The following is a 576716-nucleotide window of genomic DNA, read 5'->3' as shown; positions in this document are numbered from 1 at the left end:
CAATACAAGGTCTCAAAGAACCATCCTTCTTGGCCACAAAAAAGAACCCTGCTCCTAACGGTGATGACGACGGGCGAATATGGCCTTTCTCCAAGGATTCCTTTATATAACTCTGCATAGCGGCGTGTTCTGGCACAGATAAATTGAACAATCGACCCTTAGGAAACTTACTACCAGGAATCAAATTAATTGCACAATCGCAATCCCTATGAGGAGGTAGGGCACTGGCTTTGGGCTCATCAAATACATCCCGATAATCCGACAAAAACTCCGGAACTTCAGAAGGAGTGGAAGACAAAATTGACAAAAATGGAACATCACCATGTACCCCCTGGCAACCCCAGCTGGACACAGACATAGATTTCCAGTCCAATACCGGATTATGAACCTGTAGCCATGGTAACCCCAAAACGACCACATCATGCAGATTATGCAACACCAAAAAGCGGATATCCTCCTGATGTGCAGGAGCCATGCACATGGTCAATTGGGTTCAGTACTGAGGCTTATTCTTGGCCAAAGGCGTAGCATTAATTCCTCTCAATGGAATAGGATACTGCAAGGGCTCCAAGAAAAAACCACAGCGCCTAGCATACTCCAAGTTCATCAAATTCAGGGCAGCGCCTGAATCCACAAATGCCATAACAGAGTAGGATGACAAAGAACAAATCAGAGTAACGGACACTAGAAATTTAGACTGTACCGTACCAATGGTGGCAGACCTAGCGAACCGCTTAGTACGCTTAGGACAATCGGAGATAGCATGAGTGGAATCACCACAGTAAAAACACAGCCCATTCCGACGTCTGTGCTCTTGCAGTTCAGCTCTGGTCAAAGTTCTATCACACTGCATAGGCTCAGGCCTATTCTCAGATAGTACCGCCAAATGGTGCACAGCTTTACGCTCACGCAAGCGTCGATCGATCTGAATGGCCAAAGACATAGACTCATTCAGACCAGCAGGCATGGGAAATCCCACCATGACATCCTTAAGGGCTTCAGAGAGACCCTTTCTGAAGATTGCTGCCAGGGCACATTCATTCCACTGAGTGAGCACAGACCACTTTCTAAACTTCTGACAATATATCTCTACCTCATCCTGACCCTGACACAGAGCCAGCAAGATTTTCTCTGCCTGATTCACTGAATTAGGTTCGTCATAAAGCAATCCAAGCGCCAGGAAAAACGCATCAACATCACGCAATGCCGGATCTCCTGGCGCAAGGGAAAATGCCCAGTCTTGAGGGTCGCCACGTAACAAAGAAATAATGATCCTTACTTGTTGAACAGGATCACCTGAGGAGCGAGGTTTCAAGGCAAGAAGCAATTTACAATTATTTTTGAAATTCAAGAACTTAGATCTATCACCAAAAAACAAATCAGGAATTGGAATCCTAGGCTCTGACATCGGATTCTGAACCACAAAATCTTGAATGTTTTGTACACTTATAGTGAGATTATCCATCAAAGAGGACAGACCTTGAATGTCCATGTCTACACCTGTGTCCTGAACCACCCAGAGGTAAAGGGGAAAAGAGAGACAAAACACGCTGCAAAGAAAAAAAAAATGGTCTCAGAACTTCTCTTATCCCTCTATTGAGATGCATTAATACTTTGGGCCAGCTGTACTGTTATGAACCTGGTGGTTAGGACAATAACGGACCTGATGGTTAAGAGCACCCGGAAAGACCTGATAGCTACAAAAACACAGGACAAGCTATGGGAAGTGGAAACTCTGCTGACCGCAATCCCTAATCCTATCACACACACTAGAAATAGCCGTGGATTGCTCCTAACGCTCCCAATGCAACTCGTCACAGCCTCAGAACTAGCTAGCCCTGAAGATAGAAAAATAAAGCCTACCTTGCCTCAGAGAAATTCCCCAAAGGAAAAGGCAGCCCCCCACATATAATGACTGTGAGTAAAGATGAAATCACAAACACAGAGATGAAATAGATTTAGCAAAGAGAGGCCCGACTTACTGAACAGACAGAGGATAGGAAAGGTCACTTTGCGGTCAGCACAAAAACCTACAAAAAGCCACGCAGAGAGTGCAGGGAAAAAAAACCTTCCGCACCGACTCACGGTGCGGAGGCGCCCCTCTGCGTCCCAGAGCTTCCAGCAAGCAAGGCAATATTCACAATAGCAAGCTGGACCGAAAAAATAGCAAACAAGAAAATAGCAAGAGGAACTTAGCTTCTGCTGGAGTAAACAGGTAACCAGAACGATCCAGGAGCGAACTAGACCAATAGTACAACATTGACAGCTGGCATGGGGCAAAGATCTAAGTGGAGTTAAATAGAGCAGCCCACTAACGAATTAGCCTCGTCACCTGTGGAAGGAAACTCAGAAACACCCACAGCCACCAGAGGAAGTCCATGGACAGAACCAGCCGAAGTACAATTCATTACCACAGGAGGGAGCTCGACAACAGAATTCACAAGAGAGAACTGTCTGTGTGACAGCTCTCCAGCGACCTAACAGCGACGCTGCAGCGATCGACATGTGACGGTACCCTTAGTTAGATCCAGAGACTCCATTGTTCCCTGGAGGAGAGTGACAATGTTGACCACATGGTGATTACTGCACAGAGCCAACAGCAAGGAACAAGTAGTGCAGGAATTACAGGGGTTTTCTCGTGAAAAAAAAAAGTTAATTTTAATCAATAGATATTGGAATAATGATAAGTTTCACATTTGAATGTGATTAAATAAAATGTTCCTGTGCTGAGATAATCTTATTACTATGCCCCTGATGTGTACTGTGTAATGGCTGTGTCTGACCATGCAGGGACATGCAACAACTAGTCTCATATATATCCATATGTGACAAAGAAGAGATCCCACAAATCACTTACGTAAAAACAAATTTTTAATAACAATAATTAAAACAGTTTAAAATAAGCAAGAAGAGCCGTAATAGGGGATGCCGTATGCACTATAGATGGGAGAAAGTACATCAGCCTAACACCAAATTATATGGTTTAAAATTAATTTGACAAAAATGTCTCATAATAAATAATGTACTATATAAAGCTGAAAAAAATGCCCTATGAAAATAATCAAGGAGCCTAAAGACAGTGTAACTAACACGTAAAGGGCAATACCGTATATAGTAAATTAATAAAGCCAATCACAAGTTTATAGATAATACCCAAGGTTTACAGTAACCCTAAGGAGAGCAGTATTTTTATACCAAACTTAGCCCAGTTTCAAGAAAGGACATAATAAAGTTCCCAACCCGAATACATGAATAATGATATGTGGTAATATACCTGTCAATAGATATGCTCCCGGCGTCCCCTCACCCCTATGCGCGTTTTGCCGCCATCTTCTTCCGGGGGTGTGCAGGGACATGGTCTGATCATACCACATCTCCTGGGCAGGGGAGAAATCAAATGAGAGTAAACAGACATGACCGCACGGGATCACAAATGAGTCTTTCCCTGAAGTAAAACATTGTTTAAAAATAGGCGGGGAAATGTTTTACCTCACAAAAAGCAACAGCTGTGATCATCTGCTGAAATACTCCATTTCTTCCTCCTTTTCCAAGGAGCTGTGGCATGATCAGACCATGTTCCTGCACAGTCAGACACAGTCATTACACAGTACCCAGTCCAAGATTATCTCAGCGAAGCAATATTTTATATAAACACATCCAATTGTGGAAGTTATTATTATTCCAAGATCTATTGACTAAAATCAACTTTTGTTTGTAGGAAAACTCCTTTAAGAAGCTGTTAAAACCAGACCACAATCTGTTAGGAGACAGTGACTAGGATAGGTGGGCAGATGCCTGTCCGGGCTGCTTTGGTGGAAGCAGAAGTATGGTGGGCCTGTGTGAAAAAAAACAGTAGTGAGCACTAAAGATACTGAGTATGAGAGAATTGGGCCTCATTGCAACAATTAGGGAGGTGGTAGGGTGCAGGCGCCCACTCAGGACTTGGCACACCATGTTTCACTATAATGACGAAGTTGTACTGGTTGGGGTTTGTTGTTGTTGTACTGGTTGGGGTTTGTTGTTGCCTGTTCAAGTATTGCAACATTTCACATTTATTGCCACCATATTGGAAGATAATGTTAATGCATTAAAGCTGTTGTTAAGACATTTAGTGTCTGTCATGGTTTGGTCAAGGATCCTGCTTAGTCTCAGCACCTCACAGTCTTGGTACTCCTTAACTTCACCATCTGCTTTAAGACCTTACAGGGTGTGAGCATAGAAAGATGAAACATAGCTTAATTATAATTCTGCCTTAGACTGCTGTGACCCCAGAACAAATGTGCTGACAGCATACTTGGAATTGTCAATTCACCTCTGATTACTGAAATAAATAATTAAACAGTTGGTTATAAATTCTGCATAGAAAATACTGCTGTCAATTCTTAGGTGGAATGTGTGATCAAAGGAAGATCAAAACCCCCATTACCCCCATAAATAAGCAGAAGAAATGGTTTAGTGAAGCTTAGCCCCATTTACTTGAGCACCAGCTAATGCTCAGTCTCTACATCAGAACAGACCACCCCCTAAACCGTACAGGTGTGCTTTGGTAGTAGTTTCTATAAGTAAATCAAAAAGGTGCTGAGAACAAGGGGCGGACTGGGCCGGGTGGCAGGAATGCATATGCCCCCCGGGCCGGTGCCTAAGCAGCTGTTGAGGGCCGCTGCAGGACCTACACTGCAGTGTGTGATGAGCAGGAGCAGGAGGGCGGGACACGCAGCCTGCACCTGTGGCACTGGCTGGAGCCATGGCCGGCTTCAGTAGTGTGCAGGCTGCGGTGAGAGGGGGCAGCTCCTGGCACACAGAAGAGGAGAGTGCAATACTTACATAATGATCGCACGCAGCCTCCTTCTCTTCTGTGTGCAGATCTGTCTCCATGACCGATCAGCCAGGACCTGGAGGGGGAGGAGCTACAGTGTGCAGAGCAGAGCAGCAGCACAGGATGGCAGGAGAAGATGAGACGTAACATAGTAACATAGTAACATAGTAACATAGTAACATAGTTAGTAAGGCCGAAAAAAGACATTTGTCCATCCAGTTCAGCCTATATTCCATCATAATAAATAATAAATACCCAGATCTACGTCCTTCTACAGAACCTAATAATTGTATGATACAATATTGTTCTGCTCCAGTAAGACATCCAGGCCTCTCTTGAACCCCTCGACTGAGTTCGCCATCACCACCTCCGTAGGCAGCTCTGTGTGCCCACTGCCCAGCACATTCCAGATAATCTCTCCAGCTGCCCATCTCAAGCTTTGCTGTGCTAAGTAGCAGGGGGGAGAGGGGCATTTGACAAATTAAATATGGCAGGTCAGAGTACAGTTAGGGCCAGAAATATTTGGACAGTGACACAAGTTTTGTTATTTTAGCTGTTTACAAAAACATGTTCAGAAATACAATGATATATATAATATGGGCTGAAAGTGCACACTCCCAGCTGCAATATGATAGTTTCCACATCCAAATCGGAGAAAGGGTTTAGGAATCATAGCTCTGTAATGCATAGCGTCCTCTTTTTCAAGGGACCAAAAGTAATTGGACAATGGACTCTAAGGGCTGCAATTAACTCTGAAGGCGTCTCCCTCGTTAACCTGTAATCAATGAAGTAGTTAAAAGGTCAGGGGTGGATTCCAGGTGTGTGGTTTTGCATTTGGAAGCTGTTGCTGTGAGCAGACAACATGCGGTCAAAGGAACTCTCAATTGAGGTGAAGCAGAACATCCTGAGGCTGAAAAAAAAGAAAAAATCCATCAGAGAGATAGCAGACATGCTTGGAGTAGCAAAATCAACAGTTGGGTACATTCTGAGAAAAAAGGAATTGACTGGTGAGCTTGGGAACTCAAAAAGGCCTGGGCGTCCATGGATGACAACAGTGGTGGATGATCGCCGCATACTTAATTTGGTGAAGAAGAACCCATTCACAACATCAACTGAAGTCCAGAACACTCTCAGTGAAGTAGGTGTATCTGTCTCTAAGTCAACAGTAAAGAGAAGACTCCATGACAGTAAATACAAAGGGTTCACATCTAGATGCAAACCATTCATCAATACCAAAAATAGACAGGCCAGAGTTAAATTTGCAGAAAAACACCTCAAGAAGCCAGCTCAGTTCTGGAAAAGTATTCTATGGACAGATGAGACAAAGATCAACCTGTACCAGAATGATGGGAAGAAAAAAGTTTGGAGAAGAAAGGGAACGGCACATGATCCAAGGCACACCACATCCTCTGTAAAACATGGTGGAGGCAACGTGATGGCATGGGCATGCATGGCTTTCAATGGCACTGGGTCACTTGTGTTTATTGATGACATAAGAGCAGACAAGAGTAGCCGGATGAATTCTGAAGTGTACCGGGATATACTTTCAGCCCAGATTCAGCCAAATGCTGCAAAGTTGATTGGACGGCGCTTCATAGTACAGATGGACAATGACCCCAAGCATACAGCCAAAGCTACCCAGGAGTTCATGAGTGCCAAAAAGTGGAACATTCTGCAATGGCCAAGTCAATCTCCAGATCTAAACCCAATTGAGCATGCATTTCACTTGCTGAAATCCATCCTTAAGACGGAAAGACCCACAAACAAGCAAGACCTGAAGGCTGCGGCTGTAAAGGCCTGGCAAAGCATTAAGAAGGAGGAAACCCAGCGTTTGGTGATGTCCATGGGTTCCAGACTTAAGGCAGTGATTGCCTCCAAAGGATTTGCAACAAAATATTGAAAATAAAAATATTTTGTTTGGGTTATGTTTATTTGTCCAATTACTTTTGACCTCCTAAAATGTGGAGTGTTTGTAAAGAAATGTGTACAATTCCTACATTTTCTATCAGATATTTTTGTTCAACCCTTCAAATTAAACGTTACAATCTGCACTTGAATTCTGTAGAGGTTTCATTTCAAATCCAATGTGGTGGCATGCAGAGCCCAACTCGCGAAAATTGTGTCACTGTCCAAATATTTCTGGCCCTAACTGTATGTGTGGTTTCCTATGTGTGTTTTCCTGTGTGTGTGTGTTTTCCTGGGTGTGTGTGTTTTCTTGGGTGTGTGTGTGTGCAGGGGTGTAACTACCACGGCTGCAGCGGTCGCCGCTGCTACTGTGCCTGGCAGGTCAGGGGCCTGACAGGTCAGAGGCACCCGACTCCCCCCGCTGCTGCTGCCGCATTGAACTATACTGGTGTTTATGACGCCGGTACAGTTCAAAGCAATGATGGAGGAGAGAGCGTCAGCTGATGCTCCCTCTTCCATCATTCCCCTCTGCCTCTGACACTGCAGGTGCGCGATGACATCACTTCACCCACTGAGCGTGGGGCCCAGGCAGTGCAGCATCTGCACAGGTGATGGCAGCTGCTATATTGGCAGAGCCTCTGGCGGCTGCTGGGACTGGGAGCAGGCGGCTCTGGGGCTGGCGGGTGGGGCATGGACTGGGCCGCCCAGGAGGGGGATGTTGCCGCAGCTCAGCCATGTGGAGGATCCGGGGATGAACATGGAGGTGTATGAGACTGGCGGCAGTGAGTTGTGTCTGCTGCCCGTGTGTCGCCGTCCTCGGCCCCCAGCGTCCCCAGCCCCCTGTGACACCAGCCCCGTTTCCTCCCTGCTCTCCTGTGCCCCATATCCTTATAGGTCCCAAGATTCAGGTCATTGTGCTCCTCTGGGCCCCCGAACACGCCTTGTCCCTCCTCCCCTGGTCCCCCAATGCTCCCCATCTCCCATGCCCTGAGTCCTCCTGCACCCCATGCATTCCCTGCCCCTTGTCCTCGTGTGACCCGTCTGCCCTGCTCTCAAGTCTTCATTGTCCCCTTTCTCACCGTGTGTTCCCCATCTACCCTGTCCTCGTAATCCCTGTGCCCCATTCTTCCCTGCTCCTATGTCTCCCCCCGTCTTCCCCTGTTCCCTTGCAGCCCTGTCACCTCATGCGTCCCTATCTACTCTGTCCTCGGAGTCCCCTTGTGTCCTCTTGTGCCTGTCTCCTTTGCTCCCTAGTCCCTGTGTGTCCCTTTGTGCCCTTCTCCTCTTCCTCCTACTCCCCATGAGTCCCCTTGTGCCTGTCGCCCTTGTCCCCTTGTGCTTGTGTCCCTTGTCTCCGTGTGTCCCCTTGTGTCAGTCTCCCTTGCCCACTAGTCCCTGTGCGTCACCTTGTGTCAGTCTCCCTTGCCCACTAGTCCCCCTGTGCCCTTTCCCCCTGCCTCCTAGTCCCCGTGTGTCCCCTTGTGCCTGTCTTCTCTGCTCCCTGGCCCCTGTCACCCTTTTGCCTGTCTCCCCTAGCCCCCTTGTGTCCTTCTCCCCTGCCCCCTAGTCACTGCTTGCCTGTGTATTTCTCACTGCCCCTGTATGGAGGAGCTGCATTATACTATGAGCGGGGCTGCATTATATTCTATGGGGGTTACATTATATTGCATGGCGGGGCTGCATTATAATTTTGTAGGGTGGCTGCATTATATTCTGTGGAGTGGCTGCATTATACTCTGTAGAGTGGCTGCATTATACTATATGTGGGCTGCATTATACTGTATCGAGGACTATGGGGAATACATTATACTATATGAAGAACTATGGGGTGCATTATACTATGGGAAGTGAATTGTACGACATGGATGACTATGGCGGTGCATTATAGTATATGAGGCACTCTGAGGAGTATTATACTATATGGAGGACTGAGTAGTGTATTTTAATATATGGAGGACTATGAGGAGTGTATTATACTATATGAAGAATTGAGGAGTGTATTATACTGTATGGAGGACTATGAGGGGTGCATTATACTATATGGAGCACTATGAGCAGTGTATTATACTATATGGAGGACTGAGGAGTGTATTATACTATATGGAGAATTGAGCAGTGTATTATACTATATGGAACACTATGAGGAGTGTATTATACTATATGGAGCACTATGATTAGTGTATTATACTATATGGAGCACAATGAGGAGTGTATTATACTATATGGAGGACTGAGGAGTGTATAATACTATATGGAGGACTATGGGGAGTGTATTATACTATGCGGATGACTATGAACTGTGCAGTATATCATAAGGAGGACTATGGGCATTATACTTCTTATATGGATCCCCATGACTTCTATGTAAGCCCCTGATGAGTATAATGGTTTATTTTCTTTTATACATTACATAACGGCAGTACGGGGGACAAATATATACAAGGATGGGGCACAGCATAGTTACGCCACTGAGGTCACACTATACAACTTTGCAATAAAATGAACCCATAAGAAAAAATGCACTAAGGGATCCAAACCATAAAACAATCAATTTATTAAAGACATAAATACAAAATCTCATAAATCATACCAACATGCGGGATAACAAGATGGAAAATTCTACAGAATGGTACCACAGGTCAAAGGCAAATTCATATAATCAATAGTGCCAGCACCCTACCACAAACATAACTAAGATATATAGCCACATTTATATTGGTCAGACAAGGTGTATAAGTATACTGGTAAATAACATCCAGTGACCAAAATTGTGAGGGTCAGGAAGGGAAACTAAGCCATATAATCCAACATAATTACCTTAGACCTGCGGTGCCACTGCCCCTACGCGCCTTTTGGCTTGTGTGCCTTCTTCCGGGGGAGTCACTGAGGTCACACTATACAACTTTGCAATAAAGCTATAGTGTGCGAAATGAATAGGGAAAATGTGAATTTGGGCGGAAAATATTTTGGCATGGTGGGGGGGCTGTTGTGAATTCTGTTGTCAGGCTCCCTCCTGTGGTCATGAATGGTACTTCGGCTGGTTCTGTCCATGGACTTTCTCTGGTGCCTGTGGGTGTTTCTGAGTTTCCTTCCACAGGTGACGAGGCTAATTCGTTAGTGGGCTGCTCTATTTAACTCCACTTAGATCTTTGCCCCATGCCAGCTGTCAATGTTGTACTATGGCTCTAGTTCGCTCCTGGATCATTCTGAGTTCCTGTTGCTCCAGCAGAAGCTAAGTTCCTCTGTGCTATTTTGCTTGTTTGCTATTTTTTCTGTCCAGCTTGCTTTTGTCAATATTCCCTTGCTTGCTGGAAGCTCTGGGACGCAGAGGGGCGCCTCCCGTACCGTGAATCGGTGCGGAAGGTATTTTTCCCTGCACTCTCTGCGTGGTCTTTTGTAGGTTTTGTGCTGACCGCAAAGTAACCTTTTCTATCCTCGGTCTGTTCAGTAAGTCGGGCCTCACTTTGCTAAATCTATTTCATCTCTGTGTTTGTATTTTCATCTTTACTCACGGTCATTATATGTTGGGGGCTGCCTTTTCCTTTGGGGAATTTCTCTGAGGCAAGCTAGGCTTTATTTTTCTATCTTCAGGGCTAGCTAGTTTCTTAGGCTGTGCCGAGTTGCATAGGGAGCGTTAGGCGCAATCCACGGCTATTTCTAGTGTGTTTTGATAGGTTTAGGGATTGCGGTCAGCAGAGTTCCCACGTCCCAGAGCTCGTCCTTATTATCAGTAACTATCAGGTCCATTATTTGTCCAAACCACCGGATCATAACAGTACAGCTGGCCAAAAGTATTGATGCATCTCAATAGAGGGATAAGTGAAGCTCTGAGACCATTTTTTTTTCTTTGCAGCGTGTTCTGTCTCACTTTTCCCCTTTACCTCTGGGTGGTTCAGAACACAGGTGTAGACATGGACATTCAAGGTCTGTCCTCTTGGATGGATAATCTCACTACAAGGGTACAAAACATTCAAGATTTTGTGGTTCAGAATCCGATGTCAGAGCCTAGGATTCCAATTCCTGATTTATTTTTTGGTGATAGATCTAAGTTCTTGAATTTCAAAAATAATTGTAAATTGTTTCTAGCTTTGAAACCTCGCTCCTCAGGTGATCCTGTTCAACAGGTAAGGATCATTATTTCCTTATTACGTGGCGACCCTCAAGACTGGGCATTCTCTCTTGCGCCAGGAGACCCGGCATTGCGTGATGTAGATGCGTTTTTTCTGGCGCTCGGATTGCTTTATGACGAACCTAATTCAGTGGATCAGGCAGAGAAAATCTTGCTGGCTCTATGTCAGGGTCAGGATGAAGCAGAGATATATTGTCAGAAGTTTAGAAAGTGGTCTGTGCTCACTCAGTGGAATGAATGTGCCCTGGCAGCAATCTTCAGAAAGGGTCTCTCTGAAGCCCTTAAAGATGTCATGGTGGGATTTCCCATGCCTGCTGGTCTGAATGAGTCTATGTCTTTGGCTATTCAGATCGGTCGGCGCTTGCGTGAGCGTAAAACTGTGCACCATTTGGCGGTACTATCTGAGCATGGACCTGAGCCTATGCAGTGTGATAGGACTTTGACCAGAGCTGAACGGCAGGAACACAGACGTCAGAATGGGCTGTGTTTTTACTGTGGTGACTCCACTCATGCTATCTCCGATTGTCCTAAGCGCACTAAGCGGTTCGCTAAGTCTGCCACCATTGGTACGGTACAGTCTAAATTTCTTTTGTCCGTTACTCTAATTTGCTCTTTGTCGTCCTATTCTGTTATGGCATTTGTGGATTCAGGCGCTGCCCTGAATTTGATGGACTTAGAGTATGCTAGGCGCTGTGGTTTTTTCTTGGAGCCCTTGCAGCATCCTATTCCATTGAGAGGAATTAATGCTACGCCTTTGGCCAAGAATAAGCCTCAGTACTGGACCCAATTGACCATGTGCATGGCTCCTGCACATCAGGAGGATATCCGTTTTTTGGTGTTACATAATCTGAATGATGTGGTCGTTTTAGGGTTACCATGGCTACAGGTCCATAATCCAGTATTGGACTGGAAATCTATGTCTGTGTCCAGCTGGGGTTGCCAGGGGGTACATGGTGATGTTCCATTTTTGTCAATTTCGTCTTCTACTCCTTCTGAAGTTCCGGAGTTCTTGTCGGATTATCAGGATGTATTTGATGAGCCCAAAGCCAGTGCCCTACCTCCTCATAGGGATTGCGATTGTGCAATTAATTTGATTCCTGGTAGTAAGTTTCCTAAGGGCCGATTGTTCAATTTATCTGTGCCAGAACACGCCGCTATGCGGAGTTATATAAAGGAATCCTTGGAGAAAGGCCATATTCGCCCATCGTCATCACCGTTGGGAGCAGGGTTCTTTTTTGTGGCCAAGAAGGATGGTTCTTTGAGACCTTGTATTGATTACCGCCTTCTTAATAAAATTACAGTCAAATATCAGTATCCTTTGCCGTTGCTGTCCGACTTGTTTGCTCGTATTAAAGGGGCTAGTTGGTTTACCAAGATAGACCTTCGAGGGGCGTATAATCTTGTGCGTATTAAACGGGGCAATGAATGGAAAACAGCATTTAATACGCCCGAGGGCCATTTTGAGTACCTGGTGATGCCATTCGGGCTTTCCAATGCTCCATCAGTATTTCAGTCTTTTATGCATGACATCTTCCGAGAGTACCTGGATAAATGCCTGATTGTGTATTTGGATGATATTTTGGTCTTTTTGGATGATTGGGAGTCTCATGTGAGGCAGGTCAGAATGGTGTTCCAGGTCCTTCGTGCTAATTCCTTGTTTGTGAAGGGGTCAAAGTGTCTCTTTGGAGTTTAGAAGGTTTCATTTTTGGGGTTCATTTTTTCCCCTTCTACTGTCGAGATGGACCCTGTTAAAGTCCAGGCCATTCATGATTGGACTCAGCCGACATCTGTGAAGAGCCTGCAAAAGTTCCTGGGCTTTGCTAATTTTTATCGTCGCTTCATCGCTAATTTTTCTAGTGTTGCTAAACCGTTGACTGATTTGACCAAGAAGGGTGCTGATGTGGTCAATTGGTCTTCTGCGGCCGTGGATGCTTTTCAGGAATTGAAGCGTCATTTTTCTTCTGCCCCTTTGTTGTGCCAGCCAGATGTTTCGCTCCCGTTTCAGGTTGAGGTTGATGCCTCTGAGATTGGGGCAGGGGCTGTTTTGTCACAAAAAAGTTCTGATGGCTCAGGAATGAAGCCATGTGCTTTCTTTTCTAGAAAGTTTTCGCCTGCTGAGCGCAATTATGATGTTGGTAATCGAGAATTGTTGGCCATGAAGTGGGCATTCGAGGAGTGGCGTTATTGGCTTGAAGGAGCCAAGCATCGCGTGGTGGTCTTGACAGATCACAAAAATTTGACTTATCTTGAGTCTGCCAAGCGGTTGAATCCGAGACAGGCTCGATGGGCGTTGTTTTTCTCCCGTTTTGATTTTGTGGTTTCGTACCTTCCGGGCTCTAAGAATGTGAAGGCTGATGCCCTGTCAAGGAGTTTTGTGCCTGACTCTCCGGGTGTTTCTGAGCCGGCAGGTATTCTCAAAAAGGGGATAATTTTGTCTGCCATCTCCCCTGATTTGCGGCGGGTGCTGCAAAAATTTCAGGCTGATAGACCTGACTGTTGCCCAGCAGAGAAACTGTTTGTCCCTGATAAATGAACTAATAGAGTTATCTCTGAGCTTCATTGTTCGGTGTTGGCTGGGCATCCTGGAATCTTTGGTACCAGAGATTTGGTGGCTAGATCCTTTTGGTGGCCGTCTTTGTCACGGGATATGCGTTCTTTTGTGCAGTGCTGTGGGACTTGTGCTCGGGCTAAGCCTTGCTGTTCTCGTGCTAGTGGGTTGCTTTTGCCCTTGCCGGTCCCGAAGAGGCCATGGACGCATATTTCTATGGATTTTATTTCGGATCTCCCCGTCTCTCAAAAGATGTCAGTCATTTGGGTGGTTTGTGATCGTTTTTCTAAGATGGTCCATTTGGTACCCTTGTCTAAATTGCCTTCCTCCTCTTATTTGATGCCATTGTTTTTCCAGTATGTGGTTCGTTTGCATGGCATCCCGGAGAACATCGTTTCGGACAGAGGTTCCCAGTTTGTTTCGAGGTTTTGGCGATCCTTTTGTGCTAGGATGGGCATTGATTTGTCTTTTTCCTCGGCTTTCCATCCTCAGACAAATGGCCAAACCGAACGAACTAATCAGACGTTGGAAACATATCTGAGATGCTTTGTTTCTGCTGATCAGGATGATTGGGTGTCCTTTTTGCCGTTGGCTGAGTTTGCCCTTAATAATCGGGCCAGCTCGGCTACTTTGGTTTCGCCGTTTTTCTGCAATTCTGGTTTCCATCCTCGTTTCTCTTCAGGGCAGGTTGAGTCTTCGGACTGTCCTGGTGTAGATACTGTGGTGGATAGGTTGCAGCAGATTTGGACTCATGTGGTGGACAATTTGACATTGTCCCAGGAGAAGGCTCAACGTTTCGCTAACCGCCGGCACTGTGTGGGTCCCCGACTTCGTGTTGGGGATTTGGTTTGGTTGTCGTCTCGTTATGTTCCTATGAAGGTTTCCTCTCCTAAGTTTAAGCCTCGTTTCATTGGTCCGTATAAAATTTCTGAGGTTATCAATTCTGTGTCATTTCGTTTGGCCCTTCCAGATTCTTTTGCCATCCATAATGTGTTCCATAGGTCGTTATTGCGGAGATACGTGGCGCCTGTGGTTCCATCCGTTGACCCTCCTGCTCCGGTGTTGGTTGAGGGGGAGTTGGAGTATGGGTGGAGAAGATTTTGGATTCTCGTATTTCGAGACGGAAACTCCAGTACTTGGTCAAATGGAAGGGTTATGGTCAGGAGGATAATTCCTGGGTTTTTGCCTCTGATGTTCATGCGGCCGATCTGGTTCGTGCCTTTCATTTGGCTCATCCTGGTCGGCCTGGGGGCTCTCGTGAGGGTTCGGTGACCCCTCCTCAAGGGGGGGGTACTGTTGTGAATTCTGTTGTCAGGCTCCCTCCTGTGGTCATGAATGGTACTTCGGCTGGTTCTGTCCATGGACTTTCTCTGGTGCCTGTGGGTGTTTCTGAGTTTCCTTCCACAGGTGACGAGGCTAATTCGTTAGTGGGCTGCTCTATTTAACTCCACTTAGATCTTTGCCTCATGCCAGCTGTCAATGTTGTACTATGGCTCTAGTTCGCTCCTGGATCGTTCTGAGTTCCTGTTGCTCCAGCAGAAGCTAAGTTCCTCTGAGCTATTTTGCTTGTTTGCTATTTTTTCTGTCCAGCTTGCTTTTGTCAATATTCCCTTGCTTGCTGGAAGCTCTGGGACGCAGAGGGGCGCCTCCCGCACCGTGAGTCGGTGCGGAAGGTATTTTTCCCTGCACTCTCTGCGTGGTCTTTTGTAGGTTTTGTGCTGACTGCAAAGTAACCTTTTCTATCCTCGGTCTGTTCAGTAAGTCGGGCCTCACTTTGCTAAATCTATTTCATCTCTGTGTTTGTATTTTCATTTTTACTCACAGTCATTATATGTGGGGGGCTGCCTTTTCCTTTCGGGAATTTCTCTGAGGCAAGCTAGGCTTTATTTTTCTATCTTCAGGGCTAGCTAGTTTCTTAGGCTGTGCCGAGTTGCATAGGGAGCGTTAGGTGCAATCCACGGCTATATCTAGTGTGTTTTGATAGGTTTAGGGATTGCGGTCAGCAGAGTTCCCACGTCCCAGAGCTCGTCCTTATTATCAGTAACTATCAGGTCCATTATTTGTCCAAACCACCGGATCATAACAGGGGGCCCATTTGAAAGTTCGCATCTGGGCCCATAATTTTTTAGTTATGCCACTGTGTGTTTTCCTGGGTGTATGTGTGGTTTTCTCGTGTGTATGTGTGTTTTCTGAAGTGTGTGAGCATGCATGTGTGTGTTTTTTTTCTGTCTTTGAGCGTGCATGTGTGTGAGCGTGTGGACAGCCCATAATTTCATTTTCAAATATCAAATTTGTAATGTGTTTATTTATATCAGTCCCAGAGTACCGTGTATGGCGGATAGTCATCGGCCCCGGCGTATCAAGCGTAGCAAATAGTGATTGGCCCGGCATATCCCGCGTGGTGAATAGTGGTCGGCCCCTCCGGAAACAGCGTGGTGGTCGGCCCTGGCATATCCCTTGTGACATAAATGGCATAATTAAAGTGACCCTGTCAGAAGGATTGTGCACAGTAACCTACAGACAGTGTCAGCTCGGCGCCGTTATACTGATTACAATGATACCTGGTGATGAAATCTGTCTTGTGGTTGTTGTCTGATCTTTATTTTCAAGTTTTGTGTTAATGACATGCTTGCACTCCGGGGTGGCCTGTGGGGGTCTTCATGTGGTGCTCTGATTAGGTATTCATAATGCAGACTGCTGATAATTCACTGCTCCCTCACTGACCTGCCCCCTAGTTTACATAATGAATATTTTATATACGGTAAATAAAAATCCACTGATCGGGGGTGGGACGTCTTATAGTATGTGTGCTGGTGGGATTTGTGTGGCAAGGCTGCTTTTTTGTCTCAGTCCGGCATTGGTCAGAGCGAGCGACCGACCGCAGAGCAGAATCCTGCACTGGACTGAGAACTGTGACCCGGGCAGCAGAACACCACTGATAAGACCATCTGTCTCCCTACCCCTCCGTGTGTGTGTATACACATAGACACCCACACTTTATGACCTTGCATGTACATATGGATATGTGTGTGTGGTACTGTTCAGACACTGTAGGTTTTGCTGAGGCACATTATGATGCTATTAGTGAAGCATTGTTCATTGGTTAGTGAGGTTGAGAAACTGTGTGGTGGACAAGGTGTTATGGAGGTACTCTATGATCGTGTTATGGAGGTAATGTATGGTGCTGAAATGGAGGTATTTTATGGTGGTGTTATGGAGGGACCGTATGGTGGTGTTATGGAGGGACTGTGTTGTGGTGTAATGGAGGTAGTGTATGGTGCTGTTATGGAGGTAGTGTATGGTACTGTTATGGAGGGACTGTTTGGTTGTGTTATGAAGGTACTGTATGGTGGTGTTATGAAGGCACTGTATGGTGGTGTTACGGAGGTACTCTATGATGGAGTTATGGAGGAATTGTATGGTGCCGTTATGGAGGTACTGTATGAGCGGCGGACAGCGGGAATGGTGAGCATACGAGCTGAAGATTACATGGCCTGAAAAGGGGAGAGGAGGGAACTGAGTATTGGACAAAGTGTTTTACTGCTAGCGCAGATAAAAGGACTGTGGTGTGTGTGTGTCATTAAACATTGAGGCTGTGCGTATGTGTGACATTATACAATGGGGCTGTGCGTGTGTGTGTCATTCTATGTGAATGCAGACTTGTGAATCCTCACATTGCTTGCAGTGCTGTTGTTATTCGGCAGGTTTGTGACTGCAAGTTTGTGATTTGCATACATGTGGTCACATGCCAACTAGACTTGCCTGTTCTCCCAGTGCCGGCACCAGAGAATCTTCACAGCGCACAGTGCGCACGATATGAGGATTCACACATAGTGACTGTAAACATGTAGCATAAAATCTGACAACCCCTTTAACCCCTTAGTGACCGAGCCAAATTTTTTAAATCTGACCAGTGTCACTTTATGTAGTAATAACTCTGGAATGCTTCAACAAAGCCCAGTGATTTTGAGATTGTTTTTTCGTGACACATTATACTTTATGATAATGGTACATTTAGGTTGATATGCTTTATGTTTATTTATAAAAAATATCAGAAATTTGAAAAAAATGTTAAAAAATTAGCAATTTTCAAACTTTGAATGATTATCCCTTTAATCCCGATAGTCATACCACAGCAAAACATTAATAAATAACATTTCCCACATGTCTGCTTTACAACAGCGCCATTTGCAAAATGTTATTTTAGTTTGTTAGCATTTTAGGAGGATTAAAAATGTAGCAACAATTTACATTTTTTTCAAGGAAATTTACAAAATGTATTTTTTTAGGGACCTATCCATGTTTGATGTGAATTTGGGGGTCCTCTATATAGGGAAATCCCCACAAGTGATACCATTTAAAAAACAGCACCCCCTGACATATTGAAAACTGCAGTCAGGTCGTTTGTTAACCCTTCGGGTGATTTTCAGGAATTAATGCAAAGTGGCATGAGAAAAATGAAAATGTGTATTTTTATCACCTAAATGTCACTAACTTCTGAACAGGTTACTACAGCCGACAGACTCTAAGGCCGCTATTTGGTCATGAATTTCCATGACAAACATCAGGACCATGCAATCATGATCTGAGACCACCAATTGGGATAAAGAGGAAGCCCCCACAGTCTGTTAACCGTTTATAATGATGTAGTCACTATTGACAGCAGCATCTAAGGGGTTAAATAGATTTGGATGGTGCAAACACTGATCATGGCTGATGCAGCAAGTTGTCAGCTATAGTGGACAGCTGACAGCTACTGGATTGTCACCTGTATGGGGATATAAGTCTCTTATATCTCAGGTCAGTTAAAAGGCGTATTGGCGGTCACTAAGGGGTTAAGCATGGGCCGCTACTCATGGGCCACTGCTATGTGCTTGCGCCCTAGGCTAAAATTTGCCAGCCAGCCCCTGCTGAGAACAATGGTTGATAAAAGCTTAATCTTAGAGAACACCTTTAGTGTATGTGCACGTGAACATCTTTTAGATGCCGGTGTACCCACTGAGTTTTGGCAAGAGGCAAATGCCCAAAACACCCCGGCATCTTTTGTCGCGAAGCGCCTTTCTCTGGCATTGTTTCAATCCTTTTTGTGGTTGTTTTCACCAATGTCTTTTTTTAAAACATGTTTATATAAACTATTGAACGGCGGAAGTTGGCTAAGGAACAGTCAGGTCACTTCTTTTAGCTGCTTCACAACTTTTAAAGCCTGAAGTGGTTAAATGAAGCTCTAAAAGACTGAACATATGAACAGCAACTCATCATGACATTGCCAAGCATTTGTTCATTCTTTTTAGCATTATTTTAAGTGTTTTTTTCTTGCAGATTTCAGGTCAAATGCAATCTGTAACAGATGTTATGTGCACATGTAAGGGGTTACAAAGACTGGTGCACTCCCCTACCCATTTAAGCACATCCCGATTCTTGATGTAGTGAGAGTGTGACCTCACTATGTAAATGTGACTTCAATCTGCTATGTATATAGTGTTTTACCCTTCGCCACGACAGCACCCACAATGAGAGAGGGATCCGCCCATAGGAACAGGAAACCTACAGAGATAAAAGGGCGGTCCCCCTTTCCTCCTCAGTTGGTTTCCTGTTCCTATCGGAAATCCTGGATAACCTACAGCACGAGGTGGTTGGAGCACCTCCATCATACCTGACCCATGCACAACCCCGCCTGTTCGGTCTCCTGGTGAGCGTCGGGGGAGCCACTGTATCCAGCCTCCCCCCTCGTCTGATTACATTCCCGGCAGGTTCCGGGCGCTAAGCCCGGCCTATGGTGAGGAGGACGCAGGAGCGGCGCTTCTAGGGGCCGGCGGCAGCAGCGTCTCCGGGTAAGTGCGCTCTGCCCTGCTTGAACCGGAAGTAGTAAAAGCACTTCCAGTTCGCGGCCTGGAGCGCGGAAATCACCGCCTATTTAAAATGGAGCCGGGACTCAGAGCGATTGTGCTCGAAATGTCGTCCCCAATGCATGAGGAGCATCCACCAGCGGCGTTTAGGAGACGGCCATTTAATAGGAGAAGGCCGTACGAGCCGCAAAGAGAGCGTTGGGAAACGAAGCAGAAACCGAAAGGTGCCTTATTTGGTAATTCCGAAACATCTAAACGTGGCAGATACCATCAATGATGAAATTCCGGTGGGTGGAAGACTGAAGTTTTTTTACCATCAATGGAAACATATAACTTCAAATCAGTGGATTCTCCGCCTAGTAAAATCCAGATTAAAATTAGAATTCTTTAAATTCCCACAGGATACTTTCATTGTCACATCACTGAAAGCGCCGGAACAGCAAAAAGCGCTTCAATTAGAAATTCTAAGCCTTTTGGCTAAGAATGTTCTCGTAGAAGTACCAAAAAATCAGGAAGGGAGGGGATTTTATTCCCCTTTATTTCTGGTTCCAAAACCAGATGGTACTTTTCGTACTATAATTAATCTAAAAAGACTAAATTCCTTTCTGTACAATCATACGTTTAAAATGGAATCAACAAGATCTACGATTAAACTTTTGTTTCCTAGGTGCTTTATGGCAGGTCTAGATTTGAAGGATGCGTACTACCATCTTCCCATTTATGCGGAGCATCAACAGTACCTCAGAGTGGCGGTAGTCCTACAAGGCCGGATCCGTCACTTTCAATTTACAGCCATGCCTTTCGGCCTGTCCATGGCTCCTCGGGTTTTCACAAAAGTTATGCTTGAGGTGATGGCTTATTTGCGTCATCAGGAGACGCTAATTGTACCTTATCTAGATGATTTTTTAATAATTGGAGATTCAGCCTCTCAGTGTAAAGAGCGATTGACTAATACTATTTCATCGTTACAGGCTTTGGGTTGGATAGTGAACTTCAAAAACTCCAGACTACATCCGGAAACCCGTCAGTCCTTCCTAGGACTAGTTTTGGACTCTGTAAGTCAAAAATGCTTTTTACCAGAATCCAAAAAATTAACAATAATTTCAAAAATCACTATGGCAAGGGCAAAACCTCAAATGTCCCTTAGAGATGCCATGTCTCTCTTGGGCTCACTTTCCTCCTGCATTCCTACCGTACAATGGGCTCAATACCATACCAGAACCCTACAGCACCAGACACTCCATGCGCAATCTCTTTGCCATGGTCATTTAAATACGAAAATTACTCTATCTAAAGATGTGCTGGAGTCACTTCACTGGTGGTTAAATAGAACCCATTTATCCAGAGGAGTCTCATGGTCAATAACACCCTCTAAATTAGTCACTACTGACGCAGGGCCAGAAAGGTGGGGGGCCCATCTGGATAAGTATGTAGCTCAAGGTCGCTGGAATTCATCAGAGATCCAGCAGTCCTCCAACTGGAAAGAATTGAACGCAGTCCATTATGCCTTAAATTGGCAGCACGGTGGCGCAGTGGATAGCACTGCAGCCTTGCAGCGCTGGAGTCCTGGGTTCAAACCCCACCAAGGACAACATCTGCAAAGAGTTTGTATGTTCTCTCCGTGTTTGCGTGGGTTTCCTCCGGGCATTCCGGTTTCCTCCCACATTCCAAAGACATACTGATAGGGAATCTAGATTGTGAGCCCCATTGGGGACAGCGATGATAATGTGTGCAAAACTGTAAAGCGCTGCGGAATATGTTAGCGCTATATAAAAATAAAGATTATTATTAAATGTTTTCCTTCCCCAGCTCCGAGGATCAAAATCCTGTCTGACAACACGACGGTCGTCGCATATTTAAATCATCAAGGCGGAACTCGATCAAAAAGTCTGATGTCTTCAGCAGCAAACATCTTCGACTTAGCAGAGCTCAATTTTCTATCACTCACAGCTCTCCACATCAGAGGTATAGAAAATTCAAGGGCCGACTTTCTAAGTCGCCACACGCTACGCCAGGGAGAATGGACCCTCAACCCTCAAATATTCAAAAACATAGTGGACATGTGGGGTCTTCCGCAGATAGATTTATTTGCAACCAGGAACAACAGACAGGTACGAGCATTCTCTTCCTTGAATGTGGCAGACAATCCAGACATGATAGACTCGCTCCAGTATCCGTGGGACTACGATCTGGCATATGCTTTCCCACCAATGATGCTAATCCCATTAGTCATCAAAAAGATAAGGGAGGAGAAAGCAAGAGTAATATTGATAGCACCTTTTTGGCCAAAGAGGCCCTGGTTCTCCTGTCTTCAAGCGATGTCAGTCTGCGATCCCTGGATTCTGCCAATGACACCAGACCTACTGTCTCAGGGTCCATTCTACCATCCAGAAGTAAAGGGCCTCCACCTCACGGCGTGGAACTTGAGAGGCAGATTCTAACATTAAGAGGGTTCTCACAAGAATTGATTAATACTTTACTGTTAAGTAGGAAGAGATCCACGACTCTTATATATAGCAGAGTATGGAGGAAATTTCTCAACTTTCATACGGAACCCTTCTCTAACAAGGTTCCTATTAGAGCCATCCTTGAATTTTTACAAAAAGGTCATGAGATGGGATTATCTGTTAATACCTTGAGAGTTCAAGTGTCTGCCTTAGGAGCCCTCTATAGTGCTAACATAGCGGGTAATAGATGGATAGCAAGATTTGTTAGGGCATGTGAACGATGTGCTCCGGTTCATGTCCCACGTCTACCACCCTGGGACTTGAATCTAGTTCTAGACTCCTTAACTGAACCTCCCTTTGAGCCCTTAGATTCTATCCCTCTAAAAAATGTCACATACAAGGTAGCTTTATTGATAGCCTTAACATCGGCCAGACGAGTAGGAGACATCCAAGCCCTCTCCATAGACCCTCCATTCTTAATGACATATCAGGACAGGGTGGTTCTCAAACCAGATCCATCATATCTCCCTAAAGTAGCGACAAAATACCATAGATCTCAGGAAATTTTCCTACCTTCCTTTTTTGATAATCCACTAAATCCAGAGGAAGAGAAACTGCATATGTTAGACGTTAAAAGAGCAGTCCTAAGCTACATAGATAGAACCCAGTCCTGCAGACAGAGTAGGGCTCTGTTTGTATCTTTTCAGGGTCACCAAAAAGGCCACGGGGTCACAAAAGCTACCTTGTCCCGGTGGATCAGAGAGGCTATCCATCTTGCATACTTGTCAAAGGGCAAAGATCCTCCAGAGGGAGTAAAGGCGCATTCAGCTCGAGCCGTATCATCCTCGTGGGCGGAGAATAAAGACATCTCCATCGAGCTCATATGTAAGGCCGCAACCTGGTCGTCGCCTTCAACTTTCTATAGACATTATAGACTTGATCTATCTTCTGCATCTGACTTGGCATTCGAGAGAGCCGTCCTAAGTACGGTGATCCCACCCAGGTGAAGGTTCTCTGAAAATCTCTCATTGTGGGTGCTGTCGTGGCGAAGGGTAAAAAGCCGGATTACTTACCGGTAATGCCCTTTTAATGAGCCACGATAGCACCCTGTCACTTCCCACCCTAATAGTTATTAACACAAGATATTCTCATGGGTGAATATAGATAACATACAAACAAATTGTGGATATATTTATACTAATTTAACAACGGCAGTTCCTCTTGTACTCTGAAAAACAACTGAGGAGGAAAGGGGGACCTGTTGTGAATTCTGTTGTCAAGCTCCCTCCTGTGGTCATGAATGGTACTTCGGCTGGTTCTGTCCATGGGCTTCCTCTGGTGGTTGTGAGTGGAGCTGCGGCTTCTGAGCTTCCTTCCACAGGTGACGAGGTTAATTCGTTAGCTGGCTGCTCTATTTAACTCCACATAGATCATTGCTCCATACCACCTGTCAATGTTCCAGTATTGGTCTAGTTCCCTCCTGGATCGTTCTTGTGACCTGTCTTCCCAGCAGAAGCTAAGTTCCTGCTTGTTTTTCTCTGTTTTGCTATTTTTCTGTCCAGCTTGCTATTTTGATTTTTGTCTTGCTTGCTGGAAGCTCTGGGACGCAGAGGGAGCGCCTCCGCACCGTGAGTCGGTGCGGAGGGTCTTTTTGCGCCCTCTGCGTGGTCTTTTTGTAGTTTTTTGTGCTGACCGCAAAGTTACCTTTCCTATCCTCTGTCTGTTCAGTAAGTCGGGCCTCACTTTGCTAAATCTATTTCATCTCTGTGTTTGTAATTTTCATCTTTACTCACAGTCATTATATGTGGGGGGCTGCCTTTTCCTTTGGGGAATTTCTCTGAGGCAAGGTAGGCTTTATTTTTCTATCTCTAGGGCTAGCTAGTTTCTTAGGCTGTGACGAGTTGCATAGGGAGCGTTAGGAGCAATCCACGGCTATTTCTAGTGTGTGTGATAGGATTAGGGATGGCGGTCAGCAGAGTTCCCACGTCTCAGAGCTCGTCCTATATTATTAGTAACTATCAGGTCATTCCGTGTGCTCTTAACCACCAGGTCCATTATTGTCCTTACCACCAGGTCATAAGAGGGACCGCCCTTTTATCTCTGTAGGTTTCCTGTTCCTATGGGCGGATCCCTCTCTCATTGTGGGTGCTGTCGTGACTCATTAAAAGGGCATTACCGGTAAGTAATCCGGCTTTTTCCAGCCATTTGCTGATAGCTATATGACTGTTTTATACTGCTGTGTATAGTTGTTTTCCATAATTGTATAAGGACAGTGTAGTACCATAGTTGGGCCACAAGATTGGTACATAATAAATAGTTGATTATGGGAGGAGTTTACTGGGGTGTAAGGGGGTGTGCAAGCGGCTGGTTTGAGCCCTGCATTCCTGTGCATGCCTACCTTATGAAACTGGGTATGTTTTGTGTTTGCTGTGTACCTTGTGTAGTTTATGATATTTGACACTGTTTAATATGATAATGGCTGACACTGTTTTGATATCTGTGTGTTAGGGACAGTGACAGTGGTAGGTCAGCATTAGTAAGGGTTATGGCAGTGTAGTTACGGGTTAGTGTTAAGGGGGCACTGTAGAGTAGGAGATTAGATTGTGTTAACTGGTTTCAGTCAGAGTAGTGACAGGTGAGAAAGGTGTGGAGCCAGTGTAGTGGCAGGGAGAGTGCCTTCCTGAGGTAATTTTCCATTAGTGGGAGGAGCTAAAGCTGTGTGAGGAGAATTGTTCGAGAAGGAGTTGTGACAGAAACCTGAACAGAGCAACAGTGTAGAGTTAAGAGAGCGAGGCAGCCTGGAAGAATCAGTGGCTAGTCTGTGGGTTACCTCTCGTGACGTCCGGGACTTACGGTCCGAACAGGAATTGCGGAGGCAACCTGAATTTTCACCCAAGATGGGGAAAGTGGACGGGGAGCACTCAGTATCAGCTAGCTGGATGGTTCAGGAAGCTGCGGGCCTGGGAGCCATGGTGCAGGAAGAAAAGCTGAGGGAGCAGACCAGGGAAAACGCAGGAGATGGATTACTCATGTATTGGGAAAATGGATGGACTGTAACTGTTATGAAGATGCACGAGTTAAGTAAAGTTTTATTGAAAATGAACTTGGAGCCCTGTATGCTGTGAAGGATTCTGACTCACAGGTGGGTGAACTACTTGACACACACAGCACAACACAAAATGCACATGATATTTCTGTAGCGGAGCATCAGGGTGTGATGAGGAAGCAGCAGCAATCCCTCGGTACGGCTACCACCCTGGCCCCCATTACAGGGGTAAGGCAGGGTAAACAGCTTCCTGGTTAGAGTCAGAGGGACCAGGGAGCCCGTACAGCTCGGGTGGGCTTTAGAGCCTGAGCTACCCAGTAGCTATGTAACGTTCAAAGCTAAGAAGCCCAGCCATCCAGGGTCTAGTGGGCCAGAAGTATGTCTTTAGCAGCAGTGGTGGAGCACAGGCTACAAAGGAGGTTGCAACAGTATGGGGACGCAGGTGGCTCTATTATGTGGCAGCTCACTGCATGGGCAGATGCCCTCAGATCTGGTGCAAAATGGATGAGGGAACTCCTGAGCGTAGTGAGTCTGAACGAACAGGGAGGACGCTGCGGTACCGCAAGAGACGGTAGGACCCAGGCACGTACTGACGACCATAGGAAGAAGTGCAGGTAACGTGGAGAATGAGGACTGTTTGGAACCCTATGCTGATGTATCTAAAAAGGGTGTGCTGCGAGAGGAAAAAGTAAAGTTCTATGTTTTAAGTTACAACTGGACTGTGTCTCTGTGCGCAACCGTATGGATAAGGGTATGTGTCCACGTTCTGGACTGCATTAGGATTTGGTCAGGATTTTATGCAGGTAAAATCCTGACCAAATCTGCACCTGAGGTCACTGGCAGGTCACCTGCGTTTTCCTTGCGTTGTTTCAGCAATGTAAGGACATGCTGCGTTCTTAAAAGACGCCCACAGCCAGGCCATGAGTCAGTGAAGTGAGACGTTCTAGGGTAAATACCAGAAGAGTACGTAGTAAACCAAGGGAAAATACAAAGTCGTAAGTCAGGTCACATGCAAGGGGTAGAATACCAGAGAAATAGCAGATAAGCAAAGGGGCAATAACAAACGGGTAGTGAGAACACAGTCCAAACGTTAGCAGCAGAAAATCTTAACTTACAGCACAGGGATCAAGCAAACACACACAAGAGAGCAGAAGCTTAGAACAAGATTTAGACTGGCAGTTATCTGGGCCAGACCGCTCACCTAAATAGCAGGGCAATTACCAAGAACAGGGAGCACTTGAGGAAATCTCTGCACCTCCCAGTCAGATAGGTCAACTGAGCTGTCAATCAAAGCACCAACAGCTCAGCACGCCCCAGCACAAGATAGGATGACAGAGCTGTCCATCACTGAGTCAAGAGACACACTGAGCAGAGGAATCATGACAGGACATTCAGTTATGAGCGGTATCTTTCCTACTATGATAATGTTTTCTGGACATGCTTGAACACCTAGGCAATATTGAAATATGAAAGCTCTACATTTTGGGGCAATGACAAGTTTTCTTTTACTTAAAACTATTTATGATCTTTAGCTTTAAAATTAAATATTTTTGTAGAAAAATCTTCTAATGACCCATTAGCTTTATTTAGCTACCAGAGCACCGAGAAGCATAAAATAGAGCACTGTAGCACTGCAATGTAGCAGCCCTGAACATGTGACATGTTCAATGTCAGTCATATATGACTGCAGAGTAGGGGAGGTCTCATTAGCACTCTATACCATGTCAATGCATAAGGCTCCACGAAGGACAATGGCTCCATGTTGTTCAGTAGTAGAGCAGCTCAGTTTAAAGAAGTTGTCACCTACTTTTACATTGATGACCTATCTTTAGGATAGGTCATCAATGTCTGAACGACCGGGTTCTAACATGGCGTTGGTCTCTGCAAGGTACTACACATCCGTTTCCTTTTCAAATTAATAGGAGGCGGATGTGTAGTACTCTGCGGCGACCACTGTAAGTAGACGGAGCAGATCGTCAAGTGAGAAATTCCGGCTGGTTGCCGCCACCGATAAGAGCTTATCATCGGGGGTGATCGGTGTCAAACCCCAGCCGATCAGACATTGACAACCTATCCTAAAGATAGGTCATCAATGTAAAAGTAGTGGACAACTTCTTTAAGCCGCTGTCCTGAACATGGTCTTCTCTAACTGATTTTTTTCCGTTGAGGGCACATCAACATGCATGTTTGAGACACATTAATAAAAGCAATATCTAGATATCACATATTTGGGATAAAACTAATAGCTCATCTCTAGGTTTTGTGTAGAAAGGATATTATGGGAACGCAGCTAGGGCGTATAAATAGAATAGGCCGTGTCTATATCCTCTGGATTAGAAATGGAAATAGCTGTGGAGGATATCCACTTAATAAAACGTAACTTTTAATATATATAAATAAATAAAAAACTCAGATCCTAACCAACGAAAATGCAAAATAAATGCAATGTCTCTATATCTCTATATAGAGACATTGCATTTATTTTGCATTTTCGTTGGTTGGTGGGTGTCCATAGTAGGACTTATTTGGGGCCTGTCCTTGTCAGGGCAGGAGCTCTTAGGGGGGTTTTACAGGGAAGATAGCAGTGACACATCTTTCCCCTACCCTCCAGTCCAATGCTTATTTTTGATACCACTCCCCTGACAGAAGCGTGAGGGAGTACCTCTATGTCCGTCTAATTGGTAAGACCGCTCCAATTTTTTATCTTGAGCACTGATTCACTTGAGCACATTGTTTAATGTCTATATATGTGTTGGTTAGGATCCGAGTTTTTTATTTATTTATATATATTAAAAGTTACGTTTTATTAAGTGGATATCCTCCACAGCTATTTCCACCACTAGAAAGGATATTAACCACGACTTAGCTATTGTAAATGAAACCAAACCTCTGGACCGTCCTGGATCCAGGGTGACAATTCCAAATTTGGGGAGCTACCCTGCTGTCCTGGGAGATCAGAGGTATGTCCTGACCTCAACTTTATCTGTGTTCTTAGAACACAGATATAGTTTAGCACAATAGTGCAGCAGAGAGCTTACAGATCCTTACTCCACTTTTCAGTCTGCACATAAATTAAAGAACCTGCAAAGATCTTCAGGTCATGAGTGCTTGGTCTGGGGGAAAATGTGTGTAAATGGGTTAGTAACTGGCTTAGTGATAGAAAGCAGAGGGTGGTTATAAATGGTATAGTCTCTAACTGGGTCGCTGTGACCAGTGGGGTACCGCAGGGGTCGGTATTGGGACCTCTTCTCTTCAACATATTCATTAATGATCTGGTAGAAGGTTTACACAGTAAAATATCGATATTTGCAGATGATACAAAACTATGTAAAGCAGTTAATACAAGAGAAGATAGTATTCTGCTACAGATGGATCTGGATAAGTTGGAAACTTGGGCTGAAAGGTGGCAGATGAGGTTTAACAATGATAAATGTAAGGTTATACACATGGGAAGAAGGAATCAATATCACCATTACACACTGAATGGGAAACTACTGGGTAAATCTGACAGGGAGAAGGACTTGGGGATCCTAGTTAATGATAAACTTACCTGGAGCAGCCAGTGCCAGGCAGCAGCTGCCAAGGCAAACAGGATCATGGGGTGCATTAAAAGAGGTCTGGATACACATGATGAGAGCATTATACTGCCTCTGTACAAATCCCTAGTTAGACCGCACATGGAGTACTGTGTCCAGTTTTGGGCACCGGTGCTCAGGAAGGATATAATGGAACTAGAGAGAGTACAAAGGAGGGCAACAAAATTAATAAAGGGGATGGGAGAACTACAATACCCAGATAGATTAGCGAAATTAGGATTATTTAGTCTAGAAAAAAGACGACTGAGGGGCGATCTAATAACCATGTATAAGTATATAAGGGGACAATACAAATATCTCGCTGAGGATCTGTTTATACCAAGGAAGGTGACGGGCACAAGGGGGCATTCTTTGCGTCTGGAGGAGAGAAGGTTTTTCCACCAACATAGAAGAGGATTCTTTACTGTTAGGGCAGTGAGAATCTGGAATTGCTTGCCTGAGGAGGTGGTGATGGCGAACTCAGTCGAGGGGTTCAAGAGAGGCCTGGATGTCTTCCTGGAGCAGAACAATATTGTATCATACAATTATTAAGTTCTGTAGAAGGACGTAGATCTGGGGATTTATTATGATGGAATATAGGCTGAACTGGATGGACAAATGTCTTTTTTCGGCCTTACTAACTATGTTACTATGTTACTATGAGTGACAACAGAGATCAGATCAGTGGAGAACCAGGACACACAGGCAAGGGTGATGCTTTTGTGGGGGCATCATACTGTGTGGGGTTGACATTGAGGGCATCATATTGTGTGTTTGGAGGTCTTTGGGGCATCATACAGAGTTGGTAGGAATGAGGAAACATTGTACTGTGTGGGGGAGATGTGGAGGGCATCATAAGGGGGGATGGATTCTGGAGGCATCATACTGTAAATGAAGGGATCTGTGAAGGGCATTGACTTTCAGGGTCCATATCTCACCATCCAGTAACATGAGACTACCATCACTTTATGGACAATCTTCTTGGCTATCTCATACATAAATTTGACTTGCAACTATTTTGCATATGATTAGGTATGCAAATTCTTGTCATGTCACTCTACTATTACTGTTTTGCTTCTCGTAGTGGAAAAATCCCTTTCTTCATGTATACTACAAATGACAACCAGTTCTCACATTCCCTAATAGTTCAGTATGTTATTAGGTTGATTCCCAAGCAAAAGGTCACTGGTTCAAATCGAGGAGCAGCCATGAAGAAAATTTAATAAGAAAAGAGAAACAGCAGCATCTAGCTCATTTTTAGTGGTCTTTCAGCCACCGAAATTGCCAAACTGCATCATGTGAGTGTCATGATAATTGGAAGAATACAAAACTAAGTCCGTCCATCTATTCAAAAGCCAAAAGCTGGACGTCCAGGCAAAATATAGGAGTAAACAAGTCGACTTATCACAAGGACTATCGGTTCTGGCGTGACAAACAAGACATTATTTTTTTTAGCAATAGTGAGATCACAAACATCCATGCAAACACCCTGCGACACACTTTACACAAGTCTGGAATGGTGGCCCAAAAAAAATGTGAAGAAGCCTCAACTTCAATATCATCATAAGAAACAACCGCTTGGCTTTGAAAGTATGAAAATTGGACAGTAGAAAATTGGAAAGGGATGATTTGGTGCAATGAGACGAAAGTTCATAGATTAGGCTCTGATGGGTGCAAATGGATCTAGAAAAAACAGCAAAACGAGGCAGACATGCTTACCTGCCCAGGCCTCTAAACAAATGCACCCCGAAAAAAACTGCTTTTGTGTTGTTTTGTTTTTGTTTTTTTTTGTGTTTTTTGCACTTTTTTTCGGGGAGCAGTTGGGCCCATTTTTGTCTTGTAAACTGTGGTGTTTGTTCACATGGGGTGCATTTGGATAGCGCTGGGCAGGTCCACCTGATCTAATAGAAGGGTGTCACTACTAGGCCTGCCTGGATGCTGCGCATCTCCATTGTGTGAACAGCGCCACATGCAAGTCTTTTATGTGCAGCAATGTGCCAAGCAGCCACCCCCTCCATTAGTTTGGTAGGTTGAGAGTGGCTGCCTCATCGGTTATGCTGCACCTGTGTAGTCTCCATCTTAACCACATGGGTCCACTGCATCCTGATAGTGCATTTGTTTAGAGGCCTAGGCAGGTAAGCATGTCTGCCTCGTTTTGCTGTTTTTTCTAATTTTTGGAGGATCTCTGAATCCTCTTCTTGTGCTCTTGCTGCAAATGGATGTATCATGGAAACAGGAACACATGGGCTACTTGCACAGTGAACAAGTCTGTAAGAACATGTTCACACACCACCAAGAAACCTGAAGACACAAAAGAGAATGGTAAAACCAAAAACACTCAGTTTGAAAAAATGTTTGCAGTAATCCGCAAGTGCTAGTAAAAGATGTAAATAACAGGGTATTTGGTTGATACGTTTTTTGCAAAAAATGTATACTAAGCTGCTCTACCAATCTTCACGGTATACCCATATCAGAGCAGTCCTAACTAATGTATGCAATCCCTATCTGATGTATTTAAAAACCTGATCATCTGTATATTACCTGTGTGAACAGGGTTCAGAGAGGAAAAATCCATGTGTGCATACAGGGCAGAACAGCTTTTGTGCAGCTAGCCCAAGAGGAGTGGTGGAACTCCCCAGTCTTGTAGACACAAGAGAACAATCATGGAAACAGGAACACATGGGCTACTTGCACAGTGAACAAGTCTGTAAGAACATGTTCACACACCACCAAGAAACCTGAAGACACAAAAGAGAATGGTAAAACCAAAAACACTCAGTTTGAAAAAATGTTTGCAGTAATCCGCAAGTGCTAGTAAAAGATGTAAATAACAGGGTATTTGGTTGATACGTTTTTTGCAAAAAATGTATACTAAGCTGCTCTACCAATCTTCACGGTATACCCATATCAGAGCAGTCCTAACTAATGTATGCAATCCCTATCTGATGTATTTAAAAACCTGATCATCTGTATATTACCTGTGTGAACAGGGTTCAGAGAGGAAAAATCCATGTGTGCATACAGGGCAGAACAGCTTTTGTGCAGCTAGCCCAAGAGGAGTGGTGGAACTCCCCAGTCTTGTAGACACAAGAGAACAATCATGGAAACAGGAACACATGGGCTACTTGCACAGTGAACAAGTCTGTAAGAACACGTTCACACACCACCAAGAAACCTGAAGACACAAAAGAGAATGGTAAAACCAAAAACACTCAGTTTGAAAAAATGTTTGCAGTAATCCGCAAGTGCTAGTAAAAGATGTAAATAACAGGGTATTTGGTTGATACGTTTTTTGCAAAAAATGTATACTAAGCTGCTCTACCAATCTTCACGGTATACCCATATCAGAGCAGTCCTAACTAATGTATGCAATCCCTATCTGATGTATTTAAAAACCTGATCATCTGTATATTACCTGTGTGAACAGGGTTCAGAGAGGAAAAATCCATGTGTGCATACAGGGCAGAACAGCTTTTGTGCAGCTAGCCCAAGAGGAGTGGTGGAACTCCCCAGTCTTGTAGACACAAGAGAACAATCATGGAAACAGGAACACATGGGCCTCTTGGGCTAGCTGCACAAAAGCTGTTCTGCCCTGTATGCACACATGGATTTTTCCTCTCTGAACCCTGTTCACACAGGTAATATACAGATGATCAGGTTTTTAAATACATCAGATAGGGATTGCATACATTAGTTAGGACTGCTCTGATATGGGTATACCGTGAAGATTGGTAGAGCAGCTTAGTATACATTTTTTGCAAAAAACGTATCAACCAAATACCCTGTTATTTACATCTTTTACTAGCACTTGCGGATTACTGCAAACATTTTTTCAAACTGAGTGTTTTTGGTTTTACCATTCTCTTTTGTGTCTGCAAATGGATCTAGAAGAAACAAGGGTAAAAGGGGCTAACTCATCGAGATATTGAATGGACTGTCAAGTTCGGTGGAGGAAGCCTGATGATATGGGGTTGTTTCACAGCCAAAGGCCAAAGGCGTTGGATAATTGACCACAATGTCTCAATGCTGAGCTACAGTGGGGCAAATAAGTATTTGATCCCTTCCTGATTTTTTAAGTTTGCCCACTGACAAAGACATGACATTGAGAGACAGAATATCAAAAATAAAATCCAGAAAATCACATTGTATAAATTATATATATTTATTTGCATTTTGCAGTGAGAAGTAAGTATTTGATCTCTCTGGCAAACAAGACTTAATACTTGGTGGCAAAACCCTTGTTGGCAAGCACAGCAGTCAGACATTTTTTGGAGTTGATGATGTGTTTTGCGCACATGTCAGGAGAAATTTTGGTCCACTCCTCTTTGCAGATCATCTCTAAATCATTAAGAATTTGAGGCTGTCAATTGGCAACTCTGAGCTTCAACTCCCTCCATAAGTTTTCTATGGTTTTCTAGGACAGCACGGTGGCTCAGTGGATAGCACTGCAGCCTTGCAGCGCTGGAATCCTGGGTTCAAGTCCCACCAAGGACAACATCTGCAAGGAGTTTGTATGTTCTCCATGTGTTTGTGTGGGTTTCCTCCAGGTACTCTGGTTTCCTCCCAAAGTCATACTAATAGGGAATCTAGATTGTGAGCCCCACCAGGGACAGCAAAGATAATGTGTACAAACTGTAAAGCGCTGCAGAATATGTTAGCGCTATATAAAGTTTATTATTATAATGTGATTAAGGTCTGGAGACAGGCTAGGCCACTCCATGACCTTAGTGTGCTTCTTTTTGAGCCACTCCTTTGTTGCCTTGGATGTATGTTTTGGGTCATTGTCTTGCTGGAAGACCCAGCCACTACCCATTTTTAATGTCCTAGTGGAGGGAAGGAGTTTGTCACTCATGATTTTACGTACACGGTTCCGTCCATTCTCCCATTGATGCGGTGAAGTAGTCCTGTGCCCTTAGCAAAGAAATGCCCCAAAATATAATGTTTCCACCTCCATGCTTGACAGTGGGGACGGTGTTCTTTGGGTCATAGGCAGCATTTCTCTTCCTCCAAACACAGAGGACAGGGGAAAGAACCAGGACCTTGCTAGGACATTATAGACAGCAAGGAACTATAGCAAGCGCGCAGTGGAAGGCTCCCAACCTAACTTGCCAAGGGGATTCCACTTGCTTCTGGGTTGCCTGGACTCCTAATGTACCTGTTGCCGGTACCCTGGACTGTGGCCTGCCAACTACAGTAAACCAGGTAAAGACTTTACAACTTGTGTCCTTTACTCATTGACCAGCAAACACCATCATCAACATACACTTTAGGACCCCTGGGGACACCGCTTCACCTGTGGGAAGCGTCACCATCAATGCTGCAACAACATCCCCCAGAGGACCCCTTTAAAGCAGCGTCAGTCCCCCCACTGACCGAACACCACAGGTGGCGTCATGACAGACTTATTCACAATTCCTCTTTAAAGACCGTTCCCCTATACAGTGAGTGCCCAGGGCACAGACCGAGTTACAGCCACCGCGACATCCCCTTTAAGTAACCGGACCCGGTTCCGACTACCCCAGGCCCTGGTAGGGCGACTCATCTTTTTAGCGTCACGAACAGGATTTCGTGTCCTGGCACCGCCAGGTACTGTGTGCCAGAGACTGATAGTTTGCTTGAAAACTGGCATTGCCGCGCCACGTGGAGCGCAAGGGGGAGGAGACATACCTTCGTGGGCGTAGCAGGCTGAAAAGAACGCAAAGAAGGGAAACGGGTGATGTGCTGCCAGAGAAACACCGGAAGTGAAGACACCGTGCAGCAGGGTCGGAAGTGAGGACGCCGCAAAGTACTGGACGGAGGATCGGGAAATGCTGCAGACTGCGCACTGAAGGAACCGCTACAGACTCCAGAGGAGAGACCCCTGCTTCTACCAGGTTAGCGAGTGGGAAAAGCCATGTCTGACCCGGGAGGAGGATTGGTGGCGGTTGCAGCCGCGGGCCCCATAGCACCCCAAGGCCCCGCAGCGGATGCACCCGCAGGCCCAGTGATGCCCCCAGGCCACCCGGTGGATGCAGCTGCAGGCCCCATACCGCTACCAGGTCCTGCAATGCCCGCAGCTCCAATACGCTGGCCGGACCCCGCCGCAGCTATGGCGCCCATCATGCCGCTGTCCATGCCATATATTCCTGGAGCGGCTTGGCTTCCACAGTATTCCAGAGAGTCCCATACCTTAAGTGACTTTAAGGAAAGGCTCTGCAGCCTATTTGAAGTCTACAGTATTCCCTGACAGAGCATCAAAAAGTTAACATCTTAACTGGTCAACTAATTAGCGCGGCCCTAAGAGAGGTAAAATCCTGACCAGATGTGGAAAAAAGGACTGCGCAGCAAATCTTTGCTAAACTCAAAAATACTTTTGACACCCGCATCGCTGCAGAAATAAAAATGAAGTTCTTCGGGTGTAAGCAAAGAACACAGGATAGCATACAGGACTATGCCCTTAATCTGCAAGAGGCACTACGGGCCATAAAATAGGTTGATCCTAACAGAGTGCAAGATGGAGAGAAACTCTTAAAGGAACAATTCATTGAGGGACTTCTGTCCAGCATCCACAGGACCCAGCTACGCATACTGGTCTTGCAAAACCCTGACCTGGACTTTGCACAATTTAAAGACAGGGCCATCCGGATGCTGCACGAACTTCAGCCCAGCCGCACAGTGCCCCCTAGGCATCCAGCCCTCACATACCACCAGGAGATGGCATCATATCCTCAGGTCCCCGTTGAGGAAAACGCACAGATCCTGGATGATGATCCCTCCACAGGACTACGCCTCCAGGTGCAGCAGCTGACTAAAAGCATAGCTGCACTCGCCAGGACCGTGCAGTCCCTACAGGAAATCCCAAAGGAGAAGATCAAGCTGGCATCCATACTGGAGGACGTCTCCTGGCGACGACAGAAGAGGATCCCGATGACCGCTATCATCTGGATGGACGACCGATATGCCGCCGCTGCAACCAGGCAGGACACATTGCAAGGTACTGTCATTTAAACAAGTGACCTCTGGGGTAGAGGGCCAATCCCCGGAATAGGACAACCTGGCCCACAAAACTGGAGAGCCAAGTACGTCGAAGGACGACCAGTCCTCCCCATTGTGATCGGCATCCCGATGAACGCTTTATTGGACACCAGCTCTCAGGTTACAACTATGCCTTACATTCTTTATAAACGTTATTGGTCTCTGAGACAGACATTACCCGTGGCCCAGATAGTGATCTAACAATAGTTGCCAGTAATGGTCAGCCTTTGCCACAGGTGGGGTATAAGGAGGTCACCATTAAGGTGGGGTGGGTAGAATTAAAGGCCCAAGGAATGGTGATTGTTGATATTGACCGACGTGACTGTAAGCCTATGATCACTATTGGCACTAATTTTATTGAAAATTGTCTTGGCGAGGTTATTGTCTTGTTACAACAGGTGGCCGAAACTGCTGGTTCCAGTGAGCAGAGAGTCCTGCAAAAGGAAATCAGAGCCCTGGTACAGAGACAGCAGGTAGAACTATCTGGTGGAGATATTGGCAGAGTCACAGTGAGTGATCCAATCCCCATTGCAATACCCCGCAGGAGTGAAATGTTAATATGGTGTCGGGCAGCAATAGGCCTCAGAGGTAAAGACTACCAGGCCCTGGTAGAACCTGTGTATTCAGATAGTAGGCCCACAATCCTGACAGCCAGAGGGGTGGTTGAAGTCCGCAAGGGGAGGGTACCAGTTTGTGTTCTTAACTGTGGAGAGAAGGAGGTTCACAGATATGCCACACTTGCCAAACTGTTTATTGTTGATAATAGTGTAATACAGGCAAGAGAACCCTTGGTTCCATCCAATCAGGCGGAGGACAATGGCTTTGCAGGACAGATGGAGGATTGGTGTCAGAAATTACACGTGGGCACTGATTATACACCTTTACACCAAAAACAAGGGGCTTACCGGCTAGTCCATGAGTATGAGCGGGTATTCAGCAAACACCTACTAGAATTTGGGCAGGTAAAAGGGGTTCAACATCATATCCCCACGGGAAGTCATCCACCCATTAAAGAGAGGTACCGGCCTGTTCCTCCAGCTCTTTGCCAGTGTGCCAAAAGTATGCTACGAGAGATGAAGGAGGCTGGGGTAATCTGAGAGAGTTATAGCCCCTGGTCAGCTCCACTAGTCCTCGTCAGGAAAAAGGATGGCACAATGAGAATGTGTGTTGATTACAGGCAGATAAACCGCATTACATATAAAGATGCATACCCGTTGCCCAGAATTGAAGAATTAGCTACTCTAAAATCTGCTAACTACTTTTCTACTTTGGATCTCACTAGTGGGTACTGGCAGGTTCCTGTGGCAGAGGCACATAAGGAGAAGACGGCTTTCACAACACCGATGGGTCTCTCTGAATTCAACTACATGCCGTTTGGACTGTGCAATGAACCAGGAACATTCCAAAGGATGATAGAGTGCTGTCTTGGGCACAAGAATTTCAAAACCGACTTGTTGTACCTGGACGATGTCACGGTCTTCTCCAAGACTTATGAGGACCACCTGAAACACCTGGCCGAGGTGTTTGAAGCTTTGTCCAACTTTGGACTGAAGGTAAAACCATCTAAGTGTCACCTGTTAAAATCCAAAGTGCAGTACCTGGGCCATGTGGTAAGCTCTGAAGGAGTAGCATCGGACCCTGACAAGGTCATCGTGATCAGAGACTGGCCAAAACCCAGCAACATTCATGAAGTCCGGCAGTTCCCCTGGTTGGTAGGCTACTACAGAAGATTTGTCAAAGACTTCACTAAGATAGCCGCACCACTGCAAGACCTGTTAGGGGGCTAATCTAAGAAAACAAGGGGAAAGAACACCCCGTTTGACTGGAAAGACAGGCTGGATGGATCCTTCACTCGGTTGAAGTTGGCTCTCACTGGAGATAAGGTACTGGCCTACCCTAAATATGACCAACCGTTTGTGCTGTACACGGATGCCAGCAATGTGGGATTGGGAGCAGTACTGTCCCAGGTACAGAAAGGCAAAAAAGGGTAATTGCCTACACCAGCAGGAAGCTTCGTCCCATGGAAAGGTACCCTGAAAATTACAGTTCCTTTAAGCTGGAGTTCCTTGCCATTGTCTGGGCGGTAACAGAGAGGTTCAAGCACTACCTGGCCTCAGCAATATTCACAGTGTACACGGACAACAATCCGCTTGCTCACCTGGAGACGGCAAAACTAGGTGCCTTGGAGCAGCAATGGATGGCCAGATTGTCCAACGATGAATTCACCATCAAGTACAGTGCAGGGCACAAAAATGCCGATGTGTTGTCCAGGATGTCCAACTTATCAGAGGTGGGAGAAGATCCAGAGGTACTTGAAGAGGTAAAGTTACCAGCTTTCCATCACCCCGGAGTGACTCAGTATTCTCATCATGTGGAGAACAGGTACAGTAACAAGCAAGAAGCTAGGCTGAACCCATTGTTCCACCATGGCTGGGCAGAGACACAGGACAGTGACCCCGCGGTTCGTCTGGTCAAAGATCTCCTGACGCAAGCAGATTCACATCCTGGTCCAGATGCTCCACAAGAGACTCAACAGCTATGGAAGGAGAAAGGCAAACTGTTTATGTACGATGGTAAGCTTTGCTGGAGAAATGTCAAGCCATGCACCCACGAGTTGGTCTGGCAGATAGTGGTCCCAAGACAAGATGCGCCAATGGTTCTGGAAGCGTACCATGATGGAGCAGGACACTTTGGATGGAAGAAGTTAGAGATCCTGTTACGTGGAAGGTTTTACTGGATTGGCATGAGAAAAGCAATCGAAAAGTGGTGCCGAGAGTGTGGCCCATGTAACCTGCGCAGAAAGGACCATGACAGCCAGAGGGCTCCCCTACAGCCCATAGTCACCAAACAGCCACTTGAACTGGTGGCCTTAGACCACGTGAAGCTAACTCCAAGCCGGTCAAGCTATGTCTATGCTCTCACCATTGTGGACCATTACTCCAGATTCCTGGTAGTCGTGCCTGTAAAGGACCAGTCAATGAAGACAGCAGCCAAAGCCTTCCAGCAACACTTCTGTCAACCACACGGATACCCCAGAAGGTACTAACCGACCAAGGCCCAGCCTTTGAAGTGGAAGTGTTTCAAGAGTTCTACAACCTGTATGGATGCAAGAAAATCACTACAACACAGTACCACCCACAAACCAACGGTATGTGTGAAAAGATGAATCAAATAGTGATTGACTTACTGAAAACCTTACCTTTGCATGAAAGAAACTTATGGCCAGGGATGTTGCCAGACTTGGTTGACTTGTACAATCACATCCCAGTGAATTCCACCAACTGCACTCCAGCATACCTGATGAGAGGAAGACCTAGCAAATTACCTGTTGATCTAGACATGAGAGTCTTAGCCCAAGAAGCAACCTCACCAGATGCAGATTGGGATACTGAGCGACAACAGAAATACCGCCAAGTACAAGAGTGTGTAGAAAGAAGCTTGTCCCAGGCAAGACAGAAACAAGAGAGAGACTATAACCAACATGCCCCTGCAATTCCCTTGTCACCAGGTGAACAAGTGCTAAAACGTAAAAGAAGAATGCATAAACTTGACGACAAGTGGGAAGCAGAACCATATACCATTCTACCATCAAACCTAGACAATACGAAAGCATGCCTTATAAGCAAAGATGGAGGAGAAACTTCAACTGCGGTATCCAGAGATCACCTTCAAGTATGCCCTGACAAATTGAGGAACCAAGGAGAAAATCCAGGAACTTCTCAACCCATGGAGGAAGAAGAAAAGAAAATCCACACCGTTCTTGGAGATTTTCCCCAGTCTTGGACTCAAATACATCAGGCCATAGTGATACCTGTCTTGACTTTTCCCCAGCTGGAAATACCAGAACAAAATGTGATTCCAGGCCATCCTGAACCAGAAGAGACTTTACACCAGCAGGTTCAAGCAGCAAACGTCACCCCAGCAGTGGAACCAGAGAATCCACCCTCTGCTATCGGTGAATCTGTCAGACCTATGGTGAGTCTAAGAAGTTGCAGACAATTACACAGTTTACCTACACAATGCAGGCCTACAAGTAGTACATGCACTAGTGGGCACACAACAGCAAACATGTTAGACCAGGAACTACGTAGGTCTACTCGTAGCACCAAGGGTCAACTCCCAGCCCGTTACAGGGACTAAAAATGTCAATAATTGGTGATACCTGTTTGAAATGTGTATATATGTTTTCTTTCCAGTTTAAAAAAGGACGATGGAATAATGGACAGTGGATTACCCAAAAACTGTCTTTGTAAATAGTTGGCACCCTCAAGGTGCAACCTGGTTCTACCCACTTTGCCGGCATGGGTAGGGCCTTGTTCCCACAGACCTGAAGCAGAAAACCGTCTGGCATGGCCGAACCCCGGGTCTGGATACGCCTTGTATCCCCCCCCACCCCGAAAAACTTATCGAAACGCACGTTGGGGGTTGAAGGCAGGTCTCGTGTGGTCCCATTGAGCTAATTAAGTTTAGATAAGCACTTTATTATACCTATACAGTTGGTAATGTTCACATGCACTTAAGCACTTTGCCTGTGTTTTTCTATAGGACATTCTGTCCTGGATATTACCCATGATTATAATAGTGGTGTTAGGCTACTTTCACACTAGCGTTTTCTGCAATCCGTCACAATGCGTCGTTTTGCAGAAAAAACACATCCTGCAAAAGTGCTTGCAGGATGCGTTTTTTCCCCATAGACTTGTATTGACGACGCATTTACGACGGATTGCCACACGTCGCATCCGTCGAGCGATGGATGCGTTGTGCTTTTGCGGACCGTCGGGAGCAAAAAACGCTACATGTAACGTTTTTTGCTCCTGACGGACCGCTTTTTCCGACCGCGCATGCGCAGCCGGAACTCCGCCCCCACCTCCCCGCACATTACAATGGGGCAGCGGATGCACCGGAGAAATGCATCCGCTGCCTCCATTGTGCAGTACGTTAAACGCTAGCGTCGGAATCTCTCCCCGACGCATTGTGACGGGGAGATTCCGACGCTAGTGTGAAAGTAGCCTTATTTGGAACATTGCCTAAGGCATAATTGCTACTTGTCATATAATGTATGTCACTCGCCTGTTTTGGAACCACATCTAATCTGTTTTAGATAGGAGGCATCATTATAACAATTTTTTGTAATAATAATAATTTTGAATTTGTGTAATAAATAAAATATAAATTTTTAATAACAATACATTCTGTTGCCTGTCAATTATGGTGTGAGGTTTTTGGTTTTTAGATATTGTTGAATGTGTTTTGATCTTGATTTCATGGACTAAAATGTATACATATCTTTGGGAACGTGAAGAAGAGACCTGGAATCAGAATTCTGTGGAGACATGCTTGAATCTGATCAAGAGAATGCCTAGAAAGATTAAGCAGTGTTGAAAGTCATAGGTAGATTTACAAAATACTAACAAAATTAAAATTTAGATTTGTAGGAGCAAAGCAGTAACAATGCAATAACAAGACAAGAATCTGAATAATCATATGCAAAATAGTCAAATCTATGACATAGCCAAGATGATTGTCTATAAAATGATGGTAGTCGCTTAATGGAAGCCATAATGGATGGTCAGATATGGAGCCTGAAAGTCAACAGTTCAAAACATTGTTACCCTTTTGCTCATCAGTGTGTACCAGGATGGGCGATATATATACCAGGATGGGCCCAAGATAAGGGACATATACCAGGATGGAGGAACCCAGTCCAAACTTTGCACCGGGGCCCATCAAACTCTAGTTACACCACTGGGTACCTATGTGGGAACACAAAATATGGAAAATATGATCAAACCAATTTACCAGCCAAATAAACTATTAAATTAACATACTGAAAGTAGCATATTATATGGTATATTCGGAATATACTGCGTCTAATGTGGAGCATGGGCCTGCAAAACTATTTCCATCCTGCGATGGAAAGTGATTTGCAAGAATGGCACTGTCTGTCTATGTACCATGGTTAAATCTGGCAATTAAAAAGGTGGAAAATAATCATCTCCATGGTTACATTGAGGTGCTGGTCGGAGTTTGCATTCTCATATATCTTGGTCTGCTAGTTTTCTGAAGTAATTGCAATTCTGCAACCATCTCCAGCACAAACAAGACACAGGAAAAGATAAAAGTGATAGGGTTGCATTTGTAATTCAAAGAGCATCATAGAGTTACTGTGTAAAGAAGTGGAGAGGACAGTCCTGGTGTGACTGAACAGAGAACTAGCTTACTGTGTTATAAGGAATCTCCCACTGAATAAATTAGCAGAGAATTGCAGCTCATTATTTTCTTCATTATATCCAGTTTTTTCTGTTTTATGTATTTAAAATGAATCTGCCTTGTCGCCCGTGCCCCCCTACCCCACCCCGAGAACCTCCAACGGTTGTGTCTACATATATAAATCCCCTGTCTAAAGGTACCGTCACAATCAGCGACGCTGCAGCGATATAGACAGTGAGCCGATCGCTGCAGCGTCGCTGTTTAGGTCGCTGTAGAGACGTCAAACACAGCAGCTCCAGAACGATGCAGGAGCGATCCAGTGACGTAACGGCGACTCACTTATCGTTGTAGCTGGTTGTTAGCTCCATGTAAAACATTGCTGACATCGTTGCTTTTGCTGTCAAACATGACGATACACGCCGACCTGACGACCAAATAAAGTTCTGGACTTCTAGCTCCGACCAGCGATGGCACAGCGGGATCCAGATAGCTGCTGCGTGTCAAACACAACGAGATCGCTATCCAGGACGCTGCAACGTCACGGATCGTTGTCGTTCTCGTAAGTGGGGATTTAAAAAATATATATTTTTACACATTATAATTTTTTTTTAAAACTTTATAACATTGTCCCAGGTTGGGACATCACTATATCATGTCAGATCGCTGATCTGACACTTTGCATATCACAGTGTCAGATCAGCAATCTGACAGGCAGTGTAGGAGGCTTCTTAGGTCCTGCTCTCAGCAGGCGCTGACAAGCCACCTCACGGAAGGACCCGGAAGGACCCCGTGGCCATCTTGGAGCCAGGGGTCTCCATGGAGTGCATGGGAACAACGCGATCGCATCACGTTGTTCCGGTGGGAGACCACAGGGAGCCCCCTCCCTGCGCGATTGTTCTCTATGCCACTGTCACTACCGACAGCGGCATCAGAGGGGTAAAATTCCCACGATCGGCGCTAGCACCGATTGTGAGCATTGCTTCGGAGTATCTGCATTCACAAACAGCTGATACCCGCATGTGATCGCTGCGGCGCTCACCGTGATCGTGCCGCCGTACTAGTACTGCTCTGGGTAGAAATGCAGTTCTCGCAGTGCCGTACTAGTACGGCGCATGTCGAGAAGGGGAAGTAGAATTAGATGCTTGTAGCATTACAGACAGGGGTGGATTAAGGTTGGCCAGGGCCCCGGGCTGTTCAGACTCTGTGGGCACCCCCACAGAGGCAACATTTTTGGGGGCCCCTTGAGACTCTACCCAGTCTCCACCCCAGGCCCGCTCCACCCCTCGAACTGTCTACAGTCCCACCGCTCTCTCTTGGAAAAACTCCATTTCTCACCTATCACACATTAACAGTTCCCATCACCAGATCACACATATAGCCGGCAGCTTTTGTTTTGGCCAAAAGATTTTTTAAGCCGCCACCATAACACGGTAGACACTGTTGGCCGGGCCCTACTCTACTGTAACCTATTAAATATTTGTTAAAATATTAAATACAATTTAGGTATATTTGTATTTATTTTTCAATTTTTAAAATAACCAATAATATCACATACAAGGAACAAATACCGCTACACCATGGCCAGGCCACATATTACCACCACAGTGATCGAATCATATCACATACAAGGAACTAATACCACCGCACCATGAGCAGACCACATATTTCCACCACAAAATGACCAAATAGCACATACAAGGGACAAATACGGCAACACCATGTCCAGACCACATATTACCACCACATAGTGACTGAATACTACAATGCTGATCAGTAGGGTTGAGCGAAACGGGTCGTTCATTTTCAAAAGTCGCCGACTTTTGGCAAAGTCGGGTTTCATGAAACCCGATCCGACCCCTGTGCGGGGTCGGCCATGCGGTACGCGACTTTCGCGCCAAAGTCTCGTTTCAATGACGCGAAAAGCGCCATTTCTCAGCCAATGAAGGTAAACGCAGAGTGTGGGCAGCGTGATGACATAGGTCCTGGTCCCCACCATCTTAGAGAAGGGCATTGCAGTGATTGGCTTGCTGTCTGCGGCGTCACAGGGGCTATAAAGGGGCGTTCCCGCCGACCGCCATGTTACTGCTGCTGATCTGAGCTTAGGGAGAGGTTGCTGCCGCTTCGTCAGAAGCAGGAATAGCGTTAGGCAGGGTCCATTAACCACCAAACCGCTTGTGCTGTAGCGATTTCCACTGCCCAACACCACCTTCGGTGTGCAGGGACAGTGGAAGCTACATTTTTTTTTTTTTTCCCCTCAGCGCTGTAGCTCATTGGGCTGCCCTAGAAGGCTCCCTGATAGCTGCATTGCTGTGTGTACGCCGCTGTGCAAACCAACTGCTTTTTTCAAACCACAAATCCTCTTGTTCCTTCCTTTCTGCACAGCTATCTTTTTTGTTTGTCCACACTTTTTATTTAATTTGTGCATCAGTCCACTCCTTATTGCTGCCTGCCATACCTGGCTGAGATTACTGCAGGGAGATAGTAATTGTTGGACACTCCCTGTTTTTTTTTTTTTTTTTTTTTTGTGGGAGATTAAGATTGACATTTCTGCTAGAGTGCCATCCCTGTGTGTGCCATCTCTCACTCAGTGGGCCATAGAAAGCCTATTTATTTTTTTGCTTGATTTGGGTTATAAAATCTACCTGAAAAAATCACTACATCAATCAGTGGGAGAAAAATATTGGCCTCAGGGCTTGTGTGCCACTCTTGACTCCTGTGTGTGCCATCTCTCAGTCAGTGGGCCATAGAAAGCCTATTTATTTTTTTGCTTGATTTGGGTTCTAAAATCTACCTGAAAAAATCACTACATCAATCAGTGGGAGAAAAATATTGGCCTCAGGGCTTGTGTGCCACTCCTGACTCCTGTGTGCATCATCACTCACTCAGTGGGCCATAGAAAGCCTATTTTTTTTTTTTTTGCTTTATTTGGGTTCTAAATTCTACCTGAAAAAATCAATAAATCAATCAGTGGGAGATTAATATTGTCCTTTGGGCTTGTGTGCCAGTCCTAAGCGTGCCATCCCTCTCTCTCAGATAGTGGGCCATAGAAAGCCTATTTATTATTTTTTTTATTGGGTTTATAAATTTTCCCTGGAACAAAAAAAAAAAAGTGGGAGATTAATATTGGCCTCTGGGCTTGTGTGCCAGTCCTGAGCGTGCTATCTCTCTCACAAATAGTGGGCCATAGAAAGCCTATTTATTTATTTTTTTTTGGTTTTATAAATTCTCCCTGAAAAAAAAAAGGGAGATTAATATTGGCCTTTGGGCTTGTGTGCCAGTCCTAAGTGTGCCATCTCTCTCTCTCAGATAGTGGGCCATAGAAAGCCTATTTATTATTTTTTTTATTGGGTTTATAAATTTTCCCTGGAACAAAAAAAAAAAAGTGGGAGATTATTATTGGCCTCTGGGCTTGTGTGCCAGTCCTGAGCGTGCCATCTCTCTCACAAATAGTGGGCCATAGAAAGCCTATTTATTTATTTTTTTTTGGTTTTATAAATTCTCCCTGAAAAAAAAAGGGAGATTAATATTGGTCTTTGGGCTTGTGTGCCAGTCCTAAGCGTGCCATCTCTCTCTCTCAGATAGTGGGCCATAGAAAGCCTATTTATTATTTTTTTTTATTGGGTTTATAAATTTTCCCTGAAAAAAAATAAAAAGTGGGAGATTAATATTGGCCTCTGGGCTTGTGTGCCAGTCCTGAGCGTACCATCTCTCTCACAAATAGTGGGCCATAGAAAGCCTATTTATGTTTTTGGTTTATTTGGGTTCTAAATTCTACCTGAAAAAATCAATAAATCAATCAGTGGGAGATAAATATTGGCCTCTGGGCTTGTGTGCCACTCCTGACTCCTGTGTGCGTCATCTCTCACTCAGTGGGCCATAGAAAGCCTATTTTTTGTTTTATTTGTTTTATAAATTCTCCCTGAAAAAATCATTTTTATTTTATTTGGTTTCTAAATTCTTCCTGAAAAAATCATTTTTTTTTTTTTCTAAAGTCTCCCTGGAAAAAAAAAAAAAAAATCAAATCAGTGGGAGATTAATATTGCCCTTTCTGCTTGTGTGCCAGTCTTGACTCCTGGGTGTGCCATCTCTCTCTCTCTCTCTCCAATTGTGGGCCATAGAAAGCCTATTATTTTTTTAGCTTGATTTGGGTTCCAAAATCTACCTGAAAAAATCACTACATCAATCATTGGGAGAACAATATTGGCCTCTGGGCTTGTGTGCCACTCCTGACTCCTGTGTGCGTCATCTCTCACTCCGTGGGCCATAGAAAGCCTATTTTTTCTTTTATTTGTTTTCTAAATTCTCCCTGAAAAAATCATTTTATTTTATTTGGTTTCTAAATTCTTCCTGAAAAAATCATTTTATTCTATTATTTTTTTTTCCTAAAGTCTCCCTGAAAAAAAAAAAAAAAATCAAATCAGTGGGAGATTAATATTGCCCTTTCTGCTTGTGTGCCAGTCTTGACTCCTGGGTGTGCCATCTCTCTCTCTCTCTCCAATTGTGGGCCATAGAAAGCCTATTATTTTTTTTTAGCTTGATTTGGGTTCCAAAATCTACCTGAAAAAATCACTACATCAATCAGTGGGAGATAAATATTGGCCTCTGGGCTTGTGTGCCACTCCTGACTCCTGTGTGCGTCATCTCTCACTCAGTGGGCCATAGAAAGCCTTTTTTTGTTTTATTTGTTTTCTAAATTCTCCCTGAAAAAATCATTTTATTTTATTTGGTTTCTAAATTCTTCCTGAAAAAATCATTTTATTCTATTTTTTTTTCCTAAAGTCTCCCTGAAAAAAAAAAAAAATCAAATCAGTGGGAGATTAATATTTACATTTGTGCTTCAGTGACAGTCCTGCGTGTGTGGCATCTCTCTCATTTGTTGCCACCAACAACAGAGTGTGTAACATTGTGCCTGATTTTCGTTGTGGTCTCACTCACCTGTAAAGGGGTAGCTAAATCATACTGAAGTTATAGCTCACCGTGTAAGTTGTGTGACAGCAACAAATACCGTTAGTTTGGTTACGTTTTTAAAACAATGAGGAAGTCTGGTGGAAGAGGTCGTGGCCGGGGGCGTTCATTGTCAGCTGGTAATGAGGGTAGTGGTAGTGGTGGAGCATCAGCTGGTCGTGGGAAAAAAAATATTGCACCTAAGTCTGAAGCTGTGGAGCCAGGTTCGTCGTCTGGCTACACAAGGCCTCGAACGCTCCCTTTTCTGGGAGTAGGAAAACCGCTTTTAAAGCCGGAGCAGCAAGAGCAAGTTTTGGCTTATCTTGCTGACTCAGCCTCTAGCTCTTTTGCCTCCTCTCGTGAAACTGGTAAATGTCAAAGCAGCGCGTCGTTAGTGGATGTTCACGGTCAGGGACAAGTCGCTTCCTTGTCCTCTTCAGCAAAAACAACAACAGAGAAGAATGCAGCAGGCGACACAACGGGTTACTCCATGGAGCTCTTTACACATACCGTCCCTGGCTTAGAAAGTGAAGCAGTTAACAGTCCATGCCCATTACAAGTTGAATCTGACATGGAGTGCACTGATGCACAGCCACAGCCAGACTACTATGCTGGTCCTTTGACTCAGACCACAACATTGCCCTCGCAGGGTAATGATCAAGAATCAGACACTGATGAGACTATGTTGCCCCATCACGAACGCTATACCACCGACCGACACGGTGACACAGACGAAGTTGCACACGAGCTACAAGAAGAGGTAATAGATGACCCAGTTCTTGACCCCGATTGGCAGCCATTGGGGGAACAGGGTGCAGGCGGCAGCAGTTCTGAAGCGGAGGAGGAGGGGCCGCAGCAGGCATCAACATCGCAACAGGTTCCATCTGCCGGGCCCGTATCTTGCCCAAAACGCATGGCAAAGCCAAAACCTGTTGGAGGACAGCGTGGCCATCCGGTTAAAGCTCAGTCTGCAATGCCTGAAAAGGTATCCGATGCTAGAAAGAGTGCAGTTTGGCATTTTTTTAAACAACATCCAATTGATCAGCGCAAAGTCATCTGTCAAAAATGTTCAACTACCTTAAGCAGAGGACAGAATCTGAAAAGTCTCAATACAAGTTGCATGCATAGACATTTAACCACCATGCATTTGCAAGCCTGGACTAACTACCAAACGTCCCTTAAGGTTGTAGCACCCTCGGCCAATGAAGCTAGTCAGCAACGCAACATCCCTTCCGGCAGTGTAGGGCCACCATTTTCCGCACCACCTGCAGTATCTGTGCAGGTTTCTTTGCCAGGCCAAAGCAGTCAGGGTCAGGGAATCACCAGTTTCGTAGTAGGAAACACTGCATCTAGGGCACCGGCGGCAACAATACCATCTCCCACCGTCTCTCAGTCTGCCATGTCCACCGGTACCCCCGCTAGTTCCACGGTCTCCAGCTCTCCAGTCCAGCTCACCCTACATGAGACTATGGTTAGAAAAAGGAAGTACTTAGCCTCGCATCCGCGTACACAGGGTTTGAACGCCCACATAGCTAGACTAATCTCGTTAGAGATGATGCCCTACCGGTTAGTTGAAAGCGAAGCTTTCAAAGCCCTGATGGACTACGCTGTACCACGCTACGAGCTACCCAGTCGACACTTTTTTTCCAGAAAAGCCATCCCAGCCCTCCACCAGCATGTTAAAGAGCGCATCGTCCATGCACTCAGGCAATCTGTGAGCACAAAGGTGCACCTGACAACAGATGCATGGACCAGTAGGCATGGCCAGGGACGTTACGTGTCCATCACGGCACACTGGGTGAATGTTGTGGATGCAGGGTCCACAGGGGACAGCAAGTTTGGGACAGTTCTGCCTAGCCCACGGTCTAGGAAACAGTTGGCTGTAGCCGTTCGCACCCCCTCCTCCTCCTCTTCGTCCTCCTGCAGAAGCGAGAGCTCGTCCACAGACCGCAGTCGCACAACCACTCCATCCGCAGCTGCCACTGTTGCACACCAGGTCTCCCATTATGGGGCAGCTACTGGCAAACGTCAGCAGGCTGTATTGGCTATGAAGTGTTTGGGCGACAACAGACACTCCGCGGAAGTTCTGTCCGAGTTCTTGCAGAAAGAAACACAGTCGTGGCTGGGCACTGTAGATCTTGAGGCAGGCAAGGTAGTGAGTGATAACGGAAGGAATTTCATGGCTGCCATCTCCCTTTCCCAACTGAAACACATTCCTTGCCTGGCTCACACCTTAAACCTGGTGGTGCAGTGCTTCCTGAAAAGTTATCCGGGGTTATCCGACCTGCTCCTCAAAGTGCGTGGACTTTGCTCACATATCCGCCGTTCGCCCGTATACTCCAGCCGTATGCAGACCTATCAGCGTTCTTTGAACCTTCCCCAGCATCGCCTAATCATAGACGTTGCAACAAGGTGGAACTCAACACTGCACATGCTTCAGAGACTGTGCGAACAGAGGCGGGCTGTTATGTATTTGTGGGAGGATACACATACACGGGCAGGCAGTAGGATGGCAGACATGGAGTTGTCAGGTGTGCAGTGGTCGAAGATTCAAGACATGTGTCAAGTCCTTCAGTGTTTTGAGGAATGCACACGGCTGGTTAGTGCAGACAACGCCATAATAAGCATGAGCATCCCCCTAATGCGTCTGCTGATGCAAAGTTTGACGCACATAAAGGATCAGGCGTCTGCAGCTGAGGAAAGCCTTGATGACAGTCAGCCATTGTCTGGCCAGGGCAGTGTACAGGACGAGTTAGCGGGCGAAGAGGAGGAGGAGGACGAGGAGGATGATGGGGATGATTATATTTTTAATGAGGAAGCTTTTCCGGGGCCACTGGAAATTGGTGGCGCGGCAAGGCCGGGTTCTGGTTTTTGGAGGGACACAAGTGACGTGGATTTGCCTGAAACTGCCCCTCAACCAAGCACAACCGCAGATTTGAGTACTGGAACTTTGGCCCACATGGCGGATTATGCCTTACGTATCCTCAAAAGGGACACACGCATAACTAAAATGATGAACGGTGACGATTACTGGTTGGCCTGCCTCCTTGATCCTCGCTATAAAGGCAAATTGCAAAATATAATGCCACATGAGAACTTGGAACTAATATTAGCAACCAAACAATCAACTCTTGTTGACCGTTTGCTTCTGGCATTCCCTGCACACAGCGCCCGTGATCGTTCTCACACGAGCTGCAGGGGCCAGCAGACCAGAGGAGTTAGAGGGGCAGAAATCAGAAGTGGCGTTGGCCAGAGGGGTTTTCTGACCAGGTTGTGGAGTGATTTTGCTATGACCGCAGACAGGACAGGTACTGCAGCATCAATTCAAAGTGACAGGAGACAACATTTGTCCAGTATGGTTACAAACTATTTTTCATCCCTTATCGATGTTCTCCCTCAACCGTCATTCCCATTTGATTACTGGGCATCAAAATTAGACACCTGGCCAGAATTGGCAGAATATGCATTGCAGGAGGTTGCTTGCCCGGCAGCTAGTGTCCTATCAGAAAGAGTATTCAGTGCTGCAGGTTCAATACTAACAGAAAAAAGGACTCGTCTGGCTACCCAAAATGTAGATGATCTAACCTTCATTAAAATGAACCACAACTGGATTTCGAAATCTTTTGCCCCACCTTGCCCGGCTGACACCTAGCTTTCCTATGAAAAGGTCTTGCCTGTGGACTATTCTGAATGCATTTTCCAATCTCGTAATTTTCTGCACCTGATTGTCCAGCATACGACATGTTTACACCTCACTAAATGGCCAAACTCCCCACACGGGGCCGTGGTATCGACACTTGGCGACAGCACCCGTGAGAGTGCTGTTTGTCTGAAGAGGTGGGTGTGCCCGCTTTTGGTCGACGGCACTGCCACTGGGTCCCTCCTAGTACAATAAAGTGTCTCTGGCGGTGGTGGTGTGCACCCAACGTCAGACACACCGTTGTAATATGAGGGGCCCTGGGCCTGTTCCGCCGGCCACAAGACAGTTCCCCCCCCCCAGCTCAAACAGTGCTCTACCACTTGCAAAATTATCTCACAGCTCCACCAATGTTTAGTCTATGCGCTGACATCCTTCAATGCCTGCCACTGACAATACCATTGTATTGACATTTTTGTTATGTTAGGCCTTCGAAGCCTGTCTGCGGTCACTCCGTCCACTATGCCTCCACTGACCACACCACTGCTGCCCGTGTACCCCTGGAACCAATTTAAAATTGCCTACAGCCATGTGTTATTATTTTAGGCCTTCGATGCCTGTCTGCGGTCACTCCTTACAATATGCCTCCACTGACCACACCACTGCTGCCCGTGTACCCCTGGAACCAATTTAAAATTGCCTACAGCCAGCCCAATTTTTTTATTTTAGGCCTTCGATGCCTGTCTGCGGTCCGTTCTTTCTACTACTACTACACTGACCAGGCCACTGCTGCCCGTGTACCCCTGGAACCAATTTAAAATTGCCTACAGCCATGTGTTATTATTTTAGGCCTTCGATGCCTGTCTGCGGTCACTCCTTACAATATGCCTCCACTGACCACACCACTGCTGCCCGTGTACCCCTGGAACCAATTTAAAATTGCCTACAGCCAGCCCAATATTTTTATTTTAGGCCTTCGATGCCTGTCTGCGGTCACTCCTTCCACTAGGCCTCCACTGACCACACCACTGCTGCCCGTGTACCCCTGGAACCAATTTAAAATTGCCTACAGCCATGTGTTATTATTTTAGGCCTTCGATGCCTGTCTGCGGTCACTCCTTACAATATGCCTCCACTGACCACACCACTGCTGCCCGTGTACCCCTGGAACCAATTTAAAATTGCCTACAGCCAGCCCAATTTTTTTATTTTAGGCCTTTGATGCCTGTCTGCGGTCACTCCTTCCACTAGGCCTCCACTGACCACACCACTGCTGCCCGTGTACCCCTGGAACCAATTTAAAATTGCCTACAGCCATGTGTTATTATTTTAGGCCTTCGATGCCTGTCTGCGGTCACTCCTTACAATATGCCTCCACTGACCACACCACTGCTGCCCGTGTACCCCTGGAACCAATTTAAAATTGCCTACAGCCAGCCCAATTTTTTTATTTTAGGCCTTCGATGCCTGTCTGCGGTCCGTTCTTTCTACTACTACTACACTGACCAGGCCACTGCTGCCCGTGTACCCCTGGAACCAATTTAAAATTGCCTACAGCCATGTGTTATTATTTTAGGCCTTCGATGCCTGTCTGCGGTCACTCCTTCCACTAGGCCTCCACTGACCACACCACTGCTGCCCGTGTACCCCTAGAACCTATTTATAATTGCATAGAGCATCCTTTTTTTAATAGTAGGCGTACAAAGTCTGTCTGCGGTTCACTATTGAAATTGTCCTCCACTGCCCAGAGCACTGCAGCTTGTGTACCCCTGTAACTTTTTTCTGCTGCAGTGAGCCACATTTTTGGTTTGAGTCCTACTACCTGTGTCTGTCTGCGCCACTCAATTCAGCTGTGTTCCTTTGAAAAAAGCTGAGCGTCAATAGTCTTGTTTTCAGCCTCTAGGAATTTTAAAACTGCATTGGGTGTACAACTTTGGTAGGGCCTACTAACGGTGTCTGCCTCCCCAAGGTGTTCCCCAGGTTTCCTCTCCATTGCTTCAATCTTCATGCTCTCGTTTAGTAGTTGTTGGAAACTACGCTGCATTAGGCCTACAAATTGGGTATGGGGTGTAGAGAGATGGTGTGTTCCACTCCAAGGTGTTCTCCAGGTTGCCTTTCCTGAGCTTCAATCTTCATGCTCTCGTTTAGTAGTTGTTGGAAACTACGCTGCATTAGGCCTACAAATTGGGTATGGGGTGTAGAGAGATGGTGTGTTCCACTCCAAGGTGTTCTCCAGGTTGCCTTTCCTGAGCTTCAATCTTCATGCTCTCGTTTAGTAGTTGTTGGAAACTACGCTGCATTAGGCCTACAAATTGGGTATGGGGTGTAGAGAGATGGTGTGTTCCACTCCAAGGTGTTCTCCAGGTTGCCTTTCCTGAGCTTCAATCTTCATGCTCTCGTTTAGTAGTTGTTGGAAACTATGCTGCATTAGGCCTACAAATTGGGTATGGGGTGTAGAGAGATGGTGTTTTCCACTCCAAGGTGTTCTCCAGGTTGCCTTTCCTGAGCTTCAATCTTCATGCTCTCGTTTAGTAGTTGTTGGAAACTATGCTGCATTAGGCCTACAAATTGGGTATGGGGTGTAGAGAGATGGTGTGTTCCACTCCAAGGTGTTCCCCAGGTTTCATCGCCATTGCTTCAATCTTCATGCTCTCGTTTAGTAGTTGTTGGAAACTACACTGCATTAGGCCTACAAATTGGGTTTGGGGTGTAGAGAGATGGTGTGTTCCACTCCAAGGTGTTCCCCAGGTTTCCTCTCCATTGCTTCGATCTTCATGCTCTCGTTTAGTAGTTGTTGGAAACTACGCTGCATTAGGCCTACAAATTGGGTATGGGGTGTAGAGAGATGGTGTGTTCCACTCCAAGGTGTTCTCCAGGTTGCCTTTCCTGAGCTTCGATCTTCATGCTCTCGTTTAGTAGTTGTTGGAAACTACGCTGCATTAGGCCTACAAATTGGGTATGGGGTGTAGAGAGATGGTGTGTTCCACTCCAAGGTGTTCCCCAGGTTTCCTCTCCATTGCTTCGATCTTCATGCTCTCGTTTAGTAGTTGTAGAAAACTACACTACATTAGGCCTACAAATTGGGTATGGGGTGTAGAGAGATGGTGTGTTCCACTCCAAGGTGTTCCCCAGGTTTCGTCCACATTGCTTCGGTCTTCCGACTCTCGTTTAGTAGTTGTAGAAAACTACACTGCATTAGGCCTACAAATTGGGTATGGGGTGTAGAGAGACGGTGTGTTACACTCCAAGGTGTTCCCCAGGTTTCGTCCACATTGCTTCGATCTTCCGACTCTCGTTTAGTAGTTGTTGAAAACTACACTGCATTAGGCCTACAAATTGGGTATGGGGTGTAGAGAGATGGTGTGTTCCACTCCAAGGTGTTCTCCAGGTTGCCTTTCCTGAACTTCTATATTCAGGCTCTCATTAAATTGTAGTTAAATGGAACAACTGCATTTGGCGTACTAGTGGGTTTGGGGCCTACTATCGGTGTCTGCCACTCCTTGCTGTTCTCCTGGTTTCCTGTCCTGAAATTCCATTTTCAGGCTCTTGTTAAGTAGTTGTTAATGTTAGACTGCATTTGGCCTACTAGTTGGGTTGGGGCCTACTATCGGTGTCTGCCACTCCTTGCTGTTCTCCTCAACTGAACAAAACTGGGCCGCCTGTTTACTACGGTTGCCAATTTTGAACTGCATGTCGACTACTTACTGATTTGGGCCTACTCTCTGTGTCAGCCTCTCATTCCAGTTGTCCTCCACTGCAATGCCCCCTGGTTAGTCCTGTGTTACCAATTTTGAACTGCATTTAGCCCACTTTATTCTTTGGGCCTATATCTGTGTTTCCTCCTCATCCTGCCCATTGCCCAGCCAGTGATAGATGAGTCTGCTGGTACATTGACCCATAACGCAAAATTCCCCGTGCACGCTACACAGGAAGATTGTGACCCTGCTGAAAGTCAGGTTCCTCTTCCCGCATACCATACCACCTTACACGGGGACAAAGAGGAAGGTGCAGATGAAAGTGCAGGTTCCTTCATCAGGTGGGGGGAGGAATACTAGTTGGCGACGTCACTGGCACAGGGCCTCTCATAGTACGCAAAAGTGTTGCTGCCGGTGGGAGGCGCCCCCGCCGTGCAAACACACCGCTGTACTTTGAGGGGCCCTGTGCCAGTGCCAATGCCAACGAGTGGGCCCCCCCTGCTTGCTCAGGATCACAGCACTTGCAAAGTTTAAATACTTACCTCTCCCTGCTCCACAGCCGTGACGTGGTCCAGTAAATCTGGGCCCACTAATTACTTGAACCAGCCCTACCCCCCACAACTTTAGCCAAATGACCCCCAATTTCAAATGCCTTCCAATTATTATAAGGTAAATTACGATTGACAAGCTTCTTTAACAAGAATGGATGTTTTTGCCATTAAAATGGGCAGTGTAGGTGTTTTCCTGGCCTCCACTCACTGCCGACTATGCTCCCCCATTGACTTGCATTGGGTTTCGTGTTTCGGGCGATACCCGACTTTTCGCGATAATCGGCCGATTCCACACGACTCGACTTCTAAGATAGTCGGGTTTCGCGAAACACGGCTCGACTCTAAAAAGGTCAAGGTCGCTCAACCCTACTGATCAGTAATAAAAAAAACCCCACAATACTATCATCATAAGTGCCATTATACACAGGAGATCTGTACTTAGTATGCAGTGTCTGTGTACAGGTAATACAGTGATCACTGGTGACTAGTGTTGAGCATTCCGATACTGCAAATATCGGGTATCGGCCGATATTCACTGTATCGGAATTCTGATACCGAGTTCCGATACTTTTGCGATATCAGATACCGGAATTGGAAGTTCCCATAGTGCAATGATGCACTATAATGTAGTGTGGGCGGTGCGTGGGCGGAGACTGCATGTCTGTGTGTGCGGGCTGGGTCTGTGCGTGCCTGCCAGGGCTCTGTGCCGGCTGCCGGGGGTCTGTATGGGCCTCTCGGGGTTCTGTGCGTGCCTGCCGGGGTTCTGTACCTGCCTGCCGGGGCTCTGTGCGTGCCTGCCGGGGCTCTGTGCGGGCTGCTGGGGATCTTTGCGTGCCTGCCAGGGCCCTGTGCGGGCCTGCCGGGGCTATGTGCGTGACTGACCGGGCTCTATGTGGGCTGACGGGGCTCTGTGCATGCCTGCTGGGGCTCTGTGTGGGCTGATGGGGGTCTGTGCGTGTGTGCAGGCATCGTCCAATGGGACTACAAGTCCCATCGGACGATGCCTGCTACAGTGATTGACACATTAGCCAATGATGGGACAGTAGTAGTCCCATCATCCGGCTAATGTGTTGAATGTAAAAAAAAAAAAAAAAAAAAACTACATAAATACAACATACTGCATACATACTACATACATACGTACTACATACAATACATTCATACATTACATACAATATATACATACAGACATACAGTACATTAAACAGAGTACATACTCACCATTACTTGTCACTTTGTTCCCCGTAGCCAGTGTCATCTGTAAAAAGGATTAAAATAACAAACAACCACCAATATACTCCCTGTACGCAGAAATCCACGAGGGTCCCACGACGATCTCCCTTGGAGAACAGCAGCATCAGCTGATGCGACCGCTCTCCAGGGGCTCCGAGAACACAATGACGGGAGGAAGGTATCCTTCCGCACTGTATTCCTCAGCCGCTGTAAAAAAATAGTTCCTAGTCTCACTTTTGGCATTGCTGTGTGAGAAATTTTCCCACGCAGCAATTTCCATAAAGTGAGACTTTGAACTATAGTAACCTCAGTGATGCACTGAAGGAGCCATTATCTCCTGTCAGTGTGTCACTGAGGGTTCTATAGAGCAGTGACATCACCTGATGTCACTGTTCTATAGGGTAGATCGTCGTGGGACACTCGTTATTAATTGGACTACGGTGGACTGGTAGTATACGGTTTATTATTTTACTTTTTTTGCACGCGCTGAAGTATGGTAAGTATGGTTAAATGAAGAATATTAAAATACTTTTTTCCTAATGTGTGCGTGTTTTATTAACCCTTTATTACTATTGGATTAATAATGGATAGGCATCTTATTGACGCCTCTCTGTTATTAAACCGTCTTAATGTCACCTTACAATAGCAAGTTGACATTAACCCCTTATTAGCCAATATCTCACCGCTACAAGGGAGTGGGAAGAGAGGGGCTAAGTGCCGGAATTGGCCCATCTTACAGGTGTGCCATTTTTTGGGCGGCTGCGGACTGGTATTTGTAGCCGGGGAGCCAATATCCATGGCCCCTCTCTAGGCTATGAATATCAGTCCGACAGCTGTCTGCATAGCCTTTCTGGCTATAAAATATAGGGGGACCCCACGTCATTTTTTTGGGGGGTCCCCCTATTTTAATAGCCGGTAAAGGCTACGCAGAGAGCTGCTGGCTGATATTCATAGCAGGCTACAAATATTGGCCCCCGGACGTTGCCTTTCCCCCTCTGCTGCAGAAAATTGCGCGGGAGCCCACGCTGTTTTTTACTGTTTTTTTTTTTTTAATTAAACAGTCATTAACCCCTTCCCGACCTGTGACACAGCGTATGCGTCATGAAAGTCGGTGCCAATCCGACCTGTGATGAATATGCTGTGTCACAGAAAGATCGCATCCCTGCAGATCGGGTGAAAGGGTTAACTCCAATTTCACCCGATCTGCAGGGACAGGGGGAGTGGTAGTTTAGCCCAGGGGGGGTGGCTTCACCCCCCCGTGGCTACGATCGCTCTGATTGGCTGTTGAAAGTGAAACTGCCAATCAGAGCGATTTGTAATATTTCACCTAAAAAACTGGTGAAATATTACAATCCAGCCATGGCCGATGCTGCAATATCATCGGCCATGGCTGGAAACACTGATGTGCCACCACCCCACCCCACCGATCGCCCCCCCCAGCCCTCCGAACTGTGGTCCGCTCCCCTCCGTCCTGTGCTCCGCTCCCCCAGTGCTCCAATCCCACCCCCCCGTGCTCCAATCCAACCCCCCCGCACTCCGATCCACCCCCCCCGCACTCCGATCCACACCCCCGCACTCCGATTCACCCCCCGCACTGCGATCCACCCCCCCGTGCTCCAATCCACCCCCCCGTGCTCCGATCCACCTCCCCTTGCTCCGATCCACCCCCCCCCGTGCTCCTCCCCCACCCCATCATACTTACCGAGCCTCCCGGGGTCCGTCCGTCTTCTTTCCTGGGCACCGCCATCTTCCAAAATGGCGGGCGCATGAGCAGTGCGCCCGCCGAATCTGCCTACCGGCAGATTCATTTCAAGTGCATAAAACCTCATAAGTGATAAAACCTCAGTGGTCAAAATACAAAAAATACTAAATGACCCCCCCTCCTTTGTCACCCCCATAGGTAGGGACAATAATAAAATAAATAATTTTTTTTTTCTTCCACTAAGGTTGGGATTAGGGTTAGGGTTAGGGTTAGGGTATGTGCACACGTATTCTGGGCCTCTGCGGATGTTTCCGCAGCGGATTTGATAAATCCGCAGTGCTAAACCGCTGCGGATTTATCGCGGATTTACCGCGGTTTTTCTGCGCATTTCACTGCGGTTTTACAACTGCGGTTTACTATTGGAGCAGTTGTAAAACCGCTGCGGAATCCGCAGAAAGAAGTGACATGCTGCGGAATGTAAACCGCTGCGTTTCCGTGCAGTTTTTCTGCAGCATGTGTACAGCGATTTTTATTTCCCATAGGTTTACATTGAACTGTAAACTCATGGGAAACTGCTGCGGATCCGCAGTGTTTTCCGCAGTGTGTGCACATACCGTTAGAATTAGGCTATGTGCAGACGGTGCGGATTTGGCTGCGGATTCGCAGCAGAGTTCCATCAGGTTTACAGTACCAAGTAAACCTATGGAAAACCCAATCTGCTGTGCCCATGGTGCGGAAAATACAGCGCGAAAACGCTGCATTGTATTTTCCGCAGCATGTCAAGTCTTTGTGCGGATTCCGCAGCGTTTTACACCTGTTCCTCAATAGGAATCCGCAGGTGAAATCCGCACAAAAAACACTGGAAATCCACGGTAAATCCACAGGTAAAACGCAGTGCCTTTTACCCACGGATTTTTCAAAAATGGTGTGGAAAAATCTCACACGAATCCGCAACGTGGGCACATAGCCTTACGGTTAGGGTTGGAATTAGGGTTGTGGTTAGGGTTGTGATTAGGGTTATGGCTACAGTTGGGATAAGGGTTAGGGGTGTGTTGGGGTTAGTGTTGGAGGTAGAATTGAGGGGTTTCCACTGTTTAGGCACATCAGGGGTCTCCAAACGCAACATGGCGCCACCATTGATTCCAGCCAATCTTGTATTCAAAAAGTCAAATGGTGCTCCCTCACTTCCGAGCCCCGACGTGTACCCAAACAGTGGTTTACCCCCACATATGGGGTATCAGCATATTCAGGATAAACTGCGCAACAATTACTGGTGTCCTATTTCTCCTGTTACCCTTGTGGAAATTAAAAATTCTTGCTAAAACATCATTTTTGAGGAAAGAAAAATGATTTTTTATTTTCACGGCTCTGCGTTGTAAACGTCTGTGAAGCACTTGGGGGTTCAAAGTGCTCACCACAAATCTAGATAAGTTCCTTGGGGAGTCTAGTTTCCAAAATGGGGTCACTTGTGGGGGGTTTCTACTGTTTAGGCACACCAGGGGCTCTGCAAACGCAACATGATGCCCGCAGACCATTCCATCAAAGTCTGCATTTCAAAAGTCACTACTTCCCTTCTGAGCCCCGACGTGTGCCCAAACAGTGGTTTACCCCCACACATGGGGTATCAGCGTACTCAGGAGAAACTGGACAACAACTTTTGCAGTCCAATTTCTCCTGTAACCCTTGGGAAAATAAAAATTCTGGGCTAAAAATTTATTTTTGAGGAAAGAAAACGTATTTATTATTTTCACGGCTCTGCGTTATAAACTTCTGTGAAGCACTTGGGGGTTCAAAGTGCTCACCACACATCTAGATAAGTTCCTTTCAGGGTCTAGTTTCTAAAATGGGGTCACTTGTGGGGGGTTTCTACTGTTTAGCCACATCAGGGTCTCTGCAAACGCAACATGACGCCCACAGAGCATTCCATCAAAGTCTGCATTTCAAAACGTCACTACTTCACTTCCGAGCCCCGGCATGTGCCCAAACAGTGGTTTACCCACACATATGGGGTATCACCGTACTCAGAAGAAACTGCACAACAACTATTGGGGTCAAATTTCTCCTGTTACCCTTGGGAAAATTAAAAAATTCTGGGCTAAAAAATTATTTTTGAGGAAAGAAAACATATTTATTATTTTCACTGCTCTGCGTTATAAACTTCTGTGAAGCACTTGGGGGTTCAAAGTGCTCACCACACATCTAGATAAGTTCCTTTGGGCGTCTAGTTTCCAAAATGGCGTCACATGTGGGGAGTTTCCACTGTTTAGGCACATTAGGGTCTCTGCAAACGCAACATGACACCCACAGAGCATTCCATCAAAGTCTGCATTTCAAAACGTCACTACTTCACTTCCGAGCCCCGGCATGTGCCCAAACAGTGGTTTACCCCCACATATAAAGTATCAGCATACTCAGGAGAAACTGGACAACAACTTTTGGGGTCAAATTTCTCCTGTTACCCATGGGGAAAATAAAAAATTGCGGGCTAAAAAATCATTTTTGAGAAAAGAAATGTTTATTTTTATTTTCATGGTTCTGCGTTATAAACTTCTGTGAAGCACTTGGAGGTTCAAAGTGCACACCACACATCTAGATTAGTTCCTTTGGGGGTCTAGTTTCCAAAATGGGGTCATTTGTTGGGGATCTGCAATGTTTAGGCACACAGGGTCTCTCCAAACGCGACATGATGTCCGCTAATGATTGGAGCTATTTTTCCATTTAAAAAGCCAAATGGCATGCCTTCCCTTCCGAGCCCTGCCGTGCACCCAAACAGTGGTTTACCCCCACATATGGGGTATCAGCGTACTCAGGACAAACTGGACAACAACATTTGGGGTCCAATTTCTCCTAATACCCTTGGCAAAATAGGAAATTCCAGGCTAAAATACAATTTTTGAGGAAAGAAAAATTATTTTTTATTTTCATGGCTCTGCGTTATAAACTTCTGTGAAGCACCTGGGGGTTTAAAGTGCTCAATATGCATCTAGATAAGCTCCTTGGGGGGTCTAGTTTCCAAAAAGTGGTCACTTGTCGGGGAGCTCCAATGTTTAGGCACACAGGGGCTCTCCAAACGCGACATGATGTCCGCAAACAATTGGAGCTAATTTTCCATTCAAAAAGTCAAATGGCGCGCCTTCCCTTCCGAGCCCTGCCGTGTGCCCAAACAGTGGTTTACCCCCACATATGAGGTATCGGCGTACTCGGGAGAAATTGCCCAACAAATTTTACAATCCATTTTATCCTATTGCCCATGTGAAAATGAAAAAATTGAGGCGAAAAGAAATTTTTTGTGAAAAAAAAGTGCTTTTTCATTTTTATGGATCAATTTGTGAAGCACCTGAGGGATTAAAGTGCTCACTAGGCATCTAGATAAGTTCCTTGGGGGGTCCAGTTTCCAAAATGGGGTCACGTGGGGGAGCTCCAATGTTTAGGCACACAGGGGCTCTCCAAACGTGACATGGTGTCCGCTAAAGAGTGGAGCCAACTTTTCATTCAAAAAGTCAAATGGCGCTCCTTCCCTTCCAAGCCCTGCCGTGCGCCCAAACAGTGGTTTACCCTCACATATGAGGTATCAGCATACTCAAGACAAATTGGACAACAACTTTCGTGGTTCAGTTTCTCCTTTTACCATTGGGAAAATAAAAAAATTGTTGCTAAAAGATCATTTTTGTGACTAAAAAGTTAAATGTTCATTTTTTCCTTCCATGTTGCTTCTGCTGCTGTGAAGCACCTGAAGGGTTAATAAACTTCTTGAATGTGGTTTTGTGCACCTTGAGGGTTGCAGTTTTTAGATGGTGTCACTTTTGGGTATTTTCAGCCATATAGACCCCTCAAACTGACTTCAAATGTGAGGTGGTCCCTAAAAAACATGGTTTTGTAAATTTCGTTGTAAAAATGAGAAGTCTGCGTAGCCTTTACTGGCTATTAAAATAGGGGGACCCCCCAAAAAATGATGTGGGGTCCCCCTATATTTAATAGCCGGAAAGGCTACGGAGACAGCTGCGGGCTGATATTCATAGCCTAGAGAGGGGCCATGGATATTGCCCTCCCCCCCCCCGGCTACAAATACCAGTCCGCAGCCACCCAAAAAATGGCGCATCTGTAAGATCCGCCAATTCCGGCACTTAACCCCTCTCTTCCCACTCCCATGTAGCGGTGGGATATGGGGTAATAAAGGGTTAATGTCACCTTGCTATTGTAAGGTGACATTAAGCCGGGTTAATAACGGAGAGGCGTCAATAAGACGCCTATCCATTATTAATCCAATAGTAATAAAGGGTTAATAAAACACGCACACATTAGGAAAAAAGTATTTTAATATTCTTCATTTAACCATACTTACCATACTTCAGCGCCTGCAAAAAGCGTAAAATAATGAACCGTATACTACCTGTCCGCCGTAGTCCAATTAATAACGAATGTCCCACGACGATCTCCCCTATAGAACAGTGACATTGGGTGATGTCACTGCTCTATAGGACCCTCAGTGACACACTGACAGGAGACAATGGCTGCTGCAGTGCATCACTGAGGTTACTATAGTTCAAAGTCTCACTTTATGGCAATTGCGTGGGAAAATTTCTCACACATCAATGCCAAAAGTGAGACTAGGGACTATTTTTTTTACAGCGGCTGAGGAATACAGTGCGGAAGGATACCTTCCTCCCGTCATTGTGTTCTCGGAGCCCCTGGAGAGCGGTCGCATCAGCTGATGCTGCTGTTCTCCAAGGGAGATCGTCGTGGGACCCTCGTGGATTTCTGCGCACAGGGAGTATATTGGTTGTTTGTTATTTTAATCTTTTTTTACAGATGACACTGGCTTCGGGGAACAAAGTGACAAGTAATGGTGAGTATGTACTCTATGTTTAATGTACTGTATGTCTGTATATGTATAGCCCGCACAGAGCCCCGGCAGCCCACACAGAGCCCCGGCAGCCCGCACAGAGCCCCGGCAGGGCCACACAGAGCCCTGGCAGCCCGCACAGAGCCCTGGCAGGCACACATAGACCCCCAGCAGCCCGCACAGAGCCTCGGCAGCCCACACAGAGCCCCTGGCAGGCACGCACAGAGCCCCGGTAGCCCGAACAGAGCCCCGTCAGCCCGCACAGAACCCTGGCAGGCCCGTGCAGACCCCAGGCAGCCCACACAGAGCCCCGGCAGGCCCGCACAGAGCCCCGGCATGCCCGCACAGAGCCCCAGTAGCCCGAACAGAGCCCCGGCAGTCCGCACAGAGCCCCAGCAGGCCCGTACAGACCCCCGGCAGCCTGCACAGAGCCCCGGTAGCCCGCACAGAGCCCCAGTAGCCCGCACAGAGCCCCGGCAGCCCGCACAGAGCCCCGGCAGGCCCGTACAGACCCCCGCCCGCACACACAGACATGCACAGTGTCCGCCCACGCACCGCCCACACTCTTCCCCCCTCTGGAACAGGATGTAGAAGGACAGAAAGGGCTTATTTAGATTCCGATATTTGTGTCCCATTGATCTGCATTGGTATCGGGTATTGTATCAGCGATATCTGCTATTTTTTGGATATTGGCTGATCCAATCCGATACCAATTCTTCTGGATATCGGAAGGTATCGCTCAACACTACTGGTGACATTATACACAGGACCTCTGTATATAGTATATAGTGTCAGTGTATAGGTAACACACTGAGTCACCAGTGACATCTCTAGGTGAAGTACTTCATCTTTGTTTTTCATCTTTCATCCAGCGCAGATCGCCATCACTTCTTCCAGCCAGGGCTCATCTCTGCAGGAAATAACACAGTTATCTCGAGGTCTGCTTGCCGGACACATTACTTAATTTTTCCCAACTTCTACATTACACCACATGAAGAAAAAAAGGCGACATAGTATCACTCTACACAGTAACAGGACCGCCCCCCCCATTTAAAACAGTATACTCAAAAAATAATATAAATACATCACTGCAGTAATAATGTCCCTTAATTAGCTAATTAGCCCCTATGGTAATAATATTCCCCATCCTAGCCCCCCGTGTGTCTCATTCCTGGCTTCAGCCATATGTTCTCCCATCCTGCCCTCATGAGTATCCATTCTGCCCCCATATGTTCTCCCCATCCTGGCCCATCTGTCTCCATTATATCCATCCTGCCCCATAATCCTGCACGATCTGTCTCCAACCCTGCCCCATCTGTTTCCAATCCTGCCCCCAGTGTCTCCAATCATGCCCCCATGTCTTTCATCCTGCCCCGTGTCTCTAATCATGCCCCATATCTCCATTCTGCCCCGTATCTCCAATCATGCCCGTATCTCCATTTTGCCCCCTATGTCTCCAATCATGCCCCCATGCTTGCAATCCTGCCCCGTATCTCCAATCATGCCCCCTGTGTCTCCATTCTGCCCCATCTGTCTTCAATCCTCCCCCAGTGTCTCCAATCCTGCCACCAGTGTCTCCAGTCATGCCCCAGTGTCTCCAGTCATTTCCCCAGTGTCTCCAGTCATGCCCCCTTGTCTTTCATCCTGCCCCCTGTGTCTTCAATCATGCCCCGTATCTCCATTCTGCCCCCTGTGTCTCGCATTCTGCCCTCATGTCCAGCATTCTGTCCCCATGTCCAGCATTCTGCCCTTGTCCAGCATTCTGCACCCTGTGTCCAGCATTCTGTCCCCATCTCCAGCATTCTGCCCCCGTGTCTCACAGTCTGCCCCGGACCCCCCGGATCGACACTCTCAATAAAAAAAAGCCAAAAAACAAGTTCTTCTTACCTGGCCGCACTCCTGCGGCGAAGCTCCTTCCATGCAGCTGAAGTACGCACTCACCCGGCGACTGACAATGACGTCAGCTGCCAACCTCTGATTGGTCGGCGGCTGTTAACACACCCGCACGCCAATAGCATTAAACTGCCGCAGCGCCGCTAAGGGCCCAGTTTAGCCTGCCGGTAGGGGTCCGGTGGGCAGATGAGATGGGGCCCGATGTGGGCTCCCTCTGCCCACCGAGTCCCATACACCAGTCTGGGCAGTAATGCCCTGATGGCGGCCCTGTGATGGGCCCAATACACCACTGGGCCCTAGGCTACCACCTAAATTGCACTCATTATAATCCGCCACTGATTACAGATAAATTAATTGCTTCTGTTATCCACCAGAACAAGTTAGGCATCCCCTCTATTACATCTGTATCATGTAATAGGATAAGTAGTAAGGAGACAAACATTTTAGAGGGAATCTAATCTATAACCAGTACCTCTTCTGACAGCACTGCAGTATTATGATGTGCAGGGGTGGGAAATTAATTTTCTCCAGGGGCTATATGAGAGACCGTTACTGTTGTGGCCAAACCAGTAGACTGAAATTAATTCTACTCAATATTAATATTAACATCTTAATTATAAATATATTATTATTAATTGCGTTTCTTAATATTGATCACACTTAAGAATGCCGATATCCACCTATAGAACTTAGAGCCCATAGACAGTCCCTATATTGTATGAGCACACACACAGCCCCATATATACAGTACTAGATGGTAGCCCGATTCTAACACATCGGGTTTTCTAGAATATGTATGTAGTTTATTTATGAAGATTTTAGAATACATTGAATACACGGGATTCGGCCGGCCATGACCAATTAGCGAAGCGTGGTTCAAATCCCATGCCAATTCGCGGCCGGACTGCGCCTGTTGCTGATTGTTCGCAGCCGGCCACATAGTATATAGCACAGCCACATAGTATATAGCACAGCCACATAGTATATAACAGCCCACATAGTATATTGCACAGCCACGTAGTATATTGCACAGCCACTTAGTGTATAGCATAGCCCACGGAGTATATAGCACAGCCCATGGAATATATAGCACAGCCACATTGTATATAAAAGCCCACGGAATATATAGCACAGCCACATAGTATATAGAACAGCCCATGGAGTATATAGCACAGCAACGTAGTATATTGCCCAGCCCACGTAGTATATTGCACAGCCATGTAGTATATTGCACAGCTGACGTAGTACATTGCTCAGCCAACGTAGTATATTGCCCAGCCCACTTAGTATATTGCACAGCCCACGTAGTATATTGCCCAGCCCACGTAGTATATTGCACAGCCCACGTAGTATATGACCCAGCCCATGTAGTATATTGCCCAGCCCACGTAGTATATTGCACAGCCCACGTAGTATATTGCACAGCCCACGTAGTATATTGCACAGCCCACGTAGTATATTGCACAGCCCACGTAGTATATTGCACAGCCCATGTAGTATATTGCACAGCCCACATAGTATATAGCAATGTGGGCATCAAATCCCTGTAAAAAAAAAAGAATTAAAATAAAAAATATTTATATACTCATCTTCCGTTGTATAGACCACTACGTCATCATCTCGCGAGATCGCAATGCATGGAGCGGTCACCGGGGTGTCGCGAGGAGCGGGAAAGGCCTGTTCTGGATCCGAGGGGCTGACGAACGGTGAGTATATAACGATTTTTTATTTTTTTTAATTATTTTTAACATTAGATCTTTTTACTATTGATGCTGCATAGGCAGCATCAATAGTAAAAAGTTGGTCACACAGGGTTAATAGCAGCGTTAATGGAGTGCGTTACACCGCGGCATAACGCGGTACATTAGCGCTGCCATTAACCTGTGTGAGCGCTGATTGGAGGGGAGTACGGAGCGGGCACTGACTGCGGGAAGTAAGGAGCGGCCATTTTGCCGCTGGACTGTGCCCGTCGCTGATTGGTCGTGGCTGTTTTGCCACGACCAATCAGCTACTTGGATTTCCATGACAGACAGAGGCCACGACCAATGAATATCCGTGGCAGACAGACAGAAAGACAGACAGACAGAAAGACGGAAGTGACCCTTAGACAATTATATAGTAGATAAGCCCCATAGCTTCCTAGGAGCCACAACATAGCCCCCTATATACAGTATGAGCCCCCATATAGCTTCTCTATATACAATATGAGCCCAAAAATAGCAACCTATATATATATATATATATATATATACAGTATAAGCCCACATAGCCTCCTATATACAGTGTGAGCCCCCAGATAATCTACTATATAAAGCTGAGTGTGTGTGTGTGTGTGTGTGTGTATGTGTGTGTGTATGTCTGGGATTGGCATCTGCACCGTCGCAGCTACAGCCACAAAATTTTGCACAGTCACACGTCTGGACCCCGAGAGCGTCATAGGCTATATTGTGAGGCGAAATTTTAACCCCGCGCGTTCCAATTCACCAAACAATTTTGCCCCTATCTACATAATGGGGAAAAAAGTGAAAGGAAAAGTGTTGGAAGCGTCGCAGCTACAGCAACAAAATTTTGCACAGTCACACGTCTGGACCCCGAGAGCGTCATAGGCTACGTTGTGAGGTGAAATTTTAACCCCGCGCTTTCCAATTCACCAAACAATTTTGCCCCTATCTACATAATGGGGAAAAAGTGAAAGGAAAAGTGTTGGAAGCGTCGCAGCTACAGCAACAAAATTTTGCACAGTCACACGTCTGGACCCTGAGAGCGTCATAGGCTACGTTGTGAGGTGAAATTTTAACTCCGCGTTTTCCAATTCACCAAACTATTTTTCCCCTATCTACATAATGGGGAAAAGTGAAAGGAAAAGTGTTGGAGGCGAATTGACAGCTGCCAGATGTGAACAAGGGGGACTTAAAGAATGAGAGCGATGGCGCAAAAGAGTATATACCGATCATTTGCTATGGGGATATGAACACACACACAAAATGCGCCACACACTACCACGTGCTTGAACACATATACCACCCTCAGCACACATTTCACCACACATACACCAACCTCGCCACATAAAAGTCGCCACTCAAAACTCGCCACGCGCAAAACTCGCCACATGCAAAAACTAGGCTCACGCAAAACTCGCCACAAGTGCCAAACTCACCTCATGAAAAACTCGCCACACGCAAAACTTGCACACGCGGAAAAATTGCCATATGCACAAAATTTGCAACACATGCAAAAGTTGCCCCACACAAAACTTGCACATACTCAAAAGGCACCAGACATAAAACTCACCACGCGCAAAACTCGCCATGCGCAAAACTTGCTGCACACAACTTGCTACACTAACCTGTTACATGCAACTCGACACACAAAAAGTTGCTACACGCATGTTGCCACACAAAACTCATCTCACAAAAGTCGCTACATGCATGTCGCCACACACAACTCAACACACACAACTTGACAAACGAAACTCGCCCTAAAACACACACAATTCTGGTATTAGCCTTCAAAAATAAAAATCTGATTAATAAGCAGACAAACTACAAGAGCAACAAATGTACCATATAGGAAAGACAGCAGCTGTCAGTCACATGACCTGTCTATTATGTGTATGTGTGAGCTAATATATACTGCCTGGGGGAGGGCTTCCTGTTGGCTGGGGATATATCAGGCTGCCAATTTATCTTACAAATACTGAGGTAGAAATACTGAGCAAATAACGTGTTAACGAGGTCTAATACAGGAGATCACACAGGTATATACTATATACAGGGGAGATGACACACAGATATATACTATATACAGGAGAGATAACACACAGGTATATACTGTATAGAGGAGGAGATGACATACAGGTACATACTATATACCACGGTGAGTCATTGGACGTGGTATATCTCGATTTTTCCAAAGCGTTTGATACTGTGCCGCACAAGAGGTTGGTACACAAAATGAGAATGCTTGGTCTGGGGGAAAATGTGTGTAAATGGGTTAGTAACTGGCTTAGTGATAGAAAGCAGAGGGTGGTTATAAATGGTATAGTTTCTAACTGGGTCGCTGTGACCAGTGGGGTACCGCAGGGGTCAGTATTGGGACCTGTTCTCTTCAACATATTCATTAATGATCTGGTAGAAGGTTTACACAGTAAAATATCGATATTTGCAGATGATACAAAACTATATAAAGCAGTTAATACAAGAGAAGATAGTATTCTGCTACAGATGGATCTGGATAAGTTGGAAACTTGGGCTGAAAGGTGGCAGATGAGGTTTAACAATGATAAATGTAAGGTTATACACATGGGAAGAAGGAATCAATATCACCATTACACACTGAACGGGAAACCACTGGGTAAATCTGACAGGGAGAAGGACTTGGGGATCCTAGTTAATGATAAACTTACCTGGGGCAGCCAGTGCCAGGCAGCAGCTGCCAAGGCAAACAGGATCATGGGGTGCATTAAAAGAGGTCTGGATACACATGATGAGAGCATTATACTGCCTCTGTACAAATCCCTAGTTAGACCGCACATGGAGTACTGTGTCCAGTTTTGGGCACCGGTGCTCATGAAGGATATAATGGAACTAGAGAGAGTACAAAGGAGGGCAACAAAATTAATAAAGGGGATGGGAGAACTACAATACCCAGATAGATTAGCGAAATTAGGATTATTTAGTCTAGAAAAAAGACGACTGAGGGGCGATCTAATAACCATGTATAAGTATATAAGGGGACAATACAAATATCTCGCTGAGGATCTGTTTATACCAAGGAAGGTGACGGGCACAAGGGGGCATTCTTTGCGTCTGGAGGAGAGAAGGTTTTTCCACCAACATAGAAGAGGATTCTTTACTGTTAGGGCAGTGAGAATCTGGAATTGCTTGCCTGAGGAGGTGGTGATGGCGAACTCAGTCGAGGGGTTCAAGAGAGGCCTGGATGTCTTCCTGGAGCAGAACAATATTGTATCATACAATTATTAGGTTCTGTAGAAGGAGGTAGATCTGGGGATTTATTATGATGGAATATAGGCTGAACTGGATGGACAAATGTCTTTTTTCGGCCTTACTAACTATGTTACTATGTTACTATGATACTATATACAGGAGGAGATGACATACAGGTATATACTAAATGCAGGAGGAGATGACACACAGGTATATACTATATACAGGAGCAGATTACCTACAGGTATATACTATATACAGGAGGAGATGACATACAGGTATATATATATATAGGAGGAGATGACATACAGGTATATACTATATATAGGAGGAGATGACATACAGGTATATACTATATATAGGGGAGATGACACACAGCAGGTATATACTATATACAGGGGAGATGACATACAGGTATATACTATATACAGGAGATGACATACAGGTGTATACTATATATAAGGGAGATTACAAACATGTATATACTGAGGTGAAAATGAGAGGTGTGAGGTGAAAATGAAAAGGTGTGAGTGCAAAATGAGAGGAGTGAGGGAAAATAGTGTAGTGATAGGAAAATGACAGATGTGAGGTCGAAATGACAAGTGTTAGGGGGGAATGAGAGGAGTGAGGGAGAAAATGAGAGGTGTGAGGGAGAAAATGAGAGATGTGAGGGGAAAAATGAGAGGCGTGATGGGAAAATAAGAGAAGTGACGTGCTATAACTAACCACAGATATTTACTTTGCCCAGGCAACGCCGGGCTCTTCAGCTAGTCTTCTATATACAATATGAGCCTCCACATAACCTCCTACATTCAGTATGAACACCTACATAGCCTTCTATATACAGCATGAGCTCAACATAGCCTTCTATATACAGTATCTGCCCCCATATAATCTCCTATATACAGTATGTGCTCCCACATAGCCTCCTATACACAGTATAAGCCCCACATAGCCACATATATATAGCACAAGCCCCACATGGCTTTCTATATACAGCATGAGAAACACATGGGCTACTTGCATCCCTATCTGATGTATTTAAAAACCTGATCATCTGTATAGTACCTGTATTAGCAGGGTTCAGAGAAGGAATATCCATGTGGACATGCTGGATGGAACAGCTTAAGTGCAAATAACCCACAAAGGAGTGGTGGACTCCCCAGTCTTGTAGAAACAAGAGAACAATTAAAGAACCAGAAACACTTGGGCTACTTGCACATTGAACCAGTCTGTAAGAACATGTTCACACACACCACCAAGAAACTTGAAGACACAAACGAGCACAGTGAGGTCAAAAAATACTGTGTTGTAAAAAAATCACAGTAATAAGCAAGTGCTAGTCAAAAGATGAAAAAAAACAGGGTATTTAGTTGATACGTTTTTTTGCAAAAAAATGTACAGGTCCTTCTCAAAAAATTAGCATATAGTGTTAAATTTCATTATTTACCATAATGTAATGATTACAATTAAACTTTCATATATTATAGATTCATTATCCACCAACTGAAATTTGTCAGGTCTTTTATTGTTTTAATACTGATGATTTTGGCATACAACTCCTGATAACCCAAAAAACCTGTCTCAATAAATTAGCATATTTCACCCATCCAATCAAATAAAAGTGTTTTTTAATAACAAACAAAAAAACCATCAAATAATAATGTTCAGTTATGCACTCAATACTTGGTCGGGAATCCTTTGGCAGAAATGACTGCTTCAATGCGGCGTGGCATGGAGGCAATCAGCCTGTGACACTGCTGAGATGTTATGGAGGCCCAGGATGCTTCAATAGCGGCCTTAAGCTCATCCAGAGTGTTGGGTCTTGCGTCTCTCAACTTTCTCTTCACAATATCCCACAGATTCTCTATGGGGTTCAGGTCAGGAGAGTTGGCAGGCCAATTGAGCACAGTAATACCATGGTCAGTAAACCATTTACCAGTGGTTTTGGCACTGTGAGCAGGTGCCAAGTTGTGCTGAAAAATGAAATCTTCATCTCCATAAAGCATTTCAGCCGATGGAAGCATGAAGTGCTCCAAAATCTCCTGATAGCTAGCTGCATTGACCCTGCCCTTGATGAAACACAGTGGACCAACACCAGCAGCTGACATGGCACCCCACACCATCACTGACTGTGGGTACTTGACACTGGACTTCAGGCATTTTGGCATTTCCTTCTCCCCAGTCTTCCTCCAGACTCTGGCACCTTGATTTCCGAATGACATGCAAAATTTGCTTTCATCAGAAAAAAGTACTTGGGACCACTTAGCAACAGTCCAGTGCTGCTTCTCTGTAGCCCAGGTCAGGCGCCTCTGCCGCTGTTTATGGTTCAAAAGTGGCTTTACCTGGGGAAAGCGGCACCTGTAGCCCATTTCCTGCACACGCCTGTGCACGGTGGCTCTGGATGTTTCCACACCAGACTCAGTCCACTGCTTCCTCAGGTTCCGGTCTCCTCTTCTCGTTGTACAGCGTTTTCTGCCACATTGTTTCCTTCCAACAGACTTACCATTGAGGTGCCTTGATACAGCACTCTGGGAACAGCCTATTTGTTGAGAAATTTCTTTCTGGGTCTTACCCTCTTGCTTGAGGGTGTCAATGATGGCCTTCTTGACATCTGTCAGGTCGCTAGTCTTACCCATGATGGGGGTTTTGAGTAATGAACCAGGCAGGGAGTTTATAAAAGCCTCAGGTATCTTTTGCATGTGTTTAGAGTTAATTAGTTGATTCAGAAGATTAGGGTAATAGTTCATTTAGAGAACCTTTTCTTGATATGCTAATTTATTGAGACAGGTTTTTTGGGTTATCAGGAGTTGTATACCAAAATCATCAGTATTAAAACAATAAAAGACCTGACAAATTTCAGTTGGTGGATAATGAATCTATAATATATGAAAGTTTAATTGTAATCATTACATTATGGTAAATAATGAAATTTAACACTATATGCTAATTTTTTGAGAAGGACCTGTATACTAAGCTGCTCCACCAATCATCAAGTTATACCCATATAGAGCCGTCCTAACTAATGTATATAATCCCCATCTGATGTATTTAAAAACCTGATAATCTGTATAGTACCTGTATAAGCAGGGTTCAGAGAGGAAATATCCATGTGGACATGCTGGATGGGACAGCTTACGTGCAAATAACCCACAAAGGAGTGGTGGACTCCCCAGTCTTGTAGAAACAAGAGAACAATTATAGAACCAGAAACACTTGGGCTACTTGCACATTGAACAAGTCTGTAAGAACATGTTCACACACACCACCAAGAAACTTGAAGACACAAAAGAGCACAGTGAGGTCAAAAATACTCTGTTGTAAAAAAAATCACAGTAATAAGCAAGTGCTAGTCAAAAGATGGAAAACAACAGGGAATTTAGTTGATACTTTTTTTGCCAAAAAAAGTATACTAAGCTGCTCCACCAATCGTCAAGGTATACCCATATAGAGCAGTCCTAACTAATGTATATAATCCCTACCTGATGTATTTAAAAACCTGATCATCTGTATAGTACCTGTATAAGCAGGGTTCAGAGAGGGAATATCCATGTGGACATGGTGATGGAACAGCTTACATGCAAATAACCCACAAAGGAGTGGTGGACTCCCCAGTCTTGTAGAAACAAGAAAACAATTATAGAAACCGAAACATATGGGCTACTTGCACATTGAACAAGTCTGTAATAACATGTTCACACACACCACCAAGAAACTTGAAGACACAAAAGAGCACAGTGAGGTCAAAAATACTGTTAGGAATGGCGGAACGCATCAAGTATAAGATGAAATAATATTGGTGCGTTCGCAGTCCGGGGTCCACCATGCAGGTGAAAACCTGCTGCTAGTGAATGGCAGCGCTATATGGCGGTGGAAGCGAACCCTGTAAAGCCACAGGTCCGCAATACCGCACTAATGAGTGCAAGCAAGGAGTCAGCAAACTCAATCCCAAGACTCAGGGTTGAAGTCCGTTCAGACTACTTGCGCACAACACCGCAACTGGGTGTGTTAGATAACTGTTGGATATAATTAGAGCACCAAAGTGCGAACTGTGCCGTGCTGGCAGACACCACTAAGCACCGGGACATGGGTTAGGAAGTGCACTACTGGCGTGTGGCGCCACACTGGCGGTCACAGCAGTAGACGCTGATTCGTGTGTAACACGTTGAGAGGTTAGTCGGGCGCTAGATAGCAGCCATACACCTTACGCGAACAGTCATACAATAGGGTAGGGGTATTTAATGAACGACTTGCACTCACAACAAACACACGTATACAATTGTACACTAGCGCATGGCCGTGCGGTCATGCGAAGCTTATATAGCTGCAGCACATTCAGGACCTTCCAATAAAGGACCAATGGGAAGCTGCAACAGAATTTAGCACCTTCAGGACCTTCCAGGAGGACCAATGGGAACCGCTGCAGCATCTGAGCATGTGACCCTCGATCTCCAACGGGAGATCTCTCACCCTGGGCATGCTCTGAAGGGAAAAAGCAGGACTTAGACCCAAAAGCGTCTGCTCGCTGCTGTTCAGCACTGGCTTTAATGGCAAAAGCTGGAAAAGCAACAGCAAGCCTAAGCACAGAGTGAGACTGAGCCAGACGCAAGGACCGACGTCTCCACTGAGCAGGTTCCACTGCGGCAGAAGAATGGGAGACCGCAACAGAAATGGCCCGAGATTCCCCCTGTGCAGAAGCGGGAACTCGAATCCACCAGATAAATTTTTTTGCCACGTACCACCTTGTACCCCAGAATGGCATTCAACTCTTAATCGTCCGTAGACGAACCCGATGTCCCAGCAGATGTCTCGGAAAACCGGGACATGTATACGGGCTTCAAAAAGGACACATAAAAGGTGTCGGTGATACCTAGGCGAGGCGGAAGGGCCAAACTGTAGACCACAGGATTAACCTGTTCGAGGACCTTAAAAGGACCCAAGTAGCGAGGTGCAAACTTAGTGGACTCAACTCGCAGCCTGATGTTACGGGCGGAGAGCCACACTAAGTCGACAGGAGCAATGGTCGGAGCGGGGCGCTGATGTGCATCGGCGGAGGACGTCATTCTCTCCTTGGAAGCCCAAATGGCATCCTGAGTGTGATCCCAAATGTCCCGTGCCTCCACAGCCCAGTCTGCCACCCTGGAATTGGCGAAAGACATGGGCATGGGCACAGGTACCCGCGGATGCTGACCATAGTTAAGGAGGAATGGAGTCTGTACAGTGGAGTCGGCTACAGCGTTGTTCAGAGCAAACTCCGCCCACGATAGCAAAGATGCCCAGTCATCTTGCCTAGCAGAGACAAAATGTTGCAGATATGTGACCAAGGTCTGGTTGACTCTCTCTACCAACCCATTCGTCTCGGGATGATAGGCAGAAGAGAGATTTAACTCAATACTGAGAAGATGACAAAGCTCTCTCCAGAACCGAGACGCAAACTGGGGACCCTGATCACTGACAATTTTGTCCGGCATACCGTGAAGGCGGAAGATATGTTTAATAAACAATGCTGCCAAGGCCCGTGCAGAAGGTAGCCGAGGAAGCGGCACCAAATGCACCAGTTTAGAAAAATGATCGGTGATTACCCAAATGACGGTACAGCCACGTGACTTAGGCAAACTCACCACTTAGTCCAACCCGACCATCTCCCAGGGCCTGTCTGCCACCGGCAGAGGATATAACAATCCAGCTGGCCGTTGTCGGAGAGACTTATTTTTGGCACAGGAGACACATGCCCGAACATAGTCTCCGACGTCACGAACCATATGTGGCCACCAGTACATTCTCGCCAGCAACTCAGATGTCCCCTTTGCCCCAAAGTGTCCACCCACTCTGGACGAATGAGCCCAAGAGAGAACCTCCGGTTGCAAATTGATGGGAACAAAAGTCTTACCCGGAGGCACAGGCTCTAGCGAAACCGAGGCTACGGTTCTCAGACTCTCTGAAGGGACAATAAGCCGAGGCTCCTCTTCTTCCTCCTCCTCAGTTGACACAAGGGAGCCAGAGAGAGCGTCAGCACGAATGTTCTTCTCCCTGGCGAGATAATGGAGAGTGAAGTGGAACCGGGAGAAGAACAAGGACCATCTGGCCTGACGAGAATTCAGCCGCTGAGCTGTACGCAAATAGACCAAATTTTTGTGGTCCGTGAAGACTTGGAAGGGAAAGCGAGCACCTTCCAAAAGATGTCTCCATTCTGAAAAGGCCAACTTCATTGCTAGCAACTCCCTATCCCAGATGGAGTAATTTCTCTCCGCTGGTGTGAACATCTTTGAGAAGAAGAAGCATGGATGCTTCCGACCTTGAGCATCCTTTTGATAGAGGACTGCTCCAGCACCAACGGATGAGGCATCCACCTCCATTAGGAATGGCTTGTCCACATCGGGACGATGTAAGATGGGAGCGCTAGCAAAATGAGACTTTATAGAAGTGAAGGCCTTGGAGACCTCTTCCGACCACAATTTGGGATTTGCTCCCTTCTTGGTGAGGGATACCAAGGGAGCTACCAAAGTTGAGAAGTGGGGAATGAACTGGCGATAGTAATTTATGAACCCCATAAAGCGCTGCACCGCTTTAAGAGAATGGGGTTCTTGCCAGTCCATCACAGCCTGTAGTTTGGCAGGATCCATAGCCAATCCCTGGGCAGAGATGATATAGCCCAGGAAAGGTAAAGACTCCTGCTCAAACACACACTTCTCTAACTTTGCATAAAGGGAATTCGCCCGTAAGAGTTCGAAGACTCTGCCAACATCTCTCCGGTGGGAGTCAATATCTGGAGAGAAGATGAGAATATCATCCAGATAGACTACGACCGAGGTGGAAAGCAAACCCCAGAAGATATCATTGACAAAGTCCTGAAAAACGGCTGGGGCATTACAGAGCCCGAAGGGCATCACCAAATACTCATAGTACCCATCCCTGGTATTAAAAGTCATTTTCCATTCGTCCCCCTCACGGATGCGAATCAGGTTGTAGGCACCCCGCAGATCTAGTTTGGTGAATACCTTTGCTCCCCTTAGCCTGTCAAAGAGCTCAGAAATCAGGGGCAACGGCTACTTAATTTTAATGGTGATGGCATTAAGACCCCTGTAATCGATGCAAGGACGTAATTCCCTGTTCTTCTTCTGCACGAAGAAGAATCCCGCCCCTGCAGGAGACACTGACTTCCTAATGAACCCTCTTGCCAAATTCTCCTGGATGTATTGAGACATAGCCTCCGTCTCAGGGAGAGAGAGGGGATATACCCTTCCCCGAGGAGGTTCCTCTCCAGGCAAGAGATCAATAGGACAGTCGTAGGGGCAATGAGGCGGTAGAGTCTCTGCAGCCTTTTTAGAGAATACTTCTGCATAACCCCAGTAGCACTTGGGAAGAGAAGAAAGGTCTGCGGGTATCTCGGTAGTAGAAACCTGTACACACTCACTCACACACCTGCCCATACAAGACTCACTCCAACCCAATATTCTCCCTGAGGACCACTCAATATGTGGGGAGTGGAAACAGAGCCAGGGTATTCCCAGTAAAATCTCATCCATTCCCTCGGGAAGGGCAAGAAGGGAAATAATCTCCTGGTGGGAAGGGGGCATGAACAACGAGAATAGAACAGTCTGGTGTGTGATTTGCTGTGGAAGTGTCGACCCATTCACAACTCTAACAGTTACAGGTTTGGCGAGCATTACAAGTGGTACAGCGTGGCGCAGAGCAAAAGCAGAGGACATGAAATTTCCCTCTTCTCCTGAATCCACACAAAGCTCGACTGTTAGAGTGGATGAGTCAAACAGGATTGTCCCTTTGAAGGACAGTTTGGAGGAAAATACCGCTGTGTCTAGTGAACCTCCCCCAATGGTTACTAGACGCGATCATTTTCCCGACCGCCGTGGACATTTATTGGTGTAATGTCCTAGTTGGTGACAATTTTTACAAACCATGGGTACTCGAGCGGCCTAAGACTTAGGTCGCGCTCGAGAAACCTCCATGGCCTCATGGGAGTCGGACGCCAGAACGGAAGATTCAAGAGATCTGGCGAAGGTGGGAGCCAGTCTAAACCTCTGCCTGCACTGGGTCCGCTCTAACCTCCGCTCGTGAAAACGGAGGTCGATGCGGGTAGATAGAGAAATAAGCTCCTCCAGTGTGGCGGGTATCTCCCTGGTGGCCAACGTGTCCTTCACGTGGTCTGCCAGTCCCTTCCAGAACACCGGAATTAGAACTTTATCCAACCACTCTAACTCTGAGGCCACAAAAGAGCACAGTGAGGTAAAAAATACTCTGTTGTAAAAAAAAATCACAGTAATAAGCAAGTGCTAGTCACAAGATGGAAAAAAACCAGGGTATTTAGTTGATACTTTTTTGCAAAAAAAATGTATACTAAGCTGCTCCACCAATCGCCAAGGTATACCCATATAGAGCAGTCCTAACTAATGTATATAATCCCTCTCTGATGTATTTAAAAACCTGATCATCTGTATAGTACCTGTATAAGCAGGGTTCAGAGAGGAAATATCCATGTGGACATGCTGGATGGAACAGCTTAAGTGCAATTAACCCACAAAGGAGTGGTGGACTTCCCAGTCTTGTAGAAACAAGAGAACAATTATAGAACCAGAAACACATGGGCTACTTGCACATTGAACAAGTCTGTAAGAACATGTTCACACACACCACCAAGAAACTTAAAGACACAAAAGAGCACAGTGAGGTCAAAAAGCTCTGTTGTAAAAAAAATCACAGTAATAAGCAGTAATAAAAAAAATGGAAAAAAAATGGCGTGGGCTCCCGGGCAATTTTCTGCGCCAGAGGGGGAAAACCGATGGCTGGGGGGCCAATATTTGTAGCCTTGGAAGGGGGTAATACCCATGGCCCATTCCCATGCTATGAATAGCAGCCCCCAGCTGTCTGCATAGCCTTTACTGGTTATTAAAATAGGGGGACCCCCCTAAAAAATGACGTGGGTCACCATATATTTTATAGCCAAAAAGGCTACGCAGACAGCGCTGGCTGATATTCAGACCCTAGAGAGGGGCCATGAATATTTGCCCCCTTTCCCCCCCCCATCCCCGGCTACAAATACCAGCCACCCCAGAAATGGCATCAATTCTGGCACTTAGCCCCTCTCTTTCCACTCCCCTGTAGCGGTGGGATATGGGGTAATAAGGGGTTAATGTCACCTTTGTATTGTAAGGTGACATTAAATAGAAAAAATATCCAGCTTCACCGAATCCGTGAAAAAAAAGTTTTCTTTATTCACAAACTTAAACATGGAGGATACAAACTTCAGCACAAACCATATGGGTACGAATCTCAACACGTTTCTGGAGACTAAGCTCCCTTAATCATGACAAGGTGACATTAAGCTCGGTTAGTAATAGAGAGGCGTCAATAAGACGCCTATCCATTACTAATCCTATAGTAGTGAAAGAGTTAAATAAAAAAAAGACACAGCCAGAAAAAAAGTATTTTAATATTCTTAATTTCACCATACTTACCATTCTCGATCGCCTGCAAAAAAATTTAGAATAATAAACCAAACTCACTTTCTGCCATAGTCCAATTAATAATGAGTGTCTCATGGCGATCTCCCCTATAGAACAGTGACATCGAGTGATGTCACCGCTCTATAGGGCACTGACACACTGACAGGAGACAGGCTCCTGCAGTGCATCACTGAAGAGGTTACCTGAGTTCAGGGTCTCACTTTATGGCAAAGCTGCATGGGAATTTTCCCACACAGCAGTGCCACAAGTGAGAATAGGGACTATTTCTCACAGTGGCGGAGGAATACATTGTGGAAGGATACCTTCCATCATTGTATTGCTGGAGCCCCTGGAGAGCGGTCGCATCAGCTGATGTGGCTGCTCTCCATGGGAGATCGTCGTGGGACACTCCTATTAATTGGATATCTGTGGATCAGGGAGTATAGTGTTTATTATTTTTAATATTTTTTTACAGGTGAGCAAGGGCTTCGGGGATCAAGATGATGGTGAGTAAGTACTCTGTTATATGTACTGTATGTCTATATGTATGTACTGTATGTCTATATGTATGTGTTGTATGTACTGTATGTCTGTACTGTATGTTGTATGTACTGTTCTATGTTGTGTGTTGTATGTACTGTTGTATGTTCTATGTACTGTTGTATATTGTATGTTGTATGTACTGTTGTATGTTGTATGTACTGTTGTATGTTGCATGTACTGTTGTATGTTGTATGTACTGTTGTATGTACTGTTGTATGTTGCATGTTGCATGTACTGTTGTATGTTGTATGTACTGTTGCATGTAATGTTGTATGTTGTATGTATTGTTGTATGTTTTTTTTTACATTCAACACATTAGCCAGTTGACTGGACTACTACTGTCCCATCACTGGCTAATGTGTCAATCACTGTAGCAGGCATAGCCCGATGGGACTTGTAGTCCTATCGGACAATGCCTGCACGCACACACACACAAAGACCCACCCCGCACAGCCCTGCAGACCCCCGGACAGCCCACAGACCTCCGACAGCCCCACAAAGACCCCCGACAGCCCCGCAGACGCACCGGCAGACCCACTGACAGCCCGCAGACCCCGCCCACATACACATACACGCACACATTTACCGCCCAATATGAAAAAAGGCACTGGCACACTACTAATTGTACAGTTCCAATTAAAGGGGTGCAAGAAGAGTGGTAACATGGATCATGCACAAACAAACAGAAAGAACCACTCCAAAATACTGCACACCACTATATAAATGTACATAAAAAGGCAAACTTTTATTGATCAAGAAATATAAAAACACTTAAAAAATACATATATAGATCAAGATCCCCAGTGATCCAGCAAAGATAATAGAGGTCATCATAAACATCAAAAAATATTCAAACAATAAATAAAGTGTATATAGTCATACTATGATAGTGACCTCACATATGCCCCCGGAGGGGCAGAAAGCAGATGGGTAGATACTACAATTGTAGAGCTAACCAAGTATCACAGGATACATAAGGTGCATAAATAACAGTACCAAAAGTCATAGGAAATAATTTTCCACATATACCTGTAAGCCAATTCGGTAATAATCTGTCAATAGTGAGCAGACAATAGCATAAAGTAAGGCACAAACAAGAAGAGATTAGTATTGCGCCAAAACACCAAAGGGCACAGAAGGTGAAAAGGTCTGAATGAAAAGCTGTGCAAAAGTGTAGTACCGCAGCCTGATGAAAGCGGAAATATGCGGAACCCACATGTAACGCAGCCAAAATGGGAAATGCTGCAGCCGGGGGAGAGAGACAGACCAACACGTGTCGCCGTTGCAAGGACAGCTTCGTCAGGGGAGGATGTAAACTAAACGATCAATAGTGGTTTAAATACCTTAAGTGAGATCAGGTACACGAGTAAGGCACGCCGGGGACCGGAAGCGGAAGTGACACCAAGAGGGCAAACAGAGCTGTACAGGCAGACGTCTCTGCCAGTAATACGTAATGCGCATGCGCTGAAGTCATTCAGCGGAGCACATTATAAACTATGAATGGAAGGAGGACTACCCACAGATAGAGGGGAAACATGCCGGGGCCCAGCATATGGAGGTGCATAAAAGCACCAGGGACAAACACACAAAATGGTGATACTGACAATAACAGAAACACACACATATGGGATTGTTAGTGGGGAAGTGAAGAGAAACAAATGGGGAGGGATGACAAATGCCTGGACTGGATGCTATAGATCCGCCACGTTATTCTATAAAAACAAAAAAATAAAACTAAAAAACTGTAGAGAAAAAATAAATAAATAAATACGAAAACGAATGATTATAACCTTATTGTAGTGCTCATTTATTGTATAGAGCCAGCGTACATAATACCAATTAAGTGTGGAAATTATGCGCCCGAAGTACAATAAGTTCAGAGAAAAAAAACCTAGAAGATAAGAGGAAAGCCACCAATGTGGCAAGAAAAGTCAAAGGTAGTTATGAATTTATGAAGTTCTGAAAAAATATATAACCCAACAAATATGCAAAGAGTTTGGACCAAATAGGTCTCAAACTTCAGGTGTCCAATTGCAGATGTCAAAGCATGACTTCCACTGTTGGCAGTTGCCAAAAGGAAGTCCGGAACATAATTGACAGTAGTTTAAATAAAATACCGGTATAATGTGCAATGTAAACTGCAGGATAAAGCATAATATACAAGTAAAAAACTGAAGTATGCTAGACAAAAATAACAATAAAGGAACAGGGTGCATACAAATCCAAAACATGAACATCAAAAGGTGGACTGAATAAACGATATCCCCATTCCCCAATTGGAATCCAAGAGTCCGCATGTGTGTAGGTACGTAGTCCCATACTTCCTCAAGTTCCAATTCAGAGGCTTCAGAGGTTGGGTCAATACACGGTGTAAAAACAAAAATAATCCTAATTAAAAAATTCACGATAAATAGGATTATAACCATAAGACCAGGGTCACCCATAAGAGGTTTCAAGGATATACATTGCAGAGATCAATGTATATTTTGATGAGTTTTCTGCTATAGATACAGATACCACCAAATTCAACGACATTGGGAAGGAGTATTGTGGAAGACATATTAAGCCTGAGATTTCCAACATCCATGAAACATGTAGTCAGAGCTTGAAGGCAGACATAGCCCAAGGAAAACCACGGATGTTGCCTAAAAGAAAATTATGGCCAACATTAACAAAGATATTGACAAAGATATTAACAAAGTCAGCCCAAGAAGCCAGTGAAGAGAAGATCCTCGTTAATGCCTGATGGTGCTGTAGAATGGAGCCAAAAAATCCAGCAGGCTTCTACTTGTAAGAGTTTATTCTCGAGCGAACCACCCCTACTTGATCCCCTGATATGCTCAAGACCCACTATTCTGGTACCTGTTCACTTGCCAGCATGATGTAATAAATAGTGGGATGCCACTGTAGTGAGGACCTTGCCAGGTGGGAATCAGAGGACGCAGTATTGATGGTGGAGAGATGTTTTTGGATGCACCGACGTAACTCCTGGGACGTCTGTCCCACATATACGAGCGGGCAAGGACAGACAATTGCATAGACTACATTGGTGGTCTTGCAATTAATGTAGGCCTTCAAGTTGTGTTTAGTCTGGTCAATAGGGTTACAAAACCTATCCCTGACAGGATGCACGTAGGCACAAATATTACAATTGCCACATGGAAAAGAACCCCTTAATGAAATACCCCTATTCAGTCTTGTAGTGGGCCTAGTGTAGTGGCTTCTTGCAAGAATATCTCGCAAGTTGGATGCTCTTCTGGCTGTAATGAGCGGCCACTCATTAACGATCTGGGAAGTAAGCAAGTCCGTTGTGAGTACCCCCCAGTGCTTTTGCAAAATCTGTCTTACCTGGGCCCAATGAGTGTGGTATCCAGTAATAAAACGGACATGTTTGTCAGGGGGCTTCTTTTTGGATTCCAATAGAGAGACTTGAGTTTGAAGGTTCGCCCTCTGGTATGCCTGGGAGATATATCTTTTAGGATATGCCCTCTTCCTAAACCTATGAGTAAGGTCCCTTGCTTCATTCTGAAAATCTTCATCCAATGTGCAGTTCCTCCTAGTTCTCAAGAACTGTCCCACGGGAACGCCCTTCCTGGTGTGCAATGGATGGAAGCTACGATACTCAAGTAGGCTATTCACAGCAGTAGGTTTAAAATATAAACAAGTAGACAGGGCACCGTCACGAGAGACAACATTGAGGTCCAGGAAATTCACTGCCGAAGAAGAGCAAGAAAAGGTAAAAAAAATGTTGTACACATTATCATTTAAGGAGTCTATAAAGGCCCCAACATCATCCTGGGATCCAGACCAAATGAAAAAAACATCATCGATATATCTGGACCAGCATCGTACCTTAGATTTGTATCACATCGTGTTGTAGACAAGGGTGGACTCCCACTACCCCAAAAAAAGATTAGCCAGAGCCGGAGTGCAGCGGGCCCCCATTGCCACGCCGGAGACTTGGAGAAAGAAGGTCCTGTCAAACATTAAAAAATTATGTTTAAGAATGAAATCCAAAAGGTCCACAATAAAGGAGTCATGCATCCTGTCAGAGTTCTGCTGCAAATCCAAAAAGAACAATGTCACCTGTAAGCCATGATCATGGTCAATATTTGGGTACAAAGACTCGACGTCACAGGTGACCATGATTTCACCCGGGGAAAGAGTAATCCCCTGCAGGGTGGAGATAAAATGCGATGAGTCCCTGATGTACGAGGGAAGTTCCAATACTAAGGGCTGTAGGAAAAAGTCAATATGCGTACAGGCCTTTTCACATAGGCTCCCTATGCTGGACACAATCGGACGTCCAGGTGGTTTATGGACGTCCTTATGGATTTTTGGCAACATATAAAATGTTGACACCACAGGGTGTTTAACCCAAATAAAGTCCTGCTCACCTGAATTGATTATGCCTAGTTCCACGGCTTTCTCAATAAGTGTCCTTAGTTTAGTAGAGTATACACTGGTGGGGTCTGATGGAAGCCTGCGATAGAATTTGGAGTTGTCCAGTTGTCTGTGGGTTTCCTCCAGGTAAAGGTCATGGGGCCAAAGGACGATGTTGCCGCCTTTATCAGCTTCGCGTATAATAAAATCATTGTTAGTCTTTAAACTCACCAATGCACGTTTTTCAGATAATGTTAGATTAGAAGTAGTAGGAGGCCTGATAGAAAGTGCCTCAATATCCCTCTTACTGCCGGGACAATGGAAAAAGGTGGTGACACACAAGACTTGTTCCTATGTGGAAATTTAGACCTACCTGGGCCATCACCTTCACGTAACAGATCCATGAGGTCTTGGAATACCCTTTGTTCAGTCTGGTCCAGCATGGGAGTGGCCTGAGGCTTATTGTGTGGAACTTGTAAAATTATTTTTCTGCAGAATAAAAAAAGGTCTTTAATCAAAATAAATTTGTCCATCTGCTGAACTGGCAATGCCTGCACGCACACACACACACACACACACAAAGACCCACCCCGCACAGCCCTGCAGACCCCCGGACAGCCCGCAAACCTCCGACAGCCCCACACAGACCCCCGACAGCCCCGCAGATGCACCGGCAGACCCACTGACAGCCCATAGACCCCGCCCGCACCCACATACACGCACACATTTACCGCCCACACTCCGCCCACACTCTTCCCTATTCCCAATCTGCAGCGTTTCCCCCTCAGCTAAACCGCAGATCTTTTTAACATCTGCGGTTTTGCTGCGGATGTGCCCGACTCAATGCAAGTCAATGGGTGCAGAAACACTGCTGATCCACACAAAGAATTGACATGCTGCGGAAAAAACAACACTGTGCTTCCGCGCGTTTTTTTCTGCAGCATGTGCACAGCGGATTGGCTTTTCCATAAGTTTACATGGTACTGTAAACCGCATGGGAAACTGCTGCAGATCCGCGGTAAAATCTGCAATGTGTGAACATGACCTAATACTGATTTTATCAAAACTGCAGCAATCAACCCAGTAAGTTATACAATGTTGGAATCAGAGTCTCTTTTCCTACATTATGCTGCTCTCAGATGAGGTATCAAAAACCTGGTGACAAATTACCTTTAACGGGGTTGACTGCTTTGGACAATCCCTCTCTTTTAGAAGGGGTTTCTTTATGATAAGGTAATAATAGCCTGATGTACTGCTAGAGCACCCAGTGATAGGTTATCTGTGGGAATCAAGTGTTTAAATGGAATCTGTTATTAAATGCATGCTGCCCAAAGCACAAGCAGTATGAATCAGACCCTGGCTACATGATTGCTGCCAGGTATGTTTTACTCTGAAATGCTATGGCCAGGGAGAGATCGGTAAGTAAAACGGATTAGGATGGGGAGAAGCCAGTCAGGTACCACATCGGACTAGTCAGAAGAAAAACACATAGTCCTTGGCCAACTTTGCAAAGACTGTAGCATTTCAAGGTAATACATACTTGAAAGGAATAGCAAAGCTGGTTTCTGATTTACGCTGCTTGTGGTTTTGTGGCGCTGGAACCTAATAACAGGTTCCCTTTAACATCCCTACATGGGAAATACAGCCAGAAACAGTTCTTACCTAAATCAATGGACTGTCCTTGTGATACACAGATGTGCTGATTCTCCTTGTAACTGCTTTCCACCCTAGCAAATAGATGAGCATAATTTGCTAATAAGTTATTTTTATGTGTACCTACAGTACTGTAGGAGGGTGGTGCTGTTATGAACAGTAAGGAACACGCTGTTACTTTAAGAGACTGCACCCCCTTGTCTGGCGTGATGGAATGTTCTGCTTCTCCCCTGCAATAGACTGTATGAATGGACTGGACTGTGCAGATGGCAGGGGTAGAGCCTGAACTGTGTGTGTGAGGTGAGGCTGCAGAGAGAACTTTGTGTGGATAGCTGCCAGAGAGGAGAACTGTGTCCTGATATAGCTGCAAGAGAGGACCCCCCAGCCTGTAACGGAGTGGACTTGTGAGATTCGACAGGCTTTTCCGGGTGCAGCAAGGGTGGCTGTCCTGTGTTAGTTCGAGGAGCCACAAAGATACCGAGAAAGGGATATACAGTTTCCAGGAGCACCTCCAGGACCCAGAGGCAAGGAGAAGACCACATTTCACGGAGCTGGCAAACAACCATGTGCACCACCATACTAGACTGCTGTGGGCCTCCCGCGACTGGATCTGAGTCCCCATCACTGTTAGTTTGTTCCTGTTTTGTCCACATGTCAGGGCCTAGTGTAGGCTTCAATAGTCAGAACACGCCAGTGTGGCCTGCTTAGTAAAGGCAAGGTAGGTTATGCGTAGAGTAGCATAATTCTTTGTTTATTGTTTGCATTTACTTGTGTAACATATATTGAGTCTTTAACAGTTGGAGCACCATGCTCTTTTATGGACAAGCCAAAGAATATAACTCTTGTAAATTATCTTTTACTATTGCATACCCCTGTTTGCATCTTCCTCATCCACTTTATTCCTTGCCTTCCAATAAATCTACCCTTTGTTGTTTGCACCTCATCTTGTGTACAGAAGTCTTCCTGCACCGTGGTGGTCCCCCGGCTATCGCTTCAGTACCACTACCCTGTCACTGCCTTTTTTGTTTAAGGAAACAATAACTAACACTAGACTAAACATTTGTCAAGATTCAAATAGTTAAAAAGGAACCAAAACTGGCCTAAAAGGGAACCTGTCACTTGAAAAATATGCTATTAAGCTGCAGATATGGGGTAAATCTGCAGAGTAATAGAGTTGTGTACCTTCCAGGCGCCGGCACTTAGATCCCCGCAGCTGGAAAAAAATTAACTTTATTTATTGTGGGGTACAATACCCCCATAAGATGGGTAAATAAGGTATGATCTGTGAACATAGATGCAGTAAAAATACAAATATATGAAAGGCAGAATATAGATGGTAAAGACATGCAGAGGCCAATAAGAAAATAAGGTAGATAATGCAACAACTAGTGATTAGCATGTAAGGAGGTGGCAGGGACCCTCGTGTGCTTCCTCTCTCCTGAACACTGAGCACATGCAGCACCCTGACAGTTATTCGTGTTCACTAATGCTAATGTAATGTGCAGTTCCCTAATGTTCTTTAATGTGTGTCATGTAATGTGCTGTTATATATGTTATATACTGTGTGCAAGCTTAGGGACAGTATAGGACCATGGGGGGATTAGAATAGAAGGGGCACATTAGAGATAGAGAATAGGATAGATAAGAGTATTACTTTAGGCACAGGAAGCAAGGAGTTAAGTAGATGGGAGGGTCACAGAGCAGAGCAGCACAGAGCAGGGAGATATAGGACAGACACTTCGTGGTTCTGTCAGACACCTGGGCAGTCTGCCCAAGGGGCAGAACGTGTGGTGCCCGAGGGTCCTGGTCGTGACAGTAATGTTGCTTTCATCACTTGGAGAGTGATGCTACGTTCGGAGGCAAGGAAGGATAACTGCATCCAGGTATCACAAACATGCAATGCATTCACACTCGAGGCCACCAGGGGGAGCTTTTGATCCCATTTACTAGGTGATTCCCATATATATATATATATAACTGGTAGTCTGTAGGGAAAGTTAGTTAGTTCCAGACATCCGTCTGAGGAGGACAGAGGGTCCACGGAGCTGTGCGTGCCCTAAGAGCTGCAGCTCCCGAAAGAGACATTTCAGAAAGCAGAATTGTATTGCAGCGAGCGTGAAGGGAGGCAAAGCAAAGGAGAGGATACCAGAAGGGGACCAGCCCCGAACAGGCTGCCTCCTTCTGAGGCGCAGAACACCGGTAGGAACACTGAGGTAGTAAGGACCTCTATGCCTTACTTCAGAGATCGGCAGGACAGCTAATTGCATGTTACCTGTCCGCATCTACACCCAGGAGGCACAGTGGCACCCCTCAGAGGCCGGGGTGTACTAGAGTCCCTATAAATAGCCTCAAGCCACCAGCCATACGGGTTTTGTCCTGTGCGACTATGGGGGACAGAGAGACACTACATCTGTGAGGACCTTATTTGAAGCTTATGCAGTAAGGGACTACACCACTACAGGGCAAGGGAAGGCTATTGATTTCCACCTGGACAAGGGGACACTGGACTTGCCTCCGAAACGGACGGACTCTGCCTGCCCTGTGGTCTGGTGCCCTGGACTGTGGATGCTGAAGTCTTCAGTAAAGGTAAAGAGACAGCAACCTTGTGTCCTAGTTCTTCACTGCACCATTCACCATTCACCATCTACACACTGGGAAGCCCTGGGGATATACTTCACCTGTGGGAAGGTATACCATTTAGCTGCCATAACATCACCCCAGCGGACCCCTTAAAGCAGTGTCGGTCACCCTGACCGAATACCACAGGTGGCGTCACGAACAATAGACTTTATCCCTTAAAAGACCTTTCCCTTTTTTACGGACGTCCCAGGGCCACGGACCGGGTCAGCCACCATGAAATCCCCTTTGAGCCGACCGGACCTGGTACCGAGTATCTCCTTGCCCTGACCGGGCGCTCCAACTTGGCATCATGAACAGCATGGACTGACCTTGAAAATCGGGTCATGTGCTCCTAAAAGACTGTGTCTAACTGTTTTTGTGCTCAGAGACTCTGTATCGCAAAAGACCCCCAAAACCGCCGCCATTAGAGCGCCACGAGGAGCGTTGGAAAAGAAGGGCGTGCCATTATGGGAGGAGACTACCAAAGCTGCGCGAACAGTGCTGAATGCCCCCTATGAATGCTATTACACGATGAGGACCTGCCCATCTGCCAAAGAGGTCCGCCTCCTGATCTGCAATGCCGGGAACAAGGTGAAGAAGAAGTCCCGCCCCCAAGAAATGGAGGAGCAGCATGCGTGTGTGGCCGCAGATCCGGAAGAAGAGATGGCGACCAGCCGGCTGAATGACAGCGAAGTGACCCGGGACCATCCCAAGCCACCGGAGGAGGACCCGAACTCACCGCTGCTGGAGGATCCGGACTTCCTGGAGCCGCGAGGTGGAGACGCTGAGCTGCCAGCTCCTGGACACAGAGCTGACTGCAGTGAAGAAATGAAAGTCAGCCCTGTGCAGGAAGATCGCACCGGAAGAGTCGCAGTCCAGGCAGCAGCTGACTCCAGCATCCTCATCAGCGGAGCAGACCGGCATCGGTGGAACCACATCAGACGCAGGTACAGAAAATGACCCTGCCCGGTGACCATTCTCGTTCCCAGCGACCGCTCTTTCCCTAGTCAATAGCCAGCAACAGCACCTGCCCCAGATGAAGGCTCGGCTCTAGCGACTATTACCACCGACGACGAGATGCTGACAGGCCCGCTCCCAGCACCCATAGGCACACCGCTGGAGGTGAGCCCTGAGGGGGTGGTTTTCCAATGGGAAAATCCGAGAGCAGAACCAATCGGGTCTCCTGGGGAGGCCCAACCAGAAGGGTCCCATATTGAAGCCATCACCTGGGAGTAGTATAATCAACGTTTGGTGCTAAAATGGGAAGAAGGAAACGGGAGTGAGGCCCAATGCAAGGCGCAGACCCATGACACCCAGCGAGATCACAAAAGCCCAACAAGATGGGGTATAGCAGTGGCCTACCCTAAAATTGGTTGGGGTTTCATTCAGGAATCCAGGCTACCGACGAAGGTCTATGTCACTCGCAGTGATGTGGAATCTCATCTCCGGGAGGGACATCTTGAACGGGATCTATGCTGAGGGGATCATGTGACCCACACCCGTCACAGGGATGAAAAAGGTTGGTGCGCTCGGAACGTTAGGAAATGCTTACCCACCACAGTGCCACCTAGTGTCAAAGTTGATACCCCCATGTCACGATATGGTATGAAATATCATATAAGTAGCTCTCTTGCTCAAGGCTGTGGGCTAACAAGCCCCCCTTCCCTTTCACTCAGTCAAGAGCTGCTTTGCCAATGTACTGGGGGGAGTTTTATGGCCAAAAGGTATTTACGACCGGCATTTCCTGCCGTGTAAGCTCTTGTCCAGCTATAAGTGAACTAGAAACTTCTAGGATTCATGAAAGTTCTTTGTTTTGTTTTTGTAAGATATTATGCACAATGTTTACGTTACGAACACGAAAATATATATCCTTGGTCGCACTCGGTGGACCTACCCATCCCGCGAAACACGGGCTTCTAACTTCATCTGGTAAAGAAGTAGGGATTTCTCTGTAAATATGTATCCCAGATAGGACATATTTATTCTCATTAGAGTGCCCACGTTAATCCGAGATGAATGATGGGTTTGTTATGACTATGACATGTTTTGTAGCGAAGTTATAGAAATTAGAGAGAATAGTTTAAAGTTTAGTCAGAATATAGAGAGAGGAGGGTCTGGATAAGCCAGCCTTTCTGTGATGTCACTAGCTGCAGGTCTTAAGTTTGTGGCAGGCTCTCAGCTCAGTCTTCTTCTTCCTGCTTGCTTGCTTCTTCTCCTGGAAGAGCCCTGTGCACGTCCAATGAGCTGGGACGTATGGTTGCCTGCCATGCTTTGAACATGTGAGTGTTACCTTTTCTCATTTAATCCCTGTTTATTTCATAATTACCTTTGTACATATTTGCAATTGTCTCATTTGTAACATCTTTATAAAATATTTTTGATAAAGCACTGCCTAATTTTTATGGGATATAATATTATATGTTAGTTCATTCTCCATGCTCTAAAAACCGTACCCTAAGTCTTCTGAAGGGAAATACGCTACTGTTGTGTTGGGTTAGCTTCGGACCCGTTTAATCAAAGCTGGTGGCAGCGATAGTGTGCTGACTTTTGGATTATGTTGTAGCGACTGCGGCGTTGATAATTATTGTTCCTGCCTGAGTGGGAGTAGTTTATTGTGTCGCTGCAGCGTGCCCAATAGCTAGTACATAGCAGGCAGCCTGTCGGGCGACCAATTACCCAGGGTGTAGTACCTAATCTGACCTGAGAGTAAGGGGGGCGCCAGAGAGCTGCAAGTGTTAAGTGGAACTGTAAGCGGGATATACAGCACGGTGGCTCAGTGGATAGCACTGCAGCCTTGCAGCGCTGAGGTCCTGGGTTCGAATCCCACCCAGGACAACATCTGCAAAGAGTTTGTATGTTCTCTCCGTGTTTGCGTGGGTTTCCTCCGGGTACTCCGGTATCCTCCCACATTCCAAAGACATACTGATAGGGAATCTAGATTGTGAGCCCCATCGGGGACAGTGATGATAATGTGTGCAAAACTGTAAAGCGCTGCGGAATATGTTAGCGCTATACAAAAATAAAGATTATTATTATTATTATACATAAATCCCTGCAGTTTGTGGTATATTGAAAAGCAGTGGGATACCTAAAATAAGCCCCTGCTGGAAACTAAGAGGTCAATAGCCTTGTGGGTGTTTTTTCATCACATTGTTAGCAGTGGAGGGATAACTAAGATAAGCCCCCCTGCACATGTGATAGCCGTCTGTTGGCCTAAAGTCACCCCGACCCGTGACGTAGGGGTGACGGTCACGGTGTGAATCGTGACAAATTGGGGCAGCGGTCAGGGGATTCCTGACAAATTGGTGGCAAGGCGGTGGGATATTAGAGCATTAGTGATTTGGTTTGAGCAATCATTCCTCTCACTAAAAACTTGCAGAAAGTTCTTGCGAGGACTCTGCGCAAATAAGTTTGGAGAACGAACTCAGTGTTTTTTAGTTGTGAGACAATTGTGTACTGGTAATTATCCCCTCCCTTTCTCTTCGTTTTTCTATCCTATCTTTTATTTGGCAACCATGGTTGTGCGGGGAGAAACCTTCTATGAGCAGCAGACGAGAGACACCCTTATTGCCTTATGCAAGTCACAGCACATTGACTTTGCGGGCAAAAACAAAGCCCAACTGGTCGCAGTTCTGGTGCAATGGGAAGCCGACCAAGCCAGGCCACAGAGCCCAGAGGCCGCAGAAGCCAGCACAAGCGAACATGGTGCTGCAGCAGAGGTCCAACCACTGAATACGGGCCCTACTGGCAACCAGGGGGGCACAGACTTCCTCCTGCAGCTGGCTATGCATCAAGGCTCCACAGATGACCTAGAGAGACGTCTGCAGCTGATCCAGCAATACCAGGAGCGAGCCGAGCGAGAGGTCCAGGCCCAGCGAGCCGAGCGGAAGGCTGAGAGAGCCGAGCGCCAAGCCCAGCAAGAACATGAACTGGAGATGATCTGGCAGGGGGGGATGCCCTCCACCGCCCAGAGATGTGAGCCCAGCAGCGCTCAGATACCTAAGCCCGGCCCGATCACTTTCCTGTTATGGAGAAGGACGGGGACTTGGACACTTTTCTGCGGGCCTTTGAGAAAGCCTGCAGACAGTACCGGCTGCCTACAGATGAATGGGCCCGATACCTGACACCAGGGCTGAGAGGTAAAGCTCTGGAGGTGTTTGCTGCCACCCCTCAAGAACAAGATGGAGACTATGAGGCCATCAAGCAGGCCCTGATAGCAAAGTACCAGCTTACTCCCGAGGTGTACCGTAGAAAGTTCCGGACCCTCCAACGTGGCCCACATGACAGTTACAGTGATGTGGTGCATGGACTGGGGACCCACTTTGACCAGTGGACCCAAGGACTGTCAGTGACCACCTTTGCAGAACTGCGAGACCTGATGATCAAAGACCAGTTCTTTCATCTTTGCCCAGCTGAGGTGCGGCAGTTCGTGATGGACAGAGAACCCAAAGACGTGACGAAAGCAGCGCAGATTGCCGATGCCTATGAGGCCAACCGTAGATCGGAAGCGCGGAAGCCAGTCACCACCAGCTGGAGAGGGGGTAAGCCTGCACCTAACGCCAGTACCCCTGCCAGCCAACACACCAGAGGTCCTGGCCCTGTGGCCAACAACACCAGACCTACCACCGAACCTCGCCAGTGTTACTACTGCAAGCGGCCTGGGCATATCAGTACCTTCTGTCCAGACAGGCCGAAGAACCCCCCAGCCAAGTCCCCAGGGCCTAATGCAGCAGTTCTTTTGGTGGGTGGTGTTTTTGGGAAGGTGTGTGACAACGTACAGCACGTCACTGTGGGAGGCCATGTTGCTACAGGCCTCAAGGACACCGGGGCTGAACGAACCCTCATCCGACCTGAACTGGCGGCCCCTGAAGAAATCATTCCGGGGAAAACCCTAACTGTTACTGGGATTGGGGGCATCAGCTGTCCCTTACCAATGGCCCGGGTTTATATTGATTGGGGTGCTGGGAGCGGGGTGAAGGAAGTGGGGCTGTCTGATAATTTGCCCACTGATGTTTTGTTGGGGACTGATTTGGGGAGGATGGTTGCATACTACATCCCTGACACCCCTCCCCAATGTACTAATGATTGTAAAGTTAACCCTGATGATGATGATGATGGGAAATCGCATGTGTTACCTGACCATGCTTTATCTTGTAATGATGCATCTATTAACCATTTTTTTCCTAGGATTGATGGTGAAAATGTTGTACCTGTGCCAGCTGAACCTGATAATGATTTTTCTGTGAAGGTTAATGTGTCCATAGGTACAGGCGTGCCCAGCCACGTCGCTCTGCGGAGTGAGACGGCTGAGGAACCCCTAACAGGGGCAAGTGTCGGTGCTACAGGAAATGGGGAGATGCATGGGAACCGTGAGGAAGGTGATGCCATGAAAGTGACCAGTGCCACCGAGGAAGGTAACTGGCCCATAAGTAGCACTGCCCCTGGAGTGTTGGGGGTGGATGGGGAGGTAGAGCCCATAGCAGCACCGGCTGATGGGTCTTTAGAAATCCCCGGGGAGACAGCCTACGTAGCTGCTGTCACCCGCAGTCAGAGTGCCCGGAACGCAGATAACTGTCAGCCTTCCGGACCCTCCTCAGTCACCACTGTGACTGAACCAGAGGTGGACCCAGAGCAGGTCCAAGAGGGTTCCCGTGGGGAAGGGACCCTGACGTCGCTTCTGGCTTCCCCTAGCCAGGAGTTTCAGGCCGCTCTGCACACAGATGCGAGCCTAGAGAATTTGAGACAACTTGCCGGGACGCACTTCTCCGAGGCTGATAAGGAGAAGGTGTTCTGGGAACGAGGAAGCTTATACCGGGAGACCGTACCCGGAGAATCACAAAAGGAGTGGTTGAGGGAAAGACAGCTGGTCGTCTCGCAGCAATTCCGGGGTGAGTTGTTGCGGATTGCCCATGAGATCCCGCTAGCTGGACACTTGGGGATCAGCAAAACTAAGGCCCGGCTGTCTCAACACTTCTATTGGCCTAAGATGGGGACAGATGTGTCAAACTACTGCCGCTCGTCTATCACTTGTCAAAGAGTGGGGAAGGCGGGGCCTGCTCTTAAGGCTCCCCTGATCCCTTTGCCAGTGATAGAGGAGCCTAGCCAGAGGATCGCGGTAGACATTGTGGGCCCGCTGGCCATCCCCAGCAGCTCTGGAAAGCAATACATCCTTACTGTGGTTGACTGCGCTACCCGGTACCCAGAGGCAGTAGCTCTGTCGTCAACTAGGGCAGATAAGGTGGCGGATGCCCTGTTGGCCATCTTTTCACGTGTAGGATTTCCCAGGGAAATGCTTACTGATCAAGGGACGCAATTTATGTCTCGCCTAATGGAGGCTCTCTGTAAGAGAATGCAGGTGAAGCACCTGGTATCGAGTGCGTATCACCCACAGACCAATGGCTTGTGTGAACGCTTCAATGGTACCCTCAAACAGATGCTACTCATGCTGGTTGAGACTCAAGGGTGCGACTGGGAGCGGTACCTCCCACACCTGCTGTTCGCTTACCGAGAGGTTCCGCAGGCCTCGACGGTGTTCTCCCCCTTCGAGCTCCTGTACGGCAGGCGAGTCCGGGGACCCCTTGAGTTGGTAAGAGAATCCTGGGAAGAGGAGCCGAACCCTTCTGAAGTGTCCATAGTGGAGTATGTCATGCGCTTCCGTGACAAGATGCAGACCTTGACGCAGTTGGTGCATGACAACATGACGCAGGCTCAGGCTGACCAGAAGCACTGGTACGATCAGAACGCCCGGGAGCGGACCTACCACGTGGGTCAAAAGGTTTGGGTGCTGGTCCCCGTACCAACGGATAAGCTTCAGGCAACCTGGGAGGGCCCGTACGTCGTCCACCAACAGCTCAAACCGGTCACATACGTGGTCACGCTTGACCACGCTTGGGGTAGGCGAAAGGCCTTTCACGTCAACATGATGAAGGCTCATCACGAACGTGAACTTTTCGTCCTACCGGTCTGCAGCTTGCCCGAAGACGGTGAGGAAGACACCCTCTTGGACATGCTGGCCCAAGCCAAGGCCAATGGGTCCATCGAGGACGTGGAGGTAAGCGCCTCGTTAACTGAACCCCAACGGTTGCAGTTGCAAACCACACTGGAACACTTCCGGGTCCTGTTCTCCAACCGACCTGGGAGGACTCAGCAGTCCACGAGGTGGACACCGGGAATCACCCCCCACTATGGCGAACACCCTATCGAATCTCTGACCAGGTGCAGCAGATTATGCGCCAAGAGATCGATGAGATGTTACAGCTGGGGGTGATTCGACAGTCAAAGAGCGCGTGGGCATCACCTGTAGTTCTCGTGCCAAAGAAGGACCGGACCACCCGGTTCTGCATGGACTACAGGGGGCTCAACGCCATCACAGCCTCCGACACGCACCCAATGCCGCCCATCGAGGAGCTGCTGGATAAGTTAGCTGGCGCAGATTACCTAACAATAATGGATCTGAGTCGAGGATACTGGCAGATTCCCCTGAGCCCCGAGGCGCAGGAGAAGTCCGCCTTTATTACACCTTTTGGACTGTACGAGTCCATGGTCATGCCCTTCGGCCGTTCGTGCCCCTGCCACTTTCCAGCGGATGGTCAACCTCCTGCTTCAAGGACTGGAGAAGTACGCCGTGGCGTACTTGGATGACATTGCCATCTTCAGTTCCTCCTGGGAGGAACACCTGCAGCATCTCGAGGAGGTGCTCAGGCGAATTCACCAAGCAGGACTGACTATCAAGCCAGGAAAGTGCCAGATGGGCATGAGGGAGGTTCACTACCTGGGGCACCGGGTAGGCGGGAACACCCTAAAGCCAGAGCCGGAGAAAGTGGGCACGATCGTGAACTGGCCCACTCTCGTGACCAAGAAACAGGTGATGTCCTTCCTGGGCACTGCAGGGTACTATAGGCGCTTCGTACAGCACTATAGTAGCCTGGCAAAACCTTTGACGGACCTCACCAGGAAGAAGTTACCCCACATTGTCAACTGGACAGATGGCTGTGAGGGGGCCTTCCAGGCGTTGAAAACCGCACTGTGCAACGCCCCTGTGTTGAAAGCAGTTGACAGCAGTCGACCGTTCTTGGTGCAGACCGACGCCAGCGAGTTTGGCCTTGGTGCTGTGCTCAGCCAGGTTGACTCGGAGGACCAAGAGCACCCCGTGTTATACCTGAGCCGGAAACTTTTGCCGAGGGAAGTGGCCTACTCCACCATCGAGAAGGAGTGCCTGGCCATAGTCTGGGCCCTGCAGCGCTTGCAGCCCTACTTGTACGGTCGCCCCTTCACTGTGGTGACCGACCTCAACCCTCTGTGCTGGGTAAACGCCATGTGTGGAACCAATGGCAGGTTGCTACGCTGGAGGCTTGCCCTTCAGCAGTTTGACTTCACCATTGAACACAAAACGGGCAAAGAGCATGGGAATGCAGATGGACTGTCCCGCCAGGGTGAACCTACTGAGGTGCCCATGGAGGCATACCATGGGGTTCTGCCTCCCTAGCGCACACCAAAAGGGGGAAGTGTCACGATATGGTATGAAATATCATATAAGTAGCTCTCTTGCTCAAGGCTGTGGGCTAACAAGCCCCCCTTCCCTTTCACTCAGCCAAGAGCTGCTTTGCCAATGTACTGGGGGGAGTTTTATGGCTGAAAGGTATTTACGACCGGCATTTCCTGCCGTGTAAGCTCTTGTCCAGCTATAAGTGAACTAGAAACTTCTAGGATTCATGAAAGTTCTTTGTTTTGTTTTTGTAAGATATTATGCACAATGTTTACGTTACGAACACGAAAATATATATCCTTGGTCGCACTTGGTGGACCTACCCATCCCGCGAAACACGGACTTCTAACTCCATCTGGTAAAGAAGTAGGGATTTCTCTGTAAATATGTATCCCAGATAGGACATATTTAATCTCATTAGAATGCCCACGTTAATCCGAGATGAATGATGGGTTTGTTATGACTATGACATGTTTTGTAGCGAAGTTATAGAAATTAGAGAGAATAGTTTAAAGTTTAGTCAGAATGTAGAGGGAGGAGGGTCTGGATAAGCCAGCCTTTCTGTGATGTCACTAGCTGCAGGTCTTAAGTTTGTGGCAGGCTCTCAGCTCAGTCTTCTTCTTCCTGCTTGCTTGCTTGCTTCTTCTCCTGGAAGAGCCCTGCGCACGTCCAATGAGCTGGGACGTATGGTTGCCTGCCATGCTTTGAACATGTGAGTGTTACCTTTTCTCATTTAATCCCTGTTTATTTCATAATTACCCTTGTACATATTTGCAATTGTCTCATTTGTAACATCTTTATAAAATATTTTTGATAAAGCACTGCCTAATTTTTATGGGATATAATATTATATGTTAGTTCATTCTCCATGCTCTAAAAACCGTACCCTAAGTCTTCTGAAGGGAAATATGCTACTGTTGTGTTGGGTTAGCTTCGGACCCGTTTAATCGAAGCTGGTGGCAGCGATAGTGTGCTGACTTTTGGATTATGTTGTAGCGACTGCGGCGTTGATAATTATTGTCCCTGCCTGAGTGGGAGTAGTTTATCGCGTCGCTGCAGCTTGCCCAATAGCCAGTACATAGCAGGCAGCCTGTCGGGCGACCAATTACCCAGAGTGCAGTACCTAATCTGACCTGAGAGTAAGGGGGGCGCCAGAGAGCTGCAAGTGTTAAGTGGAACTGTAAGCGGGATATACATAAATTACATAAATCCCTGCAGTTTGTGGTATATTGAAAAGCAGTGGGATACCTAAAATAATCCCCTGCTGGAAACTAAGAGGTCAATAGCCTTGTGGGTGTTTTTTCATCACATTGTTAGCAGTGGAGGGATAACTAAGATAAGCCCCCCTGCACATGTGATAGCCGTCTGTTGGCCTAAAGTCACCCCGACCCATGACGTAGGGGTGACGGTCACGGTGTGAATTGTGACAAATTGGGGGCAGCGGTCAGGGGATTCCTGACACCTCACTATCACTCCAGTTACAGAGTCTGCAACTCCTCAAACCAACACTACTACTACTGTGTGCATAATCACCACCACTGAGACAACTGCTGTGGCAACTGCGATAGCTGACATATGTACTCAAGCCACACAAACTTTGATAGCCGCTAATGACTTGACCATACATGAGAGGCAAACCCATGATGATGATATAGCATCAGATGACGATCTGGATATAAATCTTTCCGGGCCAGGACGTGTTAGATACCGACTGGTACCTTGGCTACTGCTATAACAGAACAAAGCAAATCTGAAAAAATTACTGTATATAGTTAACCGTTAACTCTTTGCTGCTACCGTTTAAAGGTTCACAAACCCTACTAGTGTTTCTTCTTAAAGAGATCCCCTGTTTAAAGGGATCCTATGTTTTGCACAAATTGCCATCTTGATTAAAGAACTGTGAATCATGAACTGTGCATGATCAAAACTTTGCTTGTAAATAGTTTGCACCTTCTTAAGGGTGCTTTCTGCTGGTTTTACATTTCTTAAAGGGACTGTTCCCATGTTGTCTTAAAGTTGTTTTGTTTTCCAGAGACTTGAAGAAAAACCCGTTTGGCGCGGCAGGATTCCAGGTCTGGATACATGCCTTGTAGCCCGCCCAAGCCAATGTTGGGGGTTAATGACGGGTCCCTCGCTTCGTTTCTGCTGTTACGACGTTATTGATTGACTTGAGTATTATTTGCACTACCTCAGTATTAAAAGAAAGAGACTCGAATGTTGTTTGAACCCTTAAAGAAAATGTTGAATCATTGCACTTTGCCAGATAGACTTACTTATATGTTGCGAGATAGAAAGTTAATATAGTAAAGAGTTCATATAATAAACAGTAATAGGAATTGAGACTTGAATTTAGATAGAATTGTGTTTTATATAGCCAAAAGTGTGTAGCTGATATTCTGATGCACTTTTGAATAAACTAAGAAGAAAATATAGTGAGCCCGTGGGGGTTGATAGACAGTTCTGCACTTGAATAAAGATTAAATGATTGTTTTGCACTTTGAAGTTCTAAGCTAGTATACCCATAGTGGGTAATCATATTCCATACTTAGTTCATAGTTACATTGCTCTATTAAAATTTCTCTATTCACGGAAGTATGCATACATGTAAATAGTTCATGCAACGTTCAAGTGTCCTCACCTCCCATAAAGGGAAGCTCTAGTTTATATAATTAATTAGTTTTATAAGTTTCATAGCATTTTAAAACGCAAATTGTCTCTTCAGAGAGGAAGAGGACTAGAACTCTAGTGCCACCTATTGGAAGTAGCAATCCTAACAGTCAATGTCGACTCTTTAACGAGTCTTGTCACATGATTTAGGATAATAGCCAAACCAGAATCTCAATTTGCAGACACTGTGTTTCGGGGTACTGCCCCTCGTCAGTGCAAAGTGGAGATCTGGTTTGGCTGATTGAGAGGCGTCTGACCGGGATCCAAACCAGATCTCCACTTTTGCTGGACTCTGCCTGCCCTGTCGTCTGGTGCCCTGGACTGTGGATGCTGAATTCTTCAGTAAAGGTAAAGAGACTGCAACCTTGTGTCCTCGTTCTTCACTGTGCCATTCACCATTCACCATCTACACACTGGGAAGCCCTGGGGATATAATTCACCTGTGGGAAGGTATACCATCTAGCTGCCATAACATCACCCAAGTGGACCCTTTAAAGCAGCGTCGGTCACCCTGACCGAATAACACAGGTGGCGTCATGAACAATAGAATTAATCTCTTAAAAGACCTTTCCCTTTTTATATGGACGTCCCAGGGCCACGGACTGGGTCAGCCACCGTGACATCCCCCTTTGAGCCGACCGGACCCGGTACTGAGTAACCACTTGCCCTGACGGGGCGCTTCAACTGCATACAGTGAGACAGCTACTGGCTGTGGGGGATAAGTCTGCAGATGGCAGTAAGGGGCCCCACGGCAGAAGAATAGTGCAGTTGGGCACCAGCTCATCAGGACCATCCCCAAGATGGATCCGGGGACTTCAACCAGGGAGGGAGCAGCTGAGATGGCGTTCCCTGCACCAGAGGCGTAGCTAGGGTTTTGGTTCGGTGGGGCGAATCTTCTGAGTGGGCCCCTAACCAGGTAACTTTGATTACAACTCGGTGACGCGCCCTAATAGTGGAGGAGAAACTCAGCAGATGACCACGCTGTTACTGAAGATAATCTCTATATAAAGACCAATATGGATATTACCGCCATATGGTCAGTAGTAGATACCAGCCCTACAGAACATATAAGAGATCACTGCACAGTTACAGATAATGACTTACCGCTGACATCCTTTCTGATAGAATCGTTCATTTTTTCCGTCTTTTCCATCTGGCCCAGACTGACATAACTTCTTCCAGCTACAACTCGTCTGCAGAGAATACAACAAAGACATAGTTCACTTCTCATATTCCAGCCCCATCACCATCTATTCCCAACAACTCCTCATCCTGCTGATACCCCCAATACTGAGCCGCTGCTGCCGTATGTGTCCCTATTACCGCCCCTGATACCTCAATACTGAGCAGCTGCTGCCATATGTTTCCCTGTTACTGCACCTGATACCCCAATACTGAGCCTCTGCCGTATGTGTCCCTATTACTGCACCTGATACCCCAATACTGAGCCGCTGCTGTCGTATGTGTCCCTATTACTGCACCTGATACCCCAATACTGAGTCTCTGCTGCCGTATGTGTCCCTATTACTCCACCTGATACCCCAATACTGAGCCGCTGCCGTATGTGTCCCTATTACTGCACCTGATACCCCAATACTGAGCCGCTGCTGCCATATGTGTCCCTATTACTGCACCTGATACCCCAATACTGAGCCACTGCTGCCGTATGTCCCTATTACTGCACCTGATACCCCAATACTGAGCCTCTGCTGCCGCATGTGACCCTATTACTGCACCTGATGCCCCAATACTGAGCTACTGCTGCTGCCGTATGTGTCCCTATTACTGCACCTGATACCCAAATACTGAGCTGCTGCTGTCATATGTGACCCTATTACTGCACCTGATACCCCAATACTGAGCCTCTGCCGTATGTGTCCCTATTACTGCACCTGATACCCCAATACTGAGCCTCTGCCGTATGTGTCCCTATTACTGCACCTGATACCCCAATACTGAATCGCTGCTGCCGTATGTGTCCCTATTACTGCCCCTGACACTCCAATACTGACCCGCTGCTGCCGTATGTGTCCCTATTACTGCGCCTGATACCCCAATACTGAGCTGCTGCCGTATGTGTCCCTATTACTGCACCTGATACCCCAATACTGAGCCGCTGCTGCCATGTGTCCCTATTACTGCACCTGATACCCCAATACTGAGCCACTGCTGCCGTATGTCCCTATTACTGCACCTGATACCCCAATACTGAGCCTCTGCTGCCGCATGTGACCCTATTACTGCACCTGATACCCCAATACTGAGCTGCTGCTGCTGCCGTATGTGTCCCTAAACACACCTGATACCCAAATACTGAGCTGCTGCTGTCATATGTGACCCTATTACTGCACCTGATACCCCAATACTGAGCCGCTGCTGCCATATGTGACCCTATTACTGCCCCTGATACCCCAATACTGAGCCTCTGCCGTATGTGTCCCTATTACTGCACCTGATACCCCAATACTGAGCCGCTGCTGCCGTATGTGTCTCTATTACTGCTCCTGATACCCCAATACTTAGCCGCTGCTGCCGTATGTGTCCCTATTACTGCACCTGCTGTGTGGTTCTCTGTGCCTTCTAAATTCTAAAACAACTCTCTACAATATAGTAATGCCAGGTGCAAGTGCCCTAGAAAACCGTGCCCATATTTTGCCCCTAGTAATAATGCCCTGTGTGCCCCTTTGATAGCCACAGTAACCTGAGTTCCCCTATAACAATAAGTGCCCACTTTACATTTAATAAAGTCCCGAGTCTGCCCCTGTACAGCTGCCCTATACACAGCATGATGCTCTCTTATACACAGTATAATGCCCCCTCACTGTATAGTACCACCCACACAGTATACTGACTCCTTAGTAGCCCCCAAACTGTTTGATGGCTCCAACAATGTATAATGATTCCCACACTGTAATCTCCATACTGTATGATGGCCCCCTAGATAGCATCCATATACAGTGGCAAAATGCACCAAATAGTCCATATATACAGTTAGGGCCAGAAATATTTGGACAGTGACACAATTTTCGCGAGTTGGGCTCTGCATGCCACCACATTGGATTTGAAATGAAACCTCTACAACAGAATTAAAGTGCAGATTGTAACGTTTAATTTGAAGGGTTGAACAAAAATATCTGATAGAAAATGTAGGAATTGTACACATTTCTTTACAAACACTCCACATTTTAGGAGGTCAAAAGTAATTGGACAAATAAACATAACCCAAACAATACATTTTTATTTTCAATATTTTGTTGCAAATCCTTTGGAGGCAATCACTGCCTTAAGTCTGGAACCCATGGACATCACCAAACGCTGGGTTTCCTCCTTCTTAATGCTTTGCCAGGCCTTTACAGCCGCAGCCTTCAGGTCTTGCTTGTTTGTGGGTCTTTCCGTCTTAAGTCTGGATTTCAGCAAGTGAAATGCATGCTCAATTGGGTTTAGATCTGGAGATTGACTTGGCCATTGCAGAATGTTCCACTTTTTGGCACTCATGAACTCCTGGGTAGCTTTGGCTGTATGCTTGGGGTCATTGTCCATCTGTACTATGAAGTGCCGTCCAATCAACTTTGCAGCATTTGGCTGAATCTGGGCTGAAAGTATATCCCGGTACACTTCAGAATTCATCCGGCTACTCTTGTCTGCTCTTATGTCATCAATAAACACAAGTGACCCAGTGCCATTGAAAGCCATGCATGCCCATGCCATCACGTTGCCTCCACCATGTTTTACAGAGGATGTGGTGTGCCTTGGATCATGTGCCGTTCCCTTTCTTCTCCAAACTTTTTTCTTCCCATCATTCTGGTACAGGTTGATCTTTGTCTCATCTGTCCATAGAACTGAGCTGGCTTCTTGAGGTGTTTTTCTGCAAATTTAACTCTGGCCTGTCTATTTTTGGTATTGATGAATGGTTTGCATCTAGATGTGAACCCTTTGTATTTACTGTCATGGAGTCTTCTCTTTACTGTTGACTTAGAGACAGATACACCTACTTCACTGAGAGTGTTCTGGACTTCAGTTGATGTTGTGAATGGGTTCTTCTTCACCAAATTAAGTATGCGGCGATCATCCACCACTGTTGTCATCCATGGACGCCCAGGCCTTTTTGAGTTCCCAAGCTCACCAGTCAATTCCTTTTTTCTCAGAATGTACCCAACTGTTGATTTTGCTACTCCAAGCATGTCTGCTATCTCTCTGATGGATTTTTTCTTTTTTTTCAGCCTCGGGATGTTCTGCTTCACCTCAATTGAGAGTTCCTTTGACCGCATGTTGTCTGCTCACAGCAACAGCTTCCAAATGCAAAACCACACACCTGGAATCCACCCCTGACCTTTTAACTACTTCATTGATTACAGGTTAACGAGGGAGACGCCTTCAGAGTTAATTGCAGCCCTTAGAGTCCATTGTCCAATTACTTTTGGTCCCTTGAAAAAGAGGACGCTATGCATTACAGAGCTATGATTCCTAAACCCTTTCTCCGATTTGGATGTGGAAACTATCATATTGCAGCTGGGAGTGTGCACTTTCAGCCCATATTATATATATCATTGTATTTCTGAACATGTTTTTGTAAACAGCTAAAATAACAAAACTTGTGTCACTGTCCAAATATTTCTGGCCCTAACTGTAGTATAATGCACTCCCCATAGGCAAACTCTATAGCATACGGCAGCCCCCATAGGCAGACTCTATAGCATACTGCAGCCCCCATAGGCAGACCCCGTAATAAGGCAGTACCCCCATAGGCAGACTCTGTAGTATAAAGCAGCACCCCCATAGGCAGACCCTGTAATAAGGCAGCACCCCGATAGTCAGACCCTGTAATAAGGCAGCACCCCTATAGGCAGACCCTGTAATGAGGCAGCCCCCATAGTCAGACCCTGTAATAAGGCAGTCCCCTTAGTCAGACACTGTAATAAGGCAGCCCCACCCATAGGCAGACCCTGTAATAAGGCAGCACCCCCATAGGCAGATCCTGTAATAAGGCAGCACCCCTATAGGCAGACTCTGTAATAAAGCAGCACACCAGTAGTCAGACCCTGCAATGAGGCAGCACCCCCATAGTCAGACCCTGTAATACGGCAGCCCCCCCATAGGCAGACCCTGTAATAAGGCAGCAGCACCCATTAAAAAAATATAAATAAATACTCACCTCTCTTCTTCCTGGTTCCTGCGCTGCTCCCGCTGATCTCCTGACAGCGGGTGTCGGGCAGTGACATCATCGCGCCCGCTGTCAGTGTCGGCGACGTCAGACGCCGACACTGACAGGGGGATGATGGGAGGAGCGCAGCGCTCTTTCTCCTATCATTGCGATCAGCTGTATCGGCTAAATGCCGGTACAGCTGATCTTCCGATGACGGCGGGGGGCCCACTGCTGGCACCGGGCCCTCCCGCCTGCTCAGGGGCCCCATAGCGGCAGAGCAGGGAGATCGATTCTCCCTGCTCTGCCGCAGAAGGTAACTGCTGCACGCGCCAATACAATTACAGAGCACCGGTCCCGGGGCGCCCGCCCCCTCTGCCCCCGGTAGCTACGCTACTGCCCGGCACCTTTCCCTTTTGGAACCGGACAAGGGGCTGACAAGGAGCTGGTGATGCTGAAGGTACAGATAGGACACAAACTGTCCAAAGATGCTGCCTGAATGGCAGAGGACAGGAAAGCGCAGACAGGACAGCGCAGACAGGACAGAGTCTGGCTAGAGGTACGGCCGTGAACGCAAGGAGTAAAGAGAGAGAAATGACAGAGATACTAGAGTCTGCCCATATGGCAGAGGAAGGGAAAGTACAGAAAATGTTGCCCTGTGTGAAGAATGCAGATAAGAAGATGTCTCTGTGTTTGAACTGTGCTGTCTGTGAGAAGAATATGCTGCTGTCTAATAAAGTTAAGCTGTTGGAAAAAGACCTCGTCTCTGAAGAGATTTGCAGAGCTCATGAATGCGGAGCCAACATGGCAGTAGCTGAGGGGAATCTGACAGAGCCTTTGAGTGTGCTGTGGTGCATTCTGCACATGCAGTACAAGGGACTTTATTTATCTTTTCATGTTCATGCAGGGTGCTCACTGACTGTTGCTTAGTGAACTTGCCCACGACTACCACCCCAAATATTGTACAATATTTGTGGTATGTCCTGATGAAGGGGTCACCTGAACCCTGAAACGCGTAGAATAAACCACGTTGAAAACCTCTACAATTTTTGAAATTCTTCTTGCGGCAGCGCGGGGATGATCCTTTTTTCTCCTATCTAAGTGTGATCTTCTTACGATGACATCCTCTTCTTGTCTTCACACTGCGGCTCCGGCGCAGGCGCACTGCAGTACTTTGCTCTGCCCTCAACAGGGCAGATAAAGTACGACTGCTTCGGAGCCGCGGCAAGAAGACAAGAGGATGTCATCGAATGAAGATGGGAGGCCCCGGACCGGACCGCGACACCCATCGGACCCGGACCGCAGCGGGACCACCCCTGGGTGAGTATAATCTAACCTCTTTTTCTCATCTTTCAGGAAACATCGGGGGCTCATCTACAGCATTACAGAATGTTGTAGAAAAACCCCTGATGCCGGTGGCCTTAGCTCACCTTCATTTTTGGGGGTGACAGGTTCCCTTTAATATCTGCCCTCAGTCACTGGCTTTCCCACTCTGGGAGAGAAAATTGTATGGGAGCCCAAGACAGTTTTTTCCATGAATTAATCCTTTAATTTAACAGCTACAGCTCCCAAATTTTAAACACACGCACACTACTAACATTATTAGTGAGGGACATATAAAAATCTAACAGATATGCAATGGTTTACTGTATGTAAACCATGTCTCATATCCTGTCGGATTCGGTAATGATTTTACAGAACTTGACAATTGAATTATCGGCTATTCTGCTATCTAGCTCTGTATGAAATATAAAGATATATATGTGTCTCACTGACATATATACATATAAATATATATACAGACATGGCCAAAAGTATTGACACCCCAGCAATTATGTCAGATAATACTCATTTTCTTCCTGAAAATTATTGCAAACACAAATTATTTGGTATTATTATCTTCATTTAATTTGTCTTAAGTGAAAAAACACAAAAAGAATTGTCCTAAAGCCAAATTGGATATAATTCCAGACCAAACATAAAAAAGGGGGTGGACAAAAGTATTGGCACTGTTCGAAAAATCATGTGATGCTTCTCTAATTTGTGTAATTAACAGCACCTGTAACTTACCTGTGGCGCCTAACAGGCATTGGCATTAACTAAATCACACTTGCAGCCAGTTGACATGGATTAAAGTTGACTGAACCTCTGTCCTGTGTCCTTGTGTGTACCACATTGAGCGTGGAGAAAAGAAAGAAGACCAAAGAACTGTCTGAGGACTTGAGAAACCAAATTGTGAGGAAGCATGAGCAATCTCAAGGCTACAAGTCCATCTCCAAAGACCTGAATGTTCCTGTGTTTACCGTGCGCAGTGTCATCAAGAAGTTTAATGCCCATGGCACTGTGGCTAACCTCCCTATATGTGGACGGAAAATAAAAATTGACAAGTGATTTCAACGCAAGATTGTGCGGAGGTTGGATAAAGAACCTCGACTAACATCCAAACAAGTTCAAGCTGCCCTGCAGTCCGAGGGTACAACAGTGTCCACCCGTACTATCCGTCGGCGTCTGAATGAAAAGGGACTGTATGGTAGGAGACCCAGGAAGACCCCACTTCTTACCCCGAGACATAAAAAAGCCAGGCTGGAGTTTGGCAAAACTTACCTAAAAAAGCCTAAAGCGTTTTGGAAGAATGTTCTCTGGTCAGATGAGACAAAAGTAGAGCTTTTTAGGCAAAGGCATCAACATAGAGTTTACAGGAGAAAAAAAGAGGCATTCAAAGAAAAGAACACGGTCCCTATAGTCAAACATGGCGGACGTTCCCTGATGTTTTGGGGTTGCTTTGCTGCCTCTGGCACTGGACTGCTTGACCGTGTGCATGGCATTATGAAGTCTGAAGACTACCAACAAATTTTGCAGCATAATGTAGGGCCCAGTGTGAGAAAGCTGGGTCTGCCTCAGAGGTCATGGGTCTTCCAGCAGGACAATGACCCAAAACACACTTCAAAAAGCACTAGAAAATGGTTTGAGAGAAAGCACTGGAGACTTGTAAGGTGGCCAGCAATGAGTCCAGACCTGAATCCCATAGAACACCTGTGGAGAGATCTAAAAATGGCAGTTTGGAGAAGGCACCCTTCAAATATCAGGGACCTGGAGCAGTTTGTCAAAGAAGAATGGTCTAAAATTCCAGCAGAGCATTGTAAGAAACTCATTGATGGTTACCGGAAGCGGTTGGTCGCAGTTATTTTGGCTAAAGGTTGTGCAACCAAGTATTAGGCTGAGGGTGCCAATACTTTTGTCTGGCCCATTTTTGGCGTTTTGTGTGAAATGATCAATGTTTTGCTTTTTGCTTCATTCTCTTTTTTGTTTTTTTCATTTAAGACAAATTAAATGAAGATAATAATACCAAAGAATTTGTGATAGCAATCATTTTCAGGAAGAAACTGAGTATTATCTGACAGAATTGCAGGGGTGTCAATACTTTTGACCATGACTGTATATATATACTGTATATATGTTTTCACAAATATTTGAGCCCCATGAATCCATTATACGTCCATTTTGCAAGCTGGCGAGAAAATCTCACCATACGGATGCCATACGGATGTCACATGGATGCTTAGATGCGAGAAAATCGCATCCTCGCACTACACATGGATGACATACGGATCACTGTTCAGGGAACATTTCTGTGATTCTCGTCCGTGTAAAATGGAGTTGATTTTGTATACGTTGTGTGTGCCGCTGGTCTAATATAGTTTTATGAAAAAAACGTAACTTTTATTCCATTTTTAAAATCCCATGAGAACAAACAGGCATGGAAAAGGCAAAGGAAATCCCTACAGAGGAGAGTTATCAGTACTTCCAATACCAATTATTCTGAGTAATATCGGAATAAAATATCACCATCATTATTTCTGATAAATACATTTATTGGGATTTTATTTAACCCAAGATAAATTGCAACAGTTTCCTTTACAAAGTCAATTTTGCAAGACAAAATTCTGTTATTAGATACAGATAATAAACATATAACAGTGACCCAGTGACTCACATTGTCCCTTTGTCTGCAGGGGCACAGCTAGCGGACTCTCTGCTCAGTTGCTTTCACATTAAGTTTTGCTCACGTTCGTTGGTCCCATTGGGGCTTATGTCCGAACCGCCCACAAAACGGGATTTGACGAGGGGGCCATAGACTATAATGGTGCCGACAGAGTGAACGCGTGTTCCGTCGTGCAAGAACTTACATACAAGTTACAGTTGCTAATTACCTGGCTGTTCTGCTAATACCGATCTCTCCAGGGTCAGTGGTCTCGGACCACTCCTGATGGTGATTCTAATGCTCCCAGTGACGTCATGTCAGCAGACCAGCATCTTCTCTTCCACTCTGCTCTGTTGACGGGCGTCTCTGCCGACGTCATGCTGATTGAGAGTCTGCTCCAACCTCCCTCAGGCCTCTTTCACACGTCAGTGTCTCCGGTATGTGTAGTGACAGTTTTGTCACGTACCGGAGACACTGACACACGTAGACCCATTCAAATGAATGGGTCTATGCACATGTCTCCGTATTTTCATGGACCGTGTGTCCGTGTTGAAAACAAGGAGACATGTCCGTTTTTCTCCGGCAGCACGGTCCGCAAAGCGTCCCACACACGTGCACACGGAGAACAGTGTGCACTCTCCTCCGTGTGCACGTACCGCGGTAGGAGAGACAGCGCTACAGTAAGCGCTGTCCCCCCGCGTGTCGTGCTGAAGCCGGCGCTGAGAGGAGACATCGCTGGAGCTGGGTGTCGGTGAGTATTTCCTGGCAGGCTGGCAAGTGGGGGGGTGGGGGGCGCACAGGGGATGGGAGGCGGGAGGGGACACACAAACTTTATTTTTAAGGGAAAAGAAAAAAAAAAGAATTTTCATTCCTTCTCTCCAGCGAACGCTGCTGGGAAGAAGGGATGAATACCGGCTTCAGCACCGCACGCAGGGGACAGCGCTTAACTGTAGCGCTGTCTCCTGCACGGTCCGTGTGGTCCTCAGTCGGCACATGGCTGCCGCACGTGTGCCACACTGATTTGCTCCGTGAGCACACGGACACGGATAATTCTGGTACCGATTTCTCCGGCACCGGAATTATCTGGACGTGTGAAAGAGGCCTCACTGCGAGAAGCCAGCAGCCAATCAGCATGACATTGGCAGTCACATCTCATCGACAGAAAAAATGGAAGAGGAAGAGCTGCTCTGTGGAGGAGAGGTGAAATGAAGCAGGGGAATTGCCAGCTGAGATCGTCCCCATGCAGAACAGGCAGGTAGCTAGCAACCGCCTGTTAGTACTCAGCCCTATACACAAATACACAAAAATATTAATAGTCCTGGAAAATCCCTTTAAAAAAAACTGTCATAAAGGGGTTTTTCAACTTCCTCAACATGAGCACAAAGCCCCCCTGCCTCCTGCTTGCAAGAAGGTGTGCGCTTCTAGATTGACATGTCATAGGTTCAGCCTGCGCCCAACAGGGGCACCAGAGGTTAGGGGGCTCATTTCCACTTCCAAAACAGGTGGAATTGTACATCATGATGAGCTATTGGGCTGCAAAGGGCCACATATTGTTCCCGTACAAGAGCCCTCTTCTGCGTACAGAACTGAGCCTTCTCTAATGCTGCAGGCAGAGGTAATGTTACCTCTGCAGTATGGTGAGTGGAATGGCACAGAAGCTGGCTCACCGGCGATCCACCCAGCTTCAAGACAGTGCTCACAAGCCTATGGAAAAGAGCTTGTAAGCACTGCACTCTTTAACCAGGAAAATATCTGCCGATAGATTGCACTGGTGCCCTAGACAACAAGAAACACACTTCATTTAAATTCTTCCATTTTTGAGAATGGATAAGATTTTTAATAAGAGCTTAAAGGCAAACGTAAATGTCTTTTAAAAGCACTTTGCAAGTTGACAATGATGAGAATATCCCTTTAAGTTCACATTTGTGTATGTGTCCGCAGCGTATCGCGAATGCAAAAGCATGCTTACGCCTGCGCATCATCTTGCGCATGACAAACCAAAACACTGCGTGCGCATGCGTTTACATGCGTTTTGGCATGTGTTTGCGTTTTTTATGCACATGGTGGGGCGGTGACATCATTTTCTGGACATGCGCAGTGTAAAGTTCACATCTGTATCAAACATATGCGTACGCATGTCCCTGTGTACCAATGCGTTCCCATAGACAGTAATGCGGACAATTGCGAAAAATTTGACGCCTCAAAAAATGCAACATGTTGCGTTCTCTGGACCCCGACGCACACCGAGAAACGACGCATGCGTACACATCCGCAAGTGAACGCATGCAAAGACATGTCACCACTGCGTACATTATGTTAAAGATCGTACGCTGCGCACACAGATGCAAATCAATGACGGCCTAAGTCAATGTGATACATTAGCAGTCGGTGTGAAGGCCACTTTGCTCCAGGCTCACAGATGCGAGTCCCATAGATGGTCCTGCCGGTGTCTACATCCACGAGTGGGGCCCTGGATGCGGCGGCAGAGCCCTTAGTGTCCAGCAGGTGGCAGCAGCACACCTGTAAACCAGCCAGCAGCCATTTAAAGAACACAAGGAGAAGTGTGAGCTGTCAGTCCCGGGCCGGCTCCAGCCGCCGCTACAGCTGCCCAGAGCACCGAGCAGGGAGCAGGAGGCATAAGCCATTTTGCCAGTGCTGGGACGAGCTCCTACCGAGGGCTCTCATCCCTCGCCGTCTCCTGCAGGCACCGAGAGGACGGAGGCAGCGGCGGCAGTGGGGTCCTGGCTGCCCCGCAACCCATTCATCAGCGGAGCAGCATCCCACTCACCAGCCTGCAGCAGACAATAGTGCGGGGCTGTGACGGGATAGTGTCTGCCCCGAGTGCGGCCGCCTCCCGGGACTCCTGCCCTGCCTGTGGGCACCGGGGCATACAGAGAACCGGGTGCGGGGCATAGAGGGCCGGGCATACAGAGAACAGGGTGCGGGGCACACAGCCGGGTGCGGGGCATAGAGAGCCGGGCATACAGAGAACAGGGTGCGGGGCACACAGCCGGGTGCGGGGCATAGAGAGCCGGGCATACAGAGAACCGGGTGCGGGGCATAGACAGAGCCGGGTGCGGGGCATACAGAGAGCCGGGTGCGGGGCAGGGTGCGGGGCATAGAGAGAGCCGGGTGCGGGGCATACAGAGCCGGGTGCGGGGCATAGACAGAGCCGGGTGCGGGGCATAGAGAGCCGGGTGCGGGGCATAGAGAGCCGGGTGCGGGGCATAGAGAGCCGGGCACACTGAGAACCGGGTGCGGGGCAGGGTGCGGGGCATAGAGAGAGCCGGGTGCGGGGCATAGACAGAGCCGGGTGCGGGGCATACAGAGAGCCGGGTGCGGGGCCGTCCTACCGAGGGCATATAAACTAGCACCGGGGAGGATGGCACGGTGCCGCCGGGCTCGGGGCGTACAGGAAGTTTTCCAGATGGCAGCAGCACCCGCGGAGAGTGGGCAGCGGGCGCAGTAGAGGCTGGCCCCGGCAGAGGCTGGCACCCCGGAGCAGGTAGCGCCTGGTCCTGCCCTCTGGGGGTAGCACTGGGATAGCCCAGCCTGCTGAGCACGTAGGAGCACAACAAAAACATCGGAGACTTGTCTGTGCCCCCTCCCCCACACACCCTGCCGCCTGCACGGCCGTCACTGCTGCTCCGGGACCCTGTCATTGTGCCAGCACCATGGACAGCGACCGGGACATGTACCGCCACTTCCAGGACTGGTGCCTCAGGACTTACGGGGACTCAGGGAAGACCAAGACCGTCACCCGCAAGAAATACGAGCGGATCGTGCAGCTGCTCAATGGCTCCGAGTCCAGCTCCACGGATAACGCCAAATTTAAATTTTGGGTGAAATCGAAGGGCTTTCAGCTGGGCGCTGCGGAGGAGGGCAGCCCCGGGGACAAGCAGGTGCTGTACGTGCCCGTGAAGACCACGGTAAGTGCCCGTGTGGTGCCCCCGCCGGGTGCAGAGGGAGGGGGGCTTTGTACTGCACCTCTCTTTGTTTTCCCCGTGCCCTGTGTCATTGGCCATTGTGGCATACTGCAATGTGTCACCCCGGCTGACTGCAGTCACAATATGTCACGACATGCCCTAATGGGCACTGGCTGCCCCCCTGTGCACGGACTTCTCTGCTGCTCCCCAGCCCCCCAGCAGCACAGAGGAGCCTGGCATCATCTGACGCGGGCATCTCCGACCTCCCTCAGCAGGAGAAGGCTCCGGAGCCTGGCGCCGTGCCAGGGGTGGCGCTGGCCCTTTTATTTGGGGGCTTTCCCAGCGCTCATTGTCAGCCAGGCACACACTGGTGATGGTGGGTGAGGAGGATAGGCGGGCAGAGAGGAAGCCAGCCTCAGAAGACATGCCTGTGTGCCGCTGCTGCCCTGGACACAGCTCTGCCCGCACCCGGGGGCACCGGAGCACGGCCGGGAGCCACAAGTAGGTGTCACATCCACTTCTGTAGTAGGTTACTGGTTGTGGGGAGAGGAGGTGCAGACAACTGGGCAAAGTGGCATCTAAGTCTGTCAGAAGTGGATAGATAGGAGATGGATGAGCTCTGCACAGGTGGGGGTCTCACATGTCACATACCTGTCCTCTATATACAGGCGGGGGTCTCACATGTCACATACCTGTCCTCTATATACAGGCGGGGGTCTCACATGTCACATACCTGTCCTCTATATACAGGCGGGGGTCTCACATGTCACATACCTGTCCTCTATATACAGGCGGGGGTCTCACATGTCACATACCTGTCCTCTATATACAGGCGGGGGTCTCACATGTCACTTACCTGTCTTCTATATACAGGCGGGGGTCTCACATGTCACATACCTGTCCTCTATATACAGGCGGGGGTCTCACATGTCACATACCTGTCCTCTATATACAGGCGGGGGTCTCACATGTCACATACCTGTCTTCTATATACAGGCGGGGGTCTCACATGTCACATACCTGTCCTCTATATACAGGCGGGGGTCTCACATGTCACTTACCTGTCTTCTATATACAGGCGGGGGTCTCACATGTCACATACCTGTCCTCTATATACAGGCGGGGGTCTCACATGTCACATACCTGTCCTCTATATACAGGCGGGGGTCTCACATGTCACATACCTGTCTTCTATATACAGGCGGGGGTCTCACATGTCACATACCTGTCCTCTATATACAGGCGGGGGTCTCACATGTCACATACCTGTCCTCTATATACAGGCGGGGGTCTCACATGTCACATACAGGCAGGGGTCTCACGTGTCACATACCTGTCCTCTATATACAGGCGGGGGTCTCACATGTCACATACAGGCAGGGGTCTCACGTGTCACATACCTGTCCTCTATATACAGGCGGGGGTCTCACATGTCACATACCTGTCCTCTATATACAGGCGGGGGTCTCACATGTCACATACCTGTCCTCTATATACAGGCGGGGGTCTCACATGTCACATACCTGTCCTCTATATACAGGCGGGGGTCTCACATGTCACATACCTGTCTTCTATATACAGGCGGGGGTCTCACATGTCACATACAGGCGGGGGTCTCACATGTCACATACCTGTCCTCTATATACAGGCGGGGGTCTCACATGTCACATACCTGTCCTCTATATACAGGCGGGGGTCTCACATGTCACAAACCTGTCCTCTATATACAGGCGGGTGTCTCACATGTCACATACAGGCGGGGGTCTCACATGTCACATACCTGTCCTCTATATACAGGTGGGGGTCTCACATGTCACATACCTGTCCTCTATATACAGGCGGGGGTCTCACATTTCACATACCTGTCCTCTATATACAGGCGGGGGTCTCACATGTCACATACCTGTCCTCTATATACAGGCGGGGGTCTCACATGTCACATACCTGTCTTCTATATACAGGCGGGGGTCTCACATGTCACATACAGGCGGGGGTCTCACATGTCACATACCTGTCCTCTATATACAGGTGGGGGTCTCACATGTCACATACCTGTCCTCTATATACAGGCGGGGGTCTCACATTTCACATACCTGTCCTCTATATACAGGCGGGGGTCTCACATGTCACATACCTGTCCTCTATATACAGGCGGGGGTCTCACATGTCACATACCTGTCTTCTATATACAGGCGGGGGTCTCACATGTCACATACAGGCGGGGGTCTCACATGTCACATACCTGTCCTCTATATACAGGCGGGGGTCTCACATGTCACATACCTGTCCTCTATATACAGGCGGGGGTCTCACATGTCACATACCTGTCCTCTATATACAGGCGGGGGTCTCACATGTCACATACAGGCGGGGGTCTCACATGTCACATACCTGTCCTCTATATACAGGCGGGGGTCTCACATGTCACATACCTGTCCTCTATATACAGGCGGGGGTCTCACATGTCACATACCTGTCCTCTATATACAGGCGGGGGTCTCACATGTCACATACCTGTCCTCTATATACAGGCGGGGGTCTCACATGTCACAAACCTGTCCTCTATATACAGGCGGGGGTCTCACATGTCACATACCTGTCTTCTATATACAGGCGGGGGTCTCACATGTCACATACAGGCGGGGGTCTCACATGTCACATACCTGTCCTCTATATACAGGCGGGGGTCTCACATGTCACATACCTGTCCTCTATATACAGGCGGGGGTCTCACATGTCACAAACCTGTCCTCTATATACAGGCGGGGGTCTCACATGTCACATACAGGCGGGGGTCTCACATGTCACATACCTGTCCTCTATATACAGGCGGGGGTCTCACATGTCACATACCTGTCCTCTATATACAGGCGGGGGTCTCACATGTCACATACCTGTCCTCTATATACAGGCGGGGGTCTCACATGTCACATACCTGTCCTCTATATACAGGCGGGGGTCTCACATGTCACATACCTGTCTTCTATATACAGGCGGGGGTCTCACATGTCACATACAGGCGGGGGTCTCACATGTCACATACCTGTCCTCTATATACAGGCGGGGGTCTCACATGTCACATACCTGTCCTCTATATACAGGCGGGGGTCTCACATGTCACATACCTGTCCTCTATATACAGGCGGGGGTCTCACATGTCACATACAGGCGGGGGTCTCACATGTCACATACCTGTCCTCTATATACAGGCGGGGGTCTCACATGTCACATACCTGTCCTCTATATACAGGCGGGGGTCTCACATGTCACATACCTGTCCTCTATATACAGGCGGGGGTCTCACATGTCACATACCTGTCCTCTATATACAGGCGGGGGTCTCACATGTCACATACCTGTCCTCTATATACAGGCGGGGGTCTCACATGTCACATACCTGTCCTCTATATACAGGCGGGGGTCTCACATGTCACATACCTGTCTTCTATATACAGGCGGGGGTCTCACATGTCACATACAGGCAGGGGTCTCACGTGTCACATACCTGTCCTCTATATACAGGCGGGGGTCTCACATGTCACATACCTGTCCTCTATATACAGGCGGGGGTCTCACATGTCACATACCTGTCCTCTATATACAGGCGGGGGTCTCACATGTCACATACCTGTCCTCTATATACAGGCGGGGGTCTCACATGTCACATACCTGTCCTCTATATACAGGCGGGGGTCTCACATGTCACATACCTGTCCTCTGTGTGCAGGCGGGGGTCTCACATGTCACATACCTGTCCTCTATATACAGGCGGGGGTCTCACATGTCACATACCTGTCCTCTATATACAGGCGGGGGTCTCACATGTCACATACCTGTCCTCTATATACAGGCGGGGGTCTCACATGTCACATACCTGTCTTCTATATACAGGCGGGGGTCTCACATGTCACATACAGGCGGGGGTCTCACATGTCACATACCTGTCCTCTATATACAGGCGGGGGTCTCACATGTCACATACCTGTCCTCTATTTACAGGCGGGGGTCTCACATGTCACATACCTGTCCTCTATATACAGGCGGGGGTCTCACATGTCACATACAGGCGGGGGTCTCACATGTCACATACCTGTCCTCTATATACAGGCGGGGGTCTCACATGTCACATACCTGTCCTCTATATACAGGCGGGGGTCTCACATGTCACATACCTGTCCTCTATATACAGGCGGGGGTCTCACATGTCACATACCTGTCCTCTATATACAGGCGGGGGTCTCACATGTCACATACCTGTCCTCTATATACAGGCGGGGGTCTCACATGTCACATACCTGTCTTCTATATACAGGCGGGGGTCTCACATGTCACATACAGGCGGGGGTCTCACATGTCACATACCTGTCCTCTATATACAGGCGGGGGTCTCACATGTCACATACCTGTCCTCTATATACAGGCGGGGGTCTCACATGTCACATACCTGTCCTCTATATACAGGCGGGGGTCTCACATGTCACATACAGGCGGGGGTCTCACATGTCACATACCTGTCCTCTATATACAGGCGGGGGTCTCACATGTCACATACCTGTCCTCTATATACAGGCGGGGGTCTCACATGTCACATACCTGTCCTCTATATACAGGCGGGGGTCTCACATGTCACATACCTGTCCTCTATATACAGGCGGGGGTCTCACATGTCACATACCTGTCCTCTATATACAGGCGGGGGTCTCACATGTCACATACCTGTCCTCTATATACAGGCGGGGGTCTCACATGTCACATACCTGTCTTCTATATACAGGCGGGGGTCTCACATGTCACATACAGGCAGGGGTCTCACGTGTCACATACCTGTCCTCTATATACAGGCGGGGGTCTCACATGTCACATACCTGTCCTCTATATACAGGCGGGGGTCTCACATGTCACATACCTGTCCTCTATATACAGGCGGGGGTCTCACATGTCACATACCTGTCCTCTATATACAGGCGGGGGTCTCACATGTCACATACAGGCGGGGGTCTCACATGTCACATACCTGTCCTCTATATACAGGCGGGGGTCTCACATGTCACATACCTGTCCTCTATATACAGGCGGGGGTCTCACATGTCACATACCTGTCCTCTATATACAGGCGGGGGTCTCACATGTCACATACCTGTCCTCTATATACAGGCGGGGGTCTCACATGTCACATACCTGTCCTCTATATACAGGCGGGGGTCTCACATGTCACATACCTGTCCTCTATATACAGGCGGGGGTCTCACATGTCACATACCTGTCTTCTATATACAGGCGGGGGTCTCACATGTCACATACAGGCAGGGGTCTCACGTGTCACATACCTGTCCTCTATATACAGGCGGGGGTCTCACATGTCACATACCTGTCCTCTATATACAGGCGGGGGTCTCACATGTCACATACCTGTCCTCTATATACAGGCGGGGGTCTCACATGTCACATACCTGTCCTCTATATACAGGCGGGGGTCTCACATGTCACATACCTGTCCTCTATATACAGGCGGGGGTCTCACATGTCACATACCTGTCCTCTGTGTGCAGGCGGGGGTCTCACATGTCACATACCTGTCCTCTATATACAGGCGGGGGTCTCACATGTCACATACCTGTCCTCTATATACAGGCGGGGGTTTCACATGTCACATACCTGTCCTCTATATACAGGCGGGGGTCTCACATGTCACATACCTGTCTTCTATATACAGGCGGGGGTCTCACATGTCACATACAGGCGGGGGTCTCACATGTCACATACCTGTCCTCTATATACAGGCGGGGGTCTCACATGTCACATACCTGTCCTCTATTTACAGGCGGGGGTCTCACATGTCACATACCTGTCCTCTATATACAGGCGGGGGTCTCACATGTCACATACAGGCGGGGGTCTCACATGTCACATACCTGTCCTCTATATACAGGCGGGGGTCTCACATGTCACATACCTGTCCTCTATATACAGGCGGGGGTCTCACATGTCACATACCTGTCCTCTATATACAGGCGGGGGTCTCACATGTCACATACCTGTCCTCTATATACAGGCGGGGGTCTCACATGTCACATACCTGTCCTCTATATACAGGCGGGGGTCTCACATGTCACATACCTGTCTTCTATATACAGGCGGGGGTCTCACATGTCACATACAGGCGGGGGTCTCACATGTCACATACCTGTCCTCTATATACAGGCGGGGGTCTCACATGTCACATACCTGTCCTCTATATACAGGCGGGGGTCTCACATGTCACATACCTGTCCTCTATATACAGGCGGGGGTCTCACATGTCACATACAGGCGGGGGTCTCACATGTCACATACCTGTCCTCTATATACAGGCGGGGGTCTCACATGTCACATACCTGTCCTCTATATACAGGCGGGGGTCTCACATGTCACATACCTGTCCTCTATATACAGGCGGGGGTCTCACATGTCACATACCTGTCCTCTATATACAGGCGGGGGTCTCACATGTCACATACCTGTCCTCTATATACAGGCGGGGGTCTCACATGTCACATACCTGTCCTCTATATACAGGCGGGGGTCTCACATGTCACATACCTGTCTTCTATATACAGGCGGGGGTCTCACATGTCACATACAGGCAGGGGTCTCACGTGTCACATACCTGTCCTCTATATACAGGCGGGGGTCTCACATGTCACATACCTGTCCTCTATATACAGGCGGGGGTCTCACATGTCACATACCTGTCCTCTATATACAGGCGGGGGTCTCACATGTCACATACCTGTCCTCTATATACAGGCGGGGGTCTCACATGTCACATACCTGTCCTCTATATACAGGCGGGGGTCTCACATGTCACATACCTGTCCTCTGTGTGCAGGCGGGGGTCTCACATGTCACATACCTGTCCTCTATATACAGGCGGGGGTCTCACATGTCACATACCTGTCCTCTATATACAGGCGGGGGTCTCACATGTCACATACCTGTCCTCTATATACAGGCGGGGGTCTCACATGTCACATACAGGCGGGGGTCTCACATGTCACATACCTGTCTTCTATATACAGGCGGGGGTCTCACATGTCACATACAGGCGGGGGTCTCACATGTCACATACCTGTCCTCTATATACAGGCGGGGGTCTCACATGTCACATACCTGTCCTCTATATACAGGCGGGGGTCTCACATGTCACATACCTGTCCTCTATATACAGGCGGGGGTCTCACATGTCACATACCTGTCTTCTATATACAGGCGGGGGTCTCACATGTCACATACAGGCGGGGGTCTCACATGTCACATACCTGTCCTCTATATACAGGCGGGGGTCTCACATGTCACATACCTGTCCTCTATATACAGGCGGGGGTCTCACATGTCACATACCTGTCCTCTATATACAGGCGGGGGTCTCACATGTCACATACCTGTCCTCTATATACAGGCGGGGGTCTCACATGTCACATACCTGTCCTCTATATACAGGCGGGGGTCTCACATGTCACATACCTGTCCTCTATATACAGGCGGGGGTCTCACATGTCACATACCTGTCTTCTATATACAGGCGGGGGTCTCACATGTCACATACAGGCAGGGGTCTCACGTGTCACATACCTGTCCTCTATATACAGGAGGGGGTCTCACATGTCACATACCTGTCCTCTATATACAGGCGGGGGTCTCACATGTCACATACCTGTCCTCTATATACAGGCGGGGGTCTCACATGTCACATACCTGTCCTCTATATACAGGCGGGGGTCTCACATGTCACATACCTGTCCTCTATATACAGGCGGGGGTCTCACATGTCACATACCTGTCCTCTGTGTGCAGGCGGGGGTCTCACATGTCACATACCTGTCCTCTATATACAAGCGGGGGTTTCACATGTCACATACCTGTCCTCTATATACAGGCGGGGGTCTCACATGTCACATACCTGTTCTCTGTATACAGGCGGGGGTCTCACATGTCACATACCTGTCCTCTATATACAGGCGGGGGTCTCACATGTCACATACCTGTCCTCTGTATACAGGTGGGGGTCTCACATGTCACATACCTGTTCTCTGTATACAGGCGGGGGTCTCACATGTCACATACCTGTCCTCTATATACAGGCGGGGGTCTCACATGTCACATACCTGTCCTCTATATACAGGCGGGGGTCTCACATGTCACATACCTGTCTTCTATATACAGGCGGGGGTCTCACATGTCACATACAGGCGGGGGTCTCACATGTCACATACCTGTCCTCTATATACAGGCGGGGGTCTCACATGTCACATACCTGTCCTCTATATACAGGCGGGGGTCTCACATGTCACATACCTGTCCTCTATATACAGGCGGGGGTCTCACATGTCACGTACCTGTCCTTTATATACAGGCAAGGGTCTCACATGTCACATACCTGTCCTCTATATACAGGCGGGGGTCTCACATGTCACTTACCTGTCCTCTATATACAGGCGGGGGTCTCACATGTCACATACCTGTCCTCTATATACAGGCGGGGTCTCACATGTCATGTACCTTTCCTCTATATACAGGCGGGGTTCTCACATGTCACGTACTTGTCCTCTATATACAGGCGGGGGTCTCACATGTCACATACCTGTCCTCTATATACAGGCGGGGGTCTCACATGTCACATACCTGTCCTCTATATACAGGCGGGGTCTCACATGTCATGTACCTGTCCTCTATATACAGGCGGGGATCTCACATGTCACATACATGTCCTCTGTATACAGGCGGGGGTCTCACATGTCACATACCTGTCCTCTATATACAGGCGGGGGTCTCACATGTCACATACCTGTCCTCTGTATACAGGCAGGGGTCTCACATGTCACATACCTGTCCTCTATATACAGGCGGGGTCTCACATGTCATGTACCTGTCCTCTATATACAGGCGGGGGTCTCACATGTCACATACATGTCCTCTGTATACAGGCGGGGGTCTCACATGTCACATACCTGTCCTCTATATACAGGCGGGGGTCTCACATGTCACATACCTGTCCTCTGTATACAGGCGGGTGTCTCACATGTCATGTACCTGTCCTCTATATACAAGCAGGGGTCTCACATGTCATGTACCTGTTCTCTGTATACAGGTGGGGGTCTCACATGTCACATGGTATACCTGTCCTCTGTATACAGGCGGGGGGTCTAACATGTCATATACCTGTCCTCTGTATACAGGCGGGGGGTCTAACATGTCATATACCTGTCCTCTGTACATTCACACTGAAGGCATCAAAACTATGAATTAACACATGTGGAATTATATACTTAACAAAAAAGTGTGAAACAACTGAAATTATGTCTTATAATATAGGTTCTTCAAAGTAGCCACCTTTTGCTTTGATGACTGCTTTGCATACTCTTGGCATTATCTTGATGAGCTTCAAGAGGTAGTCAACCGGGAATGGACTTCCAACAATCTTGAAGGAGTTCCCAGAGATGCTTAGCACTTGTTGGCCCTTTTGCCTTCACTCTGCGGTCCAGCTCACCCCAAACCATCTCGATTGGGTTCAGGTCTAGTGACTGTGGAGACCAGGTCATCTGGCGTAGCACCCCATCACTATCCTTCTTGGTCAAATAGCCCATACACAGCCTGGAGGTGTGTTTGGGGTCATTATCCTGTTTAAAAATAAATGATGGTCCAACTAAGCGCAATCCGGATGGAATAGCATACCACTGCAAGATGCTGTGGTAACCATGCTGGTTCAGTATGCCTTCAATTTTGAATAAATCCTCAACAGTGTCACCAGCAAAGCACCCCCACACCATCACACCTCCTCCTCCATGCTTCATGGTGGGAACCAGGCATGTAGAGTCTAACCGTTCGCCTTTTCTGCGTTGCACAAAGACACGGTGGTTGGAACCAAAGATCTCAAATTTGGACTCATCAGACCAAAGCACAGATTTCCACTGGTCTAATGTCCATTCCTTGTGTTCTTTAGCCCAAACAAGTCTATTCTGCTTGTTGCCTGTCCCTAGCAGTGGTTTCCTAGCAGCTATTTTACCATGAAGGCCTGCTGCACAAAGTCTCCTCTTAACAGTTGTTATAGAGATGTGTCTGCTGCTAGAACTCTGTGTGGCATTGACCTGGTCTCTAATCTCAGCTGCTGTTAACCTGCGATTTCTGAGGCTGGTGACTCGGATAAACTTATCCTCAGAAGCAGAGGTGACTCTTGGTCTTCCTTTCCTGGGGCGGTCCTCTTGTGAGCCAGTTTCTTTGTAGCGCTTGATGGTTTTTGCCACTGCACTTGGGGACACTTTCAAAGTTTGCCCAATTTTTCAGACTGACTGACCTTCATTTCTTAAAGTAATGACGGCCACTTGTTTTTCTTTACTTAGCTGCTTTTTTCTTGCCATAATACAAATTCTAACAGTCTATTCAGTAGGACTATCAGCTGTCTATCCACCAGACTTCTGCACAACACAACTGATGGTCCCAACCCCATTTATAAGGCAAGAAATCCCACTTATTAAACCTGGCAGGTCACACCTGTGAAGTGAAAACCATTCCCGGTGTCTACCTCTTGAAGCTGGACTCCACATGCCTGGTTCCCACCGTGAAGCATGGAGGAGGAGGTGTGATAGTGTGGGGGTGCTTTGCTGGTGACACTGCTGGTGATTTATTCAAAATTGAAGGTATACTGAACCAGCATGGCTACCACAGCATCTTGCAGCGGCATGCTATTCCATCCGGTTTGCGTTTAGTTGGACCATCATTAATTTTTCAACAGGACAATTACCCCAAACACATCTCCAGGCTGTGTAAGGGCTATTTGACCAAGAAGGATAGTGATGGGGTGCTACGCCAGATGACCTGACCTCCACAGTCACAAGACCTGAACCCAATCGAGATGGTTTGGGGTGAGCTGGACCGCAGAGTGAAGGCAAAAGGGCCAACAAGTGTTAAGCATCTCTGGGAACTCCTTCAAGATTGTTGGAAGACCATTCCCGGTGACTACCTCTTGAAGCTCATCAAGAGAATGCCAAGAGTGTGCAAAGCAGTCATCAAAGCAAAAGGTGGCTACTTTGAAGAACCTAGAATATAAGACATAATTTTAGTTGTTTCACACTTTTTTGTTAAGTATATAATTCCACATGTGTTAATTCATAGTTTTGATGCCTTCAGTGTGAATGTACAATTTTTATAGTCATGAAAATACAGAAAAATCTGTAAATGAGAAGGTGTGTCCAAACTTTTGGTCTGTACTGTACCTGTCCTCTATATACAGGCGGGGGTCTCACATGTCACATGCCTGTCCTCTGTATACAGGTGGGGGGTCTCACATGTCATGTACCTGTTCTCTGTATACAGGCAGGGGGCTGACATGTCACTTGGTATGCCTGTCCTCTGTGTGCAGGCGGGGGTCTCACATGTCACATACCTGTTCTCTGTATACAGGCGGGGGTCTCACATGTCACATACCTGTTCTCTATATACAGGCGGGTGTCTCATATGTCACATACCACCTGTCCTCTATATACAGGCGGGGGGTCTCACATGTCACATACCTGTCCTCTGTATACAGGCGGGGGGTCTCACATGTCACATACCTGTCCTCTGTATACAGGCGGGGGTCTCACATGTCACATACCTGTCCTCTGTATACAGGCGGGGGTCTCACATGTCACATACCTGTCCTCTGTATACAGGCGGGGGTCTCACATGTCACATACCTCTCCTCTGTATACAGGCGGGGGGTCTCACGTCACATACCTGTCCTCTGTATACAGGCGGAGGTCTCACATGTCACATACCTGTCCTCTGTATACAGGTGGGGGGTCTCACATGTCACATACCTGTCCTCTGTATACAGGTGGGGGTCTCACATCACATACCTGTCCTCTGTATACAGGCGGGAGTCTCACATGTCATGTACCTGTCCTCTGTATACAGACGGGGGTCTCACATGTCACATACCTGTCCTCTGTATACAGGCGGTGGGGTCTCACAGGTCACATACCTCTCCTCTGTATACAGGCGGGGGTCTCACATGTCACATACCTGTTCTCTGTATACAGGCGGGGGTCTCACATGTCACATACCTGTCCTCTGTATACAGGCGGGGGTCTCACATGTCACATACCTCTCCTCTGTATACAGGCGGGGGGGGTCTCACGTCACATACCTGTCCTCTGTATACAGGCGGAGGTCTCACATGTCACATACCTGTCCTCTGTATACAGGCAGGGGTCTCACATGTCACATACCTGTTCTCTGTATGCAGGCGGGGGTCTCACATGTCACATACATGTCCTCTGTATACAGGCGGGGGTCTAACATGTCACATACCTGTCCTCTGTATACAGGCGGGGGTCTCACATGTCACATACCTGTCCTCTGTATACAGGCGGGGGTCTCACATGTCACATACCTGTCCTCTGTATACAGGCAGGGGGGTCTCACGTGACATACCTGTGCTCTGTATACAGGCGGGGGTCTCACATGTCACATACCTGTCCTCTGTATACAGGAGGGGTCTCACATGTCATGTACCTGTCCTCTGTATACAGACGGGGGTCTCACAGGTCACATACCTCTCCTCTGTATACAGGCGGGGGTCTCACATGTCACATACCTGTTCTCTGTATGCAGGCGGGGGTCTCACATGTCACATACATGTCCTCTGTATACAGGCGGGGGTCTAACATGTCACATACCTGTCCTCTGTATACAGGCGGGGGTCTCACATGTCACATACCTGTCCTCTGTATACAGGCGGGGGTCTCACATGTCACATACCTGTCCTCTGTATACAGGCAGGGGGGTCTCACGTGACATACCTGTGCTCTGTATACAGGCGGGGGTCTCACATGTCACATACCTGTCCTCTGTATACAGGAGGGGTCTCACATGTCACATACCTGTCCTCTGTATACAGGCGGGGGTTTCACATGTCACATACCTGTCTTCTGTATACAGGCGGGGGTCTCACATGTCACATACCTGTCTTCTGTATACAGGCGGTGGGTCTCACATGTCACATACCTGTTCTCTGTATACAAGCGGGGGTCTCACATGTCACATACCTGTCCTCTGTATACAGGTGGGGGTCTCACGTGTCACATACCTGTCCTCTGTATACAGGTGGGGGTCTCACATGTCACATACCTGTCCTCTGTATACAGGCGGGGGGTCTCACATGTCACATACCTGTTCTCTGTGTACAGGCGGGGGTCTCACATGTCACATACCTGTCCTCTATATACAGGCGGGGGTCTCACATGTCACATACCTGTCCTCTATATACAGGCGGGGGTCTCACATGTCACATACCTGTTCTCTGTATACAGGTGGGGGTCTCACATGTCACATACCTGTCCTCTGTATACAGGCGGGGGGTCTCACATGTCACATGCCTGTTCTCTGTATACGGTTGGGGGTCTCACATGTCACATACCTGTCCTCTGTATACAGGCGGGGGTCTCACATGTCATATACTTGTGCTCTATATACAGTATCAGCCTGTGTATTATACATGTATTGTACATATTAATATTTCCGATCTCTAAGTGAATAGACCAAGGCTCCATCTTTACGATCCTAGGAAGTAGAAAATGAATTTATAAAAGTGTCAATGAAATGTTCAGAAGAGTTTATAATCCAGTTATCACCTTTAATTTTCCCCAGCCATGGAATCTCTGGTTCCAGAATTTTATACACTGCCATCCCACCGTCACAAGGTGCACCCATAGCTCCTAGCTAAGTGTTTCATCTGTATAGCTTCCCATAGATGGGGGTCTCCGGCTGGCCCTGTCCTTATTCACACTGACATAATTTGACGCATGGAGAGGGTTTAATACTAGAGCCAGGATAGGACGTCCCGATGGGTACACCTTGTTGCGGTGGGTACACCTTGTCGCGGTGGGTGTACCTTGTCCCAGTAGGTACATCTTGTCATGGTGGGATGGCTTTTCTTTTTAAATCAAAATAGCATTAACTAAGTCCCATATGTTTCTTACATGTACTATTACTGTTACTTATTTACTTGCTGTAGGGTATATGCCCATTTTGTTTTTTTTGTCTGTGAAATGGCCATAGTGTGAATATGCTCTTACACTTTGCACATATACCAGCTCATAGTCCGGATCATTTCTTTGGTTTTTCTGGATCTATAGAGCTGTTTGTTAGGCAGCATGGGGTCATCAGGATTTGTGTGTGATCAGTCACTGGAGATTACTGGGAGACCCTACTGGTGCCCATTACTAATGATGGCCATCCACCTATTTGTAGACCGCACTCGCTCATATACGGATTTGTCAATGTGTGATGTAATAGATTTCTTTGAGTCTGTAGTGACGTGAACGGTCTGTATTTGGGGGTTTTAATGTTACACTTGCTTTTCAGTAAGTAGCTGTCATCAAGACCTCAGTGCCCGACCAATAAGCGGTTGGCACATCATCAAAGGGTGACCAGGTCCTACTCACTGGACAAAATGTGTGTGAATGGAGCTGTAAAAATTGTATTGAAAAGTGGTCTGTGGGGGAGGGGGATCCTGAAAGACCAGTATGCATAATATATGGTGGACCTGAAATCTGGTGACAGGAACTCAGCCCTGGATACTAGATTACAGGAAGGTTTTATGACAACTCCTAATGGCAGCCAGAATAGTTGTCACCCAAGTAAGAGAAGTGTCTGCAGGACAAGATGAGGATTTTTTTCCTTTATACATTTTTTTAATATATTTTGTAGTGAGATTCTGTGTAATATGTTACAGTATATGTATAATATATACATTTATTAGCTCCACAGGGATCACAGCAAATGGAGACGCTGATCTCAGCACGTTTTTGTAATTTTTAACATTCTCACATTTTCATATTGCAAGAAAAACAAATTTGTGTTGTAAAACCGATTTCCCAACGAGTACCGTATATCTGTTTTTTATGACATATATGATGCATCTTTTTGTAACTATTTTTTTTTACAGATTTTTTAATGTCATAGGAAGGAGTGTCAGGACATTATGTGACTTTGTTTTTTGGGGTAAAAAGCATGAAAAAAAAAACGATAGGCTGTACTGTTCTAAAGGATAGATGTCCTCATCTGCTTTTTTTCAGAGGATAAAAAAAGTGCAATAGGCTACATTTTTTCCTTCCTGTAAAAAAAAAAAAGAAACCTCAAAAGGGATATATGCACAAACCTGTCAAATGGATACCAACGTGACGTTTTTCCCATTATTGTCCGTGTAAATAAAAACAAAACCATAGAAATCTATTTTTGTACAGTACAAATGAATACGTCAAGTAGACCACAAACACGTGGTGTGAAACAGGCCTTATTCTGGTTCTGCCGCGACTCTTCTGCCCTAAATCCAGCTCTCTTCCATGGATCAGATCTCCTGGTGATTTCCCCATAGCCTGTCACCTTCCGGCATCAGTGCATGACCTTTTGTTCTACCTCCTCGCTTTCTCAGTAACAACTTCCTTGTGGAAATATCCGACATTATTGGAAAGCATCTGTTATGTTCTACCTCCCCTTCACTTCTGCATGCTACAAATACACCAATTTTAGCAGCCTACTAAGAAGGATCTATCTAGTATGCAGCTCCAGTAATGGGAACCTTGGAACTGAATGGAAAATGACCTCGACCAAAAGAACAGAGAGTTTTATCTCTAAAGAGTTCTTTAGCTATTTATATATTATATTCTAACACAATATATATATTTTTGTCTCACAGCCGAGGAGGCAGCTTAGATAAAGGGCAGAACATCCCATCTCCTTGTTGGAGGCCTGCATCTGTAGAAAGGCCAGACAGGCCTAGACCCGACATTGCATGATTGCACAGGACAGAACATATATCCTCCACAGGCTGAATCGCAGATACATTTTTCTTAATTATTTAGTACCTGCATAACAGCCCAATGTAGAAAATTAAACTAAGATCCTATGGGATGAATTGGAAAAGTAAATGTAGTCTAGTGAGGGGTAAGATGGAAATATGGACTGGAATTGTCATCTTCTGCTATTGGTTTGTTAGACCTTTTGCCTTTCATGAAAAATGTTTGGGATCCTAGAACACATAGCTAAAGGCTGATGGTAATTTTTTTTTACCCTAAGATAAAATGTTTTTCAGCCAACCCATAGTTACATTTATTTTCCTCTCATTGGTTTTTCAAACATGACCACTGCTAATGCTGTCATTACACGTTCCAAAACATGTGTAATCCAGGTTTCCCAGACCTCTGAATATGAAATCTACTGTGCCATTATCACTGAATAGCTAAGCAGATTCACCATTCAGGAGTTCAGGAAAGCCAGATGGTAGCCAACATTGGGTAGGTGAAGGCCAACATGGGGCAGATGACGAACAACATGGGATAGATAACGGCCAACATTGGGCAGGTGAACGCCAACATGGGGCAAAGTGATGACCAACATCTGGCAGATGACGGTTAACATGGAACAGATGACGGCCAACATTGGGCAGATGACGACCAACATGGTGCAGATGATGGCCAACATGAAGCAGATGATGACCAACATGATGAAGATGACTGCAGATGTGGGAAGATATAGTTGAAATTTATAATCACATGATTTTGAAGTTTTATCCACTCAACATTATGGACATTTTAAGGACATTCAGTTATAAAGAATTCTTCATTCATATATTAAAAAGAGGAAAATGTAAGATAAGCAATATATGTGTTTAAAGGGCATATCCCACTTACATAACCCATGGTGTATCTGTAAGGTAGATAAGATTTACCTGTACCCAGTGGTATAACTTGACACTTATAGGCCCCAATGGAAAAGCTCCAATGGGGCCCCCAATTATTGCAAGTTTTTAATAATATTATTTTCATATAGGCGAGAGGGAATTTTTGGGCCCTTTAGGCTCCAGGCCCCAGGTGCGGTTGTATCCCCTGCACCTATTGTTGTTGCACCCATGCCTGTACCCACTGAATGGATGATCAGGGATTTGCTAGATTACTGATGATGTGTGCAAATACTTGCAAGTGAGAGCTTGCAGTACATTGTAAGGTGGCCATACCTGTTAGATTAATGTCAGCAGATGTTGATGGATAAAATGATTATGTGATTGGATTATATTTTCCCTGTACGTTTTTTCATTATTGAGGAGTGACCGATAACGACTTCTGGGGGTGCCACTACTACCTTCTCACACACTCTTAAGGCCCCCATGCACATAAGACTAACGTCCGCTGAATCTCTATATTGAGAACACATGCTCGCTTGGCCTAGCGGAGCGTCCATGTGTATGGGGAGGGTTGGGAGAGATAACTGTCTGCCTCAGTCTAAATTGTATAGTGGCTGGCCCTACTGTCTGAAGAGCCTCCCTGGAGGGTTTTTCCCTGGGCTCAGATTTAGATGCTCTTTCTTTAACCCCAAATAACCGTCTCCATCTTGTTACAGATGCTCTATAAGAGGATGTTCAGTCTAAATACAAGGGAGAAGAGCATACAAGGGAGAAGAGCATACTAGGAAAGTGTCTTTATTCAGCAGCTTAGCCCCATTGGTCCTGCTGTGGACTGTAATGACGTAGACTCTTGTGTCTTATTTCCAGTGTTAGGAATCTCTGAGCAGTACCAAAGGGGTAGAAGTTCTCTGTAGTCTCCTTTTGCATCCAAGATCACAGACTCCACCAATGCGACCTTGTCACATTTATCTATGACATCAGGAGGTTATTTTGACTGGAGATCTCATGTCTGGCCCGTGGTAGAGAAATCTGTCTGATATATTTGAATGACTTGTGCCAAATATATTAAATCATGATGGCACCCTGTAAAAATGTCAGCTTAATTCATTATCTCCCTCATTGTTTTCAATTCTATTGTATTAGATGTTCTGGCTGTAGAAGGGGATTTTTGGCATTATATGCAGTTATTGAGGGTCTCCAGTCTGCCGATACCTTTTTATTTCTTATTATTATTTATTTATATAGCACCATTAATTCCATGGTGCTGTACATGACAAAGGGGTTACATACAGGGTTATAGATATCGTTTACAGTGGCAGACTGGTACAGAGGGGAGAGGACCCTGTCCTTGCGGACTTTTTATTTCACCTTGTTTGCGAACCGTAAGCGCCTCAATAGCTGCTGGGAGGTGAAGACTGATACAACTTTTTCTGTTCCCCATGCAATAGGTATAGAAATGGTCCCTCAAGCTTCAATATTAATGCATTGCAGGATGAAAAAGTTAAAAACACTATATAACATGAAATAATAACGTTATGGAAAACTAGTAAATGGTTACAAGCTGCAAAATAGTAAAAAATAAATACAATGAAAGTAAAATATTCCAATATCTATTAAAGATAAGGGAAGTCTGAACATCTGAAATCTATAAATCACTTTCTAGGTAGAGGAAAGAAGCTCCTTTAGGATCCGTACAGAACAGTGTACCCGAAAAAAATAAATGGGAGCTGCGCCTTCACCTGGTGTCCAAAAGCGCAGCTCATCCTGGCACAGGTGACAGAACATGTAGTACCGCAGCTTCCTACAGAGAGGTGACAATGATACCCCTCAGTAATACCGGTGTTTTACTAGTGAAATATCCTTGCTGACTGGCTGGATCTTCCTGGCAGTCATGCAGGCCGCAGATCTGGGCTGTACGTGACTATCCATGTCAAATGTGGTTCCAAGTTACAGGGAAATACGACTGTATGATGAAAACGTTGTAACCTGAGGACATTTAGATCAAACCAGCAAGTCCTCAATCAGTAAGAATGCCCATAAACGAGGGCCAACACTTCCTACTAGTTTAACAATACAACCTTATTCTTCATGCACCATATTCAAACACAAGGCACAAGAAAAAATCTCTGGAAGTTGACACAAAATTATTTTTTTTAAACTACAATAGTTTATTAATTTATTCAAGACATGATAAAAAATGTTCAGGAGTATGATAAATAAATACAATTATTTCTTATACTCCTGAACATTTTTTTTATCTTGTCTTGAATAAATTAATAAACTATTGTAGTTTTTAAAAAATATAATTTTGTGTCAACTTCCAGAGATTTTTTCTTGCGCCTTGCGTTTGAATATGGTGCATGAAGAATAAGGTTGTATTGTTAACCTGAGGACATTGTGACCCGAGGGGCCGCTATTCACGTCATTGATGATGGGATTTTAGAGTAAAATGCTACCAATAAGCAAACAGAGCCATTATTATTTATTGCCATCGCATGCGTTTCATTGATCTATGAAGAACGGCATATGTCAGCAACGATGGTGTGTCCTAGTGTAGCTAGCCACACTAACAGGACTTTTGTTTCAGTGCTTGCAGTCATTTTAATTTTTTTGCACTATTGCACCACATCATTTAAAAAAATAAATACCGTAGATTAAATTCCAATACCACCTAGTTTTATAATGATTGGACCTACATATGGGAAACCAAGTCAGGTTCATATGGCTTTTTTGAACACCTCAGTTTCTCTATTGGGGCTTCCATCTGAAGCTCTAAAACGGGATATGGGCTGAACCTCTGACGGGGCCATTGACTTTAATGAGGCTGACAGAGTCACTTTGTGCTCTGTCCTTTGTTTCGGCGTTGTCCGCCTCCGTGAGGCAGGCACAAATTGCAGTTGAGCAAGAAGGCTTATACTGTAGACATAAAGGAGCATGAAGCATGTGATATTAGTGTACAGAAAACGTTAACATTTGGGCTGGCGATCAAATGCTATCATACTATAATTATATAATATTAGGCAGACAATCCCGTGGTATTCTTGATCCGATAATATTGTATATCACTGTTGCCTCAGATCCCGTCTAGTCATGGTGCATCTTGGTGATTCTGAATGGGTTTATGGCCCGTGAGACTAATGTTGTTGGACTGTATGGTAGGGCTTGGGTTGGTTCGGTTTTACTGTATCTCTTTGTTTCGTGTTATTAATTTTTGGCATTTATAAATTTTAGTTATAATGATAAGATTAATAGAATGTTATTATATGCGATAGCATCAGATATCTGCCAATGAAGATAGAATTATAGGCATCAGTTTATACATCCTAAGTTAGTTTGTATCATTATTCCTATCATTCTCATTGCTTCCCACAGGCTATATTATAAGTGTGGAAACGTGAGAATCTACAATCGTGGAAATAACTTTCATTGATGGAAACTTTTGCTCACAAAACTGCTTAGGTGGATATTCTACTTACTGAAGTTATTGAGATACCAACGTCTCCAAGCTTTTCTACTAACCCCAAAAATGTCATTTAGGGCATCATTCATTATTGCACTTGTAACTTGTTTTTCATTGTGTGCTTTTTTTTTTGTTTGCACTATATTAATTTTTCCATTTGTGTCTTTTTAAAGTCACTTTTTAAGGTGTTTGTTTTATTTTTATTTAGTTTGCCACTTTGGGCTGAGTTTAGAGTTTCCAGATGTTTTATTCTTGGTTCATCATCTGCAACTTTTCGAAAAGTCTCCAATTTTGTCACGAATGTACTCTAGTCGTCGCCATGCACATTCAATTTTGGTGCAAATGTTGCAGCATTTTAGCAGAGCATGTAACTAAAAAGTCACAAAGCAGGTTAAAGACAATACCAGCGAATACCGTAAGACATAATAAAAGAAAAGGGAATTAAAAAAATAGCAAATGATGAATTGAGCCCACAGTGTCCTCTCATCTGACTAAACCCCTTCTAATTAAAGCATCTGTAATTGGTCCTAATGGCAATTAATTAAAAGATATAATTATTCCCACTAAATTCTTCCTAACGCTCCCTAGTTGCTGATAAGTGCAAGTCCTTATTTCATGAGAGTCTTCTTGGCACGTGAACTGTAAAGGGCAATCATAGTGACATTTATCTTTTATAAAATCTTGTAGACCGTGGACGACCACGGGTAGGAGAAGTAGTTGGCCCTCCTAAAGATTAAAAACAAAGATTGTCCATCCATCAGGTATATACTATTATGCTTCTAGGAAAATAAATTCCTGACCGTTGCTGGTATATGTAGGGGATATATTCAGATACAGTGTAAGAGATTTACTGCACAAGCAAGAGTACAGATTGCCACTATGTAACCATATGTCATTAAATGTCAATGTTTTGCTTTGGAACAATATTTAATTAGAAACATTATTTTGTTTTATTATGATCTCTTCTTTATTTTGTGTCACTCTTGGTTCTTCTTAAGGATCGAGTTATATGTCTGAGACGCACACATGTGTACTATGGGCAGTATTATATAAAGTTAGTATCATCAGTATATTTTTTGGAGTGTGAGAGTAAAGCGAAGTACCCGGAGAAAACAGATGCAAGTGTGAATGGAGCCCACAGACTCTGCAGATGTTGCCCTTGGTCAGGTTGCAATGCAGGACCAGTGCTGTAAGGTGACAGTGCTAAGCCCTGGACCACTTCGGTGTCCCCAATTGGGTGGTCAGAATACCTCTTTAAAGCATTATTAGGTAGAAAAATAATAATTTGCTCAAATTAATATTTTGACATGTAATAGAGCATTATCTATTCACAATAAGAATCTCGGAAAATGATGGGGTATTGTTGTACCAAAGACTTCTCTTGAAAACATTTTCCGAAACTTTAATATTAAAGGCTTATCTGACCACTCGGACTCCCGGCTTTCATCTCAATGATAGAGCCATCTATTCCAGTGAATAAGATGATGTACAGTGCGAGGCACAGACACCCCTGCCGAGGAGCGTCTGTGGACACAGAAAAGGTGAGGAAATGGTTTCTTCATTGTTCTGAATTTGGGGCCTTGGGGATTAGACATCCACTGTTTAAAAATGTGGTCAAAGGATAGGCAAGCAATATTTAAAGGGGTTGTACAAATATTTGTTTTAACTGGCCAGAAAGCAGGTTATGCATTAAATAACAAGATAGCATACCCCGCCAACTTCTAACGGTCCTGTCTGTTTAATAGCTGTTCTGTAGTGATGACATCTTGGCCACTTTCAGCTTCCCTTTTGCAGCCAATCACTGGTATCAGCAGTCACATTCGTGGTCAACATGTCATCCCTATCAGAACAGCTAACAAGACTGGCAGGACTACCGGAGCGTCATTTCAGGAGTTATGAGAATTTATCTATCTATCTATCTATCTATCTATCTATCTATCTATCTATCTATCTATCTATCTATCTATCTATCTATCTATCCATCCATCCATCCATCTATCTATCTATGTAGGGGGTCACTTCCACTTCTAAAACATCTAAAAAAGTGATGCAACTGTAAAGGGCCTACATAATGTTCTTGCAGAGGGGCCCTCCTCTGTCTCAGGCCAACCCTGATATATTATATATATATATTGTGATCCACACTACATATTATAGCTGAATGTAGTCTATCTAAGCTTTAAATAAAATAGAAATACTGAATGATTTTACAAAATGTTATATTATTATAACATTGCTCTAAATGTTAGGTTAATTAAAATCATCTGCTGCAGAACATCTTCTAAAGACCATCTGTCAGTTATCAGTGTGTTCTAGACCACAGAATGACAAGCTGGAGGTTCTGAGCAGGCTGTGACTTCCTATTTGTGCAGAAGTGGCATCCCATGGTGACCCAGCTCATTAAAATCGTACCAGCCTGAGAGGCATGACAGAGCTCCCCCACCACCTGCTTTTCAGGCTGGAGGGAGGAAGGAGAGGGACCAAACCTGAGGCTGGAGGGGGAGGGGCAGCTGAATGAAAATCAGCCTTGGGGTTGGAGAGTGTGAGGAAGGTAGAGGATGGATGAGGTATTGGATGGGAGATAAGACTGGAGGCAAAAATACAGCAATGAATAAAAGCAGTTCAATGAGCAGTGTCGAGCAAACTGGTGGGACTGCGCCCAGCATGACCTCTGATAACGTGACATGTAGCAGTGGTGAAGGCTTTTGCCTTTAGGTCCTGAATATAGGGAGCGATAAACTTGTTTGTTTCATCATCACCCTTCTACTATTCTCCTGCATCTATTGTACTGTATCTCCCTAGGCACTATTTGCATATATTTGCATATTGCCTTTCTTTTTTTTCATCCGTGATAACGACAATTATTTGGTAATCCCAATTATCTCTATTGGGCCTACTAGTTCTTTATACTGACAATTGACTAAAAACACAAAAAATATTGATTTGGGACAAAAGTGAATTAATGTGAAATTCCATTGAGAAAGCAGTCCCAATCTTTTCATGCCGGGGGCTGATTTCATAGCAAATTAGGTGCTAAGACAATAGGGTTTTGAAAACAATGGGTCCCGACTGATAGTTTGAACGGTACCAAATGCCCAGGGGTTGTCCCAAATTTTTGGAAACAATATCATTAAATGTGGGGATGTCCTGGTCTAAAAAGGGAAAGATTTATGTAAACCCTGTGTAACCGTGGGTGTTCCTGGTAAAGTTTTTTGGGAGTTTCCAGGGTCCCTATTTTATTATAAACAACAAAACATATGTATGAGAAACCAAGGAAAGCATATGTTTAGGAAACCAAGGTGTCCCTTTGTTGCAATGGCGTTCAGCCTTCCAGAAAAGTGCCAACGAACTATGCCTGGGAGAACATCGTGTAGTTCAACATCCCCGCCGTCATGGAGAACATGGTACATCAGTATTAGTAAATGTCTTTAAGTGTGGGCAGCTGACAAGATGAACCATTGCAAAAGAAAATGGCTCCACACATTGTTGTTAAAAATTAAAAATTGCTAAATGTTTAAAATCACGGTTGTATCTGTGAGCAGAAATGTCCAGCACTTTTTTCCATGTAACATCTGGGCGATCTGCTATATAGCACTGCCCCTGATGAACACCACAGAAACACTCTGACCCGTGCGGGTGTGTGCCAGGGTATTATCAGCCTCGTCGTACAGAGCGCAGCCATAGTACTCTGCAGCTAGTTCTGAATACATTAGTTTTATCTCGGAGCCTTTCTTCTGTGCCGTCTCTGTGTTTAGACACCATTCCTTGTCCTGTCATATGATAAAACTCTTCTGTTCTCTTTGTGTTGTATCCAGAGAAAAGATTTCTGTCTTTTCCCAGGGCAAAAAATACCCTTCTGACTAACAACAGTATGCAGCTGTGAAAAGCACAGAAAAATGGAAAAGACAAGTGTGCTGTTCTCTCTGTTGTAGGCCGTGCGAGGAATGACACCATTAAAGGATGTAAGGGCACAATAGTTTTAGGGTATGTGCACACGTTGCGGATTCTCTGCGGATCAGAAACGCTGCAGATCCGAAATTGATTTACAGTACAATGTAAATCAATGAGAAAAAAATGCTGTGCACACTTTGCGGAAAATCCGCTGCGGAAACGCTGCGGTTTAAAAGACGTAGCATGTCACTTCTTTTTTGCGAATCTGCAGCATTTTTGTGCCCATTCCATTATAGAAAACCGCAAGGGTAAAAAATGCAGCAAATCTGCAAATAAAACGCACAACAAACGCACAAAAAACGTGTCAAATCCGCAGGTGCGTTTTCTGCCAGGAGAGGCAGAATCCGCACCAGAAATTCCTAAGGCTAATCCGCAACGTGTGCATATAGCCTTATAGTATATATAGTAGTTTCTATATAATGTACTGTATAGTTCATTAATGGTCTATGTATAATCCTTTATTAAATTATATGTCCAGTTTAATTTTGCGATTACCATTTTGTGGCTCTGCCTACATGTATGATATTACATACCTGTGCTGAGTATCCCATGCTCTGCTACGTTCCCTTGCATTCGCTGCCCTCTGTTGTGCTCCACAAAAGGTTTTGCAGGACTCCCAGTGTGGATCAATGACATCATCTCCCTAGACCCATTTAAGGCCTGTTGACACAAACATCTGTGTCTTGAGACTCCAGTGTTCCTTCTTTGGTATACTCCATTATCTGTACTACTGTGTTTCAACTTGCATCCATCTCTGCTGAGTTCCAACTCGATTTGTCTGTCCGCTCCTGAGTTTCCAGTTAGTCCTACTTCCCATGATTCCAAATTGCACCAGCCCCTTGAGGTCTGCACCCGTATGCCCACCCTTATCAGAGGCTTAGCGATCCACTTCACCTGGTGAGCCCTTACATGCGACAACTATGACATGTCTACTATGTTGGAAATAGTGGCAAATAAATATTATTCAGCATGCACAATTTTGATAAATATGAAAAAATTAAACATATTCTTCATTCATAAAATGTCCTTTTTACAACACAGTTGACAAATAGCCTAACATGTGAAACAATGTGGTCTATGGGTAATGTTTCTCCTTATGGAGACTTCCAAGCTGTTGTAAAGACATTTATGGACCAGGCAGTGGTCCCTGGGATCAGCAAATTAGCTCTCATCCAAGAGGAAGAAAGCTGACTCTGGTGACACTTATTGGAGGTAGTTATATAAGTCATTGTTCACCCTTTAACAAGGTTTACCACATGTCTTTGGATATTGGACATTTGACCAAACATGACTTAGCCAAATGGTTAAGACATCTACCAGCTTTTCAGGGTTCCTTCCCTAAGTCATTGTAGAGAACCAGTTGGTTTGGTGAGATCTGGCGGTATAAATGCAGGTGGGGACATTATAACATGCACTTTATGATATACAATACAAAGGAACAGCTACATCCATTGTTCATGAAGGGCTCATGAACAGGGTCCCTGTGTTCTGTATTGTGGAGCTGCCTTGTGTGAACATTACTTTGCTTCCAGGGTAGAAAATCTTTGTAATACGGCATACGATGGATTCTGAATGAGTCCATCAGGAAGAACACCCTGTCTGCCTCCTTATAAAATCTATCAATTCTGAGGTATAATATACACCCATAGCAGTGTATTGGTGTTTTGTGACAATTCCAGAAACTTCTACTCTAATATGACCTTAAGACACAAAAGAGAATAGTAAAACCAAAAACACTCAGTTTGAAAAAATGTTGCAGTAATCCGCAAGTGCTAGTAAAAGATGTAAAAAACAGGGTATTTGGTTGATACGTTTTTTGCAAAAAATGTATACTAAGCTGCTCTACCAATCTTCACGGTATACCCTTATCAGAGCAGTCCTAACTAATGTATGCAATCCCTATCTGATGTATTTAAAAACCTGATCATCTGTATATAACCTGTGTGAACAGGGTTCAGAGAGGAAAAATCTATGTGTGCATACAGGGTAGAACAGCTTTTGTGCAGATAGCCCAAGAGGAGTGGTGGAACTCCCCAGTCTTGTAGACACAAGAGAACAATTATGGAAACAGGAACACATGGGCTACTTGCACAGTGAACAAGTCTGTATGATCATGTTCACACACCACCAAGAAACCTGAAGACACAAAAGAGAATAGTAAAACCAAAAACACTCAGTTTGAAAAAATGTTGCAGTAATCCGCAAGTGCTAGTAAAAGATGTAAAAAACAGGGTATTTGGTTGATACGTTTTTTGCAAAAAATGTATACTAAGCTGCTCTACCAATCTTCACGGCACACATGGATTTTTCCTCTCTGAACCCTGTTCACACAGGTTATATACAGATGATCAGGTTTTTAAATACATCAGATAGGGATTGCATACATTAGTTAGGACTGCTCTGATAAGGGTATACCGTGAAGATTGGTAGAGCAGCTTAGTATACATTTTTTGCAAAAAACGTATCAACCAAATACCCTGTTTTTTACATCTTTTACTAGCACTTGCGGATTACTGCAACATTTTTTCAAACTGAGTGTTTTTGGTTTTACTATTCTCTTTTGTGTCTTCAGGTTTCTTGGTGGTGTGTGAACATGATCATACAGACTTGTTCACTGTGCAAGTAGCCCATGTGTTCCTGTTTTCTAATATGACCTTGTACATTGGTTTTAAAGAGCACCTGTCACCAGGACTAAAAAAGTGGCCAGATTTTGCCCTTTATTCCCCTGAGTATTACGTTTTACTGCAGATTTGCTTTTGAAATCTGCCATATGGTTCAAGAGATATGGACCTTTTTATTTACTGATACTTCTTATTGTCTTTACCAAGAGGGCGGTGCTCACAGGGTAGTAATAATGCAGAGCAGCCCAATAGACCATAAAAAGTAGAACCAAATTGAAAGACCCATATCTCTGGAACCATATAACAAATTAAACTAAAACAAAATAGAAAGCTCGGGACCAGCAGGAATAAAATAGAGGCCTGGTGAGAGGACCTCCTTAAGACCACGTGCACACGTTGAATATTTGGTCAGTTTTTTACCTCAGTATTTGTAAGCCAAAGCCAGGAGTGGGTGGTAAATCCAGAAGTGGTGAATATGTTTCTATTAGACTTTTCTTCTGATTGTCCCACTCCTGATTTTGGCGTACAAATACTGATGTAAATAACTCATGAAATACTCAATGTGTGCATGTGGGCTTTGGGTATCTGCACACTTGAAGTATTTGGTGCAGACATTTCTACACCATTTCTGCATCTCTTGGAAGGAAAAAGACTGCATAAAATATGTCTGGTTACTAAACTGTTTTTTGCCACGTTTTTACTTGCGAATTGGTGTAGATTTTTCCCCGCTCATCAGTGTTAAAGAATTGACATGCTGCAGATTTAAATCTGCGCCAAATCTGTCAAAAATAAGCAACGTGTGAGACTTCAGGATTCTTATTCACTTTGTTGCCATCAGGAAACCCTTCAGGTTTTGGAACAAATCTGCGCAGAAAAAAATGCGACAAACCTGTAATGTGTGTACAGGCCCTAACTTTTCATAAACCAGCTTTCTTCTCATCGTTAGTAGATTGTATTCTTTTTTGTACATTTTCGTAGTAAAAAATAACCAGTGAAACTTCTCACAAAGACATTTCCTCCTTGAATTGGTCATTGTTCCCTTATCATGAATTTTTTTTAAATAACAGAATTTGAGGCAAAAATGTCCAACTAAATGTGCATGTTATTCTCCATCATGAAATTGGCAGTTGTGCTCTGGAGAATAAAACTTGTGTACCACTTTGATTTCCTTTAAGCAGCGAGCCAAACCACATTGTTTCCTGACGGTTATGTGTGCAGGCCGGGGTAATTACTTGTGACTCATCATTTCCTCATTTGTATCTGTGATAGATGGGCCAAGAATTATTAATGGCCACATAGGAAGGAGAATAGCACGTTCTATATGTAACCATTTCATTTTACCTTTATGTTTAGCACTTGTCTCCTGCGGTACTGTAAAGACCCTCTGACAAAGCCTCTGAAAAGCAAACTTTTAGGCCTCCTCGTCCTGGGCTTCAGCTTTAAACTCCCACCGCTGGCCTTGTATCTAGTCACAGGTCCTATTTCTATAGGCATCTTGTTCAGGTCAGCAGGTGACGTTGAAGAAGAAGCACGCCAACTGATGGGGGGAGAGATGAAAAGCCTGGAGCTGAGAGAATAGCTGCTCAGTATATAAGGAGTGGTTCATAGGACCTCTATTAAGAGCCATGCACACGTAGTCCGATAGAGTCCACTTGACATTAGAGTTTAGCTTAGGTGTGATGCACACTTCAAATATAAATTTCATCTTATACAATAAAGAGATTCGCGGCATATAGTCAAAGGAGATGAGTTTACAAAACGTTCTTCTATTTTATGTGCTATCTAAGCTGAAAAGTGGATGTACACTAAGTCAGAATCGTCTCGTTTCTTAAGAGGGTTGTATACCATTGGGAATTTTTACTTAATTGCATGTTAAACAATTTTTGCAATTGGGTTTCTTTGTACATTTTGCACCGTTTAGCTTTTACAGGCTCCTTGTTCCTCTGCATGTTCATTTTTCATGTGGTCTGTGGTCATAAATCATCTGAGAGGAGCTCAGAAAATAGACAGATAAAAGTGTAGCAGTCTACCCAGTAAGTCCGTCATAACAGGCTCACTACCGGATTCTCAGCTCATTCTGCAGACACCAATGAACTGGTGGAGCAACACAGAGCCTTAAGATTAAGCATTTAAAGGGGTTCTCCAAGACTGAGATGAAATGGTGACCATGATATAATTCAAACTGCAGACCGTCTTAGTCACGTGTCAATACGAGATGCAGACTGGAAAAATTCAGCTCCCGAGATCAGGGTTTCAACTGACAAGAGCTGTATCACACATAACTCAGTAAGCATCCAGGAGCATGGCTGTGATATGTGAAGAAAAATGTTTTAGCCCTCATTGTGTTCGGCGAGGAGACCTTCAGCTTCACCTGCCTTCTGACAGCTTTATAGCAGTGCACAGAGACTGACTGCACCTAACTGGAAACCAAATAAACATTGAGGAGGATGAAGCTGGAGATAACCCTCTTTGTGCTCAGGGAGTAAGAGATACATTTCTTCTCATATCACAGCCATTCTCCTGGCCACAGACTGAGGTATGTGTGATACAGCTCTTGTCATTGAGACGGAGGCTTGATCTAGTAATAAGAATACTAGTAACAGTTTGATATGGAACTTTTATTAGATTAATCTTTTTTATGTTTTTCTTGTATGAATTTCTCATATTTTAGATTCTTGGCATGATTGTGGTTATAGCATTGTATATGTATTCTACTTATAAAGCACCATTAATTCAACAGCACTTTACAGCCATCATCATTGTCCCCATAGGGAATGTGTAGATTGTGAGTCCCAAACAGTATGTCTTTTGGAGTTTGGGAGAAAACCGGAGAACCCGGAGGAAACCCATGCAAACACGGGGAGAATATTCACTACTTGCAGATGTTGAGTTGAACCCAGGGATGTAAGACTGCAGAGCTATCCACTGAGCCAATGTGCTACCAATACAAAGTTTTGCTGGAAAGTACAGAAAATATTGGGAGAATATCTGTGATTTTGTGATATTGCACAATTGGGTTTATCAAAACTGGTTTAAAAGAAAAGAGGAGCAATCGCTTATTGCAGGCCATTTCAGCTCTCACTCTTCAGAAACACGTTGCAATTTCACAATGCATTGGTTTACATAGTTTTCCCTACAATGTTATTGGAAGCCATTGATGCCACCCGACTCTTGAAGCGTTTTTAGTGTAGGGTATGTGTGCATTCAAGTGTTTAAAGCATTTTGGTTGGCTCTAGGGCATCCAGAGTGTGCGAGAAAAACATCTATTTCTATGGCCACCATCAGCCCGGACTATGGACATCAAATATGCTGGCTCTACGTCAATAGCTGCGTTGAAGCTGTAGCCCTATTTACGTTGGTTTGTCATCTCAGATCTATTGTATAATAGCCCATTCACTCCAATATTCTGTGATGCTTTACTGGGAATCACTATTGTATTTCTCTTTCATTTGTGTCTTTACAAGTAATATCTCAAGTTAAGAGGAGCAGACGAAGATCTAAATTGGTGCCGACTAAACGTGGAGCAATAAGTTGCTCGCCATAGACAGTTGTGCCACTTTGATTTGCACATTATTTCATTCAGACATCAGTGATTTTTCTCATGGTCAAAAAATCAGGCCATATTTATTCAATGTTTGGTCAGGGTACCAGTTTTTACCATCAGAGTTTCATCTTATTTTGTCTTGAAAATCAGGCAGAATGGATGCAACTTTGATGGCATTCTAGTGCTTTCTGTTTTTTTCACAGACCAATAGACTTACTTGGTGACTTTAATGGATCGGATTAAAATCGAACAAGTCTCTTTACTGTACTTTTGCAGTCCACTCGGTCCTCAAAAAACCTGACTTGAAAATATATCCATGGACTATAAAGTGTATGAGTTATATCAATTCAAATCACCGATTAAACTCGAATGCGAATCTTGAACAAATCTTTAGGCCCCAATTCATCATTTTCAGATTTTTTTAAGTCTCTTCTTTTTCTGAAAAAAAAAAATAAATAAAATGTGCCTAAGCGCTAACAAGCAGGTAGTCGCTACTTACCTGCCTGTTGTGCTCAGAGCCGGCACAAAGCGGTCACAGACCGTTCCTACCGGCCATTCAGCTGCCTCTGCTGATGTCACATCGACAGACTGGAGGCTTCTTTTCCATCCTGCCCTATGTACGGGTCAGGACTTCCGACATCATTCTGATTGACAACCGGCTCACCCAGTTAAGCAATGGGAATCCGGCTGTCAATCAGAGTGACATATGAATGAAGAATGGCGCCAAGCACAACATGCAGGTAAGTAGCAACTACCTGCCTGTTAGTGCTTAGGGACATTTTTGATATTTTTCTGAAAGTCCCAGATACACCCTTTAACTATTTTTATGACTTTGTGAACAAAAAGTCACATTTATTTCAAAATGTCGTTAAGCAAGCAACGTGGAAATGTGCATAGAACCATACCAGATGGGACTGGAGTAGAGTTACACCAAATTTTGCAACATTTTAATAAGTTGCAGTTAATGGATCAGCCAAAGATATCTAGAATCACTAAACTTTGCTCACGCAGCAAAAAAAATCTGGCAAGCACATATAAAATAAACTTCTAAAAAGGCCAATAATAAATTGGATGCAAACAAAAAAAAACCTCAAAATACACGCACAAAGGTAATGATGAATCGGGGCCATAGTGTGTCCTTTATTCATTTTCATTATGTTATATACTCTAAAATAAAAAAATAAACCAACAAAGAGAATGAAGCAAGACCAAATATCTCAAAAAGTACAAATATATTTTATGGAAGGTAAATATTAAAATGCAAAAATTAGCATATAAGACAAGGTCTCCACCAAAAAAAAAGAGACGGGGACAAGCAAACATCAAAAATAAGGGATCTACCGTGAGCCAAATCCATATGGACTAGTAACAATGTATCCATATATAAATCTACAGTATATATAGATCAACTATCTTAATAGAAATAAAGAAAAAATTGCAGTTTGTGCAAAAGTATACACATATAGTTAGGTCCAGAAATATTTGGGTAGTGACCGAATTTTCGTGATCTGGAGGCTGCATGTCACTATTTATTATTTAAAATGAAACAGCTGAGATGCAACAGAAGTGTAGACTTATAGTTTTAATTAAAAGGGGTTGAGTAAAAATGTCCTGTTTTGCAAAATGTATCAAATGGTTGATTTGTCCACTCCTAACATTTCTGCTAAAGGTACCGTCACACTAAGCGACGCTGCAGCGATACCGACAACGATGTCGATCGCTGCAGCGTCGCTGTTTGGTCGCTGGAGAGCTGTCACACAGACAGCTCTCCAGCAACCAACGATCCTGAAGTCCCCGGGTAACCAGGGTAAACATCGGGTTACTAAGCGCAGGGCCGCTTTACGGCTGGCCGGCGCTCACCAGTCAGTGCGGGAAGCTGAAGGCAAGGGACCTGACCAGACACCCTGAATGTAAGTATGTAGTGTTTGTTTTTTTACATTTACAACGGTAACCAGGGTAAACATCAGGCTACTAAGTGCGGCCCTGTGCTTAGTTACCCGATGTTTACCCTGGTTAACAGTGACGACATCGCTGAATCGGCGTCACACACGCCGATTCAGCGATGTCAGCGGGAGATCCAGCGACAAAATAAAGTGCTGGACTTTCCCCAGCGACCAACGATCTCCCAGCAGGGGCCTGATCGTTGGTCGCTGTCACACAGAACGATTTAGTTAACGATATCGTTGCTACGTCACAAAAAGCAACGATATCGTTAACAATATCGTTCAGTGTGACGGTACCTTACGTCTCTGGTGGATTTCTTATTTTTTTCAGCCAAATGATGGTCTATTTCTCTTCCGTTGAGAGCTCCTTTAACCACATGTTGTGGGTTCACAGCAATATCTTCCAAATGCGAATGCCACAGCTGGAATCAGCTCCAGACGTTTTATCTGCTTAATTGATGATGGGTTAACGGGGAAAGCCCATGGATAACATTAAATGACTTTTGAGATATTTGTCCAATTACTTTTGGTTCCTTTAAAAAGAGGTAGCTACATTTTAAAAAGCTGTAATTCCTAACCCTTACTCCAAATAAGATGTGAATACCCTCAAATTAAATCTGAGAGTCTGCACTTTCATCTCACATTGATTATGCAACTAGATATTGAATGTTTTGTTAAAAACGGCTAAAATGCCAAAACTTGTCACTGTCCAAATATTTCTGAACCTAACTATACTGTATATCTACAGTATTTTAGAAAAAGTACCCAGAAGAAATACAACGGAGTGTATATTACAATAACGAAATGAATCCGTAGGATATAATTAGTAGATAAGGATTAGCTCCAAAAATTGCATACATATGAATACTGTAAAAAACATATGCTGAATAAGATCATAATTGTAAGTTCCATAGTAACACACGTAGATCAAAATATTAGATATGCATCCCACTTAATCTATATCAAACATACTGGGGATGTATGCATATACTTTTGCACGAATTTCAACATTGTTTCTGCTTTACTGCTTTATATACTCCGCTGGATTTCTATTAAGATTCTTTACCTATAGTTAAATTTACTGTGGATGTGTATATGAATATATTGTTAGTCCGTATGGATTTGACTCACGGTAGATCCTTTATTTCTAATATTTGCTTGACCCTATCTCTTTTTTTTGTAGAGACCTTGTCTTATATGTTAATTTTTGTATTTTAATTTTTACCTACAATAAAATATATTTGTACTTTTTTGAGATATTTGATTTTGTCTCTTACACTTTGTTGGTTTAAATGTTACATTTGTGGCACATCTCTACTATTTTCGGCTATTTATGCGTTGATGCCAGGGCTGGACTGGCTATCTGGCAAATGTCAGAAGGGCCTGTCTGGTCGTGGGCCACCTTGTATGCTACGTTGTTAAGAGAATCGGTGTTCTCAAGACACCCATACTGTTAAGAATTGTGACGAAGTACAAAGTCGCTGATTCCGTCACTTACCCCAGCAGCTCACGGGTATCATTAAAAACATTGGTCTTGTAGTAAATCTTACTTTCGTACTATTAGGAATATATCCTATCTGGTGCTTGGGGATGAGGCCACCATGGGCCTGTGTGATTTTAAATACCAGGCCTGAATTTCAGTCCCAGTCCGCACCTGGTTGATGCCATTGTGATCCTTATGTTGGATAAACCATCTCTGCTCACATTCTGTGGCTGCACTTCTCTATGTGACCCCATGGGTTGGCGAGTGACTCCAGCGACTTCTGTCTGTGTAGTCAGTAGTAATATATACTGTATATACAGAAGCAATTGAAGCACTTTTCAGAATTCCCTTAGCAAAGCTTGCTGGAATTAATGAGTTATGGCATTAATTATCGTGACTTGGCTAAAGTCAACATTCACATATATAATAAATAAACCTAATAGCTTTTCACAAGGTACTACAAGCCAATATCTCAGGAGTCCCCAGAGCATCATATCTTTAGACTGGGTTAAAATAAAATTTGCAGTTATATAGGTAGCATAAAACTATTCGCTTAGACTGATGGTGTCTCTGCTTCATTATGACAAGCAGAGTAAAGTGAGAATAGGTTTGTAAGAAGAGAAGACGTCAAGGAACATTTGGCTTCAGATGTTATGATCTCATTAGAATACTTACTGACGGGGTAAACATCATGGCTGCAGTCATCAATTCCTCCCATCAGCTGTCATTGTTTCAAACGTCATCAACAAATAGACATTAACAAAATATTTTTTCTGTAGAACAGAAGTTCCCTTTTGAGGAGTTTTAGTTATTGATGTCAGTTATGAAACTGTCAGAAAAGGAAAGTGATCACACAGATTGCTGTCTTTCAACTGATCTGCCTCAAAGCGTGTGTCAATTGCAGTGTAGTGAAGCTAGCCAGCATGGGAGAAAGTGCTGTAGATAAAGAACAAGTCACCGCACCGCTATACAGCTTCTCTGTGTCTGGAACATCCTCCTGTATTTATCACAGACAAATGATCCCACGGAAAACTTAGGGTCGCAACTCTTTTTTTGTTTGCTGTATTTTTATACTAAGTTATTCTTTAAGTTATTTTTAAGCTATCCGGCCTTATTAGACTATAATATAACTAGATGGTGGCCTGATTCTAACGAATCGGGTATTCTAGAATATGTATGTAGTTTATTTATGAAGTTTTCAGAATAATGCAATCTATACACAGGATTTGGCCGGCCGGGCGCGACCAATTAGCGAAGCGTGGTTCAAATGCCGAGCCAATTCGCGGCCGGACTGCGCCTGATTGGTCACACCCGGCCGCGAACAATCAGTGAAGCCAGCGCCTGCTCCATGTTTTTGAGGGCCCCGGGCAAAAGAGTCTCAGTGGGCCCCCCTCTTTAACACATACCACGATTCATGATGCACAGATACAGCAGAGAAATATAGCACAACCAAGTAGCATACAGCCCACGTAGTATATAACACAGCCCCCATAGTATATAGTACAGACACATAGTATATAGCACAGCCCACGTAGTATATAGCACAGCCCACATAGTATATAATACAGCTCACATAGTATATAGCACAGCCCATGTAGTATATAGCACAGCCCACGTAGTATATTGCCCAGCCACGTAGTATATAGCACAGCCCCCATAGTATATAGCACAGCCCACGCAGTGGATAACAGGCCACGTAGTATATAGCACAGCCCCCGTAGTATATAGCACAGACACGTAGTATATTGCCCAGCCACGTAATATATTGCACAGCCGCGTAATATATTGCACAGCCACGTAATATATTGCACAGCCACGTAGTATATAGCACAGCCCCCGTAGTATACAGCACAGCCCACGCAGTATATAACACAGCCACGTAGTATATAGCACAGACCCCGTAGTATATAGCACAGACACGTAGTATATTGCTCAGCCACGTAATATATTGCACAGCCACGTAATATATTGCACAGCCACGTAATGTATTGCACAGCCACGTAATATATTCCACAGAGACATAGTATATAACACAGCCCGCCCATGCAGTATATAACAAAGGCCACGAAGTATAGAGCACAGCGATGTAGTATATTGCCTAGCTACGTAATATATACCACAGCCACGTAGTATATAGCACAAACGTAGTATATAACGCAGCCCATGCAGTATATAACACTCCCCACGTAGTATCTAACACAGCCCACGTAGTATACAGCAATGTGGGCACCATATACCTGTTAAAAACCGGAGCGTTGCGAGGAGCAGCGGGAAAGGCGCAGGAAGGTGAGTATATAATGATTTTTTATGTTGTTTATTATTTTTAACATTAGATCTTTTTACTATTGATGCTGCATAGGCCGCGACCAATCAGCGACGCGGGATTTCCGTGACAGACAGACAGACGGAAGTGACCCTTAGACGATTATATAGTAGATATTTGTAATATTAATTTACATCTGTCTCTTAGTATTGGCAAATAGAATGCGTTGGATCTAAATAAAATAAAAAAGTGATGAGTCATGTAGGAAGTGGATTACTTGGGAGTGAAAAAGTTAATTACGATGTTGGCTCCCTATTTACTATTTTTCTGACATATAATGTATACAGCTCTGGCAAAAATTAAGAGACCACCGCATCAAATCCCTGCCATGGCCGGCCCAATCTCTAGACCTGAACCCCATTGAAAACTTCTGGAATGTAATCAAGAGGATGATGGATAGTCACAAGCCACCAAACAGAGAAGAACTGCTTACATTTTTGTACCAGAAGTGGCATAAGGTCACCCAAAAGCAATGTGAAAGACTGGTGGAAAGCATGCCAAGGCGCATGAAAGCTGGGATTAAAAATCATGGTTATTCCACAACATAATGATTTCTGAACTCTTCCTGAGATAAAACATTAGTATTGTTGTTTCTAAATGATTATGAACTTGTTTTCTTTGCATTATTTGAGGTCTGAAAGCACTGTTTTTTTTTGTTTTTTTTTAATTTTGACTATTTCTCCTTTTCAATAAAAAAATACAAAATTTATTGCTTGGAAATTCGGCGACATGTTGTCAGAAGTTTATAGAATAAAAGAACAATTTATATTTTACCCAAAAATATACCTATAAAGAGAAAAATCAAACAGACTGAACATTTTGCAGTGGTCTCTTAGGCTATGTTCACACCTAGGAAGGGGGCTGCGGGTTCTCCCGCGGGTTTTCCCGCAGCGGATTTGATAAATCTGCAGGGCAAACACGCTGCGGTTATCCCTGCAGATTTATCGCGGTTTGATTTGCGGGTTCCGCTGCGGGATTTACTCCTACTATTGATGCCGCATATGAAGCAATATACAGCATCAATAGTAATGTTAAAAATAATAAAAATAATGATTTTTTATTTTAATTCTTTTTTTTTTTACACAAATATGGTTCCCGGGGCCTGGAGGAGAGTCTCCTCTCCTCCACCCCGGGTACCACCCGCACATTATCCGCTTACTTCCCGCATGGTGGGCACAGCCCCATGCGGGAAGTAAGCGGATCAATGCATTCCTATGGGTGCAGAATCGCTGCGATTCTGCACAAGGAAGTGACATGCTGCGGGTTGTAAACCGCTGCGTTCCCGCACGGTTTTTCCCGCAGCATGTGCACAGCGGTTTGCGGTTTCCATAGGGTTTACATGTTACTGTAAACGCAATGGAAACTGCAGCGGATCCACAGCGGTTCCACGGTAAAAACCGCAAAGTGTGAACATGGCCTTAATTTTTGCCAGAGCTGCATATCAATGTGTCTAATGTACTAAATTCATTTTACTATGTGATATTGCCTTTCTCTTAAAGGGAATCTGTCACTAGTTTTTTTCTATGATATCTGAGAGAACCATGATGTAGGAGCAGGGACCCTGATTACAGTGATATGTCACTTACTGGGCTGTGTTTTGCTGTTAATCAATATAGTGAGTGTTTTTTCAGCAGGATAATAGCACTACAGGACAACTGGTCTTGTGCATCCCAGTCCTACCACACCTCCAGCACTGCTTAGCTGCTCTCTGTCGCTATACAATGTACACAGAAAGCTGTTGTATGGACAGGGTTATACAGGTCTGAAGAACTTCAGAAGAAAAAACTGTGAATCTATCATAACTGCTGCACTCAATAAACTAGTTATTAATTGCTGGTATCAGGGTCTCTGTTCCTACCTCATGCTGCTGTTGAATTACATCTTTAACCCCTTCACAACCTTTCACGTATCAATATGTCCAGGTCAGTAAATACTTACAAACCATGGATGTATGTATACATCAAGGCATTTTTGTATTCACTGAGGCAAAATTTTACAACAAACTGATAGTTCCAGTTTTTCCTATTAGCCCTTAGAACAATTAAAAACTTGGGGCTAAAATAACATTTTAGTGGTAAAAATGTAATTATCCTTTCTTCACCGCTCAATGATTTAAAAGTCTGTGAGGCACATGTGGTATCAATAGGATCACTACACTCCTGGATTAATTTATTGGGGGGTGTAGTTTGTAAAATGACATAACTTATGGGGTTTTTCTTCTGTTCTGGCACCTCAGGGGTTCTGCCAATGTGACATGGCACCCTGAAACTATTCCAGCAAAATCTGACCTCCATGATAGCATTTACTCCCTTCTGAGCTTTGCACTGTGCCTCAAAAGAGTTTTCAACCACATATGTGGTATAGGTGTCGAAATTGCACATCAAATTTTGAGGTTCATTTTCTCCTGTTATTTTGAAATGAAAAAAAATGGTACTTATTTTTGTGGGAAAAATATTTTTTTTACATTTTCACAGATCAATATTTTAAAATTCTGTGAAGCATCTGGTGAATCAAGGTGCTCCCACATGTCTAGAAAAATGCCTTGAGGAGTCTAGTTTTCAAAATGGGGTTACTTTTGTGGGGGCTTCCACTGTTTAAGCACATTAGAGGCTCTCTAAATGTGACATGACACCCACAGACCATTCCATCAAAGTCTGTGTTCCAAAACATCACTCCTTTCGGGGCCCTGCCATGCTCCCAAATGGTAGTTTTCCCCCGCATATGGGGTATCTGTGTACTCGGGAGAAATTGCACAACAAATTTTGTGTTCCCAAATTTCCAGTTACCCTTGTGAAAATAAAAAAATTGAGGCTAAAATAACATTTTTATGGGAAAAATGCACCTGGGGGGTTACGGTGCCCACCACACATCTAGGTAAATTTCTTGAGGGGTCCAGCTTCCAAAATGGAGTCACTTATGGGGGGTTTCCACTGTTTAGGCACATCAGGGGGTCTCTAAATGCGACACGGCCTCCATTCTTGATTTCAGCCAATTTTACTTTCAAAAAGTCAAACGGTGCTCCTTTCCTTTCCTTCCAAGCGCCAAACAGTAGTTTTCTCCCACATATGAGATATTGGTGTGCTCAGGAGAAATTGCACAACAAATGTTGGGGTCCATTTTCTCCTGTTACCCTTGTGAAGATGTTTGGGTCTAAATTTTTTGTGAAAAAAGTTAAATATTAATTTTTTCCTTCCACATTACAAAAATTCCTGTGAAGCACCTGAAGGGTTAACAAACTTCTTGAATGTGGTACAGTTTTTAAAATGGTGTCAATTTGGAGTATTTTCTGTCATATGGGCCCCTTAACCCCTTAAGCCCCGAGGGTGGTTTGCACGTTAATGACCGGGCCAATTTTTACAATTCTGACCACTGTCCCTTTATGAGGTTATAACTCTGGAACGCTTTAACGGATCTTGGCGATTCTGACACTGTCTTCTCGTGACATATTGTACTTCATGGTAGTGGTAAAATTTATTCGATATAACTTGCGTTTATTTGTGAAAAAAATGGAAATTTGGCGAAAATTTTGAAAATTTTGCAGTTTTCCAACTTTAAATTTTAATGCCCTTAAATCACAGAGATATGTCACGCAAAATACTTAATAAGTAACATTTCCCACATGTCTACTTTACATCAGCACAATTTGGGACCAAAATTTTTTTTTGTTAGGGAGTTATAAGGGTTAAAAGTTGACCAGCAATTTCTCATTTTTACAACACCATTTTTTTTTAGGGACCACATCTCATTTGAAGTAATTTTGAGGGGTCTATATGATAGAAAATACCCAAGTGTGACACCATTCTAAAAACTGCACCCCTCAAGGTGCTCAAAACCACATTCAAGAAGTTTATTAACCCTTCAGGGGTTCACGCAAAATGTATTTCAGCTCCAATTTGTTTTATTTTACCAAGGGTAACAGGATAAAATGGATGCCAAAAGTTGTTGTACAATCTGTCCTGAGTACGCTGATACCCCATATGTGGGGGTAAACCACTGTTTGGGCGAATGGCAGAGCTCGGAAGGAAAGGAGCGCCATTTGACTTTTCAATGCAAAATTGACAGGAATTGAGATGGGACGCCATGTTGCGTTTGGAGAGCCCCTCATGTGCCTAAACATTGAAACCCCCCACAAGTGACACCATTTTGGAAAGTAGACACCCTAAGGAACTTATCTAGATGTGTGGTGACCACTTTGGCCCACCAAGTGCTTCACAGAAGTTTATAATGCAGAGCCGTAAAAATAAAAAATAATATTTTTTCACAAAAATGATTTTTCGCCCCCAATTTTTTATTTTCCCAAGAGTAAGAGAAGAAATTGAACCTCAAAAATTGTTGTCCAATTTGTCCTGAGTACGCTGATACCCCATATATGGGTGGAAACCATTGTTTGGGCGTATGGCAGAGCTCGGAAGGGAAGGAGCGCCATTTTATGTTTCAATGCAAAATTGACTGGAATTGAGATGGGATGCCATGTTGCGTTTGGAGAGCCCCTGATGTGCCTAAACATTGGAACCCCTCACAAGTGACACCATTTTGGAAAGTTGACCCCTTAAGGAACTTATCTAGATGTGTGGTGAGCAATTTGACCCAACAAGTGCTTCACAGAAGTTTATAATGCAGAGCCGTAAAAATAAAAAATCATATTTTTTCACAAAAATGATCTTTTTACCCTCAATTTTTTCAATTTTTTATTTTCCCAAGGGTAAGAGAAGAAATTAGACCACAAAAGTTGTTGTGAAATTTGTCCTGAGTGCGACGATACCCCATATGTGGGGTTAAACCACTTTTTGGGCGCATAGCAGAGCTCGGAAGGGAAGGAGCGCCATTTGACTTTTCAATGCAAAATTGACTGGAATTAAGATGGGACGCCATGTTGGTTTGGAGAGCCCCTGATGTGCCTAAACATTAAACCCCCCCACAAGTGACACCATTTTGGAAACTAGACCCCCTAAGGAACTTATCTAGATGTGTTTTGAGAGCTTTGAACCCCCAAGTGTTTCACTACAGTTTATAACGCAGAACCGTGAAAATAATTTTTTTTTTTTTGCGCAAAAATTATTTTTTAGCCCCCAGTTTTGTATTTTTACAAGGGTAACAGAATAAATTGGACGCCAAAAGTTGCTGTCCAATTTGTCCTGAGTACGCTGATACCCAATATGTGGGGGGGAACCTCTGTTTGGGCGCATGGCAGAGCTCGGAAGGGAGGGAGCGCCATTTGGAATGCAGACTTAAATGGATTGGTCTGCAGGCGTCACGTTGCATTTGCAGAGCCCCTGATGTACCCAAACAGTACAAACCCCCCACAAGTGACCTCATATTGGAATCTAGACCTCCTAAGGAACTTATCTAGATGTGTTGTGAAAACTTTGAACCCCCAAGTGTTTCACTACAGTTTACAACGCAGAGCCGTGAAAATAAAAAATCCTTTTTTTTTCCCACAAAAATTATTTTTAGCCCCCCAAATTTTTATTTTCCCAAGGATAACAAGAGAACTTGGACCCAAAAAGTTGTTGTCCAATTTGTCTCGAGTACGCTGATACCCCATATGTTGGGGTAAACCCCTGTTTGGGCGCACGGGAGAGCTCGGAAGTGAAGGAGCACTGTTTTACTTTTTCAATGCAGAATTGGCTGGAATTGAGATCGGACGCCATGTCGCATTTGGAGAGCCCCTGATGTGCCTGAACAGTGGAAACTCCCCAATTCTACCTGAAACCCTAATCCAAACGCACCCCTAACCCTAATCCCAACTGTTACCCTAACCACACACCTAACCCTGACACACCCCTAATTCTAATCCCAACCCTAATCCCAACCGTAAATGTAATCCAAACCCTAACCCTAACCCTAGCCCTAACCCTAGCCCTAACCCTAACCCTAATGGGAAAATGGAAATAAATACATTTTTTTTAATTTTATTATTTTTCCCTAAGGCTAGGTTCACATTGCGTTAGGGCAATCCGTTTAGCGCTAGCGGATTGCGCTAACGCAATGTCTTTTTAGGTGTCGCGTTTAGTGGTTGCGTTAACGTCCCTGCTCTGGAAGATCAGGGATCCGACCTCAGGCGCGCCGCGGACGCTGCTTGCAGCGTCCGCGGCGCGCCACAAAAGAATGGCACCTTGCTAGCGCGAGCCGAAAATGGCACACTCTAGCGATGCACTACACCCGAAAATCACATTGCTGTCAATGGGTGCGCTAACGGACCCGTTGCACGGCGTTAATTGCGACATTTTCGCCGTGCAACGCTGTCTGTTAGCGTTAACCCATTAACGCAATGTGAACCTAGCCTAACTAAGGGGGTGATGAAAGGGGGTTTGATTTACTTTTAGGGTATGTGCACACGATGCAGATTTAGTGCAGAAAAATCTGCTGCAGTTCTGCACTAAATCTGCATCTCCTGGCAGAATCTGCAGGTGCGTTTTTCATGCGTTTTTGATGCGTTTTTGATGCGTTTTTTGAGCACAAATCTGCACAAAAAACGCATGAAAAACGCATCAAAAACGCATGAAAAACGCATCAAAAACGCATGAAAAACGCATCAAAAACGCACCTGCAGATTTCTATTATGGAGGGGTGCAGAAACGCTGCAGAACTGCACAAAAGAAGTGACAGGCACTTCTTTGAAAACTGCAGCGTTTCTGCGCAGATTTTTCTGCACCATGTGCACAGCTTTTTTTTTTCCCCATTGATTTACATTGTACTGTGATCACAGTGCAGTTCTGCAGCGTTTCTGCTGCAGAAAAATCTGCAGCAGTTCTGCACTAAATCTGCATCGTGTGCACATACCCTTATAGCGTTTTTTATATCGGATTTTTATGATTGGCAGCCGTCACACACTAAAAGACACTTTTTATAGCAAAAAAGTTTTTGCGTCTCCACATTTTGAGACCTATAATTTTTCCATATTTTGGTCCACAGAGTCATGTGAGGTCTTGTTTTTTGTGGGACAAGTTGACGTTTTTATTGGTAACATTTTCGGACACGTGACAGTTTTTGATCGCTTTTTATTCTGATTTTTTGTGAGGCAGAATGACCAAAAACCAGCTATTCATGAATTTCTTTTGGGGGAGGCGTTTATACCGTTCTACGTTTGGTAAAATTGATAAAGCAGTTTTATTCTTCGGGTCAGTACGATTACAGCGATACCTCATTTATATCATTTTTTTATGTTTTGGCGCTTTTATACGATAAAAGCTATTTTATAGAAAAAATTATTATTTTGGCATCGCTTTATTCTGAGGACTATAACTTTTTTATTTTTTTGGTTATGATGCTATATGGCAGCTCGTTTTTTGCGGGACAAGATGAAGTTTTCAGCGGTACCATGGTTATTTATATCTGTCTTTTTGATCGCGTGTTATTCCACTTTTTGTTCGGCGGTATGATAATAAAGCGTTTTTTGGCTCGTTTTTTTTTTTCTTACGCCATTCACTGAAGGGGTTAACTAGTGGGCCAGTTTTATAGGTTGGGTCGTTACGGACGCGGCGGTACTAAATATGTGTATTTTTATTGTTTTTTTTTTCTTTTTTTAGATAAAGAAATGTATTTATGGGAATAATTTTTTTTTTCTTTATTTAGGAATTTTTTTTTTTTTTTTTACACGTGTGGATTTTTTTTTTTTTACTCTTTCACTTTGTCCCAGGGGGGGACATCACAGATCACGGTGATCTGACAAACAGCCGGGCAGGATTGCAGCTGCAGCCTGCTCCTGACCCGGAAGTGCTCCCTGCAGGACCCGGATGCAGCCCCGCGGCCATTTTGGATCCGGGGCCTGCAGGGAGAAGACGCTCGGTACACGGTGAGTACATCACCGTGTACCGATCGTCTCAGGGAAGCCCGCAAGGAGCCCCCTCCCTGCGCGATGCTTCCCTGCACCGCCGGCACACCGCGATCATCTTTGATCGCGGTGTGCCGGGGGTTAATGTGCCGGGAGCGGTCTGTGACTGCTCCTGGCACATAGTACCGAATGTCAGCTGCGATAGGCAGCTGACACCCGGCCGCGATCGGCCGCGCTCCCCCCGAGAGCGCGGCCGATCGCTATGATGTACTATCCCGTCGGTGGGAATTAAGGCCCACCCCACCTCGACGGGATAGTACGTCATATGGGATTAAGGGGTTAAAATCACTTCAAGTGTGATGTGGTCCCTGAAAAAATGGTTTTGGAAATTTTGTTAGAAAAATGAGAAATCGCTGGTCAACTTTTAACCCTTGTAACTTCCAAATAAAAAAAATGTTTCAAAAATTGTGCTGATGTAAACAAGACATGTGGGAAATGATAACTATTAACTATTTTGTGTGACATAACTGTTATAAGGGCATACAAATGAATTGCTCCTGACTGATTGACAGTTGGGATCCATGTCCCCCTGTTGGCGTGAGCTGTGCACTCTTGCTTCTGCAGCATTGGAATAGGACCGCAGCCAGGGCGGCGTTAGCGGCAGGCAGCTTCCTAGGGCCCCCGTTCCCCCAGGGGTCCCCAGCTAGCAGCACATCACGCAGCCGCTACGGGGTCCGTGAGTGTTAAAAATCGTTATTGCACAAAAATATCTAATCAAGACTTAACCAGGTGCGTTATTCTTAAAAGAATAATGTCATGATTTTCTGAAGAAAGTATAGTGGTTTATTGACTAGTCCACAGAAAAACCAAATTGCAGAAAACATAAAAGGTAGATGAAACAATTACAAACAGAGTGTCCATGTGTAGATATCAGCGCTTTTCTTGTTACTCATCTTTAAAAGGTAGAATGGTAGAAGTCATCTGTCTGTGTGAAAGTCTGAAGTCATCATGGCATGGAGTAGCTAACAGCTGTTGTTCCTCGTGTCTTGTCCCATGTCCATGGAGAATGATGGTGAAGGAAGGGAGGTGACCGTCCCACGTGACAAAAAGCCCCCCACACCCTCCTAAGAGACATTTATGTATGTTCAACACTGATCACGTGTCTTCTGTATATGGAGTTAACTTATACTCTGAGCTACATACACAGAAATAGCTTTTGATAGTGTCAGCAAGAAACCATGTGCTCGGTACAGAATAAAAATAAGAATAATTAATATTTAACAGTGAGGCAGGGGGGCCCGCCTGCTGCTAGCACTGACTCTTCCCACCGCCGCTGCCGCATTGAACTATACCCGTGTCTATGACGCCGGTACAGTTCAAAGCAATAATGGAGGAGAGAGCGTCAGCTGACGCTCCCTCTCCCATCATTCGCCTCTGACACTGCGGGTGCGTGATGGTGTCATATCATCGCGCACCCACTGTGTGCCGGTCCTGGGCAGTGCAGCATCTGAGACTGGGGCCAAGTCTGGAGCAGCGCGGGGACCGAGCAGAGGTGAGGATTGTGTTGTTTTTTTTAATATATCCATGAGTACTGGACTGTGGCGCTATTGGGGGGCTACATTATGTTCTATGGGGGAGGCTGTGTTCTATACTATAGGGGGCACATTTATTTCTATGAAGGAGGCTGTGTTATATACTATGGGGCGCTACATTATATTATATGGAGGAGGCTGTGTTATATACTGTACTATGGGGGTGCTACATTATATTATATGGAGGAGGCTGTGTTATATACTATGGGGGGCACATTATATTCTATGGAGGAGGCTGTATTATATACTATGGGGGCGCTACATTATATTCTATGGAGAAGACTGTCATATACTATGGGGGCGCTATATTATATTATATGGAGGAGGCTGTGTTATATACTATGGGGGCACATTATATTCTATGGAGGGGGCTGTATTATATACTATGGGGGGCACATTATATTCTATGGAGGGGACTGTGTTATATACTATGGGGGCGCTACATTATATTCTATGGAGGAGGCTGTGTTATATACTATGGGGGTGCTACATTATATTATATGGAGGAGGCTGTGTTATATACTATGGGGGCACATTATATTCTATGGAGGGGGCTGTATTATATACTATGGGGGCACATTATATTCTATGGAGGGGGATGTGTTATATACTATGGGGGCGCTACGTTATATTCTATGACAGGCTGTGTTATATACTATGGGGGGCACGTTATATTCTATGTAGGAGGCTGTGTTATATACTATCGAGGGCACATTATATTCTATGGAAGGGGCTGTGTTATATACTATGAGGGGGCACATATTCTATGTAGGAGGCTGTGTTATATACTATGGGGGGCACATTATATTCTATGGAGGAGGCTGTGTTATATACTATGGGGGGCACATTATATTTTATGGGTGGGCTGTATTATATTGTATGTGGGGCTACATTATATTCTATGGGGAGGTGGGCTGTATTATATTCTATGGGGGGTACATTAGATTCTATGGGGGACTGTATTATATTGTATGGGTGGGCTGTATTATATTCTATGGAGTGGCTGCATTATATTCTGTGAGGGGCTACATTATACTATATGGGAGGCTGCATTATATTCTATGGGGGGCTACATTATACTATATGGGAGGCTGCATTATATTCTATGGGGGGTTATATTATATTGTATGGCGGGGCTGCATTATACTCTCTGGGGTGGCTGCATTATGCTCTATGGCGTGGCTGCATTATACTATATGTGGGCTGCATTATACTGTATCGAGGACTATGGGGAATACATTATACTATATGAAGAACTATGGGGTGCATTATACTATGGGAAGTGAAATGTACTACATGGATGACTATGGCAGTGTATTATGCTATATGGAGCACTACGAGGAGTGTATTATACTATATGGAGGACTGAGTAGTGTATTATACTATATGGAGGACTGAGTGTATTGCAATATATGGAGGGCTATGAGGAGTGTATTATACTATATGGAGGAATGAGGAGTGTATTATACTATATGGAGGACGGAGGAGTGTATTATACTATATGGAGGATGGAGGAGTTTATTATACTATATGGAGGACTGAGGAGTGTGTTTTAATATATGGAGGACTATAAGCAGTGTATTATACTATATGAAGGACTATATGGAGTGTATTATACTGTATGGAGGACCATGGGGAGTGTATTCTACTATATGGAGGACTATGGGGAGTGTATTATACTATATGGAGGACTTTGGGGCACATTATAATATGTGGAAGACTATGGGGTGTATTACACTAAACAAGCAAAATGCTGCATATTCATCAAGTGATTGGACTGTTTATGCCGGAACAGAAATCATTGTTCTCAGCAGCACATCACTGGTGTAAACTGCAGATGTGCTGCTGACAACATGATACTGTATGGGGATAGATTGATCTAATACTGATTGTTCTGTTCCCATCATTCTTTCTCAGTTGATGTAAAGAGGCCGGGAAACAAGCATCAAACGACTTCACCAATGTCGATCACACTCGTTTAGTGGCCCGAATTCAGCGCACGTAAATACAACGGAAATTCTTCTGTGTGATGTGCAATATATTAGCATTTGGGACCCCATTTTAAACCTTTGCTTAGGGCCCCACTTTGTCTAAAACCGGCACTGACCGTAGTGCTTGTTTCCCCTTTTGTGATTGGCAGTGCTCACTTACCAGAGCGAGCACAATGTGTGACCGTGCTTCTTCTCCTCCCTGTCTCCTTTCTTCTGACGCCGCTTGCTGCATCTCCAGGTGGAATAGTGTAGTGATCGGTGTCAGAATAAAGGTGGTGGTGTAAAATGTGCCCAGCCACTTGTGTGTGCGTGCGGCCAGTGCACCAAACCCTTGGCCATGCCAAGGGTGCTCTGAAGCCTCATTTGCTTATGAATTGGAAGTCATATTTATTTTATCATTATCATATTTAATCAACATTAAGGGAAGCAGGGGATTACTAAACTTATCATATGCTCACAGAACGTTGGACCTCAAGCCAACATGGTATTTCAAGGTGAACATTCATTTTTATCCTCAGTGTTTAAGCTCATTGGCTAATTATACCTGGTATATATATTGCTTGTACTTTAATTGCTTATAGTTTATAATCGCATTGCCATTGCTATAATGTAAGCCAGATGTCCATGCACCTGATTAAAAGTTCGAAAGAGTGGCCTCATCGTGCTGCTGTCCCAAACAGCCCTTTGTGGCATCGGGGGAGCACAGTTGCACTGATCAGATTGGGAGCTGTTGCACTGTGCTCCTTGGTCCAGCCAGCATCAGGACTTTTAATAGCAAGTCACTTGCAAAGCTACTTGTTTTATACAAGCATTTTGCAATTTTGCCCATTTACGAACATGAGAATAGCCCTTTAATTTGCAAACACAGAAACATGCTACTGTAACAATGTCACCCTTAGCTTTTTAGGTCACGTGCCTTGATTTATGCCAATTCTTCTTCCTTGCATGTCTATAATTTTCAAAGAACAATGTATTCAGCATTCTCATATTCCTCTCCACTAATCCGGGGACAGCTGCCATCTTTTCAGCCGTTTGACAGATGTTAGTGAAGAGGCCTCACATAATACTGCAAGCCTGGCGAAATCCACTCAGAGAGCGTTTTAAAAATGCATCTGTCATGGCTGCAGCGATTGCATTACAATTGCCCTGAAATTCATGTGGTTGCACTGTGTGTGTGTATCCTTGTTGCTCAAAGCTCACAGTCCTGAAGGATTAATGACATCTCCGTTCTTGAAAAGAATGCTATACCCTTTCTTCTCTCGCTTCCCATCAGTGCGGTCCTGCATCGGCCATGCTGTGTGTAGATGGAACAGAAGCCGGGTAGGGTCCGTCCGCACTAGCATTACATGAAGCAGTATGGCCGCTGTAAATATTTTAGGTAAATCTGATTTCTTTGTAGAATTGGATCGGGTATTTATGCGTTTTATTCTGTAAACTTTGTGTACTGAAGGATTCAGAGCTTGTTCCTTGAGATTTGCTCCTGACGGTTGTGCAATCCGAGGCTTCTAGTAATTAGACCTCATTACTGCTATGTTCATGGGAGAGGGAGAGGGGAAGAGGACAGGCTGGGTCTAATTACTTGATTCTAACTAAAGAAGGGCTGGCTGATAGCAACCGGGAGACTGCGCCGAAACAGGAGAGGATGCTCAGCAGAAACCATGCTGGAGACAAGATATTAAGGAAGATTATAGATGCCTGGTCTTGTGTAATGTACATCGCATACTAACAGTGCCACACCGATCTGCGGGAAATGTCTTATTAATCAGACAAGTCCTGGAAAAAGGCCAAGAAAGCAAAAATTCTGCAGGGGTATGTAAACTTTTGAGCACAACTGTATATACTTCATAGCTGGGTCATGGGCAGCAATAGTCTGGAGGTGACTTCATTGAGTAATATGACAGCACTACATGAGTACACCCTACCGTTCAAAAGTTTAGGGTCACTTAGAAATGTCCTTATTTTTGAAAGAAAAGCACAGCTTTTTCCAATGAAGCTAACATTAAATGATTCAGAATTACATTCTATACATTGTTAATGTGGTAAATGACTATTCTAGCTGCAAACGTCTGGTTTGAAATGCAATATCTTCATAGGTGTATAGAGGCCCATTTCCAACAACCATCACTCCAGTGTTCTTATGGTACTTTGTGTTTGCTAACTGTGTAAAAAGGCTAGTAGATGGTTAGACTACATTTTAAAAACCCTTGTGCGAGTATGATAGCACAGCTGAAAACAGTTTGGCTGATTAGAGAACCTATAAACTTGACCTTCCTTTGAGCTAGTTGATAATCTGGAGCATTACATTTGTTGGTTCTATTAAACTTTCAAAATGGCCAGAAAAAAAAGAACTTTCATGTGAAACTCGACAGTGTTCTTAGAAATGAAGGCTATTCCATGTGAGAAATTGCCAAGAAACAAAAGATTTCATACAACGGTGTGTACTACTCCCTTCAGAGGAGAGCACAAACAGGCTCTAACTGGAATAGAAAGAGAAGTGGGAGGCCCCGCTGCACAACTGAGCAACAAGACAAGTACATTAGAGTCTGTAGTTTGAGAAAACAACGCCTCACAGGTCCTCAACTGGCAGCTTCATTTAATAGTACACGCAAAATGCCAGTGTCAATGTCTACAGTGATGAGGCGACTCCGGGATGCTGGCCTTCAGGGCAGAGTGGCAAAGAAAAAGCCATATCTGAGACTGGCTAATAAAAGGAAAAGATTAATATGGGCAAAAGAACACAGACATTGGACAGAGGAAGATTGGAAAAAAGTGTTATTGACAGACGAATCCAAGTTTGAGGGGTGTGAGATAGTGCTTACTGAGTGTGTTGGGGGACACTCGTTTGGACCAGGATTAAAGCACACAGGAGCGGTTTTCTGACATAAATCACTCTATTTAGTTTGTTAACTCCGCATAAACCAGATAACGTAAAGTTCATTTCATTTTCAGGGGAACATGACATGACCACCAATCTGTTCATGTAGCAGATAAACTTCTATGCCATGTATTACAACACCCCTTGTCTGGGGTTACCTTCCAGGAGCTCCGCTTCTCACGCTGACTCCTTGTCAGTCCTGGCTTTGACAACACAGATGCCGTCCCAAGCTCTGTAGGTACATGGTCTCACCAGGTGCTATTCAGGAAGTCTCCACTCACAGGAGCTTCCAACACAGACCGTCCAGGTCCACGGTCTCTCCACGTGCTCTTCAGGAAATCTCCCCTCTCCATTTTATCCTACAACAGGACAATGACCCAAAGCACACCTCCAAATTATGCAAGAACTATTTAGGGAAGAAGCAGGCAGCTGGTATTCTATCTGTAATGGAATGGCCAGCACAGTCACCAGATCGCAACCCCATTGAGCTGTTGTGGGAGCAGCTTGACCGTATGGTGCACAAAAACTGCCCATCAAGCCAAACCAACTTGTGGGAGAAGCTTCTGGAAGCATGGGGTGAAATTTCTCCAGATTACCTCAGAAAATTAACTTCTAGAATGCCAAAGGTCTGCAATGCTGTAATTGCTGCAAAGGGAGCATTCTTTGATGAAAGCAAAGTTTGAAGGAGAAAATTATTATTTCAAATAAAAATCTTTTTTTCGGCCTTGTCAGTGTCCGGACTAGATTTTCAATTCATTTGCCAACTTATTTGATTAATAAAAGTATGTTTTCATGGAAAACAGCAAAAAAAAGGACTTAAAAATCCTACCTGCCAACGACCTGCCAATCCATGGAGGGGATATTTTTGTATGTGTTTTTTGCACTCTATTTTTCAGGATGCAGTTGGGCCCATTTGGCTCTGTGAACTATGGTGTCTGTTCACATGGGATGCATTCTGGATAGCACTGGACAGCCCGCCTAATCTAATAGTAGGGGCGTGAATAATAGGCTGTAAGCCGGATGCTCTGCATCGCCTTTGTGTGAACAGTGCCACAGACAGACAACCCACCCCCTCCATGGATTGGCAGGTCGTGAGTGGTTGTCTCATCGGCTTTTTTTGCACCTGTGCTAGGTGGGTCCACTGCATCCTGTTAGTGCATTTGTCTGGAGGCCTGGGCAGGGAAACATCTCTGCTTTGCTTATACTTTTTTCATGGAAAACACAAAACTGTCTGGGTGACCTTAAAGTTTTGAACGGTAGTGTATATAGACTTATATGAGAGGGGTATATAGTATACCTGGTTGGGGTCGGTTATCTGTGCGGAGGTAATTGTAAACAGAAGGGAAAGCAAGTGACCATAGCGTATTGTGCATCGTGTGATCTTCTATTATGCTATGTACAGTATATCGAGGTATCCTGCCTGTCGTGATAATGACTGCTGAAAAGTGAGCAGAGTGTAAGGGGAATAAGTCACCAGGTTTTTGCTTTGTAATCTGGCAGCAGCATGTGGTAGAGACAGAGATCCTGATTCCAGCGATTTGTCACTCATTGGGTGCAGCAGTTGTGAAGGAATCCACGTTTTCTCGTTTGCAGATGTAGCAGAGCTCAGAATACTGAGCTCTGTATAACTCCTCCCACACCACTAATTGGTAGCTTTCTGTGTACGATATGTATTGCTAGAAAGATGCTAATTAGTGATGAGCGAATATACTCATTACTCGAGATTTCTCGAGCACGCTCGGGGGTCCTCCGAGTATTTTTTAGTGCTCGGAGATTTAGTTTTCTTCCGCAGCTGAATGTTTTACATCTGTTAGCCAGCATAAGTACATGTGGGGGGTTGCCTGGTTGCTAGGGAATCCCCACATGTACTTAAGCTGGCTAACAGATGTAAATCATTCAGCTGCGGCAAGAAAAACTAAAACTCCGAGGACTAAAAAATACTCGGAGGACCCCCAAGCATGCTCGAGAAATCTCGAGTAACGAGTTTATTCGCTCATCACTAATGCTACTTATTAGTGGGGGCATTGTTGGACCTGGAGGCATAGGATATTTAGTCTTCCAGTCATAATATCTTGCTGATAAAACACTGATTTTATTGAAACCGCAAAACACAACCCAGTAAGTGGCACACCACTAGAATCAGGGTATCTGCCTCTACATCATACTGCTCTAAGTTTACATAGCAAAAAAACGCTGACAGGTTTCCCTTAAAGTGGTTGTCAAAATTTAAGGTCAATTTTTTCATACTTAAATGTATGTAATTGGAACTAAAAATCATTTTTGCAATTGTTTTTTTCATAAAAAATAGTTGCAGTCCTCTCATAGAGCTTCAGCTTTTTTTTCACACAGGCAGATAGTGTAGGGGTAGAGAAGTAGCGAAGAGAGGACATCACTGTGAAAAGAGAAATGCAGCTGCAGATGTCCTTGTAATAAGACAAAGCTCAGTTCTGCTGTACTGTGTTAGTTGTGATCACACACAGCTCTGCAGTGAGATCAGGAAAGCAAAGTGTTCAGTCATTACATGTCTCATCCCCCTCTTATTTAAAGTAAGCTCTGGAGGCAGATTCTTAGGGAGATCTATATCTAAAGTCTAGATGTTAACAACTCATTTACATATAAAGAAAAAAAAAGTGAATTTCTCTGAAATAAGACATCAGATTGCAGTTATCAAAGTTATAATTTTCATCAGCTTCCTATGATCTACAGTTCATGCCCATATAGATGCCATTGGAGGGTTCATCCTACTGACAGATTCCCCTTGAGTATGAAAAAAATGTCCAAATATTAGTTTAATGTTAGGCTTAGTAGCTAGTGTCACTATTGCAAGAATTCTGAATTTTTTTTATATTGATCAAGATCTGAAAAAAAAATCACAATTAAAAAAATAAAATGGATATAAAAATGTCATCTAAACAATATGGCATTTTCTGATGAGACGTTCTCTTTATGCGGTAGGTGAATTCATGACATGATTATTTTGGTTTCAGTTATTCTTGTATCTAACTGTTTTCCTTTGTCTCATAGAGATTTAATTCCAACTTTTACTGCTCCCAACTGCATCCATATTAATCACTAATTACGCCTTATGAGTGGAAGATGGGCCCCATGGCAGTTAATAGAGGTAGTATTTTTGTTGTTAAGCCCAAAGCTTCTTCCTAGCCAAGCGTATACAGGACTGTTAAGTAGGTGCAAATGCGTCCAACTACAGTGTCGTATCGTTATTAAGCAATCTGGCATGGTGTGCCTGCTAACAAATTTGCTTTATTACCGTATTTTTCGGACTATAAGACTGTGCGGACCATAAGGCGCACCCCAAATTTGGGGTGAAAATTGCAGGAAAAAAAGATTTTTTATAAGATGGGGTTCCGTCTTATTGTCCGAATTTACAGTATCTTACCTGAGGGCTGGGGGTGGCAGAGCAGGGTCACAGGAGGCATGGTGTCGGCAGAGGTGCGGTGATGCGGTGGGCGATATGGCGTGCACCTGAGCAGGGTCCTTTCCTGTTTAGGTGGGCGATGCCACGGCCTGATGTCCATGGGGGGGTTGCAGCAGTGCTGTGGCGGCAGCCGAGGTGCGGGGATGATGAGGCGCAGTGAGCGGTATGGCGTGAGCAGGGTCCCTTCCAAAGGTGAGGTGACGCAGCGGCCCGGCAGCCATTTTCCTGAAGCCCCAGGAAGCAGAGTACTACATCTGCGCACGCGCGGCCTCAGGAAGATGGCTGCCGCAGCCAATAAGGCCATGATTCACCCGGCTCTGCTGCTTAGCTTGGATACCGGGCAGCTGCGTCCCCTCACCTGTGGAAGGGACCCCGCTCACGCCATATCGTTAACTGCGCCTCATCATCCCCGCACCTCTGCCGCTGCCGCACCGCTGCCGCCGCCACACCACTGCCGGTAAGCCTGCATTCCAACTATAAGATGCACCCCCCATTTTCCTAACTTTTTTTGGGGAAAAAGTGCGTCTTGTAGTCCGAAAAATACAGTAAATGACCCATTGAAACAGAAAAAGTAGGAGTTTTACTATTTTTTAACAAACATTTATATGCTTCATTATATTTGCAATGATAGGAATAGAATTTTCACATAATTTGATGTAACATCACTAACTGCAGTCAATACCCCATTGACATCAAGGGCGATGTGCATATGAAATACAATACAGGACGTCTCCAAAAATTAAGGTCTATGTTCCTGTCTGCATTTGCAAACATGAGTCTTGTTTTTTTATGTTTCTTTTGGAATCATATAAAGGATTTTTGTGGATATTGTCCGCGCTGCTGAACAAATGGAAATCCGGATGTATTGATGAAAAGGAATGATGGTTTTGAAACGCGTTGAATAAATCCACCATTCCTTTTCATCAGTATGTCCGGATTTCCATTTGTTCAGCAGCGTGAACAATATCCACAAGAATTCTTTACATGATTCCTGATCTGGTCAGTCCTTGACCCGTAGATCTGCGGCAGCAGACGTTTATATGCCCTATCAATGGGGCACCAGGCGAGCAGTTTTCTGAATAGCAGATTCTGAAATTGTCGGATAAGGCCCTATGTGCGCTTCTTCTCTCCTATAGTTTTTGTTTGATGTTTCTTTTGGAGTAATGGCTTCTTCCTGGCAGAGTGGCCTTTCAGCCTATGTTGATACAGTCCTCGTTTCACTGTGCATATTAACCCCTTCATGACCCAGCCTATTTTGACCTTAATGACCTGGCCGTTTTTTGCAATTCTGACCAGTGTCCCTTTATGAGGTAATAACTCAGGAACGCTTCAACGGATCCTAGCGGTTCTGAGATTGTTTTTTCGTGACATATTGGGCTTCATGTTAGTGGTAAATTTAGGTCAATAAATTCTGCGTTTATTTGTGATAAAAACGGAAATTTGGCGAAAATTTTGAAAATTTCGCAATTTTCACATTTTGAATTTTTATTCTGTTAAACCAGAGAGTTATGTGACACAAAATAGTTAATAAATAACATTTCCCACATGTCTACTTTACACCAGCACAATTTTGGAAACAAAATTTTTTTTTGCTAGGAAGTTATAAGAGTTAAAATTTGACCAGCGATTTCTCATTTTTACAACGAAATTTACAAAACCATTTTTTTTAGGGACCACCTCACATTTGAAGTCAGTTTGAGGGGTCTATATGGCTGAAAATACCCAAAAGTGACACCATTCTAAAAAATGCACCCCTCAAGGTGCTCAAAACCACATTCAAGAAGTTTTTTAACCCTTCAGGTGCTTCACAGCAGCAGAAGCAACATGGAAGGAAAAAATGAACATTTAACTTTTTAGTCACAAAAATTATCTTTTAGCAACATTTTTTTTATTTTCCCAATGGTACAAGGAGAAACTGAACCACGAAAGTTGTTGTCCAATTTGTCCTGAGTACGCTGATACCTCATATGTGGGGGTAAACCACTGTTTGGGCGCACGGCAGGGCTTGGAAGGGAAGGAGCGCCATTTGACTTTTTGAATGAAAAATTGGCTCCACTCTTTAGCGGACACCATGTCACGTTTGGAGAGCCCCCGTGTGCCTAAAAATTGGAGCTCCCCCACACGTGACCCCATTTTGGAAACTAGACGCCCCAAGGAACTTATCTAGATGCATAGTGAGAACTTTGAACCCCCGGGGGCTTCACAAATTGATCCGTAAAAATGAAAAAGTACTTTTTTTTCACAAAAAAATTCTTTTAGCCTCAATTTTTTTCATTTTCACATGGGTAACAGGATAAAATGGATCCTAAAATGTGTTTGGCAATTTCTCCTGAGTACACCGATACCTCACATGTGGAGGTAAACCACTGTTTGGGCACATGGTAAGGTTCGGAAGGGAAGGAGCGCCATTTGACTCTTTGAATGAAAAATTATCTCCATCGTTAGCGGACACCATGTCGTGTTTGGAGAGCCCCCGTGTGCCTAAACATTGGAGCTCCCCCACAAATGACCCCATTTTGGAAACTAGACCCCCCAAGGAACTTATCTAGATGCATATTGAGCACTTTAAACCCTCAGGTGCTTCACAAATTGATCTGTAAAAATGAAAAAGTACTTTTTTTTTCACAAAAAAATTCTTTTCGCCTCAGTTTTTCATTTTCACATGGGCAATAGGATAAAATGAATCCTAAAATTTGTTGGGCAATTTCTCCCGAGTACGCCGATACCTCATATGTGGGGGTAAACCACTGTTTGGGCACACGGCAGGGCTCGGAAGGGAAGGCGCGCCATTTGACTTTTTGAATGGAAAATTAGCTCCAATTGTTAGCGGACACCATGTCGCGTTTAGAGAGCCCCTGTGTGCCTATGCATTGGAGCTCCCCCACAAGTGACCCCATTTTGGAAACTAGACCCCCCAAGGAACTTATCTAGATGCATATTGAGCACTTTAAACCCCCAGGTGCTTCACAGAAGTTTATAATGCAGAGCCATGAAAATAAAAAATAATTTTTCTTTCCTCAAAAATGATTTTTAGCCTGGAATTTCCTATTTTGCCAAGGGTAATAGGAGAAATTGGACCGCAAATGTTGTTGTCCAGTTTGTCCTGAGTACGCTGATACCCCATATGTGGGGGTAAACCACTGTTTGGGCGCACGGCAGGGCTCGGAAGGGAAGGCACGCCAATTGGCTTTTTAAATGGAAAATTAGCTCCAATCATTAGCGGACACCATGTCACGTTTGGAGAGCCCCTGTGTGCCTAAACATTGGAGATCCCCCACATATGACCCCATTTTGGAAACTAGACCCCCAAAGGAACTAATCTAGATGTGTGGTGAGGACTTTGAACTTCCAAGTGCTTCACAGAAGTTTATAACGCAGAGCCATGAAAATAAAATAAAAATTTTATTTTCTCTAAAATGATTTTTTAGCCTGCAATTTATTATTTTCCCAAGGGTAACAGGAGAAATTTGACCCCAAAAGTTGTTGTACAGTTTCTCCTGAGTACGCGATACCCCATATGTGGGGGTAAACCACAGTTTGGGCACATGTCGGGGCTCGGAAGTCAAGTAGTGACATTTTGAAATGCAGACTTTGATGGAATGCTCTGCGGGCGTTACGTTGCGTTTGCAGAGCCCCTGATGTGGCTAAACAGTAGAAACCCCCCACAAGTGACCCCATTTTAGAAACTAGACCCCGAAAGGAACTTATCTAGATGTGAGGTGAGCACTTTGAACCCCCAAGTGCTTCACAGAAGTTTATAACACAGAGCAGTGAAAATAATAAATACGTTTTCTTTCCTCAAAAATAATTTTTTAGCCCAGAATTTTTTATTTTCCCAAGGGTTACAGGAGAAATTGGACCCCAAAAGTTGTTGTCCAGTTTCTCCTGAGTACGCTGATACCCCATATGTGGGGGTAAACCACTGTTTGGGCACACGTCGGGGCTCAGAAGGGAAGTAGTGACTTTTGAAATGCAGACTTTGATGGAATGGTCTGCGGGCGTCACGTTGCGTTTGCAGAGCCCCTGGTGTGCCTAAACAGTAGAAACCCCCCACAAGTGACCCCATTTTGGAAACTAGACCCCCCAAGGAACTTATCTAGATATGTGGTGAGCACTTTGAACCCCCAAGTGCTTCACAGACGTTTACAACGCAGAGCCGTGAAAATAAAAAATCATTTTTCTTTCCTCAAAAATGATGTTTTAGCAAGCAATTTTTTATTTTCTCAAGGGTAACAGGAGAAATTGGACCCCAGTAATTGTTGCCCAGTTTGTCCTGAGTACGCTGATACCCCATATGTGGGGGTAAACCACTGTTTGGGCACATGTCGGGGCTCGGAAGTCAAGTAGTGACGTTTTGAAATGCAGACTTTGATGGAATGGTCTGCGGGCGTCACGTTGCGTTTGCAGAGCCCCTGGTGTGCCTAAACAGTAGAAACCCCCCACAAGTGACCCCATTTTGGAAACTAGACCCCCCAAGGAACTTATCTAGATATGTGGTGAGCACTTTGAACCCCCAAGTGCTTCACAGACGTTTACAACGCAGAGCCGTGAAAATAAAAAATCATTTTACTTTCCTCAAAAATGATGTTTTAGCAAGCAATTTTTTATTTTCTCAAGGGTAACAGGAGAAATTGGACCCCAGTAATTGTTGCCCAGTTTGTCCTGAGTACACTGATACCCCATATGTGGGGGTAAACCACTGTTTGGGCACACGTCGGGGCTCGGAAGGGAAGGAGCACCATTTGACTTTTTGAATAAAAGATTGGCTGGAATCAATGGTGGCGCCATGTTGCGTTTGGAGACCCCCTGATGTGCCTAAACAGTGGAAACCCCTCAATTCTTACGCCAACACACCCCTAACCCTTATCCCAACTGTAGCCGTAACCCTAACCACAACCCTAACCGCAACACACCCCTAACCACAACCCTAACCCCAACACACCCCTAACCCTAACCACAACCCTAATTCCAACCCAACCCTAACCCTAAGGCTATGTACCCACGTTGCGGATTCGTGTGAGATTTTTCCGCACCATTTTTGAAAAATCCGCGGGTAAAAGGCACTGCGTTTTACCTGCGGATTTCACCTGCGGATTCCACCTGCGGATTCCTATTGAGGAATAGGTGTAAAACGCTGCGGAATCCGCACAAAGAATTGACATGCTGCGGAAAATACAACGCAGCGTTTCCGTGCGGTATTTTCCGCACCATGGGCACAGCGGATTTGGTTTTCCATAGGTTTACATGGTACTGTAAACCTGATGGAACACTGCTGCGGATCCGCAGCGGCCAATCCGCTGCGGATCCGCAGCCAAATCCGCACCGTGTGCACATAGCCTAATTCTAAAGGTATGTGCACACGCTTTGGAAAACGCTGCGGATCCGCAGCAGTTTCCCATGAGTTTACATTTCAATGTAAACCTATGGGAAACAAAAATCGCTGTACACATGCTGCAGAAAAACTGCACGGAAACGCAGCGGTTTACATTCCGCAGCATGTCACTTCTTTCTGCGGATTCCACAGCGGTTTTACAACTGCTCCAATAGAAAATCGCAGTTGTAAAACCGCAGTGAAATGCGCAGAAAAACCGCGGTAAATCTGCCATAAATCCGCAGCGGTTTAGCACTGCGGATTTATCAAATCCGCTGCAGAAAAATCCGCAGAGGACCAGAATACGTGTGCACATACCGAAACCCTAATCCTAACCCTAACCCTACCCCTAACCCTACCCCTACCCCTAACCCTACCCCTAACCCTAACCCTACCCCTAACCCTACCCCTACCCCTAACCCTAACCCTACCCCTAACCCTAACCCTACCCCTAACCCTAACCCTAACCCTACCCCTAACCCTACCCCTAACCCTAACCCTAGTTCTAACTCCAACCTTAGTGAAAAAAAAAAAAATTCTTTATTTTATTATTGTCCCTATCTATGGGGGACAAATGGGGGGGGTCATTTACTGTTTTTTTATTTTGACCACTGTGATAGATTATATCACAGTGATCAAAATTCACATTGGAACGAATCTGCCGGCCGGCAGATTCGGCGGGCGCACTGCGCATGCGCCCGCCATTTTGGAACATGGCGGCGCTCGGGGAAGAAGACTGACGGACCCCGCCAGGATCGGTAAGTATAAGGGGGGAGATCAGGGCACAGGGGGGGGAGATCAGGGCACGGGGGGGCGTCGGAGCACGGGGGGGGAGGGATCGGAGCAAGGGGGAGAGTGATCGGTGTGCGGGCGGGTGGATCGGTGTGCAGGGGGGGGGGGGGATCGGTGTGCAGGGGGGGTGGTTCGGAGCACGGGGGGGGATCGGAGTGCGGGGGGGTTTGATTGGAGCACGGGGGGGTGTGATTGGAGCACGGGGGAGCGGACAGGAGGACGGGGGAGCGGAGCACAGGACGGAGGGGAGCGGGCCACAGATCGGGGGGCTGGGGGGGCGATCGGAGGGGTGGGGTGGGGGCACATTAGTATTTCCAGCCATGGCCGATGATATTGCAGCATCGGCCATGGCTGGATTGTAATATTTCACCATTTTTTTAGGTGAAATATTACAAATCGCTCTGATTGGCAGTTTCACTTTCAACAGCCAATCAGAGCGATCGTAGCCACGAGGGGGTGAAGCCACCCCCCCTGGGCTAAACTACCACTCCCCCTGTCCCTGCAGAGCGGGTGAAATGGGAGTTAACCCTTTCACCCGATCTGCAGGGACGCGATCTTTCTGTGACACAGCATATGCGTCACAGGTCGGATTGGCACCGACTTTCATGACGCATACGCTGTGTCACAGGTCGGGAAGGGGTTAACATTAATTTGCCAGCTTCTGCCATCAACTTCACAAGGTCTTTTGTTTTTGTCCTTGGGTTGATATGCACATGTCAAATCAAAGCATGTTAATCTCTGGGACACAGAACCCGTCTCCTTCCTGAGCGGTATGAGGGCTGGACATTCCCATCTTGTTTGTAGTTGCGTATAATTGCTTGTACAGATGAATGAGGCGCCTTCAGGTATCTTGCAATTGTACCCCAGGATGAGTCAGACTTGTGCAAGCCCACAATTCTCTTCCTTATTACTTTGCTGATTTCTTTTGACTTTCCCATTATGCTACACAAAGAAGCAGTGTGTTTCAGGTGTGCATTAAAATCCATCCACAGGTGTGTCTTTAATTAACGCAGATGTTGCCAGAAGCTTCCAAACACATGACATCATCATATGGGCAGTCCAGTGAGATATTGATTAAAATCTTGCTTTTCAAAGGTGTGTTCTGTACTCATTTAGGCTAAGTTCACATTTGCGTTGTGCGGTGCTGCGTCGGCGACACAAAGCAAATGTAAACGCATGCACAACGCAGCGTTTTGTGATGCATGCATTCGCTTTTGCATGGTTTTTGGCGCAGAAAAAACTGCATCATGCAGCGTCCTCTGCGCCCTGACGCATGCACCACAGTGACGCATGCGTCACAAAACGCAAGAGCAACGCATGTCCATGCGCCCCCCATGTTAAATATAGGGGCGCATGACGCATGCGTCGCCGCGGCTGCACCCGACGCAACGCTAATGTGAACGTAGCCTTACACTAATCACTGTATGCGTGTGTATCTGTCTATATATTTATATATACATATAGATAGATAGATAGACAGATAGACAGGTAGATATGCATGATTTCATCTCCTTGGCACGTGATCTAATAAATAAATTAATTTGGCATAAATTGATTATTGCTATGATATCAGAATGTCAGAACTCCTTATCTGTTCCCCTTTTCAGTAGTAACATGTAAGTTTTGTTCTCAAGATGCAATTTACATTACCCCTGTTTTTGAGATTTCTGCTTGCTTGCATTCCCTTGGGAGGATATCTAATTCTTCTCATCCTTCACTTTGTAAGTGTGGTTATTCTTTGTGTTGACACAAAACACTAAATTGTAGTATCTGGTTGTGACATCCTTACTGGTAGGGTACGCAGAATGTTGAACAACAGATACAGTGGAGCTGAAATGTCCATTATCTCTGTGGTTCAATCGATGTTAAGAAAATTCATAATGTTGGCTAGGTTTTTCTACATTTTACATCGACACAGGTCATATTACATCAAAGGAACTGATAATACTAAACTGGAATGATAGATTCTTTTATGTGAATAAAAGGACTTTAAAATTGCTTGCCTATCCTTAGTGCGTCCGACTCACCATTTACCAGACCCAGCTCCGCACTGTAGCATCAACTCTTTACAGTTTTGTCCATTTTGGGTGAATGGAATTGAGGTGAGATTACAGGAACAGCTAAAAATAAAAGTAGGGAGTAAAACCATGTGAAAACACTTCAGTTTCACAATATTACTAGTACAAACATACCTGTATGTAGAAAATCTAAAGAAAGCCAAAATAGCCTGAAGTTGCTGTATGTTAGGGATATAGAGGTTGTCTCATCATGCCCAGCACCTGAAGCCGATGTGATTTGCCATGAAAAACTGATGCTAACCAGTCATTTCCCCTGTAGTGGTTGATGTACGACATCCATATGCCCTAATAGCGCATATAGGTAGGAGTTTTCTTCATGAGACGTCCAATTTAAAACAAGATGAATCCACAATTTCTAGCAATTTCTGCCTTTTCTGAACAGCTGATTTGAAAACATAAAAGTCCTAGGTTTGCTTTAACCTTGGTTCTTTGATTCCTACAATATGAGGAATAAAGGCTTGAATATTTTGTTAAGTGAATCAATTTCAAGGAACAAAAAAACAAATATTTTGCCGCTTTTTTCAGCAACATATTTATGAACATGTCAGTAATGCATCCTGTCTTTGGTGAAAATGATATAATATTTGAGTATTTAAAACGTAACCATTGTAGAAGTATTGTCAGTTTAGCGACATATTTGAAGAGAAAAAGTTTCAGCCTCTTTAAAAAGCTGCGCTTACATCTCCAAATATTAGATGCAAAAATTTCCATATTGAATCTTATTAATAATGAGGTTAATCATTGAACGACATTGTCATGTACCCTGATGAAGAAAAGGCAAAACGCGCGTTGGGGTGTCGGGGAAGTCACCTTACCAGCATTTACCCATAAGTGCTTATATGATCCATTACTATTTAACTGTTCCGTCCTGCACAACTTTTTTTAGATGGTACCCACATAAACATGTATGGTAGTACTATATTACTAATGATTTGAAATAGGTGGGATTAGTTTGGCTATGTTACATATACTATATATAGACTGTTAGTGGTATGCTGTATATTCCCGCACTTTATCAGCAGCGCTCTGATATATTTTACTATTGTTTTTATTCAATGTTTAGTAAAGATTCATTTTGGTTTAATATACTCTGAAGTATCCTGGGCTTATTTATGTCTGTTATTTTGTTGTGGCTTACATCTTCAGTAGACTTTCTGTAAAGTTACACAAGAAATACTGTGCCTGGTAGGTTAGGCTGGGTTCACATTGCATTAGTGGCAGTCCGGTAACGGAATCCGTTACATAGCGCCACTAACGCAATGTAACGGATCCGTTAGCGCACCCATTTACCGCAATGTATCTAACGCATCGCTAACGTATGCCATTTTTGGCATGCGTTAGCGATGTCCCGTTATTTTCTGACGGACCTCGAACGCTGCTTGCAGCGTTTTTGGGTCCGTTCTCGCTAGCGCAGATCGGGCATTGTCCTTACAACAATTGGGGCTGAAATCTGTGTGGGAAAACTGAGCTTTTAGATCACTATTGAAGCAAGTTATGCTTAAACATTCAAGTCAGTAAAGAGTGGTCCTTTTAATGTCAAGGTAATTGGGTTTTCGATAGCATGTAGTTGACAATAATGGTCCATTTACATTGCAAGGTAATGGTGAATGAGATGTTCCTAGGAAGTATAAACAAGCTGTAGATCACCCAACAAACAAGCAAAACGCTTGATTGTCGTGTGAAATGATCTTTTGGTCTGCACAAAAATTAATTGTTCTTTCCAGCATATTGTACTATGTAAAGAGGATCTACGCTGCCAAGTATTTATTAAGATATATGGTCTCTGACAATCATTTACACATAAAAGATGCATGTCTAACCAGTTATATAAGCCTGAAATTCCTTATAATTGCAGAGGATTTCAGATACATTTCCACACCTATGACATGAGGTTGTCCATTTAAACACAACAATTGGGGCTGAAATCTGAGATTTTCTGTTCATTCTTGAAGCAAGTTATACTTAGACATGTAAGTCAGTAAAGAGTGGTCCTTGTAATGTCAAGGTAATTGGGTCTATGATAACATGTAGTTGGCAAAGTCAACTTTAATTGGCTCTTGTAATTTCTGCAGCCAGTGATTCTGGGGAACTTTGATCTCCTAGAAGCATTTATGACTTTTACTTCATCCAAGGTGAATTTCAATTTTCATCCTACTAAAGATTATGCTCCTAAAGTGCCTAAAGTGTAGTGTTTCTGGTAGAAGCACCTCTAAATTGTAGATCTTGTTTGCTATCCCTGAAGAAGCAGCACTTTTTCTTGAATAGTTGAACGGTGTGGTTTGCATCATGTTTGACTTGCAGTTACTCTGGTCTTCAGCACATAACTGAGGGTCAAAAAATGTCTCCTCTTCTTACTCCCCTAAAATACGTTTTGTTTAGGTCATAACACCAATTGGGGCAGCCAGGATTTGGTATTGTAGTAAGGGGCATAACATGTGCCTGTTATTCTTCCTCATATAAAGCTGGTGTTTTGGGCATGTATTCACATTAATAAAGAATTTTTTGTATCAAGGAAAAAGAACATTCACTCATACTATCCACAGGAATTGATCTCATTTAGGGAAACACCCCATTAAACGTTCAGGTAGGTATCCTCACTTGTGACTGGGTTAGGAACTCTCAGAGGTGCTCAGTATTACAAAGCAGAACCATAGAATAATATAATTTTAGAAAATATAAACCACAGCACTCACCAAATCTCCATTCAGATTCCTTTTTCATGGATAACAAGTACATTATTCCTCAACCAAGAATCTGGAAAAACCCTAGTCCATGCCCTCATCATCTCTCGCCTTGACTACTGCAACCTCCTGCTCTGTGGCCTCCCCTCTAACACTCTCGCACCCCTCCAATCTATTCTAAACTCTGCTGCCCGACTAATCCACCTGTCCCCCCACTATTCCCCGGCCTCTCCCCTCTGTCAATCCCTTCACTGGCTCCCCATTGCCCAGAGACTCCAGTACAAAACCCTAACTATGACGTACAAAGCCATCCACAACCTGTCTCCTTCATACATCTGTGACCTCGTCTCCCGGTACTTTCCTGCACGCAACCTCCGATCCTCACAAGATCTCCTTCTCTACTCTCCTCTTATCTCCTCTTCCCACAATCGTATACAAGATTTCTTTCGCGTATCACCCCTACTCTGGAACCCTCTACCACAACACATCAGACTCTCGCCTACCATCGAAACCTTCAAAAAGAACCTGAAGACCTACCTCTTCCGACAAGCCTACAACCTGCATTAACCACCGATCGACCAAACCGCTGCATGACCAGCTCTAGCCTCACCTACTATATTCTCACCCATCCCTTGTAGATTGTGAGCCTTCGCGGGCAGGGTCCTCACTCCTCCTGTACCAGTTATGACTTATATTGTTTAAGATTATTGTACTTGTTTTTATTATGTATACCCCTCCTCACATGTAAAGCGCCATGGAATAAATGGCGCTATAACAATAAATAATAATAATAATAATACATGGTAGTAGAGTACCCATAAGTGACCGACAGGCATTTTTCTTGTAAATGCATATTCTCGAAATCTGAGTTTACATTTGGTGAGTGCCATGCATTATATTCTCTGGAATTGGACTAATGCATACTGATGCGTCAACATGCTCAGATAAGGTGTTATCCGATCACACTCGTGTGCTAATAGAGTGTCTTTGGCGTGCTCCAATACTGTGTTCAAGTCACCGCTCCTGCATGTCTCGTAGCTGTTCGACATCCGCAACACATGCAGGGACTGCGTAACAGACAGGCAATGTTTACATGTATTATGGCTGTCTAGTAGCTATGAGACATGCAGCCGCAGTGACTCGAGCACAGTATTCGAGCACGCCAAAGACACTCTAGTAGCCCTCGAGTGTGATCGGATAACACCTTATACCAGCACGATCGCTCATCACTGCTAATGAACTATATTTGATCAGGCCAGAATGACATTTTGAAGAACTTTTAAACCTAAACTAGAGCATAATCCCTGCACCCCTATGGGAAGCATTGTATCAGTATCTGTTGCCAATAAAACAACATCATCATACACATGTCCAATAGGTCAGAACTGCACGTTGTCACACTAATCAGCGCTTAGGATAGTCGCCCATGTGTGAGGAGTATATTCCGAAGCTTTATTCTGTAGCAAATATGAAAATGTTATTCTAATCAAGTTTGACAGTTGTAATGCAACAACTTAGTAAAGATTGGGAATGTCAATTGATCAAAACATGTGAAATCCAGCTCAACGAACTTGTGAACAAACTTCTTCTTTATTCACCAAAAAGTGCTCAGCAGAGGATAAAACAACACCAGCCGCATGATCATGATTAAGGGTGCGTAACCACCTGAAACGCGTCGATGTCGCCTATCATGTACCTGTCAATGCTGATGTTGTTTTATCCTCTGCTGAGCACATTTTGGTGAATAAGGAAGAAGTTCGTTGAGCTGGATTTCTCATGTTTTGATAGCTCCACTCTTTGACACAGCGTTTTCCCTGCTCCGAACACCTAAGCATGTTTACTACGGTGAGCTGGACTTTTTTCAAAGTCAATTGATGTATTATTTATTGGGAATTGCACTAGATAGTGAAAGGGATTGCCTTCAGAAACACTATATATTGTAGTCAAGCAATATATACTGTTCCATCTATTGTGAAAAATATGTGTCACAGAGACATTAAAGGGATTGTCAAGCTCTAAAAAATGCAATCAATTTTAATACATAATTTCTATAATTTAATAATGTAGTTCAGTCATACCTGGTGCCCCGAAGCTTAGGTACCTAGTCTGGTCCGTGTCTGGTAGCTGCACTTCCACATCTAGTCCTGTGCTCCACACAGGCGGGAGTTTAGAGTCTCATCATGAGCCCTGTACTGTATGTGAAAGGGGGCTGGCTGATTTCTTATTTCATTAACTAAGACAGACTCCTCTGTTTGTGCATTTGCTGTGACAGAGAAGGGGCAGGGGTCTAAGAGATCATTCTGATTATGTCACTTTATTAAATGTACGACAACAAAGGTTTTTCTAAGGCATAATATTCAATTGTATTGGAAGCCAGTATTTACGGATAATAAAGGTTTGCATGGTGATATTGGTGCAAGATTTTTCATTTTTGTCAGAATTTAGGACAAATGGCCTAGGTTTGGGTTATCCCACTAAGGTTATATGTGTTTCCTGGTTGAAGTGTCCCAAATATAGAAAAGATATCTAAATTCAGTATTGAGCCTGTTATTGACAAAGTCAGAGAGTATAACTGAAAATCATTGCCCACTCAGGGATGACTGAGTTACTTTTTATGTATTTTTGTCAGGACAACCCTTTAATAGCTATGTATACTCTCAGTTTGTATATAGATATACTATAAAGAAAAAGGTAAGTGCCTTCACAGACAACTGATGCTGAATTCCACCATGTATTACAGTCAGTTCTGATTTTCTGTTATTTAGTGGAACCGTTATACAGTTTGACAACAGACGCGCGATTAACAGCTTGGTGAAATCCCGTAATACTGCCGCTTTGTGCAAACTGTGAATTCAGATCGGGATGTAAACTAATGATCTAATTCTAATGATCAGAGTCAGATAACATTTCATTCAATTAGATTTAGATGAAAACTATAATGTCTATTCACATGTCTGTATAGTGTATGTTTAGTAACAATGAGTGGATGGACCATAAACTGCAACCCCAACTCCAAAAGTGAGGGTGTTGTGTAAAATGTAAAAAAAATAATACAATGACTTAGAAATCTCTCATAGCCATATTTTATTAACAGCAGAACATAGATCACAGTTCAAAAAGTGAAAGTTAGACTTTTTTCCATCTCATTTGAAAAAATAACTAAATTAGAAATTGGCAAAAACACATCCCAAAACCGTAGAACAGGTCCAAGTCTACCACAGTCTATAAATGGAGGTGAGGAGGTCAATTGCTGGAGTTTCCAGAGATTAATGTTGGCCCTTTCTGTCTGATGTAGGATTCTAAGGCTATGTGCACACGTTCAGGAATTTGTGCGTTTTTTTTGCGGAAAAAAACGCATACATTAAGCATCCTATTATTAGAATGCATTCCGCATTTTTTGTGCACATGCTGCGTTTTTTTCCACAGCGGAATCACATTCAGGAAAAAAACGCAGCATGTTCATTCCTTGTGCGGAATCGTGGGGATTCCGCACACATAGGAATGCATTGATCCGCCTACTTTCCACATGTGGCTATGCCCACCATGCGGGAAGTAAGCTGATCATGTGCAGTTGGTACCCAAGGTGGAGGAGAGAAGACTCTCCTCCAGGCCCTGGTTACCATATAATTGTTAAAAAAAAAAGAATTAAAATAAAAAATCGTGATATTCTCACCTTCCAACATCCCCGGCAGTCTTCCCGCTCCTCGCGATGCTCGCGTTCCAAAGGATGCGAGACCGCACATTATCTGGGGTCATTGACGCGAGGCATTACTGGGAACGCGAGCAGCGCGAAGCGCTGGAAGACTGCCGGGGACGCCGGAAGGTGAGAATATCACGATTTTTTATTATTTTTTATTATTTTTAACTTTAGATCTTTTTACTATTGATGCTGCATAGACAGCATCAATAGTAAAAAGTTGGTCACACTTGTCAAACACTATGTGACCAACCTGTCAATCAGTTTTCCAAGCGATGCTACAGATCGCTTGTAAAACGCTAGCAATCTGCAAGCTAATTACGCTTGTAAAACGCTAGTGTTTAATTATTGCCAATTCCGCATGCGTTTTTCCCGCAGCAGGGAGTTCCGGAATTGCTGCGGCAATTCCGGACATGTGCACATAGCCTTACTGCTCAGCAGTCCTGGTCTTCTTTGCCAGATTTCATAATGTGCCAAATGTTTTCTATTGGTAAAGGTGTAGACTTCAGGTGGCCAGTGTATCTCCTGAGTTCTTCTTCTGCAAAGCCATGCTGATGTGATGGATGCAGTATTTGGCTTCCATGCTATACGCACTAATGCAACTCCATACCATAAGAGATGAGGACTTTTGAACTGTGCGCTGATAACAAGCTGGATGGTCCCTTGTTATGTTTGCTAATGACAGGTGTTATGAAGGCAATCCAGAAACACAGTGTGCTTAGCGATCAGAGCGCACACAGTGATCTGACAAATACCCAAAAATACAAGAACGAGCTCTGAGACGTGGAAACTCTGTAGACTGCACACCCGATCCTATCCTAAACACAACTAAAAGCGGCTGTGGATTGCGCCTAACAACTACCTAGGCAACTCGGCACAGCCTAAGAAACTAGCTAGCCTGAAGATAGAAAAATAGGCCTGACTTGCCCCAGAGAAATTCCCCAAAGGAAAAGGCAGCCCCCCACATATAATGACTGTGAGTAAGATGAAAAGACAAAACGTAGGGATGAAATAGATTCAGCAAAGTGGGGCCCGATATTCTAGGACAGAGCGAGGACAGTAAAGCGAACTTTGCAGTCTACAAAAAACCCTAAAGCAAAACCACGCAAAGGGGGCAAAAAAAACCCACCGTGCCGAACTAACGGCACGGCGGTACACCCTTTGCGTCTCAGAGCTTCCAGCAAAACAAAAGACAAGCTGGACAGAAAAAAAGCAACAAAAAAGCAAAAAGCACTTAGCTATACAGAGCAGCAGGTCACAGGAACAATCAGGAGAAGCTCAGATCCAACACTGAAACATTGACAAGGAGCAAGGATAGCAGCATCAGGCGGAGTTAAGTAATGAAGCAGTTAACGAGCTCACCAGAACACCTGAGGGAGGAAGCTCAGAAGCTGCAGTACCACTTGTGACCACAGGAGTGAATTCAGCCACAGAATTCACAACAGTACCCCCCCCTTGAGGAGGGGTCACCGAACCCTCACCAGAGCCCCCAGGCCGACCAGGATGAGCCGCATGAAAGGCACGAACAAGATCGGAAGCATGAACATCAGAGGCAAAAACCCAGGAATTATCTTCCTGAGCATAACCCTTCCATTTAACCAGATACTGGAGTTTCCGTCTAGAAACACGAGAATCCAAAATCTTCTCCACAATATACTCCAATTCCCCCTCCACCAAAACCGGGGCAGGAGGCTCAACAGATGGAACCATAGGTGCCACGTATCTCCGCAACAACGACCTATGGAATACATTATGTATGGAAAAGGAGTCTGGGAGGGTCAAACGAAAAGACACAGGATTGAGAACCTCAGAAATCCTATACGGACCAATAAAACGAGGTTTAAATTTAGGAGAGGAAACCTTCATAGGAATATGACGAGAAGATAACCAAACCAGATCCCCAACACGAAGTCGGGGACCCACACGGCGTCTGCGATTAGCGAAAAGTTGAGCTTTCTCCTGGGACAAGATCAAATTGTCCACTACCTGAGTCCAGATCTTCTGCAACCTATCCACCACAGAATCCACACCAGGACAGTCCGAAGACTCAACCTGTCCTGAAGAGAAACGAGGATGGAACCCAGAATTGCAAAAAAATGGAGAAACCAAGGTAGCCGAGCTGGCCCGATTATTAAGGGCGAACTCAGCCAACGGCAAAAAGGACACCCAATCATCCTGGTCTGCAGAAACAAAACATCTCAGATATGTTTCCAAGGTCTGATTGGTTCGTTCGGTCTGGCCATTAGTCTGAGGATGGAAAGCCGAGGAAAAGGATAGGTCAATGCCCATCCTACCACAAAAGGCTCGCCAAAACCTTGAAACAAACTGGGAACCTCTGTCAGAAACAATATTCTCAGGAATGCCATGCAACCGAACCACATGCTGAAAGAACAAAGGTACCAAATCAGAGGAGGAAGGCAATTTAGCCAAGGGCACCAGATGGACCATTTTAGAAAAGCGATCACAGACCACCCAAATGACTGACATCTTTTGAGAAACGGGAAGGTCAGAAATGAAATCCATCGAAATATGTGTCCAAGGCCTCTTTGGGACCGGCAAGGGCAAAAGCAACCCACTGGCACGAGAACAGCAGGGCTTAGCCCTAGCACAAATCCCACAGGACTGCACAAAAGTACGTACATCCCGTGACAGAGATGGCCACCAGAAGGATCTAGCCACTAACTCTCTGGTACCAAAGATTCCAGGATGACCAGCCAACACCGAACAATGAAGTTCAGAGATAAGTTTATTAGTCCACCTATCAGGGACGAACAGTTTCTCTGCTGGATAACGATCAGGTTTATTCGCCTGAAATTTTTGCAGCACCCGCCGCAAATCAGGGGAGATGGCAGACACAATGACTCCTTCCTTGAGGATACCCACTGGCTCAGATAAACCCGGAGAGTCGGGCACAAAACTCCTAGACAGAGCATCCGCCTTCACATTTTTAGAGCCCGGAAGGTACGAAATCACAAAGTCGAAGCGGGCAAAAAATAACGACCAACGGGCCTGTCTAGTATTCAAGCGCTTGGCAGACTCGAGATAAGTCAAGTTCTTATGATCAGTCAATACCACCACGCGATGCTTAGCTCCTTCAAGCCAATGACGCCACTCCTCGAATGCCCACTTCATGGCCAGCAACTCTCGATTGCCCACATCATAATTACGCTCAGCGGGCGAAAACTTCCTGGAAAAGAAAGCACATGGTTTCATCACTGAGCAATCAGAACCTCTCTGTGACAAAACCGCCCCTGCTCCAATCTCAGAAGCATCAACCTCGACCTGGAACGGAAGAGAAACATCTGGCTGACACAACACAGGGGCAGAAGAAAAACGACGCTTCAACTCCTGAAAAGCTTCCACAGCAGCAGAAGACCAATTAACCAAATCAGCACCCTTCTTGGTCAAATCGGTCAATGGTTTGGCAATGCTAGAAAAATTACAGATGAAGCGACGATAAAAATTAGCAAAGCCCAGGAACTTTTGCAGACTTTTCAGAGATGTCGGCTGAATCCAATCCTGGATGGCTTGGACCTTAACTGGATCCATCTCGATAGTAGAAGGGGTAAAGATGAACCCCAAAAATGAAACTTTCTGCACACCGAAGAGACACTTTGATCCCTTCACAAACAAAGAGTTAGCACGCAGGACCTGAAAAACCATTCTGACCTGCTTCACATGAGACTCCCAATCATCTGAGAAGATCAAAATGTCATCCAAGTAAACAATCAGGAATTTATCCAGATACTCACGGAAGATGTCATGCATAAAAGACTGAAACACAGATGGAGCATTGGCAAGTCCGAACGGCATCACTAGATACTCAAAATGACCCTCGGGCGTATTGAATGCAGTTTTCCATTCATCTCCTTGCCTGATTCTCACCAGATTATACGCACCACGAAGATCTATCTTAGTGAACCAACTAGCCCCCTTAATCCGAGCAAACAAGTCAGATAACAATGGCAAGGGATACTGAAATTTAACAGTGATCTTATTAAGAAGGCGGTAATCAATACACGGTCTCAGCGAACCATCCTTCTTGGCTACAAAGAAGAACCCTGCTCCCAGTGGTGATGACGATGGGCGAATATGTCCCTTCTCCAGGGATTCCTTCACATAACTGCGCATAGCGGCGTGTTCGGGCACGGATAAATTAAATAATCGACCTTTAGGGAATTTACTACCAGGAATCAAATTGATAGCACAATCACAATCCCTATGCAGAGGTAAAGCATCGGACTTGGGCTCTTCAAATACATCCTGATAATCAGACAAGAACTCTGGGACCTCAGAAGGGGTGGATGACGAAATCAACAAAAATGGAACATCACCATGTACCCCCTGACAACCCCAGCTGGATACCGACATGGAATTCCAATCCAATACTGGATTATGGGTTTGTAGCCATGGCAACCCCAACACGACCACATCATGCAGATTATGCAACACCAGAAAGCGAATAACTTCCTGATGTGCAGGAGCCATGCACATGGTCAGCTGGGCCCAGTATTGAGGTTTATTCTTGGCCAAAGGTGTAGCATCAATTCCTCTCAATGGAATAGGACACCGCAAAGGCTCCAAGAAAAACCCACAACGTTTAGCATAATCCAAATCCATCAGATTCAGGGCAGCGCCCGAATCCACAAATGCCATGACAGAAAACGACGACAAAGAGCATATCAAGGTAATGGACAGAAGGAATTTGGACTGTACAGTACCAATGACGGCAGACCTAGCGGACCGCTTAGTGCGCTTAGGACAATCAGAAATAGCATGAGTGGAATCACCACAGTAGAAACACAGACCATTCAGACGTCTGTATTCCTGCCGTTCAACTCTAGTCATAGTCCTATCGCACTGCATAGGCTCAGGTTTAACCTCAGGCAGTACCGCCAAATGGTGCACAGATTTACGCTCGCGCAAGCGTCGACCGATCTGAATGGCCAAAGACAAAGACTCATTCAAACCAGCAGGCATAGGAAATCCCACCATGACATCCTTAAGAGCCTCAGAGAGACCCTTTCTGAACAAAGCTGCCAGCGCAGGTTCATTCCACTGAGTGAGTACTGACCACTTCCTAAATTTCTGACAATATACTTCTATATCATCCTGACCCTGGCACAAAGCCAGCAAATTTTTCTCAGCCTGATCCACTGAATTAGGCTCATCGTACAGCAATCCGAGCGCCAGGAAAAACGCATCGACACTACTCAATGCAGGGTCTCCTGGCGCAAGAGAAAATGCCCAGTCTTGAGGGTCGCCGCGCAAAAAAGAAATAATAATCAAAACCTGTTGAATAGGATTACCAGAAGAATGATGTTTCAAGGCCAGAAACAGCTTACAATTATTTTTGAAACTTAGAAACTTAGTTCTATCTCCAAAAAACAAATCAGGAATAGGAATTCTTGGTTCTAACATAGATTTCTGATCAATAGTATCTTGAATTTTTTGTACATTTATAACGAGATTATCCATTGAAGAGCACAGACCTTGAATATCCATGTCCACACCTGTGTCCAGAATCACCCAAATGTCTAGGGGAAAAAAAAAAAGTGAACACAGAGCAGAAAAAAAAAAAAAATGATGTCAGAACTTTTTCTTTCCCTCTATTGAGAATCATTAGTTAGGCTCCTTGTACTGTTATGTTTGCTAATGACAGGTGTTATGAAGGCAATCCAGAAACACAGTGTGCTTAGCGATCAGAGCGCACACAGTGATCTGACAAATACCCAAAAATACAAGAACGAGCTCTGAGACGTGGAAACTCTGTAGACTGCACACCCGATCCTATCCTAAACACAACTAAAAGCGGCTGTGGATTGCGCCTAACAACTACCTAGGCAACTCGGCACAGCCTAAGAAACTAGCTAGCCTGAAGATAGAAAAATAGGCCTGACTTGCCCCAGAGAAATTCCCCAAAGGAAAAGGCAGCCCCCCACATACAATGACTGTGAGTAAGATGAAAAGACAAAACGTAGGGATGAAATAGATTCAGCAAAGTGGGGCCCGATATTCTAGGACAGAGCGAGGACAGTAAAGCGAACTTTGCAGTCTACAAAAAACCCTAAAGCAAAACCACGCAAAGGGGGCAAAAAAAACCCACCGTGCCGAACTAACGGCACGGCGGTACACCCTTTGCGTCTCAGAGCTTCCAGCAAAACAAAAGACAAGCTGGACAGAAAAAAAGCAACAAAAAAGCAACAAGCACTTAGCTATACAGAGCAGCAGGTCACAGGAACAATCAGGAGAAGCTCAGATCCAACACTGAAACATTGACAAGGAGCAAGGATAGCAGCATCAGGCGGAGTTAAGTAATGAAGCAGTTAACGAGCTCACCAGAACACCTGAGGGAGGAAGCTCAGAAGCTGCAGTACCACTTGTGACCACAGGAGTGAATTCAGCCACAGAATTCACAACAGTCCCTCTCCTCTTGAGTCTGCAGAACACGGCATCCGTGGTTTCTATAAAGAATTTCACATTTTGATTCATATGACCACAGAACAGGTCATTCATTTTTAAATGAGCTTTGGCCCAGATTCTGTTAACATATGGTTTCGTCATTGCACGATAGAGTTTTAATATACCTTTGTAGAAAGCATGTCACACTGTTTTCACAGACAATAATTTCTGGAATATTTCTTGAGCTCATTCAGTCATTTGCTTGACCTAATCATGCTTTTTTAACTCAGTGCCGCCTGAGGGAGCAGAGATCATAAGCATCCAATACTGACGATCGGTCACATGGATTTCTCCATAATCTTTGAATCTTTTGATATTATGTACTGTAGATTTTGGAATATTCAAAATATTTGTAATATTTTACATTGAGGAACATTTTTATTTTTTAGATGCAGATTTCACAGATTGGTGAACCTCTGACCATCTTTGCTTCTGAGTGACTCTGCCTCTCTAACATGCTCTTTACATACACAGTCATGTGTCTGTTTTTCCTTAGCACCACACACTTTTCCAACTTATTGTTGTCCCAAGTTTTTTTTTTTTAAATGTGTTGCTGCCATTAGTTTCTAATGAGCTAATTTAATTTTCTAATGAAATGGAAAATCTGTATTCTAAATTTATTTGCGAATGCAATGTGGCTATACAAGATTTTCAAATCATTGCATTTTTGTTTTCTTTACATGTAATACAGAATTCCAACTTTTTCTAAATTGGGGTTGTATAATACAACTTTATAAAAAAAACTAGGCATCAATGTTAGCTATTGGTGATATGGATGAGCGTATACTGTACCTGCCATTGCTTTACACCAACTGCAGAATAAAATGGATAACATATTTCATATTATTATTTATATATGCTTTGATCACTGTGTTGTACCAATACGTTTCTGTGGTATTTTAGTCAGTAGGAGGCAAATTCTAAAGATTTCTTCTATATTGATTAGTTAAAATGTAGCCAGATCTAGAAGACATGTGCGCTGACAGATCCTTGCACTATTACGTATAAATGATTTATAAGAGCACGATAAACATTTAATCATTCATTCATTTAAGAATACATTCATACAAATGTCCATTTACTTAAACCACAGGTGCTTATAAACAGGCTGCTAAGATAAAACCCAGACCATTCTAAAAGGATTTTAAATATAAGTAATAATGATTCTCATGCTATTTTCTGCAAAATATATATTAGAATATTACAATGCCAAAGACAATATTATAGGGATTTTGGAATGGGTAGTTTATCCGACCAATATTAGACCTGTGGGGGTCCGACTCTCGGCACCATTACCAATCGTCTGTCTGAAGGAACGAGCACTGCAGCTTCGTCGCTGTTTACAGTGTTGCTGATTTGCACTTGCTTATAAGCATGTCTTTTACATTTAATAGCAACGATGCATTATTGTCCTATTTATAAAGAATCTGTCAGGAGTTTTTTTGCTATGTAATAGGAGGACAGTATGAGGTAGGGGCTGAGACACTGATTTCAGCAATGTGTCACTTATTAGGCTGTGTGCTGTTAGTTCAATACAATGAGTGCTTTATCAACAGGTGATTAAAGCTACAGGACTACATCTCCTGTGCCTCCTGGTCCAACCACTCCACCCCCCACTGATTACCAGCTTACTGTCAATATACAATGTACACAGAAAGTTTCTAGTCGCAAAAAGCTCTGCTACATCTGCATCTAGAAACTTTGATCCAGTAAAATGATAAATTGCTAGAATCAGAGTTTCTTTCTCTACCTTATGCTGCTTTCAGGTGAGGTACCGTGAAATCCAAGGAAAATGCACACCCTCATGCAGGTGAATAGGGTATCTATTAATCTGGGGGATATTTGTGGCATCTGTAAAAGAGACGCGGCTGAATAAATATTGCTGCTGCAGTTATTGGGGCAGGTAAAAAAGCGGCAGGATACAAAACCAGATTTTTGCACATACAAACATGGCCTTACCATATCTGAGTTGTATAGAGCCAGAATTTATAGACATCCACAGTGTCCATGGCCCCACGGTTCTGAGCCGCAGAGATTCCTTGTGCTCCCATACAGGCTCCCGCACATGGCTTTGCCCTACTGGGAATGGAAATATTGCTTCAAGTAAAAAGTTTAGCATGTGTAATTTTGTTTTCTTCTCTGTCACTTTATAGTTTTCTCATCTTTTTCTTCTTTTTTCTTCCTTGTGCTCCCAAGGTTTATGACTTCATGAATCTGGCCCATGTTTAATTCATAGAAATAGAGATTGAGTTTTGGGATGTGTTTCCAGTAGATGAATACAAAATACACTGGCTTTGATGATGGACACTTTGGATAGCATCTTAAGCTATTCCATACAGTATGATATTTTTCTTACATATTAGTCGTACAATATATATGATTTGCATTGTGATGGGGAATTTATGGCTTGATTCCTAGCGGCAACAACTTTTCAAAGCCATCTGTGGTTAGTAAGGGTATTCAGAACAATCTTCACCTCTCTGTTACAGAAAAAGAGCCACACACTCTAAGAGTCTGCGGGCAATGATTTGCTTTAAAATCCCCCCCAGACTGTAATCTGCCGTTCTATACAGTGACGTTGTACAGGATAGTTTGTGGATTAAGTCCACTCTGTCACAATAATACAGATTCGAATGTAATGAAAAACTCTGGTGGTTTATTCAACGCGTTTCAAGGTCTTTCTGACCCCTTCATCAGGAATAACCACAAAGACATACAGAACTGATGAAATTCTTTCAATTTTTTTTTAAATTTCGTATTAATTTAACTAATTTAACTCCTCGAACGCCTGGTCCACTCCCGTCTTACCCGCTATCTCTCAGATAACTCTCTTCTAGACCCTCTTCAATCTGGCTTCCGCTCTTTACACTCTACTGAAACTGCCCTCACTAAAGTCTCTAATGACCTACTAACAGCTAAATCTAATGGTCACTACTCCATGCTTATTCTCTTGGATCTCTCTGCAGCATTCGATACTGTGGATCATCAGCTCCTCCTCACTATGCTCCGCTCCATCGGCCTCAAGGACACCGTTCTCTCCTGGTTCTCCTCCTATCTCTCTGACCGATCCTTCACTGTATGTTTTGCTGGTTCCTCCTCCTCTCACCTTCCCCTTACTGTTGGGGTTCCTCAAGGATCAGTCCTAGGCCCCCTTCTCTTCTCGTTGTATACTGCCCCTATTGGACAAACAATCAGTAGATTTGGTTTCCAGTACCATCTCTATGCTGATGACACCCAATTATAAACTTCTGCTCCTGATATCTCGCCTGCCTTATTAGAAAACACCAGTGATTGTCTTACCGCTGTCTCTAACATCATGTCCTCCCTCTATCTGAAACTAAACCTGTCAAAAACTGAACTCCTCGTGTTCTCTCCTTCTACTAACCTACCTTTGCCTGACATTGCCATCTCCGTGTGCGGTTCCACCATTACTCCAAAGCAACATGCCCGCTGCCTTGGGGTCATCCTTGATTCTGACCTTTCATTCACCCCCCACATCCGATCACTGGCTCCCTCTTCTTATCTGCATCTCACAAACATTTCTAGAATTCGCCCTTTTCTTACATTCAACTCTGCAAAAACTCTTACTGTTTCACTTATTCATTCTCGTCTGGACTATTGTAACTCTCTACTAATCGGCCTGCCTCTTACCAAACTCTCCCCGCTCCAATCTGTCCTGAATGCTGCTGCCAGGATCATATTCCTCACCAACCGTTACACCAATGCCTCTACCTTGTGCCAGTCATTACACTGGTTACCCATCCACTCAAGAATCCAGTACAAAACTACTACCCTCATCCACAAAGCACTCCATGGCTCAGCACCACCCTACATCTCCTCCCTGGTATCAGTCTACCACCCTACCCGTGCCCTCCGCTCCGCTAATGACCTCAGGTTAGCATCCTCAATAATCAGAACCTCCCACTCCCGTCTCCAAGACTTTACACGTGCTGCGCCGATTCTTTGGAATGCACTACCTAGGTTAATGCGATTAATCCCCAATCCCCACAGTTTTAAGCGTGCCCTAAAAACTCATTTGTTCAGACTGGCCTACCGCCTCAATGCATTAATGTAAGGATCCCTGTGTGGCCTATTTAAAAAAAAAAAAAAATCTCATTCACTTTATGCAGTTAATAGCCCTCTGTGTCTGTACTGTTACATACTTAGGCAGTTAACTGGTTCATGCAGCTTTACATGAACACCCGAGCCTTACACTATGGCTGGTCCGAATAACTATAGCATTTGTTACCATCCACCTCTCGTGTCTCCCCTTTTCCTCATAGTTTGTAAGCTTGCGAGCAGGGCCCTCATTCCTCCTGGTATCTGTTTTGAACTGTATTTCTGTTATGCTGTAATGTCTATTGTCTGTGCAAGTCCCCTCTATAATTTGTAAAGCGCTGCGGAATATGTTGGCGCTATATAAATAAAAATTATTATTATTATTATTATATGTGCTTTTTGTCTCCCTAATTTACTAGTTCTAGTACTAAATCCCCACGTTTGAGTTAATCTATAGTGTAGTCCCAGTATTTTGATATGACTATATAAATTATCACAGCAAAAAAGGGCAACATTATTTACCTGCCGGGTCACAGAACAATATTTTTATTCAGGGTTCAGCCAAGCCCATCAATGTTGGCCATGTAAACTAGGGTGTCTGTCTTCATGGGGTACTTTTAGATAGTGTTGGACAGCTTGCCTATTCTAATAGTATGGACGTCACTACCTGTGTGTGATTAGGGCCCTATACAAGCCTGTTTTTGTGTGCAATTTTAATACTTAGCAGTCACATCCTGTATCAATTGGTAGGTTGTGAGTGGTTGTCTCATCAGTATTTTTCACCTGTGTTGCAGCCATATTTACTACAGTGAAGGAAATAAAAATTTGTTCCCTTGCTGATTTTGTAAGTTTGCCCATTGACAAACGTATGAACAGCCTATAGTTTTAAGGGTATGTTAATTTTAACATTGAGAGATAGAATATCAAAAATAAAAAACTGAAAATCACATTGTATAAATTATATAAATTTATTTGCATTTTGCATTGAGAAATAAGTATTTGATCGCTCTGGCAAAGAAGACTTAATACTTGGTGGTAAAACCCTTGTTGGCAAGCACAGCAATCAGACTTTATTTGTAGTTGATGATGAGTTTTGTGCACACATCAGGAGGAATTTTGGTCCACTCCTCTTTGCAGATCATCGCTAAATCATTAAGATTTTGAGACTGTCGCTTGGCAACTCGGAGCTTCAACTCCCTCCATAGGTTTTCTGTGGGATTAAGGTCTGGAGACTGGCTAGGCCACTCCATGACCTTAATGTGCTTCTTTCTGAGCCACTCCTTTTTTTGCCTTGGCTGTATGTTTTGGGTCATTGTCTTGCTGGAAGACCCAGCTACGACCCATTTTTAATGTCCTGGCGGAGATAAGGAGGTTGTCATTTAGGATTTTACGGTAAATGGCTCCATCTATTCTCCCATTGACATGGTGAAGTAGTCCTGTGCCCTTAGCAGAGAAACACCCCCAAAACCTAATGTTTCCATCCCCATACTTGACAGTAGGGACGGTGTTCTTTGGGTCGTAGGCAGCATTTCTCTTGCTCCAAACACAGTGAATTGAGCTAATTCCAAAGACCTCCATTTTTGTCTCATCTGACCACAGCACCTTCTCCCAATCATTCACAGAATCATCCAGGTGTTCATTGGCAAACTTCAGTCGGGCCAGCACATATACTTTATTGAGCAGGGGGACCTTGCGGGCACTGCAGGATTTCAAACCTTTACGGCATAATGTGTTAGCAATGGTTTTCTTGGTGACTGTGCCCCCAGCTGCCTTGATAAGATTAACAAGTTCCCCCATGTAGGTTTAGGCTGATCTCTCACCTTCCTCATGATCAAGGATACCCCACGAGGTGAGCATTTACATGGTGCCCCAGATCGATGTCGATGGTCAGTCATTTTGTATTTCTTCCATTTTCTTACTATTGCACCAACAGTTGTTTCCTTCTCACCCAACATCTTACGTATGGTTTTGTAGCCCATTCCAGCTTTGTGCAGATCTATGATCTTGTCCCTTGCATGCTTACAAAGCTCTTTGGTCTTGCCAATGTTGTAGAGGTTAGAGTCTGATTAATTGAGTCTGTGGACAGGAGCCTTATATAAAGGTGACTATGTAAGACAGCTGTCTTTAATGCAGGTAACGAGTTGAATAGGAGCGTCTAACTAATCTGTAGGATAACTATTAATGGTTGGTAGGGGATCAAATACTTTTTTATCACTGCAAAATGTAAATACATTTTTATAATTTGTACAATGTGATTTTATCTTTGATATTCTAACTCTCAATGTTAAAATTACCCTACCCTTAAAATTATAGACTGTTCATGTCTTTGTCAGTGGGCAAACTTACAAAATCAGCGAGGGATCAAATACTTCTTTCACCACTGTATGTATCCCCGTCCTGGGGTGCTGATGTGTGTGGGGCGCATCACACTTACTTCTGGCCTGCAGGTCTCCATAGGCTCCAGGTTTTCCTCTTCTGGAACCTCGGCAGCAATCAATCCAGGGGTCACAGGTTTTGTAAAAACAATTAAACTTTTACTGGACAATTGGCAGTCATTAGAAACAAGCATATAGGATAAGGTCTATTGTGTTGTTGTCTTTTCCACAACTTAACCCTGTCTCTCGGTATCGGTAGAGTGTCCCTCTTGCTATCTTCACTAGTATTAGGAAGTCTTCTCCACCACTGGCAGTGCACCTAGATTGCAACACCTTCTGCCTCTTAGAGTCTGAGTCCATCTTTCCCTGTAGCTTCACAGGCTGAGTGCGCCCATAGCCCCTGAATTCCATTTCGAGGTTTCCCAAGGCCGGAAATGGAATCACACGAAGAGTGTTTTTGTCAATCCACTGCCCCGAGTATTAGACCCAAGTTGTCCCTAGTAGTCCAATGTGTGAGACTGCAACTGTTCACGCTACTGTCCTGCACTGAATTGTCAGTTCCTGAACTTGGCACTGTCAGTTCCCCCTCCCCAAACTTGGCCCGCCATTACAGTTAACCATGCCTAGGTTAGACTGCAGCCCCAGTGGTTGTTCCCCTTAGCAACATGCATGAATATAAAATACATCTAACCCCTTAGAGTGTCAGGGAGCAGACCATCAGCTCACCACTCCTACAACAGCAGTGTATATCCATGTCTGCTGGTTGGATGGAAACTTTCATTACAATATTGTTCCCAAGTGCTGATAACAGAGTTTGCAAACTCATGAATATAATGGATCTGCCTGTGTGTTGGGCTCTCTATGCATGTGTTGTGACAGTGAAACAGTCGCGACACATGCAGCTGCGGCGTCGGACAGCTGATCAGCCGGAGAGATCCAGGAAGTCACGTTCCCTCTGCAGCTTATTCGGTAAGCGCTATAGCTTGCCGAATAAGGGGGAAGCCGAACAAATTCGCTCAACTCTAGTTATAAGGACTAGAAATAATGAATGATCTTTTTAGTTTGCACAAGCACAGCACATTTTTGGCAATACAGACTTACATTACAGAACCATAGCATATTGTATCAGACTAGATTCAGCCTGCTTTCTCCCTTCATTACACTTGAAACCACAGGGCATTATCAACACTATGAGCTTCCATGTGACCTTAGCTCTGTTGCCCTTTCTAGTTTCCCTTCCGGGTCTTCTGCCAACAACGGGCTAAATAGGGGCATACAGTACCCTTTAATTCTCATAGCCTTCAACATTTATCCCATAATGATATTGAAATTGTCATTCATTCCACATCACTTGTCCAAATTAGTCACACATTCATCCCACATGGGTGGAGACACTCTCTGTACTTTACTACGTAAAGCCATTAGTGATAAGCTTAAACTGTGACTAATATAACATTTTTAGAGGCTAAACCAGGTTATCACACCGGTAGCATATATTTTCAAGACTAACCTTTGTCCTTTTTTACATGCAGACAGATACAGGCCTGTAAACAGAATAGTGCATCAGTTTGTGTGGAATGAGAACAGTTCCTCCTACTACTTAATACAATGCACTGCCTGTAACACATACAGCGGCATGTAAAAGTTTGGCCACCCATGATCAAAATTACTGTTATTGTGAACAGTTAAGAATAAGAAGAAATAATCTCTAAAAAAGCTAAAGTTAAAGATGACACATTTCCTTTGTATTTTCATCTTTACATTTTAAATATTACAAAAAAGAAAATGGGCTGATCCAAAAGTATGGGAACTCTGCATGGTTAGTGTTGTGAATTCTGTTGTCGAACTCTCTCCTGTGGTCGTGAATGGTACTTCGGCGAGTTCTGTCTATGGGCTCCCTCTGGTGGCTATGAGTGAAGCTGTGGCTTCTGAGGTTCCTTACACAGGTGACGTGGTTTATCCTTTGGTTGGCTGTTCTATTTAACTCCTCTCAGATCGTTACTCCATGCCAGCTGTCAATGTTTTTGCATTTGTTCAGTTCGCTCCTGGATCTCTCTGGTGACCTGCCTTCTCCTGCAGAAGCTAAGTTCCTGATAGTCATTATTTGTTCACTGTTTTCTTGTCCAGCTGGTTATTATGATTTTGTCTTGCTAGCTGGAAGCTCTGGGATGCAGGGTGGCCCCTCCGCACCGTGAGTCGGTGCGGAGGTCTTTTTTGCACACTCTGCGTGGTCTTTTGTAGGTTTTTGTGCTGATCGCAAAGTTACCTTTCCTATCCTCTGTCTATTTAGTAAGTCTGGCCTCCCTTTGCTGAAACCTGTTTCATTTCTGTGTTTGTGACTTTCATCTTTACTCACAGTCAATATATGTGGCGGGCTTCCTTTACCTTTGGGGAATTTCTCTGAGGCAAGGTAGGCTTTATTTTCTATCTCTAGGGCTAGCTAGCTCTTAGGCTGTGACGAGGCGCCTAGGGAGCGTCAGGAGCGCTCCACGGCTATTTCTAGTGTGTTTGATAGGATTAGGGATTGCGGTCAGCAGATCTCCCACATCCCAGAGCTCGTCCTGTATGTGGTTTAACTATCAGGTCATTCCGGGTGCTCCTAACCACCAGGTCATAACAGTGCAGCTGGCCCAAAGTATTAATGCATCTCAATAGAGGGATAAGAGAACTTCTGAGACCATTTTTTTTTCTTTGCACTGTGTTTTGTCTTTCTTTTACCCTAGACCTTTGGGTGGTTCAGGACACAGGTGTAGATATGGACATTCAAGGTCTGTCCTCTTGTGTGGATTATCTCACTGCAAGGGTACAAAACATTCAAGATTTTGTGGTTCAGAATCCTATGTTAGAGCCTAGAATTCCTATTCCTGACTTATTTTCTGGGGATAGATCTAGGTTCTTGAATTTCAAAAATAATTGTAAACTGTTTCTAGCTTTGAAACCCCGCTCCTCTGCTCAACAAGTAAAAATCATTATTTCTTTGTTGCGTGGTGACCCTCAAGACTGGGCATTTTCCCTTGCGCCAGGAGATCCTGCATTGCGTGATGTTGATGCGTTTTTTCTGGCGCTTGGATTGCTTTATGATGAACCAAATTCAGTGGATCAGGCAGAGAAAATCTTGCTGGCTTTGTGTCAGGGTCAGGATGAAGCGGAGGTGTACTGTCAGAGGTTTAGAAAGTGGTCTGTGCTTACTCAGTGGAATGAATGTGCCCTGGCGGCAATTTTCAGAAAGGGTCTTTCTGAAGCCCTTAAGGATGTCATGGTGGGATTTCCCACGCCTGCTGGTCTGAATGAGTCTATGTCTTTGGCCATTCAGATCGATCGGCGCATGCGTGAGCGCAAAGCTGTGCACCATCTGGCGGTGTTCTCTGAGCATAGGCCTGAGCCTATGCAGTGTGATAGGACTTTGACCAGAGCTGAACGGCAAGAACACAGACGTCGGAATGGGCTGTGTTTTTACTGTGGTGAATCCACTCATGCTATCTCCGATTGTCCAAAGCGCACTAAGCGGTTCGCTAGGTCTGCCACCATTGGTACGGTACAGTCTAAATTTCTTTTGTCCGTTACTCTGATTTGCTCTCTGTCCTCCTATTCTGTAATGGCATTTGTGGATTCAGGCGCTGCCCTGAATTTGATGGACTTGGAGTTTGCCAGGCGCTATGGTTTTTTCTTGGAGCCCTTGCAGTATCCTATTCCATTGAGAGGAATTGATGCTACGCCTTTGGCCAAGAATAAGCCTCATTACTGGACTCAATTGACCATGTGCATGGCTCCTGCACATCAGGAGGATATTCGCTTTTTGGTGTTGCATAATCTGCATGATGTGGTCGTTTTGGGGTTGCCATGGCTACAGGTCCATAATCCAGTGTTGGATTGGAAATCTATGTCTGTGTCCAGCTGGGGTTGTCAGGGGTACATGGTGATGTTCCATTACTGTCAATTTCGCCTTCCACTCCTTCTGAAGTCCCTGAGTTTTTATCAGATAACCGGGATGTATTTGAAGAGCCCAAATCCGGTGCCCTACCTCCTCATAGGGATTGCGACTGTGCTATTAATTTGATTCCTGGTAGTAAGTTTCCTAAGGGCCGTCTGTTTAATTTATCTGTGCCAGAGCACGCCGCTATGCGGAGTTATATAAAGGAATCCTTGGAGAAGGGTCATATTCGTCCGTCGTCGTCACCATTGGGAGCAGGGTTCTTTTTTGTGGCCAAGAAGGATGGTTCTTTGAGACCTTGTATTGATTACCGCCTTCTTAATAAGATCACAGTCAAACTTCAGTATCCTTTGCCGCTGCTGTCTAATTTATTTGCTCGGATTAAGGGGGCTAGTTGGTTCACCAAGATAGATCTGCGTGGTGCGTATAATCTTGTGCGAATTAAACAGGGTGATGAATGGAAAACGGCATTTAATACGCCCGAGGGCCATTTTGAGTACCTGGTTATGCCATTCGGGCTTTCTAATGCTCCATCTGTGTTTCAGTCCTTTATGCATGACATCTTCCGAGAGTACCTGGATAGATTCATGATTGTATATTTGGATGACATTTTGGTCTTTTCGGATGATTGGGAGTCTCATGTGAAGCAGGTCAGAATGGTGTTCCAGGTCCTTCATGCGAATTCCTTGTTTGTGAAGGGGTCAAAGTGTCTCTTTGGAGTTCAGAAGGTTTCATTTTTGGGTTTCATTTTTTCCCCTTCTACTATCGAGATGGACCCTGTTAAAGTTCAGGCCATTTACGATTGGACTCAGCCGACATCTGTGAAGAGCTTGCAGAAGTTCCTGGGCTTTGCTAATTTTTATCGTCGCTTCATCGCTAATTTTTCCAGTATTGCTAAACCGTTGACTGATTTGACCAAGAAAGGTGCTGATGTGGTCAATTGGTCCTCTGCGGCTGTAGAGGCTTTTCAGGAGTTGAAGCGACGTTTTGCTTCTGCCCCTGTGTTGTGCCAGCCAGATGTTTCGCTCCCTTTTCAGGTTGAGGTTGATGCTTCTGAAATTGGAGCAGGGGCTTTGTTGTCGCAAAGAAGTTCTGATGGCTCGGTGATGAAACCCTGTGCCTTCTTTTCCAGAAAATTCTCGCCTGCTGAGCGCAATTATGATGTGGACAATCGGGAGTTGTTGGCCATGAAGTGGGCATTCAAGGAGTGGCGACATTGGCTTGAAGGAGCTAAACATCGCGTGGTGGTCTTGACGGATCACAAGAATTTGACTTATCTCGAATCTGCCAAATGGTTGAATCCTAGACAGGCTCGATGGTCACTCTTTTTCTCCCGTTTTGATTTTGTGGTTTCATACCTTCCAGGATCTAAGAATGTGAAGGCTGACGCCCTGTCAAGGAGTTTTGTGCCTGACTCTCCGGGTGTTCCGGAGCCGGCGGGTATTCTTAAAGAAGGGGTAATTTTGTCTGCCATTTCCCCTGATTTGCGGCGTGTGCTGCAAAAGTTTCAGGCTGATAGACCTGACCGTTGTCCTACGGAGAAACTGTTTGTCCCTGATAGATGGACTAGTAGCGTTATCTCTGAGATTCATTGTTCAGTCTTGGCTGGTCATCCTGGAATCTTTGGTACCAGAGATTTGGTGGCTAGATCCTTTTGGTGGCCTTCTTTGTCACGGGATGTGCGTTCTTTTGTGCAGTCCTGTGGGACTTGTGCTCGGGCTAAGCCCTGCTGTTCTCGTGCCAGTGGGTTGCCTTTGCCCTTGCCGGTCCCAAAGAGGCCCTGGACGCATATTTCCATGGATTTTATTTCTGATCTCCCTGTTTCTCAAAGGATGTCGGTCATTTGGGTGGTTTGTGATCGCTTCTCTAAGATGGTCCATTTGGTACCCTTACCTAAATTGCCTTCCTCCTCTGATTTGGTGCCATTGTTTTTCCAGCATGTGGTTCGTTTGCATGGCATTCCAGAGAACATCGTCTCGGACAGAGGTACCCAGTTTGTTTCAAGGTTTTGGCGGTCCTTTTGCGCTAAGATGGGCATTGATTTGTCTTTTTCTTCGGCTTTCCATCCTCAGACTAATGGCCAAACCGAACGAACTAATCAGACTTTGGAGACATATCTGAGATGCTTTGTTTCTGCTGATCAGGATGATTGGGTGTCCTTCTTGCCTTTGGCTGAGTTCGCCCTTAATAATCGGGCCAGCTCGGCTACTTTAGTTTCTCCTTTTTTCTGTAATTCTGGTTTCCATCCTCGTTTCTCTTCAGGGCAGGTTGAGCCTTCGGACTGTCCTGGTGTGGATGCGGTGGTGGACAGGTTGCAGCAGATTTGGACTCATGTGGTGGACAATTTGACATTGTCCCAGGAGAAGGCTCAACGTTTCGCTAACCGCCGGCGTTGTGTTGGTCCCCGACTTCGTGTTGGGGATTTGGTTTGGTTGTCATCTCGTCACGTTCCTATGAAGGTTTCCTCTTCTAAGTTTAAGCCTCGTTTCATTGGGCCATATAAGATTTCTGAAGTTCTTAATCCTGTGTCATTTCGTTTGGACCTTCCGGCTTCTTTTGCCATCCATAATGTGTTCCATAGGTCGTTGTTGCGGAGATACGTGGCGCCTATGGTTCCCTCCGTTGATCCTCCTGCCCCGGTGTTGGTCGAGGGGGAGTTGGAGTATGTGGTGGAGAAGATTTTGGATTCTCGTGTTTCGAGACGGAAACTCCAGTACCTGGTCAAGTGGAAAGGTTATGGTCAGGAAGATAATTCCTGGGTTTTTGCCTCTGATGTTCATGCTGCCGATCTTGTTCGTGCCTTTCATTTGGCTCATCCTGGTCGGCCTGGGGGCTCTGGTGAGGGTTTGGTGACCCCCCCTCAAGGGGGGGGTACTGTTGTGAATTCTGTTGTCGAACGCCCTCCTGTGGTCGTGAATGGTACTTCGGCGAGTTCTGTCTATGGGCTCCCTCTGGTGGCTATGAGTGAAGCTGCGGCTTCTGAGGTTCCTTACACAGGTGACGTGGTTTATCCTTTGGTTGGCTGTTCTATTTAACTCCTCTCAGATCGTTACTCCATGCCAGCTGTCAATGTTTTTGCATTTGTTCAGTTCGCTCCTGGATCTCTCTGGTGACCTGCCTTCTCCTGCAGAAGCTAAGTTCCTGATAGTCATTATTTGTTCACTGTTTTCTTGTCCAGCTGGTTATTATGATTTTGTCTTGCTAGCTGGAATCTCTGGGATGCAGGGTGGCCCCTCCGCACCGTGAGTCGGTGCGGAGGTCTTTTTTGCACACTCTGCGTGGTCTTTTGTAGGTTTTTGTGCTGATCACAAAGTTACCTTTCCTATCATCTGTCTATTTAGTAAGTCTGGCCTCCCTTTGCTGAAACCTGTTTCATTTCTGCGTTTGTGACTTTCATCTTTACTCACAGTCAATATATGTGGCGGGCTTCCTTTACCTTTGGGGAATTTCTCTGAGGCAAGGTAGGCTTTATTTTCTATCTCTAGGGCTAGCTAGCTCTTAGGCTGTGACGAGGCGCCTAGGGAGCGTCAGGAGCGCTCCACGGCTATTTCTAGTGTGTTTGATAGGATTAGGGATTGCGGTCACCAGAGCTCCCACATCCCAGAGCTCGTCCTGTATGTGGTTTAACTATCAGGTCATTCCGGGTGCTCCTAACCACCAGGTCATAACAGGTTAGTACCTAGTAGCACCCCTTTTTAAAGGTTTCACATCTTGTAAACACTTTTTGTAGTAAGCCAAGAGTCTTTAAATTCTTGTTTAAGGGATTTTACTATTTTGAGGTCTACCCACAGATTTTCAATGATGTTCAGATCAGGGGACTGTGAGGGCCATTACAAAACCTTCAGCTTGCGCCTTTTGTGATAGTCTATTGTGGATTTTGATGTGTGTTTGGGATCATTATCCATTTGTAGAAGCCATCCTCTTTTTAACTTAAGCTTTTTTTTTATAGATGGTGTTATGTTTGCATCAAGAATTTGTTGAAATTTCATTGAATTCATATTCCCTCTGTCCGTGAAATGTTCCCAGTGGCATTGACTGCAACATAACCCCAAAGCATTATTGATCCACCTCCATACTTAATGGTTGGTGAGACGTTCTTTTCATGAAATTCTGTGCCTTTTTTCCCCACACATACCTTTACCTTTAATCATTGTGGCCAAAGAGTTCTATTTTAACCTCAGCAGTCCACAGGACTTGTTTCCAAAGTGCATTAGGCTTGTTTAGATTTTTTTTTGCATATTTCTGACACTGAATTTTATGGTGAGGATGCAGGAGAGGTGTTCTGATGACTCTTCCATGAAGGCCATACTTGTGCAGGTGTCTCAGAACAGTTGAACAAGCACCACGACTCCAGAGTCTGCTAAATCTTTCTGAAGGTCTCTTGTAGTCAAGTGGGGGTTCTGATTTGCCTCTCTAGCAATGCTACGAGCAGCTTTCACTGAAATTTTGCTTGGTCTTCCAGACCTTATCTTGACCTCCACTATTCCTGCTGGTTGCGAAACGCGCGTTGGGGTGAGGTGGGAAGCTGTGTCTGTTGGAAGGTAGATATTATCATTGTTTTTGGTAACATATATAATTTGATGCATCTTATGCATGCTAAGGCAGCAAGTGTTGAACCAGGCAGTGTATAAAAGTATAGTTATCACCTCGCAGTGGGTTCTATTACTGTTGTTATAGATATTTATATTGCAAATTATTATTCAGCTCCCCACCTTGTGTTAGGGCGCCTGTGCACTATTTCTGCACTATCATATATTTTAACTGTTTCTTAATAAAGTCTTGTTGATTTTACTTTATTCCCACCCTGTGTTTTGCCTAAAATACAAAGGAAATGTATGACCTTTAACTTTAAGACTTTTAGACATAATTTAATCTTCACCTTGATTAACTGTTCATATTGCCAGTAATTTTGAAAAGGGGTGCCTAAACTTTTTCGTGCCACGGTACATACACTATATGAGCAAGAGTATTGGGACCCTAAACATTACGCCTACCAGAGCATTTATGACATACCTTTGTAAATTCGTAGACATTAATATGGAGTTGGTTCCCAATTTTGCAGTTATAACAGCTGACGCTCTTCTAGGAATTCTTTCTATAAGACTTTGTAGGGTTTTTGTGGGAATTTTTGCCCAGTCATCCAGAAGAGCATTTATCAGGTGTCTCCAAAAGCTTTTTCCATATAGTGTAACTGTCTTCATTTTGCATACAGTTGTTACATACCAATCAGTGTGCTAGCAAACAAGATTTGACCAGGAAAAAGGCAAAGAGAACACAGTGGAAATATCTACTTGTATCTATAAGCCACATATTTTTTACAAGAAGAAATATTTTTTCCCTCCGATAGAACTCCTGCTTTACTTTAACGAGTTGTGCATGCCAAAATGAAAAACAAAAACATAAAACAAAAACATTAAGGGTGCTGTAAAATAATAAAATAAGGTATACTCACATTACTGATATCCGACGATCCAATGGTGCTGGCCGGAGAAGTAATTTATTGGTTACAAGAGGAGTTTAAAGTAAGGTGAATATACTTTATTATTTTACAATCTTCTTGATTAAAAAAAAATGGGCGCACAACCCCATTAAGTGGCGTATACCGCTGACGATTGTTAGACATAATAAGCCTAGAAGCTCTATAGAGTGATCAAGACTATTTTGCAGTAGTTTCAGATTTGGAAACTTCAAATCTGAGAGATCATTCTCAGCAAAGAGACACTTGAAATAATGAGTGGTTAGAAATGTTCCTAAGGTGCACATGGATTTTAAAGGTACACTTCATATAGACAAAAAATAATTAAAAGCAAAGCCACATAAAGAATTCCCACCAATTCATGAATTATACACAGGTGTACATATTGTTTTCTTTTTCAGATGCCAAGATTTTTTGAACGGATTTACAGTATTTTGAGGACACTGAGTTAAAAATTCCCAATGACTTTTGCTGAATTTGTTCTAGTTTTTTAGATAATTCATCAATGGACATAATGCATTCCTTCAATGCGACTTGTGTGTGATAACACATGCAATAGCTTTTGGTCTTTTGACCCTTTCACAATATGTTAGGTAATGAAATATCCCATATAATTATTATGTATTTCAATTTGTAGACTTACAATGCCATAAAAGAGATTATTTGAATCCTGAATTCTACTGTAATTATTTAACTATTAAATATCTCAGACACTAGAGCCAGTTTGGCAAAACCAAAATCGTATTCTTAATCACCACCATAAACGCAATATAAAACCAGACATCGATGACACCAAAATCCCTGTATGCCAGTGTAGTCACAGCAAAAGAGCAACAGTATTTACATGTCCAGGTCTCAGAACTAATGCATCAAGGTGCAGTAAACCCGTATACAATGGGGGAAATAAGTATTTGATCCCTTGCTGATTTTGTAAGTTTGCCCACTGACAAAGAAATGAACAGTCTATACCTTAAGGCCATGTTCACACAATGCGTTTTTTACTGCGGAACCGCCGCGATTTTGCCGCTGCGGGTCTGCAGCTGTTTTCCTTGCAGGGTACAGTACAATGTACCCTATGGAAAACAGGAACCGCTGTGCCCACATTACGGAAATTCACTAAAAAAGCCGCGCTGAATAGCTGCGGTAAAAAAGAAGGACCATGTCACTTCTTTCTGCGGAACTGCAGCGGTTCTGCACCCATTGACCTCCATTGTGAGGGTCAAACCCGCAGTAAAACCCGCAGACGAAAAAAATATCTGCGGGTTTTCTGCGGTTTGTGGTGCAGAACCGCTGCAGCAGGAAGTGCGTGGGCGGAGTGTGGCTGTCCCCCCGTGCCCCAATCCCACCCCCCCATGCTCTGATGCCACCCCCCGTGCTCCGACGCCCCCCCGTGCCCTCATCTCCCCTCATTATACTTACCTGGCATCCCGGTGTCTGTCCGTCTTCTCCCTGGGCGCCGCCATCTTCCAAAATGGCGGGCGCATGCGCAGTGCGCCCGCCGAATCTGCCGGCTGGCAGATTCGTTCCAGGCACATTTTGATCACTGTGATAACCTCACAGTGATCAAAATAAACAAAAAAAGTAAATGACCCCCCCCCTTTATCACCCCCATAGGTAGTAACAATAATAAAATAAAGAATTTATTTCCCCCCCCCCCCCACTACAGTTAGAACTAGGGTTAGGATTAGGGGTAGGGTTAGGGTTAGGGTTAGGGGTAGGGTTAGTGGTAAGGTTAGGGGTAGGGTTAGGGTTAGGGGTAGGGTTAGGGGTAGGGTTAGGGGTAGGGGTAGGGATAGGGTATTTTCAGCCATTTTAACCCTAAAAAAACTTCCTAGAAAACACACAGACTCTGCAGAGAAAACTGCATAAAAAACCGCACTAAAAACCGCATAAAAAAAGCATCAAAAAACGCACCAATAACGCACCTGCGTTTTCTGCCAAGAGCTGCGGTTTTTAGTGCAGAAAAAACAGCAGGGAAATCAGGAACATGTGAACATGGCCTTAAAGGTAGGTTAATTTTAACATTGACAGATAGAATATCAAAAATAAAATCCAGAAAATCACATTGTATAAATTATATAAATCTATTTGCATTTTGCAGTGAGAAATGAGTATTTGATCCCCTACCAACCATTAAGAGTTCTGGCTCCTACAGACCAGTTAGACGCTCCTAATCATCTTGTTACCTGAATTAAAGACAGCTGTCTTACATAGTCAACTTTATAAAAGACTGCTGTCCACAGGCTCAATTAATCAGTCAGACTCTAACCTCTACAACATGAGGAAGACCTAACAGCTTCATAAGGATGTCAGGGACAAGATCATAGACCTGCACAAAGTTGGAATGGGCTGCAAAACCATAAGTAAGATGCTGGGTGAGAAGGAGACAACTGTTGGTTCAATAGTAAGAAAATGGAAGAAATACAAAATGACTGTCAATCGTCATCGATCTGGGGCAACATGCAAAATCTCACCTCGTAGGGTATCCTTAATCATGAGGAAGGTGAGAGATCAGCCAAAAACTACACAGGGGGGACTTGTTAATGATCTCAAGCCAGCTGGGACCACAGTCACCAAGAAAACCATAAGTAACACATTACGACGTAAAGGTTTAAAATCCTGCAGTGCCCGCAAGGTCCCCCTGCTCAAGAAGGCACATGTGTAGGCCCATTTGAAGTTTGCCACTGAACAGCTGGATGATTCTGTGAGTGATTTGGAGAAGGTTGCTGTGGTCAGAAGAGACAAAAATTGATCTCTTTGGCATTAACTTAACTCGCCGTGTTTGGAGGAAAAGAACTGCTGCATATAACCCAAAGAACACCATCCCCACTGTCAAGCATGGAGGTGGAAACATTATGTTTTGGGGGTGTTTCTCTGCTAAGGGCACAGGACTACTTCACCACATCAATGGGAGAATGGATGGAGCCATGTACCGTAAAATCCTAAGTGACAACCTCCTTCCCTCCGCCATGACATTGAAATGGGTCGTGGCTGGGTATTCCAGCAAGACAATGCCCCAAAACATGCAGCCAAGGCAACAAAGGAGTGGCTCAAAAAGCACATTAATTTGGAGTGGCCTAACCAGTCTCCAGACCTTAATCCCATAGAAACTTATGGAGGGAGATGAAGCTTCGATTTACCAAGCGACAGCCTCAAAATCTTAATGATTTAGAGATGATCTGCAAAGAGGGGTGGACCAAAATTCCTCCTGACATGTGCACAAAACTCATCATCAACTACAAAAAAGTCTGACTGCTGTGCTTGCCAACAAGGGTTTTGCCACCAAGTATTAAGCCTTGTTTGCTGGAGGGATCAAATACTTATTTCTCACTGCAAAATGCAAATACGTTTATATAATTTACATAATGTTATTTTCTGGATTTTATTTTTGATATTCTATCTCTCAATGTTAAAATTAACCTACCCTTAAAAATTATAGAATATTCATGTCTTTGTCAGTGGGCAAACTTACAAAATCAGCAAGGGATCAAATACTTATTTCCCTCACTGTAGTAAAGATGGCGGCAACCTACCAATTGATGCAGGGGGAGATTGCTTAGTGTTAAAATTGCACACAAAAACAGGCTTGTATAGGGCCCTAGTCACACACAGGTAGTCTTCACAGCCTATTAATGACGTCCATACTATTAGATTAGGCAAGTTGTCCAGCACTAGCTAAAAGTGCCCTATGAAGACAGACACCCTACTTTACAAGGCCAACACTGATGGGCTTGGCTGCACCCTGAATTAAAATATTGTGCAAAAAATAATATTATGTAGATTTGCTGCATTCTGTTCTGTGACCTGGCAGGTAAATAATGTTGCCCTTGTTTGCTGTGATAATTTATATAGTCAAAACAAAATACTGGGATTACACTATAGATTAACTCAAATCTGGGGATCTTCTAAGTAGAATGTGTTAGAATATATATGAAGTTTGCTACATTTACCTACACAATTAAAAAGAAAAAGGGTATGACAAAGAGTAATCGTGAATTGTACAAGAATTAAAAAAGACATGCACAATTTTCTGCCAAAAAATTGATGTAAATGTATGCCAGCCTGGACGTGGAAGAAGAGAAGGTTTTCACTATTCCTACTGAGATGGGCTGCAGGCATCATTTTGATGAATTTGGTACCATTTATGTCCTTTTTAACATACCCCAAAGTCCAGGCACTTAACAACACAATTGTTAAAGGGTATATCCAGGACTTTATAAAAAAACAAATAATGTACCTAAGCACTAACAGACAGGTAATTGCAACCTATCTGCCTGTTGTGCATGGTGCCATTTTCCCCTGGCACAGAGAGGTCGCAGCCGCTCCTGCCAGGGATCCAGCTGCCTCTGCTGACATAACGGGGCATGACTTACAACATCATTTTGACAGCCGGCTCCCCAGTTAGGTAGCAAGGACCCGGCTGTCAATCAGAATCAAGTCAGAAGTACTGCCCCTTCTACAGAGCCAAGCAGAAAAGAAGCCTCTGCTCTGTAGACAGGCCGAACAGCACCGTGCACAACTGGCATGTAAGTTGCAATTACCTGCCTTTTAGTGCTTATGTCTATTTCTTATTTTTTATAAAGTCCCGGATACCCCCTTTAATCTCCATCACTATGTCAGTTTAGCCTGGATCCTTAATCTCAGTATATTACATACTAATATTGTGTATAGTTGCCTATCATTGTTGAAAATAATGAAGAACCAAGATCACATAGTCTACAGAGCACCCAGTGGGTGACAGAAAGCAAAACACAAAATGTAAAATGGCATACTCGGCCTCTTTCCTCATCTCGTACCTGTCATCTGGTTACGTAGATGTGTGCATTATAGAAAGCTCATATAAGGCTATAGTCATGGAATTAAGAAGAGATTGTCAAATTGTCACACTTAAATTAGTAATCTTTGATGAAAAGTATCAGGTTCTGTAATACTGAATATCTCAGTCCTTGTTCTTGATTTTTTTTACTCCCGTATCAGGGAAGGATCAGACATTGCAGTGATTGACAGTGCGTTAATTTTGACCATCCCCCCCAGATCGTGTACTCATAGTGCCTAAATCCAGTGTCAGGTACCTGATATCCCACTAGCAAGCTTCTGCACATGTTCTTTTATAAAAGCCCATGGGAATAAGAAGACAAGCGGCAATGAAGACAGCAGCAGGATTTCTTCATAACTAAAGTTTAATTGCTGTTTTTTGTCTAATCTAAACTAGTATGTCAGCTGGCCTCAGGCCCTCCTGAAGAACTTCATGTATATCTTTAGGATGTTATCCTAATTATTTTCCTCATAGTTAGTAAGCTTGCAAGCAGGGCCCTCACTGCTCTTGGTATCTGATTTGAACTGTTATTATTGTTATGCTGTAATGTCTATTGTCTGTACAAATTTCCCTCTATAATTGTAAAGTGCTACGGAATATGTTGGCACTATATAAATAAAATTGTTATTATTATTTCCAGGACTTCAGCAAACAAACCTAGAGTCAGGAGAATAAGATGGCTTCTTTTACTTAGTGTACTCTCATCAACAGGGCTAGAAGATTTTTCAACTAAGTTTCTGATAAAAAAAATAGTAATTAATTCAGAATAAAAGCATTTATTCCTAAAATTTTAAAAAAATGCCCTACTATTTAGGCGAACTGTCTGTTCCAGATCACTGCCAGTCAAAGCTTCCGCTCTCTGGTGTGAGGGCCTTATTCCTGTGCTGTTAGTTCTGATCTACTGCTGCATGACCTTTGGACTGTATTCTGACTACCCACTTGTTTTTGCCACTTTGCTTACATTCGCTATTTCTCTGGTGTTGTGAACCCGGACTGTGGCCTGGCTTACGCTTTTGACTTTTCCATTAGTTTACTATGTGCTTTCTCAGTACTGACCCCAGAACATCTGACTTCTCTGCCTCACGGCCTGTCCGTGAGTAGCATCACAACGTGTAATGGCTGTGTCTGATCACGCAGAGCTACTCCAGTTCATGGTCTGCACATACCATAGCTCCTGGTCAGGGGAGGAAGCAAAAGAGAGTATACAGACAGGATAGTATGGGATCACAGCTGAATATTTCAGTGAGGTAAAATTTGGTTTTAATGATTTTAACCCCTTTCCATCATCGGGCGTAAATTTACGCCAATGTTGGACTCCCTCCCTTTGATGCGGACTCCGGCGGTGAGCCCGCATCTTTCCCCGTAAAAGTCAACTGTGCCCAGTACAGCCATGGGTGGAATCATGATCCACCAGCGGCTACTAGCCCGTTAAATGCCGCCGTCAAACGCTGACAGCGGCATTTAACATGCATTTCTGGCAATCATGCTGGAAATCCGCCCACCGGTAACCCCCGTCATGTGATTGCGGGTCACCGATGGGTTGGCATGTCGTTCAAAAGTGCAATTTGTCCCGCATAAAACAAGCCCTCACATGGCTATTTTGACCAAAAAAATAAAAAAAGTTATGGCTCTGGGAAGAAGGGGAGCAAAAAATGAAAATGCAAAACCAAAAATACCTCTTGTCGTTAAGGGGTTAAAAAGGCAGGGTAACATTTTACCTTACAGGAAACAGCATCTGCTGTCCCATGCTGTCCTGTCTGTATACTCTCTTTTGCTTTCTTCCCTGGTCAGGAGATACAGCATGATCAGACCATGTTCCTGCACGGTCAGACACAGCCATTACACAGTACACAGCAGGGACACATTTATAAGATTATCTCAGCACAGGAACATTTTATTTTAACACATCAAGATGTGGAACTTGTCATTATTCCAAGGTCTATTGAATAAATTGTACTTTGTTAATGGGAAAGCCCCTTTAAGAGAAGCTGGATGGGACTTTTGATAACTTGACAGATCATGTCTACACACTGACTTGTATTTCAATGGAATTCATTTTTTGCAGACTTTCTTTTTTGATGTTTTGCGCTCTATCTGAAGCATTACAGTGGTGCCACAGTGAAATAGTTCTCTATAAGAAACGTTGAGCCGAGTCCAGTCATTGAGTGTGAGTTTGTGCTGACACATGCTGTAAGAGAAGCGTACAATTAACTGATCCCCTGTCACAGTTAGTTGCCACGGAGACAGAATCCACAGACAAGAACGCTGCATTGTCTTAGACATGTTCTTCACAGTTTGATCCGATGAAGGATCCCCCGACTTTTGGCAGATGTGGGGCTTGTGAGTCTTTATTAGCGGCTAGACAATAGTACGCTGAGGAGAATATTAGTGCGTAATATACAGTTTGCATCCCATAAAACATGGTCTAATTTGTATATACAGCATTTGCTCAGCCTTTTATTTTAACTGTTTGCTAAGATATCCCAAGGTTTCATTTTTTACCGAATCCATGCTAGTGACTATCCATCTTCACTGACTTGGATTCTCCTCAAAAATTCATATTTTACCTTTCAATCTCATACAGATGTCAATTTCTTGCATTTGTGGAAATGTACACATTTTCCAATGCAGATTTTGATGCCCTTTTTGCTGTGGCTCCGACTTTCAGCATTGCAAAGGGCAAAATCTGCAGTAAAAACTGACAAATCAATTTCTGCTGCAGATTTTTTGCTCAGGTGACATTTTTTGCTGCTGTAATAATATGCAAGCTTCACCAACATATCTAAATGGGAAATCCTCATTTTATCCACCTTGTGTGAACATACCCTTAGAGTACGGTAGATTATGGACTTGCTAAATATATCAGGTATATTGTTTTACTGGCTAGCACACATACTTGGAAAATTCACATTTTATGTCTTAAAATAGCATCAAATAGACTGTGACGTCAGGATTTATTTTGTATTTTGATGATCAAATTATTTCCATTTATTGATAAAAATATCTGGACTGGCAATACGACTGGGTGCATGTAACCTTAGGCAATGTAACATTGCGGCCGCTGTGTGTTTTATTTTTTTGCTGTAGTTATTCAATATTGCTGTATATTGCTACAGTTTGGTCTCAGTCTTTGGAAATAACAGCTAAAAGGTACATGGTTATACAGTTAGGGCCAGAAATATTTGGACAGTGACACAAGTTTTGTTATTTTAGCTGTTTACAAAAACATGTTCAGAAATACAATTATATATATAATATGGGCTGAAAGTGCACACTCCCAGCTGCAATATGATAGTTTCCACATCCAAATCGGAGAAAGGGTTTAGGAATCATAGCTCTGTAATGCATAGCTTCCTCTTTTTCAAGGGACCAAAAGTAATTGGACAATGGACTCTAAGGCTGCAATTAACTCTGAAGGCATCTCCCTCGTTAACCTGTAATCAATTAAGTAGTTAAAAGGTCAGGGGTGGATTCCAGGTGTGTGGTTTTGCATTTGGAAGCTGTTGCTGTGAGCAGACAACATGCGGTCAAAGGAACTTTCAATTGAGGTGAAGCAGAACATCCTGAGGCTGAAAAAAAAGAAAAAATCCATCAGAGAGATAGCAGACATGCTTGGAGTAGCAAAATCAACAGTTGGGTACATTCTGAGAAAAAAGGAATTGACTGGTGAGCTTGGGAACTCAAAAAGGCCTGGGCGTCCACGGATGACAACAGTGGTGGATGATCGCCGCATACTTAATTTGGTGAAGAAGAACCCGTTCACAACATCAACTGAAGTCCAGAACACTCTCAGTGAAGTAGGTGTATCTGTCTCTAAGTCAACAGTAAAGAGAAGACTCCATGACAGTAAATACAAAGGGTTCACATCTAGATGCAAACCATTCATCAATACCAAAAATAGACAGGCCAGAGTTAAATTTGCAGAAAAACACCTCAAGAAGCCAGCTCAGTTCTGGAAAAGTATTCTATGGACAGATGAGACAAAGATCAACCTGTACCAGAATGATGGGAAGAAAAAAGTTTGGAGAAGAAAGGGAACGGCACATGATCCAAGGCACACCACATCCTCTGTAAAACATGGTGGAGGCAACGTGATGGCATGGGCATGCATGGCTTTCAATGGCACTGGGTCACTTGTGTATATTGATGACATAAGAGCAGACAAGAGTAGCCGGATGAATTCTGAAGTGTACCGGGATATACTTTCAGCCCAGATTCAGCCAAATGCTGCAAAGTTGATTGGACGGCGCTTCATAGTACAGATGGACAATGACCCCAAGCATACATCCAAAGCTACCCAGGAGTTCATGAGTGCCAAAAAGTGGAACATTCTGCAATGGCCAAGTCAATCTCCAGATCTAAACCCAATTGAGCATGCATTTCACTTGCTCAAATCCAGACTTAAGACCCACAAACAAGCAAGACCTGAAGGCTGCGGCTGTAAAGGCCTGGCAAAGCATTAAGAAGGAGGAAACCCAGCGTTTGGTGATGTCCATGGGTTCCAGACTTAAGGCAGTGATTGCCTCCAAAGGATTTGCAACAAAATATTGAAAATAAAAATATTTTGTTTGGGTTATGTTTATTTGTCCAATTACTTTTGACCTCCTAAAATGTGGAGTTTTTGTAAAGAAATGTGTACAATTCCTACATTTTCTATCAGATATTTTTGTTCAACCCTTCAAATTAAACGTTACAATCTGCACTTGAATTCTGTTGTAGAGGTTTCATTTCAAATCCAATGTGGTGGCATGCAGAGCCCAACTCGCGAAAATTGTGTCACTGTCCAAATATTTCTGGCCCTAACTGTATTTCCATGTAATACTAGGTTCACACGCCTGCTATATTCTCCATTGAGCAATACCTCAGGGATTCAATCGGAATCCCCAAAAAGCAGGATTCCGACAGTAACCCCGACAGATCCTCGGCACAGCTAATCACTAATATGAAGCCAAAGGGTCATGTTGGACACTGTATGGCCTGTGCACTGGCAGTTTGTTTTTTCAGATGTGTACAAAAACTTGAGTAACCGTCAGTTTTCGACATAAGGCAAATATTGCCAGGATGAAGGCCAAAGATTGTTCACAATTACATAATACATAGCTCCTTTGGGGATCTGTCGGGGATTCAGTTGCTGTTTTTTTTTTTTTTAAGGAATTCCTTGACTTAGTGCTCAGAGGAGCTGTTTGTGTGTGAACCTAGGCTAAATTCAGCATACAACCACGGTGGCTCAGTGGTTAGCACTGACGTTTACCGTGATGAAGTCCTAGGTTCAAATCCCACCAAGGAAAACATCTCCCCGTGTTTGGGTGGGTTTCCTCTGGGTTCTCCGGTTTCCTTCCACACTCCAAAGGCATACTGATAGGGGATTGTTGTGAATTCTGTGGCAGAGCTCCCTCCTGTGGTCACAAGTGGTACTTCGGCTGATTCTCTCTGTGAGCTTCCGTTGATGGAGGAAAGTGGTACTGCGGCTTCTGAGTTTCCTTCCTCAGGTGATGTGGTGAAGTCGTTAGGTGCTGCTCTATTTAACTCCACCTAGTGCTTTGATCCTGGCCTCCAGTCAATGTTCTAGTATTGGACCTGTTTCCTCCTGGATCGTTCCTGTGGCCTGCTGCTCTGCATAGCTAAGTTTCGCTTTGCTATTTTGTTTGCTGTTTTTTTTTCTGTCCAGCTTTTCTATTTGTTTTTTCCTGCTTGCTGGAAGCTCTGGGACGCAGAGGGTGTACCTCCGTGCCATTAGTTCGGTACGGAGGGTCTTTTTGCCCCCTTTGCGTGGTTTTTGTAGGGTTTTGTGTTGACCGCAAAGTTACCTTTCCTATCCTCGCTCTGTTCAGAAAGTCGGGCCTCACTTTGCTAAATCTATTTCATCTCTACGTTTGTCTTTTCATCTTAACTCACAGTCATTATATGTGGGGGCTGCCTTTTCCTTTGGGGTATTTCTCTGAGGCAAGGTAGGCTTATTTTCTATCTTCAGGCTAGCTAGTTTCTCAGGCTGTGCCGAGTTGCATAGGGAGCGTTAGGCGCAATCCACGGCTGCCTCTAGTGTGGTTGGAGAGGATTAGGGATTGCGGTCAGCAGAGTTTCCACGTCTCAGAGCTCGTTCTATGTTTTTAGGTTATTGTCAGGTCACTGTACAGTGGGGCAAAAAAGTATTTAGTCAGTCAGCAATAGTGCAAGTTCCACCACTTAAAAAGATGAGAGGCGTCTGTAATTTACATCATAGGTAGACCTCAACTATGGGAGACAAACTGAGAAAAAAAATCCAGAAAATCACATTGTCTGTTTTTTTATCATTTTATTTGCATATTATGGTGGAAAATAAGTATTTGGTCAGAAACAAACAATCAAGATTTCTGGCTCTCACAGACCTGTAACTTCTTCTTTAAGAGTCTCCTCTTTCCTCCACTCATTACCTGTAGTAATGGCACCTGTTTAAACTTGTTATCAGTATAAAAAGACACCTGTGCACACCCTCAAACAGTCTGACTCCAAACTCCACTATGGTGAAGACCAAAGAGCTGTCAAAGGACACCAGAAACAAAATTGTAGCCCTGCACCAGGCTGGGAAGGCTGAATCTGCAATAGCCAACCAGCTTGGAGTGAAGAAATCAACAGTGGGAGCAATAATTAGAAAATGGAAGACATACAAGACCACTGATAATCTCCCTCGATCTGGGGCTCCACGCAAAATCCCACCCCGTGAGGTCAGAATGATCACAAGAACGGTGAGCAAAAATCCCAGAACCACGCGGGGGGACCTAGTGAATGAACTGCAGAGAGCTGGGACCAATGTAACAAGGCCTACCATCAGTAACACACTACGCCACCATGGACTCAGATCCTGCAGTGCCAGACGTGTCCCACTGCTTAAGCCAGTACATGTCCGGGCCCGTCTGAAGTTTGCTAGAGAGCATTTGGATGATCCAGAGGAGTTTTGGGAGAATGTCCTATGGTCTGATGAAACCAAACTGGAACTGTTTGGTAGAAACACAACTTGTCGTGTTTGGAGGAAAAAGAATACTGAGTTGCATCCATCAAACACCATACCTACTGTAAAGCATGGTGGTGGAAACATCATGCTTTGGGGCTGTTTCTCTGCAAAGGAGCCAGGACGACTGATCCGGGTACATGAAAGAATGAATGGGGCCATGTATCGTGAGATTTTGAGTGCAAACCTCCTTCCATCAGCAAGGGTATTGAAGATGAAACGTGGATGGGTCTTTCAACATGACAATGATCCAAAGCACACCGCCAGGGCAACGAAGGAGTGGCTTCGTAAGAAGCATTTCAAGGTCCTGGAGTGGCCTAGCCAGTCTCCAGATCTCAACCCTATAGAAAACCTTTGGAGGGAGTTGAAAGTCCGTGTTGCCAAGCGAAAAGCCAAAAACATCACTGCTCTAGAGGAGATCTGCATGGAGGAATGGGCCAACATACCAACAACAGTGTGTGGCAACCTTGTGAAGACTTACAGAAAACGTTTAACCTCTGTCATTGCCAACAAAGGATATATTACAAAGTATTGAGATGAAATTTTGTTTCTGACCAAATACTTATTTTCCACCATAATATGCAAATAAAATGTTAAAAAATCAGACAATGTGATTTTCTGGATTTTTTTTTCTCAGTTTGTCTCCCATAGTTGAGGTCTACCTATGATGTAAATTACAGACGCCTCTCATCTTTTTAAGTGGTGGAACTTGCACTATTGCTGACTGACTAAATACTTTTTTGCCCCACTGTATGTGCTCTGACCTCTATGTCCATTGTGGTACTGAATTACCTTATCATAACAGTACTGGAGGCCAAAAGTACTAATAATTCTCAATAGAGGGAAAAAAGAAGTTCTGAGACCATTTTTTTTCTTTGCACTGTGTTTTGCCTTTTTTTTCCCCTAGACATTTGGGTGGTTCAGGACACAGGTGTAGCGATGGACATTAAAGGTCTGTCTTCATGTGTGGATCAGCTCACGGCAAGAGTACAAAATATTCAAGACTTTGTGGTTCAGAATTCTATGTTAGAACCGAGAATTCCTATTCCTGATTTGTTTTTTGGAGATAGGACTAAATTTCTGAGTTTCAAAAATAATTGTAAACTATTTCTGGCTTTGAAACCTCGCTCCTCTGGTGACCCAGTTCAACAAGTTAGGATCATTATTTCTTTTTTACGTGGCGACCCTCAGGACTGGGCATTTTCTCTTGCGTCAGGACATCCTGCATTAAGTAATATCGATGCGTTTTTCCTGGCGCTCGGTTTGCTGTACGATGAACCTAATTCAGTGGATCAGGCAGAGAAAAATTTGCTGGCTCTGTGTCAGGGTCAGGATGAGATAGAGGTATATTGTCAGAAATTTAGAAAGTGGTCCGTACTCACTCAATGGACTGAAGGTGCGCTCGCAGCTATTTTCAGAAAAGGTCTCTCTGAAGCCCTTAAGGATGTCATGGTGGGATTTCCTATGCCTGCTGGTCTGAATGAGTCTATGTCTTTGGCCATTCAGATCGGTCGACGCTTGCGTGAGCGTAAATCTGTGCACCATTTGGCGGTATTACCTGAGCTTAAATCTGAGCCTATGCAGTGCGATAGGACTTTGACCAGAGTTGAACGGCAAGAACACAGACGTCTGAATGGGCTGTGTTTTTACTGTGGTGATTCCACTCATGCTATCTCTGATTGTCCTAAACGCACAAAGCGGTTCGCTAGGTCTGCCACCATTGGTACAGTACAGTCAAAATTTCTTCTGTCCGTTACCTTGATCTGCTCTTTGTCATCGTATTCTGTCATGGCATTTGTGGATTCAGGCGCTGCCCTGAATTTGATGGACTTGGAGTATGCTAGGCGTTGTGGGTTTTTCTTGGAGCCCTTGCAGTGTCCTATTCCATTGAGAGGAATTGATGCTATGCCTTTGGCCAAGAATAAGCCTCAGTACTGGACCCAGCTGACCATGTGCATGGCTCCTGCACATCAGGAGGTTATTCGCTTTCTGGTGTTGCATAATCTGCATGATGTGGTCGTGTTGGGGTTGCCATGGCTACAAGTCCATAATCCAGTATTAGATTGGAAATCCATGTCTGTGTCCAGCTGGGGTTGTCAGGGGGTACATGGTGATGTCCCATTTCTGACTATTTCGTCATCCACCCCTTCTGAGGTTCCAGAGTTCTTGTCTGATTACCTGGATGTATTTGATGAGCCCAAGTCCGATACCCTACCTCCGCATAGGGATTGTGATTGTGCTATCGATTTGATTCCTGGTAGTAATTTCCCAAAAGATCGACTGTTTAATTTATCTGTGCCTGAGCACGCCGCTATGCGGAGTTATGTGAAGGAGTCCTAGGAGAAGGGGCATATTCGCCCGTCATCGTCGCCATTAGGAGCAGGGTTCTTTTTTGTAGCCAAGAAGGATGGTTCACTGAGACCTTGTATAGATTACCGCCTTCTAAATAAGATCACGGTTAAATTTCAGTACCCCTTGCCGTTGTTATCTGATTTGTTTGCTCAGATTAAGGGGGCTAGTTGGTTCACCAAGATAGATCTTCGTGGTGCGTATAATCTTGTGCGTATTAAGCGAGGCGATGAATGGAAAACTGCATTTAATACGCCCGAGGGCCATTTTGAGTATCTAGTAATGCCATTCGGACTTGCCAATGCTCCATCAGTGTTTCAGTCCTTTATGCATGACATCTTCCGAGAGTACCTGGATAAATTCCTGATTGTGGACTTGGATGACATTTTGATCTTCTCGGATGATTGGGAGTCTCATGTGAAGCAGGTCAGAACGGTGTTTCAGGTCCTGCGTGCTAATTCTTTGTTTGTGAAGGGATCAAAGTGTCTCTTTGGTGTTCAGAAGGTTTCATTTTTGGGGTTCATCTTTTCCCCTTCTACTATCGAGATGGACCCTGTTAAGGTCCAAGCCATCCATGATTGGACTCAGCCGACATCTCTGAAAAGTCTGCAAAAGTTCCTGGGCTTTGCTAATTTTTATCGTCGCTTCATCTGCAATTTTTCTAGTATTGCTAAACCATTGACCGATTTGACCAAGAAGGGTGCTGATGTGGTCAATTGGTCTTCTGCTGCTGTGGAAGCTTTTCAAGAGTTGAAGCGTCGTTTTTCTTCTGCCCCTGTGTTGTGTCAACCAGATGTTTCGCTTCCGTTCCAGGTCGAGGTTGATGCTTCTGAGATTGGAGCAGGGGCTGTTTTGTCGCAGAGAAGTTCTGATTGCTCAGTGATTAAACCATGCGCCTTCTTTTCCAGGAAGTTTTCGCCTGCTGAGCGAAATTATGATGTGGGCAATCGAGAGTTGCTGGCTATGAAGTGGGCATTCGAGGAGTGGCGTCATTGGCTTGAAGTAGCTAAGCATCGTGTGGTGGTCTTGACTGATCATAAGAACTTGACTTATCTCGAGTCTGCCAAGCGGTTGAATCCTAGACAGGCTCGTTGGTCGCTGTTTTTTGCCCGTTTTGACTGTGATTTCGTACCTTCCGGGCTCTAAAAATGTGAAGGCGGATGCTCTGTCTAGGAGTTTATCTGAGCCGGCGGGTATCCTCAAAGAGGGAGTAATTGTGTCTGCCATCTCCCCTGATTTGCGGCGGGTGCTGCAAAAATTTCAGGCTAATAAACCTGATCGTTGCCCAGCGGAGAAACTGTTTGTCCCTGATAGGTGGACGAATAAAGTTATCTCTGAGGTTCATTGTTCGGTGTTGGCTGGTCATCCTGGAATCTTTGGTACCAGAGAGTTAGCGGCTAGATCCTTTTGGTGGCCATCTCTGTCGCGGGATGTGCGTACTTTTGTGCAGTCCTGTGGGATTTGTGCTCGGGCTAAGCCCTGCTGTTCTCGTGCCAGTGGGTTGCTTTTGCCCTTGCCGATCCCGAAGAGGCCTTGGACACATATCTCTATGGATTTTATTTCAGATCTTCCCGTCTCTCAAAAGATGTCAGTCATTTGGGTGGTCTGTGATCGCTTCTCTAAGATGGTCCATTTGGTACGCTTGTCTAAATTACCTTCCTCCTCTGATTTCGTGCCATTGTTCTTCCAGCATGTGGTTCGTTTACATGGCATTCCAGAGAATATCGTTTCTGACAGAGGTTCCCAGTTTGTTTCGAGGTTTTGGCGAGCCTTTTGTGGTAGGATGGGCATTGACTTGTCTTTTTCCTCGGCTTTACATCCTCAGACTAATGGCCAGACCGAACGAACCAATCAGACCTTGGAAACATATCTGAGATGCTTTGTTTCTGCTGATCAGGATGACTGGGTGTCCTTTTTGCCTTTGGCTGAGTTCGCCCTTAATAATCGGGCCAGCTCAGCTACCTTGGTTTCGCCGTTTTTCTGCAACTCTGGGTTCCATCCTCGTTTCTCTTCAGGGCAGGTTGAGTCTTCGGACTGTCCTGGTGTGGATACTGTGGTGGACAGGTTGCAGCAGATTTGGACTCATGTAGTGGACAATTTGACCTTGTCCCAGGAGAAGGCTCAACGTTTCGCTAATCGCAGACGCTATGTGGGTCCCCGACTTCGTGTTGGGGATTTGGTTTGGTTATCTTCTCGTCATATTCCTATGAAGGTTTCCTCTCCTAAGTTTAAACCTCGTTTCATTGGTCCGTATAGGATTTCTGAGGTTCTTAATCCTGTGTCTTTTCGTCTGACCCTTCCAGATTCTTTTTCCATACATAACGTATTCCATAGGTCATTGTTGCGGAGATACGTGGCACCTATGGTTCCATCTGTTGATCCTCCTGCCCCGGTTTTGGTGGAGGGGGAGTTGGAGTATATTTTGGAGAAGATTTTGGATTCTCGTGTTTCAAGACGGAAACTCCAGTATCTGGTTAAGTGGAAGGGTTATGCTCAGGAAGATAATTCTTGGGTCTTTGCCTCTGATGTCCATGCTCCCGAACTTGTTCGTGCCTTTCATATGGCTCATCCTGGTCGTCCTGGGGGCTCTGGTGAGGGTTCGGTGACCCCTCCTCAAGGGGGGGGTACTGTTGTGAATTCTGTGGCAGAGCTCCCTCCTGTGGTCACAAGTGGTACTTCGGCTGATTCTCTCTGTGAGCTTCCATTGGTGGAGGAAAGTGGTACTGCGGCTTCTGAGTTTCCTTCCTCAGGTGATGTGGTGAAGTCGTTAGGTGCTGCTCTATTTAACTCCACCTAGTGCTTTGATCCTGGCCTCCAGTCAATGTTCTAGTATTGGACCTGTTTCCTCCTGGATCGTTCCTGTGGCCTGATGCTCTGCATAGCTAAGTTTCGCTTTGCTATTTTGTTTGCTGTTTTTTTTTCTGTCCAGCTTTTCTATTTGTTTTTTCCTGCTTGCTGGAAGCTCTGGGACGCAGAGGGTGTACCTCCGTGCCGTTAGTTCGGTACGGAGGGTCTTTTTGCCCCCTTTGCGTGGTTGTTTGTAGGGTTTTGTGTTGACCGCAAAGTTACCTTTCCTATCCTCGCTCTGTTCAGAAAGTCGGGCCTCACTTTGCTAAATCTATTTCATCTCTACGTTTGTCTTTTCATCTTAACTCACAGTCATTATATGTGGGGGCTGCCTTTTCCTTTGGGGTATTTCTCTGAGGCAAGGTAGGCTTATTTTCTATCTTCAGGCTAGCTAGTTTCTCAGGCTGTGCCGAGTTGCATAGGGAGCGTTAGGCGCAATCCACGGCTGCCTCTAGTGTGGTTGGAGAGGATTAGGGATTGCGGTCAGCAGAGTTTCCACGTCTCAGAGCTCGTTCTATGTGTTCTATGTATGTGCTCTGACCTCTATGTCCATTGTGGTACTGAATTACCTTATCATAACAGGGGATCAAGAAGGTGAGCCCCAATGGGTGATGATTATGTCTGTGGAATTATTGGCGCTAAATAAGTGAGTGAAATAAATAAAATAGAGCCGTGGGTCTCCTCACATAAACTAGCTGCTTCATGACTTTGAGGCAGTTAGTGCAGGTCAGGAGGCAGGGTCAGTCTAAGTAGTTGCACATAATGTTTAGTTGCACAATATTTGAAAAGAAAAAGAAAGTAGAAGTAGTTTCTGAGTAGTGCGCTTACCCCGGAGTTCTGGCTGGGTGTTCTGGATCACTGAGCCAGTGCCACTTTGAACAGTATCAATCTCACACCGGTATAGTTGGATCCTTGGTATTGGCCTACAACAAGTCTGTGTCTCGGTACAGGCTGAACTGAACCAACAGTGTCGGACCGGTCTTTGTGAAAGGGAGAAGAGAACTAGTGTGCCCAGATTAGGATTTTTTTGATGGGGTGATACAAAAGCGGGACTGTTAGTTTTGGAGTCTTAATCATTACTTTTGAAGGAGAAATTTGGGGGACCTAATACTTTCAAAAGAGGGCATGCATGTTTTTTTTAAGGGCGCATTATTATTGGGTTACTTACATTGGCCATTCACTGGCAAACCAAGCTATGCCACTGAGCCGAAGTGCTGTGATCTAAGCAAGGACCGTACACCACAGGTGTATAAACCTGGCCCAAGGCTGATTTCACATGGGCATAAACCACATTTTATCACCTGTATTCAAAACCTATAACTTTCTGCTGCTTTAGTTGTTGCCTCAGGTTGTCTAGATAGTTATCAAACCTACTTCTGGAAATTAGTTTAGAGAATTCTGAGTTAATAGAGTGATCATTCATATTCCAGACCCTATTGTATAATATTAGCTCCAAAAGAACATCTTTTCTATGAACGTAGCTTTTAGCCATTACATGGGAAAACCTATTGATAACTTTCAGAACTGTGTAATAATCCTTCAGATTACAGTTGAACTGGTCCCAGGACACCATGTTATTAGTGTCTCATAACAACCTTTTCATGGCGGACAACCCCTTCAACAAACACCACCTTATTATGTGTGAATATGGGTCTCATAATAGAAAATTCTATGGAACTGAATTATCTATATCGACAATCACATCAGGAAGGATATAATGGAACTAGAGAGAGTACAAAGGAGGGCAACAAAATTAATAAAGGGGATGGGAGAACTACAATACCCAGATAGATTAGCGAAATTAGGATTATTTAGTCTAGAAAAAAGACGACTGAGGGGCGATCTAATAACCATGTATAAGTATATAAGGGGACAATACAAATATCTCGCTGAGGATCTGTTTATACCAAGGAAGGTGACGGGCACAAGGGGGCATTCTTTGCGTCTGGAGGAGAGAAGGTTTTTCCACCAACATAGAAGAGGATTCTTTACTGTTAGGGCAGTGAGAATCTGGAATTGCTTGCCTGAGGAGGTGGTGATGGCGAACTCAGTCGAGGGATTCAAGAGAGGCCTGGATGTCTTCCTGGAGCAGAACAATATTGTATCATACAATTATTAGGTTCTGTAGAAGGACGTAGATCTGGGGATTTATTATGATGGAATATAGGCTGAACTGGATGGACAAATGTCTTTTTTCAGCCTTACTAACTATGTTACTATGTTACTATGTTACATGAAGCAAAAGTTTGCCATAGACTGTTGTGATCATGTTTCATTACAACACTGCAGCTTGGAAATTAAATGCTGAAATGGGATTGATTGCTTTCTTTATAAATGTAGTTTCAATACTTAGAGTGTATTTTTACAACTAGTGTAAGGTTATTATTGCTCACAACAACCAATCATATTCCAGCTTTATTTTTTTCTCTGCTGGTGAGAAAATAAAAGCTGAATTTTGATTGGCCGATACATAATACGACTGCTCCTATTGTCAGAAAATTGTATATATTTGTAATGAACTTTCACGGCGTCTGTTCCATAACTATTGATAAAAAGAGGTGAGTGTTCTTACATCAGCCTTGTTAGGAGCCATTTATTTTGTATTTAATGTGCGGAGTATAATTTTAATGATTGACCAGATGGAGGGTAAGAGACAACAAGAACCGGTCTCCGACTATGAATCCAGAACTTACAACTGGTCACAGGCGTCAGGCTTCCAGACAGTTATAATGAACACAACGGATCCGCCGGGTCCAGGTCACTTATCACCATCTGGTACATTAATTGTTACTAAACAAGACTTCTTTGTTTAGGAATCCTGGAAACAGTCAGTGAGCTCTGATATTTCACATTACGCAGGTAAAGAATGGGATAAATATAGTGAATCCTCTGTTAAACTCCCAAAAATTGTACTAATGGTGGTCTTCTAATGGATCAACCTTCTTAGACAAGGTGGCTAATGTGTATAGTGGTGGCATCTGCCTTCAGAAAGAGGTGGTCTTTTGGAGAAGTTTCTTAATACTTTTTTTCAATAGTTTTACAGATATGTAGTAATAGGAAGTCCTCAACTAACCCCTTGCTCTTCCAAACCGTCTAAATGAGAAAAATAACCGTCGTCTTCCTCTGTCGACCACCACAAATACTTGCATTGTATGTGCCATTGTATAAATCCAGGCTACTGTACCTTGTCTGTTTTTAGCTGTGTGAAATGCTCTCATGTGCTGCGTCTCCTATAAAAAGTGCATAGTAATCAGATCAGCAGCGTCACAGTAATCAAGTCATGACCTGTCCTTATTCTCTCTGGAAAGGCAGATACAAGGCTGGGGAACAACTGACGTTCAAGCACAATTACATATACTGTACTCTGTCTGTTATGTTCTAGATCTCTTCAGATTGCAGGTACCAAATCCCATCCATATAGGCTGTCATGTATATGTGCAAAAGTAACATATATAAGGACTCTAGAATCCCCAAGGACCAAACTTAAAGATGTTGTCCAGGTTTGGCATGAACATCTGCAGTCATTCTATGTGACTGCAGACTTGTGGGCACGCAAGGTCATGTGACCACAAGTATGCGATATGCGTACTCCCGGCCACATTCCGACTAGACGTGTGTGGCCTTGCACAATACAAGTGAAGTACGCATATCATATACTTGTGGTCACATGACCGTCCAGTCTCGCTGTTGGCATCAGAGAATCATCACATTGCACGCCGGATTCACAAGTGTGCAGTCACATAGAGTGATTGAAGAATTTTGTGCCAAACCTGGACAACTCATTTAGCGACCATCTGTCATAATATTCAAATGACATTTGATGATCTTCTCTACGATCAATTACCACATTTCTTTTTAACCTAATTCACAGAGTTGACTACTTTGTGTAGTGAATATTACTTTACTGTAGGTGAGGAAATTTATCTTAAAAGAGTTGACCACCTTTAAGTACATTTTTTTTTCATTTAGATACATCTATCTGGGGCTAAAAATCATTCTTGTGTTTTGGTTTGATTAATCATGTTGCGCTGATTGGCTTTTACAGGTTCTTTGTTTCCCTGCAAATTTGACTTTGATGTGTTCTGTGGTCATACATCAGCTGAGAGGAGCTCAGAGAAAGAGAGAAGGACAGATACTTATTCTGCCACTAAATGAAGAATGAACATTTTCCCATCTCAGTTGTGTATGTGAAAAACACATCTGAATGAAGCCTTAGTATATTACATTTCCATTAATATTCCAACAATCATCTAAAATCCAGGCCACTTATTTTATCAAAAATAGGAAGGACTCATTCAGACGTTCCTTTGTCACATACGTGTTTGATCCCTATTTATTCTGGGTACAATATGTACCTATCAGGGTATACACACAATGTCTTTTTCAGGTGTCTTTTTCACCTGAAAAAGCGCATAATAAGCGCTATAAAGTCCAAATACTTCTCAAAAAAATAAAGGGAACACTTAAACAACAGACTATAACTCCAAGTAAATCAAACTTCTCTGAAATCAAACTGTCCACTTAGGAAGCAACACTGTTTGACAATCAATTTCACATGCTGTTGTGCAAATGGAATAGACAACAGATGGAAATTATTGGCAATTATGAAGACACCCTCTGTAAAGGAGTGGTTCTGCAGGTGGGGACCACAGACCACATCTCAGTACCATTGCTTCCTGGCTGATGTTTTGGTCACTTTTGAATGTTGGTTGTGCTTTCACACTCGTGGTAGCATGAGATGGACTCTACAACCCACACAAGTGGCTCAGGTAGTGCAGCTCATATAGGATGGCACATCAATGCGAGCTGTGGAAAGAAGGTTTGCTGTGTCTGTCAGCATAGTGTCCAGAGGCTGGAGGCGCTACCTGGAGACAGGCCAATACACCAGGAAACGTGGAGGCGGCCGTAGGAGGGCAACAACCCAGCAGCAGGACCGCTACCTCAGCCTTTGTGCAAGGAGGAACAGGGGGAGCACTGCAAGAGCCCTGTAAAATGACCTCCAGCACGCCACAAATGTGCATGTGTCTGCACAAATGGTTAGAAACCGACTCCATGAGGATGGTCTTAGTGCCCGACGTCCACACATAAGGGTTGTGCTCACAGCCCACACCGTGCAAGACGCTTGGCATTTGCCACAGAACACCAGGATTGGCAAATTCGCCACTGGCGCCCTGTGCTCTTCACAGATGAAAGCAGGTTCACACTGAGCATATGTGACAGACGTGACAGAGACTGGAGACGCCGTGGAGAGCGATCTGCCTGCAACATCCTTTAGCATGACCGGTTTGGCAGTGGATCAGTAATAGTGTGGGGTGACATTTCTTTGTAGGGCCGCACAGCCCTCCATGTGCTCACCAGAGGTAGCCTGATTGCCATTAGGTACCGAGATGAGATCCTCAGACCCCTTGTGAGACCAACAATAGAAACACCGGCCTATCTGTGTGATGCTTCCAAAACAAACTACAGAAATCCAAAATGTATAAACGGAAGCACTAGTCACAAGTATAATGCAAAAATACTTTATTAAGGATAACACATTTTATCCATACATATAAAAATCCGTACAATATTTAAAAAATGAAGATGCACATGCAAGAACACAGCAAGTGTAGGTACAGCATCACTACTCTAGGTAGATCTCAAGCTTTTTATAGAGTACATATAAGGCTATGGTATATATCAATTATAGACAGCTGACTAGATAATATGCCACAACGGTGGTAACCAGTAAGGTCAGGACAGTGTTGCATATTTATAGTGGATGCCAGTGCACATTAATAAAGTTTTCCACGGTGTCCTGTCAAACAGTTTAAAACATTGTAGCCATATACTGAAGGTCAGATAATCCTGCCACATATAAAACAACCAACTATGCCCAGTAACATGTTATGAATAGAGGTAGGTAATTAGAGGTGATACATGACCTGCACAGCTGTGAAGAGCCCCAACGCGCGTTTCGCGTTAGCTTCGTCCGGGGGTTGCTGGCAGTGGATCAGTATTAGTGTGGGGTGACATTTCTTTGGAGGGCCGCACAGCCCTCCATGTGCTCACCAGAGATAGCCTGATTGCCATTAGGTACCGAGATGAGATCCTCAGACCCCTTGTGAGACCATATGCTGGTGCAGTTGACCCTGGGTTACTCCTAATGTAGGACAATGCCAGACCTCATGTGGCTGGAGTGTGTCAGCAGTTCCTGCAAGATGAAGGCATTGAAGCTATGGACTGGCCCGCTCGTTCCCCAGACCTGGATGCGATTGAACACATCTGGGACATCATGTCTTGCACCATCCACCACCGTCACGTTGCACAACATACTGTCCAGGAGTTGGCGGATGCTTTAGTCCAGGTCTGGGAGGAGATCCCTCAGGAGACCATCCGCCGCCCCATCAGGAGCATGCCCAGGCATTGTAGGGAGGTCATACAGGCACGTGGAGGCCAGACACACTACTGAGCATAATTTTGTTGTCTTGAGGCATTTCCACTGAAGTTGGATCAGCCTGTAACTTCATTTTCCACTTTGATTTTGAGCATCATTCCAACTCCAGACCTCCGTGGGATATTAGTTGTGATTTACGTTGGTAATTTTTAGGTTTTATTGTTCTCAACACATTCCACTATGTAGTGAATAAAGATTTACAACTTTCATTCAGTGATATCTATCTATGATGTGGGATTTTCGTGTTCCCTTTATTTTTTTGAGCAGTGCGTATGCATTGTAATATAAAAGCAATTTTCTGTGCATATGTTCAGTCTTTTGAGCTTCTTTTAACCACTTCAGGTTTCCAAAGACTCAAAGCTGTCAAATGTGACCTGGCCAATAGATATTAATAAATACTTTTTGACAGTGAGGGTGATCAATGAGCGGGACAGGCTGCCATGAGAGGTAGTGAGTTCTCCTTCAATGGAAGTCTTCAAACAGAGGCTGGACAGACATCAGTCTGAGATGGTTTAGTGAATCCTGCATTGAGCCGGGGGTTGGACATGATAACCCTTCAGATTCCTTCCAACTCTTTAACAGTCTATGATTCTATGACCACTGTATAGATATATTTAAAGCTGTCATGCTCTGGTTGGGAAAGTCACCGGCCAGTCCGTGCATTGCGATCAAATGTTGGTCCAATTTGCACAGATGTCTGAATGCATTAGACTACGCTCACACTGTCAGTATTTGGTCAGTATTTCACATCAGTGTTTGTAAGATGTAACCATGGAACAATCAGAGGAAAAGTATAATAGAAACCACTTCTGTATTTATCACCCACTCCTGGTTTTGGCTTATAGTATGAACGCAGCCTAAATATGAGTAATAGTGGAAAGCATCTATAAGAAAATGGAATTTTCTGCCGTGGCTCTCTCTGTGTTTTCAGCAGACTACAGACAATGGTTTTGGTGTCTACAATATGGAGACAGAGGGGAGGTTTTTGATGGCTCCACACTAGCATTCCCTTTTGTACTGAAATGCGTCTAAACCTAAAGCGAGTGACTTGTCTAGTAGATTTATCTTCCTGCATTGCTGGTAATGCGGATCACCACCATTACTTTTGCAATTGTATTTTTTATGTAAATGATTGGTATCCAGTCCTCTTAAACTGACATGAGTATACTAGCAGTAGTCAGCTCATGATATAGCAATCACAGGTGAAATGTTACTCCAGTTACCCAAGTTACTTATGGCTAGGTGGCAAGTGTAGGTGTTGGGGTAATATAAATAATCCAGTCTCTAAGGCCCATTTAACAGATTACGTGATGTTTTCTCTCTCCATATGCGATTTATCAGCATGTCACAAATGCACAGAGCGCTAAACTACTGGCATTATTCACACGGCTATGTTTAACCTTTTAACTGCTGTAAGGTGTGCTAATCTATTCAAACAGCAACCTTAAGTAGGGACATTCATTCTTTATATTGTATTCATTATATGACCTTGATGTTGATTATTCTAATGGAAATTCTGTGACTGAAAAGAAAAAAAGTCTTCAATTACTTTGCAATAATACATGTAACTGACTTCTTACAATAAAGTAAGATCCCTATAATTTCTTCAAGGTTTTAAATGCAAAGGAAAGTAGAAAAGATCATACTACATACTAAATACTAAATATAAATATATACTTATACACTAAATACCGTAGGTTGTTCTCAGGCTGGATATATATACTACACATAAACCTTGAGATTTGTGCTATTCATAATCCTTGGGTGCTAGACCTTCTTTTTCCCTTCCTTCTTTACTAAGCACTGTTACACCGCCTAATGGCTCGCTCAGGTTGTAGATCAGAGTTCAAGATGACAATTAAAATAGTTGCTAATACCGCCAAAAATATTATTTGAGGTCTAAGCTCTTAGATTTGGGTGACAAAGGCCCTTAATTAGCTAGAGCCCTGCTGCAGTAACTGAAACTGCATTTCAGATGACTGTGGTTGCACCTACATTGGTTGCACCTACATTGGTTGCACCTACAGGGAGCCTGAGAGCTAAATGCATACTGGGCCAAAATTGAGTTCAGTGTAGAATGAGTGTGTTCCCTCTAGTGGCAGCTTCCACAATATGGTGTAAATGCTGGTCTGATCATAACACATATCTCGGCAGGTAAGGACGCAAAAGAGAGTATACAGACAAGACAGCATAGGATTGTAGCCAGTGGTAGGGGCAGACATATCATTGGTGCAACCTGTGCAGCTGCACTGTGGCCCAAAAGGTAAGGGGGCCCACTTCCACCTCCAAAGTTGGTGAAACTTTGCATTATGATGAGCTATTGTACTGGAAAAGGCCCATATACTGTTCTTGCACAAGGGCCTTTTTCTGTTTGTGTCTGCCAGTGGCCAGTGGCATACCGCCAATGGTGGCAGGCCACGTGACTGCAATGGGGCCCAGCAGATGAGGGGTCCTGGTAGTCCTCCTAGTTCTCTGAATTCCTTCTGCTCTGCCACTGGCTGCACTCTCTGGCTGTATTTGCATAAACACTCCACATCTCCTGGCTGACAACTTCCCAGCCAGAGAGGAGCTGTATGCAGGGCCCCAAAGCCGGAAGCTATTAGTTGCAATTTGCACATGTGATGAATGGGGAGCATTGCCTGTGTAGACCCAAGACGGAGAGCCAGGCCCGGCAGTGGTACTAAAATTAACTTGATTTTTTTAATGTGTCCCCTTGCCACCTCCCTACTTTTTTGTGTTCCCAAAAAAATGCTGATCCAGCTACTTGGGATAGGAGGAAACATATTGTGGATGCAGAATTTGCACATTACAGGAGGGAGGGGAATAAATATTTGGGATGCACAATTTGCACATTACAGTCTGGAGGGGGATAAATATTCTGGATGCACAGTTTTCACATTGCAGAAGGGAGTAGGATAAATATCTGGATGCACAGCTTTCACATTCAGGGGTGTGGGATAAATATTTGGATGCACAGTTTGCACATTACAGTGCGGAGGGGGATAAATATCTGGATGCACAGTTTTCACATTACAGGGGGGAGGGGGATAAATATCTGGATGCACTGTTTTCACATTACAGGGGGGAGGGGGATAAATATCTGGATGCACAGTTTTCACATTACAGGGAGAGGGGGATAAATATCTGGATGTGCAGTTTTCACATTACAGGGGGGAGGGGGATAAATATCTGGATGCACAGTTTTCACATTACAGGGGGGAAGGGGATAAATATCTGGATGCACAGTTTTCACATTACAGGGGGAGGGGATAAATATCTGGATGCACAGTTTTCACATTACAGGGGGAGGGGGATAAATATGGTATCTGGATGCACAGTTTTCACATTCAGGGGTATGGGATAAATATCTGGATGCACAGTTTTCACATTACAGGGGGGACAGGGGATAAATATCTGGAAGCAATTTGTACACATTATCCCCCTTCCCTCTATAATCTGCTCAAAGTGCATCCAGATATTTATCCCATTCCCCTTTGTAATGTGCAAACTGTGCATCCAGAATATTTATCCCCCTTTCCCCTGTAATGTGCAAACTGTGCATCCAGATATCCATACCGCACTCCCACACACACCTCTGTAAATTGCTGGATGGGGATAATGTGCAAAAAGTGCACAAGGGGTGACAACGTTAATGTGCACCCAACTATTAAAATGTGCATCCATCTGTTTACGATATGTGGGGATAATGAGCAAAGATACATACAGATATTGCTGTATTTTATATATGTCTGTAAATCCTCTTCACTCCTACCACACTCTGAAATTAAAAGGGTTGTCCAGCTAGAAGTCTGGAGTCACTCTTTGTGACTGCAGACTTGTGAATCCTCATATCATGCGCACTGCACTCCGTGAGGATTCTCTGGGAGTAGGCTGGCACGTGACTGCAAGTATGTGATTTGCATACATGATGTCTAGATGGGCGTGGCCTCGCTTAATACAAGTTATTTTATTATGGAAACAGGAACACATGGGCTACTTGCACAGTGAACAAGTCTGTATGATCATGTTCACACACCACCAAGAAACCTGAAGACACAAAAGAGAATAGTAAAACCAAAAACACTCAGTTTGAAAAAATGTTGCAGTAATCCGCAAGTGCTAGTAAAAGATGTAAAAAACAGGGTATTTGGTTGATACGTTTTTTGCAAAAAATGTATACTAAGCTGCTCTACCAATCTTCACGGTATACCCTTATCAGAGCAGTCCTAACTAATGTATGCAATCCCTATCTGATGTATTTAAAAACCTGATCATCTGTATATAACCTGTGTGAACAGGGTTCAGAGAGGAAAAATCCATGTGTGCATACAGGGTAGAACAGCTTTTGTGCAGATAGCCCAAGAGGAGTGGTGGAACTCCCCAGTCTTGTAGACACAAGAGAACAATTATGGAAACAGGAACACATGGGCTACTTGCACAGTGAACAAGTCTGTATGATCATGTTCACACACCACCAAGAAACCTGAAGACACAAAAGAGAATAGTAAAACCAAAAACACTCAGTTTGAAAAAATGTTGCAGTAATCCGCAAGTGCTAGTAAAAGATGTAAAAAACAGGGTATTTGGTTGATACGTTTTTTGCAAAAAATGTATACTAAGCTGCTCTACCAATCTTCACGGTATACCCTTATCAGAGCAGTCCTAACTAATGTATGCAATCCCTATCTGATGTATTTAAAAACCTGATCATCTGTATATAACCTGTGTGAACAGGGTTCAGAGAGGAAAAATCCATGTGTGCATACAGGGTAGAACAGCTTTTGTGCAGATAGCCCAAGAGGAGTGGTGGAACTCCCCAGTCTTGTAGACACAAGAGAACAATTATGGAAACAGGAACACATGGGCTACTTGCACAGTGAACAAGTCTGTATGATCATGTTCACACACCACCAAGAAACCTGAAGACACAAAAGAGAATAGTAAAACCAAAAACACTCAGTTTGAAAAAATGTTGCAGTAATCCGCAAGTGCTAGTAAAAGATGTAAAAAACAGGGTATTTGGTTGATACGTTTTTTGCAAAAAATGTATACTAAGCTGCTCTACCAATCTTCACGGTATACCCTTATCAGAGCAGTCCTAACTAATGTATGCAATCCCTATCTGATGTATTTAAAAACCTGATCATCTGTATATAACCTGTGTGAACAGGGTTCAGAGAGGAAAAATCCATGTGTGCATACAGGGTAGAACAGCTTTTGTGCAGATAGCCCAAGAGGAGTGGTGGAACTCCCCAGTCTTGTAGACACAAGAGAACAATTATGGAAACAGGAACACATGGGCTACTTGCACAGTGAACAAGTCTGTATGATCATGTTCACACACCACCAAGAAACCTGAAGACACAAAAGAGAATAGTAAAACCAAAAACACTCAGTTTGAAAAAATGTTGCAGTAATCCGCAAGTGCTAGTAAAAGATTCAAACTGAGTGTTTTTGGTTTTACTATTCTCTTTTGTGTCTTCAAGTTATTTTATTAGTAGTATTTTATTTTTATTTTTGGGGAAGGCGGGGGCCAATTCAGACTTTTGCTATGGGACCCCATGATTTGTATGTACGCTCTGATTGTAGCTGTTGCTTTTGTGAGGTAAAACATTTCCTTGCCAGCTTAAAAACAGTGTTTTACTTTATAGGAAAAAATAGTTTTACCTCAGAGAAAGAATCAGCTGTGATCCTGTGCGGTCCTGTCTGTATAGTCTTTTGCTTCCTCCCCTGCCCAGGAGCTGTGGTATGATCACACCATGTTTTTGTACAGTCATACACGGCCATTACACAGTACACAGCAGGGGCACATTTATAAGATTAGCACAGGAACATTTTTTAACACATCCAGTTGTGGAAGTTATAATTATTCCAAGATCTGTTGATTAAAATGAACTTTGCTCGTGTGACAACCCCTTTAACTGCCCATCCTAGTCATTCTCAATGCAACTGCTGCAGACAACAGTATAGCTCTCCTCATTCTCTGACAAACTCATGGAGAATGAATAGAGCTGCATTTGAGTATGCGGAGTACTGCATCATTCACATGTGGGACAAAAGTGCCACATTTTAGTGGCCGCTGAAATCCTCACCGATTAAGGCTACGTTCATATTAGCGTTGTGCGGCGCAGCGTTGGCGACGCAACGCACGAAGCATGCAAAACGCATGCAAAACGCAGGGTTTTGTGACGCATGCGTTCATTTTTTGCATGATTTGTGGCGCAGAAAAAACTGCATCATGCAGCGTCCTCTGCGCCCTGACAGTTGCGCCAAAATGACGCATGCGTCACAAAATGCAAGACAACGCATGTCCATGCGCCCCCCATGTTAAATATAGGGGCGCATGACGCATGCGTCGCCGCGGCTGCGCCCCACACTGCGCCGCACAACGCTAATGTGAACGTAGCCTTAGAAGTTATCACCTATTCAGAAGATAGGTGATAACTTCTTGTTATCGGTAAAACCCCTTCATCTTTTTTAGCAATTTGGGCTACAGTAGTTCTCCTGTGTGATTAGATCCGGTGGGCTAGCATTTATTCCTAACACATACAGCGGGTGAAATAAGTATTGAACACGTCACTAATTTTCAAAATTAATATATTTCTAAAGGTGTTATTGACATGAAAGTATCACCATATGTGATAACAACACATCCAATCCATACAGGCAGGGAAAAAGTATTGAACACACTTAGTGAAATGTACTAGTAAGGCAATGCGCCCACGTTCAGGAAAGTGTGCAGAATTTTCCTGAGCAAATCCGGACTACTTTTGCAGGGAATCCGCACGTGTATTTTTTGCATTTTGTGCGCGTTTTTTTTACAGATGTTTGTTTTTTTCCGGAGTTTCCTAAAGCAATAATATAGCGGGAAATCCGCGAAAAATCTGCAAAATTAATGAACATGCAGCGTTTTTTTCCGCAATGCGTTATCATGGAAAAAAATGCAACATGTGCACAAAAATTGCAGGATGTATTAAAAATGATGGGATGCTTAATGTATGTGTTTTTAAAGTGTTTTTGCATCGGAAAACCGCCGAAAAAATGTGAACAAAAGCGAAAAACCCGGAACATGTGCACATAGCCTAATACTTCGTACAAAAGCCTTTGTTGGTGATGACAGCTTGAAGATGCCTCCTGTATGGAGAAACTAGTCGCATGCATTGCTCAGGTGTGATTTTGGCCCATTCTTTCACACAAACACTTTTCAGATCAGTGAACCTGGGGTTACCAAAGCTCTATTGCGAGATCACTGATGGACTTTCCTTACACCACTTTTATTGGGTGTTAACTACTGGATAATGGGAGACCCCCAAAAGACCCCATTTTAGGACATGGTCATCTAGTCATCACAGTTTGACCCTTGTCAAAGTCACCACGATCCTTAGCTTTCCCATTTTTCCATATTTCAGAAACTGGCAGTCCATTTCCTGCATAACATATCCCTCCCCTGGACACGTGCCTTTGTAATGTAATACTTAATGTTATTCACTTCACCTATGAGTGGTTTTAGTTTTTTCCATGGTGGCAATGTTATGCTGTGTGTTCATATTCCCAGAAATCTTATGTAATATTTACAATGTGGCAATTTATAAATCCGGCGTATTCTTACAATTGTAGCATTTGTCCCGTAAGTTGTTACATGATGTGAATGCATATAACTTGTGCTGGGAAGTGATTTTCTTTTTCTTTGTTATTGCTGTTTATACTGTACAGTTTTCCTTTTCAAGTCATTACTAGGTCACACTCACTCCCAGAAATAAGAACTAGTATTATCTAAGTGTCACGAATCACCCCATGGTCTCGGGGTTCGATGCACACAGAATACCAATGGGCTGCAGGTCTCCGCCGGCAAACATGGCACAGTTGTCAGTTTCCTAGTTATGCTATATGGTGTTATTTGTGCTATTGCATCTTCAGTGAGACTGCGTCCACTTATTTCGTTACATCTGACATTAGGCTATGTGCACACGTTGCAGATTTCCTGCAGATCTGCAGCTTTTTTTTCCGCGAAGAAACACTGCAGTTCCGCAAGTGATTTACAGTACAATGTAAATCAATGGCAAAAAAAAAATGCTGTGCTAATGGTGCAGAAAAATCTGCACGGAAAACGCAGCAGATTCAAAAAAGGACCATGTCAATTCTTTTTGCAGATCAGCAGCATTTCCCCATTCCATAATAGAAATCTGCAGGGGTAAAAAAAAGGAAGAAATCCGCACAAAAATCTGCAATGTGTGCACATGCCAAAAAAAGGCGCAGATTCTGACCTGCGTTTTCTGCCAAGAAATGCAGAATCTGCACAGAAAATGCAGAATCTGCACAGAAAATTCCACAGTCAAATCTGCAACGTGTGCATAAAGCCAAGGCTTTTAAAAGCTAGTCTCTTATAGGGTCCTACACTGGCCATTGAGGGAGCTGTATTGGCAATCAACCACAAAGGTTGCCATCCAGCGTTCCCAGATAGAGGTATAACTAAAAGATTTGATCAGACAGTCACATCAAGCTACTTTATAAACCCCAGTTCTCAGATCTAAAATTTGGCATTAGTTTCCAATATCAATATTTCAGCATGTGTACACTCTACAGATGGGTATGTGCACACGTTGCGGATTTTCTGTGGATCGGCAGCGTTTTCTGCGGTGTAGAAACACTGCAGATCCGCAAGTGATTTACAGTACAATGTAAATCAATGGCAAAAAAACCCCGCTGTGCTGATGGTGCGGAAAATTCCGTGCGGAAACGCTGTGGATTAAAAGAAGTAGCATGTCACTTTTTTTTTTGCTTATCTGCAGCGTTTTTGTACCCATTCCATTATAGAAATCTGCAGGGGTAAAAAACGCAGTAAGGCCATGTTCACACAGTGCGTTTTTTACTGCGGAACCGCAGCTGTTTTCCATGCAGGGTACAGTACAATGTACCCTATGGAAAACAGGAACCGCTGTGCACATGTTCCTGAATTTAAAAAAAAAAGCCGCGCTGAATAGCTGCGGGAAAAAAGAAGTACCATGTCACTTCTTTTTTCGGAGCCGCAGCAGTTCTGCACCCACAGACCTCCATTGTGAGGTCAAACCCGCAGTAAAACCCGCAGATCAAAAATATATCTGCGGGTTTTATTGCGGTTTGTGGTGCCGAACCGCTGCAGCAGGAAGTGCGGGGAAGCGGGCGGAAGTGCGTGGGCGGAGTGTGGCTGCCCCGATCCCACCCCCCCATGCTCCGATGCCCCCCCCGTGCTCCGATGCCCCCCCCCGTGCTCCGATGCCCCCCGTGCTCCGATGCCCCCCCCGTGCCCTAATCTCCCCCCTTATACTTACCCGGCCTCCCGATGTCCGTCCGGCCGTCTTCTCCCTGGGCGCCGCCATCTTGCAAAATGGCGGGCGCATGCGCAGCCCCCCTAAGGCTATGTGCACACGTTGCAGTTTTTACTGTGGATCCGCAGCGTTTTTGACGCTGCGGATCCGCAGCAATTTTCCATGTGGTGTACAGTACCATGTTAACCTATGGAAAACAAAAACCGCTGTGCACATGCTGCAGAAAAAAACGCGCGGAAACGCAGCGGTTTATTTTCCGCAGCATGTCAATTCTTTGTGCGGAATCGGCAGCGGTTTTCCATCTGCTCCAATAGAAAACTGCAGATGGAAAACCGCAGCAGAATCAGCATTCAAAACAGCGGTAAATCCGCAGAAAAAAAACGCAGCGGTTTTTCACTGCGGATTTTTCAAATCCGCTGCGGAAAATTCCGCAATGGAATCTGCAACGTGTGCACATAGCTTTAGCCTGATCTCTTGGCAGTAGAAAAAGCTGCAGACAAAAATCAGGTTTTGCTTTTTTTGCTGTTTTTCTTGCTAAGTTTTCCCGATCCCAAAGTTCAGCTCTGCTCCCACCATACACGCGTGAACAATGAAAGCTGTTAGAACACCAATACAAGACATATGGGAAATCATAAAACATATGTTGAAAAAAGGGCAATTTCATCAAATTATTTAGTGGAAAATGTTTTTTATGTCTGAAAAAATGGTGACTATTCTGAGCAAAAAAAATTCATATGAGTCCATGAAAAAAATACACAATTGAAAGTGTAAAAACAGCAGGGGGAGTTGACTTGATCTGGCTTAGTTTACCTAAGACATTGGCAGCACATTGAGTAGGATTGTTCATTATTGTTCAGTTTCCCACATTGGTCAGGCCTTGTTGACTTTGTGTACACATTGGAGGGCATTGAGATGGTCAGACATTGTTTACTGTAATACGTTGGTGGGGCATTGTTTACTCAGGTGAGGAGGCCAAATGTACCGTCACATTAAGCGACGCTGCAGCGATATAGACAACGATGCCGATCGCTGCAGCATCGCTGTTTAGTCGTTGTGTAGTCGCTGGAGACTCCAGCGACCAACGATGCCGAAGTCCCCGGGTAACCAGGGTAAACATCGGGTTACTAAGTGCAGGGCCGTGCTTAGTAACCCGATGTTTACCCTGGTTACCATTGTAAATGTAAAAGAAAAAAAAACAGTACATACTTACATTCCTGTGTCTGTCGCGTCCCCCGGCGTCAGCTTCCCTGCACTGTGTATGCGCCGGCCGTAAAGCAGAGCGGTGACGTCACCGCTGTGCTCTGCTTTACGGCCGGCCGGCGCTGACACAGTGCAGGGAAGCTGACGCCGGGGGACGCGACAGACACAGGAATGTAAGTATGTACTGTTTTTTTTTTTTTACATTTACAATGGTAACCAGGGTAAATATCGGGTTACTAAGCGCGGCCCTGCGCTTAGTAACCCGATGTTTACCCTGGTTACAAGTGAACACATCGTGATCCAGCGAAGAAATAAAGTTCTGGACTTCTAGCTCTGACCAGCGATGTCACAGCAGGATCCTGATCGCTGCTGCGTGTCAAACACAACGATATCGCTATCCAGGACGCTGCAACGTCACGGATCGCTATCGTTATCGTTCTAAAGTTGCTCAGTGTGAAGGTACCTCAAGACATTTGGGTTTAAACTTGGGAAAAATCACAAAAATAAATGGGTTTCGTATTCTGCTGTACATTTTTTGCTGCATTTTTGCTGTTTTGTTGTACTTACTCATTGCTTTCTATGGGTGCAAAAAAGGCTGCAAAAATGCTGAAAGAATTAACATGCTGCAGTTTTTAAAAAAGCAGCAGTTTTCCAATTCAGTCACGAAAAGAAAAACAAGCGTGTACATGAGATTCCTGAAATCTCAAAGCTTTTGCTGGTACTGTACTTTTTTAATTTGCATAAATAAATGCAGCAAAAATGCAAAATGCGAACTTATCCGATTAGGTGGGGAAAAATCTGCACCAAAAAAGCATATAAAGAACGCTGCAAAAACGCGGCATTTTTCCTTCCAAGATATGTAGAAATAGTGCATAAATGTCTGCACCAAATACTTAATCTGTGCACATACCCTTTGGTCAGCAATACACAGAATCACCTATACTACTGATTGACTTGGGAGTATACATAGTATCATCTCTTCCTGTAGCATGTTATACTTTGCCATACATCTGGTAATAAATGGGTTAAATTCTGTCTCTGGGCTATTTGCCTTCTGCATCCTCTCTTTTGCCCTAGACTAATTCTACCCCCCTCCTTGTAACTGACATCTGGTGCTAGGAAGCTGCGGTCACTGGGATAGGCCTATCGATAACTCAGGATGCTGTCTTACTGCTTCTCCACGTCTATGCAGAATTCCAAAACCTGTACAGCAGATATTGATAGTGTAACGTTATAAGTATATTGCTTTTTTTGCCATTTGTGCCATTAAACAGTCCAACTTTCTTCTTCACACTTTTCTTATACTTTATCACACAGTGCAAATTTTCTTTTTATTTGTTTAGCTAAAATCAGGAATGGAGTATCCAAGTGAAACAAAAAAAAACAACACCAAACAAACAAAAAGCAAACTAACGCAATTGCAATAAAAACTGCATTACAGCATTATTACAATGTTGCATAAAGGTGACATTCGCACCAAATCCTGTGGCATTGCCCGTTGTACATACTGTAGGGTTTTTTCTCCTAAAACTTCAGTCACTGGTTTACAAAAGAAACAGCTCTAGGAACATTTTAGCAGGTGCAGTTTTCAGTGCTGCAGTTTTCCTCTTAGGCCATGTTCACACAGTGCGTTTTTAACTGCGGAACCGCCGCGATTTTGCCGCTGCGGGTCCGCAGCTGTTTTCCATGCAGGGTACAGTACAATGTACCCTATGGAAAACAGGAACCACTGTGCACATGATGCGGAAATGCACTAAAAAAAGCCGCGCTGAATAGCTGCGGTAAAAATGAAGTACCATGTCACTTCTTTGTGCAGAACTGCAGCGGTTCTGCACCCATAGACCTCCATTGTGAGGTCAAACCCGCAGTAAAACCCGCAGACGAAAAAAATATCTGCGGGTTTTCTGCGGTTTGTGGTGCAGAACCGCTGCAGCAGGAAGTGCATGGGCGGAGTGTGGCTGCCCCCCCGTGCTCCAATCCCACCCCCCCATGCTCCGATGCCACCCCCCGTGCTCCGACGCCCCCCCCCCCGTGCCCTCATCTCCCCCCCTTATACTTACCGGGCCTCCCGGGGTCCGTCCGGCCGTCTTCTCCCTGGGCGCCGCCATCTTCCAAAATGCTGTAGATCAGCCCCTGATGACGGTGGGCTTACCTCACCATCGATTTTGGGGGTGACTGGTTCCCTTTAAGCTGCAGCGCTCCATTTTGCATCAGTATTTTGTAAGCCAAAGAGAAATATGGATTGATAGCACAAAAGAGGTACAATTTGCAAAATACTGATGTTAGAAAGCTGCCTGATATCTAGCTGCTGTGGTAATTTAGTGATTTGAAACCTAAACTTTTTTTTTAATCCATTTTTAATCTATTAGGATTCGGTGTACATTAAAGGGAACCTACAAGTAGGATCACCCCCTACGCCGTCTAAATGGGCATATAGGTCATAGGATATGCCTTGAAATCTACGATCCCATGACTTATTATGTTTTTCTTATATGTAACTGAGCTGTTGTGCCTCCAGAGGTTATTGTACATGAAAGGGGACGTTATCAGTACGATGGGCAATCCAACTCTTTTTGGTGATCTCACGCACCAAAAAGAGCCGACTCTTTTAGATCCTAAATGGATCCATATTAAATACATGTTTAACCCATATAAACACATATTTAAGATGATGTTGATGCAGCTGAAACCACGCCCACCCATAGCCCAAACCATGTCCACTTGGAGCCAACCAGTTGATGAATGGGCGATGTTTGGTTCGGATGGGCGAGATTTCGTCCCCTGAACATCGTAATTTCGCGCTCAGTTACAGCCATTAGGAGAATTTAGTGGCTCTCACTGGGGTGCCAATTCCTGTTGTTCACAGCAGGGAGCCAGCTTTTATCTTGGGTTTCTTGGCGAATGAGCCATCACTTGTAATGGCTGCTCCCTGATCTCACTGCAGGGCTGTGCATGGTTATAACTGACACCTGCAGGTTCCTCTCAGTGCTTCATCTTCCATCTCACAGGCAGACAGGATTATAATAATGTAGCAATACAGCAGAGCTGTGTGAGCTGCAGCAAAAATGATTGTTATGAGACAAAGTTCAGTTCTGCGTTGGTTACATGTTAAAACAATCTCTGGAGGCAGATTCTCATGCAGATCAGTGTCCGGCCCAAAGCCTAGAACAGATCATTTACATATTAGAACAACATAGATTTCTCTGGAATAAGACATTGGATTGCAGATGTCAACATATCACTTTAATCAGCTTCCTATGAGCTACATGCTCACACAGACGGCTTAGGAGGGTTGATCCTACTGACAGGTTCTCTTTAAATTAACCAGATGTATATAAATTTTTACTATGAGCCTAAGAACTAACAGGAAGGTAGTTGTGTGTTGTGCCCAGCGCAGAACTGTGTTGGAACAGAGTGATCACAGACCGCTCCTGCTGCCGATTCAGCAGCTTCCTTTGATGTCACATTGACAGAGCAGTGTCTGCGCTTCCTTTCTGCTCTGTTGATGGGATGAGACTGCTGACGTCATGCTGATTGACGGCTGGCTCCCCATTCCCTAATTGCGGGGAGCCAGTGCGTCAGTCAGCATGATGCCGGCAGTCATGCCCTGTCGACAGAGCAGCCCAGAAGGAGATCTGCTATGGCTAGGCCATCAATATAAAAGTCCTGGACAACATTTGTATGAGTTATTTTCTGCTTGGTATCTCACAGTTGATCCAGCAGTCTGCAGGTCTGTATGTAATCATTGCTGATCCCCTCACTGGTAACATACCTGATTTTAGGATCCCATCCAAAGTGTCTATGTACATATAGACACCATAACTAGGGATGTCTGTTCGGTATAGATTTATATCAGTGGCCTGCAATTATGACTCTCCAGCTGTCCATAAACATATAAACAGTTAAATATATACATAAATCACATAAATAATGAATATGAACAATTCAAGCACTCACTGAATAATATATAACACCCATTGATAACTCCCCTGTGAATTTCATGGTAGCTTAGCATGCTGGGCATTGTAGTCCATTGATGACATCTTTAACAGGAAGTTACTGCCTAGTCACAGAAGTCAATGGAGTAGCTTAGCACTATTGTCTATTGTCTAGCCAGGAAAACTAAAGCAAGATAGTTGTAGCTCCTTTGTTATAAATGCAAGTGTTTTTTGTCCAGATTTATGGAAATATGCATAATGCACTAAATATTCAATTGGCCAAGAGCCAAGTTCCCCGCTGTTCTGCATTGTCGGCTCAGGTATGTGTGCATGTAATAGCTATCAGACATCTTTATTTCTAAAGATGACAGTGCACCTTAGATGGTTGTCAGCTATTCTTCCGAACACCCCCATATTTATGAACACCATGCTCAACTAACAGTGCATGTGTTTTCAATGAGAAGAGAGAAATAATCAGCTTCTGGGCACCTATTGCGGAGATTTATCGCCTGTAAGAATAAAAGACCGAGCATGTTAAAATCCAGTGTGCCTGATCCATCTATTCAGCAACATCTGTCATTGGTGAGACTTAGGATAGATCTAATGTGAATATGAACCTTAAAGGGATTCTCCGGATACAGAATAGAATAAAGAAAGAAAATGTGATTATAACTAAATTCCGAAATACATTTAATCAGATATTCACATTTGTTTTGTCCAGGGAGGTAATAACTATGGTACATCAAAGTGCCACTGTCTTGTTATAGTGACAGAAGCCTGTCCTAAAATGTTAACAGGATAGATGCTTGTGAGCAGTATTCTTCCTTTCATTTATATGAAAATGTGCTCACAGTGGATATGCTGACCTAATACTGAAGATACCAGGAGTGCTGAGGTTAGAAGAGGCTGCTCACACTGCTGTCCACCCTGTCTATCTGATCTAATACTATAGATACCAGGAGTGCTGAGGTTAGAAGAGACTTCTCACACTGCTATCCACCCTGTCTTTCTGATCTAATACTATAGATACCAAAAGTGCTGAGGTTAGAAGAAGCTGCTCACACTGCTGTCCACCCTGTCTTTCTGATCTAATACTATAGATACAGAAGTGCTGAGGTTAGAAGAGGCTGCTCACACTGCTGTCCACCCTGTCTTTCTGATCTAATACTATAGATACAGAAGTGCTGAGGTTAGAAGAGACTTCTCACACTGCTGTCCACCCTGTCTTTCTGATCTAATACTATAGATACCAAAAGTGCTGAGGTTAGAAGAGACTTCTCACACTGCTGTCCACCCTACCTATCTGATCTAATACTATAGATACCAGGAGTGCTGAGGTTAGAAGAGGCTGCTCACACTGCTGTCCACCCTGTCTATCTGATCTAATACTATAGATACCAGAAGTGCTGAGGTTAGAAGAGACTTCTCACACTGCTGTCCACCCTGTCTTTCCGATCTAATACTATAGATACCAGAAGTGCTGAGGTTAGAAGAGACTTCTCACACTGCTGTCCACCCTGTCTATCTGATCTAATACTATAGATACCAGAAGTGCTGTGGTTAGAAGAGACTTCTCACACTGCTGTCCACCCTGTCTATCTGATCTAATACTATAGATACCAGGAGTGCTGAGGTTAGAAGAGACTTCTCACACTGCTATCCACCCTGTCTATCTGATCTAATACTATAGATACCAGTAGTGCTGAGGTTAGAAGAGACTTCTCACACTGCTGTCTACCCTGTCTATCTGATCTAATACTATAGATACCAGAAGTGCTGAGGTTAGAAGAGACTTCTCACACTGCTGTCCACCCTGTCTATCTGATCTAATACTATAGATACCAGAAGTGCTGAGGTTAGAAGAGACTTCTCACACTGCTGTCCACCCTGTCTTTCCGATCTAATACTATAGATACCAGAAGTGCTGAGGTTAGAAGAGACTTCTCACACTGCTGTCCACCCTGTCTATCTGATCTAATACTATAGATACCAGGAGTGCTGAGGTTAGAAGAGACTTCTCACACTGCTGTCCACCCTGTCTTTCTGATCTAATAGTATAGATACCAGAAGTGCTGAGGTTAGAAGAGGCTGCTCACGCTGCTGTCCACCCTGTCTATCTGATCTAATACTATAGATACCAGAAGTGCTGAGATAAGAAGAGGCTGCTCACACTGCTGTCCACCCTGTCTTTCTGATCTAATACTATAGATACCAGAAGTGCTGAGGTTAGAAGAGACTTCTCACACTGCTGTCCACCCTGTCTTTCTGATATAATACTATAGATTATAGTATTTGGTTCTCCTGGTTCTCCTCCTATCTCTCTGACCGATCCTTCACTGTATGTTTTGCTGGTTCCTCCTCCTCTCACCTTCCCCTTACTGTTGGGGTTCCTCAAGGATCAGTCCTAGGCCCCCTACTCTTCTCGTTGTATACTGCCCCTATTGGACAAACAATCAGTAGATTTGGTTTCCAGTACCATCTCTATGCTGACGACACCCAATTATACACTTCTGCTCCCGATATCACACCGACCTTTTTAGAAAACACCAGTGTTTGTCTTACCGCTGTCTCTAACATCATGTCCTCCCTCTATCTGAAACTAAACCTGTCAAAAACTGAACTCCTCGTGTTCTCTCCCTCTACTAACCTACCTTTGCCTGACATTGCCATCTCCGTGTGCGGTTCCACCATTACTCCAAAGCAACATGCCCGCTGCCTTGGGGTCATCCTTGATTCTGACCTTTCATTCACCCCCTACATCCGATCACTGGCTCGCTCTTCTTACCTGCATCTCAAAAACATTTCTAGAATTCGCCCTTTTCTTACTTTCGACTCTGCAAAAACTCTGACTGTTTCACTTATTCATTCTCGTCTGGACTATTGTAACTCTCTACTAATCGGTCTCCCTCTTGCAAAACTCTCCCCGCTCCAATCTGTCCTGAATGCTGCAGCCAGGATTATATTCCTCACCAACCGTTACACCGATGCCTCTACCCTGTGCCAGTCATTACACTGGCTACCCATCCACTCCAGAATCCAGTACAAAACTACTACCCTCATCCACAAAGCACTCCATGGCTCAGCACCACCCTACATCTCCTCCCTGGTATCAGTCTACCACCCTACCCGTGCCCTCCGCTCCGCTAATGACCTCAGGTTAGCATCCTCAATAATCAGAACCTCCCACTCCCGTCTCCAAGACTTTACACGTGCTGCGCCGATTCTTTGGAATGCACTACCTAGGTTAATACGATTAATCCCCAATCCCCACAGTTTTAAGCGTGCCCTAAAAACTCATTTGTTCAGACTGGCCTACCGCCTCAATGCATTAACCTAACGATCCCTGTGTGGCCTATTTATAATAAAAAAAAAAAAAAAAGGTTCCTCGCATCATGTTCTCATACACTTTATGCAGTATTAGCCCTCTGTGTCTGTACTGCTACATACTTAGGCAGGTAACTGGTTCATGCAGCTTTACATGAACACCTGAGCCTTACACTATAGCTGGTCCGAATAACTAAAGCAATTGTTACCATCCACCTCTCGTGTCTCCCCTTTTCCCCATAGTTTGTAAGCTTGCGAGCAGGGCCCTCACTCCTCCTGGTATCTGTTTTGAACTGTATTTCTGTTATGCTGTAATGTCTATTGTCTGTACAAGTCCCCTCTATAATTTGTAAAGCGCTGCGGAATATGTTGGCGCTATATAAATAAAAATTATTATTATTATTATTATTATTATATAGATACCAGAAGTGCTGAGGTTAGAAGAGGCTGCTCACGCTGCTGTCCACCCTGTCTATCTGATCTAATACTATAGATACCAGGAGTGCTGAGGTTAGAAGAGACTTCTCACACTGCTGTCCACCCTGTCTATCTGACCTAATACTGAAGATACCAGGAGTGCTGAGGTTAGAAGAGGCTGCTCACACTGCTGTCCACCCTGTCTATCTGATCTAATACTATAGATACCAGAAGTGCTGAGGTTAGAAGAGACTTCTCACACTGCTGTCCACCCTGTCTATCTGATCTAATACTATAGATACCAGAAGTGCTGTGGTTAGAAGAGACTTCTCACACTGCTGTCCACCCTGTCTATCTGATCTAATACTATAGATACCAGGAGTGCTGAGGTTAGAAGAGACTTCTCACACTGCTATCCACCCTGTCTATCTGATCTAATACTATAGATACCAGGAGTGCTGAGGTTACAAGAGACTTCTCACACTGCTATCCACCCTGTCTATCTGATCTAATACTATAGATACCAGTAGTGCTGAGGTTAGAAGAGACTTCTCACACTGCTGTCTACCCTGTCTATCTGATCTAATACTATAGATACCAGAAGTGCTGAGGTTAGAAGAGACTTCTCACACTGCTGTCCACCCTGTCTATCTGATCTAATACTATAGATACCAGAAGTGCTGAGGTTAGAAGAGACTTCTCACACTGCTGTCCACCCTGTCTTTCCGATCTAATACTATAGATACCAGAAGTGCTGAGGTTAGAAGAGACTTCTCACACTGCTGTCCACCCTGTCTATCTGATCTAATACTATAGATACCAGGAGTGCTGAGGTTAGAAGAGACTTCTCACACTGCTGTCCACCCTGTCTTTCTGATCTAATAGTATAGATACCAGAAGTGCTGAGGTTAGAAGAGGCTGCTCACGCTGCTGTCCACCCTGTCTATCTGATCTAATACTATAGATACCAGAAGTGCTGAGATAAGAAGAGGCTGCTCACACTGCTGTCCACCCTGTCTTTCTGATCTAATACTATAGATACCAGAAGTGCTGAGGTTAGAAGAGACTTCTCACACTGCTGTCCACCCTGTCTTTCTGATATAATACTATAGATACCAGAAGTGCTGAGGTTAGAAGAGGCTGCTCACACTGCTATTCACTCTATCTCATCTAATTCTGAAGATACTAAGGGTGCTAAAATAAGAAAAGGCTGCTCATACTGCATTGCACCTTGCCTTTCTGATGTAATACTGGAGGTGCTAGGGGCACTGAAGTAAGAAGAAGCTATTCACACTGCTGTCCCCCTGTCTTTCTGATCAAATACTGGAGATACCAAGGCTGCTGAGATAAAAACAGGCTACTCACACTGCTGTTTACCCTATCTGATCTAATGCTGTTGTTAAATAAAAGGGTTGTTGATAAAAGTAGAGGCTGCTAACACTGCTATCTACCTTGTTTTTCTGATCTAATATTGGAGCTACTGTGGTGCTAAGGTAAGAAGAGACCCTCACCCTGCTGTCCTCCCTGTCTTACTGATAGAAAAGCTGGAGATACCCAGGTAGCTGAGGTTAGAAGAGGCTGCTCACACTCTTGTCTATACCCTATCTATCTGATCTAATGCTGGAGACACAGGTATGCTGACGTAAGAGACTACACACACTACCCTGTTTTCTGAATGATGAGCTATCGCTGTTGCACATACTGATCTGCAGATTGCTTGACATTACTTCATATAAGTTGCTCCAGGTCACAGCAATGGAACTTCTTTCTGTATATACTCACAGGTGGTGGCCATTTTAACCTACTATATTGGTTACCTGCCTAGAGAAAATAAGGGTGAATTGCTCATTAAAGTATATTTATAATTATATCAGATAAAGAGAAATGAAATGGCAGCACTCACCCAATCCTTATTGGTAAAAGTCCTTTATTCCTTTAGACCAGTGTTCCCCAACTCCGGTCCTCAAGAGCCACCAACAGGTCATGTTTTCAGAATTTCCTTAGTATTACGCAGGTGATTGAATGCTTGCCTGTCCAGGTGATGCAATTATCACCTGGGCAATACTAAGGAAATCCTGAAAACATGACCTGTTGGTGGCTCTTGAGGACCGGAGTTGGGGAACAATGCTTTAGACAGACAACATCCTAAAGTGCGGTTGTGGAGATGTCAGGAATTTCAGTGAGGGAGACGAAAGACATCACAGACTACGGCCGTTTTGTGTCTTTCTTGTGCTTTTACACATTCATTCTGACACCTGCACAACCGCACTTTAGGATGTTGTCTGTCTAAAGGAATAAAGGACTTTTACCAATAAGGATCGGGTGAGTGCTGCCATTTCATTTCTCTTTATCGGATTTTGCATGAATTTTCGGTATTACACCACCCTGAAGAAATCCTGATAAGAGGCTTTAAAAGAAAACCGAGTATATTGACACTGAAAAAGGCTAAAAATTGGTGCCCATATACCTTTCCTGACAGTTTTTTATTTATAATATTTTCTTTCTTACTTTCCTTATCTGTATATATAAAATTGAGTGTATGTGTGTGTGTGTATAGTGTGTCTGTGTGTGTAGTGTGTCTGTGTGTGTCTGTGTGTGTTTATGTGTATGTGTGTGTAGTGTGTGTGTGTGTGTGTCTGTGTGTATGTAGTATCGGCCATGCCCACTCCACATAGCCCGCAACCAATCACTAAGCATCTTTCATTCCACCAGAGCTGTTTAAAAGATGAAAGCTGAGCTGTGATTGGTTGCTATGAGCAACAGTTTTCCTTAGCCATGGCCACTCCGCATAGCAGGCACAGGCCACATCTAGCTCCTTCATGTCTAGAATGGAGCTGCTTCTGTGAGGCATGACGTCAATGGAAAGGGAGGAGCCTCACGGACAGAAATGTGGGGGCAAAATGAGAGATGTCAAGGGGAAATGAGAGAAGTGAGGTGCTGCTGCAGTATGAGGCTGTGTATAGAGAAGAGTGAAGTGCTGCAGGTGGAGGCTGTGTATAACCACATTCACACGTTCAGTATTTGGTCAGCATTTTACCTCAGTATTTATAAGCTAAAACCAGGAGTGGGAGTAAAATACAGAAGTGGTGACGTTTTTCTAATAAACTTTTCCTGTGATTGTTTTACTCCAAGTTTTAGCTGACAAATACTGAGGTAAAAATACTGACCAAATAACGTGTGAACGAGGTCTAATACAGGAGGAGATGACACATATGTACTGTATATACTATATACAGGAGGAGATGACATACAGGTATATACTGTATACTGGAGGAGATGACATACAGGTATATACTATATACAGGGGAGATAACACACAGGTATATACTATATACAGGGGAGATGACACACAGGTATATACTATATACAGGAGGAGATGACATACAGGTATATACTATATACAGGACGAGATGACACACAGGTATATACTGTATACCGGAGGAGATGACATACAGGTATATACTATATACAGGGGAGATGACATACATGTACTGTATATACTATATACAGGAGGAGATGACATACAGGTATATATATATACTGGAGGAGATGACATACAGGTATATACTATATACAGGGGAGATGACATACAGGTATATACTATATGTAGGACACAGCCACCATGCATAACACCTTTTTGTATGACCAAACAACAAAAAAAATAACAGCCTCTAGTCGCTTCCTGTAGCTTTCAATGAGTTCCTGGATCCTGGATGAAGGTATGTTTGACCATTCCTCTTTACAAAACAATTCCAGTTCAGTTAAGTTTGATGGTCGCCGAGCATGGACAGCCCTCTTCAAATGATCCTAGAGATGTTCAATGATATTCAGGTCTGGGGACTGGGATGGCCATTCCAGAAGTGTAATTGTTCCTCTGCATGAATGCCTGAGTAGATTTAGATTTGGTCTTTTGGATTATTGTCTTGCTGAAAGATCCATCCCCTGCGTAACTTCAACTTTGTCACTGATTCATGAGCATTATTGTCAAGAATCTGCTGATACTGAGAGGAATCCATGTATCCCTCAACTTTAACAAGATTCCCGGTGCCGGCATTGGCCACACAGCCCCAAAGCATGATGGAACCTCCACCAAATTTTACTGTGGGTAGCAAGTGTTTTTCTTGGAATGCTGTGTTTTTTGGCCACCATACATAACGCCTTTTTGTGTGACCAAACAACTCAATCTTGGTTTCATCAGTCCACAGGACCTTCTTCCAAAAAGATATTGGCTTCTCCAAATGTGATTTTGCATACCTCAGCCGACTCTGTTTGTGGCGTGCTTGCAGAAATGGCTTCTTTCACATCACTCTCCCATATAGCTTCTCCTTATGCAAAGTGCGTTGTATAGTTGACCGATGCACAGTGACACCATCTGCAGCAAGCTGATGCTGCAGCTCTCTGGAGGTGGTCTGAGGATTGTCCTTGACTGATCTCACCATTCTTCTTCTCTGCCTTTCTGATGTTTTTCTTGGCCTGCCACTTCTGGCCTTAACAAGAACTGTACCTGTGTTCTTCCATTTCCTTACTATGTTCCTCACAGTGGAAATTGACAGGTTAAATCTCTGAGACAGCTTTTTGTATCTTTCTCCTGAACAACTATGTTGAATAATCTTTGTTTTCAGATCATTAGACAGTTGCTTTGAGGAGCCCATGATGCCACTCTTCAGAAGAGATTCAAACAGGAGAACAACTTGCAAGTGGCCACTTTAAGTAGCTTTTCTCATGGTTGCATACACCTGGCTATGAAGCTCAAAGCTCAATGAGATTAGAAAACCAAAAAAAGTGCTTTAGTAAGTCAGTAAAAAGTAGGTAGGAGTATTTAAAACAAGAAAATGATAAGGGTGCCCATATTTATGCACCTGTCAAATTTTGTTTGAATGCAGATTGCACATTTTCTGTTAGTACAATAAACCTCATTTCAAGGCAGAAATATTACTGTGTCCAACAGTTATTAGAAACTGAAATAGCTGTTGCAAAAAAAAACAACAACAATTTTTTATAAAACATTAAGCTTAAGATTAATAGGGGTGCCCAAACTTTTTCATATAACTGTATACTATATACAGGAGAAGATGACACACAGGTATATATTATATACAGGGGAGATGACACACAGGTATATACTATATACAGGAAAAGATGACATACAGGTATATACTATATACAGGAGGAGATAACATACAGGTACTGTATATACTATACAGTATACAGGGGAGATGACACACAGGTATATATATACAGGAGGAGATGACATACAGGTATATACTATATACAGGGGAGATGACACACAGGTATATACTATATACAGGAGGATATGACATAATTATATACTATGTACAGGAGGAGATGATACACAGGTATATACTATATACAGGGAAGATGACACACAGGTATATACTATATACAAAAGGAGTTGACACAGGTATATACTATATACAGGAGGAGATGGCATACAGGTATATACTATATACAGGAGAAGATGACATTCAGGTATATACAGGGGGAGTTGACATACAGATATATACTATATACAGGGGAGATGACAAACAGGTATATACTATATACAGGAGGAGATGACATATAGGTATATACTATATTCAGGAGGAGATGACACACAGGTAAATACTGTATACAGGAGGAGATGACATACAGGTATATACAGGAGGAGATGACACAGCTATATACTAGATACAGGAGGAGATCACATACAGGTATATACTATATACAGGAGGCGATGACATACAGGTATGCACTATACAGGGGAGATTGTTGTGAATTCTGTTGTCGGGCTCCCTCCTGTGGTCATGAATGGTACTTCGGCTGGTTCTGTCCATGGACTTTCTCTGGTAGCTGTGGGTGTTTCTGAGTTTCCTTCCACAGGTGACGAGGTTAATTCGTTAGCTGGCTGCTCTATTTAACTCCACTTAGATCTTTGCTCCATGCCACCTGTCAATGTTCCAGTATTGGTCTAGTTCACTTCTGGATCGTTCTTGTGACCTGTCTTCCCAGCAGAAGCTAAGTGACTGCTTGTTTTTCTCTGGTTTGCTATTTTTCTGTCCAGCTTGCTATTTTGATTGTTCTTGCTTGCTGGAAGCTCTGGGACGCAGAGGGAGCGCCTCCGCACCGTGAGTCGGTGCGGAGGGTCTTTTTGCGCCCTCTGCGTGGTCTTTTTGTAGGTTTTTGTGCTGACCGCAAAGCTACCTTTCCTATCCTCAGTCTGTTCAGTAAGTCGGGCCTCACTTTGCTTAATCTATTTCATCTCTGTGTTTGTATTTTCATCTTTACTCACAGTCATTATATGTGGGGGGCTGTCTTTTCCTTTGGGGAATTTCTCTGAGGCAAGGTTGGCTTTATTTTTATATCTTTAGGGCTAGCTAGTTCCTTAGGCTGTGCCGATTTGCATAGGGAGCGTTAGGAGCAATCCACGGCTATTTCTAGTGTGGTTGATAGGATTAGGTATTGCGGTCAGCAGAGTTCCCACGTCCCAGAGCTCGTCCTATATTATCAGTAACTATCAGGTCATTCCGTGTGCTCTTATCCACCTGGTCCATTATTGTCCTGACCACCAGGTCATAACAGTACAGGTGGCCCAAAGTACTAATGCATCTCAATAGAGGGATAAGAGAAGTTCTGAGACCATTTTTTTTTCTTTGCAGTGTGTTTTGTTTCTCTTTTCCCCTTTACATCTGGGTGGTTCAGAACACTGGTGTAGACATGGACATTCAAGGTCTGTCCTCTTTGATGGATAATCTCACTATAAGTGTACAAAACATTCAAGATTTTGTGGTTCAGAATCCGATGTCAGAGCCTAGGATTCCAATTCCTGATTTGTTTTTTGGTGATAGATCTAAGTTCTTGAATTTCAAAAATAATTGTAAATTGTTTCTTGCCTTGAAACCTCGCTCCTCAGGTGACCCTGTTCAACAAGTAAAGATCATTATTTCTTTGTTACGCGGTGACCCTCAAGACTGGGCATTTTCCCTTGCGCCAGGAGATCCGGCATTGCGTGATGTTGATGCGTTTTTCCTGGCGCTTGGATTGCTTTATGACGAACCTAATTCAGTGGATCAGGCAGAGAAAATCTTGCTGGCTCTGTGTCAGGGTCAGGATGAAGCGGAGATATATTGTAGAAGTTTAGAAAGTGGTCTGTGCTCACTCAGTGGAATGAATGTGCCCTGGCAGCAATTTTCAGAAAGGGTCTCTCTGAAGCCCTTAAGGATGTCATGGTGGGATTTCCCATGCCTGCTGGTCTGAATGAGTCTATGTCTTTGGCCATTCAGATCGATCGACGCTTGCGTGAGCGTAAAGCTGTGCACCATTTGGCGGTACTATCTGAGCATGGGCCTGAGCCTATGCAATGTGATAGGACTTTGACCAGAGCTGAACGGCAAGAACACAGACGTCGGAATGGGCTATGTTTTTACTGTGGTGATTCCACTCATGCTATCTCCGATTGTCCTAAGCGCACTAAGCGGTTCGCTAGGTGTGACACCATTGGTACGGTACAGTCCAAATTTCTATTGTCCGTTACTCTGATTTGTTCTTTGTCATCCTATTCTGTTATGGCATTTGTGGATTCAGGCGCTGCCCTGAATTTGATGGACTTGGAGTATGCTAGGCGCTTTGGTTTTTTCTTGGAGCCCTTGCAGTATCCTATTCCATTGAGAGGAATTGATGCTACGCCTTTGGCCAAGAATAAGCCTCAGTACTGGACCCAATTGACGATGTGCATGGCTCCTGCACATCAGGAGGATATCCGCTTTCTGGTGTTGCATAATCTGCATGATGTGGTCGTTTTGGGGTTGCCATGGCTACAGGTTCATAATCCAGTATTGGACTGGAAATCTATGTCTGTGTCCAGCTGGGGTTGCCAGGGGGTACATGGTGATGTTCCATTTTTGTCTATTTTGTCTTCCACTCCTTCTAAAGTTCCAGAGTTTTTGTCGGATTATCGGGATATATTTGATGAGCCCAAAGCCAGTGCCCTACCTCCTCATAGGGATTGCGATTGTGCAATTAATTTGATTCCTGGTAGTAAGTTTCCTAAGGGCCGATTGTTCAATTTATCTGTGCCAGAACACGCCGCTATGCGGAGTTATATAAAGGAATCCTTGGAGAAAGGCCATATTCGCCCGTCGTCATCACCGTTAGGAGCAGGGTTCTATTTTGTGGCCAAGAAGGATGGTTCTTTGAGACCTTGTATTGATTACTGCCTTCTCAATAAAATTACAGTCAAATTTCAGTATCCTTTGCCGTTGCTGTCTGATTTGTTTGCTCGTATTAAAGGGGCTAGTTGGTTCACCAAGATAGATCTTCGAGGGGCGTATAATCTTGTGCGTATTAAACAAGGCGATGAATGGAAAACAGCATTTAATACGCCCGAGGGCCATTTTGAGTACCTGGTTATGCCATTCGGGCTTTCCAATGCTCCATCAGTATTTCAGTCCTTTATGCATGACATCTTCCGAGAGTACCTGGATAAATTCCTGATTGTGTATTTGGATGATATTTTGGTCTTTTCGGATGATTGGGAGTCTCATGTGAAGCAGGTCAGAATGGTGTTCCAGGTCCTTCGTGCGAATTCCTTGTTTGTGAAGGGGTCAAAGTGTCTCTTTGGAGTTCAGAAGGTTTCATTTTTGGGGTTCATTTTTTCCCCTTCTACTATCGAGATGGACCCTGTTAAAGTCCAAGCCATTTACGATTGGACTCAGCCGACATCTGTGAAGAGCCTGCAAAAGTTCCTGGGCTTTGCTAATTTTTATCGGCGCTTCATCGCTAATTTTTCTAGTGTTGCTAAACCGTTGACTGATTTGACCAAGAAGGGTGCTGATGTGGTCAATTGGTCTTCTGCGGCTGTGGGGGCTTTTCAGGAGTTGAAGCGTCGTTTTTCTTTTGCCCCTGTGTTGTGCCAGCCAGATGTTTCGCTCCCGTTTCAGGTTGAGGTTGATGCTTCTGAGATTGGAGCTGGGGCTGTTTTGTCGCAAAGAAGTTCTGATGGCTCGGTGATGAAGCCATGTGCTTTCTTTTCTAGAAAGTTTTCGCCTGCTGAGCGCAATTATGATGTTGGTAATCGAGAGTTGTTGGCCATAAAGTGGGCATTCGAGGAGTGGCGACATTGGCTTGAAGGAGCCATGCATCGCGTGGTGGTCTTGACAGATAACAAGAATTTGACTTATCTTGAGTCTGCCAAACGGTTGAATCCGAGACAGGCTCGATGGTCGTTATTTTTCTCCCGTTTTGATTTTGTGGTTTCGTACCTTCCGGGCTCTAAGAATGTGAAGGCTGATGCCCTGTCAAGGAGTTTTGTGCCTGACTCTCCGGGTGTTCCTGAGCCGGCGGGTATTCTTAAAGAGGGGGTAATTTTGTCTGCCATCTCCCCTGATTTGCGGCGGGTGCTGCAAAAATTTCAGGCTGATAGACCTGACCGTCGCCAAGCAGAGAAACTGTTTGTCCCTGATAGATGGGCTAGTAGAGTTATCTCTGAGATTCATTGTTCAGTGTTGGCTGGGCATCCTGGAATCTTTGGTACCAGAGATTTGGTGGCTAGATCCTTTTGGTGGCCGTCTTTGTCACGGGATGTGCGTTATTTTGTGCAGTCCTGTGGGACTTGTGCTCGGGCTAAGCCCTGCTGTTCTCGTGCCAGTGGGTTGCTTTTGTGTTATGACCTGGTGTTCAGGACAATAATGGACCTGGTGGTTAAGAGCACACGGAATGACCTGATAGTTACTGATAATAAGGACGAGCTCTGGGACGTGGGAACTCTGCTGACCGCAATCCCTAAACCTATCAAACACACTAGAAATAGCCGTGGATTGCGCCTAACGCTCCCTATGCAACTCGGCACAGCCTAAGAAACTAGCTAGCCCTGAAGATAGAAAAATAAAGCCTACCTTGCCTCAGAGAAATTCCCCAAAGGAAAAGGCAGCCCCCCACATATAATGACTGTGAGTAAAGATGAAAATACAAACACAGAGATGAAATAGATTTAGCAAAGTGAGGCCCGACTTACTGAACAGACTGAGGATAGGAAAGGTTACTTTGCGGTCAGCACAAAAACCTACAAAAAGACCACGCAGAGGGCGCAAAAAGACCCTCCGCACCGACTCACGGTGCGGAGGCGCTCCCTCTGCGTCCCAGAGCTTCCAGCAAGCAAGACAACAAATTAAATAGCAAGCTGGACAGAAAAATAGCAAACCAAAGAAATACAAGCTGGAACTTAGCTTCTGATGGGAAGACAGGTCACAAGAACGATCCAGGAGTGAACTAGACCAATACTGGAACACTGACAGGTGGCATAGAGCAAAGATCTAAGTGAAGTTAAATAGAGCAGCAGCTAACGATTTAACCTCGTCACCTGTGGAAGGAAACTCAGAAACACCCACCAGAGGAAGTCCATGGACAGAACCAGCCGAAGTACCATTCATGACAACAGGAGGGAGCCCGACAACAGAATTCACAACAGTACCCCCCCTTGAGGAGGGGTCACCAAACCCTCACCAGAGCCCCCAGGCCGAACAGGATGAGCCAAATGAAAGGCACGAACCAGATCGGCAGCATGAACATCAGAGGCAAAAACCCAGGAATTATCTTCCTTACCATAACCCTTCCACTTGACCAGGTACTGGAGTTTCCGTCTCGAAACACGAGAATCCAAAATCTTCTCCACCACATACTCCAACTTCCCCTCAACCAACACCGGGGCAGGAGGATCAACGGGTGGAACCACAGGCGCCACGTATCTCCGCAATAACGACCTATGGAACACATTATGGATGGCAAAAGAAGCAGGAAGGGCCAAACAAAATGACACAGGATTGATAACCTCAGAAATCTTATACGGACCAATGAAACGAGGCTTAAACTTAGGAGAGGAAACCTTCATAGGAACATAACGAGACGACAACCAAACCAAATCCCCAACACGAAGTCGGGGACCCACACAGCGCTGGCGGTTAGCGAAACGTTGAGCCTTCTCCTGGGACAATGTCAAATTGTCCACCACATGAGTCCAAATCTGCTGCAACCTATCCACCACAGTATCTACACCAGGACAGTCTGAAGACTCAACCTGCCCTGAAGAGAAACGAGGATGGAAACCAGAATTGCAGAAAAACGGCGAAACCAAAGTAGCCGAGCTGGCCCGATTATTAAGGGCGAACTCAGCCAACGGCAAAAAGGACACCCAATCATCCTGATCAGCAGAAACAAAGCATCTCAGATATGTTTCCAAAGTTTGATTAGTTCGTTCGGTTTGGCCATTTGTCTGAGGATGGAAAGCCGAGGAAAAAGACAAATCAATGCCCATCCTAGCACAAAAGGATCGCCAAAACCTAGAAACAAACTGGGAACCTCTGTCAGAAACGATGTTCTCCGGGATACCATGTAAACGAACCACATGCTGGAAAAATAATGGCACCAAATCAGAGGAGGAAGGCAATTTAGACAAAGGTACCAAATGGACCATCTTAGAAAAGCGATCACAAACCACCCAAATGACCGACATCTTTTGAGAGACGGGGAGATCCGAAATAAAATCCATAGAAATATGCGTCCAGGGCCTCTTCGGGACCGGCAAGGGCAAAAGCAACCCACTGGCACGAGAACAGCAGGGCTTAGTCCGAGCACAAGTCCCACAGGACTGCACAAAAGAACGCACATCCCGTGACAAAGACGGCCACCAGAAGGATCTAGCCACCAAATCTCTGGTACCAAAGATTCCAGGATGCCCAGCCAACACTGAACAATGAATCTCAGAGATAACTCTACTAGTCCATCTATCAGGGACAAACAGTTTCTCCGCTGGGAAACGGTCTGGTCTATCAGCCTGAAATTTTTGCAGCACCCGCCGCAAATCAGGGGAGATGGCAGACAAAATTACCCCCTCTTTGAGAATACCCGCCGGCTCAGGAACACCCGGAGAGTCAGGCACAAACCTCCTTGACAGGGCATCAGCCTTCACATTCTTAGAGCCCGGAAGGTACGAAACCACAAAATCAAAACGGGAGAAAAATAACGACCATCGAGCCTGTCTCGGATTAAACCGTTTGGCAGACTCAAGATAAGTCAAATTCTTGTGATCTGTCAAGACCACCACGCGATGCTTGGCTCCTTCCAGCCAATGACGCCACTCCTCGAATGCCCACTTCATGGCCAACAATTCACGATTACCAACATCATAGTTACGCTCAGCAGGCGAAAACTTTCTAGAAAAGAAAGCACATGGCTTCATCACCGAGCCATCAGAACTTCTTTGCGACAAAACAGCCCCTGCTCCAATCTCAGAAGCATCAACCTCAACCTGAAACAGAAGCGAAACATCTGGCTGGCACAACACAGGGGCAGAAGAAAAACTACGCTTCAACTCCTGAAAAGCCTCTACAGCCGCAGAAGACCAATTGACCACATCAGCACCCTTCTTGGTCAAATCAGTCAACGGTTTAGCAACAGTAGAAAAATTAGCGATGAAGCGCCGATAAAAATTAGCAAAGCCCAGGAACTTTTGCAGGCTCTTCACAGATGTCGGCTGAGTCCAATCGTAAATGGCTTGGACTTTAACAGGGTCCATCTCGATAGTAGAAGGGGAAAAAATTATCCCCAAAAATGAAACCTTCTGAACTCCAAAGAGACACTTTGACCCCTTCACAAACAAGGAATTCGCACGAAGGACCTGGAACACCATTCTGACCTGCTTCACATGAGACTCCCAATCATCCGAAAAGACCAAAATATCATCCAAATACACAATCAGGAATTTATCCAGGTACTCTCAGAAGATGTCATGCATAAAGGACTGAAATACTGATGGAGCATTGGAAAGCCCGAATGGCAAAACCAGGTACTCAAAATGGCCCTCGGGCGTATTAAATGCTGTTTTCCATTCATCGCCTTGTTTAATACGCACAAGATTAAGACGCCACTCGAAGATCTATCTTGGTGAACCAACTATCCCCTTTAATACGAGCAAACAAATCAGACAGCAACGGCAAAGGATACTGAAATTTGACTGTAATTTTATTAAGAAGGCGGTAAGCAATACAAGGTCTCAAAGAACCATCCTTCTTGGCCACAAAAAAGAACCCTGCTCCTAACGGTGATGACGACGGGCGAATATGGCCTTTCTCCAAGGATTCCTTTATATAACTCCGCATAGCGGCGTGTTCTGGCACAGATAAATTGAACAATCGGCCCTTAGGAAACTTACTACCAGGAATCAAATTAATTGCACAATCGCAATCCCTATGAGGAGGTAGGGCACTGGCTTTGGGCTCATCAAATACATCCCGATAATCCGACAAAAACTCTGGAACTTCAGAAGGAGTGGAAGACGAAATAGACAAAAATGGAACATCACCATGTACCCCCTGGCAACCCCAGCTGGACACAGACATAGATTTCCAGTCCAATACTGGATTATGAACCTGTAGCCATGGCAACCCCAAAACGACCACATCATGCAGATTATGCAACACCAGAAAGCGGATATCCTCCTGATGTGCAGGAGCCATGCACATGGTCAATTGGGTCCAATACTGAGGCTTATTCTTGGCCAAATGCGTAGCATCAATTCCTCTCAATGGAATAGGATACTGCAAGGGCTCCAAGAAAAAATCACAGCGCCTAGCATACTCCAAGTCCATCAAATTCAGGGCAGCGCCTGAATCCACAAATGCCATAACAGAATAGGATGACAAAGAGCAAATCAGAGTAACAGACAATAGAAATTTAGACTGTACCGTACCAATGGTGGCAGACCTGGCGAACCGCTTAGTGCGCTTAGGACAATAGGAGATAACATGAGTGGAATCACCACAGTAAAAACATAGCCCATTCCGACGTCTGTGTTCTTGCCGTTCAGCTCTGGTCAAAGTCCTATCACATTGCATAGGCTCAGGCCCATGCTCAGATAGTACCGCCAAATGGTGCACAGCTTTACGCTCACGCAAGCGTCGATCGATCTGAATGGCCAAGGACATAGACTCATTCAGACCAGCAGGCATGGGAAACCCCACCATGACATCCTTAAGGGCTTCAGAGACACCCTTTCTGAAGATTGCTGCCAGGGCACATTCATTCCACTAAGTGAGCACAGACCACTTTCTAAACTTCTGACAATATATCTCCGCTTCATCCTGACCCTGACACAGAGCCAGCAAGATTTTCTCTGCCTGATCCACTGAATTAGGTTCGTCATAAAGCAATCCAAGCGCCAGGAAAAACGCATCAACATCACGCAATGCCGCATCTCCTGGAGCAAGGGAAAATGCCCAGTCTTGAGGGTCACCACGTAACAAAGAAATAATGATCTTTACTTGTTGAACAGGGTCACCTGAGGAGCGAGGTTTCAAGGCAAGAAACAATTTACAATTATTTTTGAAATTCAAGAACTTAGATCTAATACCAAAAAACAAATCAGGAATTGGAATCCTAGGCTCTGACATCGGATTCTGAACCACAAAATCTTGAATGTTTTGTATCCTTGTAGTGAGATTATCCATCCAAGAGGACAGACCTTGAATGTCCATGTTTACACCAGTGTCCTGAACCACCCAGAGGTAAAGGGGAAAAGAGAGACAAAACACACTGCAAAGAAAAAAAAATGGTCTCAGAACTTCTCTTATCCCTCTATTGAGATGCATTAGTACTTTGGGCCACCTGTACTGTTATGACCTGGTGGTCAGGACAATAATGGACCTGGTGGTTAAGAGCACACGGAATGACCTGATAGTTACTGATAATAAGGACGAGCTCTGGGACGTGGGAACTCTGCTGACCGCAAGCCCTAAACCTATCAAACACACTAGAAATAGCCGTGGATTGTGCCGAACGCTCCCTATGCAACTCGGCACAGCCTAAGAAACTAGCTAGCCCTGAAGATAGAAAAATAAAGCCTACCTTGCCTCAGAGAAATTCCCCAAAGGAAAAGGCAGCCCCCCACATATAATGACTGTGAGTAAAGATGAAAATACAAACACAGAGATGAAATAGATTTAGCAAAGTGAGGCCCGACTTACTGAACAGACTGAGGATAGGAAAGGTTACTTTGCGGTCAGCACAAAAACCTACAAAAAGACCACGCAGAGGGCGCAAAAAGACCCTCCGCACCGACTCACGGTGCGGAGGCGCTCCCTCTGCGTCCCAGAGCTTCCAGCAAGCAAGACAACAAATTAAATAGCAAGCTGGACAGAAAAATAGCAAACCAAAGAAATACAAGCTGGAACTTAGCTTCTGATGGGAAGACAGGTCACAAGAACGATCCAGGAGTGAACTAGACCAATACTGGAACACTGACAGGTGGCATGGAGCAAAGATCTAAGTGGAGTTAAATAGAGCAGCAGCTAACGATTTAACCTCGTCACCTGTGGAAGGAAACTCAGAAACACCCACCAGAGGAAGTCCATGGACAGAACCAGCCGAAGTACCATTCATGACCACAGGAGGGAGCCCGACAACAGAATTCACAACACTTTTGCCCTTGCCGGTCCCGAAGAGGCCCTGGACGCATATTTCTATGGATTTTATTTCGGATCTCCCCGTCTCTCAAAAGATGTCGGTCATTTGGGTGGTTTGTGATCGCTTTTCTAAGATGGTCCATTTGGTACCTTTGTCTAAATTGCCTTCCTCCTCTGATTTGGTGCCATTATTTTTCCAGCATGTGGTTCGTTTACATGGTATCCCGGAGAACATCGTTTCTGACAGAGGTTCCCAGTTTGTTTCGAGGTTTTGGCGATCTTTTTGTGCTAGGATGGGCATTGATTTGTCTTTTTCCTCGGCTTTCCATCCTCAGACAAATGGCCAAACCGAACGAACTAATCAGACTTTGGAAACATATCTGAGATGCTTTGTTTCTGCTGATCAGGATGATTGGGTGTCCTTTTTGCCGTTGGCTGAGTTCGCCCTTTATAATCGGGCCAGCTCGGCTACTTTGGTTTCGCCGTTTTTCTGCAATTCTGGTTTCCATCCGCGTTTCTCTTCAGGGCAGGTTGAATCTTCGGACTGTCCTGGTGTAGATACTGTGGTGGATAGGTTGCAGCAGATTTGGACTCATGTGGTGGACAATTTGACATTGTCCCAGGAGAATGCTCAACATTTCGCTAACCGCCGGCGTTGTGTGGGTCCCCGACTTCGTGTTGGGGATTTGGTTTGGTTGTCGTCTCGTTATGTTCCTAAGAAGGTTTCCTCTCCTAAGTTTAAGCCTCGTTTCATTAATCCGTATAAGATTTCTGAGGTTATCAATCCTGTGTCATTTCGTTTGGCCCTTCCTGCTTCTTTTGCCATCCATAATGTGTTCCATAGGTCGTTGTTGAGGAGATATGTGGCGCCTGTGGTTCCATCCGTTGATCCTCCTGCCCCGGTGTTGGTTGAGGGGGAGTTGGAGTATGTGGTGGAGAAGATTTTGGATTCTCGTATTTCGAGACGGAAACTCCAGTACCTGGTCAAGTGGAAGGGTTATGGTCAGGAAGATAATTCTTGGGTTTTTGCCTCTGATGTTCATGCTGCCGATCTGGTTCGTGCCTTTCATTTGGCTCGTCCTGGTCGGCCTGGGGGCTCTGGTGAGGGTTCGGTGACCCCTCCTCAAGGGGGGGGTACTGTTGTGAATTCTGTTGTCGGGCTCCCTCCTGTGGTCATGAATGGTACTTCGGCTGGTTCTGTCCATGGACTTTCTCTGGTGGCTGTGGGTGTTTCTGAGTTTCCTTCCACAGGTGACGAGGTTAGTTCTTTAGCTGGCTGCTCTATTTAACTCCACTTAGATCTTTGCTCTATGCCACCTGTCAATGTTCCAGTATTGGTCTAGTTCACTCCTGGATCGTTCTTGTGACCTGTCTTCCCAGCAGAAGCTAAGTGACTGCTTGTTTTTCTCTGGTTTGCTATTTTTCTGTCTAGCTATTGCTATTTTGATTGTTCTTGCTTGCTGGAAGCTCTGGGACGCAGAGGGAGCGCCTCCGCACCGTGAGTCGGTGCGGAGGGTCTTTTTGCGCCCTCTGCGTGGTTTTTTTGTAGGTTTTTGTGCTGACCGCAAAGCTACCTTTCCTATCCTCAGTCTGTTCAGTAAGTCGGGCCTCACTTTGCTTAATCTATTTCATCTCTGGGTTTGTATTTTCATCTTTACTCACAGTCATTATATGTGGGGGGCTGCCTTTTCCTTTGGGGAATTTCTCTGAGGCAAGGTAGGCTTTATTTTTCTATCTTTAGGGCTAGCTAGTTCCTTAGGCTGTGCCGAGTTGCATAGGGAGCGTTAGGAGCAATCCACGGCTATTTCTAGTGTGGTTGATAGGATTAGGGATTGTGGTCAGTAGAGTTCCCACGTCCCAGAGCTCGTCCTATATTATCAGTAACTATCAGGTCATTCCGTGTGCTCTTATCCACCTGGTCCAATATTGTCCTGACCACCAGGTCATAACAGGAGATGACATACAGGTATATACTATATACAGGAGGAGATGACATACAGGTATATACTATATACAGGAGGAGATGACATACAGGTATATACTATATACAGGCGGAGATGACATACAGGTATATACTATACAGGGGAGATGACACAGGGTTATACTATATACAGGAGATGACATACAGGTATATACTATGCAGGGGAGATGACATACAGGTATATACTATATACAGGAGGAGTTGACATACAGGTATAGACTATACAGGGGAGATGACATACAGGTATATACTATACAGGGGAGATGACATACAGGTATATACTATACAGGAGGAGATGACACACAGGTATATACTATATACAGGAGGAGATGACATACAGGTATATACTATACATGGGAGATGACATACAGGTATATACTGTACAGGGGAGATGACGTACAGGTATATACTATACAGGGGAGATGATATACAGGTATATACTATATACAGGAGGAGATGACACACAGGTATATGCTATACAGAAGAGATGACATACAGGTATATACTATATACAGGTGAGATGACATACAGGTATATACTATATACAAGAGCAAATGACACAGGTATATATTATACACAGGAGATGATACACAGGTATATACTGTATTCAGGAAGAGATGACATACAGGTATATACTATACAGTGAAGATGACATACAGGTATATACTATATACACGAGGAGATGTCATACAGGTATATACTATGTACAGGAGGAGATGACACACAGGTATATACTGTATACAGGAAAAGATGACATGCAGGTGTATTCTATACAGAGGAGATGACATACAGGTATATACTATATACAGGAGGAGATGTCATACAGGTATATACTATACAGTGGAGATGACATACAGGTATATACTATATACAGGGGGAGATGACATACAGGTATATACTATATACAAGAGGAGATGACATACAGGTATATACTATATACAGGAGGAGATGACATACAGGTATATACTATATACAGAAGGAGATGACATACAGGTATATACTACCGTATATACAGGAGGAGATGACACATGTATATACTATATACAGGAGGAGATGACATACAGGTATATACTATACAGGAGAGATGACATACAGGTATCTACTATATACAGGAGGAGATGACATACAGGTATATACTATATACAGGAGGAGATGACATACAGGTATATACTATATTCAGGAGGAGATGACACACAGGTATATACTATATACAGGAGGAGATGACATACAGGTATATACTATACAGGGGAGATGACATACAGGTATGGTATATACTATATACAGGAGGAGATGACATACAGGTATATACTATATACAGGAGGAGATGACACACATGTATATACTATATGCAGGAAAAGATGACATACAAGTTTATACTATACAGGGGAGATGACAAACAGGTATATACTATATACAGGACGAGATGACATGCAGGTATATACTATATACAAGAGGAGATGACACACAGGTATATACTGTATACAAGAGGAGATGACATGCAGGTATATACTATACAAGGGAGATGACATACAGGTATATACTATATACAAGAGCATATGACATACAGGTATATACTATAAACAGGAGGAGATGTCACACATGTATATACTATATACAGGAGGAAATGACAGAGGTATATACTATACAGGGGAGATGACATACAGGTATATACTATATACAGGAGGAGATGACATACAGGTATATACTATATTCAAGAGGAGATGACACACAGGTATATACTCTATACAGGAGGAGATGACATACAGGTATATACTATTCAGGAGGAGATGACATACAGGTATATACGATATACAGGAGGAGATGACAGACAGGCATATACTATATACAGAAGGAGATGACATACAGGTATATTCAAGTTTCAAGATTCAAAGAAGCTTTATTGGCAGGACCAAATACACATCAGTTTTGCCAAATCAAGTGTATAATGGCAATAGGGATAGAGACTGTGGGGATGTTGGGTAGGAACTGTAGGGAAGGTGGATGGGGGCAGATCCAGGGTAAGGTCTATAGTCCATGGCATAGGGGAGGTGGATGGGGGCAGATCCAGGGTGGGGGCTATAGGCCATGGCATAGGGAAGGTGGATGGGGGCAGATCCCTTGTGGGGTCTATAGTCCATGGCATCATAGTTCTCTTTCTCGCAGTCTATGACATTCGCTCACATACCGCGCTGCTATCTCCACTGCTCTCTCTCTTCTTCTCCCAGCAGGATATATGTTTTCTCTTCCGTCTTCATGGTGATGAAGTCCGGCAAGAGATGTGAGAGTCTCCTGAAGTGAGGAAGCAGGAAGTGGGTTTCGTCCTCTATGGCTTCCTCCTGATCACAGTGTTGGCACAGTCTTTCCTCCTTGGGCTTATAGTTCTGTTATAGTTCTGCCTGTGTCGGCCACATTCGATGGCCAGACTGTGGGCACTGAGTCTATATCGGCTCAGGATCTTGCGATATCTGGGGTCCGGGAGTTTCTCCAGATATGGGGCCAGTCTGTAGTCTCTCTGTAGACCCCGGTACATGATCAGTTTCTGTGAGCTGATGATATAATTCTTCCAGTCACTGACATACCTCTCCTGGCCTTCGTCTGCCATCTTCCTGATTCCGGCTTTTGTCAGGTTGTTGTGATTGGTGTTCTGGTCCGGTTGGGTTTGGCTGGGCTGTTCCGAGGGTTCTGGTTTTTCTTTTTCACCTTCATGTATCAGGGCTTTATGGTGATGGGAGCTTGGATTGCTCCTATGCAGGTGAGCCCGGAATGACAGCGCCCTCTTTAGAACTGTTAGGTGTAGAGGGAATGTGCCCAGCTCGGCCCAACATGCACTGTTGGAGATGCTCCGATGGACCTAGAGAATTACAGGTGGGATATTTCTGTTGGACTGGAATCCCACCTTGACCAGTCTGGGTAGGTGTGAGGACCCCAGACTTCACTGCTATACAGGAGGATTGGGGCGATAATGGAGTCGAAGATTTTTAGCCAGACCCTCACTGGTGGCTTCAGATGGTAGAGTTTCCTTTGGATGGCATAGAATATACTATAGTATAGTATATACTATACAGGGGAGATGACATACAGGTATATACTATATACAGGAGGAGATGACATACAGGTATATACTATATACAGGAGGAGATAACATACAGGTATATACGATATACAGGGGAGATGACACACAGGTATATACTATATACAGGAGGAGATGACACACAGGTATATACTATATACAGGAGGAGATGATACACAGGTATATACTATATACAGGGAAGATGACATACAGGTATATACTATATACAGGAGGAGATGACAAACAGGTATATACGATATACAGGGGAGATGACATACTATATACAGGAGGAGATGACACACAGGTATATACTATATACAGGAGGAGATGACACACAGGTATATACTATATACAGGGAAGATGACATATAGGTATATACTATATACAGGAGATGACATATAGGTATATACTATATACAGGAGGAGATGACACAGGTATATACTATACAGGGGAGATGACATACAAGTATATACTATACACAGGGGAGATGACATACAAGTATATACAGGGGAGATGACAAACAGGTACTTACTAGATACAGGGGAGATGACATACAGGTATATACTATATAGGGAAGATGACATACAGGTATATACTGAGGGGAAAATGACAGATGTGAGGTCAAAATGACAGGTGTTAGGGGGGAAATGAGAGGAATGAAGGGGAAAATGTGAGAAGTGAGGGGGAAAATGAGAGATGTGAGGGGGAAAATGAGAGATGCGAGGGGGAAAAATGAGAGGCGTGATGGGAAACTGAGAGAAGTGAGGTGCTATAACTATTCACAGTTAGTTACTATGCCCAGGCAACGCCGGGCTCTTCAGTTAGTATTTTATATTCCTGGAAAACCCAAAGACAAACAAAGATTTTCTAGAATTAAAACCCAACCTCTATGACCCCGTAAGAAAATCAGATTTTGTGTAGCAGCTTAAACCAGAGTTTTCATAGGCCACAAAAGAAGCTCTGCCACATCTGTGTATTGGCTTGGAGACCCCTTTAGAGGTCTACCTGTTATTGATTAGTACTGAGAGTATTACGCTTTCCCTTCCTCCGCCTGTGTATATACAATTTAGCATCAGCACAGTGCTCTCCTTTGTATCAGCTCTCGGTCTTTTATCTCGAGCAATGAGAGGTAAACCACTGCTGTGCTCTTCTTTTTGTGACATGACCGCACAACTGTGTGTCAGGACTGCTCCTCTGAAATGTGTGCCTGATCCGTGGCCTGTGGATTCCCTGCCGCACGGCTACAGGACTGCTTCCCTCTGCTGCCCATACTGGAGCGTTGCTCTCGGGGTTATTTTTAGCTGGTCGGGACGCTTTCTCAGTGGTCCTGTCTATAAGATGTGGATTTGCCTACGTCTAACCATTTTTTTGTACATTAGCCGCTCTGGTCATTTTCACAGTGGGCATGATTATTGGGTTTCGTGTTATTAAAAGATAGAAATATTCTTTTGTTGATTTTTTTTTTTGTTCTTTTCATTCATTTAGGAATTTGAGATCTCGTAATTACCCCTCGGAGAGCAGAGGTGCCTGGCAGGGGGATTTAATAAGGAAAGCAAACTTCTGTCACAGATGATTGAATCCTGCAAGCTTGTCAAATTTGTCAATTGGAAGCAAATAAGCGACGAAGGGCGGCGAGTGCGATGAAACCTTGTGTGCTCTGACCCCCTCCGTGCTCCTGTAAATTACATACATTCAGTATATGATTTGGGACTATTACATTGCTTATTTTCTCCTGGGCGGAGGAGGCTACGTGGGGAACAGTCCTAGTATAGTTGTAAATATCCCATCTGATGGCATAGGGTGGGCGCTGCATCTTCCATGTGACCTGTGGACACAAGCTCTCAGGACAGCAGGACTGTCACAGTTTCGCTCCATCTTTTGCATTCAGTGATTGTGGGCCCGGCCTGGCACGCAGGGCACTAGAGAGGGAGCAGAAGGAGGGAGAGCTGCCTGCCCAGGTTTCTATGGCAACACTGAAATACCTCCAGGACAGGAGAAGGCAGCAGCAGGGAGATGAGAGGAGAGGAAAAAAAAAAGACTCCTAACCCAGCACCAACACCGACCACAGCAAGTGCACAAGGCACCCCCCATGTCTGCTTCCTGCAGCATCCATAATGACACCCGCACGTTAGGCCACAGACATTATATATAGCCTCGGATCTGAAAAGGGGACAGTGACATTAACCGAAAGGAAGTAGCTCACTACTTATGTGCCTCGTTTTCTTTTATCACTGTATCCCAGCTGTTGGCTTTGAAGGAAAAAAAAAAGAAGCCTGCTTAATCCGAGTGTCCCAGGCCCACCCCAGGAGCCGCTATCGATTGGCGGATTGTAGGGTTGGTTGCTCACAGTGAAGGAGTGATGGGGGGAGAGGGATGAGGGATGAGGGAGGCTATACAAGGTCCTCCTCCTACACTCCCGTCCTTGGTGCATTCAGGCCCCATGTGTTCCCATGGAGACGGCCTGTCTGTGCGGCACCTGTACGGGCAACCTGAGAACAGCTCGCTGTCTTATTCACTCGGTGACTGAAATAAGTGACACGACCTAGCCCACAGCAGCTGCCGCATCATCCTGCATGATAAATCATTTCAATTAGAGAGAAAAGTTTATTTCATTTGTGTTGTGCAGGCTGTCCGCTCTCAGGAATCGTCTGAACGAAAAACTGCCCTAGCGTCCTCTCGGGCTAGATCAACATTACGTAGGCAGCGAAGGAGAGGGCACTGATTATTGGGATGTGTTATCAGTGCAGCCGCAGACGGAACATGGGGGCAAGAATAGGATAGAGGCTTAGAACAAAAGAAAACAGAAGGGAATGGAAATCGTGTCCTATGTTGGGATCAGGAAGGATCAGTATTAGACTGAGTTAATTGGGGCGACTTTGTATTTTAGGTATTTGTGTCATGGAATTCTTGTTCCATATGCCAAGGCTGCTGGTCTAGAGTAGATAGGCACTGCCGGTCCAGAGTAGGTAAGCGGTGCTTGTCTAGAGTATGTAGGCACTGCTGGTCTAGAGTAGGTAGGCACTGCCGGTCTAGAGTAGATAGGCACTGCCAGTCCAGAGTACAGACTAGGTAGGTGCTGTCGATGTAGAGCAGGTAGGTGCTTTCGGTCTAGAGTAGGTAGGCACTGCCGGTCTAGAGTAGGTAAGCGCTGCCAGTCTAGAGTAGGTAGGCGCTTCCGGTCTAGAGTAGGTAGGCGCTGCCAGTCTAGAGTAGGTAGGTGCTGCCAGTCTAGAGTAGGTAGGCGCTGCCGGTCTAGAGTAGGTAGACACTGCCGGTCTAGAGTAGGTAGGCGCTGCCGGTCAGAAGTAGATAGGCGCTGCCGGTCTAGAGTAGGTAAGCGCTGCCAGTCTAGAGTAGGTAGGTGCTGCCAGTCTAGAGTAGGTAGGCGCTGCCAGTCTAGAGTAGGTAGGCGCTGCCAGTCTAGAGTAGGTAGGTGCTGCCGGTCTAGAGTAGGTAGGCGCTGCCGGTCTAGAGTAGGTAGACACTGCCGGTCTAGAGTAGGTAGGCACTGCAGGTCAGAAGTAGATAGGCGCTGCCGGTCTAGAGTAGGTAGACACTGCCGGTCTAGAGTAGGTAGGCGCTGCCGGTCAGAAGTAGATAGGCGCTGCCGGTCTAGAGTAGGTAAGCACTGCCAGTCTAGAGTAGGTAGGCGCTTCCGGTCTAGAGTAGGTAGGCGCTGCCAGTCTAGAGTAGGTAGGTGCTGCTGGTCTAGAGTAGGTAGGCTCTTCCGGTCTAGAGTAGGTAGGCACTGCCAGATCTCACCATGGGTAACGATCTTACCTCTATGAAGAAATAGGTGTCCATTCCTTTGCATTCAATTTCCCTATATATGAGATATTCACCTCATATGAAATTCTTTGCGATATATCCCAGTATTCTAAAAGCTAGGTAAGCGTTTTTGGCTTTTTTTGGTACTGCTCATTACAAAATGTAATTGAGGTCCAGTGAGAACATAGTGACACTTGCAATTCATTGCGGGCCTTACTGGAGGTTAATGGGTTAACAAGGAGACATTCCGCATTCATATTTCAGACAGGGATTTGTGGCAGGTGCATTGCACCCCCCTGCACACAATCTAGCTGAAGCCCTTTGTGCTCTGACATCTGCTGCCCTGTTCAGCACTGCTTTTTTTCTGTGTTATTAGGAGCTTGTTATGTCACAGAAGAATTAGTGAATGGAGGAAACAGGATGTTAGAAAAGACATGGCAGAGGACCCCATAGTACTGTACGCTGAGCTAACCACCAGCCAAGCTGGTTACTTTTGTCCCCATATGCCTTGATTGATGAATTCCATACTTGGACGTATTGAGCACGATTATTAAATTGTTATGGATTTAGTCACGGTCTCTATTAAAATGTACAGGACCCTCAGGGAGAATACATGTCAGGTGTCATGTGGAAATGGAGGACATGGGAAGTTCAGCTATAAGACAATCCATTGCATTACTATACCACTGGTTCTGACGTTCCTTGGCTTATGATTCCAGCTGCATCGCACTTTTAGTTACTTATTTGGTCAGTAAGGGGAGCAGTTGTCTGATGAAATAGCTGCATGAAGTGTTTCTGAACTGTACGGAAATCTCATTCTGCATTAATAAAACATGCCGTACATCAGCAGGTGTGAGCCTGCTACTTGTAGTGTGGAGGTTGCGGTACACTATACAATATGCATAGGGAAAGAGACTGATGCAAACCAGAAACACATGGTTATCATTTCTATATGATGAGCTTCATATGATATTGTACAAAAAAAGAGAGACGAACCGGCACCATTCGTAGCTCTCACAGCATGAGAGGATACCCGCACACCTTGCGATTTTTCGGAAACTCCAGGTGCTTCACCTCTTATAAGACTTTAATTTTTCAAAGAGAGGGGAAGGCGGCACTGTCTGTCCCATTAAACACTTTTTTATTTAGCAAACTTAACACATGGATGCAGGAGGGTGCAGGTAAAAAAGACAGACAATGGCAGTTTCGCGCACAACAGCGCTTCAAGCGGTCTAAACACAGAGAGTGCCGCCTTCCCCTCTCTTTGAACATTTTCATATGGTATTGTTAATACTTTCGCAATGTACTGCAATGCTGAAGTTCCTTAAGATAACTACAAAAATGTTTCAAAAGTATTTTTTTTAAAATTACATAAATGTACCCTTCTTTTTCCAATCTCCTCCCTCCAAAAAAGCTCATTTTGTATCATTATGTCCGTATTATAATTACCCCATACATTCTGGTATTTATATATGGTATTGTGTGTCTGTTCCTTAAATGTTTCTTGCAAAAGGTTATTCAGGAGAACTCGTAACTATATGTATGGACCTTGCATTGTAATCTCCAGCGAGACCACCCATTAAAGTAGTATTATTGGAAAAGTGGGCAGGGATAGCAATGTATTTAACCACTTAAAGTTGGTTTACAATGCACACATACGGTATATTGTGTATCAATATAAATTTCGATTGTGTCTAAACTCAACCATAGATCTGGTTACAAAGCTATTCTCCATGCCATTACATTACTATTCCCACAGTTATGTCTGCAGACAACATATGCTTACCAAAACATATGGTAACTTGTTTCATTTTTCATTTTGTTGGTATTATTTAATATTATACAGCACTATATAGTCTGCACAGTCATGAATAGGTTACACAATGAGAACATGTCTGTTTTATCCTCCTACAAGATGTACAAGTGAAATTTCATGTTCAGAACCTATAGATGTGACACCGCACTTGCATTTACGAATGGGCACAGAAGGCCTGCATCTGCAGAAGAGATGATCCTTTCCTTGTGGATGTTGGACTATAGGAGTTACTTATAGGCATCCCCATAGTTAGGATCAACCCTATTTACTTTACAATGAGGCATGTGCTTGATGGTTACAAACACACAGAGGGACATAGTACGCTTGATGGTTGCATACTGCATTTAAAGATACAGTACTTGAAATGCCACTGATCAACTCATCGAGTTATTGCTTGAATAGGATACCACTCCTCGAAGGACTCTCACATAAATTTGCAGTAAATACTCGAACCTGCACTGTATCTCTTTTATCTTAACCGTGAACAAAGGTATTTAGTGTCCTTCATCTTCCCACTGTTGTTCCCCTGTATCATGCCACACTAGCCATAAATCATGCCTAATCCCTTGGCTTCTGGGCTCTTCGAGGTCAGTGTGTACCAAATGCCCTTAATTAATACCAATAGCAAAGTGCCCCAGGTTTAAGAAAAAAGGTAATTTTGGTTTGTGAGGTCTGCAAAGGTATGTTGGTTCTATTCTGTTAGAGCTTTGACTAGCATGTATTCTTGACTGTGTCTTCTTTTCTGTCTACCTCTTAAAACCGAACTCTACCTGCGTCTTTGAGTTGATCAGCCATACTTTGTATCAGCCACTATACAGTATTGAGGCTTCGGTGTTTTGCTTTGTATACTTGTTGACTCCGGTGCTGATTGGTGGGGGAGCTGGATTTTGGATCCATGATCCAGAGCTCACTAGCCAGTGAACCAGTGGTTAGCACTGCAGCCTCGCAGCACTGGGGATCTGGGTTTGAATCCCACCAATGACAACATCTGCAAGGAGTTTGTATGTTCTCCCTGTGTTTGCGTGGGTTTCCTCCGGTTTCCTCCCACATTCCAAAGACATAGTGATAGGTAACTTACATTGTGAGCCCCAATGGCGACAGTGTCAATAATGTTTGTAAAGTGCTGTGGAATGAATGGCGCTATATAAGTGAGTAAAATTAAATAAATAAATATTGATGACCCATCTTATGTATAAGTCATCAATATCAGAAAATCGGACAACTCCATAAAAGGAGTTACACATAGAGGGCCCCCAAACATTTACTTATACACATGTGTTCAGTCTTAAAGGGGTTGTTTGGGCAAAATTAAATTTTTACCGGTGGCTTGGTAAAGTAAAAATAGCTAACTAAGCTATACCCATCTACTATCACTTACCAAAGAGGTGGGGAATCTCAGACGTGAGCACTGTTTATGCCACTTGATGAACTTATATCTGGCAGATTCCTGAGATCCATAGTGGCAGCATCTACTCCTAATGTCTATATTGCAGTTCCAAAGTGTCTGCTGTGATTTCTATGCCACAGCCCCATAGCTGCTGTTATATCTACACCACAGCCCCATGTCTCCTGTGTTGTCTATGCTCCAGCCTCATGTCTACTGTGATATATTTGTCACAGCCCCATATCTCCTGTGATGTATATACCAAAGCCCCATGTCTTTTGTTATGTATATAGTGTAGCCCCATGTCCTCAATCTCAGTGTTTCCTATGTGATGTATACAGCAGTCTCGGTGTCTCCCATGTGATGTATACACAGCAAAGTCTCAGTTCTTGAGTTCTAGATACGGGTTATGAGGAGACATCCAGTGTAATATACATCTGTGTTCAGTACAAATTACTGCTGTGAATTCTTTACAGAACTCATTAGCGCATAGTTACCTGCACTCCAGAGCAACGTAAATTTGGAAAAGTAGTTATGAGTAGCAACATCATACATACCACCTAATATCAGAGCTGCATCAAAGAGAAACAGCTCCAGCCATGACAATAGGGTGAGTTAATAAAATTTCTTACCAAATATAGCAGAGTAATTTTCAATTTGATTTGATTTGATTTTGTACGGCCTCCAAGTGATGCTCTAAATATCCAAATTGCCTACAGCAGAAAAAGGTTCCGCACACCTTGCGTACCAATATACAGAGCAGACCACTTCATGATCAAGTAATGATCGAGCAAGTCATCACCGTCCAAGAGGCGGCAGGACCGGAGTGGCCTATGATTGGCTTCTGTGGCCAGTTGAGTCCAGCATCGTGTCATCGCTGATGTCAACGATGACATGCTACTGAAGACACCTGACCGCTGCAGGCATTCACAGGTGGCAGCTGTCTTGAACGGTGACAATTTCCTTCGGGGGTAAAAGTAAACAACAGAGCGGCCTGTGCTGGATCCTGATAAGTACCATTAGTTGAATATATTTTTTTGTTTGTTATTTTTTACTTTACCAAACCAACGATAAAATGTGAATTTTGTTCAAACACCCCCTTTAACCTAAGTCGAATTGCATTAAGCTTGACATGAAAGTAATTCAGTACAATCTTGTGCCATCCAGTAAGAAACCTACCGGTATATGTTAAATATAGGATGGCTGAAGCACCCCACGCATGATATCCATTGAAGCATGTGTTTGACATGTACTTTATTTGTACGTTTTTTTTTTTATATGTTACCCCATGTTGGATTACAGATAAATTAAGACTTGTCTTGTTTATGTGTGAGAACAAAGGAATGTGGCAATAAAGAAACAGAGCACTGGAGCCTTATCAACTATATTATGTGCTCCAAATTATTTATGCTGCTGGATCCTTGGAAACAAATTGCAATGCTATTTTCACTTTGGGATAGTCTTCTATTTATGTCTATGATTAGTAGCATAAGGTAAAATATTATTCATATTCTTATTGGCATCAGACCCTACTTTAATAGGTAAAATTATTGCTTAGCAATCCTGTGTTTTGCTTGATAACTTATTAATTAAAGATAGAAAGAAGCAACCTGTCTCTGGGGATAAAATGGGATCACTAAATCATTTAACATGCGGTGAAAAGGATCACAACTAAAACAAGCTAAGCCAGAGGAAGGAAACCTAAACCAATAGCCTATCTATACTTCTCCAGATAACCCCTTCTTCAGGACACGCCAAGGATGACTCTAAAGTGGTAAAGGCTTAACACAGCATGTCATGTTTAATGGAAGAAATAATAGTTCACCAAGATAGAAAGAAGCACAAGTGGTAGTTATACTGTCGACAAATCATTTCATTAGCTGATTTTTTGACAGCATATAAAATCGCCCTAGAAGTCTTTTTACTATAAACTAGGTGCTTGCAGAAACTAACATGAAAAAAGTAGTTTGTCATGGTATAGGACATGGTTCATGTCCTGCTCTCTCAGGGTTAATATTGCTGGCCTCTCTTTGGATCTGGGAGGGTTATTTATACACACTCCAGACTAGGATTCCCTGTCAGCTATACTTTCGTTTAGTCTGTGTGTCTGACCTCTTGAGTGTGTACTCAGTTTGCAATTGCGTGCTTTGTTGTCCGTGCTTTACTATGCTTGTTTGTTCTGTTGGCTTTCTAACCTTTGGCTCCCTTTCTGACTATCCCTCCGTCTCAACCCTTGGTTACCTCGGTATCTCCTGGTTTTGATCTTGGCACGTTTAACTACTCTCCAGTGTACATCGTCTCCTCTGTACCCCAGCATCTGGCGCCGCCCTCGACCACCTCCTTCCCTGTCACGTGGTTCAGGTCCTGTTTGCTACTCAGTGAGTTTCCCGTCGCTCTGCTCTTGGCTCCCTTGCTGCGGCACGCAGCTCTCCCTGCAGCATTAATACCCGGGAGTTGTGACATAGTGAAGGCCAAGAATTATAGGGCTATTCAACTTAATTCAGCCAGAAACATGGATGTATTTGGCCTTTGTTGTCATCTGGCCTTGGTTGTTATTGGCTTGGGTGTTTAAATGACACGATTTTAAGGGGTTGTCCAGGATTTTAAAATTGATGTCCTATCCTGAAAGAGGAACTCTCATTAAGTTTTTCATTCATTAAATGTATTTATATGCATGTAATGTAGTGTGAGTGTATTAACATACTCATTTACCGCTGCTTTCTCTGGGATCCAGCGCCGTTCTTCTTCTCAGTGACGTCACTCTCTGCAGACTTTCCCAATCACGCTGTGCTCTGCAGGACCCGGTAGTGACTTTTACAATGTAAGCCCATAGAGTGGCAGAACGAAACTCCATAGAGTTATATAAAGATACTTCCAGCTCACGAATAGAGTGAGCCGAATAGTCACAACTGCAGTGACGTCACTGAGAAGAGGAGCAGAACGGCACTGGATCCCAGAGAGAGAAGCAGTAGGCGAGTATATGAACACATACATACTACACTGCATACACATCTAGATACATTTAATTAATAAAATAAGTGCATCTTTAACAGTGGTCATTAATATTAGATCAAGTTGCATAGCTAAAGAAGCCCTCTGATGCTATAAGGTAAGCGCCAATTCTCATGATTCCTGTTCAGCAGACTGAGATTACTATCATGGCTGTGCAAATCGATTTTCACCAATGCTACATAGTAGTGTAAATCTTACTCTACCCCGTCATGTGAAGGTGTTGAATATACATTTATTTGATTGGGGTTTATGTCAGTTTTCTGCTCTATTAGGGTGTGTGTCCACGTTCAGGATTACATCCGGATTAGCTGCGGATTGAACGCTGTGTACAGCATAGTGGAGGGGATTTTATGAAATCCCGTCTCCACTATGCGTGCGAACAGGCACGCGGCGGCCCTGCGTTAACGGACATGCGGCGAGTCTTTTTAGACCGCAGCATGTCTGTGCGGTGACGCTCTGTCGCTGCAAGGTAAATAACAGGGTCCTATGTATGGGATGCGGAGATTCTGGATATGTGCAATGAACACATTCGGAATCACCGCGCATACAGAAGGGGGCGGCGCTTTAGGCGGAGCGGGTTTTCCACTCCTTCCAAAGCGCCGTGATTACGGACCGTGAACACATACCCTTAGATGTAGGGATTTGATATTCGCCCTGTATATGCCGCTCCAGCTGGCAGTTATGTATTAGTAGATGCCTGTCCCAGTACAGTGACTGTGATAAACAGTGCATCTACCTAGGGGCAGAGTTCTTGTCCAGAAACAACTGCAGTTTATGTATACGGTATATAAATATCCAGCTCATGAAAATTACCTAGTTTAATTAGGAATACATCACACTATTCTAGTACAGCGCTTTCATGTTGGCGCTGAATGCAGCAGGAGCCGCTGTGCACAGAAGCCGGTGAGCATCACCCCCTGCTTGATGCCACCCTTATCACTCTGCTGCTGAGTGCAGGGCACAATGGAGGGAAATTGGATAAGACAGCTTCCTTTTCTACTCCCCACTCACTTGGTACTGTTCACATTACGCTGTACTTCACTGTACAGCACATCAATATGGTTGCTGGATGTGAGTGTAAAAGGAGCTGCTCTCTGCTAAGTGGGTAGTGGGTGGCACAGCATCGTTCTCCCTCAACCCCCTCCTCCTGGCTGGTGAGCGCGGACCGCAGCATCCATTATGGTACAATTAGGTGTCCCTCTTTAGACCCGCATATTTATATGCCTTTGCATTTCACTTGGCCATCCATCCACATGGTGGCAGTATTTCATTTACAAACAGGAAAACTGGACATGTTCAGGCATATATGTATATTAAATCTATAATAAGTACTTTATTATTACATACCATCTATGTGTATTTGTAGCCTTTATCTACCCTACCCTTTTATTGACACACGTAGGGTGCATTTACCCAGATCCTGATTGACCCAAGCCCATCATGACCGGGTATAATGGCCCTGGTGCTGACACTTGCCATATTGCTGGTGATAACACTCATGTGCATTTCCAATTTATATAATAGAAGACTAAGACGCAAAGAATCGTAATAAAGTGCCTATTTGAGATGCTGGACATTAATGTTGTTTACACCAAGATTTTTGCTACCATCTGAGGTTTATACCTGGTCAAGTCCCCTATGGAAGTCTTTAATGTAAGCTTACACCCTAGGATATGTTGCCCATTGGTTCCAGTTATAAAATAACGTATCGCACACTTATTTTCTTTTTTTATCTTTTACTGTGCTCCCCTGTTTAGGAAAATGTAGACTGGGCTCAACTCAACAGCGTACAATAGATATAGCAATACATATGGGCCCAGTGCAGGTTTGAACTGGCCCACAGGAGAGCAGGAGAAGCTTATATGAGCAGTACTTGGCACAATACACCCGAATCACTAAGTACAGACAAAGGCAGGATCTTATTCATTTACTAATCTACTGAACTATATAAATTTGTGATTGAGGATAATGTCACATTTGCATGTAGCTGATAAGTGGGGCCCTGGAATTGGTTATTGTCGAGCATTTGACTTCCCAGTCCAACACCGGCCCAGTGGGCACATTTTTTCTGCATACTCTGGCTGCTATGGGACCGGTGCATAGGTTCAGCACTTGCGCCAAGAGCCTTCCAGGTGCACGTGCAAAATGTGAAATCACCAAATGTGAACAGATCCTTTAAATCACAAAAAATGGCCATCCTCAGTTATACAAGGGCAGGTTCCGAGCTGGATGCCCAATCACTGATGACCAATTACTGAAATGCCTTCTACTCAGTAATTGGGGGTATAACAGATTAGTATTATAAGTGTACACAGATAAGGTGACACCGTTAAATGTGGTGCACCATGCTTACAACCTAGATCCGACCAATGAGTGTACAGACCCCAACATCACAAGGCCTGGCTGTATACTGTAGGGTCTTTTGTTTAGAACAGTTCTTTTCAGGATTTGCTCCCCTGTTCACTTGTAACGCGTCTTCTTCAGGTCTGTACTCTTGTTTCTGACGGCAATATTTTTTTATAGCGCAATGTAATGTCCCTGATAAAGAACCGCCATGCTGTCCACAATAGGAGCAGAACTATACCCAGAATCCAGCAAAGTGCGACATAGAACGGTAATGGTAGTGTTATAGTGCAAGGATCGTATTTTATGACAATCAGGAACTCTGTCACGGTGATAGCGGCCACCATGCACACTTGCTGGCCCAGCTTGTGGAACTTCAAGTCGTCCATGAAGTCATAGATCTCCCTCATGGCCACCCCGCCCACGTTCACAGAAAATACCAGATGTAGCAGCACCAGGTAATGCTCTGGAGGCATCCACAGGACGAATCTGAGGTAAAATGTGTTGAGTTCTGCAAGTAAAAATAGCACTATGATGCCACACACCGATAACCATCGGCGCAGGTTTGAGGTCGGCTTCCATTCAAACTTCATCCAGCTGTAAGGCGTGAACTGGAGGGCTATGGGATAGCAGGCACCGAACCCCCCCTCACCACCTTACAAATAAAATGACACAATACACATAGAGTGAAGATATAAGGCCGCGGTATTTATTAATGGTCACTCAAATATTAAATATAATAAACCAATAAATAATGGTTACTCAAATATTAAATATATTAAACCAATAAATAACAATAAAATTAATTACTCTATGTACAATAAAACCATCCAGTCTTCGCCCAGCAAGCTGTGCGAGAACCAGCTAATGAATACCACGACGACATTAACTTAGGGAGGTCGGGCAGGCAGCTGTAAATAAAATCCTGGCTGCTGTAACTCTTCTGACAGGAATGCAGGGCTTGAGAAGCTCTTCTACTTGGCGCCGAAATCTGTTAACCAATCAGACTCCTGTTGCTCATTTCTGCCTGTCACCTGAGGAATAAAAGAACCAATCCACAAAAAGGTAAGAACCATTAGCCATAACAAATCAAAAAAGGGGGATAGGAATAGAGCCTAAACATTGAGAGAACTAAGGGGACATACCAAAACTGAACTCTAAGGCTAAGTTCACACTGCGTTAGCAGCAGCCCGTTCAGCACATACGCTAACGGGCTGCTGCTAGCGCAAGTGCCGGCGTTTACATCGCGCCAGCGCAGGTAGAGCATCTGCTAGCTCTATCTGCGCTAGCAGTGACGGACCCAGAAACGCTGCAGCCTGCATCTCCAGGTCCGTCACTCAATGACGGCACATCCCTAGCGCACGCCCATTGTGGGCGTGCGCTAGCGATGCATCCGACAGTCAATGGCGGTCGTAACGGACTACGTAACACCGCGTTTATGCCGCGGTGTAACGTAGTCCGTCTAACGGATTGCCTGGACGCAATGTGAACCAAGCTTAACTCAATTATCCACTAGTAAACAGGAGGAGCTGGCGCCGCAATCCCATGAAGCCCCCATGCTCTTCGCTCTAAAGGGGGGCTTGTACATGGGATAGCAGGCACCGAACCCCCAACGCCTCTCACATATAAAATGACACAATACACATGGTGTGAAGATAAAAGGCCGCTGTATTTATTAATGGATCCTCAAATATTAAATATAATAAACCAATGAATAATGGTTGCTCAAATATTAAATACATTAAACCAAGAAATAACAATAAAATTCATTACTCCATATACAATAAAACCATCAAGTCTCCGCCCAGCAAGCTTGGTCCTCCAAACCACCGCAGTCTCTTCAATCAAACTTCCCAAACTCATATTAAATATATCCAACCCACTGTCTGAGAGATGCACACCATCCTTCCTATACAGGCCTACCTCGAAACCCCCCAAATCCCTATGTCTATATGAAACTCCTATCGAAAACAAAAACTTTGCCGTACTTTGATTAAGTCGTTTGTCAATTTTATCCATAAAACGCCTTTCATTGCTGGACCAAATGAGGCGAGGAACTATCTCTGAGAAGCACAAAACGCAACGGGAAATAAACTCCTGCAAATCAAAAAACTCCTTTGCATAGATCCCAACAAAGACCACCTAAATGTAAAATCAAAACATCTGGAGCCTCCCAACTATGCATCCGCTCCTGGAGCACTATCCAAAGCGAAACCAGCATAAACCTCTTACCCCGCACCTATACAAATTATATGAATCCGCTTTCAAATTAAGATTAACACCATAACACCAACACGCTGCTCTTCCGTGGGCCCAAAAAATAAACGAACGGCCAATAATCCAGACCATCAATCGTTTGGAACCTGAAAATACACAATCAAAAGGATAAGTTAGGTCTGACATAAGAACGATAACAATTAGAACCCCATCTACCAATGCCCTTAATTATGTCTTCACTCAAGCCCAAATTGGCTGCCTCCGTCGCAACCCTAATCCTAAAGGAATGGGATGTAATTTTTAACCAATCCAAACTTAACAATGACAAACAATCCCCAAGAATCTTATTGAATTGATAACTAGTCAGAGGTGAACAGTCTAAATGAATAAAAAAGGAACGGCAAGAAACCGGTCTGATAACCAGATGCTGTTTAATACAACAAACTGGGCAAAACGTAGGATCAGCCAAACAGCATAAACGAACCACAGCACCCTTGATCGGTCTTAGAATGCCTAACCCGAAACACTACCACAGATTCTTCCACTTGAATGTCTTGGAACAAAAGATTGGACAGTAATCACTTATTATAAGTGACCAACTCACCAATCCTAAATGCTCCGAAAAAGGCAATGATAAACACAGTACTAAACAACTGAATCTCATAAGGAAAAGAACATACTGAATTGCACGTTTGCACTAACCGCTGAACCTAAGAAAAAGATAAGGGGCGCCGTTTGTCACACAAGACAATTATCCCTCTTGTACCCTTTCAACACCTGCTTGACCTAGAATAAGCAGTTCAAAGGGGCACAATTATACCATTTCTGAAAAAATGAAACACCAGCTAAAACCTTCACTATATAGCTATAAGACAAACCTTGCTTAAATAAATTGACCACAAAGTCTATGGCAATCTCAACATGATAGTCACACACACTAACTTTATTGCCACTACAGAATTAACACCAATTCATCCAAGCAGTCGAATAAGCCTTCCAAGTCTTTGTCTCTATTGACTTCTTCAAAAAACCTTCAGCTAGTCCAAGACCAACTTCCACAAGTGGGCTGGACATAGTGGCGTAACTTGAAACTCATGGGCCCCAATGTGAAAGCTCCAACGGGGCCCCCAAATATTTAAAATCTTTAATAGCAATAGTCTTTTTCTATAGGGCAAAGGGACTTTTAGGGCCCCCTAGGCTCCAGTGCGATTGCAACCCCTGCACCTGTTGTAGTTACACCCCTGCCTGGACACTTTAGACCGTCCGAGTTGGCTGCTGGAACCAATGAATGGAATCTGTCTATCTTTTGATGGGAGAGATTACCAACAATCTGATTAAACTTTCTACGAATGTGCTTTGCTTTAATCAAAATGTTAAAACACAAACAAACTAGGACTACCGGCGAAAGCTATCAGGATCCTTTTTGGGTACCAGACTCAAAGGGGATAACCTGAAATCCCTGAAAGGGGCGGGGGGGGGGGGGGGGTGAGAAACAAAAGGACTCTCTACCCTCCCTTAAGCAACTTCTTCTGTAATTTTGTCTCAAACTACCTCTAAATGCAGATTAGCTGACTGCAAGTTATCAACCCAGATACAACCAAAACTAGTAAACTCATGTGCAAAAAATCCTTCCTCAAAGCCCTTACAAATGAGGTCCGCTGTCACCCTGTCGGGATAAATTTCAAACCAGTGATGCATGTTTTGTAGCCTCACTGGAGTCACTGCTTTTTGGAAGCATATCTTTCACACCAGGCTGCTGACCATTCTGATTCACCTTTCTGAAATACTTAACCACCCTGCCATTTGTACAGTTTCATGGAGAGCCACTTCAAGGTCTTCATGTCACAATAAATTCCTAATCCATTACACACTATTACATCCATAATCCAGTGATCCCACCAGCATTCACTGAAATTGGGCAGCTGATGCTCCAGACTGTATGCCAGGAACTCGAACATAACGCTGATTATCATACACATCCACCAGTCCCTGATCACTAGTGTTTTTATATACCAGCCAAGAAAGTGTGCAGGTACAAAGCCATCCATCTTATCCCAAAGGTTGTGATAATGATCAGTCTTATTATTTGGATCGTATATAAGGCAGTTTCCGCCATAATCTCGTTCTGGTAGAGGAACTCCCAATTTGGATCAGTAAACTTCATGAAAGGTCTCCTGTCATGTACAGTCTAAAAGAGGATGAAGATGAGGAAGAGCTCGTACACCACACTGATAAACAGCCAGAACCTCCAATAAGCTGGATGAGGTCTGGAAAATGGGCCATCTTTAGCTTGTGTCACTCCAAAACATAGGAAAACCAATATACTGGCAACAATTCCTCTTTTTGTATTAAAGGTGGTGTCTTGTGGCATCTCTTCAAGTAACGTGACATATACCAAGAAACACGTCAGGATAAACAGTACAGTTACTGAGTGCGCTCTCAAAAAGAAAGTGTTGGTGCCATCAAACACTTCAGACTCCGTGGTGGTCCTGACGCTCTCCCCCCTGAGCAAGGACTTGCTGGACGGGTATATGCTTCTGACCTCCATCTCGTCCAGTCCGTCCAGGGTGGACTTCGTACTAGCGGCTCCCTTCCTGCCTTCATGGCGTATCATGGATCAGCAGCGGGCGCCTTTATCATGAGCAGCTCAGTCCTCAGCCACTGGGAAGTCTCCCACTAACCGGGATACTGTAGGATGTGAACTTGAGTTTATTGGCCGGTAATTCAACAAATATCTCACGTTACCTGATGAAGCTGTAATCTACAGCGATACGCGTGGGGTGTCTGGGTTTACCTGAACTGTGGGCTTTCATGGGTGTTTCTATTCCTAGCATGTTTTCTTACCATCTATTGCTTGGCTAGCACACCTTACCTTATACATCATAAATATTTGGTTCTATTGGTATACCAGAATCATGGGCTATTAGATATATTTGATGGTATTGCTTGGGACTGTGCCATATGGTTTCATGTATTATATGATTTATGCGGGTTGTAGTGCAGCTGTACACCCTGTGCAGTGATGAGGCAGTGACCCAGCAAAGTTCAAAGCAAAAGTTTCTTTAATGTGCAACTCACAAAACACAGCACACGATATCCTCTGGATCGCAGCCGGGAACCATATCCTCTGGATTGCAGCCAATAACCATGCCAGTCCACCTCTGTGACCGTTTGCCGTGGGCGACTGCACTGCCATGTTAATGTTCAACTCACAGCACTACACAGTACACAATATCTTCCCAATCGCAGCCGGGAACCATATCATCTGGATTGCAACCTATAAACATGCCAGTCCACCTCCTGAGACCAGTTGCCATGGGCAACTGCACCGCTGTGGGTGCCAGGCCTTTTCAGCTGCCTTGGCTGTTTTGCTCTGCTGGCCTGTGTTGCCTCACACAGGTGGAGCTCTGCAGAGCCTTCTGCTCTGTACTCCAAACACCAGACTGACACTGTCTATGAACCTGACACACACAACCGTCTGCTTCAGGGGCTTTTACAAGCAACCTGTGGCCTTTGGCCACATGGAAAACCCAGCCGGGAATGAAACAGACTGCCCCACTACCATACTGTAATCCATTTAAGAAATTAAAGCCCAGTAGGTTTTCTTAAATCTGCCTTGGACATATAGCTTGTCCAATACTAACACTTTTATTCTGCATTGCAATCACAGCTACGCCTGTGACTGCAATGCACTCTTATGGCCTCAATAAGCCACTGTGCGCATCCTGGGGGAACACACAGCGACCCCTACCTGTGACACCGGCCACTGCCTCACAGGGTATAGCCTCCTTTTAGTATTGATTGTATTATCTCCTTTTCTTTACTTTGATTTCACCAAATATCATATATGAGATATTGGTTATAATAGCCTCTCTACAGGGGACATTTGTGTCTGATAATTACTTGACATTTATTACTATCAGTATATTTCAGCACATCATTATTGTACAGGGTATGGTGTATGCTATTCCCCATGTATAATGAATATACTATTGCTAGGAGGGGTGTTACAAGCTTATGATATTCCATCATGTTACTGCTAAATATTGACCATATTTGTGGCCCATGTTGGCACCTTTTTGTGCATGCTTCAGGTTTTCCACTTCTTTTAGAAAGGTTTTAACGGATTGTACATTTCTAAAAATGTTTTTAAGGAGCGCACATCACCATTGTATATATTTCCATCACTTTTTCTAACCTCTCACTTTATAACTTTTCTGTAAAGCAGTCTGTCCTTGTGATGCTGGGGGAAGAATTGTGGTTCAATTCTTTGTCTGGTGTGGGGCAGCCCACTCAATCTAATGCTATGGGTGTCACTAATAGCATAAACCAGCATGGTGCGCCACATCCATATTTTGTACTGACACAACCCCCACTATGGTGCACTGTGGCCTGTCTGCGTCCTGCTGGCTGCTGCGCTTTATTCTGCCATTTCATCAGTAAGGATAGTCTTTTTCTACCATTTTAAGAAATTTCATCCCATTTCCTGTCATTTTTATCTGTACATCGCAAGCATATATAGGGGTCTAAGTCTCATTTCTATGAAAAACATTGCGAACTCAACATCTCATAAAATCTCTGTTCATGATATCTCCCTCAATACTAAAATATTCCAAAAACTTGTAGGCGAGGACCCTGCAGAATGGGGAATCATCCGCTTGCCATTGCTTTGCTGTAAGGTTCCTTAGAGCTTAGTCCACCAGTAACTCAGACTTTTCTCTGCCTGATGTGTACAGGATAATGGAGAAAAAGTCCCATACTGTATATTCAGAGCTCACTATTCTGCATATACATACACATTTCAGCAGATATTACTTTGACAGTGAGGTTCAGTGCAGCAGCAGATTGTAAGTGCTGGTAGACTATATATATATATAGTATTATAATACTGGAGAGGAGATGTCCCAGGTATGATGCTTTGTTACCTATTCTGCACAGGGCAGCGTGTGCACCGCTGTCATTTTATTTTGTGAACAGCGCCCCCTGGTGTGTTCAATTCATAAGAACTGTCAGTATTAATCTATTTCACTTAGCAGCAAGACTTAAGACACTTACACTGCAAGCAATACTGAAACATTCATGACATTTTTATATACTGGAGTGAAAAGCCTCACTCTTAATGCATACATACATTTATGATAGTTTATGCCAGTTTCAGTTTCACTGAGGTTAGTTAAAAATTAATACCAGGGATTTTGTGCCATTATTTTCCTTTTATTCGAGGCCTACTTAGAAAGTGTATTGTCATAATAAGGGCAATAATTTTTACTTCCAATTTTTTTTCTTTTTTTAATATTACCTTTTTTTAAATTTAAATTTAAGAGACTGTACATGATATGCAAACTTTCATCCAGTATATATATACAGGTCCTTCTCAAAAAATTAGCATATAGTGTTACATTTCATTATTTACCATAATGTAATGATTACAATTAAACTTTCATATATTATAGATTCATTATCCACCAACTGAAATTTGTCAGGTCTTTTATTGTTTTAATACTGATGATTTTGGCATACAACTCCTGATAACCCAAAAAACCTGTCTCAATAAATTAGCATATTTCACCCATCCAATCAAATAAAAGTGTTTTTTAATATCAAACAAAAAAACCAACAAATAATAATGTTCAGTTATGCACTCAATACTTGGTCGGGAATCCTTTGGCAGAAATGACTGCTTCAATGCGGCGTGGCATGGAGGCAATCAGCCTGTGACACTGCTGAGATGTTATGGAGGCCCAGGATGCTTCAATAGCGGCCTTAAGCTCAACCAGAGTGTTGGGTCTTGCGTCTCTCAACTTTCTCTTCACAATATCCCACAGATTCTCTATGGGGTTCAGGTCAGGAGAGTTGGCAGGCCAATTGAGCACAGTAAAACCATGGTCAGTAAACCATTTACCAGTGGTTTTGGCACTGTGAGCAGGTGCCAGGTCGTGCTGAAAAATGAAATCTTCATCTCCATAAAGCATTTCAGCCGATGGAAGCATGAAGTGCTCCAAAATCTCCTGATAGCTAGCTGCATTGACCCTGCCCTTGATGAAACACAGTGGACCAACACCAGCAGCTGACATGGCACCCCACACCATCACAGACTGTGGGTACTTGACACTGGACTTCAGGCATTTTGGCATTTCCTTCTCCCCAGTCTTCCTCCAGACTCTGGCACCTTGATTTCCGAATGACATGCAAAATTTGCTTTCATCAGAAAAAAGTACTTGGGACCACTTAGCAACAGTCCAGTGCTGCTTCTCTGTAGCCCATTTCCTGCACACGCCTGTGCACGGTGGCTCTGGATGTTTCCACACCAGACTCAGTCCACTGCTTCCTCAGGTTCCCCAAGGTCTGGAATCGGTCCTTCTCCACAATCTTCCTCAGGGTCCGGTCTCCTCTTCTCGTTGTACAGCGTTTTCTGCCACATTGTTTCCTTCCAACAGACTTACCATTGAGGTGCCTTGATACAGCACTCTGGGAACAGCCTATTTGTTGAGAAATTTCTTTCTGGGTCTTACCCTCTTGCTTGAGGGTGTCAATGATGGCCTTCTTGACATCTGTCAGGTCGCTAGTCTTACCCATTATGGGGGTTTTGAGTAATGAACCAGGCAGGGAGTTTATAAAAGCCTCAGGTATCTTTTGCATGTGTTTAGAGTTAATTAGTTGATTCAGAAGATTAGGGTAATAGGTCGTTTAGAGAACCTTTTCTTGATATGCTAATTTATTGAGACAGGTTTTTGGGTTATCAGGAGTTGTATGCCAAAATCATCAGTATTAAAACAATAAAAGACCTGACAAATTTCAGTTGGTGGATAATGAATCTATAATATATGAAAGTTTAATTGTAATCATTACATTATGGTAAATAATGAAATTTAACACTATATGCTAATTTTTTGAGAAGGACCTGTATATATATATATATATATATATATATATATATATATATATATATATATGTATATATATATATATATATATATATATATATATATATACACACTGCATATATAGTACAAATATACACAGTTAAAGCGAAGAAGGCTGAGTCAATATTTTGTAAGACCACCTTTCTCTGCAATTACTGCTCTTTGGGGAATGTATCTACAAGCTTTGCACATCTAGAGGCTGACATTTTTCCTATTCTTCCTTGCAAACTAGCGTTAGTTCAGTGAGACTGAATGATGAGCGTCTTTGAGCACAAATGTTCAAGTCTTGCCACAGATTCTCATTGTGAATTAGGTCTGGACTGTTACCAGGCCATTCACATTCATGAATATGTTTTGATCTAAACCATTCTATTGTAGCTCTGGCAGTATATTTATGGCTATCAACCTGCAGAAAGGTGAACCTTTGCCCCAGTCTCAAGTCTTTTTCAGCCTTTAACAGATTTTCCTCCAGGATTGCTCTGTATTTAGCTCCATCGGTCTTCTCATCAATTCTGACCAGCTTCCCTGTCCCTGCTGGAAAACAGCATCCACACAGCATGATGCTGCCACCACTATGTTTGATGATGGGGATGGTTTTTTCAGGGAGATGTGCAATGTTAGTTTTCCACCACACATAGCATTTTGCATTTAGCCCAAAAATTCTACCTTGGTATCATCTGACCAGAACACCTTCTTCCACGGGTTAGCTGTATCCCCTGCATGACTTTTTGCAAATTGCAAACAGGACTTCTTATGGATTGCTTTCAAACCCATCTTTTTGCCACTCTTCCATGAAGACGAGATTTGTTCAGTATACGACTAATGGCTGTCTGGTGGACAGATTTTCCCACCTGTGCTGTAGATCTCTGCAGCTCTTCCAGAGTAACCATGGGCCTCTTGGCTTCCTCTCTAATTAGTGCTCTTCTTGCTCGGGATGTCAGTTTAGGTGAACGGCCATGTCTTGGGGTAGGTTTGCAGTTGTGCCACACTCCTTCCATTTTTGGATGATGGATTGAACAACAAGATGAAAAGGAGGCGCAAATCAAAAAATGAGGCTATGATACAAAAAGTCAAGAATTGATAATGCAAGCATATAAATGTATATAGAGGGGAGAACTCAGCAAAGAGACAACATGCAAAAGGGTAAACTAAGTAGAGCATGTGGTCTAGTAAGGTAGCCTATAAAGAGCCGTAAAAAGACCATATATACAGTATATATGATCTACCAGAAAGTTAAGTGACTGTTGCAGGAATCAATGGCATATAAGCAAAGTGAAGTATAATGGTGCATAAACATACGTGTCCAATGCGCAGTAACATGTAGCTGGTTAACTGATATACAGGCCACATGGTAGGCAAAAAGAATAGCTGTAATAAGGAAAATACTTGGATGCCAGCAGAGACACCCTTGAGATGTGCCCACCCAAAAATATATATTATATATTTAATTTACTTTTTATTACCTCTGCTTTTCTCTTCTTCACAACTTTATCCCTGACCTGTCTGGTGTGTTCCTTGGATTTCATGATGCAGTATGATCACTAATACTGTCAAACCTCAGAGGCCTTCACAGAACAGCTGTAGTTATACTGAGAATACATTACATATATTTGGACTGAATTTACTAACTATGTGACTTCTGGAGGCCACACAGGATTTTATTTAGAGTTATCAGACTACAGTGGGCTAAATACAAATGCACAACACAGTTTTCAGATTTATATTTTTATAATATTCTGAAAACAATGTATAATTTCCGTACACATCACAATTTTCTTGCAACTTTTTCTTGGTATATCACATAAAATAATGTGTAATGTTACATAAAAATAGCCCCAACCATTGATTTCCGTGGTATAATGCGCCTGAAAACTAGGCTGTAACTCTGGGTTATTGCGTGCGGTGCCATTCCATTTTCACTATGTCATCTATTCAATAATGTCCATAAAGTAAGGATACAGTTAAAAAGGATTCATATTTAGTGATGTTTATAATTGCTTTTTCACCCGTATTTTCTGGAGGGGTTAGAATACGACAGAGATGTTACTTTAAGTCTATATTGAAATATAAGGCGTACCTAATGTTATTCTATCATGTCGTCATTCACATGATCGTGATCTTTGTCTTGTTCTTAAAATCTACAGCACACAGACCCATAGAGTACAATGAAAATATTCGAACTTCATTTCTTAGTTGGTCTAAATTCTGTTACTCAGGTTCCTCAGAGCTTGTCCTATTCTGATCCTCACTCATTCAGTGATGCGGAGCCAATAAAAATGGATAACACATTGAAGCCCTAGGTCTGTAATACTGTAATGCCACATTTACATCTCCGTACAGATTGTGATGCACTGGCCGGCTACAGGTCTCCTGACCTGACCTTGTCAGCCTCATAGAAATATATAAGGCTGTCAAATGTTGATCAGAAGACCCGCAGGCTGTGGGAGCACTCCATAATCAGAATGTGGCACGTGGATGGTGGGTGTGGGACACCAGACACGGCTGTTTGATTGTGCCCCACATTCCAAAATCATTTTTATTGTATAATAAATAGTTGTTCAACTTTTTTGTGCTTCACTGAAAAATGTGCTGTCTTTTACACTTTTACTCTCACATGGTGTTTTACCAAATTATCATGTATAATATATAGTTCACTAGGGTTCGACCGCTAGGACCTCCATAGATCCAGAAATCAGCAGCGTCCCATCTGACTGAGTGGGATAGAGGATCACTTCTCGTCTGGACTATTGTAACTCTCTACTAATCGGCCTCCCTCTTACCAAACTCTCCCCTCTCCAATCTGTCCTGAATGCTGCTGCCAGGATCATATTCCTCACCAACCGTTACACCGATGCCTCTACCTTGTGCCAGTCATTACACTGGCTACCCATCCACACAAGAATCCAGTACAAAACTACTACCCTCATCCACAAAGCACTCCATGGCTCAGCACCACCCTACATCTCCTCTCTGGTCTCAGTCTACCACCCTACCCGTGCCCTCCGCTCCGCTAATGATCTCAGGTTAGCATCCTCTATAATCAGAACCTCCCACTCCCGTCTCCAAGACTTTACACGTGCTGCGCCGATTCTTTGGAATGCACTACCTAGGTTAATACGATTAATCCCCAATCCCCACAGTTTTAAGCGTGCCCTAAAAACTCATTTGTTCAGATTGGCCTACTGCCTCAACGCATTAACCTAACTATCCCTGTGTGGCCCATTAAAAGAAGCAAAAAAAAAAAAACATAATTGGGTTCCTCGCATCATGTTCTCATACACTTTATACAGTTAATAGCCTCTGTGTCTGTTCTGCTACATACTTAGGCAGGTAACTGGTTCATGCAGCTTTACATGAACACCTGAGCCTTACACTATGGCTGGTCCGAATAACTAAAGCAATTGTTACCAGCCACCTCTCGGGTCTCCCCTTTTCCTCATAGTTTGTAAGCTAGCGAGCAGGGCCCTCATTCCTCTTGGTATCTATTTTGAACTGTGATTTCTGTTATGCTGTAATGTCTATTGTCTGTACAAGTCCCCTCTATAATTTGTAAAGCGCTGTGGAATATGTTGGCGCTATATAAATAAAATTATTATTATTATCACTTACAAATATGGCACAACAGCTTTCATGAGCCGCACATATGTGTCAGTTAGATATGGTCAGAATTGATTTTATGCAACTCGAGTGTGGCTTTATTGCCTGTACAAGATGGTTTAACGAATAAAAAAGCCAGTAGAGGACATTGCGGGGGCTGTGATGGCAAAATAGATGAGTGGTGATTAGAGATGGGTGAACCTGAGCAGTAAAGTCCGTACTGACCACCTACTGTTTGGGCACGGACACCTAACATGAATTTTACCAGGAAGTCCGTGTTACTGTTCGGGTTCGGCCCTCCGATCCACATGACAGCGCGGCAAACACTGCTTCTGATCGGCCGGTCGGACAGCTGCGGTTCCCACTGTCAAATGACAGTATGTGCGCACAGCTGTGATCAGAGGTAAAAAGCTGTGGGACTCCTCTCTATTCATAACTTTTCTATCAAAAACGTACGTTTCCACCAGTTGTAGAACTATGATAATACTGGGAGAGCTGAGACTTTTAGTTCCAAGGAGAATACATGCTGAATATGCTATGCCTTGGTTGCTTGGGAACATAGCTGTTCTGAGACAGTGACATTTCCTTGTGCAGCACATATCCCTGATTTCCTGTCTCTGCGTTAGCACCTTGACCCCTGCTGTTTTTCCCCCCGAGTCCTCTGTGAATCACGTCCCACTGCTCTATTATTTCCTGCTTCTCTCTTCTCGTAATGTGATAAATGAGGACAGAGTGGTCCAGGTCAGCACCGTGCGGGCCCGTCATTGCTTGGTTCAGGCAGCTATATGGTTAATGCTATATATATATATATATATATATATATATAAACATACGTGTCCAATGCGCAGTAACATGTAGCTGGTTAACTGATATACAGGCCACATGGTAGGCAAAAAGAATAGCTGTAATAAGGAAAATACTTGGATTCCAGCAGAGACACCCTTATATATATATAAGAAACACCAATGTTAACAGTACATTAATTGCTTCATTTAATAACACGATCATGTAGACTAGGCTCCTGAGAGAACTGCTTATTACGAGTTTTATATGATGCTGCTCCACACTGTACGCTGGGACACTAATGGTGAGAGTGCACCCTCACCTCCACATGTGCACCTTCACACCTCCCCCTCGTATACAACATATGGATCATCACCCCCAGGAAACAACATTAATGTCTCTAGAGCATGAAATAATGATGCGTCTATATGATTGTCTGAAGATGAGATAGGAACTGAAGATGATGGAGGAGATGGATGTAAAAAGGTTAATCACTACAAAGTAAGGCTTGCCTGAACAAACAGCTGCCATGGTAAGTTACTCTTATGTACATTTTATCTGGGAGGATTATAATGAGCCAAGATGTCAGAGGAAGCGGGGTAAAGACTGCACATATAGCTACCTAATAATTATAACAGAGTGTTTCTCATATCTTTCTGTCTAGCTTTTTTTTTGAGTTGGTACACTTTCAGGAGCCACCTCAGGATACTCCACTATCTATTTGGCTGCAGTATGTTATTTTTGTACTGAATCTAACTACTTCTGTCCTGTATTGGGGGAATAACTCTACATATGAATATTTTCTCTTACACATCCAACATTTACTATCCAAGTACGAACCACAACGCAGGTCTCCTGACCCAGTGACCTGAACAGCTTCATTTTTGCCTATGAGACTGTTGAGTTCAGGGCAGGAGACCCGCGGCTGGTCCAGAACTTGTGGTCTGTAATTAGACCATGAACATCTGAGTTTTAGTGGGAAGAGCGCTGCTGGGTTTGGTGCAGAAGGGTAAAAGTGGCTCCAAGTGATTTCACTTGCTTGGTCTTGCATGAGGGTGGGCTGAATGGTCAGGTAGCAGCGTTGCTACTTGACTTTTTATTTTTTCTACACAGATTATCTACAAGTGACGGACAGAGAATATTTTTTACAGACACATTGGAAAATTGTAGTGAATCATTATGATTATAAATGATAGGACATCTGCAATTGCATTTCTCTTCTCACGGTGCTATCACCTCCGCAGTACGCCCCTTGTTATGAAAGGCAATTCAGTACTACAATGGACATAGCGGTCAGAGCACATACAGTGATCTGACAATAACCCAAAATCATAGAACGAGCTCTGAGACGTGGGAACTCTGCAGACCGCAATCCCTAATCCTCTCCAAACAACACTAGAGGCAGCCGTGGATTGCGCCTAACTCTGCCTATGCAACTCGGCACAGCCTGAGAAACTAACTAGCCTGAAGATAGAAAATAAGCCTACCTTGCCTCAGAGAAATACCCCAAAGGAAAAGGCAGCCCCCCACATATAATGACTGTGAGTTAAGATGAAAAGACAAACGTAGAGATGAAATAGATTCAGCAAAGTGAGGCCCGACTTTCTTAACAGATCGAGGATAGAAAAGGTAACTTTGCGGTCTACACAAAACCCTAAAGAAAACCACGGAAAGGGGGCAAAAAGACCCTCCGTACCGAACTAACGGCACGGAGGTACACCCTTTGCGTCCCAGAGCTTCCAGCAACAAATTAGACAAGCTGGACAGAAAAAATAGCAAACAAATAGCAAAGACGAACTTAGCTATGCAGAGCAGCAGGCCACAGGAATGATCCAGGGAAAAGCAAGTCCAACACTGGAACATTGACAGGAAGCCAGGATCAAAGGATTAGGTGGAGTTAAGTAGAGAAGCACCTAACGACCTCACCAGATCACCTGAGGGAGGAAACTCAGAAGCCGCAGTACCACTTCCCTCCACAACAGAAGCTCACAGAGAGAATCAGCCGAAGTACCACTTGTGACCACAGGAGGGAGCTCTGCCACAGAATTCACAACAGTACCCCCCCCTTGAGGAGGGGTCACCGAACCCTCACCAGAGCCCCCAGGCCGACCAGGACGAGCCACATGAAAGGCACGAACAAGATCGGGAGCATGGACATCAGAGGCAAAAACCCAGGAATTATCTTCCTGAGCATAACCCTTCCATTTAACCAGATACTGGAGTTTCCGTCTAGAAACACGAGAATCCAAAATCTTCTCCACAATATACTCCAATTCCCCCTCCACCAAAACCGGGGCAGGAGGATCAACAGATGGAACCATAGGTGCCACGTATCTCCGCAACAATGACCTATGGAATACGTTATGTATGGAAAAAGAATCTGGAAGGGTCAGACGAAAAGACACAGGATTAAGAACCTCAGAAATCCTATACGGACCAATGAAACGAGGTTTAAACTTAGGAGAGGAAACCTTCATAGGAATATGACGAGAAGATAACCAAACCAGATCCCCAACACGAAGTCGGGGACCCACATGGCGTCTGCGATTAGCGAAACGTTGAGCCTTCTCCTGGGACAAGGTCAAATTGTCCACTACATGAGTCCAAATCTGCTGCAACCTGTCCACCACAGTATCCACACCAGGACAGTCCGAAGACTCAACCTGTCCTGAAGAGAAACGAGGATGAACCCGGAATTGCAGAAAAATGGCGAAACCAAGGTAGCCGAGCTGGCCCGATTATTAAGGGCGAACTCAGCCAAAGGCAAAAAGGACACCCAGTCATCCTGATCGGCAGAAACAAAGCATCTCAGATATGTTTCCAAGGTCTGATTGGTTCGTTCGGTCTGGCCATTAGTCTGAGGATGGAAAGCCGAGGAAAAAGACAAGTCAATGCCCATCCTACCACAAAAGGCTCGCCAAAACCTTGAAACAAACTGGGAACCTCTGTCAGAAACGATATTCTCTGGAATGCCATGTAAGCGAACCACATGCTGGAAGAACAATGACACCAAATCAGAGGAGGAAGGCAATTTAGACAAGGGTACCAGATGGACCATCTTAGAAAAGCGATCACAGACCACCCAAATGACTGACATCTTTTGAGAAACAGGAAGATCAGAAATAAAATCCATAGAGATATGTGTCCAAGGCCTCTTCGGGACCGGCAAGGGCAAAAGCAACCCACTGGCACGAGAACAGCAGGGCTTAGCCCGAGCACAAATCCCACAGGACTGCACAAAAACACGCACATCCCGCGACAGAGACGGCCACCAAAAGGATCTAGCCACCAACTCTCTGGTACCAAAGATTCCAGGATGACCAGCCAACACCGAACAATGAACCTCAGAGATAACTTTATTGGTCCACCTATCAGGGACAAACAGTCTCTCCGCTGTACAACGATCAGGTTTATTAGCCTGAAATTTTTGCAGCACCCGCCGCAAATCAGGGGAGATGGCAGACACAATTACTCCTTCCTTGAGGATACCCGCCGGCTCAGACAAACCCGGAGAGTCGGGCACAAAACTCCTAGACAGAGCATCCGCCTTCACATTTTTAGAGCCCGGAAGGTACGAAATCACAAAGTCAAAACGGGCAAAAAACAGCGACCAACGAGCCTGTCTAGGATTCAACCGCTTAGCAGACTCAAGATAATTCAAGTTCTTATGATCAGTCAATACCACCACGCGATGCTTAGCTCCTTCAAGCCAATGACGCCACTCCTCGAATGCCCACTTCATGGCCAGCAACTCTCGGTTGCCCACATCATAATTTCGCTCAGCAGGCGAAAACTTCCTGGAAAAAAAAGCGCATGGTTTCATCACTGAGCAATCAGAACCTCTCTGTGACAAAACAGCCCCTGCTCCAATCTCAGAAGCATCAACCTCGACCTGGAACGGAAGAGAAACATCTGGTTGACACAACACAGGGGCAGAAGAAAAACGATGCTTCAAGTCTTGAAAAGCTTCCACAGCAGCAGAAGACCAATTGACCAAATCAGCACCCTTCTTGGTCAAATCGGTCAATGGTTTGGCAATACTAGAAAAATTGCAGATAAAGCGACGATAAAAATTAGCAAAGCCCAGGAACTTTTGCAGACTTTTCAGAGATGTCGGCTGAGTCCAATCATGGATGGCTTGGACCTTAACAGGATCCATCTCGATAGTAGAAGGGGAAAAGATGAACCCCAAAAATGAAACCTTCTGCACACCAAAGAGACACTTTGATCCCTTCACAAACAAAGAATTAGCACGCAGGACCTGAAAAACTGTTCTGACCTGCTTCACATGAGACTCCCAATCATCCGACAAGATCAAAATGTCATCCAAGTACACAATCAGGAATTTATCCAGGTACTCTCGGAAGATGTCATGCATAAAGGACTGAGACACTGATGGAGCATTGGCAAGTCCGAATGGCATCACTAGATACTCAAAATGACCCTCGGGCGTATTAAATGCAGTTTTCCACTCATCTCCTCACCTGATTCGCACCAGATTATACGCACCACGAAGATCTATCTTGGTGAACCAACTAGCCCCCTTAATCTGAGCAAACAAATCAGATAACAATGACAAGGGGTACTGAAATTTAACCGTGATCTTATTTAGAAGGCGGTAATCTATACAAGGTCTCAGCGAACCATCCTTCTTGGCTACAAAAAAGAACCCTGCTCCTAATGGTGACGATGACAGGCGAATATGCCCCTTCTCCAGGGATTCCTTCACATAACTGCGCATAGCGGCGTGCTCAGGCACGGATAAATTAAACAGTCGACCTTTTGGGAATTTACTACCAGGAATCAAATTGATAGCACAATCACAATCCCTATGCGGAGGTAGGGCATCGGACTTGGGCTCATCAAATACATCCCGGTAATCAGACAAGAACTCTGGAACCTCAGAAGGGGTGGATGACGAAATTGACAGAAATGGAACATCACCATGTACCCCCTGACAACCCCAAGCTGGACACCGACATGGATTTCCAATCTAATACTGGATTATGGGCTTGTAGCCATGGCAACCCCAACACGACCACATCATGCAGATTATGCAACACCAGAAAGCGAATAACCTCCTGATGTGCAGGAGCCATGCACATGGTCAGCTGGGTCCAGTATTGAGGCTTATTCTTGGCCAAAGGCGTGGCATCAATTCCTCTCAATGGAATAGGACACTGCAAGGGCTCTAAGAGAAACCCACAACGCTTAGCATACTCCAAGTCCATCAAATTCAGGGCAGCGCCTGAATCCACAAATGCCATGACAGAATACGATGACAAAGAGCAGATCAAGGTAACGGACAGAAGAAATTTTGACTGTACCGTACCAATGGTGGCAGACCTAGCGAACCGCTTAGTGCGCTTAGGACAATCAGAGATAGCATGAGTGGAATCACCACAGTAGAAACACAGCCCATTCAGATGTCTGTGTTCTTGCCGTTTAACTCTGGTCAAAGTCCTATCGCACTGCATAGGCTCAGGTTTAAGCTCAGGTAATACCGCCAAATGGTGCACAGATTTACGCTCACGCAAGCGTAGACCGATCTGAATGGCCAAAGACATAGACTCATTCAAACCAGCAGGCATAGGAAATCCCACCATGACATCCTTAAGGGCTTCAGAGAGACCCTTTCTGAACATAACTGCCAGCGCAGATTCATTCCATTGAGTGAGCACGGACCACTTTCTAAATTTCTGACAATATACCTCTATCTCATCCTGACCCTGACAAAGAGCCAGCAAATTTTTCTCTGCCTGATCCACTGATTTAGGTTCATCGTACAGCAATCCGAGCGCCAGGAAAAACACATCGATATTACTCAATGCAGGATCTCCTGGCGCAAGAGAAAATGCCCAGTCCTGAGGGTCGCCGCGCAAAAAAGAAATAACAATCAAAACCTGTTGAACTGGATCACCAGAGGAGCGAGGTTTCAAGGCCAGAAATAATTTACAATTATTTTTGAAACTCAGAAACTTAGTTCTATCTCCAAAAAACAAATCAGTAATAGGAATTCTTGGTTCCAACATAGCTTTCTGATCAATAGTGTCTTGAATCTTTTGTACTCTTGCCGAGAGCTGATCCACAAATGAAGACAGACTTCTAATGTCCATCGCTACACCTGTGTACTGAACCACCCAAATGTCTAGGGGAAAAAAAAGGCAAAACACAGTGCAAGAAAAAAAAATGGTCTCAGAACTTCTTTTTTCCCTCTATTGAGAATCATTAGTACTTTTGGCTTCCTGTACTGTTATGAAAGGCAATTCAGTACTACAATGGACATAGCGGTCAGAGCACATACAGTGATCTGACAATAACCCAAAATCATAGAACGAGCTCTGAGACGTGGGAACTCTGCAGACCGCAATCCCTAATCCTCTCCAAACAACACTAGAGGCAGCCGTGGATTGCGCCTAACTCTGCCTATGCAACTCGGCACAGCCTGAGAAACTAACTAGCCTGAAGATAGAAAATAAGCCTACCTTGCCTCAGAGAAATACCCCAAAGGAAAAGGCAGCCCCCCACATATAATGACTGTGAGTTAAGATGAAAAGACAAACGTAGAGATGAAATAGATTCAGCAAAGTGAGGCCCGACTTTCTTAACAGATCGAGGATAGAAAAGGTAACTTTGCGGTCTACACAAAACCCTAAAGAAAACCACGGAAAGGGGGCAAAAAGACCCTCCGTACCGAACTGACGGCACGGAGGTACACCCTTTGCGTCCCAGAGCTTCTAGCAACAAATTAGACAAGCTGGACAGAAAAAATAGCAAACAAATAGCAAAGAAGAACTTAGCTATGCAGAGCAGCAGGCCACAGGAATGATCCAGGGAAAAGCAAGTCCAACACTGGAACATTGACAGGAAGCCAGGATCAAAGGATTAGGTGGAGTTAAGTAGAGAAGCACCTAACGACCTCACCAGATCACCTGAGGGAGGAAACTCAGAAGCTGCAGTACCACTTCCCTCCACCAACAGAAGCTCACAGAGAGAATCAGCCGAAGTACCACTTGTGACCACAGGAGGGAGCTCTGCCACAGAATTCACAACAGCCCCTAGCCCTGCACTGGCCGCCTGTGAGATGAAAGCTGAAGCTCTGTGAGGGTACGTTGCCATGTTCAGGATTTGCTGCAGCTTTGATTCTGCTTATTTATGACAAAAACACAGTGGGCAGATGTTATAGCATAGTCCACTATGCGTCTATGTGCACCTGCAGATTACCCTCAGAAACTGACACGCGGCACAACTTTCAGATCCACAGCATGTCAATTTCTCTTATGGGTATGCATGCAGATTTTCCCCATAGACTTGCATTAATGAGGAAAATCCACATGTGTTTAAAAAACGTAAATGCGTGTCCTCTAATTTACATAAATGTTGCGGAAACGATGTGGATATTCTGCAGTGTCAAAACCACAGCAGATCCTAAACGTGGGAACGTACCCTTAGAAGACTGCTGCTGCAAATGTGTTTGTAATGACACACCTAACCTCTGCTGCAGTGCCAACTTGATTTTTAATTTTTTTCTGGGCAGCATATCAAAAAATCACCGACAGACAATATTTTTTACAAACACATTGGAAAGCCATACGAAATCATTATGATTATAAGTGATCCATGTCTGCAGCCCATAATTCTGATAAGAAGACATTAACTGCATTCACTGTAAATTATGGTCAGTATAATCTGCACAAGTTCCTTAGGCTTCAAAAAAATCACAGAAGCCTTTAAAAAAATTTTGAATAGGCCAAAAAAGTGCTTTATTTTTACGGACGGTCCTGGAATTTCTGGACGGTTGGCAGCCTCGTCAGGTAGTTTTTACAACAATTTTGTTGCCCTGGGGTTGTGGTTATCGATTTTATTGCAGAGTATAAACCAGGATAATACCCCATTTTCATTTTTTATATCTCCACAGTGCATGCCCCTTGTCGTTCTGATTAACAATGAGTATGCATAAGAGATGGCATGATGAACTGCTAATCTAACCAATTCTGATGGTTTACAGTGCATGGAATAAATTGGTAGCGTATGTAGCAGTGTTACTTGTGTGCTTTAATCACTAATATAATCCATCAATGATAGAGCATTTATATATTACCCAGGGTTACTAACCGTCCTTAAACTTCTATAGAGTCCGTAAAAATTGGAAACCTCAGTATTTGTTAAAAAAAGAAAATGACATCTGTGATTTTTTTAAAAGTTGGAGGCGATTGTACATATTATTGTGATTGTAATTCTCATCATTATACAGTTAACAGTAGATGTTGCTGGTGTTTTGAGATCAGTGTATTTAACTATAGCCATACTGTATATTTTTTGTTGCATTAAAGGGAATGTATCATTAAAAAACGACCATTTTTTAATCAGGTATTTGCGTTAAATGTATTATTTTATTTATTTATTTATTTTTTCATATTAAATTCTTTTTTCTTAAGAAAAAAATTGAAATCTTGCAACATATACTTTAGATATATACTTCCTGTACTTTACAGAATATTTTACAGAAGTCTCATTATCATCAGAGGCAGAATTATAATAACAGATAACGCATTTATGGACAGCTGATGAAACAGTATCCATCATTCACAATAGCTGCTGTCACAGCTGACTTTGCACTTGAACCAATGTTGTATAATGGGGCAGTGTAGATCTGCATTTTTTTCCACAGACCGAATCTGTCAGTGGAAAGATTGCAGCATGCTGTGATTTGCTCTGCAAATCAGATGACATTCACCCAAAGAAGTCTATTGGTGCATGTAAAACATCAATCTGCACTCGGATGACATCCGAATGCAGTATGACATCCGCTGACTTAGGCAATGAAGAAGATGGAGAATTGGATCACAGTAAGCTGGCACTCGGATCTGAGTTTGATTGGAGTGGGATTAACATAGTCGAGCCAATACTCTCAGAAGAGAAAATCATTGCTTGTGTGACCCTGGCCTTAGATGGGAAAAAAATAGGGTCAGAGTCAGTCAACTGCTGCTAATGTACATGTGGATTTTCTAAAAGAACAGGAAATATAAGTTTACAAGAGCCCAAATCGTCAATGTGAAAATTGCAAGGTTTCTAATTATTTTTTTCTAATATAGATTGTGATATGAAAAAAATATACCTTTAAAACAAAAACCTGATTTAAACCATGAGTTATTTTCTGATGTAACATTTCCTTTAACCGTTCAATTTGGTTTTACTTTTTGTAAAAATTATTGACTGTCTTTAATCGTTAGATACCATAAGTTGTCAAGAAAAAAAGAAAAAAATCGAGATGGCAGTTTGATATTATTCTTAAAACCATATAAATCTTCTAAGTTTATTAGGGACGAAAAAACTTCAGCTGCACCTATACATAAAAGAAGCGTTAGATTAGACACAGTGGCTCACACCTTGGAAAGGAGAAGGAAGTAGCATGACGTCTTCCTCTTTCTCAGGATCTGAAGGACTTCTCCAGCAGGGAGTTGGGGTCCACAGTGCATTGAAGACTGTCTGCACTACTGATGTGTTACCAAGTAGATGGAAGGTGGATAGAAGTTCCCTTTCATGTCTTTCTCCCTGTATCCTCATATACTTTACATCTTTCAGTACGGGTCTGTTGACAGGTACCACTGCAACATACACATACAGCTGTGCTCAAAAGTTTGCATACCCTGGCAGAATTTTTGCGTTCTTAGCCTTTTTTCAGAGAATATGAATGATAACACCAAAACTTTTTCTCCACTCATGGTTAGTAGTTGGGTGAAGCCATTTATTGTCAAACTACTGTGTTTTCTCTTTTCAAATCATAATGACAGCCCAAAACATCCAAATGACCCTGATCAAAAGTTCACATACACTGATGATTTTGGCCTAATAACGTGCACAGACTTTGACACAAATGGGTTTGAATGGCTACTAAAGGTAACATCCTCACCTGTTACCTGTTTGCTTGTAATCAGTGTGTGTGCATAGAAGCCGAGTGAGTTTCTGGGATCCAGACAGACTCTTGCATCTTTCATCCAGCCACTGACATTTCTGGATTGTGAGTCATGGGATAAACATAAGAATTTTCAATGGATCTGCAGGAAAAGGTAGTTGAACTATATAAAACAAGGGATGCAAAAATATCCAAGGAATTGATAATTCCAGTCAACAGCGTTCAAACTGTGATTAACAAATTGAAAATCAGGGGCTCTGTAAAAACAAAACCACGGTGAGGTAGACCAACAAAAATGTCATCCACAACTGCAAGGAAAAATTGTTTGGGATGCAAAGAAAAACCCACAAATAACATCAGCTGAAATACAGGACTCTATGAAAACTATCGGTGTGGCTGTTTCAAGATACACAATAAAGAGGCACATGAAAAAAAATGGGCTGCATGGTCGAGTCACCAGAAGAAAGCCATTACTGCGCAAATGCCACAAAGTATCTTGCCTACAATACTCAAAACAGCATTAAGACAAGCCTTAAAACTTCTAGAACTAGGTAATTTGGAGTAATGAGACCAAAATTTAACCTTTTGGCCACAATCATAAATGTTACATTTCGAGGGAGGTTAACAAGGCCTATGATGAAAGGAACACCATTCCTACTGTAAAGCATTGAGGTGGATCGCTGATGTTTTGGGGATGTGTGAGCTACAACATAACAATGATCCAAAACACAAGGCTGAGACGACCTGTGATTGGCTACAGCAGAACAAACTGAAGGTTCTGAAGTGGCCATCTCAGTCTCCTGACCTCAATATTATTGAGCCACTCTGGGGAGATCTCAGGCACGCAGTTCATGCTAGACAGCCCAGGAATTTACAGGAGCTGGAGGCTTTTTGCCAAGAAGAGTGGGCAGCTTTACCATTTGAGAAAAAAAAGAACACACAGTAAATGTCTTCACAAAGCCACTAACCATGAGTGGAGAAAAAGATTGTTTGTGTTATCATTCATATTCTCTGAAAAAAGGCCAAGAAAGCAAAACTTCTGCCGGGGTATGTAAACTTTTGAGCTCAACTGTATGTATCATAGATTTATCTTTGAATGGATATTTATGTTTGTGGGTCATTTATCACCTCTGTTATTGGTTTAATCTGGTGTTTCTGTCCTCAGCTGCCATACAAGTCAAGGAGCTGAGGAACTGGTATTGAAGAATGATAAATCACCTGCTCTTTATTTATTTCATTCTCACTTTTCCCTTTATTGTTGCAAGGACCAAAGTCCGTGCACCAAGGCGTCAGCAGCAAGTTATTCTGTGCTGGTATGTTTCACATCTCCAAATCGGCCCTCAAAGATGTCGTTGAAGCAAAAGATACGTTAACCTGGCTGATTATCTAAAATATTAGTTATCATGCACCTATACAATTGTTCTTCATATCTATGTTAAGAAGCATAATTATAAACTTTAAAGGTGTATTGGGGAATGTCAGCTGTGATTTATCAAAAATCACATCTAGCCAAGGGGTTAGTAATAGAGAGGGGTCTATCAGACATCACCATTACTAACCCAGTAATCAAAAATAAATACACACACACAAAAAAAAAAGTTTATTTGAATAAAGACCCCCCACACTTTTCATGGTTCAAAAATTTATTGGGGAAAAAACATGCAGGTCCGTCCTAGTCCTGGGAATCTGATGCAGTCCAGAAATGGATACCTGAAAAACAAAAAAGAGAGAAATAAAGACAATAGACTGCCCCTAGTTCACCTATTTTTCCAAAAAAATATTCCCATGTAGCTTTGACGTAGTCCATAGTTCCACAAAATAATGATATTGCTATTCACAGTTTCCGGGTACTGATGTCCCGCTAATCAGAGTCGCCGGCTCCCGCTGCACACCAGGCCGCTCTGAACAGTGGTGACGTCAGTAACTATACCGCTCTTCAGAGCCACCGAGTCTCAAAGAGGGTAGCGCGACTCGGCGACTCTGATGAGGGGTATAGTTAATGACGTCACCTCTGTTCAGAGTCGCCGGATCTCGCAGAGTACAGCGGAAGTTGGAAAGTCTGATTGGTGGTGACATCAATACTTGGCAACTGTGAATAGCGGGAACGATACTTACTGCTATTCACAGTCGCCTGGGCAAGATTTGGGAAATGCTGGACTATATCAAAGCTGCATGGGAACACTTTTTTAACTAAATTGGTGAAGAAGGGACATTGTATTGTTTTTTTTCCTCTCTTTTTGTTTTTTAGGTATCTATTTATGGACTACAATGGACTACGTCGAGCCCGCATGGCTTTTTTTTAATAAATGGGTGAACCAGGTAAAAAAGTGGAGGAGTCTTTATTCAAATAAATTATTTGTGTGTGTGTGTGTTTTTATTTTGATATTTTGATTACTGGGAGAGTAATGAGGGTGTCTCTCTACTACTAACCCCAGAGCTTGATACCAACTGTGATTTTTGACAAATTAGAGCTGAAATCAACCCTAAGTCCCATTACCCCTATTGCCAACGCACCAGGGCAATCAGAAATAGCAAGGCAAAGTGCCAGAATTGGTAATGTGTCACTTATGGGGCGCCTGATAATATAAGCCCACATCTGTCTGCTTTACCTTTGCTGGTTATCAATAGGGGGACCCAAAGTCATTTTTTATTTATTTATTACATTAAACAAGGCTAAACACCCTTTAGTGCCACATGAAAGGATTACTAAAGGATGCAAGTTTATAATATGTATGGGCTTGTGAAATGATCTGCAGGATAGCTACCTACTGTATTCTATCTATGCATTTTTTCTATGTATCTATTCTGAGGGTTCTGGCTGTGAATTTACTGTACTTAGCTGACAACATTTCATGGTTCCTGTGTGATGCATTCGCGCTTCTCGCCTGATATACGTAGTCAATTGTAGAATGCTTTGATTTTTTCATGTGTGAATGAGGTCCTGGTAAAGAGAGGATGAGGGGAAAGAGAGCGAGAGCGCTATCTAAGCGTAGTAAGTGTGTGAATATTACTTGGTGAGAAAAGCACAACTTGAATCTTACTCACTTGGTGTGGTTGTGAAAGGAGGCACAACACTGCCCGTCTGTAATAATATGGAGGTGATTTTCCTCTCGCAGAAAAAAATCCTCCACGTGGATAATGTGAATAAGAATGTCTTAGGGCGCTTCCTTTAGAGGACCCTTAACCCAATTTAGAATAAGAGAGTTATATAGCCAAAGAACCAAGTATATCTGATGTTGAATCAGATGATATTGTATTGGCTATGTGCAGCAAGTAAAAAACTTTATAAAAGACAATAAAATCTTATTAAAAAAACAACGTGCTTCAGCCATGTAGGCTTGCTTCAGGTGTGTAATAGAATGATTTTGTTAGAAGCTATTTATACCCCATTTTTATTACTAATGGGTGTGGTTGTACTAACTAAGGCCGGTTTCACACGTCAGTGGCTCCGGTACGTCAGGTGACAGTTTCCTCACGTACCGGAGACACTGACTCATGTAGACACATTGAAATCAATGTGTCTCTGCACATGTCAGCATGTTTTCACGGACCGTGTGCAAAACACGGAGACATGTCAGTGTTCGTGGGAGCGCACGGATTACACGGACCCATTAAAGTCAATGGGTCCGTGTAAAACACGTACCACACACGGACGTTGTCCGTGTGCAGTCCGTGTGCCGTGCAGGAGACAGCGCTACAGTAAGCGCTGTCCCCCCCACATGGTGCTGAAGCCGCTATTCATATCTTCTGTGCAGCAGCGTTTGCTGTAGAGAAGATATGAAAAATCCTTTTTTGTTGTTTCTCGTGTTTAAAATAAAGATCCCTGTCCCCAACCACCTCCCACCCCCTGTGCGCCCGCCCGCTGTTATTAAAATACTCACCCGGCTCCCTCGCAGTGTCCTGTCCTGGCCGCAACTTCTCCTGTATGCGGTCACGTGGGGCCGCCCATTACAGAAATAAATATGCGGCTCCACCCCTATGGGATCAGATCCAATACTCAAAGATCTGATCCCAAAAAGAACTAATATTGCATTCAAAAGAGGTAGAACACTTAAAAATTATATAGCACCTAGTTATTTACACCTCCCCCCCCCAAAAAAAAAAATAACACCAATAAATGTGCCAAAAAAATGAGAAAAAAACGATTTTTAAATGTGGAAAAAAATGTTGTGACTTTTGTAAAATTCTAGATCATGGTAACAAAAATGTAAGTATAAAAACAGAAATACCACATAAAATTTTACCCAAGAATTAACCTGTGGTTCTGATTTTGTTGTTTGTAGTGACCTGTGTATGTGGACTTTTAGGGTATGTGCACACGTAGATGAAACCTCTGTGGATTTTACCGCATCTGTTCTGAGAAATCCGCAGGTAAAATGCACTGCGTTTTACCTGCGGATTTACCACGGATTTTATGCGGTTTTTGTGCGGATTCCACCTGTGGTTGGATCTTTCCTCATTAAGTACCAATATTTTCAAGAATACAGCGGTTGGTTTGGTGGCCTCTATTGTAGGTGGTAATGAAGCTATATTTCCACTTTACTGTGCTCTCAATAACACCATGTTTTGAAGATTGTTTTTTTTCAGACTATCATTCTGGGTGAGAGTGAGATTACATTGATATGCTCATTGTACTAATGATTTTGGATATCTTTCTTCTTTAAACCTGAAAAGTAAAACCTGTGATTATTGTGCATAGTCTGTATTGGATGTACAGTTACATCTAATACAATGGAATTGACTAGATGGAACATTTGTCTTCCATTTGGAGTAGTGTGAACTAAAAAAATCCAAAGAGCCATTAGTGTTGATTGGTTTAAAATGAGTTTGACTTTTGATGTTATTATCCTCATGGTATAGTTCTAAATCCAGGAAGATAATACTTTCCTTGGAAATGTTTGCAGTGAATGAGAGCCCCCAATTGTTGGTGTTGAGTTCTTCAACAACAGGGACGCCTCCTGATCCGTACCACACCGGAAGAGTAACAGGTCATCTATATATCATCAATAATATTTGATATTATTACTGTATTTTTGGGACCTGATCGGCAAAACAATGAAAGGATTACTAAAGAGTGCAAGTTGATAATATGTAGGGGGCTTGTGAAATTATATATCTACAGGATAACTACCTATTCTACCTATTCTATCTATCATCTATGTATGTATTCTGAGGGATCTGGCTGTGAATTTACTGTACTTAGCTGACGACATTTCATGGTTCCTTTGTGATGCGTTGGCGATTCTCGTAGTCAATTGTCACATGCTTTGATTTTTTTCATGATGCCGATTAGACCCGAGCAAAAATCTGCAGATGAGCCCTGCCTAATTGAATAACATTGGTACAATGCCATGTTTTCTCACATTGTACTTCTCCGTATTATACCCCAGTATGAGCGAGCCCTAAAAGTTGCTGCTGGCATAGAGCCCTGGCTTGTACAATATTGTTATCTGATTGTCAGAGTCTAGAAAAAATTTGAGGATTTTAGAAATCAACCTCATAGAGGATTTATTTTGTCATCCTTTGAATCAGTACCAGATTAACGAGATGTACTTGATGGAGTAAGTATATTATCAGGTGTTAGACTTCTGTTCCCCTACTGATGATGTTATTAGGAGCAAGCATCATGAGGAGTCACAGCTATTGTGCTATATATTATGCACAATGACATGTCGTGTTCTCATTCAGTTACGTATGTGTTAGTTACTATACGTTACCATACATTAAATTTGCGAAGATCTTAGAAGACAAACTATTAATCTGAATTTCCTTGCATAGATCTACTAATCCCACAGTTCATTGTCATTGAGTATGAAAGAAAATATTACTTTATTTTCCTAATTACAGGATCAGGAATGAATTTACATGTTCTAAATTTTATTAATTCCCACATTGGGATTCAATGTGTGATAATCACTAAAGATATTACTTTCACTAATGCTTCATGTCCCTGGAGGCTCCACTTATTCCGTGCGCTCCTTTTTTCTTTGGGTTTTGTCTATTCAGTCTACATATTTTACAGCACCAAAAATGATAATTATTGTATATTTGATAGCGTAGTTTTCAACGCTCAGTAAAATGGACTCCAAACTCTATAAAAAGCGTAAAATAACTAACAGAGCAGGTACTCACCATCCTTGAGTCCAGTGCCAGCACCCCACCTCTGTTGTTTGAGTGCAGCGGTAACGTCACCGCTGTAGCCAATCACTGAGCTCAGCAGCTGTGACTATCCCTTAAAGACCTTACCTGCCACGATAGCCCATACATTATATATAGAAGGCTGACTTAACTTGATTATTGTTTTATTGATTATGTAGATGATACAATTTGCCTTGTAAAATGATTCTGCATGATGTTGATTGGTGTGCAGGGATAGGAGATAAGATTCTATTAGATTAAAATTAAATTTGCCATTTGACAACGTATTGTGATATCGATATATATATATTACTAATAGTTACTGTTCTATCACTAAATCATCACTTGGCACAAACAATGCAGCCAAAAGAGGTAAATGACATGTTGAACTTTGCTACCTCTTTACATTCAGTGCACATATCATATCTGCCTCTGGAGTGTAGTCATGCTGACGTCTTAAATATTCGCACATTAAATGCCCAAGTATGACTCATCATTGGCAATGCATTATAATAACCGCTTGTCATGATTATGTCATGCTTCTAATGTCCCATTACTGTCCATTGCTCTTACGATAAAACCAGCTATCAAGCATGGAGAGGCAGGACTTACGATGACGAACATTTATGCTTCTGTTATTCAGTTGTAGCAGTCTGCATGTATTAATAAGCTGAAATGTGCAATGTAGAATTATGGCAGCAAAGAATATGCAGTGTAACTTCATAAATAGGAAGGTTCATTATTTCAGTGTCGGATAAAGCGAAGTACCGTATTTTTCGGACTAAAAGACGCACTTTTTCCCCCCAAAAAAGGGGGGAAAATGGGGGGTGCGTCTAATAGTCGCAATGCAGGCTTACCTAGGTGGCAGAGGTGCGGTGGCAGAGGTCCGGTGGCAGAGGTGCGGTTGCGGGGGTGTGGCGGCAGAGGAGGCGCAGTAAGCGGGGTCCCTTTCCCCGGTATGGTGATGCAGCAGGCCCGGTATGCAGCAGAGCCGGGTGAATCTTCTTGTTATCGGTGGTGGCGGCCATTTTCCGGAGGCCGCGCGTGCGCAGATGGAGCGCTCTGCTTCCCGGGGCTTCAGGAAAATGGCCGCCGCGATCTCCATCTGCGCACGCGCGGCCTCCCGCGGCCATTTTCCTGAAGCCCCGGGAGCAGAGCGCTTCATCTGCACACGCGCGGCCTCAGGAAGATGGCCGCGCCCACCGATAACAAGAGGATTCACCCCGCTCTGCTGCATACCGGGCCTGCTGCATCACCATACCGGGGAAAGGGACCCCGCTTACTGCGCCTCCTCTGCCGCCACACCCCCGCCACCGCACCTCTGCCACCGGACCTCTGCCACCGCACCTCTGCCACCTAGGTAAGCCTGCATGGTACGCCAGGGACCCCTCTCACGCCATACCTCTCACTGCACCTCCTGATCCCAGCACCTCCTGATCCCAGCACCTCCTGATCCCAGCACCTCCTGATCCCAGCACCTTCTCATTCCAGCACCTTCTCATCCCAGCACCTCCTCATCCCAGCATCACCCCACCTCTGCCGACACCTTGCCTCCTGTGACCCTGCTCTGCCACCGCCATAAGATACTGTAAATTCGGACAATAAGACGGACCCCCATGTTATAAAAAATCTTTTTTTCTGCAATTTTCACCCCAAATTTGGGGTGCGTCTTATGGTCCGGTGCGTCTTATAGTCCGAAAAATACGGTAATTACTCTTGGGTCAGGTTTAATGGTGACCATCTTGGTTGTTAGACAAACCTAAGAAATGGCTAAATAGGATTTGTACCGACTTGCCATAAGATAAGTAGTAAGGGTTTTTAATTACAATATTATTGCTTTTTTATCTTCTATATTTCAGGAAGAAATGCTCTTTAATAGGAAAAACTGAATGCTTCCAGTTAGCCATAGTTATTTGTTCTGAGCTTTAAAGTAAGAGTCAACAATAAAATTAAATGCCTTAGAATGCATAATCTTACCAATCTCTTCCCTCCACATTTAGGGCATATGAGACTCCCAGATTATGATGAATATAGTAAAGTTGGCCATAATATAATGAGGCTGGTCATAAAAAGTAGATAGAATTAGGTTAATAGGTGAGCAATAGTTAAAAAGGCATCTCATGAACTACTGTTCCGCCAGCATAAAAAGTCTAGTTTTAATCTCTATTGGCCATTGTGGTCTTTCAAACTAGCCATACGTCCATTTGAAGAATGACCGATTATTTTTAGAACATTGAAAAACCACAAAAGAGGACTAAAAATCCTCCAAAAATTCAAGAATTAATACAGCCCAAAGGAGCACCAGTGCTTACCTGACCAGGTCTCAGAACTAGTGCATGCCCAGGATGCAGCAAACCCATGTACTAAAGGTGGCGGCAACACGGGTGCAAAATACTGATGAGGCAAGCACTCACCGCCTACAACTCCTGGAGGGGGTGATTGCTTAGTATTAGATTGTACAAAAGAGGCTTATATAGGGCTCTGGTCACACACAGGTGATGCACAGTGTCTGGCTGACAGCCTATTAGTGATGCCATTACTATTAGATCAGGCGGTCTGCCCAGCAGTATATAAATGCATCCCATGTGAGCAGAATTAATAAAGTACAAAGGGGCAGCAGTGCTTACCTGCCCAGCCGAGGCGTAGCTAGAGCTTTTGCCGCCCGGGGCTGTTCCCGAGTTTGGCGCCCCCCCGGCTCAATACACACAAAGGTTACCAAAAATGGTTTTCCTGTTTTGTAGAACTTAAACTGGGCCTAATGGTGTCACCCCCACATGCCAAACCTGTGACTTAATACCACCACACCATGACCAGACCACATAGTGACCGAATAATACTACATACAAGGGACAAATACCACAACACCATTTCCAGACCACATATTACCACCACATAGTGACTGAATACTACAATACTGATCAGTAATAAAAAAAAAACCACAATACTATCACCATAAGTGCCAGTATTCACAGGAGATCTGTACTTATGCAGTGTCTGTGTAGAGGTAATACAGAGATCACTGGTGGTATTATACACAGGAACTCTGTATATAATGTATAGGTAATACAGTGATCACTGGTGACATTGTACACAGGACCGCTGTATATAGTATACAGTGTATAGTGTCAGTGTATAGGTAACACTGACTCACCAGTGACATCTCTAGGTGAAGTCCTTCATCTTTCATCCAGCACAGACCGCCATCATTCCTTCCAGCCAGGACTCGTCTCTGCAGGAAATAACACAGTTATCTCGAGCTCCGCTTGCAGAACACATTACTTAATTTTTCACAACTTCTACATTACACCACATGAAGACAAAAAGGCGATATAGTGTCACTCTGCACAATAACAGTACCGCCCCCCCATTTAAAACAGTATACTCAAAAAATAAAATAAATACATCACTGCAGTAATAATATCCCTTAATTAGCCCCTATGGTAACACTATTCCCCACCCTGGCCCCGTTTATCTCATTCCTGGCTCCAGCCATATGTTCTCGTATCCTGCACTCATGACTATCCATTCTACCCCATATGATCTCCCCATCCTGCCCCACCAGCCTCCATCGTATCCGTCCTGCCCCATGATCCAATCCTGCCCCATGTCTCCAATCATGCCCCAAGTCCTGCCCCCAGTGTGTCCAGCAATCTGCCCCAGTGTGTCCAGCATATTACCCCCATGTTGTCCAGCAATCTGCCCCAGTGTGTCCAGCATATTACCCCCAGTGTGTCCAGCAATCTGCCCCAGTGTCCAGCATTGTCCCAGTGTGTCTAGCAATCTGCCCCAGTGTCCAGCATTGCCCCAGTGTGTCCAGCATATTACCCCCAGTGTGTCCAGCATATTACCCCCAGTGTGTCCAGCATATTACCCCCAGTGTGTCCAGCATATTACCCCCAGTGTGTCCAGCATATTACCCCCAGTGTGTCCAGCAATCTGCCCCAGTGTGTCCAGCAATCTGCCCCATGGTCTCCTGTATTGCCCCAGTGTGTCCAGCATTCTGCCCCATGGTCTCCAGTATTGCCCCATTGTGTCCAGCATTCTGCCCCATGGTCTTCAGTATTGCCCCAGTGTGTCCAGCATTCTGCCCCATGGTCTCCAGTATTGCCCCAGTGTGTCCAGCAATCTGCCCCATGGTCTCCAGTATTGCCCCGGTGTGTCCAGCATTCTGCCCCATGGTCTCCAGTATTGCCCCAGTGTGTCCAGCAATCTGCCCCATGGTCTCCAGTATTGCCCCGGTGTGTCCAGCATTCTGCCCCATGGTCTCCAGTATTGCCCCAGTGTGTCCAGCATTCTGCCTCATGGTCTCCAGTATTGCCCCAGTGTGTCCAGCATTCTGCCCCATGGTCTCCAGTATTGCCCCAGTGTGTCCAGCAATCTGCCCCATGGTCTCCAGTATTGCCCCAGTGTGTCCAGCAATCTGCCCCATGGTCTCCAGTATTGCCCCAGTGTGTCCAGCATTCTGCCCCATGGTCTCCAGTATTGCCCCAGTGTGTCCAGCAATCTGCCCCATGGTCTCCAGTATTGCCCCAGTGTGTCCAGCAATCTGCCCCATGGTCTCCAGTATTGCCCCGGTGTGTCCAGCATTCTGCCCCATGGTCTCCAGTATTGCCCCAGTGTGTCCAGCATTCTGCCCCATGGTCTCCAGTATTGCCCCAGTGTGTCCAGCAATCTGCCCCATGGTCTCCAGTATTGCCCCAGTGTGTCCAGCAATCTGCCCCATGGTCTCCAGTATTGCCCCGGTGTGTCCAGCAATCTGCCCAATGGTCTCCAGCATTGCCCCCAGAGTCAGACATAAAGAAAAAAAAAAAAAGTAAAATCCTCACCTCTCCCGTTCCTAGCGCAGGTCCGGTGCAGTCAGCGTCTCTCCGGCTCTGCGACGCTCAGGACAGAGAGGCTGAGCGGCGTGCACAGTAGTGACGTCATCGCGCCCTCTGCTCTGAGACGTCGCAGAGTCAGAGGACGCTGCAGCTGCCGGCGCCGCAGGAACCAGGAGAGGTGAGTATAGAGCGGGGGGCGGGGGCCCAGGGGCGGGGGGAGCCTGGTCGTGGCGGCGGACGGCGCCGCCCGAAGATTTAAAGGGGCGTCTTTTTTTTTTTTTCTTTCTCCTGCAGCGCCAGCTGCCCCCCGCATTGTGCCGCCCGGGGCGGACCGCCCCCCCCCCCCGGCACCCCCCTTCCTACGCCACTGCTGCCCAGAACGGGAAGAAATTTCCAAGTAAGAATGGATGAAAATCCCTCAGACAAGAATTGAAAAACTCTTGTCTGGCTACAAAAAGTCTTTACAAGCTGCAATACTTGCAAAAGGGGGTGCCACTAGGTATCAACCATGCAGGATGCCCAAACTTTTGCATCAGCCCATTTTCCTTTTTGTAATTTTAAAATGAAAAAAAATTACTACTTTTTTTTTTGCCTAAAATACAAAGATAATGTGTCATCTTTAACTCTTTAGTCCTTTTAGAGATAATTTTATCTTCCACTTGCTTAACTGTTCACAATAACACAATAACAGTCATTTTGACTGGGAGTACCCAAACTTTTACATGCCACTGTAGTTACAGTAAGAGAAATTACTTGGAATCTATTCTCCTGTACTGGGATATGGCCGTTTTGGTGCCGTCTACGTCTATTAATATGTTGTAATATTAAGTGCAAATTATTGGCAGGACTAAAGATCGGCAGTCGATGATGTAAAAGTAGACAAAAGTTTTTAGAGATGATATAAAATCAACCAGCATGTGCCAAAGGAAAAGCTGTTTGCGTATTCTGATAATGATAATTGGCGTAAGAGCAGAGGGAAAAGTGTCATTATAATGTTGATAATTCTGCCTATTTGGCTTGTGCTTTTTTTCTGTATCTTTGTTAATTTCTAGACGTGTCCCTGGTGTCTTCACCCAACTGGTATGGTTGAACATTTATTCCATGTAGTTTATCTACAAGTTTTCACTATTTCTGGGACCCACTTATTGGTGGACATTTTTAAACACATCCTCCATATTATTGCCATTTTTGTTGGCAAATAGTAGGGTCCTATATAGTGTGTGTGTGTGTGTGTGTGTGTGGGGGGTGTATTTTAATGTTTCCTGTCTGAAGTCCAGTGCAAGCTTCCGATTTTCACAGCAGTTTAAAGAAAAGTACGTTACATGGGTGGACACTAAAGTGACTGCAGAATACAGGTGTCACATAGAGGGTCTCAGGAAATATTTGAGAAAAATGGTCAACCCCTTTAATAACTCAGAGATTGTGAATATCGTGGCTACTATGGATATGCGGCATACTAGCTCTAGACTTATAAATTAGCTTGTCATACAGAAACCACACGTTTCATTCTCTTTAACTGTTCAGGAATTAGATATTGTAAATATTAACATATTAATGGATTATGTTTTGTTTTAGCAAATAATCACTACAGTTAGTTTATGCTACAAAGACTTTGGCAGTGAAGAAGCCTGATCCACCAAATGTATCCGAGTATATTCTAAGGGTTAAACACAATTAATAATTATTTTGCTAAGCATACTTTGTTAAATAATGAAGGATTTCATCTATTGCAGCTTCGTATATCAGGTGCATTTTTATTTCCCTCATGTCCATTAATGTCCGGTTAGAATAGTGAAATAACTATTGAGATGATCGTATAGAGTGTCGGAGTCTTATGATGACATCTATTACCGGAAAATGAATAATGATGACCTCTCCTAAGACAGGGCCGTTGGCTATGGGTCTCAAGTCAGCAATTATGTTTCAGCTCACAAAATGACTTTTTAATTAGAAACAAATACGGTAATCAATTAACAGCTGTATGTCATTCCGTGACATGTGGTCTAATATTGTGTATCCTGTAGGGGGAAAAGTTGAATATGTTGAAAAGCAAAAAATTTCAAATATAAGAGTTTTTATCATCTTTCCATGCCGACATTTTCAATAATCAGTGATAGGATTTCCCTTGAAGTCAATACCTACATTTAGTTGTGCGATATTTAAGGCTTGGACTACAGACAAACATTCTGTACTAAAACTTTGCAACTTTTAGTACAGCAGTTATCCAGACACATACTTCTGTGTGCTGCATTTGTCACATAATTGAAAATACCAAAGCAAAAAGTTTGTGTGTTACATTGACTTCTAGCTGCACATTACGGCACCTACAAGTGGCTATATTATATCTACATGTTAGGATTCGCGCAGACGACCGTATTTTAGGTCCGAGTGCAATGTGACAAAACTTCGGATTGGTCCAATGTTACTCTATGGGGCCGCGTACTTGTCTAATTTTTTTCCTTGGACAGAGTCTTGAAAACAGAGAAGATTTTTAATAAATTATTTAATTTCAAATTTGTTTTTACATATTTTGGGGGGGCAGAGACCAACCTACCAGTTGCTCCCAGTTGTACAGAGGCAGTGCCTGGTATTTACAGCCATGTAAGGGTAACTTTTTAGTCTCTGTCATGTGTGCAAAGTTGTAAGGATCATTCATTCAGCACTCTATGCAGGAGCACGTATGGCCCAACACAGAAGCTGTTTGGCTCCTTGGTGAACAGTTATAATACAAGGATATCTACCAATCCAATAAATGGGAATATAGCAAGGTAGTGATAAGATTACTAAAAGTATTAAAATATACCTTTTATTAATATTTCATTAACAAAAACAAAAAAAGACAATCCACACTTAACACATTGCACAATGTAAGAAATTGTGATTGTGTCATATTTGATTTGACATTGATTGTAACTCTGTGAGCCTGATCTTGATAACTCGAGATATTGTGCAATGTCTTAAGTGTGGTTTGTCGTTTTTTTTTTTTTTTTACTGAATTATTAATAAAAGGTATATTTTAATACTTTTAGTAATCTCACCACTACCTCCTTGGTGAACAGTGATATAGCCTATGAATCCATGAGAGGTTCTGTCAGTTGTCCTGTATACTAACAGACTAATTAAGTCATATATTCAAACTTATAGTACTTTTGATGAGCCAAATATTATTACATGTATAGAAACCTGAATTGGTTAATACAAGCTTCTGTTTTCCCTATTGGCTAGAACTATATTGGAAAATGCTTTTAGGAATCCTCAGGAAAGAATTCAACCAGTCAGAAAAACGTATTTTTCGTAAATGAAAAATAGTACAAACATAGGGAGGTGTAAGGACAACTTATTATATCAAGAACAATACAAGTCTCGGATCCCTGTGGTATTGTTATAGCACATCTGTTATCAGAGTTTGCAAGTTTTTCATTACTTTGAAGGTGAAAACAGAACAAATGATAAAAGGATCTTAGAACAGTACATCAGCGGCAACTTGACTGCTGTGTCAGTGCACATCCACTATCCACATATGGATGCAACACAATGTAAAAGCTGCAGCTTCTATCGAGGTGTGATGCTGCTTAGTGCCAAACATCTTATATAAAGTACAAAAGATATATATATATATATATATATATACATATATATATATATATATATATACACACAGTACAGACCAAAAGTTTGGACACACCTCATTTAAAGATTTTTCTGTATTTTCATGACTATGTACATTCACACTGAAGGCATCAAAACTATGAATTAACACACGTGGAATTATATACTTAACAAAAAAGTGTGAAACAACTGAAATTATGTCTTATATTCTAGGTACTTCAAAGTAGCCACCTTTTGCTTTGATGACTGCTTTGCACACTCTAGAAAGGCCGCACTGGGGGGCCCACGGCACTTAAGGGGAGGCCGCCATGACGGGGTTACGTGGGACCTGGGGAGCTGGAGCAGTTTGGAGGGGGTACAGAGGTAAGGGTTAATCGGAATTCGAGGGGTGGCTTAAGGGCATTTTTTGAATGAAGGGGGTGGAACTATGGGACTGTGGGGAGGGGGCACATAAAAAGGGGCACGCTCCTCACGCAGGCATCCATTTTAGGTGCCTGCGTGACAAGTGAGGAATCTAGGACTATCAGCTGTGTATCCACCAGACTTCTGCTCAACACAACTGATGGTCCCAACCCAATTTTTAAGGCAAGAAATCCCACTTATTAAACCTGACAGGGCACACCTGTGAAGTGAAAACCTTTCCCGGTGACTACCTCTTGAAGCTCATCAAGAGAATGCTAAGCGTGTGCAAAGCAGTCATCAAAGCAAAAGGTGGCTACTTTGAGAACCTAGAATATAATACATAATTTCAGTTGTTTCACACTTTTTTGTTAAGTATACAATTCCACATGTGTTAATTCAGTTTTGATGCCTACAGTGTGAATGTACAATTCTCATAGTCATGGAAATACAGAAAATTCTTTAAATGAGAAGGTGTGTCCAAACGTTTGGTATATATATATATATATATATATATATATATATACCGTATATACTCGAGTATAAGCCGACCCGAGTATAAGCCGACCCCCCTAATTTTGCCACAAAAAACTGGGAAAACTTATTGACTCGAGTATAAGCCTAGGGTGGAAATGCAGCATTTACCGGTGAATTTCAAAAATAAAAATAGATCATTATTTCCCCATAGCTGTGCCATATAGTCCTATACACGAGTTGGCGACTCTGGGTTCAGCACCTGTTCACACTGAGTCTATGTTTGGATGTGCAGGTCAGGTTTTTGAAATGTATTCTCTAGCCTTCTGATCGTGCACTCCGCCTCCTAGCTTCGGGTGTTTTAATTACAGCAGGTCCAATACCCCTCCACAGAGAGAGAGAATTTTAGTCCCAGAAGAGGTTTCACATGCACCCATTCAGATGGAGACGTTTATTCTCAGCGAGTTAGGCAAGCGTAGGACCTGGTATAAGAGAGATGCCGTAAAGAGGCTACCAGGTACACATAAAATTGGCCATTTTTATGCGCTAAAAGCTCTCATTTTTCATATTTCTAGTGCAGTAATGCAGTTCAAATTTCGTGTTTTCAATTTGCATGTTTTAGCGCTGCAGTGTGCTGCCTTATTTACTTAACTGTGCCATATAGTGCTCTGCACCGTTCATTATTTCCCCATAGCTGTGCCATATAGTGCTCTGCACCGTTCATTATTTCCCCATAGCTGTGCCATATAGTGCTGTGCCATATAGTGCTCTGCACCGTTCATTATTTCCCTTATAGCTGTGCCATATAGTGCTCTGCACCGTTCATTATTTCCCCATAGCTGTGCCATATAGTGCTCTGCACCGTTCATTATTGCCCCATAGCTGTGCCATATAGTGCTCTGCACCGTTCATTATTTCCCCATAGCTGTGCCATATAGTGCTCTGCACCATTCATTATTTCCCCATAGCTGTGCCATATAGTGCTCTGCACCGTTCATTATTTCCCCATAGCTGTGCCATATAGTGCTCTGCACCGTTCATTATTTCCCCATAGCTGTGCCATATAGTGCTCTGCACCGTTCATTATTGCCCCATAGCTGTGCTATATAGTGCTCTGCACCGTTCATTATTTCCCCATAGCTGTGCCATATAGTGCTCTGCACCGTTCATTATTGCCCCATAGCTGTGCTATATAGTGCTCTGCACCGTTCATTATTTCCCCATAGCTGTGCCATATAGTGCTCTGCACCGTTCATACTGCCCCATAGCTGTGCCATATAGTGCTCTGCACCGTTCATACTGCCCCATAGCTGTGCCATATAGTGCTCTGCACCGTTCATACTGCCCCACAGCTGTGCCATATAGTGCTCTGCACCGTTCATACTGCCCCATAGCTGTGCCATATAGTGCTCTGCACCGTTCATATTTCCCCATAAATGCTCCACATAAATCTGTGCCGCTGCTGCCGCTGCAATGAAAAAAAAATGCCATACTCACCTCTCTTGCTTGCAGCTCCCAGCGTCCGGTCCCGGCGTCTCTGCGCACTGACTGATCAGGCAGAGGGCGCCGCGCACACTATATGTGTCATCGCGCCCTCTGACCTGAACAGTCAGAGCGGAGCGACGCCTGGAAGATGGAGCGACGCCCGGCGGCTGGAACGGGGAAAGGTAAATATGACATACTTACCTGGTCCCGGCGTCCGGCTCCTTCCCCCGGACAGCTGTCTTTGGTGCCGCAGCTTCTTCCTCTATCAGCGGTCACTGGCACCGCTGATTAGAGAAATGAATAGGCGGCTCCACCCCTATGGGAGGTGGAGCCGCCTATTCATTTCTCTAATGAGCGGTCCCACGTGACCGCTGAAGAGGTGAAGAGCTGCAGCACAGAAGACCGTGGGACGGCAGGGGAGCGCCAGGATCGCTGGAAGCAGGTAAGTATGCCTCAGCGCCCTCACCCGCCGACCCTGCCGCCCACCTTGACTCGAGTATAAGCCGAGAGGGGCACTTTCAGCCCAAAAATTTGGGCTGAAAATCTCGGCTTATACTCGAGTATATACGGTATATATATATATATATATATATAGGTACTGTGTAGAAAGAAGCGGCAACACTCACCGGTCCTGTGTGGTCTGAGTCTTTATTTAGAAGATTACAACCATCGTATCTTCACGGCGTCGGGATACAAACGAAGGGGGAGGTGAGCAGGATGTGACGACGGCCGTTTCGCGCCGACGATAGCGCTTCCACGTGGAAACGCTATCGTCGGCGCGAAACGGCCGTCGTCACATCCTGCTCACCTCCCCCTTCGTTTGTATCCCGACGCCGTGAAGATACGATGGTTGTAATCTTCTAAATAAAGACTCAGACCACACAGGACCGGTGAGTGTTGCCGCTTCTTTCTACACAGTACCAGTGGTTTGACTTGTCTCCTGCGTGCACCTCTACCTGTCGGTTGGATCCAAGATAAGTGATACATGCACCGCTAACATCGCCCATGTGTAAGGAACAGCTGTGCGGCGGTTTCGTTCTAGATTGCGATATATATATATACATATGTATATATATATATATATATATATATATACAGTTGTGCTCAAAAGTTTACATACCCGGCAGAATTCTTGCTTTCTTGGTCTTTTTTCAGAGAATGTGAATGATAAAACCAAAACTTTTTCTCCACTCATGCTTAGTGGTTGGATGAAGCTACTTTATTGTCAAACTACTGTGTTTACTCTTTTTAAATCATAACGACAACCCAAAACATGTAAATGACCCTGATTAAAAGTGAACATACCCTGGTGATTTTGGCCTGATAACATGCATAGAAGTTGACACAAATGGGTTTGAATGGCTACTAAAGGTAACATCCTCACTTGTGACTTGTTTGCTTGTAATCAGTGTGTGCATAAAAGCTGAGTGAGCTTATGAGATCCGGACAGACTCTTGCATCTGTGAAGCGCTGCGGAATATGTTGGCGCTATATAAATAAAGATTATTATTATTATTATTTATCTTTGATGTAGCCACTGATGTCTCTAGATTGTGAGTCATGGGGAAAGCAAAAGAAATGTCAATGGATCTACGGGAAAAAGTAGTTGAACTGTATAAAACAGGAAAGGGATGCAAAAAGATATCTAAGGAATTGATGCCAGTCAGCAGCGTTCAAACTGTGATTAACAAATGGAACATCAGTAAATCAGCTCTGTTAAAACAAAACCACAGTCAGGTAGACCAATAAAAATGTCGTCCACAGCTGTCAGGAAAATTGTTCGGGATGCAAAGAAAACCCCACAAATAATATCAGCTTTAATACAAGACTCTCTGAAAAGTAGCAGTGTGGCTGTTTCAAGACGCACAATAAGGAGGCACATGAACAAAAATGGACTGCATGGTCGAGTCGCCATTACTGCGCAAATGCTACAGGGATAAGCCTCAAAACTTCTGGAACAAGGTAATTTGGAGTGATGGGACCAAAATTGAACTTTTTGGCCACAATCATAAACGTTACATTCAACAAGGCCTATGATGAAATGAACACCATTCCTACTGTAAAGCACAGAGGTGGATCGCTGATGTTTTGGGGATGTGTGAGCTACAAAGGCACAGGAAACTTGGTCAAAGTTGAAGGAAAGATGAATGCAGCACGTTATCAGCAAATACTGGAGGCAAATCTGCACTCATCAGCCCGAAAGCTGCGCATGGGACGTACTTAGACATTTCAACATGGCCACGATCCAAAGCACAAGTTGGCCTGTCATTGGCTACAGCAGAACAAAGTGAAGGTTCTTGAGTGGCCATCTCATTTTCCTGACCTCAATATCATTGAGCCACTCTGGGGAGATCTCAAGCGAGCAGTTCATGCTAGATAGCCCAGGAATTTACAGGAACTGGAGGCTTTTTGCTAAGAAGAGTGGGCAGCTTTACCATCTGAGAAAATAAAGAACCACAACTACCAAACTAAGACTTCAAGCTGTCATGGATGTTAGAGGGGGAAATACACGGTATTAAGAAATGGAGTATGTAAACTTTTGATCAGGGTCATTTGGATGTTTTGGGTTGTCATTATGATTTAAAAAGAGAAAACACAGTAGTTTGACAGTAATTGGCTTCACCCAACCACTAACCATGGGTGGAGAAAAAGTTTTGTTGTTATCATTCATATTCTCTGAAGAAAAGGCCAAGAAAGCAAAAACTTCTGAGCACAACTGTATATACAATGGGTGCGCAAAAGTATTCAGACCCCTTTAAATTTTTCACTCTTTGTTTCATTGCAGCCATTTGGTAAATTCAAAAAAGTTCATTTTTTTCTCATTAATGTACACTCTGCATCCCATCTTGACTGAAAAAAAAACTGAAATGTAGAATTTTTTGCAAATTTATTAAAAAAGAAAAACTGAAATTTCACATGGTAATAAGTAGTCAGACCCTTTGCTCAGTATTGAGTAGAAGCACCCTTTTGATTTAGTACAGCCATGAGTCTTCTTGGGAATAATGCAACAAGTTTTTCACACCTGGATTTGAGGATCCTCTGCCATTCTTCCTTGCAGATCCTCTCCAGTTCCGTGAGGTTGGATGGTGAATGTTGGTGGACAGCCATTTTCAGGTCTCTCCAGAGATGCTCAATTGGGTTTAGGTCAGGGCTCTGGCTGGCCAGTCAAGAATGGTCACAGAATTGTTCTGAAGCCACTCCTTTGTTATTTCAGCTGTGTGCTTAGGCTCATTGTGCTGTTGGAAGGTGAACCTTTGGCCAAGTCTGAGGTCCAGAGCACTCTGGAAGAGCTTTTCATCCAGGTTATCTCTGTACTTGGCCGCATTCATGTTTCCTTCAATGGCAACTAGTCGTCTTGTCCCTGCAGCTGAAAAACACCCCGCTAGGAAGATGCTGCCATCACCATGTTTCACTGTTGGGATTGTATTGGGCAGATGATTAGCAGTGCCTGGTTTTCTCCACACATACCGTTTAGAATATCACAAAAAAGATCTATATTTGTCTCATAATACCAGAGAATCTTAATTCTCATAGTCTGGGAGTCCTTCATGTGTTTTTAAGCAAATTCTGTGTGGGCTTTCATATGTCTTGCACTGAAGAGAGGCTTCCGTTGGGCCACTGTGCCATAAAGGCCTGACTGGTAGAGGGCTGCAGTGATAGTTGACTTTGTGAAACTTTCTCCCATTTCCCTACTGCATCTCTGGAGCTCAGCTGCAGTGATCTTGGGGTTCTTCTTTACCTCTCTCACCAAGGCTCTTCTCCCATGGTTGATCAGTTTGGCTGGACGGCCAGGTCTAGGAAGACTTTTGGTGGTCCCAAACTTCTTCCATTTAAGAATTATGGATGCCACTGTGCTCTTAGGAATCTTGAGTACTGCAGAAACTCTTTCGTAACCTTGGCCAGATGTGTGCCTTGCCACAATTCTGTCTCTGAGCTCCTTGGCCAGTTCCTTTGACCTTATGATTCTCATTTGGTCTGACATGCACTGTGAGCTGTGAGGTCTTATATAGACAGGTGTGTGCCTTTCCAAATCAAGTCCTATCAGTTTAATTAAACACAGCTGGACTCCAATGAAGGAGTAGAACCATCTCAAGGAGGATTACTAGGAAATGGATACCATGTGACTTAAATATGAGTGTCTTAGCAAAGGGTCTGAATACTTATGACATGTGATATTTCAGTTTTACTTTTTTAATAAATTTGCAAAAATTTCTACATTTCTATTTTTTTTTCAGCCGAGATGGGGTCCAGAGTGTACATTAATGAGAAAAAAATTAACTTTTTGAACTTACCAAATGGCTGCAATGAAAAAAAAGTGAAACATTTAAAGGGGTCTGAATACTTTCCTTACCCACGGTATATATATATATATATATATATATATACATATATATATATATAAATATATATATATATGAAACAACCAGACTTCCTTCTCACCCCCAATGGGGGTGGTCTTTGCTTGTTTCTCATTCTCGGGTCCTCTACCAGATGCCTGGGAGTGTGAGGGTTCTGCATATGATCTTAGTTGTTCCTAGCATTGCGCTTTTCTGAACAGAGACCTGTTGTAGCCATTCTTCCAACTTAGGGGTCACTGCTCGAAGTGCTCCTATCACCACTGGAATCACTGTTGCACTCACCTTCCATGTCTTCTCCAGTTCTCCTTTGAGGCCCTGGTGTTTCTCCAACTTCTCATACTCTTTCTTTCTGATGTTGCTGTCTCTTGGCACTGCCACATCTATTATCTTTGCGATCTTCTGATCTTTGTCTACTGGTTAGCCAACACCTGCTTGTCCGTCTGGATCTTGAAATCCCACAGGATTTTAGCCCCTTTATTCTCCACCACTTTTTTCTGCGGTCTCCCACCTGGACTTAGGGGGACTTAGCCCATATGCTGTGGAGATGTTCCTGTATACAATCCCCGCTATTTGGTTGTGGCGTTCGGTATACGCTGTTCATTTTGCATCCTGCCACTATGTGTTGGACGGTTTCTGAGGTTTCTTTGCATAGTCTGCACCTGGGGTCTTGTCTTGTGTGGTAGATTCCTTCTTCTATGGATGTGGTACTTAGTGTTTGCTCTTGTGCCACTATGATTAGTGCCTCTGTGCTGTCTCGGAGTTCAGCTTTCATAGTACTGTAGAAAAGTTTTAGACAGGTGTGGAAAAGTGCTGCAAAGTAAGGATGTTTTAAAAAAATGTAAGAATTAATAGTTTATTCTAGACATCTTGCAGATCTTCTGTGGATGTAGGCTTGCACGAATCCTTCTGTTTCTTCATGTTATCTCTGAGAGACCCCATGCTGTTGAGATCAGGACTCTGTGGCGCTATATCGTCACTTCCAGGACTCATTGTTCTTCTTTACGCTGCAGATAGTTCTTAATGACATTGGCTGTATGTTTTGGATCGTAGTTCTGTTGCAGAATGAAAATTCATGCTGTGATGTTGTTTTGAAGGTGGTTGCATAAAATAATGATGTGATTTAGATTTATTTTTGTTTATTCACTGTGTATTTTGCTAAATGCTAAAAATAAACTCTTAGCACTTCTACTTTTAAAAGCATTTGTAATTTGCTACATTTTTTCCACACATGCTTAAACCTTTTGCACAGTACTGTGTGTATTATTGATTTCCATTAATCATAGTTTAGTTGTGCCTTTTGGCATTCTTTTTTTATTTAATGGTTTAATTACCTTAGCTGCACTTTAATGGTAGTATTGTCTATGCAGAAAACTTGCTCAGCATATTGCTATAGATAATGTGATATATTATTTTTACTTACTTTGAAAACAGTGAATTTACCTTCTCATACTGTGCCGTGCTCACTATTGATGGTGCTGTTCTTAATTGCTATTGCAAGTCATTTTATAGGAAAACTGCAGCTGAGACAGAAAACTACAGTTGAAAGATCAATAGGTTACTGTGGAAGATGATAGTTTGCGAAAAATAGAAAAAAAAAAGAAGATACAAGAAAGATAAATATTTTGGTACTGTGTTAGCCAGTAGATAGAAAAATATTTAGAATTGAGAGTCCTCAGTGGTTGATACCTTTTAATGGCTAACTGAAAAGATGGTAAGAAATTGCAAGCTTTCGGGACTACTAAGGTCTCTTCATCAGGCAAAGACTAAAACAAATTCTGAAGAATCACATATTTATACACAACACAGCACAGAACTGTCATTATGGGTGTGTGATAAGTGATAAACAGTTGTTTCCATAAATATTGGAAAGTTCCTAGATTAGGAGTGAATGTTTTGTTGTCCTCTGATTGGGGTCTGGTTCTGTTATGATGGTCTGAAGTGCAAATTCCTTAATTGATGTAAAAAGACATAAATCCATGCGACACATTCATTCCTGCACTAAGTGTGTCAAAGGTCATCATAAGTTTATACTCCCAGATTGTCCTGTCTCTCTGAGATTTGAAGCTATGGATCTACCTGTGGCCAACCATTTTTGTATGCCTGATCATAGCACCATGGACCTGAAATTAATTGCATTGAAAGGTAGCTTCAAATCTCAGAGAGACAGGAGAATCTGGAGTATAAACTTATGACGACCTTTGACACACTTAGTGCAGGAATGAATGTGTCGCATGGATTTATGTCTTTTTACATCAATTAAGGAATTTGCACTTCAGACCATGAGGGGTCATCATAACAGAACCAGACCCCAATCAGAGGACAACAAAACATTCACTCCTAATCTAGGAACTTTCCAATATTTATGGACACAACTGTTTGTCACTTATCACTCTCCCATAATGACAGTTCTGTGTTGTGTTGTGTTGTGTATGAATATGTGATTCTTCAGAATTTGCTTTAGTCTGTGCCTGATGAAGAGACCTGAGTAGTCTCGAAAACTTGCAATTTGTTACCATCTTTTCAGGTAGCCATTAAAAGGTATCAACCACTGAAGACTCTCAATTCTAAATATTTTTCTAAAAAAAAGAAGAATATTGTTGAATACTTTGCTGTCACCACTGTGGAGAGTTATAAGTTCTTGGCTAAGGTACATTGGTATTACTCATTTGACTTTCCTCTCTACAGCTAAAATATATAGCACGAAGATTGGGGTGTTTTTGCATGAAAACATGAAAGAGTAACTAAATGTTCAGTAGTTTTTTTAATATGTTGCAGGCACTTTAATTGCTTGCAAATCTGTCATGGTCTGTGTGTTGAAGGCCCCACCAATCTCTCAAAAGTCCTCCAAGAAATGAGTAGCCTAGGTGTCAGGAGCACAATTTATGAAAATACCTAACTAAACCCTACTGTTATGCTAGAGTAGTTTCCCTGGGTATTAGGCAAATCTAAATAATGCAACTGACCCTGCCGGTCCCTACAGACTAGAGATCCTGACCCTGCAGTCCATAGTGGTTCTTGTGTAAGCAGAGATCGCCTTAACCACCGCCTAGAAGAAGACATCTCGGACCTATGCTGCCTATAAGGCCGTCAGGAGCATTTTATTCCTCCTAAAGGACTGGAGGACAGAGCAGAGTGTGAATTACCTACAAAAGGTAAAGTGTGCTGAAAAAAGAGAAAGATCTCAGAGTGAGTAAAATAGACCATGAAATACAAAATAAAGTACACAATACGTACTGTTAGAAAATATGCTGCCTACTTCCTAAAAAGAAACAAGGTAAGGTGCAGAATAAAGAACAAAAACAGCAAGGAGGAAAACCCTAGCTAGAATTTCACCGACTAGCTTTAATCTATAGAAGAATGGCTGTACATCCACAGGAAACTATAACCAGCAGGAAATGCCTGCAGGGAACAGAATACGAAACTGCACCCAAAAGGTGATATCACAGACAAATGAAAACACCTGTGTTATGCTAAACAAATTGCAGCCTGAATAACTGAAACTAAACAACCGGAGAAAAGGTGTGTCACTGTGGCAGACAGAGAGGACAACCACAAAACACAGGCTCAAGGGTTCGAACCCAGGAGCATGGCACCTACACTTTGTGTACATCTGTGCTCTGTTTTACAATATTTGCTTTATTGTGGCTGGAATTCTGAACAGTCAGAACCTGGAAGGATCTTATGGGCTTTTAGTAGCCAAGTCAAAACATGATAATTGTTCAGTTTAGAATCTGCAGCCTACATATGACTTTCCTTAAATGATCCATATAAGTCACACTATTATGATAAAAGCTGTATCAGTAATGGAGCGTAATACCTAATGGAATGAGCTCCGGTATGTAGCTTATTTTCTTGAAATCGTACATGTGAAATATATAGTAAGGATAGCTGAATGTTCACTTTAATATTTACAGATGGTGCAATAACTACTATCTTTTTCTGGTATGTACCCCATACAGTTCTGCTTCTGTGAACTTTTGTCCCATGTATCAAGCAGAAACACTGCAGTTATCAATTCTGCAAGGATTATTATATATGGGTCAGTAAAGGATTTTCTTCCTGGCCCCCTAACCCTAATTCCAGTTCATCTGATCAAGAGATCAGAGAATTGACTTTACACCCAAAGCTCAAAGCCATTTAAACCAGGCAGAATAAAGCATAGGCATGCCGTCCTTTCTAGTTTTGTCTAGCAACTATTGTAGGAGCACTCACTAGCTCTTCATTTAAAGGGAAGCTATCATCGGAAAATGACCTATTGATTAAATCAGCTTTTTTGTTAAATGTAATTTTCTCCAAATGTTGGTATTTTTTTTTTTTTTTAATAAAAAATAGAATTCTTGCAATTTTCACACTGGCCACTAGTTTTTTTTTTAGTCTCATACTTCCTTTTGTTTTAGAAAACACATGTACATAGTCACAATGGTCAAATCCCTTACTTACAAATTGCTATTAGGCAAATAAACTCTAACTAAAGATTCTGTAATAATTATTAAAATATAACTTTTCTTTTCCAGTTTAAATTTGTGTGCTATTTAAAACCACAGTGTCTGTGTTGGCCACTATATAAACTTCTTATTAGTCCTAAGCTAATGTTGTCATTTCATTTTTCCAATTCCTTTTGGGTTCATTATTCAATTAATGTTATTTGCGTCTACCGGAATACGTCTCCTGTTGGATGGTCAATTTTTAAATTTTATTGTATTCTAATAGTTCAGTTCACACCCAACTGATGTGGAACTGATCGATCTGCTAAGCTATTGGCACTGACATTTCCGTACTATATTCTCACAATAGCAGTAAATGATCCCAGGAGTTGCTGATCCAGTTGTCTTCACTATTCAGGGATAGGAAGACTTCTAAAATACTGTAAGTCCTGTTTACATTACAGGACCTTCTAATATATCTCATTATGATCAAGACGCAGAAGATGGTCATGTGACCTTAAGGTCCTTATCCTCTGTTACCACTGCTGTAATTTAATGCGCAAGCGCAGGTGTCTGACATATGATCTTAAGGTCTTGAATCCCACTCTACCTGGAGTATATGACCTGGAAAGGGATTCCGAATGGTCCCTTGATGGCCCCAGATGCTCCAATTGGATAGATATTGGTGGGATTGCTCTGAAAAGTCTCATAATTGGCTAGGTGAGTCCTTCTTTGATCAAGATAAATTTATAGGCTAAAACCTAATGATTGACACCTTTGTTTACCTATTGGATATGTTCCTATGGTTTTCACTAATGCTTTGGGATTGGCTATTGTGTCAATACCATCCATTGGATGACCTCCATGACATCACAAACCTACCTTATATAAGCTGAAGGGTCCCACACAGTTGCCATTGCAGCCTCATTCCCCTGAAGAAGCCAGTAATGGTGAAACATGGTGGGAAGGCAGCTGGTTATATACAGTATGTTAAAGGCAATTGTCTGTTGTTGGTGCTCACATACAAAAATAGTGGTCCGCAGGCCACATTATGAAAAGAGACCCTTGAATTAATAACACATAAGTGTTCTGAGGGCTCCTTAATAGTCGCTGTATCCCTAAATAGTGAAGACAATTAGATCAGCTAATCCTGTACCATGTAATAGGATCACTTAGTGCTATTGTGAGAATATAGTACTTTTAGCGGGCTGATGGAAATGTCAGTGACATTACTTAGCAGATTGATCAGTTCTACACCAGTTGGTGGGTGTGAACTGAATTATTAGAATATAATGAAATTGAAAAATTGTCTAACCAAGAGGAGACATATTCCGGTAAACTTAACCCTGCTGTTCTGTTGGTCAAAAATGACCGACTTTGAACTTCAATATTCTTTAAAATATTCAAGATGCGGCTCTGAAACCCGTGGCCGACCGACCCATCCTCATTTAAGTCAATCAACCACAAGTTTCAGAACCGCATCTTGAACACCCCAAAAAATACCAAAGTTCAAAATAGGTCTCCCCAGACCGAACAGAACAGCAGGGTTAAATAACATTAATTGAATCATGAACCCAAAAGGGACTGAAAAAATGAAATGAGTATGAGGAGCAGGTGAGCTGTGACATCACGTACTGTGATCAGTGGATCCTGTGTTATCAGCTGTGTATAGAGGCGTTATCTGTCACTGTAGTCCTGTCTCTACTGATAAGAAAACTCCTGTGAACTTTTCCTGGAAAGATAGATATGAAGTGTGAGTCTAAGAAAGCCACAGTAGCCAGTGTGAACATTGGAAGATTAATAACATAAATTTTTTAAATAAAGATCATGATATGAAAAAAATGTTTTTTAAAAGTGCTTGTAACACATAAACCTGATTTTAACAATAGATCATTTTCTGATAGCTTCCGTTTCCGTACTGTAATGCATAAATGTATTGTAGTGTTTTCCACAATTCGTGTTCCCAATAGATAGAATGGTTGTTCATCCGGATATTTTCTACCCTGTCTGCACATACGGTAATTTGTTGAGTTACAAATCTTCTTAGCTATGGAATTTTAGCATTTGAAATATTAGGACTATTATGTATGACCTGCCGGATCGATATCTCTTTGTCCCTTGCAGACACTTCAGAAGTCTGAAAAACAGACACAATCTGCCACAGAAATTAAGGTTGACGCTTAGATTTCCGCCGCAGATTTACAGTTTGATCTGCAGATCTATAAACAGATGATCCCTATTCACATGCATAGGTTATGAAATATTGGCCTAGTTGATGAGGGTTTAGGTGCTGAGTCGGTGGCCTAAGAATTGGAGAACATGGCTGTCAAAATATTAGAGGTTGCCCACTACAACGTGCAGTGGGCAGATTGATATAAACCTTGGCAAGAACGCTTTCTTCAAATTTCCTTGCGTGTCTAAATGTGCCTGTGAGTGGCGCTATCACTGTCCGCTCATCCCCATCATGTCACATCATTGTCCGGAATTGGAATCTGATCCGGCATTACCGAGGTGGGACCCAGTCTTCCTGAGGGCCTGAGCTGTGGGAGGAGTGAAACCGCACGTCACAGCCCAACATCTCGTGGGCTTGCTGTGCTCTGTTAACAAAAGCAGTGCAGGAGAGAGCGCGCGTGATGCTGGGCTATGACATGTGGTAAAATTCCTCCCACAGCCTAGTCACTCAGGACACTGGGTCCCACCTTGGTGACGCCGGATCAGCTCCCAATTCCGCAAGTTGATGTGACATCGCCGGACATCAGAGGCAGCTGCAGCCGGGGGTCACATGATGGGGATCAGCAGACAGTGATAGCGCCACTCACAGGCACATTTGGAAATGCAAGGTATTTGAAGAAAGCCTTATTTCCAAGGTTTATATCGATCTGCCCACTACACGTTGTAGTGGACAACCTCTTTAACTTAGCCGTTTCGGATGCTCATTTAGGGAATAAAAAAAACTTACAATGTATCACACATGATATATTATAACAATATGTTAATTTTGATTTTCTCCTTGAACTGCTTTCAAACTTACAGCATGAAAAGTACAAGCTTTTCTAACTATCCAATCTTAGTGAAATAGCAGTATCATAGAAGCATTTGTGAAATGATTCTTTAAGGATCTGCTAGCAATCAGTTTCTAGACATCCAGGATCCAGATGCTTTAAAGGGAACCTGTCACCCCCAAAATCGATGGTGAGGTAAGCTCACCGTCATCAGGGGCTTATCTACAGCATTCTGTAATGCTGTAGATAAGCCCGCGATGTAACCTGAAAGAGGAGAAAAAGAGGTTAGATTATACTCACCCAGGGGCGGTCCCGCTGCGGTCCGGTCGAATGGGTGTCTCAGGTCCGCTCCGGCGTCTCCTATCTTCATTCCATGACGTCCTCTTCTGGTCTTCACGCCGCGGCTCCGGCGCAGGCGTACTTTGTCTGCCCTGTTGAGGGCAGAGCAAAGTACTGCAGTGCGCAGGCGCTGGGCCTCTCTGACCTTTCCGGCGCCTGCGCATTGCAGTACTTTCCTCTGCCCTCAACAGGGCAGACAAAGTACGCCTGCGCCGGAGCCGCGGCGTGAAGACCAGAAGAGGACGTCAAGGAATGAAGATGGGAGGCGCTGTACCGGACCTGAGACACCCATCGGAGCGGGACCGCCCCTGGGTGAGTAAAATCTAACCTCTTTTTCTCCTCTTTCAGGTAACATCGGCGGCTTATCTACAGCATTACAGAATGCTGTAGATAAGCCCCTGATGACGGTGGGCTTACCTCACCATCGATTTTGGGGGTGACAGGTTCCCTTTAATACCATTTATAAACTGTTCCTGGTAGAAAGCTGTGGGCGCCCACATATTTGTCCTGGAGACTAAATATGGTGTTAAATGGTTTGCATGTACTATGGCTAATACGGGCGACCTTATGGCTGTCCTGTTCACTGTTATATAAAATTCCAGGATTTTCGCAAGCTGCTTGAAAAGCCTAATATAGCGCTGGGAGTAATAATAAGCTCTGTGCCATTTTCTCATTCCTGCTTTATTACGACTGCAGTACCAGTAGCCTCCACTAGATGGAAATTCCCCATACTGTTACACATAACACAATATTTTCTGCTGTAATTTAATTTAGTGAATTTATTATTTTTTTCTTATTTGCGCATAATGTGTGTGATGTGGAAGAGCTCACTGCAGCAAAGGCTTTTCTGTGACAACTGCGTCCCGGAAAGAATGAAATAAAGACACAGCGCCTTGCTTAATGTCAGGTACACTGCTGCACAGGTCAGCAACGTGCACTTTAGTTATCTGATTGAAAGCTTTCTGGCGCTGTCATAGATTGTCACCCCGATTATTCACCGTGTTTGTCCATACACCATCTGCAAATAAATGCGATTGCACAAATTCTACAGAATCGCTTCTTTGAAGACAAACATTGTCTTGTTATTTGTAGATTATCTCCCAGGATGAACACATTGAATTGATCTAAGTTCTTCTTTGAACGATGCCACAGGAAGAACATTTTGTTCTGGTTTAAGAAGAAAAAAAAAGCAAACAGGTTGTTTTAGAAGGTGGGAAATCCACATCACGTCTGCTCATCTGTTTATCATCACTTCCATGTAGGCGTATTGGTGATCCCATGAGTCTTATCTAACACCATAATGGCCCAAACTTCTCAGAATTCAATATCACAAAATCTTCTGCTGATACGTTGATGACGCTGGGATGTATCAGGCATCTCAACATCACATGATTGATTGTGGAAGAAATGGGTCACTTCATCTAAAATAAAGAATGACTTCTATCCATACGTCTCCTAACTGTCCGTCATCCTTTTATGTGAGTTATTTCTATATTCTGTTGTGTGTCAAATCAGTGTTACATAAGGGTTGGCACTGCAGTTATTAATGGACTTGTCTTCTGCTTGACTTTTGGAGCTCACTTGTGTGTCAGAGCCTAACCCTACTAGACAGTTCTCCTGTTCTTTAATGTCCCAGGCTGACCTAGATATCAGTAGGGATGTACAGTTCTGTGGTTTGACCAAACTTTATTCCAAACTTTCATTTCGGGTACCAGAACTGTACCCTAACTTTAACCTGAACCCCACAGAAATCAATGGGAATCCAAACTTTGGAGCTCCCACTCCTCCCCAAACTGTAAAACAGACTTCCAGAAGAAGAAGTCCATGTTCAGATTTAAGCACCGGTACAAACACCAAACTTTACAGTTCGCTCATCTCTAGCTATCAGTTTCTCCTCCTTCTGTAGGCTATTTAAGGTTTATGACTGTCATAAAGGAAAGGGAAAAAAAGAGGGCCCCTGTGCAAGAATATTATATGGGCCCTTTGAAGTCAATAGTTCATCATAATGCACAATTACACCTGCCTTGGAGGTAACAGTGGGCCCTCCTCACCTTTTGGATCCCTTTGTGGCTACACAGCTTGTCCCAATGGTATGTCCGCCCGTGGCCACCACGGTAGCCTATCTTGGAGGGACTTTGTTAAGTAGACAGAATTTGGCTCTGTGTTAACGGTAATGGTTTATGTGCATGTAGTTCCTGTCTTAATTGTACTGATGACCTTTTAGTTTTGTTTGTGTCTTGTATCTTCCATGATAATGAATGATGTGTGTCCCAAGTGAAACAATTCACAGTGTCTGAATGCGGATTGTCCTGCTGAAAGCTGAAATCTGCAACAGTTTCTGCTTGGAAACCCTTGAACCTCCTCTATAAACCATTACGTAGGAAATGCTCTCTGGCAGACTCTGGCTGTCTGCTGGAAATCTTTTGATTCAGTATTTAGTATATAGATATTTGCAACTAATTGTAGTATATGTTTTAAAACACTTTCCCAAAACTGACTGCATTTAGAAAAACTACATCCGCTGTGTATCCGGAATTTATTCTATACTTCCTGCACATATCATGCTGATATTGGCTCCCATGCTCTATGTCTATATCATACATTTATGGTAGGGAAACTTTTTCCGAATACTGTGACGATCACAAGACAAGAAAATCAGTCTGTGTTGCTACATTTTGTGGACCCTTCACAAAATATACACAATATGGACTTTTAATTTTCACTTTTTATATTACATATGCATATCACATATGCAAAGGGAAGATGCTCTGGTCTGTTTGAGCCTATGGTGTCCTTCACATCAGTGTTCCATGAAAGAAACAGATTGCCATAGCAACATCAGCAACTTACACATTGTTACTATGGCGCAGTGATCCTCTCCCGGGATCTGGGCTGGATGGACATTGCGTAAAGAGTAAGCCAAGCTACTTCGTCTTGTCTAGGTTGTTTGTTTTTTTTTTTATTATGTAGTATGTATATCCATATAAGAAGATAAACATGTAATATCATTGAAGGACTGTTGTGTGGTGTAGGTATAACTTGTAGGTGGACAGGGAGCTTGGTCTTTGCCCATAGCCTAGTGTGGACCTAGTTACAAGGTATATCTTGTTACAGAAAAATACCTTGTTCTCCTATTATCACGCACTTTTCTCTATCCCCGGCACCAATGATCCACTCTCAATTCACTGATAAAATCAGTACATAGGAGTCAGAGATGAGATTGACTTTCAGCTTCACTGAGAGATCACGTTACAGCTTCTGCCCATAGAAGTCCATGGAGAGGTTTAATTTACTGCTATCTTTTATTTAGATATTTTCATGATAAAAGATCATTTCATATTAATAGACTTATGTAAAATTACATAGTAATCTACACATGGAAGTTTTGTTATGCAAGTACCTTTATAGTACCATCGCTTGGATATCTTAGGTTTGCGCAAGCAGTGAAACTCCTGGATATCACAGTGAATATATTGTATGTATATTCATTACAAATCAGTAATTTCTACAATCCTTCGGTTAAGTTCTATCCCTAGTAGCTTTTAAACCAGATCATTGAGAGAAACTAAATTAAAGCTCTGGTTCAAGTTGCAGAATTTATTTGTATGGGGGTTTCAGTCTTGATATTCACCACTAGCAGATGTCAGGAAAAAAGAGCATTTGGGCAGGTTGAATTTCAACATGCCCAATCTTTTTATTCTCACCTAGGTAAGATGCAATATCAGCATCTTAGTCTCCTTTCCTAATGAAAGTGTATCGACAATTAAAAAGAGCTTTCCATAAATCAGTAGTGTAAGAAAACTTTGCGAAATATTTTAATATAAAGAATTGCCTCTTTCTCCACTTATCGGTCAGTTTCTTCTCATTTCCCTGCGCCCATGACTCTCTGTGAATGGAATGATAAATTGGTGAACAGTAGGAAGAAAAGAGTGACTTTCATCTTCACAAAGTGATTGGGTTACAGTTGCTGCCCATAGAAATCTATGGAAGAGGGAGAAGCTAAACTTTAATGTTTCTATTTTTTTTTTCTGTTGAGAAGAATTAAAGGTGTTGCCTCATTTGCTTAAATGGTTAAGTTGCAAAATGCTTGTAAAAAAAAAAGCTTTGCAATTTAGGCTTGGTGCACACGTAGCCGATTAGGCTTAGGAATTTCTGGTGCGGATTCTGCATCTCTTGGCTGAAAACGCAGGTTCGGATTTGACGTGTTTTTTTGTGCGGATTTTGTGCGGTTTTGTTGCAGATTTTGTGCAGATTTTTTGCAGATTTACTGCGTTTTTTACCCTTGCGGATTTCTATAATGAAATGGGTACAAAAATGCTGCAGATCCGCAAAAAACAAGTAACATACTACTTCTTTTAATCCGCAGCATTTCCGCACTGAATTTTCCGCACCATTAGCACAGCTTTTTTTTTTTTACCATTGATTTACATTGTACTGTAAATCACTTGCGGATCTGCAGCGTTTCTGCACCGCAAAAATTGGAAATCCGCAGCGTGTGCACATACTCTCACCCAATTTTTAATTCTATAGTTTAGTGCTTAGAATATCGGCAACTGCTGCAGTCTCTCACAGGTGGCTGGTCATCTCGTACGGGGCGCACTAGAGCTATAGAGCTTACAAGCACTGCTCTGCAGCTACCCAGATCCCTGGATCCAGGTCCCCGGACTCCTCCTGCTCTGCAGCTACCCAGATCCCTGGATCCAGGTCCCCGGACTCCTCCGGTGACACAGATGTAAAGCTGCCAATGATTGCAGCATAGTAGAGTGCACAGTTTTGACCAGTGGCTCAATTATGCCTCTGGTCAATCATTAGCAATGCCAGGTCCAACATCAAGCAGGAAGTCGTATGTTCTTCTGAAGATAGAAGGTACGACATCACCTTTAAGGTTGCATCAGTGGAATCCTGTAATTTTATTAAGGCAGTGTATGACTTTTGCAGTGTAGGCCTAAAATAAGTGGGTAACACCCATACTTGGTTATGCTGGTCATCTACATAGGGGAAAAGCTAATTGGGGTTAGTAGGGCATATACCGTTGGGCTTTGGTTGGCCCTGGAGTATAAGAGTCACTCTGCCTTGGCCAGTGTATGTAGATACCGGACTAGGGCAGCGAGCAAACTGTTTAAAGTGTATGTTGATAAAGCTTACATACTCCTCTTCCTCAACACCTTTGTTAGGTCCATTCACAGACTTTACGCTGCCATAAACTTAACTACTGTATTCCACAGAATGATATTATGCTAGGCTTAGACTTCAGCCTCCTTTCGTTAACCTAATTTTACATCAGGATGATTAAGTAATGTAAATGTAATCGGCAAGAGGGGAAATAGAATTGTAAGGTTTATGGGAAGCACTGTAACAATACCAATTTAAGGTTGTGTTCTGGAAATCAAACATTATTAGCCTTCGCAACAAAATGTATGCCAAAGTATATAATAGGAGCCTTTGGACAGGAGTAATAGATTACATTTTGTTTGTGACTTCAATCAAATTTTAGATGAAAACATTTTTATATAAAAAAAAAATCAGGTTATTCTGCAAGTTCTAGAAATGTGGATATAGTTATATAAGCTATTATCTACAGATTATACATACATTACATACACTACAGTATCCACAAATCACTTTCAATAAAAAGGTCAAAAGACTACTTAACTTAATAATTCCTCAGGCAATGGGAGAAACAGAAAGGAAATTACCTAATAAAACCATCAAAAGAAAATGATGTTATTTCATTGATTAAATCGAGTTATTTTGCTAGCACAGATGTGTATGTTAACCTAGTTTTGTTAGACTTCTCAGCATACCATGGACATATGAACATTATAACTTGATGGAAAAACAATGTGGGCAGATATTTTGTTATACCACACTTTGCATCATAGTCATAACGTATGCTGTCATAAGAAAATCCAGTTTCAATTGAAACTTGTCATAGTGCTCTTACATCGCAAATAATATTTAGAAAAGTCTTGTTCACAATTAATTGGTAGATAATACAATTAATATTAAATGGCACAACAAATTGCCTACCTGTAAAAAGAAATTAATGTATACTATATGCCTTCATGATGACCACACACATCAGATAGTAGGTTGATAGTTGAACAGTCATTAAACAATGGCCTGGTAACGATCTTCAAGCAATGTAGCCATACACATTTAGTCTATATCGGCCAATCAGAGAGGCCATACAAGTTCAACCACACCAAGCGAGCAACAAATCTTTCTTGGAATTGTTCTGAAAAAAGTAATTTCTCAGACATTGGACTATCAAGCAAAAATTCAAAATATGGCCGACTTCCTTCCAGACAATTGCAGTGTGCCACTTGACAAATCTAATTTTGGATATTATCAATCATTTAGATCAACTTTAGATGAATGGTGCTTTTGTATACTACTGAGTTAAGGCCATCAGTGGGCAGCTCTGGTATAAAGGATCTGGCGAAAATTAGCAAAAACACCTTTACCTGAAGCATGTGCCTTTAAATGCTTGTTTTTAAGGTCTATCATATAGGGCTATAATATACATTCATAGTATCAGGATACTTTGTATATACTTGAGGTATGATAACAGCTTTACCCCAATATAATTCATATCCCTCTATTCTCTAATTTCATTAACACTTGATTTATGATCTAATGATGCTGACAATGATCACTATGTTCATTATACTGTAGGTGCATGTTCACAGGTGCCTGTTCGTAGCTGCATGTTCGTAGTTACATCCTTATAGGTGCATGTTCGTAGGTACATATTTAGAGGGGCATGTTCAGGGGTGCATGTTCGTAGATGTTCACAGGTGCATGTTTGTAGATGCATGTTCACGGGGCATATTCATAGTTACATCTTTATAGGTGCATGTTCGTAGGTGTATGTTGTAGGTGCATGTTCACAGGCGCATGTTTATAGGTGCATGTTCGTAGATCAATGTTCGTAGGTGTATGTTGTAGGTGCATGTTCACAGGCGCATGTTTATAGGTGCATGTTCGTAGATCAATGTTCGTAGGTGTATGTTGTAGGTGCATGTTCACAGGCTCATGTTCACAGGGACATGTTCATGGGTGCATGTTTGTAGGATAGCATAATTAAGGTTTTTACATTCCACAGTAAAATGTTTGTATAGCCATTTACACACTTTGGAAGGACCCCGATCATGTAGATATTGTCAGGCTTTAGCTCTGTGTATTCTCCATAGTGGAATAGTAACATACATCAAACAGAGCAAAGTATAAAGATCATCAAACACTAAAGATCCATATTCTTTTTGCTCCTCTGCACAGTTTCGTCTACGCTATAAGACTCACAGACATAATATATATGTGGTTTTCTATCTACTCTCTGTACAGTCAATAGCACTGGATTACATTGAAGTGTACTATTAGTTTCCTTGTACCTTATAAGCATACATCTTCCTCCTGCTGATCCTACTTTTCTTTTTCTGTCTTAGGATGGCATGGGCATTGAGGAAAAGTTGTCGCTGAGAAGAGTGGCCGTTGTGGAAGATTTCTTTGACATTATTTATTCAATGCATGTGGAAACAGGCCCTAATGGAGAACAGATCAGGAAGCACGCAGGCCAGAAGAGGACCTACAAAGCTGTAAGTCCAGGTCTTGTTCCTTTTTTTTGTTTTTGGATAAAGGATTGTTGCATTTAACCTATGAAGAATGGCATTAACAATGGTAGTCACAGCTATTGTCGCGATAAAACAAAGGGGCCCCACAGGAAATACAAAATGAGGAAAGGGGCCTGACTTTAATAGCCAACACAACAAATGTAGAGTGATATTTCAGCTTGTAACATAAAATAAAAAAGGACTTCAGGCAGAATAGTGCTTTTTGTTTCCCATATATGAATTCAGCAGTTGTTCACCACAAAAATAGATCTTACAGATGTGAAGGATCCGGCATGTATGATTTTAGACTGCTGATCGTCTTATTCTCCAGAATCTGGCAGCGGCTCTCTAATAGAGAATACAGGAGTGGTCGGCCGAGTCGAGGGCTCTTGTATAGGAGACTTAGGGCATACTTGCTGTTTTTAATGCATTTTTACTTGCAATTCATTAGAGTGGATGAAAACGCTGCAAAAACTCCGAAAGATGCTGCAGATTTTTAAAAAAGACCGCTTTGATTGTTCAAATTTGCAATTAAAAATACCGTATTTTTCGCATTATAAGACGCACTCAGCACTGAGATCTTATCTCCCGAGATCTTGGTGCCGAGATCTCCATCTGCGCATGCGCTGCCCCCGGCAGCCATTTTCCCAGAGTCCACCGCATAAGAAACCATGTAACTGTGGGGGGCTCTGGGCTTTCACAAAATGTCGGCAGAGACCCCGCAGCACGGAACACCCGCAGCGGCGCGCCACACATCGGAACACCCCCTCATCCCAGCCTGCGGCCTGCAGCAATTCTCCACTCTTGCCTCCTGCAGCAGAGACCCTGGGACCCCGCTTCACCGCAGCCACCACCCCCGGTAATCAATAAGACGCATGGATTGTAAGAAGCAACACTATTTTATTAAAAAAGTTTTTTCCTATTTTTCTCTTCAAAATTTGGGGTGCGTCTTATAATCCACAAAATACGGTAAGGAGTATGTGCATAAGATTTCAGAAATCTCATTCACGTTGATGGTAATGTAAAACGCTGTGTTTTGTTCTCATCCAAAACTCAGCAAAAATGCCCCTTTTGAACATACCCTTAGCTGACTGTCCAACAATTGTTCATCCGACAGCTATCTATTGTGTATAAACTTTTGTCTGTAGTGTCTAATAAAGGCTGTCTCCCAACCTTTATTTATTTTATGTGTGTGGACAACTTATATTACTTACCTGCTTTGTCCAAATATATTTATTTTAAACTGGACTGGGAGTACCATCCTACTCTGCTTCACTTCAACTCCAGGTTAAAAAGTCGTTTAATTTATAAAGATACACATTTATCTCTTTCTGCCCTGTTGGACTCCGCTAATTGGTATGTACAGTTAGGTCCAGAAATATTTGGACAGTGACATAAGTTTTGGCATCTTAGCGATTTACCAAAATATATTCACGATAGAGGGATAATCAATAACAAGTGCAGACTCTCAGCTTTAATTTAAGGGTATTAACATCCAAGTTTAGGAATTACAGCTCTTTAATATGTATCTGCCTCTTTTTGAAAGGGACCAAAGGTAATTGGACAATTATCTCAAAAGTTCTTTTATAGGCTGCATTGGCAATTCCCTCATTAATCCATCGATAACAGACAGCAGGACCAGGGAATGGCGCTGTCTTTGCCACCAAGAGAAGTCAAGGTGCAGAAATTTCAGGTTGCTTGTAGGTAAAACATTTTTTAGATATAGATATGTATTTTCTCCCATTCTTTATTCTCTTATCTATCGAGAGAAGGGAGGAAAAAAAACAAATATTCAAAATTTTCCCTCAAGTGTTGTTCAAAACAAGTTGTTTTTTAAAAAAAAAAAAAATTCTCCTCCCTCTTTTTAGAAGGATAGAATTTCATTTATTGGGATACATTTTAGTTTTCATATGGAAATTTAATTAATCTCCCTGCCCTCTCTCACACTGGGAAAGGGTTATATAAGAAGGCTCAAATTCATTTTCTCCATACACCTGGAGAAGGCTGCAAACAGCCAAAACACGTTGTGTATATAGTTTTTATCAGTTTGAATAAAAACATTTTTTACCTGCAAGCAACCTGAAATTTCTGCACCTTGATTTCTCTTGGTGGCAAAAATAGCGCCATTCTCTGGTCCTCCTGTCTGGCATCTACTTTGTGGGATTTTCTTGTCAGGGTCCAATCCCTCCTACCAGGTCGGCAGCAGTCTCTTGCAAATACATCCATACTTCAAGCTGGAGTTGTGGCTCAGTTTGCACAACAGTATCAGGTGAGAAAATTCCTATAGATACTCACCCACTCAATTGATTATGTCTCACTACGCTTAGATAGCGCCACATTTTTCTCCTTTAGGAACGTCAACACTGTTCTCATTAATTCATCGTGAATTGAGCAGGTAAAAGGTCTGGAGCTAATTACAGGTGTGGCATTTGCATTTGGTAGGTGTTACTATGAACCCACAACATGCGGTCAAAGCTCTCAATGGAAGAGAAACAGACCATCATTAGGTTGAAGTAAAGAAAAAAACCTTCAGATAGCATATATGGAGTGGCCAAATCGGGGGCTTAGCTACAGTATTTCAGAATGCTGCAGATAAGCCCCTAATAGCGGTGGCCGCAGCTTATATGCAAAGAATGAGGTAACATAGTAACATAGTAACATAGTTAGTAAGGCCGAAAAAAGACATTTGTCCATCCAGTTCAGCCTATATTCCATCATAATAAATCCCCAGATCTACGTCCTTCTACAGAACCTAATTGTATGATACAATATTGTTCTGCTCCAGGAAGACATCCAGGCCTCTCTTGAACCCCTCGACTGAGTTCGCCATCACCACCTCCTCAGGCAAGCAATTCCAGATTCTCACTGCCCTAACAGTAAAGAATCCTCTTCTATGTTGGTGGAAAAACCTTCTCTCCTCCAGACGCAAAGAATGCCCCCTTATGCCCGTCACCTTCCTTGGTATAAACAGATCCTCAGCAAGATATTTGTATTGTCCCCTTATATACTTATACATGGTTATTAGATCGCCCCTCAGTCGTCTTTTTTCTAGACTAAATAATCCTAATTTCGCTAATCTATCTGGGTATTGTAGTTCTCCCATCCCCTTTATTAATTTTGTTGCCCTCCTTTGTACTCTCTCTAGTTCCATTATATCCTTCCTGAGCACCGGTGCCCAAAACTGGACACAGTACTCCATGTGCGGTCTAACTAGGGATTTGTACAGAGGCAGTATAATGCTCTCATCATGTGTATCCAGACCTCTTTTAATGCACCCCATGATCCTGTTTGCCTTGGCAGCTGCTGCCTGGCACTGGCTGCTCCAGGTAAGTTTATCATTAACTAGGATCCCCAAGTCCTTCTCCCTGTCAGATTTACCCAGTGGTTTCCCATTCAGTGTGTAATGGTGACATTGATTCCTTCTTCCCATGTGTATAACCTTACATTTATCATTGTTAAACCTCATCTGCCACCTTTCAGCCCAAGTTTCCAACTTATCCAGATCCATCTGTAGCAGAATACTATCTTCTCTTGTATTAACTGCTTTACATAGTTTTGTATCATCTGCAAATATCGATATTTTACTGTGTAAACCTTCTACCAGATCATTAATGAATATGTTGAAGAGAACAGGTCCCAATACTGACCCCTGCGGTACCCCACTGGTCACAGCGACCCAGTTAGAGACAATACCATTTATAACCACCCTCTGCTTTCTATCACTAAGCCAGTTACTAACCCATTTACACACAATTTCCCCCAGACCAAGCATTCTCATTTTGTGTACCAACCTCTTGTGCGGCACGGTATCAAACGCTTTGGAAAAATCGAGATATACCACATCCAATAACTCACCATGGTCCAGCCTATAGCTTACCTCTTCATAAAAACTGATTAGATTGGTTTGACAGGAGCGATTTCTCATAAACCCATGCTGATATGGAGTTAAACAGTTATTCTCATTGAGATAATCCAGAATAACATCCCTCAGAAACCCTTCAAATATTTTACCAACAATAGAGGTTAGACTTACTGGCCTATAATTTCCAGGTTCACTTTTAGAGCCCTTTTTGAATATTGGCACCACATTTGCTATGCGCCAATCCTGCGGAACAGACCCTGTCGCTATAGAGTCCCTAAAAATAAGAAATAATGGTTTATCTATTACATTACTTAGTTCTCTTAGTACTCGTGGGTGTATGCCATCCGGACCCGGAGATTTATCTATTTTAATCTTATTTAGCCGGTTTCGCACCTCTTCTTGGGTTAGATTGGTGACCCTTAATATAGGGTTTTCATTGTTTCTTGGGATTTCACCTAGCATTTCATTTTCCACCGTGAATACCGTGGAGAAGAAGGTGTTTAATATGTTAGCTTTTTCCTCGTCATCTACAACCATTCTTTCCTCACTATTTTTTAAGGGGCCTACATTTTCAGTTTTTATTCTTTTACTATTGATATAGTTGAAGAACAGTTTGGGATTAGTTTTACTCTCCTTAGCAATGTGCTTCTCTGTTTCCTTTTTGGCAGCTTTAATTAGTTTTTTAGATAAAGTATTTTTCTCCCTATAGTTTTTTAGAGCTTCAATGGTGCCATCCTGCTTTAGTAGTGCAAATGCTTTCTTTTTACTGTTAATTGCCTGTCTTACTTCTTTGTTTAGCCACATTGGGTTTTTCCTATTTCTAGTCCTTTTATTCCCACAAGGTATAAACCGCTTACACTGCCTATTTAGGATGTTCTTAAACATTTCCCATTTATTATCTGTATTCTTATTTCTGAGGATATTGTCCCAGTCTACCAGATTAAGGGCATCTCTAAGCTGGTCAAACTTTGCCTTCCTAAAGTTCAGTGTTTTTGTGACTCCCTGACAAGTCCCCCTAGTGAAAGACAGGTGAAACTGTACAATATTGTGGTCGCTATTTCCTAGATGCCCGACCACCTGCAGATTTGTTATTCTGTCAGGTCTATTAGATAGTATTAGGTCTAAAAGTGCTGCTCCTCTGGTTGGATTCTGCACCAATTGTGAAAGATAATTTTTCTTGGTTATTAGCAGAAACCTGTTGCCTTTATGGGTTTCACAGGTTTCTGTTTCCCAGTTAATATCCGGGTAGTTAAAGTCCCCCATAACCAGGACCTCATTATGGGTTGCAGCTTCATCTACCTGCTTTAGAAGTAGACTTTCCATGGTTTCTGTTATATTTGGGGGTTTGTAACAGACCCCAATGAGAATTTTGTTACCATTTTTCCCTCCATGAATTTCGACCCATATGGACTCGACATCCTCATTTCCTTCGCTAATATTCTCCCTTAAAGTGGACTTTAGACAAGACTTTACATAGAGACAAACCCCTCCTCCTCTCCGATTTTTACGATCCTTTCTAAACAGACTGTAACCCTGTAAGTTAACTGCCCAGTCATAGCTTTCATCTAACCATGTCTCGGTTATTCCCACTATGTCAAAGTTACCTGTAGATATTTCTGCTTCTAGTTCTTCCATCTTGTTTGTCAGGCTTCTGGCGTTTGCAAGCATGCAGTTTAGAGGATTTTGTTTTGTTCCAATCTCCTCGCTGTGGATTGTTTTAGAAATGTTCTTACCTCCCTTCTGAGTATGTTTTCCTGGATCTTCTTTGTTCAAGTCTAATGTTTTTCTTCCCGTCCCCTCTTCTTCTAGTTTAACGCCCTCCTGATGAGTGTAGCGAGTCTTCTGGCGAATGTGTGTTTCCCAGGTTTGTTGAGGTGTAGTCCGTCTCTGGCGAGGAGTCCATCGTACAAGTAATTCACACCGTGGTCCAGGAATCCGAATCCTTGTTGTCTGCACCATCGTCTTAGCCAGTTGTTTGCATCAAGGATCCTGTTCCATCTCCTGGTGCCATGCCCGTCTACTGGAAGGATAGAAGAAAAAACTACCTGTGCATCCAGTTCCTTTACTTTCTTCCCCAACTCTTCAAAGTCTTTGCAGATTGTCGGTAGGTCCTTCCTTGCCGTGTCATTGGTGCCAACATGTATCAGAAGAAATGGGTGGACGTCCTTGGAGTTGAAGAGCTTTGGTATCCTATCGGTCACATCCTTGATCATCGCACCTGGAAGGCAGCATATTTCTCTTGCAGTTATGTCCGGTCTGCAGATGGCTGCTTCTGTGCCTCTCAGTAGTGAGTCTCCCACCACCACCACTCTTCGTTGCTTCTTGGCTGTACTTTTTGCTGTCACTTGTTGCTGTGTGCCCTTTTCTTTTTTGCTTGCTGGTATTGCTTCATCCTTAGGTGTGCCATCTTCATCCTCTACAAAGATTTGATATCGGTTCTTCAGTTGTGTGGTTGGTGATTTCTCCATGGTCTTCTTGCTTCTTTTGGTCACATGCTTCCACTCATCTGCTTTTGGAGGTTCTCTGACACTTTTTTCACCTTCTGTGACCAGTAGAGATGCTTCTGTTCTGTCTAGAAAGTCTTCATTCTCTTTGATGAGTTTCAAAGTTGCTATTCTTTCTTCCAGACCCCGCACCTTTTCTTCTAAAAGGGCCACTAGTCTGCACTTCTGACAGGTGAAATTTAATTCTTCTTCTGGTCGATCTGTGAACATGTAGCACATGCTGCAGCTCACCATGTAGGTTGTCACATCTGCCATGTTGCTCCTAGATCCTGCTGACTTGCTGTGTGTTTTCCTTCTTGTGTAATCTACTCAGCCAAGCTCTCTTGCAATAATGTCCTACAGGCAAAGGTGATTCTTTCCAAGCAGCTGGTCCCGGCTGTACCCAACGATCTTCTAGCTTAGGGAGACTCTTCGCTTTCCCAGAAGGCACCTGGAATATGCAAATTAGCCTCATCAAGCTTGAATCCCTGGTTTGGTGATTCTTTCCAAGCAGCTGGTCCCGGCTGTACCCAACGATCTTCTAGCTTAGGGAGACTCTTCGCTTTCCCAGAAGGCACCTGGAATATGCAAATTAGCCTCCTCAAGCTTGAATCCCTGGAGGTGACAGATTCCTTTTAAAGCAGAGAGACCCACAAACAAGTAAACTGAAGTCATCTGCAGTAAAGGCAGGGCAAAGCATCACAAAGGAGTAAACCGAGCTTTTGGTGACATCCATGGCTTCAAGACTTCAGGTAGTTATTGTCTGCAAAGAATTCTGTACAGAATATTAAGAATGAACATTTATGGTAAAGTTAATTTTTCCAATTGCTTTTGAGGCCCTGAAATGAGGAGACTTTGTAGAAAAACAGCTGCAATTTCTAAATGTTTCACAGGATATTTTTGTTCAAACCCTTTAATTAAACCTGAAAGTCTACACTTCAATTGCATCTCATTTGTTTAATTTTACATAAAAATAGTGACATGCAGAGCCCCGATCACAAAGATTCGGTCACTGTACAAATATTCCTGGATTTAACTGATTAGAGATCCACCCTCTATTCCATCAATGCTGCATTTACATCTACCTTGCCCCTATTTATAGTCATGGCCTAAGGTTATACTAACCCAGGGGCGGTCCCGCTGTGGTCCGGTTCGATGGGCGTTGGGGTTCGGTCCAGCGCCTCCTATCTTCATCAGATGACATCCTCTTCTTGTCTTCACGCTGCAGCTCCGGCTCAGGCGTACTTTGTCTGCCCTGTTGAGGGCAAAGCAAAGTACTGCAGTGCGCAGGCGCCGGGCCCCTCTGACCTTTCCCGGTGCCTGCGCACTGCAGTACTTTGCTCTGCCCTCAACAGGGCAGACAAAGAACGCCTGCGCCGGAGCCGCAGCATGAAGACAAGAAGAGGACGTCATCGTATGAAGATGGGAGGCCCCGGACCGCGTCGCCCATCGTACCGGAACCGCCCCTGGGTGAGTATAATCTAACTTCTTTTTCTCATCTTTCAGGATACATCGGGGCTTATCTACAGCATTCCAGAATGCTGTAGATAAGCCCCTGATGCTGGTGGTCTTAGCTCACCTTCGATTTTGGGGGTGACAGGTTTCCTTTAAAATGTAAAGAAGTTCTCAGGAATGGGACCTAGTTTAGCGAAATGAGCACAAAATGTACTTGAAATTTCCAAAGTGGAATTTGTAAAACATTTCTTACCAATAGCAAATCTAATGCATTGTGAGTAGAAACTGTACGGTCTGTGTCCGACACATCCATAGGTGTGGGGTAAATGTAAAGAACTGATATTACTCACATTTCTGGCATCAAAAAGTAGCAAAGTTTGGCGCAACGGGCATTGGCACATACATTGGTTGAGTTTTTGTCTTTTACCTTTTTGTGCTGGTCTAGCTCTTTTATAACAACCATTGTGCAACTTCTATTCTGTATGAAATTATTCTGTCTGGAATTGTAGATTTCTCATATTTGGAATAGATTTGAAATTCTGATGCCAAATGCTCCAAATTCATATAGAGGGCTGCACCTCTTAATATTCTTGGCGCTCATAACTCTGGTCGGCACTTGGTTCCAGATTAGAGTAGAAAATGGTTATCTTGATAAATTCACCCATTTTTAACATTGGAGCATATGGCTTGTTCGCACAAGCGTATTTCCTGAAAACTCATCTCTTCAGGAAAGCCTACAGCCTGCACTGACACCGCTCCCGCCTCATCACTATCGAAGCTACCGCCTCACCAACACCGGAGCTCCTGCAACCGTCGACCTACTGTCTCCTTCCCCATAATCCTGTAGAATGTAAGCCCGCAAGGGCAGGGTCCTCGCCCCTCTGTATCAGTCCATCATTGTTAGTTTGTTTACTGTATGTGATATCTGTAACTTGTATGTAACCCCTTCTAATGTACAGCACCATGGAATAAATGGTGCTATATAAATAATAATAATAATTTCATGGTCTGTTTATGGACTGTAATGCCTGAACTCACTAATAGACGTATATGAGGTGGTAGATTTGGTTTTGGAGGTTGTAAATTTGGGCCAGGAGGCCAACCACCAAACCTGGCATTGTGGACTGTATTCCAAACGTGAAATACACTCGCGTGATCCTGGCATTTGGCTAGCAAATGACCGACGGATAGCTGACGAATGGCATATGTCGGAGACATGTTTAAGAGCGTGCACCATACACCTTGGGATATGTTGGATTCAGGAAGGACATATATGTATATGTACATGGCTAAGATTGGGTTTTGCATTTGTATATGCTTAGTCTTTTGATTCTGAGGAATTTCTGCTAAAATGTTTCTTTTCAGCAGCAGAAGACAATACATAGTAGTTTACCGATTTCTATTATTTGAACGCTAATCTTCTTGTAATTTAATTACCTATTGCTACCTATTGGGTTGAAATGATTCAGCGTGACTGAATAATGAGTTTTCACTTTACTTTTCACCTGAGCTGATTTGTATAGTTCAGATCTGACCAAACTGCTCATGATGTATCCAGTAGGAATATCATGGTACATGTATTATTCTTTACTTCGGAGCATGGCATAAAATTTCACCATGGCAATTATGCCAGCAAAGTATTCCCAGTGCTGTAAGGTGCCACCTATTTAAATGCTTGCTATTTACAGGTGTTGCATTACAATAGCAGGATGTCTGTCGACAGTATACCCATGCTGTAGCCAAAACTCCCCAAGGAAATAATTACAGGTTTGGACATCTGCCAGTAACAACTAACAAACTGAAATTTAACCTGAACCAGGGGAGCTTCTGTGATACCAGCCTGTTACTTATTCTCATGGCTGGTCATCGAGAACGTCTACGTTAATAATTAGCATTTGTGAATTTTATAATGATATTCCAGCTTCGAGGGACATTATAGAGAAGGGGTACATTATAGAGGAAAAAGTTTTAGTGGGGGAAAAACCCATAGATTAGGTTAACAAGTGATTCTAAGTGACGAAAAGATATGTACTATGATTTGGCCATATTGATACATTTTTGTACATCATGCTAAATCCTGGCAGTATGTAAATTTCAAGCGATAGTGTGTTTGCTATATATCACTATCAACCACACCTGATGAAATGATCTTTAAAAGGCCTACAGTTAAAGATGATATATATAGTAATTTTTTACATTTTAAAATGGGCCAATGCAAAGTTTGGCCACCCTGCATGGTTAGTAGCGCCCCTTTTGAAAGTTTTGAAAGCCAAACAAGAGACTTTTAGTTTTTGTTTGCGGCATTTTCATCCATTCTTCCTAGGAAAATTCTTTCAGTTCTGTGAGATTCCTGGGTCGTTTTGCATGGACTGCTGTTTTGAGGTCTAGCCACAGATTTTCAATTATGTTCAGATCAGGGGCCTGTTAGGGCCATTGTAAAACCTCCAGCTTGCGCTTTTTGAGTTAGTCTATTGTGGGGGACTCCTCAGGGAGATGAATGTTTATAAAGGGAATAGATTATGAAGGGTCTTGGGTAGAAAAGCCCATGTAAGTTTCAAAAAGGAAACAATAACAGGGGTGACCAAACTTTTATATGCAACTGTATATATATCTATATATATAATTGTCTAAGGGTTTTTCCGTCTGTCTGTCTTTCTGTCTGTCTGTCTGTCTTTCTGTCTGTCTGTCCTGGAAATCCCGCCTCTCTGATTGGTCGAGGCCGCCAGGCCTCGACCAATCAGCGACGGGCACAGCATCGACGTAGAAATCCCGCGTCTCTGATTGGTCGAGGCCGCCAGGCCTCGACCAATCAGCGACGGGCACAGCGACGATGATGTCATAAAGGACGTAGACATCCCGCATCTCTGATTGGTCGAGGCCGCCAGGCCTCGACCAATCAGCAACGGGCACAGCAACGATGATGTCATAAAGGATGCCTGGCGGCCTCGACCAATCAGCAACGGGCACAGTATCGATGTAGAAATCCCGCGTCTCTGATTGGTCAAGGCCAGCGACGATGATGTCATAAAGGATGTAGAAATCCCACATTTCTGATTCAGCGACGGGCACAGTATCGACGTAGATGTCATAATGGTTGCCATGGTGATGATGATGTCATAAAGGTTGCCTCGACCAATCAGCGACGGGCACAGTCTGCCGCGAATTCTGGAATCATCATTGTCCATATACTACGGGACATGCATATTCTAGAATACGCGATGCGTTAGAATCGGGCCACAGTCTAGTATACTATATACAGGAGGAGATGAAACACAGATATATATATAGGCCTCGACCAATCAGAGACCGGCACAACATCGACGTAGAAATCCCGCGTCTCTGAATCAGCAACGGGCACAGCGACGATTATGTCATAAAGGACGTAGACATCCCGCGTCTCTGATTGGTCGAGGCCGCCAGGCCTCGACCAATCAGCAACGGGCACAGCGACGATGATGTCATAAAGGACGTAGACATCCTGCGTCTCTGATTGGTCGAGGCCGCCAGGCCTCGACCAATCAGCAACGGGCACAGCGACGATGATGTCATAATGGTTGCCATGGCGACGATGATGTCATAAAGGTTGCCTCGATCAATCAGCGACGGACACAGTCTGCCGCGAATTCTGGAATCATCATTGTCCATATATTACAGGGACATGCATATTCTAGAATACCCGATGCGTTAGAATCGGGCCACAGTCTAGTATATATATATATATATATATATATATATACACACAGTACAGACCAAAAGTTTGGACACACCTTCTCATTTAAAGATTTTTCTGCATGTTCATATATGCTTAACACAAAAGTATGAAACAACTGAAAATATGTCTTATATTCTAGGTTCTTCAAAGTAGTCACCTTTTGCTTTCATGACTGCTTTGCACACTCTTGGCATTCTCTGGATGAGCTTCAAGAGGTAGTCACTGGAAATGGTCTTCCAACAATCTTGAAGGAGTTTCCTGAGATGCTTAGCACTTGTTGGCCCTTTTGCCTTCACCCCAAACCATCTTGATTGGGTTCAGTCATCTGGTGTAGCACCCCATCAATCTTCTTCTTGGTCAGATAGCCATAACACAGCCTGGAGGTGTGTGTGGGGTTATTGCCCTGTTGAAAAATAAATGATGGTCCAACTAAACGTAAACCAGATGGAATAGCATGCCGCTGCAAGATGCTGTGGTAGCCATGCTGGTTCAGTATGCCTTCAATTTTGAATAAATCTCCAACAGTGTCACCAGCAAAGCTCCCCCACACCATCACACCTCCTCTATGCTTCACGGTGGGAACCCGGCATATAGAGTCCATCCGTTCACCTTTTCTGCATCACACAAAGACACAGTGGTTGGAACCAAAGATCTCAAATTTGAACTCATCAGACCAAAGCACAGATTTCCACTGGTCTAATGTCCATTCCTTGTGTTCTTTAGCCCAAACAAGTCTCTTCTGCTTGTTGCTTGTCCTTAGCAGTGGTTTCCTAGCAGCTATTTTACCATGAAGGCCTGCTGCACAAAGTCTCCTCTTAACAGTTGTTGTAGAGATGTGTCTGCTGCTAGAACTCTGTGTGGCATTGTCCTGGTCTCTAATCTGGGCTGCTGTTAACCTGTGATTTCTGAGGCTGGTGATTCGGATAAACTTATCCTCAGAAGCAGATCCTGCCCCACCAGCCAGATAACCGCTCCCTCTGAGCACTTCCGAAGTCCTCTAGTCCCGTTACCGGTAATAGAGATCATGTTTGAGCAAATTGCCATGGACCTTGTAGGTCCTTTAGTTAAGTCTGCACGAGAGCACCAATATATCCAAGTGGTCATGGACTATGCGACCCGGTACCCTGAAGCAGTACCCCTAAGGAATTCTTCGGCTAAGAGTATCGCCAGGGAACTTGTCCATATTTTTGCTAGGACGGGCCTGCCAAAGGAGATTCTGACAGACCAGGGAACCCCCTTTATGAGCAAGGTAGTGAAAGAACTCTGTAGGATCCTCCAGATTGCCAAGCTGCAAACCTCAGTGTACCATCCACAGACTAATGGCCTAGTAGAGCGCTTCAATAAAACCTTGAAAGCCTTGCTCAAAAAGGTCATTGAGAAGGACGGTCAAGAGTGGGACTACCTGCTTCCGTTCTTGCTCTTCTCCATAAGGGAAGTTCCCCAGGCCTCTACAGGCTTCTCGCTGTTCGAGCTCCTGTATGGTCGACATCCGCAAAGTCTCCTGGACATCGCCAAGGAAACATGGGAAGCTGAGGTCACGCCACACCGGAGCATCATAGAGCATGTCGCCCACCTGCAGGAGAAAATAGCTAAAGTGATGCCTATTGTGAAGGAGCATCTTCTCCAGGCACAGGAAAGGGTGTACAACTGATCAGCGAGGCTGAGGGACCACGTGCTAATGCTTTTCCCCACGGTGGAGAGCAAGTTCCTAGCCAAGTGGCAAGGCTCATACGAGGTGATGGAAAAACTGGGCGAAGTTAATTACAAGGTACACCAGCCAGGGCAAAGGAAGCCGCACCAGGTGTATCATATGAACTTGCTCAAACCCTGGCGAGACCGAGCAGCGCTGGACACCCCTTGCCTTAGAGCCAGCCCCAAAGTCACAGTGGACGATGTCACCATTGCAGAGACTCTGATGCCGGCCCAGAGGCAACAGTGTCGGGAGCTGTTGCAGCGGATCCGGGACCTATTCTCAGAGCTGCAGGGGCATACGCAGGTGGTCACGCATGATGTGTTGATGGAACCGCATGTAATGGTGAACCTTAAGCCCTATAGAACACCAGGATTCCATTCGGACTGCAGGGGGCCACCTTTCAGAGAGTGATGGATCAGATCCTGGCCCTGCATAAGAAGTATGCCGCAGCGTACCTCAATGACATAGTGGTCTTTAGCCCTGACAGGGCTAGTCATCTGAAAAGGTACAGGTGGTTTTTGATGCTTTAAGAAATGCAGAGTTCACAATAAATCCGAAAAAATGTGCAATAGGGAAGGAAGAGACCAAGTACCTAGGGTATGTCGTTGATAGAGGCGAAATTAAGCCGCAAATCAACATGATCTAGGCGATTCAAGAGTGGCAGCAACTGCTTTCCAAGAAGCAAGTGAGGGCGTTTATTGGAATTGTGGGATACTATTGACAATTCATTCCGAGTTTCGCTATAATCGCTGCAAAATTGACAGATCTTCTTAAAGGCATCAAATTGACGATGGGTAAATGGACTGATGACACAGAGATGGCGTTCCAGAAACTGAAGAGAACTCTGTGTAAATATCTTGTTCTGGTGGCACCAGACTTCAGCAAAGAGTTTGTGGTCCTGACGGATGCATCAAAAGTTGGCTTAGGAGTCATGCTGTTTCAAGTAATAAATGAAGAACACCCCATCCTGTATTTGAGCCAGAAGCTCTCGTCATGCGAGAAGAACTACGCCATCGTTGAGAAGGAGTGTCTAGCCATAAAATGGGCTGTGGATACATTGAGGTATTATCTACTAGGCCGGAGGTTCAAACTTGTGTCCGATCATGCCCCTCTGAGATGGTTAAGGGAGAAAAAGGGTAAGAACGCCTGGGTGACTAGGTGGTTGTTAGGCCTCCTGGATTTCAAGTTCCATGTAGAACACAGGCTCGGAATGTCATTCGGGAAAGCAGATGCCGTATCCCGAATAATCTGTTTGGTGTCTGAAGGTGCCAAAGCCCCCGGCTTTGGTCAGAGGTGACACAGAGATGGCGTTCCAGAAACTGAAGAGAACTCCGGCTTTGGTCAGAGGGGGGGGAATATGTGACAGGGTCACTGGCACTGTATGTGGGGGGAGATATGTGTTACGGATATTGCTTTCCTCCATGATCTAGAAACCCTTATTTTCTTTTCAGCATTCTGTGTGCTGAAGGAGTTAAGCCATGTTATGGGCAGGGTTTTTAGGTGAGTAGGTTAAGAGATGGGCGGGACACCTACTCACCATATCTCCACCTCAAGGGTGTAGCTGGGGAAATAAATGTTCAGCTAGTTATTTTTTTTATGTCGTCTGTGTTGTGTGGGGGGAAGAAGCAATAAACCACCCAGAGACTTTAACTCCACGTGTGCCTGTGTCTACCTCAAGGAGCAGCTATGTGAGCTGACCTTCCAGTATATATATATATATATATATATATATATATATATATACTGTATATATAATGTACTATATATATTTATATATCTACTTAAATATATATATATATATCTATATATATAATTGTCTAAGGGTTTTTCCGTCTGTCTGTCTGTCTGTCTTTCTGTCTGTCTGTCCTGGAAATCCCGGCTCTCTGATTGGTCGAGGCCGCCAGGCCTCGACCAATCAGAGACCGGCACAGCATTGACGTAGAAATCCCGCGTCTCTGATTGGTCGAGGCCGCCAGGCCTCGACCAATCAGCAACGGGCACAGCGACGATGATGTCATAAAGGACGTAGACATCTCACGTTTCTGATTCAGCGACTGGCACAGTATCGACGTAGATGTCATAATGGTTGCCATGGCGACGATGATGTCATAAAGGTTGCCTCGACCAATCAGCGACGGGCACAGTGTGCCGCGAATTCTGGAATCATCATTGTCCATATACTACGGGGACATGCATATTCTAGAATACCCGATGCGTTAGAATCGGGCCACAATCTAGTATATATATATATATATATAATGACAAAATATGCAGTACATGCATGAAATACATCTGTATAGTATATATTTCAGTATGGTAATATGTGCATCTGTGATACTGCATAATGTGAAATAGGTGGGTAAAAAGCTGCGGTGACTCATGGCTCAGATTTTACATCACACCATTCAGAGCCCAACTGCTAGGCTAGAATGTGCAGTTAGGTAAAATGGCAGGGGCAATACCCAAGATGCAAATTAGACAGATCATTTTTGGCTGCTGTACAAATATAATTCTGATCTACATCTGCTGAAGGAGGGATTGCGATTTTTTTTCTTCTGTAACAATAGGTTTGCTTTAAATAAATGTACCATATTACCAGATTTACAGATTTAGCAGTATGGAGACTATATAGAGATAATAAATAAATAATCTTTATTTTTATATAGCGCTAACATATTCCGCAGCGCTTTACATTTTGCACACATTATCATCACTGTCCCCAATGGGGCTCACAATCTAAATTCCCTATCAGTATGTCTTTGGAAAGTGGGAGGAAACCGGAGTGCCCGGAGGAAACCCACGCAAATACGGAGAGAACATACAAACTCTTTGCAGATGTTGTCCTTGGTGGGGTTTGAACCCAGGACTCCAGCGCTGCAAGACTGCAGTGCCCGATATACTTATATCATCCAGAATGTTACTCTATTATTTTTTCAGATTGATAACAATCCTTAAAATGTGTTGGCATAGATTACAGATTATTAGGTGCAGTTACTTGTTGCCCATAGGATTAGCCTTCTACTAGAGCATATCTTTCTGCTGTATATTTAGCATTATACCAACTACATTTCTTATTAGCTAAATGCACATCCTAAAGCATCATTGAATAGAATGACTAATAAATGAGTAATGCTAAATAAACCTCCCATCGATAGAAACTTATATCAGCCTAATAATTCAACCTTATGGCTAGACAAATGCCTTGTACACATGTACTGAAATAGCATAAATCACAACATGTGTCACTTCTGCCACAACATCTGATTCTTGAAGCAGCGGCATAGTATGTACAAGTGTGCAATGATGATTCTGGCGTCCTTACATGCTATGTATCAGGCAGTGGAGGATTATAACGGTGGTCAGGGCCCAGACCCGCTAAATTCAATCACCAAATTCAATTTCAGTGATAAAGCTGTGACCTTACCAGGAGTAACAGTACGCCATGGGAGCGGCGCGTTCTGTACATACCAGTAATAGCAGCGACATGTTCTTGCTGATTTTCATCATTACTATGGCAGGTTCCTGGGCGCATACAGAATAAAATGATCTGGATTATATACAGGGGATCCGGAGTTTGGGGCCATATGTGGAACACCACCTACACTAAAAATGTAATACTCAGTATTCTCACCTACAGAATATCTATAGTGGATTTACAGAGAAAATGTTAAGAGGATGTGACACATCAAGGTCTGAATAGTTAAACTAGCCGTGCTAGCAGCTAATTGCGGCTTCTGTGATTACATCTGTTACCATGGTAACAGAAGAAGCCATGCCTTCAGACTACCCTCCCATCATTGCACATAGCGTCTCGGCTAGTGCAGTGAAGTGAATAGAGCAGATGGTGGACTTGTGATGAAAATTAGGTGATCCTACCTACCTGCTCCACACCGCTGCCGGCATTAACAGAGCGGAACTCAGGAAAAGAATGCAAAACTGCTCTAATCCAGACTACATACCCACTGCTCTCAACTCCCTCTCCATTTTTATTTTTTTTTCAATAGTACAGTTTCCTCTTTTTTGTCCCGTCTCCTTTGTTTTCTCTTTATTACTATAATTCTTACCACCAAACTATTTGTCTACTAAGACACGCATGTTTAATAGTTTTCATGTAGTCATAAATCTTCAGTTTTCAGGATATGGCTGTCCGTTCTAGGTCTCAAATTTTTTGTTCTTTTTAAAAGAAAAAAGCATTTCTGGAAGCATGCTATTAGAGGGATGACTTGGTGAAACCTCCTTGTATACTGTGTACGCCAGTTTTTCAGCGGCAGATGCAGGGCTATTTGTGTGATACAATAGATCAGCGTAGGAGAAGGTTACACATTGACTGACAATACAAAATGTCGCAGTACATTGCTCTCCTCATTGACAGACAGTTTTCTGATGGCTCAACAATACACCTGCTGTGGATAAGGAGGTATTAACACACAAGAACAATAGGAGTACAAAATACTAAAACATGACAGGTGTTCCATGTCTCAGGTTCTGCTCCCTCTTGCATTTCTGGTAGGTTACATAGAGGGTATTCTCCAATATTAAAGTACCGTATATACTCGAGTATAAGCCGACCCAAGTATAAGCCGACCCAAGTATAAGCCGACCCCACTAATTTTGCCGCAAAAAACTGGGAAAACTTATTGACTCGAGTATAAGCCTACGGTGGGAAATGCAGCAGCTACCGGTGAATTTCAAAAATAAAAATAGATGCTCCATACCGTTCATTATTGCCCCATAAGATGCTCCATAGAAAGCTGTGCCACATATAATGCTCCATAACGTTCATTATGGCCCCATAGATGCTCCATAGAAAGCTGTGCCATATATAAAGCTCTGCACCGTTCATTATGGCCCCATAGATGCTCCATATAAAGCTGTGCCATATATAATGCTCTGCACTGTTCATTATGGCCCCATAGATGCTCCAGATAAAGCTGTGCAATATATAATGCTCTGCACGGTTAATTATGGCCCCATAGATGCTCCATATAAAGCTGTGCAATATATAATGCTCTGCACCGTTCATTATGGCCCCATAGATGCTCCATATAAAGCTGTGCCATATAGAATGCTCTGCACCGTTCATTATGGCCCCATAGATGCTCCATAGAAAGCTATGCCATAAATAATGCTCTGCACCGTTCATTATGGCCCCATAGATGCTCCATAGAAAGCTGTGCCATGTATAATGCTCTGCACCGTTCATTATGGCCCCATAGATGCTCCACATAAAGCTGTGCCATGTATAATGCTCTACACCGTTCATTATGGCCCCATAGATGCTCCACATAAAGCTATGCCATAAATAATGCTCTGCACCATTCATTATGGCCCCATAGATGCTCCATAGAAATCTGTGCTATATAGAATGATCTGCACCGTTCATTATGGCCCCATAGATGCTCCATAGAAAGCTGTGCCCCATATATTTTGCTCTGCACCGTTGATTATGGTCCCATAGATGCTCCATATATAATGCTGCTGCTGCAATAAAAAAAATCACATACTCACCTCTCTTCGCTCAGGACGCCGGCGCTTTCAATATTTACCTGCTTCTCGTGCGGCTCTGTCTCCAGCACTGACGCTCAGCAGAGGGCGCGCACTGACTACGTCACCGCGCCCTCTAACCTGAGCGTCACTGCTAGAGGACGCTACAGACGGAGCCGCACCGGAGCGAGGAGCAGGTAAATATCGCGCAGCGCTCCCCTCCCCGTATACTTACCGGCTACCGGCACGGTACCTGCTTCTCCCGGCGCTGCATCTTCTTCCTGTATTGAGCAGTCACAGTTACCACTCATTTACAGCAATGAATATGCGGCTCCACCCCTATGGGAGGTGGGGCCGCATATTCATTGCTGTAATGAGCGGTACCTTGTGACCACTCAGTACAGGAAGAAGCTGCAGCGCCGGGGAAGCAGGGACTGCAGGGACCGCGCCGGGAGTAGGTAAGTATAACTAGACAGCCCCCGCACCCCCTCCCCTGCCGACCCCCGGGTATGACTCGAGTATAAGCCGAGAGGGGGACTTTCAGCCTCAAAAAAATGGGCTGAAAATCTCGGCTTATACTCGAGTATATACGGTAATTAGTAAAGGTACAGTAATGGACTTGTATGAACCGATTCACATGTAGGTTACAAAAAAACTATTACCATCCAAGGGAATCTGTCACCATGAATTTGCTATGTAATCTGAGAGAACCATGATGTAGGAACAGAGACCCTGATTACAGTGATGTGTCACTTACTGGGTTGTGTTTTGTTGTTTCAATACAATCCGTGTGACACGACTCTGTTGTCGGGTGTCTTGGGACCAGGGTCTCCTTCCCTGTTGAGGATGAGGTTAAACCAAAGTAGGAGAAGAAGGGGAATTATCACACACCCAAAACCTAGCAACGGTCACAGATAAATCCACCAAACGCCTTCTCAAATAACAACCAACAACAACCTCCAGCCATGCAGCATAAACTCTGACAATGAGTGCTAGCCTTGGCCAAGATTTTATAGGAGAGGGGAGTGTCTAACACTGAACAGCTGAGCCTTAATGTAGGAAAGCTTTCAGGAGCTCTCAACTGAGCAGATTAAACCTTGCACTGCTAAGAGAAACCTGCACCATTTGATATGAAGGTGAAGTGCTTCTAATCAGTGCAGGAGTAGGAGAAATAAGATGCTGTGGTCTTTTGGCTCCTTTGCGTCACGGTAAACCCATGACACTGTGTTTTATCAGCAAGAGATTATCACTAGAGGACAACTGGTCTTGTACATCCAAGTGCAACCCTGTCCCCAACTCTGATTAGTAGCTGTCTGTCACTATACAATGTACACAAAAGCTGTGGTGTTGGTGGGTGTCATGACACAGTAGCAAGATATCCCAAGGCTAGGGGCTCTTTCACTATTCCTAAAGCTATGGGTGACCGAGCTATCCCTGCTCCCTGGATTACTACTGATAGTGAAAATGTCGAGACCATTTGCATTACTGAGCTCCTAGAATAGGCCCTTATCTGTCCCTTCCCCCACTCAGGGAAGTGGGGAGGTGTTGTGCATATGAATACACAAAACTAGGCTAACAGTGGAAGACATACATTAGTGATGTGCGAACGTGCTTGGAGAATGTCTTAAGGCCCCGTCACACATAGCGACGCTGCAGCGATACCGACAACGATCCGGATCGCTGCAGCGTCGCTGTTTGGTCGCTGGAGAGCTGTCACACAGACAGCTCTCCAGCGACCAACGATCCCGAGGTCCCCGGTAACCAGGGTAAACATCGGGTAACTAAGCGCAGGGCCGCGCTTAGTAACCCGATGTTTACCCTGGTTACCATCGTTAAAGTAAAAAAAACAAACGCTACATACTTACCTACCGCTGTCTGTCCCCGGCGCTCTGCTTCTCTGGTCTGGCTGTGAGCACAGCGGCCGGAAAGCAGAGCGGTGACGTCACCGCTCTGCTTTCCGGCTGACCGGCGCTCACAGCCAGACCAGAGAAGCAGAGCGCCGGGGACAGACAGCGGTAGGTAAGTATGTAGTGTTTGTTTTTTTTACTTTAACGATGGTAACCAGGGTAAACATCGGGTTACTAAGCGCGGCCCTGCGCTTAGTTACCCGATGTTTACCCTGGTTACCAGCGAAGACATCGCTGAATCGGCGTCCCACAACAATCAAAAAATGGCCCAGGCCATTCCGACACGACCAGCGATCTCACAGCAGGGGCCTGATCGCTGGTACGTGTCACACATAGCGAGATCGCTACTGAGATCGCTGTTGCGTCACAAAACTTGTGACTCAGCAGCGATCTCGCTAGCGATCTCGCTATGTGTGACGGGGCCTTTAGCCTTGCATGCTCGGGTGTTATCCAAGTATCTTGGGCGTGCTCGTATATTATGTTCGCTTGTGGCTGCATGATTTGCCGTTGTTAGCCTGAACACATGTGTGGATTCCCTAACAAACAATCCCTGCATGTGTTCAGGTTGTCTAACAGCTGTAAATCATGCAGCCATGGGGATGCAAGCATAATATACGAGCACACCCAAGATACACTGATAACATCTGAGCATGGACTAGCTGTGCCCACTTTCCCTGGCCTGTGTTTTACGTCCCTGCCAAACTGGTGTGTTTAACATGCACTGCTGCTATATTGTATATAACTGCTAAATGTTATGTGTATTATAAGCTTGCTAAAGCCATGTACATATGTTATTGTCTAGGGAAAGTGTAGTATTCACATTAGCCCACTAGAGGGTGGCACAATAGTGTAAGTCAGTAGCATGATAGAAACTAGTTAATATAGGAGTGGCTAACTGTGGTTAAGTCACTGAGTGAATATGTGTTGGTTTTTTTTTACGGGGTCAAACATGAGGAATGAGAAGGGGTTGTCCTAGTAGAGGACAACCCATTAGGCAAATGTATTATGAGTAATACTTTGATTGGATAACCTGAAAAATAATATTTACAAGCCTGTGAAGCACAGAGGCACATAAAATAGAGGATATGTCACAAGGATAAAAGTGGCCAATTTTTGTTCTTATGTTATTCCTGCTGCTCCCTTGAGTATTTCTTTTTTGTTTCTTTATGTTTAAATCCGCCACATAGTTTGAGAAACACAGGCCTTTTTATTTAGCGACACTTTTTCTGGTCTTTAAAATGGGGTGTGGTTCACGGGATTCTCTTGGGTCTTTAATTACCCTGTGAGCCACCTCTGATTGGTAGGGACTATGCCTCTGATTGGTAGGGACTATAAAAATTAGCACTAAATAAAAAGTCTCATATCTCTGCAATCATATGGCAGATTAAGAAAAAAAGGGAAAACTCTGTCTGTAAACTCTGTCTGTAACAGTTAATATTACATAGGCTTATTTTAATAATATTCTTTATTAGCCTAAATTGTACTCTTCTCTCAGATCAGGGGATTGAAGTGTAGAAGATTGGCCAAGATAATTGGTATATTGTGTACACTGACTTACCATAAGTATTTGTAACTACTCCCAAGTTTCCTACACTCGCTCCATACAGTTCAGTGGGATTCAATAGAAACCTGCAGATACAAACAATACAGAGGCTGCTATTGAAGAATGCACATCTCACCATTTCTGTGCTGCCCACACATATAGTGCTGCTCTGAATGGTCCCTCACAGGCAGATGCCGCCCCAAGACCTCACATTCGGCTACTTGCTCCATTTAATTTCATCACATTTGCTGATATCTATTTCTGTGAACTCTTTGCTAGGAGAAAACCGCACGACAAAATTCACATCAAAATGCAGACACCGTCTTGTCTTTGTTAGGTCAAATGTATCAATCACTAGTGCCAGGATAAATTGTAATATTTTTGCATGATCTGACTGTAGTTTTTTCCCCCCGAAAGTGACCTACATGACATTTCTGTACCAATTTAACATTCTAATTATTCTTCTAGTCTTAAAGTTAATACAGATCAGACTTCCTGAAAATGTTACTTTCTTACTTGGAGAGCGTTAAATAGCAATCACTCTGATCTATCAGTACGTGAACAAGAAGAGCAAATACGAAGTGTTTAAACCTAGACCTGGGTGAACCCCCAAACCCATCTCCTAAAATTAGTATTTAGAGGCCATAGCATTTAAAAAATAATATATATATATATATATATATACATATATATATATATATATATATATATATACACATATATATACATATATATATTTGTAGATATAGATATATATGTACTATATTTATATATTTATATTTATATCTATATAATCGTCTAAGGGTCACTTCCGTCTGTTTGTCTGTCACGGAAATCCCGCGTCGCTGATTGGTCGCGTCTGGTCGGTCGGCCGCGACCAATCAGCGACGGGCGCAGTCCAGCCGCAAATTCGCCCTTCCCTACTCCCCTCCAGTCAGTGCCCCCTCCCTACTGCCCTCCAATCAGTGCCCCCATAGCGGTTTAGCAGTCTGTTAAACAGACTGCATTACACCGCAGCATAACGTGGTGTAATGCAGTCCGTTATCGCTGCTATTAACCCTATATGACCAACTTTTTACTACTGATGCTGCCTATGCAGCATCACTAGTAAAAAGATCTAATGTTAAAAAAAATAAAAAAGCATTATATTCTCACCTTCCGGTGCCTTTCCCGCTCCTCGCGATGCTCCGGTCCCAAGAATGCATTGCGGCAATGACCCCAGATGACGTAGCGGTCTCGCGAGACCACTACATCATCACATGTTATTGCTGCAATGCATTCTTGGGACCGCAGCGTCGCGAGGAGCATCACTAAACGCCTTGGCTGGATCCAGGGGCCGTCAGAAGGTGAGTATATAACAATTTTTTATTTTAATTCTTTTTTTAACAGGGATATGGTGCCCACATTGCTATATACTACGTGGGCTGTGTTAGATACTACGTGGGCTGTGTTATATACTGTGTGGCCTGTGTTATATACTACGTCTCTGTGCTATATACTACGTGGGCTGTAGTATAGCTATGTGTCATCTCTTCCTGTATATAGTATATACCTGTATGCTATCTCCTCCTATATATAGTATATACCTGTATGTCATCTCTTCCTGTATATAGTATATACCTGTATGTCATCTCCTGTACATAGTATATACCTGTATGTCATCTCCCCTGTATATAGTATATACCTGCTGTATGTCATCTCCTCCTGTATATACCTATGTGTCATCTCTTTTATATAGTATATACCTGTATGTCATCTCCTCCTGTATATAGTATATACCTGTGTGTCATCTCCTCCTGTATATAGTATATACCTGTATGTTATCTCCTCCTGTATATAGTATATACCTGTGTGTCATCTGCTCCTGTATATAGTATATACCTGTGTGTCATCTCCCCTGTATATAGTATGTACCTGTGTGTCTTCTCCTCCTGTATATAGTATATCTGTGTGTCATCTCCCCTGTATATAGTATATATCTGTGTGTCATCTCCTTCTGTATTAGACCTCATTCACACGTTATTTGCTCAGTATTTTTACCTCAGTATTTGTAAGCTAAATTGGCAGCCTGATAAATCCCCAGCCAACAGGAAGCCCTCCCCCTGGCAGTATATATTAGCTCACACATACACATAATAGACAGGTCATGTGACCAGCGTCGGACTGGGGTGTCTGGGGCCCACAGGAGGAATTGACCCTAGGGGCCCATTCTACAGCTATATTCAAATACCTATATGGTTACAGATACAAGAAATGTCATAGGGATCTATGACTGGCACTACCTGGTCATCACGGCAGATAACTCATCACATATGTCGTTTTATGAGGTTGGCATCAGTTATGGAGCTGTTGTGATATCACAGCCCATTGTGGTCAGGGGAGATGCTGTAATATTTCGGGTGAGTGACATTACAAGGGGAGTCATTGAGACACACAGCTTCTGACAGTACAACCTTTCCAAACATGTAAAACGCTGTATAATCACAATTATGTATCACTCAGTTGAAAGGGATTGCCCAAGACCAAAGCCGCCCATCAGTGCTCATAACAATGAGATCCAGCCCCAACATCACTGGAAAGCTGCCAGTGCGGGAGGTGAATATATATTTACTAGATGGTGACCCGATTCTAACGCATCGGGTATTCTAGAATATGCATGTCCACGTAGTATATTTCCCAGTCTCGTAGTATATTGCCCAGCCACGTAGTATATTGCCCAGGCATGTAGTATATTGCCCAGGCACGTAGTATATTGCCCAGCCACGTAGTATATTGCCCAGGCACGTAGTATATTGCCCAGCCACGTAGTATATTGCTCAGCCACGTAGTATATTGCCCAGCGACGTAGTATATTGCCCAGCCACGTAGTATATTGCCCAGTCACGTAGTATACACCACAGAGCCCCGTAGTATATTGCCCAGCCACGTAGTATATTGCCCAGCGACGTAGTATATTGCCCAGCCACGTTGTATACAGCACAGAGCCACGTAGTATATACAGCACAGAGCCACGTAGTATATACAGCACAGAGCCACGTAGTATATTGCACAGCTACGTAGTATACAGCACAGAGCCACGTAGTATATACAGCAGAGCCACGTAGTATATACAGCACAGAGCCACGTAGTATATTGCACAGTGACGTAGTATATTGCACAGCGACGTAGTATATTGCCCAGCCACGTAGTATATACAGCAGAGCCACATAGTATATACAGCACAGAGCCACGTAGTATATACAGCACAGAGCCACGTAGTATATACAGCACAGAGCCACGTAGTATATACAGCACAGAGCCACGTTGTATATTGCACAGCCACATAGTATATTGCCCAGCCACGTAGTATATACAGCACAGAGCCATGTAGTATATTGCCCAGTCACGTAGTATATTGCCTTCCCCACTGTGTCACCTAATTTCTTGAGGGCCCCCTGTGTGCCCCTTTGGGGCCCTTCCCCAGAGGTGAAATGGTGGGAGAGGTGACCGGGCCCCACAGCAAATTAGGAGACAGTGGGGAAGGGGGACCACAGGAAATTAGAAATTTTATATGGGGGCCCCCCAGACCCACACCTTGTGTCACCGCTTTAGATTGCAGGGGCCGGGGGGGGCCTCCCATAACTGTCTCAGTGGCTGTCTACTGTTGCAGGCTGCAGGCATATTTTACTCACATACTGTCTTACATATATTAGTACATTGATTTATTACAATAGTAGTGACTCACTAACTAAGACAGGAAATTCCTGGACTGTCTCTGAACCATCAGCCGCAGGCAGCACTGCAGCCTCTCCGACTCCGACTATGAATGATCGTGCAGGACTCAGTGCGCCTGTGCAGGCTCTGTGCTGCTTGGGCAGGAGGACAGTCGACCAATCACAGCACAGCTCACTCTGTGCTGTGATCTGTGAGGTCACACAAAGCAAAACTAATGCTGATTGGCTGCATGTCAGCCAATCAGCATTAGAATACCGTAGTCCAACCAGACCACAGAACTAGAAGAGGAGGCGGAGTTGAGAAGATCATGAATGATGCTCATGCAAATCAAATATATGCAATGGTATGTGACTGAGACTGAGTGACTCCTGACTGGTTCTGGTGGGGTGAGGAGGAGGGGTGGTGCCGTGGCTGGGTCTGCTGAGCGGCGAATCGCTGCGCAGGGGCTGCCTGCTCTCAATAGCATGATAGCAGCCAGGCAGCCAGTAGCGCACAGTCGGCACTGCAGCGGCTGCAGACAGTACTAGCCACTGCACTGTCTGCAGCCAGCCCGGCACTGAGCGCGGCGCGCGGTAATGAATGGTCCACTAGTGTGGTGATGTGATGTCATGTGATGTGGAGAAGGAGCTGCAGCGCGGCTGCACTTCTCACACAGGACATGAGATGATCACACTATGCGAGCGTGAATGAGGCAGCCTGGGCACTGCAGGGACAAATGAAGGAGGCAGGCAGGCAGGGCCAGGGGGCGGGGCCCACCGGAGGATTCTCCGGTGTCCCGGTGCCCCAGTCCGACGCTGCATGTGACTGACAGCTGCCGTATTTCCTATATGGTACATTTGTTGCTCTTGTAGTTTGTCTGCTTATTAATCAGATTTTTATTTTTGAAGGACAATACCAGACTTGTGTGTGTTTTAGGGCGAGTTTCATGTGTCAAGTTGTGTGTTGAGTTGCGTGTGGCAACATGCATGTAGTGACTTTTGTGAGATGAGTTTTGTGTGGTGACATGCGTGTAGCAACTTTTTGTGTGTCGAGTTGCATGTGACAGGTTAGTGTTAGTTTTATGTGTAGTACGTTTTGAGTATGTGCAAGTTTTGTGTGAGGCAACTTTTGCATGTGTAGCCACTTTTGTGCATGTGGCAATTTTTCCCCGTGTGCAAGTTTTGCGTGTGGCGAGTTTTCCATGAGGTGAGTTTTGCACGTGTGGCGAGTTTTGCGTGAGCCTAGTTTTGCATGTGGTGAGTTTTGCATGTGGCGAGTTTTGAGCGTCGACTTTTGTGTTTCGACTTTTATGTGGCGAGGTTGGTGTATGTGTGGTGAAATGTGTGCTGAGGGTGGTATATGTGTTCAAGCACGTGGTAGTGTGTGGCGCATTTTGTGTGTGTCTTCGTATCCCCGTGTGTGGTGAGTATCCCATGTCGGGGCCCCACCTTAGCAACTGTACGGTATATGCTCTTTGGCGCCATCGCTCTCATTCTTTAAGTCCCCCTTGTTCACATCTGGCAGCTGTCAATTTGCCTCCAACACTTTTCCTTTCACTTTTTCCCCCGTTATATAGATAGGGGCAAAATTGTTTGGTGAATTGGAACGCGCGGGGTTAAAATTTCGCCTCACAACATAGCCTATGACGCTCTCGGGGTCCAGACGTGTGACTGTGCAAAATTTTGTGGCTGTAGCCGCGACGGTGCAGATGCCAATCCCGGACATACACACACACACTCAGCTTTGTATATTAGATATATATTTATATTTAGGGATTTATGTGCTGATTTAGGCTGCCATCTTGGTTGGTTTATGCAGTAGAAGCTGGAGCAGAGAGCAGCTACTTTTTTACTGCTGTCCGTGGTCCTGAAATGTATCATGTACAATGTGTCTGGTATCAGCTGAGCCCGACATCTTGCTGTATTACAGCACACAAGCGGTGTTACGTTACTACGTATTTTGGCCACATTGTTCTCTGGTGGGTCATTAAACGACTTGACCTAATAGAGGAGAGCATCTGCTTCTTCCCATGTATTAGGTTAGTAAATGTACTTAGCAATATCATTGAAGTTCAGCTTAAATTTAAGTCAAAAGCATATAAAAAATTAGTGTTTGATAATGGGAATAGTGATTACATCAACTTTATATTGCGCAGTATGTCTCAAGAAACAAGGGATTGCCAACAAAGCTGTCAGAACCCCATCCATCACAAGGTAAACATTATATGGGATATCCTAAGAATATATAGAAAATGCCCAATATACAAACGGTCAGCAGTAATATTCACTTCCAATATCAATATACCGAAACAACAAAGGGAAATATGATGGCAAAAATATGTGTATAAAAATAATGGAAACTTTATTAATACAATAATACAAATATTAAATTTGCCATAAAAAAAACTGGGAGAAGTAGCAAATGGGTGAGCACAGCATCAGGAATACAAACTAAACTCTGTAACCTGGGATATAAATTAGTAAGATGTAAGGTAATAGTCCGCTACAACAGTATGGCTCCAGACGGTATAAACATATAAATATTAGCTGGTACTACGCCAGAGGTAAGACCTACGTATGATCATAGATCTCGGTGCTGACAATCCGAAATTATTAGGTGGCCTAGTGGAGACTGTGATGGTGTGATATGGTATGTGGATATCATTTTTGTGTATATTTCTAATTTACTTATTTTCATGGTGTTCTCTTTGCTAATTGATGAATGGCTGTTGCTGCCATCTGATATCAGCCCCCACAGTACTGTATTGTTTGCTAATATGCTAATAACATGTTGACCTAGCTTGTTGAAACAATGAGCCACTGAGACCTTCCCCCTCCTGACCTGTGAATGAGGAGGGAGACTTTTAAAATATCAGGGAGGTGAGACACAGATCAGTCCTGTGTGGAATGATGATGTGTTCACAGCATCTCAGAGAGAAAGAAGAGTATATGGACTATGCTATCCTCTGTCTGCTGGATTGTTGGACTTTTATCCTGTTACTGAACAGCATTCGTGTTCGGGATTATTGCATAGATTGAGATAGATATTGTAGACACCATATGAATGGTAAGATCAATCTGTCCTCATCACTAATAAAAAGCATCAACAGGTCCCATAGAAATAGCAGATTATTGCGTGGTGCTGGACAAGGACAAACCCCAACGCGCGTTTCGCATCAGCTTCTTCGGGGGGTGCTAATTATATTAAGTATATATATAAAAGTACAACTAAAATAAATACATTGTAAGTGTTTACACATATAATTGTAGTACATAGACCAGTACTGCTATCCATAAAGCTCACTGGCTGTTCTACCTCCTATAAACTTCATATGTCATGGGAGACATATTTATTTCCATTTCTTATACAGGCCCCAATTTATTATGCAGCACTTACAGAGATCGTCACCGATGCTCTCTAAATTCCTCTTCTCTCTTCCATATTTTAAAATAGGAATAGTTTGGAAAGATGTACTAGGATTAATAAATCTAAGTTGTAAAATTCATTATCATTACAGTCAAAAAATGGATACCTTCTAAATGACTTGAATGGGATCTATAAGCACATTTTTGCAATTTAATCTGAGGACAGCATGAGATTGGGGCTGAGACACAGATTACAGGGATGTGTGATTTATTAGGCTGTGTGTACTGTTGTTTCAATGCAATGAGTGTTTTATCAACAGGAGATTATCCCTACAGGACTACAGCTCACATGCATCTGGTACAACTCCGCTTCCAGCACTGAGTAGCAGCTTACTTTCAATATACCATGTACACAGAAAGCTACAGTGATGGTGGGGCAGCTTTTGAGCTCTGCTATATGCTACATCTAAAAATCTAATCATATTACAATTGCTGCTACCAGTAAAATAAGTGACACATCGCTGGAATCGGGGTCTATTTTCCTAAATGATGCTGCTGTCAGATGAGGTAGCAAAAACCTGCTGACAGATTTTCTTTAAGACATGGATTCATTATACTAATATTATTTACTGTCTTGAGCTAGTGACAATCTGCTGTATATAAACTCAGACAAAAAATGTAAAACGCTGAGCTAGCTTTTATAGCTTGTAAATATTTTTCTCTCCTCCTAAGGGATGGGTGTTGGGATTCTGTGGTAGCTTATTTTCTGTTACACTATGTTATATTTGAATGTTATGAAAGTGAAGTATTTAACAGCAAAAAAGGGAAAAAGAAAATTTTTTTTTGCCTGTCAAGTAAACTGGAGAACTCGGATGAAATCTCACCCAAACCAAACATACTTACTTCATACAGATGTTGTCCTTGGTCAAATTTTAACCCAGGACCCCATAACTGCAAGGAAAATGTACTAATCATTTAACTACTCTACAATGCTATCAAAATAGAAGTGCTAATTGTTTATTTTTATCAATTAACAAAATGGAAAGTAAATAAACAAAAATAAATCAACATCAAATCAATATTGTGACCTCCCTTTACCAATGAAACAGTATCAATTCTTCTAGGTGCACTTGTACACAGTTTTTGAAGAAACTCAGAACAAAAGTTATTCCATACATCTTGCAGAACAAACCATAGATCATTGTGGATGGAGGTGTGCGCAATTCCTTATGTCTCTTAAAGTAATCTCAGACAGACTAGATGATGTTGAGGGTTCTGTGAGGGCCATATCGTTGCATACAGGACTCCTAGTTCTTATTTACTCTGAAGATAGTTCTTAATGATGTTGATTGTGTGTTTGGGGGTTCTTGTGCTGCTGCTAAATAAATTTAGAGACAATCAGATGCCTCCTTGATGGTATTGCATCATTCATAGGTATCTGCCAGTATTTCTCAGCATTGAGGACACTATTAATCCTGACCAAACCCCTATCTCCATTTACTGAAATGCAACTCCAAACTTCTAATGAACTTCCACCATGCTTCACTGTTGACACTCATTATTGTCCCCCTCCCCAGTCCTTCACAGAACAAACTGCCTACTGTTCCAGCCATATAATTAACATTTTGACTTATCTGTTAAAAACTTGTGATGCCGTTTTTTGCACCTAAGTTCCTATATTTACATGCATAGTTAACTCATTTGTTTCCATGTCAAATGTATGTTTAATGGCCGCAATTTTTAAGGAAAGACCATTTATTGCCAGACTTCTCAGAACAGTAAATGGGTGTAGTTCCCTCCTACTGGTTGCTGCCGGTTCTGAGCTGATGGCACTGCTGGACATCTTCAGATTTTGAAGGGAAGTAAGTTTTATGTGTCTTTTATCTAGTGTATTTAGTTTGCTTGGCCAACCATTGCGTCTATGGTCTTCAACCTTGTCTATTTGTTGATGCTTTTTCAAAAGAGGTTAAACAGAACATCCTAATACCCCAGGCTTCTTTAAAATCTTTGCCTTGGAAAAAAACTTTGCTGATGCAGTATAACTTTCCTGTGTCATGTTTGTGTGCTCAGTCTTGCCTTTGCAACGTCTGCCTGAGGCTACAGGCTCAAAAAGCTGCCTCGGACAGACTTGGTACAAACCATTCCATCTGGCAGACTCCAGAGAAGTCCCAGTACCCTTTAACTCCTGTATAGGGATCTAGTTTTACAATAGGACCTAGTGGAATGCTACCATTCAAGGGCTGCCTTGCAGAGGTAGGAATGGTCGCCAAGCAGGGTCAAAGCTGAGAGGTCACATCAAGGACAAAATCAGATGCAGAAGTCACACACCTAGCCAGGGAAACACTAAGCTATATCTGGCAGCTGCCTTCAGCTGGAAGCCTTAGTAGGGTGTGGTGCGCTCCAATTGCCTGGAGCAGGGAGTTGATAACTTCAACTAGAAGCACACACACCCATACTGCCAAACTGATGCATTACAGGTTCCAGTCTTTCTAACCTTAGTGGCTGGACAGAGCCCGCTATCCAGTGTGTCTGGATCTGACAGTTCTTTCACCAGCGCCGGCCACAGAGTTAATACGGCGGCATCTGGTGACACAGTCAGAAGTCGCAGGAGCAGGTTCTGGTGGAAATCTGACGGCCAATGTATATTATCTGCGACATTAAATTGTCTTCCAGAACCTCACCTTTGTTGCAGAGTTTGCCTGTTACTCACCAGTTTTCATCCTGTTATCCAGCTGTTTCTGTTTCAGGCAATGATGGTGTTTCAACCTAGATATGAAAATGATGACCACTATCAGCTGCTTGGTGTAATTGGTTGCTCATACACTAAAATTCTACAAAATCCCTGCCTTTCTGCAATTGTACCTAGAAGCAGAGATGCTAGTTTGAAGGCAAAGTCTGGTCACAGCAAATATTGATTTGTTTTAGATTTATCTTTTCTTAATTTAACTTTGTCAATTCATAAAAATAAACTATTATCAATTCTATTTTTTAACACATTCTATGTCAAAATCAATATATAAAGTTAGTATAGCACTATCTTAAACACGAGTAAGATAAAGGGCACAGCACCTTGTTCACAAATATTAATATTCATGTGTGCATTTATTTAGAGTATTTCCCTCTTTCTATCCTTCTAAGATCACTGAAACATTAGCTGAAAAGAGAGAAGAGCCCTGCCCTGTCATTACTGGCAGCTTAGGTCTCAGTTCTGTGATTTCAAAGCTTTAAATATTCAACACAATGATTTGTTAGGTGCAGAGTGAATAGTATTACCATAATTTCTCATTTGTTGTCACATACACAATTGCAAAGGCTGATATCAGGGACAGTGGAGCTTTATATCAGTATAAAATTAAACAAATTGACTATCAACATTCATTTGCACTTACAAAGCTACATTACTTTTATCACAGCTTGAGCCCACTTTCCAAAAAAGGAAAGAGGGAAAAAAGCTTTTAATTTGCTAAATATAATACCTTTCTGTTTGTAACTGTTACTGTGCCATTAAAAATGACATAATTATAGAGGACTTAATAAATGACATTAGGATTTTACAATATTTCAGTAAAGATTTGAACCCTAACATGACAATAGGGGGAAATTAATGACTCTTTCCCTTTAGATGCATAATTGCTAAAAGTGAAATTGAACTGTATCCATCAGATAGGTTAAGGTCGGCACAGCAGAGCACCAAGCGTCTTTAAGTGGTTATAGGCACAGACATAATAGTGGGCTCTAATAAAACAGGGTCCCAAAGATCAAGATGACAGGCCCCTTTAAAGTCAATCCCTTTCCACTGGGGTCTATTTAATTCACACATAGCCGTCAGCGTTAGAAATGACAGTAGCTTACAATAACAACAAAGATTACAATAAATTTATAAGTGGACAAACATGTCCTGAATGGATGGACAGAGGCCTATAAAATAATTCTATTTGGTGAACCCAAGTAAAGGTACCTTCACACTGAACGATATCGCTAGCGATCCGTGACGTTGCAGCGTCCTGGCTAGCGATATCGTTGAGTTTGACAGGCAGCAGCGATCAGGATCCTGCTGTGCCATCGTTGGTCGGAGCAGAAAGTCCAGCACTTTATTTCGTCGCTAGATCTCCCGCAGACATCACTGAATCGGCGTGTGTGACGCCGATTCAGCGATGTCTTCACTGGTAACCAGGGTAAACATCGGGTTACTTAGTGCAGGGCCGCGCTTAGTAACCCAATGTTTACCCTGGTTACCAGCGTAAACGTAAAAAAAAAAAAACACTACATACTTACATTCCGGTGTCTGTCCCCCGGCGCTGTGCTTTCCTGCACTGGCTGTGAGCGCCGGCCAGCCGTAAAGCACAGCGGTGACATCACCGCTCTGCTTTACGGCTGGCCGGCGCTGACAGTGCAGAGAAGCACAGCGCCGGAGGACTGACACCGGAATGTAAGTATGTAGTGTTTTTTTTTTTTACGTTTACGCTGGTAACCAGGGTAAATATCGGGTTACTAAGCGCGGCCCTGCGCTTAGTAACCCGATGTTTACCCTGGTTACCAGGGGACCGGCATCGTTTGTCGCTGGAGAGCTGTATGTGTGACAGCTCTCCAGCGACCACACAGCGACGCTGCAGCGATCGGGATCGTTGTCTAGATCGCTGCAGCGTCGCTTAATGTGACGGTACCTTAACTCTAAACTCTGGTGTAAAATATATTATCTATTGATGTATAAGCTCGTAGTGTATAGGGAAAATAATGATGATAAACCTGTACATTGTGTTTGTTGAATACACTTCTTCTTAGTGCTTGTTTTTACTTCTATATACTGTATATGACTATTGTGAGACATTTTCAGTGTCACTTTGGATACTAGGTGTTCGGATCAGTAGCTGTAATACAGTATAATAACCACAAGAACATAAAAGAACATCTTGACCCATCTGTCACTAGGATCAACCTTCCTAAGGTATGTAGATCATAGAACGTTTAATAAAATAATACCTTGATATCTGCGATCTGATTGTCTTATTCCAGAGAAATCCAAATTTTTATTATATGTAAATGAGCTTTTCCAGGTTATCGTCGGACACTGATCTGCATGAAAATCTGCCTCCAGAGGTTATTTTAAATGATGGGGGGCATTACCAGTGTGAGACATATAATGACTGACACTTTACTATCATAATCACACAGCACTGCAGTGACGTTAGAGCTAACACAGCACAGCAGAAGTGACCTTTGTCTCATTCCAAACATTTCCAGCAGCACTTGTCCTCATATAGTGCTGGCTGCTCTGCTGCAGAGCTGTGCCTGATTATAACCAACACAGTACAGCTGTCTCATTGCAATCTCTTCCTTACACACACTGGCTGCCTGGGAGATGGAAGCTAAAGCAGTTACTTTGTGTCATTACATTGTTACCTCTGCTGTGCTGTGTAAGGCTACGTTCAGACTAGCGTTGTGCGCCGCTGCGTCGGCGACGCAACGCACAACGCACCGAAAAACGCGGCAAAACGCACGCAAAAACGCTGCATTTTGCGACACGTGCGTCGTTTTTTGCCGAAAATCGGACGCAAGAAAAATGCAACTTGTTGCGTTTTCTTGGTCCGACGCTTGCGGCAAAAAAGACGCATGTGTCGCAAAACGCAACAAGCAAAAACGCATGCGTCCCCCATGTTAAACATAGGGGCGCATGACGCGTGCGTCGCCGCTGCGTCGTCCAACGCAAACCCGACGCTCACTAGCACAACGCTAGTCTGAACGTAGCCTTAGCTCTGATCTCATAGTAGAACAGCAAAGTATCAGTTTTTACTAGCTTCGCCCTCTTTCATTTAAAACAAGCTCTAGAGGCAGATTTTCATAAAGTTTATGTCCATCCCATAGTTCTAAACAGCTCATTAACATGTTAAGATATTATCTTGCATAAGACATTCAGTAACAGATATCAAGGTATCATTTTTTCAGCTTCCTATGACCTACGTGTCCATATAGATGGCTCAGCAAGCTTGATCCTACTGACAGATACCTTTTAAAACTACAGTATACATTTTTATAAATTGAGCTGAATATTTTTTAATTTAAGAAACCCTCCCTAAGTGTTTTCTTTTCAAAGCAAATAACGTTTGATGAATTTCCAAACAATTAGGATAGGTGTGCCATAATGCTGCGATTATATAGGAGACATTAAACAAACAGATTCTCTTTATTTGAGTAACTATTCTGGATGAGTGTAACATCGGATGTTAATGTTTAGCCTCTTTCTCCTGCACCTTGATGTCATAGTGTATACGCTACATTAAAGGGAACCTGTCACCCCCAAAATTGATGGTGATGTAAGCTCACCGTCATCAGGGGCTTATCTACAGCATTCTGTAATGCTGTAGATAAGCCTCCAATATAACTTGAAAGAGGAGAAAAACAAGTTAGATTATACCAGGGGCGGTCCCGCTGCGGTCTGGTCAAATGGGTGTCTCAGGTCCGCTCTGGCGCCTCCCATCTTCATTCCATGATGTCCTCTTCTGGTCTTCACGCCGCGGCTCCGGTGCAGGCATACTTTGCCCTGTTGAGGGCAGAGGAACGTACTGCAGTGCGCAGGCGCCGGAAAGGTCAGAGAGGCCTGGCGCCTGCGCACTGCAATACTTTGCTCTGCCCTCAACAGGGCAGACAAAGTACGCCTGCGCCAGAGCTGCGGCGTGAAGACCAGAAGAGGACATCATGGAATGAAGATAGGAGGCGCCGGAGCGGACCTGAGACACCCATTTGACCAGACCGCAGCGGGACCGCCCCTGGGTGAGTATAATCTAACCTCTTTTTCTCCTCTTTCAGGTTACATCGGGGGCTTATCTACAGCATTACAGAATGCTGTAGATAAGCCCCTGATGACGGTGAGCTTACCTCACCATCGATTTTGGGGGTGACAGGTTCCCTTTTAAGATGCAGTATTCACAGATGACATTCAGAGTATTTTACAAAAGTAACAATATTACATAAAAGTTTGCTTTAAATGTTGCATACTAACGCTGCTTTCACACTTGCGTTTTTCAGCTTCCGTCACAATCCGTTGATTTTTGAGAATGCAGGATCCTGCAAAAAAATTTGCAGGATCCTGCATTTTCCCATAGACTTGTATTAGCGACGGATTGTAACGGATGCCATCCGTTTCATCCGTCGTGCACTGGATCCGTCGGGAAATAGCGGTCCGTCGTGCGGAGAAAACGTTCAGAGGAACGTTTTGTCTGCACGTCGGAAAATCGGTCAGCGACGCATCCTGCGCTGCCCGTCGTCGGCTATAATGGAAGTCTATGGACGCAGGATCTGTTGCTGACCGTCACACACAGGAATCCAGCGACGTATCACGAGTTTCCCCTCTGAGCATGCCCGGAAGGATTTTCAAATCCGGTGAGAAAAAATCTCTCTCTCGTCCCCGGGCATTTAATTCCCGGAATTTGTGGACGACGCATCCGTCGTTACACTGGATGCGTCACACACGTTTTTCCCTATTTTCATGACGTCCGTCGATGCGTCATTTTGCTGCACAACGACGTACAGCACAAACCGCAAGTGTGAAAGTAGCCTTAGTACACAACACTTTTCTAGTACTGCACATTTTTTCCCATTACATGTTCTATCAGCCCAATGTTTCCAAACATTGACCCTCCCAAAGTGTTTAATACAGAACTCGTCCTTGAACTGTCTGCCAAGCATTCCCCCAAAGTATCTTAGAAAATTCCGGAGTGGTTTAGTGGGAAGATATTTGCACTGCAGGGGCTATACAGTTATGGAAGTGACCCTGATAAACTGTCTGGCTGACTTCTGACTTTAGCTTGCCACAGTCAGGGTGCGTTTCCACTGCATGAACACTGACCAGCATTATGCTTGCCTGTCGACTGTCGTTTACTAGCCTGTTTACACAAGTCAATCAGGCTTCAGTTGCTTACTGAATGATCTGTAATTGAGTAGTGTGCACAAGCTGCCATTGTTCCCTACAGCGCAGGTCTTGTTTACATAAGATGATGTGCTGCCCGTGCCGATGATCTTCTGTGCAACCCAAAATTGAATTGCACCCGATAAAGTATGATTGTTCATCGGGTGATTGGCAGCCTTGCCCGATTATTGTGAGACAATTATTCCTGGGAATTCTCATTCCCGATAATCATTCAGTATAAATGGACCTTTAAGCTTAAAAAAAATAAAATTGCAAAAAAATTATGGAATGTAGTAAAAAATCCACCATTAATAAATGAACATTACCGAATGATTGTATTAAAAGTCAACATCCTGCATGTTTGATTACTTTTAGTAATAGACACCACGTATCCTGCAAATATAGACGCTTTTTCTGTCTTTTCTGGACATATTTTTGCCTTAGAGATACTTTGCAGCTCATGCATCTGCCTGTGGCTAATTTCAATCCATTCTAATCAAATAATATCCACATTTGTACAAACCAAATGTGCATATTTGTGTAGAAATGTGGTAACAACTGCCAGCAGAAGCCTCTAATGTGGTGTAATCATTTAATAAAAACATGTACTCTTATGACAAGAGGTGAACAATTGGAGAGTGAAGTGAACTACATTGTAGAACTGCCATCCGGGAAGTGTACGGCGTCCACCATTAAAGTCATTGTGCGCACTTCAAATGTTCATTCTCCAGTTTTCCACTGACTCTATACTAGGTGTATGTGCATGGTTAGTGTAGTCATTCTTGTCTATTAGGGCATAAGTTAGGTTTAATTTTCACCCCCTATTGTGCTCTTTTCCATTGCTCTTTATTCAGCTTTCTATTGACACTATATTTGTTGTGCCTGGTTGGTTAGTCTACTCACTCTTGTCTACTAGGCTGTAAGGTAAATGTATTTTGTCATCCTAATTGCGTACTCTTGCATGGTTCATTCTTCAGTCCTCGGTTGACATTACACTAGGTGTAGAAGCATGGTTGGTGTGGTCACTCTTGTGTATGAGGCTATAAAGGGTCATTTATATTGCAAGATTATTGCAAACGGTTGTTGTTAAAAAATGCTTGTTTCATGATTATCCTGCCGTGAAAACAGTTATGAATTTTTTATACTACAAAAAAATAATCTTTTTTGTCAGTGTATCATCGCCTATGCGCACTGAGCGATCTAGTATAGCTTTCATAGTGCGCATCATTTGCTTTGGTCTGCCTGTATAAACAGGCATTTAGACAACCCTCAATTGCTAAAAGTTTACTGATCTGCTGTAATATCATGTCGTCAGTCGATCCTTGTAAACAGACCTTTAGTTAGATGTATTTTGCACTCCTTTTGTGATTCTTCATTCTTCCTTTGACACTATACAAGGTGCATAAGCATGGTTGGTGTAGGCATTTTTTGCATTCCCTGTAGTGATCGCTGCTATTTTTTATTCTTCAGTCTTCTGTTGACACTATGCCAGGTGTATAAGCGCGATTGGTGTAGACACTCTTGTGTACAAGGATGTAAGTTCGATTTTTGTTGCATCCCTACAGTGAGCGCTCCCACTGTTCGTTCTTCAGTCTTCCGTTGACACTATACCAGGTGTATAAGCGTGATTGGTGTAGATAATGTGTGCAAACTGTAAAAGCGCTGCGGAATATGTTAGCGCTATGTAAAAAATAAAGATTATTCTTATTATTATACTCTTGTGTTCGAGACGGTAAGTCAGGTGTATTTTTCACTCCTTATAGTGAGTGCTTGCATTGTTAATTTTTAGTCTTCCATTGACTCTATACTGCTGAAGGTGTATAAGCATGGTTAGTGTAGACACTCTTCTGTTAGAGGCAGTACGTCAGGAGTATTTTGCACTCCCTATAGTGAGTGCTTCCATTGTTCATTCTTCAGTCTTCCATTGACACTATACTACTGTAGGTGTATAAGCATGATTAGTGTAGACACTCTTCTGTTAGAGGCAGTACGTAAGGTGTATTTTGCCCTCCTTATAGTGAGTGCTTCCATTGTTCATTTTTAGTCTTTCATTGACACTATACAATAATCATGCTTATACACGTACAGTAGTAGACACTCTTGTGTTAGAGGCAGTGCGTCAGGTGTATTTTGCACTCCCTATAGTGAGCGCTTCCATTGTTCATTCTTCAGTCTTCCATTGACACTATACTACTGTAGATTTATAAGCATGATTAGTGTAGACACTCTTCTGTTAGAGGCAGTACGTCAGGTGTATTTTGCACTCCTTATAGTGAGTGCTTCCATTGTTCATTTTTAGTCTTTCATTGACACTATACTACTGTAGATTTATAAGCATGATTAGTGTAGACACTCTTCTGTTAGAGGCAGTACGTCAGGTGTATTTTGCACTCCTTATAGTGAGTGCTTCCATTGTTCATTTTTAGTCTTTCATTGACACTATACAATAATCATGCTTATACACGTACAGTAGTAGACACTCTTGTGTTAGAGGCAGTGCGTCAGGTGTGTTTTGCACTCCCTATAGTGAGCACTTCCATTGTTCATTCTTCAGTCTTCCATTGACACTATACTACTGTAGATTTATAAGCATGATTAGTGTAGACACTCTTCTGTTAGAGGCAGTACGTCAGGTGTATTTTTTACTCCTTATAGTGAGTGCTTCCATTGTTCATTCTTCAGTCTTCCATTGACACTATACTACTGTAGATTTATAAGCATGATTAGTGTAGACACTCTTCTGTTAGAGGCAGTACGTCAGGTGTATTTTGCACTCCTTATAGTGAGTGCTTCCATTGTTCATTTTTAGTATTCCATTGACACTATACAATAATCATGCTTATACACGTACAGTAGTAGACACTCTTGTGTTAGAGGCAGTACTTCAGGTGTATTTTGCACTCCCTATAGTGAGTGCTTCCATTGTTCATTTTTAGTATTCCATTGACACTATACAATAATCATGCTTATACACGTACAGTAGTAGACACTCTTGTGTTAGAGGCAGTACTTCAGGTGTATTTTGCACTCCCTATAGTGAGCTCTTCCATTGTTCATTCTTCAGTCTTCCGTTGACAGTTGATTTGACTTCAGCCATCATGTTTTCATTAGGAGTTTTGCTACTTTCATGGAAAGACATATGCTTCAGACTTGATCAATTCTGTGTCCCAAGAGAAACCTAACGTTTTGCTTTCCTAATCTCACTAATGTGTATTCATTACTCTCCCGTATGATCTATTAAGCCAGTAACTTCTTTTCTAGGCTCTGATATTCTTGTCAGGTTTTTCTCTGTGTGGTCACATCACACATAAATACTTGAAGAGATTAAACCCTTTGTGCGAACGTTTCAATTTACACAGATAAATACGTTTCTAAAAAAAAAATCCTCAAATCGATTTCAATCTGTAGAAATGATTGAATATTATATGACATCAGGCTGCTACATAATTTAATCCTGAAACCTGTAAATGAAGGATAAACTATAGAGAAAACTTAAGGATAGGTCAATTGTGGCCGTAATCTGGCATTTTGGTTGTGCGCAGCTCATGGCCTCTTTTGAACAGTTCCTTGCTTGAAAAAATGATATACCTGTTCTCAAGTATCTTGGATTTATCAAGGCAATTCTGTATTTCTCAGAAATTCCTTACTAACCTAGAAGTTTACACATCCACACAGTCATGGTACGGACCATCTGCCATAGATCCGTCCACTGGCAGACCTCTCGGTACGGATAGTTCCATGCAGCTGCTAACGTGTCAAAGCTAAGAGAGAAGCACAGTACAATGTGTCAGAGGTAAATGCGAGTATCATATGGACACTGTGCGCAGGAATATTGCAGAGGTACTGTGGCTTCCACTATTATAGGTTACTCCAACGGACACTATTCTATGTGTGCCATTGCAGACATACAGAAGCACTGTAGCTGACGCTGCTAAAGGGCTGTCCACTACTAGGACAACCCTTTCTTGATCTAAATGCTTGGCCTCAATAAAACAAATAAGATTATACTCTCCTCCTGTGCAGGCGCCATTCTACAGGTGTCGGCACTCGCGGTCTTGGAGCTCTCATGCGATGGTTGTGACATGTGAGCCTGACGCCCAATCAGCACTGGATTCACTATCCCCGCCTTCAGACACATTGAACATCATAAGATCAGTTGCAGCCTAGACTTACGCTTCATGTTCAAAACCTCCAAAGGCGGGGACAGTGACACCAGGGCTGATTGGGCAGCGGGCATCATGTGTCTTACAACCACCTGAAAGCCCCAGGAACACGGAAAGTGCTGACATCGCTGAAATGGCACCGGCACGGGAGGTGAGTATAAGCTTTCTTATTTTATTGGGGCAAAACATTTAGATCAAGAAGGGGTTGTCCTAGTAGTGGACAACCCCTTTAAGGTTCCGTAGGTGGTGGATGACATTTTACTTAGGCTGATACATTTATTATAAGCATTGTTATTTTTGTAGTAACAGCTGTGTCAGTAAAATTGACTTGTTCTCTTGGTACATTTGTTACAATTTGTTACTCTGGCCGCTGACACTACTAATTAGGTACTATAGTGCCACTGCCAGTGAAAATGACCTAGTTCAGGTACTAATCTGGAAATCCTAAATACAAAAATTATTGGATGTGCTTTATGGGCATTTTTTGTAAAATGTTTATTTTTTTCTGGCTAGTACAGTTGTATGAGCCTATTGGCATGTACTGTATTGCCAGACTGATAGGGGCATTACAGGGAAGGTACTCTAGTAGTTGGGGCAGCCTTCAAGTTGGCAAAAATAGATGAATGGATTTTGTGTTTCTGAACACTCCAGTGATCTGTAGATTGTGTTGTCCCAATATATTTCAAAGTTTATTCAGAATGATCAGGAGAATTAAATATATAACCAATTAAAATATACATTAAAGAGCCACTTACTCATGCAGTCAATATCAAACTTTAAGAAGTAACATTAATCAAAAGTAAAAAAAATAAAACTCGGCACTAACAGAAGTCTCCTCATATCTGAAACCTCAGCAGATAGGAATCATCCAGATCCTGAAATATTAATTGTTACTTTTATCCTATCCTGTATGTTGTATAGAAACAGTTCACATGTTTTTGGGGACTTTATGTTCCATTGCACCCTCACTAATCTAGCCATTGTTTTTCTGTCCTCGCTGGAATTACTTTCTGAAAATCATCTTCATTATTCAGAAATTCATTGGGCAGTGTGGTTTCTCCACAGCACATTCATATGAATGTAAAGTGTGGCCTGTGGTCATGAGATTATGATAATTAAAATGTGTCCATCTCAATCACTACTGCTAATCTACTATGTGATGCTTTATGTCCAATAACCGCCAACAGATAATGGATTCAGTATTTCACTTACTTTCTGATCACTTAATTTGGTGTATATTATATGTTGATATGTTACTATATTATTATTACTGTAGAATTAAACATCTGTGCAGTACATGCGGTTGTTTTTATATTTCTGTAGATTAATTACCGGGGAACAAAACAACTTTTATTATTAAGAACTTCTCCCATTAAAGTTTTTAATATTTTGCAATCATCATATTATACAGCACTGAGTACGTACAATTGCTCATTTTGCTTTTCTACCCAGTAAATTCTTCTCTTTTCTTCGCTATATGTGGAAGCAGGAAATCTCTTTTATCATTCCCCTCTTCAACTCCTGAATCAGCTTCTCCCCCCTCCTTTCAGGGACTTTTGCAGTTTACATATCATGCCGAGAATGCTAAAAAATATCACAAGGTTGTATAAAAAACTTTTTCTATGTGCAGTCCATTTACCCAGCCAAGTTTTAGACCTATGACCTATAAGAATAGTAGTTACCGGTAAATTCTGCTCACAGTTTGTTTTTATACTTCCCAGTAATTTTTATGTGAATCTTATAAGCAGCATAGTGCAGCTTTGCTCGGCTGTTTCGTGTCCCCAATTCTAGATGCAGATATTCCAGTCTCAGCATTGTAAGACAGGAATGGGAATAACCCTTTAATGAATTTGGTGCATCTTACTGACAAGAATTACTCATGTCTTGGTCTACAACTGTGATGACTGATAATTTCTACGAATAACTACTTTTTTTGGGTCCATTATTTTTAAGAATTACTCAAACCTCTAGCATACGAAGAAAAAAAAACATTTAGGCTTTGATGAGGCCATACCATAACATGGCTATCCCACTGAATTTGTTTCTTAATTATTACCTCTCTTAAATGGTATTCTCTTATTATTAAATATCTTTTCTTAGACAGCTTGAAAATAAGTAATTTACGTACCTTTTCTATCTTCTGTCATTCTTCTTCTGTGAGAGCTTTTATCTTGCATAGTGTACAGCTGTTTTCCAAAGACCTTGGCCACATGAGCCTGACCATGTGTGTGCAGCAGTTAAATTCCAGGAAAGGAGTTAACTCCTAACATCTTAGTCAGGTTTCAAAGCCTTTTGATTTCTATACAGCAGATTCGGAGATTCACCTCCATCTCAGTTCCTGAAAAGGGTCTTATGAGACCTGTAGGATAACAATATCTTTACACATAGAGCAGCTATCCGAGCAACTCTCTTAAATCTGTGTCAATTTTCATGAGACTTGTGCTTGTTGAAATGCTAAGTTATCCCTTTATTTAATTATAGTGGTAAACAGTGTAAACAATGACAGACTGTGTAGTAGCAGAATTAAACTACTCACCAGAACTGTCCCTCAATGAGTGCCCACCCCTAAGCAACCAGGAGGTAAGGAGACGGCAAAACTATGAGCTGCTTAAGAGACAACTTGAAAATACCCCTTTTATCTGTATGTATGTCATTTTAACAGCTATGTGACCTCTGACCCAGAGTTACTGAAAATTCTTATGTGGCTGCACAGGTTAGCAATTAACTCTGTATAAGGAAAGTGAGCAGCACATGGGAACATACGTATGACTGCAGTTTTTAAGTTGACAAAGTGTGTGAAAACATGTAAAAGTTTTTAAAATGCTTTGGTTGAACAGAATTAAGCAGGTCAAGGTAAATCAGTGCTGCGCTAATGCTGATTAGACGAAAACTTTGTGGTATGCTGGTCTACAAGATTGGCATGCGACCATAATCTAATGTACTAACATCCGGAATGTTCAGAAAAATCACTTTGTGTTTCATTCTGACGACAGCTTGTTTCGTTTTGCTCTCATTCAAGGTTAAGAGTGACAGATACAATCGAAGCCTTTTGCTAAACACTTGTCTTATTTTGTGGTTCCATTTAAAGGTATATACATACTGTATCTCAATTCATTTCTAAATTCTGCCGTTGTGGATATCAGCTGATCCCTGATTCACAAAATACAAAATATTGCCTATTATCCAGAAAGGGATTAATATACTGTACAGTATATAAGTGCTTTAAACAAATTGCCATTTGGCAAAACCATATTCTATCTATGCTAGTTTAAACTACATCTTAATGGGGTGGTCTGAAATCTAAAATAATTTTCATTCTAAGTCCCTATCTACGTACTTAAAGTTATAATCTAAACTATTTAATTAATATGCTTAAAAAATATTCCCTATCCTTTCCTAGCTAGGCTAATTTCTTATTTTTTTTTTACTTATTTTTTTGATGACGCTTCGTTTGAGAATCCCAGTGCGTGCTGGGATACTTAATCAAAGTATTATTAGGACGAATGGCTGCAGTCACTGCTACAGCGTCTACCCCCTCCCTGAAACAAAGCGTCATCGGTGAGCTTCATTTCAGTCCCTGCACGATGTGCACTGTTCGATGTGCACAATGAGAGTTCTCTCTCTCGCCACCTCACATAAGTAGTAACGAGCAAGCAACAGAGTGCACTGTCAGTATGCCCCTTGACATATTTTGTCATGACTGGCGTCATGAGGGAAGAAAGGAAATTAAATACAAGGAAAATACAAGAACTGCTCAAATCCAAAAATGGCATGGTCCACTGGACTAGACCGCAGCAATGGTCTGGAACTTGAGACCCCCTCTAATCAGACATATGGGCAGGGGTTGTCTTCAAGAAACAACCCCTTTAAGTATCATCAGCTTATTTGTTTACCATATGCTTCAATCAATGCCATCTGTCAGTCATCTGTCAACCACAGATTTTCATGTTAAAAATATTTGTTTAACTTATTCATTTTTTTTATACTGGACGGCTGTAATGAATGCCATTTAAAGGGAACCTGTCACCCCCAAAATCGAAGATGAGCTAAGCCCACCAGCATCAGGGGCTTATCTACAGCATTCTGTAATGCTGTAGATAAGCCCCCGATGTATCCTGAAAGATGAGAAAAAGAGGTTAGATTACACTCACCCAGGGGCAGTCCCGCTGCGGTCCGGTCCGATGGGTGTCGCGGTCACGGTCCAGACCTGTTGAGGGCAGAGCAAAGTACTGCAGTGCGCAGGCGCCGGGAAAGGTCAGAGAGGCCTGGCACCTGCTCACTGCAGTACTTTGCTCTGCCCTCAACAAGGCAAAGTACACCTGCGCCGGAGCCGCAGCATGAAGACAAGAAAAGGACGTCATCGTAAGAAGATGGGAGCCGCCTGACCGTGATGCCCATCGGTCCGGACCGCAGCGGGACCGCACCTGGGTGAGTATAATCTAACCTCTTTTTCTCATCTTTCAGGATACGTCGGGGGCTTATCTACCGCATTACAGAATGCTGTAGATAAGCCCCTGATGCCGGTGGGCTTAGCTCATTTTTAGCTCAGAAATTCTCATGTTAATCAATGTACACTTTTAAAAATATTCCTTTTTACTAGTTGGTGAGGACACCCACCAAACTCAAGAACAGAAATCATAAATTCTGAGTGTGACTAGACTTAGTGACACATGAGCCCTTCTGTATTTTTCAGTCTCCGTAAGCTGATAGCTGTAGTCTAGTTATCTGAGGCTGTCCTATGGCCATTGAACTCGATTGTAAGATATATAACCCTCATTGTGGCATTTGTTGAGGTGTCAGCAGTTGGACACCCACCAATCTAGCAGTTATTACTGGTCATGCCTATGTCTACATCATTGAGTTACGCTGTGTTCACAGGACAAGCTTTCATTGATTCCAGAGCTGCAGAGAATTTTGACTTTTCCTTGGCCAAAATGCTTAAAATCCCTTTTGTTTCTTAGAAGTCGTTCCTGAAGCTAATATTCGAAAATAGCTCCACAATTCCTTGTGGTTGAATACAATTTTGGACTGAAAAAGTGACTCTTCAAACTGGAGCACTACACGTTGTAGACATTTTGTTTTTTAGTTTTGACTCTTTCGGGAGCATCTTTGCTTTTGCAATTCCGTAGCTAAGGCTACATGCTCCAAGCATTCCTTGGTTGTCTGACAGATTGCCCAGGGGAGATCATTTTGCTTTTGTAATTGCCTCAAAGCTCTACCTCAACCACCTCCTCTGAAATTATGCTCTGCTTATATTGCTTCCGAGTTGTCTGATTCTTAAAATGACATTGCATATGTCACTACCGCCACATTGGCTGTTTGACTATGCCATTCCCCTTCTTTTAGGTTCTAAAACACCCAGAGGAAAAATGTATCCTCTATCTCTCCCTGAGACTGAAGTGTTGTCCACCTACATTAAAGAAAATGTGGAAAGGGGTCTATCCAAAAATGTTCATCTGCATCCAGTGCAGGCTTCTTCGTAAAAAAGAAAGACAGGTTTCACAGACCATGCATAAATTTACGGGGTTTGAATAAAATCATGCTAAAGAACTTTTGCTATCATCTCTGAATTGTTTGACAAGATAATAGGCGCTACCATCTTCACCAAATTAAACCTGCATGAACATAGTTACCTAGTTATACATGTTAAAAAGAGACTTGGGTCCATCAAATTCAACCTTTCTCACAGTTATACATTTTCTATAGCTAGGTTTTTATAATCCACAACACCATTTATTGTGAGAAAAGCTTGCAGACATTTTTTTAAAAGCTGTTAATGTCCCAGTACTTTTTATTGACCACACATGTATTTATACATATAAAAGAGATCTCCTGCAAATTCTTCTCCCAAGATTTTTTTCCCAACAGAACAGAATTATTTCATTAGTGACCATGACCACCAAATCTTAGCCATAAAATTAGCTCTTGAAGAATGGTTACCTCTACTTGAAGGAGCTAAGATCCCAGTGACCATTTATGCTGACCACAAAAATCTGGAATATGTTCAGTCAGCCTATAGACTGAATCCCCTCAAACCTCATTTTCTCAGGATTTGACTTCATCTTCATCTACTTTCCTTCTGAGAAAAAATGCAGGGGCGACGCCCTATCCAGTTGCTTTGATACTCTAAAGGTGATCTGTCAAATGCAATTGAACCTGAACATATCCTTTCTACCATCTCCTGCATTCAATTCTTCACCTATAGGATGATCTCTTGTCTCAAAAGCACTACACCGGAAAGTCTTATCTTGGGCCTATTCTTCTCTTCAGTCATGCATGAGTTAAACAAATTGCAAAAACACTTATCTAATTTTTACTGTTGACCCCAAAGGAAGCAAGTTGTTAAAGAATTTGTTGCATCTTGCCCTCAGAGTGCGCATTTCAACCCCTCACTTTATGCACCCCTCAGCCCTCCTCAGCCTTTCCTATACCTGTAGATCCCTGGGCTGAGATTTATTTGGACTTTGTTGCCAATCATCTTGAGGCACAAAGGTTCACTACCATCTAGGTCTGTGTTTCCCAACTGCAGTCCTCAATAGCCACAAACAGGTCATGTTTTCAGGAAATATACAATTAGAGTCTTGTTGCAAAAAATGACTCCCAAGTTGATCTGCCTATTCCAAATTGTTCAGTGACTAAATTTGTCTCCCACATTAAAAATTCATAATGCCTTTTATATCTCCTTACGTTGTCTTCTGGTCCTCAACAAATTCTCATATACAGTCAACTCAGTTCCTGTTTCTACCTCTGATCCAGACAGTGAGTACGAGATCAACCAAATTCTGTACTGTATAAAAAATACATGGAAAATCTTTCTACTTGATAGATTTGATGGAATGCAGTACGCAAAAAGGATATTAATTCTCCAGTCTTGTTTAAGAAATTTCCTTCAAAACAATGTTCTTTCTTCTGTTACTTACTTCTTCTTGGAGGGGCTCGAAAAGAAGTTCTACTGTTATGCACCTTCCTCATCATCTGTGAAGGGCTCTGCTGCCTTCTATGGTTACAACCCTCTGTGGTGCTTCACACTGGTTCTTCCAAGTGGCGAGGTGTTCCTTAATAACATAAATTCCCAAGGTCTTGTGTGGCCCACTTAGACACACCTCTGTGTCCGAGTATTGAGTCAGTAGTTTGTTCAGATCCAATTGCTTTGGAGTTTGCCACCTTACAGATTTTTGTGTTGCTGTAATTTTCCCAGACTCTTGTGGGTTTTATAATCTGCTTCAACTGCTCTGTTGAATAAATATAGCCCATCATTTACTACCTGCTGATTTACCTATTGTTTGCTGTAAGCATTAAGCACTTCTTAGAGACTGTTCATTATATGCTGCAGTCATCTTTGCAGATTCCTGTGCTTCCTACTACCAGCTTCTACTACTTCACAAACCTGCAGATTAATCAATCAGTTGTTATAATCATTATGAATTGCTTCTTAGAGACTTCCTATTATGTTGCTATCATCTTTCAAATTCCTGCAGTTTCCACTACTTACATTTACTTGCCTGGCTCTGCGGCTTCCAACATAGCCATTGTCCAGGCCCTCTTTGTGCTGCATGTCATTAGAAGAACCCAACCCACTGTGCCATTGCCTTTGGTCAGTGTGTCCATCCTGACCTGTGGTTTTATGAATCCATCTCACCAGTTCAGTCCCAATAGTGGTGACCTGTTATTACCGGAATATCCATTTAATGCAATTCAAGAAAGGTTATGAGTAGATAATCATTCTATTTTAGGTCATCCTTTTTGTTATTTGCAATTTTTCCCTTTGTTTAGTTCCGAGTCTCCAGTGTCTGTTGTTATTGTATGCAGCGCTGACATCATGTCAACAGCGCTTTATTTATTCTTGCTGTGTCTTTATTTACCATATAAGTATAGGATTAGTAGTGGATATGTGTCTAATAGATGCTTTTCTATTACTTAGGCTACTTTCACACTTGGGTCGGTACGAGGCCGTCGCCATGCGTCGGCCCGACGTACCGACGGACAGTGTGATTGATGTAGCACAACGGGGGCAGTGGATGCAGTATTTCAAAGCATCCGCTGCCCCACTGTAATGTCTGGGGAGGAGGGGGCGGAGTTCCAGCCACACATGCGCGGTCGGAAATGGCGGACTCGATGCACAAAAAGTTACATGTAACTTTTTTTGTGCCGACTGTCCGCCAAAACACGTTGTGCGACGGATGCGATGTGTGGCAATACGTCGCAATGCGTCTCTAATGCAAGTCTATGGAGAAAAAACGCATCCTGCGGGCACATTTGCAGGATGCGTTTTTTTTTCCAAAACGACGCATTGCGAAGTATGCCAAACAATGCTAGTGTGAAAGTAGCCTAAGACTACTTTCACACTAGCGTCGGATTCGGCCTGTCGCATTGCGTCGGGCCGAGATTCCGACGCTAGCGTTTGTTGTGCCGCACAACGGGTGCAGCGGATGCATTTCTCCGGCGCATCCGCTGCCCCATTGTCAGGTGCGGGGAGGTGGGGGCGGAGTTCCGGCCGCGCATGCGCGGTCGGAAAAAGCGGTCCGTCGGCTGCAAAAAACGTTACATTTAACGTTTTTTGCTCCCGGCGGTCCGCCACAACACGGCGCAACCGTCGCAAGACGGTTGCGACGTGTGTCAATACGTCGCAATGTGTCGGTAATGTAACTCTATGGGGCAAAAACGCATCCTGCAAACAACTTTGCAGGATGCGTTTTTTCCCCTAAACGACCCATTGCAACGTATTAAAAAAAAAGCCAGTGTGAAAGTAGCCTAAGCCGTGGTCTTGATGTCACCTGACAATACAAAGGTGACATCAACTCCACAAATATTAACCCCACTTGCCACCGCTACAGGGCAAGTGGGAAGAGCCAGGCAAAACACCGGAATTGGCTCATCTAATAGATGTGCCTTTTCTGGGCAGCTGCAGGTGGCTATTTTTAGGCTGGGGGCAATATCCATGGCCCCTTACCAGTCTGATAATACCATCCCCCAGCTGTCTGCTTTAGCAAGGCTGGTTGTGAAAAATGGGGGGACCCCATGCCATGTTTTAAAATTATGTATTTAAATAATGAAAAAATACACCGTGGGGACCCCTCGATAACCAGCCTTGCTGAAGGTGACAGCTGAGGGTTGCAGCCCCAGCTGTAAGTTTTGTCTGGCTGGTTATCAAAAATACAGGGTAACCCATACCCATCAGCCGCTCCTGCTCTCGCTGTTATTAGCAGCAGCAGGTGTCGGATGATGGGCGCTGTAGTCCCATCCGCTGACACCAGTGGCCGGAGGTAAACTTTATATCTGTTGACAGCGTGGGAACCGCGGCCCTCTGACTGTTGGGGATGATTTCACCACCGATCAGAAGCGGTGTTTGCCATGCTGTCATGCACATGACAACATGACAAACACCCGGTTTTCGGGCAGCCGGACCTGACCAGTAACACAGACTTCCTGATGAAGTCTGTGTCCAGTGTCCGTGCCCGAACATTAGGTGTTCGGTATAGGCGCCGACCTTTATTTTCGGATTCGCACATCTCTCTCTGTGAGTAAGGTGGCACTTACAAGAGCAGAAGGAGAATCTGTAATACTTATATATTAGTAAAATAATGTCATCAAAATATTTGTAAAAATTAAGATAAAGATGCCAACCCCTTTAATGTTTCTGTTTATTTAAATTTTGAAAATACTTTATCGATATTTTGAATTGTGATGCTTTTAATGTGTATCGACATTCATAACATAACTTGTTATTTTCACCTCAGCCAATGTCATCTCCATGACCAGTCTTAATTAAAGAATTCAGCAAAGTAGCATTGTGCAGTAAATCACTCTAAATTACTCTGGAAGACTACAGGTTAGTGTTTGGCAAACAAATCACCTTGAACCAACCTGATTCATATTTTCAATAATTTCATTCAGAAATTTGTATTAGAGGCTCTGAATTCTGGATCCCTGGCAACTCAACTACAAATTATATATCTTGTATTTGAATAAAGTGCTGAACATGTCAAAATCAACCGTCTCAAAAGGAATAGTAATGTGCATGAACATATCATTGTTAAAGAAAGTTCGCGCTGACACTGATGCACCTGCAGGACAGCTTGAATTTCTTTGGAACTTGATCGAGGCTGTGTGGAGACACAGGGAGTCAGTGGATGCTCTAGTCTGCTGACCCGAAATTGCATGAACCAGGGCTCTTCCCCTGGAAAACCCACTCTCCTTTTACCGTTGGCATATTACTACTCAGACAATACAGGGTGAGGATAAAAACAGTGTGGCAATACTTTATTGAACCACAAAACACGCTACACCATATACAATGGTCCTGGCAAAATAACCATAACGGTGCAAAATTACAGAGTCTCACCCTTCCTCTGGCTTGCTAGTATTAGAGCGGGAAGCACGGTGACTCAATGGTTAGCACTGCAGCCTTGCAGAGATGGAGTCCTGGGTTCAAATCCCACCAAGGACAACATCTGCAAGGAGTTTGTATGTTCTCCCCGTGCTTGCGTAGGTTTCCTCCGTGTTCTCCGCTTTCCTCCCACATTCCAAAGACATTTTGATAGGGAATTTAGATTGTGAGCCCTAATGGGGACAGTGCTGATAATGTGTGTAAGGTGATGGGGAATTAATGGCGCTACATAAGTGAGTAAAAATAAGTAAATAAGTGAATTGGAGACTGGAGACTGATTAGAAAATTGGGCCATCGGTGAAATTTTCATAAAACACAGTATATTAGTAAGGTAAATTATTTTCAGTTTGAAGCACATTCAAGTAACTTTTTATTTAACTGGAAAATTTCTTTAACAGGAAATAAGGGGCTCAAATGCTGCAGAACAGCTCTAAAATGGCATTCCTCCTCCTAAAAACCTGCTAAAACAGCTAAAACTTCCATAGCATCTGTCAAAAGATAAATAGTAGACAGCACTGGATCAAAGCACATGTGGTGTGCTCATTGAGGCTTAGCCTCCAGATCTCGGGTGCTCCCCTGAAAAAACATTGAAATGCAGTCCATATGACAAAGAAGAGAAGGCTAAACTAGATGAAATGTGGATTAAATCCGCGCTGCTGCGACAAATAATGGATCCAGATATAATTGTAAGGTGTTCGGGTGGTTTATTCAACGCGTTTCGAAGCTCATGGCTTCTTCTTCAGGAAGTTTCCACACAATTGATATCTTTTTGTTGAAACTTCCTGAAGAAGAAACCATGAGCTTCGAAATGCGTTGAATAAACCACCCGAACACCGTACAATTATATCTGGATCCATTATTTGTCGCAGCAGTGCGGATTTAATCCACATTTCATCTAGTTTAACGGTTCTGAGAGGTCGCAGCGCCGACCTGTGGTTCTGCAGCAGCTGACAAACTACACGCCTGTACTGTGTACCACCAGGTGAGCAGTTCTCTCACAATTGATTAGAAGCAATCCTGGGGATAAGACCCTATTTGCGCTTTTTTGTCTCCTATTTTTCTATACTAAAGAAGAGAAGGCAGCACTTACCGATCCTTAAAATGGTTTGTCCTTTATTTAGTTACATAATAAAACTTTCATGGCTCGGGGGGGTGTGACCCGTAGAAGCGTTATACCAGCGTGAAACGGCCGTCATCAGAGCCTGCACACTCCTATCTTCACACTCCCCCAAGCCATGAAGGTTTTATTATGTGACTGAATAAAGGACAACCCATTTTAAGGATCGGTGAGTGCTGCCTTCTCTTCTTTGTCATATAAAACTTCCATAGCTACATCCTCCAAACCTAGCACAGGTTACTAGATGGTGGAGAATGATCCATTACATCAGTCCCAATGGAGGTTTGCATAATCCACTCTTCAGATTGTTGCCATTGTGAGGTGATGACTTCTGGCTTGTGTGCCACTTACCATGGAAACTCAGTCTCCAATCTTCTTATGAAGGGCTGTTTTAATATCGGTTCTGCACCTGGCTGCCCGTTCTGTGAGCTTGTGCCGAGACTGACCTTGGATAAATGATAGATATTTTACATTATTTTACCACCGCTGGGCTGCTCCTACGTGGCACAAACTAATTTCTATGAATAGTGGTACTCTGTATCATCAATATGAAGATCCTGTGCTGTATGATTGATTAGGCACCACGTGGCAATGAATGTGGCACCAATGCCATGTGGTCAAAGCATGAAGTAGGAGTGGTGTCCACGTCCTTCTGGCCACGTTGCATGTTAACTGGTATTAGAATTTTACGCTTTTCATGGAAAATGCTTCTCTTGTATAAAATACATAATCTTGTTACTCCTTTCTATTGAAACAGATTTTGTCATTTTCGCTTAATGTGGAGCTTGATGTTACATGGTGGCTGTTTTATTAATTTTAGATTTCGGAGACATATGCCTTCCTTCCCAGGGAAGCAGTGACAAGATTCCTAATGAGCTGCTCCGAGTGTCAGAAAAGAATGCACTTAAATCCAGATGGAGGTGAACACAAAGGTAAAGAAAAGAACCCAATATATAATAACGTCATTGTCAGGATGCATAATATACTGTATCTGTATACTTAACTTATATTGGGGTAGACATGGAGGGGTGGTAGGAGACAAGGAGCAAAGTTTACTTGACAGTACTGACTCTTTCAAGTAACCAAAGCACGGAGGACTCTATAATGGGGTTTGACTTTTCTCCAGCTTTTCTCGATGGCGACTACGCACAGATTTTTGTAGAGTTCAGTCTGCAGTAACCATCATCACCTGACAGCTACAATCAATGCTAAGCATTGACTCATAGAAGAGTCACAGATACTACTGACATGTGCGACTGTCACACAGTAACCAAGCAAATGGGGTAAAATAGTAACCAAGTCCCAAGTAGGGCACAGTTCACAGTTTGCAATTTTGCTGGGTTTTATTCTGCACCAAAAACGCTGTGTAAAAGACCTGCATTTTTGTCGCCTTTTCAGATGCGTTTTTCCATGATTCATTTTAAAGCGCTGCAAAAATTCTGAAAGAGTTAGCATGCTGCGTCCTGGCAGAAATGCAGCAGTTCTCAAAATTCGCACTGTAAAAATATGCAGCAGGTGCATGAGATTTCAGAAATTTCAGTAATTATGCTTATACTGTGAGACACTGTGTACTTTATACACTAATTACACTGCGTAAAATAGGCAGCAAAAACGCCACGTGTGAACATACCGTAAGTCCCTATTGACTTGATAGAAACTATGGATATTATTGTGTGACAGTCTGTATCAACAGTCTGAAAATAAATACAATGAAAAGTAAAAAATATGTGATTATGAGTTGTAATAAATGCATGGATTACCAACGCTTCAATTTATTTTTCTACAGATAATGGCAAACCACCCACACTGGTAACCAGCATGATCGACTATAATATGCCAATTACAATGGCCTATATGAAGCACATGAAGCTACAGCTCTTAAATTCCCAACAAGACGAGGTAACTTAACTCTACAGATATGGATACTAGACATCTGTAATCTATCTATCTATATCTATCTATCTATCTATCGGAGATGTCCAGTCTAAAATGAAAAGTCTGCCGTCACTCTGTGTGACTTGTGAATCCCCCCAACGCATGCACTGTGCTCTGTGAGGATTCACCTGTTTCTGAGCCGGGACCGGAGGGTATGTATGAGTTTTACATACTCGTGGGGCAGAAGCTGTCCGGTGGGTATAGCCTCACCCAGAGTGACTGCATACTTTTCATTTTAGATCAGACAACCCCTTTAACCTCATGAGATTTCTCTGATTCATTGCAATTTTTAATGGACCTGCTGATATTAACAGATTTTTATAGCAGCATTACTTTTAATTTAGCTGAACTGTATCAAAAATGTGTTGCATTCTTACTTGTGTCAGTGAGTGCTTGGACCCAGTTGAACACTGACAGACTCGGATTTGCTACCTCTGTATTTGCAAAAACGCAGCAGTTTTCCAAATCAGTCAGGAAAAAAAATACAATGTGTGTGCCTGAGTGGCAACAAATATCCGTTGTGGCGTTTCTACCGCAACATCTTAATCGTAAAATGCGGTGCATGTCAGCCATCCAGTTTTAAAGCACAAACCAGAACCCAAATAATGACATCAGACATTAATTGAGCAACACATTTACAAATATAATGAAACGGTGAAAAATTGAATATAATTTTTGCTTTCTTGACTTTTTTCATAGAATATGAATGTGGAGCACCCCCAGACACAGGGCCACAGGTTACTCGGTACCGGTCCTTTCTGTCTCAGTTCTGGGGTTGTCACGGTGGCTGGACCCGGTCCGTGACCCTGCTAAGGGGCATCTAATAAAAGGTGATAGGAGTCTGTCAAGGTTTCGTGACGCCACCTGTGGTGTTCGGTCAGGATGACCGACGCTGCTTGGGGTCCGCTGGGGTGATGGAATGGCAGCTAGATGGTATACCTTCCCACAGGTGAAGTATGTCCCCAGGGCTTCCCAGTGATGTAGATGGCGATGGTGTGAGGTGCAGACAATAACGAGGACACAAGGTTGCAGTCTCTTTACCTCTTTACTGAAGACTTCAGGATCCGCAATCCAGAGCACCGTTAACAGGGCTGTCTGAGACCGGCCGGTCCGATGGCACATCCAGAGTTCCCTTTACAGGTGGAAATCGTTGCCTACCAATAGCGCCTGTGTGTTGTAGTGCTACCCTGCTGAGCATTCTGTATAGTCCTCACAACTTCTGTTCTAGTTCGTTCGTTCGTTCTTTCTAGTTCTTTCTCTTTCTTTCTATTTCGTTACAGATGTTACTAGTTTCTCGTCCCCCAGGTATGTTATGGCTAGGACGCACCCGTATGACGGGAAGGCTCGGAGCTCTTCTAGGACCCTAGAGACGCCCCTCTCCATGCGTTGCCCCCTATGTCTTCGTAGGAAATTTAAGGTAGACAGCCAACCTATAATTAACTGTCCTGCGGAGTTTGAAGTAAGGCATGGAGTCAGTTACTTCCTCGGTGTTCCAGCCACCAGCTACGCGCCTCAGTAGGATGTTGCCGTTCTCGGGGCATGATTCCTACTGGCTCTCCTTTGTGCTTGGTCTCGTTTCTCACTGTTCCACAATATCCTTCGCTTCGTGTCTCTTTCTTAGGATACCGCCGCAAGGTAGTGCAGGCGCGGTTCCATAACGTTCTGTTCTCTAGGTACCTGCCAGGTTCCCACGCCTGACAGGCACCCCCCTGAATCTTCTCCCTGCAACACCCCCTGCCACGGGATGTTGCCTGAATCCAACCCAGTCAGCTTCTGACTAACTTCCTATCCAACCTCTAGTTTTACCAGTGTGAGGAGTGGCCCAATAAATAAAGCCTTTTTCTCCCCCTAGTGGCCGGAGTGTGAAGTGTAATGTGTGCTGGTGATACCTGGTCAGTAGAATTCCTTCAGTGCCATCAGACGTACCATCACTCCCCTTAGCGGCAGAGTGTCATACTGCAACGACCAGATCTCTGGGGCACTGCAAATGATAACACCAAAACTTTTTCTCCACTCATGGTTAGTGGTTGGGTGAAGCTATTTATTGTCAAACTACTGTGTTTTCTCTTTTTTTAAATCATAATGACAGCCCAAAACATCCAAATGACCCTGATCAAAAATTCACATACCCTGGTGATTTTGGCCTGAAAACATGCACAGATGTTGACACACGTGCGTTTGAATGGCTACTAAAGGTAACATCTTCACCTGTGACCTGTTTGCTTGTAATCAGAGTGTGTGCATAAAAGCTGAGTGAGTTTATGGGATCCAGACAGACTCTTGCATCTTTCATCCAGCCACTGACGTTTCTGGATTGTGAGTCATGGGGAAAGCAAAAGAACTGTCAATGGATCTACAGGAAAAGGTAGTTTAACTGTACAAAACAGGAAAAAGAAAAAAAAAGATATCCAAGGAATTGATAATGCCGGCAAGCAGTAGTGATGGGCGAACCAGAACTGTAAAGCTCTGGCCTCCTACCGAACACATAGTGTTCGGTCACAAGGTCCCGAACACGGGTTTCCATGGAAATCCATGTTACAGTTCGGGTCCAGGGCCTGTAGAACAAAGCATAAAATTAATAATAAACATTATAATTATACTTACCTGTCCAGCGACGCGTCCTCCCGTCCCTCTGTCTCCCGGCCGCATCAGCTTCTGGGGCCGCTCATTAACTTCCGGCAGTATTCACTGCACTCGCCAGTCTTCGGCTTTTTCCCAGAGATACTGGGATTCAATTTAACGAAAACAGTATCAAAGTTTATTTACAGATAATACTACAAACAGTGGTGTACCTAAATAGGTAACCACATTAACCCCTTCCCGACCCATGACGCCACGTGTCATGATCCCAATGGCAGGGGATCACAAAAGGACAAGCACAAAAAACAAAACAAGCTCTAGGGTGATGGAAACTGAGCTGACCGCGATCCTGAACCTAACACACAACTAGCTGTAGCCGGGGAACGTGCCTACGATGATTCCTAGACGTCTCGCGCCAGCCGAAGGACTAACTTCCCCTATTAGAAGAAACACAGACCTCTCTTGCCTCCAGAGAAACGCCCCACAGAAATAGCAGCTCCCCACATGTAATGACGGTGAAATGAGAGGAAAGCACATACGTAGTTATGAAAACAGATTCAGCAAAATGAGGCCCGCTAAAACTAGATAGCAGAGGATACAAAAGTGAACTGCGCGGTCAGCGAAAAACCCTACAAAAAACCATCCTGAAATTACTTGAACTCATGTGCCAACTCATGGAACATGAGGAGTAATATCAGCCCACTAGAGCAACCAGCAAAAAAGAATCACATATCTGCAAGCTGGACTAAGACAAAAATTAAGCAAAACGTGGAACAGGAAAATCAAAAACTTAGCTTGTCCTGAAGATTACAGAAGCGGAAGCAGAGGTAACAAGACACACTGATTACATTGATAGCCGGCGAGGAAATGACAAGAAAGCCAGGTTAAATAGGAAACTCCCATATCCTGATAGAACAGGTGGACACCAGAGACCGCAGAAAACACAAGTCACCCAGTACCATCTGTAACCACCAGAGGGAGCCCAAAAACAGAATCCACAACAGTACCCCCCCCTTGAGGAGGGGTCACCGAACCCTCACGAGAACCACCAGGGCGACCAGGATGAGCCCTATGAAATGCACGGACCAAATCATCAGCATGAACATCAGAGGCAACCACCCAAGAATTATCCTCCTGACCATAACCCTTCCACTTGACCAAATATTGGAGTTTCCGTCTGGAAACACGAGAATCCAAGATCTTCTCCACAACATACTCCAATTCTCCCTCCACCAGCACCGGAGCAGGAGGTTCAAGCGAAGGAACAACAGGTACCTCATACCTCCGCAACAACGACCGATGGAACACATTATGAATAGCAAACGATGCCGGGAGATCCAAACGAAACGACACAGGGTTAAGAATTTCCAAGATCCTATAGGGACCGATGAACCGAGGCTTGAACTTAGGAGAAGAGACCTTCATAGGAACAAAACGAGAAGACAACCACACCAAGTCCCCAACATGAAGTCGAGGACCCACGCGGCGACGGCGATTAGCAAACTGCTGAGCCCTCTCCTGGGACAACTTCAAATTGTCCACCACATGACTCCAAATCTGATGCAACCTATCCACCACCATGTCCACTCCAGGACAATCAGAAGGCTCCACCTGACCAGAGGAAAAACGAGGATGAAACCCCGAATTACAAAAGAAAGGAGAAACCAAGGTAGCAGAACTAGCCCGATTATTAAGGGCAAATTCGGCAAGCGGCAAAAAGGTAACCCAGTCATCTTGATCAGCAGAAACAAAACACCTTAAATAAGTTTCCAAGGTCTGATTAGTTCGTTCCGTCTGGCCATTCGTCTGAGGATGGAATGCAGACGAAAAGGACAAATCAATGCCCATCTTAGCACAGAACGTCCGCCAAAATCTAGACACAAACTGGGATCCCCTGTCAGAAACGATGTTCTCCGGAATCCCATGCAAACGAACCACGTTCTGAAAAAACAGAGGGACCAACTCAGAGGAGGAAGGTAACTTAGGCAAGGGTACCAGATGAACCATCTTAGAAAAGCGGTCACACACAACCCAGATGACGGACATTTTTTGAGAGACAGGGAGATCCGAAATAAAGTCCATGGAAATGTGCGTCCAAGGCCTCTTCGGGATAGGCAAAGGTGACAACAATCCACTGGCCCGAGAACAGCAAGGCTTAGCCCGAGCGCAAACTTCACAAGACTGCACAAAAGAACGCACATCCCTCGACAAGGAAGGCCACCAAATAGACCTGGCCACCAAGTCTCTAGTACCAAATATTCCAGGATGACTTGCCAACACAGAAGAATGGACCTCGGAGATGACTCTACTGGTCCAATTATCCGGAACAAACAGTCTTTCAGGCGGACAACGATCAGGTTTATCCGCCTGAAACTCCTGCAAAGCACGTCGCAAGTCTGGGGAGACAGCCGACAAAATCACCCCATCCCTAAGGATACCAGTGGGCTCAGAATTTCCAGGGGAGTCAGGCACAAAACTCCTAGAAAGAGCATCCGCCTTCACATTCTTTGAACCTGGCAGGTATGAAACCACAAAATTGAAACGGGAGAAAAACAGTGACCAACGAGCCTGTCTAGGATTCAGACGCTTGGCAGACTCAAGGTACATCAGATTTTTGTGATCAGTCAAGACCACCACACGATGTCTAGCACCCTCAAGCCAACGACGCCACTCCTCAAATGCCCACTTCATGGCCAAAAGCTCCCGATTACCAACATCATAATTCCGTTCAGCGGGCGAAAATTTTCTAGAAAAGAACGCACATGGCTTCATCACTGAGCCATCGGAGCTTCTCTGCGACAAAACCGCCCCCGCTCCAATCTCGGAAGCATCAACCTCAACCTGAAAAGGAAGCAAAACATCTAGCTGACGCAACACAGGAGCAGAAGAAAACCGGCGCTTAAGTTCCTGAAAGGCCTCCACAGCCGCAGGAGACCAATCAGCAACATCAGCACCCTTCTTAGTCAAATCCGTCAAAGGCTTAACAACACTAGAAAAATTAGTTATGAAACGACGATAAAAATTAGCAAAGCCCAAGAACTTCTGTAGACTCTTAAGAGATGTAGGCTGCGTCCAGTCACAAATAGCCTGAACCTTGACGGGATCCATCTCAATAGTAGAAGGGGAAAAAATATACCCCAAAAAAGAAATCTTCTGGACTCCAAAGAGACACTTAGAACCTTTTACAAACAAAGAATTGGCCCGCAGGACCTGAAACACCTTCCTGACCTGCTGAACATGGGACTCCCAGTCATCAGAAAAAACCAAAACATCATCCAAATACACAATCATAAATTTATCCAGATATTCACGGAAAATATCGTGCATAAAGGACTGGAAGACAGAAGGAGCATTAGAAAGTCCAAAAGGCATCACCAAATACTCAAAATGGCCCTCAGGCGTATTATATGCGGTTTTCCACTCATCACCCTGCTTTATCCGCACAAGATTATACGCACCCCGAAGATCAATCTTAGTGAACCATTTAGCCCCCTTAATGCGAGCGAACAAATCAGTCAACAATGGCAAAGGATACTGATATTTGACTGTAATCTTATTCAAAGGACGGTAATCTATACAAGGCCTCAAGGAACCATCTTTTTTGGCCACGAAAAAAAAAACCTGCTCCCAAAGGGGACGAAGATGGACGGATATGTCCCTTTTCCAAGGACTCCTTAACATAATCCCGCATAGCAGTATGCTCTGGCACTGACAGATTGAACAAACGTCCTTTAGGAAATTTACTGCCAGGAATCAAATCTATAGCACAATCGCAATCCCTGTGAGGAGGAAGCGAATTGAGCTTAGGCTCTTCAAAAACATCCCGATAATCAGACAAAAATACAGGAACCTCAGAAGGAGTAGATGAAGCAATAGAAATCGGAGGTGCATCTGTTATGCAGTGCTATCAGGCAACACAGTGTGCAGTAATCAGCGCACATACAGTGATATGGCAATAACCCAAAAACAATAGAACAAGCTCTGAGACGTGGAATCTCTGCAGACTGCAAACCTGAACCTATCCTCACACAACTAAAAGCAGCAGTGGATTGCGCCTAACACTACCTATGCAACTCGGCACTGCCTGAGGAGCTGACTAGCCTGAAGATAGAAATACAAGCCTGACTTGCCTCAGAGAAATACCCCAAAGGAATAGGCAGCCCCCCTACATATAATGACTGTTAGCAAGATGAAAAGACAAAACGTAGGAATGAAATAGATTCAGCAAAGTGAGGCCCGATATTCTAGACAGAGCGAGGATAGCAAAGAGAACTATGCAGTCTACAAAAAACCCTAAAGCAGAACCACGCAAAGGGGGGTAAAAAGACCCACCGTGCTGAACTAACGGCACGGCGGTGCACCCTTTGCGTCTCAGAGCTTCCAGCAAAAGAGAATAGCACAGCTGGACAGAAAAAACGGAAACAAAAACAAAGTAACACTTATCTAGCAGAGCAGCAGGCCACAGGAAAGATGCAGTAGCTCAGATCCAACACTGGAACATTGACAAGGAGCAAGGAAGACAGACTCAGGTGGAGTTAAATAGCAAGGCAGCCAACGAGCTCACCAAAACACCTGAGGGAGGAAGCCCAGAGGCTGCAATACCACTTGTGACCACAGGAGTGAATTCAGCCACAGAATTCACAACAGTACCCCCCCCTTGAGGAGGGGTCACTGAACCCTCACCAGAACCCCCAGGCCGACCAGGATGAGCCACATGAAAGGCACGAACAAGATCAGGGGCATGGACATCAGAGGCAAAAACCCAGGAATTATCCTCCTGAGCATAACCCTTCCATTTGACCAGATACTGGAGTTTCCGTCTAGAGACACGAGAATCCAAAATTTTCTCCACAATATACTCCAATTCCCCCTCCACCAAAACAGGGGCAGGAGGCTCCACAGATGGAACCATAGGTGCCACGTATCTTCTCAACAACGACCTATGGAATACATTATGTATGGAAAAGGAGTCTGGGAGGGTCAGACGAAAAGACACCGGATTGAGAATCTCAGAAATCCTATACGGACCAATAAAACGAGGTTTAAATTTAGGAGAGGAAACCTTCATAGGAATATGACGAGAAGATAACCAAACCAGATCCCCAACACGAAGTCGGGGACCCACACGGCGTCTACGATTAGCGAAAAGCTGAGCCTTCTCCTGGGACAAGGTCAAATTGTCCACTACCTGAGTCCAGATCTGCTGCAACCTGTCCACCACAGAATCCACACCAGGACAGTCCGAAGACTCAACCTGCCCTGAAGAGAAACGAGGATGGAACCCAGAATTGCAGAAAAATGGAGAGACCAAGGTAGCCGAGCTGGCCCGATTATTAAGGGCGAACTCAGCCAACGGCAAAAATGACACCCAATCATCCTGGTCAGCAGAAACAAAACATCTCAGATATGTTTCCAAGGTCTGATTGGTTCGTTCGGTCTGGCCATTAGTCTGAGGATGGAAGGCTGAGGAAAAAGATAGGTCAATGCCCATCCTACCACAAAAGGCTCGCCAGAACCTCGAGACAAACTGGGAACCTCTGTCAGAAACAATATTCTCAGGAATGCCATGCAAACGAACCACATGCTGGAAGAACAAAGGCACCAAATCAGAGGAGGAAGGCAATTTAACCAAGGGCACCAGATGGACCATTTTAGAAAAGCGATCACAGACCACCCAAATGACCGACATCTTTTGAGAAACGGGAAGGTCAGAAATGAAATCCATCGAAATATGTGTCCAAGGCCTCTTCGGGACCGGCAAGGGCAAAAGCAACCCACTGGCACGTGAACAGCAGGGCTTAGCCCTAGCACAAATCCCACAGGACTGCACAAAAGCACGCACATCCCGTGACAGAGATGGCCACCAGAAGGATCTAGCCACTAACTCTCTGGTACCAAAGATTCCTGGATGACCAGCCAGCACCGAACAATGAAGTTCAGAGATAACTTTACTAGTCCACCTATCAGGGACGGACAGTTTCTCGGCCGGACAACGATCAGGTTTATTAGCCTGAAATTTCTGCAACACTCTCCGCAAATCAGGAGAGATGGCAGACACAATTACTCCTTCCTTGAGGATACTCGCCGGCTCAGATAACCCCGGAGAGTCGGGCACAAAACTCCTAGACTGAGCATCCGCCTTCACATTTTTAGAGCCCGGAAGGTACGAAATCACAAAATCAAAACGAGCAAAAAATAACGACCAACGGGCCTGTCTAGGATTCAAGCGCTTGGCAGACTCGAGATAAGTAAGATTCTTATGATCAGTCAATACCACCACGCGATGCTTAGCTCCCTCAAGCCAATGACGCCACTCCTCGAATGCCCACTTCATGGCCAGCAACTCTCGGTTGCCCACATCATAATTACGCTCAGCAGCAGAAAATTTCCTGGAAAAGAAAGCACATGGTTTCAACACTGAGCAACCAGAACCTCTCTGTGACAAAACCGCCCCTGCTCCAATCTCAGAAGCATCAACCTCGACCTGGAACGGAAGAGAAACATCTGGTTGACACAACACAGGGGCACAGCAAAAACGACGCTTCAACTCCTGAAAAGCTTCCACGGCAGCAGAAGACCAATTAACCAAATCAGCACCCTTCTTGGTCAAATTGGTCAATGGTCTGGCAATGCTAGAAAAATTACAGATGAAGTGACGATAAAAATTAGCAAAGCCCAGGAATTTCTGCAGACTTTTCAGAGATGTCGACTGAGTCCAATCCTGGATGGCCTGGACCTTAACCGGATCCATCTCGATAGTAGAAGGGGAAAAGATGAACCCCAAAAATGAAACTTTCTGCACACCGAAGAGACACTTTGATCCCTTCACGAACAAGGAATTAGCACGCAGTACCTGGAAAACCATTCTGACTTGCTTCACATGAGACTCCCAATCATCAGAGAAGATCAAAATGTCATCCAAGTAAACAATCAGGAATTTATCCAGATACTCACGGAAAATGTCATGCATAAAAGACTGAAAAACAGATGGAGCATTGGCAAGTCCGAACGGCATCACCAGATACTCAAAATGACCCTCGGGCGTATTAAATGCCGTTTTCCATTCATCTCCCTGCCTGATTCTCACCAGATTATACGCACCACGAAGATCAATCTTAGTAAACCAACTAGCCCCCTTAATCCGAGCAAACAAGTCAGATATCAATGGCAAGGGATACTGAAACTTAACAGTGATCTTATTAAGAAGGCGGTAATCAATACACGGTCTTAGCGAACCATCCTTTTTGGCTACAAAAAAGAACCCTGCTCCCAATGGTGATGACGATGGGCGAATATGTCCCTTCTCCAGGGATTCTTTCACATAACTGCGTGTGTTCAGGCACGGACAAATTAAATAAACGACCCTTAGGGAATTTACTACCAGGAATCAAATTGATAGCACAATCACAATTCCTATGCGGAGGTAGGGCATCAGACTTGGGCTCTTCAAATACATCCTGAAAGTCAGACAAGAACTCTGGGATGTCAGAAGGAATGGATGACGAAATAGACAAAAATGGAACATCACCATGTACTCCCTGACAACCCCAGCTGGTTACCGACATAGAGTTCCAATCTAATACTGGATTATGGGTTTGTAGCCATGGCAACCCCAACACGACCACATCATGCAGATTATGCAGTACCAGAAAGCGAATAACTTCCTTATGTGCAGGAGCCATGCACATGGTCAGCTGGGCCCAGTACTGAGGCTTATTCTTGGCCAAAGGTGTAGCATCAATTCCTCTCAACGGAATAGGACACCGCAAAGGCTCCAAGAAAAATCCACAACGTTTAGCATAATCCAAATCCATCAGATTCAGGGCAGCGCCTGAATCCACAAACGCCATGACAGAATACGATGACAAAGAGCATATCAAGGTAATGGACAGAAGGAATTTGGACTGTACAGTACCAATGACGGCAGAGCTATCAAACCGCCTAGTGCGCTTAGGACAATTAGAAATAGCATGAGTGGAATCACCACAGTAGAAACACAGCCTGTTCAGACGTCTGTGTTCTTGCCGTTCAACTTTAGTCATAGTCCTGTCGCACTGCATAGGCTCAGGTTTACTCTCAGACAATACCGCCAGATGGTGCACAGATTTACGCTCGCGCAAGCGACGACCGATCTGAATGGCCAAGGACATAGACTCATTCAAACCAGCAGGCATAGGAAGTCCCACCATGACATCCTTAAGAGCCTCAGAGAGACCCTTTCTGAACCAAGCCGCCAGTGCAGATTCATTCCACAGAGTGAGTACTGACCACTTCCTAAATTTCTGACAATATACTTCTACATCATCCTGACCCTGGCATAAAGCCAGCAAATTTTTCTCAGCCTGATCCACTGAATTAGGCTCATCGTAAAGCAATCCAAGCGCCTGGAAAAACGCATCAACATTACTCAATGCAGGGTCTCCTGGCGCAAGAGAAAACGCCCAGTCCTGTGGGTCGCCGCGCAAAAAAGAAATAATAATCAAAACCTGTTGAATAGGATTACCAGAAGAATGAGGTTTCAAGGCCAGAAATAGCTTACAATTATTTTTGAAGCTCAGGAACTTAGTTCTGTCACCAAAAAACAAATCAGGAATAGGAATTCTTTGTTCTAGCATAGATTTCTGATCAATTGTATCTTGAATCTTTTGTACATTTATAACGAGATTATCCATTGAGGAGCACAGAGCCTGAATATCCATGTCCACAGCTGTGTCCTGAAGCACTCTAATGTCTAGGGGAAAAAAAAAAAAAAACTGAAGACAGAGCTGAGGAAAAAAAAATGATGTCAGGACTTCTTTTTTCCCTCTATTGAGAATCATTGGTTTGGGCTCCTTGTACTGTTATGCAGTGCTATCAGGCAACACAGTGTGCAGTAATCAGCGCACATACAGTGATATGGCAATAACCCAAAAACAATAGAACAAGCTCTGAGACGTGGAATCTCTGCAGACTGCAAACCTGAACCTATCCTCACACAACTAAAAGCAGCAGTGGATTGCGCCTAACACTACCTATGCAACTCGGCACTGCCTGAGGAGCTGACTAGCCTGAAGATAGAAATACAAGCCTGACTTGCCTCAGAGAAATACCCCAAAGGAATAGGCAGCCCCCCTACATATAATGACTGTTAGCAAGATGAAAAGACAAAACGTAGGAATGAAATAGATTCAGCAAAGTGAGGCCCGATATTCTAGACAGAGCGAGGATAGCAAAGAGAACTATGCAGTCTACAAAAAACCTTAAAGCAGAACCACGCAAAGGGGGGCAAAAAGACCCACCGTGCCGAACTAACGGCACGGCGGTGCACCCTTTGCGTCTCAGAGCTTCCAGCAAAAGAGAATAGCACAGCTGGAGAGAAAAAACGGAAACAAAAACAAAGTAACACTTATCTAGCAGAGCAGCAGGCCACAGGAAAGATGCAGTAGCTCAGATCCAACACTGGAACATTGACAAGGAGCAAGGAAGACAGACTCAGGTGGAGTTAAATAGCAAGGCAGCCAACGAGCTCACCGAAACACCTGAGGGAGGAAGCCCAGAGGCTGCAATACCACTTGTGACCACAGGAGTGAATTCAGCCACAGAATTCACAACATGCATCATCATGAACCCCCTGACAACTCCAGCTTAACACAGACATCGTTTTCCAGTCCAAGACTGGGTTATGAGTTTGTAACCATGGCAGACCAAGCACTAAGACATCATGTAAATTATACAGTACCAGGAAGCGAATCACCTCCTGATGAACGGGAGTCATACGCATGGTCACTTGTGTCCAGTACTGAGGTTTGTTCATAGCCAAAGGTGTAGAGTCAATTCCTTTCAAAGGAATAGGGACTTCCACAGGCTCCAGACTAAACCCACAGCGGTTGGCAAATGACCAATCCATAAGACTCGGGGCAGCGCCTGAATCCACATAGGCATCGACGGAAATGGCTGATAATGAACAAATCAGAGTCACAGACAGAATGAACTTAGACTGTAAAGTACTAATGGCAACAGACTTATCAACCTTTTTTGTGCGTTTAGAGCATGCTGATATAACATGAGCTGAATCACCACAATAAAAACACAACCCATTTTTCCGCCTATAGTTTTGCCGTTCACTTCTGGACTGAATTCTATCACATTGCATTGTCTCAGGTGCCTGTTCAGAAGACACCGCCAAATGGTGCACAGGTTTGCGCTCCCGTAAACGCCGATCAATCTGAATAGCCATAGTCATAGACTCATTCAGACCTGTAGGCGCAGGGAACCCCACCATAACATCTTTAATGGCTTCAGAAAGGCCATCTCTGAATCTTGCAGCCAGGGCTCACTCATTCCACTGAGTAAGCACCGACCATTTCCGAAATTTCTGACAATATATTTCTGCTTCATCTTGCCCCTGAGAGAGAGCCAATAAAGCTTTTTCAGCCTGAATCTCTAGGTTAGGTTCCTCATAGAGCAAACCCAATGCCAGAAAAAACGCATCCACATTGAGCAACGCAGGATCCCCTGGTGCCAATGCAAATGCCCAATTCTGAGGCTCACCCCGCAGGAAAGATATAACAATTTTGACTTGCTGAGCAGGGTCTCCAGAGGAGCGAGATTTTAAAGAAAGAAACAACTTGCAATTGTTCCTAAAATTCAGAAAACTAGATCTATCTCCAGAAAAAAACTCTGGGATAGGAATTCTAGGTTCAGACATAGGAGCATGTACAACAAAATCTTGTATATTTTGAACCTTAGCAGCAAGATTATTCAGGCTGGAAGCCAAACTCTGGATGTCCATGATAAACAGCTGAGGTCAGAGCCATTCAGGCATTAAGAGGAGGTAAGACGCAGCCAGGCTGCAATTAAGGCTAGGCAGCAAACTCTGAGGGGGGGAAAAAAAAAAAAAAAAACTTCCTCAGACTAATTTTCCTCCTACTTCAGCCAATACGATTACCACTTTTGGGCCGGCTATACTGTCATGATCCCAATGGCAGGGGATCACAAAAGGACAAGCACAAAAAACAAAACAAGCTCTAGGGTGATGGAAACTGAGCTGACCGTGATCCTGAACCTAACACACAACTAGCTGTAGCCGGGGAACGTGCCTACGATGATTCCTAGACGTCTCGCGCCAGCCGAAGGACTAACTTCCCCTATTAGAAGAAACACAGACCTCTCTTGCCTCCAGAGAAACGCCCCACAGAAATAGCAGCCCCCCACATGTAATGACGGTGAAATGAGAGGAAAGCACATACGTAGTTATGAAAACAGATTCAGCAAAATGAGGCCCGCTAAAACTAGATAGCAGAGGATACAAAAGTGAACTGCGCGGTCAGCGAAAAACCCTACAAAAAACCATCCTGAAATTACTTGAACTCATGTGCCAACTCATGGAACATGAGGAGTAATATCAGCCCACTAGAGCAACCAGCAAAAAAGAATCACATACAGTTAGGTCCATATATATTTGGACAGAGACAACATTTTTCTAATTTTGGTTCTAGACATTACCACAATGAATTTTAAACAAAACAATTCAGATGCAGTTGAAGTTCAGACTTTCAGCTTTCATTTGAGGGTATCCACATTAAAATTGGATGAAGGGTTTAGGAGTTTCAGCTCCTTAACATGTGCCACCCTGTTTTTAAAGGGACCAAAAGTAATTGGACAATTGACTCCAAGGCTATTTCATGGACAGGTGTGGGCAATCCCTTTGTTATGTCATTCTCAATTAAGCAGATAAAAGTCCTGGAGTTGATTTGAGGTGTGGTGCTTGCATTTGGAAGGTTTTGCTGTGAAGCAAACATGTGGTCAAAGGAGCTCTCCATGCAGGTGAAACAAGCCATCCTTAAGCTGCGAAAACAGAAAAAACCCATCAGAGAAATTGCTGCAATAATAGGAGTGGCAAAATCTACAGTTTGGTACATTCTGAGAAAGAAAGAAAGCTCTGGTGAACTCATCAATGCAAAAAGACCTGGGCGCCCACAGAAGACAACAGTGGTGGATGATCACAGAATAATCTCCATGGTGAAGAGAAATACCTTCACAACAGCCAACCAAGTGAACAACACTCTCCAGGAGGTAGGCGTATCAATATCCAAATCTTCCATAAAGAGAAGACTGCATGAAAGTAAATACAGAGGGTTCACTGCATGGTGCAAGCAGTTCGTAAGCATCAAGAATAAGAAGGCTAGACTGGACTTTGCTCAAAAAACATCTAAAAAAGCCAGCACAGTTCTGGAAGAACATTCTTTGGACAGATGAAACCAACATCAACCTCTACCAGAATGATGGAAAGAGAAAAGTATGGCGAAGGCGTGGTACAGCTCATGATCCAAAGCATACCACATCATCTGTAAAACATGGCGGAGGCAGTGTGATGGCTTGGGCATGCATGGCTGCCAGTGGCACTGGGTCACTTGTGTTTATTGATGATGTGACACAGGACAGAAGCAGCCGAATGAATTCTGAGGTATTCAGGGACATACTGTGTGTTCAGATCCAGCCAAATGCAGCCAAACTGATTGGTCGTCATTTCATACTACAGATGGACAATGACCCAAAACATAAAGCCAAAGCAACCCAGGAGTTTATTAAAGCAAAGAAGTGGAATATTCTTGAATGGCCAAGTCAGTCACCTGATCTCAACCCAATTGAGCATGCATTTCACTTGTTAAAGACTAAACTTCAGACAGAAAGGCCCACGAACAAACAGCAACCGAAAACCACCGCAGTGAAGGCCTGGCAGAGCTTCAAAAAGGATGAAACACAGCATCTGGTGATGTCCATGAGTTCAACACTTCAGGCAGTCATTGCCAAAAAAGGGTTTCAATCCAAGTACTAAAAATGAACATTTTATTTAAAATTATTGAATCTATCCAATTACTTTTGGTCCCTTTAAAAACAGGGTGGCACATGTTAAAGAGCTGAAACTCCTAAACCCTTCATCCAATTTTAATGTGGATACCCTCAAATGAAAGCTGAAAGTCTGAACTTCAACTGCATCTGAATTGTTTTGTTTAAAATTCATTGTGCTAATGTCTATAACCAAAATTAGAAAAATGTTGTCTCTGTCCAAATATATATGGACCTAACTGTATCTGCAAGCTGGACTAAGACAAAAATTAAGCAAAACGTGGAACAGGAAAATCAAAAACTTAGCTTGTCCTGAAGATTACAGAAGCGGAAGCAGAGGTAACAAGACACACTGATTACATTGATAGCCGGCGAGGAAATGACAAGAAAGCCAGGTTAAATAGGAAACTGCCATATCCTGATAGAACAGGTGGACACCAGAGACCGCAGAAAACACAAGTCACCCATTACCATCTGTAACCACCAGAGGGAGCCCAAAAACAGAATCCACAACAGCCACGTAGGCGTCATGAAAGTCGGTGCCAATCCGACCCATGACGCCTATGTGGCGTCATGGAAAGATCGCGTCCCTGCAGATCGGGTGAAAGGGTTAACTCCCATTTCACCCGATCTGCAGGGACAGGGGGAGTGGTAGTTTAGCCCAGAAGGGGTGGCTTCACCCCCCCGTGGCTACGATCGCTCTGATTGGCTGTTGAAAGTGAAACTGCCAATCAGAGCGATTTGTAATATTTCACCTATTATAACGGGTGAAATATTACAATCCAGCCATGGCCGATGCTGCAATATCATCGGCCATGGCTGGAAATACTAATGTGCCCCCACTCCACCCCACCGATCGCCCCCCCAGCCCCCTGATCTGCCCGGTACACTGCCCCGCTCCCCTCCGTCCTGTGCTCCGCTCCCCCCCGTGCTCTTGTCCGCTCACCCCCGTGCTCCAATCACCCCCCCGTGCTCCAATCACCCCCCCTGCACTCCGATCCACCCCCCCCGTGCTCCGTTCCACCCCCCGTGCTCCGTTCCACCCCCCCGTGCTCCGTTCCACCCCCCCGGTGCTCCGTTCCACCCCTCCCGCGTTCCGATCCACCCCCCCATGCTCCGATCCCCCCCCCCGTGCTCCTCCCCCACCCCATCGTACTTACCGGTCCTGCCGGGGTCCGTCCGTCTTCTCCCTGGGCGCCGCCATCTTCCAAAATGGCGGGCGCATGCGCAGTGCGCGCGCCGAATCTGCCGGCCGGCAGATTCTTTCAAAGTGCATTTTGATCACTGAGATATAATCTATCTCAGTAATCAAAATAAAAAAAATAATAAATGACCCTCCCCCCTTTGTCACCCCTATAGGTAGGGACAATAAAAAAATAATATTTTTTTTTTCCACTAATGTTAGAATAGGGTTAGGGGTAGGGTTAGGGGTAGGGTTAGGGGTAGGGTTAGGGGTAGGGGTAGGGTTAGGGCTAGGGCTAGGGTTAGGGTTTCGGTATGTGCACACGTATTCTGGTCCTCTGCGGATTTTTCCACTGCGGATTTCATAAATCCGCAGTGCTAAACCGCTGCGGATTTATGGCGGATTTACCGTGTTTTTTCTGCGCATTTCACTGCGGTTTTACAACTGCGATTTTCTACTGGAGCAGTTGTAAAACCGCTGCGGAATCCGCACAAAGAAGTGACATGCTGCGGAATGTAAACCTCTGCGTTTCCGTGCAGTTTTTCCGCAGCGTGTGTACAGCGATTTTTGTTTCCCATAGGTTTACATTGAACTGTAAACTCATGGGAAACTGCTGCGGATCCGCAGCGTTTTCCGCAGCGTGTGCACATACCTTTAGAATTAGGCTATGTGCACACGGTACGGATTTGGCTGTGGATCCGGAGCGGATTGGCCGCTGCGGATTCGTAGCAGTTTTCCATCAGGTTTACAGTACCAAGTAAACCTATGGAAAACTAAATCCGCTGTGCCCATGGTGCGGAAAATACCACGCGGAAACGCTGCGTTGTATTTTCCGCAGCATGTCAATTCTTTGTGCGGATTCCGCAGCGTTTTACACCTGTTCCTCAATAGGAATCCGCAGGTGAAATCCACACAAAAAACACTGGACATCCGCGGAAAATCCGCAGGTAAAACGCAGTGCCTTTTACCCACGTATTTTTCAAAAATGATGCTGAAAAATCTCACACAAATCCGCAACGTGGGCACATAGCCTTAGGGTTAGGGTTGGAATTAGGGTTGTGGTTAGGGTTAGGGGTGTGTTGGGGTTAGGGTTGTGGTTAGGGGTGTGTTGGGGTTAGGATTGTGATTAGGGTTATGGCTACAGTTGGGATTAGGGTTAGGGGTGTGGGGGGGTTAGTGTTGGAGGTAGAATTGAGGGGTTTCCACTGTTTAGGCACATCAGGGGTCTCCAAACGCAACATGGCGCCACCATTGATTCCAGCCAATCTTGTATTCAAAAAGTCAAATGGTGCTCCCTCACTTCTGAGCCCCGACGTGTGCCCAAACAGTGGTTTACCCCCACATATGGGGTACCAGCATACTCAGGACAAACTGCGCAACAATTACTGGGGTCCAATTTCTCCTGTTACCCTTGTGAAAATAAAAAAATGCTTGCTAAAACATCATTTTTGAGGAAAGAAAAATGATTTTTTTATTTTCACGGCTCTGCGTTGTAAACGTCTGTGAAGCACTTGGGGGTTCAAAGTGCTCACCACATATCTAGATAAGTTCCTTGGGGGGTCTAGTTTCTAAAATGGGGTCACTTGTGGGGGGTTTCTACTGTTTAGGCACACCAGGGGCTCTGCAAACGCAACGTGACGCCCGCAGACCATGTCATCAAAGTCTGCATTTCAAAAGTCACTACTTCCCTTCTGAGCCCCGACGTGTGCCCAAACAGTGGTTTACCCCCACACATGGGGTATCAGCGTACTCAGGAGAAACTGGACAACAACTTTTGGGGTCCAATTTCTCCTGTAACCCTTGGGAAAATAAAAAATTCTGGGCTAAATAATTATTTTTGAGGAAAGAAAACGTATTTATTATTTTCACGGCTCTGTATTATAAACTTCTGTGAAGCACTTGTGGGTTCAAAGTGCTCACCACACATCTAGATAAGTTCCTTGGGGGGTCTAGTTTCTAAAATGGGGTCACTTGGGGGTTTCTACTGTTTAGGCACACCAGGGGCTCTGCAAACGCAACGTGACGCCCGCAGACCATTCCATCAAAGTCTGCATTTCAAAAGTCACTACTTCCCTTCTGAGCCCCGACGTGTGCCCAAACAGTGGTTTACCCCCACATATGGGGTATAAGCGTACTCAGGAGAAACTGGACAACAACTTTTGGGGTGAAATTTCTCCTGTTACCCTTGGGAAAATAAAAAATTGCAGGCTAAAAGATCATTTTTGAGAAAATAATTTTTTTTTTTTTTCATGGCTCTGCGTTATAAACTTCTGTGAAGCACTTGGGGGTTCAAAGTCCTCACCACACGTCTAGATAAGTTCCTTTCGGGGTCTAGTTTCCAAAATGGGGTCACTTGTGGGGGGTTTCTACTGTTTAGCCACATCAGGGGCTCTGCAAACGCAACGTGACGCCCACAGAGCATTCCATCAAAGTCTGCATTTCAAAACGTCACTACTTCACTTCCGAGCCCCGGCATGTGCCCAAACAGTGGTTTATCCCCACATATGGGGTATCAGCGTACTCAGGAGAAACTGGACAACAACTTTTGGGGTCAAATTTCTCCTGTTACCCTTGGGAAAATAAAAAATTGCAGGCTAAAAGATCATTTTTGAGAAAATAATTTTTATTTTTTATTTTCATGGCTCTGCGTTATAAACTTCTGTGAAGCACTTGGGGGTTTAAAGTGCTCAATATGCATCTAGATAAGTTCCTTGGGGGGTCTAGTTTCCAAAATGGGGTCACTTGTGGGGGATCTCCAATGTTTAGGCATACAGGGGCTCTCCAAACGTGACATGGTGTCCGCTAATGATTGGAGCTAATTTTCCATTTAAAAAGCCAAATGGCGTGCCTTCCCTTCTGAGCCCTGCCGTGCGCCCAAACAGTGGTTTACCCCCACATATGGGGTATCAGCGTACTCAGGACAAACTGGACAAGAACATTTGGGGTCCAATTTCTCCTATTACCCTTGGCAAAATAGGAAATTCCAGGCTAAAAAATCATTTTTGAGGAAAGAAAAATTATTTTTTATTTTCATGGCTCTGCGTTATAAACTTCTGTGAAGCACCTGGGGGTTTAAAGTGCTCAATATGCATCTAGATAAGTTCCTTGGGGGGTCTAGTTTCCAAAATAGGGTCACTTGTGGGGGAGCTCCAATGTTTAGGCACACAGGGGCTCTCCAAACGCGACATGGTGTCCGCTAACAATTGGAGCTAATTTTCCATTCAAAAAGTCAAATGGCGCGCCTTCCCTTCCGAGCCCTGCCGTGTGCCCAAACAGTGGTTTACCCCCACATATGAGGTATCGGCGTACTCGGGAGAAATTGCCCAACAAATGTTATGATCCATTTTATCCTATTGCCCATGTGAAAATGAAAAAATTGAGGCAAAAAAATTTTTTGGGTGAAAAAAAAGTACTTTTTCATTTTTATAGATCAATTTGTGAAGCACTTGAGGGTTTAAAGTGCTCACTAGGCATCTAGATAAGTTCCTTGGGGGTCTAGTTTCCAAAACGGGGTCACTTGTGGGGGAGCTCCAATGTTTAGGCACACAGGGGCTCTCCAAACGCGACATGGTGTCCGCTAACGATGGAGATAATTTTTCATTCAAAAAGTCAAATGGCGCTCCTTCCCTTCCGAGCCTTACCATGTGCCCAAACAGTGGTTTACCCCCACATGTGAGGTATCGGTGTACTCAGGAGAAATTTCCCAACAAATTTTAGGATCCATTTTATCCTGTTGCCCATGTGAAAATGAAAAAATTGAGGCTAAAAGAATTTTTTTGTGAAAAAAAAGTACTTTTTCATTTTTACGGATCAATTTGTGAAGCACCTGGGGGTTCAAAGAGCTCACTATGCATCTAGATAAGTTCCTTGGGGCGTCTAGTTTCCAAAATGGGGTCACTTGTGGGGGAGCTCCAATTTTTAGGCACACAGGGGCTCTCCAAACGTGACATGGTGTCCGCTAAAGAGTGCAGCCAATTTTTCATTCAAAAAGTCAAATGGCGCTCCTTCCCTTCCAAGCCCTGCCGTGCACCCAAACAGTGGTTTACCCCCACATATGAGGTATCAGTGTACTCAGGACAAATTGGACAACAACTTTCGTGGTTCAGTTTCTCCTTTTACCATTGGGAAAATAAAAAAATTGTTGCTAAAAGATAATTTTTGTGACTAAAAAGTTAAATGTTAATTTTTTCCTTCCATGTTGCTTCTGCTGCTGTGAAGCACCTGAAGGGTTAATAAACTTCTGGAATGTGGTTTTGAGTACCTTGAGGGGTGCATTTTTAGAATGGTGTCACTTTTGGGTATTTTCAGCCATATAGACCCCTCAAACTGACTTTAAATGTGAGGTGGTCCCTAAAAAAAATGGTTTTGTAAATTTCGTTGTAAAAATGAGAAATCGCTGGTCAAATTTTAACCCTTATAACTTCCTAGCAAAAAAAAAATTTGTTTCCAAAATTGTGCTGATGTAAAGTATACATATGGGAAATGTTATTTATTAACTATTTTGTGTCACATAACTCTCTGGTTTAACAGAATAAAAATTCAAAATGTGAAAATTGCGAAATTTTCAAAATTTTCGCCAAATTTCCTTTTTTATCACAAATAAACGCAGAATTTATTGACCTAAATTTACCACTAACATGAAGCCCAATATGTCACGAGAAAACAATCTCAGAATCGCTAGGATCCGTTGAAGCGTTCCCGAGTTATTACCTCATAAAGGGACACTGGTCAGAATTGCAAAAAACGGCAAGGTCTTTAAGGTCAAAATAGGCTGGGTCATGAAGGGGTTAATAATCCACAAATAGTAATAGACAAAAAACAGTAGCAAAGAATACTATATGTCCCAGTATTATATTAGCATATATTCTCATATTATTATATACAGTCACAAGGAATATATAAGGCTATCACACACAAAGTACGTTAAACATACTCTATATTAAGTATCGTGTGTGTTATATCAAAAGCCTAGATACAGTAAATGGCAGATCATGTACACTAATAATAAAGTGTATGAGTGCAGAGGTACCTATGTGCCTTTATCAAGCATTAAAAAAATTATGTGAGAGCAAAATATTTATATTAAAATTGTTATATTCCCATAGTATGGTCACTGTATATGTAGTTACATAATGTGCCATATCTGCCAGATTATGTGGAATGCAAGAATAAAGTTTCAAAACGTCAAATGAAAAAAATGACATATTGCCCGTCCATTGAAAGTCATCAAAAGCAGCCAAACACAATAGAGTTATCCTTGAGATAGCCCAGAATACCTTGAAAATGATCGTTCACTCAGACACTGAGTATCACTTTAAGAGACCCAGAACCAAAAATGATCAGGCTAAGAGGTGATGGGAACATTTTCTTATGTATTTTTGGTAAGCCTTAAAACATGGCCAAAATGGGATGTTCTGTAAGTACCGTAAATATTCAGATTCAACTTTGTTTAGGACACCAAGCTGAAAACCATCAATTTGGAGCTTTTTCCTTGGGGGGTATTTTTCGCTTTGTAAGACGCTCCGGATTATAAGACGCACCCCAAATTTTGAGGAGAAAAATAGGAAAAAACTTTTTTTAATAAATTGGTGGGGCGTCTTATAATCCATCACCTATAAATATCCCTAATGTACAGCCATAAAGGAAACGTATAATACACCAAAAAACCAGCCTTCACACCAAAGCCATGAGGTAAAAGCTATATATAATCTTTATTAAGTACAATACATATAAAATCAGATAATTGCGGGAAAAATACCCAGAGCACAGAACAGAAGGTGGGCAACCCAGAGCGGAAAGTACCATAAATAACATCACCAATGTAAACAATATGACGCAACAAAGTGCCAATGTGCAGTTGATCACGTACATACATACATATAATATAAGTATATAGAAGTAAATGGTAACCTATATATTTACCAAATGGAGCGCTCCTGGGGACCCACCACACCCGACGCGCGTTTCGCACCGGTCTTATAATCCATGCGTCTTATTACTTACCAGGGGTTGTGGCTGTGGTGGATCAGGGTCCCAGGGTCGTTGCTGGAGGCAGGAGTGGAGCATTGCTGCAGGCTGGGATGAGGGGGTCTGCAGGTGGCTCCTGTGCTGCAGGGGGGCTAATGTGCTGCCGGCTGGGATGAGGGGTCTGCAGGGGGGCTCCTGTGCTGCAAGCTGGGATGAGGGGTCTGCAGGGGGCTCCTGTGCTGCAGGGCTGTCTCCGATGCTGCAGGGCTGTCTCTGGTGCTGCGGGGGGCTCTGGCGTCATTTTGTGAAAGGCCAGAGCCCCCGGCAGTTCGTCCATGCGTTCCTGTATGACTGACTCCGGGAAAATGGCCGCCGGAATCTCGAGAGATGAGATCTCAGCGCTGAAATCTCATCTCCCGAGATTCCGGCGGCCATTTTCCCGGAGTCAGTCATACTGGAACTAACTCCGGGAAAATGGCCGCCGGAATCTCGAGAGATGAGATCTCAGCGCTGAAATCTCATCTCCCGAGATTCCGGCGGCCATTTTCCCAGAATTAGTCATACTGGAACGCATGGACGAACTGCCGGGGGGCTCTGGTCTTTCACAAAATGTCGCCAGAGCCCCCTGCAGCATCGGAGCCTCCAGCATCACCCGGGGCAGCAGCGGACAACCCCGGCAGCGGCGGCGGACGACAGCGGCGGCGGGTGGTAGCGGCAGCAGACACCCCCTCATCCCAGCCTGTAATGGTAAGCGGTATATCCGCTTTGTTAGACGCACCCACGTTTCCCCCCCAAATTTTGGGGAAATAAAGTGCGTCTTACAAAACGGAAAATACGGTACTCTTTAAAAGCTGGAATCACATTTGTACCAGTTTGCAGTAAGTGGTAATATCATCTAAAATAGCAAACACTTGTTCCTTATGGAAAGGTGCATCCATAAACACCACTCACCCTCCTTTATCTTCATCTTCTGATTAAGACCTTGCGGTTGAAACGCATCAACAGATATACAGTATGCCGCTACTCTGCCTGTTTGGATTTTTTATGGATTGCTAATAAACTGAAATTTTTTCTGGCCATTTCTTCTTTTGCATATCCTATATGCCATCTTACCATGTGATCTTTGGTTGTCTGCAGGATGAAAGTTCTATAGAGAGTGATGAATTTGACATGAGCGACTCCACTAGAATGTCAGCTGTAAATTCTGACCTCAGTTCTAACCTTGAAGAAAGGATGCAGAGTCCGCAGAATGTTCATAGTCAACAAGATGGTAAGCGAACAAAAGCAATGAACTGGAATATAAGTTGGTGTGCATGCAACGTGTAGGTGTATGTTCACACTGACCACTAAACAAGGCAAAGACAAAATGAACAAATACCCTGCAGTGAATAAGTAGCAATAATGAATTAAAGTAATATAAGGTACTTGGTTAACATATCTATGATAAAAAAAACGTAAAAGCCATCCGACCAAGGAGACCCTACTTGGGACAGTCCTACCGTCTAGTATTATGTAAGTAAGCATGAACCAATTACTTATATTATGACAATTCCAATACAAAATAATGTTATATTATTTATATATTTGATGGTTGGGCTGTTAGTAAAACTTTAGACCTCTTATGCATATGCCATCATCTTTCAGTGATTACTACCATGATAAGATGTGACCCAATAACTTCTTATACCAAGTGCTATTCTTTTGTTATGAGTATGGCGGTATTGTCTGCTTACTACTATGAGAACAAAGAGTTAATTCACTCAGTATACTGATAAGATTATACTGTTTTAATGGCTAACTGAAAAGATGGTAACAAATTGCAAGCTTTCAAGACTACACATGTCCCTTCATCAGGCAAAGGCTAATGCAAATTCTGAAGAATCACATATTTATACACAACACAGCACAGAGAGAAAGAAGGCAATAGATAAGACAAGTGACCTGAATTATCATTATGTGAGAAGGATAGACATAGATATTGGCTAACACAGTACAAAATATATATCTTTCCTGTTTTTAAATATAGATATTGTATCCCTTCTCTGAAAGCCAGGTGAAAACTATATATCACCAGGTGTCTATGCTATATATACATACATATACATGCACATTCACAGCACATATGCTATATAGTGCTCAGCTTAAATGAGTACACCCCCTTTAAAAGGTAAGCTTTGAATCAATATCTTACTGAAAAACAAAACAATTTCTAAAATGTTGACAAGACTGAGTTTCATAGAACATTATTTAACCCATAACATGAAATTAAGGTTAATAATATAGTTAGACATACAGTGTGGAAAAAAGTATTTAGTCAGCGACCAATTCAGTCGTCCTGGTCCCTAGGCAGAAAAACAGCCCCAAAGCATGATGTTGCCTCCCCCATGCTTCACAGTAGGTATGGTGTTCTTTGGATGCAACTCAGCCTTTGGTCTCCTCCAAATACGACAAGTTTTGTTTCTAACAAACAGTTCTACTTTGGTTTTATTAGACCATATGACATTCTCCCAATACTCTTCCGGATAACCCAAATGCTATCTAGCAAACTTCAGATGGGCCCGGATATGTACTGGCTTAAGCAGGGGGGCACGTCTGACACTACAGGATCTGAGTCCCTGGCGGCGTAGTGTGTTACTGATCATAGCCTTTGTTATGGTGGTCCCAGCTCTATGCAGGTCATTCACTAGGTCCTCCCATGTAGTTCTGGAATTTTTGCTCACCGTTCTTGTCATCCTTTTGACACCATGGGGTGAAATCTTATGTGGAGCCCCAGATCGAGGGAGATTATCAGTGGTCTTGTATGTCTTCCATTTTATTGCTCCCGCAGTTGATTTCATCACACCAAGCTGCTTGCCTATTGCAGGTTCAGTCTTCCCAGCCACTGGTGCAGGGCTACAATTTTGTTTCTGGTGTCCTTCCACAGCTCTTTGGTCTTCACCATAGTGGAGTTTGGAGAGTGACTGTTTGAGGTTGTGGACAGGTGTCTTTTATACTGATAACAAGTTCAAATAGGTGCCATTACTAAAGGTAATGAGTGGAGGACAGAGGAGCCTCTTAAAGAAGAAGTTACAGGTCTGTGAGAGCCAGAAATCTTGCATGTTTTTAGGTGCCCAAATACTTATTTTCCCCCATATTTTGCAAAATCTTGCCAAATCAGACGAGGTGATTTTCTGGATTTGTTTTCTTAATTTTGACTCTCATAGTTGTGGTCTTCCTATGATGTCAATTACAGGTCTCTCTCATCTTTTTAAGTGGGAGAACTTGCACAAATGGTCGCTGACTAAATACTTTTTTCCCCTCTGTAGTTAATGTAGTTGATGCAAAAATGAATACTTCCCATGTCAAAAACTACTACATCTAGTATTTTGTATGATATCCATGATTTTTAAAGACATCACCAAGTCTTCTAGTCATGGAATGAACAAGTTGGTGACATATTCAAACATCTAGAGAGAGCAATTACATGGTTTCCAGTATTGATATTCTCACAGTTTTATATGCTGCAAGTTAAATCTTATGAGAAGATGAAATGAAGACCGTTTCTAGCCAGACTTCTCAGAACAGTAAATACATGTAGTTGGGTCACACTGGTTTCTGTCAGTTCTGAGCTGATGGCACTACTAGACATCTTCTGATTTTGAGGGAAGTAAGCATGATGTGTCTTTCAACTGATGCACTAAGTTTCCTTGGCCGGACACTACAGATATTTATCCATCATGAAATATCATCAAGGGAGGCATTTGATTGACTCCAAATGTATTCTGTAACATGACAATGAACTACCTTCAATGTAAGGAAGAATAAGTAGTCCTGGAAGTGAAAATATGGATCTCACAAATCCTTGATCTCAATATGATCAAGGCAAATGGTGGTCACACTAAAAATTGATTTGATTTCGAATTGTCTTTTGTTCATTCACTTTACATTTTGTGAATTGATAAAAAAAATTAAAAGTTAATACTTCTATCTTTAAAATTGGACCTACATTTGTTTCTCACCTGATAATCTACTTTATATACAGACTATTAATTCTATGCTGTATACAGACTAAATACTGTATAAAATCTATACTATATACAATGTAGAATATATACAGACAATGAACACTATATAATAAAGAAGAAGCAAAGCTTTTGTATTTTCGGCGATTGTGCAATCATTTTCTTTTTCTTCAGTTATTTACAGTGTACACTCTATACCATTTACTGTATAGCATATATAATGTACACTTTACACAATCTATACTACTTACAATGTACACTATATACAGTGTATAAAATATATGCAATCAATAGTATATGCAATATACACTATGTACAATGTACATTATACAGTTGTGCGAAAAAGTGTTTACCCCCTTACTGATTTGCTATTCTTTTGCATTTTTGTCAATCTAAAATGTTTCAGATCACTAAACAAATTTAAATATTAGGCAAAGATAACACAAGTAAACACAAAATGCAGTTTTTACAGGAAGGTCTTTATTATTAAGGAAAAAAGAAATCCAAACCTACAGTGTCCTGTGTGAAAAAGTGATTGCCCTCTAAACCTAATAACTGGTTGGGCCACCCTTTATTTGTAACAACTGTAATCAAGCATTTGTGAATCCTATCTTAGGGGGATTCAGGCAGAGCCCCCCCTGGACGCACTGCAGAAGCGCAGTGTGAACAGGGCTTAATATCCTATTGTGTGGAATTGTGCCGTCTACTATATTATTCCTCGCTGTTCCAGTACAGCAACCAGACACGGACAGCAGCCAGACAAGACCCCGGCCCGAAATGGACAGTGGCCAGACACGGACACGGCCAAACACGGCCAGGGGCCAGACACGGACACCGGCCAGACACGGACACCGGCCAGAAACCAACAGGGGCCAGACACGGACAGGGGCTAGAAACGGACAGGTGCCGGACACGGGCCAGACACGGACGCCGGCTCGAAACAGGCAGGGGCCAGACACAGACAGGGGCCAGACATGCACAGGGGCCAGACACGGACAGGGGCCAGACACGGACACCTGCCAGAAGTGGACAGGGGCCAGACACGGACAGGGGCCAGACATGGACACCGGTCAGACACAAACACCGACCAGACACGGACACCAGCCAGACACGGGCAGAGGCCAGACAAGGACACCAGCCAGAAATGGACAGGGGCCAGACACGGACACCGGCCAGACACGGACAGGGGCCAGACACGGGCAGAGGCCAGACAAGGACACCAGCCAGAAATGGACAGGGGCCAGACACGGACACTGGCCAGACATGGACAGGGGTCAGACACAGACACCAGCCAGAAACGGACAGGAGCCAGACACGGACACCGGCCAGACACGGAGAGGGGCCAGACACGGACACCGGCCAGACACGGACAGGGGCCAGAAGACTCTTTTTTTTTTATATAAGTCTGTTGCTGTCGTCTTTCAGCGTTTCTTTCCCTATTCACATGAATGGGACACAAAAATGCAAGTGAAAAGGCTGCACAAACGCTGAATATTTCCTGCCAACACTGTAAATCAATCCACAGCAAAAATGGTGCTTGTGAACAGACACTACAGGGGTTTTCTGAGAATGTAAAAGTAATTAGCATGAAATGATAAAGCCCCTGCTGCTCCAGCACTGATGCTCTGGGGGTCTCCTCTAGTCTCAGCACTGGGCTGCAGGGATCTTGTGGCCCGGGGGTCTCCGCTAGTCTTAGCACTGGGCTGCAGTGGTCTTGAGGCTCCAGGGGGTCTCCGCCAGTCTTAACACTGGGCTGCAGGGGTCTTGTGGCTTCACCCTATATTATAGCTGCAAAGGGAATAGTGACCATCAGGAACCCCGAACCATTGGCCACGGAGCCAGAGGGGATTTAGCAGAGTAGGTTGGGGGACATGTAGGACTTTTTTTTTTTAAATCTCTTTTTATTCTTCTGTTTGTGAGGTAGGATGTAGAAAAAGATGGCAATTCTGCTAATGTTTTCTATTATGTGACTGCACGGTCCCCTTCACACGACCTATCATGTTTTTCACAGATGCCACATGTGCCCTATTTGACCTACGGTGCTGCACTCATGTCCTTGTTTTCCCAGCAGCACGGATGACAAGTCTGTGAGTCCATGTAAACATGCCGTCCATGTGCTGTCCATGTGCCGTTCGTGTGCCGTACGTGTTTAACATGGAAAGTATATGAGAAGCTTTATAATTTAATTTCCATTATCCATACCGGAAAAACACGGATGGCACATAGATGGCACACTGATTGAAAACACTGGTGACACCGATATCGGTGTAACTTGTACGTGTTTTATATGAATATGGGGGCCTCACTTTCAATTTTGCCTAGGGCCCCAATTTGTCTAAAATCAACCATGTCAATACTACATACTGACAAACTTCACTTTAAATAATGTACAGTTTATACTGAAAATGCATACTGTGTACAATGTACACTATATACAATATATACTATACAAAGACAGTGTACAGTACACTATATGCAGAAAATATATACTATATACAATCTATACTACATACAATGTACACTCCATGCAATCTATAGTATATGCAATGCACAATATCTACAATATACAATCTATTCTGTATATAATGTACACAATACACTATCTATACTTTATGCAGATAATGTACACTATATATGTAACACCCCTTTAGGGCTACCACGGTACACTGGGTGTTATGGGGGGTCTCACCTCTCCAGGGCGCAGTGCCTCCACCCGAATCTTGATTGGAGCTCTCTCTCTGGGACTGCAGAAGGGCTATTATCTTCTGCCAGAGGCTGACTCGGGAAGCCCCTACCACACTCAGTACACACTCACAGGGATCAGGAGTAAAACAGTTTAACAGGTTTATTGCTATGCAGCATAAATGTGATGGATTTAAAAGAATAACATGCAATACAAGTAACTATGCTCTGTCAAAATCATATATACATCACACTCTAATTCTACTTCAACCCTGCAAGAATAAAGTAGCAGGGTTTTTTCCGTCTCATCTGGTTTAACTCAGTCCAAACATTGGGGCAAAGTTGCCGCGGTTGTTGGCGCACAAATTAGAACAGTTGGTGCACTTAGATGAATACTAATGGCAATAGTCTGGGCTGTAGAGTACTCACTGTAAATAGCGCTGGTAGAACCACAAGTCTCAGAAGGGCACTCACTGCGCATCTCCAACGGTCGGATGGGTCTCTGGACACCAGCTGGGAGCGGCCGGATTCAGTCCTTTATACGGTGGGAGTGCCGGCAGAACTCTCCAAGTTCTTGATGTAACTTGCTTCAGAGGGTAAAAACAAGCCGCGCTCTCTCCAACAGCGTGGGTATATCCGAGGGGACAACAACACTGCAGCATAGAGGGATACAAATCCGCCGTGCTCAGTCTCTCACAGCATGTTGCCACACGCGCTTATTTCTCTGAACTTTTGCTTTCACTTTCTGCCCAGCTCCTCCCTCCAAGTCCCTCCTCATCCAATCCAGGCTGTGTCATCTGACTGAATCAAGGATCCCTGGGAATGGTAGTCCACTGCAACTAAGGGGAAAATCTGCTAATGTCTGTAGGTCCCCGTCTAACAGCAGCTGCAAAGCTTTTCTTAGTGTCTGTAAGTCCCAATATACCAGTAGCTACCCTGACAGTTCCCAGTGCAGGTGTTACATATACATACAATGTACGCTATGCACAATCTACTCTATATACAATGTACACTATACACAATCTATAGTGCATACAATGTACATTATATAGAAGCAACGTACAATATATAAAAGATATTCTGTATAAAGACAATATATACAGACAATTTACCTTATATGCATTCTATACTACATACAATATACAATTGATATAGACAATGTACACTGTACAAAATCTATACTATATACAAACTACACTTTAAACATAATGTACAATATATAACAAACTATACTGTACAAAGACAGTATACAGTACATGGAGACGATGTGTACTATATACACAGAAAATTTACACTAATTACAGACAGGGTACGCTGTACAAATGTATATTATATACAATGTACATTATACATAAGCAATGTATATTATATACAGTCTATACAAACTATACTAAATACACAGGGACAATATAGAAGACTCAAAAGTCTATCTCTTCCTTTGCTGTTCTTCCAAAAATTCCACAGAGTAAAGAACTTTTGACCATGTGACTATGATATCATCAAAGGTTCTGCTTCTCTTATAACATCAGAATCTGCACTGATAATGCAGGACTGCTATTATCAGTGCAAATTCAGTTTTTTAAGGCAGGTGGCCAAGGGACTTAACAGCCCATCAAGCTTCCTACAGTGTAGGATCTCACAAGGGCCTGTTTAGGACCTGGAAGTCCTGGGCAATTGACCAGTTTGCCCTTCCTCCCCTCACCTTCTAACAACGGCCCTGCATGAGCAGGAATAATGTGCGTTCCTCAGTTTGGGTACAGAGGTATATCCAAACCTTGTAACATTCTGGTTGGAAAACTCCAGTACATCACTTTGTGGTAAGGTATAAATGTTGGATTTACGTAAACTGAAGTTAAGTTCCAGAAATAGGGAGATAAAATCCTGAATGGAGCACGTTCAGTCATACTGACGCAGCCTGTGTTAGTTTTCTAAACATCTGTTGGGATTAGCTGGGGAAACTGTATGACCTTAAATAAAAAGCAGCATACAGTAAGTCGATGGGAAGACATTGATCGCTGTCATGGTAACAGTTATCTTTTGAAGTTCGACACACTTTCCTCTGAATAAGATGCCATTTTAGAAATCAGTCTGTAAATATTATCACAAAGTGTATCACAACTAGAAGGCTTACTATCCCCATCTGAGGTTTTTCTATACTTTGTGAATATTATTAGCTGTGAAAAACTACTGATGTGATGTTGCTGAAAGGTGATTGACAAGTTTCTGCTTTTTGTTGCATTAGCTGTATTTTTATATCTAATTCAAAGGACTTTGTATAATTATCCAGTTATTTTCTGATTTTACCTATCACATGCACACAAAGTTAAATCATTTGCAAATTAATTTGTCCATCTCAGGAATGGGAGGAATATGTTAACTGCTGCACGTAGAGATGTTCTCAGTGTTATTTAAAAGCCCTTTGGGACTATAAAATGTTCTTTTTTTTGCTGCAACCTACTAATTTCTGACAGCTAAAACCCCTTCCTTCTAATATGACGTACACACTGTCCCTATGTTCTTCATGAATTTCTCATAGGCAGCGTAAAAACATTTCAACTGTATTTATCTATAAATATACAAGGTTATATAAGGTTGCCACAAATTACTGGATCTATAAGTTGTGCATAAATATGTGATTCTTCAGAATTTGTTTTAGTCTTTGCCTGATGAAGAGACCTGTGTAGTCTCGAAAGCTTGCAATTTGTTACCATCTTTTCAGTTAGCCATTAAAAGGTATCAACCACTGAGGACTCTCAATTCTAAATATTTTTGGATCTATAAGAACATTGTTACACTTCTCTTTATATCTTAATATATTTCCAGTTAATAATAAGTGACAAAGGAACATTAGATTGTACCATTGTACAAGTTTTTGACTTGTAAAAAAATCATACAAGGAAGAATCATTTTAGGGCTTTTTCACTTTTAATGTAACCTATAATCTGTTAAATTCCACACTGAAATCATTTTAAGGGAAGAATAAAAAAATAATGTGTTTGCATAAGTGTCAAGACCCTCTTATTATTGTTGATGTAATTATGTGCAGAATAATGCAATCACATTTAAACTGTTACAACACAGCAAAGAGATCTAATTTTTGATAGTTAATTTGTCCAAAGTATTAGATATACCATAGAACACTGTGAAGACAGTCATCGAAAAGAGGCTTAAATTTGGCATAACAATAACAGTGACATTACCAAGAACTGGGCATCTCTCCAAAATTGATGAAAAGACAAGAACATTGGTTGCCAAGAGGTCTAGAGTAACATTAAAGGAGCTGCAGGATTTTCTGGAAACTACTGGTAGTGTACTCCATGTGACCACAATCTCCCATATCCTTCATATGTCTAGTGGGTGGGGTAGGGTGATAAGATGATAGCCATTTTGCACAATGAAAACATCCAGGCTTTGCTATGTTTTGCAACAACTTACATCACAGCTACCAAAAGCACATAGGAAAACATGTTGCTGTTTGAAGTTGAATTATATGTTCATAATTTCAAAAGGTATGTTCGTAGCATCGGCAACACTGCACATCATAAAAAGAACACCATACCCACGGTGAAGCCTGGTGGAGGCAGCATTATGATTTGGCTCTGTTTTTTGGCAGCTGGAACTGAGGCTTAAGTCAAGTTGAAGGGAATTATGTACAGTTACAAACAGCAGTCAATTTTGCATCAAAACTTTCAGGCCTCTGCTAAAAAGCTGAAGATGAAGTGGAATTTCACCTTTCAGCACGACAGTGACCCTAAGCATACCAGCAAATCAACAAAAAAAATAGCTTCATCAGAACAAGATTGAAATTTTGGAATCGCCCAGCCGCAGCCCAGACTTGAATCCAATTGAAAATCTGTGAGTTGACCTGAAGAGTTTATACTGATTCTCAATCTGCGCATGCACCGCCCATCGTTCCCAGAGAACCAGCGCAGGAGCACGCAGAAGAGGAGACTGTAAACATCTCGCTGGTCCTCTGGGCACAGTGGGTGGCACAGATTGAGCATTAGTATATACTTTTAGATGTGACCGTGCATGCACAGCCTCCAGCATTTTGTGGCTGACGTAATGTTTTTTTGGGACAAAATAAAGTCCTGCACAGACCCGATATTTAAAATAGGAGGCAGGTCACTGACGGATTAGTAACAAATAAAGCTGCACTCTGTAACACTATAGCATGCAAACATGTAATGTATGAAATTGTAATTGCATTACTGCTCAAGAAAATAGGTTAAAAGGAAGGTATTTAGCACATAAATTTGCCAATTCATGTGTGCCCAGCAGCCAACGACAAGGCGATTCTCTTTGCCAGAGCAACAAGAAAAGAGACTGCCCATAGATCCGCCCCGATGCATGAAGACATGATTCTAGCAAAACTTTAAACATTCAGTACACAAGAGCCACAAAACGGATTTATTCACCGCAAGTATTATTTTAATCAGTATTATAGCACTAATATGGTCCTGTCTGTAGTTTATGCAGCAAAATCCTGCTGACAGATAATTCTTTAAGGGTGTGCGTATTTATGAAATCACATTAGTTTAGTGCTTTAAATTTATTTTTCCACGCTAAAAGATTTCAGTTTATTTTTCAATTGAATTGTAAAGATTATGGGTGGCATTACCCTGCCATTTCACAGAGGTGTGTAGACATTTTTCATACAATGTCGAACACAATTGACAATTGGATAGGGTTTCCTTTTCCAAAATGCATGCAGCCTCACATTTCTATTCCGCCCTACTGCCATCCTTGATTTGCTGCTATTTAAAATATCAGATATAAAAATTAAGCTTTGGTTAATGCAATAAATGCAGCGCACCAGTGGTCGGTCTGTCTATCTATCTATCTATCTATCTATCTATCTATCTATCTATCTATCTATCTATCTATCTATCTATCTATCTATCTATCTATCTATCTACCTACCTACCTACCTACCTATCTACCTACCTATCTATCTACCTACCTACCTATCTATCTATCTATCTATTTATTTATCTATCTACCTATCTATCTATCTATCTATCTGTATCTCTCTCTGATAAATATATACACAGCGAGAGATAGCTATCTTTATATATATATATATATATAAGCATATACAGTATATACATATTTGTTTTGGGGGGTGGTATGCAAACATATGTCTTGGGTTTGTGCCCCTTTTGACATTCTAGTAATGCATTAAAGGGAATCTGTCTCCATGATTACACTATGCCAACGACGGCAAACCTTTAATTTTAATAGTCTTTTCACATGGACCAAAGGGACCTCTGAGTCCCTGGTGCGATTGAAACCCCTGCACCTATTATAGTCACACCCCTGCTTGGAAAAAATACTTTCTTCTCTTACCTGCCACATAAGAAAAGGCCCTGGTTACACCTGTAGCCGGCCTCTAGCCAGTTAGCTGAAGTTGTACATTTCATTTGCCTTTAGGTATTGAAATGAGAAAGAGTCAATGTGAAAGGTGACAGCGACATTACATTGGATGTAAGCTTTGCTCTAGAAATGGCTGCACTCAAAATGCCGAAAAGATATTATATAAATTATACTGCTTCTCCAGTCCCATCACAGAGGACCTGCTGCATCAGGAGCGTGTGCATCATTGCCCTTCTCGGCAATTTGGCAATTAAGGGTGAAGTTAGAAGAGTGGGAGTCTGGCAGCGTAATGAGAGTGTAATGAATATTACATGTATATTCAAGTTGGTCAGAATGAGCAGAGAACGGGAATTTTGCAAACCACGGCAGCTGGAGAATGTACACTAATGTGCTAAATACGGTGCAGTAAATGCATGTGGTTTTGTAAAAGCTGAACTCACTTTAGAAGAAGAAAGAAAACTGCATGTGTTTATATGAGAAAGTTTGTGTTTGCGTCTTTCTAGATTTGGGCTTTACAAGGGCATTACAGTAAGAAGAGGTTGTCACCTAACCACAGAATGATCCTTGGACGTTTTTTCATTCTCTATTAGGGTATCTTCCCACGGTCAGTAAACGCTGAACGTTTGACGCTGTGTACATCCGCAGCATCCAGATTTTACAGCATAGTGGATGGGATTTCAAAGAAATCCCATGCCCACTATGTGCGTACAGACGCTCGCAGATCCCCCGCGGAGATGGACAAGCGACGCATCTCTCCAGACCACAGTATGTTAATTTACCTTGTGGAGATGCAAGTCTCCACAAGATTAAAAAAAAAAAAAGAGCAACAACACTTCGTTCTTTCGTGGCATGTACATTTTAGTCCTTTATTACAAAAAGTTTTTCATGGACATGGTTTTACGGGCAGGACAAGTGCAGATAAAACAGGCAAAAGAACAGGACGACGGCTGTTTCGCGTTAAGATACGCTTCCACGGGTCCAGGTGACATGCCACGAAAGAACGAAGTGTTGCTGCTCTTTTTTTCTTTTCTTTTGATTGCTTAATGTGTGGTTTCTTCAGCAAGCACCTTCATCATCGTGTTTACACTCTGCTATGTGCCGTGGACTCAGAGCTCATCTACTCCACCAGTAAGTAGACATATTTCTTAGTGCCATTTGATTTTTTTTCTCTTTTATTGGCTGATCTCCACAAGATAGATTTCACCCGTGCAACGCATAGGATGCGGTGATTCTGCACAGTCCAGTGAACACATGCGTATTCACCTGCTTTCAATAGCCGGCAGCGCTTTCGACGCAGCGGACATGTGCTACATGCAAAGTGCTGCCAATTACTGACCGTGTGCTTCCGGCCTCAGAGGGCACAAGAAAGTCAAATACAACATTTGGCAATCTCCATTAGTTTCATCTAGGGTGAATGGAGCGACAGTCCTCATTTTCAACCACTGTTCTGTTTAAACAGGAGACTGAGGTTTCTCTTTCCGGTGATAAGTGCGAGTATCAATGGTCAGAACCCTACTGATCTAGTAGTCACCTATCCCGTGGATATGTGATCATTTATTCTTGTTTGACTACCTTATTAAGGCTATTGCGCCACAGAAGAAGAGACTGGTATTACATTCAATTGGGCCAAAATACCTACACTATTGATCTCGTGCACCTTGCTGTGGCCCCTGTAGTTGATGCGGTGTCTCGCGAAGCACTGAAGAGGGAGGGGTCGAGCTAGGAAGCTACTGAAATGGCCTGTTACCTGCCTTACATACTTGTGGAAATATGATGAAAACAAATTTGCTTTGGGTCCGATGGACTCCACACGAATAATTAAAGGTTGAAGGATAATTTCCATCTCAGCCATTCACTATGCCATTCATTTCTGTAGGTGTTACTGATCAGTGTAGCTCAGCCGCTCTCCACTGTTTCCTCAGCTCCATCTTCTGTGTTGGTGCTGGACGAAGTTGTTACTGTCTCAATCATAAAGAATGAGAGATTGGAGATGAAATGGAAATAACTGTTTAAAAGTGGAAGCTGGAGTGGTGTCACTGTTAAAGATCCAGACGCATCACGTTGCATGCATCTGTGTGTGGTTGACATATGAGTTGTCATGATCCATTCCGGAGTTTAGTCCTGTCTGCTCTTTCTCTGGGTGGATCATGTCAAGGGTTAACTTTGATCTGCCTCATTCTGGGCTCAGGTTTGCTATTTAGCTCCCAGGTATCCTGAGGGTGGTGTCAGCTATAGCTCTGTCTTTGGCGTGTGAACCCTACTCTGGAAGCCCTTGGTTTGTCCTACTGTGAACCCTGACTTGTCCTGTGTCTGTTATCTCCCCCTGCCTGCCCTTTCCCAGTGTCTCTTTGTTTGTCTGTATATCCGCTTGACTCCCTGGTTATGATCTCTTGGCTTGGCTCTTTGACTCTGTTTCAGTTTGTCGCTATTGTACCGTATTTTGCCCATCCTGGTTTACTGATCCCTTGCTATGTCCTGACTATTCATTCTGTCTAACTCCGTTTGTACTATTGTGCTGTCTTGTGATCTGACTCGGCTTTCCTGACCTCGCTCTCGCCACTAGGTGGCGTCTGTTCAGTTGCTCTGTGTGTGCAGTCTGGCTTCCCTACCAAGCTCCCCCTGGTGGAGGTTGCGCTGTACTGCACTGCAGCTGCATGACATGAGTAGCATTTATACTTTTGGATCAGCTTTTGTCCACTTTTAACATCAAAACATATTTAGGTCAAACATGTGATGCAGACTTCCATCTTAATACTGTATGTATTTACATCAGTAGGAGTTTGTTTTTATATGAATCCCTTTTATAGACTTTTCATTAAAGGGAATTTATCAGAAGAATTCCACTCCCCAAACTATTTATATGTGCATATAGCTCTTCCATAGACAAGTCCAGCAATACCCTTTACATGGCCAGTCTTTTCCTCCATTATTGAGAAATCAATGTTTTAATTTATATGTAAATGAGACTGATTATTTGAAGCCTCTGTCACTCCAGCTCCATTCCCCGCCCAGAACTGCCTCCTCCTGCTTGGCTGATGGCTCCTTTTCTTGCAATCGCAGAGCAGAGAGGCTGTCAGTCAAGCAGAAGGCGGTCCTGGCCGGGCAGCGAATAGAGCTGGAGTGACAGAGGCTTCAGATCTACAATAGCTCTTCAGACTCATGCGCATAACATTTCAGACACTGATTTCTCAGTAATGAAGGATCAGACTGACCATGTACAGGTATGGCTGGTGGATTTGTCTTAGAAACAACTTCATGCGCATGTAAATAGTTCAGTGGGTAAAATCCTTCATATGTAATCTGTCAATGGGATCAAACCTTCAAAGCTTTTTTTATGGGCATGCAGGTCATAGAAATCTGAATAAAATTATATCTTGGATTGTATTATTTAGTGTTATATCTACGAAAGGCAATGTTAACACAGGATTTTACATCTTTTTACATAAAAAAAAATCTAAATGGTGTTTAAGGGTGAACATTTACAGTCGCCAAATAAAGCAAGAACAAACCAAAGAACCCTCAAAGTACCAATAATCGGACAAAATCTTCTATGAACTTACTGGCAAGTTTACAAATCCCCAGTACTTTATCTTTAATTTGGTAGAAGAATCTTCCCAGCACTGTTATTATTTTACTAGGTTTTTTTTGGCCACAAAGTGCTCGGCATATAAAACGTCTACACCCCATTCCCCGACAGCTGTGCATCACATCGTGCGACACAGTCCTCGATACACTGCCATATAACAATGGCACAGCACTTCACAGCACACCAGAATTAATAATGTATCTCAGTAGGAGAAGATTCTCGCTGAACGAGATAATTATGCTGAGAAGAATTACAGGGAGAGATGGGATAACCATGAACATGATGGATGGATACAGTCACGAAAATCAAGAATACATCACTGATTAGTCAAAGGACCTCATAGACTGGAGGGACCTTCTGGAGAAACACCATTTATATGGCCAGGACGTATACAACTCTAGTTGATGGCACATCATAATCATCTCTAAATAAAAACATATTAGACATTGGTCATTGACACAAGTGATAAGCATATGTTAGAAAATATGGTGACCATTTATTTGCCATATAATCAATATAAACCATAGATGAAGACCATGTGGCTGCAATAAGGCTCTTAAAGAAAGGGGGGCAAGAGAGGATGAAACAAACCAAGGCCCTAAGCCCAGGACTATATTAATGGGTGACTTGGTTATGAGACCCCTCTCTTCTAAGTGCACCACTTCTTACATATCGAACCTTCCTTTGTAATCGTGTTTTCTGTTGAAGATAGCATGTCCCTCTAGAGTGAGCTCACATTCAGGCCGCACAAGAAAGCACATGTCAGACATCATTTTCCAGTGCCATTTCTTGTCAATGTTGACATATTATAGAAACATATGCATGGTGCCTAAAGGTACCGTCACACTTAGCGACGCCGCAGCGATACCGACAACTATCCGGAGCGCTGCAGCGTCGCTGTTTGGTCGCTGGAGAGCTGTCACACAGACAGCTCTCCAGCGACCAACGATCCCGAGGTCCCCAGTAACCAGGGTAAACATCGGGTAACTAAGCACAGGGCCGCGCTTAGTAACCCGATGTTTACCCTGGTTACCAGCGTAATAAAACAAACAGTACATACTTACATTCAGCTGTCTGTCCCTTGCCGTCTGGTTCCTGCACTGACTGCTGGCCGTAAAGTGAAAGTGAAAGCACAGCACAGCGGTGAGTCACACAGCGGTGACTCACCGCTGTGGCTGTGCTCTGCTTTCACTTTACGGCCAGCAGTCAGTGCAGGAACCAGACGGCAAGGGACAGACAGCTGAATGTAAGTATGTACTGTTTGTTTTTTTACGCTGGTAACCAGGGTAAACATCGGGTTACTAAGCGCGGCCCCGCGCTTAGTTACCCGATGTTTACCCTGGTTACCAGTGAAGACATCGCTGAATCGGTGTCACACACGCCGATTCAGCGATGTCTACGGGGAGTCCAGCGACGAAATAAAGTTCTGGACTTTCTTCCCCGACCAGCGATCTCCCAGCAGGGGCCTGATCGTTGGTCGCTGTCACACTGGACGATATCGCTAGCGAGGACTCTGCAACATCACGGATCGCTAGCGATATCGTCTAGTGTGACAGTACCTTAAGGCTATTCTCATTTTTGTTAATCATTAGGTCTCATTTGCATTTATGCAAATCTCCTGTTTGTCCACTTTAATCTAATTCTATTAAATTTGCATTGTCTCAGTATAAACCGTTTTTGGCATCTTTATATATTTCTCAGTACATGTTGTGATATTGTACATTATTCTGTATGTATATCTGATATACACGGCATTGCAGCTGGTGAAATAATGGATTGTTCCCCCGAACAAAGACCCTGTCTCCTCATAGGTTTGATTTTGGCCTTACTCTAGATCAGTGTTTCCCAAACCCCGTCCTCATATCCCCCGACAGGTCATGATATCAGGATTTCCTTATTATCGCACAGGGGATAGAATTATTATGAAGGCATCAGAACTTGCTACAGGTTCCCTCACCTGTGCCATAGTAAGGAAATCCTGAAAACATGATGTGTTGGGGGCCATGAGGACTGGAGTTGGGGAACATTGATCTAGGATCATAGTCTGGACTTGATGGATTTCTGTCTATTTTAGCTTTATTAATATATAGTGGATACCAGTCCGAGCAGTCAGTCCATTATGTAATGTGGGTTTCTGCCTGTTTAAAATGCTCTCACTTTGTTATTACAGTTCCCTAATTGCAAATTAAAAGGCGGCATGGCTTCCACATCTCTGTGATCATTTATACAGAGAATGGAAATTAAATGATTAATTATAACATGCAGGTAGAACAAAACCAATTAAAAAATGGTGGTAAAATGATGCCCCGATTTTTTTATTCTACCAAATATATCTAGAACTCCAGTACTATTAATACGGACTGTCCTGTATGGCTCGCATATCACGTGATACTAATTTCAGAGTATCTAAAGCCATTGAGGAGTGTTAGACTGTGACAAGCTGATGATTTATTGAATCCTGATAATGAGCAGCCTAATAAGATGTTAAATATATTCCAAGTGTCCATTTTTTAACTCCACATTGGTGAATCACATTTTGGGCAGACACTGACCTCTGTGGTGTGGAGTCGGAGTGAGCAGCGGTAAGGAGCAGAGGATGCCATGTCCAGCTGGTCTAAAAACAATCTGACAAAGGCCCACATCGGACTTAAACTTTGCTCAATAATTTGAAAAGTAAATTTTTTTCTCAATTGGATGACACATATGTAATATCATATTTAACTGTCTATTAGGGCTCATGCAGATGAGTGTATTTTCTCTCGTCCAAGAGAATAGGGTCGATTATGTGAATCACACTCTGATCACACTCTGATCAAACTCAGATCAGGGTGTGAGCATAGTGTGCTTCAATTCTCTCGGATGAGGAGAAGATGAAGAAAAACATTTCTCAATCTTCTCCATTATGTCAGACGGTAGAAATCTTACTGCAATTAGATGTCATCCGAGTGCAGTCCAATGTTTTTCACACACTCATTGACTTGCATGGCTGAGTGCAATCCGAATATGAGATCAAACTAGGGCATGCTGCGATTTTTTTCCTCGGACAGACTCAGTACGAGGAAAAAAGAGGACGGCCCTACAGAGTAACATTTGTCTGAGTGTGATCTGATGTTTTGTTGGATCGTACTTGGATTGAAAATACGGTCGTCTGCGTTCTGATTAAATACTTTATTTAATTTGCATCATTTGTAAGGTACATTATATTCAGTTTGGCTTATTTGCAGGCACAGGAGATTCTCCTGCCTATGTCTGTGCAGGTACTGTGAGCTTTCAGCAGAGGTACAGATGCCGGAGAAGTGGTCACTAGTGTACATCACATGACTGCAGCCATATTACCGTATATTAAGAGGATGTCACACCTTTGGGTACATTTTGTAACTTAAATATACTCATTTGGGATAAAAAAAAAACACATTTTGCAACTAGATTTTATTAAATATTTTGCACCTTTTGGCTTTTGCAGGCTTTTTGTTTCTCTGCCCATTACAGGCAAGAGAATCAATAAAAGGGGTTGTATGATCCAGTCCGATAGACCGTGTGTGACTGTATATTTATTAATCCCCCCAGGGCACACTCTTTGTGCTGCGGAGAATTGCTGTAGTCGGGACCAGAGGGTATGTATGTGTTATGCATACTCCTGGTCAGTGAGCGTGGCCTCGGTCTCCATACACTTGCATGGAGCGAGGCCGCACCCTGTCTAGTGATGCCTCCGACCAGTGGGTGTGTATGAAGCGAGGCCACGCCCTGTTTAGTGATGCCGCCTACCAGTGGGTGTGTATGAAGCGAGGCCGCATACTGTCTAGTGATGCCACCGACCAGTGGGTGTGTATGGAGCAGGGCCGCACCCTGTCTAGTGATGCCGCCGACCAGTGGGTGTGTATGGAGCGAGGCCGCACCTTGTCTAGTGATGCCGCCGACCACTGGGTGTGTATGGAGCGAGGCCACGCCCTGTTTATTTATGCCATTGACCAGTGGGTGTGTATGGAGCGAGACCGCGCCCTGTCTAGTGATGCCACCGACCAGTGGGTGTGTATGGAGCGAGGCCGCACCTTGTCTAGTGATGCCGCCGACCACTGGGTGTGTATGGAGCGAGGCCACGCCCTGTTTATTTATGCCATTGACCAGTGGGTGTGTATGGAGCGATGCTGCACCCTGTCTAGTGATGCCACCGACCAGTGGGTGTGTATGGAGCGAGGCCGCACCTTGTCTAGTGATGCCGCCGACCACTGGGTGTGTATGGAGCGAGGCCACGCCCTGTTTATTGATGCCATTGACCAGTGGGTGTGTATGGAGCGAGGCCGCACCTTGTCTAGTGATGCCGCCGACCACTGGGTGTGTATGGAGCGAGGCCACGCTCTGTTTATTGATGCCACCAACCAGTGGGTGTGTATGGAGCGAGACCACGCCAACTGTCCAGGAGTATGCATAAGGCCGGGATCACACATGCGCGAGATATGGCCGAGTCTTGCAGGTGAAAACCCAGCTTTGGCGCCGGCACTCCGAAGCGGAGCGTGCAGCTCCATGTATTGCTGTGCGGCTGCACGCTCCACTCCGGAGTGCCGGCGCCAGATCTGGGTTTTCACCTGTGAGACTCGACGGTATCTCGCGTATGTGTGATCCCGGCCTAACTCATACATACCCTCCGGTCTCCTCAGCTCACAGTACAGGGTATTCATAAGTCTGCAGTCACACAGAGTGACTGCAGACTTATCGGCTTGGACTGGACAACCCCTTTAACAAAGAATCTGTCAGTGAGTTTGCTTTGATGCTTTTTTACTGCTCTATTTCTGAGCTCTAATCAGCTAATTTGTGAACACATCAAAGTTCATCTTGATTTAAAGGGATTGTCCACTACTAGGTCAACCTCTTCTTCATCTAAATGTTTGGCGCCTATAAAATAAAAAAGCTTATACTCACCCCCCGTCCTAGTGCTGTTCCAGTGATGTTGTCACTCGTGTTCCTGGGGCTCTCATGCAGTTGTTATGACACATAAGCCTGGCACCCGATCACGCTGGTGTCCCTGTCTCCACCGTCCGCCACAGCCCTGACATCTTCTTGATGTTTGATTAGTGATGAGCAAATATACTCGTTACTCAAGATTTCTTGAGCACGCTCGGGTGTCCTCTAAGTATTTTTTAGTGCTCTGAGATTTAGTTTTCATCGCCGCAGCTGAATGATTTACATCTGTTAGCCAGCTTGATTACATGTAGGGATTCCCTAGCAACCAGGCAACCCCCACATGTACTTATGCTGGCTAATAGCTGTAAATCATTCAGCTGCGGCGATGAAAACTAAATCTCAGAGCACTAAAAAATACTCGGAGGACACCCGAGCGTGCTCGGGAAATCTCGGGTAACGAGTATATTCGCTCATCACTATGTGTGATTTGTCTGAAGGCAGGGCAGTAATGTCAGCGCTGATTGACGCCAGGCTCATGTGTCATAACAACCGCACAAGAGCCCTGGAACGTGAGCGAGTGCCGACACCTCTGGAACGGCACGGGCGGTGAGTATAAGCTTTTTTATTTTAGCAGGTCCAAGTGTAAGGTATGAGAAGGGGGTTGTCCATGTGGTGGGTTAAATATGTTCTATGGTCATAAATAATCACAGAAGAGTTCAGAGGAAAAACAAATAAAAGAGTTACAAAATACCCATCAGAACCAGCTCACTGGCAGATTCTTTCTTAACTCATCCTACAGCCAGCAATGTGAAAGGAAACAAATGCTGTAAAAGACAAATGGTGCAAAATGTTTACTAAAACCAAGTTTAAAAAATTATTTTTAGCCCAAAAAGGAGGGGTGTAAATTCTTTGGATGTGGGGGACACGGTATCTATTGTCAAAGCATCAGATCCGTGGGCATCGAGGGGCTGGAACTCGGATACTGCAGTAAAAAATGAAGGGGGATTTTTAGAGTTTTCTATGCAAGTATATACCAGTTTTCAGTAGAAAGTGGCCAATTCTTTATACATTATATAATAAAAACTTCTGCAACTTTCTTATCTCAATTCACTGTCAGCAGTCATTGAAGAAACCTGAGAACCTGTATATAGACCTTTGGGTCAGGTGAATTATGTGTGACTACAGTTATTACTAACTCTCCGCTTTTTGCCTATAGATTTAAACAATACTGTTCCCATTTATTCACAATAATAGGAGATCGTTCCATAACATTTCTATATAAAAAGATCATGATTTAATTACATGAAACCTAAAAATCTCTGTGAGAGCCATGGATGTAGACATGCCGCATACTCGCAGAATAACAGGTATAATGTAATAATAAGCTTTATATAGCGCTAACATATTCCGCAGCGCTTTACAGTTTGCACACATTATCATCGCTGTCCCCGATGGGGCTCACAATCTAAATTCCCTATCAGTATGTCTTTGGAATGTGGGAGGAAACCGGAGTACCCGGAGGAAACCCACGCAAACACAAAGAGAACATACAAATTCTTTGCAGATGTTGTCCTGGGTGGGGTTTGAACCCAGGACTCCAGCGCTGCAAGGCTGCAGTGCTGCCCTAGATTAAGTAGTTATTAAAGACAAACTTGAGTACATATTAAGACTGTGACTCAGCGATCCATGGGAAAAACACCTTGTGCTGTAGACCTTACATTCATTTGGTTCAAATGGCTGAAAAGAAGGTCATGAAAAAATGATGAGACTGCAGATGTTAAAGATGCCGCGACATTCAGCACCACAGTGGTCAATGCTGAGCTGCTGGAACACATTAAAGCATTAATATGGGTCAGCGATAGCTCCAACTCCTTATCTGAATCAGCGACGATGGACTGGAGAAAATGAATGGCATCAAGAAATACATTCTGTATCAGGAGCCAGAAAAAATGAATTGAACTCATTTCATTCAATTCACAAAATTGAATGGAATGAAATATATATTCAGCTATCAGTTCAGATACATCGCTGTGATGTCCTTGTCTCCTAGGACATTATTTCCGGTACATTTTAATTTTGTTTAGATGGTAAATGACATGTGGCTGAGTCTCTTGTAGTTACGGTTGAGTGTCCATCAAAAGGTTCTCATCATTAGGGTTTGCTTATTGATATTACACCTTTTGGCATTTTGACTTTTTTTATCCAGTGACTTCTAAATTGAACTTTTTTCACCATTTGGTGGTCTTATTGTTTCATTAAGGAGAATTTGGCTGAAGAAATTAAGTTATATTAACCCCTTCATGACCTTGGGATTTTTCGTTTTTCCGTGTTAGTTTTTCACTCCCCTCCTTCCCAGAGCCATAACTTTTTTATTTTTCCATCAATTTGGCCATGTGAGGGCTTATTTTTTGCGGGACGAGTTGTACTTTTGAACGACATCATTGGTTTTAGCATGTCATGTACTAGAAAACGGGAAAAAAATTCCAAGTGCGGTGAAATTGCAAAAAAAGTGCAATCCCACACTTGTTTTTTGTTTGGCTTTTTTGCTAGGTTCACTAAATGCTAAAACTGACCTGCCATTATGATTCTCCAGGTCAGTACGAGTTCGTAGACACCTAACATGACTAGGTTATTTTTTATCTAAGTGGTGAAAAAAAATTCCAAACTTTGCTAAAAAAAAAAAAAAATTGCGCCATTTTCCGATACCCGTAGCGTCTCCATTTTTCGTGATCTGGGGTCGGTTGAGGGCTTATTTTTTGCGTGCCGAGATGACGTTTTTAATGATAGCATTTCAGTGCAGATACGTTCTTTTGATCGCCCGTTATTGCATTTTAATGCAATGTCGCGGCGACCAAAAAAACGTAATTCTGGCGTTTTGAATTTTTTTCCCGCTACGCTGTTTAGCGATCAGGTTAATGCTTTTTTTTAATTGCTAGATCGGGCGATTCTGAGCGCGGCGATACCAAATATGTGTAGATTTTATATTTTTTTATTGATTTATTTTGATTGGGGGAAAGGGGGGTGATTTAAACTTTTATATTTTTTTTATTTTTTTAACATTTTTTTCAACTTTTTTTTTTTTTTACTTTTGCCATGCTTCAATAGCCTCCATAGGAGGCTAGAAGCAGGCACAGCACGATCGCCTCTGCTACATAGCAGCGATCTGCTGATCGCTGCTATGTAGCAGAAATGGAGGTGTGCTGTGAGCGCCGACCACAGGGTGGCGCTCACAGCCACCGGCGATTAGTAACCATAGAGGTCTCAAGGACCTCTATGGTTACAATGGAGACGCATCGCCGACCCCCGATCATGTGACGGGGGTCGGTGATGACGTCATTTCCGGCCGCCTGGCCGGAAGCGGTAGTTAAATGCCGCTGTCTGCGCTTGACAGCGACATTTAACTAGTTAATATGTGTGGGCAGATCGCGATTCTGCCTGCGCCTATTACGGTCACATGTCAGCTGTTCAAAACAGCTGACATGTCCCGGCTTTGATGCGGGCTCACCGCCGGAGCCCACATCAAAGCAGGGGATCTGACCTCGGACGTACTATCCCGTCCGAGGTCAGATAGGGGTTAACTTTGTAAGTTGCAAAAAAAACATAAGAATTCAATATAAAGTGAAAGCATTAGGGTGCATCCTTGTGGGTCAAGTACAAAGATGGATTTCTTTCCTGATCGTCTAGTCGGAAAATCTGCTGCATATGACACTACGGGAACGCTCATACTCTTGCAAGAGAATCGTCAATGATTATGCTAATGACACTCTGATCAAACTCTCAGAGATTAATCCAAGTGTCATCTGAGGGGGACCCTAAAAAAATAATGTGGGGTTCGCCCTATATTTAATAAGCAGTAAAGGCTTAGCAGACAGCTGTGGGCTGATATTAATAGGCTGGGAAGGTCCATGGATATTGGCCCCTTCCCAGTCTAATAAGACCAGTCATCAGCCGCCCCAAAAACGGTGCATCCATTAGATGGTCTAAAACTGGTGCTTAGACTAGAGCACCAGCCACTGCCGATTCTCACGCTGCACTCCGTGAGACCTGTCTGCTGTGACAAGCGGAGACGTCTGTAAGGTTACTGCAGTTCACATGAGGGCAGCGCGAGAGGCAGAATGATGAGCGGCGACGCTACCGGTTATCATTCCCGCTCTTGTGAGACCCAGTGGCTGTGAACTGCATTAATCTCACATATCAGGATGTGCGAAGGAGGCCTTATACTGGGATAAGTTAAAAAGTTTTTAAAAAATCTTAAAAATATATATTATTTAAATTACAAAATAAAGAAAAAAAGAAAACTATTTTACCAATAAGTACATATATTAATGTAAAAACAAAAATAAATAAAGTACAAATATTTGGTATCGCCAAATGGAATGATCTGATCTTTAAAACTGTTACACTAGTTGACCCCTATAAAAAATAAAAAACATACTTCCAAACAAAAAGTAGAATAAAACGCAATCTAAATGTCAAAGGTAAATATAAAATGGTATAGCTGAAAGTGTCATCTTGTCCCGCAAAAAACATGCTGCCATACAGCTACAACAGAAGAAAAATAAAAAAAAGTTAGAGCTCTCAAAATACAGCGATGCAAAAACAATTAGTTTCTCTATAAAATTGTTTTTATTGTGTAGTTGCGTTAAAACCTAAAATAATTATATAAATGTGGTATTGCTGTAATCGTACTTCCCCGAAAAATAAAGCTGCATTATCACTTTTACCACAAGGTGAATGGAATAAAAAAAAATTCTGAATTGCTGTTTTTTGTTCACTCTGCCCCCAAAAATCAGAATAGAAATTTTATGCGCAAAAAATGGCACAAAAAAAACAAACTTTAACTCATCCCGCAAAAACCAAGCCCTCACATGACTCTGATGGCAGAAATATAGAAAAATGATAGCTCTCAAAATATGGCAAATCAAAAACTTTTTTTTTTCGTAAAAAAAAATGCTTTTTAATGTGTGACATCAGCCAAACATAAAATACTATATAAATCTGGTATCACTGTAATCGCACCGACCTAAAGAATAAACTCGTTTAATCACTTACACCGCACGAGAAACAATATAAAAAATAAAACTAATTATTCACCTGTTGTTAATTTGTTTATTCTGCCTCCCAGAGATCGCACTAAGTCTTGGTGCACATTTATCCTGTGCTCTGCACTGAGCGCTTACACCGAGGTTTCCATGTAAACCTCTGAAATACGTGATTCGGACGGAACCCCCGATGGAAGAATCCCTATAATGAGACAGATGGGTTCATCTCAGAGATTTACTGTAGATGGAAACCCTGCACAATAAATTTTGGGGTACATTTTCTCCTGTTACCCTTGTGAAAATGTAAAATATGGGGCTAAAGCAACATTTTTGTGAGAAAGATCTTACTGTATATAGGAGGCTATGTGGGAGGTCATAATATATATAGGAGGCTATGTGGGGGTTCATACTGAATATAGGAGGCTTTGTTGGGGCTCATACTGAATTTAGAAGGCTATATGGGGATGCATTCTGGATATAAGAGGCTATGGGACAAGCATTCTGGATATATGCAAGGATATTCGAGGGCTCTTATTGTATATAGAGAGGGTATGTTGGGGCTCATACTATATGTAGGGGTTATGTTTGGGCTCTTATTGTATATAGGAGCCTATGTGGGGCTCATACTTTATATAGGGGCTGTGTGTGGGCTCTTACAGTATAAAGGGGGCTGCGTGTGGGCTCATACGGTATATAGGAGGATGTCATCATACTTCTACATCATAATTCTGCTCAATAATAAGTGATATAATGTAATATTCATGTAAATAATTATAATTAATATGTTAATAATAATATTGAGCAGCGTTAATTTCAACCTATTGGTTCGGCTCTCCACAACAGTCACGGTCTCTCATGTAGCCCCATGGGAAAATGATTTGCCAACTCTTGGATTAGAGTCATCCTCTCCAGTAGTGAGAAATATAAGTTTTTATCTGGTATTACATGTCTTGTTTTCCTTTACCAATCTCTATGACAACATACCGTATACTGTACATCTAACATATACTGTAATAATCTTGCTATTTTCCTTGTCCCTTCTTCTGTATTCTATGACATATGCAGCATCAGTCACTTATATAGACTAGGTCAGTCACTTCTATAGAACATGATCTCCTCCAGCTTTGCATTGATGCTGTATTGGAAACAATCAATACATTGTAGGCCGAATATTACATTTAATTGTACTTTATAGAGTAGGTTTACCAATTGCAGCAATCATCATACGTGGAGAATTGTCGGCATCTTGCATACAGCAGCTACTGTACTTATTGCTTTGTGCTTGGTACATGTGCTGTCAGTCCCACTGCTGGCCGGTAGAGTGCAGTTAAAGAACCAATTTACTGAACTGGGAATTAATCCAGGCCTTAGAATTACTATTCCCATCATCATATAACATGCTGAAGCCTGTAGTTCCACAGAAGCCATATTGTCACAGTTCAGAGCGTATTAACCCTTCCTTAGCCATCTGAGGTCTTCAATTCATGATATTTGTAAAATCTAGCCATTGTTTCTTGAAATATTTTTTTTCACGTTCCTAGGGATCAACACCCCAAAATGGATTAATATTAATGGAGAAAGGCATAGCAGCAAAAATTGAGCTTTTGTAGCCTTTTTAATGACTGTTTTAGAGAATTGCATATATTACAATTCCCTAATATACTGGTATTATCATTATAAGTATGGAAATGTTCCAGCGACCATCAGCAGGGCTATCTTATCAGTAATATGTGGCACTTGCTATGGGATTTTTGTTTTCTGGCAGGCTAATTGACTCCCTTAAAGCCACAATAGGCACAGAGGCCAATGGCAATGAATATTATAGCAGCTCTGTGAAAATATAATATATTACACATTTAAATTCAAGTATTATTTTCTTATTATCCATGTGTATTCCCAGAAAATATTGCCCCGTGAGGAGCATTTGTCCGGTGAAGCCTTTTCTGTGCCGTCTAGATGTATCTTGGGTCGGGCATGGCACAATATAAAAGCGGGCCTGGGGAACACTTATTACTAGGCAGGAGCTAGAAGAAATTTTAATTTAGTCATTTCTATTACTCAGTGATTACTACGCTTTATTAATGGATGAAGAGCTTGACGCATGCGTTGGTGATGCCGTCTCTAGGGTCTTCATTGTGACGTGGGTAGTATTTCCACATTCACCTCATGGCTACCCCGAGCTTTGCCTTCAGAGACTGGCACTTGTCAGCAGTGTCCTCCCTCATCGCCGCTGCCAGGCCCAATAATCTTTTCCTTCATCTCTACCGCCTGTCCCCTTTTTGCAGATGTGTGTAACAAAGCGGCATTAACCCTGCGATTAGTGGCAGCATTTCTGCAGGGATCCCAGGACATAATATGGAAAAAGTGAAAAATGTCGAAAAACAAGGAAGGTTTTCTATTGCATCTTGCCTAGCACTGCAGAATAAGTCTTGTGGTCTATCAATGGGCTCTTAAAAGCTTGAAATCCAGGAGGAGAGACCCAGGAGCAAGAAAGGAAAGAAGAGTATGTGTTTCTCCGGATTCCTTTTTTACGGCGCGGCGCAGCAGGATCAGCCCCACTGATAGAATGTGCACGTTGTCATGGCAACACCCTCCCTTGCTTCATACACGAAAGATTAGCTCTCACTGCGTAGAGGAGAGAAATTCGGGAAGTCAGGCTAATCCCCGGGTGCACAGCAAGAGAAAGGTTGGATCCTGCCCGAGGGATGCCACATCTGCACCGGCTGAACTGGCCGGCCAACAAAACTGATGCTTGAGATGAAGAACAGAACTGTAGATGGAGGCTTGTATAGGAGCGATGGAGGAAAAATGAGAATAGCACAAGTCAGAGGAGACTGTCCCATGAAAGAGATGAGTTAATATCTGGCCTATGAACATATGAGAAGGAGCTGACCTACTTATAAAGATAAACACTAGTTCTACTACATTTCACTATTACTATTGGCTTATTACATTCATATGTAATAATAAAAAAACTCCTTTAAGTAAAAAATTAACTAAGATGAAAATCGTACACTTTTTTTCTGGCGCTCACTATAGCTTCGTTCACACTAGATTATCCCCACTTGCCAGTATTTGCCACTTTGGTGTGGAAAAACTGTAGGTACAGTTAAGTTAGGCCTTTATTTTTCAAGTTTGTGTCCTACAAATTAAAGTATTTGGGTATATTGAAACATCCAGGTTTTTTGCAGATCAAGTATCTGCAAAAAAAATAAAAAGGTTATATTTTCGTTTTTTTTATCCAAATCAAAGATCAAACTTGCTAATGCAAGTCAACAGTTCCAGGTGAAAAACAGAAAGCACTCAATTGCTTCGATTTTTCATCTGTGTGCTGTAACATGTATTTTATTTTTGCACATAAGAAAAACAGATGCATATTGATGTTAAAAATGGGCAAGCGAACTGTAAATGAATAAATAGTGGATCCAGCACACTAATGAAAAACAGCAAAAATAAAACGAACCTCTGAATGAGGCTTTATTTAGGAGGATATCAGACCACACTTTTTTTTAATAATGTTTCTATGAATTTTTGGGGTTGGTCAATAGCAATATATAGCAAAACCAATAATCGGTGTCACAAAGTAGGCCCTGTAGACCTCTTATGCTATGTGTGTGTTCAGTTTGCTACAGTCTAGACTGGGATACTATCAGAGGGAATCACTGTATCATTCATTTAAGCCAAACACGGAAATTTGAAGCCACATAAAAGAAAGTCATGTTTATAAAGGAATTGAGATGATGTATTATTAGTTCTTTCGAGAAACACCATTTCAGACTGTTGGCGAGTACCCTCCAATATCTACATCCCCCAATTCCAAAAAATGTTGGGACAATGTGTGGTGTAAAATTAAGAGCAAATAAAAATGCAATGATTTGGAAATCTCTTATAGCCAAGTTTTTTTATTCACAACAGAAAATAAAGCACAGATCAGAAGTTGAAAATTAAAAATCTTTCCATTTCATTTGAAAAAATTAGCTGATTTTTTTGATTGAAGCAGCATATTTAAAAACAAGTTAGGATAGGGCCATGTCTACTTTTATATATGGAAGTATTCATTGTTATTTTTCCAACGGTGCTCAAATGAGCTACATTTTGAAACTCTTTATGGAAACCACAGATGCCATGTTCTGCAGACTCAAGGGGAGAGGGACCATCCAGCAGCTTGTTATACGCAGTTCAAAAGCCTGCACCTCTGAAAGTATGGGATTGAATTAGTGCATATAGCATGGGCAGTTACACGTGCATTATATAGAGGTTTTAGAACAATATATGCTGCAATCAAGACAATGTCTGCTTCAAGGAAAGCCTTGCATGAATCAGCAAGACGATGCTAAGCCACATACTGCAACCATCACATCAGCATGGCTTCATAGAAGAAGAGTTCAGGTGATGAACCGGCCACCTGCACTCCAGACCTTTCTACATTACAAAATATTTGGTGCATTATGAAAGAAAAAAATCCTGAAAAAACAACAACAACCCCTTGAACTGTTGAGCATCTAGAATCCTACATCAGACAATAATGGGACAACATTCTTCTCCAAACACTCCAGGAATTTGTCTCCTCACTTCCCAGATATTTACAGACTGTGGTAAAAGTAAGAGGGAATGCTACATAGAAAGGTAGACATGGCCCTAAGCTAAAATATTTTTTAGATACCGTATGTTGCTGCAATCTAAAAATTCTGAACACTAAACAAGCTAATTTTGTCAATTGAAATGAAAAAATGTCTACTTTTCAACTTCTGATCTGTGTTCTGTCGTGAATAAAAGATGGCTATGAGAACTTTACAAATCATTGCATTCTTGTTTTCTCTACATTTAACAGAGTCCCAACTTTTTAGGAATTGGGGTTGTAGAGATGAAAAAAGAAGCCACATGCACAATTTATTCCATAAGAGAACCTGTAAATGGACCTTAGAGAAGTTCCATAAAATGCCTATAACTGATGCCTTCATACAGTAGCTTGGCTTTAGTTCCTCTCCTCCCAACTGCCTGTAAATCAGATGATAGTGATGCGAACCATCAGTGGTTTCATTGCACGAACACTTGGATCATAACAAACATTAGACAAAGCCTAATTACAGCATAAAATTATTTTAGAATTGCACTGATAAGAAAACACTATCTTAGAAGCAAAATTGTTTTTCCTTGTCCACCGTAAACTACCTCTTCCCTTATGGATGCATCCTACAAGCGAAACTTCATAGAGAGCAATGCAATGTGAACGTGTTGCTGTATTACCCATAAGGTACAAAAATACAGTGGACAGCAGCAACAGATGCATCACAATGCATTTTGGAGTGTTTGTTGGAGTAAGTCAGGAGAATTTTTGGCCTTTCACTGTAGGCTCCCAGAGTTGAAAAAAAAATGTTTTGCTGGATGCCGTGATTTATATGATATAGCACAACAGGCTGCACTATTCTATACAGCAGAGTAGCTCTATGCTGACATATACCTGCCTGAGTGAGGCCAAAAGAACACTCTTGGGTGAATAGGGGTCTTAAAATTAGTATGTCAAGTATCCTGGGTGGAAAATGCATGTAACTATTGATCTGAAAAATTACTAGAAAATAAACAATAATATATATTAATTGTGAAAAAATATCTTATTATATGCCAACTACTCTTGAAATTCGAATTTTCCAGAAAAGACTTGTAACACTCTGAGGCCTCCTAGGACTATATTGAACCCCTTTCAAGCTCTTTAATGCAAGCACAGTTTTAGTAATGTCAAAGTAACCTCAAAATATATGGCTAAAGCTAAACAGATGGTAATAACATGTTATAGCCAGGGGCCTATTTAACAACACACTGCACTAATACACTTTTTAGGCTTTTTTAAATTATGAAGTCATCCCTTGTTGGGAGCAGATGCCTCCTTTGCAAGTGTTTATCCACAGCTGGTGCACATAAAAGAAGCCATGTTTTATAAGTGGTGGTTCCCTGTTTTGGGAGCAACATAAAGTTTGTTGTTTGTTAAATGAAGAAGCTATAACTTTTTAACAAACCATATAAACATTATCCTTATTTTGGAATCAGCAACAAAAGAATTAATGGTTTTTTAACAAGGCATGCGTAAAAATAATTCCTATTATTTTTGGATCACCAACAGGTTTGCTGTTGAAAAAACGAACAATCGATTGCTTTTTACCATGCCATCCAAAAATTATCCCTCCTTTTGGGAGCAGGATTACGGTTTTGAAAGTGAAAACGCAATGGCTTTCTAAAAATCTGTGCAAAACGTATCCCTTTTGTGGGAACAGTTCCAGTTTATTTCCCCTTGTACAGTGTGGGGTTCCAAGCAGCAATATATTATAAACATAGAGCACAATGGACAAGTAAGAAATGTGTGTTGCCATCTTTCAGCAGTGGAACTTTATGTGGCAGTGGCAGCAACTGTAGTAGAATATGATGGGGCAGGCAAAGAGAATTTTGGCAGCGCAGGACCAGCACTGGCAGCCCCGGCTGTAGCACCTGGGATGTGCGTGGAAAGTATTGCGGCTGTAGTTTTTAGATAAATGTGGATTCACAAGATGACATTATATCTAAGAACACAGGTCCCCAAAATATCATTAAAGTCCATAGGGCGTTGTTGGGTAGTTTGAGGATTAGTCCACATCTGCTTTGGGTAAATAAGTTTGTGGTTTCGCCCAGGGTGCATGAAATGGGTCATAGATTGTAGTTCTACACAAATGTTAGTGAAAAATTCTTGAATAAGCTGTATTATAATATATAATGCAAGCACAAAGTATCACTCCAATTCTGTGTCACTGGATTTCTCATAATGGACAGGTAGGAGATGCCTAGCTGGGCAGGGGGCATCTGCTTTGGTGGCAGCAGAACAGTAGAGACCATAATGAACAGGTGGGCAATTTCTATCGATGGTCTAATTATTGGCTATAGGTGAATGAAAATTGTCACTGATCCATGCCTGATTAATTTGGACAATTGTAGTTTCCCGTGCTTGTGGAGGACAATCCTGCTTGGACATGACAAAGCCACCTGCCTGCTGAATACTTTCTCTATCAGTACACTAGAGGCTTGACAGAAGAGTAAGCCAAAAGCAAACAAGTTTTATCTCCTGCCCCAAAGTCCTTAGATCGGATCTCGGCATATGAAGGAGAAAGGACACTGTCCAGGTTGGACGGAACTGGCTGTTCAGCTGATATTTTCCTTTTTCTCAAGTGGATCAGTTTGGTGCAGTGACATATAAAACATCTGGTCTATTATGCCATATACACTGTGATTGATGATCCTCAGCTACTTGTTATAGCCATAATGATTGCACGGGCAGCGGAGTATTGGGGAGTGGAGAGGGGAGTCCTGGTTGGTTGCATCTGCTTGGTGAAGGCTTGGTTAAGCAGGGAGTACAAACTATAAAAACGTCAGCATTTTGCTTTTATACTGAGGGTCTAAAAGCTGGGGGATTTAATGTCATCTCTTTGCTTGATGCTAACGATGCGCCTGTCATCTCACAAGCAATCAAGCACGTAGCTTGTCATACTCGCCAGCTTGACCCGTTGGTGCCGCTGCAGTGGTTGATTGTATTGGCCAGCATTGTTGTCATCATCAATGTCACGCTGACTGTCAGCCTTTGCCCTCTGCTTCGGCCTGTGATAACTCAATGCCCCCCACCCCACAGATCCATCTGCTGCTACTCTCCTTCCCCTTTCCTGCACATCCTGCTGCAAATGGTTATGACCTTGTGGTCACCAACAGCCCCCGAATGGCCATGGATATGTAGACATTGCTGTTCTTCCTCCATCAACCTTGGCACCTTTGTGAGTGTTTTCCCCAGATAAGGTGGATGACGTTGTTGATGCAACAGTTCTCCTTACTGACAAATTTGATGACCTCTTTGAATGGCTTTTTTGGGCAACATGCATTTTTGTATCAGCTACCAATGGCAGATTTCAAAGAAACCCAAGCTCCAGTTTGCCTACTGCGCAGTATTATCAGTCACCTCTTTATAGTGCTCATACAGACGCTCCAACATATGTTATGTTGTGACATCGCAATTCAGGCTGTGCCAGGCAGACCATTCTGTTTCTGCAAAGCTTGAAGGGCATGCTTTGCCATGTAAAGTGGATATAAAAAGTCTACACACCCCTGTTAAAATGCCAGGTTTTTGTCATGTACAAGAATCGTTCCAAGATGAAACATTTCAGAACTTTTTCCACCATTAAAGCCATCTATAATATGTACAAGTTTGTACCTAGTTTATTATTATTATATAGAGATATAGGTAAATTTGTGAACCAGGGTCGTGTAATATTTGTATGCAGGAGAAAAGTGCTCCCCCCCCCCCAAAGTCAATGTTACTGGTGGGCCCTTGGGGACAAGTTCATTTTCTCTCCACAGCATTCAGCTAAGTGCAGGCTCCGGGCAGCATTATAGCGCTATTAACATGCAGATTAACCCCATATCTGCAGACTAAGAGCATTTTTTCTGGTGGCAGGTTCCCTTTAACAGCCTCATAAATGCCATTGTGCAGTCAAGGTCAGAAGACTTGCAACCGGTACTTACATGGTGATCCGAAAGTCAGTTGTGTGAAACTTGCCCTTATCAACATGGTTAGCTGATCCGCTATGTGTGAATATTCCCAATTTTGGGTCAAGACCAGTGGTGGACACATTTGGTGCAACGTGTGCAGCCGCACAGGGGCCTGAAAGGTACGGGGGCCCAAGAGGTCAGGGGGCCGACTCCTACCTCCAAAGCAGGTGGAATTGGGCATTATGATGAGCTTTTGTGCTGCAGAGGGCCGATATATTGTTCTTGCACATGAGCCCTCTTCTGTCTGTGTCCTCTTCTGGCCAGGACTGTTGGCTGTAATACTTTAATAAGATCAGTTTTTCTTGTAAACGATTTTAATTGCTGGATCCCAGGCAATCACTCTACATTTACTTATGCTGTGGAGTAAATCAATATACAATTGTGCCGGGACTACGAGACACACCTGTTTCCTCTGGGGTCAGGGTTCACAATGCTGAAAAGCCTCAAAAGTAATCAGCTCTAAATTTCTGTATGATCCTGTACAGAAGCAGCTGGGTGTTGTAAGATAGGACTTGTTTGCACAGCTCTGTGTACTTGGCCCATATGTGGAGTCTGGGTTACAATACACACAGCCATATTTTCATACATCCATATTTGAGAAAGTTTCACAAATATGTTCTATGTAATTCTTATGGGAAAATCCAACGATGTAAAAAAATCAAAGCTGTAAAAAAATAAACCCAAGTCCCTGTTCACGGGAGACTGCGAAATGTTTGAAGACAGCAGCGCCACCTACTGTCCAGCACTGAAAAAGCCAGTAACAGAGTTGGTCGTTTTTGTTCGGACCGATCCAACACTTAGCATTGACATCCTGCCTTTATCTATGATGTACAACAATATAATATCCTTAATGCTAAAGAATAGAAAAGAAGAGAGGTCCAGAATTCCAGTTGTGAGGTGTGAGAAGCTTGTTGATAGTTGTTATAGGAAGCAGTTATTTATTCCTAAGGGTGTGCAGCCAAATATTAAATTGAGGGTGTTGACAATTTTGTCCGGCCCATTTTAGAGTGTCTAATTTGCCTTTTTTATGTTTTTTTGTGTGTTGTTTCACAAATGATGTGTAATTGCAATAATTGTCTGGGAGAAATACTTCACTTTCTGGAACAATTTCAAGGGTGCCAACACTTTCGGCCACGTCTATAGTATTCATAGCATGTGTATACAGTATATATATAGTACATATATTGCCATCCTAATTCTAACATTTGGGCTTCTTTAAAAAAAAAAAAAGCGACAGGAATGTATATATATATTTATACTGTATACATAGAGGTATATATATGTGTATACGTGTATATTTATATACATGACATGTACATTTAAACACTTAATCGCCCTCTGGTGCTCTGGACACTGAAGACACGGGAGCTGATGAGCGCTTCTTGTGCTATTTTAAGCTTAAACCGTGGTTAATCCGCCACTGACTTTGGGCTCCTTCTCTGTTCATTCAACTTGATCTTCTGTATCCTTGCATAAATCATGAGTCCGGTGACAGCGCGGGGCAGACACATGCATTACGTAGATGTGTGTGCCTGTAGTAAAATGTAGAGCCAGCCCGGGAACACAATGACAAAGGGTTAGATTCCCTGCTGAAGCTGTACGGTATCATGACATAGTTCTAGAAGTATATGGACAATACAGTGCAAAAACTCGCTCCTCTTTATAAAATCATTGACAAGTAAAGAGTAAAGGCGCATGTACATGGAGCGACAACAACCAGGCTCATATTCCAATACAGTATTCTTACTCTATTTGTCATCTTAGATATCGTTGCTCAAAACTTCACCTGTTTTTTCTCTTGTTTTATAAAACTAATCCTTGTCTTTCAAACATATTGACATACTGCATATACCAGATTCTATGTGTATATTTCTAATTCAGATTTAGAATGATAAATCCAAATTAGTTACTTGATATAAAGGTCTGCATGAGGGTTTTTTTTTTAGGAAAACTAATAATTAATTAGCTAATAATTGAATAATTAACCAAATAATTAACCAATTAGATGAATAAAAACTGAAAAAAATTAGCCGGAGTATAAATTGGTTTGCATGCAACCTATAGGAGCATATTCACACTGGCCATTAAACAGACAAAACTTAAGATGGAAACACAATGAACATATATCCTGCTGTAAGTAATAAAACATAATAGTGCATATAAATAACATAGGGTGCTTAGTAAAGATTGTTTTTGACTTTAAAAAAAAGCGTAAAAGCCATCCAACCCCCATCAAGAGATTACTTTTATGCTTATTTTCGTCAAAAACAATGTTTACTAAGTTTTACTAAGTACCCTATGTTATAACCATACACTGCCCCATAATCCAAGTACCGTTCGTAGTTCAACTAATGAAGCACTTATTGTAGGGATAAAGATCTAGCATATTGACACCACTAATGGTAAGATGAAGATAACGTACCAGTGTAAAATGAGAGCTGTTGGTGATGTTGCGCCAAAACCTGACGTGCGTTTCAGACCAAGACTTTATCAACGGGTGGTGTCTGTGTGGAGGAGCGTGTAATTGGTCTGAAACGCGCGTCGAGGTTTGGCACCACACCTGGATTATGCTGCAGTGTATGGTTATTGATATATATATATACAGTGGGGCAAAAAAGTATTTAGTCAGTCAGCAATAGTGCAAGTTCCACCACTTAAAAAGATGAGAGGCGTCTGTAATTTACATCATAGGTAGACCTCAACTATGGGAGACAAACTGAGAAAAAAAAATCCAGAAAATCACATTGTCTGTTTTTTTAACATTTTATTTGCATATTATGGTGGAAAATAAGTATTTGGTCAGAAACAAACAATCAAGATTTCTGGCTCTCACAGACCTGTAACTTCTTCTTTAAGAGTCTCCTCTTTCCTCCACTCATTACCTGTAGTAATGGCACCTGTTTAAACTTGTTATCAGTATAAAAAGACACCTGTGCACACCCTCAAACAGTCTGACTCCAAACTCCACTATGGTGAAGACCAAAGAGCTGTCAAAGGACACCAGAAACAAAATTGTAGCCCTGCACCAGGCTGGGAAGACTGAATCTGCAATAGCCAACCAGCTTGGAGTGAAGAAATCAACAGTGGGAGCAATAATTAGAAAATGGAAGACATACAAGACCACTGATAATCTCCCTCGATCTGGGGCTCCACGCAAAATCCCACCCCGTGGGGTCAGAATGATCGCAAGAACGGTGAGCAAAAATCCCAGAACCATGCGGGGGGACCTAGTGAATGAACTGCAGAGAGCTGGGACCAATGTAACAAGGCCTACCATAAGTAACACACAGCGCCACAATGGACTCAGATCCTGCAGTGCCAGACGTGTCCCATTGCTTAAGCCAGTACATGTCCGGGCCCGTCTGAAGTTTGCTAGAGAGCATTTGGATGATCCAGAGGAGTTTTGGGAGAATGTCCTATGGTCTGTTGAAACCAAACTGGAACTGTTTGGTAGAAACACCATTTGTCGTGTTTGGAGGAAAAAGAATACTGAGTTGCATCCATCAAACACCATACCTACTGTAAAGCATGGTGGTGGAAACATCATGCTTTGGGGCTGTTTCTCTGCAAAGGGGCCAGGACGACTGATCCGGGTACATGAAAGAATGAATGGGGCCATGTATCGTGAGATTTTGAGTGCAAACCTCCTTCCATCAGCAAGGGCATTGAAGATGAAACGTGGCTGGGTCTTTCAACATGACAATGATCCAAAGCACACCGCCAGGGCAACAAAGGAGTGGCTTCGTAAGAAGCATTTCAAGGTCCTGGAGTGGCCTAGCCAGTCTCCAGATCTCAACCCTATAGAAAACCTTTGGAGGGAGTTGAAAGTCCGTGTTGCCAAGCAAAAAGCCAAAAACATCACTGCTCTAGAGGAGATCTGCATGGAGGAATGGGCCAACATACCAACAACAGTGTGTGGCAACCTTGTGAAGACTTACAGAAAACGTTTGACCTCTGTCATTGCCAACAAAGGATATATTACAAAGTATTGAGATGAAATTTTGTTTCTGACCAAATACTTATTTTCCACCATAATATGCAAATAAAATGTTAAAAAAACACACAATTTGATTTTCTGGATTTTTTTTTCTCAGTTTGTCTCCCATAGTTGAGGTCTACCTATGATGTAAATTACAGACGCCTCTCATCTTTTTAAGTGGTGGAACTTGCACTATTGCTGACTGACTAAATACTTTTTTGCCCCACTGTATATATATATATATATATATACATATATAAATATATGTATTTATCATGGGTCACACGGCCTAACATGTGGATATATCTGTTGACTATGTACTGCAGATATCATCAAAAGATATGTGCCTGTGTATTGCACATGTAATCAAGATATACAAAAGAGGCATAGCAATAGATATCTATAATTAATTCAGCATTGGTATACTGTGTTATGCACATCATCAAACCTGTTAATCTTTGTATTTTAGCACTTTGATTTACGGTAATCTTATAAGATGATAAATATATCAATTCTGTAATATGTAAATGCTGGTCAGTACTATTGCACTTTTATAAAGATCTGTATAGATTATTTTCTATACCGCTTGCTTTTATTATTGCTGCTTTTTATTTTTTTTGTATATGGCTATCATATATATTTTTTATTTTGTGTGAGCACCTATTGTGCAACCACATACCTAATTACGTCATAAAAAAGGCTTTTTATTCATATTTGATAAGGGTCCCAATGTCGATGCCCAGTGCCTAGGGACAGCTGGTGGGACACGATCCCAATGTGGCACCAAGGAGTGGATGCCAACAAGACACTGCCTTGGTCAGAGCTCTTATTGATCTAGTTCAATGAAATGAATCTTCATCCCAGTTAAAGGAAATCCTGTTTCTGTGAATAGTATGTGCAAAGTGACTTCTGCTCGCAAGAGATTAGGTGGAGATCACACACATTTCTGCACTAAACATATTAAACATGTCACTGGTGTTCTTTCATTTTGGCTCCTTAGAGGAATTGCCACTTTAAACTTTTATTTACTAAGGACGCTTCTTGCTGACAAGCGAACTCACAATTCATTAAAATTAGAAGGTGCTTGACAAGCTAAAGCCGCCTTCTTGCCCATTCATCACAATGTTATCTCTACTGCCTTACATTGAATAAGTAACTTGCCAGCGTACAATCTAAATAATATTATATCGTTGCATTTTACTGCTTACAGAAGAACTTAACATTATTGTGTACATAATTGATGAAAAGAACATTAACATTAACCATAAGCTGTCATCATACTATCTTCCTCAGGTAATTTCCTCCAGGCTGGTTTTATACCAGGCATTTGCGTGGCATTTGTGTGAGATGGCATCTTACATACAAACGACCGTATCAGCTGTTACTTATACAGCACCAGGGAATTATCTGCTATGCTGTGCTCTGAATTTTGAGTTCATGCATTTTTTTTTTTACAAACCACTCTCAATAGAATAAGTGATTGTGCTACCTCTCCAATTTTTAGATTTTTAGATTTTTTTTATTTTTAAATACAATTCAAATTCCCCCCAAAAGTTGGAACACTAAATTGTAAAAAATAAAACAAGAATGCAATGATTTGGAAATCTCTCATAGCCTTATTTTATTCACAACAGAACATAAACACAGATGAGAAGGTGAAAGTTGGACACTTTTACTTTTCATTCGAAAATAAAAAAATAATTTAGACATCAATGAGAACAACACATCTTAAAGTCAGACTATGTCTGCCAATGTGTAGCTTCTTCTCTTCCTTTTTTGAGGAAACCAATTGCTGGAGTTTTAGGAGAGGAATGTTGTCCCGTTCTTGTCTGATGTAAGATTCTAGCTGATGATTAGTCCTAGGTCTTCTTTGCTGAATTTTTCTTTTCATATTGCACCAAATGTTTTCTATCGGTGAAAGGTCTGGACTGCAGGCGGCCAGCATCACCCGAGATCTTCTTCTGCAAAGCCATGCTGTTGTGATGGCTGCAGTGTGCATTGTAGCACTGTTTTGCTGAAATATACATGGCCTTTCCTGAAATAGACATTGTCTGGATGGGAACATATGTTGTTCTAAAACCTCTATATAATGCTCACATTTCAAAATGTGTAAGCTGCCCATGCCGTAGGCATTAATGCAACTCACTACCATCAGAAATGCAAGCTTTTGAATTGTGCTCTGATAACAAGCTGGATGGTCCTCTTAACCCGCAGGTCATGGCATCTGTAGTATCCATGATGAATTTCAAATTTTGATTCTTCCGACCACAGACCAATTTTACATTTTGTCTCAGTCAATTTTAAATGATCTTTGGCCCAAAGAAGACAGCACTGTTTCCAGATTGTGTGGATATATGGCGTCTTCTTTGCATGGTAGAGCATTTACTTGCATTTGTAGATTGCACGGTGAACTGCTGTAATAGACAGTGATTTCTGTAAGTATTTGTGAGCTCATGCAGTGATTTGCATATTCAAGTCATAATCATTCCTTTTTTTAATGTAGTGCCACCTGAAGGCCTGTAGATCCCAATACACCAATACTGACAGAATCTCTGAATGTTTTGTTGATATAATGTATAGTAGATCGTGAAATAGTCAATGTCTTTGCAATATTATGTTGAGGAAAATTTTTTCTGAATTTGTTCCTAACTTTTTAGATGCAGTTCACAGATTGGTGAACCACTGACCATCTTTGCTTTTGAGAGACTTTGCCTCTCTAACATGCTCTTTTTATACACAGTCATATTACTTAATTGACCCTCAACTTGTTTTTCATTAGTACTCACTTTTCCTGCCTTTTTTAAACTCTCTCCCAATCTTTTTGACATCTGCTACTGACTTCACTTTCTAAATGAGTTAGTGCTTTCACACTGCGGTCTGTCACCCGTTAGTTGTCCCATCGAGGCTTGCGTCAGAACCCCCGCAAAACGGGACTCGCACATATGCAGCGTGGACATATGGCCATGGACTATAATGATGCCAACATTTTATTTAAAATGGAAAAATGTCTAACTTTCTTTTTACAAAGCATCTCAACTTTTTGCAAATTGTGTTGTACATTGTCCTAAAGACTCCCCACTAGCTGGAACTCGACAGGACAAATTTGTACCTTTCCCCAGGCAAAGTATGCAACACATGAACTCTTGCATTGAATTGCTTGGTTTTAGTGTATCTTTGGGGCAATAATTAGTGCACCTCTCAGCAATGTTTTTTCTCCAAAGACCATAAGATCTAAATTCATAATTTAAAAGTTTCTAGATAGAATTTTAAGCTGTCAAACATCAGTAGTAAGAAATTCCTGTAAAACAGTGGGAGGCCCCGGTAATAAGCGCAGAGGACAGCACACCATCATTCAGAGAACCCCTGTACTTAATGCTCCGAGGCACGGCATCATAAAATACTGTAAAACAGAAGCCCAATATTCTTTGCCTTGTCTTCTGACGCTATGCCTGAGGTTTCTTATTAGAAATGTTGTTACCACGTAATTCTGAAGAGTGTACAAAAAGGGTTTTCCTAAAGAACTTGAAGGGATTGTTCATAATTATAAAAACACTGCTTCTTACTAACAAAAGCAGCACATCAACACTGTGTATGTATTCCGTAAGGTTTTGTAATTCTGCCCCAGTAATTCACTGAAGCTGAGTTGCAATATCAGACACAACCCATGAAGTGGTGGGCCACTGTTTTTTGGAGAAACCAGCCATGTTTCTCAAATGCTGTATATAAATGTAATCTGACTTTTTCCTATCTTATGACTGGTGGAACCTCCACTGAACATTAGTGGACTTTCTGATACCCTCTGACTCCTAACTATGCCATGTTCTAGAAATCAGCAGGTTGCTCCCAGTACCCAGACACAATGGATGGTATCGCCTGACTATTTAAAAGGTAGAAACAGCAACAATAAAAAAAAACAATGCCACAAGATTGAATTGGTGATTGTAAGCTCAAAGTACAATTCCATAAAAGATTCCAAAACACTGGTCCTCACCTCCATATTGTGGTGCAATCATTGTTTAGTATACCAGTACAGATGTATTGCAACATTTTTTTGCTAGTTCTACCATCAGAGCTTGAATTTTTTTGTAAATACCAAGTTGTTTATATGACCTGAAATATTGTAATGTTCCATATCTTAACTTGCGTAGAAAAGGACGGATTACATTTTACTATGGACATTAGAGCTTGTAGTCAACATTGGGTTTTTACTTTTATCTTGACCTGTAAGGATTCATGGATTCATGCTACTAATTATTATCAATTTTAATATTGATTATTGATAAAGCACTTTGCAATATTGTAAAAGCCATGGAGAATAGTCATCTCTAAGTAATGGTGATGGAATAAGAGACAGGTTGTACTCTGATACTATATGCAGAATGTCAAGGCTAAAACATAGTGTATGAATCTCAGGACATAGAATCCAGTGATAAAAGAGAACAGGATGGAACAGCATAGTACTAGATCTGCCAGAGAACTTCAGCCTAGCAAAAATTTCCTGCAGCTGGAAGATTTACCAGTCCACTGCAGTTCTTTATTTTACTCTAATTAAAATTAATCTATTGTCCATGTCCCATGCACCGTTGATAAAGTCTGGGCTTGCTCATTAGGGCCGCCAGTAGGCCCAAAAACAGTGGAATATACAAGAATCCCAAGTCACCAGAGGATAATCCTTAAAACATTAGATCTTTATTCCATGTTCTTAAAAAATCACAACAATTGGAAGGCAAGGAAATGTTTCAGCCATGTCTACCTTTCTCCAGCCTCAAAATACAGCTACTTAGCTACATACATAAATTGCTAGCTAGCTTGAGAAAGGCCTGATGGGGCTGAATAATTGCCTTGTCTTGTTGTTATTGTAATTATTTAATATTATAGAATAAAGATTTAACTTTTTAAGGATTATCCTCTGGTGTCTCGGGAATTGGGATCCTTTAATATTCTTCTATTTAATATTAATCCCTTTCTGACATTAGTACGTCATCAACGATCAGCCGCGCTCCCGGGGGGAGCGCAGCCGATCGCGGCTGAGTGTCAGCTGATTATGACAGCTGACATCTGGCACATTAATCCCCGGAACACTGCGATCAAGCATGATCGCAGTGTTTCGGCAGCATAGGGAAGCATCGCGCAGGGAGGGGGCTCCCTGCGTGCTTCCCTGAGACCCTCTGATCAACGCGATGTGATCGCGTTGTTCCGAGTGTCTCCTCCGTCCTCCTCCCTGCAGGCCCCGGATCCAAGATGGCCGTAGGGGCCTTCTGGGTCCTGCAGGGAGTGGCTTGCAAGCGCCTGCTGAGAGCAGGCGCCGGCAAGCCTGCAGCACTGCCTGTCAGATCGCTGATCTAACACAGTGCTGTGCAAAGTGTCAGATCAGCGATCTGACACTATAGCATAATGTCCCACCCTGGGACAAAGTAAAAAAATATTTACATGTGTAAAAAGAGAAAAAAAAAGCTAAATAAATAAAAAAAAATAATAATTGTTCCATTAAATACATTTCTTTATGTAAATAAAAAAAAAAAGTACACATATTTAGTATCGCCGCATCCTAAAGACCCTATAAAAGTATCCCACTAGTTAACCCATTCAGTGAACACCGTAAAAAAAAAAAACGAGGCAAAAAACAATGCTTTATCATCATACCGCTGAACAAAAAGTGGAATAACACACGAGCAAAAAGACAGATATAAATAAACATGGCACCGCTGAAAATGGTATCTTGTCCCGCAAAAAACAATCCACCATACAGCGTCATCAGAAAAAAAATAAAAAAGTTATAGCCCTCACAATAAAGCGATGCAAAAATAATTATTTTTTCTACAAAATTGTTTTTAGTGTATAAAAGCGCCAAAACATAAAAAAAAGATATAAATGAGGTATCGCTGTAATCATACTGACCCGAAGAATAAAACTGCTTTATCAATTTTACCAAACGTGAAACGGTATAAATGCCCCCCACAAAGGAAGTTCACGAATTGCTGGTTTTTGTTCATTCTGCCTAACAAAAATAAAAAGCGATCAAAAATGTCATGTGCCCAAAAATGGTACCAATAAAAACGTCAACTCGTCCCGCAAAAAACAAGACCTCACATGACTCTGTGGACCAAAATATGGAAAAATTATAGCTCTCACAATGTGGTAACGCAAAAAATATTTTCTTGCAATAAAAAACGTCTTTTAGTGTGTGACAGCTGCCAGACATAAAAAACCCGCTATAAAAACCCACTATAAATAGTAAATCAAACCCCCCTTTATCACCGCCTTAGTTAGGGAAAAATAATAAAATAAAAAAAATGTATTTATTTCCATTTTCCCATTAGGGTTAGTGTTAGGGTTGGGGCTAAAGTTATGGTTAGGGTTGGGGCTAAAGTTAGGGTTGGGGCTAAAGTTAGGGTTAGGACAAAAGTTAGGGTTGGGGCTAGAGTTGGGGTTAGGGTTTGGAATACGTTTACGGTTGCATTAGGGTTGTGTCAGGGTTAAAGGGTATGGTTAGGGTTGGGATTAGGGTTAGGGGAGTGTTGGGGTTAGGGGTGTGTTGGGGTTGGGTTTAGGGTTAGGGGTGTGTTCGGGTTAGGGGTGTTGTTAGGGTTGGGATTAGGGTTAGGGGTGTGTTGGGGTTAAGGGTGTGTTGGGGTTAGGGGTATGGTTAGGGTTGAGATTAGGGTTAGGGGTGTGTTGGGGGTTAGGGTTGGAGTTAGAATTGGGAGGTGTCCACTATTTAGGCACACCAGGGGCTCTGCAAACGCAGCATGACGTCCGATCTCAATCCATATAGTTCTGCGTTGAAAAAATAAAATGGTGCTCCTTCCCTTCCGAGCTCTTCTGTGCACTCAAACAGTGGTTTACCCCCACATATGGGGCATCAGCGTACTCAGAACAAATCTCCTGTTACCCTTGGGAAAATACAAAACTGGGGGCTAAAAAATCATTTTTGTGGAAAAAAAGATTTTTTATTTTCACGGCTCTGCGTTATAAACTTTAGTGAAACACTTGGGGGTTCAAAGTTCTCACAACACATCTAGATAAATTCCTTGAGGGGTCTAGTTTCCAATATGGGGTCACTTGTTGGGGGTTTCTACCGTTTAGGTACATCATGGGCGCTGCAAACACAACGTGAAGCCCGCAGACCATTCCATCAAAGTCTGCATTCCAAAACGCCACTTCTTCCCTTCCGAGCTCTGCCATGCGCCCAAACAGTAGTTTTCTCCCACATATGGGGTATCAGCGTACTCAGTACAAATTGCACAACTTTTGGGGTCCAATTTCTCCTGATACCCTTGGGAAAATACAAAATTGGGGGCTAAAAGATCATTTTTGGGTGAAAAAAATGATTTTTTAATTTTCACGGCTCTACATTATAAATTTCTGTGAAGCACTTGGGGGTTCAAAGTACTCACCACACATCAAGATAAGTTCCTTAGGGGGTCTACCTTCCAAAATCCGGTCACTTTTGGGGGGTTTCCACTGTTTAGGCACATCAGGGGCTCTCCAAACGTGACATGGCGTCCTATCTCAATTCCAACCAATTTTGCATTGAAAAGTCAAATGGCGCTCCTTCCCTTCCGAGCTCTGCCATGCGCCCAAATAGTGGTTTACCCCCACATATAGGGTATCGGCATACTCAGGACAAATTGTACAATAAGTTGTGGGGTCAAATTTCTCCTGTTACCTTTAGTAAAATAAAACAAATTGGATCTGAAGTAATTTTTTTGTGAAAAAAATGTAAATGTTCATTTTTTTTAAACATTCCAAAAATTCCTGTGAAACACCTGAATGGTTAATAAACTTCTTGAATGTGGTTTTGAGCACCTTGAGGGGTGCAGTTTTTAGAATGGTGTCACATTTGGGTATTTTCTATCATTTAGACCCCTCAAAGTGACTTCAAATATTACATATTGTGAGTATTTTGTGTGACATATCTCTGTGATTTAAGGGCATGAAAATTAAAAGTTGGAAAATTGCGAAATTTTGAAAAGTTTCGCCAAATTTCCATTTTTTTCACAAATAAACTCAAGTAATGTCAAGGAACTTTTACCACTAACATGAAGTACAATATGTCACAACAAAACATTGTCAGAATCACCGGGATCCATGCAAGTGTTCCAGAATTATAACCTCATAAAGTGACAGTGGTCAGAATTGTAAAAATTGGCCTGGTCATTAACGTGCAAACCACCCTTGGGGGTAAATGGGTTAAAGAGGTGCTCCACTACAATGTATAATGCGCCCATCGATTTACACCATTTAAGTATTTTTTAAAACACCTTCTGCTGCCATCTGTGCCTGTGAGCGACGCTATCGCTGCTTGCTCAGCGCGCATCATATGACCCTGGCTGCAGTCGCTGCTATCATCCGCTGAGGTCACATCAAGTTCTGGTTTTCTTGGATTCACCCAGGCATGATACAGTCACACGCAAACCCCCTACCTGATTGACTGGGCTGTGGACGACGTTTCACTACACGTTACAGCCCAGTATCCAGCGCACTCTTGCAGCTACTGAAACCAGAGGGAAAGCGTGCTCAAGAAACTGGGCTGTGACGTGCGGTTAAAGGCCACCCACAGCAAAGTAATTCAGAGGGGGGGGGGGGTCCGTGAGACACTGTGTCACGCCTGGGTTAATCCAGTAAATCCGGAAGTTGGTGTCGCATCAGCGGATGTCAGCGAGCCAGGGTCACGTAATGCAGACTGAGTAAGCAATGATAGCACCGCTCACAGACACATATTTCAGCAGAAGATATTTACAAAAATACTTGGTTAAAAGTTGTAAATCGATGGATGCATTACACAATGTAATGGACTACCTTTTTAAGTAATATGGCACAATTTGCATCTAGACCTTAACCCTAAATATGCCAAAACTTCACATATTTTGGTGTATAATATTGCATCAAGTTTTTGACCTATTTCCAATGGCACATTCTTTATGGACTATCCCAGTCACCTAAACACTGAAGTCAATCAGTGATCAGAGCATTTAGATGGCCAAAGAATTGAGCGCCATCATTTTCTGTCCCACCGGAGCGTCCCGAGCCGGAACTATCTGATTAGAGTCTCGGGTCTACGCAATTTTATTATTTTTTACCCATCCCTTGCTGTTGCTAATTGTTTCTTTAAGTCGGACAAAATGTGAACACAAAAAAGTGGAATGAACAAAGGCAACTAACTCTGAGGAGTTGTAAAGTTTGAAAAAGTGCATAAAAGTTAATCTAAGTGTGCTTTCACTAAGTATAGAATATTGATGAGATTCAAGGCTTCCCGGTATATTTAGTGGTCCGGGAATGATGTCCATGTATCCATGCAGATTAAGGGTTGCAGAGATGGTTTGTTTAGTCAGCTCTTAACAAATCAAGTTTTATCCAATGTAATTATTCTACATGTGATGAAAATATGACATATACGTTAGGACGTTTGGTTTTATGGTTGCTTTCTGAGTGCATTACTTTTATGAAGCCGTATAAAACCTAAACAGCTGTTTAAACTATATGTTTTGCAGATGATTCCGCTCCGGAGAGTTTTAGTGGTAATGAAACATTGGGACATGGCTCAAATGCAACAGGAGGAGCACACAGCAGGGAGGCAACCGAAGCAAACGAGAATGGAAAACCTAGTTCGGAGCAAGATGAACAGCCATTGAATCTGAGTGACTGCCCACTGCCAACTCCACTAAATTCAGAATTTCCAATAGATGATCACAGTACTAATGGGAAAACTAAGTACAAGAACCTCTTGATTGGTGACATTAAGATGGAACGAGAAACAAGAGAGAATGGAAGCAAGGTAAGTCATATAGTAGCGTTAACATGTTGTGCAAGGTGAACTGGGTAAGTGATAGGTAAGTTACAGTCTCAAAAGTGGTCTAGCACCTAGGTCATCCATCTTTATTCTTGTGTTTAATTTCTTATATATTGTCCACTTACCTTGCAACTTTCTTCTAGAAATGCTTGTTGAAATGATGCTCTCCAAAGAGTTATAAATCTAATCAAGGAAACCTCATATTAATCCGCTAGGCTTTTGTAGGGTATGTTCACATGTCAAGTATTTGGATCAGACATCTCTACACCAAAAACTTGTCTCTGTGCAGGAAAAACCCTGCGTAAAATAGGCGTGTTTCTTTCCTGGCTTTTTTTAATGTGTTTTTTTCCACCAATCATCTGAATGGGTGAAAAAGAGTGCAAAAAAATTGAAAGAATCTACAAGGAAAAAATAAGCATTATGGGTGTGAGATTTCAGATATCTCGTTCACTTCAGTGAAGCGCTGCTTTTTTTGTGGCAAAAATGCGATGAGAAAATGCCACATGTGAGCAAACCCTTACACTATTTACTATCAGGATGATTTTTTTGTGAATTGCCACTCAGAAATGAACAGCATATCTAACTTTAGATTGTGTTGATTCCTGGTATAAAGATATACCGATGCCTCTACCTTATGCCAGTCATTACACTGGTTACCCATCCATTCCAGAATCCAGTACAAACTTATTACCCTCATCCACAAAGCACTCCACGGCTCAGCACAACCCTACATCTCCTCCCTGGTCTCAGCCTACCACCCTACCCGTGCCCTCCGTTCTGCTACTGACCTGAGGTTAACATCCTCAATAATCAGAACCTCCCACTCCCGTCTCCAAGACTTTTCACGTGCTGCGACAATTATTTGGAATGCAGTACCCAGGTTAATACGATTAATCACCAATCCCCACAGTTTTAGGCATGCCCTAAAAATGCACTTGTTCAGACTGGCCTACCACCTCAAAGCATTAACCTAACGATCCCTGTGTGGTCCATTCAGATAACTTAAACCATAATCAGGTTCCTCGCATCATGTTCTCATACGCTTCATACAGTTAATAGTCCTTTGTGTCTCTACTGTTGCATATGTAGGCTGTAAACTGGTTCATGCAGCTCTATATGAACACCCGATTCTTTCACTATGGCTGTTCCGAACAACGAAAACAATTGTTACCATCCACCTTTCGTGTCTCCATCTTTCCTCATAGATTGTAAGCTTGCGAGCAGGGACCTCATTCCTCTTGGTAACTGTTTTGATCTGTGTTTATTGTTATGCTGTAATGTTTATTGTCTGTACAAATCCCCTCTATAATGTAAAGTGCTGCGGAATATGTTGGCGCTATATAAATAAAATTATTATCATTATACGTATTCCTATAGGACAGCATCCTCTAAAGCAGAACTTTATCATGGTTTCTGTTATCAGCATTGAAGCTTTAAAAAAAATAAGATTTATCACATTTAATCCTTGGAAATTATAATTTATTTCCCTCAGCTTCATTATGAAAATATCAGTTCTTCTCTTTACAAGTATACCAGGAGGCTGCTATGTTTGGCAAGATCTTAGGGGTTCTCCACTACTCGGACAGCCCCTTCTGAATCCCTATGTTTGTCCCCCAGTAAAATAATGCCTCTTGTGCAGTTGCCCTTCAGACATTTGCTCCGCCTGGACTCATCTGACATTGTTATGTCACGTGATCCCTGAGACCAATCAACTCTGGCTTCACTCTCCTCTCTTGTGGATGTAATTGACATCTGGAAGAAGTGAGAGGGCAGCCGCAGTTCTCTCTTCCGCCGAATATCTTGATTTGTCCAAAGTAATGAACAGCAGCCGCAGTTCTCTCTTCCGCCGAATGTCTTGATTTGTCCAAAGTAATGAACAGCCCCTTTAATTTAGATCACATAAAGATTGGCGACCTCTGTACCTGGTTAATAACAAGTTTATAGTTGGAATTATAGGAATATGCGTCCATAAGAACATTTTACATAGAGTACATGAAAAGAACATGTAGGAAATGCTCTGTTCTTGTAAATTTAGTTTCTTCGTTGCTCTCAACAGATCTCTTGAATATTTGTTTTGTCTACTCGTTAAATAAAACGGAAGGTGAAATAATTTTGATTATTAAGTTAGATAATTTATGCGTAGTGCTAGATCAAAAAAATTTAACGTTTGCGAATACTTTTAATAATCAAGCATCTTAAAGGAAGAATACAACCATGTCTTCTGTTGTTCTGCCACTATGAGTAGAACATTGTCCTACTCTTGTGATATATAATACTAGGCCCTGCAGCGCTTAACTTTGGATGAAAGATGGTTTGATGGTGAATACACTAGGGTGAACAGTAACTTAGGACTTTTGACACCATACCGACCAAAACATTTGGATAGCCACAATTTAATACCATCTCACTATTGGGAAGAACATTCTGAGCTGATTAACTGCTTAATATAAGTGTTGAGAAAAAAAATATGTAGGACTATCTGTGCCTGCCGGACTAGCGACTTGCAAATCTCCTCCCCAGTGCCTCTTCAGATTAGTAGTGGGGAGGGGATCAAAATATTCCCAGCACTCACATAGATTTTATACAGTGTCTTATTTATTGCATAGAACTGGCGTGGGATGGGCTGAAATTAGTCCTAACATTGAGTATTGAGTTCTACGAAATAAATTGGAAGTTGCATTGAAGCTACAAGAGCAACAGGAGTTTTTTGATACCTACTGCTTGATTTCTTTCATGTTTGCCACTGAAACAGTGGAGTGCCAATCCTTGCTGTATACTGGTCTTTCGATCAGCCTACCGTCATGTCATCGCTGTGGCATGACACCAAGGCCGGCTCCAGGTTTTTGAGCGCCCCAGGCGAAAGAGTCTCAGTGGGCCCCTTTAACACATACCACAATTCATGATGCACAGATACAGCAGAGAAGTATAGGTATAGTACATGTGCCAAAGATATCACTTCTTACATTACATGAGTGATATCTATTGTAAATTCTACAATAGCTCAGAAACCGGAGAGTATAGTCCTCCATACAGTATTATGGGCACCACACAGTGTTCCATAAGGAATAATGAGCCCCTTTTATTGCTCGATTCAGTCTTATTGGCACCATATATTGCTCTATACAGAATAATGAGCCTCATATATTGCTCCAAACAGAATAATGGGCCCCATATAATGCTCTATACAGAATAATGAGCCTCATGTATTGCTCCATACAGAATAATGGACTCCATATAATGCTCCATACAGTATAATGAGCCACATATATTGCTCCATACAGTATATAATAGGCCCATATATTGCTCCATACAGAATAATGAGCCCCATATATTGCTCCATACAGTATAACGAGCCCCACATAATGCTCCACACAGTATAATGAGCCGCATATATTGCTCCATACATAATGGGCCCCATATAATATTCCATGCATTATATAATTGGCCTGATATAATGCTCCAGTATATAATGGGCCCCATATATTGCTCCAAACAGAATGGGACTCATATAATGCTTCATATATAATGGGCCCCATATAATGCTCCATATATAATGGGCCCCATATAATTCTCCCTATATATTGGGCCCCATATGATGCTCCATATATAATGGGCCCATATGATGCTCCATATATAATGGGCCCCATATGATGCCCCATATATAATGGGCCCGATATGATGCTCCAGTATATGATGGACCCCATATATGATGCTGCAGTGTATGATGGACCCCATATAATGCTCCATATATAATGTGCCCCATATATGATGCTCCTGTGTACTATGGTAAGGTAGGTGGGGGAACCTGGTAGCAAGTCATCTGCAGCTCTACTACATGGACATGCCATGTCCAAAACAGCACGTAGCTTTTGTTACAGTCACAAAGAGGGGCTGATATTCCGTTCTTGCAAGGGGTACTCTCTTCTGTCTGTGTCCGCAACATCAGGTACCATAATATTAGTCATCCCTAAAGAGGACTTTTCAGTGCTTTTCACTTTTCCTTAGCATTTTGACTTTCCCCTTTTTTCCTCCTAAAAAGTTGTGTCTAAATTAACAATCGTCCTCTTGTCAATTGTCGGCTTTTCACTATGTGTCAACTCAGCATTGAATACAGAGACTAAGACACGCGCATTTGCTGCAGATTTTCTGGGTACATTTGACTGCAGAAAATAAGCAGCAGAGTACACTAGTGGCCATGTGGATGAAAATTTACAGAGCTCATCCACATGCTGTGTGAATTTTTGGTAAGAAATTGACTTGAGGCGTAGATTTTGAAATGTGAAAGTTCAGTTATTTCTGCAGATTTGTGAATTTTGCCACAGATTTACAGTGGACAAGTCTTCCCCATATGCAGTGACCCTTAAAAAGTCTTTGCATTAATCGAAAGCTCAGTAATAAGAATGTACAACTTGGAATATCAGCCCCGATTCTTAAGCTGTATTTTCTAGCAACTTTTCTTCTTTGTTTTGTCTTTTTGTGTGCCTAATTCTTCAAAATGGTGCAATGGGGTAATTGAATGTTGTTCAAAATCAAAGATGCTTTTTTTTTGTCTATTACTTTTTTAGCGCCTTTTTAGAGTAAACAGTCGCATGACGCTTTAAAATGTCACACATTAGTCTTTAGCTGCACAAAAATAAAATTAAACACTCCACTAGGCACATACCCAATAGATAGCTGTCAACTGAATGATGGTTCAGCCAATCATTTGCTTAAGCCATCTTTCCCAACTTCTATATACACAAGATGACTTGCTCTGCAAATGTGCCTTTGTATGGGTGAGTGTTTGCTCTGACAAATGTGCCTGTGCTTGGAGGAGTGCTCATTCTGCCAAGTATGCCTGTGTATGGAGGAGCGCTTGCTCTTATCAAGTGCGCCTGTTTATGGAGGAGTGCTCATTCTGCCAAGGGCACCTGTGTATGAATGAGCATTCGCTCTGCCACGTGTGCTTGTGTATGGAGGAGCGCTCGCTCTATCAAGTGCGCCTGTTTATGGAGGAGCGCTCATTCTGCCAAGGGCACCTGTGTATGAATGAGCATTCGCTCTGCCAAGTGTGCCTGTGTATGGAGGAGCGCTCGCTCTATCAAGTGCGCCTGTTTATGGAGGAGCGCTCATTCTGCCAAGGGCACCTGTGTATGAATGAGCATTCGCTCTGCCACGTGTGCTTGTGTATGGATAAGTGTTCACTCTCTCAAGTGCACTTTTGTATTGAGGACCGCTGCCTCTGTCAAGTTCGCCTGTATATGGATGAGTGTTTGCTCAGTCAAGTGCGCCTGTGTATGGAGGAGTGCTCACTCTGCCAAATTTTCCTGTGTATGGAGGAGCTCTCACTCTGCTAATGCGCCCATGTATGGAGGAGCGCTTGCTCTGCCAAGTGAGACTGTGTATGGAAAATCTCTTGGTCTGCCAAGGGCGCCTGTGTATGGAGGAGCGCTCGCTCTTTTATTTGCACCTCTGTTTGGAAAAGCACTTGCTCTGATGAGTGCGCATGTGTATGGAGGAGCTCTCGTACTGCCAAGTGCACCTGTGTATGGAGGAGCGCTCGAGCAAGTGCGCCTGTGTATGGAAAAACACTTGCTCTGATGAGTGCGCCTGAGTATGGAGGAGCACCTATTCTGCCAAGAGCACCTGTGTATGGAAGAGTGATCACTCTGCCAAGAGCACCTGTGTATGGAAGAGCGATCACTCTGCCAAAAGCACCTGTGTATGGAAGAGCGATCACTCTGCCAAAAGCACCTGTGTATGGGATAGCGATCACTCTGCCAAGAGCACCTGTGTATGGAAGAGCGATCACTCTGCCAAGAGCACCTGTGTATGGAATAGCGATCACTCTGCCAAGAGTACCTGTGTATGGAAGAGCGATCACTCTGCCAAGAGCACCTGTGTATGGAGGAGCGATCACTCTGCCAAAAGCACCTGTGTATGGAAGAGCGATCACTCTGCCAAGAGCACCTTTGTATGGAGGAGCGATCACTCTGCCAAGAGCACCTGTGTATGGAGGAGCGATCACTCTGCCAAGAGCACCTGTGTATGTAAGAGCGATCACTCTGCCAAGAGCACCTGTGTATTTAAGAGCAATCACTCTGCCAAGAGCACCTGTGTATGGTGGAGCAATCACTCTGCCAAGAGCACCTGTGTATGGAAGAGCGATCACTCTGCCAAGAGCACCTGTGTATGGAGGAGTGATCACTCTGCCAAGAGCACCTGTGTATGGAGGAGTGATCACTCTGCCAAGAGCACCTGTGTATGGAAGAGCGATCACTCTGCCAAGAGCACCTGTGTATGGAAGAGCGATCACTCTGCCAAGAGCACCTGTGTATGGAATAGCGATCACTCTGCCAAGAGTACCTGTGTATGGAAGAGCGATCACTCTGCCAAGAGCACCTGTGTATGGAGGAGCGATCACTCTGCCAAAAGCACCTGTGTATGGAAGAGCGATCACTCTGCCAAGAGCACCTTTGTATGGAGGAGCGATCACTCTGCCTAGAGCACCTGTGTATGGAGGAGCGATCACTCTGCCAAGAGCACCTGTGTATGTAAGAGCGATCACTCTGCCAAGAGCACCTGTGTATTTAAGAGCAATCACTCTGCCAAGAGCACCTGTGTATGGAGGAGCAATCACTCTGCCAAGAGCACCTGTGTATGGAAGAGCGATCACTCTGCCAAGAGCACCTGTGTATGGAGGAGCGATCACTCTGCCAAGAGCACCTGTGTATGGAAGAGCGATCACTCTGCCAAGAGCACCTGTGTATGGAAGAGCGATCACTCTGCCAAGAGCACCTGTGTATGGAAGAGCGATCACTCTGCCAAGAGCACCTGTGTATGGAGGAGCGATCACTCTGCCAAGAGCACCTGTGTATGGAGGAGCGATCACTCTGCCAAGAGCACCTGTGTATGGAGGAGTGATTGTTCTGTCAAGAGCACCTGTGTATGGAAAAGCGATCACTCTGCCAAGAGCACCTGTGTATGGAAAAGCACTTGCTCTGATGAGTGCACGTGTGTTCCCTATGAGAGAACTGCTACCAGACTCCTTTGGTCGCAGCTTTTCTTGCCGAGAACAAAAGACTTGTTAGTCCAAAATTGTACATCCTGGATTCTTTTCTCCTGGGACATCATCTGTCAGGATAGTATAAATACTATACTGTTGGCTGAACTTGCCAATTTCAGTCAATATTAGTCAAATGTGTACAGGGATCTTTAGCCTAAAATAGCACAAATTAAATAATGAATAAGGTGCAAACATAAAAGTCACTAATAGAACCATTTTTACTCCAGAAAAAAGCATGAAGACAATGAAGAAGCGGGGATCTAAGTAAAATGTTAATCTAAAGCAGTGTTCCCCAACTCCGGTCCTCAAGAGCCACCAACAGGTCATGTTTTCAGGATTTCCTTAGCATTGCCCAGTACCTGCACAGGCAATAATTCCATCACCTGTGCAATACCAAGGAAATCCTGAAAACATGAGCTGTTGGCGGCTCTTGAGGACCGGAGTTGGGGAACACTGATCTAAAGCATACTACTATTAATTATAGCCACCCTATCTAGTAGATCTGGGCTAGAAGCAAATAGTGAGCTGCTAGGACTTCTGGACTACCAAAATACTGTGAAAATCAATGTAATATATTCAGTGTTGGTTAATAATCTCCCATTTTATATATATATATATGTATATATAAAAGTTGAAATAAAGAATGATCCTTTCTTACAATAAAAGTTACTTTTTTTCACTTAGTTAAGAGCTTTGTGAAATATAAATTCATCTTCAAATGGACAGAGTCGGCAATATCTGATGTAACATACTGTTTATTGTGCTCAGAAAAATGCAGGAAGAATATAGATCTTCTTTCAGGTTTCATAAATAAGAATAATTGAACTGGTTTTTTATCATTTTAATGTTAATTAAATTGAATATGTTTAAAATGAAAGAAATAGAAACATATTGCTTCTATGGCGATATTTATGTAAATGAAATAAGTATTTATGGCGTGTGAAAGATGGTTCTTATTAAAATTATTTTTCATCTTGACAACTTTCTAACCGTTTTGTCTCAGTCCTCTGCCGACGGTTAGGAACCAGTCCATCATTTTGGACGACCACATGTCCTGAGCTCAATACTTACTACCGTATGTAAGCTCTTTCCACAGTATAAAAGCTCTTCTTGCCTAGGGTTGTTCATTTTCATCTTTTTCTTTATTTTTGGTTCACAGGTTTGCAGAAGAGGTAAAAAATAATGATATTCCCATAATATGAAGTGATGGAATTTCATTTTTTAATCGATCTATAGAATAAGAAACTTCAGTGCTGATTTATCACTGTGCCCCTTTACTATTCTTCCCTGATGTGCAGCACAGCAACATTCATAAGTCCCCCCATAGTCACAAAGTGATGGCCTATACTACAGATAAATCAATCACTTCAGGAGATGTGCAAACCAATTTAGAGGCCGGTAAACCTGTAATGTAACGTGGCGCAGGTCGGTATCCATGAATGAGGTACTTGTCTTTTATGCCCCAGTATGCTATTTTAAAGATCGGTGTCCTGGCTGGGTGTGTAGGCTTCATCTGCAGGGACACTACGCCCTTGCAGGCCGCATAAAGCCGGTGACTTCAGCTGGCCAGGACCAGATGTTGAAAAGTACAATGAGGGACACCAGCAGTCAACAATGAACAGTCTTTTACTGAACAGTGACTTGATGGGGAATATGTACAGTAGATAGCAGGTGCATAACTTCAAGAGCATTTCCTTTACAACATGGAGCATCTTCACAAATGGTCTTTGTACCTTTTCCAGGCTTCTGTCACTGAGTTCCTTTGTCTTCATCACCACCCAGCACTGTGCTACAGTCCATTATGTGAGAGTCCTGTACTTCAACCAGTGGTTCTGCATCCTCCTTTCCATTAGGGGAACTAGTTTGCCACTACGGCCGGTACTTAGCTTCTCTGCTTGCTGATGACTTGGAACTCCCACCTGGGGTACTCTCTTCATCTCACACTCCCTGTTCCATTCTTGACCGTTACCGCTCTGAGTTGTAAACTTGGGGCCATACTGCTAGGCGTGCTGTCCCAGGACCCGCATCTGATAAATCACTCTGTCCTTTTATCGCTTTTCCTTTCTCTGCTCAGGATCATGCTATTTAATTCCTCAGTCTCCACTCACTTTGAGGGCACCCAATTCATGCGGCTCTGCTGAGTGCGCAGACAAAAAGTCTTCTCTTTTTGCAAGCTAGACCCTGTCTCACTACCAGGAAGTCCTCTCTAATCTTGCTACGTAGCCCCACCCTATGTGGGCTCATCCCAACTCTTAACTCTATCTATATCTACTCACTACCTGTTGCTGGGCAGAATACAACTCTATCACATAACAATGTAAAACATTATAAAACATCACATCACAGCACATATCAATAAGGTAGAACATAAGCAGTATGTCCAACTCCTTACCACTATATGAAAATAGTGTGACTGTATAATCTTATTTCTTGGAGTGGTTTATGTTGCCCACTTTTTAATTTCACTTAATTAAAATGTCACTTCATTGTATCAAAGGCTGATACTTAGACTAATCTTACGTATGGTACAGTTGTTATAAGAAGTACATTTGGGACCTGCAGACAAATCCTTTTGGAGACTTTTCCAATATATTCAAAAGTAATACACAACAGACACTGCAGACCAACGTCAACTGAAGCCTTGTAGATATTAATGCCGGGGCCTGTGTGGGAGCAATGCTTTTGACTGATTATTAGGCGGTTTCTTTTGTCTTCTAAATTTTTGCACAACTTTGAGTTGCCACGTTTGAAAGTATTTAATGCCAAAATTAGTGTAAAATTTAGAAAGATAAGCGCGTGCACAGCCGTATATAAGGTGCCAGAGTAGGTTCCAATACCATGAAGTGTAGCAAAAAACTCGGCACTCAAACTTAGCTTTATAAGTGGTTTAATTGTATCCACGCTTAGTAGCAAAAAACGTTTCGGTCCTATTAGCCGGTCTGAAGGGGACACGGCATCCACCGCAAGTCGCATGGACTTGCGGTGGATGCCGCGTCCCCTTCAGACCAGACACGCAGGCTCTAGATCTTCTAAGGTTATCTGCTGGATTCAGCTACACTCCTGAGACACGGACTGCGTCCACCTTCTGCTACTGGACTGATGAAGGCCCTGCTAATAGGACCGAAACTTTTTTTGCTACTAAGCGTGGATACAATTAAACCACTTACAGTATAAAGCTAAGTTTGAGTGCCGAGTTTTTTTGCTACACTTAGTGTAAAATTTATCACATGTGCCAAGGGTGCCAGGATTATCATTATAAGGGCAAAGACAGACGGCCGTATTTCTTTTGCGATCATCGCATCAAACTGTACTGACTGTCCTGGTACCTCTCCTGAACTGAGCGTGACAGCATGATGTATTTCTATGCAGCTGACACACTCAGGTCAGAAAAGCTGATGGTCAGTCCGAGGATTGCGATGCGATCCTCGCATGAGAAATATGGCCATCTGTCTGCCTCCTAACTATGACTAGCAGTGAGTAGCAGTATGACAGATTATGAAATGAGACCCCAACAATCACTCTGAAGTGCAGCTGGAGAAGTAGAATATCTCACGTTCTGCCTGAGCAAGTACATAGAATGGAGTATAGGCTCAATTCAAAGTCTTTGGGTTCACGAGATGACTGCTGAAAAGTCAGTCCTCGCCTCCAGGCCATGAAATCAGCTCTCAAAACTAAATAAAAAAACACAAAACAAGCCTATAAAACTCCTTTAATCGAGCTCGTATCAGTGTGGACTTTTTTCTAGTTCTGCAACAAGGCAAAAATAATCTCACAGTCCGGAATTAGTCAAATGTTTTCAGAATTATAGTAAGAAAGGGCTGAATGTCTGGCCAGCAGATGGTTGATACTCTCATGCATTTATTTGCATTTAGATAATTTCTTTGATTCACGCTGGTCTTGTGGATGTGGAACTGAAGGAACGTTATAGCATATGATAGGGGTATTTTCTGTATTCAAACCTCACATTAAACACCACATTATACAGGATGTATAGTATGCAAGAATCATATTCTGTGCTGCACAAGGCTTTAATCATTGAATGCAGCTCAAGGCCACATTTAAATTCATATTATTAAAAAGTGGAAGCAGATATTAGAGAATGGTGCGTGAAGGGAGTGTCAGCTTCATGTAGGTTACCATATACAACTTGTGCTACTCCTGGGTACTGGTTGTGAAACCAAAGTCTTCTATTTTTTTCCCATTGAGCATTGCCTGGACCAAACAGTTCAATTTGCCAGATGTCAGTCTCTACAAGGAGAAACATTATTCCATAGACCTCTGTTAAAGACCTCTAACACAGTCAACTAGTACCGTCCTCGGCACCGATAACCACAAGACACCTGAAACTGTTGCCTGCCGATGGGTGTATTTTCCTATGAGAGAAGACACAGCTTGCTTAATTATTCTAAGTCTCGTAGTAATGCTCTTTAAAGTGTTGAACATTGACCTATGTGGTGGCTACTTCCCACTGCCTGCTTTTTCTTAGGGAGCATTGCTTTGCCTCTAAAGTCTCCTGACAACAGCTCAAAGAAGGTCTGCTCAAAGAAAAGCAGTACCCCCTAGTAAGGCACTCAGTTAATAAGGGGCTGTTCACACTGAATTTTGAAGTTCGTTCCTTACTCTGCTTGGGTCTGAAAACCCTAAAACCGGGATTCAGACATGCCCATAACAGAAGTATTGATTTGTATTAGTCCAAAGTACGAGATTTTGGTCTCTGTTAGCGCTCCTTACTGGCGGTGTCTATCTTTTCAGATGGGCACAAGAATGTAATGGATCACCCCTTTAATTTTCCTGATGGCTATAATATTTGAAGGCACATTATATTTCTTTATACTGTTATATACAGAGCTATGGTGAATATGCTTGTATGTGCTCCTAACAGAAAGAACCATTAACCTGCCATCTGATCAGATCATCAATTGTTTAAGATGTTTTAATCAAAGTGAGATTAAAGAAGTCTCTTCCTGTCTCAGGCTATAAATCAGAGTTGGAATCTATTAGTTTAAAACAATAAAGTAAATGATGACTATAATGAAAAGGTAAGAATAAAATGACCTGCTGAATAGGATGTAAGCATAATAGATACTTCCATCTCCTCAATAAAATTTCACAGCATGCTAATACGTCTCCTCAGACAGCTCATATAAATATATCTCATTAGCTCATTTAAGATGTCCATAAATTCAAGTACCCATTCACAGAGTCAAGATTGCACAAATATCATTTTAAGCCCCACAGCTTGAGCCTGCCCCCCTGGCTGTATAACATCTCCAACCTGATTTATTGTGCATAAAGCCGCTAGAAGAGAAAATAGACTGTGTCGTTTTTGTGGGAACAGTTTGCACACAAAAAGATGATCGGCTTTCATTTTATGGATTGTGCTGATTTCACCAGTAGAATGTTATTATCACTAATTCCTTTCAATACTGCAGTTTTACAGTTATCATTGCAAAGTAAATTATACCAATTATAAGAAGGAGCAGCAGGATAAACGACAATACCTTATATTATACCGGATCAGGATTATTAGAGGGGTCCTCAGTTCAGGATCCTTATCCCTCATCATCGTTGCTGTGAAGGACCTGCCCTGTCCTCGTTGTACACTGTCTTTTCATTTTAATAGGTACTAGGCTCTATTTCCTGTTGTGAATTCTGTTGTCGAGCTCCCTCCTGTGGTCATGAATGGTACTTCGGTGAGTTCGGTCCGTGGGCTCCCTCTGGTGGCTGTGAGTGGAGCTGCTGCTTCTGAGGTTCCTTACACAGGTGACGTGGTTTATCCTTTGGTTGGCTTCTCTATTTAACTCCACTCAGATCGTTTCTCCATGCCAGCTGTCAATGTTTTAGCATTGGTTCAGTTCGCTCCTGGATCTGTCTGGTGTCCTGTCTTCTCCTGCAGAAGCTAAGTTCCTGATTGTTATTATTGTTCTTGTTTCTTTGTCCAGCTGGTTATCTTGATTTTGTCTTGCTAGCTGGAAGCTCTGGGATGCAGGGTGGCACCCCCGCACCATGAGTCGGTGCGGAGGACCCTTTTGCACACTCTGCGTGGTCTTTTGTAGGTTTTTGTGCTGACCGCAAAGATTCCTTTCCTATCCTCTGTCTATTTAGTAAGTCGTGCCTCCCTTTGCTGAAACCTATCTCATTTCTGCGTTTGTGACTTTCATCTTTACTCACAGTCATTACATGTGGGGGGCTGCCTATTCCTTTGGGGAATTTCTCTGAGGCAAGGTAGGCTTTATTTTCTTCTCTAGGGCTAGCTAGCTCTTAGGCTGTGACGAGGCGCATAGGGAGCGTCAGGAGTGCTCCACGGCTATTTCTAGTGTGTGCGATATGATTAGGGTTTGCGGTCAGCAGAGCTCCCACATCCCAGAGCTCGTCCTGTATGAGTTTAACTATCAGGTCGGGTGCTCCTAACCACCAGGTCATAACAGTACAGCTGGCCCAAAGTATTAATGCATCTCAATAGAGGGATAAGAGAAGTTCTGAGACCATTTTTTTTTCTTTGCACTGTGTTTTGTCTTTCTTTTCCCCTAGACCTTTGGGTGGTTCAGGACACAGGTGTAGAGATGGACATTCAAGGTCTGTCCTCTTGTGTGGATCATCTCACTGCAAGGGTACAAAACATTCAAGATTTTGTGGTTCAGAATCCGATGTTAGAACCTAGAATTCCTACTCCTGATTTATTTTCTGGAAATAGATCTAAGTTTCTGAATTTCAAAAATAATTGTAAACTGTTTCTAGCTTTGAAACCACGCTCCTCTGGTGACCCCGCTCAACAAGTAAAAATCATTATTTCTTTATTACGTGGTGACCCTCAAGACTGGGCATTTTCCCTTGCGCCAGGAGATCCTGCATTGCGTGATGTTGATGCGTTTTTTCTGGCGCTAGGATTGCTTTATGATGAACCAAATTCCGTGGATCAGGCAGAGAAAATCTTGCTGGCTTTGTGTCAGGGTCAGGATGAGGCGGAGGTGTACTGTCAGAAGTTTAGAAAGTGGTCTGTGCTTACTCAGTGGAATGAATGTGCCCTGGCGGCAATTTTCAGAAAGGGTCTTTCTGAAGCCCTTAAGGATGTCATGGTGGGATTTCCCACGCCTGCTGGTCTGAATGAGTCTATGTCATTGGCCATTCAGATCGATCGACGTTTGCGTGAGCGCAAAGCTGTGCACCATTTGGCGGTGTCCTCTGAGAATAGGCCTGAGCCTATGCAGTGTGATAGAACTTTGACCAGAGCTGAACGGCAAGAACACAGACGTCGGAATGGACTGTATTTTTACTGTGGTGACTCCACTCATGCTATCTCCGATTGTCCTAAGCGCACTAAGCGGTTCGCTAGGTCTGCCACCATTGGTACGGTACAGTCAAAATTTCTTTTGTCCATTACTCTGATTTGCTCTCTGTCGTCATATTCTGTTATGGCATTTGTGGATTCAGGCGCTGCCCTGAATTTGATGGACTTGGAGTTTGCCAGGCGCTGTGGTTTTTCCTTGGAGCCCTTGCAGCATCCTATTCCATTGAGAGGAATTGATGCTACGCCTTTGGCCAAGAATAAACCTCAATACTGGACGCAATTGACCATGTGCATGGCTCCTGCACATCAGGAGGATATTCGCTTTTTGGTGTTGCATAATCTGCATGATGTGGTCGTTTTGGGGTTGCCATGGCTACAGGTCCATAATCCAGTGTTGGATTGGAGATCTATGTCTGTGTCCAGCTGGGTTTGTCAAGGGGTACATGGTGATGTTCCATTGTTGTCAATTTCGCCTTCCACTCCTTCTGAAGTCCCTGAGTTTTTATCAGATTACCGGGATGTATTTGAGGAGCCCAAATCTGGTGCCCTACCTCCTCATAGGGACTGCGATTGTGCTATTAATTTGTTTCCCGGTAGTAAGTTTCCTAAGGGCCGACTGTTTAATCTATCTGTGCCAGAGCACGCTGCTATGCGGAGTTATATAAAGGAATCCTTGGAGAAGGGTCATATTCGCCCGTCGTCGTCACCATTGGGAGCAGGGTTCTTTTTTGTGGCCAAGAAGGATGGCTCTTTAAGACCTTGTATTGATTACCGCCTTCTTAATAAGATCACAGTCAAATTTCAGTATCCTTTGCCGCTGATGTCTGATCTGTTTGCTCGAATTAAGGGGGCTAGTTGGTTCACCAAGATAGATCTTCGAGGCGTATAATCTGGTGCGAATTAAACAGGGCGATGAATGGAAAACAGCATTTAATACGCCCGAGGGGCATTTTGAGTACCTGGTTATGCCATTCGGGCTTTCTAATGCTCCATCTGTGTTTCAGTCCTTTGTGCATGACATCTTCCGAGAGTACCTGGATAGATTCATGATTGTATATTTGGATGACATTTTGGACTTTTCGGATGATTGGGAGTCTCATGTGAAGCAGGTCAGAATGGTGTTCCAGGTTCTTCGTGCTAATTCCTTGTTTGTGAAGGGGTCTAAGTGTCTCTTTGGAGTTCAGAAGGTTTCATTTTTGGGTTTCATTTTTTCCCCTTCTACTATCGAGATGGACCCTGTTAAGGTCCAGGCCATTTATGATTGGACTCAACCGACATCTGTGAAGAGCCTACAGAAGTTCCTGGCCTTTGCTAATTTTTACCGTCGCTTCATCGCTAATTTTTCTAGTGTTGCTAAACCGTTGACTGATTTGACCAAGAAAGGTGCTGATGTGGTCAATTGGTCCTCTGCAGCTGTAGAGGCTTTTCAGGAGTTGAAGCGTCGTTTTTCTTCTGCCCCTGTGCTGTGCCAGCCAGATGTTTCGCTTCCGTTTCAGGTCGAGGTTGATGCTTCTGAGATTGGAGCAGGGGCTGTTTTGTCGCAAAGAAGTTCTGATGGCTCGGTGATGAAACCATGTGCCTTCTTTTCTAGAAAATTCTCGCCTGCTGAGCGCAATTATGATGTTGGCAATCGAGAGTTGTTGGCCATGAAATGGGCATTCGAGGAGTGGCGACATTGGCTTGAAGGAGCTAAACATCGCGTGGTGGTCTTGACGGATCACAAGAATTTGACTTATCTCGAGTCTGCCAAACGGTTGAATCCTAGACAGGCTCGATGGTCGCTCTTTTTCTCCCGTTTTGATTTTGTGGTTTCATACCTTCCGGGATCTAAGAATGTGAAGGCTGATGCCCTGTCAAGGAGTTTTGTGCCTGACTCTCCGGGTGTTCCGGAGCCGGCGGGTATTCTTAAAGAGGGGGTAATTTTGTCTGCCATCTCCCCTGATTTGCGGCGCGTGCTGCAGAAGTTTCAGGCTGATAGACCTGACCGTTGTCCTACGGAGAAACTGTTTGTCCCTGATAGATGGACTAGTAGAGTTATCTCTGAGGTTCATTGTTCGGTGTTGGCTGGTCATCCTGGAATCTTTGGTACCAGAGATTTGGTGGCTAGATCCTTTTGGTGGCCTTCTTTGTCACGGGATGTGCGTTCTTTTGTGCAGTCCTGTGGGACTTGTGCTCGGGCTAAACCCTGCTGTTCTCGTGCCAGTGGGTTGCTTTTGCCCTTGCCGGTCTCGAAGAGGCCCTGGACGCATATTTCCATGGATTTTATTTCTGATCTCCCTGTTTCTCAAAGGATGTCGGTCATATGGGTGGTTTGTGATCGCTTCTCTAAGATGGTCCATTTGGTACCCTTGTCTAAATTGCCTTCCTCCTCTGATTTGGTGCCATTGTTTTTTCAGCATGTGGTTCGTTTGCATGGCATTCCGGAGAACATCGTCTCGGACAGGGGTTCCCAGTTTGTTTCAAGGTTTTGGCGATCCTTTTGTGCTAAGATGGGCATTGATTTGTCTTTTTCTTCGGCTTTCCATCCTCAGACTAATGGCCAAACCGAACGAACTAATCAGACTTTGGAGACATATCTGAGATGCTTTGTTTCTGCTGATCAGGATGATTGGGTGTCCTTTTTGCCTTTGGCTGAGTTCGCCCTTAATAATCGGGCCAGCTCGGCTACTTTGGTTTCTCCTTTTTTCTGCAATTCTGGTTTCCATCCTCATTTCTCTTCAGGGCAGGTTGAGCCTTCGGACTGTCCTGGTGTGGATACTGTGGCGGACAGGTTGCAGCAGATTTGGACTCACGTGGTGGACAATTTGACATTGTCCCAGGAGAAGGCTCAACGTTTCTCTCACCGCCGGCGCTGTGTTGGTCCCCGACTTCGGGTTGGGGATTTGGTTTGGTTGTCATCTCGTCATGTTCCTATGAAGGTTTCCTCTCCTAAGTTTAAGCCTCGTTTCATTGGGCCATATAAGATTTCTGAAATTCTTAATCCTGTGTCGTTTCGTTTGGACCTTCCAGCTTCTTTTGCCATCCATAATGTGTTCCATAGGTCGTTGTTGCGGAGATACGTGGCGCCTATGGTTCCCTCCGTTGATCCTCCTGCCCCGGTGTTGGTCGAGGGGGAGTTGGAGTATGTGGTGGAAAAGATCTTGGATTCTCGTGTTTCGAGACGGAAACTCCAGTACCTGGTCAAGTGGAAGGGTTATGGTCAGGAGGATAATTCCTGGGTTTTTGCCTCTGATGTTCATGCTGCCGATCTAGTTCGTGCCTTTCATTTTGCTCATCCTGATCGGCCTGGGGGCTCTGGTGAGGGTTCGGTGACCCCTCCTCAAGGGGGGGGGGTACTGTTGAGAATTCTGTTGTCGAGCTCCCTCCTGTGGTCATGAATGGTACTTCGGTGAGTTCGGTCCGTGGGCTCCCTCTGGTGGCTGTGAGTGGATTTGACAGCATCTTTTGTCACTACCCCCCTGATGAATTAAAAGAAGAAACGCGTCGGGAGACACTGGATATAACGGGGAACTATGGCTAGTGCGGCATGATCCGCCCCTAAGCCCCAGAAACTCTACGGAGGCACCGCTGGCAGCATCGGTCCCAGAAGGATGAGTATAAATTATAAACGCTGTTGCTAGATGAATCCACGCATAGACACTTACCGAACATATGCTGGTGTGCATTATTAATGTGGTGAGGCATATATGTATTCTAGTGCTATTGGTGGTATAAATTTAATAGGTTGGAGATTGACCCACCCTATATGGTTTTTTGAGCTTGCTCATTGTGGTATAGTGTCATATGTATGATAGATTTTGAAACATATGCTCCACAAATACTGTTCCATTTGAACTCTTACCTGTTCGTCGTGTTGTGGTCTTTGTTATGATTTTTTGGTTTTTAAAAACACTGGCACATTGTTCGCTCACGGTCACGTTCGTGATTTTAACAAATATAAGTAAAAGTTAAGTTTTAACGTGTAATTTCTAACCTGCTGTTGGATATGGCTGTGAGTGGAGCTGCTGCTTCTGAGGTTCCTTACACAGGTGACGTGGTTTATCCTTTGGTTGGCTTCTCTATTTAACTCCACTCAGATCGTTTCCTCATGCCAGCTGTCAATGTTTTAGCATTGGTTCAGTTCGCTCCTGGATCTGTCTGGTGTCCTGTCTTCTCCTGCAGAAGCTAAGTTCCTGATTGTTATTATTGTTCTTGTTTCTTTGTCCAGCTGGTTATCTTGATTTTGTCTTGCTAGCTGGAAGCTCTGGGATGCAGGGTGGCACCCCCGCACCGTGAGTCGGTATTGAGGACCCTTTTGCACACTCTGCGTGGTCTTTTGTAGGTTTTTGTGCTGACCGCAAAGATTCCTTTCCTATCCTCTGTCTATTTAGTAAGTCGTGCCTTCCTTTGCTGAAACCTATCTCATTTCTGCGTTTGTGACTTTCATCTTTACTCACAGTCATTACATGTGGGGGGCTGCCTATTCCTTTGGGGAATTTATCTGAGGCAAGGTAGGCTTTATTTTCTTCTCTAGGGCTAGCTAGCTCTTAGGCTGTGACGAGGCGCATAGGGAGCGTCAGGAGCGCTCCACGGCTATTTCTAGTGTGTGCGATAGGATTAGGGCTTGCGGTCAGCAGAGCTCCCACATCCCAGAGCTCGTCCTGTATGAGTTTAACTTTCAGGTCGGGTGCTCCTAACCACCAGGTCATAACAATTTCCCCTGCGGTGGCGCTACAAGAAAACTGAACACTTACTGCCAAGTTTTCCCTAAGATTGCATCTGACTGCTGAGGGTCCCAGAAGGAAACAAGGACAAAAGGGATAGTCCAGAGCAGACAACATCTAAGAATGAATTCAATATTTGACAAAATCCTACCCCATGTAAAAATCTGAACAATTTGTATTTTAATGGTCTATTCTAATAGTAATCTCCTGATGCATTATCAAAAGAAATAAACCCCTACTGGATAATCAAAACTATGCTAACACAGTTCTAACTACAGTGAGTCAATTATTTAAGTTCAGACTAATTCTGCATTTAGGCAGTCCTATCGATGACGTTAAATGACCACTAATCAGCCACATGAAAGTTGATCAGAGGTCGGTAAAAGGGAATCTATAGAAAAATAAACCTGGCACTCAACTTATAATGATGTTCTTTATGACGTTTTAATGTAGTAAACTTTATAAAGAACCTTATTATAAGTTAAGTGCCAGGTTTATTTTTCTATTGATACACGGTGTGGGAACTTACCTTTGGCACCAATTCTAGTAGTGCATACGATATTTAGTATATACTGGTAAAAGGGAATCTGTCACCAAGTTTTTGCGACCTAATCTGAGAGCAGCATAATGTAGGAAAGGAGACCCTGATTCCAACAATTTATCACTTACTTTAGTGGGTGCAGCAGTTGTGATACAATCAGAGATTTTAGAGTAGCATGTAGCAGAGTTCAGAAGTTCAGAAAGCTGACACCAAACAACACCACAGCTTTCTATGTACATTGTCTATTAATAGTAAGCTGCTTATCAGAGGAAGGGGCATGGTTGGACCACTTGGTACAAGGGAGCTAGTCTGGTCAGAGATAATTTCCTGGTGATAAAATATTCATTATATTGAAACAACAGCACACAGCCTAATAAGTGACACATCCCTGAAATCTGTGTCTCAGCCGCAATCTTATACGGTCCTCAGACTACATAGGAAAACCTGCCGACAGAATCTCTTTAACATTATGTTTAGGCAGACCGCATGCAATAAAATCGTTCTGTGCACATAGAATACCATTGTTCTTAGACAGGACGATGTACTGCCAAGAGTGATGATTTTTTAGCAAGCTTTAAAATCATTTCACTCCACACACGAGTGTTTTCCTCATTTGATGCTTGATTCCTATGAACCCTCATTCTCGATTATCAGCCAGTGTAAATGGGCCCTCAGGTTTGTACAGTGTAGTTTCTTTTGAAGCCTCACCTTTTGATGTACCGATTAATTTCCAAATAATACTGTCATTCAATGAATTCAATTCCTGGAAAGGGACCCTGAAGAACACTCTGTGGAATCAAGGGTTGAAGCTTCAGGTGCCCAGATCACTAGTTCCAATAGTGCCCCTACTGCAGTAACATGAGGATCCTGAATGGCAGATTTTAGCTTTCAGCAGAAACATCCAGGATTCACAATGCGGTCATTCACAAATGGCTTGTTAATTCATGTCCAATCACATATGATTTTGCATAAATACGTAGCATAGAATAGGAAACAATAGAAAAGAAATCATCTCTCTCAATACCATAAGGATTTTATTTTTTTTAATAAATACATATGTCTCTTCTATTCACAAATTATTATTGTTATTATTATCGCTATGTTGTGTTATACTGGATATGAAGCCATGATTATGGTAATTGTTCTCTAGCTTATTATAGGAGGACATGAACATTGACTGTGCCCTGTGTCAGACTATTCTAAAAGTTAATATATATACTGTATTTTATTCAATTTGGATTTATTATGTTTAGTTTGGTCCAATTTGACATAATTGATTTTATAAACTATTAATAAAATCTTTAATAAAACAATCTAAAATTAATTATATGAGAAGGACATGTTGAACTAGGTGAAAATAAGACAAGAGAAACAATTTCCAAAGAGAGAAAGTAAAATTGTTTGGAAAATGTATAGATTTAGAAGAATTTTTGCAGACAATGTATAGATTCAGGAATCATGTTTGGTTAGGTGAAATTAATCCTATTGGTGTCTTTTATTTCATTAGGCTTATTAGTTAGGAAATCATTCCAGTCAACTGATGCAGCTTCTTCTTTTCTCAGTCTCCAGCACATAGCTACTCCAGCTATGACTCTGGAAAAAATGAAAGTGTAGGTGGTTGTGGTGAAGATTTATCTTTGAATCGGGGCGATGAAGATGAAGATGACCACGATGACCACGAGGATGTCGAGAAGGCAACTGAAGCTGATGGAGTGGAGGCAGAACGCCTGAAAGCTTTTAATGTAAGTCATCATTGTGACAAGCAAGGCTGCAGAACATATCTCCGCTAGGTCCCCGCAGTGGTTATGCTGATAGGTTACATTTTCTTTTATTTTGTTTAATCTTTTTGGCCACAAGCGGCAGATGACTTTGGAAAGTTGTTGCCAATAGACATATTCTGCTTTTTGTTGCATTTTCTTATCCCTAAAATATATTGATATTTGTTGGATTTTTTAGAACTTTTTAGAACTTTTATAGACTGTCCCATCTAAGTGGGATAAAAATGACATTGCCAGAATGCATCTTAAGGTATATGCATATTACAACATTTGGAATGTAAATTAAGTTTACTTAAAATTGATTTAAAAAACTAGGGAAGAAATTGATGAGCATTTTTTTTTTTAGTATTTTGTATTTTAGTATTTTCCACAAAAGTTTTATAGAAGGTTCTGGAAAATATACCCTTCCTTGATAGTCAGTTTGGTTATAAGATTCTTACAATTTTTGGCTTTTTGTAAATAGATTAGGAGTTTGTGTGATTCACTTTCATAGTCATTTACAAACGAATTTAATTGTAACTGTTCTCCAAGTATTAAAAAATATACATATGCTGTTTTTTTAATAAAATGTTTCCAAGTCGTGTCTGATATCGTCTTAAGTATTTCGATGACTTCTTCATTGAGCTGTATATGCTTTTTTTTTACTGTACATTGTCTATTTTATGTTTATGCTTTTCGCGGTAATCTCCTTTCTTTTATTTGCTTTAGAGACTCCCCGAGATAATAACTAGACTAGAGCTTTGTGTTGTGTTGCTTGTTATATATGTTTTATGTATTATGAATGTTTGCTTTTGCTTTAACTTCTAGAGCGACAGAAAGCACGATACACTAAAGCAATGTTTGCTACTTTTTTTTATTTTATGGGATATTTATGTGTTTTTGCAATGTTAATCCTTTTGTTTCTACCTGCTGCCTTGAGATATCTTCGTAAGGAAATATATTTGGCCTAGGACGACGATGCTTCATTTTTTTTTTTTTTACCAACCATCTTCTCCTCATGACAACGTATCTATTCCAATCAAGAATCTATGGTAGTAAGATGAGAGACACGAGCAGTCGTCCAACCCCTTCTCCTCTGTCTCCCTCTTACCAACAGATGTTTGTCAGGCTGTTTGTAGATGAAAACTTGGACCGAATGGTCCCTATCTCTAAGCAGCCCAAAGAAAAGATCCAGGCAATCATTGACTCATGCAGGCGACAATTCCCTGAGTATCAAGAGCGTGCCAGAAAACGCATACGCACTTACCTCAAGTCCTGCAGGCGGATGAAAAGAAGTGGTTTTGAGATGGTGAGTTTTGACGTCAAATCAAGCCCATCAAAACCCCATATGTAATTTCATGACACTATTTGGTTTTCATCTTAGTGTCTTTATTTTACCCCCCCCCCTCCCCCTGGTTCTATTAGTTAAAACATTTTTGTAATCCTCTCATCATTCCTGAATTTTTCCCCATTTGTTCCTTAAGTAAAATAAGCCTGTTTCTTATCATTTACTGGGGCCCTTAAGACAGAGTTATTAAAATTCATGCCATACATGGTTACATAGAAAAGCATCAAGAGCAGGATAGCACAGGGGGTGTATGAGCAGGCTCCACGCATTAGGAGACTTCCATTTCATAAAGCCTGAACAATGATTTTCGCCGATTCATTTCCTGGTCCTGATTTCAGTCTCTGGATCTTATTTTGCCATTTTATTCTTTGACAAACAGCTAGTTTAGCATATTCATTTCCAGTATCCAAATCATATACTTGTGCCTTTCGCTGGATGCGTACCACCGGTCATGCATAAATTGTCAGGTCTAATAATACAATGAGTAAACAATTTATAATCGTAGATAAAGGGAACCATCAAGCAGAAAATGAATTGTTTCCAGTAAAAGGATTCTAACGTACATGATTTTAGTCTTGTATGGGAGGAAAATGACATGTGAGTTGGGTGGATGGGTCGAGCATGCCCTTCATCAGGTATAAAGAATTGAATTGCTGTACACGACATGTTCCAGCATGGTATGATCCAAATCAAAATCCAGACATTTGGAAATTATACAAAACCTGCTTTGAGGTTCTACGCTTAAATACTATCTTTATTTTTTAATATAAATGGATTTAAGCCATTTTGGAAGCAATACAGAGATTTCATGTATTGTGGACTTTCCTATTAGTAAAGCTTTCAGGGAAGAGACGCTCCATAAATTAATTTTGATTTTTTTGTGTGTGTTTCATACAAAAATGCAATCAATTGGAGGCATTAGGTATTGCCCTGAACTTCTTTTGGTTGATATAGTTTCATAGTTTTTAAGGTTGTAGGTAGACTTACACTCTGACATGTTGATACATAGGAAGGCAAAACCCATGGGGCAGTCCCATAATATGAGAGAAATTTGTTCCCGACTGCACAGAAATCAATCTGACTAATTCCCTGGATCAACATCCTATCACAGAATCTAGTACTCATAACCTGTAATATTATGTTTTTCATGAAAGGCATCCAGGTCTGTCTGGAAGTTTTGTCGTGACTCAGCCATTACAACATCATACGGCAGAGAGTTCCTTAGTCTCACTGCTCTTACAGTAAAGAATCTGCGTCTATGATTAAACCTTCTTTCCTCTAGACATAGAAGATACTGTGCTTAAGGGCTAAAAGAATAGTTTTTTTTTTTTACTTTAGCATTATATCTTATCATTATATCACATCTGATGGTCTGGCTCGTAAATAGCTGCCCACAACATGTGCCATGTTCTCAATATTAGCAGCTGTGTGTTATGGGAAAGAAAGGAAATACATTGTTAGAGATGTAAAATTCATACTTCTTAGGCTATGTGTCCACAATCCGGAACTAGCAGCACTTTGGATGCTTTGCATTTTTGCTATTATTATTGAGCGCAGGGAAATCCGCATGTGGTCCCTGAACCATGTGGATATATCGCATCCAATGCATTCTATTGATGTAATTTCTGTTGCAGAGATTCGCGTCTCCGCAAGAGAAATTGGCATGCTGCGGTCTTGAAAGAAGCGCCACATGTCAGTGTCCACGGATGATCCTCAGGCGATGGTACATGTATAGTGGGCACTGGATTTGTTGAAATCCCATCCACTATGCTGTCACAGCTGGCCGCGGCAGGTTTGACGCCGGATAAATACGCAGGGTCAAACCTACAGCAGTTCCTGATCGTGGGCACACACCCTTATGTTTGCCATAGTCTAGCCTGGGTCATGAACGGGAGACTGATTGATACCCAAGAAAAATAGGTGAAGAGTATGGTTTTGTGGAGAGATGACAGAGGTCAAGACTTACGTTTATTAAAATTGTATAATTTTATCCAATTGTTTTATGCATGTAGGAAAGGGAGAGGTGGCAGAGTAGGGTTATGAAGCTTTGTGGTGGTCCTTTTTTCACCAGGTCTTTGCTACACCATCTGTGAGCAGCATGATCCAGAGACCCTGATTCCAGTGATGTGTCACTTACTGGGCTGCTTGCTACAGTTTTTATAAGATCAGTGTTTGCTTTGCAGCAGAGCGAGCAGTTCTCTGAATGTTGAGCTCTGTATAACCTTATCCACACCACTGATTGGTAGCTTTCAGTGTATACTGTGCATAGGCAGAGAGCTGCCAATCAGCAGTGGAGGTGGATTTATACATAACTCATTAATATGTAACAGTACATGGCAGCAAGTTTACTAGCCCTCTTGTGATAATCTGCTCCTGTTAAAACACTAATTTTTATCAAAACTGCAGTAAACAGCCCAGTAAGTGACATATTGATGGAATCAGGGCCTCTGTCTCTATATCATGCTGCTCACAGATTAGGTGTAAAAAAAACAAAAACTTGTGATAGATTATTGTTAAACACCTTTCTTTCAGCTTCAATTTTGCTCTGTCATTTGCATGACAATTTATAAAGTCAAGGGAGGCCAAATTAAAGGGGTTGTCCACTACTAGGACATCCCCTTCTTGATCAAAAATGTTGGCCTTCATAAAATAAAGCTTATACTCACTTCCTGTGCAGGTGCTGCTCCCGCGGTGTTGGCACTCACTCTCCCTTGCGCTTTCATGCGGTGTTGTGACACGTGACCCCGGCGCCCAATCAGCACTGGCGTCACTGTCTCCGCCTTTGGACAAAGCGAACATGAAGAGGAAGATGAAGTCCAGGCTGTAGTTGATCTCTGACTTCCTTTTCATGCTCAATTCGACAGGAGGCGGGGACAGTGATGCCAGTGCTGATTGGGCGCTGGGATCACGTGTCACGACACCGCATGAGAGTCGGGGGAGAGTAAGTGCCGACACTGCGGGAATGGTGCCAGCACGGGAGGAGAGTATAGGCTTTTCTATTTTACCGGGGCCAGGCGAGGGGTAGGAGAAGAAGTTGTTCAAGTAGTGTAGTTTAAGTGTAATTATTTTGTGTTTTATTATTTTATTAGTTTTGAGCATTTAAAGACATAGCATGGTTTTCACTTCCCTTTTCCACTGAAATGTGCAAAGTGCATCACTTCCAAGCTAAAGTTAAAAAAATAAGTCCGGAAGATCATACTTTGGTTTTTCTTAATTTCAGGAGGGAATTTTTCAACATTTAATGTAGGAAACTTTATGTGATTTAAACACTCTGCAGACCTATGACATTAACTACCACTGAGACATTGTAGCAAACCCTTAGGAAAGTGATTTCTACAACCGTTGGGTATAGCTCATATTGCATCACCTAGACTGTATATGTCTAGCAATCACACAGTTGTGAGAAGTCTTAGGAAGTAAATAAGAATCTTTTTTTATAGGAAACAAAGATAGGTATAGAAGCAACTTAGATAACTTTTCAAAGTTTTCATGATAATGTATTATGATTAAGCAAAGCTTAGGTTCAATAAACAGATTTTTCTACAAAGGCATATTAGTCATTAACTTTATGAATGTGAATGAATTCTTTTCTAAGCTTTGGTCAAGGGCATCTAACAATGATAAAAACATTACAGAAGTTATCATCGCGGTCCCTATTTGAACTCACAATCTGCGTTTCAAAAACAAATTTACCGATTCTCATATTTATAGTGCAACAAAAAACGAAATATCATCAACTTAAACACTATATGACACTTATTAACATAAAACATAACTTCTATTGAAGATTTGTTAAAAGATAAGTCTTAAATAGAATACGAATCGACTAATATGGCCGAAAGTTAGTCACTCACCTGAGCACACCAGTATTTATTCACCCTACAAATGGTCTCATTTCATCCTACCTTGCTGCGGAGGTTGGCACCCTACACCTGCGAAATGGCGCCCCGCTCAAACGTCAACTCTCCCTTTCTGACCCTATTAGGACATGGAGAGAGGGGAGTTGGAGGCCAGTGATACACTCTACCAATTTATGTTCTTCTCTGAGAACAAAACGTCCTGGCATGTCGAAATCCAACTGCCCAACCCTTTTCTCCCACAACATTGATCACATTATATGGTTGGCCAGTCTTGACAAAGAGGCCCTGCTTGGCCAAAATTAATTTAATGTGCCCATTTAATGTGTTTCTTGATTCGATGATGTATTCTTGGAGGCAATGTCATCTCCAGATCTTGAATACTAGTCATGCATAAGAACTTTGTCTACCTGGTAATTTTACTTTTGCAAACGGCCCAGCATGGTGCACAACAACTTACGCCAATCTAAGGTCAATGAGTTCTCCTGACTTGTTTTTCTGGTGATGGGTAGATGTTTATTCGAAAATAATCTTTTAAGTCAGTTGATCTTTAGTTGTCAGCGGCTCCTCTACCTATCACTCGGCTGATAGACAGATAACGTGCGATGTTTACACAGGACAGAGGGTATCTGTAGTTGTACATACCTTTACAACTAGGCAATCAAGTAAATAGAGAGTAAGCACTGTATCCGGGGTACAGAATACCATTATTTTCCAATAACCTCACTTTCACAGCATGTCCTCACAGGAAAATTATAGCTGAAAGGTTTTAAAAATAGGATGAGTGCAGAAATATGTCCTTATCTAAACCTCTTTTATCACCGCAGTTACCATGCATTGAGAGGCTAGCTTTTTTACAGTACAGGAAAATGTATTTTATTCTATTTATTTTCATGTCATTTTTAAAGTACATTTCAATTAGTCCTTTAGATGATAATTGATAAGCAGAAATTGGAAAAGTTATCACTTGTTCGTTTTTTACTCCCCTCCTTCCCAGAGCCATAACTTTTTTGTTTTTCCATCAATTTGGCCATGTGAGGGCTTATTTTTTGCGGGACGAGTTGTACTTTTGAACGACACCATTGGTTTTAGCATGTCGTGTACTAGAAAATGGGAAAAAAATTCCAAGTGCGGTGAAATTGCAAAAAAAAGTGCAATCCCACATTGGTTTTTTGTTTGGCTTTTTTGCTAGGTTCACTAAATGCTAAAACTGACCTGCCATTATGATTCTCCAGGTCAGTACGAGTTCATAGACACCTAACATGACTAGGTTATTTTTTATCTAAGTGGTGAAAAAAAATTCCAAACTTTGCTAAAAAAAAAAAAAAAAAATTTGCGCCATTTTCCGATACCCGTAGCGTCTCCATTTTTCGTGATCTGGGGTCGGTTGAGGGCATATTTTTTGCATGCCGAGATGACGTTTTTAATGATAGCATTTCGGTGCAGATACGTTCTTTTGATCGCCCGTTATTGCATTTTAATGCAATGTCGCGGCGACCAAAAAAACGTAATTCTGGCGTTTTGAATTTTTTCCCCGCTACGCTGTTTAGCGATCAGGTTAATGCTTTTTTTTAGTTGATAGATCGGGCCATTCTGAGCGCGGCGATACCAAATATGCGTAGATTTTATATTTTTTTTATTGATTTATTTTGATTGGGGTGAAAGGGGGGTGATTTAAACTTTTATATTTTTTTTATTTTTTTAACATTTTTTTTAACTTTTTTTTAAAACTTTTGCCATGCTTCAATAGCCTCCATGGGAGGCTAGAAGCAGGCACAACTCGATCGCCTCTGCTACATAGCAGCGATCTGCTGTTCGCTGCTATGTAGCAGAAATGGAGGTGTGCTGTGAGCGCCGACCACAGGGTGGCGCTCACAGCCACCGGTGATCAGTAACCATAGAGGTCTCTAGGACATCTATGGTTACCATCCTGACGCATCGCCGACCCCCGATCATGTGACGGGGGTCGGCGATGACGTCATTTCCGGCCACCCGGCCGGAAGCGGTGGTTAAATGCCGCTGTCTGTGTTTGACAGCGGCATTTAACTAGTTAATAGGTGCGGGCAGATCGCGATTCTGCCCGCGCCTATTACGGGCACATGTCATCTGTTCAAAACAGCTGACATGTCCCGGCTTTGATGCGGGCTCACCGCGGAGCCCTGCATCAAAGCAGGGGATCTGACCTCGGACGTACTATCCCGTCCGAGGTCAGATAGGGGTTAACAATATGAAAAGTTATCCAGGTTAAAAAGAGGTGAAACATGATGGCAATATTTCATACCATATTTTCTAAAGCTGGCAAACAAAATCCTATTCCAAATGTATATTGTTCTGTGCAAAAGTTTTAGGCAGGTGTGGAAAAAATGCGGCAAGGTAAAAATGCTTTCAAAAATAGAAGTGTAAGTAGTTTATTTTTATCAATTAGCAATATGGAAAGTGAATGGAAAAAGTTGAATTCTAAATAAAACAGACAGAAGGATTTGCGCAAGCCTACATGTACAGAAAGAAGATCTGTGGTTAGTTCTCCAAGATATTTGGAACAACCTCCCTGCCGAGCTCCTTCAAAAACTGTGCAAGTGTATCTAGAAGAATTGATGCTTTGATGTTGTTTTAAAGGCGAAGAGTGGTCATAACATATGTTGATTTGATGTAGATTACTTTTTTTGTTCATTCACTTTGCATTTTGTTAATTGATAAAAATAAATTAGTGGCACAGCTATCATTGAAAGCATTTGTACTCTGCAGCATTTTTTGCACACCTGCGAAAAACGTTTGCACCGTACTGTGTGTATATATACATACACAGTGGGGAAAATAAGTATTTGTTACACTGCCGATTTTGAAGTTTTCCCACCTACAAAGACCGGAGAGGTCTGTAATTTTTATCGTAGGTACACTTCGACTGTGAGAGACAGAAACTAAAAATAAAAAAAACAGAAAATCACATGGTATGATCTTTAAATAAATTGCATTTTATTGCATGAAATAAGTATTTGATCACCTACCAACCAGCAAGAATTCTGGCTCTCACAAACCTGTTAGTTTTTCTTTAATAAGCCCTCCATCTCTGCACTCATTACCTGTATTAATTGCACCCATTTTAACTTGTTACCTGTATAAAGACACCTGTCCACACACTCAATCACACTCCAACCTCTCCACCATGGCCAAGACCAAATAGCTGTCTAAGGACACCAGGGACAAAATTGTAGACCTGCAAAATGCTGGGATGGGCTATAATCAGCTTGGTGAGGAAGAAATAACTGTTAGCAAAATTATTAGTAAAAGGAATAAGCACAAGACGACTGTCAATTTTCCTTGGTCTTGAGCTCCATGCAAGACCTTGCCTCGTGGGGTAAGGATGATTCTGAGAAAGGTCAGGAATCAGCCTAGAACTGCATGGGAGGACCTGGTTAATGGCCCGAAAAGAGCTGGGACCACAGTCTCAAACATTACAGTTAGTAACACACTACGCCATCATGGATTAAAATCCTGCAGGGCACGCAAGGTCCCCTTGCTCATAACAGCACATGTCCAGGCCCATTTGAAATTTGTCAATGACCATGTGGATGATCCAGAGGAGGCATGGGAAAAGGTCATGTGGTCAGATGAGACCAAAATAGAACTTTTTTGGTATCAACTCAATTCGCCGTGTTTGGAGGAAGAAGAAAGATGAGAACAACCCCAAGAACACCGTCCCAACCATAAAGCATGGTGGGGGAAATATCATACTTCTCTGCAAAGGGGACAGTATGACTACACCGTATTGAAGGGAGGATGGATGGAGATTTTGGCCTCCTTCCCTCAGTAAGATCATTGAAGATGGGTCATGGCTAAGTCTTCCAGCATGACAATGATCCAAAACACACAGCCAGGGCAACAAAGGAGTGGCTTCGTAAGAAGCATTTCATGGTCCAGGAGTGGCCTAGCCAGTCTCCAGACCAGAACCCAATATAAAATCTTTGGAGGGAGCTGAAACTCAATGTTGCCCTGTGCCAGCCCCAAAAATTGAAAGATCTGGAGAATGTCTGTATGGAGGAGTGGGTCAAAATGGGGGCGAGGGGGGCGGCATATATTCACTTACAGGACTCCTTGCTCTTCTTTATGCTGAAGATAGTTCTTAATGACATTGGCTGTATGTCTTGGGTTATTGTTCTACTGTAGTATAAATTTGGTGTCAATCAGATGGCTCCCTGATGGTATTGTCTGATAAATATCTGCCTGTACTTCTCAGCATTGAAGACACCATTTATCCTCATCTAATACACAGTTCCATTTGCTGAAAGGCAGTCCCAAATTTACAGGGAACTTCCACCATACTTCACTGTTGCCTCATTAGACACTCATTATTGTACTGCTATCCAGCCCTTTGGCAAACAAACTCCCTCCTGCCTATTTCAAATTTTGACTCATCAGTCCAGATTACCTGGTGCCACTTTTCTGCATATGTTTTAGTGCAAAGTTGTGTCAATTGGGATTTTCTCCATCTAGAAAGTATGGTTTTTGGCCACAATTCTTTCATGAAGACCACTTCGGATCAGACTTCTCCAAATAGTAGATGGGTATAACTGGATCACTCTGGTTGCTGCCAGTTGTGAGTAGATGGCCCTGCTGGACATCTTTTGATTTTAAAGAGAAGTAAGAATGGTGTGTCTTTCATCTGCCACACTAAGTTTACTTGGCTGACTTTCCTCAGCATTGCTCATTTCTTGGTGTCCTAAAATATATGAAATACAGGCAGATACTTATCCATCATGCAATACCATCAGGGAGGCAACTTATTGGCTCCAAAATTACAGTCAATGTCGTTAATAACTATAGTCAGCATAAAAAAGAGCAAGGATTCCTGAACGTGATGATATGGCCCGGACTGAATCCTGATCTCAGCATCATCTGTAATGGATTGTATGAAGAGATAGAAGGATTTGAGCAAATCAAGCTTAGCCAGATCACTTTAGTGAAGAGATCACAGTACCTGGAATGTGCTTACGGAAATGGAGAATCATCGATGGCATAAAATGAAGGGTTTTATTCACCAATGGATTTTGGCTCCAGACTGACACCTTTTTCAAGGTAAAAACTAGTGATAAGTGAGTATACTCGGTACTCGGGGTTTCCGAGCATGCTCGGGTGTTCTCCGAGTATCTTGGGCGTGCTCATAGATTATGTTTGAATCGCCGCAGCTGCATGACTTGTGGCTGCTAGTGATCCTGAGTACATGTGGGGATTGCCTGTTTGTTAGGGAATCTCCACATGTATTTAGGCTGTCTAGCAGCTGCAAATCATGCAGCTGCAGGGACTCAAACATAATCTACGAGTACGCCCAAGATACTCGGAGAACACCCGAGCATGCTTGGAAAACCCGAGTACACTCGCTCATCACTAGTAAAAACCCAAATGTGCAAGCCAGTGAGCTTTAAAAAGGGTAAAATAATTGAAGACGTACATCAGAAAAGGAATCCTCCAGCGATGAGAGGCAAGTATAAAACTTCATGTTTATTCTATAAACTTAAAAAGCTATATAGCCCGACATGCAAACCACATAGAGTCTAGAAACCTACGTGCTTCGGGTTATAGCCTTAGTCTTGGTATACCATGACTTACCGATCACTGGAGAATTATTTTCCTGATGCACATCTTGTTCTAAATCTGACCGGGTAAGACAGCATGGCGAATGAATGGTCTGGTACATAGCCATGGAGTTACCTGGTAAAGCTGGTGAAGAATCAGTTGGTTGCAGGCAGCTAAGGAAAGAGTGATATGGCACATAGTACAGCTGCTACGAAATGGTTTAGCACATAAAATAGGTGGGATCGAGTTGTTTGGCTCATAAGAGAACTGGTGAAAGAGTGGTTTGGTACAAAAGAGAAATAGTGAAGGAGTGGAATGGCACATAAGATAACTGGAAAAGGAATGGTTTGGTTCATAAGAGTACTGGTGAAGGAAAGGTTTAGCACAAGAGAACACGTGAAGGAATGGTTTTGCACATAAGGGTACTGGTTAAGGATTGGTTTAGCACATAAGAGTACTGGTGAAGGAATGGTTTGACACATAAGAGAACTGGTGAAGAAATGGTTTGGCACATAAGAGAACTGGTGAAGGAATGGTTTGACACATAAGAGAACTGGTGAAGGAATGGTTTGGCACATAAGAGAACTGGTGAAGGAATGGTTTGACACATAAGAGAACTGGTGAAGGAATGGTTTGGCACATAAGAGAACTGGTGAAGGAATGGTTTGACACATAAGAGAACTGGTGAAGGAATGGTTTGGCACATAAGAGTACTGGTGAAGGAATGGTTTGACACATAAGAGAACTGGTGAAGGAATGGTTTGGCACATAAGAGAACTAACTGGTGAAGGAATGGTTTGGCACATAATTCTGTCAGTGAATGAATGGTCTGGAACATAGTGGGAGTTAGGCCAGAGTCACACTAACATATAATACGGACGAGTGCTATGCGATAAAAAATTGCATGGCACTCGGACCAGTATTTATCTATGGGGCAGCTCCCATCACCGTTTTTTTGCTCGGCCATTTTCAACGTACGGGTGAAATCGCAGCATGCTGCGATTATCACCGACACTCTGCCGAGTCTCGGCTCACTCGCATCCATATAAGCCTATGGGTGCGAGTGAGACAGCGCACATCACTAAGACATTATCCGAGTGATGTGCATTATACACTGACCCCGGCAATGGAGGAGATGGAGAAATTCATTTCTCCGCGTCCTCCGCAGCTGTGCGAGGGGCTCGGAGCATGGGAGCATGACACTCGGCTGCCGCTTAGTAAAAGAGCGGTGTAGCACATAGAAAGGATGGTGAATAAGTAGTGTCGTGCATATGACAGTTGGAGAAGACCTGGCACATAATACACTTGGTAAACAAGTGCTCTGGCACATAATAGGTAGAATGCAGTGGTCAGGCGTATGGCACAGGTCAGGTGAATGACTGGTTTGGCAAATAAAAAAGATTGTAAAAAAAAGTAGTTTAGCTTTTAAGACAACTAGTGAGGATGGTCAGGTTTGTTAGTCTAGGTTCTGAGTTTAATTTTTTCTTTTGCAAGATATAGGAGCAGAAAAATAAGTTCTTCGCATCACAAGCTCCCATTAATTATCATGGGATCTGTTGGGATCCCGATACAGTGTCTGCCTTTTGAAGGAACAAAAATTAGCACACCACATTATGCTTTTTCTTCCAGTAAAAATATCAAAACATGCAACAAACCCACTATTTAGGTTTGAGAAAGTGTTAAAGAAGAAGTTTGGGCATGCACCCACACCCTTTACTAATATGTGGCAAGAAGAGTGATTATGGCTGCACTAAACTCCTATTTTCTGCCCTAATACTTACTACAGGTTTGTTATTACTGCGCACTGTGAGACAAGAGGAAGGGATTCATATTTTCCATTCATTTTGATCCCACGTTAGGTGTAATAATGGATAGCAGCCTTCATAGTGATTATTGTGAGCTCAACTTAATGTGATTATGAAAGTGGATTGCTGCTTTTGTTTAAGGGCATAATCCGTAATATTATTAACCACAGTAAACACATATGTGAGCATTGTCTCTGTGCTCAATATATTTTACTGTTATAAGACACATAAAACATTGCAGTCCTCTGGCTGTGTATTAATTGACTTGATTTAACCTGAAATTATTCCTAGCTAAATATTACTTCTCCTAATGTTCCAGCAAGGTGATTTCAGAAAAAAAAAAAAAAAACAATTTTACACAACAGCTCTTCACATTTATAGTCATTATTTCTCAAATACATATTTACTCAGTGATTTTTCTGCAGACTATTAGATGTAGTGTGTGAATGTATCTATTCTTCTGTTTATATGTCGTGCAATGGCACATCACTGTTTATGACCCTGTAATTGTTCCACAGAAGAAGATCATTGAATTCTGAATACTTCTGAACAGCATTAAAGCCAAATGAGAATTGGAGAATGTGCAGGTTTTTTGTGTTAAGTGACATATTTATACCCAAGGGTCACTGTAGATAGATTACATTCAATAATAATACATTACATTTCACAAGGCACTAATTATTGGAGAAGAGTTTCCATTTGTGTATAGATCATAAAAAAATATTTGCTTACTTATGTAGTAGGGCGCCATCTGGTGTTCAAAATCTATAATTACTATTCAATGCAAAGTAGCCAATAGAATTAGCTGTCGGCCTATGAGATATTTCTGTTGGCTGTTTTTCAGTGAGCAATGAATCGCAATCCATACACTTGACTGTGAGGAGAATGACTGAGCATGTGTATACACCACCTCTCAGCTCATTGGATGGACCTGCATACTGAACACCATGTGGCGCCATGAACCTGCACAGTGGACACCATGTGGCTGTCACGGTGTGACTATGTGATAGCAACTAACAATGGGCTCCTATTCTGTTCTTCAGGCTAGGGGACCCTGGGTTATTATCTCTGTCCACAAGAATAACCCTGATGGTGGGGACGCCTGGGTCTCGTTCCTCACTATGCTCCTAAAATATGCTATATCTCTCCTCCTTTCCAAGACAGGTAGGGCAGAAGTTTATGGGAAAAACAAACAAGACAGACAAGGAAAAGCAGAAGCACAGTCACACAGCACTTTTACAGGAATAAACACTTAAGGAACAAAAAGTGTAAAGCCAGTGAGGCAAAGAAGCAACTCAGAGAAACCAAAGGAAAGGAAAGGCTACACCAAAAACCACTCTCAACCAACTTAGAAGTAACCACCAGTAAGCCTGGATGTGTCCACCTCTCCAAACCAGAATAGACAAACTATTGCTGGTATTACCTGAATAGTCAAACTAGCATATATAGCTGATATTACTAGTTCTGCCGCGGAATGTGACTAAGGCCGGAGTCACACTACTGTATAACATGGCCAAGTGCCATGCGATAAAACATCACATAGCACTCAGCCCAGTGTTATGCTATGGTGAAGATCAGATCTATGATTACTTTCTCGTGACAATTCGGCATGAGAGAACAATCACAGCATGCTGCTGATTGGCAGCGAGACTCTGCTCACTCACATCCATACAAGTCTATGGGTGTGAGTGAAAAATCGCACTGCTCTCAGATACCACCTGAGTGCAGTGCAATATACGCCAATGCTGGCTGTGACACCCCAGGAGTTCAGTTGTCACAGTGGTATTGCCTTTTCGGGGGGGGGGGGGGTGATGCCATGCTTGGAAGCGAGGAAGATTCCTTTAACAGGTAGCATGTTCACACAACACTGTTCTGACTCCAGGCCGGAAAGGGGAGCTCTGATCCAGTTTGTGGGTGGCTTCCCTATACTGGCTGGAGGAGGAGTTAGAGTCAGTCTATCAGAGAGGAGTAAGGAGTGAGGAGTGAAAAGCTGGTTCTGCAGCTCCTGGAAAGAGAAGAGAGGGACAGAGCAGTCTGTGAGACTGCGAGGGGAGAAGAGGCAAAGGAAAGGGAAGATACTGGGATGGAGCTGCGAGAGGGCTCACTCCAAAATTGGCGCAAGTAACCGGAAGCCAGAATTCCGAGGTTGTGGGGGTAACTGTATGCCCCAATGCAGAAACCTGCGGTCAGGAGATTTCATGTCACCTGTCAACCATTAACACCCGAAGTGTTGTGAATTCTGTGGCAGAGCTCCCTCCTGTGGTCACGGGTGGTACTTCGGCTGATTCTCTCTGGGAGCTTCCGTTTGTGGAGGAAAGTGGTACTGCGGCTTCTGAGTTTCCTCCCTCAGGTGATCTGGTGAGATCGTTAGGTGCTTCTCTACTTAACTCCACCTAATGCTTTGATCCATGCTTCCTGTCAATGTTCCAGTGTTGGACTTGTTTTTCCCTGGATCATTCCTGTGGCCTGCTGCTCTGCATAGCTAAGTTCTTCTTTGCTATTTGTTTGCTATTTTTTCTGTCCAGCTTGTCTATTTGTTTTGCTGGAAGCTCTGGGACGCAAAGGGTGTACCTCCGTGCCGTTAGTTTGGTACGGAGGGTCTTTTTGCCCCCTTTGCGTGGTTTTCTTTAGGATTTTGTGTAGACCGCAAAGTTATCTTTCCTATCCTCGCTCTGTTAAGAAAGTCGGGCCTCACTTTGCTGAATCTATTTCATCCCTACGTGTGTCTTTTCATCTTAACTCATAGTCATTATATGTGGGGGGCTGCCTTTTCCTTTGGGGTATTTCTCTGAGGCAAGGTAGGCTTATTTTCTATCTTCAGGCTAGTTAGTTTCTCAGGCTGTGCCGAGTTGCATAGGCAGAGTTAGGCGCAATCCACGGCTGCCTCTAGTGTTGTTTGGAGAGGATTAGGGATTGCGGTCAGCAGAGTTCCCACGTCTCAGAGCTCGTTCTATTATTTTGGGTTATTGTCAGATCACTGTATGTGCTCTGACCGCTATGTCCATTGTGATACTGAATTGCCTATCACAACAGTACAGGAAGCCAAAAGTGCTAATGATTCTCAATAGAGGGAAAAAAGAAGTTCTGAGACCATTTTTTTTTCTTTGCACTGTGTTTTGCCTTTTTTTTCCCCTAGACATTTGGGTGGTTCAGGACACAGGTGTAGCAATGGACATTAAAGGTCTGTCTTCATGTGTGGATCAGCTCACGGCAAGAGTTCAAAATATTCAAGATTTTGTGGTTCAGAATTCTTTGTTAGAACCGAGAATTCCTATTCCAGATTTGTTTTTTGGAGATAGAACTAAATTTCTGAGTTTCAAAAATAATTGTAAACTATTTCTGGCTTTGAAACCTCGCTCCTCTGGTGACCCAGTTCAACAGGTTAGGATCGTCATTTCTTTTTTGCGTGGCGACCCTCAGGACTGGGCATTTTCTCTTGCGTCAGGAGATCCTGCATTAAGTAATATCGATGCGTTTTTCCTGGCGCTTGGATTGCTGTACAATGAGCCTAATTCAGTGGATCAGGCAGAAAAAAATTTGCTGGCTCTCGGTCAGGCTCAGGATGAGATAGAGGTATATTGCCAGAAATTTAGAAAGTGGTCCGTGCTCACTCAATGGAATGAATCTGCGCTGGCAGCTATATTCAGAAAGGGTCTCTCTGAAGCCCTTACGGATGTCATGGTGGGATTTCCTATGCCTGCTGGTTTGAATGAGTCTATGTCTTTGGCCATTCAGATCGGTCGACGCTTGCGTGAGCGTAAATCTGTGCACCATTTGGCGGTATTACCTGAGATTAAACCTGAGCCTATGCAGTGCGATAGGACTATGACCAGAGTTGAACGGCAAGAACACAGACGTCTGAATGGGCTGTGTTTCTACTGTGGTGATTCCACTCATGCTATCTCTGATTGTCCTAGGCGCACTAAGCGGTTCGCTAGGTTTGCCACCATTGGTACAGTACAGTCAAAATTTCTTCTGTCCGTTACCTTGATCTGCTCTTTGTTATCGTATTCTGTCATGGTATTTGTGGATTCAGGCGCTGCCCTGAATTTGATGGACTTGGAATATGCTAAGCGTTGTGGGTTTTTCTTGGAGCCCTTGCAGTGTCCTATTCCATTGAGAGGAATTGATGCTACGCCTTTGGCCAAGAATAAGTCTCAATACTGGACCCAGCTGACCATGTGCATGGCTCCTGCACATCAGGAGGTTATTCGCTTTCTGGTGTTGCATAATCTGCATGATGTGGTCGTGTTGGGGTTGCCATGGCTACAAGCCCATAATCCAGTATTGGATTGGAAATCCATGTCGGTGTCCAGCTGGGGTTGTCAGGGGGTACATGGTGATGTTCCATTTCTGTCAATTTCGTCATCCACCCCTTCTGAGGTTCCAGAGTTCTTGTCTGATTACCGGGATGTATTTGATGAGCCCAAGTCTGATGCCCTACCTCCGCATAGGGATTGTGATTGTGCTATCAATTTGATTCCTGGTAGTAAATTCCCAAAAGGTCGACTGTTTAATTTATCCGTGCCTGAGCACACCGCTATGCGCAGTTATGTGAAGGAATCCCTGGAGAAGGGGCATATTCGCCCGTCATCGTCGCCATTAGGAGCAGGGTTCTTTTTTGTAGCCAAGAAGGATGGTTCGCTGAGACCTTGTATAGATTACCGCCTTCTTAATAAGATCACTGTTAAATTTCATTACCCCTTGCCATTGTTATCTGATTTGTTTGCTCGGATTAAGGGGGCTAGTTGGTTCACCAAGATAGATCTTCGGGGTGCGTATAATCTGGTGCGAATCAGGCGAGGCGATGAATGGAAAACTGCATTTAATATGCCCGAGGGTCATTTTGAGTATCTAGTGATGCCATTCGGACTTGCCAATGCTCCATCAGTGTTTCAGTCCTTTATGCATGACATCTTCCGAGAGTACCTGGATAAATTCCTGATTGTGTACTTGGATGAAATTTTGATCTTCTCGGATGATTGGGAGTCTCATGTGAAGCAGGTCAGAACGGTTTTTCAGGTCCTGCGTGCTAATTCTTTGTTTGTGAAGGGATCAAAGTGTCTCTTTGGTGTGCAGAAGGTTTCATTTTTGGGGTTCATCTTTTCCCCTTCTACTATCGAGATGGATCCTGTTAAGGTCCAAGCCATCCATGATTGGACTCAGCCGACATCTCTGAAAAGTCTGCAAAAGTTCCTGGGCTTTGCTAATTTTTATCGTCGCTTCATCTGCAATTTTTCTAGTATTGCCAAACCATTGACCGATTTGACCAAGAAGGGTGCTGATTTGGTCAATTGGTCTTCTGCTGCTGTGGAAGCTTTTCAAAAGTTGAAGCGTCGTTTTTCTTCTGCCCCTGTGTTGTGTCAACCAGATGTTTCTCTTCCGTTCCAGGTCGAGGTTGATGCTTCTGAGATTGGAGCAGGGGCTGTTTTGTCGCAGAGAGGTTCTGATTGCTCAGTGATGAAACCATGTGCTTTTTTTTTCCAGGAAGTTTTCGCCTGCTGAGCGAAATTATGATGTGGGCAACCGAGAGTTGCTGGCCATGAAGTGGGCATTCAAGGAGTGGCGTCATTGGCTTGAAGGAGCTAAGCATCGCGTGGTGGTATTGACTGATCATAAGAACTTGACTTATCTCGAGTCTGCTAAGCGTTTGAATCCTAGACAGGCTCGTTGGTCGCTGTTTTTTGCCCGTTTTGACTTTGTGATTTCGTACCTTCCGGGCTCTAAAAATGTGAAGGCGGATGCTCTGTCTAGGAGTTTTGTGACCGACTCTCCGGGTTTATCTGAGCCGGCGGGTATCCTCAAGGAAGGAGTAATTGTGTCTGCCATCTCCCCTGATTTGCGGCGGGTGCTGCAAAAATTTCAGGCTAATAAACCTGATCGTTGTCCAGCGGAGAAACTGTTTGTCCCGGATAGGTGGACGAATAAAGTTATCTCTGAGGTTCATTGTTCGGTGTTGGCTGGTCATCCTGGAATCTTTGGTACCAGAGAGTTAGTGGCTAGATCCTTTTGGTGGCCATCTCTGTCGCGGGATGTGCTTTCTTTTGTGCAGTCCTGTGGGATTTGTGCTCGGGCTAAGCCCTGCTGTTCTCGTGCCAGTGGGTTGCTTTTGCCCTTGCTGGTCCCGAAGAGGCCTTGGACACATGTCTCTATGGATTTTATTTCAGATCTTCCCGTTTCTCAAAAGATGTGAGTCATTTGGGTGGTCTGTGATCGCTTTTCTAAGATGGTCCATCTGGTACCCTTGTCTAAATTGCCTTCCTCCACTGATTTGGTGCCATTGTTCTTCCAGCATGTGGTTCGTTTGCATGGCATTCCAGAGAATATCGTTTCTGACAGAGGTTCCCAGTTTGTTTCGAGGTTTTGGCGAGCCTTTTGTGGTAGGATGGGCATTGACTTGTCTTTTTCCTCGGCTTTCCATCCTCAGACTAATGGCCAGACCGAACGAACCAATCAGACCTTGAAAACCTATCTGAGATGCTTTGTTTCTGCCGATCAGGATGACTGGGTGTCCTTTTTGCCTTTGGCTGAGTTCGCCCTTAATAATCGGGCCAGCTCGGCTACCTTGGTTTCGCCATTTTTCTGCAATTCTGGGTTCCATCCTCATTTCTCTTCAGGACAGGTTGAGTCTTCGGACTGTCCTGGTGTGGATACTGTGGTGGACAGGTTGCAGCAGATTTGGACTCATGTAGTGGACAATTTGACCTTGTCCCAGGAGAAGGCTCAACGTTTCGCTAATCGCAGACGCCGTGTGGGTCCCCGACTTCGTGTTGGGGATCTGGTTTGGTTATCTTCTCGTCATATTCCTATGAAGGTTTCCTCTCCTAAGTTTAAACCTCGTTTCATTGGTCCGTATAGGATTTCTGAGGTTCTTAATCCTGTGTCTTTTCGTCTGACCCTCCCAGATTCTTTTTCCATACATAACGTATTCCATAGGTCATTGTTGCGGAGGTACGTGGTACCTATGGTTCCATCTGTTGACCCTCCTGCCCCGGTTTTGGTGGAGGGGGAATTGGAGTATATTGTGGAGAAGATTTTGGATTCTCGTGTTTCAAGACGGAAACTCCAGTATCTGGTTAAATGGAAGGGTTATGCTCAGGAAGATAATTCCTGGGTTTTTGCCTCTGATGTCCATGCTCCCGATCTTGTTCGTGCCTTTCATGTGGCTCATCCTGGTCGGCCTGGGGGCTCTGGTGAGGGTTCGGTGACCCCTCCTCAAGGGGGGGGGTACTGTTGTGAATTCTGTGGCAGAGCTCCCTCCTGTGGTCACGGGTGGTACTTCGGCTGATTCTCTCTGGGAGCTTCCGTTTGTGGAGGAAAGTGGTACTGCGGCTTCTGAGTTTCCTCCCTCAGGTGATCTGGTGAGGTCGTTAGGTGCTTCTCTACTTAACTCCACCTAATGCTTTGATCCATGCTTCCTGTCAATGTTCCAGTGTTGGACTTGTTTTTCCCTGGATCATTCCTGTGGCCTGCTGCTCTGCATAGCTAAGTTCTTCTTTGCTATTTGTTTGCTATTTTTTCTGTCCAGCTTGTCTATTTGTTTTGCTGGAAGCTCTGGGACGCAAAGGGTGTACCTCCGTGCCGTTAGTTCGGTACGGAGGGTCTTTTTGCCCCCTTTGCATGGTTATCTTTAGGATTTTGTGTAGACCGCAAAGTTATCTTTCCTATCCTCGCTCTGTTAAGAAAGTCGGGCCTCACTTTGCTGAATCTATTTCATCCCTACGTGTGTCTTTTCATCTTAACTCACAGTCATTATATGTGGGGGGCTGCCTTTTCCTTTGGGGTATTTCTCTGAGGCAAGGTAGGCTTATTTTCTATCTTCAGGCTAGTTAGTTTCTCAGGCTGTGCCGAGTTGCATAGGCAGAGTTAGGCGCAATCCACGGCTGCCTCTAGTGTTGTTTGGAGAGGATTAGGGATTGCGGTCAGCAGAGTTCCCACGTCTCAGAGCTCGTTCTATTATTTTGGGTTATTGTCAGATCACTGTATGTGCTCTGACCGCTATGTCCATTGTGATACTGAATTGCCTATCACAACACCGATGGCTGTTGTGAATTCTGTTGTCGGGCTCTCTCCTGTGGTCATGAATGGTACTTCGGCTGGTTCTGTCCATGGACTTCCTCTGGTGGGTGTTCCTGAGTTTCCTTTCACAGGTGACGAGGTTAATTCGTTAGCTGCTGCTCTATTTAACTCCACTTAGATCTTTGCTCCATGCCACCTGTCAATGTTCCAGTATTGGTCTAGTTCACTCCTGGATCGTTCTTGTGACCTGTCTTCCCATCAGAAGCTAAGTTCCAGCTTGTATTTCTTTGGTTTGCTATTTTTCTGTCCAGCTTGCTATTTAATTTGTTGTCTTGCTTGCTGGAAGCTCTGGGACGCAGAGGGAGCGCCTCCGCACCGTGAGTCGGTGCGGAGGGTCTTTTTGCGCCCTCTGCATGGTCTTTTTGTAGGGTTTTTGTGCTGACCGCAAAGTAACCTTTCCTATCCTCGGTCTGTTCAGTAAGTCGGGCCTCACTTTGCTTAATCTATTTCATCTCTGTGTTTGTATTTTCATCTTTACTCACAGTCATTATATGTGGGGGGCTGCCTTTTCCTTTGGGGAAATTCTCTGAGGCAAGGTAGGCTTTATTTTTCTGTCTTCAGGGCTAGCTAGTTTCTTAGGCTGTGCCGAGTTGCATAGGGAGCGTTAGGCGCAATCCACGGCTTTTTCTAGTGTGGTTGATAGGTTTAGGGATTGCGGTCAGCAGAGTTCCCACGTCCCAGAGCTCGTCCTTTATTATCAGTGACTATCTGGTCATTCCGTGTGCTCTTAACCACCAGGTCTATTATTGTCCTGACCACCAGTTCATAACAGTACAGGTGGCCGTCTTTGTCGCGGGATGTGCGTTCTTTTGTGCAGTCATGTGGGACTTGTGCTCGGGCTAAGCCCTGCTGTTCTCGTGCCAGTGGGTTGCTTTTGCCCTTGCCGGTCCCGAAGAGGCCCTGGACGCATATTTCTATGGATTTTATTTCGGATCTCCCCGTCTCTCAAAAGATGTCGGTCATTTGGGTGGTTTGTGATCGCTTTTCTAAGATGGTCCATTTGGTACCTTTGTCTAAATTGCCTTCCTCCTCTGATTTGGTGCCATTATTTTTCCAGCATGTGGTTCGTTTACATGGTATCCCGGAGAACATCGTTTCTGACAGAGGTTCCCAGTTTGTTTCAAGGTTTTGGCGATCCTTTTGTGCTAGGATGGGCATTGATTTGTCTTTTTCCTCGGCTTTCCATCCTCAGACAAATGGCCAAACCGAACGAACTAATCAAACTTTGGAAACATATCTGAGATGCTTTGTTTCTGCTGATCAGGATGATTGGGTGTCCTTTTTGCCGTTGGCTGAGTTCGCCCTTAATAAAAGGGCCAGCTACTTTGGTTTCGCCGTTTTTCTGCAATTCTGGTTTCCATCCTCGTTTCTCTTCAGGGCAGGTTGAGTCTTCGGACTGTCCTGGTGTAGATACTGTGGTGGATAGGTTGCAGCAGATTTGGACTCATGTGGTGGACAATTTGACATTGTCCCAGGAGAAGGCTCAACGTTTCGCTAACCGCCGGCGCTGTGTGGGTCCCCGACTTCGTGTTGGGGATTTGGTTTGGTTGTCGTCTCGTTATGTTCCTGTGAAGGTTTCCTCTCCTAAGTTTAAGCCTCGTTTCATTGGTCCGTATAAGATTTCTGAGGTTATCAATCCTGTGTCATTTCGTTTGGCCCTTCCTGCTTCTTTTGCCATCCATGTGTTCCATAGGTCATTATTGCGGAGATACGTGGCGCCTGTGGTTCCATCCGTTGATCCTCCTGCCCCGGTGTTAGTTGAGGGGGAGTTGGAGTATGTGGTGGAGAAGATTTTGGATTCTCGTGTTTCGAGACGGAAACTCCAGTACCTGGTCAAGTGGAAGGGTTATGGTCAGGAAGATAATTCCTAGGTTTTTGCCTCTGATGTTCATGCTGCCGATCTGGTTCGTGCCTTTCATTTGGCTCATCCTGGTCGGCCTGGGGGCTCTGGTGAGGGTTCGGTGACCCCTCCTCAAGGGGGGGTACTGTTGTGAATTCTGTTGTCGGGCTCCCACCTGTGGTCATGAATGGTACTTCGGCTGGTTCTGTCCATGGACTTCTGTTATGCTGTGCTATCAGGCAACACAGTGTGCAGTAATCAGCGCACATACAGTGATATGGCAATAACCCAAAAACAATAGAACAAGCTCTGAGACGTGGAATCTCTGCAGACTGCAATACCTGAACCTATCCTCACACAACTAAAAGCAGCAGTGGATTGCGCCTAACACTACCTATGCAACTCGGCACTGCCTGAGGAGCTGACTAGCCTGAAGATAGAAATACAAGCCTGACTTGCCTCAGAGAAATACCCCAAAGGAATAGGCAGCCCCCCACATATAATGACTGTTAGCAAGATGAAAAGACAAAACGTAGGAATGAAATAGATTCAGCAAAGTGAGGCCCGATATTCTAGACAGAGCGAGGATAGCAAAGAGAACTATGCAGTCTACAAAAAACCCTAAAGCAGAACCACGCAAAGGGGGGCAAAAAGACCCACCGTGCCGAACTAACGGCACGGCGGTGCACCCTTAGCGTCTCAGAGCTTCCAGCAAAAGAGAATAGCACAGCTGGACAGAAAAAACGGAAACAAAAACAAAGAAACACTTATCTAGCAGAGCAGCAGGCCACAGGAAAGATGCAGTAGCTCAGATCCAACACTGGAACATTGACAAGGAGCAAGGAAGACAGACTCAGGTGGAGTTAAATAGCAAGGCAGCCAACGAGCTCACCAAAACACCTGAGGGAGGAAGCCCAGAGGCTGCAATACCACTTGTGACCACAGGAGTGAATTCAGCCACAGAATTCACAACAGTACCCCCCCCTTGAGGAGGGGTCACTGAACCCTCACCAGAACCCCCAGGCCGACCAGGATGAGCCACATGAAAGGCACGAACAAGATCTGGGGCATGGACATCAGAGGCAAAAACCCAGGAATTATCCTCCTGAGCATAACCCTTCCATTTGACCAGATACTGGAGTTTCCGTCTAGAGACACGAGAATCCAAAATTTTCTCCACAATATACCCTAATTCCCCCTCCACCAAAACAGGGGCAGGAGGCTCCACAGATGGAACCCCAGGTGCCACGTATCTTCTCAACAACGACCTATGGAATACATTATGTATGGAAAAGGAGTCTGGGAGGGTCAGACGAAAAGACACCGGATTGAGAATCTCAGAAATCCTATACGGACCAATAAAACGAGGTTTAAATTTAGGAGAGGAAACCTTCATAGGAATATGACGAGAAGATAACCAAACCAGATACCCAACACGAAGTCGGGGACCCACACGGCGTCTACGATTAGCGAAAAGCTGAGCCTTCTCCTGGGACAAGGTCAAATTGTCCACTACCTGAGTCCAGATCTGCTGCAACCTGTCCACCACAGAATCCACACCAGGACAGTCCGAAGACTCAACCTGTCCTGAAGAGAAACGAGGATGGAACCCAGAATTGCAGAAAAATGGAGAGACCAAGGTAGCCGAGCTGGCCCGATTATTAAGGGCGAACTCAGCCAACGGCAAAAATGACACCCAATCATCCTGGTCAGCAGAAACAAAACATCTCAGATATGTTTCCAAGGTCTGATTGGTTCGTTCGGTCTGGCCATTAGTCTGAGGATGGAAGGCCGAGGAAAAAGATAGGTCAATGCCCATCCTACCACAAAAGGCTCACCAGAACCTCGAGACAAACTGGGAACCTCTGTCAGAAACAATATTCTCAGGAATGCCATGCAAACGAACCACATGCTGGAAGAACAAAGGCACCAAATCAGAGGAGGAAGGCAATTTAAGCAAGGGCACCAGATGGACCATTTTAGAAAAGCGATCACAGAGTACCCAAATGACCGACATCTTTTGAGAAACGGGAAGGTCAGAAATGAAATCCATCGAAATATGTGTCCAAGGCCTCTTCGGGACCGGCAAGGGCAAAAGCAACCCACTGGCACATGAACAGCAGGGCTTAGCCCTAGCACAAATCCCACAGGACTGCACAAAAGCACGCACATCCCGTGACAGAGATGGCCACCAGAAGGATCTAGCCACTAACTCTCTGGTACCAAAGATTCCTGGATGACCAGCCAGCACCGAACAATGAAGTTCAGAGATAACTTTACTAGTCCACCTATCAGGGACGAACAGTTTCTCGGCCGGACAACGATCAGGTTTATTAGCCTGAAATTTCTGCAACACTCTCCGCAAATCAGGAGAGATGGCAGACACAATGACTCCTTCCTTGAGGATACTCGCCGGCTCAGATAACCCCGGAGAGTCGGGCACAAAACTCCTAGACAGAGCATCCGCCTTCACATTTTTAGAGCCCGGAAGGTACGAAATCACAAAATCAAAACGAGCAAAAAATAACGACCAACGGGCCTGTCTAGGATTCAAGCGCTTGGCAGACTCGAGATAAGTAAGATTCTTATGATCAGTCAATACCACCACGCGATGCTTAGCTCCCTCAAGCCAATGACGCCACTCCTCGAATGCCCACTTCATGGCCAGCAACTCTCGGTTGCCCACATCATAATTACGCTCAGCAGCAGAAAATTTCCTGGAAAAGAAAGCACATGGTTTCAACACTGAGCAACCAGAACCTCTCTGTGACAAAACCGCCCCTGCTCCAATCTCAGAAGCATCAACCTCGACCTGGAACGGAAGAGAAACATCTGGTTGACACAACACAGGGGCACAGCAAAAACGACGCTTCAACTCCTGAAAAGCTTCCACGGCAGCAGAAGACCAATTAACCAAATCAGCACCCTTCTTGGTCAAATCGGTCAATGGTCTGGCAATGCTAGAAAAATTACAGATGAAGCGACGATAAAAATTAGCAAAGCCCAGGAATTTCTGCAGACTTTTCAGAGATGTCGGCTGAGTCCAATCCTGGATGGCCTGGACCTTAACCGGATCCATCTCGATAGTAGAAGGGGAAAAGATGAACCCCAAAAATGAAACTTTCTGCACACCGAAGAGACACTTTGATCCCTTCACGAACAAGGAATTAGCACGCAGTACCTGGAAAACCATTCTGACTTGCTTCACATGAGACTCCCAATCATCAGAGAAGATCAAAATGTCATCCAAGTAAACAATCAGGAATTTATCCAGATACTCACGGAAAATGTCATGCACAAAAGACTGAAAAACAGATGGAGCATTGGCAAGTCCGAACGGCATCACCAGATACTCAAAATGACCCTCGGGCGTATTAAATGCCGTTTTCCATTCATCTCCCTGCCTGATTCTCACCAGATTATACGCACCACGAAGATCAATCTTAGTAAAGCAACTAGCCCCCTTAATCCGAGCAAACAAGTCAGATATCAATGGCAAGGGATACTGAAACTTAACAGTGATCTTATTAAGAAGGCGGTAATCAATACACGGTCTTAGCGAACCATCCTTTTTGGCTACAAAAAAGAACCCTGCTCCCAATGGTGATGACGATGGGCGAATATGTCCCTTCTCCAGGGATTCTTTCACATAACTGCGCATAGCGGTGTGTTCAGGCACGGACAAATTAAATAAACGACCCTTAGGGAATTTACTACCAGGAATCAAATTGATAGCACAATCACAATTCCTATGCGGAGGTAGGGCATCAGACTTGGGCTCTTCAAATACATCCTGAAAGTCAGACAAGAACTCTGAGATGTCAGAAGGAATGGATGACGAAATAGACAAAAATGGAACATCACCATGTACTCCCTGACAACCCCAGCTGGTTACCGACATAGAGTTCCAATCTAATACTGGATTATGGGTTTGTAGCCATGGCAACCCCAACACGACCACATCATGCAGATTATGCAGTACCAGAAAGCGAATAACTTCCTGATGTGCAGGAGCCATGCACATGGTCAGCTGGGCCCAGTACTGAGGCTTATTCTTGGCCAAAGGTGTAGCATCAATTCCTCTCAACGGAATAGGACACCGCAAAGGCTCCAAGAAAAATCCACAACGTTTAGCATAATCCAAATCCATCAGATTCAGGGCAGCGCCTGAATCCACAAACGCCATGACAGAATACGATGACAAAGAGCATATCAAGGTAATGGACAGAAGGAATTTGGACTGTACAGTACCAATGACGGCAGAGCTATCGAACCGCCTAGTGCGCTTAGGACATTTAGAAATAGCATGAGTGGAATCACCACAGTAGAAACACAGCCTGTTCAGACGTCTGTGTTCTTGCCGTTCAACTTTAGTCATAGTCCTGTCGCACTGCATAGGCTCAGGTTTACTCTCAGACAATACCGCCAGATGGTGCACAGATTTACGCTCTCGCAAGCGACGACCGATCTGAATGGCCAAGGACATAGACTCATTCAAACCAGCAGGCATAGGAAATCCCACCATGACATCCTTAAGAGCTTCAGAGAGACCCTTTCTGAACCAAGCCGCCAGTGCAGATTCATTCCACAGAGTGAGCACTGACCACTTCCTAAATTTCTGACAATATACTTCTACATCATCCTGACCCTGGCATAAAGCCAGCAAATTTTTCTCAGCCTGATCCACTGAATTAGGCTCATCGTAAAGCAATCCAAGCGCCTGGAAAAACGCATCAACATTACTCAATGCAGGGTCTCCTGGCGCAAGAGAAAACGCCCAGTCCTGTGGGTCGCCGCGCAAAAAAGAAATAATAATCAAAACCTGTTGAATAGGATTACCAGAAGAATGAGGTTTCAAGGCCAGAAATAGCTTACAATTATTTTTGAAGCTCAGGAACTTAGTTCTGTCACCAAAAAACAAATCAGGAATAGGAATTCTTGGTTCTAACATAGATTTCTGATCAATTGTATCTTGAATCTTTTGTACATTTATAACGAGATTATCCATTGAGGAGCACAGAGCCTGAATATCCATGTCCACAGCTGTGTCCTGAAGCACTCTAATGTCTAGGGGAAAAAAAAAAAAAAACTGAAGACAGAGCTGAGAAAAAAAAAATGATGTCAGGACTTCTTTTTTCCCTCTATTGAGAATCATTGGTTTGGCTCCTTGTACTGTTATGCTGTGCTATCAGGCAACACAGTGTGCAGTAATCAGCGCACATACAGTGATATGGCAATAACCCAAAAACAATAGAACAAGCTCTGAGACGTGGAATCTCTGCAGACTGCAATACCTGAACCTATCCTCACACAACTAAAAGCAGCAGTGGATTGCGCCTAACACTACCTATGCAACTCGGCACTGCCTGAGGAGCTGACTAGCCTGAAGATAGAAATACAAGCCTGACTTGCCTCAGAGAAATACCCCAAAGGAATAGGCAGCCCCCCACATATAATGACTGTTAGCAAGATGAAAAGACAAAACGTAGGAATGAAATAGATTCAGCAAAGTGAGGCCCGATATTCTAGACAGAGCGAGGATAGCAAAGAGAACTATGCAGTCTACAAAAAACCCTAAAGCAGAACCACGCAAAGGGGGGCAAAAAGACCCACCGTGCCGAACTAACGGCACGGCGGTGCACCCTTAGCGTCTCAGAGCTTCCAGCAAAAGAGAATAGCACAGCTGGACAGAAAAAACGGAAACAAAAACAAAGAAACACTTATCTAGCAGAGCAGCAGGCCACAGGAAAGATGCAGTAGCTCAGATCCAACACTGGAACATTGACAAGGAGCAAGGAAGACAGACTCAGGTGGAGTTAAATAGCAAGGCAGCCAACGAGCTCACCAAAACACCTGAGGGAGGAAGCCCAGAGGCTGCAATACCACTTGTGACCACAGGAGTGAATTCAGCCACAGAATTCACAACAGACTTCCTCTGGTGGGTGTTTCTGAGTTTCCTTTCACAGGTGACGAGGTTAATTCGTTAGCTGCTGCTCTATTTAACTCCACTTAGATCTTTGCTCCATGCCACCTGTCAATGTTCCAGTATTGGTCTAGTTCACTCCTGGATCGTTCTTGTGACCTGTCTTCCCATCAGAAGCTAAGTTCCAGCTTGTATTTCTTTGGTTTGCTATTTTTCTGTCCAGCTTGCTATTTAATTTGTTGTCTTGCTTGCTGGAAGCTCTGGGACGCAGAGGGTCTTTTTGCGCCCTCTGCGTGGTCTTTTTGTAGGGTTTTTGTGCTGACCGCAAAGTAACCTTTCCCATCCTCGGTCTATTCAGTAAGTCGGGCCTCACTTTGCTTAATCTATTTCATCTCTGTGTTTGTATTTTCATCTTTACTCACAGTCATTATATGTGGGGGGCTGCCTTTTACTTTGGGGAATTTCTCTGAGGCAAGGTAGGCTTTATTTTTCTGTCTTCAGGGCTAGCTAGTTTCTTAGGCTGTGCCGAGTTGCATAGGGAGCGTTAGGCGCAATCCACGGCTATTTCTAGTGTGGTTGATAGGTTTAGGGATTGCGGTCAGCAGAGTTCCCACGTCACAGAGCTCGTCCTTTATTACCAGTGACTATCTGGTCATTCCATGTGCTCTTAACCACCAGGTCCATTATTGTCCTGACCACCAGGTCATAACAGAAGGCACAGCAGCATATAGAGCCCGGGAGTCACCCCAAGCAGGGACACCTGTGAAAAGGTTCGAGTTGCCTGCCATGCGGGTAGTGTCCTACTTAAAGGGACAGAGAGAAAATGAGGACCTTGTGTGAAGCTTTAGGCAACAAGGTACTACAGCGCAGTAAGGAAGGAAGGCTTCCAACCCCACCTGGCTAGGGGGATTCCGAATCTCTCCCAGGCTGGCCGGACTTCACCGTCACCTGTGATCCGTACCTTGGACTGTGGCTGCATACTACCAGTAAAAGGTAAAGAGACTGCAACCTTGTGTCCTCTAATTCTTTTCTGCACTTCACCATCTATAATCCTTACCAACTACACTGGGAGCCCTGGAGACTAAGTTCTACATGTGGGGAACTATACCACCTCTGCTGCAATACCTTCTTCCCCAGAGGACCCCTTTAAGCAGCGTCGGCCTTCTCCGGTCGAATAATACAGGTGGAGTCATGAATATTACTACCATAGACTTCACTCCCATATACTTTTCCCCTTTTATTGGACTCCCAGGGGCCACAGACCGGGTTGCTGCCACCATGACGTCCCTTTAAGAACCGGCTTGGTTCCGAATACCCCACGGCCCTAGCGGGTGCGCCACCGGCAGCAGAGGAGATGGAGAAATTACTTTCTCCATCAACTCTGCAGCTGTGCTCCAATTCTGTCATGCAAGAGGATTGGGGCAGTAGCATGACCCTTGGATAAGCTCACAGAAGAGCAAAAGCCGAGGGCCATTAGCATATCGCGTCCAATGCTTTCTTGCATCAGACGTTATACGCTGGTGGGACTCCAGCCTAAAGGAGATTAACAACCTAGCCGAGCACAGATTTAACTCTCGCTAACCTGCCTAGGAACTACAAGTCCTTGAGTCGATATCCGAGTCTCCCTGCACTGATCATAGCTAGAATCTGTGGATTGCACAAATTCTGATTCCGACATGGCATTCGGTGATACTTGCAAAAACCTCCCTGTGACAGTGACGCCATAAAAAAGAAAATTTCATTTTTCACTGGACTGGGTTTTTTAGCAGCCTGTAAATTGTGAGTATTATTACTTTTTGTGATATGTATAGTGGAAGTGATAAGTAATGGCAAACCAACCCCTTAAAAGGAGATTGTCACAGCTATACAGTACATCCATTTAATTTCTTTATAGGAATGTTTTTTTTTTAATTTTTGTCAGATTGGAAGATTTTTCATGTGTTGCCAAGTTCCTGTTTCCTGAATTGAGATTTTCTTAGTTGGTGTGGTTTTTAACACAGGTAAACCTGAAACTTAGCAACTAATGATAGAGAGATGGGGTTAGCTGAAGACAGGCTTAAAGGGACACTGTCACCTGAATTTGGAGGGAACAATCTTCAGCCATGGAGGCAGGGTTTGGGGGTTTTTGATTCACCCTTTCCTTACCCGCTGGCTGCATGCTGGCTGCAATATTGGATTGAAGTTCATTCTCTGTCCTCCATAGGACATGCCTGTGCAAGGCAAGATTGCACTGTGCAGGCGTGTACTACGGAGGACAGAGAATGAACTTCAATCCAATATTGCAGCCAGCATGCAGCCAGTGGGTAAGGAAAGGGTGAATCAAAAACCCCGCCTCCATGGCTGAAGATTGTTCCCTCCAAATTCAGGTGACAGTGTCCCTTTAATGGAAGGTCTATGGAGTTCGATTCAGTGTCGGAGGAATGCAGCACTTGGCTGATCACTTTTGTTCTCCACTTTACAGATTGGCAGCACCTGAATCCCCAGTGATCAAATCTTCTGACAAATCTATATACGTCAAATATTCAGTGGAAGTCCATGTTCTCTTTAAATTGTGATATCACAACAGAAATCAACTTTTTTTTCTTTAATATATTGTTGAACACTTTCAGATAGCAGCAATATTCAATACAATCGTTGTGTGTTATTTCTGTATTTAGTGTTTTATTTTATATCTTATTTTGTGTCTTGGCTGCCAAATGCTATAAACTTAGGCTAAGTTCACACAATGAGAATATGGTGTGAATTTTCCATTTTTATTGCACTCATGGAGATGGAAAACTACACTGTCAAATTTTAACTACATCTCCTATTCCTATAAATTTTAAAGGTAGGATTTACCTCTAATCGACAACAGCCTTAGGTTAAGTTGATACAATCGTATAAAAAATTGTCCACATTTCATACAGAAAAACTTCCAATTTTTCATTTTTATTGCCACTCATATGACATCCGTTTTTAAACATAAATGCTTATTCAAATTTTCAATACCAAATACATTTGCCTATATTAAAGAATTACAATGCATCTGTAAAAATCAGATGCCATATGATTAATCAGTACGGGATCCAATTTTTTTGTTCATACATAGACTTGAATAGCAAGTCTGATCAGAAATAACATACTAGTGCATGCTGAAAATTTTTCACGCATTCGATCCATGTAAAAAAAAAAGTCATCTGAAGAACCCCATTGAATAACATCAGGTAGAAGTTCTGTCAGTTTTTTTCGTAGACAACACTAAAGCCGAAAATACGGTTGTGTGATCGTAGCTTTAGACAGATAAGGTGAGTGCTCAACCAACCGTCACTCTATGCTTAAAAGTAAGCAAAAAAAAAAAATCTGACACGCTTCCTGGAAAAATGAGTCAAATGTGAATAGGAGCAAACTCCAGCATCTGCAATAGCATCCAAACTAACAAGTGCAACAGCACGCTGAGTCTGCTAAGGTGTCTGTGAACATTTAATATGTGAAATTCGAACAGCGTTTTTGCTATACAGTATAGCCTGTACTTGTAGAATTGAAGCGCTTAGCACACAAACTGGCCAGTTCTCATGTGCCTACCTGCCACAATACAAGGCATACCCTGTAATTGGTAAGATACACTATCAAGTTTTATCAAGATGAGAGCAGGTGTTCACACTGAGCACATGTGACGGATGTGACAGTCTGAATACGCCATGGAGAACATTCTGTTTCCTTCAACATCCTCCAGCATAACCGGTTTGGCAGTGGGTAAGTGACGGTGTGGGGAGGCTTTTATTTGGAGGGCCGCACAGCCCTCCATGTGCTAGCCAGAGATACCCAGACTGCCATTAGGTACCAGGATGAGATCCTCAGACCCATTATGAGACCATATGCAGATGCAGTAGGCCCTGGATCCTTCTAATGCATGACAATGCTAGGCCTCATGTGGATGGAGTTTGTCAGCAGTACCTGCATGATGAAGGCATTGATGCTTTGGACTGGCCCGCCCGTTCCCCAATCCTGAATCCAATCGAGCACATCTTGGACGTCATGTCTCGTTCCATCCACCAACTCCACGTTGAACCACAGGCTGTTGACTAATGTTTTAATCCAGGCCTGGGAGGAGATCTCTCATGAGAACATCCGCTGCCTCATCAGGACCATGCCCAGGTCATATACAGGCACGTGGAGGCCACACACACTACTGAGCATCATTTCCTTGAGGCAATTTCCACTGAAGTTGGATCAGCCTGTAATTTGATTTTCCACTTTGATTTTGAGTATCTTTTCAAATTCAGACCTCCATGGGATATTCATGATACATTGATCATTTTTATGTTTTATTGTTCTCTAGGTATTCCACTATGTAATGAACACAGATTTGCAACTTGAATATTTCATTCAGTGATATCTAGGATGTGGGTTTTTAGTGTTCCCTTTATTTTTTTGAGCAGTGTGTATATATATATATATATATATATATATATATATACATATATAAATATATGTGTGTATATATATATATATATATATATATATATATATATATATATATACAGGTCCTTCTCAAAAAATTAGCATATAGTGTTAAATTTCATTATTTACCATAATGTAATGATTACAATTAAACTTTCATATATTATAGATTCATTATCCACCAACTGAAATTTGTCAGGTCTTTTATTGTTTTAATACTGATGATTTTGGCATACAACTCCTGACAACCCAAAAAACCTGTCTCAATAAATTAGCATATTTCACCCATCCAATCAAATAAAAGTGTTTTTTAATATCAAACAAAAAAACCAACAAATAATAATGTTCAGTTATGCACTCAATACTTGGTCGGGAATCCTTTGGCAGAAATGACTGCTTCAATGCGGCGTGGCATGGAGGCAATCAGCCTGTGACACTGCTGAGATGTTATGGAGGCCCAGGATGCTTCAATAGCGGCCTTAAGCTCATCCAGAGTGTTGGGTCTTGCGTCTCTCAACTTTCTCTTCACAATATCCCACAGATTCTCTATGGGGTTCAGGTCAGGAGAGTTGGCAGGCCAATTGAGCACAGTAATACCATGGTCAGTAAACCATTTACCAGTGGTTTTGGCACTGTGAGCAGGTGCCAGGACGTGCTGAAAAATGAAATCTTCATCTCCATAAAGCATTTCAGCCGATGGAAGCATGAAGTGCTCCAAAATCTCCTGATAGCTAGCTGCATTGACCCTGCCCTTGATGAAACACAGTGGACCAACACCAGCAGCTGACATGGCACCCCACACCATCACAGACTGTGGGTACTTGACACTGGACTTCAGGCATTTTGGCATTTCCTTCTCCCCAGTCTTCCTCCAGACTCTGGCACCTTGATTTCCGAATGACATGCAAAATTTGCTTTCATCAGAAAAAAGTACTTGGGACCACTTAGCAACAGTCCAGTGCTGCTTCTCTGTAGCCCAGGTCAGGCGCCTCTGCCGCTGTTTATGGTTCAAAAGTGGCTTTACCTGGGGAATGCGGCACCTGTAGCCCATTTCCTGCACACGCCTGTGCACGGTGGCTCTGGATGTTTCCACACCAGACTCAGTCCACTGCTTCCTCAGGTTCCCCAAGGTCTGGAATCGGTCCTTCTCCACAATCTTCCTCAGGGTCCGGTCTCCTCTTCTCGTTGTACAGCGTTTTCTGCCACATTGTTTCCTTCCAACAGACTTACCATTGAGGTGCCTTGATACAGCACTCTGGGAACAGCCTATTTGTTGAGAAATTTCTTTCTGGGTCTTACCCTCTTGCTTGAGGGTGTCAATGATGGCCTTCTTGACATCTGTCAGGTCGCTAGTCTTACCCATGATGGGGGTTTTGAGTAATGAACCAGGCAGGGAGTTTATAAAAGCCTCAGGTATCTTTTGCATGAGTTTAGAGTTAATTAGTTGATTCAGAAGATTAGGGTAATAGGTCGTTTAGAGATATGCTAATTTATGCTAATCTTGATATGCTAATTTATTGAGACAGGTTTTTTGGGTTATCAGGAGTTGTATGACAAAATCATCATTATTAAAACAATAAAAGACCTGACAAATTTCAGTTGGTGGATAATGAATCTATAATATATGAAAGTTTAATTGTAATCATTACATTATGGTAAATAATGAAATTTAACACTATATGCTAATTTTTTGAGAAGGACCTGTATATATATATTATTCTTTTTCCATTTAGTGCATTGTATCTGGGTGGAAATAATACTTCATATTTTGGTACCATCATTCAGATGCTTGTCATGTTTAGACATCTAGAAGGCAGAGCTTTTGGTAATCCTTATGTGGTTGTGTTGTCATACACTGAACAACATGAATTGTGATATATTCCAGGTGAAGACTTCTCCTGTGTTTCTTCATTTTGTCATCAGTTCATTTCCCCCTTTAAGTTTTGTCGTTGTGTGTATGTGCATTGTAAAGTGACACTTCAGTGACGACTGTCCTGTCTCCATTTAACCCTTGCAAATCTAGCAGCTGTTTAATCACGCTTTATCTATAATGTGCTTTTTTTCAGTCCCGACCTATCCCCTCACACCTCACCTCCGCTGTAGCAGAAAGTATCTTAGCCTCAGCCTGTGAGAGTGAAAGTAGGAATGCCGCCAAGAGGATGAAGCTCGACAGACAGCAGGTACTGTTCATGTTTGTACATTATCATTACCAATGATGATATTAAATATGTCGGTAGAGATGAGTAATTCCATTTGCACTGCCCTGGACTGGTGTCCAGCCTGGACCTTTGTGGCAGCTGGTCTTCACTTCTGCACCGGCATCCACTGCCCTGCATCCTGGACTTCTCTAGGCCTAATGCCTTGTCATAACATGCCTCACACTAAGATATCATGCCACACATACCTAGTAAGCGCTGATGAAGACCAGTTGTCACAGAGGACTAACCTGGTTGCTGGACCTAGTGCCACAGAGAACTAACCTGGTTGCTGGACCTAGTGCCACAGAGGGCTAACCTGGTTGCTGGACCTAGTGCCACAGAGGGCTAACCTGGTTGCTGGACCTAGTGCCACAGAGAACTAACCTGGTTGCTGGACCTAGTGCCACAGAGAACTAACCTGGTTGCTGGACCTAGTGCCACAGAGGGCTAACCTGGTTGCTGGACCTAGGCAGAGTGAATCGAATTGCCCATCTCTACGTGTCATGTGAATATAGCAATGGATAAGTCCTTATAACGTCAATTATCGAATGGTCTTTAATGTGATATCAATAAAGTCTTTGTCTCCCTGCCCCCCGCAATCTTGCTCGAGAGATTCTATAAGCCAAAATAGAAAGCCACTCTGCTATTCATGTGATTTCTTGCATCGCCTGTCTGACAGGCTACAGAATTCCCTCTGCAAAATGAGCTTTTAGACTAGTCTCTGGAAAGACAGTCCCTTTAAAATGGGATTTCCAGGATTATCAAAAACAGGCTAAGGAAGGAAATGCTACAGAAATGCAAAAAATACAAATCCCCCTTCACTCCAGTGCTCCCCGCCGGTGTTTATTTACTTGGTGGCAGTGATTCCATCACATCAATACACATGACCACTGCAGCCAATCACTGACCGCAGGGTTCACATTATGAATCTGCAGCAGATATACCTCCATATATTTATTATACTGTTGTAAAGTTTTGATAACAGGGAAGTAGTTTAATGCTAAAAACATTTCATATGCATGGCTTGGTATCACTGTAGTAATCTTGTGAGAACACCATGTAAAAGCCCATTACTGCCAACATTCACCATTCTCTGTGCTCCCAAACTGACTGACATGAAGTCATTTGTTCAGTACCGTAAACCAGTATTTTTATCAGTACTTACAAACCTATATGGCCAAATAAACAGAGCTTTAGGATAAGAATTATATAAAGTATCTTGAATGTTTCAGCATTCTAGTCCACACGTCACCTGTACAGTAGATGTTACATATAATGGGATCAATGGTCAGTTTCTACTGCTTATTGGTCCCCGTGGTGTGATGACTGTTCTATATTGAAAACACTATGGGCTCCTTTGTGCTCACTGCTGGTAACGTGTTCATCTGACTGAGCCATCAACATTCAGGAGCGAAAATAATAACAATACAATGACTGAATTTAGTTAATAAAGCCGCTGGAATCTATAATGGTGACATAAGTAGACACACAGTTAAAATGTGGCCCTGTACACAAGTAGAACAATAGTTATTGTGTAATTGTGAAATCACTAAAATATAAAAATCTAGTAACACAACTAAATCGAATGTACCGTGGAAGAAGCTGCAATATACAGCTCTGGCAAAAATTAAGAGACCACTGCAAAATTTTCAGTTTGTCTGATTTTTCTCTTTACAGGTATATTTTGGACTAAAATGTAAATTGTTCTTTTATTCTATAAACTTCTGACAACATGTCTCCAAAGTTCCAAGCAATACATTTTGTATTTATTTTCTGAAAATGAGAAATCGTCAAAATAACAAAAAAATGCATTGCTTGCAGACCTCAAATAATGCAAAAAACAAGTACATAATCATTTAGAAACAACAATGCTAATGTTTTAACTCAGGAAGAGTTTTGAAATCAATATTTTGTGGAATAACCATGATTTTTAATCACAGCTTTCATGCGTCTTGGCATGCTTTCCACCAGTCTTTCACACTGCTTTTGGGTGACCTTATGCCACTCCTGGTACAAAAATGTAAGCAGTTCTTCTTTGTTTGATGGCTTGTGATTATCCATCTTCCTCTTAATTACATTCCAGAGGTTTTCAATGGGGTTCAGGTCTGAAGGTTGGGCTGCCCATGACAGGAATTTGATGTGGTGGTCCTTCATCCACACCTTGATTGACCTAGCTGTGTGGCATGGTGCATTGTCCAGCTGGAAAAAAAACAGTCCTCAGAGTTGGGGAACATTGCCTGAACAGAAAGAATCAACTGTTTTTCCAGGATACCCTTGTATGCGGCTTGATTCATACGTTCTTCACAATGATTAACCTGCCCAATTCTAGCCTTGCTGAAGCATCCCCAGATCATCACCGATCCTCCACCAAATTTCACAGTGGGTGCAAGACACCATGGCTTGTATACCTCTCCAGGTCTCTGTCTAACCATTAGATGACCAGGTGTTGGGCAAAGCTGAAAACTAGACTCATCAGAGAAGATTACCATTCTCCAGTCCTCTATGGTCCAATCCATGGTCTTTGGCAAACTTCAGCCTGGCTCTCCTTTGCTTCTCATTGATGAAAGGCTTTTTTCTAGCTTTACATAACTTGAGTTTTGCCTCTAGGAGCCTGTTACAAACTGTTCTTGCAGTGCACTTCACCCCAGCTGCCATTTGCCATTCCTTTTGTAGGTCATTTGATGTCATCCTGCGGTTGCTGAGTGGCATTCGAATAAGATGACGGTCATACCGGTCAGTGGAGAGTCATTTTCACCCTCCACCGGTCTGTAGCTTTGTTGTCCCAATGTTTGCTGCTTGCTGCTTGACCTTGTTGTAATAGACTGCCGTCTTAGAAATTTTAAGGATGATGGCAACATGACTCTCACTGTGTCCCTCTGCTAGTAAAGCCAGAATTGAGCTCTTCTTTTCCTCACTCAAAGCTTTTCTTTTCAACTCCTTTGGCATGGTTAAAAGTTATTTTTTTCATTCCTATTACTTTTGGGATATTACTAGCACTTGTTTTGCCATCCAGCTTGTCCTATTGCAAGAGGATTATGAACACCACAGCAGTGTTTTTTATACTTTCCTTCGTTAAATAAGATTTGGATCAGGTGATCACCTAATCAGAAGCATATTAAGTAGAATGAGGTGTAGTCTGGTTGGAATTCAACGGACACTGGAATGGAATGGCTGTCAGACATGTAGAGAAGCTGATTTTTAAAAAACTGTGCAGTGGTCTCTTAATTTTTGCCAGAGCTGTATATTCAACATTCCTTTTAAACTTGTGAACTAAACATTGAGTGCAATAATTTAATAAAATGCATTAAATGAGCCAAATTGGGATTTAGTCACAAAATAGACAGAAAAATCCCCAAAAGCAGAAATGGATCAGTACTGCCTTCCCAGATCTAGCTCGCTATCTAGAGAATATAATACAATTTGTAGTGTAGCGGAACTTGTCACACAGCAGGAGATGTCATCACATTTCCAGCAACTTCATATGTTAAACAATTCACATTTCACTGAATCTATGAAATCTATTAAAGAGGTTGTCCACTACTTTATCATTGATGGCCTATCATTAGAATAGGTCATCAATGTCTGATCAGCCGGGGTCCAACAGCTGGAATTTCCCCTGCCAATCAGCTGTTATCACTTCCGCTGTTGGCTGCCGTCCAGAGGTACTCACATGCAGAGGTGCTCTGTCTTCTGTTAGTGGCCGCGGCAGGGTATTGTACATATGCCTCCTATTTATTTGCTACTGCCTCTACAAGAAGATGGCCAGCTCCGCAAGTGAGTGCTTTCTGACGGTGCCTGCCGCCACCAATAACAGCTGATTGGCGGGGGAGCCAGGAGTCGGACCCCGGCCGCTCAGACTTTGATGATCTATCCTAAGGATAGGTCATCAAAGAGAAAGTAGTGGACAACCTCTTTAAAGGTTCTCAAGCTGCTGAGCTGCTGCAGTGTTGGAGCTTTAAACAAGCTGTAGAATTGCAGTCATTGATCATTAGTGAGAGGTTCAAATTATTTTTAAGATATTCATGTAGGAACTAGACAAGGCTAATGAATGCCACAATGGCTAGTCTCGCAGACCACACAGTTCATACACTCACATGTTGCTGGTTCTGAATTTTAAGACTTTAAGTTGTTTTAATTCTCTGACCTTCTTAGGACATGTTCACACATGGCAGAAAGTTTTTTCCATTGTGTCTTTTTTTGTGCAAAAAAATCTGCCGCATTTATCTGTCCAAGCAAAGTGTATGTTATTTAATGAAAACTCATGCCCACTGTGCATTCGGGGATACTGTTGAACTGTGTGCCAGTCTTAAGAATGATGCATCCGTCTGTAAGATTTGTAACAATTTTTACTTTTTAAAGTCAGTTAAATCTCTTTTTTTGCCAGTTTTGCTTGAGAAAAACCAGCTGCCTAATAATTCTGCAAAAAAAAAAGGGAAGAATTCTGCACACACCCCCTCATTACACAAATTCACTTCACCCGATCTGATTCAACCAATAAGTGTTCAAGACAGTTTATACTGTTTTAAGTTGGAAAATCTGCAAAAAAGGATATGGTTAAAATACTCACCTGCCCAATAATTCTGCACTCAGGGTACAGCTGGGCAGCTTTGTGATTGCATTATCCATGTAACACAGATATTCTGTATTAGTATCACCAATATGGATAAGGCCTGAGCAAGAAGGCACATGTAATCCAGTGTACAGGTGAAAAACCTTCTTCCAACTACGGTAGATTCTTTCACCTTAATATCCTTTTGGCATTAGCATGTAAAACTGTGGTACGTTTCAAGCAGACAGACCAACATCCCATACTGTCATATTGAGTTTTTGACCATTATCCACACACACATGCTGCTTGAAGCGAGGGGTTCAAAACTGTGCAAAATGTATCAAACATTGTGCAACACTTCTATTCATTTGTTGCAGATAATGGCAACCCCACCGGCTTCCCCACATTGTGCTTCATTCTAAAAGCATCTAGTTTGTTAAGTGACTGGTACCTAAATGTCTGTAGGTGAAGGCTGCAATGTGACGTTACATCTGAGTTTAATGGATGTTGATCACAATACATTTTCAGCATATACATGACAGTGACATCTGACTTCACATCGGTAAGAGAGTCGTGGGAGTAACAATGGAGCATGGGTGACACCATGTGCAGTGAGTGGGAAACATTCATTCTGCCTGGAGCAGCGTTACATCTTTGATCTTTCAGGTAGAGGATACATTTTTGGGGTGATAGCTTTATAAGCAATGTTGTATCACTATAAGTATCTAATGCTCACTGAGGAGCCTCTAACAGGATATATATCTGCAGATCTGACGCGTGTGCAGAGGTTGTAGTAGAACCTAAAGAATGGGGGTAAGGTGAAGTCCAATGGACCCATATATCCAGATCATTACTGATATAGGCCTGTGATTTTGGGGGGACCCTGTTGGTCATTTTACATTGAGGTTCGCAAGATTCCAGTTATTCTACTGGGAAAAGCCCTTTAAGAGGGGGTTTACTGTGACTAAGGATATATGCATACAACATCTTTTTCAGGTGGAAAGCACTGCAAAAGCACCACATAAAGTGAGCATAATGCCTGGCAATGTCAAAGCGACATATTCTGTCTTATGTAACTTCTTTTAATTGCATCAGGGTTTCCGAAGGGGACATATTCATTCTTTGGGTGGGTTTCACTCAGAAACCGCCCACACGATTTTTCACAGCATAGTAACAGACGCCGTCTTCAGCGTCACCATATAGCAAAACCGTCAGCAAAGCCATTTTAGCTTTTAGGTAAACATTCGCCAGCATTTACTAATGCTGCTAACCCTGGAAAAATTCTGTGGCTGCACCAGCGTCTAAAAGATACTGTGCGCACATAGCCTACGACTGACTCATTGAGCTCATCGGCTGGTGGGATCTACGTTGGCCAAGCTGCTGAGCTCTGATTAGCGGCAGTGATAATGTGAGCTGTCGCTGTGATGTCACCGCTGCAGCCAAACCATTGAGACCAGGGCAGCGGCGGAGAGGCAGTGCTGGACCTGAGGTTGGTGAGCAGTACAAATACTATCTATGTGATATTTTACGTTACAAGAAAGGCTTGAGGTCTACTTTAGTAGAAAACCCCTTTGAGTAGTAGTAATGTTGTTTCAGAAATTTGAAGATGGATCCAGAAAGTAGGTCAAAGTTCAGGTATTGTCTTCAGGAGTCAAAAATGTTTAGTAAGTTTATAAAATCTAGTGGAAGAAATATAACTCTTGATGGTTTTTTGAAACCATAGTCCTAGATGAGTTAGCCAGAAGGTAGGCAGGTCAAGGTGGGTTAGTGTCCGAGACTCACAGAATTGGAATAAATCTGCAGGTGAAGTCAAAGTAAGTATTCGGTCCCCACTATGAAGCAGATAACACAACCGGTGATCCCACCTGTACTCCAGCCTTTTGGCTTGTAGCTCTGACATGGACCAGTCGTTGCCTGGGTCGGTGTGTGTTATCCTATCATGGGACCCCGCTGTTACCTCCCAGATGGTCATGTACCGTGAATTATAGACATATACAGGTCCTTCTCAAAAAATTAGCATATAGTGTTAAATTTCATTATTTACCATAATGTAATGATTACAATTAAACTTTCATATATTATAGATTCATTATCCACCAACTGAAATTTGTCAGGTCTTTTATTGTTTTAATACTGATGATTTTGGCATACAACTCCTGATAACCCAAAAAACCTGTCTCAATAAATTAGCATATTTCACCCATCCAATCAAATAAAAGTGTTTTTTAATAACAAACAAAAAAACCAACAAATAATAATGTTCAGTTATGCACTCAATACTTGGTCGGGAATCCTTTGGCAGAAATGACTGCTTCAATGCGGCGTGGCATGGAGGCAATCAGCCTGTGACACTGCTGAGATGTTATGGAGGCCCAGGATGCTTCAATAGCGGCCTTAAGCTCATCCAGAGTGTTGGGTCTTGCGTCTCTCAACTTTCTCTTCACAATATCCCACAGATTCTCTATGGGGTTCAGGTCAGGAGAGTTGGCAGGCCAATTGAGCACAGTAATACCATGGTCAGTAAACCATTTACCAGTGGTTTTGGCACTGTGAGCAGGTGCCAGGTAGTGCTGAAAAATGAAATCTTCATCTCCATAAAGCATTTCAGCCGATGGAAGCATGAAGTGCTCCAAAATCTCCTGATAGCTAGCTGCATTGACCCTGCCCTTGATGAAACACAGTGGACCAACACCAGCAGCTGACATGGCACCCCACACCATCACTGACTGTGGGTACTTGACACTGGACTTCAGGCATTTTGGCATTTCCTTCTCCCCAGTCTTCCTCCAGACTCTGGCACCTTGATTTCCGAATGACATGCAAAATTTGCTTTCATCAGAAAAAAGTACTTGGGACCACTTAGCAACAGTCCAGTGCTGCTTCTCTGTAGCCCAGGTCAGGCGCCTCTGCCACTGTTTATGGTTCAAAAGTGGCTTTACCTGGGGAATGCGGCACCTGTAGCCCATTTCCTGCACACGCCTGTGCACGGTGGCTCTGGATGTTTCCACACCAGACTCAGTCCACTGCTTCCTCAGGTTCCCCAAGGTCTGGAATCGGTCCTTCTCCACAATCTTCCTCAGGGTCCGGTCTCCTCTTCTCGTTGTACAGCGTTTTCTGCCACATTGTTTCCTTCCAACAGACTTACCATTGAGGTGCCTTGATACAGCACTCTGGGAACAGCCTATTTGTTGAGAAATTTCTTTCTGGGTCTTACCCTCTTGCTTGAGGGTGTCAATGATGGCCTTCTTGACATCTGTCAGGTCGCTAGTCTTACCCATGATGGGGGTTTTGAGTAATGAACCAGGCAGGGAGTTTATAAAAGCCTCAGGTATCTTTTGCATGTGTTTAGAGTTAATTAGTTGATTCAGAAGATTAGGGTAATAGGTCGTTTAGAGAACCTTTTCTTGATATGCTAATTTATTGAGACAGGTTTTTTGGGTTATCAGGAGTTGTATGCCAAAATCATCAGTATTAAAACAATAAAAGACCTGACAAATTTCAGTTGGTGGATAATGAATCTATAATATATGAAAGTTTAATTGTAATCATTACATTATGGTAAATAATGAAATTTAACACTATATGCTAATTTTTTGAGAAGGACCTGTATTAATGATGGTGTTAATAATGAATGAAGAATACACTTGTCTGCACTTTATGCTACGACTTCCGGATTCTGGCAGGACACCTGCAGTTTAGAGACGCACATCTCAGACACTCAAGTACTAACTGTGAAAAAGTAAAAAAAAATTAAAAAAATTGAAGTGATAAATTGAGCACCACCCCATCATTAAGAATTGCAAGAAGTAGTGCTTTTAGCTCTTAAGGACTCTAGAGGCTGATGAAGGCAGCTATTAGGTCTGTGACAAAGCAATTATGGACTAGACACATATGCTGCGGCTGACCTGACATTTGCCTCTGGATAGTTGTCATAGCAGCAGCCCGTACAGAACAGTTTGATGCAAGTGTTTACTTGTCCTCCACCCGAGAAAAGTCCAACTAACTGCAGCAGATTTCTCTACAGTGTTTGCACGCCTCCTGTGACCAGGAGATCCATGGCTTTTATGCAGGATTTACAGTGAATGGATAGAACGATGTTAATGATTTACCCCAGGCTGGTCCGCAGTGCCATTCAGTCGTAATGGCTATCAGGTATCGGGGCTGTTGCCAGGGAGCACTACACATACAGGATCTCATTAACAAGCGAGAGGTTCAGCCCCATGTCTGGTGGCACCAGAGAGGACTCCACTACCCAAGCAGGATGTACAGAAATTTAAGACTAGCCCACATTCAGGTATTCAGAATCAGTGTCAAGTAAATTGGCTCCATGGTGCATAATTTTGCAGTCAGCTTCCACCTGCCTACTGTTATTTTTGGGGGGACCCCTCATACCTAGGGGCGGCTGTTGTCCAAGTCCTAACGTACGTCACTATGTAGCTGCAAAATTGATTCCTGTTGCAAAAATTACCCCGAGTCTTTGACCAAAATATTGGAGCATCTTTATCAGTACAGTAAGCTTAGATGAGGCAGCATTGAAAGACTCATGTTGTTTGATAAATGTAATGCAACTTTACGCCACATTCACACTTTCAGTATTTGATGAGTTTTTTACCTCAGTATTTGTATTCCAAAACCAAGAGTGGGTGAAAAACACAGAAGTGGTGAATTGTTTCTGTTATACTTTTCCTCTAATTGTTCCATTCCTGGTTTTGGCTTACAAATACTGAGGTAAAAAACTGACCAAATACTGAACTTGTGAACGTGGCCTTAGATTGTTCAGTCTAAGTTTGCACCACTTATTAGTTGACTTAATTTGTGACAGAAACTTGCCCTAAATTGTTGGAGCATTCAGTGGATCACAGTGTGACACGTTACGCCACCCCCCTCACTGGAGAGCAATGGCCTTTTTAAAGGGAACCTGTCACCCCCCCCCCCCCCCCCGGCGTTTGTAACTAAAAGAGCCATCTTGTGCAGCACTAATGCTGCATTCTGAAAAGGTGGCTCTTTTAGTTATTGTTCGTTGCACTGCAGAAATAATCACTTTTGAATTTGGTCCCTAATACCTGTGAAATCGCCAGGGAGGCAGGTCTTTCCCCCCTCATCCAAATGCCTCCCAGCCGTCACTCTGCGAGAAGGGCGCCGCCTCCTCGGCGTCATTCATTGTCCAGGCGCCTGCGTGGTCATATTCTGCCTTGGGCATGCGCAGTTCGCGCTGCCCGACAACTGACAACTGACATCACTTGATGTCTTGTTTACTGCGCCTGCATGCATGTGCATGCATCCCGCGATCTCCAGCAATCACCTACATTCTAGCACTCACGGTCAGCTGACCGTCAGAACCAGCCTAGTGTGACCGGAGATAACCCCCCGGTCACGTGCACGGCAGTTTTCACGGTAAGCTAAGTTATCACGAGAACTTATCTAACCGCGAGAACTGCAGTGGATGCGGGGCTTCCGGTGGCAGGACAGGTAAGCTGGCATTTGACATGCGTAGTAAGCTGAATTAACGCAGTTTCTACGCATTTCACTAATCATTAGATGCGGTTTTACAGCATGATTATCTATGGGAAATTTACGGTGCGGCGACGGAGCGTCGCCGCACTGTAAACAGACATGCTGCGTTCTGAAAAGACGTGCCGCATGTCCGTTTACGCGGGTCTGCTGCCTGCGTGATTTACCGCATAGTGGAGACGGGATTTCATGAAATCCCCTCCACTATGCTGTAACATCTGGACGCTGCGGCTTTACTCAGCGTCAAACACGCAGCGTTTCCTGAACGTGGACACATACCCAAACTGTCCAACTCATAGATTTACTGCATTGCCATCTAGTGGACATAACATACAATTTCTCATTGGCCCTCCTACTGAATATGTGTATATATATATATATATATATATACACATACATACACTGTGTTCCAAATTATTATGCAAATTGGATTTAAGTGTCATAAAGATTTAATTGTTTTGTTTTTCAAATAAACTTGAGGATGGTAATGTGTCTCAGGGCTCAATAGATAACTGAAATCAATCTTAAACACATGTGATAATTAGTTTTCCAGGTGATTCTAATTAAAGGAAAACTACTTAAAAATGATGTTCCACATTATTAAGCAGGCCAAAGGTTTCAAGCAATATGAGAAATAAAAAGGATCTCTCTGCTGCTGAAAAGCGTTAAATAGTGCAATGCCTTGGACAAGGTATGAAAAAATTAGATCAAAAACATTGTGATCATCATACTGTGAAGAGATTTGTGACTGAAACAGAGCACAGACAGAGTTCATGCAGATAAAGGCATAATGAGGAAGGTTTCTGCCAGACAAATTAATTGGATTAAGAGAGTAGCTGCCAAAATACCATTACAAAGCAGCAAACAGTTATTTGAAGCTGCTGGTGCCTCTGGAGTTCCTCGAACCTCAAGGTGTATGATCCTTCAAAGGCTTGCTGTGGTGCATAAACCTACTATTCGGCCACCCCTAAACAGTGTTCATGAGCAGAAATGGTTGCAGTGGTCCCAGACATACATGAAGACTAATTTTCAAACAGTCTTGTTTACTGATGAGTCGAGCAACCCTGGATGGTCCAGATGGATGGAGTAGTGAATGGTTGGTGGATGGCCACCATGTCGCAACAAGGCTGCGACGTCAGCAAGGAGGTGGAGAAATCATGTTTTGGGCCGGAATCATGGGGAAACAGCTGGTGGGGCCCTTTAGGCTATGTGCACACGTTCAGGATTTCTCGCAGAAAATTCCTGAGAAAAACCAGACATTTTCTACAAGAAATCCGCATGCGGTTTTGACGCATTTTTGCCGCGGTTTTGACGCGGTTTTGCCGCGGTTTTTTCCAGACACTTCCCAATGCATTTTGTAGTGGGAAATCCGCAAAAACCGCGCAAAATTAATGAACATGCTGCGGTTTTTACCGCGATGCTTTTTTTTTTTGCGGATAAAAAACGCATCATGTGCACAAAACATGCGGAATTAATTCTAAATGATGGGATGCTTATTGTATGCTGTTTTTTTTGCGGTTTTATAGCGTTTTTATCGGGAAAAAACGCGAAAAAACGCAAAGTGTGCACACAGCCTAAAGGTTCCTGAAGATGTGAAAATGACCTCTGTGAAGTAAATAGCGTTTCTGACTGACAACTTTTTTCCATGGTCTAAAAGCAGAAACGTGCCTTCAGGAGCAAAATCATCTTCATGCATGACAATGCCCCATCTCATGCTGCAAATAATACCTCTGGGTCATTGGCTGCTATGGGCATAAAAGGAGATACACTCATGGTGTGGCCACCATCTTTCCCTGACCTCAACCGTACAGAGAACCTTTGGAGTATCATCAAACAAAAGATCTATGAGGGTGGGAGCCCGTTCACATCAAAACAGCAGCTCTGGGAGGCTATTCTGACTTCATGCAAAGACGTACAAGCAGAAACTCTCCAAAAACTCAAGAATGCAAGAATTGTGAAGGTGATATCAAAGAAGGCTCCTATGTTAACATGTAACTTGGCCTGTTAGGATGTTTTGAAGTTAAATAGCTTTTTAGTTCAGTGAATGTGACCTCCTAATGCTGCAAATTCCACAAATGAGCATTTTCAGTTCTTTAAAACGTATCAAATATATAGAAATTCTACTGTGCCTAATAATTTTGAACACTGCATTTTGAGTTTTTATTCATTTTGGAGCTTATACTGTTATCATTGGGAGGTTTCTTCAATAAAATTTGATGTATACTCTAACGGGTGATGACTTTTTTTTGACTGACTGTCATTTGCACCGACCATTTAGGAAAATCCGAGAAAAATGTCATCTGCATAATAATTTGGAATACAGTGTATATGTATTGAGTATGAATCTTGCTAAATCTTTGAATCATTATTTTTTTTTATTTATGAATTTAGAGAAATTGATGCTTTTAACGTTAAGAAAAAAAAATCTGCAAAATGGCATATGTGAAAGATACCCATTTCTGGAAACACCTTGCCATGAGCAATACACTGAAACAACTTTACAGCACAAAGTTAAATTGATGATGAAACTAAATTTGCAAAATGCATTTAAATCAATACTAATGTGAAAGTCTTGAAATAATAAAAGCTCACAAAAAACATATCTAATGAATAAAGAGACGCAGGTACTGTAATAAAGATGTGCGGTATTGGACAACTATATATTACATTGTGACCATTCTGCTATGAGATTCATATATGTGTCATATGTGCAGTTATGCTGTGTCTGTACAGGTCAGTCATTATTTTTTAGAGAATATTCCATGTAGATTCTGTATGCTATGATGACATTAGAGGACAATACTTTTCATTTAGAGTCGTCAACTAGTTAGATACTGAGCTGTATCCAGCACTGGCAGCGGGGATGTAAAACATGTAAGAAGTCAGAACAGCAATGCTCTGAACACCATGTAATTGTTGTTCCTGAGAGCTATGCTCAGCTCCCATTCACTTCCAAAGGAACTGATCGAGAATAGACTCTGCACAGAGCATTGCTGTTTTGCTTCTATACATTGTCTACATCCTTTCACAAGCTGAAAACAGCCAATTGGTGGTGGTTGTAGGTGTTGGACTTCTACAATGTGATATTGATGACTTGTGCTAAACAAAGGACTGTTGTTTGGGAAAAGAAGGATTGGCATGTTCACATTATTAAAAACAGGTGTACTCTCGGCTAAACCAAGCATGCATGTGTGTGGAGGAGTTCGAAGAGCTGTCGGATAAATGAGCCATCAGCTGACAGCCATCTAAGTTGGGTTAATTAAAGACAACCTCCCCTGACTGTCCACAGACGCTACTGTAGCTATACTGGTGCAGATTTCTTTATTCTGATGCAGCGTTTGAGGAATCACCTTTTATCCTGTAGCATTACATATTCTAATAGGCATTACCCGGACTAGTCCTGCCTTGGATCTTCTAATCATGAGAGTGATTGACAACTTGCATGAAATACTTATTTTGGTAGGACCATTATATAGGTTGTGAATTACACCCAGGGAGGCAGGATTAAATGGTGAGAGGCAGGACTAGTCCGGAGGAAGAAGTGCCCAGGACTAGTCCTGCCTCGTTAGCATATGCAGCGCTGCAGAATTGAACTAACTTCTTTAAACACTAGTATGGCCCATGTAACACTTTTTTCCCTGCAGGAAAAGGTTGTGATTTTTGCCTTCTCCGAAATGTGGTCCTCCAAATACTGGTTAGTGAACATAATGATAGACTCAAATAAATCATATACAAATAAATGTGATATCAAAATCATTTGGACAAGAGGACATGAGTGACGATAACTTGCAGTTTTAATAAAATCTTGACATCCATGACAAATATGTTTTGAAATTAAGTCCACCAGGTTTACCTATTCTTTCCTTTTTTGGAAACAGCAAATTCAACAAGAATAGTAAAGGCAGCCTTAGTGTGCACAGACGCTAATGCTATATATATTTTGTATTAAAGTTAACCTGTCAGCTGGATGTTGCTAAGTAACCTACAGACATTGTCATGTTGGCGCTGTTAAACTGATGAAAATCATACCTGGGGTGAAGACATCTGTCCTGTGGTTCTTGTGTAATCAGTGTTAGATGTTTTCAGTTAGTGAGATGCTCATGCTCTGGGGCAGTACTGTAAGCAGAGTCTTATCTTGCTGCGCTAAGCCAGAGAAACCAAGGAAAGACCTGCCCACAAGCCTCTGTCTCTGGGCAGGTCTCTCGTTGGTTTCTTTAGCTTAGAGCAGGAAGATAAGACTCTGCCTACAGTCCTGCCCTGGAGCACGGGCATAATATTAGCTGAAAACTTCTAGCACTGATTACACAAGAACCACGGGACGGATTTCTTCACCCCAGGTATCATTTTAATCAGTATAACAATGCCAACCTGATAGTGTCTGTAGTTTACTACTTAGCAAATTCCTACTGACAGGCTCGCTTTAACAATACAAATTACATTAGTTATTAATTAGACCTGATGAGGCTGTTGTAATTAATCCAAATCCATGTCAGAATGGCTGTATAATCTTTTGTTTTTTTTAATTACCCTGTCTAGCAAAATTAATAAAATATCCACTTTTATTTCAGGATGATACAATCATGTTGACATGAAATTTCAAAGTAAGGTCAACACCTTAATCAGGTTCAAAAGATCTATTAAAGTATTCAAACTGTATTATAATACTTGTTAATAGATCTGCTTTTACGTTTAAAATTAACTTTATAGAGAGTAACGTGTGGGATTTATCACCCCGAGCAGATATTTGTATACATATATATATAGATATACTTACATACCATAGGTACAGGGGTTGCAATCACACCCAGGTCCTGGAGACTGTAGGGGCCCAAGAGATCCCTTTGCCCCATACGAAAAGACTATTGCTATTAAAGACTTGTGATAGTGGGGGCCCTGTTGGAGATTTTGCCCTGGGGCCCACAGGCTTATATACATGTTATAAACCAGCCATTACAATGTACGTACAGAAGTGCGTCGCTCTATAAATACCGTATACATGGCATGAGCTGATATCCTTGTTCACACCTTGTCATTGCAGGATGAACCGGCACTAACCGATAAACCACCCAAACAAGAAACTGCACAGGTCACTTACTCCACGTCCGCTGTATCCAGCACGCAAGAGGTGTTATACATCAATGGGAATGGGACTTACAGTTACCATAGCTACCGGGGGCTAGGAGGAGGCCTACTAAATCTCTCGGATACTTCTAACAGTGGTGAGTTGCGCAGCCATTCCTCCGGCAGCATTTCATTACAGGCCGCGCTGAGGTGTACAATTAGAATAATCACATAATGAGCCACACGGGCCACAAGTCACATGTGATATTCCATGCCGCCATTGTGCATATGTGAGTGGGTTTCAGATTTCCTGCTGCCAGTGAGGCGGCTCCTAAATATTAAATGCAGCTTTTATTGATTTCTGTAATATGCAAGGCTAACCATGTTCACATTTGCACATATATTGGGCTGGACCTTTCCTGCCAAGCAGGCAGAATTAGAAGCTGTCTCCTTTACCGAGTACCCAGGTTTTAACAGCTGACAACATAGAATAGTAGCTTTAAAGGGGAGGTCTGGCCCTGGGTTATCGAAGACCCACTTCACAGATAAGTCATCAATATCAGATTGGGGGGATCAAAAAGTGGTCATATGAAGACATAGTAAGCGGAGTTGCCTTGTGCAGCTTTATTCAGTGTGTACGGTCACTTCCCATCAATACCTTCTGTCCAGACGCCAGACCACCCCTTTAAGTCCTAAGTATATTTGTATGCACTAGAATTTTAAGTACGGTATATAGTCATCTGAAATCTACTTGAAGACTTTATCAGAGAGCTGCAAAAACAACAATTACTGAATAGGAGGACCTCTAATACTAAGACAAAGGGTTACAGCAGCCTGTATTCTGTCTCTGGACACAGGGCTGACTCCAGATTTGGGCTAAAGAGTCTCAGTGGGCCCCTTTTTGCTTTTGATTTTCTCGTCTTCAGATTTCAAGAGAAATTACTATTTTAGATTACTTTTGTTATTAATTTTTCTATGAGCTGTAGTTTTATCACTACCATTTTGGGGTCTGTAAGACTTTCTGATCTATTTTTATTTTCATTTTTGGGAGGCAGAGATTTTGCCACTTCGTTTCTTTTTTCGGCACACAATCTATGGGATAAATATTCTGACTCCATAGCTACAGTAGGTTACATATACACTGTCCTGATAGCTGTCAACAATGCAGCAGGACACAAAAGAGACTCTAGCTAAGAACTAAAATAGTATTCTTTAATAATACAAAAAATATCAAAAATGAACAAAACAGGGTGAAACAAGACCTCCAATATGGGAAGGTACAATTAGTAAGGCTGGGTTACCTAAAAGGTCCCTGAATACAAAGTCGCTCAAAAAATGTAAACTGCTTGCAGAGAAAAGAAGGGTGAGTAGGTGAGCAATATTTTATAGTCGATGTGAAAAATATCTAAGGCAGAGAAAAACGGCTATTACAGTAAATAAAGTGCTAGTGCCTGGATTATAGAACAGTCTCTGCCCAATATTATAATATACACAATAAAGGTATGTGCACACGTTGCGGATTCTCTGCGGATCCGCAGTGTTTTTTGAGGTGCATAAACGCTGCAGATCCGCAGTTGATTTACAGTACAATGTACATCAACAAAACAAAAATGTTGTGCACACTTTGCGGAATATCCGCTGCAGAAACGCTGCGGTTTAAAAGAAGTGGCATGTCACTTCTTTTTTGTGAATCTGCAGCGTTTTTGTAGCCATTCCATTATAGAAAGCCGCAGGGGTAAAAACCGCAGCAAATCCGCAAGAAAACCGCAGCAAAAACGCACAAAAAACGCTGCGGAACCGCAGGTGCGTTTTCTGCCAGGAGAGGCAGAATCCGCACCAGAAATTCCTAAGCCTAATCCGCAACGTGTGCACATAGCCTAATTGCTCATAAACACAAGATGAAACACACAATCTCTGCAATTGAACATAGGAAAAATGCTACTCATAGTTCAATGCATAATATGAAACAATCTCATAGTGTCAGCATGAGTGATATAATACACAAAGCATGAAGAGATAAGTGGTATAAAGGTATATGATGGATGCATCACCTAAAGCAGTAGCTGTAGCCAGGACGGTGCAGCAAACCTATGGACAGCCAAACCTCCCTGACCCCTACACCGTTTCGCTTGTGCTTCTTCCGGGGGTGTCATGGGGCATTGTTAACAGTTGTCAGGGACAGTGTATTTGTATGCTTCATCTGAAGTGTCTAGCATTTTATTTGCTTGCCTTTTTGTATGCATGTTATTAATCCATAGCGAGGCTGCAAGGGCACTGTAGGGCACTTGAAACATCATTTCTAGGCTGCCTCAGTATAAACCCGTACTCACAAGTAGATATATTATCAGATAGCTTGAACTCAACCGTAGTAGGCACGTGTGAAGATTCTAGAAGAAGGTTTATTTTCCAGCTGAATTCTTGCAGATATGCACAAGTAGAGCAGGTGAAAAACACTTTTCAGAAACAGGGCTGTAAGATGCTCAATTCATGTGTACCCGGAGCCGTGATAAGGCGATTCTCATTGCTGGGAACCTGCCTAATGTGAATCGTCTCTTAGGCTAAAGCCTATATATATATGGGAAGGTAGGATCCTGCTGTAATTAAAATGCCTGAGACTGAAAGGTAGAGTACTTAGAAAGCCTATGTATACAAATATCAAAAGACTGACCATCATTTCCAAACAGAAATCAGGTGTGAACAGGTGCTTACTAACAGGATTCACATTAAGGAGGTTCCCAGCAATGAGAATCGCCTTATCGTGGCTGCTGGATACACATGAATTGGTCAATTAAGTAAGTAAGTATTCTCAATTTTTCATACTTTCTAGTGCAGTAATGCAATTCATATTTCATATATTTTATGTTTGCATGCTATAGTGCTACAGAGTGCTACTTTATTTGTTGGTAATATATTAAGATGGCTACTCTTAGTAAACACCTATTCACACCTGATTTCTTTTTGGAAGTGATGGTCAGTCTTTGTGTATTTTGTATCTGGTATTTGTGCGATTCTTGCCTCGGTCTTCGCTATAATATCATGCGCTGTCAGGATTCCCCTGACCGCTGCCACCAATTCGTCACGATTCACACCGTGACCGTCACCCCTACGTCACGGGTCGGGGTGACTTTGGGCCAACAGACGGCTATCACATGTGCGGGGGGGCTTATCTTAGTTATCCCTCCACTGCTAACAATGCGATGAGAAAACACACACAAGGCTATTGACCTCTTAGTTTACAGCAGGGACTTATTGTAGGTATCCCACTGCTTTTCAATATACCACGAACTGCAGGAATTTATGTATATCCTGCTTACAGTTCCACTTAAAACTTGCAGCTCTCTGGCGCCCCCCTTACTCTCAGGTCAGATTAGGTACTGCACCCTGGGTAATTAGTCGCCAGAAAGGCTGCCTGCTATGTACTGGCTATTGGGCACGCTGCAGCGACGCGATAAACTACTCCCTCCTAGGCAGGATCAATAATTATCAATGCCGCAGTCGCTACAACGCCACTCAACTACCCAGTACAGAATGTATGCTGCCACCAGCTTCGATTAAACGGGTCCGAAGCTAACCCAACACAGTAGCGTAATTCTCTTAAGGAGACTTAGGGTACGGTTTTTAGAGCATGGAGAATGAACTAACATATAATATTATATCCCATAGAAAATTAGGCAGTGCTTTATCAAAAATATTTTATAAAGATGTTACAAATGAGACAATTGCAAATATGTACAAGGGTAATTATGAAATAAACAGGGATTAAATTAGAAAAGGTAACACTCACATGTTCAAAGCATGGCAGGCAACCAGGCTAGGGGAGTTTTTTCCATACGTCCCAGCTCATTGGACGTGCTGCTGGCTTCAGGAGAAGACAAGAAGTCAAGAAGAAGTCTGAGCTGGGGAAGCCTGCCACAAACTTAAAACCTTAAGGCTGTGACATCACAGAAAGGCTGGCTTATCCAGACCCTCCTCTATCTACATTCTGAGTACTTCAATCTTAAATTTATCTACTTGCTATAACTTCGCTACAAAACATGTCATAGTCATAACAAACCCATCATTCATCTCGGATTAACGTGAGCATTCTAATGAGATCAAATATGTCCTATCTGGGATACATATTTACAGAGCAATCCCTACTTCTTTACCAGATGGAGTTAGAAGCCCGTGTTTCGAGCGATGTATAGATCCTCCGATGGACTCTAACAATATATATTTTCATGCTCATAACGTAAACGGTCGGCCTAATATCTTAGAAAAACTAAACAAAGAACTTCCATGGATTTCTGGAAGTTTCTAGTTCACTTATAGCTGGACAAGAGCTTACACGGCAGGAAATGCCGTCGTAAATACCTTGGCTCTCCTAAAACCCCCACACTCTCTGAGAAGGAAAGCCAGGAATTTGAAGCTACAAACTGTTGCAGTATCACTCCAAGAAGGGGGGCTTAGCCCACGCAGGCTAGCAAGAGAACTACTTATGATATTTCATACCATATCGTGACACGCGCTATGCATTCTCTGTCAGAATTTAGTTGTTGGAAACCTTACAGCTCGTCAAGGTAAACAGATGTATTAAGCTTTTGCAGAATTGTAATGTATTTATTCCCCTTTCTGGAATAGAGTTCATAAACTGAGCACAGTTGTCCTAGGCCCCCTCTTGTGGTTGTTCAAGAGAAGCAGGCTGGGAAATGCTGTTGATGTGACTCAGCAATTTTTCCCATAAGTGTGATATAGCACAGGCAGGGCCGTATTTGCCACTAGGCACTTGAGGGCACGTGCCTAGGGCGGGGACAATGCAGGGGGGCGGCACCTGAGCAAGTTTAAAAAATATATATATATATATATTTTTTTTTTAAAGTCCGGGCAGTCCCCCCGCCCACCCACCTCAGTCCCAGCTGCTGCGGGGGGAGGGGGTCTCGGGCGCAAGGCCGCCATCAGGGCATTGGTGCACTGACTACTGTATGGGGCAGAAATGGGTGCTGTACCTTTAAGCAGCAGCAGCCCAAGGGATTCAAGCTTGAAACCAGGGATTCAAGCTTGAGGAGGCTAATTTGCATATTCCAGGTGCCTTCTGGGAAAAGCGAAGAGTCTCCCTAACCTAGAAGATCATTGGGTACAGCCGGGACCAGCTGCTTGGAAAGAATCACCAAACCAGGGATTCAAGCTTGAGGAGGCTAATTTGCATATTCCAGGTGCCTTCTGGGAAAAGCGAAGAGTCTCCCTAAGCTAGAAGATCGTTGGGTACAGCCGGGACCAGCTGCTTGGAAAGAATCACCAAACCGCGCGCCTGTAGGACATTATTGCAAGAGAGCTTGGCTGAGTAGATTACACAAGAAGGAAAACACACAGCAAGTCAGCAGGATCTAGGAGCAACATGGCAGATGTGACAACCTACATGGTGAGCTGCAGCATGTGCTACATGTTCACAGATCGACCAGAAGAAGAACTAAAATTTCACCTGTCAGAAGTGTAGACTAGTGGCCCTTTTAGAAGAAAAGGTGCGGGGTCTGGAAGAAAGAATAGCAACTTTGAAACTCATCAAAGAGAATGAAGACTTTCTAGACAGAACAGAAGCATCTCTACTGGTCACAGAAGGTGAAAAAAGTGTCAGAGAACCTCCAAAAGCAGATGAGTGGAAGCATGTGACCAAAAGAAGCAAGAAGACCATGGAGAAATCACCAACCACACAACTGAAGAACCGATATCAAATCTTTGTAGAGGATGAAGATGGCACACCTAAGGATGAAGCAATACCAGCAATCAAAAAAGAAAAGGGCACACAGCAACAAGTGACAGCAAAAAGTACAGCCAAGAAGCAACGAAGAGTGGTGGTGGTGGGAGACTCACTACTGAGAGGCACAGAAGCAGCCATCTGCAGACCGGACATAACTGCAAGAGAAATATGCTGCCTTCCAGGTGCGATGATCAAGGATGTGACCGATAGGATACCAAAGCTCTTCAACTCCAAGGACGTCCACCCATTTCTTCTGATACATGTTGGCACCAATGACACGGCAAGGAAGGACCTACCGACAATCTGCAAAGACTTTGAAGAGTTGGGGAAGAAAGTAAAGGAACTGGATGCACAGGTAGTTTTTTCTTCTATCCTTCCAGTAGACGGGCATGGCACCAGGAGATGGAACAGGATCCTTGATGCAAACAACTGGCTAAGATGATGGTGCAGACAACAAGGATTCGGATTCCTGGACCACGGTGTGAATTACTTGTACGATGGACTCCTCGCCAGAGACGGACTACACCTCAACAAACCTGGGAAACACACATTCGCCAGAAGACTCGCTACACTCATCAGGAGGGCGTTAAACTAGAAGAAGAGGGGACGGGAAGAAAAACATTAGACTTGAACAAAGAAGATCCAGGAAAACATACTCAGAAGGGAGGTAAGAACATTTCTAAAACAATCCACAGCGAGGAGATTGGAACAAAACAAAATCCTCTAAACTGCATGCTCGCAAACGCCAGAAGCCTGACAAACAAGATGGAAGAACTAGAAGCAGAAATATCTACAGGTAACTTTGACATAGTGGGAATAACCGAGACATGGTTAGATGAAAGCTATGACTGGGCAGTTAACTTACAGGGTTACAGTCTGTTTAGGAAGGATCGTAAAAATCGGAGAGGAGGAGGGGTTTGTCTCTATGTAAAGTCTTGTCTAAAGTCCACTTTAAGGGAGGATATTTGCGAAGGAAATGAGGATGTCGAGTCCATATGGGTCGAAATTCATGGAGGGAAAAATGGTAACAAAATTCTCATTGGGGTCTGTTACAAACCCCCAAATATAACAGAAACCATGGAAAGTCTACTTCTAAAGCAGATAGATGAAGCTGCAACCCATAATGAGGTCCTGGTTATGGGGGACTTTAACTACCCGGATATTAACTGGGAAACAGAAACCTGTGAAACCCATAAAGGCAACAGGTTTCTGCTAATAACCAAGAAAAATTATCTTTCACAATTGGTGCAGAATCCAACCAGAGGGGCAGCACTTTTAGACCTAATACTATCTAATAGACCTGACAGAATAACAAATCTGCAGGTGGTCGGGCAGCTAGGAAATAGCGACCACAATATTGTGCAGTTTCACCTGTCTTTCACTAGGGGGACTTGTCAGGGAGTCACAAAAACACTGAACTTTAGGAAGGCAAAGTTTGACGAGCTTAGAGATGCCCTTAATCTGGTAGACTGGGACAATATCCTCAGAAATAAGAATACAGATAATAAATGGGAAATGTTTAAGAACATCCTAAATAGGCAGTGTAAGCGGTTTATACCTTGTGGGAATAAAAGGACTAGAAATAGGAAAAACCCAATGTGGCTAAACAAAGAAGTAAGACAGGCAATTAACAGTAAAAAGAAAGCATTTGCACTACTAAAGCAGGATGGCACCATTGAAGCTCTAAAAAACTATAGGGAGAAAAATACTTTATCTAAAAAACTAATTAAAGCTGCCAAAAAGGAAACAGAGAAGCACATTGCTAAGGAGAGTAAAACTAATCCCAAACTGTTCTTCAACTATATCAATAGTAAAAGAATAAAAACTGAAAATGTAGGCCCCTTAAAAAATAGTGAGGAAAGAATGGTTGTAGATGACGAGGAAAAAGCTAACATATTAAACACCTTCTTCTCCACGGTATTCACGGTGGAAAATGAAATGCTAGGTGAAATTCCAAGAAACAATGAAAACCCTATATTAAGGGTCACCAATCTAACCCAAGAAGAGGTGCGAAACCGGCTAAATAAGATTAAAATAGATAAATCTCCGGGTCCGGATGGCATACACCCACGAGTACTAAGAGAACTAAGTAATGTAATAGATAAACCATTATTTCTTATTTTTAGGGACTCTATAGCGACAGGGTCTGTTCCGCAGGATTGGCGCATAGCAAATGTGGTGCCAATATTCAAAAAGGGCTCTAAAAGTGAACCTGGAAATTATAGGCCAGTAAGTCTAACCTCTATTGTTGGTAAAATATTTGAAGGGTTTCTGAGGGATGTTATTCTGGATTATCTCAATGAGAATAACTGTTTAACTCCATATCAGCATGGGTTTATGAGAAATCGCTCCTGTCAAACCAATCTAATCAGTTTTTATGAAGAGGTAAGCTATAGGCTGGACCACGGTGAGTCATTGGACGTGGTATATCTTGATTTTTCCAAAGCGTTTGATACCGTGCCGCACAAGAGGTTGGTACACAAAATGAGAATGCTTGGTCTAGGGGAAATTGTGTGTAAATGGGTTAGTAACTGGCTTAGTGATAGAAAGCAGAGGGTGGTTATAAATGGTATAGTCTCTAACTGGGTCGCTGTGACCAGTGGGGTACCGCAGGGGTCGGTATTGGGACCTGTTCTCTTCAACATATTCATTAATGATCTAGTAGAAGGTTTACACAGTAAAATATCAATATTTGCAGATGATACAAAACTATGTAAAGCAGTTAATACAAGAGAAGATAGTATTCTGCTACAGATGGATCTGGATAAGTTGGAAACTTGGGCTGAAAGGTGGCAGATGAGGTTTAACAATGATAAATGTAAGGTTATACACATGGGAAGAAGGAATCAATGTCACCATTACACACTGAATGGGAAACCACTGGGTAAATCTGACAGGGAGAAGGACTTGGGGATCCTAGTTAATGATAAACTTACCTGGAGCAGCCAGTGCCAGGCAGCAGCTGCCAAGGCAAACAGGATCATGGGGTGTATTAAAAGAGGTCTGGATACACATGATGAGAGCATTATACTGCCTCTGTACAAATCCCTAGTTAGACCGCACATGGAGTACTGTGTCCAGTTTTGGGCACCGGTGCTCAGGAAGGATATAATGGAACTAGAGAGAGTACAAAGGAGGGCAACAAAATTAATAAAGGGGATGGGAGAACTACAATACCCAGATAGATTAGCGAAATTAGGATTATCTAGTCTAGAAAAAAGACGACTGAGAGGCGATCTAATAACCATGTATAAGTATATAAGGGGACAATACAAATATCTCGCTGAGGATCTGTTTATACCAAGGAAGGTGACGGGCACAAGGGGGCATTCTTTGCGTCTGGAGGAGAGAAGGTTTTTCCACCAACATAGAAGAGGATTCTTTACTGTTAGGGCAGTGAGAATCTGGAATTGCTTGCCTGAGGAGGTGGTGATGGCGAACTCAGTCGAGGGGTTCAAGAGAGGCCTGGATGTCTTCCTGGAGCAGAACAATATTGTATCATACAATTAGGTTCTGTAGAAGGACGTAGATCTGGGGATTTATTATGATGGAATATAGGCTGAACTGGATGGACAAATGTCTTTTTTCGGCCTTACTAACTATGTTATGTTACTATGTTATCATGTTCCTCCTGACGCCGGTCATGTGACAGGCTGCGCGCTCTTCTTACTGTAAGAGCACTGGAGCAGACTGCAGAGAAGCAGGTAATGTTTGTGGGAGAAGATACTGAAGTCGGCGGTGAGCAGGGACAGGAGGCGGGCAGTGTGTGAGGACTCAGAGGAGAGGAAGCTGCAGAGAGGAGTGAGGTGAGAGAGGAGACGGGAGTCTGCTGATGTGAGTGAGTGAGGAGAGGGGAGGCTGCTAAGGGGAGGGGATGAGAGGCTGGAAAGGAGATGAGAGGCAGGAGAGGAGAGGCTGGAAAGGAGAGGAGAGGAGAGGCTGGAAAGGAGAGGAGAGGCTGGTAAGGAGAGGAGAGGCTGGAAAGGACATGAGAGGCAGGAGAGGAGAGGCTGGAAAGGAGATGAGAGGCAGGAGAGGAGAGGCTGGAAAGGAGAGGAGAGGCTGGAAAGGAGAGGAGATGAGAGGCTGGTAAGGAGAAGAGAGGCTGGAAAGGAGATGAGAGGCAGGAGAGAGGCTGGAAAGGAGATGAGAGGCTGGAAAGGAGAGGAGATGAGAGGCTGGTAAGGAGAGGAGAGGCTGGAAAGGAGATGAGAGGCAGGAGAGGAGAGGCTGGTAAGGAGATTAGAGGCTGGAAAGGAGAGGAGAGGCAGGAGAGGAGAGGCTGGAGAGGAGAGGCTGGTAAGGAGAGGAGATGAGAGGCTGGTAAGGAGAGGAGAGGCTGGAAAGGAGAGGAGATAAGAGGCTGGTAAGGAGAGGAGAGGCTGGAAAGGAGATGAGAGGCTGGAAAGGAGATGAGAGGCTGGAAAGGAGAGGAGATGAGAGGCTGGTAAGGAGAGGAGAGGCTGGAAAGGAGATGAGAGAGAGGAGAGGCTGGAAAGGAGAGGAGAGGCTGGAAAGGAGAGGAGAGGCTGGTAAGGAGAGGAGAGGCTGGAAAGGAGATGAGAGGCAGGAGATGAGAGGCAGGAGAGGAGAGGCTGGAAAGGAGATGAGAGGCTGGAAAGGAGAGGAGATGAGAGGCTGGTAAGGAGAGGAGAGGCTGGAAAGGAGATGAGAGGCAGGAGAGGAGAGGCTGGAAAGGAGAGGAGAGGCTGGAAAGGAGAGGAGATGAGATGCTGGAAAGGAGATGAGAGGCTGGAAAGGAGATGAGAGGCTGGAAAGGAGAGGAGATGAGAGGCTGGTAAGGAGAGGAGAGGCTGGAAAGGAGATGAGAGGCAGGAGAGGAGAGGAGATGAGAGGCTGGTAAGGAGAGGAGAGGCTGGAAAGGAGATGAGAGGCTGGAGAGGAGAGGAGACGAGAGGCTGGTAAGGAGAGGAGATGAGAGGCTGGTAAGGAGAGGAGATGAGAGGCTGGTAAGGAGAGGAGAGGCTGGAAAGGAGAGGAGATGAGAGGCTGGAGAGGAGAAGCTGGAAAGGAGAGGCTGGAAAGGAGAGGAGAGGCTGGAAAGGAGAGGAGAGGCTGGAAAGGAGAGGAGAGGCTGGAGAGGAGAAGCTGGAAAGGAGAGGAGAGGCTGGAGAGGAGAGGCTAGAAAGGAGAGGAGAGGCTGGAAAAGAGAGGCTGGAAAGGAGAGGAGAGGCTGGAGAAAAGAGGCTGGAAAGGAGAGGAGAGGCTGGAGAGAAGAGGCTGGAATGGAGAGGAGATGAGAGGCTGGTGAGGGGAGGCTGCTGAGGAGAGGAGATGAGAGGCTGGTGAGGAGAGGACATGAGAGGCTGGTGAGAGGAGGCTGCTGAGGAGAGGACATGAGAGGCTGGTGAGGGGAGGCTGGTGAGGGGAGGCTGCTGAGGAGAGGACATGGGAGGCTGCTGAGGAGAGGCGATGAGAGGCTGGTGAGGGGAGGCTGCTGAGGAGAGGAGATGAGAGGCTGGTGAGGGGAGGCTGCTGAGCAGAGGAGAGGGGAGGCTGGTGATGGGAGGATGTGAGAGGCTGCTGAGGAGAGGGGAGGCTGCTGAGGAGAGGAGATGAGAGGCTGGTCTCATGCTGTATATGGGGAGGCTGTGTGGGGCTCATGCTGTATTTAAGGGGCTGTGGGGGGTTTAAAGATATATAGGGGGTGTCAGCATACTTAATTCTGCTCAATATTAAGTGATACAATTAATATTAATTAATATTGAGTAGAATTATTTTCATGCTATTGGTTCGGCCTCCACAACAGTCATGGTCTTTCATCTGGCCCCTCGGGAAAATAAATTGCCCACCCCTGATCTAGAGACATGGAGTGAGAAGCCCACAGACATGGAGTGAGAAGCCCACAGATTAGTCCGTTCTCTCACTAAATTACCCATCCAGCTCTTCAAACTATTCTCTCTGAAACGTCCCAGCATTGCAGAGATAAACTTCCCTGTTTGCAGTCTGAGTGATGCTGCCCGTGGTTTTGTTAATATGAATCGACTGACAGGTTCCCCTTAAAAACCTGTCAGCCAAACCTTGCAACCGTGGCAGAATCAACTGACCATGTACTGTGTATGAGATCCACCAGATTCTCACATGACAACTAATGGAAAGGTTTGCTAAGGCTCCTTTCACATCAGCGATTTTCTCCGTTTGCGGCAGATACTGCAGTTTTTCCACCTCTGTCGTGTAACATATCACTTACAGGCCGGCAACTCTGCGTTCAGCCTCATTCATTCCCTATGGGACTTGCGGACATGTGCAGCACTTGAGGTGAGGCAAAAAAAAAACACTGCTAGCAGCATTTTTTTTCCTGTTGCTGCAAGTACCGCATTTGCCGGATCGCAGCAAAACCGCAAGTGCCGCAAGTCCCATAGGGAATGAATGAGGCCAAACACAGTGTTGCCATAAGTGATCCATTACGGATGCGGAAAAACTGCCGGATCTGCCGCAAATGTCAAAAATCGCTGATGTGAAAGTAGCCTAAGTCACTGCCGATAGTGTCTGCATTAGTCATACTCACCAATGGGGGAGGCAGCACGAAAAGTGCCTAGGGCAGCAGAAACTCTAAATACCGCCCTAAGCACAGGAAAGATCATGTTTAATGGATTCATGGTTCTCTCTAACTTTCCGTGTAAACTTTTAGAATACTTAGCCTTCTCACTGGACTGTGAATTAAACTCTACACATTCTTCATCTGACAGTGGATCTGATAAAGACCATGTAGTCTTTCTATCAGCCATTGTAATTCACAGGCAAAATGGAGGTGTGGTGAGAGCTGCTGGTTTCTGGAAGCTGGAGGAGGGGCTGTGCTTACACACACTGGATGATTTCTTATTTGGTTTGAGCAGATGCTTCAATGACTGTTCTGTAGCTTTATAGAAGCTGTAGACTGACTCTAGAAATGTATCTGGCAAAAGTCATTTTACTATTTTGACTCCATAGCTAAGCTGCTAATGTAGAGCGCTTGAGACATCGCTTCTAGGCCGCCTCAGTATAAACCAGTTATCACACGTACTGTAGATATATAATCAAATAGCTTGAACTCGACTGTAGTAGGCAAGTATGAAGAATCCAGGAGAAAGTTTACTTTCCAGCTGAATTCTTGTAGATATGCACACATGCAGCAGGTAAAGAAGACTTTTCAGAAACAGGGCTACAAACACATGGGCTTCTAACATGGCTGGATAGATGGTGAATGAGCAAGAAAAATGAGGAAGAAGGGAGGGGTTACGGACATCAGAGAGAGACAGGGAGAGAGGAAGAACAAACTTCTAAAGAGGGCAAACCTTATCGCCTAGCAACAAAACGGCACAATATAATAACACAATGATAATGCAATGCTATCTCTATGATTCCAAAATCATGGGGCATGACAATAAATGTTATGATATTTTATTAGTTACGCACAGAGCAATATCAAATAGTTTACTTTTTTTAGATTATATTTTTGTTTTGTGTAAAAAGGGGTGATATAAACTTTTATATACAGTAATCTCATTTTTTTAAAAAATAATTTTCCTTTGTTATATACTGAATGTATATTTTTTATTGAACATGAAAACACTTGATCACTTGTACAATGCATTGCAACATTGTGACATTACAATGTATTGTAAAATTGTCTCATGGTGTACAAACATGAAAGACACTTAGGCCTATTGAAGTGATCAGCTGCCATTACAATGCTATTGGTTCCCTGCTCTCATGTTATGGAGTGTCAGTTGGTGTCTTATATTATGTGGAGACTAGCTGACATGATGGCTCCTGTACACTGAACACTCAAAAAGAGGGATTCCTGGTCTTTGCTTTCGTAGAACATAGAAACAGCAGAGCCATGGAGGAAATTATAAAGCATTACTGAGCAGTGTAGCTGTGAAGCCACAAGTTCAATAGGCTAATTAGTTTCTGCACCATGTGTTTCTCACTCTGCTGTTTACACCTCCTCTCTCCTCCCCACGTCAGAAAACTTAAAGGGACACTGTCACCTGAATTTGGAGGGAACAATCTTCAGCCATGGAGGCGGGGTTTTGGGGTTTTTGATTCACCCTTTCCTTACCCGCTGGCTGCATGCTGGCTGCAATATTGGATTGAAGTTCATACTCTGTCCTCCGTAGTACATGCCTGCACAAGGCAATCTTGCACAGCGCAGGCGTGTACTATGGAGGACAGAGAATGAACTTCAATCCAATATTGCAGCCAGCATGCAGCCAGCGGGTAAGGAAAGGGTGACTCAAAAACCCAAAAACCCCGCCTCCATGGCTGAAGATTGTTCCCTCCAAATTCAGGTGACAGTGTCCCTTTAATTGCATTATTACTATGGGAAGCAGCATTATGTGGACTCTTTAAAAGTCCATATAATGGATACAGCTTAATATTTTGCTATGATGTAGGTTGTATTTATCTATATTATTTGGCTGAGTGATAATGGCTGTCACCCAGAGCTCTCAACGTAAAGCTGTTTAATAGTCTAGGTTACATCAAGTAAATTCTGTTCTTACCAATTAACATAATTCTCCAATTAAAATGAAAAATGTATAGCTGTATTTTTGTGCTTGGACCCTGCACAGGCCTTAACTAAGCCCCTCTGGGACCCCTGCCAGCAATGAGAATCAAGGGACTGAGGTCGCTTCTGCGTTATACCCTGCCCTGGTTCACTAGTGATGAAGCTCCGTCATTCTTAGGAATGGTAGAGGTCCTGGTAGTCAGACCCCCACCGATCAGGTACTGATTAGTGATGAACGAGTATACTCATTGCTTGGGTTTTCCCGAGCATGCTTGGGTGGTCTCCGATTATTTTTGCGTGCTCAGAGATTTAGTTTTTGTTGATGCATGATTTGCGGCTGCTAGACAGCTTGAATACAGGTGGGGATTCCCTATTAACCAGGCAACCCTCACATGTATTCAGGCTGGCTAGCTGCCGCAAGTCATGCAGCTGCGTAGACAAAAACTAAATCTCCGAGCACTCACAAATACTTGGAGACCACCTGACCGTGCTCGGGAAAACCCGAGCAACAAGTATAGTCGCTCATCACTAGTATTGATGTCATATTCACGCAATATGTCATCACATCTAGTGATGTAAGCATATTGTGGAGGGAGTGACATGAACAGATATCTTTCCTACTCTTGGAAATCACAAGGCATAAGCAGTGTGGATATGTGGTACAGACACTGCTTCGATACCTTCCTGATACATATCCTTCTGTTGGTGTGGGGTGCAGCATTGCCCGCGGCGCATTGCCCGCAGCCGCTGTGCTCAAATGTGCCCATTTTATTGTAAACCAACATCACCTCTCCCTGTTTGCAGTACATAATAATACTGAGTGTTAAATAACAAATGAAATCCAATCGTGCAGCAATGTGACTACTGCAGGAAACACCGACAAATATTGATTTTCGTGGGAATTGAAGGCATTGTAAATGATTTAACCTTTGTGGCCACATAGCTAATGCTTTCTGTCACTCATCAATAATTACAATTGTAGGAGCTGGCATTTATGGTTTTCTTAAAGTAGATTCAATATAAAATACCATCACTGGCAAATTAAAAAAGCCACGGGATCTGGGCAGCTCAAGTTACCCACCCACAGTCAACATAACCAAGTTATTCTGTATGTTTGTGAGGTTTCCAATGTATTTAATGCGCTCTATCTACATTCGTTCACACACACGGGGTCTCTGATATGAAAAAGTTTTTTATACATTTGAATCAGTAACATTTTATCCTTAAAGGGTTGGTCCGACACCTAAAATGTATTTCCTAACTATCTATACTTACACCCTAACCACTTTTATAATTTCCTTCATTACACAATATGCCACACGAATCCCCATCTAATTAATCTCCAACTGTGTTTTTACTGTCTCAAATAACGCGACTTCGCTCATTCCTCTCAGTGTCCATCACTTCTCCTGTGACATCCTGTTCCAGGAGGGTGAAGGACGCTGCAGGGAGTGAGTGCAGCCTCAGCTTCCTGTGACGTCCTGTTCCATGAGGAAGATGGATGCTGCTGGAAGTGAGTGCAGCCTCAGCTTCCTGTGACGTCCTGTTCCAGGAGGGTGAAGGACGCTGCTGGAAGAGAGTGCAGCCTCAGCTTCCTGTGACGTCCTGTTCCAGGAGGGTGAAGGACGCTGCTGGAAGTGAGTGCAGCCTCAGCTTCCTGTGACGTCCTGTTCCATGAGGACGATGGATGCTGCTGAAAGTGAGTGCAGCCTCAGCTTCCTGTGACGTCCTGTTCCAGGAGGATGATCGAGTATGGTAAGTATGGTAAAATTAAGAATATTAAAATACTTTTTTCTGGCTGTGTTTTTATTTTGAACCCTTTCACTACTATAGGATTAGTAATGGATAGGCGTCTTATTGACGGCTCTCCATTATTAACCGGGCTTGATGTCACCTAACAATAGCAAGGTGACATTAACCCCTTATTACCCCATATCCCACCACTACAGGGGAGTGGGAAGAGAGGGGGTAAGTGCCGGAACTGGCGCATCTAACAGATGCGCCATTTCTGGGGCGGCTGGGGGCTGGTATTTGTAGCCAGGGGGGGCAATATCCATGGCCCCTCTCTAGGCTATGAATATCAGCCCACAGCTGTCTGCATAGCCTTTCTGGCTATAATATGTAAAGGGACCCCACGTCATTTTTTTGGGGGTTGCCCTAATTTAACCCCTTACTGGCATCGGACGTACTATACCGTCCGATGCCGGCTCCCCTGCTTTGATGCAGGGCTCCGCGGTGAGCCCGCACCAAAGCCGGGACATGTCAGCTGTTTTGAACAGCTGACATGTGCCCGTAATAGGCGCGGGCAGAATCGCGATCTGCCCGCACCTATTAACTAGTTAAATGCCGCTGTCAAACGCAGACAGCGGCATTTAACTACCGCTTCCGGCCGGGCGGCCGGAAATGACGTCATCGCCGACCCCCGTCACATGTCCGGGGGTCGGCGATGCGTCTCCATTGTAGCCATAGAGGTCCTTGAGACCTCTATGGTTACTGATTGCCCGTCGCTGTGAGCGCCACCCTGTGGTCGGCGCTCACAGCACACGTGCAATTCTGCTACATAGCAGCGATCAGCAGATCGCTGCTATGTAGCAGAGCCGATCGTGCTGTGCCTGCTTCTAGCCTCCCATGGAGGCTATTGAAGCATGGCAAAAGTTAAAAAAAAAAGTTTAAAAAAATGTGAAAAAAATAAAAAAAACATAAAAGTTTAAATCACCCCCCTTTCGCCCCAATCAAAATAAATCAATAAAATAAAAATCAAATCTATGCATATTTGGTATCGCCGCGCTCAGAATTGCCCGATCTATCAAATAAAAAAAAGTATTAACCTGATCGCTAAACAGCGTAGCGGGAAAAAAACTCGAAACGCCAGAATTACGTTTTTTTGGTCGCCGCGACATTGTATTAAAATGCAATAACGGGCGATCAAAAGAACGTATCTGCACCGAAATGCTATCATTAAAAACGTCATCTCGGCACGCAAAGAAATAAGCCCTCAACCGACCCCAGATCACGAAAAATGGAGACGCTACGAGTATCGGAAAATGGCGCAATTTTTTTTTTTTTTTTTTTAGCAAAGTTTGGAATTTTTTTTCACCACTTAGATAAAAAATAACCTAGTCATGTTTGGTGTCTATGAACTCGTAATGACTTGGAGAATCATAATGGCAGGTCAGTTTTAGCATTTAGTGAACCTAGCAAAAAAGCCAAACAAAAAACCAATGTGGGATTGCACTTTTTTTGCAATTTCACCGCACTTGGAATTTTTTTCCCGTTTTCTAGTACACGACATGCTAAAACCAATGATGTCGTTCAAAAGTACAACTCGTCCCGCAAAAAATAAGCCCTCACATGGCCAAATTGACGGAAAAATAAAAAAGTTATGGCTCTGGGAAGGAGGGGAGCGAAAAACGAACACGGAAAAACGAAAAATCCCCCGGTCATGAAGGGGTTAATAGCCAGTAAAGGCTACGCAGACAGCTGTGGGCTGATATTCATAGCCTAGAGAGGGGCCATGGGTATTACCCCCTTCCCAGTCAACAAATATTGGCCCCCGGCCGTCGGCTTTCCCCCTCTGGTGCAGAAAATTGTGCGGGAGCCCACGCCATTTTTTCCCGTTTTTTTTTTTTTTAATGAAATGTTTATTAATAAACATTGGCCTTGCTATTACATATCTACTAGACGGTGGCCCGATTCTAACACATCGGGTATTCTAGAATATGTATGTAGTTTATTTACGAAGCGGTGTTTAAATCCCGCTGCAATATCGCTGATTGGTTGCGCCCGACTGGCCGCGACCAATCAGCGAAGCGTGGTTTAAATCCCGTGCCAATTCGCGGCCGGACTGCACCTGCCGCTGATTGGTCGCGCCAGCCGCCCACAACCAATAAGCGACGCAGGATTTCCGTTACAGACAAACAGGCCCTTAGCCGATTATATATATACTAGATTGTGGCCCGATTCTAACGCATCGGGTATTCTAGAATATGCATGTCCCTGTAATATATGGACAAAGATGATTCCAGAATTCGCGGCAGACTGTGCCCGTTGCTGATTGGTCGAGGCAACCTTTATGACATCATCGTCGCCATGGCAACCATTATGACATCATCGTCGCTGTGCCCGTTGCTGATTGGTCGAGGCCGGCAGGCCTCGACCAATCAGAGACGCGGGATTGCTACGTCGATGCTGTGCCGGTCTCTGATTGGTCGAGGCCGCCAATCAGAGGGCAGGGATTTCCAGGACAGACAGACAGACAGAAAGACAGACAGACGGAAAAACCCTTAGACAATCATAGGCCTCGACCAATCAGCGACGGGCACAGCGACGATGTCATAAAGGACGTAGAAATCCCGCGTCTCTGATTGGTCGAGGCCGCCAGGCCTCGACCAATCAGCAACGGGCACAGCGACGATGATGTCATAAAGGACGTAGAAATCCCACGTTTCTGATTCAGCGACGGGAACAGTATCGACGTTGATGTCATAATGGTTGCCATGGCGACGATGATGTCATAAAGGTTGCCTCGACCAATCAGCGACGGGCACAGTCTGCCGCGAATTCTGGAATCATCATTGTCCATATACTACGGGGACATGCATATTCTAGAATACCCGATGCGTTAGAATCGGGCCACAATCTAGTCTGTATATATAATTGCCTAAGGGTTTTTTCGTCTGTCTGTCTGTCTTGGAAATCCCTGCTCTCTGATTGGTCGAGGCCGACAGGCCTCGACCAATCAGAGACCGGCACAGCATCGACGTAGAAATCCTGCGTCTCTGATTGGTCGAGGCCGCCAGGCCTCGACCAATCAGCAACGGGCACAGCGACGATGATGTCATAATGGTTGCCATGGCGACGATGACATAAAGGTTGCCTCGACCAATCAGCGACGGGCACAGTCTGCCGCGAATTCTGGAATCATCATTGTCCATATATTACAGGGACATGCATATTCTAGAATACCCGATGCGTTAGAATCAGGCCACAATCTAGTCTATATATAATTGCCTAAGGGTTTTTCCGTCTGTCTGTCTTTCTGTCTGTCTGTCTGTCTGTCCTGGAAATCCCGGCTCTCTGATCAGAGACCGGCACAGCATCGACGTAGAAATCCCGCGTCTCTGATTGACACTTCTATATTGATCAGTCCTCCTGACACTTCTGTATTGATCAGTCCTCCTGACACTTCTGTATTGATCAGTCCTCCTGACACTTCTGTATTGATCAGTCCTCCTGACACTTCTATATTGATCAGTCCTCCTGATACCTCTATATTGATCAGTCCTCCTGATACCTCTATATTGATCAGTCCTCCTGACACTTCTATATTGATCAGTCCTCCTGACACTTCTATATTGATCAGTCCTCCTGATACCTCTATATTGATCAGTCCTCCTGACATTCTATATTGATCAGTCCTCCTGACACCTCTATATTGATAAATCCTCCTGACACTTCTATATTGATCAGTCCTCCTGACACTTCTATATTGATCAGTCCTCCTGACACTTCTGTATTGATCAGTCCTCCTGATACCTCTATATTGATCAGTCCTCCTGACACTTCTATATTGATCAGTCCTCCTGACACTTCTATATTGATCAGTCCTCCTGACACCTCTATATTAATCAGTCCTCCTGACATTCTATATTGATCAGTCCTCCTGACACTTCTATATTGATCAGTCCTCCTGACACTTCTATATTGATCAGTCCTCCTGACACCTCTATATTGATCAGTCCTCCTGACATTCTATATTGATCAGTCCTCCTGACACTTCTATATTGATCAGTCCTCCTGACACCTCTATATTGATCAGTCCTCCTGACATTCTATATTGATCAGTCCTCCTGACACTTCTATATTGATCAGTCCTCCTGACACTTCTATATTGATCAGTCCTCCTGACACTTCTATATTGATCAGTCCTCCTGACACTTCTATATTGATCAGTCCTCCTGACACTTCTATATTGATCAGTCCTCCTGACACTTCTATATTGATCAGTCCTCCTGACACTTCTATATTGATCTGTCCTCCTGACACTTCAATATTGATCAGTCCTCCTGACTTTCTATATTGATCAGTCCTCCTGACACCTCTATATTGATCAGTCCTCCTGACACTTCAATATTGATCAGTCCTCCTGATACCTCTATATTGATCAGTCCTCCTGACACTTCAATATTGATCAGTCCTCCTGATACCTCTATATTGATCAGTCCTCCTGACACTTCTATATTGATCAGTCCTCCTGATACCTCTATATTGATCAGTCCTCCTGATACCTCTATATTGATCAGTCCTCCTGATACCTCTATATTGATCAGTCCTCCTGACACTTCAATATTGATCAGTCCTCCTGACACTTCAATATTGATCAGTCCTCCTGACACTTCTATATTGATCAGTCCTCCTGACACTTCTATATTGATCAGTCCTCCTGACACTTCTATATTGATCAGTCCTCCTGACACTTCTATATTGATCAGTCCTCCTGATACCTCTATATTGATCAGTCCTCCTGACACTTCTATATTGATCAGTCCTCCTGACACTTCTACAGTGGGGCAAAAAAGTATTTAGTCAGTCAGCAATAGTGCAAGTTCCACCACTTAAATAGATGAGAGGCGTCTGTAATTTACATCATAGGTAGACCTCAACTATGGGAGACAAACTGAGAAAAAAAAATCCAGAAAATCACATTGTCTGTTTTTTTTAACATTTTATTTGCATATTATGGTGGAAAATAAGTATTTGGTCAGAAACAAACAATCAAGATTTCTGGCTCTCACAGACCTGTAACTTCTTCTTTAAGTGTCTCCTCTTTCCTCCACTCATTACCTGTAGTAATGGCACCTGTTTAAACTTGTTATCAGTATAAAAAGACACCTGTGCACACCCTCAAACAGTCTGACTCCAAACTCCACTATGGTGAAGACCAAAGAGCTGTCAAAGGACACCAGAAACAAAATTGTAGCCCTGCACCAGGCTGGGAAGACTGAATCTGCAATAGCCAACCAGCTTGGAGTGAAGAAATCAACAGAGGGAGCAATAATTAGAAAATGGAAGACATACAAGACCACTGATAATCTCCCTTGATCTGGGGCTCCACGCAAAATCCCACCCCGTGGGGTCAGAATGATCACAAGAACGGTGAGCACAAATCCCAGACCCACGCGGGGGGGCCTAGTGAATGAACTGCAGAGAGCTGGGACCAATGTAACAAGGCCTACCATAAGTAACACACTACGCCACCATGGATTCAGATCCTGCAGTGCCAGACGTGTCCCACTTCTTAATCCAGTACATGTCCGGGCCCGTCTGAAGTTTGCTAGAGAGCATTTGGATGATCCAGAGGAGTTTTGGGAGAATGTCCTATGGTCTGATGAAACCAAACTGGAACTGTTTGGTAGAAACACAACTTGTCGTGTTTGGAGGAAAAAGAATACTGAGTTGCATCCATCAAACACCATACCTACTGTAAAGCATGGTGGTGGAAACATCATGCTTTGGGGCTGTTTCTCTGCAAAGGGGCCAGGACGACTGATCCGGGTACATGAAAGAATGAATGGGGCCATGTATCGTGAGATTTTGAGTGCAAACCTCCTTCCATCAGCAAGGGCATTGAAGATGAAACGTGGCTCGGTCTTTCAACATGACAATGATCCAAAGCACACCGCCAGGGCAACGAAGGAGTGGCTTCGTAAGAAGCATTTCAAGGTCCTGGAGTGGCCTAGCCAGTCTCCAGATCTCAACCCTATAGAAAACCTTTGGAGGGAGTTGAAAGTCCGTGTTGCCAAGCGAAAAGCCAAAAACATCACTGCTCTAGAGGAGATCTGCATGGAGGAATGGGCCAACATACCAACAACAGTGTGTGGCAACCTTGTGAAGACTTACAGAAAACGTTTGACCTCTGTCATTGCCAACAAAGGATATATTACAAAGTATTGAGATGAAATTTTGTTTCTGACCAAATACTTATTTTCCACCATAATATGCAAATAAAATGTTTAAAAAACAGACAATGTGATTTTCTGGATTTTTTTTCTCAGTTTGTCTCCCATAGTTGAGGTCTACCTATGATGTAAATTACAGACGCCTCTCATCTTTTTAAGTGGTGGAACTTGCACTATTGCTGACTGACTAAATACTTTTTTGCCCCACTGTATATTGATCAGTCCTCCTGACACTTCTATATTGATCAGTCCTCCTGATACCTCTATATTGATCAGTCCTCCTGACACTTCAATATTGATCAGTCCTCCTGACACTTCTATATTGATCAGTCCTCCTGACACTTCTATATTGATCAGTCCTCCTGATACCTCTATATTGATCAGTCCTCCTGACACTTCTATATTGATCAGTCCTCCTGACACTTCTATATTGACTAAGGGTTTTCCCGTCTGTCTGTCTTTCTGTCTGTCTGTCTTTCTGTCTGTCTGTCTGTCTCTCCTGGAAATCCCACCGAACTAACGGCACGGAGGTACACCCTTTGCGTCCCAGAGCTTCCAGCAAAACAAATAGACAAGCTGGACAGAAAAAATAGCAACAAATAGCAAAGAAGCACTTAGCTATGCAGAGCAGCAGGCCACAGGAATGATCCAGAGAAACACAAGTCCGACACTGGAACATTGACAGGAAGCATGGATCAAAGCATCAGGTGGAGTTAAGTAGAGAAGCAGCTAACGACCTCACCAGATCACCTGAGGGAGGAAACTCAGAAGCTGCAGTACCACTTTCCTCCACAAACGGAAGCTCCCAGAGAGAATCAGCCGAAGTACCACTTGTGACCACAGGAGTGAACTCTGCCACAGAATTCACAACAGTCCTCCTGACACTTCTATATTGATCAGTCCTCCTGACACTTCTATATTGATCAGTCCTCCTGACACTTCTATATTGATCAGTCCTCCTGACACTTCTATATTGATCAGTCCTCCTGACACTTCTATATTGATCAGTCCTCCTGATACCTCTATATTGATCAGTCCTCCTGATACCTCTATATTGATCAGTCCTCCTGACACTTCTATATTGATCAGTCCTCCTGACACTTCTATATTGATCAGTCCTCCTGACACTTCTATATTGATCAGTCCTCCTGATACCTCTATATTGATCAGTCCTCCTGACACTTCTATATTGATCAGTCCTCCTGACACTTCTATATTGATCAGTCCTCCTGACACTTCTATATTGATCAGTCCTCCTGACACTTCTATATTGATCAGTCCTCCTGATACCTCTATATTGATCAGTCCTCCTCATACCTCTATATTGATCAGTCCTCCTGATACCTCTATATTGATCAGTCCTCCTGACTCTTCTATATTGATCAGTCCTCCTGACACTTCTATATTGATCAGTCCTCCTGATACCTCTATATTGATCAGTCCTCCTGACACTTCTATATTGATCAGTCCTCCTGACACTTCTATATTGATCAGTCCTCCTGACACTTCTATATTGATCAGTCCTCCTGATACCTCTATATTGATCAGTCCTCCTGATACCTCTATATTGATCAGTCCTCCTCACTCTTCTATATTGATCAGTCCTCCTGACACTTCTATATTGATCAGTCCTCCTGATACCTCTATATTGATCAGTCCTCCTGACACTTCTGTATTGATCAGTCCTCCTGACACTTCTATATTGATCAGTCCTCCTGATCTATATATATAATTGTCTAAGGGTTTTTCCGTCGGTCTGTCTGTCTGTCCAGGAAATCCCGCGTCTCTGATTCGTCGAGGCCGCCAGGCCTCGACCAATCAGTGACGGGCACAGCGACGATGATGTCATAAAGGACGTAGAAATCCCACGTTTCTGATTCAGCGACGGGCACAGTATCGACGTAGATGTCATAATGGTTGCCATGGCGACGATGATGTCATAAAGGTTGCTTCGACCAATCAGGGACGGGAACAGTCTGACGCGAATTCTGGAATCATCATTGTCCATATACTACGGGGACATGCATATTCTAGAATACCCGATGCGTTAGAATCGGGCCACAATCTAGTATATATATAATTGTCTAAGGGTTTTTCCGTCTGTCTGTCTTTCTGTCTGTCTGTCTGTCCTGGAAATCCCAGCTCTCTGATTGGTCGACGACCAATCAGCGACGAGCACAGCATCGACGTAGAAATCCCGCGTCTCTGATTGGTCGAGGCCGCCAGGCCTCGACCAATCAGCGACGGGCACAGCGACGATGATGTCATAAAGGACGTAGAAATCCCGCGTCTCTGATTGGTCGAGGCCGCCAGGCCTCGACCAATCAGCAACGGGCACAGCGACGATGATGTCATAAAGGACATAGACATCCCACGTTTCTGATTCAGCGACGGGCACAGTATCGACGTAGATGTCATAATGGTTGCCATGGCGACGATGATGTCATAATTGTTGCCTCGACCAATCAGCGACGGACACAGTCTGCCACGAATTCTGGAATCATCATTGTCCATATACTACGGGGACATGCATATTCTAGAATACCCGATGCGTTAGAATCGGGCCACAATCTAGTATATATATATATATATATATATATATATATATATATATATGGATAATCTATCTATAGATATATTTATAGATAGATATATCTATAGATACATAGATATACTAAACATCGGGCTTGGTATTATCTATCTATTATCTATCATCTATCTATTTATCTATCGTATCTATCTTTATCTATCTTTCGATATATCTATCTAGCTATCGATAGAAATATTTATAGTTAGATAATAGATTCGATAGATATGATAGTTAGATACAATAGATCTATCTATCTATCATCTATCTATCATCTATCTGTCTGTGTGTGTAAACATTATTCTTCAATGGAGTATGTAAATGAAGAGGTTGAACAATAAATGACATCAACATTTTTTTTTTGTATATCTTTATTGAGCTTACAAAACCACACACAAATCCGCATGAAAAAAACGCATAAAAACGCATGAAAAACGCAGGTGACCTCAGGTGCAGATTTAGTGCAGATGTTACCTGCGTCAAATGCTGATGCAATCCTGAATGTGGAAACATACCCAAACACTGTTGCTTTGCAGCACTGGGGTCCTGGGTTGAATTCGCACCAAAGGCAACATTTACGAGAAGTTTGTATGTTCTTCCCAGTGTTTGTGTAGGTTTCCCAGTGTTTGTGTAGGTTTCCCAGTGTTTGTGTAGGTTTCCCCCTTGGTTCTCCAGTTTCCTCTCACTCTCTAAGGACATACTGACAGAGGAATTAGATTGTGGGCCCCAATGGGGACAGTGATGATAATGTGTGTAAAACACTGCAGAATATGATGGCGCCATAAAAGCAAAGCATAATATATAATTAAATAATTGCTCATGATAATACATATGAATTACAGGACTGAAAGATTTTGTGCATCAGTAATGCCTCAATAAGGACTAATGTAAAAACAGGAACAATCCAGCAGCACAATTTTACAGGAAAGTACAGAACATTATATCCTGCTAATTTTTTTATCTAAGAAGCCAGACTCAGTATGTAAGAAAGTATACTCGCTAAAAAGCCAGACTCAGTATGTAAGGAAATATGTAAACATAGCCAGAATGACGGAATAATGCAAAGAACATATATTCGCTAACAAAGGATACTCTTCAAAAATTGTAGAGACTGAATAAAGAACCTAGAGAGCTTAAATATCCTAATGAATTATCCACCAATAAATTTCAATACTTGTTTAGCCAAAAGTACAAAACCAATTTATTTATTCAAAAAAATCACATAAACGAGACAATAATAGTGTAAGCAAAATCCACATACAGTTGTGTTCAAAAGTTTACATACCACGGCAGAATTTTTGCTTTCTTGACCTTTTTTCAGAGAATATGAATGATAACACCAAAACTTTTTCTTCACTCATGGTTAGTGGTTGGGTGAAGCCATTTATTGTCAAACTACTGTGCTTTCTCTTTTTAAATCATAATGACAGCCCAAAACATCCAAATGACCCTGATCAAAAGTTGACATACCCCATTTCTTAATACCGTGTATTGCCCCTCTAACATCAATGACAGCTTGAAGTATTTTGTGGTAGTTGAGGATGAGGTTCTTTATTTTCTCAGATGGTAAAACTGCCCACTCTTCTTGGCAAAAAGCCTCCAGTTCCTGTAAATTCCTGGGCTGTCTAGCATGAACTGTGCGCTTGAGATCTCCCCAGAGTGGCTCAATGATATTGAGGTAAGGAGACTGAGATGGCCACTCCAGAACCTTCACTTTGTTCTGTTGTAGCCAATGACAAGTCGACTTGATCTTGTATTTTGGATCGTCGTCATGTTGGAACGTCCAAGTATGTTGCATGCGCAACATCAGCGATCCACCTTCGTACTTTACAGTAGGAATGGTGTTCCTTTCCTTATAGGCCTTGTTGATCTCTCTCCAAATATAACGTTTATAGTTGTGGCCAAAAAGTACAATTTTGGTCTCATCACTCCAAATTACGTTGTTTCAGAAGTTTTGAGGCTTGTTTCTGTGCTGTTTTGCGTATTGTAGATGAGATAATTGTGGCATTTGCACAGTAATGGCTTTTTTTCTGGTGACTCGACCATGCAGCCCATTTTTCTTTAAATGCCTCCTTGATGTTCATCTTGAAACAGCCACACCGCTAGTTTTTTAGAGCAGAGGTCCCCAACTCCAGTCCTCAAGGCCCACCAACAGGTCATGTTTTCAGGATTTCCTTTGCATTGCACAGGTGATGCAATTATTACCTGGGCAAGACTAAGGAAATCCTGAAAACATGACATGTTGGTGGGCCTTGAGGACTGGAGTTGGGGACCTCTGTTTTAGAGAGTCAGAGAGTCTTGTATTTCAGCTGATGTTATTTGTGGGTTTTTCTTTGCATCCCAAACAATTTTTCTGGGAGTTGTGGATGACATTTGTTGATCTACCTGACCATGGTTTTGTTTTTACAGAGCCCCTGATTTTCCATTTGTTAATCACAGTTTGAATGCTGCTGACTGGCATTATCAATTCCTTGGATATCTTTTTGTATCCCTTCCCTGTTTTATACAGTTCAACTACCCTTTCCCGTAGACCCGATGACAATTCTTTTGCTTTCCCATGGCTCACAATCCAGAAACGTCAGTGGCTGAATGAAGGATGCAAGAGTATGTCTGGAACCCAGAAACTCACTCAGCTTTTATGCACACACACTGATTACAAGCAAACAGGTCATAGGTGAGGATGTTACCTTTAGTAGCCATTCAAACCCATTTGTGTCAACTTCTGTACATGTTATCAGGCCAAAATCACCAGGGTATGTAAATTTTTGAACAGGGTCATTTGGATGTTTTGGATTGTCATTATCATTTAAAAAGAGAAGACACAGTAGTTTAACAATAAATTACTTCACCCAACCACTAACAATGATTGGAGAAAAGATTTTGGTGTTATCATTCATATTCTCTAAAAAAGGCCAAGAAAGCAAAAATTTTGCCGGGGTGTGTAAACTTTTGAGCACAACTGTAGCTAATTACATCTTATTAAAACAGTACAACTATGGAGCAAATGGATAGGCATACAGTATCGAAGGGAGAGGGAGGGGAGACCAAAGAATAGGGTCTTAAAATGTAAACCACATCATACATTGCCGTGTGCTATAATGTAGTATAACGTAGTCCCCCTACAAAAATTCCTGAGCTGGGAATAGAGGTGATAATTATGTGCTCAATTAATACCAAGTCTTTTCATTTAAAACCTAATCAGTATGTGGACAGGAAAATTCCAACAGATAATGCTGACACATATAAATAAAATGTGAAGGACGTCTTACTCATCTAGTCTTGTGCCTAAATGTTGCATCGGGGCCATGACGCGTGTTTCGCTATGGCTTCCTCAGGGGGCAGACTTATGTGTTATTATTCTACATTATAGTACATGGCAATGTATGATGTGGTTTACAGTTTAAGACCCTATTCTTTGGTCTCCCCTCTCTCTCCCTTTGATACTGTATGCCTATCCATGTGCTCCATGATTGTACTGTTGCTCGCCTGTTTTTATAAGATGTAATTTGGATATGGATTTTGCTTACACTATTATTGTCTTGTTTATGTGATTCTTTTGATAAATACATTGATTTTGTACTTTTGGCTAAACAAGTATTGAAATTTATTGTTAGATAATCCATATAATTATCAGGATATTTAAGCTCTCTATGTTCTTTATTGACTCTCAGTATGTAAAGAAGTATACTCGTTAAGAAGCCAGACTTAGTATGGAAGAAAGTATACTCACTGAGCAGCTTTGCTTCTGTAGTGGAATATCTCTATACATGCAGATTCTGATGGAGCCTTTGCGGTGAAATACATTATATGGTTCTTATTCATGAGAAATGTTAACTAATTACAGAAGTATTCTTACTTCATATTTTTATTAAAATAGCTGTATCCTATGTCAGGTGGGTCAAAATGGTCTTTCTTGTATTGTTTCTAAGAAGAAGCAGTGAAAGATAATACAGGCCTAAATGTGTGTCCCATCTGCTACAGGAGAAGTGGGATCACTGGCAACAAAGACATGAAAGTTTAATGACCTGCTGCAAGGAAATCAGAATAATGGATGCTGCAGGTGGTTTAAGTGTTTGTCAGAACCCAGTTAAGGGTTCAGAGGGCAGCACACAGTGCACTGACGTGGAGTTAAGCCATTGCATGTATGGGTCAGCTGCAGGCAATGGCATACCTGGACTTCAGATGATTTCCATCGTGAAGCAGGGAGAGCATAAGCATAGCAGTGCTACAGACACAGTAATGTCATAAAGTCATATATTGCATTGTCCTGCTGGTGTCTGTGGGGACACTGAGCTGTTGTGAATTCCGCTCTTGGGCTCCCTCCAGTGGTTGTAAGTGGCACTTTTGTGAGTTCTGCTCTTGGGCTCCCTCTTGTGGTTTCTAGTGGTATGGCTGCTCCTTGGAGTTAGCTGTCCTCACCTGCCTCCACTTATCGTCTCTTCTGCTCCGCTATTTAAGTCTGGCTCTTTCTTCAGCCTGTGCCACTTGTCAATGTTCCTGACTGGATTCACATCTCTGCTTGGATTCTCCTGGTTTCCTGACCAGTTCTGCAAAGATAAGTTCTGGCTTTGCTCATTTCAGTCCACATGTTGTGGACTTATTGTTCTGTGCATTCTTTATTTGTCCAGCTTGTCAGTATGGATTTTTTTCTGTTAGCTGGAAGCTCTGGGAAGCAGATTTACCCTCCACACATTTAGTCAGGTGTGGAGATTTTGTAAACTCTGTGTGGATTGTTTTGTAGTTTTTATACTGACTGCACAGTATCCTTTCCTGTCCTATCTATCAAGCTAGACTGGCCTCCTATGCTAAAATCTGATTTCATTTCTGCGTATGTTATTTTCCCCTCCTCTCACCGTCAATATTTGTGGGGGGCTATCTTTCCTTTGGGGATTTTCTCTGAGGCAAGATAGGTTTCCTGTTTCCATCTTTAGGGGAAGTTAGATCTTAGGCTGTGCCGAGGGGTCTAGGGAGCGTCAGGTACCCCCCACGGCTATTTTTAGTTGCGCTGCTAGGTTCAGGGTTTGCAGTCAGTACAGATACCTCCTCCTTCAGAGCTTGTCTCATGTTGTTCCTAAACCACCAGATCATAACACTGAGCACTCTCTCAATTTCCGAACAGTTCTTAGGCTATGTGCACACATTGCTGAATTGCTGCTGAAATTTTCATGGCAATTCCGCAACTCCCTGCCACGGGTAAAACGCATGCGGAATTGGCATGCGTTTTCCAGCTAAACACTTGTGTTTTGCAAACGTAATTAGCTTGCAGAATGCTAGCATTTTCAAAGCGATGTGTAGCATCGCTTGGAAAACTGATGTGACCAACTTTTTACTATTGATGCTGCCTATGCAGCATCAATAGTAAAAAGATATCATGTTAAAAATAATTGAAAAAAAAGAGCCTAAAATCGTGATATTCTCACCTTCCGGTGGCCCCCACAGCCTTCCCGCTCCTCGCGATGCTCCCGGCAACTCCCGTTCCCAGTGATGCCTTGCGACAATGACAACAGATGACGTAGCATTACGCGAGACTGCTACGTCATCACAGGTCATTGTCGCAAAGCATCACTGGGAACGGGACCTGCTGGGAGCATCGTTAAGGCCTGGGCTGGATCCGGGGGCCGCCAGAAGGTGAGTATATAACTATTTTTTATTTTAATTCTTTTTTTTAAACAGGGATAGGGTACCTAAGGCCTGGAGGAGAGTCTCCTCTCCTCCACACCTGGGTACCATCCGCACATGATCCGCTTACTTTGCGCATGCTGGGCATAGCCTCATGCGGGAAGTAAGCAGATCAATGCATTCCTATGTGTGCAGAATCGCTGCGATTCCACACAAAGAATGAGCATGCTGCGCAATGCGCTTCCGCTGCGGAAAAATACGCAGCATTAGCACAGCATTGCGGAATCCCATTGCATTCAATGGACTGTGTTGTGTATGCGTTTTCGCAGCAAAAACGCATAAAATCCACAACGTTTGCACATAGCCTTACAGTCACAACAGCTTTTCCAGATGGGATTGCAACAATGTATCTAAGCCAAAGTGTGCAATATTTGGCATTCTGACTCTGGCTTTAAGGGTGCTTTCACATTGTATTTTTGCCCATATTTAATGCTCCCATTGGGGCTTGCGTCCGACCAATCCCCCCAAAACGGGATTCGGGTGCATGGATCGACAGGGCCATATACTATAACGTGTGCTCTATCATAATACTTATCGGGCATATATGCCTACTGGAGGGGGACACTTAGGCTGGGGTCACACTTGCGAGTGCAATGTGAGAAACTCGCGCGTCAATACCCGGCACTGCCGCCGTCACTCGGGACCGGAGCGTGCGGCTGCATGTATTTCTATGCAGCTGAACACTCCAGTCCCGAGTGCCAGCGGCAGTGCCAGGTATTGATGCGAGAGACTCGCACAAGTTTCTCACATTGCACTCACAAGTGTGACCTTGGCCTTAGACGCAGTCTGACCACCCTATTATCATGCTTCATTTATTATACTTGTGGGACCTTTAGGGGGCCTGTTCACATGTTGCAGATTTGTCACATTTTTTTCTGTGCATATTTGTTTTCTGATGCCAGCAAAGTGAATAAGAATCCTGAAATCTCATGCACACATTACTTTTTCTTGACTTGCAGATTTGGTGTAGATTTAAAGAGAACCCGTCAGCGGGATTTTGCTAAGTAAACTACAGGCATTGTCATGTTGCCACTGTTATACTGATTAAAATGATACATGAGGTGAAGAAATCCATCTTGTGGTTCTTGTGTAACCAGTATTAGAAGTTTTCAGTTAATTATATGCCTGTGATCCGGGGCGGGACTGTAGGCAGAGTCTTATATTCCCGCTGTAAGCCAGACAAACCAAAGAAAGACCTGCCCAGAGACCGCCCCGAAGCACAAACATGTTCTTCATCATAGAGACCAAAAGAGAGACAGACTTATTGTGCTTTAGGGCGACCTGTGGGTAGGTCTCTTCTTGGTTTCTCTGGCTTAGAGCAGGAAGAAAAAAACTCTGCCTACAGACCCACCCCAGAGCACAAGCATCTCAACTGAAAACTTCTAACACTGATTACACAAGAACCACAAGACGGACTTCTTCACCCCAGGTATAATTTTAATCAGTTTAACACTGCCAACCTGACAGTGTCTCTAGTTTACTTAGCAAACCTGCTGACAGGTTTACTTTAAATCTACATAGAGTCAATTCTTTTAGCGTTTTTGATGCAGATTTCACTCATGCTAATGTAAAAAATGCATCAAAACCAGAGCAAAAACACGCCTATCTTATACAGCATTTTTCCTGACAAAATTTCTGCTCCAAGTACTTAACATGTGCACATACCCTTCTTTCTGATTCTGTCAGATGTTAATGCAACCACGACTGCTGCATCTCCTATTGTTAAGTCCTTAGCTACAGCTTGATTTCCCCATAGTTGTGGCTGTACTTGATGGATTTATAGTGCATGTGAAACTACTGTCTTGTCCTATTTTTGGACTGCATGCCTTTATGAAAGTGGCTATTAATGGTGATAGGGGATTTCACATAAAGGAAGTGTCGGTAAGGCAACTCATGTACCAGTACTAAGCTTCAATAACTTTGTGCTTTAGAGGAACACAAGAAGAAGTCGCTTGGCGACTACTGTGATTGTCTAATCTATTAATTTTGCACATTCCTTATACGCTTCAGTCTTCCATTACTTACGAGCAAATGAATGCCCTTTACATATTATTCTGAATTTTCTGCTCTTGAAAACCATTAGTGGTTCTTTGTCAGCAGTTTCAATGACATGTGACTAATGTGTACAGATGACTATGCCTGGCGGTGCAGCGTACAGTATGGGAGCTACATGTCTGTGATACTGATGTTCTTTTAATTTGATTTGTCCCCAGCAGGGCCAACGGACCTGAGCATGAAGAGGCAGTTAGCGACTACCTCCACTTCATCCAGCAACACAAGCTCCAGACCTCAGCTAAACCCTACTGAAATTAACGCAGTCAGGCAGCTAGTGGCCGGCTACCGGGAATCAGCAGCATTTTTGTTACGTTCTGCAGATGAACTAGAAAACCTGATCTTACAGCAGAACTGAGTCACACAACCTCTTCCCTGGCCTGGTTTAATGCTGGAGTTCCACTAACGACATGCTGACAATGTATATGCCAGAGTGGACCTGTCTGGTTACCGCACTGATGAATGGAGGATATAATTACCATAATGCCACACTGTTTTCAATCCATGAAGTGATGTTAAGGTGCTGCCGGTGAACTCGAGACCTCTGACATTCTGCAGGTCTTTGATGTGTCCAGCTTTTTGTTCTCAGTGTGTCAGTTTAAATATTGCATATGTGGCTGTAGATCATTAAGTCATGCAAAGCAGTGGAGCAAAAGCAAGACACTAAGTTGTTAAATTATTTCCAAGTGCAATATTAGTGGAATGTTCTACTGACTCTGGAAGCTAAGCTACACGACATAGCAGGACAAAATGCCAACATACACTCATGATAGAACATTTAAGGAAGGATTGCATATTTTTTAAATAATGTGATTTTTATATGGTCATTTTTTCATGCAGACATTTTCATTTCTATGATGTTTTCACATTCCCTACAAGTGAATTAAGAATTTCTTTTCCACTTCAGTTTCCCGCAGATCTTTAGATTTCTGATTTCTTTAAAAAAAAAAAAAAAGATAACGCACAGCGCCCGACACTTTACATTATTCAAACTTCCACAATGGGGTCACTGGATTGAGGAATATATACCTCAATGCAGGTCCAAATAAAGCCATTCTCGAGTGATATGTTATATGTGTTAAGAAGTTTTTTCATTTTAATGTTTCTGTTAGAGTAGGTCAAAGTCCCAGAAGCTTCTGTGGTGGTACCTAATGGAGAGAGTAAATGGAAATGCTGATAGTAAGAGATAAGATGTCAATATGTTGAAAACGTACTTACGGCATAAAGACATAGAGTTTGCCATTACAAAAAGAGAATTCATAAAATGTTACATTTAGTAGATTAGAGACTATTCTAGGAATAGTAGAACATTTTGAAGAGCCTACGGAGAACTCTCGTCAGCATACTTTAGGCTGCAGGTTCTCAACATTCTGGATGGAAGCTACATAAGAGAAGTTACTGCCTCATAAAAAAGCTGTTCAAAGGGTTTGTGGTGTCTAGACACAACTTGGGCAAGACGACACCATCCTACATTGACCATGCAGCTTAAAGTGAACCTGCCATGCCTCAAAACACTTATTAACCTGCAGATATGGGGTTATTCTGCAGGTTAATAGCATTCTAAAGCTGTGTGGCCACTGCACTTGGAGGAAATGAACTTTATTCCTCCCATCAGCCTCAGGCTTTCAGTTATTGAGGCGCAGCCGGCCCGGCTTTAGTCACCGCTCCAAATACAGTGATCGGCAGCATTAACCACAACCCAGCAATGACTGACAGCCATTTATCAGCAGAGAGCCGGCTGTCAGTCAGTGTTGGGGATGCAGCTACTGCTGCCGCTCACTTTGTATTGTGCAGCGACTAAAGCTGTGCCGGCTGTGCCTCTATGACTGAAAGCACGAGGCTTCCGGGAGGAATAAAGTTCATTTCCTCCCAGAAGCCGGACTTTCAGTGCAGCGGCCACACAGCTTTAGAACACTATTAGCCTGCAGGTTAACCCCATATCTGCAGGTCAATAGCGTTTAGGATGTGACAGGTTCCCTTTAAAGTGTGACTGATGGACATCTATAAGACAACTGGAGGTGGCAAAACTACTGAATTACTATATATGTTTACAAATCTATTTTTTATTTATTGTCGGTGAGACTTAAGTGTGAAGTATTCCTCAGCAACATAACAATGGTACAACCAGTCCATGTAGCAGGATTCCCCCGGGCACCATTGTTAGGTCACGCATTGTGGGAATATAGTCCGCCAATACATTACGAGCTCTCTATATGACCCGTCCCAGGGAACCTATGTCTCTACCCTGTTGTTAACACATGATTTTGCTGCTCTAAACGTGTACACGTTCTTCTCTCGGAGGTTGGATATTAATGACTAAATACTTAAGAGGTTGCAAGTGACAATCTGATAATTTGCACTCTGGTGTGTATTTTTCATTTTAAGCAGATATTTTTTACAGACCCACTGGGAGTGTAAAAGCCTCATCCTTTCTGCACCCAGCGGGTTAACCCTTTAGGCTGCCAGAGGGGTTAGCAGCACACTGCCATGCAGACTCCTATACTGCTAACCACTCTCCAAAAAAGAAGGGGTGAAAATAGTTTAGTTTTTTTCCACGTACAGTATGTGAATTATAACCTCCTACAAGACCCAAACCTGTACAAAAAAATAAAAATAATCTGTAAAAATACATAGAAAATTCCAACCTCTCTAGATCCTTATTTTACAATGTGGGCTACACCTTATTAGTGTTTCTTTGTGCACTGAATCATGATTTTCACTTTAGCCGTAGAAAGTACTTTTGTTCTTTGCACAGTATGATATGTTTAGTTGTTTAGCTTTTGTTAAATATCACGTCCCTTGTGCATTCCTGAATTTGCCTTATTTCATGTAAAAATGTAATTCAATTTTTGACAATGAGTTTAAGGCATCAGTGATGATATTTTGTACATAAACATACCTGTTTTATATAGACTGACTGTGATTGTGACTAGGTAATGTGCACTTTTTCTTGTAACTGTGGGCATTGCTATGCTTTTTTGAGTGTTTCTAGAATCATTGTTGCTTACTTAAGGAAAACTTTTGTGATACTGTTTGTGAAATATAATGTGAAAAACTATTGAATTATGAATATTTTTAATATATTGTACATTATTATTACACAAAACAACTTTAAGTTGTGGAACCAGATCCACAGATTTCAGTGAAAAAAAAATCAAAGATTTGAGGGCTGACATTTCCTCTGTTTTGTTTGGATAAATAAATTGATTTATGTGTAATTTCTTTTCAATTGTGTATAATTATTTATGTGAAAAATATCTGAAATATTAGTAATATTTTTCGAAACAGATGTAAAAGAAATGAGATATTAACCCCTTCATGACCCAGCCTATTTTGACCTTAATGACCTGGCCGTTTTTTGCAATTCTGACCAGTGTCCCTTTATGAGGTAATAACTCAGGAACGCTTCAACGGATCCTAGCGGTTCTGAGATTGTTTTTTCGTGACATATTGGGCTTCATGTTAAATAGGTAAATTTAGGTCAATAAATTCTGCGTTTATTTGTGATAAAAACGGAAATTTGCCGAAAATTTTGAAAATTTCGCAATTTTCACATTTTGAATTTTTATTCTGTTAAACCAGAGAGTTATGTGACACAAAATAGTTAATAAATAACATTTCCCACATGTATACTTTACATCAACACATTTTTGGAAACAAAAATTTTTTTTGCTAGGAAGTTATAAGGGTTAAAATTTGACCAGCGCTTTCTCATTTTTACAACGAAATTTACAAAACCATTTTTTTAAGGGACCACCTCACATTTGAAGTCAGTTTGAGGGGTCTATATGGCTGAAAATACCCAAAAGTGACACCATTCTAAAAACTGCACCCCTCAAGGTGCACAAAACCACATTCAGAAGTTTATTAACCCTTCAGGTGCTTCACAGCAGCAGAAGCAACATGGAAGGAAAAAATGAACATTTAACTTTTTAGTCACAAAAATGATCTATTAGCAACAATTTTTTTTATTTTCCCAATGGTAAAAGGAGAAACTGAACCACGAAAGTTGTTGTCCAATTTGTCCTGAGTACGCTGATACCTCATATGTGGGGGTAAACCACTGTTTGGGCGCAAGGCAGGGCTTGGAAGGGAAGGAGCGCCATTTGACTTTTTGAATTAAAAATTGGCTCCACTCTTTAGCGGACACCATGTCGCGTTTGGAGAGCCCCTGTGTGCCTAAACATTGGAGCTCCCCCACAAGTGACCCCATTTTGGAAACTGGACCCCCCAAGGATCTTATCTAGATGCATAGTGAGCACTTTAAACCCTCATGTGCTTCACAAATTGATCCGTAAAAATGAAAAAGTACTTTTTTTTCACAAAAAATTTCTTTTCGCCTCAATTTTTTCATTTTCACATGGGCAATAGGATAAAATGGATGCTACAATTTGTTGGGCAATTTCTCCCGAGTACGCCGATACCTCATATGTGGGGGTAAACCACTGTTTGGTCACACGGCAGGGCTCGGAAGGGAAGGCACGCCATTTGACTTTTTGAATGGAAAATTAGCTCCAATTGTTAGCGGACACCATGTCGCGTTTGGAGAGCCCCTGTGTGACTAAACATTGGAGCTCCCGCACAAGTGACCCCATTTTGGAAACTAGACCCCCCAAGGAACTTATCTAGATGCATATTGAGCACTTTAAACTCCCAGGTGCTTCATAGAAGTTTATAACGCAGAGCCATGAAAATAAAAAATAATTTTTCTTTCCTCAAAAATTATTTTTAGCCTGGAATTTCCTATTTTGCCAAGGGTAACAGGAGAAATTGGACCCCAAATGTTGTTGTCCAGTTTGTCCTGAGTACGCTGATACCCCATATGTGGGGGTAAACCACTGTTTGGGCGCACGGCAGGGCTCGGAAGGGAAGGCACGCCATTTGGCTTTTTAAATGGAAAATTAGCTCCAATCATTAGCGGACACCATGTCGCGTTTGGAGAGCCCCTGTGTGCCTAAACATTGCAGATCCCCCACAAATGACCCCATTTTGAAAACTAGACCCCCAAAGGAACTAATCTAGATGTGTGGTGAGCACTTTGAACCCCCAAGTGCTTCACATAAGTTTATAACGCAGAGCCATGAAAATAAAAAAAAAATTTTCTTTTCTCAAATAATTTTTTAGCCCAGAATTTTTTAATTTTCCCAAAGGTAACAGGAGAAATTTGACCCCAATAGTTGTTGTTCAGTTTTTCCTGAGTACGGTGAAACCCCATATATGGGGGTAAACCACTGTTTGGGCACATGCCGGGGCTCGGAAGTGAAGTAGTGACGTTTTGAAATGCAGACTTTGATGGAATGCTCTGCGGGCGTCACGTTGCGTTTGCAGAGCCCCTGATGTGGCTAAACAGTAGAAACCCCCCACAAGTTACCCCATTTTGGAAACTAGACCCTGAAAGGAACTTATCTAGATGTGTGGTGAGCACTTTGAACCCCCAAGTGCTTCACAGAAGTTTATAACGCAGAGCCGTGAAAATAATAAATACATTTTCTTTCCTCAAAAATAATTTTTTAGCCCAGAATTTTTTATTTTCCCAAGGGTTACAGGAGAAATTGGACCCCAATAGTTATTGTTCAGTTTTTCCTGAGTACGCCGATACCCCATGTGTGGGGGTAAACCACTGTTTGGGCACACGTCGGGGCTCAGAAGGGAAGTAGTGACTTTTGAAATGCAGACTTTGATGGAATGCTCTGTGGGCGTCACGTTGTGTTTGCAGAGACCCTGATGTGGCTAAACAGTAGAAACCCCCCACAAGTGACCCCATTTTAGAAACTAGACCCCGAAAGGAACTTATCTAGATGTGTGGTGAGCATTTTGAACCCCCAAGTGCTTCACAGAAGTTTATAACGCAGAGCCATGAAAATAATAAATACGTTATCTTTCCTCAAAAATAACTTTTTAGCCCAGAATTTTTTATTTTCCCAAGGGTTACAGGAGAAATTGGACCCCAAAAGTTGTTGTGCAGTTTCTCCTGAGTACGCCGATACCCCATGTGTGGGGGTAAACCACTGTTTGGGCACACGTCGGGGCTCAGAAGGGAAGTAGTGACTTTTGAAATGCAGACTTTGATGGAATGGTCTGCGGGCGTCATGTTGCGTTTGCAGAGCCCCTGATGTGCCTAAACAGTAGAAACCCCCAACAAGTGACCCCATTTTGGAAACTAGACCCCCCAAGGAACTTATCTAGATATGTGGTGAGCACTTTGAACCCCCAAGTGCTTCACAGACGTTTACAACGCAGAGCCGTGAAAATAAAAAATAATTTTTCATTCCTCAAAAATGATGTTTTAGCAAGCAATTTTTTATTTTCACAAGGGTAACTGGAGAAATTGGACCCCAATAATTGTTGCACAGTTTGTCCTGAGTATGCTGGTACCCCATATGTGGGGGTAAACCACTGTTTGGGCACACGTCGGGGCTCGGAAGTGAGGGAGCACCATTTGACTTTTTGAGTACAAGATTGTCTGGAATCAATGGTGGCGCCATGTTGCGTTTGGAGACCCCTGATGTGCCTAAACAGTGGAAACCCCTCAATTCTACCTCCAACACTAACCCCAATACACCCCTAACCCTAATCCCAACTGTAGCCATAACCCTAACCACAACCCTAATTCCAACCCTAACCCTAAGGCTATGTGCCCACGTTGCTGATTCGTGTGAGATTTTTCAGCACCATTTTTGGAAAATCCGTGGGTAAAAGGCACTGCGTTTTACCTGCGGATTTCCAGTGTTTTTTGTGCGGATTTCACCTGCGGATTCCTATTGAGGAACAGGTGTAAAATGCTGCGGAATCCGCACAAAGAATTGACATGCTGCGGAAAATACAACGCAGCGTTTCCGCGCGGTATTTTCCGCACCATGGGCACAGCGGATTTGGTTTTCCATAAGTTTACTTGGTACTGTAAACCTGATGGAACACTGCTGCGAATCCGCAGCGGCCAATCCGCTGCGGATCCGCAGCCAAATCCGCACAGTGTGCACATAGCCTAATTATAAAGGTATGTGCACACACTGCGGAAAACGCTGCGGATCCGCAGCAGTTTCCCATGAGTTTACAGTTCAATGTAAACCTATGGGAAAGAAAAATCGCTGTACACATGCTACGGAAAAACTGCACGGAAATGCAGCGGTTTACATTCCGCAGCATGTCACTTCTTTCTGCGGATTCCGCAGCGGTTTTACAACTGCTCCAATAGTAAACTGCAGTTGTAAAACCGCAGCGAAATGCGCAGAAAAACCGCGGTAAATCCGCAATAAATCCGCAGCGGTTTAGCACTGCGGATTTATCAAATCCGCTGCGGAAATATCCGCAGAGGACCAGAAAACGTGTGCACATACCTAACCCTAATCCTAACCCTAACCCTAGTTCTTACCCCAGCCTTAGTGGAAGAAAAAAAAAATTCTTTATTTTATTACTGTCCCTACCTATGGGGGTGACAAAGGGGGAGGGGGGTCATTTAGTATTTTTTTTATTTTGATCACTGTGAAAGGTTATAGCACAGTGATCAAAATGCACTTGAAACGAATCTGCCAGCCGGCAGATTCGGCGGGCGCACTGCGCATGCGCCCGCCATTTTGAAAGATGGCGGCGCCCATGGAGAAGACGGACAGACCCCGGGAGGCTCAGTAAGTATGATGGGGTGGGGGGGAGCATGGGGGGGTGGATCGGAGCATGGGGGGTGGATCGGAGCACGGGGGGGTGGATCGGAGCACGGGGGGTGGATCGAAGCACAGGGGGTGGATCGGAGCACGGGGTGGATCGGAGTGCAGGGGGTTGGATTGGAGCACGGGGGGTGGGATTGGAGCACAGGGAAGCGGACAAGAGCATGGGGGGAGCAGACAGGAGGACGGAGGGGAGCGGAGCAGTGTAAAGGACTGATCGGAGGACTGCGGGGAGACATGTGGCGGGGGGGGGGGTGCAGACCAGTGTTTCCAGCCATGGCCGATGATATTGCAGCATCGGCCATGGCTGGATTGTAATATTTCACCAGTTTTAATAGGTGAAATATTACAAATCGCTCTGATTGGCAGTTTCACTTTCAACAGCCAATTAGAGCGATCGTAGCCACGGGAGGGTGATGCCACCCCCCCCCCCCCATCCCCTGGGCTGTACTACCACTCCCCCTGTCCCTGCAGATCGGGTGAAATTGGAGTTAACCCTTTCACCCGATCTGCAGGGACGCGATCTTTCCATGACGCCACATAGGCGTCATGGGTCGGATTGGCACCGACTTTCATGACGCCTACGTGGCGCCATGGGTCGGGAAGGGGTTAATCTGTAGTAACTAAGATCCACAAGTCTGCATTACAGAATAGACCACAACTTGTGGAGCATAATCATTATTTGTTCCTGTTTATTTCCTTTCTCTTCATAGATGTTGTTAAAAGTTTTCTCTGGCTTAGAAAACCCACTGGCAGACATGTCATTTCAAAATTTTGCGTTAAGGGGGTTGTCCACCTCTGGGGGTAACTTTTTTATTAACTTAAATGCATGTATTTGAGTACAAAAATCATTTTTTGCAATTGGTTTTCATTACAAAATTTTGCACCATTTGCCTCGTATAGCCTTTGTGTTGCACTGTGTATTGCTGTCTGAGGAATGAGTTTAGTGAGACTCCCATCAGTCAGCCTTTTATGACTGTCTGAAGGAAAGTTTGTAACTCTTTTATCTGTATTTTCTGAGCTCATCTCAGTTGTTTTATGGCCACAGAATATATCAAAGTTGAATTTACAGGGGAAAAAAGAACCTGCAAGGAAAAACGGTTCAATATTTTTGATGAAACCCAATTGCAAAACATTATCTATGCATACATTTAAATTAAAAAAAAAAGTCCCCAAAGATGGAAAACCCCTTTAAAGTCACAATGAACCTAAAGATAAATGGGAAATATCAGATCAACGTACTAGACATTTTGTCAGTCTTCAGAAATTTCGTCAGGTTCCTGTATTGTTAAAATCTTACAGAGAACATGAGGACTAATTTTGTTCACAGCTCTTATATTTTCAGTTGGTAGAGGATTGTGGGTTGGGGATTAGCAAAGGAAGGATGAGCTGTACACTTTTTATGTCTTAAGGCCCCTTCACATTTAGCGACGCTGCAGCGATACCGACAACGATCCGAATCGCTGCAGCGTCGCTGTTTGGTCGCTGGAGAGCTGTCACACAGACCGCTCTCCAGCGACCAACGATGCCGGTAACCAGGGTAAACATCGGGTAACTAAGCGCAGGGCCGCGCTTAGTAACCCGATGTTTACCCTGGTTACCATGCTAAAAGTAAAAAAAAAACAAACAGTACATACTTACCTACAGCTGTCTGTCCTCCAGCGCTGCGCTCTGCTTCTCTGCTCTCCTCCTGTACTGTCTGTGAGCCGGAAAGCAGAGCGGTGACGTCACCGCTCTGCTTTCCGGCTCACAGCCAGTACAGGAGGAGTGCAGAGCACAGCGCTGGAGGACAGACAGCGGTAGGTAAGTATCTAGTGTTTGTTTTTTTTTACTTTTAGCATGGTAACCAGGGTAAACATCGGGTTACTAAGCGCGGCCCTGCGCTTAGTTACCCGATGTTTACCCTGGTTACCAGTGAAGACATCGCTGGATCGGTGTCACACACGCCGATCCAGCGATGTCTCCAGGGAGTCCAGCGACGAAATAAAGTTCTGGACTTTATTCAGCGACCAACGATCTCCCAGCAGGGGCCTGATCGTTGGTCGCTGTCACACATAACGATTTTATTAACGATATCGTTGCTACGTCACAAATAGCAACAATATCGTTAACAATATCGTTATGTGTGAAGGTACCTTTATTGCAGTAAGGACAGAGGAAGAGGCTGATGTGGCAGCCAATTGTCTTACAGCCAGTCACAAGATAAGGAAGAAAATGTGGTGGGACACGGCTAAGCTCCTGAGACACAGAGATGATTTATTTAAATACAGTGACTTAAAAAAAATATTCAGACCCCGTGAAGTTTACCACATTTTTTCTTGTTACATGAATTTGTATTTAGCCCTCCGGAGTCAATACTTTGTAGGACCACTTTTTGCCGCAATCACTGCTGCAAGTCTCTACCCGCTTTGCATATACAGAGGCTGAAATGTTTGCTCATCCATCTTTGTAAAATAGCTATGGCTCAGTGAAACTAAGGTGGTGTGGGATCATCCAGGCGCTTGTAGTTGTGTATGAACCTACTATTCAGCCACCCTTAAACAGTTTTCACAAGCAGAAATGGTGGCAGTGGGCGTAGACATACATGAATACCAATTTTAAAACAATCTTGTTTACTGATGAGTGTTGTGCAACACTGGATGGTCCAGATGGATGGAGTAGTGGATGGTTGGTGGATGGCCACCATGTCCCAACAAGGTTGCAACATCAGCAAGGAGATGATGGAGTCATGTTTTGGACTGTTGTCATGAACCGGAGGTGTTTGGTTGCCCCAGTTCTTTCTTCAGGGATTTATTTATATCCCACTTCCCAGTTCCAGTTTGGAACTTGCAGCTTTCTGGCACCCCCCTT

General features: G+C 43.5%; 1 protein-coding gene and 1 pseudogene across 5 annotated transcripts; one reads left to right on the top strand and one right to left on the bottom strand.

Moving 5' to 3' along the window:
* Positions 1 to 110486: 110486 nt before the first annotated feature.
* Positions 110487 to 567145, top strand: NOL4 (nucleolar protein 4). Of its 5 annotated transcripts, none has more exons than XM_069731269.1 (11): positions 110487 to 111842; positions 336826 to 336975; positions 390578 to 390689; positions 391544 to 391656; positions 415388 to 415520; positions 461869 to 462152; positions 483307 to 483486; positions 484619 to 484810; positions 518431 to 518544; positions 533661 to 533841; positions 566367 to 567145. In XM_069731269.1, the coding sequence occupies exons 1-11, from the start codon at positions 111588 to 111590 to the stop codon at positions 566561 to 566563; spliced, it is 1911 nt and encodes a 636-aa protein (XP_069587370.1). In that variant the 5' UTR covers positions 110487 to 111587; the 3' UTR covers positions 566564 to 567145. The 5 variants fall into 5 exon arrangements, with proteins under 5 accessions (XP_069587370.1, XP_069587372.1, XP_069587371.1 ...); XM_069731270.1 differs by having other exon boundaries at positions 110790 to 111842; positions 566370 to 567145; XM_069731273.1 differs by lacking the exon at positions 110487 to 111842 and adding an exon at positions 112063 to 112340.
* LOC138642282 (phosphatidylserine synthase 2-like) lies at positions 276907 to 281724 on the bottom strand (annotated as a pseudogene).
* Positions 567146 to 576716: the final 9571 nt, after the last annotated feature.

The sequence above is a fragment of the Ranitomeya imitator genome, chromosome 6, assembly GCF_032444005.1.
Source record: "Ranitomeya imitator isolate aRanImi1 chromosome 6, aRanImi1.pri, whole genome shotgun sequence".
NCBI lineage: Eukaryota > Metazoa > Chordata > Amphibia > Anura > Dendrobatidae > Ranitomeya > Ranitomeya imitator.
This window is presented reverse-complemented; position numbering and strand designations above follow the sequence as displayed.

What these genes read in the sequence shown, in the direction of transcription:
- NOL4 (XM_069731269.1), top strand. Translation starts at nt 111,588, where the DNA reads ATGGACAGCGACCGGGACATGTACCGCCACTTCCAGGACTGGTGCCTC. An exon ending in AACGCCTGAAAGCTTTTAAT is followed by an intron (nt 483,487 to 484,618) that starts GTAAGTCATCAT and finishes TCTTACCAACAG; the next exon opens with ATGTTTGTCAGGCTGTTTGT. An exon ending in TGAAGCTCGACAGACAGCAG is followed by an intron (nt 518,545 to 533,660) that starts GTACTGTTCATG and finishes TTGTCATTGCAG; the next exon opens with GATGAACCGGCACTAACCGA.